Source organism: Mustela erminea, chromosome 18 (genome assembly GCF_009829155.1).
Source record: "Mustela erminea isolate mMusErm1 chromosome 18, mMusErm1.Pri, whole genome shotgun sequence".
NCBI classification, from domain to species: domain Eukaryota; kingdom Metazoa; phylum Chordata; class Mammalia; order Carnivora; family Mustelidae; genus Mustela; species Mustela erminea.
In genome coordinates this window covers 57,361,758-57,927,176 of record NC_045631.1, presented here as the reverse complement: position 1 = coordinate 57,927,176, position 565,419 = coordinate 57,361,758, and the positions used below count along the sequence as shown (strand labels likewise).

Below are 565,419 nucleotides of genomic sequence, written 5' to 3'. Positions count from 1 at the left end.
TTTTTTTTCAGTATGACATTTTTTAATTGGCTGCTGCTGGGCCTGCGAAGACAGCTGCTTTTTTATGCTGGGAATCTGCCTGGTCGTGCTGCCGAATCGTCCGCTGGTTCTCGTCATGTCGGCTGATTCCACTGGATTTTGTAGGGAGAGGATTCTACCGACGACAGATTAGGACCGATCGGTCTTGTCCTTCCCGATCCGTGTGCCTCGTTATTTCCGTTTCTTCTTCTCTGTTCTATCTGCTGGGACCTTCCGAGCGGGAACGAATTCTGCTCTGCTCTCCGGACGGGCGTCTCCGGACGTGCACGTGAAGACGGTGGCACAGGACAGTTCCCCGCAGCGGCGGCAGCAAGAACAAGATGCTGGAGAAGCCGGACGCCCGACGGTGTGGGGCCGGTTCACACACCCGGGCTCAGCCGAGTCCCGGAGCGCTACGCAGCCGTGAGAAGGTTGGGGTCGCTCCGAATGAGCGGGCTTAGGAGACGGCAGACATGCAGCATTTGGAAAGGAAGGACGCGGCTTGGCCGGCGCGGCGCAGTCCAGAGATACACAGACACGGGTGATTCCGGGCACACACGGGGTTTGGAAGGAAAGGCAGGCCACCCTTCTCCGTATCTGAGGAGGAGGCCTGGGGGCCTGGGGTGGGAGGGACAGGGACTCAGGCCCACAATTTTTTCACTATTTTAAGTTTTATATTCTGAAAGGGTTCCTTCTTCAGTAAAAAAGTTAGTGCACATTTCTGAAGGAGTTTTTAACAAATAGATACACACAGGCTGGTCAGAAACGGATGCCTCTCCGTCCAGGTCAGGACTTCTCAGCCAAGGCTGCGCGCTAGAACCTCGTGGACCTCCTGTTCGGGGGGCAGAGCCCGGAGCATCACTCTGGCTGACGTCTCGTTGGCACCGAATCCCATTTCCAGGGGCCGATGTCCACTCCATGAGAGCGCAACGTCGGGGGTTCGCTCAACAAATTCACCCTCACAACTGAACTTGAGCAGTTTTACCGAAAACGGAACTGCTGTTGCCCAGGACAGCCCGGGCACCTTGCCCTCCACCCTTGGAGATGTCGGGGGAGTTTGTCTCTGGTCACCGGCCATTAAGGTGTGGCCTTGGATGCTGTGGATCCAGGTGCGAATCCCCCCACCGCTCTGGAGCCATGGGACTCGGCCAGGTTTCCTGACCTCTCTGGGCAGAGCCGTGCCAACTTCGGGGGACGTGAAGGGGATGGACGGAGAAAAGGTGACGTGAAAAGTCCACAGACTCGTACTTGCAGGACCGTCAGGCTAACCTGTCCCCAGGTTCAGGGGTCTTCACGGTCCACCTGTTCAGGCAGGCATCCTTCCTCCCCGGGTCTTTCGTGGCCACCCTCTGCTCTCTGGTGTTTATTCCAGGCTTAACGTCCAGGAAGGGTTTTGGACTTCCTTTTGTAGGAGTCAGAGGTTACACGACTCGGCAAAGTCAACGGCAGAAAACAAAGCACAAGGGTCGGCATGCTGCTTCCTGTCCCCTGAATCCCACCGCCTCCTCCTGGGTTTCAGACACTCTCAGGAAGAGACCAGATACAACCCGAAACAACCCAGGCACGTCCCACTTTAAGGAAGGAAAAAATAGGAAGGCTATGGACCAACGTGCTGAACCTTCAGATTATAAATTCTTTTTCTTTTCTTCCTTACCTTGATTGCCTGGAATCTGTACAATCCTATATGCTTCCTTTGCAAAGGTGAAAACACCGCCTATGTATTTGTGGTACCAATTTTTTTAAAAAAACATATTCTATATTGACACACAGGAACGGGAAAAACAAACACAGCCGTAAAATGATGAGTGTCCCCTCAAATTTTAAAAGCACATGACAGATCTGTGCATTCAAACCTGAAGACGAAAGCCAAGGTGCTGGGGAGGCGCGATTTCTGAGCGATGGTTATGGAGCGAAGGGACCTTCTTCTGTACTCTCTGAAATGCCCAGAGCATCACTCTGGCTGACGTCTCGTTGGCACCGAATCCCATTTCCAGGGGCCGATGTCCACTCTGTGAGAGCGCAACGTCGGGGGTTCACTCAACAAAGATCTCCACTACTTTTAAAATGCTCGACCGTCCCCTTGTCCCGGAGGGGTTTTCTGGACACTGTCTGGGAAACGTGCTCTTATCCGCCTCTTCACTGCTTTTACTCACCGCCTTCCCGGTCACCTGGGTTATGCGACGGAAGCAGGTTTTTGTGTCTCCGGACGTGGGGTGTCGGCTCCCCAGGTCCGGGACCTTCGCCCAGAAGCGTGTCGGCACGCGGTGGGTGCGGACCCTGCTGGGGGAGCGAGTAGAGGGACGGGAGGCGGGTGAATGGAGCCGGAGGGAGGGCCCGCGTGGCGGGAAGCTGCTGGACACGTCAGAGGTGTGAGCGCACCATCCTGCCGTGGATGGAGTCCCTCCTACGCGCGGGGGCTCCGCTGGGCGCTGGATCCGGAAGACGCGCTCACTGTCCATGAGGAGCGTGGCTCCTGCGGAAGCCGGCCGGGGTTGGGGGGCAGGCGAGGAAGGAAGGGGACAAGCATTTATCAAGTGACGTATTTTATGTCAAGTTTTACGTACGTTGTCTCATGTGGTCTCCTCAGCGACGCTCCAAGACTGGGAGTAGAAGACCGTCTCTCCCGCGGCAGGTGCGCATTTAGAGGCTGGAGACGCCTGAAGGGCTTCCCGTGTTCTCCGCACTTGGCAGGTGCTGTTTAATGGCGGCTGCAACCTCCGTGTGGTGGGCACGGTGCCCTCAGAGCCTGGGACAAAGCTGAGGCCGGGGGGTGGGGAGGTTGGGGCTTGGGTAATTTGGTCGCAGCCCCCGTCTTGTGAGGATGGAGTGGGGTCCCGTGGCCGCTGGAGTCCGTAATGTTCCGTGTGTCTCATAGGGTCGTGATGGGGAGCAGACAGGAAGAGGGTCTGAAATCCATGACCCACAGTAGGTTCTCCATAAAAATGGGCTGAGAGTATTTGTGGCTCATGGAGGGGGAAACTGAGGCTCGGGGATATTAGGAGACGTCCCTGAGGCCCAGGAACTTAAGCAAGGCCGTTGAGGATTTGAACCCGGGGCTCTCTGGCCCGGAGCCCCTGTGTTGCTACATCGTCAGAGCCTATAAACAGAAGATGAAAATGCGGCAGGTCCAGGAGGAGAGGCGGCCAGGGTCTGCCATGCTGACCTTCGGGACCAAGTAGGACAGGGAACCCTACGGGACCGACGGGGTCTCGCCGAGGAGATGCAGGACGGCTGCGGAGCTGGAGGAAATACCCAGAAGGGAAACCGAGGCTCTTTCCTGCAGAGGGATTACAAGGGCGAGGCACAGAGGTGCTGACAGAGCTGTGGTTGGACGTGATTCAAGTGCAGGGCAGGAGGGCTCAGACCCTGGGCAGATAGACCCGGGCCAGGTCAGACGAGTACCCAGTGACCTTGAGCGTCACCCTGGAGATCCTGCTTCTCAAGCCCGGCTGCACATTCCACACCTGGGGAACTTAGTCATACGGCAGAGTCTGGAGCCCCCCGGGCCTGTGCAGAGCGGACGGCCAGCGGGCTGGAGCAGAGAGAGGGAGGGCCCGGAGCCAGAACAGGGGCCTGGTCGTTGATGACCCTGGAGGGCCATCAGGAGGCCTCTGGCTTCTCCTCTAAGATTGTAAGCCGAGTCTGTCTGGTCCCAACATCTGTGTCCTTGGACGGCGGAGGGAGAGGCTTGACGAGAGCAGAGCCAGGCTTGAAGGGAGAAGCCTCATCAGGCTGCTGAGATGGTCCTGGTGAAAAGTCAGGCCCCGCCCAGACTCTGCGCCACGGGAATCAAGAGGAAACCAGACTCCAGGGATGCCTGAGGGACAGAAGGACAGGTCCTGCTTGAACTCCTGAGGCAGAGGACAGCGCTCCTCAGCCCAGTTGCTGTGTATGCCTCGCCTGTGGCGGTGCTGCGCCTGGAAGCAGCCCCATCCCGGACCTAGCACAGGCCCCACAAAGCATCCAGATGTCTTGGTTCGCTCCCAGCAGGACTCGGTGTCTGAGCCATCACGGTGGGGAGGGGGACAGTCAAGGGAGGAGAAGCAGAATCAAGGACTGTAGTTAGGGGTACGAGGAGCAAAAAGACCCCCCAGGAGAATGGGGGGCCACCAGCCCAATAGGGAGTCGCCCGAGATGCAGGCCAGGCCTCGGCAGAGGGTGTGGGGGGCGTCTGAACCCTTTCAGCCGCTGTGGAGGTCATCATACAATGTGGCTCCAGTCCTGTCTCTCCAGAAAACAGACCTTGACGCTGAGAGCCACCGCCCCCCCGGTGTTGGGACCACTCCCCCCGGGGGACGTGGATGCTGGGCACAAGCAAGGGAACAAGGCAGCTGCACGGACACGAAGGCAGACCCAGGCCGTCCCCACCGGCTAGATTTAAGCTGCTGGAAGTTCTCATTTTCCATTTCTATCTCATATTCCAGTTAAAGAATAATGACATGGGGTTACAGAGCAGCCTCCCCCTCCTCAGTAATTACCAAATTAACACAATCTAACAGGCCAGCCCCCGGCAGCGCGCTGAGATTAATGCCGAGAGCGATTAGCCGCAGAGCCTTCCCGGCTGCACTGACCTCCTTAAACAGCCTGATCCGGTGCGCGGGGTCTCTGGGGCGAGTCCCTGCCGTGCACACTCCCTCCGCCTCAGTTTAATGGGATCTGGGGCCAGGCTTAATGGGCCAGGCGACCCCACGGGTCAGGGAAGCAGCTCCCCCACTCAGGCAGGAAGCTGGAAAATGAGCCCCAAATTAATTTATTCAGCCAATTTATCAGGCAGGTGGGGAATGAGTGTGCGGACTTGCCTGGCAAGTCCGCAAGATAAAGGCAGGAAGAGGATACTGCCTTCTGGAAGGCTGCCGTCCAGGGAGGGGTCGGGAAAAGGAGGCAGTGGCCAGCCTGGTGCTGACCCCAAGCTCTGGACCAATGCTGGGATGATGACCGGGCGCGGACAGTGGCTGTGGGAAGGTGGGGACAGAGGGCACGTTCCCTGAAGCCAGATCCGTGGATCCGCAGCAGGAAATGAGCTGAGAGCCAAACAGTGGCCCAGCTCCGGAGCAGGGGAGCCGATGTTCACGAGGAAACCATGGGAAGGAGCAGCTGGGTGTGGCACGGTCCCCGGTGAGTGATGCCCGGCTCTGGCCAGAAGCACAGTGATGACAGGGATGGGGAGAAAGAGGCATGGTGGGTGGGGGTCGGCCAAGTGAGGGGCACCCCTGGGCTGCTGATCGCAGGGCAGGTTAGAGACCAGGGAGGAAGCCGGTGCCGGGTCTGGGCAGAAGAGTGCCACTTTGGTCTCAGGGCCAGGGGGAAGGAAGCAGGAATCCCGAGGAAAAATCGGTAAGCCTCACACTGAGTGAGACCTGAAGCCCAGGGGAAAGGCAGGTGATGGCGTCTGGGGCCACTCTCCACGAAGGGGGAGAGTTCAGGGGCAGGAAGCTGTTGGCTGGGGAGGGGTGCGGCGGGAGCTCGGGGGAGCCCGGCAGGGGCTTGGGGGCTCTGCAGGGAGGACAGGGCGGGCAGCCTGCGCTGGACACGGAGGTGCGGGAGGGGCACGTGTGGGCCCCAGGGAGGGTCTGCAGACTCAGGATTCACCCAACCCAGGCCTCGAAATCTTAGGAGGAACCTCCACTCTCTGGTCCCCTTCAATGCACATCCTGGGGGAGGAGGAGGAGCCCAGATTCCGGACACCGGGACGTTCATTCTCCTCATCAGCCGAGCTCTGACCGCAGACCTGCTCCAGCACAGGCTCGAACACAGCAACGTTCAGAAACCGCTGCTTGGCCTCCGACTGCCTTTGGCTGCGGCACCCGGAACCCCGATGGGAGGGAGGGTGATCACCGGGCGGCTGGTGGTGCCGGGCGGCGCTGGGCCCCACGCACGGTACTTCTGATTTCCGAGGAAATGCCACAGTCCCTGCAGCATTTTGCGAGAGGGCTCCGGTTTCTCCACATCGCTGCCAACACCTGTTATCTTTTTTGTTTGGTTTTGGTTTTGGTTTTGTCTTTTAAAGATTTTAACTTATTTATTTGAGAGAGGGTTGGGGAGAGAGAGCATGGCGGGGGGGGGAAGGTCAGAGGGAGAAGCAGACTCCCCGTGGAGCTGGGAGCCCGATGCCGGGACTCGATCCCAGAACCCCGGGATCGCAACCCGAGCCGAAGGCAGTCGTCCAACCAACTGAGCCCCCAGGTGTCCTGGCTTTTGTTTTTTTGAGACTAACCGTCCTAACGAGTGTGGGTGGTGTCTCACTGCGGCTTTGACTGGCATTTCCCTGATGACCAGCGATGGGGAGCATCTTCTCCTACGTCTGTTGGCCGTTTGAGTGTTTCCTCTGGGGGATGGATAGATGAACACACAAAGGAAATGTGTCATGTGCCCGGTGCCTGGGTGGCTCAGTCGATTAAGCCCTTCAGCTCAGATCATGATCCCAAGGTCCTGGGATCGAGTCCCTCGTCAGGCTCTTAGCTCGGCGGGAAGCCTGCTTCTCCCTCTGCCTCTGCCTGCCTCTCTTTCTCTCATGAATAAATACATAAAATCTTTTAAAAAAATGTGTCCTGTGCCCACGATGGAGTATTAGTTAGCCTTATAAAGAGGAACTCTTGTCTAGTTGACCAGATGGACGAATCTGGAGGTCCTGATGCTCAGGGAAATAAGCCAGGGATGGACGGCGTAGCAGCGCGTGACTCCGGGCATACAAGGCATCTCAAGCAGCCACCCTGGGAGAAGCAGAGAGGAGGAAGGTGATGTCGGAGGCTGGGGGCAGGGAGAAGTTCAGCAGAAGTTCACGCAGGGTAAAAAGTCCCACGGATCTGCTGCGCAGCGTTGTGTCTCTTATAACAATACCCTATTGTTCACTCAAACATTTGTTAAGAGGACAGATCTCATGTTAAACGTTCTTGCCCTAATAAGATCAGATAATAAAATTTAATTTAAAAGGTGCTTCTGATGGCACCTGGCTGCTGAGAGCTGAGCGGCCAAGCCAAAGGCAATTTATCGGAGAGCGCCGAAACCTCAGATCTGTTTGAAGGGGATTAAGATTTGCAATGCCACCCCAAAACTGTCCCCTTGTGGGCCTGTGGTTTTGGGGGCTTTCTTTCTTTCTTTCTTTCTTTCTTCTTTTTCTTTTAGCACCTTCGGAACACTGGCTTGGGTAACACTCAAAGGGGTAAGATAAAAGCTAGCAAGGTGTCTCTCCCCATCTTTGTCTCCAGGACATGAGAAGGAGCTCACGCACTCTGCTTCAGTCCCGGACCCCGGTTTGTGCGGGAGGAAGCTAGCAGAGCGCCGTCTGTCACACAGCTCGTCTCTATGACCCCATTTCATCCTCACGACAGAAGCGCCGTAGGAACCCTCACCCCCGTTTTGTGGACAAGAAAACCAAAGGTTAGAGAGGGGACCCGCCCAGGGGTGCCTGCAGGGGTGGTGTCCTTGGAGGGGGGGGGGGGAGTGCTGTTCGTGAGGCAGAGGCCGGGGCAGGGGGCGGCTCCCCTGCGGGGGCAGCAGCGTGGGGTCTGAGGCTCCCACGGGAGAGAGGTCCAGCTTGACGTAGGACAGCCCCGAGGGCCGTGTGTCTGATGGGACATGTGACGTGATGGGACAGGGGTGTGACCTGTCCGCCCTCTGGTAAAATGAGGCTAATGATTGCACCTTCCCTAAAGCTTCGCTGGAGAATCTATGGAGACCCTTTGTGGTACCTGCTAGGCCGTCTCCGTCCCCACCACCTTGGCCGCCGTCCTCCAGGCCGGGGAGAGCGCAGGCGGCCACGGCCCGCGCCCTGCATCTTTCATCCTGAGGCGCGAGAGTCACGTCTTCTTAAGTCGGTTGTTTCTTTTGAGGACATCTTAACCAAAGCCTCCTGCCTCCAGAGTCCTTTACCATGACGAATGTCAGTAACCGTGATGGCTCCCTGAGGCTGAATTTTAAAAGAGCATTAAAGATTAAAGGACACACAGGTCAATTACCGGTACAAGTAAATGACTTGAGGAGTAATTACATATAATTTCGTCTTGTTTATTTGGCATTAGTTGTAAGTGTCCGTAATCCGGGGTCCCGGGGGTCCTTCACTTCGGGTTTGCATGTGGCAGATGACGGGACTCTGCTCCGAAGGCAGAGGCTGGGGTGTGGGGGAGGGGCCCTGGGGCTCGGGGACTCTTGGCCTCTCCAGACTCTACCTGGTTGACCGGCTTCAGTCCAGACCCACAGACGGATTCATTCCTCAATCCTCCTTCCCCGAAGCAGCCCCCAGAGGCACCATCCACCAGGCACCACGCACGGCGGGAGGCACCAGGCTGCCCTCCAGCCTCTCCTCCCTGGAGGCTGCCACTGGGACCGGGCCGATGTCCTTTAGGGTGCGTAGGAAGCACAAGAGGAGGTCACGGGTCAGGGAGAGGGTGTGGAATCCCACACCCGAAGGAGACGGAACTTCCAAACGTGTGTGAAGGAGAAACGGGTAGGCTATGGCGAAGACCATTCCTGTGGTTCAAAGGGGCAGAAGCCCACTCGAACTAGCTTAAGAAAACGACCTCTTATTGGACTATCTGTTCGGTACAAGCTGGGTGGCTTCGAAGAGCAGAAATGTCATCTCACAGTGCTGGAGGCTAGAAGTCTGAGATCAAGATGTGGGCAGGGTCGGCTCCTTCCGAGGGCTCCAGGGGAGAATCCGTTCCTTCCGGTGGCTGCCGGCATCCTCGGCTTAGAGACGTGCCCCTCCAACCTCCGCCTGTCTCACCCGCCCCCTTTCTGGGTTTCACGTGACCTTCCTCCTGAGCCTCCCTTGTCTTCTAAGGACCAGTCACTGGGTTAGGACCACCCTACTCCAGCATAACTCATCTTAACCCAATCACCTCTGTAAACACCCTTTCTCCAAATAAGATCCCATCTGTAGATTCTGGGACGGGGAGGGACACCATTCCACCCAGTACAGAAGGTGACAACAAAGATACAAAGGACAAACTTCCGAGCAGAGCCAACTTCCCAGGGACTCGTACAGGGGACAGGGAACTGGGGGGGGGCCACAGGGCAGCACTGCCAGGCTGACAGAACCTGGTTCTGGACAGTTAGGGACACGTGTGGGCTTAGGGAGGCAGGACCACCCCAGCTCCCTCTAGGTAGCCCCGTTTCATCAAGGTAGTCAAGACTTCTTTTATCAGTGACTACTTATCCTGTCCCATTAGAAGCAAAGAGAAATTTCTGCTGAATCACAGCACGGGGAGCCCAAACAGAGAGCTCTGGTTTTATTGGGTGGAAAACAGCAGAGACCAGAGCTCAACGTTGCTGAGGAATCTGCAGTTTGCAGGCAGGACACCAGAGCGAGGGGAGCGAGGCAGAGAAGTTGGTCCCCAAGTCGGCATGGAGCTCAGTTGAGTCTGGGGCCAAAGGCCCATCAGGTTACACACAGGGCAAGCCTCCAGGAGACCCGACACAGAACAGCTGTTGGAAATCTGTGAGCTAAGTGGGGATCCCAGACCTGGTGCCGGGCCAGGGGACGCTGAAGTTCTGACCATCCCAAGGGCAGACATGGGACTAGTGGTTAAGAATGCAGTTGAGGAAAAAAAAAAAAAAAAAGAATGCAGTTGAGGCTCTGGAAGACTATGCCCTAGGAACGGGGTTGCTCTCACTATTACAGTAAGAGCTCCTTTGGATCCCCCACCGAACAGATAACCAGCCAGGGCACGGTGGAGCTGTGGTCCACGAGCACGTTAACCAGCTGTCAGAACCAAAGCTAATGCTCTTTGATTAAAGACAAAATAATTCAGACGATTGATCATGGAGTGTCACCAATATTCGGGAGACGGTCAAAAACCACCAGCTGCTTGAAGCAGAGAACTGTGGCTAAACAACCAGGAGAAAACCTCGGTTGTTAGAAAGACCCAGAGATCACGAAGCTACTCAAGTCAGCAAACAAGATTTTATATACAGTTCTTATAAATGTGTTCGCAAACTTTTTCATGAAAGATATCTATCTCTATTCATCTCTCTCGATCTCTACAGAGAGATGCACACACACAAAGATGGGGAATTTCAGCAGAGAGATGGAAACTATACAGTCTTAAAATCTAACGAAGTTTCTAGAACTTAGAAGTTAAAAAATCATGGACTTAATGGCAGAAGAGACATTGCAAAAGGAAAGCTCTGTGGGATGCCTGGATGGCTCAGTCGTTAAGCATCTGCCTTCGGCTCAGGTCATGATCCCGGGGTCCTGGGATCGAGCCCCTCATTGGGCTCCCTGCTCAGCAGGAAGCAGGCTTCCCCCTCTCCCCTCTCATGCTCTCTCTATTTCTGTCTGTTTCTCTCTTAAACAAGTAAACAATATCTTAAAAAAAAAAACCACTAAACTTGAAGGTAGGTCAATAGAAAGTCTCTAAGCTGAACTGAAGATGGAAAGAAGTGGATAAAATTAATGGAAAAATATTTGAAGGAATAGTTACGGTAAATTTCAAGTTTGATGAAAAAAAATATCAGAGCCGACATCCAAGAATTCCAACGAACCACAAGTAGCATAAACGCAAAGAAAACCTTCCTTAAAAAAATATCACAGTTGAATTGCTGAAAACTGAAGATAAAGATAAAACCCTAAAAGCAGTCAGGAGGAAAAAAGAAGAGAGAGAGAAATGTGCTGCATGTAGGGAAAGAAATAGGAACTACTATCACCGATTTATTAAAAATACTTGACGCCAGCAGACAAAAGAATACAATCTTTAAAGTGCTATAAGAATTAAATGAGAATTCTATACCCAACAAAAATGCCCTTCAAATATAAAGTAAAAGAATAATAACAAATAATAAGATACATAATAAAAAATAAGATAAAATCATTTCCGATGAATCTACCTTTCAGCCGTGACTTCAGGTAATCTGGGACCAATTAAGCCCCAGAACAACTGTGGTTCTGGATCTACCCTAACAAAGTGTAAAAATTATTTTCAAAAAAATAAAATTGGGGCCCAGTCGGTTAATCATCTGACTCCCGATTTTGGCTCAGGTCACGATCTCAGGGTCGTGAGTTCAAGCGCCGCATGGGGATCCCCACTCAGGGTGGGAGAGGGGGGTCTGCTTGAGATTCTCTCTCTCCCTCTCCTTCTGCCCCTCCCCCACTCGCCTTCTCTAAATCAATCAATCAATTAATTAAATCTGTAAAATGCAAAATAAAATTGATCCTAAGTGACTCACCTGTGTTTCGCAACACAGTTCGATAGTATTTAAATGAATATTTCAGCCTAGCACCAAGGAGTGTAAAATGAAAACAGTGTCTGATGACGAGGCAGGCAAAAAAACCAGGGAGGATCCGTCCCCAGGTCAGGAGGGGAAAAAAAAAAGTCAATCAATGGAAAAAGACAGAAGAGGGTGTTCAAACAGCCACAAAGCAAAGCATAAACGTAATGAGGGGAAGAAAAGAAGTTACTCAGGAGACCCAAACCAAACTTTGGAGAAAAAAAGCCCCGTATCTGAAATTTAAAAGGCTAATAGACAAAAATATTCAGCAAATGTATGGAGTTCGGAAAGTATTATCTGGTGTTATTACGAAGTTCAGTATCTGTTGATCATCTATCTCTATTGAGTCCAGCACTTCCAAAGGTTTTTTTTTTTTTTTCTAAAGATTTATTTATTTATCTGAGAGCGAGAAGGCAGAGGCTGGAGGCAGAGAGAGCCTTAAGCAGACTCCATTCTGAGCATAGAGCCCGGCGCAGGGCTCGACCTCACAACCTCGGGGTCACAACCCAAGTCGAAACCAAGAGTCGGGCTTTTCACCGACTGTGCCACTCAGATGCCCGCTTCCGGAGTTTTATGGTGTTTTTCTATCAGAATGAAATTGCCGAGCGCCACCCACGAGACAGGTATGAGGGTCAGACGTCGTGCTGGTGTCAAATGCTTTACCATGTGAACTCCTTTCGTAAGAACCTAGGAGGCAGGCAGCAACCTTACGCTTTTCAGATGTGAACATGAAGGGACAGATTTGGAGGAGCAGGCTGGGCCAGGGTCTCAGGGTCGGCACTGCTGACGTTCGGGCTGGGTCCAGCTCTGTTCTGGGGCCGTCCTGCGTGGTGGCCTGTTTCGCAGCCTCCTTGGCCTCCACCTGCTAGGACCCGGGAGCAACCCCCTCTCCCACTCCAATGGTGAGCCCCGAAAATGTCTCCAGACACTGCCCAGTATCTCCTGGGAGCAAAAGTATCCCCAGTTGAGAGCCGTTGGACTAGCGCCACCGGCAGAACACACACATTACAAAATATATATGCAAAAATGAAAAATTTCCAAGCATGCCACTGAAAAATAAATGTAACTAGAATTTCCAACATTCTCTTCCCGCACCCAGTTGGATGCCTTGTGCCCAGGCCTCCGGTATGTGTGCACTGTCTGTAAGATGGTCCTGGGGATGAGGACAGGTAACCCTCTGTCCCACAACAGCTTAACACCTAGGGCGACAAGTCTCATCCAAGGGCAAGATTTTCCACGGAAGACCACGGATGTGCAAAACACAGCTGCCGGTGGACTGATGGCACTGGCTCTCGTTCCCAAACAGCGACAAGCAGCTTTCCTGCCGGCCGGGCCACCTAGGACTTCAGGACAAGGGTGTGTCCCCCAGGCCCTGGACGCAAAGGACCAGAGGGACAGACGAGACCCTAGAATGGTTTCGTGAGCGTCTCCGCTCTTCCTCCGTCTGCGTCTCCCGTCGCCGGAGTTTCTTCATTTATTTACTCATTCGGTAGGTGTTGATGGCGACCTACTCTACGCTGCGTGTGCTTCCCGGAGCGGGGACACCAGCGAGGAAAGGCACTGCTGCCTTTGGGGACCCCCATTCCAGCACCCTTTGGGGTTCATCCCCTCCTGCCCACGCTCCCTGTCTCCACGCCGGGCGGCTGAGACCCCCATCCTGCCCCTGGTACCTCATCATCCTTCTTTCCAAGTTGGAATCCAAGACTAAGACGGGACTACCAGGGCCGCTGGGACGGGGTTTTTGTTCCTCGGGCCAGGAGACTGGCCAGCAGGCAGCCGCCCCCTCGCGCCCCCTTCCCCAAGGGGCGCCAAGCAGAGCCCGGGGAAATCCCACTCGGGTTCCCTTTTGCACTGTGTTGCTGGCGTTGGGAGCCACGCGGGGTCAGGACACAGCCAGTCCTTCCCTCGAATATTGTTTTATGGTGCTCCTCTGACACTGCTGCGGAAATAAGTGTTCTAAGGGCGCGTTCACTGGCCAGAACTCTGGGCAGGCAGCAAGCCGCCGTCCAGCCCAGTCCAGAGCCTGACTTCAGCACGAGCCTGACTCTTCCACGTGATTTTGAGAAATGGGTTGATGCATTTTCCCGTGTCTCTCGAATGTGTGCGTTTGTATCAGCCCGTCTGCCCACAGCCACGGGCTTCTGTCTAATAAAGACCTACAATGTACTCACGGTGCTCACTTTCCTGGGCAATTTACTGCTTTATAGAATTTAATCTGCCGCCGAGATTCCCTGCATTATTAATGGAAGCCAGTACATAGTGTCTCGATAATTAAACCATTCACTCAACAAACACTCCCGTGTAAACAGGCATGGACCCTCTCCACCGGGTCTGCGGCTGGACATGCTCAGCCCATGGCCCCGGTCCCCACTTGTGCTCCTGACATGATGTCCTCAGGGGTCTCTCATATCCTTTAAATGAAACCCAAACTCCTCGCCAGGTCTGGGGGGCCCTCCCGGATGGGGGCTGCCTCCCACCTCGCAGACCCCACCCTCTGAGGTCGGATCCACCCTGCCTGCCCGTCTCCGGATCCCCCTGCCCTCCGTTGTTGGATCTGGTTTTATTTTCCTTGTGCTATTTAAAATCGTCTTATTTATCCGTTTCTTGTCTGCCTTTTTCCTGCTGGAATTCCAACACAACAGAGCACGGTCCCGACTGTCCTGCTCCCTCCCCAGTCTCCGGGCTCAGGGCAACAATTAGAGTGTGTGGTCTTGGCTCAGGAAACGGGTCTTGAATCAATGAATCCGTGAATGAATGAATGACCTTCTACTGGGAAGCACTGGGGTCCGGGGAGGCACCCAGAACTTGACTTGCTTCTGAATCATCAGAGTATGTCTCCGTTCTCCACAGACTGGGGTTCAGGGAGGCCGTGAGGGACAAGGACATCCACCTGGTTTCCCCAGAGCGGAGTGTGGCATCTGAAACCTTCTCTTGAGGGCGCCTGGGTGGCTCAGCCCGTTAAGCGTCTGCCTTTAGCTCAGGTCATGATTCCAGGGTCCTGGGATCGAGCCCCGCATCGGGCTCCCTGCTCAATGAGCCTGCTTCTCCATCTGCCCCTCCTCCCACTGGTGTGCTCCCTCGGTCTCATTCTCTCTCCGGTAAACAAATAAAATCTTTAAAATACACAAACAGGGGCACCTGGGTGGCTCAGTGGGTTAAAACTCTGCCTTCAGCTCAGGTCATGATTCCAGGGTCCTGGGATCGAGCCCCACATCGGGCTCTCTGCTCGGCGGGGAGCCTGCTTCCTCCTCTCTCTCTGCCTGCCTCTCTGCCTGCTTGCGATCTCTGTCAGTCAAATAAATAAATAAAAGCTTAAAAAAAAACCCACAAACAAAATGTTTTCTTTTTATAAATAAATAAATAAATAAAATCTTCAGAAAATAAAATAAAACCCTCTCCCCATGCTGGTGAAATGTTACCCATGCTGGGGCCGCACCTGAGCTCACAGCATGCGGCAGAAGGAGCCCTGATGTCCCAGTCACGGGACAAACCCAGGTGGTGCCTCTCCCAGGCAGGGAACAGCAAAGACGGCCCGCAAGGCCCGGCAGCCCGGAGCAGAGGCTCCCAAGGAACCCACCCTGCTGACACCTTGGTCTTGGACTCTAGTCCCTGAGATCGGCGAGACGGTCCGTTTCTCTGGTGGAAGCCCCTGAGTCCGTGGGACGTTACCGTGGCGGCCCTGGGACGGTGAGAGTCTCCCGGGGGCTGATGCCCAGGGTCAGGTGCCTGATACAGACAGCAGTGAGCCGGTGACATCCCAGAGCCAGTTTGTCCAAGAGGAGTCATGAGCTGTGGCGTCCGGCCCGCGGGGGGCAGGTTCTGCCTCTGCGCTCGCTCTCGCCCGAGTCATTTCCATGACAGGTTCGACACGCCTGGGGCTCCAGCACCGTATCACTGTCTTACCTCTTTGCTGGACTGTCCTGTCCACATCTCAGGCAGTACTCGTTTTCACTCTATATTTTATTGATCTTCCCGCACGAACTTCCTTGGCTCCTTCGAAGAACAGCGTTTCATTTGGGGAGCTAAGAGCTGGCTGTGCAGAGAGCGCTAGGAGTGCCGCTGAGAGCCGTGCTTGGGCGCTGCAATCACGAAGACGGTCTCCCGCACTGTCCGCACCTGCAGCCCACCCCACGGTGCCCCGTCTGTTCACGCAGACCCAGCCCGCGGCTGCAGAAGGGACGCTGGAGGTCGGGGGCAGGTCTCGCGTCCCAGCCCCCAGAGCCCCGCCCCCGCCACTTTGAGCCACGCCACGCCACGCCACGCCGCGCCATGAGTCTGGTCTTGACCTCCCTTCCGGCACATGGCAGAGCTGCGGGCTCACAGAGGCACTCAGGACGTGTTCGTGCAAGGAAGGATGTGTCCTGGAGCTTCTGTAACAAATGACCACGAACAGCAGAAAATGATTCTCGCCCACCTCTCGATGCTAGAAGCCCACCATCAGGGCATCCACTGGGTTGGTTCCTTCTGGAGCCCCCCCGCCCCAGGGAGAAGCCATCCTGCACCCCTCTCCCGGTGACTCCGGAGCATCCCTGGTGTTCCATGGCTGGTGACGCATCCCCTAGTCTCTGCCCGGCTGTCGCACGGCTTCCCCGCATCTCTCCTCTGTCCCTACGTCTCATACCTTCCTCTCCTTTCTCAAAAGACACCCGTCATTGGATTTCAGGCCTCCCCAAATCCCGGATGACCTCATCTCAAATCCTTCAGTCAGTTACAACTGTGTGACCCTTCTTCTAAACGAGGTCCCATTCTGAGGCTCCAGGGGAACATTGGCGGGGGACCTGCTGCCGACCACTGCAGAGGGAGGTAAGGGCTTTTCCTAGGAGGATGCTCCAGCCCCAGCAGACGTGGGGCCATGCTGAGAAACTGCACCCAGGACCGAACGGCCACCTCCCGGGCCAGGATGAGCAGGGGCAGAATGTGGAGGTGCGGGAGGAGAGGAAGGAGGAAGGGGTGCGCGTGTCCCGGGGCTCGGCCCTGCCCGCTGGCTCGGAGCCGCCGGAGCGGAGGGGAGAGGCTCCCACCAGCCAGAGTCCTGCTTTGGAGCCACGGAAAGCTCTGTTTTCTGCAGTATCCCCTGACCCCACGCAGAGCCTCCTCCCGCTCTGTCCCAGGACCTTCGGCTCCAGTAGCTTTCAGGACTCCCCGCAACCTCCGTCAAGCCCATGTGAGTTCCAAGAGGTGACCCTCTGAGGGGGCATTTTACTGCGGGAAGAATCCAACCCTGAAGAACAGGAGAAAACCAGGGGGGCCCTACTTCGGGGCAGAAAGGATCCCTTGGTGATCAGGCCATCTCAGGCAGGTATAACCATCCTCCGAACTGCGTAGAAACGGAAGGAAGGAGTCTGGATTGGCTGTAACTTCAGATTCAGAATTCCGGAGGAACAATGGGTAAAGCCATTAGCGTCGGGTGTCACTATGGTGTCATCAAGACACCGGTTAGGGCGCCTGGGTGGTTCAGTGGGTGAAGCCACTGCCTTCGGCTCAGGTCATGATCTCAGGGTCCTGGGATCGAGCCCCGCATTGGGCTCTCTGCTCAGCAGGGAACTGCTTCCTCCTCTCTCTCTGCCTGCCTCTCTGCCTAATTGTGATCTCTGCCTATCAAATAAATAAATAAAATCTTAAAAAAAAAAAAAAAAGACACCTGTTCAGTCAGAACCCTTGACCAGAGAGGGGGAGCTGTGTCCCGGGGGGACAGTCCAGCACGCACTATGACCCCGGAAGGGGAGCGCTCCGACTTCTGGAGGAATCTTCAGGAAGCTCTCGCTCACTCGCCCCTCCCCGTTGGCAGACTTCTCCTGCCTCTGGGAAGGTTCTACCCGTGGAATTTGTGAAGGGTGATTGACGGCAAGGAGTCTTTGTTGTTCTATCGGCTGCAATTATCTTAATTCAAACACACTCCCTTCTAGGGCTGACATCATACTTGCTGTTTTCTAGAACAAATGGCTGTCAGGGCTGCCAAGCAGAGCTGCTTACTGTTTTATATCATTACAATATTTAATTTCAATTCTGCTCTTTTTTTTTTTTTTTTTCCCATGGAACACTTTGGAGACTGATTCTTCCACTTCTATCTGGAAAAATGGGAGCCCAGGGAGGTGAGAGAGAGGAAAGCGTTCTCTCACATCAGAGTAAGTATTGACTTGGAAGCCAGGGAGAGGAAAGAAGAGGAGAGCAGGGGAGGGGAGGGGAGGGGAGGGAGAGGAGGGGAGGGGAGGGGAGGGAGGGGAGGGGAGGGAGGGGAGGGGAGGGGAGGGCAGGGGAGGGCAGGGGAGGGAGGGAGGGAGGGTTGCTGGAAGGGGAAGTTCATGACTCTTTGGCTGGCCAGGCAAATGCACCTAATAACTGAGCTCCTTTGGTTTCTGAGTATGTACGGGGAAAGGACAAATGAGCAAAGGGGTCTGGGAGCTCCGCTCGGTCACCGCCCTCCTCGGGAAATCTATGTTTGATGGTTGCTTTGAAAGATGGCGAATGAGCAGACCAACTTCAAAAGACTAGAGAACTTGATGATCTCCAGTCACAGAGGTTTTGATTCTAGACCAGCTTCACGTTCACAATTTACTGAGCTGCGTTTATGGGTGGACTTCTGGTTTTTTAAAACCGGATTCACCACTTCTTTGCATTCCGTGCTGTGTCACAGACGCTTTCCGAGCACATTCTTTTAAGAATTTTTTTTTTTAAGATTTTATTTATTTATCAGAGAGAGAGAGGGGGAGAGAGCGAGCACAGGCAGACAGAATGGCAGGCAGAGGCAGAGGGAGAAGCAGGCTCCCCGCTGAGCAAGGAGCCTGATGTGGGACTCGATCCCAGGATGCTGGGATCACGACCTGAGCCGAAGGCAGCTGCTTAACCAACTGAGCCACCCAGGCGTCCCCCGAGCACATTCTTTTCCCTGTACCTTTAGAGAGACTAAGTTGCAGACAACACGTCCCCTAATCTCTAAATCATTTTCCTGAGGATAAGGACACTGTCTTGCATAACCATGAATATATGTGAAACTAGAAGGATCAACATCGGGACACTTACCCTTGATAAAATATTATCTAACCCATAGTTGCTGCTTGTTAGGGACTGAATGCTGGTGTCCCCCTCCCCCCACTCCCCACCCCCAGGTTCGTCTGTTGAAGTCCTAACCCCCAACGTGATGGAATTTGGAAGTGAGGTCTTCAGAGGTAGTTGAGTTTAGATGGGGTCCCATGACGGGATCAGGTCCCTATGAGAAACGGTGGAGGGGATGCTCTCCCCTCCCTCTCCCTCTCTCTCTCCGTCACGTGAGGACGCAGCAAGAAGGCGGCCGTCTGTGCACTAGGAGACCACGGCCCTGCTGCCCCGCGATGTCCCACGCCCAGCCTGTGCTGTTCCGTTACGGCAGCTCGAGCAGATTAATCCGCTATTCCAATTCCATCAATTATCCAAATGATGCCCTTTTTGCCACGTGCCGCCTGGTCAGGACCTCCCCCAGGCGACACTTGGCTGCTATGCCCCCTGAAACAGCATCGAGTCTCGGTGTTTCTTTACCAAGTTTCTGAACAACACAGGCCAGTTATTTTGCAGACCATCCCTTGATTTGGGCGGTTCTCATGTTTCATGATCAGATTCAGGCTGTGCATTTTTTTTTTAAGATTTTTATTTATTTATTTGACAGAGAGAGAGAGATCACAAGTAGGCAGAGCAGCAGGCAGGGGTGGGGGGGGGGGGGGAAGCAGGCTCCCCGCTGAGCAGAGAGCCCGATGCGGGGCTCAATCCCAGGACCCTGAGATCATGACCTGAGCCGGAGGCAGAGGCTTAACCCATTGAGCCACCCAGGCGCCCTGTGCATTTTTTTAAAAAAAGATTTTCTTTGTTTGAGAGAGACACAGAGAGAGAGCATGAGCAGAGCTGATGCTCTAGGAGAAGCAGACTCCCAGCTGAGCAGAGAGCCAGATGGGATGTGGGTCTCAATCGATTCTAGAACCCCGAGACCGTGATGTCAGCCAAAAGCAGAGGCTTAACCAACTGAGCCACCGAGGCGCTCCAGAGCGTGCATTTTTGATGACAAAAGCACAGAAGCGATGTGTGCCCTTCTCAGCACGTCACGCCAGGTGACACACACTGCAGAGGCCTCCAGTGTCGGCCGGTTCTTCCCGGTGTGACGTCACAATTTTCTCTTGGTGTTTGCTAAGTGCGGTGCGGGGTAGAGAGGGTAGCTGGCGCCTGTAGGGCATCCCGACCATCCTCTCTAGATCATGGAGTGTGTTTCCAGCTCCACGGACCCAGCACTCCTCCCGCACTCCCCGGCGCTCATCTATAAAGAGAAGCGTTCCCTTTACCCTATTTGTTCGTTTTCGCGTACTGTCGCCAATTCTATCCTTTCCAGACTCACTCATGAGGATCAGCATAGACTGAACCGTAAAGGATGTTTCAGACTGGACGCCCACTTCCCCCTTAGAGTTAGAAAAATCCAGAATCATGGGAGATCACTGAATTCAATGACATACCTTTAGATACAGTGTGGCCAGGTCTGGAGAAGGAAGGGACAAGACCAGAGTCACACAGCCAAGAGGGACGGCTGTAGGGCAGAGCCGTGGCTCTGGTGGCCAGCGTGGCCCCGTCCTAGTGATGTGGTTCCAACACCCTGCTTGATGGCCACCCCTGGCTGGGGGCTTGGCTGTTCTCCTCTGGGGTCCCAGAGCCACGTGGCTGACCCAGGATGTCGGATGCCCTCCACAGGGGTGCGTGGGGCCCAGGATCCAATAATCGCCTGCCTAAATTCAAGAGGACCCAGACCAGCATGTGAGCTGGGAAAGCCCACGGGGCCAGGAGCCAGAAACAACAGAAAGCCTGCAGCTCACCAGCTCGGACCAACTGGGAACACCTCCAGGAACGACCTCCTGCTTCCCTGGGACGTCCGCAGGAGCTGACGTCCAAAATAACCACCCCCCCACCCAATGGCTCTAAGATCAGGCAGGCGCGTGAACAAAATTCCTTGGACTTTGCCTTCCTCAACTAAAAAGGACAGCAACGGATTTTATTATCTTGGAGGTTCTGGCCCAGCTCTGGGATTCCGGAATCTAGAACTACCATCTGCCCGGGAACTGCCTGGACTGGATTAATGCAGCCTCTCTCAGGTAAAAGCAGGAAATAATCCGCCGCGGTAGCAGAAGCAGAAACGGAACTGTGATTCATGATTCTTCTAATTGTTCTTCTCTTCTGCGTGTTTTAACCTCCCCTCCCCGGCCTTGGAGTAACATATGTTCTACACGCGCACAGACAAATAGACTCACTGGCATAAATGAGCATGATGGGGGGGGCAGAGTCTCAGCCAGCTGCTCCCCCTCTCCCTCCGTGGGTGTCTCTCTGCGCCGGGTACAGAGGTGCCGAAGCCCGTCGCCTTGCTCGCCGGCACAAATGTGCTATAAAACACCCATAAATTCTCCTGACATTCCAGTGACCTTCGTGGGGTCTGGAAGAGCCACATTTCACACCAAAGATGGAGCTGTAAATATTCTGTCTGTGCAGTAAACACCGAGCTGACGCCGGCACCTCACTCGTGTCCCCTTGGTGCCTGCCACCTCTCAGAGGAGATTTATTTACTGTCATGGAAAATTCCGGCCCCGAGGCAGGCAGCTTGCCACGACCTGGCGTCTCAGCATCTTGCTTCTTGCTGCTGCCTGCTCGCTCCCTTACACACACACATACACACACACGCCTACACACACGCACACACCGGGTGGCACACGCACGCACACACGCACACGTGCACGCACACGCTCCCTCCCACGATGACCAAGCTGGGAGCGGGAAGGCCCCCGAGCAGATTACACTGAAACCGACGCCACGGTCTCATCAGTCTTGCTGGGGAGGTGATTTTAGAATGATTTACATCTTATCTATTTTTCTTTTTTTCTAGTTGGAATTTTACATTGTCTGCAGTAGTCAAAACATTTCTTCAGTTTCCGAACTAAAATATGTATTTAAAAGAGATCCCCATCCTGGGAGAAAGGGAGTCTTGGAGAAGCAGGACGTTCCCCCACTCCAGTGACTCCCTGGTGGGCCACTTGGCTGGCTGACCCGTCCCGAGTCACCTTCCTTCAGACGTGCAGACGGGCCAAGGGGAGACGTGCGGGGTCCTGGCCAAGGAGGTCGCTTGCTGGAGTCACTGTCTCACGCAGCCAAGAGGCACCTATGGTTTTTGAAGTAATTTCATGGGGCAGTCTCCACGGTGCTGGGTCTGCCCATCTGGGAAAACCATCCACGATGTGGGCTCAGTGTGGGTAGAAAGAGCCAGACTGATGGCTGGACCATCTCCTGTGTCTCCTGTGTCTTGTGGCCTCCCAGAAATCGAATCCCAGCCTCTTAAACTGCAGCCCCCCTGAGGGGAGAAGCTTATTTTGCCCTTCTGCATCTCCCAGCAAGGAATCAGGGGTCAATGTGAGCTCCCCACCTGCCTCCCTGCTGTTGCTCCGCACCCCGGCAATTCATCTCTGCGATTGTAATTAAGGTGCTGACAGAGAGGGTCCATTGCCGGCGTTGCTTGTTCAATTTATTGATTAGCTATTTCTCAGAAGTTCATTGCCATCTCGAAGCAGCGGATGGGGAATTGGGTCTCCATGGTTTCTCAAGGCTTGGGCTGCTCCCGGTGATTAAATGCAGCCACAACACATCCATCCTGGCAAGCAGCTCTACCCAAGGTCAAACATTCATGCAAAACGGGAGCCAAGATCTGCATGTCCAGATGCCAGCAGCAGGAAGGACTGGATGGCGATTCTGAAAGCCAGGAGAGGGGAGAGAAGAGGGAGGCAGGGCCGAGAGAAGCGTGGAGGGGAAGGAGGCTCAAAGGAAAAGCAGGAGGTTTGGTTGTAGTGAGTCTTACAGGGGGACACCCAGTGGCAAAATCTGGGGAGCCTCTGCCCCCAAAACAAAGACTACAATGGGGTTTCTCCACACAGGAGCCTGAGCATCCGAATGGGTCAGCTTGGTGTCTTAGCTCAGGTGACGTAGAAACAGAGCCCGAGTCAGGCTTCTGGGGGAGAAGACCCCAGGGGACAGGTGGGAGGGACCCCGAAGTGACCAGGCTGCTACACAGAGCCCTCAGAGCTCAATACAGCAGCCTGAAACAAGTCCCAGGTGTGAAATGTGGCCACCATCCCCCCCCCCGCAGCTGCTGGCGTCCATTGCCCTCGGGGCAGAGAACCCCACACTTCTGAGGGACACGGGGCTTCCTCCAGGAGAGGTGGCACCAGGGTGTCCTGCCAGCTGCACGTGACCCCGAGGCAATGACAGGAAGAGGTGTCAACAAAAATCCTGACAGCCTAGCTGGTCACCTGAGAAGATCTGGGCCCCTGCCGGGCTTGCTGTCACCAGAGCTAGAGCCCAGAGCTTTACAAAACAAGCTCCATCTTGCCCTCAGCATGTGTGGTCTAGCTGGGAGCATTCACCCAATAACCCCTAGACCCATGAAAACGTGCAGCTGTGACACAGACCAGGAAGGAGAGCCAGGGGACTGGGCGCCCAGAGGAGCCAAGGGGAGGACCTCCCCCCAGCCACCTCTGGCAATGGAGGTCCAGGAAGACTTCTCTGAGGAAGTGGTGGCAGGGGGCAAGGTCTCAAAGAAGGTGGGAGCTTCCCAGGTACAAGAGGGGGAGGCATCCCCAGCCTGTGCTGAGGATACTGATGGACGGGAGTGGGGTCAGCAGGAGGGTGGGCTTTGTCTTCAGAGCTATGGGAGCCACCATGGTCTTAGGCATGGGGTGCTGACGTGATCAGAGGTGCACTTCGAAAAATGTGCCCTGGCTGCTGTGTGGGGGATGGGTTAGAAGGACATCAGGACGCTGGGACCACTGTCCGGGCAGCCCATGGCAGAGGCTCCAATGGGGGAAGTTGGAGAGAAGGGATGGGTGAGAGGTTGGGATAAAATCGTTCTTCGTGATGGGATGGACTGGAGGGTGTAGGGAGACACGAATGGCCATAGGGTCACGGACAAGTTAAAGAATGGAGTCACTGCTCTTCCAGGGAAGGGTCTCTGGTCACTGGTGTGGGAAGATGTGCAGGCTGACTGTGAACATTCAGGCTGGGGTCTAAAAGGCTGGACACCTGGAAGAGATCACAGTGGTCACTTCTGGGGGAGGACGGGGACAGGGAGAAGGAAGAGACTTCTACTAGTCATACTACAAACTTCTACAATGTTTTGTTCAAGAGTCAGTCAAATATAAAACTCAACTTTTTAAATAATTAAACAAGGTGAACAAATACATGAAAACATGCTCAGCATCATAATCAGAGACAGGAAACAAAAACCCGTAATGAGATACTACAACACAGCCACTAGAATGGCTAAAATTCAAGACTGACTATTCCAAGTGTTGACAGGGAAGCAGAACCAGAACTCTCATACACCACTGGTGGAAGTGAGAATGACACAGCCATGCTGGAAAGGTACTTGGCAATTCCTTATGAAGCTAAACATATACTTACTATATGCCCCCAGAAACCTCAGTCTTACAAATTTGCCCAAGGGAAATGAAAACATGTCTTCACACAATGACCTGGACAAGAATGCTCGTGGTGGGTTTATTTATAATGGACCCAAACTGGAAGCATCCAAATGTTTATTATCTAATGACTAGGTCAACCAGGTGAGGTGCAACCATTCATTCACCAGAAGATTACCCTCTGATAAGAAAGGAAAGCTGATACAGGAGATGAGGATGACTCTCAAAAGCTTTATTATTAATATTACTATTATTATTATTATTTTATAAAGCTACACCCAACATGGGGCTCAAACTCAAGATCAAGAGTCATGTCCTGAGGCACCTGGTTAAGGTTAAGCCTCTGCCTTTGGCTCAGGTCATGATCTCAGGGTCCTGGGATCGAGCCCCACATCGGGCTCTCTGCTCAGCAGGGGAGCCTGCTTCCCTTCCTCTCTCTCTGCCTCTCTGCCTACTTGTGATCTCTGTCTGTCAAATAAATAAATAAAATCTTAAAAAAAAAAAAAGAGTCACATCCTCCACTTCCACCAGGTGCCCCTAAAAAGCTTTAGACTAAATGAAAGAAGGCAGAGATAGCATAACCCACAAAAGATAGCATGGTCTATGATTCAGTTTATATGAAAACTCTAGAGAAGACAAAACTGTGGTGACATCAGGTTTGTGGGGAAAAGAGGGACTGTCCCCAAAAAGACACAAGGAAACTCTTACACGTGATATAACTTTTCTGTATCCTGATTGTGGTGGTGGCCACCTAGGTATTTACATTTCTATTTTTAGTTTTGCAAAGACTTTTTTAAAGAGAAGTTTTAGGTTTGCAGCAAAATTGAGAGAAAGGTACAGAGGTTTCCTATAAACCCTTAACCCCTGATACATGCGCAAACTTACCTACCATCAACATTTCCCACCAGAGAGGAGCATCTCTCACAAACAATGAATCTACATTGCAACATAATATCACTGTAAGTATGAAACATACCTTAGGGTCCTCTCTTGGTGTAGTACATTGCATGGATTTGGACAAATGTGCAATGATATGTATCCATTATAGCATCATACAGAGCAGTTTCACTGCCCTAACAATCTTTGCTCTGCGGATTCATCCCTCCTTCCCCTCAACCCCTTGGTTTCCCTCATCCTCTGTCTCCATGTCTTTGCTTTTCCCAGAATGTCATGGAGATGGAACCATACAGCATGGATCCCTGTCACATTGGCTTCTTTCACTTAGTGATATGCATTTAAGGTTCCTTCATGTCTTTTCATGGCTTACTGACTCATTTCTTTTCAGTGCTGAATAATATTCCATTGTCTGGACGGACCACATTTGTTCATCTATTTGCCTTCTGAGACATCTTGATGACCTCCAAGTTTGGGCAATTATGAATAACACTGTTCTAAATAAACATCCACGTGCAGGTTTCCCTGCAGACATAAGTTTTCAACTCCTTTGGGTAAATACCAAGGAACACAATTCCTAGATCCTATGGTAAGAAAATATTTAGTTTTGTAAGAAACTGCCAGACTGTCTCCCAGCGTGGCTGTACCAGTTGGCTCCTAATGGCCAAAGCTGCAACAATTTAAGCAACAAAATAAAATATGTATTACATTATAGCCCAAAATATACAATAAATACCCATGAGTCGATACTGACAAATAAATGACCAAATAAATAAATTTTTTTTAAAAAATTAAAGAACAGACAAATCTGCCTTGCAGGGAACTCCTAATATAATTTAGGTAGATATTCCGTCCTCCATCACTTAAGTATGGGCTGTGCCTGGTGTTTTTCTCTTACAGAGCGCAGCATGGGAAGTGGTGAAAACAGTTGCCTCACCTCAGCGAGAAACACCACCTCAGGACGCTGGTCGAGGTCCTCATCAACAGTCCCGAGTCATGGTTCCTAGATAGGAAACAACGGGACACTTCACCTCTGCTGTTCTTGCCCTGAGCCCCACAAACTCAGTCTAATCCTGGGGGAAATACGGAGCAAATCCAAACCGAGGGAACATTGCATGACACACCTGACCATTTGTCCTTAAAACTGAGGGATGATCAGAGACAAGTCCCCCCACTGGAGGAGACATAGCGCCTGAGCGTGACCGGGCGTCCTCCCTGGGATCCCGGAGCAGGGAAAGGGCATTAGGGAAAAACCACAGAAAGCTGGGTAAAGCAGGAACTTTATTTATTTATTGTTTTTTTTAGATTTTCTTAAGTGATCTCTCCACCTAACACGGGGCTCAAACTCACACCTCCGAGATCAAGGGTAGCGTGCTCTACCCATGGAGCCAGCCAGGCGCTCCTAAAGCATGGACCAAAGTTAATGCCATGTCAACAGGCTCGCTGATTTCAACAACCGTACCGTACTAACGTCCCATGCTAACAGTAGGGGAAAACAAGTGTGTGTATGGGGCTTCTGTGCTATTGGCACTTTTTTTTTAATGAACTTAAAACTCTTCAAAAATAAAAAGTTCATTTAAAAAAAAATAAGTGAGGACGCCTGCATGGCTCAGTTGGTGAAGAGTCTGTCTTTGGCTCAGGTCGTGGTCTCAGGGTCCTGGGATCGAGCCCCACTTCCGGCTCCCTGCTCAGTGAGGGAGTCTGCTTCTCGGACTGCCTCTCCCCGAGCTTGTGCCCTCTCTCTGTCTGTCTCTTTCTCTCTAATAAATAAATAAATAAATAAATAAATAAATAAATAACATCTTTAAAATAAATAAATAAATAGCATGACGGTGACTCTGGCATCCAGGCAGTGGTCTGCAATGCGGCCCTTCCCCCGTCACGGGCATCTCTCTCTGTCCCTGGCTGGAAGAGCCAGAGGGCACCATACAGTGCTGCTCTGCCATCTGTTGGCTGGGTGACTTTGGCCAAGCCGTCTCCCCTCTCCCAGCTCACCATTCCTCATTAAACTCGTGGCTTGTGACCCCTGCGTCACTAGAGGTCGGTGAGGACGGGACGCACTTCGAGGTCTTGCCGGGGATCACCCAGATGCTCCTGGGTCAAATCGTGTGGCTGCATCACAGAGAATCTGGCTCCATGGGTCCCCAGAGGGCCCAGCCCCCAGTTGCTTAACCAGCACCCTGCGTGGCTCTGAAGGGACCGAGTCCCATCTTTGGGAAGGATGCCCTGCCTGCAGGTAAGGCCATTAGGATGATGATGATGATGATGACGATGATGACGATGATGATGAAGATGATGATGACGATGACCATGACAATGACGACAATGATGATGATGATGACGATGACGATGATGATGATGAAGATGATGATGACAATGACAATGATGATGATGATGATGATGACGATGATGAAGATGATGACGGTGACAATGACGATGACGATGATGATGATGACAATGATGACGATGATGATGATGATGACCATGACCATGACAATGACAATGATGATGACGATGACGATGATGATGACGGTGATGATGACGATGATGACGACGATGATGATGATGACGATGACCATGACAATGATGATGACGATGATGAAGATGATGACAATGATGATGACGGTGATGAAGACGATGATGAGGATGATGATGACCATGACAATGATGATGATGATGACAATGATGATGACGGTGACGACGACGATGATGACGACGACGACGATGATGAAGATGATGACGAGGACGACGATTAGCTATCCCTTTGCCCCCGGGGATTTCAGGCCCAGCCACGGGTCTGAGGCACTGCTTCTCGCTGTGGGTCTTGCAGAAAAGCAGGCGCTAACCCACTGCTAGGCCTCTCGCTGGCCAAGGGCAGGCCTCGAGATGCCAGCATACTTTTTAGCCCGTCACCCTAGAGGTGCTGCCTCTGTGCGGGGGGTGTTTTAGGGGCTGGGAGCCCTGTCCCTGTCAGAGTTCCCACCACAGAGCTCAAAGATGGAACAGAAAGCAGAAAAGATGCGCATAAACAGACATTGGAATGTGATGCTCTCATCTCTGGGAATGCAACATCTTTGCACTCACTCTCTTCTGAGTTTTCCAACTTCTCTGCGGTGAGGGTACTTTTCCTTTAAAACCAGATCAAAGGAGGCACCTGGGTGGGTCCAGCAGTGAAGCGTCCACCTCCTGGGTTTGGCTCAGGTCTCGTAAGATCGCACCCGGTGTCGGGCTCTGTGCTGGGCACAAAGCTTGCTTATTTCTCTCTCTCCCCCTGCCCCTCCCTCCCTGCCCCCTTTCTCAAATAAATGCATAAAACCAGACCAAATGAAATATTTTGTTTTCCTCCTTTATATACAAAACTAGAGTAAAGAGAAAGCCTTTTCACTGGGAGGGGACTCCAGCTGGGGGACAGGAAGGCCTGTGAGGGGACACCTCCAGCCCCTCTGGGATGCTGTAGTTACAGGGGTCTGTCTGCCTACCCCTCACCAGCAAGGACGCTTAAACACAGGAGCTTTGGGTCCCTGCTCTGCCTAAACCGTTTATCGAAGGAGAGGAATGCCCATTTTGCATGCCTGTTGTGGGACACAAGAACTTACCCTGACCAGCTTCTCACGAGCAAAATTCAGGTGCGTTCCCCGGCAGAGCAGAAGCCTGTCCCCCGGAGTGGCACCACCCACTCCATGCACACCCTGACCCCATGTCGCGTGACTCCCTTTCCCCAGCGGACCTCCTGGTCCCATCCAATCCGTTCTTCACCTGTGGGGTCACAGTTCTCACAACAGGTGGCAGCGAGAGGGCACCCCCGCAGCTCCGGGGACCCCTCCGAAGGAAAGTCTCATCCATCAGCAAATAGGCCGCGTCGGGCCCTTCCTACCCTCTCCCTTCCAGCATCAGGCTGCCCTGGGCCAGCTCTGGGCATCTCTAACACCTTCCTGCTTGGACCCTTATCTCCTGGTGTCACTTTGAGATGTCCCCACTCCCCCTGGCACCATGGAGGCAGGAACCCTCTTCTTGGAGGGCCTCGCATGCCTGGCTCCTGCGCTATCCCTCTGATGTCTGCGAGGGCCCTCCTCCCCGCTCCCTGGGGCTCAATGCTCTACTGAACTTAGAGCCCCTGAGAAGATGCCATATCTGAGGGCAGCTTCCTTCCCACGGCTGCGGGAGCCCAGAGGACACCGGAAACCCAGACACACTGCTGGGCAGGGTGGAGGGGAGACCGTGGAGAGCCCGCGGAGAAACAGAGCCGATGGTTTGTGCGGGAAGGCAAAGGAGAGGAAGCTGGGCCGTTTCCCTCCTGTTCAGACTCAAGCTGGAAGAGCGTTTGCCGGGTCTGAGCCCGGGGCCCCGGAAAGAGGCTGCCGAGCAGGGGCTCCCCCTGCCCCTCTCCGGCCCTCTCCCGCATGGGGGAGCGTCGAAGCCAGGCCCTCACCACCGTTGCCAAACAGAGCATGTGCCAGATAGGCTGGTTTGTCACCAAGACGGAGTGTCTGATGTGAACCATGGCAAACACCGTAATGACTAATTTCAAACGTTTATTACAATTCTTGAGAGACTTGAAAGCTGTCCCCGCTCTTGATTTTAATAATTGCAGTCTTGAAGCAGCCGCTTATCAAAGTGACACGAATTGTGTGGTAAACAGATTATGGCACAGCTGAAATACTGGAAAATGAGATCAGAAATGCTCCTTCTCCCCCACCGAGAACGCCCTTCGAGCCTTCAGGGAGCCGCAGGCGCGCGGCGGCCGCGGGAGGCGAGCAGGTGGGCGACCTGGGGTCCGGTGAGGTGGTTTGGGTCGGCTGCCCCCACCCCAGACCCCCTGCAGCAGGACACACGCCCTGGCTTCTACCCTCTGCTCCCTTCCCCATCCTGACCCAACAGGGGTGGGGGGTGGGTGCGAGAGAGGAGAGCCTGTGTCGTGGCAGGGGTGGAGGGGGGTGGGGGGCATGGGCAGTGACACCCCCCCCAGGGAAGCCTTGAGAGAGAACTCCCCCCATCGCCTCTGTCCCGTTACTAGCGAATTCTCACTTCCTTGAGGTTTGGAGCCTCCCTGCTCCAGCTTCTCCAGCCCGAGCCCCCCTCCCTTCCACATCTGAGCATCTACTGTGCGCCAGGCACGATGCTCAAGGTTGGGCACACACAGGTGGGCCAGCAAGGTGAAGGCCACGGGCTTCCATCCAGAGCAGAGCCATGTGCGGGACATGTAATGAGGTGACAGTGTGACCCACGCCTGGCTGTGCCTGCCCGACTACAGGAGGGCCCGGGGATGCTGTCCCCTGCCCGGCCACCGCTGACCCAGCATCTCAGGACGTTCCCTAGCCAGGGAGCTTGTGCCTTGGGGCCCAGACCCCTCACCGTCCAGGATTCCAGGCTCCAGGGTCCTGCTGCCTGTCTCTTCCTCCGAGGACAGAATGACCAGGGAAAGCCCCATGCATCCCAAAAGGACCAGCAAACCCAGGGAGACCCAGGGCCATTAAGGCCCGTTTGCCTTAATCCCCTGAACCAAGTACGGGTTAAAGGACCCCCAGGGCTCACCCACCCCACAGGGTTCTCTTCTATGTGTGTGACATGATTAGAGCCAGTCCTGTGGATTGTCATTCAGTCCGCGGTCCCTGTGAAAGACAAACAATCTGCCTTTGGGAAGATCCAGAAGAGCCCACGGCCCTAGGTGAGGATGTTGTCGTGAGAATGGGGCCGGGAGTACCCGAGATACTTCCCAGAGTCCCAGGAGCAGCGCGGTGGCTCGAGCCTCCCTGGGGACTAAGCCCAGGTGTAACTAGACGCTTGCGGTGCATCTATGCCGACACATATTCAAACAGAAAGCCTGGCATGTCTATTGGTTTGCAGTTTGGAACACTCGGGACATTCTAGTGGGTGATGCTACCTCTTTGGTCACTCAGCCTCCTTTGAGCTGCAGCTCCTCCTGGGGCTGACCCCGGCCACCTCCTGATTGTCCTTCCTCCGCACACAGCCGGCCAGGGGCCGCAGGGACCCCTGCTCGCTCGGAGTGGCGGGGCAGTGGGCACCACCAGAACTCAGTCAGGCTCTGAGGGCTCTGAGACCCGTTCCTCTCTGTTCCCATTTTAAAAAATAAGCATTGAATTAAGAAATTAAAGAGTTTATATATATAGACCCCAGATAATAGATATTAAATTTTATTATTTATTAAATATTAATAATTCATGAGGATTTTCAAATTAAATATCAAACCTCTAACACATTAATTTTAAATAATTAAGTCTATTATGAGTGGAAAGAGAATGCTGCGATGGGGCAGGAGGAGATACATCGCAGAAACTATTTTTTTAGCCAAAAGGGCAAAGGTCTTCTTATTGCCATTTTTTATGGCTGGGGAGAGAAAGACCCACGGAAGTTAAAGCACTTGACTTGGAACACACGGAGGATTCATCTGTGAGGCGGCGTTCAGACTTGCATCTGATTATGGCCCGGATCCGATCCCTGCTTAGAACGCGCACCTGCTCACTCCGACCTGAGAGCAGGACTTGTCGGTTACAGGAGAGGGAGGCAAACATGGTAATCGGGGGCGTCGGGCGGCTCAGTCCGTTAAGCGTCTGCCTCCGGCTCAGCTCATGATCTTGGGGTTCTGGGATCGAGTCCCGCATTGGGCTCCCTGCTCAGCGGGCAGCCTGCTTCTCCCTCGGCCCCTCCCGTCCCCCACACTCTTGTGTGCTTTCTCACTCTCTCGCTTCCAAAAATAAATAAGTGAAATCTTTAAAAAATATGTTAATTTTGTTGGAAGGCAGAATGAGGGGATAGGATGTGTGCTTAGGAAGGGCAGGTCCAAGTGGGGGGTGTCTTGGAGAGGGGGTTTGACTGGGAAAGGAGGGCGTGAGGGAGTGGGCAAGGAGAGAGAGGCACCCACCCCACTTCCTGGGAGGCTGGGTCCTGCGCCGAGCCCAGTCCTCCCCAGCCCGTGGTGGGTGCGGTGGTGTGCTCACGCCAGCCCCCGGACCCCGGGAGTGTGGCCTTATTTGGAATAAAGGTCTTTGCAGATACAGTGGAGTTACGGGCCTCAGATGAGGTCCTCATGGATTATGGGGGTAAATCCTACATCCAATGGCCAGCGTCCTAATGAGAAACAGAAGAGGGAAACATAGCAAAGAAATGAAACCGTGTGAGGTCTTGGCAGGGGGCTGGTGGGCAGAGACCGGAGCGGGGCAGCCACAAGCCCCCCTGGAAGGCCCGTGGCCACTGGAGCTGGAGGAGGCAGGAACAGACGCTCCCCTGGAGGCCCCGGAGGGGCCACGGCCCCGGACACCCCCATCTCAGACAAGTGTCCTCCAGAGCTGTGAGAGAACCCATTTCTGTTGTTTTCAGCCCCCCGTGCTGTGGGGATTTGCTCCAACAGCCCCAGGAAGCTTGCCCAGTGCTGGCGGAGCTCACCCTCTCTGCTCCCGCACCTGCCCCGACTCGGGGGTCAGGTGGCTGGGGTGCAGTGAGGCGCTCTGCTTTCTATCCCTCAGCCTCAGGCCTGGGGGACTGAACGGTCCCCTGACACCAGGGACAAACACAGATAACAGGCTCGGGTATTTTGTAAGTCTAAATATGAAATCCAAACTTACAAAAACTTAGGTTGCTGTAGTCTAATTATAAGATGATCCCTTGCTTTACAAGCAGCCTCTGTTAAATAGAAAACCCCTTGGTCCATTTCAAGTACCGGCTGATTCGTATCTTTTGTTCCCAATGCAGCTTCCCCATTCTGGGAGGCACCCCCTAATTGCGTGTCCCCTTGGCTGAACAGCTAGACCCCCACCCCTAGTTCAAGGCCGCATCTCCCCCTCTGCCCTGTTCCTCCTCCCAAAGTCTTGGTCCCAGCGCCCTCCCAGGCTGCCTCCCATTCTGGTCCTACGCTGGGGATGCCCCTTGCGTGCTCAAAACCCTGGACTACCTGGGTGGCTCAGTGGCTGCCTTCGGCTCAGGTCATGATCCCAGGGTCCTAGGATCGAGTCCCGCATCGGGCTCTCTGCTCAGCGGGGAGCCTGCTTCCCCCCTCTCTCTCTCTGCCTGCCTCTCTGCCTACTTGTGATCTCTGTCTGTCAAATAAATAAAATCTTTAAAAAACAGAAAGGAAACAAAACAACCCTTGACTTCCTCACTGCCTACCATGCCGAGCACAGACCCAGCTCCCAGAAGGGGAGGGTCTTTCTTTCTGCCACGTCCACGTAGATGCTGAGATCCAACAGAGAGAGAGTGGGATGCCCCCCACTGTCCCCTCACTGTTCCCCCTTCTGGGCTCTGCTCCTACTGTCCCCTCCCGCGATGCCCTCCCCCCTTCACCTTCGAAAAACCACAGCCCGACTGTCCCTCGAGGTCATCTCCAGTGTGATCTCTTCCTTGAAGCCTTTTGGGTCTCCCTCAGGAGGATGGGGCCCCGTCTCCTTGGACCCTCCCCACCCCACTTGCGTGGCCCTCCACCACTCATACCTGCCACCTCCATCCAGCTCGTTTGGGCACAGGCAGCCCCGTGGCAGAGCATGGACTTCAGGGTCGGAAGACCCCGGTGCCAATCCCGTGCTGCATTACCCGCCGCGAGGTCCCCCTTAAGTCACATGCCTCCCTTGGCCTTGGGCATCGGTCTAGACTGAGGCCAGCCCAAGCCAGCAGAGTCCAGCCTTCATTAGGCTGTAGACCCCGATTTCCAAATAAAACCTTGTGGGACCGAGCACCGATGTCATGGCCTGCATGACCCCCTTCCCGGGCTCATTCCCACCCTGCCCTGCCCAGCCACAGAGAGAAGTTGTCTCAGCCTCCCGCCACCGCCCAGGACCGTTCAGCTCCCCCGCCGCCCCCACCTGGCTCCTGGCCCCCCACGGACAGAATCACAAGAGGAGGAGTCCTAGACCACAGACATAGGGGGGAAGGATGTGGATTCTCGTTTGTGGGGTCTGTTCCTGGGTTTTCGTTTGTTGCTGAGGAATCCAAGCCATTGGTGGGGGGGTAGAGAAGTCCCAGAGAAGCTGGGGTGGAAAGACAGACGCACAGACGCACCGAGAGAAGAAGAGAGGAAGAGAGAGAGAAGGAGAGAGGGAGATGGGGTAGGAGAGAGAAGGGACCCCGGCCCCAACAGCTGACGGAGAGATGGGTGTGTCAGCCAGGATTCTTCGGAGAGAGGTGGGTTTTAGATGGGCTCAAGTGGTTGTGGGGCTGGCAAGTCTGACGTCTGTAGGGCAGGACTGCTGGGACTGGGGCAGGAGTTGCTGCCTCAGTCTGGAGAATTTCTTCTTGCCAGAAAAGCACAGTTTGGGCTCTGGAGGCCTTCGACTGATTAGGTGAGGCCCGCCGCCAGCTTGGCGGGACGTCTCTTGTTCTCAGCCGTCTGGTTGCGCATGGAAACCACATCTACCAAATACCTTCACAGCAGCACCTAGATTGACGTTCGATTAAATGACTGGGTACCACTTCCTGGCCAAGTGGACACACAAGACGAAAGGTCGCACTAGTGACCCAGGGAGTGCAGCGTACCAGAGAACCGGGGAGGGAGGAAGGGGGTTCTGGAAATCATCGCTGGAGGTTAGGAGAAAGATGCACCTCCGTGGGCATCCAGCACGTGGCTCAGGGACCCGTCCTGCCAGTAACAGGACTGGGGGGGAGGGGCAGACCCGTTTTGTCAGCCCCTCTCAGCACCTCAAGCACTTGCTGCTCACCACACCCCCGCCTCTCAAGGGCGGTCTTCCAGGGGGACTAGGCCATGCCGGGACAAAGTGGGGGAGCTAGAGGAAGAAGCCCACGTCTCCGCCGCCGTGCTCTAGCAGGCGACAAACCTGTGTCTGCAGAGGACGGAGCACGGGCTCAGGCTGGAGCCCAGTTCTGCACAGTTCTGGAGCCCAGAACTGGATTCCAGCACGGGCTCAGGCTGGAGCCCAGTTCTGTGGGTCAGGGCAGGAGGGAACACTCCAGGCTCCCCTTGCTCCTCTGGGGCTGTAGGTCCAGGTGTGAGCAGAGGTGAAGCCAGTCCTCCTGGCCTTGGCCTTCCCTTAGCTCAGCGGGGAGCCCCTGCTCCGTCAGTCAGTCGTCAGTCGGGTCCCAGTAGGCATTTACAAGCTCGAAAGCAGAGTCCCAGCCTCTCCCCACCACGCTCATCCGAAATAAAAATCTAGCGACACTGTAGACCTCGCTTCGTACATCTTCCTGGCACTTTCCGGCGGGAAGTAACTCTCGGGCGGTGTCCCGGTCGGCAATCATCCCTGACCCTCTCCCTCCCCTTGCTGGTCCCAGCTGCCCTCCTTGCTATTGGATCGCCACCCGGAGCTGCGTTTGGGGCCAGGCAGGGCAGAGCCTGGAAAGACTCTGGCATTAAAGACAGAGATGCTTGCACTGGCTCATCACCATGGCAACCTGCTGGCTGAGTGGGAAGGCAGAGGGGCCAGGGCTGGAGGTCTGCATTCTCCGCGCTGAGGGGGGGGGGGGTGGGGGGGTGGCTGATGATGATACCTGAGGACTTCTCCTTGGGGGGCCCAGAGAAGGGGCTGCCTTGCCAGCCTGGCTCAGCGTGGGTCTGGTCCCTCCCCCAGGCACGGTATGAATTCCACAACCTCTCAAGGCTGGGCTCAACCAGCAGGAGGAAGTTCAAATTCTAACGCAGACCTGAGTCTCCCCCCAAGAGGAGAAGGGGTTCCTGTGCCAGGCTCTGGGAGAGCCCCAAACCCCCCAGGAGGCAACAGGGGTACAGACAGGCCAGAAACAGACAGACTCATTTTTTCTACCTCCTGCAGCTCAGCCACATGCCAGGACCTCCTTAGCTGGGCGCTGCTGCCTGGTCTGGCAGAAGGACCCCAGCTCTGGGTGGCAAGGCGGGCGTTCTAGTCATTTCCAGACAACAGCGCCCTCTGCACTTCCACATGCCGTCTCTGCTCTCCTGGCCCCAATTTCTGCCGGTGCTCTCCTCAGGGGCATGGCTCACTGGGACTTGCAGCTGGGGCTTAGGCGCTGGGCAGAAACCATTAGAGGGGGCTGGAAGGAACAGGTGGAGGTGGGCAGTGGGCCTGGCCATCCTCCAGATGGAGCCAGGCAGCTTGCTCAGCTCCCGTGTTCCAGAACAGCCCAGTCCCTCCGGAGGAAGTAGATTTCCTCGCATCCCAGATCAGGGCCCTTCCATGGCTCAGGATAAAGACCAGATTCCAGAACATGGCTCAGGAATCTTTCTCCTGATCTGGCCCTGTCGGCCGTGCAACCCCCCGCCCCTGGCCTGATTTCTGGAATGTTCTAACCATAGTGAAACAGCTTCATGTTATCCAGCCTCTGGGATGATCACTGTTCCAGAACACGTTCCGCTCCCCTACTCCGGGTCTCAGTCTAGAGCTCATTTCTGAGAAACCCCCAGACGTCGTGAGAGAGCATCCGGTGGGGAGCCCTCCCTGCCCCGTCCTGCTTCCCCCTTCCTTTACATAGGCATCACCCCCCCAACAGTGTTCCTGCACCTCTCCACCTGCACTCATGGGCAACACATGGTTCCAGAAAGGGTAAGGCTTGGACCGCACGTGGATTGTGTGTGGAACCCTGGCCTCACCGTTAACAGCTATGTGGCTACAAGAGTGGCCTTGCCTCTGGGACTCTCAGTGTCCCCTCCCTGGCCCCCAGCAGCCATGCACACACAGCCTTTGCTGCAACGCTTAGCTAGCTGCCTTTGGATGATGTTTTATTCCTTCCTCTCCCCTAGGGCAGGGAGTTTTTCTAGACAGGGACACTATTTTATCGTGTCTATTGCAAAATAGAGACTCGGTAACAGTTCGGGGACGGTGAATGACCAACGCGGCCTCCAGCAAACGCGGCCTCCAGCCGGCTGAGAGCGATGAGCTGACCGCGACCCACAGAGATGAGGGCATTGATAAGGTCACAAGCACTTACAGATGGCGAGCAGATAGAGTCCTTCTTGGTGCCCAGCTCAGGACTTAAGTCTTAGTTAAAAATATCTCGATAGAAGAACTGCCCAGCTACCCAAATCCAGCCCGCTCCTTGCCCAGCTCACAGCCCTGCTGATAAGCCCCGGAATGTCTGCAACCTCCCCGAGGTCTGCCCAAGCCTCAGCTTAGCATTCTTTCTACCCAGGGAGGGAGGCTTCAGCTTCTTCATCCCCAGTCCTCAGGGGAAGCAGCCTCTGATTCCTGGAACAGCAAGCCTGCCTGTCTCTCCTGCCTGCAAAACATTCCCACGTGACACAGCTCGGTGTCACCTTCCACTTCCAGTGCTGGTGCGCAGTGGTCTCCCTTCGTACGTTTGCTCAGTTCCGAGGCCACAGTGGTCAGCCCCCGACTGGACGCTGACAAGGCAAGGTGTAGGCGAGTAACGTGCAAAGCAGGTCACCACCAGCACTGAGGTGACTGGGAGCCCTCAAAAGACACGTCCTCCAAGAGCCTATGACTGTGACTTTGCTTGGGAAAAGGGTTTTTGCAGATCACATTATGCTTATTAGTGAGAGACTGAATGCCTTCCTGCCAAGACTGAGAACAAGGGCAACTCTTCCTCAGCATAATCCTGGACAGCCAGAGCAGTAAGACAAGACAAGCCAATAAAGGGCATAAAGGTCTCAAAGGAAGAAAGAAAACTATCTATTTGCAAATGATGTGATTGCCTACTTAGAAAATTCCAAGGAATTTTTTTAAAAGATTTTATTCATATATTTGAGAGAGAGAGAGAGAGAGAGAGCAGGAGAGCAGCAAAGGGAGAGAGACGCAGGATCCCAGGATCATGACTTGAACAGAGGCAGACGCTTAACCAACTAAGCCACCAAGGTGCCCCCAAAGAATAATTTTTTTTTAAACCTTGGAAGTTGTGAGTTCAGCAAAGTAACAAGATATAAGATAAGCCTACAAAAGTTATATTTTTATATACTAACAATAAAGAGATGGACATTAAATTTAAAAACAATACCATTGGAAAAAAAAAAACGAAGAGAAATACTTGGGTGTAAACCTAAAAATTTTAGCATGGGATTTAAATGTTCAAAACTGCACAATGCTGATCAAAGAAATAAAAGAAAACCTAAATAAATGGAGAGACATACCATGTTCATGGATTGGACAGAGTAGAGATGTCTGTTCATTCCAAATTGACACAGGGTAAAGCAATTCTTATTAAGATTCCAACACGATTTTTCAGAGCTGTAGACAAGATTATTCTAAAAATCTTTATGGAAAATTAAAGGAATTGGTAAAATAATTTTGAAAAAGAGTAAAATAAGAGGACTCAAGCTACCTTATTCTGGGACTTTTTAATCTATCTATAGTAATCAAGATTGTGTGGTGTTGGCCACTGAGAATTGGACACATAGATCAATGGAACAGAACAGAGTACCCAGAAATAGACCAAAACAAGTGTGCCCCAGTGGAATAAGCCAGACACAAAGAGAAAGGGGTGTAAGAATTTACTTACGCAAGATGAATAGACCTAAGACCTATTGCACATCGGAGGCTCTCCCAGAGCCTATAGTTAACAGTACTGCATTTTATACTCAGACGTTTGCTAAGATGGTAGATCCCACATTTAAGGTTATGATAAAGAAGCTGGGACGAAATTTTGGAAAGAATAGATGTGTTCACGACAGATTATGGGGATGGTTTCCGGGCGTGTACTTATCTCCAAACTCATCAAGTTGCATGAATTAAATATGTACAGCTTTTTGTATGTCAGTCATGACAAGATTAAGTGGTGGTGGTGGTGGTGGTGGTGTTTTAATGAACGGGAAGCGCTGGAGGAAATAGAAAAGGGCATGAACTTGACGACTGACAGCAGAGTCGGGAACAAACTGGACGCCTTGAGATACGATCGCACAATACACATAACACACACACACACACACACACACACAGCCTTAAAAGCGACCTTCAGGTCAAGGTGAACAAGGACACCCACGGGCTCCCTCAAAGAGAGAAGGCAGACGAGTACCTGCTTATCCTGTTTCCGCCTCAACCAGGAAAGAAAACGGTCTTCCAACTGGGAAGCTTAAAACAAAGCACAGGGCATGCCACATGAGCTCAGAGGCTCTTTGTTAAATTAAATGCAAAGACGGGATTGCAACCAGATGTAAGCAAGGAGAGAAAAACCGTTACCGGAGCTGCTATAAATGAGTCCTTTCCCCAGACCCTGATGAATTGCTTCCCTGGGTGTTTAGGCAGCCAGCAGCCCTCGTCTCAGAACCATGACTGGGGATTTCAAAAAAATTATGGAGGGCAAGGGAGATGTTGAAACACCGGCCATGAACCACACCTGACCTGCTTTTCCGAAAGGAAGGAATAAGAGAAAATTCTAGAAAGAATAGGCCAGCAAGCGTGTTGTGAATCTTGAGAAAAGGATAAGACTGTTACAGAGTCAGTGCATGCATGCTAAGGGAGGCAACAGAAACAGGAAACTCGCTGAGACTGACACGTGCCGCGCGGATCTTTTCTCCCATTTTCTGGGAGTTATTAGATGGATGGACCCAAAGAATATTTCGGGCAAATACACGGATTTGCATGAACATTTGTAGATTAGGTGGTCGAACAAAGACTACATGATAGAACCCCAGGGAAATTCATAGCTCGAGGGACACTGTGCACAGTGCATCAGCCTCGAAGGAGAGCCCTCGCAGGGGGCCCCAGGGATCTGCTCTGTCCTGGTACTGGTCAGCGCTTCTACACCGGAAGTGGACAGAAATAGGGGATGTGCTTTTCTTTCTTTCTTTTTTTTTTTTTTTTTTTAGATTTTATTTATTTATCTGACAGACAGAGATCACAAGTAGGCAGAGAGGCAGGCAGAGAGAGACGGGGAAGCAGGCTCCCCGCTGAGCAGAGAGCCCGATGCGGGGCTCGATCCCAGGACCCTGAGTTCAGGACCTGAGCCACCCAAGCGCCCCTGGGGGCGGGGGATGTGCTTTTCCAATTTGCGAATGGCAAAACCCTGGGAGGGAGGCTGAAAATGAATGATGATAGAGTTGAGACTCAAAAGTAGCTAAATGAGAGGCCACAGCGTGCACGAAGCAGTGGGATCATTCCCGTCTGTCACTGCACCATCGGAAGCCAGGGAGGGCGGAGCCGACAGAAGGACGCCCCTGCCCCTGCGGGAAGTTGCCGCCCACAGGAGCCAATGGGGACCCTGCTGGGAAGAGAGGTCAGCACAGCGTGGACGGCACTAATCGCACCGTGGGACCAGCTCACGGAAACCGCAGGCCACGGGGCACGTTGCAGCCAGAAGCCAGCGTCCAGCTGAAGGAGGCAGCAAACGAGCTCATTCGCAGGAAAGGCCCTGGAGGGTGAAGGGTCTGGAAACAAGAGCGATGATGAAGAGACGGTGTCACTGGGGCTTGGAGGAGAGATGGCCGAGGGGGGACCTCATCCCAGGCTGCAGAGAGAAGGCAGATGGTTATTGGAAACCCAGAAGGAGTGTGGCTGGCCCTGCCTCCCAGGGCGGGCGGTATAAATGCCAGGGGCGGGACAATACATCTCCCCTGCTCCCTCACCTTGCTGAGGGACGCTGAGGAAAAAGAGGGGCCTTAACAGGCTCTGCCAGCCCCCTGAAGTGGGGGGGTCTGCAGCTGGCCGAGTTGGGGAAGGGGCCCCGGTGAAGGGTGGGGAGCGGAGACAGCAGGGGTGGGGCGCGTTGGCCTGAGGACCATGGAGGGGGCTGGAGTCGGGGAGAAGCATGCAGGACACACGCGGAAGGATGCGGGTATGCAAGCCACCTGCGGGGGGCTGTCGGAGTGGCCAGGGGTCCCAGCTGGCGGGAAGCGGAATGGGCTCTGTAAGGTTGACGCCGGGTTGGCTGTTGGCGCACCATAGCGGGAAGCTGTCTCCATCCCCAGCCCGAATAGCCCCGCAGCTGCTCTCACGGAAACACTCCCCAGACTCATGTCTGGAGAGGGCGGTCCGAGTTCTGGGCCAGGTGGACAGTAAGGGGACCACGTGGGGGACACTGAGATGTCGGCACACGAGGCTTAGTCCCCAGGAAGCTGCAGAGGGAGGGGGTCCCACAGGCCAACAAACCCGAGTTTGAGGCAAGCATTTTTAAAGCTCGACGGACAAAGGGGTCTTCCCCAGCGGGATGGCGCTGCTTGCTCCCTCGAGAGAGTCGGGGTGCAGAGGGAGGCCAGGGAGGGGAGAGCCTTCTGATGCCAAGCAGGCAGACATGCAAGTGAGCAGCCACGGAGCCCTGCGTGGTTTCAGTAGAGAAACAGCAGCCACGTGACACAGGCACCAGAAGGACGCTTGATGACAAAGGATCAAAGACTAGTGTAAGTGGCTGAAGGAAAAGGAGAGGGTGTCGTGGGGGCGCCTGGGTGGCTCAGTGGGTGAAACGTCTGCCTCAGCTCAGGTCATGATCTCAGGGTCCTGGGATCGAGCCCCCTGTCGGGCTTCCTGCCCCCTGGGAGAATCTGCTTCTGCCTCTCCCTCTGCCCCTCCCCCTGCTCTTATGCTCTCTCCCCCGACCAAATGAATAAATTTTTAAAATCTCTTTTAAAAAAAGGAGGGGGTGTTTTGCCTCGCATAACTGCAAAGTCTGGAATGTTCCACACGGTTGGACCTCAACGCACAAACCACGTCTTCAGGAGTTGCTCTCTGTGCCTCACCTCTGCTTTCCTGTGGGCCAGCATCCTTCCCAGGCAGACCCTTCTCCAGCAGGAGCAGAGGCTGCACCTCTGGGCTTCCCTCCCAGCGGCCAGCCTGCCCTGGAAGAAATCAGGAGGACGGAGCTCACTGACTGGCCCGGCCTGCGTCGGCTGACCATGCAGCAGGGGTGCGTGCCAGGGGGGCTGTCAGCCCCCCCCAGACCTGGGGCTTGACCAGCCGACAGGCGACAAGTTTCCATATAAGAGTTCACGACTCTACCCCTCGAGTGTTTGTCCCCGATGCAAGGACCCAAAGGAGAGCCAAATGTCCCGCAAACACGCGGCAAACCGTGGCTTAGTTGACGTTAGAAATGCCTTACCGGATCGTCCACGGCTCCCTCCTGACTACCTTCTCATCAGACGTGGTTTTCTCATTAGAGTTGCTTATGCATCATTCACTACTGCCCCGCCCCCTGTAAAAAAACGATTTTATAAAGATGAGGCCAGAACTTTCTTGCTTTGGACCAAAGGCCATTTCAAAAGTCCTGGCACACGGAGGGGCTCCGGGTGGCTCAGTCCGTTAAGCGTCTGCCTTCAGTTCAGGTTGTGATCTGGGGTCCTGGGATGGAGCCCCGCGTCGGGCTCCCTGCTCGGCGGGAAGCCTGCTTCTTTCTCTCCCTCCCTCTCTCTCTCAAATAAATAAAATCTTTAAACACACACACACACACACACACACACACACACACACAAAAACAAGTTGCACGCAGAATGAGAGCAAACTACTCTCCGGAAAAGGCCTCAGGGTCCAGACAAGGCAGAACTATGAGGTTTCAGACCGTCCCACAGACGGCGAGCCCGGAAGGACGGAGGTCACCATTCCACCGTGGCTTGACTCCGCACGGAACGGGTCTCGCGCGGATTCTGGCGGCGAAGCTCCGGGAGGGTTCGGAGTTACACGCGTGCAATCTCTGACTACTCCACGAGAGGCCCTGGGGACACGGGTGCGCTGGGCCAGCACGGAGGGGGCAGGGGGCCCCTCCAGGCCGGGCGTGAGCCCTGCGCTGGGAACGTAAAGTCTCGGCAGGGGGCAAAAGGGAAGGTCTATCAGGCAAAGCGTCTCACTGAGATGTTTCGCTTCACATGCCATCTAGGGGGCGGAAAATGTATTCCTGCCACCGAGGGAAGATTTTACTCCCTAATCAATCACCCGGCGTATCCTACGCCGTCCTGTCCCTGAGACCCGCTCCCGGCTCTCATCCGGGCTCTTGCTCCAGCGTCCGATGTTCCCTGAGGCTCCCCTGTCCCCAGCCTGTCACCCACACCAGCCCCTGCGCAAGCTTCCTGAAAGTCGACAATGGCTGTCCCTCCTCTTCGGAAAACCCCTCCGCAGCCGCACCCACCCCTTCCGAAGCATCTTCAGCTACACAAACGGAAGCCTTGCTCCGCGTGTTTCCCTCCCCTCGGCCCCACACAACCGCCGGCCAGCCTTCTTCACCAGGGATGTGCTCATTCTGGATATTTCATATAAAGCGAATCACACCGTATCACGTCCAGTGCAGGTGCGGCTCAGTTGAACGAGGAGCCAGACGCGAGGAGGACCTGCAGGTGGCCCTGGGACCCAGGGGGAGGGGGCCTGGGACACAGGGGGAGGGGCGCCTGCGGTCTGGAGGCACCAGCACTGGGAGGGAGTTCTCACTCCCACCGGCTCTCAGAGCACCTTGAAGGGAGTGGTTTCAGTTAGCAGCCGGGGAATCGGGGGCCTGGGGGTGGCAGAGAGAGGAAGGCACCCAGGCCGGGCATTAACACCCCCCCCACCCCGGTTCCTGATGGATTTGGCTGCTCAAGAAATGGGGTCTTCTTCTTCCAGCCACGGTAGAGGGGACGTCCCTTCAGTCTTGATGCCTGACCATTGGATCGGTTTTGAGAACAGAAGGCAGGACCCGGCTTTCAGCAGGACCCCCTGGTTCGAGATGTTCCTCCTTTCAAGGCTCCCGAAATCTCTTCTATGGCATTTTTTTCCCTTGCAAGAGAGGGAGTCAAATTCTGGAAATCAGACCCAAGGAAAGGAAACCCCATATTTAACAAGAGCCCACAGAAGGTGTCCCTGTTCTGGGAAGCCCAAGCCTGAACCCAGCAGGATGCAGAAGCTTCCTGGATTTCCGTGTGAGGCTCCTAAGCCCATCTTATTAGGGGGTGAAGCAAACACCCCAGGAGGCTGTTAATTCCTCCTTAGCCTGATCCAGCTGTGAGCACAGCTCTGGCCCAGAGGGTTTGCTCAGATCCCCAGACCGGGGCCATGTGAAGGGTGGAAAGCAACTTAAAAGGTTCTTGGACCTCAAATTGCTCTTACAAGACAACATTTTTAGGAGTTAAGCAATTAATCCAAACACACATGGATTCAATTTCCTTAAAGCAGAAACGGCTTAAAAACCAAGGGAGAAAAATGCTCAGGGACTTATCCCCTCTGAGTTCAGTGTTCCTCCAGCCTGTGGGAAGAACCAAGGAGGCTTGCACTAACCGCCCCCCACCCCACCACGCCCCCCAAAGTCACCAGAGCCTCCCCACCCCTTCCTGTCCTGGCGGAGGGAGGAGCTACGTGCCAGCCCCCTGCACGGTGCCTCGGTGTGAGATGAAGGAGCTAATTCCCAGAGTGGGGGACAGGCAGGGATCTGGGCCCCCCACTCGCGTGTGGACTGTCTTTGGGCAAAAAGGACACGAATGAGAAAATAGAACAAAGGCCCTGGCTGGATGACGGCACAATTTCTCAGCACCATGCGTCCTTCCCTGGTTTTCCTTAAGGCGAAGGCCGGGGTTTCAAGGCAACTGCTCCCCTCCCTCTCGCAAAGTTTTATAACTTGGCCTCAGCGCTTCACTCGGGGGACCAGAGATTTAAAAGAATCATGTCGAGACCTTTAATCGACCTCCCCCAACAAAGGAAATTAAACACAAGATGATGTTTACGTCAAACTTCTAAGGTCAAATGGGAAAGAAGCCATCCGCTCCCAATGCAGAAGGACACGAGGGTTTAGAGCTCTGCCCTCTCCGGGGTCCCACATTCTGGGGAGAGGAGGGGGCGTTCGGGTGTGCGGGGGGGTGGGGGGCAGCCTACGCCAGCCTCGGCCACTGGCCTGTGTCCCCAGCAAATTTCATCCCCTGGCTCCCATCTGGAAGGTTGGAGGAGAGAAGATGAAATAATATGAAGTTTTCTCAATTTTCTACATTGTCTAAACTTTAATGTATAGGAAAGAACAGAAGCCTCGGAAAACCAGTGAGCAGTAAGCCAGGGGTCATCACCGTCGCCTGCCGAGGGGTGCGTCCACGCCCCCCCGAGAACCCCGCGGTTTACTCTCTGCGCTCCTACCCCTTTCCCTCCTAGTGAGAAAACAAGCTCAGAGCGCTTCCTGATCCGCGGGGAAGGACGAGGTCCCGGGCCCATGGCGGGGCTGACTGCAAGCCCACGGGCCCTCCTCCCGCAGAACTGGGCCCCCCACACTCCACACTCCCTGATCCAGCTGTCATCGGAGTTTGTACTCGGAGGCCCGAGGGCAGTTCCAGACCTCACAGGTCCCAACCCCTGCCTGGCCGCATCCCACGCCCGCGCTCCCACCTGCTCCGCCATATGGATTCACAGCAACGCGGGGCCGCCACCTGCCGCAGCTGAAAGACCGGGACTTCTCCTGACTCGGCTCTGTCCCCCCCACCCTGCACCCTGTCTGTCAGCAAACCCCGCCAGCTCTACCAGGAACCCACCCCGGTGCGGCCACCGTCCTCTCCCACCCAGGCGCCCGGAGGCTCTCCTCCAGCACGGCAGCCGGAGTTTGAACATGGCGCGTCCCAGCTTGAACCATCCCACGGAAGGTTCCCACGGACTCCGAGGGAAGCCAGAGTCCTCAGTGGGACCCAGGGCCTCACCCAGACCTGCACGTTCCCCAAGCCCTCACCTCCTTAGCCCTCATGGTGGCCACAGAAGGCCACTCCCTCTGTCTCCTGAGGGCCAGGCAGATTCCAGCCACTGGGCCTTTGCACTTGCCATTTCTGCTGCCTTGGCTGATCTTCTCCAAGACACGCTATGGGTCTTTGCTCAAGCCTCCTTGTTTAGCTCCCTGAGGCGTGTTTCAGCACTGCCCTCGACCCCCAGCCAGGCCAGCTCTGCTCCCCTTCTGCTTTGTTTCTCTGCGTGCAAACTCTCACCCTCTTTCCTTTTTTAATTTTTTTAAGATTTTTTTAAAGATTTTATTTATTTATTTATTTGACAGGCAGAGATCACAAGGAGGCAGAGAGGCAGGCAGAGAGAGAGAGAGGGAGGGAAGCAGGCTCCCTGCTGAGCAGAGAACCCGATACGGGACTCGATCCCAGGACCCTGAGACCATGACCTGAGCCGAAGGTAGAGGCTTAACCCACTGAGCCATCCAGGCGCCCTTAAGATGTTATTTTTAAGTCATCTCTACACCCAGCGTCAGCTCAGACCCACAACCCCCAGATCCAGAGTCCCATGCTCCCCCAGCTGAGCCAGCCGGGCACCCCCGAGACTCTCACCTTCTGAGAAACACTGCATTTCCACCACATATTGCTGCCTGTCCCCTCCTCTAGGATGTCAGCTCTGTGAGCGGGATTTATCCGTCCTTGCCTACCGTCGGAGCTCGGTGTGCGTGCTGGCTGGCACGGGTGTTTGATAAAGGTGGAGTGAATGAGAGAAAACACCAGCAAAGACGTCCAGCTCTGCTTGGGAGGAGAAATGCAGAGGGGAGGGATCCGTGGGCCGGAAGGGTCTGGCGTCTGCCCCTCGCCTCCTCCTGCGGGGTGGGGCTCAGGGCGCTGAACTCGCCCCAGGCCTTCAGGGACCCACAGCTCCCAGGGGGCAAGTGGGCATGTGACCCCAGGACCTCCTTCCCCAGGCAGGAGTCTGTGCCTGTTCACGTCCTCTCTGGGGGGCTGCCAGCCCAACCTCCTGGACCATCACCGTCTGCCTCCTCCCGCGCCACCTTGAACATCTTCACCTTTGTGTGCGCCCCACAGGTGACCTCGGGCTCTCTGGCTGGGAAGGCTGTCCTCAAGCGGCAGGAGGCTGGTTGGCGAGAGGAGTGAAGGTGCCTGGGCATTGAGGTCTCCCCTCCCTTGTGACGCACTGTCAGCTCCCCAGCCCCTGGCTGGGACCGCGCTGGGCTGTGACCCTTGTCTCCAAACCGTGGTGGCCTCAGCCTGATACCGTCCCCTTGGGTGGCCTCGTCCCTCAGTCTCACTCCCCACACGCCTGCTCTGCTTTCTGCAAACACCTCCTGACGAACTCTTGGGGGCAGCCTCCTCTCAGGACCTGCTCCTGGGGGCCCAGCCTGGGACCCACCCCGTGGGGTCCTGTGAATCACCGTCCAATGGGGACGCATGTGTGTCAGGCACATGCTATGCACCTTCACCCACTGGGTCCTCAGCAGGTCCCGAGGAAGGCACATCATTGCCCCCCGCCTTTTTTTTTTTTTTAAAGATTCATTTATTTATTTATTTGGCAGACAGAGATCACAAGTAGGCAGAGAGGCAGGCAGAGAGAGAGAGGAGGAAGCAGGCTCCCCGTTGAGCAGAGAGCCCCATGCGGGGCTCGATCCCAGGACCCGAAGATCATGACATGAGCCGAAGGCAGAGGCTTTAACCCACTGAGCCACCCAGGCACCCCACATTGCCCCCTTTTAAATGATGAGGGGGCGCCTGGGTGGCTCAGCCAGTTGAACAACTGACTCTTGATCTGGGCTCAGGTCTGGATCTCTGTGTGGTGAGTTTGAGTCCCATGTTGGGCTCTGTGCTGGGCATGGAGCCCGCTTAAAAAAAGAAAAAAAAAAATATGAGAAAACCGATGCCCATGGTCACATGGTAAGAGGCAGCAGCGACATTTGAATCCACAGGAGTCCCCCCTCCCTGATCTGCATGGCAGGAGGGGGTGGGGTGCATTCCAACCCCCCAGGGGACCCCTGAAATGTCAGATGGTACCGAACCCTACACGTCCTGTGCTCCTTCCCCTACACTCATACCTACGATAATGTGCAGTTTACAAATCAGACACAGGAAGAGAGGAACAACATTAATAATCGAATAGAACAATTATAACAGTATACTGAAATTAAAAATATGCAATTGAGGTCTCTCTATCCCATTGTCCTGTGCTGCCCGTTCCTCTGGCGGCACTGCGGGCTGAGAAGCCGCCCCTGGGATTAGAGGAGGCGAGGTGAGAGACGGCGGCTACACTTGACCTTCTTTTGCGGCCTCTGAAGGTGTCCAGGCCGCAGAAAGGGAGCCTGTGGTTACGGGGAGGTGGCCTGGAATGGGCTCCTTCCTCTTGGAAGGGAGCAGCTGTGACCCGGGCCTCTAACTTCTCAGCATACAATGTTTCAGATCAGAACGCAGGTGTGCATTTTCTTTCCATCCAACACATTTTTTTTTAAACTTTCATGTATTTCTTCTTTTCAGAACGAGAGAGACTTAACATGGTGCTCTATCCCATTCCTGCAGAATTTGCTCCGTGAGAAGGAAAAAAAAAAAAAAAAAATCATCCTGCCGTATTTTTAACTGATTGCTTGCTTGTGCCTGTTTGGTGAGATTTATTCTCTCATTAATCACTGCCCTCCCTTCATTCATGTTAAATATAAAATTGATTAGGAAAGATCCCCATCATGGTTAAAAAAATAATTAGCTGCTACATCATTGTTGCCCACAGTGCGACAGAAAAGAGTGATTAAATTAGGAATATTAAAACCCCATTAATCTGCTCTCAACTTAAGCCCCTCTTGTTCATCTCACAGTGGCACTTATTATTTCTGACGCTGAAAGATATTTGAATTACCAGCCGCAACAAGGTCACTCGCGGAAAGATGTCAGGTCAGCCATTAGTCACAGGGGGAGAGGAGACCCGAAGGGAGGGCTGCCCGGGTGTCAAGGAGGCCCTTCTTCAGGGACGTCTTCCGACGCCGCGATGTCGGACCCAATCGCGGGCACGCCCCACCCCCAAGGCTGGCCAGCCGCACAGGTGCACACCTGCTTTCCATCACCCTCAGCAAGCCACCTGTGACCTTAGGGACCTCGGTGGTGTCTTCTGGGCTGGTGTCCTCTGTCCCTCCGCCACCAGGCCTCCCCGTCTTCTGTGTGGGAGCTCGTCTTCTGAGGCTTGCTCCGGTGAAAGCCCTCCCACCAAGAATGGCAAGGGTCCCCTGTTGGACATGGCACGTGCCTGGCCGGGGCTGAGTCGCGCCCACCTTCGGTCTCCTCCGGTGTGTCACAGCCCCATGAGGAGGCCAGCGCTCTCTGTCTCAGCACCTGGCTGAGGGCGCACGGTTGGCAAGTGGCCGAGCCCGCGTTCAGGCCGGCTGCCAGGCTGCATCCACAGGGACAGCCTCTGTGCCTCGAGGTGCTCCCGCAGTGGACGGGGACTGGGGTCCGCAGGCCTCCCTTTGAGAGCCTGTGGCTGGGCCCAGGCAGACGGACGGGGTCTGCAGAGCTGGCCCGTTTGCCCGATTTAGCCATTAAGTTAGCAGCAATCACACATCTCCTGACACTGCAAAGCTGCGCGAGAGGGGACGCCTCCCGAGCGCCCGGCTGAGACCGTACAGTGTCACCGGGAGAACGCGGGACAAATCACCAACAGGGGACAGAGGCCCGTTCATGCCCCCGTCTTCCTTTTGAGTAAAAATTGAGCTCCTTTCTGCCTCTAGCTGTCTATGTCTGAATTTCTTTCCTGTAAATACTTCTTGACGCTCTGCTAAAAAACCCAGTCACCCCAAACCCGGCATTCCTCACCCCAGAGAAGGAGGGCGGGAGGTACTTCGGTTGGCCTCGCTCATGCTGACCAGCCGCGGGGCCGCTGTCCTGGGCCTGTGCGTCTCGGGGTCTGCACTCCGGGTGCTCCTGGGGGTGAGACACAACCAACGTGTCTCCCCAGAGCAGCAGGGAGTGGCAGCGTCGAGAGGGCACAGGCGACGGTGCTGGGGACGTGGGGCGCATGCGGGATGTCAGGGTCCAGAGCAGGTCTGAACAGGGCTTGGGACTTCCCAAATGAATGAATGAAGCCAGGAATGGGAGCTGGGACCCAGGACTAGTGTACGGAAGAGAGAGATTCGGGGCCAGAGGACGGGATGCTTCGAGGGCACGCTGGCCTTCTTGTTGGGTCCTGGCCCTGGCAATCTTTGTCTGACCTTCCCACGCCTCTCTGCTGCAGCTCGGCTGTCCTGGCCTCCCTGCGGCCGGGCAGACCTCCCTCTCGTTCCCGGGAGCACGCTCTCTCTTCCCGCGGAGCCCTCCTCTCCAGGGCCAGCTGACTGTGCCCGTGAGAACTCAGATTTCCTGCTGCTTCTGTGCCAGGTGCTGCTCCAATCAGGCTCAGAACTGCAATGACCTCCGTGGCCCCCTTCGACCCCTGGCCACCCACCTGCAGACCCCCGGGCCCTCACTCATGGCACCCACTCCCTGAGCACGACCCTCTCTTGGCTCGCTGAGTGCCTGGAGCCCCCGCACTCAATCAAGGTTGTTGAGCTGAATCCAGGGGGTGCTGGAGACCCCTTGGGCTACAAACCTCAGGTCACTGATGAGCAGGCAAAACCCAGGGGGTCCCCAACCTCGGGCTGCTCGCACAGCGGACTGGTTACGGGCTGCTCGGGAGAAGCACACGCGGCTTACATAAAAGCAGAGGAATTCAGGGCGCCTGGGTGGCTCAGTGGGTTAAGCCGCTGCCTTCGGCTCAGGTCATGATCTCAGGGTCCTGGGATCGAGTCCCGCATCGGGCTCTCTGCCCAGCAGGGAGCCTGTTTCCTCCTCTCTCTCTCTGCCTGCCTCTCTGCCTACTTGTGATCTCTCTCTGTCAAATAAATAAATAAAATCTTTAAAAAAAAAAAAAAAAAAGCAGAGGAATTCAGACTTGATAGAAGGGGTTTTCTCCATGGACTGCCTAGAACGGCCCAGAGCTGGCTCCTGTTACACACTGTGCTCCGTCTCATGTTGATGCTTACCAGCTGTGTCGGCCGGGGACTGGCCCCGGGGGAAGACACTTCCGGACTTGGGCACCTCGGCTTGTCCCAGATAACCAGAGTCACGTGCCGGCCACAGGGCCAGAGACGGGGCCGGGGATCCGGAGCCAAGCAGGCTGGCAGCCCTGCCCCCCGCACACACATCAGCCCCTCCTAAACGGGGTGGGGGGGAGAGCTCCCCACCCCCTCCAAGTGGTCCCTACCCTTGCTGTGGCTCCGGCCCAGAAGAGCTCAGCAGGATTACTGGAAAAATGAAGTCGCAAACCTGGGAAAACAGTCCCCACTCGAGCGAGTTCCTGAGGTTGGCTATTTATAGAAGCGGCTTGGAGGAGCCCGGAGCCACCACCGCGGAAGCCACACAGAGGGAGCATGGGACAGGTCCTACAAAGGGGCTCTTTGGCGCAGGCGCTCCGGAGCCGAGTGTCGGATTTTATACGCCCCTGGCCCGCCACTTTTAAGGGCACAGAGCACGTCTGTGTCAGCCCCGCTCTCCTGGATGGGGTCCGGACCGGGGCCAGGCCTCAGACTTCTCAGAAAGCTGGCATCCCGCAGGCGGGGGACGGGCTTGGCCATGGCTCCGGAGAGCGCGGTTAGGCCCACGTCTCTGGCACGCTCGGCTGCGGGGAGACTCACAAGCGACTGGGGACGCTCAGTTGGAGAAACTCATTCAACAGCATAAAATACCCTGGAGGACAGGTATTTCTTCGGTGACTTTTGGGAAGAGGGCATTAGAAGAACAGAGAGACATCCTAAAGGCTCTTTACAATCGGCTGGATAGACCCACGGGGCCCAGCGAAGAGGAGCCCCCACCCGCCCCCGGCCCCACCTCCGCTCTCCCCAGGAGCACAAGGCTGGCCTTGTTTTTGGCCCCGGGTGGCGCGTGCGTGTCACGCTGTGGGAATGGTGAGGCAGCCAGCAGGCAAGGTCAGAGAGGCAGGGCAGAGCCTCGGAAGAGCACCCCGCCCTCCGCCCCCCGCCCCCCGCCCTCCGCCGGCCGCCAGAAGTCCCCGCGTTTAGCCAGAACCAGAAGACGCGAAAGAAAACCAAACTGTCACTTGCTCTTGGCTAACGGTCTTCGAGGAGGATGGGGGTGTTTAATGCTTCCGTGTGCTTAGCAGGGAGGGTGACCAGATGGACGGGGCAGCCCCAGAGGTGACAGCGCGGGTCTCAGAGGGAACGGTTAGCGTTGTCATGTAGAGGGTGACACGGCGACAGAGTTTGTGGGAGGGTTGGGGGCTCTGAGAGGATCCTTCACACTTGGGGTCCATGTGGGCAGGGAGGGGGCAGGGAGAGAAGCTGTGAGCCCCCCATGGAGCCGGGCACGGGGACCACATGCCAGCAGGGGACCTCAGGACAGGGAACATCTGTGCCCACACGGGAAAGTGTCTGCTGCCTGCGGACCTTGACCCGACCAGCCTGACCCTGTGAGGCACAAGGGACAGGGGCCTCGGGAGGGTGGGAAGAGTCCAAGCGAGGCCTGGGAGGTCCAGTCGGATTGGAAGGCACCAACAAGTGCTTCACATGAGGCCAGTGTTGTGAGTGGCCCCAGGCAAGCCCGGCAGACACAGAGCAAGACCTGCACTTGATCTCAGAGAGCACGGACCCCAGGTGTCGCCCTGCCGTGCACGGGCTGTGCGACCTCCTTACAATCTCGGACTTCAGTCTCTGCATCTGCAAATCGGGGGCATGCGTCACTGTGAGGGGTGAGTGAGCCTGGCATACAGTAGGTGCTCAATGAATGCCCAGTGAGCCTGGATCACCCCAGCTTCGTATCCTTTATATACCGGGAGCGCCCATCCACTCTCCCTGCGGGGGACTTACCTGCAGATACACCTGAAATTACGTTAGAAAGTTTCAGAAAGATTAAAAACAAGATTCCCAAAGAAAATGGGAGACACATTGACTTAGAAGTCTGGCCTCAGATCAAAAGGGCGTGGTATGTTGCAAAATAGCCCCCACCCAATCCTAATGCCCAGAACCTGAGATAGGACCTGACTTAGGAAAAGGGTCTTTGTGGATGTGATTAGAGGTCTTCAGAGTCTCCCCGGGGGGGGGGGGAGCACATCCCTGCCGACACCTTGACCTCAGACTTCCAGCCTCTGGAGCCGTAAGGGTCCATTTGAGTTGTTTTAAGCACCTCAATTCACGCTAATTTGTTACGGCAGCGACAGGTAACCGATGCTAAAGGGAAAACTGGCTTGTCTCAAGGAGCCCTCACTAAACACGTGAAGGCAGAGGCCGAGAAGAGTGACCTGCTCACCCCAAGACAGGCAGGGGACCAAGAAGGGGACTGAGAGCTGAGCCCTGCAGGGACAGCGCCCGGCATCTTGCCCTCTCCCTCCACCAAATTCCTCTCCCTGCTCTCGCTTCGGGTGGGGCCAACTCTCTGCCTCAGTGTGCCCTTCTGCAGGCACAGATGGTCATCCCCCTTTGGCAGAGGGTGGCTTCCGGGGGTGCTAACTGGGCCCCGGGCATGTTGCCTGAGCTTTGGAAAAAACCCTGAGGCAGAACACAGGGTTAGGGGACCCTCCTGTGGGATAGCGGGGGACACAGATGTACCACAACGGGGCTCACGATGCCTTCACCCACCCCGACCCCACCCAGACCCCCATGTCAGGCATGCTCTATGACTGGGGCAAGTCCGTCCAGTGCAGAGGAGCTCAGAGAGGGAGACAAACGGATACCTGGGTCCTGACCGTAGTGTTTGAGCGCCAGGATCCAGCCATACCTGAAGCTATGGAAGCCAGTGAATTTTCCTTTTCCTTATTTGAGTTTGGGATTTGGGTCACTTGCAACCAAAGACTTCTGATTAATACAGCCCCTGCCCTGTGCTAGGAGCTGCATATGCCTGATCTCACTTAATCCCCTCTGCAAGGATGGGAAGGAACCTGGCACAGAACTCGGGCTTGGTCTAATTCAGAAGCTCCTGATCATTTTCTTCTCGCCCTCGAGGTCTGAGCTAAGCTGAGAAACAGCTGATAAGAGAGCAAGGCAGTGCCAGCCTGTGCCTCAAATCTTTGCTTCTCCCCACTGCTCTCCGTAAGTGACGCAGCTGATTCCTGTTTATTCAGTGACTATTTTAATGAAGCACCATCCTGAGCTCATGTTCATTGTCCAAGATGAAAAAGCCAAGATCAAGCACATTTTCCTTGTGCTGGAGACATGGGCCTCTGGGTCTTTAGCTGGCATTCCCGCAAGGCTGGGGACAAGGTCCCAGATTCCAACAGTCTGCCTCTGGGGATCAGCCCTTTAACAAAGGAATCCTGCTGTTGCCTGGTGGGCAGTGTGGGTGCATCCTGCTGGGGAGAAAGGGAGGGTGGAAGCAATGTCAAGGGCATGTTCCTTTAAAAACATCGTGGGACGAATCCTGCCGGGACCGTCAGGACCAGAATCCTGCCGTCAGGACCAGCGAAGGTGGCGGCTTCGGCTTCTAAAGCCTCTGATGACAGGACTCGCCTGCCTGACGTGGCCACGCTGGGCCGGACATCTGTGTCCAGGCGCTGGGGCTACAGCAGTGCGGTGAGACCTCCCGACGGTCACGGGGATGAGTCAGAGCAGGAATCTGACTCCAGGCGGCAAACTCCTTCTTGCTCGCCGTCCCGGAGGCCAGCCACCCCGTCCTCTGTTCCCTCCAGGCCCCCCTCCCCGGGGGCAGAGACCAGCTTCCTTCCCTCCAACCCCAGGATCCGGGGTGAGATGGTCAGGGAGGCTCTGATGGTGCCTCCTGACTGAGCTGTGGTCCTGCCAAGGGAGAATCGGTCTGTGCGGGGAATGAGCACTGTAAGACCCGCCGGGGACCGAGGCTCACCAGGCACAGGGTACCCCGAAGGCGAGCGCAGCTGAGCTGAGGGAGGGTGGGCGACACCACTGGTGACTCCAGGGAAGCCGGTGCAGTCAGAGGGGAGCCGGCCCCACTCTGTCCACAACCACGTTTCCCCCAAAGCAAAACCCTGCCAAGAAGCTTCCATCAGGGGCTTCTCGCAGACCGGCTCGTCCCAGGACTGTCTGGGCAGGCTCCCATCGCCCCAGTTCCTTGTGCAGAGGCGATCGCTGCCCTGCTCTCCCCGAGACACTAAATCCAGGTCACGTTCATAAAAAGTACACAGCATTTTATTCTGTGATTTCTACCAACGACTCAAGCACGCTTCCACCCCCTGTTAGCATGAGGCCAAGTCTCGCCCCCCACAGAAGCCCCCCAGCTCAGGGAGGAGCAGGCAGAGCAGTGCCCAGGGAGAGAGCACTTGTCTGACTCCCCCTCCTCACCTCCCCTGCCACCTGGCCCCGGGGAACTGTGCTGGGGAGAGGTGGCCACGGAGACCCCCACCCCCACCCCGTGCAAAGAAATCTCAATCATCTGCCAAGCTCAGGCCTGGACCAGTCACGATGGACACTTGCACTGTTTGTGTTCTCTGGATACAGAGGAAGAGAAGAACATTTTGAGTCTGATGCCAGTTTTGTATTTCAGACACAAAACACACAAAACCAAATGAAAACAAAACCCCCTGTGCTTTGGCCTCTCTTGTCCCAGCTCAGCTAGATCCAGCTGGCTTACCAGGCAGCGAGAGAGGGGAGTCACAGGGCCAACTCAGAGAGGGCGGGAGGCAGGGAAGGGGGGTTCCCCTCGCACATTCCAAGGGCTGCCCCTCCCTCGTCCAGGTACCGCAATAGGTACGGGCTGTGAAGGGCTAGAACATTCCTGGAGGGAATGCGTCTCACTACGGAGAAGAAAGGATAACAGAATAACAAGGGTCATCTTTAATCAGAGACCGAGCCAGAGCTCCGGCAGGGCCACCCAGCGGAGCCACTTCTGAAATAAGCGCTCGGGCATCAAGAGGGAAGCGGACACAACGCGCCAGGCTGTTTGTTTCTAGGACGGAGCCATCCGCACCCACACCTCCAATGCCAGACGGGGAGGCTCCGAGGTAGCTCCTGTCCCTGCTTGCCAGGTGCGCGGTGGGACATCAGCAGGGAGTCAGAGGAAGGGTTCCTGGGTTTGTCCTAGAGCAGCTAGGGTGGCCCCGGTGGCTGGTCCTCTCCTGGGGTCCAGGCTGTGCTGGGTTCTCTGCGGCTTGGAATGAACTACTCAGGTCCTTGCATTGGAGCATAGAGGTTAGGGACCTGCAGACCGTTCATGGGTAACTGCTCTGAGTTGCCAACTCTGGTGTCCATATCGATGATTAAGGCCACAGTTTCAGCCCCTGCTCTGCCTGATTTCTCGCAGCACAGACCCGGGGTTGCTAGGGGCAAGCGGCTGGTCCTCATCGAGGCACAACAAAGACCCTCGTCCTCGGACAAGGCTTCTGTCTCCTCTCTTGGCAGGCTCTCCTCCTGGAGCCAGCCTGTCCTGCAGCCGCCCGGGGTTTGGGCGGAGCAGGAACAATCCCCATGTGGAGTTCCACCGGGAAGGGTCCTCTGCTCCACGCCAGAGACGAGCGCTGGGCGTGGATTCTGTGGCTAAGCGCCCAGCCGTTCCCGTCCACCCCGCCAAGCACAGGCTGCTCCCAGACTCGAAGCTCCCTGCTCAGCCCCTTGGCCACCCCCACTCGCTGCACAGCGACTGGCTCGCTCTTCCCGGCAGAAGACGGCATCTTTGTTAGGCAGCTCTGGTTGGTGTGAGGTCGTTGCCAAGCATCTGCGCCTTCTTTCCACCGTGGTCCTTGTGGTGGGGAGGGGGCGATGGTGCGTTTTGCAGAACTAGACCAGACCAAGGCCAAGCCTGGTTTACCTTTTCTCCTGACAAACAGGTGGGCATACACACGGGTGCGGAGACACAGCACGACCTGCTTGTGTTTCTTCCTCCTGGGTAGAGGAGCAGAACAAGACAAATTTGGGGGGGGGGGGGTGCGGCGATTGTATGAGCCTATCCAGGAATGACCGACCCAGCGTCAGAATCAGCAGTGAGGCACCCACGACTGCAGGTGTACGCTTGTGCTGTGGATTCCGAGGGGGCCTGAAGCAGAACCATTTGAAGGCAGGTGTGTGCAGACAGGTGTGGCTGGGAGCCAGCTGCGGGGACCAGACCACTGGAGCGGGACTCAGCCTTCCATGACCGGCTTGTGTGGCTTCATGAAGCCACTTAACTTCTGTGGGCTTCATTTTCCTCTGTCCCAAGAGCTGGATGGACCTGACCTGCAGTTTTCTTTCCAGCTCTAACGTCTTTGACTCAGTAACCAGGAATCATGGAAAGTAAGGATAACTAGGGAGGGCAGTGATGACCACCCGATTGTTCCTTTAAGTCTTGCTCTCTCTGTGTTATCCCTTAATTCAAATCATCAGGAAAATCTGGTTAAGTTATTATGCTCCTCCAGGGGCACCTGGGTGGCTCAGTCCGTTAAGTGCCTTCGGCTCAGGTCATGATCCCACGGTCCTGGGATGGAGCCCCGCCATTGGGCTCCCTGCTTCATGGGGAGCCTGCTTCCCCCTTCTGCCACTCCCCCTGCTTGTGCACGCTCTCTCTCGAATAAAAAAAAAAAAAAAAAAGACTTTGAAAAAAAATTACAGCTAGCCGTGGAAATATTTCCAACGATTTTTTTTAAAAAATCGGGAAGTGTTCATAGCGCAAACACACCCACATCTGCCATGGGTATGACTAATCACATGGGGTGTTCTTTTCCTCTTGGAGCCCGGATTCAGGCTCAGAATCCTACTGAAAACTGCACTCCAGAGAGGCCCCCCAACCCCCCCACCCCCATGGGTTATAGCCGACGTTCGGATGACATCTACTAGTGACCTCGGTATGAGATCCTTCACTGACGAGTCTGACAGTCAAGGTCAAGGATGCAGAAGGAAGCTAAGTGGAAGTTTGATAGCTCAAATCAAAGAAGGTCAAGTGAAGGTGACTGCAGGGTTACGATGGCCCATTAAAGTCATTTCCCAGGATGAGGCGACTAGAAATGTAATACATTTCCCGCTGCTTTGGTTGGAATTGCAGGAAAGGAACGTTGTTCTTTGGAGACACATTTAAAAACGTTTTGGGTTTTCCTCGTTTCCCCATTCCTATAGGGGGCTGGTCCTGGAAGACGCTGCTGCCAGTTACTCTTAGCTGTTTGAGAATTGATAGGATTTAGGGGAAACTCCCTCAAAAGTAGGTCTGCCCCAGACCAGACATGACTGTGATGTCTCTGGGCTGGGAGACGGAGGACCAGGGTCCCCCTGGGCACCTTGCGAGGGAGGCTGGGAAGAGCTGTTTGCCTTGTCCGTCCTCTTGGAGGACGGATGCTCTGAGGACAGAGAGATTAACAGCTGAGCCATGGAAATCTATGGACGGCGCTCCAGGGGCAGGCAGAGGTGATCCCGCTGCCGGGTGACACCGGGGCCCCATCGCCTGCTGGAGATGCGGACTGACTTCTCCTGGCGGCCACGTGTCCCTTCCCCCAACAGACCCTCTCCACTACCCCCGTAAGCCTGTGTGATTGCAAGGACGGAGCTCTCTTGATTAAGTCCTTTATTAACCCTCAGGCGGGAGGGGGGTGATGGGCGGAGACAAGAACCCCCTCGGCATCTTCATTTCCTCTCCCCCACCCCATAAATCCATTTCGAGTCAGTGACATTTGCAGAGTATATTTTCACGGGTCTCCATAATCCCTTCAGAATATTAAGGCTGCATTACGTTATCTTTGGTTACATTAACTTCAATTTTCCTTATGAGTTCGTATTTGGCTAAAAATTAATATAGTGAAGTTGAAAAAGAATCTTACGATAGGAAAAAGACTAATTTCATCTCCGGCTGCTCAGATCCCGGAGTACACTGGGGTTAATGTAATTAACTTACAATTTGAGCCTGGGTTGTGTACATTCACTGACTCTCCCCGCTGGAAACGAGATTAGATTTTATTACTCTATATATCCTGGTTATCTTCACCGTGCCGGCTCGGTGCTGCCGTGAAAATACAGAACCATCTGGTACTGAGCCCATGCAGTTTATTTAAGGATTTAATTAAATGCTCTAAATGGAGAGCTTCTCTGAATTAACATTTTAAATGTGACTTATTGCAGGTTTAATATTGTCTTAATGCCAACCTGGGAAACTCCGGGGCCAAGTTGTTGACGTTCGAATTGAATTCATTTGGGTGGCTCCGGGGGGGTCCATTAATTAATCTAAACAACTAATGGGGATTGGTTCTGACTTTTGATGAAGATTATTTACTGAGACAATTTGCAATGAATAAAGAGTCACAGTAGGCAAATGCTTAATTGAATTCAAAAAAGTCTCATTGTGTTTAATATCAGGGACGCGCCGTGCGAGGAAGCTTTGAAAGACCATGAAAGGGCCATTGCTCCAATCTTCTTGGCTGTGCGCTAAGAAGAGTGAATGGCTAATTACATTTTCCTGGGCAATTTGCTGCTTGCAAAAGGACAACAGGTCTGGCTGGCTAATCGCTTCTATGGAAAGAAATTCCTAAAAGCACCAACTTTGCCCTTGGATGGCACGGCCCACCCCCACTGGAGGCCCGAAGGCAAAGACCTCGGCAGGGTCTCAGCGGCGGCAACCGACAGATGCCCCCCTCCAGCTGCCAGGAACCCGGCTGGCTGAAAAGGCCCTCCTCCATGCCCCCCCCCCAAAGTCCCCAGACCACCACTTGGCCAGACTCAAGGGTCGCCGATGAATCCGACTGAATTAAGCGAAGATGAGCTTGGCCGTCCTTCCTGCCTTCCTTTGGTTCTCACCTTCTGGGTCAACGTAAGTAAGACCTCTGCGTCGAGGACAATGAAAGGTTGTCCTCAGCAACCAGTTCGACCCACACTCCGTCCATCCTTCTCGGCTTGGGGCAGTGTCGCTCAGGGCAGCGTCTCCAGATCGCTGCTGCTTGCTGCAACCTGGCTCCCCGCGGGTCACGAGGCTCTCCCCCGTGTCTCTGAGTGTGGCTCAGGACCTGCAGTGCCAGCATCACTGCACGTGTCGGAAACGCAGACTCTCAGCCCAGGCCGACCCCCCTGAATCAGAGTCTGCCTGCAGCAAGACCACTGAGGAGTTGAGAGCCCTGATCTGGGTACTTATTCTGTGGGACAGGAATGGCGCCCTGTTGAATAAGCTTTTCTTTCTCAGGCCCAGAGTGTCAGCGCGCTGGGCTCAGGGCTCAGGGCTCTGCCTCTTGGGATCTGCGGTGGCACTCACGATCCAGAGAGACGCTAAAAAAGATGGAAGAGACTGGTGGTTTCTCCCTAGATCTCTCGAATCCGGTGGGGTGGGGAGCCTGGGAGCTGATTCCTCAGTACTGGGGACCAGAGGGACCTAACCTGCCAAGGTCAGGGAGCACCCAGGTCCCATGATGACGACCTCAGAACCCCAGGCCTAGGGACAGGAGTGGATGAGCCGGTCTTTATCGTGGGATGGATGTAATGGACACCAGCTCAAACCAATGGCCTGTCCTCCAGAGAATGGACTTGGAGTCCCCAAAAAGGGTCCTCACTCTGTTCCCTGCCCCCCGACCTTGCTCCTCCCAAATACAGGTCTGTTCATGTTTTGGTGGAAAGTGCCCCTGGGTTCTGGTTTTAAAAAGCTGGGCCTAACGTGATTTTTACCAAACAAATCAATGATCCAAAGATGACCCATGTGACAGAAAGTGTCCGCCCCGTGGAGGAGGCCTTCTTGGGACACTTAGAGTTAGTCTCAGGCCATAGGTGACTTGGAGAGCAAAGAGTGCACGAGATATAAAGAAATAAAAGTGTTAAGTTAAAAAGCGAACTGATCACAGCAAAAGAAATGGTCAGGAAAAAGAGAAGAAAACCCAAGAAATGGCAGAGGATATCCGCAAAGCACACATTTGATGAGAATCCAAGGCCCAGAGCCCATATGGAGCTCCTACAACTCAGTAGCAGAAAAACCCAAACAACCCAATTAAAAAATGGGCAAAAGACTTAGAATGAGCATTTCTCCAAAGAAGACAGACAAATGGCCCTTGGGCTTATAAAAAGATGCCCAACTTTATGAACCAGGGAAATGCCAATCAAAACCAGCTCACTGGGACCTGTTAAAATGGCCATTATAAATACAGAAATATATATACAAACCCGGAGGGCACCTGGGTCACTCCGTCGGTGAAGTATCTGCCTTGGGTTCAGGTCGTGATCTCAGGGTCCTAGGATGAAGCCACTCGCTGAGCTCTCTGCTCAGAGCAGAGCCTGCCTCTCCCTTTCCCTCTGCTGCTTCCCTCTGTTTGTTCTTTCTCTGTCAAATAAATAAGTAAACTCTTAAAAAAAAAAAAAAGTTGATGAGGATGTAGAGAAATTTGGACCCTCGTGCACTGTTGGTGGGGATATAAAATGGCGTAGCCACCGGGGAAAACGGTCTGGAGGGTCCTCAAAAAATTACAAGCCAAACTACCCGCAACCTTACTTACGCAAATTTATCCCAAAGAATTGAAATCAGGAGCCTGAAGACATAGTGGCTCTCCAGGGTCCATGGCACCATCGTTCACAGCAGCAAATGGGTGGAAACTACCTGAATGACCATGGCCAGATGAGCAGATACAGAAGATGTGGTCCATCTGGACAATGGAATAATATTTATTCCGTCTCAAGAAGTAAGGAAATCCCGAAACCTGCTGCAGCATGGATGAACCTTGAGAACATGACGCTCCATGAAATAAGCCGGTTTCAGAAGAACAAATACTGTAGGATTCCCTTGGTATGAGATCTCTAAGAACCTGAACTCACAGAGGCCGCAGGAGAATGGTAGTTGCCAGTGGCTGAGGGGAGGGGGCAAGAAGAGATGCATTCCAACGTGCGTGAAGTTTCCATTACGCAAGACAAGGACGGTCTCGAGAAGTCTGTACGACATGGCAATTACGGTTAACTGTAATATTCTGGACACATAAAGATTTGTCAGTAGAGTAAAAAAAAGCCAACCAGTATCAGTATGGTACGGATGTTAATTTCTTCGTTTTAGTAAATGTGCCACGGTTATTTTAAGATGGTAACATTCAGGAAGCTGGTGAAGGGCATGTGGCGAGCCTTCTCTGTGTTCGTTCTGCTGACATTTTGAATGAGACCCTCTTTGCAGTGGGGCTGTCCTGTGCGTTGTAGGGTTTTAACAGCATCTCTGCCTGTGCGTACAACCCATGATGTCTCCTTATCCTGCCAAATGTCCCCCGAGGGGCCAATGAAGAACCACGGTCACACAGCGCTCTTTGTACTATCTTTGCTCTGTTCTAGAAATCTAAAATAATTTCAAAATAAAAAGTTTATGCCACAAGACCTAAGGGAGCAATCCATGAAAGAAATCCTTGCTACGACGGGCTCCATGAAGATTAAAATCCACTGCCCTACAAAAGGCAGGATCCAAAGAATGAGAAGACGAGCTGCAGACTGGGAGAAAATATTTGCAAAAGACACGTCTGATGAAGGACTGTGATCCAAAACATATAAAGAACTCCTAAAATTCAACAAGCAAACAAACACCCCGAGTAAAAAATGGGCCAAAGACTTTGACCCCTCACCAAAGAAGATGCACAGATGGGAAATGATCACAAAAAGATGTTCCATGTCATCGGTCATCTGGGAAATGCAAATTAAAGCAACAGTGAGAAACCACTACACAATTACTAGAATGGCCCCAAATCCAGAACACTGACGATGCGGCCAGCTGGTGAGGAAGTAGAAGAACAGGAATCGCATTCGCCGCTGGCCCCGAAGCAACATGGCGTGGCCACTTTGGAAGCCCGTGGGGCGGTTTCTTGAGAAACTAAACCCACTCTTGGCATACCATCCAGCCTTTGTGCTCCTTGGTACGTATGCAAAGGAGCTGAAAACTCACGTCCGCACAAAAGCCTGCACATGGTTGTTTACAGCAACTGTATTTGTGATCACCAAAACTTGGGAGGGGGGCAACCTCGATGTTCTCCAGTAGGTGATGGGTAAACACACCGTGGTCCACCCAGACAACAGAACGGGATTCAGCTCCAAAAAGAAATGAGCTCTCAAGCCCTGAAAAGGCACAGAGGAACCGTAAATGCATATCACTCAGTGAAAGAGGCCAGGCTGAAAAGGTTACAGACGGTAGGGTTCTATCTGGACGACATTCTGGGAAAGAGAGAGCAATGGGGAGTGTGAAAGAATGGGCGGCTGCCAGGGGGTTCGCAGGGAGGGAGGGAGGAGGGGGCGCACAGGGGATCCGAGGGCAGTGAGCCTCTGTAGGGTACCGTCGTGGTGGACGCACGTCACCGCACGTTAGTCCAAAACCATAAAATATACAACAGCGAGAATGAGGCTGAATGTAAACCGTGAGCTCCGGGTGGAAGGACATGTGAGAGAGATTCAACCATCTGGGGCGGGCGTTGGTCGTGCGGGAGGCTTTGCCTGAGTGGGAGCAGAGGGTCTGCAGGAAATCTGTTCCTTTCATTCAATTTTGCTGGGAACCTATTCTTAAAAAAATGGTCTTAATTTAAAAAAGAAGAAAGAAACAGAATTAAATAGATCACAGCCTCACAAGGCTGGGGGGAACGGGGGTTGGGGGGATGGGCCGACAGTCGGTTTGAAGGGAAGCAGTGATACGCTGTGGTGACAGACATCTAGGGTGTGGACGAGGGGACCAAAGCTGGCAAGGCCCATTCACAGGCGAGCGGACCCCAAATGTGCTCACCGAGAGGATACAATGGAGCAGAAACATCACCCCAGGAGGCCGGATGGGCCCCTGCCTCTCTCCGGGCCCCGAGGGGGTGGGCAGTGCCCCAGACCCGCCTGGCTCGCGTTTTCCCCCTGCGACAGCCCGGTTCTAGGGGGTTCAAGGGACGCTCTGCGTGAGCTGCTATTTCACTCCATTCATCTCGTTGCCAAGCTTCAACATGCCAAACGCTGCCCCTCGCCCGGGGGGAAGTAATTCCGTCTCTTACCCCGAATGTCAGCGCAGAGACTCACTTCAGACCCCACCGACTGATCTGCTTCTCCCAGCCGGCCTCCAGCCTCCACCGGTGCTGCGCCCCGAGTCAAAGACAAAGGGACTCCCCTCGGCCTCTCCGCGCGCCCTCGGCTTTCTTCGGTATTAAAATCACGAGGTGCCACTTCCACATCCTGAAAGAGACGCGGGAAATAATGGCTTCGCAGAATAGAGCGACACGAGGACGTATCCACGTTATAAAGTAGTACGCAGCCGCTAAAAAAAATAAAATAAAAGCGAGTCTTGAAGACGATTTAAGGAGTTGGGGGAGACGCTCGCCTGAGGACGCTCGAGGGAAAGAAAAGACGGACTAGGGTGCGACCTCAAGTTTGTAAAAATAAAACAGAGAGAGAGAGAGGGAGGAGGAGAATTTTTGAACAACGCAGGAAAACGTCCTCTGGTCTCCGGACGGGGAGCGCAGAAGACGCGTGTGCCGCTTTGTACGGCGCAGAAGACGCGTGTGCCGCTTTGTACGGCGCAGAAGACGCGTGTGCCGCTTTGTACGGCGCAGAAGACGCGTGTGCCGCTTTGTACGGCGCAGAAGACGCGTGTGCCGCTTTGTACGGCGCAGAAGACGCGTGTGCCGCTTTGTACGGGGCTCTCCTTTCCAGTTTTTCTGCACACGCTCGTGCGACTTAGGTGATGTGTGATGAAAAGTTCATTTTCACAAGAAAGTTTGAATCCTAGTGTTCTCTTGGGGCTGAGGGCAGTGATGCTGTCACAGGTGACACCCCACAGGAAGGGCCCACATCTGAAGCCACCAGCCACCTTCTCCCCTAATTTATCATAAAGAATCTCCCCCACACTTGGCCCACCAAAGACAGCTTCGGGGGGCGGGGTGTTCTTTCTGGTGGGGGAAGCAGCGGAAGGGGGCCACTGCGAAGGACATAGCACGGCCCATGGTCTCAAAGCCAGAGGCACAAAAACATACTTTCGAGACACAAACCCATTCAACCACAGCCAAAGAGCCACCACCCCCAAGCCTCCCCTGCCATTCTGCCAATTGTGACATCTATGGAAACTTCCAGAACCAGTGGGTGCTGCAAGACGCACCCTGGGCCCAGGGACCTATCTTAGACCTGACACAGGAGCTCAGCAGGCAGGGAGAGAATGCCTGGGGGTCCAGCCCGGGAAAACTACCCCCGGCTCACCCAGCACTACCTCTCCTTGCACACACACCCCTGAGAGCCCTGGGGAGCAGGGGTGCTGCTGGCTGGGAGGCTGGATTTGAGCACAGTCCCCACCCAGCCCTATCCAGCCAACATCTAGTTCTTGAGCACCTGCGTCCGTGAGGTGGTTATGTGCTGCTGCTGGTCGGCGGACCCCACTTTGAGAACCAGGGAAGCCACAATAGGGAGGCAGCAAGGTTGAAGCCCACCAGCTCCTCCACCCCGTGGAAACAGACGCAGTGCGAGGGGTGGCCTGACGCGGGCACAGATCCGGAGGGCCCGGAGCCAACCGGGCTTGCTGAGCGGGCTCTGCGCCCCCTGCCCCCAGGGCGAGTCCCTCCTCCGGGAACGGGGGGCGGCGGGGTGGGGGGGGCTCGCAGGAGGGGCCACGGCAGACGCCGCAGACGCCCGTGCCCAGAGGTGCGGGCTCCCCTCAGCTCTCGCCATCTCCTTGGCAGCCAAATTGCAAAAAACTCATTGGAATTCAGGCGGCTTATAAACACCTGCAGGTTTTGAGATTTTGCTGAGGTCCAGAGCTCGGGGATTTGGCTCGGGGAGTTTATCAGAGTTAAGTCGGTGTAGGTAAAAAGAGGTGGGGGTGTGCGGTGGGGGGAGGTGGCGGGGATCCGTGAAGATTAGTAAATTATTCACACCCCTCTCTACCGCCTTCCACTCCAGAATGCTTATCAACACCCTTAGGTTGTTTTTTTTTTTTCCATCCATTTTTAAAGGAGGTAGAAGGGAAAATAAAATAATTTTTAATTAAGAAATTAAGCCATCCCCTGCCTAAATATTCGGCTCTAAGTTCATCGCTTCCAGGAGGGGGGAGGGGAGGGTCCAACCATCGCAAGGAAATGGTTTTTCATCATCCGCAAAATCCGATGCCCAAAATAGCCCCTCTGTTGCCCTGGCAACTAGCATTTGCTCCCCTTCTCCTACCCACCCCCCCTTTGCATATTGCTGCATATTTCTATCATCTCTTCCCAGGCACAGTTCATAAACAGGACGGCATAATAAAGAATGTTATCACCAATGACTCACAGCCCAGCTGCGCCCAGCGAGATAGGAAGAGGCAAGCAAATACAATTTCATGCAGTGAGGGTAGCAGATTGATTGGGCGCCCTTCAAATGTGATGCCACCTCTTTAAGTCAGTCCAAATTCAGAAATAAAGTTGGTCTCGCCCTTTTCCTGGCCGTGATAGACAATACACGCCAGGATAATGCCCGGGGGTCTCATTAGGACTGGAACCATCTTGCCCCGAGACAGGGATTATTCCGACAGACGCAGCTTCTCTTCTTGCCTCCCCTCCTTGCGCTCTCGTCAAAGGGGCCGAGGCCCGGGGATGCGGGCCTTTTCGAATTAATTATCCTCTCTTGCTGAGGATTACGCAGGCTCCATGGCTGGGGGCAGTGGGGGCGGGGCGGCGGCTGTGGCTGATTTTTTCATATCCGGATCCGGATGCTCCTGTCGGGGGGGAGTGGCCGTGTCCGTCATGGGGTCTCTCTCTTTCATGGGTTAAGGCAAAAAGAGCGGGATCTTAGTACGACCCTTGGGAGCCACTTCTGTTCCAAGAGGTTTCCAAGGGGCCTGAGAGGTTGGGGACCTGCCTCTCTCTGCCCACCCGGCAGGGATGCAGGATGCCCCCAAGGGCACCAGGAGACACTTGGGAGGATGGTAGTTGGGGACGGGTGATGGACATGGGGGTGATGGCGGGACGAGGGGGACAGTCGGACATCGGGGTGAAGACTCAGGTGGGGTCTTCTCGGAATCCCAGTCCGTGGGGGGCTTCAACAAGGAAAGCTCCAAGGGATGGTGCCAGGGAGAGTGAGCAGGGAGGAGGCCACCCACCATCCTTCCGGAAAATCTTAGGGGCTGCCTGGGACCCAAACGCCATCCAGGATGAAGACTCCTTCAGTCTTCCTTCTACAGACACCATTTATGAAGCCGGCCTGAAGGTCGACCCCGGGTCAATGGCAAGGGAGGGAAGCAGAGAAATTGGGCTGCCCTCCTGAAGCCTGAAGATGGGAGGAGGAGGAAACGGGACACCACGTTTCCCGGGGGGCCACGCATGCATCCCACGGGCTCAGCTTTCTGGATTGCTCTCCCAGCTGGCTGCCCGTGCCCTTGCCTGTGCCGGCTCTTGGGGACTGGCTTGGCCCAGGCAGAAGAGCCTGGTGGTTTGGGCAGGTGGTTGCGTGTGCATGGGATGGGGGTAGGGGGTAGGGGACTTGCGGCAAAGGAGGAGACAATCACCCTCTTGTGTCCCTTGGGTTCTTGGCTCTGTCTGGGCTGGTTCCCAAGGTTTTCCCAGGACGGAATGTACACGTTACCTGACGTTCCCACCAAGCCTTCATTCCTGGGCTGGGGGAAGCCAGAAATTCTGGAGGGAAACATCGCGAGCATTTCCTCCAGTTGCAACAACCCACCCTGAGGCAGCCTCTCTCCCCAAGCTGGCTTCTCAGGGCCCTGCTCGAAATGATGGTTTACTTTCTTTTTAATCGAGATGAAATTTGCACAATATAAAATTAACCATTTCAAAGGGAACGAACCATCCAGTGGTTTTTAGTACGTTGGCAATGTTGCGCAACTACCCTCTCTGCGTACTTCCAGAATATTCGTGCCACCCCGAAGGAAGCCCCACACCCCTTATTCCAGGCCCTTATTCCCCATCGCCTCCTCTTTCCAGACCCTGGCCACCCCGATTTGCATCCTGCCCCTGCTCCCCTCTGGGTATTTCATGGACGTGACATCACACCCCGTGCAACTGGCTGCTTTCACTGAGCGTGAGGCTTTGGGGCTCCACCCACGTTTTCAGGGGGAGTAGAGCTCGGGTAGGGATGTCGCCCGATTCTGCTCACGCACGCGGGCGTGGATGGACGGGGAACGGCTCTCTGCAGGCTCCCGCCTACACGTCCTAGTTTAAACACGTGTTTTCAATTCCTTGGGGTCTATACCCAGGAGTGGGATTGCTGGACCACAGGTAATTCTACGTTTAACTTTTTAAGAAGCCACCAGGCTGTTTTCTGAAGCAGCCAGCCCATTGGACATCCCGCCGCCCCCTCCAGCATCGCTCGGGGGCTCCCATGTTGGAACATCCTGGTAGGCACCTGTTACTAAGGGCCTTGGTCCCGCCCATCCTCGCGGGTGCGACGCGGGACCTCACTGTCTGACGGTCCTTCTCCCCGACCATGGCGTTGGGGGTCTTGAGCAGGTTCACTGCCCGACTTGAACGTGACCTCATTTTTTCGCTTTTCTTCCCTGCCAGGAAATGGGGTTCAGGACTCCAGAATCTCCCTCCTAGAGTCAAGGACGAGGTCCGTCTGAGACAGAGAACTGACCCTGTCTCTCCTCAGACCTTCCCGATGATGAGGATCGCAGAGCCGAGGACAGAGAACTACAGGGGGAGGCTGAGAAGGGGGGGGGTGGCTAGAGAACTGCAGGGGGGAGGCTGAGAAGAGGGAGGGCTGGAGAAACCTTTAGCCTCAGCTGCTCTGCTGTTGCAGGAGTCTCGGTCCCCATCGGGGCCCGGAGGGAGTGGGAAGACTCCTCCGCCCCCACGCCCCTACCCCCTACCCCCCCACACCTCCATGCCAGAAGGAAGGGCGCACTTGGACGGGGGGAGGGGAGCGTCTCTCCGTTTTCTTTGCAAGCAGAAGGGGGTTTGCAAGCCCATTTATCTCCTACACCTTGAGTACCTTTCTGAGAAGAGCAAAACCAAATCAACTCGGTATTCTGCAGGCAATGAGGGTCCTTGTAGGACAGGAAGTTCACCGTTAATTTTTCCCTCTCCTGGAACCTGACACCCTAACACCATAAACCATCTCTATGGGCCATCAGATGATGGGGTCCCAGAATCTATGGGAACATTAAATGGAGGAAAATTGTGCTGAAAAATGACACTGTGTCTCTGCCCCCTGCCCCCCTGCTCCGGGTTTGTGTCAGCCCAGGTCAGACGCTTCTTCCTCTTTGTCATTCTCCACCATGACAAATGTCCCTGTGCCCCGTCCCGCAGCATCTCATCAGCCTGCCTGACGATGCAGCCTCATGGCTGGCCTTTGTCCTGGAGAAGAGCCCCGGTGGGGACAATCTATCCCCCCATCCTGTCTCCCACGGACCCGCATGAGTCAGGTGAGATCTCGCTCTGGCCTGGTGGCAGATCCGGGGCCGGGGCTGTGACCCCGAGAGAAGGCTGGGTGCCTGACCAAGGGATCAGGGGTGGTGAGGACAGTGAGAAGAGGGGCCAGAGCTGGGCATCACATGGGAGGGCAATCCGAGAGTGTCCTGTCCCCTCGTCTCTGCTGAGATGGAACCCCTTCACCCCAGGGCCCCAGAGCATGTCTGTCCTGACGTCTTACTTCCCGGCCTCCATGGGCGACACAGAACCTTCTCCTGGAGCTCATCTGGGAGCCACCTTGATGAGGGGGAAGGACAGAGCCCTGAAGGGGGGGCACAAGGAGGAAGAGAGGGCGCTGGGCTAACCCCTCCGCTCTGTTGTGGAGGACCCACTATGTGCCCAGCACTGGGCTAGGGGATGCTGCCCCCAGACTCTTGGAAAGCACCGTGGTTTGGAAAGCGCCCACTGTGTGCCAGGCACAACGAGACCCTTTCCTGTGAGCTCTGATTTAATTTCAGTGAAGTGTGGTAAGACACACACGAGAGAGCTAGAGGAAAAAGCGGTGGTACAGACACCGTGGGTGACGCCTTGATCACAGAGGCCAGGCTGCCTGCTGACAGTGGAGAAGCCTTCAGCTAACCCACAGGGCACCCCTGCCCTGTGCAGGGCACCCCTGCCCTGTGCCGGGCACCGCTCGGAGTTCTGTCTGCATTCACCCATCAAAGGCCCCCAGGAACGGATGAGACAGACACCGTCGGTCACAGGGATCGTACCGCTGGAGCTGAGGTTTGAACCCAGGACTCTCTGACCCAAGGCCTGAGTTTTTAGCCACGCAACTAGTTTCTTTCTGATGGTATGACATGCAGAAGGAGGGAGGGAAGAAGGAGAGAGAGGGTCACTGCCCCAGGACCCACTCGGACGCACATGCATCAGCAGGCTTCGCCCAACACGGAGGCTTGTCCACGCGCCCGGGATGGGTCTTCAAGGAGTGGCTCTGGCTGTGGCAGACATGGCCATGTGGCTGTAGCTGGTCCTGAAACTCTCCAACAGATCATCTCCTGGAGGCAGAGGGCAGCCTCCCACCCACCCGGTCGGGCAGCTGGAATGGGCCCCTGCCCTGTGGAGCATCTCGGGAAAGGAGAGCAGGGAAGTAGGTGAACCGGAGGCTTCCGGAGCCAGGTAGACGCGGGTCCGAGCCGGGACTGCGGGTCTGTCCGTCGTCACTGCTGGGCTCCGGGACTGGTGGGCGGACAGACTTCCCCAGAGGAGCTACACGCGGGGAGCTCGGCCACCTGCTCATCCCTGCTAGTGTGCTGGCAAACTGTTTTTGGTTTTCCTTTCCATGAGACCCTTCTAAGGTCTGGTTTAAGGGTCTCAAGTTATAGGCCCCCATGTTGTGGGGGCCATGGAGATGGGGGAGCTCCCTCACCTGGAGTCCTAAAGCCTAATGGACAGCCCCCGTGGAGGGAAACATGGTCAAGTTCCCTGGAAAGGGCACGTGACCACATGGGGCGGATGTTGTCCACGCTGTTGGAAAGGCATGCAGCGTCCTGGGGTCAAGGGCGGCGGGGGAGGGGTTCTTCCCGCGGTGGAGGGTGATTGTGAAGGTCCTCCCCGAGGGGTAATATTTGCGGTTAGAAAACGTTCGAAAGCCTCGGGTCCTCCCCAGACCATGAACAGGGTTGTGGGGGGAGATACAGCAAGTGGAAGGCACAGCCTAAGCACGACCCAGGAGGCGGGCCAACTTCTGTTGTTTTTAGGGGGCTCGCTGGGTCCCATGCTGTCGCCGGAGTGTGGCGTCTGGGTGGGGAGGGACAGGAGCAAGAGATGGACAGGGGGTGAGGCCAGTCTGCAGAGGAAGGTCTCAAAAGCAAGACTCACACTTGGCTCCGACCTCTGCCTGGCAGGAGGCGCAGCTCTGATCTTCAAGGACACGTCTGGCTTCTTCTCCAGAAGCGTAAGAAGCCCCTGTCTGTAACCTGGTGACAAGCAGCCCTGTGGCTGCAATCGGGGGGCTGGACCCTCCTGTGTCCTTGGGGGAGCGTTACACCAAGTGCCCCAGTGTCTGGGCGTCCTCAGTTCCCCCGGATCCCGAGGCTGGCCATCACCCCATGCATGCGGGTAGCCCCCGGGTGGCCTCCTGGATGTGACTGTTCGTCTGCCCGGCCCCGAAGTGTCGGCCAGCCTCCTCCTTCTGAGGCCTGATCCGTTTCTGCCTCCACCGCACTCATCTCCTGGGGCACAGACACTGCGGTGGGCTCAGACCAGCTTACGAGAGCCAACCCTGCACGATCCTTCCCAGGACCCCCTCAGAGAAGTCCCGCCAGAAAGCCTGGAACTGGCCGCGGTGGGAGCATTTCCACCACGGGGACTGGCGAACGTCAGGGCTTCTCTCCCCAGAAATCCAGGTGTGAGACATGACCGCGCACGCCGCCCCGAGGATGCTCGCCGAGTTCCCCCACGGCGGGCGAGGCAGGGCGAGGGAGAGCCGGCGGGGGAGGCTGATGAGGGCAGAGTCCCCGGGCCGGGTCGCTGAGGGTCGTCCAGGGGAAATGATCTTTCCTAGCGAGCCTGCACGGGGCAGCTTCGAGGACACGCTCATCCAGAGTTCTTGCCGGTGACCTCGGGTTCTGACACTCACCTCCTCCTACTCCTCGAGGTCCCGAGGAAGCCGGGGTCCTTAACTGCGCCTCTCACTGCTCTGGGCCTCCATCTCTGGTCCACAGAAAGGGGGACGGAGGGAAGAGCTCTGCGGGGTGCTCTCAGACCTTGGGGCGCTCACGAAACACCTGTGTGGCCGGTGGGGTGCCCCTGCCCGTTCCCACGCTCCACCAGGAAGACCAGGCTCTCTGGGGCTGAGCCTGAGACTCTGCGTGGCGCCCACGGCGGGTCGTCTGAGAACCACCTTGAGAAACGCTCAGCAGCCAGCTCCCCGTGTCCCACCACTGTCCCAGAGGGGCGACAGGGCGACCAGCGGGTGGACCATCCCCGTGGGCATCTGTGTCCGTCAGCAGGGCCCCAAAATGCCACCGCTGCGGCGTGCAGGGATCCGAGCACCTTCGGTGTTCAGATGAGCCGCGGTTTCTGAGACGCCCGCTCCGTCCTGTGGTTCACATTCGCTGTGACTAACTGTCGCTACGCCCTCGGGACGCCACCGGTCACTCGCGGGGCCTCACCAGGCCTCGTTGGCTCAAAAGCCGTATGTAAAACACTTGGAAAGAACCAATAATTCCCACACAAACAGGAAAAGGAGAGGCAATTTTCATCAGCTGAGGCGCCATAAATCTTTATATATTTTATGAATCTCACTTACATTTCTTGTCCAACTTGTGCATAAACCTTCTCCAGATTTATACAAGTCAACTGCATAAGTCATTCCCTTCCCAAACGGGCTCTATATCTTGATGACCTTTTAGAAACCAATGACTGCTTTTCTGTTGTTATCCATAATTGGAAAAGCACTGAAGATAAGAAAATTTATGGCAATGAATGATCTACCTGAGCAAAGCCATAAAGAACTCCGGGTATCTAAAAGAGGGGCAGAGGGGGACGGCACGCGCTTCCTGTTGATCAAGTGTTATCTCCGTCAGCCAGGGTCTTCCGCAGCCCCCTCGGCAGACCCCCGAAACCCAAGGATGTGGTTCACGCGGACTGGTCCAGCCACTGTCCCTGGAGATGGTGGTCCAGGAGCAGCTCTGTTTCCTGGGAAAAGGTCTAGAGACACAATCCTCCCTGGCCAAGTTCACTCTCATGACCATGTTGATAGAGACTGTGTTTCAGCGGAGCTAAAAGATGAGCAAGGACAGAGAGGTCAGGGGAGAGGGTCACAGGAATATTTTCGTGTTCCCTTCAGTTCCCTGTTGGTTTACCGAGGGCCAACCATGTCCTGTTGCAAAGGCTGGAGACTCTCAGTGAACAAAACGTACAAGAATCCTACCTTTGCCATGTTTATGTCCTTTGGGACCCAAGATACACTCTAACAGTACCAGCCACAGAAGGGCAGGAAATGACTCTGAGTGGCTAGACGGGCACCAACCAGCCTTCCCTCCTCTGAGTGTCCCCATGAAACTGACTTTTCCCCGAGCAAGGATTGTTAGCTAAAGGAATTCATGATGTTTCTCCCAGGCACCAGGAGAGCCAAGGAGAACATGCGTTGATGTAATCAGCATTTATGAAGCTCCTTTGATATACAAAGGGCTCAGCCTGGAAGCTTTCATTCTCAGTCTCTAAGGTCCAGTCTCTAAGGTTCACGGCAGCTCTGGGGCAAATGAGCACATTCCTCACGTGCAAGAGGGAATGTGTGGCCTCTTCCTGGAAGCGGGAGGGACAGATAGACCAGGACAGCCACTGCCCCAGGAAGTTCGCTCACCAAGGGTGGACACGGACTTAAATCACAGCGGAAGGAGCTGGGGGTGTAGAACCAAGAACGCTGCCTCCACCTGGCCGGTCCATCTGTCACTTGCTGTCGGAGCCTCCCGCCTCTGGAAGAGCCGCAGGAAGAGGCAGTTGAGACCAAGACCCAGCGAGTGGCCGGGAGGAGGATGCGATGACCCATCCGTCAGGAGTCCCGGCTGCTCCCTCCATGATGACTGGCCGCCTTCATGCCTGCGGGAGGCTTCTGGATAGGGGTCCGGGGGGACGCCACGGAAGAGCCGCCAAGGACAAAATGAATTCAGTGGTGACCAATTACACGATGGTGCGCACCAGTGGGCACGTCCAGATGGCAGCGTTTGACCCCAGGATGAGAAAGGCGTGGGGAGAGTGAGGGGTCACCGGGAGGAGTCTGTCTCCACTCCGGAGCCTGCGCTAGGACCAAGCTAGAACTGCCAACCACGACCCTGTCTCACACTCTGTGAGAACCAGCGACAGTGGGACCCCCTTTCCTCACACCACCCATGCAAGACAGACCTGCTGAGCCCCGCAGGGACACGAGCCGCCTCTGCCCACGGCCCAGCGCTCATCCACACGGTGGCCTTTATGGGACACCCACGGCTGGCGCGTGTCTACTGGGAGGGACCCATGGGAGGCCAAGTGCTGTGACGGTGAGAATCGGGGGTCCAGCCGGCTGGGTTCCAGCCCGGCTTTCACACCCTGACGCTGAGCAAATCACTGAACCCCCTTGGAGCCGCCACGTCTTTACCGGTTGTACCCGTCAACGAGAAATCTGAGAGCGCCGTCTTCCAAAGGGAGGTTCCAGAACTCCGCAGGAGGGCCTGGGTGCCGCGCTTGGCCCAGGCTGGCGCACGGTGCTGGACTGCGGTCACCGCTCGTGATCGCTCGTCACGGCGACAGCTTCTCCTCCTGCCCCTCCCTTCCGAGACGGAAGCCTTCAGGGTGAGACGGAGGGAACCAGGTCACTGATTAGAAGCAAGATGGTGACGCTGGCAGGAGGGGGGTGGGCACTGCCCGGGTTGACCTTCTCTGACCAGCGTCCCGGATGGCGGCCCGTGCTGAGGACACGAGGAGATGACTGGCTAACATGCTCAGGGCCTCCCTGAGGGCTGGACGTCACAGAAAAATGGGCAAAGACTGTATCTTGGGCCACCTCCAACAGCGGCGCCATTGAAGGCAAATAGAGGTGCTGAGACCTTAGGCGACAGACAACCTGGACCCCAATCCTGTGTGACCCTGGGCAAGCGACCTTCCCCGGGTCTCCGTTTCCCCTTCTGAAACAAACACCTCCCCCATGCGGCTGTGGGAGGACCAAATGAGAAAACAGGGTCACGTGCTTAGTATGATGGCCAGCTCCGAGGAAGCCTCACGCTCTGGGGTCTCCTTGCTGGTGGGGGAGCTCACGTGGGGTGCCTGGGGAGGCCTGCCCTCGGAGCTGCTGCTCCCATTCGGGGGGAGGCAGGGCCTCCCACCCCAACTTTGGGCGACCCCTCCCTCTGCAAGTGCCCCTTCTCGGCCTAAGAGCCACGTTAGAGGCTTAAACTGGGGTGTCTGGAGGAGAACCAGGCTATGGCCCCCTATGCTGTGTGTGTGATTGTGTGTTTTGTGTGTGTGTGTGTGTGTGTTATGTGTGTGTCCGAGTGCTGTTTGTGTGATGTGTCTGTGTGTTGCGTGTGTGTGGGTGGGTGCTATGTGAGTGTGCTGTGTGTGACCACGTGGGCGTGTGCTGTGTGAGGGTGTGTGTCCCGGGGAAGGGACGGAGGCTGTCATCAGCCCCTCCGAAGGACATGCCCCCGCAGACGCACGCCATCACTCTCATTCTTTCACTTTCTTGGTGGGATTCCCGGCCTCCTCCAGACTGGGAAAGAAACCCGAGGGTTGTAAGCTCCCACCCGAGCTCCGGGCCAGCTGGCAGAACACAAAACACAGAAAGGCACTAACTCCCGGGCAAGAAGAAGGAACCGCTCCCGCTGTGGATGGTGCTCTCGCCACTCGGGAGAGGACGGCGGCGGCCCGAGGCTGCTCTCCTTGGGAAGGAGTGAGTGCAAGGCTGGGCACGCGGAGTTCAGGACCACCCGCCCCTTCCAGTGTGGTTTCCGCTACATGAGCACCTGCTCTCTCTCCAGGGGTCTGGCCTCTCCACTCGCGCCAGGCAGAGAGAGAGCCCGTGGGACCTGCGCCCAGCGCAAACCTTGGGGGCTGCGTCCCCCTCAGTGGGCTCTCCCGGGGAGGAATATCGCACACACGCGCTGACTTTTCCGCGCTGGGGGAGACGCCAAGCTTCCCAGCGCAAAACACTGAGTACTAACCGTAAAGGAAATGTATGAAAATGAAGAACTTCTGGGGCCCCTGGGTGGCTCATTGGTTAAGATCTCAGCTGAGGGGGCGCCTGGGTGGCTCAGTGGGTTAAAGCCTCTGCCTTCGGCTCAGGTCATGATCCCAGAGTTCTGGGATCGAGCCCCGCATTGGGCTCTCTGCTCAGCGGGGAGCCTGCTTCCTCCTCTCTCTCTCTGCCTGCCTCTCTGCCTACTTGTGATCTCTGTCAAATAAATAAATAAAATCTTTAAAAAAAAAAAAGATCTCAGCTGAGGTCTTGATCTCAGGGTCTTGGGTCTTGAGTTCAAGTCCCACATTGGGCCCCACACTGGGCTTGGAGCTGACTTCTAAAGAAAGAAGGAGAGAGAGAAAGGAAAAAAGAAAGAAAGAAAATCAAGGACCTCTGTTTATCACTAGTCCATACGATTAAGAGGATGGACAGGGAAGGCACAGCCCCACACTGAGAAGGCATTCTCTGCCTGCTTCTCTCTGTCTCTGTCTGTCTTCATACATACATATTACAAGGGGCTGGCCCACATGACTGTGGTGGCTGAGAAGTCCCACGGTCTGACTTCTGCAGACGGGAGACCCAGATAGGACCGTGGGTGGTGTGGTTGGCAGGTCTGAGAGCCGGACGGCTCATAACCCAGGCTCCAGCCTGGGTCTGGGGCCCGAGGACCAGAAGCACTGTGGGCAGGAGAGCAGCGTCCAGCTCTGCTCGCCGGGCACTTCATGCAAACTTCTTCCACCTTCTTGCTCTACTGGCGTCCTCGGTGGAGGGGCAGATCCCAGTCACGTCGGTGCGGAATATCTACTAAACTCACCCAAAACCCAAAGGCTCATCTCTTCCGAAACTTCCTCCCAGACACACCCACAAATAAGGTTTAACCAGCGGCCCAGTCACTTTGACACTTGAAGTTAACCGTCGCGATACAGCAAGGACGCCTACACATCATTAGGAAAGAGGCAGACGGTTCGATATATCGACGAGCTGACACCTTGATCAGGTGCTTCCCAGAAGGGACGATGGTCAGCAGACATAGGTAAAGTGGCCAGCCTCACAGTCACCGGGGACCCACAGATGAAATCCACGAGGACCAGGGCGACCAGCACCGCGCGGGTGCTGCTGGGGAGAGGCCGACACCACGGAGAGCGGGGAGCGCGCGGAGCAGCCAGATGCTGGCGTGCCGCTGGGGGTAGGAAGTGGTACAACTAGACGTCACTAGGATCCGCGAGATCGCTCCCAGGCTCGCACCCCCCACGGATCTGTCCCGGGTCCACCAAAATACGTGACAACGTACACCGCAGCCTATTCAGAAAAACCCCGAACCGGAAACGCCCCCAAATCCACCAGTGGATGGATAAACGCGGCTCAGCTTCTTACCCCCTCGGGACGGTTTGCAGCAATGGGAATGAGAAATCTCCAGGCATGGGTGAGATACCCCTGAGCAACAGAAGCCACGAAGCGGAAGGGGCAGCCACATGATCCTGTTTACATGAGCTCTTAAAGGAGGCAAAGATTCATCTGTTCTGTTCGAAGTCAGGATAGTGGGCACGATGGTGCTTCCCACGCACCCCGGGTTCAGGCCTGTGGTCTTCACCAGTAGCCGCAGGGGCAACACCCTCCCCTCCCCCCGACACCCCCTCCCTATGATTCACTGACCTCCCGACCCAGCCCATCCTCTCCGGAGAGATCTGGCTAAAACATCAGTACAGCTGTGCCCCTCACAGCCCCATGCAGGTCCCCTCCGTGGTGCGCCCACGTTCACAGCCGAACACCTGTCCATGGATGAACACAACGTGGTCCAGACCCACAGTCTTAAAAAGGAGGGGGAAACTCCAACACCTCTTACAAGGTGGATGAACCCTGAGAATGTGCTCCTCAGCGAAATCAGGGGGACACGGAAGATTCTCTCTACGTGGGTACTCAAAAGCAGCCCAGATCACAAGGGACAGAAAGTGGAGTACTTCCGGGCAGGGGCAGAGAAATGAGAAGCCTGTGTTTAACAGGGACAGAGATCTGATTGGGGAAGACATGAATGTTCTGGAGACAGACAGCGGCGATGGGTGAATGGACTTAATGCCCTGAGCGGTCCACTTAAAATGTGGCTGAAATGGTAAGCTTTAGACGATGTGTATCTTGTTCTCACCTCAGGGCCTTTGCACCTGCTGCTCCCCTGTGCGTGGAAAGGCCTTCACGAGGCCAGCTGTTCTGGTTGCTGAAGGGTCCAGCTAGATGTCCCTTCCTCACAGAGGCTCTCCTGACCACCTGAGGATGGTGGCCTCACCCTGCCAGCTTCTAGAAGGTCACCCTTTTAACTGTGCAGAGCCCGTCTCTCTATCTGATATTTTCCTACTTCGTTCTTTTCTGTCTCTGCCAACTTGCACAGATGATCCGTGAGAACAGAGCCTTGCTTGTGTGGTCGACTGGTGCTCGACACACAGTAGGTGTTCCAAGGACTGTGGAAGGAGGGGGGGAAAGAAGGCGCTGGGAAACCCCACACAGACACCCAGCCATGGTTTGCCTGCAGGGCCACAGGCTGGATAAAGTTTTGGGGTGCAGGGGGTCTCCCATGCTCTTGGAGAGCTGATGCAGGCTCAGGGAAGACTTGCAGCCCCACTGCGAGCCTTGGAGCTGGAGGTCGAGGTGCCAGGGTGGTGCGGGGGTAGGAAAGGTGCTTCCAACCCTGCCCCCCCCACCCGCCGGCCAGCACACAGGCCGCTCTGGCCAGCTGGAGGCAAGTCCCCCAGAAGGACTCCACTGAGATCTGGGGGCAAGTGAGCCCCGAGCCTGGATGGAGCTCTGGGGGCCCGCCACAGCACGCGCTGCCCAGACTGCCTTCATGTGGCTGTCACCCCAAACCCGAGGACAGCCCTTCCCAAGCGTTTGCCGTTGCAAGTGCTTTCTGCAGGCAGCAGTGAGGGCCTGGGAAGGAGGAAGAGGGGGGCGGCTCGTGGGAGACACGGGGGATAAGGCAGAGATGAGTAGTGGAGGGGAGAGTTGGGGGGGAGGAAAAGTGGGTGGGGGAGGGAGGGGGTGAGGTGGGAGGGCTGGGACTGGGAGGGGAGAGGTGGGCAGGGCGGGGGAGGCAGGCACTGAGGGAGAGGTGGGCGGGGGAGGGGAGAGGTGGGCAGGGGCGGCGGAACGTGCAGGACCCTCTGTCTAGGCCTCGCTGTGCCGGAATTGCCGGGGCGTCCCCAGAGCCCACCCCACTTCCTAAGCTGCCGCCCCCCGCCCCTCGGGGCTGTTTCCCATCCGAGTCCAAGTGCCCATAAACATCTCGCTCAAACGGCCTCCTCAGCTTGGAGGAGACAGCTCTCCGCCCTCGCTCACAGGGGGGCACGTCCCACCAGGCCTGGGGGTGGGGGGGTGCACGCAGGGGTGCGGGTAGGGGTGGCCCACGGCGCTTGATTTCCCTGCGGTGTGTGTGGTGTGTGTGTACACTGTGTGTGTGTGCGCGTGTGTGGTGTGTGTGTCACCCCGGAATGCTGCCAGAGCAATTCGGTTTCCAAGGAAACGGTGAAGGTGCGGGCTGCTGCGCACACTCGAGTGAGAAATGCGCGTCATGCAGGGCCCAGGCGCCCAGCTGGAGCCCAGCCAATTACTGCCCACTTGGTACCCCCAGAGCCTGGCCTGCCACGGAGCCCCCGGGGGGCCAGGGGGCTGGGGCGCCCCAAACTCTGCCCCAGGAGAGGCCCCAGCCTGCAGGCGGGGTGTGGGGGGTGGGGAGGCAGGGTGAGGATTAATCCTAAACCACGGAAGCCCCCCCACCCCCGCCGTGAAGGCCTGCATCCCCCCTCCGAACCCACCAGCTCCCCCCGCCCCGCGGCTGCAGGGCTGGGGGGCAGGCAGGCAGCAGGTCGTCCCGGGCCCCACTCCACTGCTAATTATTTTCCGTGATGAACATGTTATTATGTCTTACACTCGAAATAATCAATTTGGAATCACCACTTTGATGAGTTAATGGGCACTTGGTGGGTGTCATTTGAGAATCTCTCCGCCAAGTGCGCTTCTATTTTTAACGGCGGCTGCCTCGGGTCCACCAGAGGACACGCTAAGCCTGCAGGAGTCCCCACCGCCCCGTCTCTCCCTCCCTGTGTCTCTCACCTCCAATACCACCACCTCCTGCTCCTCTGGGCTGTGGCCCCGTGGACTAGTGACAGTCAGTGAAGAGCCCCACTCCCTGAGCCCAAACCTGGGTCCCCTGCCTCTCGGCTGAGCCCTTGTTGCGTGCTGTAGGGGGGATGTTGTGTCCTAGCGGGAGTCATAGCTTGCATCTCGACCCCCAGTGAGATGGCCTTCGGAGGGGGAGCCTTTGGGAGGAGATCAGGGCAGGAGGGGGAAGCCCTTACAAATGGGGTGAGTGCCCTTACGGAAGAGACCCCGAGCATTTCCTCATCCCTCCCACCACGTGCGGACACAGTGAGAAGCAGAAAGAGGACCCCCAGCAGACTCTGAATCTGCAGGCACTTTGATCTTGGACTTACAGCCGGCCGGGTGTATGGTTGAAGCCCCAGTCTGGGGCGGGGTTATTGCCGCCCAGACACTCGAGAAGGGCGCGCCATTAGCCGCCGAATCCCCCGATGTCTTTGGAAGGCAGTTTTGATCGGGACTTCCATTTCTCTCGGGAGAGCACCGAGGCTCTGGTGTTCAAAACCGGAGCCTGGCCTCGTGCCCGAGGATGCCATGGCCATCTATCCCAGCATCCTGGCCCGATGCTGCTGAAACAAGCAGCAGGAGAGTTTCAGTAGAAGGACCCGTTTCATCGCAAAGGCCAACAATGGAAGGATTCGATGAGAGTCGTCGGACACTACGATGGGGTGTGGGCCTCTGGTCTTCCTAACCTTAGTAACCTAACCTGTTGGCTGCCTCCCAAGCATTCCTGCCCCTTCCCAGCAGCCTCCATCTCTCCAGGTTCCGCCTCCCAGGAACCTGACTTCGTTGCTGGGTTCGGAGACAAAGCACATGACGTAGGTGGTCACCCTATAGAATTCCCATCCCTTTGTCACAGTGACCTGCCCAAAGGTGGGCCCGCAAACCAATCTGGCTTTATTAATGCAAGCTCAGAACCTTCGCTTGGAATATTGGGACAAAGAGGTGCTCTCTTTCTTACCAGAGATGACCATGAAAGCGTGGAGCCCCGAGGAGCTGCCGGCAGCCATCTGGGACCTCTGGAGGCAGAAATTAGAGACGAAAACACAAACATGTGGGCACGCATTCACACACACACACACACACACACGCACGCATTAGAGCTGCCATGGTTCCTATGTGTCAGAAGGCCCTGGTTCTGGCACACACAGCATCCTCGGGGAAAAGTGACCAGCAGATGGCCCTGGCTCAGGCTGTTCTTCAAAAGCTGGGCAGCTCTAAGATCTGCTTTCTCCCTTCGAGAAGAGCACGAGACATCCAGACAGGCCAAAGCAGAGAGGTCTCCAGTTCCGGCCAGTTCCTTAGGAAGCCAGATGGTCTGTCCCCGGGCCTCCCCCAAAGCAAATTCCAGCTTCTCTGCGGTCCCACAAGGGGAGGACCCACTTCTCTTCGTTCCCTGTTTCATTTCTGTGTCCCCTGGTCACATCCCACCTGGGAGGGAAGAGCAGCATGGAAGTTCTTGCACAGCATTTCTCTCCAGGGTGCCTGAGCCATTAAGCCTGCAGAGCTCATCAAAGTCCACACTCAAGTGCTTGCTGGGTACAGGGGGGTCACAGGGCTTTGTAGAACTCATGAGTGCCAATGTTACAGTGAGATCTCCAGGGCACCTTTCCAAGAACTGAGGTGCTGCGAGAGGGGAAAAAAAAAAAAGGGAGGGACTCAGAGAAAAGCAAGTTTGTACTCGGTGTTGTGATTTCTCAGGGCTCCCCCAAGTTCATGAAATTCAGGATGTGACCCACAGGATACTTGAGGGGGTATGCAGACCTACCATTCCAATGCTGGTAGGTAGGCTCACTGAGGAGCCTCATCTCTGCATCCTAGACACTCACGGTAAACAGGTGTGGCTCTCAGTGAGGCTGTCCATGGGGACCAACAAGCTGGTGTCCCCAGAACTGCCCCTGCTCTCCAGTGCCTGCTGGATGAGAGGACACGCTGTCTTTGGTACTGTCTGATGCTAGTCTCCAAATGCAGAGCTGCATCAATATTTTTTAATAGGTTACAGGGAAAATAGACTATGGAATAGTCTTTTAGTCTTCTAGTCTTCAATAGATTATTTAGTCTTTAGTAAAAGACTTGTAGTCTTTTAGTCTTCAATAGACTATTGAATAGAGAGTCAAACCCCTACAGGTGTGGAATAAGTCACAATTTACACAGAACCCAGGTCTCCCATGTTCTTTAGTGCTCCGGCATTAGCACCACCCCTTATCCGTGTACCCCATTTCCGGCACGGTGCTCAGAATCTAGAAAACAAGGGGGAAAGTCCTCAGTAGAGTCAAGCTGGCATCATCACTGCCCCAAACAATAAATCACCTGTCCAATAAAATGTCTCCTCCGGGTGTATATGACCCAGAAGCAATTTCCTAACAAGTTTTAAAAAATTATTTTATAGGGGGGTGCCTGGGTGGCTTAGTTGGTTAAGCAACTGCCTTCAGCTTAGGTCATGATCCTGGAGTCCCTGGATCAAGTCCCACATCGGGCTCCCTGCTCAGCACTGCTCACTCTGACCCTCTCCCTTCTCATGGTGCTCTCTCTCGCAATCTGTCTCTCTCAAATAAATAAATAAATCTTTAAAAAAATATTCTATATGAAGAGTGTTGTGGGTTTTGAACTCATTTGTTAAAGGTGGGAACAGGGCAACACTTTCCAAGACTGTGGGAACAACTGATTGACATGAAGAAAGACAGAAATGAAAACAACAAATTTCAATTTAAAAAAAAAGCACTCAAGTGTCAGATGGGATTGTAAAACAAGTATCTTGGTTTAGTAACTGCAGCCTCCTTCTTGCTTCCTCCCAATGAATCTACATATCTTTTGTTTGTTTTGTTTTGGATCTACATAATATCTGTGAGACCTTGTTACCAGCTAGCATCACCACAAACCACTGTTGACATAAACAACTCAGAAGGAGACCTTCAGGTCACATTAAGCATTAAGCCAAATTTTTCAAAACTAATGAAGGACAGTCCATTTATTTTCTACAAAGCATGAAGACACGTCCATGGGGAAAGGACAGTCTTTTAAAGAAATGGTCTAACAACCGGACACCCACAAGCAAAAGAGATAAATCTCCACCCATATCTTTCACCATCTATAAAAACAAACTCACAAGGAATGCAGACCTGAACTTCTAGAAGAAAACATGGCAGAAAATCTTGGATCAGGGGACAATTTCTCAGATACAAAATAAAAAGCATACTCCATTAAAAAAATAATAATGAGCTGGATTTCGTCTGAACTAAAAACTTCCCCCCTTTGAGAAACACTGTGAAGAACACAAACACGCAAGTCTCAGACTGGGGGCCAGTGTCTGCCAAACGTATTTCTGTGCGAAGACTCGTGTCCAGGATATTTAAAGAACTCTCAGAATTTGATAAGGCAAAAGAAGCAGCCCCATTTTTACAAGTCAGCAGATTTGAAAAGACACTTCACTGAAGACAGTATACGGGTAGAAGATAAGCACGCGAAGAAAAGATGTTCAACGTCACTAACTGTCAGGGAAATACAAACTAAGGCCACAGTGAGATATCCCAACACAGATATCAGAAGGGCTTTAAATCTGACAACAGCAGGAGTTGGTGAGGTTGTGGAACACTGGCCCTGCGGGGCGCAACAGCCATGCGGGATGACCATTTGGTCATCAAAGGACGCACACACTCATAGGACGGCGCTGGGTTTCCATACTGGAAATGTGTGTTCCCACAAAACCTGCGTGGCAGTGTTTGTAGCAGCTTGATTCCCTCAACTGGTGACAGATAAAAAAGTAACAGTAAGGGCGCCTGGGTGGCTCAGTGGGTTAAAGCCTCTGCCTTCAGCTCAGGTCATGATCCCAGGGTCCTGGGATCGAGCCCCATATCGGGCTCTCTGCTCAGCAGGGAACCTGCTTTCCTCTCTCTCTGCCTGCCTCTCTGCCTACTTGTGATCTATGTCTGTCAAATAAATAAATAAAAATCTTAAAAAAAAAAAAAAGTAACAGTAAATCATGCAACAGGGAACCACTGTGCAAGATAAAGAAAGGAGCCTCCAGCACGCAGCGCGGAAGACACAAAAATGCTTGGTGTTCTGTGAAGGAAGCCAGACCCCAAAGGCTACCGACCGTATGAGTCTCTGTACTGGACAGTCTGGAAAAGGTAAAACTATAGGGGAAGATGACAGATTATTCATTTCCAGAGACCAGGGGGTGGGGAGATTTGGACTGGGCTGAGGGAGCTAAGTGTTACACGGCTGGATTGCGGTGCTGTTTACATAACTGCGTGCATTCATCAGAACTCACGAGGCTGGCCTCTAGCAAGAGTGAATTTTACCAAATGCAGATTATACCCCAGTAACCAGACTTAAAAAAAGAATCCGATCAGAGTGACCTTCCTAAAATATACATTTGCAACAGGAAGGTAACATCTACTATCTACATGTGTGGCGTGTGTCCAAATCAGGGAGCTAACATCAAGTCATATAATTAATATTAGGGCTCCTTGTGATTTCCTGCACTGGAGGTTCGTGCCATTCATGGGGAGGGTCGCTGGGCAGGACAGGTGTCACCCAGCGTGCTGAGACATATGGAGGGCCCCAACGGGTAACAGCTTAGGAGGATGGGGGCGGGACCAAGCAGAAGAGAGGTGAGGACTTAAGGAAGAATGTGCTCGGAAAGGCATGTTGGGAGGGAAGAGGCGGCAGCCACGCAAGGGGCATTGGGCGCCCACAGCAGCCTACCACCATCACGGAGGCTGTCTGCTCCATCAGGATTACGTGAGCAAAGCAAGCAAAGGGCTGAGATCGAACCACCACACGCCAGTTCTCCCCGCACTGGGGATCAGCTTGGCCCATGAGCAAATAACCAAGTGACCCCATCACTCCAAACTAAAAGGGGTCACCAGCCTCTTGACCTCTGTGTAGTTTGACCGAAGACAAATAAATTCTCCTGTTTGTTTAAAGAAAGGTCTGCAAAGCCCAGAGCCCTGGGAAGAGACCTTCTTCCCTCCACTTAAAGTAATAGACTCCCTGCTCGTCCCTGGTGCCCGGCCCCGGGGGCAGGACAGGGGGGGATGCCCAGGTCTCCTGTCCACTCTAGGGGCCACCATGCAGTCTCCTCTCCAAACACAGGCGTCTTGCTTTCATTAAGTCAATGTACAATCACCTGGGGAGGATGTGTTCCAGTTTCTAGGCTGTGTCCGACTTCCGGGAGAGTGTCTGGCCCACAGCGATCCTGGGTACGGAGGTGATGCTGTGGGAGTGAAGAGACAGAATGCCAAGTGGGCAGACAGAAGCCGTAGCCTGGGAATTTGGAACTGACATGCAGAGACTCAGTCTTGCTCTGAGTGGCTGGCCCGTGCATTTACCTGCCGAGAGACCAGAGGACGAGTCAGTGACCTGCTGAACTAGGGTGTCGCTTGTGGCCCCAGAGGCACCTCCCATTCTCACAGTCAACACCCTTCTTGCGTCTTTGAGCTGGCTCGGGCAGTCTCTGCTCCTTGCGGAATTATTTCCATTTTACTGATAAGCTCTGAGGCACTGGCGAGTGAAGTCACTAGTCCAAAGTGACAGGATCCGTGAGGGGACAGCTGAGGGCCGAGCCCAGATGGGACTGAGTCTGAAGTCTGTGTTCCCAAAATAGTGCTCTTGGCAGGGCAGCTTCCAGACAAATCTCCCCATTTCTGAACCCTTCTCAGAACGTTCCCTGGAGTTCTCAGCCCTGGCTGTCTACCAGAACCAACTCTGGAGCCTTGAGAAGGGACCTGAGCCCTACAGAAGCACGCTCAGCTGGCCCTCTGCCAGGGGAGAGCGCAGGTTAGTCCTGGGAGCCCGTGGCCATACCCACTGGATCCAGCCCCACACTGGTCAACCGTCTCCATTTCTTTAGGGGCTCCAGAACCCCAAGCCATGCTGAGGAAAGGGCGGGAAGGGGGCAGGGCAGGGGAGGAGGGGGAGGGGGAGCTGGCAAAGCCAGAGTGCATTCCAGGAGGCAGAGCTCAGGAAGAAGGATGCTCACGGAGACCAGAGGCTGCAGACGGGTGATGAGGGGCTGCCTGCCCGGGGCCCTCTGGAGAATGGGGTGGGGGCTGGAACCAGGCTCACAGGTGTTGGTGACAGGCAGGAGGGACGTGTAGATGCTGCAGGTGAACCCGCAAGGTAAGACAGGGCCAGATGGACCCAGACTGCTCCCCCGGGGAACTCACCGCCTGCTGCCTGGTGCGTGGTGCTGGTTTTTATTTGGGAAGAGGGAAGAGAACTGGCGGTTTGGAAACTCCACTGACCCTAGTTGTTCCCCCTGGAAACACGGGGCTGATGCCCTCCCCACATTCCCAGGTCCGGTGAGACTTCACCCGAGGCCACAGACAGCTGAGCTGTGCAGCGCAGCTCCTGGAGAAATCAGGGACTACGGCTCGGCAAGGAGACAGGCACAGGAACCTTTCCCTCTAACTGCCCATCAAACCCTGTGAGGAAGCAGCAAAAATGCTGTTGTCTTGCTCATAAGGCTCTGGCTGACCCAGATAAGATGGGCCCCACCGAGGGCCTGAGCCTCTGGGGCAGTGACGTTGACACAAGGACTGCAGGGCCCCAGGGATTAAGCTAAGCTTCTGTTAAGTCCCTGACCTTGCAGATAACATCATGCAAACCAGACCCAGGGGACACTGTGGCTCTCCTCTCAACACAGACGCGTCTTAGACTCTGCCAAGAGAGCTGTCAGCCTGACTCCCACGTCTGCTTCCAGCCCTGTTCCTCTGGGGACCGTGAGGGTCCCAGCATCGGGGACACACGCATACATACTCACACCTGAGACGCTGAAGCCACAGCAGCCACCTCTCCGAAGCAGGCTGGCTTTTCTCTGAACCTGCTGCCCCCGCCCCCACCCCCAGGGAGGGCTGTGAACACTGTGTCCTGACAACCTCTTCGGGCCAGATTCTCAACCCTGCGGGACAGGAGGACACACGTCCGCCCACATACGCGGTCGGGATCATCTGGAATGGTCTCCCCTGCAACTGATGGCCTGCCCTTTCCAGCTCTGGACTGGCGGACGCAGTGGTCCATCACCAACCCAGGGAGCCAATAGGGTGACAGTCGTGGCCTACAGGAGACCGCACACGTGGCGTCCATGTGCCGCTGAACAGTCCGGAGACTGCACTTGCCAGCCGACGGTGTGTGTCCCAGCCGCACCCAGCCGCGGTGGGGGGAGCTGCCCGGCTCCCGTCATGCAGTGACAGTTTTGAGGTGGCAGGATGCGCGAGTGGCCCGTCCTCGGTGGAGGGTCAGGGTTCCTCCCGGAGCAATGACGTTCCTACACCACGGCGGGACACTTGTTTGCCAAGAGTTCATCTTTGCACCCAGCCTCCTTTCTGAGCGAGGGAGAGGCCGAGTGGGGGTCCCTGCGCCCCCGCTTCTGCTCCAGTCTTTGCCCCTGACGCTTTAGCGGCGGACAGACGAGGCACTGCCGTCACCCCGGGGCTCACAGCCGCCTCTTCCCATCCCTGGCATAGCCACAGCCTCAGCATTTTGGAAACTCCACTGACCCTGGTCCCAGGGTCACGCTGCACCCCCCACTGTGCCCCGATCAGCTCATAACCTGGGGCACGTCCTTGAACCTCCCTGGGCTTCTGTCTCCTTCTCCAGGAGATGAGCGGGGTGAGGCTGCTGGGTTTCCGTGGCCTCTCTCAGCTCTGAGGTCTGCACATTGGCTTCCAACACCTCCGTTCCTTCTCCCTGAGTCCAAATCTGGAATAGAGTAATCCGGGGCTTATGGAAACGCTTATGTTTTCCAAGGGACCTTCTCCTCCCCTGGCATCCTTTTGTGCTGCTGATGTCTACCCGTGTCTCTGGCTCCCAGGGAAAGGACTCTTTGATCTCACTCTACCGTGCCCTGATGATTAGCTCCGTGTGGGCGACTAAAGAAATTCCAGCCATAAATAATAATGATGATTATAAAAATAATAACAGGCGCAGTCTCCTCCCCGTGTCAAAGCGCTGGTTGCTTCTTCTTCTTCTTCTTCTTTTTTTTTTTTTAAATGCCACTCTGTGCCAAAGGCCTTCAGAAAAGGAGTTAATTAATATCCCTTGCTGTGGACTAATTCTCGTTTCAACATGTGGCTGTCATTTCCCTGTCATCATAGCTGATTTACAACAGGGTTTAATTAAATTCTCCGTACATTATTCAGCATCCTCCAAAGACAACACCAGAGAGGCCCGGGGTATTTAAAATGTCACCTGCTGAGACATATCACCTCGTCTTAAATAAATATGACAGTGATCAAACTTTGGCTAATTACAGTGACTTAGTTATTTGTTTGTATGTTTTAATATTTAATTGCTTTCATGTTCATCCAATTACCGAGCAACAGCAAATAGAAATTAACTTTTTATCAGCGTGCTCCCAGCCCAGCAAATAAGCGCCCCCAAGCCTCCGTACATGGGGAGCTGCCCAAGCTGAGAGATGGCAGACACGTTCTCAGCTCAGTGCACGGGTCGATTAAATTAAGGGAGAGCCCTCGCGGCTCCTGCCCCAACTCCCAGCCTGCTTGGGGCTGCACGCCCAGCTTCCGGCAGCATCTGACTCCGGACTAAGAGCAGGGAGCAGACACGCTCAGGGACTTAGTTCCATACTGCCACCCGATGGCCGCTCTGCGCAATTGCCCCTCTTCCTTCCGATGATAGGGTTGCCTGGAAGATGAGAGAGAACTTGGGGAGCTTGTGCCTTCAAGTTCCCCGCGGGGCAGCCTGGTTGTCTGCACGGCGGCAGAGGCTCTGTCTTCATGCTTGTCCAGCTTCGCGGGCTGTCTGCTCCTGGTTAGAAATTCTAGCGCCTTCTGCCAAGCTCCCTGGCACAAAGGCAGCACCTGAAAATTTTCTACCATGTGCCATTTACATCCCAGATTCCAGCAGCTGGATGCCCGCCCCGCTAAGAAATAGGACTCGGGAAATATGCACACAGCTTATCGTGAATGCTGTTCTGATCACAAGTCTTAGCCAGACCCTGAGACGTCCCACAGGGCCCCCAAAAGCCGGTCCCTCAGGCGTTATCTTGAAAGCTCCCACTTGCTCCAGCCCATCATTTGACATTTCGACGTTTGCTTTTCTCCCAGTCCTAACCTCAGTATCTCAATCTCTGCAGAATTTCAAAAATAAAAAGGGATGGAGAATTAAGCCCTTCCTGGAACTCTCTCGGTGATTCCAAATTGGATAAGCCTGTTCTACCTCCAGCCGTACCCCACAGCCTCATGGGATATTGGTTTAAAACGTTAAACTTTCCAAAAATAAAAATAATCTTTTCATGTACTTACATCTTATCTTCCCAGCTCAGCTGTAAGCTCCTTAAGGGGCGGGCCTGGAAACCAGCAGAGACTTAACCACGGTAAAAGCTAAAGAAAATAGCCACTGGCTAGCTTTCTGCCAAATGGCCCGTAAGTTGTCTTATGTGGGGTCTGGCTCACGAGGGGGCAGACAGGTGTCATGGAAGGAAATCCATTTGCTCATAGAGCAAGTAAGTCCTACTGTGCACTAAGCCTAAGCTACAATGAAACAATGCAAAGGCTCTGTCCTTGGTGCTGGAGTGTGGGAGCGAGCACAAGTAATTGTGAGCTAAGGTGTGTGGCTGAGAAGGCAGAGGACAAAGGAGTGTGGCCAAATGAGGCCACCTGGTCTGGGCAGCCAGCGGGAGCTTGCTGAGGAAGCCAGTGTGAGCTGACAGCTGAAGAAAGAAGAGGAACCTTTTTCATTTAGCAAAGAATAGAAGGCCATTTGAAAATTTTTTCCTGGGGACTCCGGGTTTATGCAAATGAACTCAGATCAGGAAGAGACATTCTAATTGGTCCCAGCAGGTGCTTCCCTGGTCAGGGGTCAGCACACAGTTCCGCACCCGTGGGAATATCGCCATCAGGGTCCCTGAGACCTGCGTTGCTGTCACACCCCCTCTCTTCAGATCCTGGAGATTTTTGCCTTTAATTCACACCAAGTCCTTACTCCCATTTCCTCTCAAGCTAATTCTCCTTGACAGGCAAGTCCTTAGAGAAAGAAAGCAAGCTCCAAATCCCTTGGCTTGGTCAGGAACTATTGAGAAACCAAGGCAACAGAGAACATGGCACAGTGGACCAAGACGAGACCGGGCATCAGGGAAAGGTCTGGACCTTAGGAACCTGGGGAGAGGGGGCTTCTAACATGGAGGTCCGGCTCGGATGGTCCTTCTGAAAAGCAACAGCACCTCTACAGAATTGAAGCCATTCAGTTTATCCTTGTCAGAACGAGGCACGTGGTAGGACTCAGGCCCTCCCGTAAGTGTCACATGTTGTCACAGGACAAGGCACACAAGGTTCTGGGGGTCCCCATCTGAGCCCATCTGGAGGAACAGGAGAGGTTGCATAGAATGGGGGAGGATATTTAGGACATGAAAAAAGGATAGCGGTGGGCTGGAGGGAAAAATCAGTCCGCGATACAACTTCTGCCTGACTCCCTCTCTCCAGACACACCCTTGGTGCCAAGCCGCATAGAGAGACAACAGTTAAGGTCCTGGACGATGGCCCGCATCAGCCACCAAACTTGTAAGTGAGACCTTTAGATGACTCCAGGCCCAGCCTTTGTGCCATCCCATTTGATGCTGCGTAGCGTAATACAGAGAAAAGCTGTCCCCACTGAGCCCGTGGGCAAAATTAAGGTAGTCATTGTTTAAATAACTCCTAAGTTCAGGCTTATTACGTAACACTAGGGAAACAGAACAATACCTGTGATCGGTCTCAACCTTGTGCCTCTGACAGCAAATACCATTTTTACCTTCAAAATTTATTAATTTATTATATTTATTTATTTATTTATTTATTTATTTTTAGTTGACAGAGAGCGAGATCACAAGCAGGCAGAGAGGCAGGCAGAGAGAGAGGAGGAAACAGGCTCCCCGCCAAGCAGAGAGCCCAATTCGGGGCTCGAGTCTAGGACCTGAGATCATGACCCAAGCCGAAGGCAGAGGTTTTAACCCACTGAGCCACCCAGGTGCCCCTTATTATCTTAATTGATTAATTCAGATACCTCTCATTCCAAATTTCCACTTGGGCTAAGATGAAGTGTGTCCTCTTCGCCTGAGTTAAGGAGCTATGTAAGCAACTTAATCATGTACCAAAGACGATAGGGGAAAATCTACTCTCTATTGAAACTACCTTCAGGGTCACCTGGGGGGTTCAGTCTGTTAAGCATCTGCTTTCAGTTCAGGTCATGATCCCAGGGTCCTGGGGTTGAGTCCTGCATCAGGCTCCCTGTTCAGTGGGGAGGCTGTTTCTTCCTCTCCTTCTACTGCTCCCCCTACTTGTGCTCTCTCTGTCAAATAAATAAATAAATAAAATATTTAAAACAAAACAAGACAAAACAAAGGAACTATCTTCAGGTACATCTGTTATAACGTGTATTTGCTTACAAAGAGGTACTATTAGAGTCACAAAGTAAACTTATCTATTTGTTCTCGTCCTTACTAAGTAACTTCAAGATATTTGAGTACATTAAGTGGTCACTACACATGTCTAAATATAACCCATCAGTGTTTCTTTAAAAACATTTAAAACCAGCTTGCCTCTCCAGCATTATTCCAAGGACTCTGAATCTAATCATAAGTAAATCCTTGAACTTTCTATATAGAATTATGCTGTAATTCTATATAGAATTCTATATAGAACTCTATAGAGAAGCGGCTCTGTCACAAACCCATACAGGTAATTCGTCTGTATTGTCCTGTGACTTCCCATTTAGGACTTAGATCTGTGACCACTGTGCATTTTCTCTGCCCCCACAATCTGAATATACTCAGCAGATCTCTACCAACAGTCAGGCAAATATACTTCTTATCATAGTTTTATCTTCACCCCCTTACCCAGCATAACTTACTTTCTCTTTGTGATGTACCCTCAAAGGCCCTAAAAGAAGTTTGCATCAATCTATAGCCTATATTTTAAATTAAACTGAGACCCCAGAAAGCCCAGGTCTTAGCAGTAAAGATCATGTCTTGGGTTAAGGGCTACACCATAGATCCGAGTTGAAAACCAAAGTGGGTCCACCCAGACAAAGAATACAACCAAACCTTGCAGGAGGAAAAGTATTCACCAAGAATTGGACTGCATGCCGAACAAAATTCAACATTTTTTTAAAGTAGGTTAAGACAGGGGCACCTGGGTGGCTCAGTGGGTTAAAGCCTCTGCCTTCGGCTCAGGTCACGATCCCAGGGTCCTGGGATCAAGCCCCGCATCGGGCTCTCTGCTCTGCAGAGAAACTGCTTCTTCCTTCTCTCTCTGCCTGCCTCTCTGCCTACTTGTGATCTCTGTCTGTCAAATAAATAAATAAAATCTTTAACGTAGCTTAAGACGATCCAGACGCCATACAACACATCTTCTGAAATGTCCAGCATATAATCGAAAATTACTAGACATGTGAAGAGATAGAAAAATATAACTTATATCAAGGGGAGAAAAAAGAAATTAATAGAAAAAGAGCTGAGCTAACCTATCTTGGCAGAAGAGAACTTTAAAGCAGCCATTAAGAATGTGTTCACGAACTTAAATGAAGGTTGGCCATGAACAAAATAGGGGGAATCTCAGGAAAGAAATAGAAATTATTAAAAAATAGCCAAGTTAATTCCAGAACTTATAGGTAAACTATTGAAATTCACTGACGAGGAGATTGCATTAGGAAGCTTGAATAAAAGTTATTCCATCTGAAGGACACAGAAAGAGATTTCATGAAAACCAACAGATATTTGATAACCTATTGGACAAAATTATGTGGTATAACACATATGTAAGCAGAAGGGTTTTTTTTTAAAGATTTTATTTGTTTATTTGACAGAGAGAAATCACAAGTAGGCAGAGAGGCAGGCAGAGAGAGAGAGGGAAGCAGGCTCGCTGCTGGGCAGAGAGCCCAATTGGGGCTCGATCCTAGAACCCTGAGATCATGAACTGAGCCGAAGGCAGAGGCTTAACCCACTGAGCCACCCTGGCACCCCAGAAGGTTGTTTTTTTTGTTGTTTTTAATGTAAGTAGAGTTTTTAACAGAGAAGATAGAGAATGGGGCAGAAGAAATAATAGCTAAAATTTTCCAAATTTGATGAAAAACGTTCATTTGCAGATCTAAAAATCTCAAAGGACCTCAAGCAAGGACACTTCAAAGCTTCCCATACCTAGGTACACTATAGTCAAACTGCTAAAGAAAAAAAAGGAAAGAAAGATAAAAAAGAAAAAGAAAAAAAGAGGATCCTGAAAGCAGGCAGGAAAAAAAAGATACATTATATAGAAAGAAAAAAATGATAAAAATTATAGCTATTTTCTCAACAGATATAGTCACAGCCAGAAGATAAGGATGCAAAAAATCTTAAAGAAATGGAGGCAAGAGCTGAGGCGGAGGGAGGATTGTTGGCTCATTAGTTTACGTCAAGTGAAAATAGTTCTCAAAAATGAGAATGAGACAAACATGTTTGCAGATAATGAACTCAGAGAATTCCTCTGTAGCAACCCGGCATGACAAGAAATGCCTAAGGCAGTTCTTCAGGATGAAGGGAAATCATGCCATACAGAATTCAGATCTACAAGAAGGAATAAAGAGTGCCAGGCGTGGTAAATATTATGGGTAAAAAATGAAAGCCCGTGTTGCACGGGGGATTGGCAGTCCCATGGCCTGGACTTCTATCTAGTTCTACCACTTCCTAACTAGCTGACCTTGGGCTCTTCCTTAAAATAAACCTCAGTGTCTCCATCTATAAAATGGGAATAATTCTAGGATTGAATGTATAGAGTTGCAGGAGGATTAAATGAGAAAACTGATGTAAAGAGTATGATGTCGTACCTGGGGGTGCCTCAAAACTTTCACCTATACCAGCAATTCTAACCATTCAGCACCCTTGTTTGGTGGCTGTTGTCCCCATTTCAAAGGGAACCAGTAGAGCACAGACCAGGCAGGTAGGAAGTGGGAGAGGTGTCCAAACTCAGACACAGCATCGTCTCAGATGCATGCGCGTGCTCTAAGCACCAGTGGTGCTTAATTGTGTCTCCACCATGGACTCCGTCTCAGAATAATACTTATAAATGCATAAAATGAAATGCATAGAATTACAGAGGTGACAAATGACAATGAATGCCCGTTCTTAAAATATATCCTAAAGATAGCCATAGTATATGTGCTTCTTCCTCAATGTATGAAATAAAGTGTAGCTGCTGATTCAATAACCAACATGATTTCCAAGTGATGTCGGGCATAAAGAATATTTTGCGATATCTGCAACAATATTCATGTAGTGAAGAAACAGTTGTGAAAACCACAGTGGTGTGTTGAGGCCATTTATAATGGAAGGAAATACTAAATTGCAGGATAACTTTGCCAAAACTAAATATGTAAACTTGCCTCATCCAAGCTCTTGGACCTCTACAGGTCCATAAACACCAGGTTAGAGACCTCGGGTGTCTGGTCTATATCACTTCTCAATAAATATTAGCTACTATCCTTTGGGAGGTGGATTCCCTCTGTCCATCTGCAGAAACCTCCTGCCTCACTTCCTCAGAGGGGAACTAAGTGCTTATCCATGCATGTGGATACAACATTTTCCAGAAATTTCAAGGGGTTCTGAGACCTTTGGAAGCCCCCCGTGGGTCCCGGATTAAGGAGCCCTGCTTCCTAAACAGCTGTCAGAGTCCTCCTCTGCTCAGGAGGAAAATGATCTCCCCAAGAACACACAGTACTTTAAAAGAAGGAGAAAACACAGAACAGACTCGGCCGTTCAGGAACAGAAAGAAAACATCTTCTTGACCGTCAAAGCCAACAGGCAGTCATGGCCCAGCGTAGCCCATTTACAAGACTGATTATAATGGGATCCAGCTGGTGATGAGACACGGGGGTGAGGCCGGTGGAGGGCTGCAGAGAGAGGGGACATATTACATGACGCTGTTCAGTGACACTGATTACTCTTCGTGGCCCAAACCAGGAATTCAACGACAAGCCAACTCATTGCAAAAGCTGTATAATAAAGTTTGGGATAAGGAAATAATTTTTATAGTCGCTGGGGCACTGAACCTCCACCGTAATACAGATTTATTACAAATTAAATTCTCTCCTCAAGGGGTTAATGTAAAGACACCATACACAGCAGAAAGACCCCCCCAGGGCTATGCTGGAGACCAAGGGCGGGTGCTTGTTTGGTGGGCTGTCCCCTCCCCAACCTGCAGATCACTGCCCCAGATGACCCGCGGCTCCCACCAAGTCCATCGCTGCCCGTTGGCGGAGTGGCGGTGAGCGGCATCCCCGGGCAAGGACATCTCCTTGCTTCCCACGGACGAGACCGAGGGCACCTTGGGAGCCCTAGCCCTTAGGCACTGCTTTTCCTGGCTGCCCAGTGCAGACCCCAGAAGAGAAGCAGGGGGGAGGGGAGCATGCATAGCCCGCAGCTCCCCATTCTCTGACTTCTGGCCTTGAGTTCTCCACCCAGGAGTTTCGGATTCAAGGAATAAATTTCGGTTGACTTTTTGCTGACAACCCCCCTGCCTTTTCAGACTAGCTGTTGCCCTGGGGAAACCCTGGGGTCCTTGGGCTGTCAGATTTCCCTTCCCTCCCTCCAGGACAGCCAAGCCAGAAAGGGGTTTCTTGGCTGGGTCCCAGGCCGGCGTGGTAGGGGCGCCCCCGGCCCCAACTCGCTCTCTCCCTGCGCCTCCCCGTTAACATCAGAGGCATGTGAGTGTCTCTTGCCCACACCCGGACAGAGTGCAGCGAGGGGGACCCAGGCCCAGGGGGCCCGGAAGCTGGGGCCAGCGGGGAGACCACAGACATTCAGCCAGGAGCCAAATCCCCTTAAAGACCACATGCAAGGTATTTGCAGATTGGGTCTACACCTTAGATTTGGAGGCTATAGCTTTTCCTTGATGCCCCCCACAGACCTCAGATCACCTCCTGGCATCTTGGGCCTGTTGTCCTGGCCTCTTGCCTTCAAAGGAGAGTATGCGTGGAAAAAGCACCCCAAATCCTGGAGAGAGAGAGACAAGGGAAAGTCAAACTCAGATTGACTCACCTCTGGGGCTTGACCTCTCACCAGCCAGGACTCTGTGTCCCCAAACATCTCCAGAGTTAGCCCAGGAGCACCTGGCTGGCTCAGTCCCCAGAACATGGGACCCTTGCACTCAGGGTCATGAGTTCAAGTCCCACATTGAGCACGGAGCCTACTTAAAAATAAATGGATGGATGGATAGATAGATAGATGGATAGATAGAGTTAGCCCAGATCTTTTCAAGATGACGGGCAAAGGCACTGGGCTACTCTCTTTCACCCATGTATTAGGGCCGACTACAGGCCAGACCCTAGAGACACAGCACCCAAAACAAAGCGCAGGCCCTCACGAAGTAGGGCAGAGAGACAGTAAACAAGTAAGTAATTATATACATGGCAGGTGGCATAAAAGCTGTGGGAACAAGGCGAGGCGTGCAGAGAGGGAGCAAAATCAGCTGCCCTTCAAGGTCGGCATAGCTGGAGAAGGCCTCTCTGATGGGCAGACACAGATGCAAGTGTGAGACATGTGGAACTTGGGAGGGAAGAGCATCCCAGGGAGAGGGAATGGCTAGTGCAAAGGCCCTGAGGCAGCACAGTGCACACATGTTCAAGGAACACAAGCAGGCAGTATGGCTCAGAGAGGAATGAACTGGGACTGGTTCATGCTGGGCCCCAGAGGCCAAGATAAAGACTTTGCACTCCTTTTTTTTTTTTTTTTTCTGAGCTGGAAGTTGTGGGGGCTTTCCAACAGAGGACTGACCGGGTCTCACTTAAGTTGCCAAAGGCTTGCCCTGGCTTGTCTGTGGCAAGGAGGCTGTTGGAGGGGGCTTGGGGGCAGCAGGCAGACCTGTTAGGAGACGGAAGATCACTGGGGTGAGGAGGAAGGCTAGGTTAGGCTTGGGTGGAGCAGGTTGGGGCTGCTGAGAGCCGGGCTGTGGGCTGTGACAAAAGAGAGGAGGCAGAGAGCGCCCAAGCCACCTGGTGAGTGGCTTTGCTGTTCCTGAAGCAGGACAGGTCGGGGAGGCAGAAACCTGGAGCACAAGCTTGGCCGTGCTGTTTGCCGTCTCGATCGGGCACCCTGCAGACGCGTGCCGGAGGCAGACACACGAGCCGGGCGTTCAGGACAGACGAGATGGGAACTTGGGGGTCAGCGCAAGTTGGTACCTAAAGTCTTGGGGGAGATTCGGACCCCGAGGAGGTGGGCCCTGCCTGAGGTGTCCAAGAGGGGACCGGCCCGTGTTCACAGTCAAGGAGACTGAGCTGGACAGCAGAGATGTGGGAGGCAACCCAGGGAACGGGTTGTCCTGAAAGCCAGTCTCCCCGAAGCTGTTTCAGGAAGGAGAGAAGACCACCTTGACCTTGTTCATCGATCCGGCAGGAGAGATCAATGCGGACCAGGAAGCATGGAGAGGAAGTGGATGACCTCATCCTCCGAAAGAAAGGAAGAGAAAGAGAGGAAAAGTTGAGCCCCTGGCATTACGAGGGGCGGAGACACCCTCCTCCGGTCTTCCAGCACAAGGTTTTCAAGGTCCCTCCGTGCTGTGCGCACCCCGACACTCACGCCTGTTTAAGGCCGAATCGTCTGCCAGGGTCTGGACACATCACGTCCGACTTCGTTCTGCTCTCGATGGACATGGGGCTGGTTTCCCGTTTGGCTACTGGGAATAACGTTGTTGTGAACGTGGCTACGCAAGAATGTGTTCCGGTCCCTGCTCTCAGGTCTGGCGGGCAGGTACCCAGGGCTGGGAGTGCTGGGTCCGGTGATTCTGGATTTAACCTACCGAGGAACCACTGGACTGTTGGCCAGGAGGCTGCCCCATGTTACATACCCCTCCCCCTCCCCCACCCTCACCCCCATCTCTGCCCCCTCCCCCACCCCCAGCTGTGCAGCAGGGCTCCGACTTCCCCACATCCTCACCAATGCTGGTCATTTTCCATTGTTTTCAGTAACGAGCTCCTCCCCCCACCCCCACCCCCCTAAGTGGAACATGACGTCATGCGTTGGTTCTGATTTGCATTTTTTTTAAGATTTTATATTTATTTGACAGATGGAGATCACAAGTAGACAGAGAAGCAGGCAGAGAGAGAAGAGGAAGCAGGCTCCCTGCCGGGCTCGATCCCAGGACCCTGAGATCATGACCTGAGCCAAAGGCAGAGGCTTAATCCACTGAGCCACCCAGGCACACCCTGATTTGCATTTCCTTGATGACTAACGGTGTTGGCTGACCTGGTTTCTGTCATGGTTAGTTTTGCTTTGAGAATATTTGAAGGCGTCCTCAGGGATGCTCTGCGACAACGGGCTGGTGGGATGGTCGGGGAGGGACTGGCACCCAGGCTTCCGGGATGTGGCCCCGGGGAGCCCACGCAGAGGAGCTGCTCAGGCCCTTCCCGGCACAGCCCGAGGCCTGGCCTGCCTCCCTCCGCCTGTCTTGGGACTGGAGCAGACCCTTCGGTTCGCTTGTCCAAGTGCAGCTTCCAGACCCTGGATGCCTTCAGGTCGATGTGCCAGGCCCAAACCTGCCTGGTTTAGAGTCTGATTTGAGTGCTTTTCTCTTGCACCTGAAAAAGCTGAGTTAAGAAGTATCACTTCGGAGCCCTTCTTCTGCCTGATTTTGCTTTTAGAGGAAAAAAAATTTTCCATTTCCTTTGACTTTAGCTTCTCTGGTTCCTTTCTAATCCCTGCCGGAGAGAGCCCAGGTAATGAGAAGAGGGGGGCCCCTCTACATGCACACATGCACACACACACGCACACGCACGCGCACACGCACACATGCACGCACACTCTGCTAGCAAGCTGCAGAGCAGGAGGGCCTGCCCTCTGGGGCGCACTGTGTGACCCCTGCCACCCACAGCACGTTAAGGGGCTCGTGGTCCCAACCTGTTCCTTAGCTAAGCTTCCCAGCGAAAGCAGCCATCCCTGACTTGGGAAGTAGATTTGGACCCAACATCTTCTTACAGCAGAATTTCTTGACCCCTATGGAGGTAGGGCTCTGTCCCTAGCAGTCCAGGCATAAGATCCTGATTGCTTAGGAAATTTAAAGGAAGGCATGGTCACCCCCAGGTGTGGACGTCATCACCCAAGGCTCTGTGAGCAAAGGAGGGAGGTTGAGAAGACCGACGGAGGCCGCGAGATTCTGTAGAATGTGGCAGGAAGACTCAGCGCCCACCGCCTGCCAGGCCCCCTGGCAGCAGCCACGCCCCTTCCCCTCTCCCGTGACCACGTGGGTGAGAGGGCCACACGCTCTGGCCCCCACACAGGGAGGCCCTCCCAGCACGTGGGTCATAGATACGAGAAGCTGTAGGAGGAAACGCGCCCGCGGTGTGTGACAGTGGCTCCCGGAATTGGGGACATCGGCAGACGTGCCCTGGGGTAGGGGCAGGCAGGTACCAGGGTCCCCTCCTTCAGTCATTGCTCTCTCTCTTACTGGAATACTTTACCCCCATTCGTAGCTACAACTGAGAGCGCTGTGGCGTTATCATAAAGGTGAACACGTCATTATAGGAGGTGGTGGGTTTAAAAAAAACAAACGGGCCAACTCATGATTTATCCAACCAACTGGACGCACGTGAGCCACGCCGTCCTCACTCTGACAGTGGGCATAGTCATAATTGCTCCTTAAACGTGTATTTGAAGGTCGGTCTGTTGTGTAAATACATTTTTAAAAGAGCACATTTTGGGTGCCTGGGTGGCTCAGTGGGTTAAAGCCTCTGCCTTCAGCTCAGGTCATGATCTCCGGGTCCTGAGATCGAGCCCCACATCGGGCTCTCTGCTCAGCGGGGAGCCTGCTTCCTCCCCAATCTCTCTCTCTCTCTGTCTGCCTCTCTGCCTGTTTCTGATCTCTCTCTGTCAAATAAATAAATAAAATCTTTAAGGGGAAAAAAAAAAGAGCACATTTTGAGAAAACATCTCTGAGGAGGAATGTGCTGGCCAGGGGGCTTGGAGCACGAAAACTTCTTGGCGTGAACCAGCACACGCATTCCGGAAGTTTCTTCTATCAGAGTAGATGTTTTTAGGGACCTGGGATGTATCTTTTAGAAACAGATTTTGTTTTTATTTATTTATTTAGAGGGCAGTGGGACGCAGAGGGAGAGAATCCCAAGCCGGCTTCATGCCCAGCGCAGCGCAGCCCAGCACGGGGCTCAATCCTGGGACCCTGAGGTCACGACCTGAGTCAGAATCAAGAGTCGGATGCTCAACCGACTGAGCCCCTAGAAATAAACTTTTGGGTTCACATTTTCCAAGAGATTCTGTACTTGTCTCTCAGGCTGCCTCAACAAAGCGCCACGGGCTGGGCTGCGTTAGCAACAGAAATGTACTTGCCCAGAGCTCGGAGGCTGGACTCGGAGATCCAGGCGTGTGGGCAGGACAGGTTTCTGTGGAGGCCTCTGTCCCGGGCTTGCACATGGACACTTCTCCCCGTGCCCTCACACGGTCTTCCCTCTGTGAGTGTGTCTTCATCTCCACTTTTTAGAAGGACACCAGTCACCCTGGATGAAGGTGACCCTGGTGACCTCATTTAACCCTAATTATCTCCTTAAAGACCTTCTCTCGGCATCCTAGGTGCTGGGGTCTGAGCAGGTCGGGCTGTCCGGGCCACTCCAGACCCCGCCCACCCGCCGGAGGGGCTCCCTGAGGACCCGAGTTCGGCATCGTCTCGAGGGCTCTCCCGTAAGAACCCCGGTTCCAGCCACTGACTTTATTTATCTTTAAGGATAAATACACCAGAGGGAGATTTACACATAAATAATAAAAACATGCCTCAAAGGCAGAGAGCACATTCCAGAAAGTTCCACACTTGAAGCACTGTCGTGATAAGAGAGAGGAGCAGGTGGTTTCCAGGGTCAACCTTAGACCACCCAGGAGGTGGCCCCGAGCGTGGGAGGGCAGGGCAGCCTCATGGCGGGGCCTGGCCAGCAGGCGGACGGCACCCACCGCCCCTGCCCGCTCCCCCTGACCCCCCGGGCTGGGCAACCCCTCTGCAGGCTCGTTAGCGGCCATCCTCCGCTTTCCGGGGCGGTTCTCCCAGCTCTGGGAGCCGCAGCTGCCAGGGCTCTTCCCCGGGGGGATGCGGGCAGGAGGCCAGTGCCTGTCTGACACGTGTCAGGTCAAATCACCAGCTGTCCCGAGAACATCCTCCTCCCTGTCACCCTCGCCTCCAGCCACGTCGTGCCAGCGCTGGACAGAGAGACAGCCGGCCGCCTAACGATGCCAGACAGGCGGCCCGCAACAGCACGTCCCTCCCGGCTCTCCAAGGGTCGGTGGAATAGCCACCATCAGCGGCATGGTCCCCGGGGGCCCTCACCAGCCCCCCTACCACAGAGTGTGGCTAAGAGTTTGGGGGGGCAGTGGCCGAGTACCGCTGGGAGGGGTAAGGAGCCTCACCCTCCGGACTGGCCCATCCCTTCCAGGCAGCAGAAAGACAAGGAAGAACCCATCTCCCAGGAGACTGGGTGGCCGCCGTGGCCACACAGTGGGGGCGCGCAGGGGCTCCCGTCCGCGCACGCAGCCTGTGCCCGTTCCCTGCCCTGTGATCACCCTGTCTACGTCCCGTCTCGTTTAGCCTCACAGCCAACTGGCATTTCAAGCTCTGCACCAAGACAGAGAACGGAAAAGCTCATTCCAGCCCCCACACTGCTCTAGCCCTTCTGGATGTTCTCTGCTATCCCAGGAGCTAGCGTTCCAGAAGCTTCCTCAGCTGGCCGCACCCAGCGACGCACCGTGCCTGGTCCTGGCCCTGGCTCACGGGGCTCTGCCTGCTCTGGCCCCCGCACAGGTGGGCACAGGTGAGCCTTCCTTCTCAGCATTGGTCCCGCTGCCCCCATCCCCTCTGGCTCCCCACGTCCCCACCGCACCTGGGAAGTTGTGGAAGGGGAGGGACGAAGGGAGGGGGCAGAGGAAGGGAAGGAGTGGCTGCCCACGGGGGACACCAGCAGAGGAAGGAGGGGCTCCCGCCCTGAGCACCCAGGATGCTTTCAGGTTCTTCCCACACTGCGGACCTCCTGGAAGCTCGCGGAGAGGTGACAGCACGGAGGCCTTCGTCGGCAGGCAGCTCAGGGATGGGGAGGGAACACCACGAACCTTGCAGAAAGGAAGGCATTAAAAAGCAGGGGGGAGGAGGAGGGGCTGTGCTAGGGGAGGAGAGAGAAGGAAGGGGTCAGAGCCGTGGGGTCCACAAAGGCAGGGCTGTGACCCAACCCCCTTCCTGGTGACGGTGGCTGTCACTCCGGGTGCCCCCTCCCGCCAGGTTTTGTTCCTGCTCTCCCCAGATAACCAGCTGTGTTGGGACAAGGTCCCCGGGGACCACCGCCAGAGCGACAGGGGCCTCTGCTTGGAGGACATGAAGGGAGAGGCTTGGTTGAGACAGAGCATTCAGCCGGCCTCGGCACCCCCCAAGACCATACACACCCCCACGTGCACTGAGCAGCCTCGGAGCAAAGTCTGCAGCCGGCATCAACACTCGGGGGCGCCCTGATGTTGCCCACCGGGCACCCCAATGGGATTTGCCCTCAACAGCCCAGCCCCCCACCGTACGGGTCCTCTGTGTTCCTCTCCCTCTAGTCACAGAGCAAAATCCACGCCCTGAAAGCACCACGTAGTCTCCCTTCCGTGCTGCTCTGTGCGGTGGTTGGCCGGGAGCCCTCGCTGCCGTGGGACGCAGACGGTGGCAGAGAGGCCAGTGGCACCGGGAGGCACAGCGTGTTGCGGGCATCTCTGCAGGGAAGCGGGGCCCTCGGATCAGACCCGCCCGGAGGCCTCCCCTGCACCCCGTTGTCCTGTCCCCGCACCCCGGCTTGCTCTGCCTGACGAATGCATTCCCAGCCTGGCCCCCGCCCCAGGAGGAAGGCGGAGGTGTTCCTGGGCAGGGGTGGGAGCGGGGGGCGGGGAGCAGGGGGGCTCCCCGTGCTGCGCATTCCCGCGCCCAGAGCTGGGGAGGGCGGGCAAGCAGACGAGGCTGTCACGGGGGCTCCTTATTCTCTCTCCCAGCCCGGAAAGCCGGAGCCTATCACTGCTCTCTTCGTAGGATTGGTTTTAATCCTGTATATTACAAGAACATGAATTAAGCGCTGATGAATGCAATATTAATTAATTACACAAAGATCCATGTGGGAGCCTGGGGAGGGGGTGACGCGGGAGAGACGGTGCGCGCAGATGGCAGGGAGGAGGGCTCCCCTACAACCACGGTTCCCTGCCTTTCTGCCCCAGGGAGGCTTTCCGGCCGCGGCGGCTGTGGTTCTGCAAGATCCGAGCCTCTAGCACCACGACGGACAGACACAGGACACCGAGGACGGGGCGTGACACCCCCACGCAGCGGGGACGGGAAGGGGGGCCCGGGGTCAGGTCCCCGTCTTCTCTCTCCGCAGGCCCGGACTGAAACCTTGGAAATCCATTTTGCACCTTCCGGAGCCGCTGCTCTCAGCTCTGAGCCCTGCGAGGGGCCGCGGGCCTGGCGGGGCTGTGGACTTCCTGGGATTCTTCGGTCCGTTACATGGAGCGTGAGCGTCGCCAGAGGAGTCCTGCTTGGCTCGAGACAGACTGTCCCCCAGAATACGTTGCAGGACCCCTTAGCCCCACCGCCTCCCACTCTGAGTCCCAGGACTGGGGTGGACTGCTACAGAGCCTTGGCCAAACGAGATGACCCTTCCTAGGACAAAAAAGTAAGACTGAACTTGAAAATCACGACAGGGGACCCATAGCCAGGGCTTTAAACAGATGTCAGCGGCCACTTCCCAGATGGTTCTTGGCTACGGTCAGTCCCCCCCACCCCGGTGCTTTCAGCTTGACATGGGACAAGCACCTCCACCTTCAGGAGTAGACCTGGGGTGTCCTATTGGGCAGGGGCTGGGTCCCCAGGCTGGGCAGTGGAGTCAGAGAAACAGGGCGCACATGTTCCCGGTATGAGACTCCCTCCTCCGTAGGAAGCATCATATGTGTTTTCTCCTTGATAGGAACATGGTCAGAATTCCAGAGTCTAACATGAGGGTTAGCTACGGTCTTCCAGGTATTAGACTGAATGTCGGCTTCCCCCTGAAACTCCTTCATTAAATCCTAGCCCCCAGGGTACCGGAGGAAAGGACCTCGGGAGGTCCGGCACCAGTGGGGTCCGCACCTGCTTGAAGGAGTCCCCAGGGAGCTCGCGGACCCCTTCCACCGCCCGTCTGCGGACCCGAACAGCCTCCTGCCAGGCCCGGGGTCTGCTCACGTCCTCGTCTTGGACTTCCAGCCTCCAGAATAGAATAATAAGAAAAATAAATGTGTGTTGTTTATATGCCATGCGTCTAAGTTCATTGGGTTAAAGCAGCCTGACCAGAAGAAGACAGACTCTTTCTGCCACGTCTAGCCAAGGTTCACAAGTTTCAAAGCCCCGTCCATGAAAGACCAGACGTTGCATGAATGTTCACAAGCCGTTCCCTCGCTTCCCCCGGGCTGGGGACCCAGAGAAATTCAAGACAGGTTTGGAGCTAAAGTAGATCTTCTTATTCTGTCCAAAGACGAGGGCAGAATTTTTCTACACGCTTGCATGCCATAATTTCTGCAGGACCCGCAGACCATTTCCACCCCTTTGGCTTTTTAGTATGAGTGTGTGTGTGTGTGTTTTTTAAGATTGTATTTATTTATTTACCTGAAAGAGAGAGCGAGTGTGGGCAGGGGGAGGGGCAGAGGGAGAGGGAGAGGGAGGCAGAGAGACAGAGAGAATCTCCAACAGACTCAGAACTGAGTGGGGAACCTTACACGGGGCTCGATCCTATGACCCGGAGACCACAACCTGAGTCGAAACCAAGAGTTGGACTCTCGACCCGCTGAGCCACCCAGCACCCCCATTTCCGCCACTCTGTATCATGGGAACTGGAAGGTTCAGAGCCATGTTTCCCCGACTGCCTTGCTTTTGTAGGATACCAAAAGTGGTTTAGGGTCTGGAACAGAGGCACATGTGTCATACGTGGAAGATACGGGGACATGGAATCCTAGCTCTCCCCTGCGGTGCTGGTGGGGAGATGTGCACAGACCAGCTGCCCCCCACGGGTGTGAGGTTTGTACCGCACACGGACCTCTGGATCCCAGCTGTGGAGCCACACCCTCAAAGATAGTGACGCATTCCAAGGTCACTGTTCCAGCCACCTCCTGACCTACAACATCTCCTTTCCTGTGTCAAATCTGTTGGGGGTCCCCTGGCTGGCTCAGTCAGTAGAACATGCAAGTCTTGGTCTCAAGGCTCTAAGTTTGAGCCCCACAGTGGGTGTATAGGGATCTTCAAAAAAAAAACTACATTTGTGTTTGGAGCTCCTGGAGTGGCTTCTCATGTTAAAGAGACAGCTTCTAACATTTCGCCAGTAAGTGGCTGTCAGGTTTTGGTAGACAACCATTATCACAGATGAAGTTTATAATTACTGCTCGTAAATGGCCATGGCATTTGTCCCTTACCGTTCTGTATCTGTCAAGATTGTCCGGCCATACGGTTGTGGTTTTTTGGTTTTTTTTTTTTTTAAGATTTTATTTATTTATTTGACAGACAGAGATCACAAGTAGGCAGAGAGTCAGGCAGAGGGGTGCTGAAGCAGACTCCCCGCTGAGCAGAGAGCCTGATGTGGGGCTTGATCCCAGGACCTGAGCTGAAGGCAGAGGCTTTAACCCACTGAGCCACCCAGGCGCCCCGATTTTTAAACCTCAGTCTGATGGAGGTCCTTCTGGGCTGTGATGGTATGAAAGGCTCAGTGAATTCGCTCCACAAAAACAAGCATTAAACCGGACATAGTTGTCAAAAATCTGCCTTCGGGAGCAGTGGGAATTGACCAAAGGCAGACGGGACACCGTGAAGTTCTTGTTTGGGAAGTAATAGGAGGGTCCAAGGTCTTCTTGCCTGGGGGGCCCCCATCCTCCCGAAGTGAGGTCAGCAAGGACTATGGTAGGGCCCCCCGACCAGGGATGAAGGGAAAACCCCACAGTTTTGTAAGCTCAAGGACGCGCTGGCAGCTGGGGCACGCAGCGGACGAGCCATCCGTACAAGTGTAGGGGGAGCGAGGGAGAGACAGACGCTGGGAGCTGAGCCTGCCTCCAGCCACGTTGCCTGAACTCTCTGGTGCCTATTATTAAGGCACATTTGTTGAATAAGGATTTTCCTATGTACAAGACCTGCTTCTGAGTCTGGATGCACCAGCATCGGGCAGCAGAGCTGGGAGGGAGTCGTCAGCCCTCCCCACTCAGACTTCTTTCGTGGCCCCCAGTATCCACCAGAAAGAGCCCAAGGTCGTGGTGTCCAAAGTCCCTCAGCTCAACTCCCAAGGAAAACACCTAGAAAGGACACAGTGAGGTGAATTTTAAAGGAGTGCGTCGAGGAACCTCACAGGCGTATTTGAACTGCGGCGCTAGAGAAATAACCTGAACAGCTTCAGAGCGAAGAGACCACGTGCCAAGGACACAAAGGGCCCCACGTTCACCCCAGCAGTCGCGGACTGGAAGACAAAAGCTCAACCCAGTCAGGGCGCTCCCAGAGCAGCAGTTTTCAGGGAGCGCTCGGCGTGCAGGCGAAGGATGAAGGCAGAGCAAAGGCGTTGTCAGGACGAAGCTCAGGAAACGCATCCCTCGGGCGTTTTCGGGAAGCCCCTGGGAGACACCTGATCTGGGAAACAGGTGCCGCACACCCCCGTGGGAAGGAAAGAGAAGCTGCGTGTTCGTGGACGGGGAGGGGGCTGGCACCCGGGGAGAGCAGAGCTCTGGGAGGAACGTGGGGGTCCATCAGGAGCCGCGGGAGAGACGCATGAAGCGCCTGCTGTAATAATCGTGGGGGACGTGGAACCTAGTGGGGTGTTAGAGAATTGAGGACGAAATCGTGACTGTGACCTCATCAGTCGTGTAACCAAATAACAGTATCTAATTAGGTATTATGAACAAATGTATATATTAACTCTAAGAAGATGGAGGACACACGGAGGGACATGTAGACAAAGTAACAGTATTTCCCTCGGTGCCGGTGTTTTCCTAACGCCTTATGGTACGATCCCAATAACCCAAACTCTAAATAATGATTTTAACCCACCGGATGCCATAATAGATGGACAGAGAGCAGGGAAGGGGGTGTCGGGGCGGGAGAGAAAGTGCGGGGACACGTCTTCATTCTCCGCCACAGGACGTTGAGGGCAACGTCAAAGGAGGTCACAGAAGCGCCTTACGGAGGTGTGAGCCAAAACCCAAATCAAAACGAGAGGAAATAGGCTTGAAAAAGGGATCTCAGAGGCAAGGTGGAAGAAATAGCGTTCAGATTGCTATAACAAAATACAAAGAAGAGTAGCTTTTAAGCCACAGAGACAGACATCTCATAGTTCTAGAGGCTGAAGTCCAAGACCACTCTGCCGGCGGATTTTGCTTCTTTCTGGTGACAGCTCACTGCGGGGTTCACAGACCTCCCTCTTAGCGTCTCCTCCAGCGGCAGAAAGGGTCTCTAACGGAAGAAACTAATATCATTCCTGTGGCTTTGCCCTCATGACTTGGTCACCTCCCAAAGGCACCGTCCCTGGAGGGGGGTGGTTAGCATTCCTACCTATGAATTTTGGGGGAGAGACAGGGTATGAAACTGGTGACTTTTTGCTACTTTCTTTTAAGATTATTTAACATTTAAAACAACACACATTCTTTAGTGTAATTAAAAGATAACTTCGAAAACATATACATTTTAATGTTCTTAAGTATACAACTGGGGGGCTCCTCTGCCTTCGGCTCAGGTGCTGAACTCAGGGTCCTGGGATCAAGCCCCACGTCTGGCTCCCTGCTCAGCGGGGAGCCTGCTTCTCCCTCTCCCTCTGTGCCTCACCCCTGTTCATGTTTTCTCCCTTTCTCCAATAAAAATAAATAGAATCTTTAAAAAAAAAACAATTAAATACAGAATTAACAAGAGGTAACTACCTTACAAAGTATTCAGAGATTATGCCAGGAAGATAAAAATACAATCTGTAGAGAAAAATCCAGAGGACTTGGAACACACACACACACACACACACACACACACACACAGAAAAACAGAGAAACAAAGAAGACAAAAGCATTAAAACCAAATGTGTTTGTCATAACAATATAAGTAAATGAGTGTTTTCTTTTATTAAAAAAAAAACTTACAAGGATATGCTGTTTACCAGAGGTTCTTCCAAAACAAAAGAGAAATTAAATATTAAGGAGAGATTAAAATTTAAAACTGCAGGCAAACACGATCAGGGAAAGGCAAACAAACAGAAAACAGGGATTGGAACATTCTGACCATCAGCACAGCACCAAGAGCGAAAGATACCAAAATGTGCCGCTATTTTATAATGATCAAAGGTAAGACCCACAGTGAAAAAACTGTTTCATTCGTCATACTGCAGATTAATATGGAATCAAAACCTATTAACAAAAAGTGTGCAAATACAAAAAGATTCAGAACAGCAGTGGTTGACAATATTTCTCTCCGTTGATAGACGAATGGGAAAAAAAATGGACAAAGTATTTTAATAACACAATTCATAAGGTTAAAGAAATTTCTAGCCATGTCTATAAATAGATCAAGAAGAGCCCTGCGTCCTCCCTTCCCGCTGGGCCCCGAGGGCGGTCTCTGTAACCCGTGGCGTACACAGGAATAATGGTGCATCACTTCCAAGATTGGGGCCTGAAAGCCATCGCGGCTTCTGGTCGGCTCATGTTCTTTCTTTGTCCCTTACGTCACTCATTCCGGGGAAGCCAGCTGTAATGTGGCAAGGAGCCCACGTGGCTTCTGCCAACAGCCAGAGGAATGGAGCCATCGTAGAAGCAAATCCCCTGGCCCGAGTCACGCTTTCCCGGCACGGCAGCCTCGGCCAACATCGTCTCCTTGTCGAGAGACCCTGGGCAGCACCTTCTCCCTTTGCTGGTCCTCAGTTCCTGAGCCACAGAAACTGGGAGTGAATGGTTGCCTGTCGTTGGACACTACTGTTTGCGGGTCAGTTGTTACAAAGCAGTAGAAGACTAAGAGATAGATGAGTAGAAAAATGGGATTTTCCATAATATTGCCTCTTTTCAAACATCCATCAAGAGGTCACAAAATTGATTATAGCTTAGGTCACAAAGTGGATCTTTTCAAACTGCTTTCTTTTCTACCCATGCACAGGTCACATCTGATAAGGAGTGTCTCTACCCAGATTTAAAAAAAAAAAAAAAAGAAAGAAACTACTGGAGCGTGTGGGTGGCTCAGCTAGCTGGGCATCCGCCGTTGGCTCGGGTCATGATCTGCAGGTCCTGAGATCGAGCCTCACGTCGGGCTCCTGGCTCAGCAGGGAGTCTGCTTCTCCATCTCCCTCTGCCTCTCCCCCTGCTTGGGCTTTCTCTGTTTTGTTTTGTTTTGTTTTGTTTTCAAATGAATAAATAAAATCTTTTTTTTTTTTTAGTATTAAAAAAAAAAATGAAAACTATTGCCAGACCCTGCGAGGAGGCATTACGATCGTCTGCAGGTCAAGACGATAACATCTGGCTCTCATATATAATATCCTTAATCTATTGGGATTTATCCTCTCATTAAGGATAGTTTTGTTTTAGAAAGATATGTGGCTTGACTTCACATTACCGCTGACGTAGCTAAAGTATTCCGAATGCATAAAATTCTTTAACTCTTCCCATTCTTGTTACATCCAGTTTTCCGCCCAAGGGCACGACGGAGAGATGGTTATTTTTACCCTACTCCATCAGTAATAATGTGCTAAATCGATTTGTTAGCTGAAGCGACCAATATATTTTTAAGGGTGCGTGTGATCTAGACACCCAACTATTTCCCAACAAATAGGAAGCTCTGCTCCGTTCATGTGGGATAGATAGAGACAAATCTGGGAACACGGCGCAGAGCCAAAAGCTTATAGTAAAACTCAGAATTACCATCTATATGAATTTTGGACCATTACGTTGCTGGGGTTTACAATTTTATCAATTAGTTAAGGCACCCATTTTAATAGTTAATTTTTTATGTTCATTTTTGTTATTAATTCTCCGTCTTATTACACTGAAGTCCGATGTAGTCAGCAGTGTTTCCTCTTGGGGGGATCTTGTTGAGGTTTTCTTCGTGGCATAGCCTAGAATCAGCTTTTGTAAATGTCTATGGTTGCTTGAAGAGAAAATACACCATCCCCAGGGTATGGTTAACACACAGCTGTGGGCTCCGTCTAGAGCCGATTTTCAAACTCTCTGCTGCCTTACTTATTTCTGGTCTTACTTTTCCTGTGCTGTGGAGACGCAAGGCACAGTATGCTGACCGGCTTGCCCTCCCGGCCCCTGCCCCTGGCCCTCCAGATCTCACACCACGTTGTTCTACTCCTGTGGCCCCTTTGTGGCCCCTAAGGGCTTCTGCCCTTGAGCTGAATGCGAGCTGGTGTCAATATTATGACCCCTATACTTCTGGTTTTGTTTGGCTAATCTAGTATGCTTTTTCCTTCTTCTGTGTCTAACTTGACTGAATTGCTTTATTTCCTATATGTCCCTTATAAATAGGTATAACTGAGTTTGTCTTCTGACCTGATTCTAGAGTCATTTCCTTTTAACCGGTGATTTATGTCATTTACATTACTTGGTGTAAATGAAATAGGCAGTCCTAACTACATTATTAAATTTCATTAGTCGGGGCGCCTGAGTGGCTCAGTGCGTTAAAGCCTCTGCCTTCAGCTCAGGTCATGATCTCAGGGTCCTGGAACCGAGCCCTGCATGGGGCTTTCTGCTTGGCAGGGAGCCTGCTTCCCCCTCTCTCTCTCTCTCTGCCTGCCTCTCTGCCTACTTGTGATCTCTGTCTGTCAAAAAAAATAAATAAATTTCATTAGTCTACCATTTTCAATGTTTTTTCTTTTTTTGGTTTTCTCTTTCTCACTCTAGGTCTGTTATGGTGTGTGTGTGTGTGTATGTATGTGCGTGTGTCATATATTTATATAGTGAGTATATATTTTATGTACATATAAAATATACCTATGCATATTTTATATAATATATACAATATATTTTAATACATAATGAATTATAGTGGTATTAATAACATACAAAATACATTTGTGTGTGTATGTGTGTGTGTCCGGTTTTCTCTGTGACACAAGAACCGCCCCCACCAGGGACACAGTAACAAATTCATAAGTCATTTAAGATCCCCCCCTCCCTCCAAGCCATAGCCAATGCCTTGCTCTTCAACATCTCTCTCAAATCTGTCATCTCCTCTTCAGTCTCTGCCTTATGCCAGATTTTTATTTTATTTTTTTAAGATTTTATTGATTTATCTGACAGAGAGAGAGAACACAAGCAGGGGGCGTGGCAGCGGGAGAGGGAGAAGCAGGCTCCCCGCCGAGCAAGGATCCTGATGCCAGGCTCTATCTCAGGACCCCAGATCATGCCCTGAGCCACCCAGGCACCCCCCCTTAAGCCAGATCCTTAATGCTTCTCACCTGGGTCATCACAGATCGTCCTAACCGGCTCATCTCCTGTCCTCATCCAGCATCAACACGGTCTTTGTGCAGCTTATAAAGAACGCTGTCTAAAACCACACTGTCCAATACGGTAGGCAAGTTTAAAGCAAAATTAAAAATGCAATTCCTCAGATGCCGCAGCTATATTTCAAATTTTTAATAGGGTCTCACGGCTGCTGCCCTGGACATCTCCACCATAGAACACTGGAAAGGCTGCCGGAAGTTCCTTTGCACAGCACTGTTCTGGAAGGAGACTAACTGTGTCATTTCCCTTCAGGAAAGTCTTCAGTAGCTCCGATGGTTTGCAAAACGCAGCCAAATTCCTCACCATAACCCCCAAGGCCTTCCTAGCGTGGCCCTGCCTGCATTCTGAGCCATCTCCTGCCCATTTCCAGATTTCCTCCCAGCTCCACGGAATTATGTGCTTGTCTTTGACAACCATGCGCTGCTTTTCTCTCATGCCCTGATGCTCCCCACTGCCTCAGCCAAGTGCTGCCCCTTCCCCGGGCGCTGTCTCTCTGGCGTCCTTCCATCCTTCCCACCCCCGCTCCCACAGCCCCTGGGCCAGCTCTGCTCTGAACTAGACTTACGAGACGGTCATCTGTCTTCCCCACCACGTACAAACTCCCGAGAAGAGATCCAGCCTTTTATGACTTAGATTCCCCATAGGAAGCATATCACCGGCACGCAGAGGTTCTCAAAACAAACCTTCCTTAAATGAACAAACAGGTAATCACATGAATGGAGGCCAAGGAGCATGAGTGGCGCTCGAGCGTTCAGGGAGCTGTAAAGGGACTGGTTAATAACAGAGCCTGGGAGGTGGGCCGATTACACCTTGCGGCGGGTTTCAGTCCACACCGATGATCAAACTGGATGGATTCTGGGCTTTGAAGTCATGCACAATTGCAAAGAGCAAGTTCAATTTCCTTTGGGAGCTGCCGAACATTAAATTAACCTTTTTAATCCTTGAAAAGAAGCACAAACGCCGTCTGCACACTTTGTGGGCTCTGCAGCTGCCTGGGGTAGAGGGGGGTGAACGCCAGGCTTTGGAGCATTAAAGAGAAAGCTATTAGAGCCGCGTATTTTTTAAAAGAGAGCGAGCGTACAAAGAAGAATTACGAGAAGCCCCCGAAATTACAAGTGTGGGTTACAGTAATTGCTAAATTACAGAGTTCCAGCTTTATTAGACACACACCCCCTCGGCTTCCACAGATTTCTAGGGCTGTCTTGAGCTGACAAAAGCCAAAAAGCTCTGTGGGAGATGTGGCAGGGAGCTGAGTGGGGCTAATGGGAGCCCCTCTTGTGGGCGAGGCTGGGATGCAGAGATCTGGTCCAGGACCAGATCTGCTTTCTAGTGGTGAATTCCTTTGGGGGCGGGGGGGGGGACAACACACCATGCGCTGGGGTTTGGAGGGAGAACTGGGGTGTTCACATTTTCCTACTACGTGGAAGCAGACATGGCCTGTGGCCAGTTGATTTGGAAGTCCTGAGATGTTTCCCAGGGTCTGTGAGGGGGCCGGTGTCAGCGGAGAAATCCCATCATCATTTGCTCCAATCACAGCAGTCATGTCTAAGCTTCAAAGATATGTTCTGCCATCTTTGAGAACTACCACCCACCTCTGCACACCCAGACCCGCTTGTTCAACAGCATTCCCCCTCCATACACCTGCCCCCTGCCACGCCAGCCACATATGAGCACACTCCGCCCACCTTGTACATAGAGACACACATTAACTTTATCATGCTGCCATCTTCTCTCCCAATCACTAAAGGGAAAGGCCTCATCTTACCCTGGAAGCCAGTAGTGAAATGGGTCTAATGAATGCAGCATCCAAGCCTAGAGCTGGCTCAGCTGCGTACTGGATGAGCTCAGCCCCTCCTGCTCATGACCTGAAAGAAGGGTCATATTCTTTTTCCAGGAGAAATATATTTATTTTGCACTCTCCTGGGTTTTTTACACATAACATTTGGGGTAAATAAAAAATTACATGCAAAGAAGCAGGAAAATGTGACCCATAATCAGGAGAAAAATTGTCAGTAGAAGTAGACCCTGAGATGGCTGAGAGGTTAGAATTACCAGACAAGGACTTCATGATAAAGATGTTAAAAAATCTAGAGGGGGAGGTGGGCAGCAGAATGGGCACCCAAAGGGGCTGCAAACAGCTCACTTTCTCCTCTGCTGTCAGTTCTACCCTTCACCTTCTGGCTGGTTTTCATTCCTTTTTTTTTTTTTTAATATTTTATTTTTAGGTAATCTCTCTGCCCAATGTGGGGCTTGAATTCACAATCCTGAGATCAAGAGTTACATGCTCCACTGACTGAGCCAGCCAGATGCCCCTGCTTTTCATTCCTCTTGACTCCAGGACAGAGAAGCAAGTTAAGGCCATCAGGTCAGCTTCAGCATGTTGGTGATAATGTTGATGATGGTGATGATGGTGGTGACAGTGCTGAGGGTGATGATGGTGGTGATGACGATGGTGCTGGTTATGGTGGTGATGGTGATGGTGGTGACAGTGGTGAAGGTGGTAATGGTGATGATAATGATGGTTGTGGTGATGGTGGTGATAATGGTGATGGTGGTGATAATGGTGGTGATGGTGATGGGTGATGGTGATGGTGGTGGTTATGGTGATGATGTAATGGTGGAGATGATGATGGGGGTATTGATGATGGTGACAGTGGCGATAATGGTGATGATGGTGATGATGGTGGTGATGATGGTGGTGATGGTGATGGTGGTGATGATGGTGATGGTGGTGTTGATGATGGTGATGGTGGTGATAATGGTGGTGATGGTGATGGTGGATGACGGTGATGATGGTTGTCTTCACCTGCTTGAGAAGATATAAGAAAATACCATAGACTGGGTGGCTTAAACAATAGAAACTTATTCCTTACACTTCTGGAGACTGGGAAGCCCAGGATCAAGGTGCTGATAGATTCTGCTCCTGGTGAGAAGGTTTTCATGGCTTGTGGGCAGCTGCCTTCTCACTGCTCCAATGGCCTCTCCTCAGTGCGCACACAGGCAGAGAGAGAGCTATCTTGTCCCTTCTTGTAAAACATGAATCACATGAAGAAACCTAGTCACTGGCCAAGGGCCCCACCTCCAACTTCCATCACAATAGACGTGTGAACTTGGGCAGGACACTGATTGCAATCCCAAACCAGGGGGCTCTCTCAATCCCGTTGCTTCCCTGTATCCTGTGCTATGGGGCACGCGTGCTTGCTGGAGTGCTCACCTGTGCACACGCAGACGCATGCTTCTTGCTCTGAGACCACAGGCAGCCCAGCGCGGTGACATCGAATATGGCTGTGTTGAGCCCCACTCCTCCCACGGAGGGTGGCAGCAGAGGAAGAGCTGCCCAAAGCAGCTTCCAGAGTGCAGGGCCCCCAGAGGAGGAACCCTGGGAGCAGGCCTCCACCACCGCCCTGCTGCACAAGCTGTCTCCTCATCGGGACAGTGGCGCTGGCAGCCCCTGATGGGCCTTCTCCAAAGGCACCATGGGAGTGGGATGCTCTGTAAGCCCTGAAGAGCTGGACAAAGAAAGAGCAGGGCCTCTGCTACAGGGAAAGACTTTTCTCTCCCCTACAGATCCGGCTGCCCCGGGGGAGCTGGAGCTCCAGACAGGACCGTGAGGAGGAGGGGTGGGGAAAGGCAGCAGCTGGGGAGCAGGAGGGGAAGGGAACTTCCTGCAGGATTCTGACCTGCCCCAGAGCCAGAGCAGGGATCCAGTGCCCCCCTTGGGTTAATCTGGTTGCAAATCCCAAGACTCAGCAACGCCCCCTTGAGGCCATGTCCGCAAAGCCCACAGCTGACCCTCTGGGAGGCACTGCTGGTCGTACCCCCACCCAGCACTCAAAGCCCCAGTTGCAGCTGGCCGGAGGGCAGAGTGTTCACTTCTCCTGGCAGAGGCCCCCCCGCAGCCCCAAGGCCCCCTTCTCCAGCGGGAGACGCAGAGATGCACCCTCTGTCATGCCGGAACATGCTGGAACCCTATCTTCCGCCATGAGACCAGCCTGTCCCAGACCCAGTGGGCCCAAGACACAGACAGCCTTTTTTTTTTACATACTTATTTTTTAAATTGTGGTAAAATAGAACATAAAATAACCATTTCAGCCTTTTTTCAGTGCCCAGTTTGGAGGCGTTCACATTCACACTGTTGTACGGCCGCCATCGCCATCCACCTCCAGAACGTTCTCTTTGCCCAAACCCAAGCTCTGTCCCCATAAACACTCCCTCCCAACCCTCTACCCCAACTCCTGACACGCGAAGACGTTCTGAGGGCCATGTGTCCAGGAGCCACCCAGCCAGGGGCACCACCTGGGGCCACGCCTCCCCCAGCCCCCTCAAGGGGCTCTGGGCAGGCTGCAGAGGCCAGGTCTGAGCCCCAACCCGGCCTGGCTGGTGAGGCTGCCCCTGGGGTCTCCCCGAGTGCTCCAGCTCCAGACTCAGCTCTGCCTGCGTGGGTCCTCGACGCCTCCCCAATGGGGTCCCCCCCATGTGGCTGTTTCCTTCAGGGGACTTGGGTATTTTCGGGGGGCAGGCTCTACTGACGTCATTACTCAGGGAGATGGAGGGGCCATGGCGGTTTTCCTGGGCCGGGTCTGGCTGATCAGCCTGATGCTCTTGTCCCCCACACCAAGCACCTATGGAGGGGGGAGGAGGGGGGAGAGAGGAGGGGGAACCGAGTGGAGAGGAGGGGAGAGACAGAGAGGGGGGAGGGGGAGGAGGAGGAGGAGGGGGAGGAGGGGAGGAGGGGAGGAGGGGGGAGGGGAGGGGAGGAGGGGGGAGGGGGAGGGGGAGGGGGGAGGGGGGAGGGGGGGGGGGGGAGGGGGGAGGGGGGAGGGGGGAGGGGGGAGGGGGGAGGGGGGAGGGGGGGAGGGGGGAGGGGGGAGGGGGAGGGGGGAGGGGGGGGAGGGGGGAGGGCATGGTGGAAAACGGGCAGCCAGTTCCCTGCCAGTGACACTCTCCAAGTAATTAGTTTTTAAATCAGGCAGACGGTTCAAGACCCACTCACTCTGGGCAGCTTTAATTATTCATTCTCCCTCTTTATTCTCATTATTTACAGCCGTCCTCGCTGACGGGAAGGAAGATGCTTTCTCCCTGGGCTCCGGGCATCCATTCAGCCGCACTCTTCTGTCGGGATCCGCCCCCCGGCCGGGAATCGGCGGCTGAGCGGCTGCCCGGGGCTCTCCACAGAACCGCGGAGGGCTGGCCAGGGACCCCTGCGTGGGGGACTTTGGGGATCAGCTGTCCCCCGGAGGAGCCCGGCTGCCCTGGGGGGGTGGGGCGCCAGGCAGGGGTGCAGCGGGAGAGTGGCTGGGGCTCACCCAGATGGGAGAAAGGAGGGTGCTGAGGCCAGCCTTGCAGGGGTGCAGGGAGGGACTTGGCTTGGGGCAGAATCAGCCCCCCACCCTCCCCCCGCCCTCTGCCACTTCCAGCTTCTCGGCTTCCTGATCCCCTCCAACTCCATGCCCCCCCCCCCCGAGGAAGGAGGCCCCTTCTGATGCCTACCCCATCCCGGGCCAGGTCCCCCATTATCCGACCTTTCAGGCCTGGAACTTCTCCCTCGGCACGTAAATCAGTGACCGATGATCACGAGGCTGTTTGGGCCTTCCTGTCCCTCCCAAAGCTGAGGGACTGATCAGGGTCATCTCAGACCATGAGTGACCCGGGGCAGGGCCCAGGGGCCATTGCCCCCTACCCTCCCTCCCCAACCCACCCCCTCTGGCCTCTGGGGCGTCCCCAATATATGATCAGCGAGAGGTGACCTGCCGGCGTCTCCCTGGTGGACCCAGTCAGGAGACACCCAGCTGCGTACTTGAATCTACAGGGAAAAGCTCAGAAATGAGCACTTCGGTAACGGGTCCAAGCCGTGCTCTGTGCGTGAGCCCTGAACTCCATGAGACCCTGACGGCCGGTGTGCACGACCTCACGGGGACGCTCTGCCCTCCCACGTGCCGAACGGCAGTAACGAGAGCCTCGAGGGGAACAGGCAGGGGGGCGAAGGACGGGGCCACGCGATCCCGGGGCCCCTCCTGGCTCTGGGTCTACGCAGACCCTGACAGCGTGGGCTTCAGAACCGTCTCCAGCAGCTTCCTGCCACCAGGCACCTCTTTCATCTCTGAGGAGGACAGGGATGGCTCGACCCCTCGGGCCCTCCCGGCGCGGCCCACGGACGGGGGTGAACCCGTAGCCATAAACAGTGAGGCAGGGGTATGGGATGGGCTAATGTACTGCCACGGAAATCGCGGTCTCCAAGAAAACATAATGAAGTAGGAAAACCCTCCCTGATAGTGAAAACACCGGGTACAAAGGGGAGGGCTCGGTCTGAGCTCAGTTTCGGAAAGACAAACACAATAAAGTTCACCGATGCATTTATTTATTTATTAATTTTTTCCCCCCCCAATATGTTTAAAAGCACTTCTGTATCTCCTATCCATTAGCTGGTGGACTGGCATCAGGGGGTTTCTGTGTTCGCTGTTAGGGTGGTTGTTTTCTGGCTTCTATTTTTCAGACTTTCTACAGGGAGCAGGTAGGGCCAATATGATCAGAGAAAAGCTGAGACGTCTTACTTGCTGGAAAAGGCCAGCGCCCTCGGAGTGCAGGCAGGGCAGGGGTCTGTGGCCTGCCTGGGTGGGCGGAGGGGACCACAGCCTCCCTGGGGCTCTCCAACGACAGGCTCTCAGGTCTGGGCTCCTCACGGGGACAGCCCCACGTGCTGGCGTGACGCCCGCGTCCCTGACACGGCTGCCTCTGCTTCCCCGGGCCCCTCCCGACTGTGGCTGGGGCCGTGCACACACCTGCAGTGTTCTAGGCGCCAAGGCAGGAAATGCATCTGGTCTGCTCAGCGAGTCCCAATTTCCACCGTCTGGGACACCCGAGCTGGGCCCGACCTACTTAGAGGCCTGTCCCCCTTCCCCTTCCTCAGGGGTTGGTGTGGGGGCGAGCGGGGGAAAGGGGGAAGGAGAGGGCAGGGGACAGAGGGCTCCTGCCTGGACCAGGCAGCCTCATCTGGGAAGGATCCGGCCACCTGCTAGGGGTGAGTGGGAGCTGGGGACCCCTGCAGGGTGGTCCCCAAGACAGGATGCCTCCAAACGCCTCAGCTGTTCACACGGGGGTCTGGCCCGCAGTCGGCATGTCACCCCCTCTCCCTCCTGCCCCCCACTTCCTCTTCCCAGTGCCCCTGAAACCAAATCAAGCAGGACACAAGGCAAAGCAGAGGAACCAAGATGAGAATGATGCCAGTCCCGCCCCCAGAATGGGCTCTAGGGAGGATGGTAGGTTTTTCATTTCCTTGTGGGGTATTTTTTTTTTCTGGCATTTCCCACATTGCACATCATCTGCTTGCTTTATGTCATGTTTAACAATAAGGGGGGCACATCCCTAAATACAGATCTGAAAAGAGACCCTTCAGCTGATTTCCATCTGGTTTCTCCCCCTGGTGGGGGCCACCCGCATGGTTCCCCTGGGATGCAAGGACATACAGAAGGGAGGGTCTGGAAAAGCACCCCCCCCGCCCAAAACTGCCCCTTCATTGACTCCTTCTCCTGGCTTGGTCAAACCCTGCAGCCCAGAGCAGGGAATGAGGGAGCACGGGACACCTGGTCACAGCCCCCTGGGGACATCCCACCCCCACAGGTGCTCAGAGCCAGTCTGATGCTCTGGCTGGCCGTGGAGGCCCCTGCTCACCCCAGGATATCTTGGCACCAGCCCAACTCCTTAAGAGCCCCTTGGGTGGAGGAGTCCAAAACCATGACCCTGATCGGTGGGAGGGGGCAGGGTGGTGTGGGGTCTCCACAGGGTAAGCAACTTGTCCGGCTCACCCAGGACCTTCCAGGTTTTAGCACTGGAAGTTCCAGATGCCTGGAAACCCCACATGTCCAGGTAGACTGGGACAGCTGGTCACCCAGATGGAGAGCAGGGGATTTGCTTGCTTGGGTGGGAGAGCCCCCATCGCCACCAGCATTCCTGGGCTGCCCTTGGAGGGAAGTGCAGGTGGGCTGGGCAGAGCCCGTGTCCTGGTCCCCGTCACCCTGGTGAGTGAGGGACCAGCAGCGCCAGGGACGGGGAGCTGGCCAGACCTGGTAAGCCAGCCCCTGGGGGAAGAAGCCAGATTCCGGAACAGAGATCAAGGCTTGGAGAGGGCGTTGGGCCCTGGGGCGGATCAGGCCCAAGAGAGCAGCTACGGCCACGGCCACGGCCACGGGTGTCCAGCAGGTGTGAAGATGGGGGTGGTTTCAGTCTGGAGGAGGGAGAGGGGAAGCCTCAGGGTCAAGAAGTTCAAGAGCGTCGCTGAGAGCTGGGAAGAACCCTGAGATGAAGGTCCCGCAGCTCCGCCCTGGTCTGATTCTGACCCCCCGCAGGGGTCGGCAGTGCCGGACAGACCCCAGACCCCAGAAGCCCGCGGTTCATGTGGCCTCCGCCCACTGATTCATTTGCACACGAAACCCACTGACCTTCCGCAGAACAAGCCGACCTTGAACCCACATCCGAGCCCTGCTGCGGGGCCCTCTGCAGCCACCTTGTCCCTGGGGCCCAGCGACGGAGGGGGGGGGTACTGAAGAGCACTTGGCCCTGCCCCCAATTCATGTCCTCAGACAGAACCTCAGAACTCGGCCTTATTTGGAGACAGGGTCTTTGCCGATGGCACTGAGAAGACGAACCCATCCTGAAGAGGGGCCCCCAAACCATAAGGGGTGCCTTCCGCGAAATCGGTTTCTCGTCTGCGAGGAAAGCCGGCGCAGGCCGGGGCGAAGGACAGCCTGCCGCAGCCCGCCGCGGACATTCAGCCTCAGGGACCAGGACAGAATGGATTTCCGCCGTTCGAGACGGCCCCGGATCCGGCCCCCAACACCCCGGGGCAAGGGGGAGGGGTGTCGTGCAGAGCCAGGCGCCCATGGCAGCCTCCGGAACCTCTCCCTCTCCTCGGGGCCGCGTTCTCCAGGAGCAAGTCACTGGTAGGGAATTACTGTCAAATTCTGACCAGTTTCTACGGTTCGATCTGATAGGACAAAACTGAACTAGAGAAACTTTATTTCCGACAATACAGGAATGGAAGAGGCTTGCGGCGCCTCGCGGTGGGAAACTTCGCAGCCTCCTTATCCATTAGGAAAGCTTTGCCCTTGGCTTTCCACATACCCGCCGGCTTCTGACCTCCCCGACTGGCTTCCCCATCACGAGGTTGAAGAGCCCCCAGCAAGCACCGCCGGGCCGGCTTTCTCCCGCGGGGAACCGCGCCTCTGGGATCAGGAAGAGGAGCACGTGCCCCCCGGCAGGTTTGCGTTTGGACATTTATTTCAGGAAAAACAGTCTCAAGACTTTGTTATTTATACAAAAAGATGAATTTCTCAGGAGGCACATAGCAAAAGGCCACTGTGGAAACAGGTGCCGGTGAAACACCATTTGCCGAGATCTGGCTACAGAGAAGGAAAGCGAGTCCGGCCCGCCCGAGGCTGCCCCCCGCGCCCTCGCCCCGCCGCCAAAGGTGGAGGTTTCCTTCGCAGTCTTGGTTTTGGCAAAAACGTGGCAATTCGGCAAGTACACGGTTTCGCTAAGGGGTCCTTCCTGTCTTAGGTGGGGAGGGAACACACAATGCAAGGACATCGTACACACGCACGCACGCACACACACACACCCCCGCACAGGCCTGTCTGCACCCCCTTCCCTCCCCTTGCAAGAAGCCAGCCTGGGCTGCAGCCCAGTGAGGGCCCACGCACACCTGCCTCCTGACCTCTCCCTCCTTGGGGCGGGGCGTATTGACGATGGGCTCTGGGGTGCGGGAACCCAGGCATATTTAGGGTGACAAAAGCTCCCGGGGTCAAGGTGTCAGAGCAAAGCCTGGCCCAGGAGGGCTGAATGGGTGTACCCCGGGTGGAGCATCTTAGGCCAGAGATATCCAGACAGACAGACAGACAGACAGAAACACTCTCGCAGTCACGTGGGGCGGTGCAGGCAGGCGCTGGGGTCACCTGGGCCGCTCTGAACGGCCCAGCCCCCTCCTTCCCACATGGTCACATCCTCTCCCTCAGCACCTCCACCGGATTTCACCTGCTGGGACCTTCCCCCAAATCACGGGGCGGGGCCGGAGTGGGGGGGTCTGTTCCCTTCCCTTGTGCGCTCAATCAAAGTGGGGGGTGGAGAGATGAAGACACACCCCCTCTCCGATGTGTCCCCAGTGCCGGCGGCGGGGACAGCGGGGGAGAGAAGGCAGGCTCGTGGACGGCTGAGATAAAGGCACTTTCTGCTGCAGGACGGGCTCGCGGGGCGGGCACTGACGGGCCTCCCCGCTTCTAAGCAATTGGCAACTTGCATCTCATGGAATTAACTAGTCTCCCCTGGGGCGGGGGGCCAGGGGGCAGGATGTCTGAGTTACGGGTCTGAGTTATGGCCTGGGCCGTGCAGGGAGAGCAGGCAGGAAGGGGCTCCAGGCTGGCCAGGCCGCCCGCCCCCCTGACCCCGCCCCGCCCAGGCCTGCCTTGCTCAGAGACTGGGGCCTGGCGCTGGGCCAGAGGCCCCTCTCCTGCCCCTCCCGTCCCGGGACCAGGTCCAGGCCCCGCACGGAGCGGCGAAGGACGCACACACGCAGGAGGGCGCATGTGACCTCGTTACTGGGCGGCGTGTGAAGGGGCGGAGAACGACGCAAGTGGAGGAAATTATATAAAATAAAACGGGGCACGTGGGCGGGCCTGGGGGCGGTGCTGGAAAGGGCGGGGGAGGGGCGGGTCCCGGGGGCAGGGTGGGTCTACATCTCCTGGGCTTCCGGCCCCTTTTCCTCGACGCCGTTGGCCATGGCGTTGCTGCCCTCGTGCAGACGCTTCACACGGTAGGCTTCGAAGTGGATGCTGCTGGTGATGTCCTTGATGTTCTGCATGTGCGTCCTGGGGGGGCATGGGGGGACACGGGCGCTGACCCCACAGGGCCGGAGCCGGGACTCCCACTGCCTGCTCCCCCAGCACCCCATCCCTCCTGCCTGGCTTTCAGGGGGCCCCCCAGGAGGGCTTGTAAGGCCCAGCAAGTGGGCCCAGGCTGGGGTACGGCAGGGGGCGTGGGGGGAAGCAGTTTCCACAGTGACCCAGACCCTCTCGGAACACCTGCGTTCTAACGCACACGCCCCCTTCTCTCCATGCCAAGCCTGTGGCCAGTCCAAGGGTAGGGGCTGGGTGCACACTCAGAGGGAACAGCGTTCAAATGTCCTTGCTGCCACCAAGAAGCACCAGGTCCTGGGGCTACAGCCTGAGCTGGAGTGCTGGTCGACCCTGCTCATCAGTCCTGTGCCCAGGTTCCCCCTCTCTCACAGCCCAACAGGAGACTCGGAAGGGCCTAGTGGGTGTCTTGGGCAGTCAGGCTGTCCAACACAGTGGGGTCACTCCCAGAAGCCACAGTCCACCGCCAAACCGAGCCGCCCCCACCCAGGGACGGCCACTTAATGCCTAGAATGCACCCACCTGCTAACAGGGAAGCCAGGAGCTCCTGGTACCCGGCAGGTGCCCCCACTGTGTCGTCACCCGCCCGGACCCAGCCACAAAGCACCTTCTCTAACGGCTTAAGGGCGGCCACTCCCTATCTGAGCTCAAGGAAAACTAAGGGAAAGCCTCAGCCAGGTCAGAGTGGTGGGGTCAGAAGACACTGGGATGGGGGTGGGGGACACGATCTCCATGCCCGGCACGAGAGACCCCCGGGGCCCAAGGCTGCACTGCCGAGAACCAAGCCTCTTCCCTCCCGGGGGCGGGGGGGCCTTCACACAGATTAAGAAGGATTTTAACTTCTGCTTCATTTCCACGGAGCTGTTTTAGACAATGGGCTTCCGAGGTCCTCCTGGGGGAGGACGGGTCAGCTACTGTCCAGCACCTCTGGCTGCTCCCCCACTGCCCAGACGCCTGACTTCGGGCCCTCTCGGGGCCTTCGGGGGGCCAAGACCAACACCCCACAGCCCTCTCTCACCTGATGAGGAGGTCCCGAAGGTACGCAAACTCACAGTGGGTGGTGTTCTCGACTGAGGAGACAAAAAGAGCTTTAAGGTCACTCGAAACTCCTCCCCCGCTCTGCCTCTCCCCTCCCCCCAGTAGTTCAGGAGCCGAGAGAAGCCTGGGTGGGTGGGCTGGTGGGGGTGGGAGTCCCCACCCCACAGGGGAGCACTGGGCTCCCACAGGCACCCGATTCTGCAGATACCCGGAGGCAGGCCCTGCCAGGTGCCCACCCCCCAGAGGGTTCCTGTCCAGCAGGGCCACTAGGGCCACTGCTCCTCACTGGGAGCCGGGGGAGGGGCATCTCCTGAGAAGAGCAGCCCGTCCCAGGGGACCATGAAAACAGGGAGTGGTGGCAGTGGAACCAGGCAGGGACCGAAGGTGGCATTTAGGGAACCTGGGACCTGCTGGGCCTTCTCCCACGTTGGTCACCACTGCCGCTGAGCTCGGGAACCCTACGCTGCCCGGCTACACGCCGACGCCCAAAGCACAGGCTGCAGAACAGCGGTCAGCTCTGTGGACGTGGGAGGACCGGCCCCCCAGATGCCCCCAGGTCCCCCCGAGAGGCAGTGTCCCCGCACCCCCGAGGGCTCTGCTGCATGACTCGTGTGTGTCATCAAACCTTCATGCACCCAACACACCACCAGGGCTCCCCGTCTGTGGTCTTGGGGCATCGGGGCTCAGAGCGCATGGGGGTCTCCCCCATCGCCCCCAGGAAGCTGGGGAGAAAAAGCCCTGAAGCCCCAGCGTCTCCCCCTTGCCGAGCCCTGCGATTTTCTTCCAGCGGCGGCCTGCCCGCCACAGCCCGGCCCTCCTCCCACCGGCACGGGGCTGTGCCCGCACTAGAACCTTCTGCCGACAGACTCACACGCGGCATTGCTACGGATGTGAAGTGGAGAGAGCTGGCGGGAAGATGGGAGCCCCACGGCGGGGAGTGTGCGCGTGGGGCTGCTGCCTCTCCTGGCCTCTCTGACCCTCAGTTTCCTCCTCTGTAAGGTGGGACTCCAACGCCACCCACCTCCGATGAGCTAACCACGAGCTCTCTCCCACCCCACCCTCCTCCTGAACACGCCAGGCAGTTTCCGAGGATGGGTGCACCGTCTCAGGATGGCGAAAACCAGGATCAAAGGAACAGGACCAGGGACTGGGGGACAAGGAGGACAGTGGGCACGTTAACCAGGCTGGCCAGGGAAGAGCACAGGGCAGCCCGGCCTCGGGTCAGTTACGAGCAGGCAAGGCCCGGGAGAGGAAGAGCCGCTAGCTCAGTGCGGGGTCCGGCTGCGTGGACGCGGGGGGGAAGGGGGCAGAAATCTCCGGGGTGCTCACAAAGGCTGCGGGAGACCCACCACCTTGCAACCGTCCCTATAGGGGCCACAGGGCCGTTTCTCACAACCCCAAGGTGAGCCTGTGGGCCGGAGTTGGCCACCAGGGGGCAGCAGAGGCGTGTCCAGCCCTGGGCAGCCCCCAACCCAGTCCTGTGTCCCCAGTCCCCATGGGCCCTTCTGATCCCACACTTCTCCACCCTCCAGAATGGGCACCTGCACCAACAGTTCCTGAAGAGCATGGGGTAGAGCCGAGGCAGGACGTGCCCAGGTAAGCCTGACGGAGAGACTGCCCACGTGGCCGGGACCTGAGCGGCCGCAGAGACACCCCTAGAGGAGGGGAGGGCTGCGGAAGCGCAGATCCAGGAGACGCTGGAAAACACCCTGCAGCGGGTCTGTGCACCGCTCCATGCCTTGCCCAGGCTTTGGCAGGGCAGGGGTGAACCCTTGGGTGCCACAGCCTGGTCCTCTCTGCAGGAGGGTGCAGGGTCAGCCGCAGGGGTGGGAGCGGGAGGGGGAGTTAAGCACGCATCGGGATAACGTATGTAAAATGAGCAGGCACAGAGGGAGGGAGCTCCCTGTCCGGTGTCGCGAGGATCCCTTTCTTAAGGGCGTTTGCTGCCCCAAAGTTTCACAAGTCTGAGACAGTCCGTCATTTTGCTAAGGTCCTGACACACAGCACCCATCTTAAGGATGGTGAAGATGAAGACTGAGGCCTGGGGGATCGAGGGACTCGCCCAGTGTCACGGGGGCGGGGGGTGGGGGGTGGGGGGTAAGGGGGTGGGAGACAGGGGCCCGGCGGCTGGTGAGCACCTTCCAGACCTGTCCACGCCGGGCCCTCAGCCACGGGAGCAAAGACAACGTGGACCTTCGAACCTGTCCATTCTGCATCCTCTTATCTACAGAGGGAGACGGACAGAGCGGAGGGTGAAGCGGTGCCCAGGGCAGCCTGCCGGGCGCCACCACCCAAAGGGGGTTCAACTGTGTCCCCCAAACCATGTCCAACAGCCGACGCCCTCGGCACCTGTGAATGGGGGCTACTTGGAGAGGTTTTTTTTGAAGATGTAATTAAGGTAAAGACCCTAAGAGGGGATCACCATGGATTTCAGGGGAAGCTAAGCCAATGACAGGCAGATGGCCTCCTGAGGAAGAGACAGAGACACAGTCCGAAGGCTGAGTGGGGACTGCCGACCGCCCAAGGGATGCGGAGGGTGGCTGACAGCCACCAGGAGAGGGGCCTGGAGCACGTTCTCCCTCAGGGCCTCTGAAAGGAGCCAGCCATACTGATGCCTTAACTTCTGGCCTCCAGAACCAGGAGAAGACGTTTCCGTTTCAAGCCGCCCAGTCTCAGTCATCCTTTACAGCCGCCGAAGGACACCAAGATGTGGGGGTCCCGGAAACCTCGGCAGGGGGCGCGCCATTTGGTTCTCACAGCTGTTCTCACAGCGCTATTCCCAGCACTGTCCTAGGCCCAGAGAGGTGGAGCAACTTGCCCAGGGTCACACAGCATGGCTATGAAACACCAAAACCCAGAACTCGGCAGGACCCCTCAGGGCTCCTTCCTTTTCTCTCTGGATACTTCCATGTCCCCTGGGAGATCGGGGTGAAGGCACAGCTCCATCAGCTAACAGCCATGGGCCCCAGACAAGCCACTTGCCCCCTCCTGGCGGCTGAGTGCAGCGATGCCGCAGATGAGGCCCCAGGAGCACCCGGCTGGGGCCTGGGTGCCCAAGCTCCAGGCTGGCAGAAGAGGATCGAGTTTCCTGGTCTGGAGACCCCAGCAGCTTGACAATTACCTTCGATGGTGCCCCATTTGGTTTTCCTGCCAAGGATCCTCTTCCCGTTCACTTGGTACTCGTGGTCACTGCCCACCACAGCGAATGGGATCATCTCCTAGAGAAGGACAGGCAGCACGGGTCACGTGTGTGCAAAGGCCAGTGCGCTTCCTGGGCCCCGGGGAGGAGCTGCCCTGAGCCCGGGGCCCCCAAGAACGGAGACCCTTGGCCCGAGAGAGCCCCATGTGAACACTTGGGCTCTGATTCCTTCCGGCCCAGAGAACACGTTCCCATGGCTCAGGGCCATCCCACTCGCTTCCCCAGTCCCACTGGAGCAGTACGAAGACCCTGCCGTGGCCTCTAGCAGGAATCGGGGGGCCTCCGGGAACGGCCAATGCACTCACTCGGAACTTCTCATTCACCAGCCGGTCCTCCGGGTCCTCGTCAAACTCCTTCTGGGGGTACACGTCGATGCCGTTGGACAGCAGGTCCGCAGTGATCTGGGGATCCGGAGGGGAGAGATGTGGGTGCCGTCCGCACAGCAGGCTGGACTGACCCACCGGGATCGGCCCACACTGTGACCTCCAGAAAGTGAGGGGGCCCAGCCTGGGTCAAGGGCAGGTTCTACGGGGCTGGTGACCCTCATACTCCAGTTCTCGAGCCTCCCGAGTGGAGGAGGGGGAGCTGCAGGCCCGCCGGGAGACAGGTGCAGCCACCGGAGTCCCGAGCCGTCTCCCCGTCCTCCCTCTGCAGGCCGGCACGCCCCGGAGACAGCAGCTCTGGGATGGTGAGTTGTCCCTCGAGCTCCACCTGGAAACCCTCTGTCACGGCGGGGCCTGGGTGCTGCCCGGGACCCCCGCAGCCCGGCGTGCACCTGCCTGTGTCCGACTGTCCCCACCGTTTGCTGCCCCGGCTCCCCCACACGCGGATACGCCGCACACACCCGTCATTTCTGCCCCCGGCACCGACCCCAGTGGCCCGCTCCCTCCGGCAGACGCGCCCACGGCGAGGGCACAGTCCTCCCCTCAGCCTGCTGGGAAAATCCCCGCACCCGGGGCCACGGCTGAGCACGGCCAGCGCTCTGGGGATGAGACCGAGGGGCCTCCCCGCTCATGCCCACCGGGGGTGGAGGCTCCGTGGGGCCCAGCGGCCTCGTCCTCCCGGCTCCCCAGGTGGCTCTGACGTGCGGCCTGTCAGGAAGCCGCAGGCCCGGACGCACCTTCCTGCGGAGACGGCGGCCTGGAGTGGGACCGCGGCAGCGAGGACGCGGCCACCTAACCCCGCCCGCTCTGGGCTTGCTCTCGCCCGAGGAAGGCTGGCGGGTTGCGTCCGACAGCCTGGCTGGAGGTGGAGAGCCCTACCCGCTGTTTGAAGTAGACCCTCTCCTCCAGGGTCAGCGTGTCGGCCTTGGCGATGACAGGGACGATGTTGACGACTTTGCTGAGGCGCTTCATGAACTCGATGTCCAGGGGCCTGAGGCTGAAGCAGAATGGTGTGGGTGAGCGACAAGCCGAGGGGGACGGACGGACGGACGGACGGCGACAGAACGAGGCAGGCAGGGCTGCCTCCAGCTGAGAAAGGGCCCTCAGGTGTCCGTGGGGGCTCCCGGGTGTGGACACACGGGTAAGGCCAAGGCTGGCCAAACCCTAAGCAAGGGACAGGAAAGAGGAAGGGACATTCGCCAGAAAGAAGGGACACAAGGGACAGGAAGGAGGAAGAGGGCATTTACCAGACAGAAGCACCGGGTGTGACGCCGGCTCTGAGCCCCGTCCTGGGTGAGGGGTCCCCTCGGAGGGGAGACGAGGGAGTGGGGGAAGGAAGCCCCCAGCAGCTCTGGGCCCACCCAGCCAGGGCTCCAGGACAGGCCACTGCCCAGGGTGCCCCCAGAGCCTGGCCCACTGGCTCCAGTGTGCCACCACCCCCAACCAGAAGCCCGTCCTGGGAGGGCATGGGCACAGCACTGCAGGGACCCCGAGTGGCGGCCACCGTCTTCCACCGGGAGCAGAGCTGTAACCGCTCTTCCCGCACAGCGACAGGGGCAGTCACGGACACGGCCCGGGCTCCGCGGGGGACTCACGAGTGGCCGGTGGCGGGGATGAAGTAGAGGCAGCAGTGCACGCGCGTGTCCGGGATGCGCTTCTTCCGGTTGATGTTGACCTCCTCCTGCAGGTACTTCTCGTACTGGTCGTTGATGAACTTCATGATCGGCTGCCAGCTGCCGGCACAGGCCCCGTCAGCCCGCCCCCGGGCACGGCTCCTGCCCGCTCTCCCCCACGCGTCCCAGCCCCGTCCTCGGCCTGCCAGTGTGAGGACCCGGGCTGCGGGGCCGTCTGAGCAGAGACCGCAGCCTCCCCGAGAGCTCCCCAGCCAGCCTCCCGTGCTGACCCTTGACCCCAGCAGGTGCGGGGGTCACGAGTCTCAGGGGAACGGCATGCTGGCCCAGGATCTGGGGGCCGCGGAGGGTTCAGCAGAGGAGCAGGCCACGAGACAGGCCCCGGCGGCCGTCAGGGCGCTCCTCCAGCAGTGGCAACCCCAGGGGTCCTTACCAGTTCTCATTGTTGATGTGGTCCCCAAAGCCCGGCGTGTCGATGACCGTGAGCTTCATGCGGACGCCCTTCTCCTCAATATCTGCAGAATCACAGAGCCCACCAAGCTCAGGGGGAAACCCTGGACCCCCACAGACAACCTGGGGTAGGCTGGGTCCTGCCTGGGAGGAACATGACCAGCCCGGCCCCACCAAGGCCCGTTTGGGGTGCCCCCCGGGGACCTGCGACGATCCCCCAGGTGATGCACAGGGAGGACCGCCTCCGGCAGGGCCTGGTGACCGCTGACTTGGGCAGCTCCTACCCATGGGTTTCGCTGTAAAACTCAGTTGTCTCCAGGGGGCTCCCTCCAACCAGGGCCCACAGGGCTCCCGGAGACCATCCCTGACCCGGACTTTCAACCTGGCCACTCAGGATGCAGCACCCCATACCCCGCGTCGACACCCCCAGCCCCACCCCGGCACTCACCGTGCGTGATGGACTTGATCTCAATGGTCTTGGGGATGCGTTCCTCCGAGGTGGGCTGCACCGACTTCCGGCTGATTTTGGACTTGAAAAGGGTGTTGATCAAGGTGGACTTCCCCAAGCCGCTCTGCCCTGGGGAGAGGAGGAGAACCGGTCAGTGGGCCCGGCGGTTCGGCAGCACTGGGCGCTGTCCCTCAGCCCCCTCAGTGGGGGCCCCAAGTCGGGGAGGACGAGGGGCAGGAAGGGCTGGGGTGCCCAGGCAGTGGCGCCTTGTCCTGGGGCAGGACCCAGAGGGCCCCCGAGGAGCTGAGAGGCAGCAACACCGGGGAGGCCACGTGGGGGAGCCGGGCCTCCGATGCAGCTTTCCTCTGCACAGCTGGACACACCGGTCATGAGGTTTGAAGGAAAAGCTCCACAGAGCCCCGGGACCGCAAGAGGGAGGCTCTGCAAACCTGCCATAGTCTAACCGCGCTAGGCCGCCGCACTGCAGGGTTCTGCCTGGTTTCCGGGGTCATCTAGGTTAGAACCGCCAGCACACTCAGCATTCACGTCTGTAGCTGAGCGACCACGGGGCTCAGTGAGAAGCCACCTGGTCAGTTCTTGCTGGGGCAGGACGGGGCGGGGGGGCAGCCAGATGGGGGGCAGCTGGGTCTCGCCACCAGGAACAGGAACAGCCACTGGCCAGTGCCCATGTCCACAGATCCTGGCGGTCGAGGGAGCCCCCGGGGCTTCAGGCCGCCCCCTATGGGGCTCCCAGACCCCTGGGCCCCAGAAACACTCCTGGCCTCACTGTTTCCAATCCTCACATCACCTGAGGCCCGCCTACAGCAGGAGGGCAGAAGGCAGAGGGCATGGTGGGGGGAGGGGGGCTGGCCCTGCAGCCGCTGCCGCAGACCCCGGGCTCTGCTCACAGTGCTCCCCCATCATGCACCAGCCGCTGTCCTCAGGGAGGCTGTGTAACGCCCTCGCCTGCCCGGGGGCCATCGTCATCCTGCCCGACGTCTGAGGAAACAGGCACAGAGCCCAGTGCGGGGACGGGAACCCCACAGCCTGATCCAGGGCCCCGAAACAACCGTCCACCTCAGGGTCCACACCGGGTCCACTCACAGGCACGACCCCGCACGTGGAGCCCCAGCACCTCACCCCTTCCCTGAGCTGCTCTATGCCACACTAGCCCACGTATTTTACAGAATTAAATTATACCGACTTTCCGACTTTGATAACCTGTCAAGAAAAAGCGTGAGCTCCCAGGATGCCGTAGGTGGACATCGGGAACCCCTGGGCCCGGCTGTCCACGCCCCCCCTCAGCCCACCTGTCTGCGTCCCTGCCAGGTCAGGCCGGAGCTACGTCAGAGAGCCCGGCCACCGTGCCTGGTGTCTGGGAGACGCCAAACCGTCTGGGATTATGGTCCTCCCCTCCCCCGCCCCACGCTGCTGCTTCTGCAACTGCCCCTCCCGGGGGTCCCATCTTACAGATGAGTAAGCCCCCGGGGAAGGGAGGACCAGCACCATACCACTGAGCGGGTGGGTGAGGCCGGGATTCCATGCTGGGTCCGCAGACCCCCAAACAGATGCCCGCCTGGCCCAGGGAGCAGAGCTCTGGTCTCCCTGCCCTGTGAGCAGAGACCGTGCCAGGCCCTCTCTGGGCCTCACTGCCGCCTGCAGAGTGGGACACCCTTTTGACAGCGTCTGCGAGGGCCGAATGGGGCCCCAAGGACTTCAGGAACAAGAGGCAGCCCAGTGCACCCCCACGTCTGGCCCCCAACCCGGATCAGGCCGGGCTTATCAGTGACCTGCCCTGGGGCCCATCCAGCTCTCCTGGGGCCACCAGGAAGCCTCTAGCAAGGCCTCCTGGCTGTTGGGGGCCGGCCCCGTCACTGGAAGTCCAGGACGGAACCCCGGAGAGGGCAGGGGGTGAGGCTGCTGGTCAGCAAGCTGCCGCCCTCCCGGCAGGCACACGGGCACACACGGGAGCACACACGGGCTCACGCTCGGTGCCACGTGCCATCCGCCCTGCGGGCCAGGTGCGCCCACCCCCGTCTTCCGAGGAGCGGACTGAGCCCCAAAGCCCGCGGTGTGGGGTCCCAGCATGGGGCGCACACTCACCGACCACCATGATGTTGAACTCGAAGCCCTGCTTCATGGCTTTCCTGCGCATCTGCTCCAGGATGGAGTCGATCCCCACGTAGCCAAAGTCCGCGGGGGCCTTCTCGTTGCGGGGCGCGGGCGCCTGCTTCAGCCCGGCGTCTCTGGGGGTCTCAGCCATGTCGCCAACACAGCCAGGAGCCGCCTCGGGGGCTGTGGGCAGAACGGGGGGCGTCAGGGGGTCTGACACAGGCATCTGCAAAGCACCGACCACCACCCCATTTCTCAAGCGGGGAAACTGAGGCTCAATTGCCCAGGAGACCCTTACAGGAGACCCCAGACCTAAAGGCCCCCCACCACAGCACCCGCAGAGCCCCACCCCTCCCCAGCAGCTGCCTACTAGCAGGTTCCTTCCCTCAGCTCCAAGGCAGAGCTGACCCCAGCCCTCCTCTTCCCAGCCTCCACCCTGCCCCAGGGCACCCGGGTGGGCCGTCTCCACCTCCATCAGGCTCCCACAGGCCTCAGGACCCTCAGGGCCAAAGAGCTGAGCGGTGGGGCCAGCCCGTGAGCCAGGATGAAGAACACCCGGCTATCATCCTGCAGCTCCCGGGTGAGGTGTGTTCAGTCCTGGGTCCCCGTAAATAGACAGGGACAGAGTATGCCCCTCCTGGGCTCCGCAGTTCCCAGGCAACAGCACGGAGATGGGGCTCTGGGGCTCTGGGGCAGCTCCCCGACCCCCACCCGGGGGGGTTCCTTCTCTCTGCCTGGCACCTGTGTGCCCCACACCTCCAGTTTTTGCTTCCAGGTCTGCGGACAGGCAGGCAGGACTGAGCTTCTAGAAATAACTCAAGCCTCTGCAGTTTGCAGATCAGAACCTCCCTCCCTTCCTGCCCTGAAGAGTCTGTACACCCAGGTCAGAGGCCTGGAGAAGGAGTGGCCAGAGGCACCCAGTGGGGACCCGAGGGCCACTCCCCTGGTGGAGCTGGTCAGGGTGCTCAGAACAGCATGGGTCCCTCCCAGGGTCTACCTGGAGCACATCGGCCATGTCCTGGAGTACCCCTAGATACACCACACGCACCTATCCACACTTCTCCTTGGCCAGCCTCTCAGTCCCCTGTGGCCTTCCCAGCTCCCGACCACTGAGCAGGACGGTCAGCTCCCTCCCCCTCCCAGGAACACACACGGTGCATCCTAACATCTCCCAGGGTCCCCCCCAGGGAGGGGCTGGCTGGTTCCCTGGGCATCAGCCTCAGAACCCCGCTCCCAAGTGTGCGCTGGGGTGGGGTGGGGGGCGGGCGGGGTTCATGCACAGGACACGGGACACGGGGGTTTCTACTTCCTGGGGAAGTGACCAGACTCTCCCAGGCAACCAAACCCCAGTGCCAAACCCCAGTGGGCCCAACCGGCTCGCACCTAGGCTCGCACCTAGGTGGCCGCACCTCTGCTTTGTGGAAGTGTCAGAGGGAGGTGACCGCGGGGGGGCCAGCACCCTCTCCTTGGATGAGGAGCTGACAGACTCCAGAAATCAGAGCGTGGGTGGTTTCTCTGCACAACGTCGCTCGACTTCCCCGTTTTCTCAGCCGGACAAAGCGCCGTGACTCCCCCTTCACGGAATTGGGGACCGAGCAGTAACAGAGCCCACGGGTCCCTGCTGCCCACCGCACTCCCAGGCCAGGGAAAGGCGAGCGACCCAGGAGGCAGCGAGGACAGCCACGGGGCCTCCTCCCAGCAGCACCCGGAAGGCATCTGCCTCTGCCCCCTCTTCAGAAAGACTGTCCCCAGCTCCAGCATCTTTAAATAAACAAAGACCAGCGCAGCAGCTGGCCTTGAACATGTGGCCGTGCGGCTGCTTCCTGGACACAGACATGGGGCCTTGTCTTGCAGGCCAGCGGCTCGGCTCGGCCCGGCCCCACGTGACCGAAAATTGCTTCCAGCTGCCCCTGGGTCTGGTGGGGGGGTGGGGGGGGCTGCACTGGCCCCACCCACTCCCACATGCAGCCCTCATCCCCTGCCTCCTGGGCTCCAGCGACCCGCCCCCTGCCCAGGCAGAAACTCAAACCGCAAAGCAAACATCCTGCCACCAGCGCCTGCTTCAGAAATTATCACAAAAACACGACGAGCCCCATTCTTCCCCCCACCAACCCCATCACCGATGGAAGGGCCTGGCCTTTGCACAGGTGAGGGTTCCCTCCTGCAAGCCCCTTCTCTCCCGGCCAGTGGAGATACCAGCACAACTGCTCTGCGGGGCCAGAAGGCAGGACCCCACCCGCCCAACGACGGGAGAAGCAGAGGCCCCATCGGGGCAACCCGCCCCAGACGATTTCTCTGAACCCTTGCTTTCCACGGAGAGCCACCAGGGACCCGGCTGCTCCGGCCACCTGGCAGGGACAGCAGAGACTGTCTCCCCCAACACCGTCCCAGAGGACTTCCAGGATGGAAGGACCCCAGGCCCGCGCTGCCTGATACGGCAGCCACGTGGGGCTACAGTGTTAATTGTGCTAAAATACACGTAACATGAAATTCACCATCACCTACGTTAAGTGCTCAGTCCCGTGGCATGAAGGACATTCACGCTGTTGTACAACCCATCTCCAGAATGCTGTCTTGCAAAAGTGAACTCTCTCCCCATTAAACACCAACTCCTCACCCCCCCCTCCCATTCTACCTTCTAATCTGCAGGCCCAGGGATCCCCATGTAGAGGAATCTTACAGTGTTTATCCTTCGGGGGCTGGCTTATCTCACCTAACATCACGTCCTCAGGGCTCGTGCACACTGTAGCGAGTATCAGAACGTCCTTTTAAGGCTCAGAGTCCCTTCTGCTTATCCGTCCCTCCATCAACACCTGGGGCGCTTCCGCGTTTCAGCTCTGGTGACTAGCGCCGCTGGGAACACAGGTGTGCGAGATCTGGAAACTCTGCTTCCAGTTCTTCCGGGATTGTGGGGTCACGTGGCATTAGTATTTTTAATTTTTTGAGGAACTGCCACCTGTTTTCACATGTGACTTCCCAGCACTGGGAATGCAGCCGGTCCCGCTAGGGAACCGAATTTTTCATTTTATTATTTCAATTACTTTACATTTAAAAAGCGACCCAGGGCAAAGGGCAAAGACACTGGATAGCAAAGAATTCTAGTTCCATCTAGTTCTTTCACAAGTGGGGAAACTGAAGTCTGCAGAGTGATTTATTTTTTCCCTTTTTTCCCTGAAACACCATCAGAAATAGCCAGGCCAACCTGTGACGACCGTCACTTCATTTACTCAATACGAAAGCTTCCTATTCACTGCTGGGCCGTGTGCTACCATCCGTGTCCCCCACCACACACACGCCGTGAGCCCCAGGGAGCACGGCAGCCAGCCTGGGTGGACCCCCACGTCCGTCCAGAGCTGTACAGGGAGGGGACCCCCTAACAACACTCGTGGAATGACTGGGGTCTTGGGAGTTGTCCCCCTGGTGCGGGCTCGGGGGAGGAGGGCTCTGCGGCCCCAGCCTGGCCCACAGCCCCGCCGCGATGATGGTCAGACCTGCATCCGACCCACGTCCCCCAGCGACCCCTCCCTGGGGCCGGGGCCGCATCCTCTGTCCCGTGGCCCCGGCACCTGAATTTCTGTTTCATACCCGAACTTTGTGAGATGCTACAAACAGCAAAGGGATGTTCTTCACATGAAAGAAGTTTCACATTTATGTCCCAGAGGACCCTCTCTGCACCCTCATCAGCTAAACAGAACCAGGGGGAGCCCTGCTTTTTTAAAGATGTATTTATCCGAGAGAGAGAGAGACAGACCGCGCGTATGAGCAGGAGGAGCAGAGGGAGGGTGGGGGGGGGGGACCCAAGGAGACTCCACTCCGGGCGCAGAGCCCAACACAGCTCTATCCCTGACCCTGAGATCACGACCGGACCTGAAACCAAGAGTCAGAGGCCCAACCCAGGTGCCCTGAGCCCCATTTTTTTAAAAAAGGCCCTATCTTTAAGCGACTGCTACGCTCAGCATGGGGCTCGAACTCACAACCCTGAGTTGGAAAGGGTCAGCCAGGTGCCCCAAAAGAGCCCTATTTTTTAAAAGTGGAAAAGCCAGGTTCAGAGAGGTTAAGTCACTGACTCGTGGTCACACAGCACCACCTGCCTTTGCTCACTGTTCCTGCCTGCTTCTCGGACAAGGAAGGCAATGTGGAAAGACAGCCCGTTTTATCTCAGGGCCTGGGCCCTGGTGCAGCCCCATTCCCACCCCAGCGGCCCCGGGTCAACCCCCCCCCCCCACCCGCCGGCAGCTCTCAGGCCCAGGGTGACGTCACTGCCCGCCAGGCCACCAACCTTCCCCCTGGAAAGAAGGCTCGAGACCACCCAGGCTGGGGTGACCCTACACACTGGCTTATCCCTTCCTCCAGCCTAATTATCCTCTTGGTTGTGGTAACATTTATATAACATCAAGTTTCAGGCATTTAAACCATGTTTTGGTGTCTGCTTCTGGGCCCCATCCCTGCTGCTGTGCACCCATCACCACCAGCCACCTCCGGAATGCGTCCATCACCCTCCCCAGGGACTGCGCCCACGGACCTCTCACTTCCCTTGCCACACCCCGGTGGCCTCGCGTCCACCTTCGGACTGTGGATTTCAAAGGCCTACGGACCTCGCGCAGCCCCGTCCCCTGCACCCGGCTTCTCTCGCGGAGCCTGCGTGTCGCCGCAGGGGCAGGAATGGCCTCCCTTTCCACGTCTGCCTGACACTCCGCTGTTTATCGGTTCATCCATCCCCCGAAGCTTGTGCCGTCTCCCCCGCCTGTAAATAACGCTGCTGTGAGCACCGCCGTGCAAGAGCCGGAGTCCCTGCTCTGGGCCCCCGCGGGCATCCAGCCTAACTACTCACAGAACCCAGGGGACCCTCGGTGAGGCACGGTCACTGGACAGTCATCCGACCGTCAGAGCAATGTAGCACTTCCTCTGCGGCCTGCGTGGTGCATGTCTTGGACCTCGGGTACCGGCCGTGGCTCCCCGTGGCTCTTAGCAGGGTCCCCACCCTGCCACAGTGGCACTGTCTACCTGGGCAGAAAACAGGCCCTGTGGCTCCTGACCACCGCCCCCCCACCGCTGCTCCCTTCTCCTGGAACCTGGCACCGTGGCCTGCTCGGTGGTGCCCCCAACCCCTCGCCCAGAGAGTGGCCCTCGAGAAGTACCTACGACCTCCAGCAACAGAACGGACGGACGACACACGGAACGTGAGCCATCAAGAGCAGTGGTGTCGGCCACCGGCCCCAAACTGGAGGAACCCTGCCACCGAGAGGCTCCGTGTGTGACTCAGCCCGTGGCAGAAGGCCACCTATGTAGGAAGGAGTGCAGGACTCCCCCCGCCCCACCCGGTGACCCCGCTCCTCTCTGTGCCTGCAGCCTGGAGCCAACCCCCTCCGTGGCCTCCTGCCCTGCGCCACCAAGCCTCCCCTGGCTGAAAGGCAGCCCCCGGAAAGGAGCCTGCTATTGGGTGGATGCCTCTGTGGCGGCTCACACTGCAGCCCAGCTCCTGGGCGGCGGCTGCGGAGAGCGCACCGGTGCAGGCCTGCAAGGCCTGACTTGGAAGCCAACACCCAGGGGTCGCCCCAGCAGCCTGCCGCCTCCCTGGGGGTCTTGCTGCCTTGTTCTGCATCCCAGCAACGTCCCCCCACGTTCCGTCCTCCCCAGCACCAGACTCCTCTGCCCTGGGCCGCTGCCTGACTCTGCTCCCGGCAGAAGCAGCAGCCATGGGGGCCGGTCCCATGTCGCACGCAGCTGGCCCCAGGACAGCGCCCTCGGGGTCAGGCCCGTGCCATCCGCCCAGCTCACCCCAATCCTCTCCATGCCTGGCTCTTACAGCCCGGGGACTCTGCCACTGTTGTCTGAACAGGCCTCACTCAATCACCACCCGCCCACAGTGCCCGAGCAGAGAGCGAGGCCAACCGGTCCGAAGACGCCTAGAAGGCTACCGGACGGGCCCAGGCAGGGAACCAGGGTCACAGAGCAGATCCAGGTAGGCCCACTCGGGGGTCAGAGGAGGGGCTCCTGGGGATACCAGGGCCCACCAGGGCCTCTTCTCTTCCTGCCCCAAGGCCTCTCCCGGAGAAGACTGCCCTCCAGGCGGTAACCTCCAGGCTCAGTGGCTGCTCCCCACTCCCCACCCAGGTGCCTGGGGTCTACCCTCTGGGACCGCGGCACAGCTCTGCAGTGCAGGCCGAGGGGACACGGGCAGACGCCTCCAGAGCACCCAAGCCCATGGCCACGACACAGACGGCTGATGCTCCTCGTCCCCAGCAACGAGGCCCGGATGCAGGGCGGAGTGACCGGAGCTGCTCCTGCCCTCTGCCCAACCTCCCCCCGTGCCTGCAGCCCTGCAGGCCCTGGTCTGGGCACCTCGTGTCCCCACAGTCCCCTACTGAGCCCACACCCTGCATTCGAGCAGTCTCCACGGGGACTGCCTTAGGACGACGTGCTCCCTCCCACGCCCCCCTCCACGGGACCCCGAGCCGGGGCCCTCAGCCGCCACATTCAGAGCGGCGCCGGCACACGGCAGGTCCAAGACTAGCTGTCTGGCATGAACGAGAGAACAAATGCAGGCCTGACGCTGATCACAAGGACCAAGGTCTCCCGGGGGCTCCCGGGGGCTCCCGGCGCCCCAGGCGCTGTTCCAGCTGTCCTGCATGCACCACGGCGAGCCTGCTCAGAGCAGGGCGACTCCACAGGCCAAGTCCTCCAGCAAAGAAAGAGCCAGGCAGCGTCTGCCACGGGGGCAGGGATGGGAGGCCCGGAGCTCTCGCCCCCTCTCCCCAGCAGCTGCTGGGAGATGCCCATCCAACTGAGAAGGGAGCTCCCTTTAGGGAAGCCCCAGGCCTATCACGGGGCACAGCATTTGAGCCCCCACAACCTGGGAGAAAACCACCTAAAGGCCAAGCCTGGCTGGTCAAGCTCCTCGAAAGTAATCGCAGGGCCCAGTATAGGGGTCCCAGAGTCCAGGGGCCTTCTCCAGGCCGCAGAACTCCCAGGGAAGGCCGGGGGGGGGGGGGGTGGGCAAAGAACACAAGCCCTGACACAGCAGAGGCCCCACACAGAGGCCTGGGACGCTGCTGCTCTGCAAGCTCCCCATGGAGCCATCCCAGCAGAGAGCAAAATGCCCCTTCCCATCCCCAAACTCCACTTCCTGGAGGTCGCCCCAGGCTGAGCTGACCAATTCACAGGGGCCTCAAAGAGGACTCCCCACTCCTGGCTGTGAGGGGCAGGGGAGGGAGAGGTGCTTGTTAGCCAACCTGGGGAAGTCAGTGGGGCTGGGGACCGGACAGACGGACCGGACAGACGGACAGACGGACACACACACACACACACACACACACACACACACACACACACGGAACTGCTTTGCAGCAAGATGTTAAAAAAATGGCTACAAACAATAATTGTGGAAGAAGATCCTGGACTCCTCGGGTTCAGCCCCTGGTCGGGCTCCCTGCACAGGGGGTAGCCTGCTTCTCCCTCTCCCTCTGCTGCTCCCCCTGCTTGTGCTCTGTCAAAAATAAATAAAAACTTTGTGTGTGTGTGTGGGGGGGGTGATCACAGGGTCCTAGGGGACCAGAACCGCAATACAGATTCATTCAACAAATGATTCAAGGCCAGGGGTCTCCCTCCCAGAGCTGCAGCGAGAGGGCCAGTGAGAACCAGCCATGTGCAGGGGGTGGGCAGGGAGTGTAGGGGGCCTCACCCCCCGCAGGGCTTTGGAAACAGGACCTCTTCCCATTTCCTCCGCTCCTTGCTCATTTCTCCTTGTCCCCCGCTCACCCACCCAAGCCGCTACAAGCTCCCCATAAGCGTCGCAGGGGAACTTCCTGTTCCCTTCTAAAGATGGAAAACACTGAATATAAATGACCAAATTTTGCAAATTTGTGCGGGCGGGGATCGAGGACTGAATTTCAAAAGCACACACGCCTCATCTAATTCGATAAGTAATTCCAAATCAAATTACACTTCACACGTTGTACGAGGCAGGAAGTGCCTCGTCAGAGTCTGGTCGGGAACCGGGATGCCAGAAACCGGAGACTTCGCCCTCTGGCCTGAAACTCGGGCTTAGAAAAGGAGCACAAAGGCTCGCGCCTCTGCGAGAAAAAAGGGATTTGCAAATGCAAAGAGCTGCATTTTTCTCCTGCTCCCGGGCTCCTTCGGAGGAGGAGGAGGAGGAGGAGGAGGAGGAGGAGGAGGAGGAGGCGCCCGGCTGCAGAAGACAAAGTTGCAGTCTCTGGTTCCCGTGGGGGGAGAGCCGGTGGGAGTGTGCATCCATCAAGGAAGATCTCCCAGGACGCCCTAGCCTTTGCAGACCTGGGAGAGGACCCGGCAGTGACCGTGCCACCCCCTTCTGACTCATTCATTTCATTCATTCCTTCAAGGACCGGAGGCGCCCCAAAGGCGGAGAAGGCGGAGAGGGGGTTCCCCGCTCCTACCGTCCACCAAGGCTCCCGGGCTTCGCTCCCGCCGGACGCGTGGAAGCAAGCTTCTCCGCCGTCGTGCAGGCAGGAGTCTCAAATCTCAAGAAGCTCTTCGCTTCAGTTGGCCCGAGTCCGGCAGAGTCCGAGTTGGACAGCGGCCACTTCTCACCAGGCCACCCCACCCCCTTCTGGAAGAGGCCCTCTTCTGTTCCTGATTTGCAGGCCCGCCTCCCCCTCCCAGGGACTCTCGGCCGGGCGAGACATCCGTCTTTCTTCGCTCAGAGCAGGCTCCGACCTGCAAGCCGCCCGAGCTCCCTTCCTAAAAGGCAGCCTGGAGAACTGACAGGCAGCCAGGGCTGGGATGAGCCCTCCGACTTCCTGTGTCGAGGATTTATTAGCCCATTTTCCAGCACCCACTGGCCTTGCAGGATCAGGGACTGTGCCCCCCGGGCCCACCCACCCACCGGAGCCTCCTCCCACCCCAGAGAACCTTCCAGCATGACCGGGACCCCCGCCCCCAAGCTAACCCAGAATCCAGCCCCGGCCAGCCCGCCCACCGGGTCTGAAGGGGCCGGCTGACCACAGAGATTCCGTTAGTTCTTGGCAAATATTTGCCAAGTTAAAAAGAGAAAGAAAAGGTCCCACCCGCCCCCGTGGATGGATGGAAACTGGCCATTTGTCACAGCGTGGAATTTCCTCTTATCAGGGATGTCCCCCTAAAGAGGGGGGGTTCTGCCTCCCCTGCCCCTGCCCCCCCTCTCCTATCAGCAGCACTGTCAGCAGATGCTCCCCAGAGCTGGGGGGAGACCGGACAGAGGCTGGGGGTGCTGCCTCCTCCAGCTGATGAAGTCATCTGAGAAAACAAAAAGTAGACAGGGCTCTCGGGCTACGAGGGGGCAGCCTCCCCACCCCCAGGGGCTACGTGGAAAAAGACATCAAAATTCACCTCCCCCTCCCCAAAAAAGTTACAAAACAATCCATGCCTGTGCAGTTCTGGTCAGGCCTGGGGTGGGTGGTGTGATGGGGGCGCTGCCCAAGGCGACCCCGTGCCCAGAGCCCCCTCCGGGAAGGCGGGCCGAGCAGGGAGGGGCACATTCCTGGGCCGGAAGAGAAGCCCAGCCAGATGACCCCTGAGGCAGGGAGAGGGACGGCTCATACCACAGGCCCAGGGGCTGAGGGTCCAGGAAGGGTGGGGGAAAGCAGGGGCGGGGTCGGCAGCCCCAGACCCTCTCACACCAGGGCACCCGTCCCTCTGCGGCTCCAGCTTAGGGCTGACGGGGCTGGGGGGGCTGGATGCGTCCCCCCTTCCCACCCAGGGTCCTTCCTGCTCAGGAGGACGGGGGCTCTGCACGCAGCGGGCTCAGGGCCCAGGGATCAGCAAGGACCCTTCCACAGCCCTCAGCCTACAACCGACTGTGCCCACCAGCCGGCGGGGCTGCTCAGACCCTCCATGCCTCCCCACCCCCTGCCCCCTCCAGCCCCCGCTCGCCCACAGGAGCCCCTCACCTGGTGAATAAACCAAAGGAGGACGCTGTGATACTGGAGGGCCCACCCCTACAGTCACACGCTCTCCAGCGGGACCCCGGGACCGGCTGCCGGCCCTTTAGGCCAGGCCCTTCCCAGGAAAAAGCCCACTGCCCGCCCTCTGGACACACATGTCCATCCGCCCCGACACAACGGCAGGGGATGGGATGCTGGCCGTGGGCGGGGTGCAGACACCCCTGTGCCCAGGTGCCGGGTCACACAGCAGAGGGGAAGCAGCAGGTCCGGTCCATCTTCCTGCCTGCACTGTGGCACAAAGTCTGGGTACACTCTGGACCTGGCGTTTTAAGCAGACACAGCCGCTGGGCCTCTGCAGAGCCAAGTGCCTGAGGTACCCCCTTACCCCAGGTTGTAGGGAATGAGCCCTGACCAGTCCCCTTTCCTTTCCTTAAGTGCTCTCTTCTCTGGGCTCCATGCCGGCCTCTGCTGCTTTGTCTCCTCCGTCTGAGCTGCTGGGGCAAAGGCTGCTCACCAGCCCCTCCTCCACCAGCAGAATCCGTCCTGGTCCCCGGCTGGATGCTCTCCCCCGTAGACTGCCCGTCCTCTGGACATTAAATGCCAACCTCTGTCCACTCACTGGTAGCCCTCAACACACTTACTGTGTGACCCTGAGCAAGTAACCTAACCTCTCTGTGCCTCCATTTCCTTATGCGTACACTGGAACAGTAACACTGGCCTCCCAAGAGCATCGTAAGAATCAAAGATTACTGCCGAGGCAGAAACACGCGAGGCACCGACAACGCTCTAAGTCGCTGTCCGCGAAGTACAGGCCCCGCTCAGCTCCCCAGCTTGGGTGCGTGGCCAGTCTCCGAAGCTCCTATCAGCTCTGCAAACAAGGCTCCTCAGAGAGGTTCTCCCCGCCCCCTGCTCCTGGAGAAACCCCCCGTTCCCCCAGGGTGCTGAATGAATGAACAGGGAGCTACTGCTCTTCCTGCAGCCCTCCTCTCTTCCCAGAACATCGTGGGGGGCCGGCCACTGCTCCCCGGCCAATCCAGGTGGCGCCTCTCCCGCCCTGGCCCCCGAGGTGCTGGCCTGCATCCTTTCCCACGGGCTCCCCGGCGGCTTTCAGTGTGCGGCAGCGTGTGAGCTGGACGTTAACCATGTCATCCTCTAGAGGCACCAAACCCCCAAGAGGAAGGACGGATGGATGGATGTGCTTCCGGGGGTGGCTCCTGCCTGGTCAGGAAATTTCGCTCAGGAAATGGGGGTAGGGCGCCCACGGAGAAGGAAACCAGGCAGACACTTGGTAGCCTGTGACGGGGCCAGGGGCAGGAAGGCCCAGCAGATGGGCAGGGGCTCAGAGCAGAACACCTGGGACCACCCTGAGGCACTACCCTGAGAGGCTTCCCCAGCTACAGGCAGCCTGACAGGTGCCACAGAGTCAAGTGGGTCTCCTGTGTGCAGGGGACCAGGCCATCAGTCACTGGGCAACCCTGAAGACACGCCCCCTGGGAGCTGGCATCTGTCGGTGAGTTGCAGAGCTCCAGGGGGACTTTTCCTGCTGTCCCTGAATCTGCCGTCCAGCTGTTCTATGTGACACACCTCCAGCCCAAACTTAAGAGTGGCTGAAAAACGGACAGAGCCCAGGGCTCAGACACAAGAGGCTGCTGGGCCACCAGAGCAGCAGGGACCCCAGGGCTCGGCTGTGCAAGGGCACTTCAGTCTAAACGCGCTCAAACTTGCTATCCCGCCCCCCACCCGGCCCCCGGTTTCTCCCTGGAGCCCGCGTTTCCTGCGGTAACTAGCTGTGACTCTTGAAATGAGACCAACAGAACCAACACCACGGAAACCTGTCCTTACACAAGTCAGGACGGAAGAAAGCCCAGCCTGAAGCGTGCCGTCGGTGGGGTGTCCCGTTCACCCCGCACCCTCTGTGCCCCGGGGGTACCTGCCGAGGGATCGGAAACGAGTCAAAGTCAGCCTCCTCCGCTAGGTCGGCCGCCAGCACAGAACAAGGAGGCCCGGGGGTGGGAGCCTGTGCCCTCCCAGGTCCCGCAGCTCCAGGATCCGGGAAGGAGCCACATTCATATGGTAATTTCTGCCTGCGAACTGGCGAGCGGTGGAGGCCCCTCCAGCTGCGGCCGGAGGAGGAGGGAAGCCGGAGGGAAGCCCGCCCAGGGCCTCGCCGCCCCCTCCTGGCTTCCCAGCCCCGCCAGGCCTTTCCGGGGCTCTCAGCTCGGGCTGTGGGCTGCGGGGGGAGCAGGCGCACCGGGCACAGGGCAAATGGACTTCGCGTTTTGCGCTCACGTGCTGGTTTCACATGACAAAGGACACGTGTTTGTTTGAGCCTAACTTTTCTGTGTGTGGCGCGGGGGCAGATGCTCCGGCTGCCTGCGCCCCCTCCCGGGGTCCCCGAGTCCCCCGCACCTCCACCCTCCCTGGAAGGAAGCGTCTGCCTGGGGCCACGGCTGGTGAGGTCAGGGGGAGCCCGATCTGCCAGGAAGAGGCCGCTCCCACACCCCGTCCATTCCGTCCACTCCCCCAGCTTCCTACGAGGGAGGGGGTCTGCGCAGCCCAGCCGCTCCCTCCACCCACTTCCTCCCGCTCAGGGGCTCCCAGGGGCTCCGCTGCAGCTTCCCCATCGCCCCAGCGGGAGGACCCGCAGACCTTCTTCCAGGGAACCAGAAGCCAGCGGCAGCGCTTGGCTACAGACCGGAATGGCTCTCCTGTGCCCCCACGCGGACCCCCAAACCGACCCCCAAACCCATCCCCAGGCCCAGCCACCATATCCCACGGGGCTGGCCCTGCACCTCTGGAGAATTGTCCAGACGTAGATTCAACACGTCACGGGGCAAAGTGCAAGAAACACGCAGGGACTGGGGGCAGGACGCCCAGTGCGCCCCCACCACCTACCACGGGACGGGCAGGTCCCCAAGAGAAACGAAAACAACATGTGCACCAAGACCCGGGCACCTGTGTTCACGGCGGAGTGAGTCATGACAGAATGCAGGGCACCCCTGACGCCCACCCACAGATGAACAGGTAAACGGAGCACGGCGTGGCCGTCGCGTGGAGTACTGTCCAGTCACGAAAAGGAACGAAGCTTTGGCACCTGCCACAGTGCAAACCTTGAAGACACCGCACCCCGTGAAAAGCCAGATGCATTGGATTCCAGTCCTGCAGAATACGCAGAACAGGAGAATTTACACAGACCGACGCAGATCCGTGCTGCCCGGGGCTGCGGAGAGCCTGGCTACTGATGGATACAGAGTCTCTTCGGAGATGATGAGAATGTTCTGGAATCAGTGGCGATAACCGCAGGACGTTGCAAATGCATGAAACACCGCTGAACGGCACGCTCTGGGAGAGTGACCTTCACGGTGTACGGATGCCATCTCAACAAAGCTATTAACAACGTAACGGGGGCCCCGTGAGGGATCCCTAGTACACGAGCGCGGGGGCTGTGTCCGCGTCCATGGGCGGCTCCCAGCACCACTCTGAGTCTGCAGCCCTGGGAGTGGGGCGCTGGCGGGCTCCTCCGGGACCTCCCACTGTGTGCTCCTCTCACCAGCAGTGCTCATGAGGACTCGCCGTAAATCTCGGTGTCCCAGCCTTGAACCTGTCAGCCACAGTGAACTAGGAGCAAGTCCCTTTAATACCAAAGGGGGCCCTAAGCCTCACCCGGAAGGGCAGGATGGCAGGAGTAAACGTGCAACAACCGGGGGCCACAAAGGGACCACAAAGGGTACACTCGGCTCATCCCAGGTCTCTGGGCAGGAGGGACACCGGTACCAGAACCAGCTGTGTGCGGGAGCAGCCGGACCTGGCACCGCCCCCCCACCCTTCGCCCGACACACACACACCAGGCAGGTGCTCAGTCCCGCCTGCCGGGTCGGGCAGAGGAAGTGACTGCGGGAGTCCGCAGCTGCTGGGGCCCCCGGACTTCCGGAGTCATCTCCGCAGCACCCACCCCAGATGTGTTAGAGGCTCTCAGCCACTCCCTCCCGATCCGAAGCCCTAGGGACTCTGCTGGGAGGGAGACGCCATAAAAACAAGTCAGAGAGAGAATTCACTGAAGCCCCACTTTTATGGGGCGGCCCAGGCCCCGAGGGAGAGGGGCCTCTGGTGGCTCAAGGTTTAATTATAACTTTAGTACTGAGTCGCCCGGAGCCCCGTGGTGTTAACTAGCTCTTTACTCCTCAGCTGTCCTTGGAGAGCCCCGTGCGGAGGAGGCAGTCCAGACCAGCCCCCACGGAGGGGCTTCTTCTACCCCCAACCCACCCAGCAAACCCTGGGACCCGCAGAGAACCCGCCTCCCAGCCCTGACTCAGTCTCCCCCACAGCCCCGTGAATGAGCAGCAGACGCAAGTTTCTGCTCTTGAGCCAGAGGCAGAAAGCGAGGTACGGAGAGAGGCCGCTGGCTCATCCTCCCCGGGCTCCAGCGGCAACCCAGGAGCCAGTGGCATGAGGCTCCGGCGGACCAGGCCTGGGTCTCAGGCCCAGAAGTCTCTCTGCACGTTCCTGCTGAGCAGCGTCCAAGGCACAGCAGGAAGTGACAGAGACAGAGGTGGCTGCTGGCCCACACGCAAGGACCCAGGAGCCTCAGGGAGACGGACCTGGCACGCCGGTTCCACCGTGAGCCCTGGGGGAGGCTGGGGATGCAGCCAAGACCTCTGGAAGGATGGCACAGGTCACCTGAGGAACCTGTGCCAGGCGAGCATAAAGCAGGAAGCAGGCATCCGCGGAGAGGTGCGGTGTGGAGGGTGTGCACGGAGCCGGGCGGCCTGAGAACAGCACAGGGGATGGGACTGGCCCCACACCCCCGCGCCCCTCCTCTGCCCTCCTGTCCCGTTTCTCTGGCTGCTCCGATTCTCAGCTGCTCTCCTCTGTGTCCAGGGAGCCCAGGATGACCGGTACAACACTTCCGGGCCCTGAAGGCTTTGCTGAGTCCCCACTGCCAACGAGCTGCCTTCCTGGGGACGCCCGAGGGTCCCAGGGCATCTCATCTTGGAGTGTACCTACCACCAACCTAACTGGACTGGAAGCTTCTGGAAGGCCCAACTTGTGAGTCTCCCTACCCTGCTGGTCCACGTGGCGGCCACGTGGTTGGAACTCGAGACAGCGGCCGTCACAGGCTAATGTACATCTCCGTGGCCAGGGTCACGCGTTCTCTGATTTATGTCCGTTCACCCTCACGCCAACCCCGTGAGGTGGTGACTGTTATGATGCCTTCTGGATGCTGGAGCATGGCTCAGAGGCAGCGAGCCACGTGTGTAAGGCCACAGCGTCCTCCAGAGGTACACAGGGGGTGGTGCAGGTCACTGGCCCCGCGAGGGAAACCACCTCCCTGAACATCCATCTCCTCCTGGAATCTGGGGCGCGAGCAGCCAGGCCGTCCCAGCGCATGAGCAGGGCAAGAAGAGGGGTGCAGTGGGGAGCCTCGGGAAACACTGAGTCCCCCTAGTCCTTGGGAGCCGGCCGACGCCAAGTTAGCGGAGGTGGACACCCAGTTAGCCCCAGTGTCCACCAAATCCGGCCCCCCACCCCGTCCGACCCTCCCCTCGTCTGGTACACAAGGCCCGCTGGACCCAACCAGACTCCCCACTGTTCCCCGACTTCCACCTAGAGTCACCACATCGAGGGACGGCCTCACCCAGGGGGCTGTGCTCTCTTGGATCCGGCCTCCGAGGGTCCTCAGCCTGCTGGGGCCCTCAGAGCGGGGGGCTAAGAGGGGCTCACACTAAACCTGAGTAGGGACACATGGGAAGGAGTCCCAGCTCCACTGCCGCCAAATCGGCCTCAGTGGGCCAAGCTACTGAACCCAAGGGGCCCAGTGACCTGCTTCTCGGGCCTGGGCCCTGGCGTCCGCCCGCAAGGGGGGGAGGACGGGTTTGTGCCCTGAGCTCTAACAGCCCTGACGGGGAGGCGCTCGCACAGTCCGTGCTGGGCACCGTTCAGATGCACAGTCCTGACCCGCAGGAAGCAGCGCCTCGGCCAGCCCGATGGGCTCCAGAGGGTTCCAGGGAGCAGAGGCTGCAGGAGGGCTGGGAGGAGGCGCCAGCATCCACAAAGGCCACACCGGCCTTGGGGTGAGGGGGTCCCTGGGGTCATCTTGAAGTTCCTTTCTTCTGTAATAAATAAACTTATTCCTACTAAGCAACCCTACCTAAGGAAAGAAACTCTTACCCACCTAAAAATGCTTCCAGGATGATTTATTGTTTCGCCTCAGTTTCCAGGTAGGGAACCTGGCGTTCTCGTTACTTAAGTAAACTCCCCAAGATGAAGACCGAGGGCCCCGGGGACCAGGCCCAGAGGTGACCGTCCGTGGTCAGCAGGACGGCGCCGGCCCCAGGGACCGGCCCCAGCAGACGGACTGCCAAGTCCCGGAGCGACGGTACCAGCCCCTGATCAGCAGAGCGTGGGGTCTGCAAACCGACCACGGCCTCCCAGCCTCCCTCCGCCCCGTGGTCCGGGTCCGCAGGGCTAGGCCAGCCCCCAGCCCACCTGCGCAGGAGTGAGGCCAAGAGGGAGAGAATTCCTGGAAGGCGCGTGGCCCTGCAACGGATGCGCTGCCTCCCTCCACGGCTCTCCGCGCCGCGCTGCCCACCCGCGGCCCCCCACCCACAACCAGCAGCCCTTCTCCCTCAGACTCCGTGGAGCCACTGTCACCGTCTTTAGTCTTTGGAGCCTACCACGGACAGCCAGTTGACAGGGACACGACATGGATCCCTTCTCTGGTCCCCTACTTCCCCGGAACCAGGGCACGGAGCGGTGCCAGGGTCATCTGGCCCAGTGCCCGGCCCTGGGGAGAATGCATTTGGGGCCTGAAAAAACGCTCCAAGAAGAGCTCACATAAGGACAGCAGGACCCGCCGCTGCTCGTGTGAGGCCCCCGGAGCTCGCTGCATGGAAACCGCGGAGTCCCGGGTGGACAGATGAACCGCTGCGGTCCCCCCGCGCTGACAGGAGTGCGTTCGTGAACTGAGCATCGTGAACTAAGCAAGACCTGGAGGCCGAGACCAAGGAAGCGCCCTCTCTCCACAGGCCCACGGTCTAAGAGACCCTAGACCGGACACCAACCTCCCGACCCGATGTGGGCGGATCCTTCCTCCACGCAGGAGGGTGAATTGACCTCCTGCTCTGAGCTAGGAAAATCTTATCTGCTGCCAGAGGCCTGGTGACAGGCACCTAGAACCGGGCCTGCGGGGTCGGGGGAGGTCTGCGCACATTCCACTGGGGACACCAGCAAGGACACTATCCTGATGACCGGCCACTCTGTGCCTGGCACTCGCAGGGCAGGGCCGGGGCTGGCAGGCCTCTGGGGACACAGGTCCCGGAAGGGGAGGGCCTAAGCCAGGTGCGACAGAGCCAGCAAGGAGCACCACAGCAGAACCAGCGGAGCCTCCCTGCCCAAGGCCAAGTGCGGGTCAGTGTCGGTGACTCACCCTGACCCAGAGCTGGGGCTCCAGGTGCAGCCGTGGGTGGTCAGGAGCCAACCTCTCAGGAGCTGTCCCCCATCCCCAGGTTCAGGAGAGGGACAAGAAATGTCAGGGTGCCCTTGCCATGATCCAGCTACTGAACCCAAATCAAAACACTGAAAATTCAGCTGAGGTTGGAACAGCCAGGACGAGGGGAGGGAGCGGACAGGCTGGCCTTCACCCTGCACACTCTCTGCACCATGCTGCTGCCCCAAACCAAGGCCCAGGCCCTCCTCCCCGAAACCAGCTCCTGCCAGCTGAGCACGAACTCTGCTCCGCCCGGAGGCCCAGCGGCAGCTCAGGCCCCTCCACAAAGTCAGAATCAGAACTCAGAACCCCTGGGCCTGGCAGGGCTGCTCTTCTGCCCCCACAGGCCTAGTGGCCCCACACTTCCCAGAAGTGGTAACAGAGAAGGAGATGAGGGGAGCATGTGAACCCCACTCCCGCACCCACGGCCCAGGGACAGGCCACCCACCGCAAGCAAGATATGCACCCCCAACCGCCCCGTCCCTCCGCCAACCCTGAACAAGGCTCCAGATGAGCCGGCTGGGAGGGGGTGGGCTGGCGGGCCTGTGACTAGCCCTGGGCCTCCCCCCTCACCCGTAGAGCCGGCTGCACAGCCCACCACCCTCGCAGCGGTTCTGGGCAGGCCTCCTAAGGCTCCACCGAGCTCCTGAGAACAGGCCCCGACCTGTCCAAGGAACCAGGCTGGCGCTCAACAGAGAAATCAAAGCTTGCCGCTGGAGGCAGAAGCCTAAGGATGGCGTCTTCGCCGAGGGCTGTGATCTGTGCTGGAAGCATTTCCCCAGAGCCCGGCTGCAGGGCGCGGGGCTCTCCCCACATCACCAGCCCTGAAATGCAGTCCTTCTTCCTGTGCTCTCAGCCAAGCAGAGGACGAGGGCGCCCAGAACCCTCGGGCCATAAGGAAAAGCCACCCGAGATCTCGGTGGGCAGGGGGCCTGGGATAACGGAAGCTCCCCAGTGAACCAACAGCTTCCGAAAAAAGCACTGAGCTCTTTGACAACACAGGAAGCTGGGCCCGGCTCGAGCTGGCTGGGGCTCTCATAAGGATGGGGTCTTCCCCTTCTCTGAACACCCCCAGGGAATGCTGCTGTCCTATCTGACAATGACAAGGGCAGCTCAGGCAGTGGTGGAACAGGAAGTGGGGACAGTATGTGGCCAGGGAGGTGGGGAGGGGTGGGGAGGCAAAGTCAGCCCAGACTCTGGTCACCCAAGCGGGTACAGGGCTTCTGGGGAGAGAGCCCAGGGTAAGCCCTGTCCTCCAGACTTGGGGAGGACAAGCTGGGCCAGGTGCACAGGGGATGGCCCAACGGGCCCCAACCAGAGCTGTCTTTGGCCTGGCTGGGTGTCGCCTTGTGGATGTCCCCTTCCCATCCAGAAGGGTGCTGACTCCTCGGTCCTGGAGCGCCCAGGGCCCCACACAGAGTAGGTCCCTCCCCACACAGCAGCCGACCGTCGTCCCACAAGGTGCCGTCTGGAGGAAATAAAACACACAAACCGGTAGACACGATGGTGTCGCAGGTGCCACAACACGGAAATGATGGGGTGGGGGGTGGGCATGGGGACGCCTGGGAGGGGGTCGACCTCGGAAGAGGTCTCCTTCCGCAGTCACACCTTAGCCCAAAGGAGATCCAAAGGAGGGAAGCAAGAATCCTACCCTAGGCACAAGGTCTCAGGCAGACGCCGGCTCTCCGGCCCCAACTGGTTAAACAAACTCAATCTTCTTCCTATTTCCTGAAAAGGGGCCCCCTGGGTTGCGGGGAGAGGCCCAAGAGGACTGACATTTATGTAAACACCCACAATGAATGAAGTGGGGGCTCCACACGCACTTATAAGGGGTTATAAGGGAATAGAAAGGATCGTAAGCACATGGGGGCTTTTTCTCCCTCGTCCCCTAACAGGATTTTCCATGAGGGATCCAAACCAAATTCCGATCGGGGCGCTGTCTCTACAGCCAGAAACACACAGGCTGGGCGGCACATTTTTCTCCAGGAAAGGAATTTCAAACTGCTCTTTGGTGAGCAGAGATGCTCCCCAAACCTCTGACAAAAGCTGGGAAGACTCCCCAGCAGAGAGGAAGCGGAGAGGGACCAGGATGGAGTGCCTGGAGGCAGAGGGATGGGGGGGGACGAGAGGACACACATGTGGGATGAAGTTTCAGCAGCAGATGGCGTGGCCCCAGAGCACCTCGGCCCTCCCAGCACTGGGGCCCTCGGGACGCGCTGGGCCGGCCTGGGATCTGAGTCTGGGGCATTCCCCAGCGTCTCAGCTGGAAGGCTCTTCGGATGGCAGGTCCCCGGGTCCCCGTGGGGCTGCTTCCTCACCCCTGCTCCTTGACAAGGGGTGGCGGACCGCTCCCCTCCAGCGCGGTGCACCCGTCCCAGCCCCCACCCGCTCGGGGAGCAAGCCGCACCCCCCACAGCGCCCGGAACCCAGACAAGACGCCGCCGACTCCCCGACCCACAATACCACGTCGGATCCCATGTTTCCAGCATCTGCCGAAGCCAGTCTCCCGCCCAGCCTCGGCCCCAACGGCTGACAATCGGTGCGGAACAGTTTTAGGAGGCGGCGGCCAACCCGAGGCCCCCCTCCCTTCCAGCCCGGGGCCTCCTAGAAATCAGGGAAGCCCCCTGCGAACGGGAAACGGGCTCCAAGAAACTCCCGCTGGAGGAGGACCTAACCACTCAGCCAAGCTGGCCAAATATTTACAAAGAGATAGCTGTGGACGCACAAAGCCCCTTTCTTCTGCTCCGCGGCCGAAAATCTGGGCCCCGCGTGGAGACCGAGCTCCCACCACCCCTCTCCCGGGGACCCGGCGCGGTCCGCCGGCCGCAGGCAGGGGGCCCGGGGAGGCGCCGCTCTGGGCCCCGTCGCCGTGCCCTCGGGGAGCCCCGGGGCGGCCGCACCACCTGAGGCCCCCCGCCACCGGTGCGAGGCTGCAAGGAACAAAGGGAGCGGAGGACTCACCCCAGCCGCGGCGACGGGCTGCGCTGGCCGCCTGAGAGCGCGGCCCGCCCACCGGGTCACATGGCTCCGAGCCGAGCAGAGGATCAAAGGGGCTTTGTGGCCGCGGAACAAGGAGCCTCCCAGAGCGCGGCAGAGGTAGGAGGGACCGCCTGAGAACCGAGGCTCGGAGGCAGGGCGAGGGAGAAGAGGGGCCCCCCCCCACCCCCGGAGGAGGCCAGGGGCGCCCGGCTGCAGGCCTGAAGCCAACCGGGCCGTGCGGGGTGCATTCCGTGCCTGAGAAACGCCAAGGAGCTGAGCCCCCCAGAGGGCTTGAGTCATCCCCAAAAGGAAAGGGCCATGGGGTCCGGGAAGGAGAGAGGGCAGGAGGCGCTCACCTGGACTCCCAGTCCAGCTGCCCTGGCCAAGAAGTTTGTGAGCCGGAGAAGCCTCCAGTCCCTCTCCCCCGACTGTCCTCCTGCCCAGGTGAGATAGGACGGGCGTGCAGGGCAGTGCCAGGAATCGGACACGGCCCGGGGGTGCCCCCTCTCCCTGCTGCCCCGCCCAGCACCCTTTCTGCCAGGTGAGCCCCAGATGGGTCCCAACCCCATCCAGCTCAGATGGCACAGCAGACTATTGGGCAGGCCTCCCCCCAGGGCTGCAGACCTCCCCAGGAAAGCTGTCAAAAACCAAAGCTGGGGCTGTTCCAGGGTCTGGGCATGGGGGCCAGAGCACAGCGAGCCCTGTGTGCCACCCACTGCCTAAGGCCACGGTGACAGACTCACCCCCACGGAAGAAGCAGCACAAGGGGACCATGGGGGGGCTCGGGAGGGAAAGGTGGGGCCAGCCCAGCTTACCCCAAGCTCTGTCTTCTTCCTGGAGCCTAAGGACTCGGTTTTCGGGGAGCTGGGCTGCAGCTTCTACAGCCTAAGGGCCCAGGCAGTGAGTCACCCTCCCTACAGACCCTAGGGATGGGCTAGGTGGTCCCCAGAAGGAGGAGCTTGGGAGCCACCCTGTTTGGGGTTGGGCCTGGGCGCTGGGATCTGCCAGACCCAGCCTATGCCACGACCTCTGACCCTGACTGAGTCACTCCCAGGCTCAGGCGGGGCCAAGGCAGCCAGCCCCAGACCTACTCCCCACTAGGGGAAAGCTCTTGCTGGTGTTGGGAAGTTGCAGGGGCAGAGGGCGAGAAGTTCAAGTGCAAAGGAGTCCTGAGTGACACCTGAGCAGGTGGCCACCCGTGGGAGGAACAACCCGAGCCCGGCCCCTCCTCCCGAGGCATTCTCTCCTTCCCCGTCCCCACTCACCCCCATGGCTGGTGGGTGAGCCCCACCCCACCTTCCAAGCACCCAGCCCACTGGCCACACTGGCAGGCTGATCATGTCCAGCGGGTCCTCCCTCCGGTTCTCAGAAGCCAGATCTCCCTAGCAGCAGCCACTGGCAGGCCAGCCTGGCCGCTCCCACTCCAGATGGCCAATTTCCTCCCCAAGGCCTCCCGAGTCTCCAGGTTTGCCATAATGGCCTCGGGGAGGCTGGCCTCCCACTCCCTTCCCCTCCCCTCAGAGTGCAGAGCTGCTGCCCTGGGTCTCTGGGCCGGGGGCCAAACACAGGCAGCTTCCAGGGGAGGGACCCCGTGTCCAGAGTCCTTGTTCCCATCTCAGTGCAAGGGAGGGCGGTGCAGGACCTGAGCTGAGGGCCTCAGAGACACGCCAGGATCAAGGTCCCCTTCACTCACATCAGCTCTGGCTCATTACCCAACCCTGCGGGACCTGACCTTCCCCACCTGTGAAACGGACACGATCACCTTACAAGAACTAAAGCAGGACGTGACGTTCAAGCTGGGAAGACTGGCCGCTCAGAACCTAGGCTTCTCTTTCCTCCAACAAGGTGGTTTCCTAGGACAGGGAAGAGGGAGGGCCCAGCCCCTCCAACCAGCCCCCGCCCAGCCTGCTGGGCCCTTGCCACTGGGCCCTGAAGGACAGCTCCGAAGGACAGCTCCAAATGACAGCAGGAGCGACTCCTGTCCCACCCGGTGTCAAGGCTGACGGGGAACCATGGAGATGCCACCTCCCAGCTACGCCTGTCCTGTGGGCGGGGCCCCTGCTTCCCAGCGTTCCCCTTGGAACCTCTCACCTAGACTTGTCCCCTAGGACCCACCACCCCCTTTCCTGGGCACCACATGGGCAACCTGCCAGCTCTCCAAGGCCACTGCCTGCCCTTCCTCTTCCTCTCTCCCTCACCCCTGCAGACCGCTGGCCTGGGGCGTGGCCTGGGTGCTTCCCACGTGTTCCCTGGTGCATCGCCCATGGGATGGGGGTCTCCAGAGCACAGGAGAGGGAACCCCTGGGCCTCACAAGATGCTCAGCCCAGGGGTGGGGGGTGCTTTTCTGATGAATTAGCTCTGCCCCCGGGGCCGGCCCACACACAGCATCTACCGGAATGGCCTGGAGCCCACACAGCCGCCCACTGAATCCCCAGCAGAAACAGAAAGCGAGGCCCCATAAGCACAGCACATCTGTCACTGGCAGTAGCCACGTTTAAAAACGTAAGAAGAAACAGGCGACATTTAATGTATTTTACTTAATACAGCCCAAACAGTACAACTCAACAGGTCACCCCTCTAAACCCTTTCTATTTTTTTATTTTTAAATTTTTTAAAAAGAATCTGTTCATTTGAGAGAGAGAGCGCGCACAAGCAGGGGGAGGGGCTGAGGGAGGGAAAAGCAGGCTGTGTGTGCAGCAGGGAGCCTGATGCGGGCTCGATCCCACGACCCCGGGATCATGACCTGAGCCGAAAGCAGACACTTCACAACAGAGCCACCTGGGGTCCCAAAACTTTTTAGACATTTTACACTCTTCTTCCTTTCTGTACTGAGCCTCAGAAATTCAGTGTGCCTCGTGCACTCCCAGCACCCCCCTGGTTTGGACCGGGCACATTTCTTTTTTTCTTCTTTTCAGGGTTTATTTATTTATGCTATTTCTACACCGCATGTGGGGCTTAGACTCACAACCCTGTGATCCAGGGTTGCACGCTGTCCCGACGCAGCCAGCTGGGCACCACCAGTCAAGGCACACTTCATGCGGTCAGCGGCTGCTGCGGCTACTGTGCCGGCAGTCGTTGGGAGTTTCTCGATCGACCCAGGGCTCCAGGTCCTTGGGGGGCAGCTCACTGAGACCCGTTATCTGAGCACTATACCTCGCTCTCCGTGGTGCATGCGCAGCCACGTTTGGGGGTGCTAAGGGATACAGCTTGATGGGAGCCACAGTAGCCTCTACTGGATCTCGAGGACCGCTGATCCCTACCTCACACCGCCCCCCTGCCGGGGACGTACTGGGGATGTGTCTCCCAGATTCTACTACCACAAAGAATACAACTTCTCCAAAGAAGTTACTCTGCTGTATTTGGGCTAAGCGTCAGTAAGACCACCACCGGTTTCTGGGGTCTCTGTCCCATCTGGCTCACAGGTGCTCAGGCCAGGGTGAACTCCTGCTTCGAAGGAAGACCACCGCCCAGCCTCGCGCCTGTCTCAAGCAAGTGATGAGCTGGGCCGTTTGAGCGTACCCCCCTGCAGCCCGGACTCAGCAGCTTTGCTGGTGGAGGCTCCAGAAGCCTGAAGTCATGCAGACTTCAGGGAGAGACGTTGTCTGGGGCCAACTGCAAAGGGAGACAGGGCAGCGTAGGGGGAAGCGCAGGCAGAGACCCCAAGAACGGAGAGCATGGGCCGGCGGAGCCCCCGCAGGCCTCTCCCCTTCCGAGCCGGGGCATTCCACACTCTGACTTCCGTGCACCTTCGTCCTTCCAGTAACCAACTCGTCCTGCCTCTGTTTACCGGCTGCAAAGTCACACACAGCCACGCAGATCAGAAAAAAGAGTCTATAAAGAGCAGACCGGGGGCCGCCAGGACGGGTGGGGGATGGGAACTGACCGCTTAATGGACATGGGGTTTCCTTTTGAGGGGATGGGAATGTTCTGGAACTAGATCATGGTGATGCTGCCCAACCGTGTGAATGTGCTAAGTGTTACTGATGGTGAATTTCATGTTCTGGGCGCCATAAAAACAGACCATGAAAACTACACTTAAAGGAAAAAGTCTAATGAGTCCTTTCCTCTCCGCAGGGCACTTTATCGTGTTATTTTGTACCTGGAGACCACAAGGGCCCCGAGGCAAAGCAGGGGCGCTGGGGGAGACGGAGCAGTGTCCCCTGCCTGGAGCCTGGGGAGGTCCCCTGATGTGGCAGGAGGGACTCGAGACGCAGAGACTATCCTGGGTGTCCTGTGGGACAGTTGAAGACTACGGGGAAGGTGACCACGTGACGATGGGAGCAGGGACTGGGTGCCGTGGCCACGAGCCAAGGCCCACGGGCAGCCACCAGCGGCTGGAGCGAGCACGAGGACATACCCTCCTGGGGCCTGCCCACGGCACGCCGTCCGTAGCCCAGTGACCTGATCCCAGACCAGGGCCTCTGGAACTGCGGGACAGTAGGTTTTCCTATTGCCTAAGGCCACGGTAATTTGTGGTACTCTGTCACAGTGGCCCCAGGACCCTCACACAGCCCTGTAGTCCTGACTTGAGCCAGAGTAAGGTAGGAACTTCCACCTTCAATCGAGGAAACAAATACTTAGAGCTGGAGGAAACCTGCTCCTGGCCAAGGCAGTTCAGAAGCACGAACAGGATTACCTCCCAGCCCTTTGGAGGGGGGTCTAGCTCGGGTTTTCCAAGGCTGTCACTTTCAGGACATTCTGGCCCCCTTGCTGGACAACAGGCTGCCATGTGGGGCGGGGGAGGGGAAGGGGTGCCACGGTGACCCTGACAAGGATGCCTGCCGGGGGCCCAGAGTGAGCAGCACCCACCGCCCTCCCTGGGGGCCCCCCGCCAGAACAGTCATCAGGGAGTGGCGGCAGCACAGGACAGGTGGCCTGCAACAGGGTTCTACTCTGAAAGGGGAAGGGGGACAGTTAGGGCAGGCTCCCACCTCCAAAGGGGCCACCTGGGAGGAAGGCAGAGTCAGGGGGTGCCACCCACCCTGCCATGCAGGGACACCCACGTGATGATGCCCGAGACTACCCCCTCGGGTGCAGGGCAGCGGACAGGAAAGGAAGTGGTCACGTGGCAGCCTCCCTTCCCCCCAGCCCCACAAGCACGCATGCCCCGGCGCACCCCCGCCCCTGCTTTCTCCTGCCAAGCCCAAAGCGGGGTTGTAAACACGACACCCAGCCCTCCCACGACCTCTTTTCCAACCCACCCTCCCTGGATGAACCCCCATGGGATGCACAGATACTGGCCATCAAAGGCCAAGGAATAAACACCCTTCCCTTGGCTCTGCAGGCGGTTGCTGGGCTGCCCTGCACACAGGGGCAGGGGAAGGGCTGGGTGGCGGGTCAGCAGCGTGGGGCCCCTGGGATGGACAGCCAGCAGATGCAGCCACACACCCCCAGGGGGCAGGGAGCCCACACACGCTCTTGCTGTCCTAGGGTGGGCTCCCAAGGGGCCCAGAGCGAGGGCTCAGGCAAGCCTGGGGGACGGGGGCTTGCAAAGTCTCTCTCGCCACAGAGCAATGCTTAGCAGGCTGGTGGTTCGGTCCTATCTGGTTGACATCTCTCTTCTGGTTCCTCTGCAACGTGACCGAGGACGACAGCCCAGGCTGCCTCCGATCTCAAAAACCAGGCCCCTCCCTTGGGCCCAGCTACGATCTCCTCCAACTGCTGGCCTTCTCCCCACCTCTTAACAGTCTGTCTGCACTGCGGTCCCATCTTCCCATCACCTGCTCACGTCTTAACCTCTGCCGTCTGGCGCCCGCCCATCTCACTATTTAAACCAGCCTCCTGAGAAAATGCTCAGCACCAACATCCAGCTCCACCAGGCTGGCACAGATGAACGGCCCCTCCTTCTGGAAAGGCACTGCCCAGGGTGCTATCCTCCCCTTGTCCCCCAAGGCAGGGCTTTCCACAGCACAGAGGGGTCTCTTCTCCATCCCCAGACTCAGCCAAAGACGGTGTTCCCAGCTCAACCACCTCTCACAGCACAGGCCCTGCAGTCTCCCAAACCCCTCCTAAAAACCCCACCCCTGTTAAAAATCACCGCCTCTAGGAAGCCCTCCAGATGCCCTCCCCCAGACTCGACCACCCTTCCGTGCTTCTGGAGTCACACCCTGATCTGGAGCACTTGCCAGAGGGACTTACTCACCCCCTCCTGGTCTCCTAGGTAGCAGATGCGTGTTTATGGAGCTCCGTGGCAGGAAGGCCCCATTTCCTCCTTTCTAAGAAGCATGCGCCTCCCACCTCCGCTGTCAGGTTGCCTCTTCCCCTCCAGGGCACCTTAATACACATTTATTTCTCCCCTTGAAGAGCTAACATGTCAACAGGGTGTCTTGGAAATTATGTGATGATATCTCAACTCTCAGCAGCCAGCTCTGCTCTGCCTGCGGGCATGAGGGCCACTGGGGCGGATCAGGGAAGCCCCAGGCCCACTTCCAACCTCGCCCACCCTCTCTCGAGAACCCACGAGCCCCGGGGCCGCCCCGGTGACAGCCAGCCAGAATTCTAGATGCCTGGCCACGGAACAACCGGAACCCAAACCCTGCGCCAAGTTTCAAAGACCAAGAGACCCCAAGCTGTCTCGGGCGGGCTCTCTCCGGGTGTCAGGAGGGCGGGCTGCCGGGTGGGGGCGCTCCAGGTTGGTGATATGTGCAGCGGCCTCCACGCCCTCCCCGAAACAAGGACGGAAACCAAAGCCCAGCAGCTGAGACAGTGGGATTGGGGGCGGGGCGGGGGGGCGGGGCGGGGATCAGGGTTGCGCAAGGCTCTGAGACCGGGGCTGTTTGACCTCTGGAAACAGGTTCTCCATCCTAGCAACACATCACTACTCTAAAGAGGAACTTCCAAAAAATACAGAGGCAGGGCCTCACCCCAGCCATTGAGGCCACTAATCCAGGGTTGGTATTTTCTGAAAACTTTTCAGGGGACTCTACCGAGCATTCTGGGTTGAAAAGCACCGTGTGCGGAGCCTGGTCACTCCGTCTGCCTTTGGCTCAGGGTCCTGGGATCCAGTCCCGCTCCCTCTGCCGCCCTTCCCTGGCCTGTGCGTTCATTCTCTCTCTCAAATAACTAAGTAAAATCTTAAAAAATTTTAAAAAAAAAAAAAGGCACCATGTGGGTCTGACAGGTGCAGACACATGTCTGGAATCTGGCGAGATCCCGGGGTCTCTGCCGAGAGCATTCTGAGCCAAATGTACAAGAGGCACGCACAGGATGAGGGGGAAGCTGGGGGGTCAGCAACTCCTTCCACTGTCCAGAGAAGGCCACCCAATGGACAAGGCTCTTTGATTTCCATTAAGCTTCTCCACGCTGCCCGCTGCCCGGCTGGGACTTGGAAAAGAACAAGACAAAAAGGAGACCTTGGGAGGGGTCCAGGGGACATCACTGTGGCATAGTGATTCTGAGGAGCCATTTGAGCCCCTGAAATCTCTTAACAGTCTAAAAGCAGAACTTCCCAGAAGGACTTGGCTGTCACCAATCCCCTGCTCTCAGCAACCAGGCAACACAGACTTCATCACAGAAGACAGGAAAGTCTTCACACCAGACCTAAAGAGACATTCACAGAACTATCTACTTCCCATCTATTCTCCTAAGGGCCACTTATCTTTCCAAAAAGTGATTTGTTTTCCAGTAAGTGTTCTTACCCCTCTGGTGATAGCATATAAGCTTCATTCTAACTGCCCCTTGGATCACATTTTTTCTGTAAACTCCTATACCTATGTGATTAAAGCTGTCTTTTCTTTCCATACTGTGGCTCTTGACATTTAATTGGCCGGGGGGGGGGGGAGCTCCTGCAGTTTAATTTGCAGACCTCTGGTACTGAACCTAAGAGGATAGAGGGTAAGTTTTTCCTTACCAGCACTCACAAAACAAAAACAAAAGCAACCCCTCTCTTCACTACAAATCCATGTTTCCCCACCCACAGCCAACAATTCAGACCTGTTTCTCAAAGTCTGTTAAAGCAGGAAAATTTGTTCTGCAGGACGCTTCCGTCCGAAAAGGTTTCCACAAATATTTCCATCAACTGCTCTCCTCTTTTAATGTTCACAAGTATTTATTAGCATACTAAAAACTATATTCTCTAGAGTTTTGCGTTTTTTGGTTTTTGTTTTTTTTGTTTTTTTTTTTAGTTTAAACTCTTTATTTCCTAAACTTGTCGGGCCATGGAACCACTTTGCACCTTTAATTCCGATTCATGGTCCCAGACAGAACATAGTTTGGGAAACACTGGTTTAGGCTTCTCAGCCTGCCAGCCCTCTGCTCTGGTTCCAGGCCAGACATCAGATCGGTTCCAGACTCCCGGACAAAGCTGGGGTGGGGGCAGAGATCACAAGCCCCACAGGTTGGATGGCTTGCCCGAGATCTTGGAATAACAGTTTTAAACCCAAATTCCAAAGTTACCAGAGAACACAAGAACGTGTCACAGCAGCAGCATGTTTAAAGGCAAAAACTGAAAATGACGCGTGTCCGTGGAGGAGAGCACAGCGAATCGTGGTTCGGAGCCACCCGCCCGCGACCCTCCGGCAGTGAATATACACCCAGAACTACAGGCCCCCGGGGGGGGGCAGTGACCTCACATTTCCAAACACAAAAAGCCACCCAAGGATGCTAATATTTCATACCCCCAGTTGTCCAACGTGCACAAGACCACACCATGGTGCACGACTGAGAGGAACACAGCAAGAGACATGCGGACGTTCTAAGGCCCACGTGGGAAGGATGCGGGCGTGTCAGGTGGGAGGAAGGAACCACGGCTGGTTCCTGCGGCCGCTCGGGCCGGGCGGAGGCACGCGGGTGTTCATGGTCCTTGATGGTGCAGGTTTATTAAAAGCTAAAGAACTCTTTGGAGGACCCTGGGGAATAACAAGGCGTGAGCTTCTCTGTGACTGACTGGCTCAAGGCCTGATAACGTCCCTGAGCCTCAGTTTACTCACCTGTAAACCGAGGCAACAAACCCATTTGCTCATCAGCTGCTTGCAAGGTGCCTGCTCGAATTTCCTGCCCTCCCTTATGGGGTTCTGGGCAGGATGATAATGAGTTTACAGCCTCAAAGGGCTTTGGAAACCACATGAAGCGCCTCGCCGGGAGAGGGGGAGCCCCCCACTCCAGGCCTGTTTTTGTGACCTGGCAGAAAGCATCCCAGCCAAAGGAAACCTTGTTTTTTCCTTCAGGGCAGAGGCCTTGGTCTTGGGCCTGAGGTCTGCCGGCTGCTCAGGCTGACATGAGGCTTCTGTCAGCCCAGACCCACTGTTGGGGGGGGCCCTGAAGCCCCCCACCCCTTTAGCACCGACAGGGGCACAGGTGAAACCACCATCCGCAGCAACGGAGAAGCCTGTCTGAACTGGGCATGAGCCAGCCCTGCTCTTTCCTCTCTCCCCCCAGAAGCAGGAGCTCAGGAAATTCGAGGCTGTGAAGCAGCCCACACATCACCTCCGGCTGTTTATTCAGAGTGGGGACGCTGACCCTCCCGGGCTCACGCCACAAGCCCCAGCACCCCGTAGTGCTAGACCCTCCCTGTGCAGGGGGGCTGGGGGGCCAGTGATCCCTCCCTCAGAGGAGCCTGTGGTCTCAGGCACCCCCCCCTTTGTATTCCATCCCCCACACACACACACACACACACTGAGCAGCTGAGAGACTCTGGGCCAATTTCTCAAGCTCCTGGCAGGGGTCTTCCCAGCCACAGAAAGGGGAAAGGGTCCTCCCATCCCTGGAACCCGAGAAAGAGGCAGAACGTGCAGAGACCAGCACCAGCAGGTGCTCCAGCACCACGGACCGCCCACCTCTTCCCGGCACGGGCGCGGGCGTGAGGCCGGGAACAGCCCGGAGTGAGCATCTGTGGCCAAGATGCACGGGGCTGTGAGCTGGAGATATAAACAGGAACAAGCAGAAACTGCCGGTGCAGAGAGGCCGGAGCATCTGTGCTTTCCAACCCTAACAGGGCGCCCACAGGATCTCTTGGGGGCATTTCTCTTTTAAAGGTACATTTAAAAAAGACAAGAAAAAAGGATGAATACACAATAATCAGTGAAAGAAGGCAAAATAAAATACATTAAAAAGAAATAATGAAAGCATGCCGTCTAGTGCCCTTGGGTAAGCGCAAAACCAGGCACCATTCTTTGGGGAACAGAACATTTCTGTCCCCCGACTGTGACGGAGAGCACACGAATCCATACACGTGGTAGAAGTTCGTGGAACCACAGGTCAAAACAACGAAGAGCCCTTGAAGCTGGTGAAAGCTGAAGGTCTGCAGCTGAGTTCACACTAGCTCACACTGAGTTCACACTGGCTCACACTGAATTCACACTGGCTCACAGAGTTCACACAAGCTCACACTGAGTTCACACTGGCTCACAGAGTTCACACTAGCTCACACTGAGTTCACACTAGCTCACACTGAGTTCACACTAGCTCACACTGAGTTCACACTGGCTCACAGAGTTCACACTAGCTCACACTGAGTTCACACTAGCTCACACTGAGTTCACACTGGACCACCGTCATTTCCTGGCTTTGATAATGACACGTCACGAGGGAGGACGCTGGGTAAAGGGCACGGGACCTCCTTTCTAGGACTTTTGCAACGTCCTGTGAGTCTAGAGTCTAAGACAATTTCAAAATAAAGTTTTTAAAAAGTACATCAAAAATGTAACAGGCTGTGAACACGGACCACGATAGACAAGTCGGAAACGGGGTATTGGAGGCTGTCTTCCTTCGTGTCCTCGTGCGGTGCGTGTCGCCACAGTGCCCGGAGCCCAGGCTCTGTCCTGGGTGCGCGGACCTTGGCGGCTCAGATCTCATCAGGGAGGATGGCGGAGCCCAGCGAAGGGTCTGGCAACGCCTGAGAACGGTTCACCCAGGTTGTTCCCAATGGATCCTAAAAGCGGCCCAAGCCTCATGAGAGGAGCCGGCAGGGACACCTGCACGCAGATGTCAAGAGAGGCCGAGGGGCAAGTGATGAGGCCGGAGGTCCCCACTGTGCTAAAGTGTCACTCCCAGCTGTTTCTTCCGGGTCCCAGGATTGGATGATCATACGGACTTGCTCAGCGGGTCTCCACTCTGCTCAGAAAGGGATGGTGTCGTGGCCAGAAAGAGCTTGACTCTTTCAAGCTGCTGGCCTCAGGGTGCCGATGGGGAAAGGCGGGCGTGGCAAGGCCAGTCACCGAGGTCTCCGGGAGCCCCGGGCAGTCTGGAGGCACCTGCAGGAGGTGGAGGGCAGCGGCGGTGTGCAGGGGAGGCCCCCCTCGCCCATGCAGGGCACCTGGCCCTTCCCCAGCCTCAGCCAAGGCATGGGCTCCCGGCACTGTAAGGCGGAGGCCGGTGGCTCAGGCAGGGCTGCGGGGAAGGGAGCAGAGGCAGCAGGGGCGGCTCTTCCAGCTCCCCCAGGCCCACCAAGTCTGCTCCCTGGCGTCCGCTAACCACGGAGGACAGGGCTGGAGGCGGCGAGCGGAAAGCCTGGTTTGAACTCCCTGCGTGCCCCTGACCCTGGCACTGAGCTGCCCTGGGGTCTCCCTTTCCTCACATGCACACCAGGCAGATGAGCCCCAGAGTCTTTTTCAGCTACAGAACGTTCAGGGGGTTTAAAAAAGGCCACAAGAATGAGGCAGGCAAGCCAGCTCACACCCCTGCCTTCACCTGGAAAGGGGAACCCACTGCTCCAGTGGATCCCCTCTGGCCCGGCCTGGCGGAGCCGTCCTGCCCACTCCGGAGCAGGGAGAGGCTGGGGGAGCCCAGCGTCTTCCGGGGCTCGGGACACATAGAGAATTCGCCTGGAATCTTTCCAGAAGAAGATTACCACTTCCTGACTGTATCAGCTTCCTGTTGCTGCTGTAACAAACCGTCACAAACTCTGTGACCTCCAACACGTATTTGTCATCCGACAAGGTTCTGCCTCTCTGGGCCTCTCCCTTCCTCCTCCCTACGCTGAGGGAGTGGGACACTCCCGCAGACGCCGGTTCTGGAACCCAGCTGCAACCCCAGCCTAAGGAACACTTGGTTGGGGACATTCTCGACGTGCCATCCCACGCCGCGGCACCCTGGCCTTCTCCCTGGTGTCCGCCCACCCTGCAGGGGCATCAGCAGACTTCAGCGGCTTCCCGGGCCAAGGCGGCGGCCCGGAAGTGGCTTCTGCCCACACCCACCCCAGCCTCTGCAAGAGAGGCCGCCGAGGCAGCAAAACAGGAGGCCGTAGGTGGCAGGGGCCAAGGAGGCCGGGCCTTTCCCTCCAGCAGAAGCCAGGGGAGCAGAGGCACGTGACCCCAGCCCCGGGTTCTCAGGGCAAGGGGCGCCCAGGGACAGGGAAGCAGCAGCCCCCCAGCTCAGCCATGGGGGGATGGGCAGGGGCTCTGGCCCAACAGCCCCCACCCCAACTCGCCATGGCTCCAGCCCAGGGCCTCCCCGCCCCCGTCCCCACTCCGCCCTCCAGGGAGAAAGTGAGGCCCTCGCATCCCAAACCCCAGTAATGAATCCCACACTCATTCCACCCTCTGCTCCTCCACCTTCCGGGCTCACTGCGAACAGCTGGCCTGCAGAAGTCAGTGGCCGGGGTGCCTGTGCCTGTGCGGAAGAGCTCGTTCTCACTGCCTCCCCCACCCACCCCTTCCTCTGAAGAGGCCTCCGGTCCTGCCCTTTCCCTGGGAAAAGCTGGAGCAGGAGCCCCAGCCCTGGGATTCATCATTAACCCTTTCCTGCCCGCCAACTTCCTGCGGCCCCACCCCCTCCCACCACGCTGGGAACCGGAGGCGGACGGCAGAGGCCGACCAGCCGGTGCCCGCACCTCGTACATAAAAACATACACAGTCAAGGCCAAGAACACACACCGTCGGCCCGTACAGTGCTGGCTTTCCTGCGGCCAGGCCTCCCTCCAGGCTCTCAGCCCTGCCCTGGGGAAGCCGTGTGCGGACTCCGCAGGACACGGAGGGCCCCAAGAGGTTCCTGCCTCACCGAGGACATGAAGGCAGGGCTCTGATGCCAATGTGTGCAGATTCCCACACCTGTGCTGAAGGCAGGACAGGTACGCGGCCAAGGGAAGCCGTACCCAAAGGAGCCGACCGTGACTGACTGTGGTCATCAGCCCAAAGGCTGTCTGCGCCCCTCAGACACCCCATCGTGCACGGATGTCTTTCTGGAACGACACGTGGGAGACCAGGCCACACTGACCAGGGACCTCTGGACCCTCCAGTCCCACTCCAAGGGTGGGCTGTTCCACCTGCAGACAGGCCTGTTCGCTGGCCTGGGAGACAGGATTCCAGCTCTGCCACGAACCTGCTGGGTGACCCTGGCCAAGTCACTGCATCTCTCTTGGCCTTGGGTTCTCCGCAAGGTCAGAGGTCCAAGGAGGGTAGGGACAGGGGCTCTGGAGTCAGGCTTCCTGAATTCAAACCTTCTCTCTGTCGCCCCCACCAGCTGTGTGGCCTTGGGCAGGTTACATAACCTCTCTGTGCCTTGACTTCCGCATCTGTGAAATGAGCATCACAGAATTGACTTCCCAGTGCGGGAGATCAGATGAAAGGGGATACACCAGGTAAAGCGTCCTATGGCCATGCAGGGTCCCCGGGAAGCCCAAGTCACCACGAAGGGACACCAAGACCACTGTGCCAGTCTTTGGGGGCCCTGTGCAGCCTTGGCAGCTCGAGGCCGCCGTCCACAGAAGGTGCTACCCACCCGCCTGTCTTCTCTCCCCTCTGACAGCCGCTGAGATGCTAGAGCCCAGCCCTTGTTCCCGGTCACCAACCACGCCCTGAGCTGGTAACCACAGATGCCCCAGGCCACAACCCTCAAAAGGTGAACAATGACCTCATCTTCAAAATCGTGTTGTTCGTTCCTTCCTCCCTCCTCCGAACAAGCCTTAGCCTCCAGTGGAAGAGAGAACACCAACCCCTCCAGGCCAGGGTGGGGAGTCCAGGAATTATCTTCCAGAAACCAGGGGCTTGGCAGGGCTTCCGGCCTTCCCTGGGGGCTACCCTCCCCACCCTGCCCCTCACACCACCTCCTGGGGGGGGGGGGAGGACAGGGCCCCAGCCACAGCCCCCCCCCCCCCCCCCCCCCCGTGTGGCCTTGTTCTAGGGAAGTGAAGAGAAGCTGCCCAGAGAGGCTGGGGACCTGGCCTGGGAACCCCAAGCTGAGGGGCCTTCCTCCAGCAGAAAAGGGAGAAACTCAGACACACGGAACAGCATCAATTCGGTGTTCTACGGCACCAAAACCTACACGCACAGGCAAAATGTCTGGTTTCTGAAGGCCAGCAGGCTGGGGGGCGGGGGGGGGGGGATGTGGCGGGGGGAACCCAGGGTCGGAGGGGGGGAGAGGTGGCGGGGGGAACCCAGGGTCGGGGTGGGGGTGGGGGGTGTTGCGGGGAAGACCCAGGGTCGGGGGAGGCCCCACACAAGCTCTGCTCTCCTCCACTGAGCTGCGGGCGGAAGGACTTAATTAGTACCATACGCGGAGCAGAGCGGAGGGGAGAGCCGGGGGGAGGGGCAGGAAAGGAAACCAACCACGAGGGGCAGGAGGGGGACCAGGAAAGAGCAGGGAGCACTCCCAGCCAAACCTGCCGGGAGGAGCAGCCAGGCCTCTCTGACCCCCCCACCCCCGCCGTTTTTTCCCCCCCCCCCCCCCCCGCCGCGTTTGTATCTACAGCCTGTCCCCAGGACAGCTGGATCCGGCTAGGAGGGCCGGCTCAGCCAGCCCTCTGCAGCCCCAAGAAAGCCCGGTCAGTGCCTAGGGCCACAACTGCTGTTTTTCCAGCACGGATGGGCGGTGGGGGGTGGGGCTGGGGGGAAGGGGGACCACAGCAAGGTCCCCTCCGGCGGGCAAAACCGGGTCCTGCCTCACTGGCTCACACTGATGACCCGGGTCGCCCCATCAGGAAGGAATGGCCCCGAGGTGCCCCGTGTCTACGCGGACACCAGCAAGAGTCAGGGGCCTCCTCCCTGCTCCCTCTGCTGAAGGAGGATCTCTCAGTTCAACCCCCCTTTCCCAGCCAACCCTCGTTTAGTTCAGGGATGCACCTTCCTCTCTGTTCAGCCCTGAAACCCCTCCTGCTACAGGGACAGGAGCCACGGCGTCTCAGCTGGAGGTCAGGGGCTGGGAGACAAACCCTGGGATGAGGGGGACACGACGGAGCACACAGAGGGGCTTTGAAGACGGGCCCCAGCTGCTAGCAGGGGTGGGGGGCAGGGCTCACAGGAGAGGGCCCTCCTGCCTCTGAACGCTGGGGCGTCTGTGACCACGGGGGACCAGCTGACAGCACAGTCACACCAGAGGACAAGGACGGCTGATGGGGCACGCTCTGGAGTATCCCAGAGCTGCCCGTTTCTGGGCTTCCCACTTTGCGCTAAAGTACATTTTCGGGCCATGTGGTTTGGGGTTTCTGCCTCACGGCCCCAAAAGCACTGTGGGAGCAGCTGAGAACGCGGCGGGCCCATGAGGTGAGGGAGGGAGGACCCTCGGCGTCAGAGCAGGGAGGGTCTAAACTTGGGAGAACCAGGTCCCTGGCAAAGAGCCATCAGACACACACCCTTCCCCACCCCACCCCACTGCCCCCTCTCAGAGCCAGGACTCCAGGGCAGGCTGCCTCCCCCTGCAGAACGGGGACTGAGCTCTGGGGACAGGCTCCCAGTCAGTCGATGTTCCTACAGTCCCTCCTCGACGGCTCCCAGAGAAAGCATTTCATCTACAGTCGTCAGCGTCCCGAGATCCAACATTCCCAGGACCGCAACTACGAGAAGAGGGAAGACTGACTAAGAGCTTACGAACGGCAGGCACGGTTCCCAGGGCTCCACACGCAAGCCCCTCGGGTCCTCACAGCAACCCGACTGGAACCCTCCTGTGGCTCTCCTCCTTCAACAGGTTAGGAAATGGGGCACAGAGGGGCTCAGCCACCTGTCCCAGGTCACACTGCGAGAAGGGGTAGGAGCCGGCCCCGTTCCCTGCTGGCCTCGTGGGGACCGGCTGAGGAGGGAGTGGTGGGCAGCTGGGGCCGTCCCTGAGATCCTCGTGCTCTCCCCGGAAACCCCAGGATCTACCCTAGTCCTCAGCTCCAGGCCTGGCACCTCCAAAGGTGAATGAATGAAAGACAGCCTGACAGTGGACAATGGACAGTGGACGTCACAGACCACGATGGCAGGACTCCTCGAAGCCCTCTGTGCGGATGGACAAAACCGTCTCTCACGGAGATCTCTGGAGTGTTGGTTTCTATAAGCCCATTTCACAGATGGGAACAAAGTACTTTGGCCATGCTGCCAAGGTCATGCTTCCAGAAGGTCGTCCCCGCCCAGCATTGTGCCTACACTCCTGACCACACCACTCACAAAAAAATCCCACAGAATAAAAAGAGAAAGCATCCGGGGAGGGCCCAGCCCTGGTCTGCCACCCCCCTCTGCTGAAAGCTCCCCAGCCTGTTTCCAAGTCCCTGTGGCCCCAAGATGGTCCCCTGACTTTGCACACTGTCCTAGAACAAGTGGGCCCAGTCTTTACAAGGCCGGATGCAGGCAGGAGGAGGAAACCCCCCCCAGGAGGGAGCACACTTGCGTGTGGCAGAACGAAGTGTCCGATCCCATTTTTGTGTTTTTTGGGTTTTTTTTTTTAACTCATTTGTATTAAGCATATGTTTAGAAAGACAGCTTGGGGGGCGCCTGGGGGGCACAGTGGGTTGAGCCTCTGCCTTCCGCTCAGGTCATGATCTCAGGGTCCTGGGATCGAGCCCCGCATCGGGCTCTCTGCTCGGCTGGGAGCCTGCTTCCTCCTCTCTCTCTCTGCCTACTTGTGATCTCTGTCAAATAAATAAAATTTAAAAAAAAAAAAGACAGCTTGGAAGAGATGCAACTATCAGTGAGCATATTCTCTTGAGTTTTCGGATTTAATTTTCTCTGCCATGAGTTGGCATAATTTTTAAATCACAAAAGATAAGGGTTGTTTTCAACCAGGAAAACAGATGCTTCACAGCTTCTCAGCAGCCCCTACGAGGGCACGCTGGCTCGGCTGGCCAAGCGGGCGGAACGTTCCAAAGAGCTGTCAGCCAGGCCCGGGGTCCTCTTGCCTCCAAGGGCAGGAGCAGGTCCAGGAGCCACCGACGGGACACACAGTGGGGGCTCCACAGGCCCTACCTCGAGGCCCCGACCCGCTGGGCTGCACAGAGGATGTGGGTTCAGCTGGAGTTTGTGTCAACACAACTCTGCTCCGTCCCCAGCCTGGTGGGGACCCCCCACCCCACCCGGTGTGACAACCCCAGGAAAAATGTTCGCAGGGAGGGAAGCCACTGTGGGTGAGATCGGAGAGACTTTCCAGGGAGAGACAGATCAAAAGCGCTGTGCCCACTCCTCCCAAGGACCCGCAACCTCCACTGCCCCCTACTGACCAGCAGCGACTCAGGGGGGAAGATGGGGCGGCGTGCCCAGGGAGGCTGCGGGCACACGGAGGTGGGGAGTGGGGCTGGGGGCACAGGGACGGGGCAGGAGGGGAGCCTCTTACCCAGGGCAGTTCCCATCTCCAAAAACCTCATGGCCCCCAATTCCTCTATGACGAAATGAGGCCACACAGGACTGGACACCCACTTCCCAGGTGGGCAAGTGGCTCTGCCCGCACAGCCCACCCCACAGACTTCAGGTCTGTCTCCAGCAGAGCAGACCGTGGCCACCAGCAAAACCCAGAAGCACCCTCCCCCAAGCCCAATCTCCGGATACGACGACCATGTGCAGCGGACAGTGGGCGAGGTCGGTGGCGGGGGGGGGCCTCCATCCTGGGCTAGTGAGCCTCCCACGCAAGGCCAGCCCGGGGCCACCTCCGACGAGCTAGCCCCGGCAAGGCACAGCCACGGTCTGCCGGGCAAGCCTGGGGAGGCAAGCTGCGAGCCATGGGGGAAGGAGGGCCGGCACACTCGGACCGGCCGAGGGCTTGGCCCCACGTCCACCCCAGGCAGGTGCCAGGACGTCGGAGGCGCCCTTTCCTCCTGTAGAACAGGGGACGGCATTTATGTCACAGGGCAAAGCCGGTCAGTGGCTGGCTCCATCAGATCACCCACGACTCCGCAGGCAAATGCCAACAGAGTGGGTGTCTGAAGCCTGGCCCCAAGGCTGCCCACCTCTCTGGGTTGTCCCTTCAAAACCAAGACAGCAACACTGGCCTGCTCCAAAAGGTCACTGAGGGGTCACCTGCAGCGGCCAATGTCAACCACGCCTGGGAGACAGGCCAGCTTTCCCCGAATCTTGGGCCTGCTGCCCCCACCTGCCTCAGGGGTAGGGACTATTAGTCCTCCTCTTCCTGGATAAGGAGACCAAAAGGTTCTGGAAAGCACCCAAGGTCACCCACCGCAATGGGCGCATGTAGCTCAGAGCCTACGCTTTTGTCTACTACGCTCATCTCCCCCAAAGACAAGGCACACATCGTGGTTATGCTTTGTCAACAGCCCCGCCCACACAGGCCACTGGGTCAGGTGGGCCGGCTGGGCCATCCTGTGTGAGCTCTGAGGCGAGGTCAGCCCACGTACCTTGTTTCCTTGCCAATGCCCCACCCTGGCCATGCAAAGGCCCTGGGGTCAGAGGTCCAGCTTAATCGCCAGTACCTGCAGTGTGACTACAGACAAGTGACTCAGTCTCTCTCTGCCTCCTGGGTTGCTGCGAAGGCCACAGGAAAGGCATGGAGCGCTCTGAGCCCAGTGGCTGCCGTGCCAGAATGGCTGGATAGCTGGCAGCCAGTCGTGGGGTGGTGAGGACAACAGTGACAATGAACAGATCAAGCCAAAATGGCGAAGGAGCCCAGGGATGGGGTGCTGATCCGACAAATGAGTGCCGCTGGCATCACGAGCAGAGCTCCAGGCGCAACTGGGGCAGGTGCCTTCCTGGTCCCCCCGTCCGGCTGTGCCCCTGGCCTCCCCATGTCCTGGTGCTGCCTGCCCCAGCAGGTATGAGTGGGTCTCCTGCCAGGACTGGGGCAGAGGCAGGTAGGCACAGAGTGGGGACCCCCCCGCAGCCGGAGGCGGACACTGCCAGTGCAGAGCAGACATCTTCCCTGTGGCCTCAGAATCCTCAACACAGCGCTTCAAGCAGCCATGACTGCCGGGCCAGAGCCAGACCCATAACCAAAGCACACTCACAGTACCAGCCCAAAAGCTAGAGCCAGGTGGGCCAGGGAGGTGGGGCAGCCCGACTTGGCGGACGAGAGCCCCGGGCCCTTCTGCCCCTTCTCCACCTGTCAGTCCACCCACCCACGCTGCACTTGGTGCCCTGGAAACACCTCCACTCACCCTCTGCTTGGTGGGCTTAGGGCTGCCCCTCCTGGGATCCACCAGACAGCAAGCCACACCCACAGGTGTCATTCCCACCTCGGGCCTCTGCTCGGGGAGCTCTGCCTCCCTAGGCATGCCGGCCCACGGGCATGTGGGACTCCCGCTAGGCACCAGCCCGTGGCAATCCACTTCCCGGCACTGTCTTCGTTGCTTCCGGCTTCGCTGCTTGGCGGCTGTCTGCTGAGGTCTGACAATACCCCTTGGCCTTCTACCCTAATCTCTGCCCCAAACAAACTTTTCACTTTTCCAAGGCCCACCAAACACCACTCCCTCCAGGAAGTCTTCCATGACTAGCTCCAGCTAGAGGGAACCTCCTTTCCTGCACTCCCCTACTGCTCAGTGCCCAACAGGCTCAACTGAGCATGGAGGACGAGCCCGTCCCGGGGACACGAGCCGCTTTCTCCTGCCCTTGTGCAGTGTGTACGCTGCATGTGGGCAGCAAGTGACAGATGCGTGCACACCCCCCCACTCACGCTCACAGCAAGTGACCCACTGCTGTGAGAGAGCCACTTTAGCTGGGGTGGCAGGGGATGCACCTCTCAGGTGGTGGCATTTAGGCAGGGACCCAAATGAGGCAGCCAGGAGAAGAATCAGAAAAAAGATGGCCCAGGAAAGAACAGAGTGAAGTCTCCGTGGGGACAAGCCTTTGTGTCCCAGGGGCAGCCAGGGCCGGGGGGCAAGATGCCAACAACCGGGGAAGGGAGATGAGTGTCCCATGGACAAGGGGTGCCCACTGGGAGGTCTGAGGCACAAAGTGATCTGAACCGTCCGGGAACATCACTACGGACCGCCAGAATCACAGTGTCAAGCATCACGCAGTGACCCGTGGGAAGGCACAGGAGCCTTGCAGGACGGGGGTGGCAGGGGACGGCAGGGGGCAGCGCAGGGTAGACGGTCATTTCCAGATGCAGCAACTGCCTGGGACGTTTTGGAGACAGCTGTGTGGGGCAGATGATTCCACTTTCTCAGGCCCAGGCAGCTCCCAGGGTGTCACTGTTTCCTGACCAGGAGGCCTGAGGTGTGGGCCCCGAAGGAAATGGCCAATTGTGCTGGAGAGTGTTGGGCTGGGAGGGGTGCCCTCCCCAGCCCAGGACCCTCCGCTCAGCCTGATTCACTGGTCCAGGTTCCCTGTGTGAACACAGAGCTTAACTTCTCAGCGGGGACTGCCCCGGCACGACCCAGAACCATCACGTCCCAGCTCCTCCTCCCGCAGATTCGGACCGTCATGCAGGGACGCCTGGCTCTGCCCAGGATCAAGTGGCCGGTGGCCAGTGGCCAGCAGACCCGGGATCGCCCCGCAACTTCTGGCTCTGAGCCAGACAGACAGTCTCTCTCCTCCCACAGACCACAAGTACAGTATAAATGCCTACCGGAGGACTAGGGGGGATGGTGGGTGGACGGATGGGACAGGTGGTCAGGGAACTGACAGGGCCTGTGCAGAGCTGGGCCACATGGAGGGACCCCCACACACCCCACCTTCCCCCGTTGAAAGTGGAGGCCGCCCCTGTGTCAAGTGGGCGCTGGGCCAAAGTGAGCTCTGACTCCATTCCAGGGGAGTGGGGCCCCCTCCCTGCAGGCTGTTCCTGGCACCCCGCCCTCCCCCAGAGCAGCGCCGGCCTGCACCACATGACCCAGCCTGGGAAGACCGTCCCAGATGTGGGAGGTCGTGCGGACTGGGGACTGGGGACTGAGCGTGCGGGAGAACCAGCTGCACAGGGAGCTGGTCCGGCGGCCTCCGGAAGCCTCCAGGCTTCGCAAGCCAGACTCCAAGGGTTTGCCGCCATAGGCCCTCTCCCACTAGGAAGCAGACAGCCCCGACCCCATACCTGTGGGCTCCAGAGCTCCAGGAGAGGACATGTGGCCTCGTCCTCGGGGTGGCTGCCCGCTGGGAGTAAGACTCCAGCTGCAGTCCCTTCCTCTCCTGGCCCCAGTTTAGCGATGGGGACACTGCGCTGGGGCTGCCCGGACGTGCCAGGGACCTCGGCACAGCTGGCCAACCAGAGGCTGGCAAAGGGGCAGAGAAAGCAGGCCCCGAGTGACAAACCTCCTGGGGCTCTGGAGTCCAACAGCCGCGTGTTCCAACTCCAAGCCAGCATCTGCCACTTCCAGCTGTGTGGCCTGGGTAAGTTTTTCAACCTCTCTGTGCCCTGCTTCCTTCTCTACAACACCTAACAGTCAGTGAGTGTTTGCTAAGGTTGCTGCGCAGATGCGTCCCATGAAGCAGTTGGAGAAGCTTGGAGTCCAGCACTTGGAGCAATCACGGTGATTAATGGAATCTTAATAAGGGCTACGAGGAGAATGACAGCCTCCCCACTGTGTCCCTAAAATGGAAACAACTCTGCTCCCAAAGCAGCAGAGAGCCGGCCAAGGGCAGGCTCCCAGGTCTGGCTTCAAGCCTCGGTCCCCTTTCCGAACACTGCCTCCTCCCCCCGCCCCGACCCCAGTCTCCGCTTGCTCGTCTGTGGGCAGGCCCCACCCTCCAGAGTAGCTCATGGCTGGCACCTGCTTCCAAAGCACATGTTGGGACTTTCCAGATCTTTCCTCCCCTCTCTCTGACCTTCCCCTACTCAGTTACCCCCCCACACACTTTCTTACTCACTCTCTCCTTTCAGGCCTGTTCAAAAACAAACGACGCAGGCCAAGTGTGTCAGCTGGCTCCCTGGAGAAGTTTCTGGGCAGAAGGAAACGCGGCCGCTCCAGGGGGAGTGGCGCTCAGAAGGGTTACTCACTGCAGAGCCAAGATCTCACGGGCCGCGGGGTCACAGGGCAATGATCCAGGCCAGCCTGGCCCCCAACTCCCCGATGAGGCACTAGCCAGGGGCCCCGGCACTCCAGTCTCTGGGGCAGGAGACTTTGTCCCCACCTGGTCACATGGTCCCGAACACTACATCCAGGGGACCCCCCCGCCGACGACCCCCCCAAACACCATGTGCACAACACGCTCAGAGGGGCTACAGCTCCTCACAGAAAACCACAGCCCAGTCCAGGGGCCAGTGAGGTCTCAGATCCTACAGCTGTCACTCGGGGTCGACGCTGGAGTGGGGTCCTGACCAAGACCCCAGGGGCACAGGTTGAGAACTGGAAGCCACAGGAAGGCGGTTCACAGCAGCGTCGGCGAGCTCCCCTCCCTCCCGAGGAGCCTCGGTCCGAAGGGCTGGGTTTGGGCCTAGGAAGCTGCATTTCAGACTCAGAACTCTCCAGAGCCTGGACAGAGAACTTGGGCCCAGAAGGCGAGGGAGCCGCGGTCTGCCAAGGAGCAGCCTTCTGCCACCGGGAAGCCTCATGCGCCATCAGCCTCCCCGTGGCTGCATGCGGCCAGGGGCCTGCTCCCTGAGGGGTGAGGATGGATGGTTTTCCGGGGGGGGCCCAGCACCCCCTGGGCCCTGCTCTCACCCCAGCTTCTCCACCTCGCATCCCCAGGCAGAACTCTGGGGGCCGGCTCCCAAAGCCCAGAGACCAGGGATGAGGGCACCCAAGGACAGAAGCTCCCCTCCCAATCCTGGGGCCATGCTGACCCGCTGGCCCCCCAGAACGCCATGTGGCCTCACTCCTGTCCTGGTTCCCAGGCCGGGCGCTGACAGGAGTGCAGACCTGCGTTTCTGCCAGCTTCCCCACCTGACTAACAGTCCCGATGGCCTGGGCCACGGTGTGCAGGGAACAGGGACAGGGCCTGTGCTGTTGCTGGTAACACCAACCAAGACCTGAGCCGGGTACCCACACACCGGCATGCAGGCCTCTGAAGCAAGCATGGAAGATGCCAGTCCGAGGGGAAGACCCACCGCTCCCCCGTTCACCCTGGAGAGGGGCAGGAAAGCTCCGTCCTGGCCCAAGTCGGCGCCTTGCTCAGCCCCATCAGGAGCGGGGAGAAGTACCCCAAGCTCCAGGTACATCTGTGACCCAGGCGAGCCTGTGGAAGCCATCAGTGCACGGGACAGACGACCCGCTCTGGGACCTGCAGGGCAGGGAGGGACCTGCTGCAAAGCCTGGGGTCAGAGCTGGCAGGCGGGACGCCAGCGTGACATCCAGTTTTAACTCAGCCTCTCCCCAACCAAGAAGGCGCAGCCCCACCTGCGCCCAGCAAAACCTCCCCCACTCCTAGCTGCACTCGAGGACGAGGGCAGAGCAGAAAGACGGAAGCGAGCAGCGGGGCGGGGCAAGAGCCGGGCGGGGCGGGGCTGCATGTAGGGTGGGCGGGGCAAGGGCGGGAGGGGCGGGGCTGCGCGGCCGCCCCGAGCTAGGGGGCTGGCTGGAGCCGTGGAGAGCAGCCACGCGGGGCTCCCCGCAGCTGTGATCCAAGGAAGAGGAATGGGGCTTCCAATCTGTTCCCACTCAAGCCCCTGACAAGCGGTATCTTATTTCAAAACCAAGCGCAGCGAAGGGGCTGGAAGAGGACGGGGAGTACCAGAGTCTCTCCTTTCTAAACGGGGTTTTCTTTCATCATCTCCTGGCGCCTCGCAAAAGAAAGCAGCAGAGGGAGGGTGCCAGCCCGGGCTCCTCCGCATCCCAGCCAAAGCTTGGGGCAGGGGCGCGGCTTCACGCACTGGCCCGGGTCCCCGCGCAGCTCCACCCCCACCCCTGCTGCCCGCCTCCCGGGCCAGCCCAGGACCCACGCTCTTCTGGGATGCTCTCCTGGGATTCGAATCTGACTGTGAGCAGTTGCCCGGCCTCAGGCCAGAGGCTGGGTGTCTCTTGGACTTGCTTTCCTAATCCAGCAAATGGGATAACCAGAGAAACCTTGGCCAGAGGCTAGCCTTGTCACGTTGCAATTGCGGAAGTTATTATCAATCCTCCGGGCTGAGATAAAGATTTCTCTAACTGCAGTGACTCTGGATGGAGAGTCTTCCAACGCCCGAGTCCCATCAGTCCCACCCAGAAAGCGAGGTGCCTGGGCCAGATAAAGTGCCTGGGGGGAAGGGAAGAGGGAAGGAAAAGCGAGGTGGGAGGGGCAGGAATGTGCCAGAGGGAGAGGGAAGAGAAGCGGGAGGGAAGCGGGCGGGAGAGGGAAGGGGAGGACCCTCCGGGAACAGTGCCTGTGGAACAGTGCCTGTGGAACAGTGCCGGTGACCGTGCGACAGGAGGAGTGCTCAGACTGCACGCCCCCCCAAGACTCCTCTGGATACTGAGGGTCTGAACAAAATCTCCATCACTGGAGCCAAGTGTCTCAGCGGTTTGCCCGCACTGGTGTGGGGGATGCAACCCAGGCTTCTGTTTAACATGGGGGCACCGCCAAGGCCAAGGTGGCTGGGCGCCCTCCCCTCCCACAGAGAGCAGAGTGCTAAGAACTGCCAAGAACAGGCACGCATGATAAGCAAGGCTTTGGGCAGAGGGAGACTTGCTGCCGAATTAAATCTCAGGGCATTCGGCTTCTCACTCGCTGAGCTGGGCTGCCTCCCCAAAACGGAACGTCCACTTCCAGCGTCGGCCCTGGTAAGCCACAGGCAACGGTGTGGATGCAAGGTGGGCCCCCGCCCCACAGTGCCTGCACCAGCCTAACCCGCAGCTAAGACCCCCACCCAGCACCGCCACAGAAGAAGGTGGGGCCCAGCTAGGAGGCTTATCTCCTGCCCCGGGGACAGGGGAGGAGCCACCCTCCTCCACCCCCGCCTCCCCAGCCATGCCCCACCCCAGAAACCCACCACCCCTTGACCCTCCCTCCGCCCCCAGTCTGAACTCACCCGGGGCAGGTGTCAGGGCCTGAAATCCAGGCAGCCGAGGAGGGTCAGTGGCTTGGGGGCCTTGTTTTAGGAGATGCCTCAACCCTCAGTAACCTGAGCCCCTGTGCCGGGGGCCTGCTGCCTCACCGTGCTGTCCTTCCTATCAGGCACCAAGCGGACATTAGTCAGCAGGCAGGCAGGGAGCCACAGACCTAAGGGAGGCCCAACGGATTAAGGCGGGGGGTGGGGATCACCCTGTGGAGGAACACGGAGGCCCTCTTCTCCCTCTCGGGCTGGCATACTGGACCCTGCAGAGACAAAGACACTGCCCACCAGGCAGGGGTCACACTGTGCCTCAGGCATAGCTCTGGGGTCACCAGTGACAAGTGGAGCCCGTGGGTGTCCCCTCCCTTCTAGCTCAGTTCCCCGTTGATAACAGGCTCCCCAACCCGCTCCCCAGCGCCATGCACAAGAGGAAGCTGACACCCCAAATTCTGCCGGACCCACCTCAGGGGAGGAACAGAGGGAAAAACCAGTGTAGACCTCACACCCTCCGGGGCCCCACAGGGTCTCCTGTGTCTGCCCGACCACGAGGGAGGCAAGGCCTGAAGTCCCGGTGCCCACAGATGGACAAAAGTGGTTCTTTTGTCGGCGGTGTCACTGTCGGTGACAGTGACTGCGAACAGAGGCTTCCCAGCTGGACCCTGGAGTGCAGGGTTTTAGGGACGGAAGGCCTGGGAAGCAGGGAGCGGCTGCCCGGCCTCAGGGTCTGGGGTTGGGGGGCGGGGGGGGGGGGGCTGGCCTTGGCCCACACAGGCCCCAGGGCAACCCAGCACGGGACACAGGGCCCAAGGGTCTCAAATGATGGTGGAGCCAGGCTGAGCCAGGGCTGCCTGGAAAGCGAATGTGCCATTTCACCAGCTCGAGATGCCCCTCTGCTCCTGGCAAAGCATCTGGAGACTTTGCTGGGGCAGTGAGGGAAGGGGGAGTGGCTGCCTCCCCACCATCAGCAGGAGGGGCTGGCCCAGGCCCAAGCTCTGCACCTGCAGCAGAACTCCCGGGGGAGGCCAGGCTCCGCCATCACCACCGGCATCGAGCCATCCTCTCCAGGAACTCAGCCTGGCCCACCAAGCCGACCAAACGGCCTCCGAGGTGTCGTGGGGGCTCCAGCACCTGTGGTCTCGCCGGTGCAGCACACCATCTTCCTTAACCTTCACGGCCAACACCTCAACACCTGGGCAGCAGGTGCTCTCACAGGAGTGGGGCGGGGGGGAACCCCACTAGGGGGGCTCAGGGGACCCGGGGATGGGAGGATTTGAGCCTGAGAATGAGATATTTCGGAGTAGAGAATAAAGCCTAGGGACATCCCAAAAAAGCCCCCAAATGAAAATGAATATACACACACGTTTTAAAGGAGTACATTTCATAAGGGCTCGAACCCACCACCCCGAGATCAAGCCCTGAGCTGAGATCAGGAGTCAGAGGCTTCACCGGCTGAGCCACCCAGGCGACCCTGACCCTCTTTCTAAGCAAGGTTCTGAACGGGCACATCTAGAATGACCTGGCACCGTTTAGGGCTGGAGGAAACGGTGGCAGGGGTGGGGGGCAGCAGCTAAAGGGTACGGGGACTCCGTCTGAGGTGATGGAAATAGTCTAGAACTGGACACAGGCATGCCTGCACCAGTCTGCGGGCGTGCCCTTCCCGTGAACCCTTCTGATGAGCGCACCCCGTGGTCTGTAACGTGGATCTTGATAACCTGCTTTGAAAGAAATCAGGGAAGCTCCCGCCGCTGCCGGGAAAGTGAAAGGCACCAGAGAGCTAAGGCTCACTCCGGGAGATGCCGATTCGCACACACCCACCCATCCCCCAAACACATGCCTCGATCTACACAATCCTGTGCCTCGGTGTGTGCTGTAAAATGTGTTTCTTACCAGGAGCTGCGGCCCAGCAAAGTGTGAAAGGCGCTCACTGGGTCACAGCAAACTCAGGATTCCTGGAACGCACACCTTCACCTGCCTGGACCACTCTGCCCTTCCGAGCCCCGGGTCCCCCAGCACAGCCACCAAGAGGGCTCGGCCAGCGTGGTGGAAGCTCTCTCCCCGAGGGGCTGTGGCCCTCTGGACTGGTCACTCTCAGAACCCGTCAAACGGCACTGCTCGCGGGTCGGAGGGAGCACCCCTGCCAGCGGCCACGTCCATGCGTCTCTGCGACTGACCCAGGGCAGTAGCCAAGGAGCACGGAGCGATGCGGCCCACACTATCACCCCCGAACCCTCGGGGAGGGTTTAAGTGGCTTAAAGGATGATCTGGAAAAAACCTTGTTGAGGTTTTAAAAAGGAGGAGGACCCCTATGAAAGTATCAGGCTCAGACGGTTTCACTACGAAATTCTCTAAAAGTTGTAACGGGAAGAACACTGTGTTGCTGTTACAACGTTCCAGGACACAGAGAAGAAAGACACACAAATTATTTTTCCGAAGCCAGTGGGATGCTGACACCAAAACTGATAAAAATAGCACGCACGCAGGGCGCCTGGGTGGCTCAGTCAGGGAAACGTCTGCCTTGGGTTCAGATCACGTTCCCAGAATCTCAGGATCAAGCCCCACAAGGGGCTCCCTGCTCCGGGGAGAGCCTGCTTTCCCCACCTCCCCTCTCTCTGCCTGCCTCTCTGCCTACTTGTGATCGCTGTCAAATAAATAAGTAAATCTTTAAAAAAAAAAATTATATATAGATAGATATAGCTATCTATCTATCTATCTATATATATATAGCAGGCACAAGCACACCTCACACATGTCAGGTCAGGCCCACGTGTGTGTATCTGTGCAAAACCACACGTCCCCACCTCGCTGTTTAAACCCCAATAAACTCCAGTAGATTAATGACTGCAGTACGTAAGGCATGAAACCAGAGAAGTGCTAGAAGCAAACCTGGAAGGCGTGTTTTCTATAATCCTGGAACGCAGAAGGCCTCCAAGCAGAGCACAGATCCCAACAGAGGGGGGAAAAAAAGAATGCGCTTGACAACCTTCGGATTAAAACCCTCTGTTTGGAAGTCCACACTATAAATAGAATCCAAAGTCAACAACCAGGAAGAAGCACTTGTACCAGCGACAGAAAACAAAGGTGCACGAGGGACTCTTTGGAAGGAAACGTCAACAGCACAAGGACAAACAGCCCAAGTCGGGCTAAGAAGGGCAGGAAGGAGCCGCTCAGGGAGAAACCAGGACCTGTAAACGTGGGAGAAGATACTCCCCTTCCCACCCAGAAAGACAGAGGAGATAAAGATCCCGTCGGACAGCTGGCCAGGGCCCGGGACCACGGTGCACAAGCCCCAAGATCTGGTGTGACTACTCCGAGGTCGGTGTGGTGCCACGCACAGTTTAAATGCACTGGCCCCGTGGTGCAGACGTCCCCCTCCTGAAGTCAGGCAGTCCCGGACACACGAAGAGGAACACGGGGCAGCTCATCGAAGCCTCACGCATCCCGGTGACCAGCAGGGCAGGACAGAAGGACCAGAGGGACCCGCTGGGCACGAAGACAGCCCCAGGATAATGGAGAAGTAGTTGTAGGGTCTGATTTCACTTGAAACTTAACACAGACTCCTCTCCAGGGGCACCGAAGGACAGTCCCACACGAAACCCCAGAAGGCCACACGACGCGCCCCGCTGCTAACACGGGCTGCCCCGGGGAAGAAGGGGGAGGGGGTGTCCAGAAAGACAGTCTTCCTTTCCAAAGTTCCTGGGATCATTATTTCTTCTCTTTGAACACTGGCCGCGCGGCTCTTTGGAGCAAGAGTGGAAAAGCTGACCAGGACTCGGGAGCGGACAGGCCTGCGGAGGGAGGGGCACCGCGCTCCCCAGCTGGGCCCGCGCTGGTCGGCTTCACCCAACAGCGCTTTCATTCGAAGAGGCTGCGCGAGAGGAACCGGGCCCAGCGCACAACGAGAAACCAGCCACAGGGGCCAAAGTGATCGGACCTGCACGGGACAGCCGGCGGGAGCCCAGGTGGCCTGAGGACGATCCCCGTTGGCCGTGCCCCACACACAGGTGGGCAAGGCCTCCCGAGGACTCCTGCCTCTTCACCTTCTATGCTTCCACGCTGGAAACTCTGCGCGTCCTTCTGAAACGAGGGAGGTGGCAGTAGAGGGAACAGGCAGGGGAGATCACGGCGTGAGTTCCGTGCCCCTCTTTAAAAAAGCGCGTCCTGGGGGCACCTGGGTGGCTCAGTGGGTTAAAAAAGCGCGTCCCCTTTCGTCCCTGTCCCACCGCTCAGGGAACTGGAAGCTCAGTCCCAGGCACAAGCGGCCTCTGCTCCCCAGCTACATCCCCGAGCTCCCAGCACCCCTGGAATTCCAGGGGAGGGGCACCTGTGATGCCCACAGAAAGCCCCGGGGTTGGGGAAAGTCGACCAGGGGAGAGGAAGGCACATCGAACCCAGAGGAAAGCCTCTGGGCCTGCTTCCCCGCAACCTCCCACCCCCGCCACGGCACTCGGGCAGGCCCCCACATGTCCCCGCTGGGCCACAGCAGACCAGTGTGGACCAAGGGGCATCCTCCAGGCCAACCATGAGGACCCAGAGTCCGGCCAGGGCTGCCCACCCTCCCGGGCACCAGGTGGGGGTCTGAGTGTGCTCCTCCAGCACTGAATGTGTCCTCTGTCCGTGCCGCACGGAGCGTGGCTGTCTGGCATGGGCACATCCCACAGACAGCGGCCCCATTGTGCAGACCCGGACTCCCAGCAGCTGTCCCGGAATGAGCCCGCAGGAGGCCTCACCCAGCGCCATGTGTCGGGAGCCTGGGTTCCGTCCTGGGGCCAGGCTGGGTGGTCAGGACCAGAGTCCCCGAAGCTGAGAAGCACTGAGACCCGCCTCCAGCGCCTGCCTCCCTGCCCTGCCCTCCCCGCAGCTGTGCTGAGCTCCTGTAAGGCATTCAGGCGTTCGCAGCTGCTGGCGCTGCATTCCCTGCGCGGGTCCTTCTCACCCTTGGGCTGGGCTGGGCTGGCCTGGGCTGGGCAGACAGCCGGCCGGGGAGGCGGGGCCCTGTGTCCAGGCAGTGGAGGCAAGTTCTGTCCTTGCTGCCCCCTTCTCTGCCTCACCTCAAAGGACAGACCCCTGATCCTGGCCTCCTGCACCCCCGTGCGCGGGGACGTCCCGCCTCAGACCGGGAGAGGCCGGCTGCTCACTCCTACGGGAGGAAGGGGGAAGAGACCCAATCCCGCAAAGTACGTGGGCGCCTGGACGCTCTCTAGGGCTGAGGCAGGAACAGGGGAGCTTGGCGCAGAGGGATCCTTCCAGGTAAGACAGCCTGCGGGGGGCACATCCCTGCTGGAGGCGTGGCCTTGTTCTGCCAGAAGAGAAACACTTAGGGGCAGCTGGGCGGCTCCGTCAGTTAAACGGCTCACTCTTGATTTCGGCTCAGGTCCTGATCTCAGGGTCCTCGGATCGAGTCCCACATCGGGATCCCTGCTCAGCAGGGAGGCTGCTTCTCCCTCTCCCTCTCCCTCTGCCCCCTCACCCCCTGCATGCAGACGTGCATGTGCTCTCTCTCTCTCAAATCAATAAATAAAGCTTTAAAAAAAAAAAAAAAGAAAGAAAGAAAGAAAGAAAAGAAGCATTTAGCTCCACACAGAGGAAATCCTGCAGGCCAAGGGCCCAGGGCTCGATGAGGTACGACCCCACTGCTCTGCTTGCTGGATCACACACAAATGAGTCCCTCAGCATTTATCAAGCTCCTGCTGTATGCCATGTGCTGGAGGAAATGTCACCAGAGAGTTCACGGCCCAGAGTCAGGCCCAGCGTGGACCCTAGTTAGAGGGGTGTCCTGTAAACAGGGCGGGGGGTGTCTCGGGAGGCTTTGCAGAGCCTGGGCCTTTCCTCCCCAACCGCACAGTGGTCACCCTCTCACCCGCCTCCCCAGTCGGGGCCCGGCACATTCCCACGCATGTCACTGGCCAGCCCCTCCCCCGCTCACACTCAGTACACACCTGACTTTCCCTGCCGCCTCTGCCAGCCCCCTACATCCCTGCATCCCTGCCGGGGGCCCCAGGAGCCCCGTGCTTGCAGCCTCCATGTCCCCCGCAGAGCTGACACCTTCTCCCTTCTGCCTCAGCCCCTAATGCAGGCCTGGGGCACCCGGCACCCGGGTCCTCCCGGGGAAGGAAGGCAGGTGCCCCCTGTGTGCGCAGACACCGTGCCCAACGCCACAAGCTTGGGGAGCCCGCGGCCCCTGCCTCAATGTTCCGCCCCCAGCCAAGACCATTTCTAGATGCTTTTAGTCAGAGAGAAACCCTACTGAGACACCTAGCGAGTCCGCCTCCCCCCAATTCACACCCACCAACCCCAGCCACGCCCAGCCGCCCCGGGGGACAGGGTTCCCACCCCACCTCCTCAGGACAGAGGCCCCAACCGCTCTCGTGGGACAGATCAAGAAACTGAGGCTGGGGGCGGGTGAAGGGATGGCTCAGAACCAGCGGGCCGGTGGGGTGGAACCAGGACCCTGGCAAGAACTCAGCGGGAGCCGGTCCAGGGCGCTGGGATCCCCACCCTGCCCAGGCAGCCCCCGCCTCCCCCAGGGCTCCCAATTAGCATCCCGAGATGGCAAAGCAGCAGCCCAGGGACCGAGCAGTCTCTGCCCGCCTTATAAGGCAGCCTCGGGGGAAACTTGGCCGTTGTCAGCCACTGAGCCAGAGGTGGGTGGTTCCCAGGGGGAGCAGAGCCAGCAGCTCACAGCGTGCAGACATGGTTCTGGGTCCCGAGGCCCAGCCCCACCCAGAGCCACCCATGCAGGGGCAGCGGAAAGGCAGGGACCTGGGCGAGGGGACAAGGCCATACTCAACCAGAGCCTGAGAGAAGCGGGGACGACCAAAAGGTGACAAAGAGGGTCGGGGGCCAGGGTCAGGGGTCAGGGGTCAGCAGCCTCAGAAACACAGACCCCAACATGCCAGGACAGAGCAGGTCAGACCTGTGGGTTCTTGGTTGACCAGGAAAGGATCTGCTTGGTCCCTGCAAGGTCCCATGGGGTTCCTGGGGTCCCTGTGTCTGCCTGCAGGGGCCACAAAAAGCTATCTCACCCCTCCAACCGTGTTTGATTGAGCCCTCCCTACATCTGGGTCAATCAGCCCGTTTAAAAGAATCAAAACCAAAACAAACCAACCAACCCTGAAAAAAAGCAAAGAACAGCTTTACCTTCAAATATCCCAGAACCTAGTGGGGGGCATGGAGGGAATTCTGAGAAACACCGAGCAAATGCTGGGAGTGGGTATCGCTGGCTACAGGTGAACTGTAGATTCTAGCTCCTAGATTTTCTGAATTTGAAAGAAAAGGTATTGCTAAGAAACTATTTTCACGTTAGAAGTTTAGCAGAGGAGGGGCACTGGGAGGCTCCAGCCTTTGGCTGGAGTCATGATCCCAGGGTCCTGGGGTACCCGGCTCCCTCTGCCCCTCACCCTGCACAAGCTCGCGCAAGCACGCACCTCTGTCACAGAAATAAATAAAATATTTATAAAAAGAAAAAAAGGAAAAAGAAATCTAACATAGGAAAAAATTTTCTTGCAACACAATCAACATTCCAAACCAAACACAAGATACCACACACACAAACACACATGCGCACGCACGCACACACACACACACACGCACACATACACGCATAGGCAAAAAGACACAGGAGTCAAAAAAAGGGAGGCTACTTTTGGCTAGTGGGAGGGCTTTAGGGAAGAGGTGCCATTTGAGCCGGGCTCTGAAGGATGCATAGGAGTTCAAAAAGCAGTGCTGTGTAAAGGAAGAAAGTCAGGTGTCAGGGGTGGTCAGGAGATCAGAGCAGGAGGTGAGGAAAGTGGGCCTATGGAGGCTGTGACAAGACCAGAGCAGGAAGAGCCCAGGGAGCAGGGGTGAATCCACTGTGGAGGGCCCCACAGAAGCGGGAAAGGAAGACACTCGGATGCGGATTTCATCAGTGCCGTGCCGTAGGGGGCTCCATCTGGGAGCAACTTGGCTGCGGTCCCCGAGACCCTGTCCTGCACCAGCCCAGGAGGCAGAGGAGACACAGAGCTCCTGCCCTCCCGGATCCTTTGCCCCTACGGTGCAGCTGGCCTTGGGTGCCAGGGACAGCGTGCCCACGGCAGGCGGGGGGCAGTCGGGGTGGGGCGCATCTGTGAGCGGGCGGAAGGGGTGGGAGAGCTAGTGGAGCAGGAAAGACGGATGCAAAGCGAGGCTGAGGGACAACCTGAGGGTCCCTGAGGACAACCTGAGGGTCTGTGGCTGGATGGACAAGACAGGCTGTGACCGGAGGAGGGGCAGGGGCAGGGGAGAAGATGCAGCCTCCGGGCAGGGGAGAAGATGCAGCCTCCGAGCAGGGGGCCCCCGGATGCTGCTGCGACAGATTCCAGAACCACACCTCCGTCGGGAAGGCCCTGCCCACCACTGGGCTTGCCCGGGCCTCTAAGACTGGACATCCAAGGCCCAGGCCATCAGGGCCAAGTCCTCCGGCCCACAGGGGGCGCGGCTTCCTTCTCCTCATCCGACGCCTCACCCCGCCTTACTCGGGGGCTCAAGGACCAGAGTCACCCGCAGTGCTGCCCGAAGGGAACAGAATCCTCCCCAACTGAGTCATCTGAGCCCCCACTTCCTCCAGCGCCCCCCTCATCACCCCACCAGCATCCCGCCCCTCGGCAGCCATCTAACCAGATCTGTCCAGCCTGAAGGTTCTCAACCCGTGAGCACGGGTCTTAGAGAGCCCCTTCCCCACCCAGCCGATGCGACGCAGCAGGTCAGGGCACAAGCTTATGCTCCTTGGCAGAAGGATAGCCCCCGGATCCCTGTCTGCTGGGCCCACCAGCTGCTTTCGGAGGGGCACCAGGGCTGCTGACTGCAGAGCTCTGGTGCTGGGTTAAACATTCTTCCATGGAGAAACTCTATAGTTTCTCTGAGCTCCAGGGTCCCGGGCACCTCGGGACAGCCGCCTCAGCTCCCCTTCTTGGCCTGGTTAAATCCTACTTTCTCCAAGGCTGGCTCACAGGGCTTGGGCTCTGGGAAGACCTCCACTGCCCCCCTGATGGCTCCTGGTGGCGGTAGCCAGCCTGGCTGGCCCCAGCGGCCCCGGCTCCCAGCACAGCCTCTGGGCCAAGTGGGGCCCGAGCCACGTCACCGCTGGAGAAAGACATTCTTGCACTTCTGAGGCCGTGCCCCGCCTGCCCTGCTGACCCAGGGCAGTACCACCCTGGGCAGACCCCCTCCTGCCCCTCTCCCAGAGCCGGACCGCCTCCTCACACATCAAGCACCGGCCACCATCAAGATCTGGACACAGACGGAGGCACCAACACCTCACCCCCAGGAGGGGGTCATACCTGGTGGCAAAGGCCCTGGACCAACAGAAGACCCCTCCCCACACACTGGACATGCCTTGATGCCAGCACCACAGCACCTGAGTGGGTGGGCATGGCTCTGCAGGGTCATGTCTGGGGAGACAGGAGAGTGGGCTGAGGCCCAGCACTGCAGGCAACGCGGAGTCTCAGTCCGTACCCCCATCCCCAGCTGCTCCCACCAAAGCGTGAGGAGCACGCGGAGCCCCCATCCAATGCCCCGCCCCATCCAACGCCAAAAGCCATCCCGGTCCCTAAGCCCGTGGAGCACGAGAAAACTTGCATTCACAAAGGAAAACCAAGAAAAACTGAAAGCAGGACGCGGACGGGCTAGCGTGCACCCACGTTCACAGCATCGTTTGTAACAGCCAAGGAGCAGCAGCAAGATGGGGTCCACCCACACGATGGGCTATTAACTCAGCCGTAGAAAGTACAGAAGTGCCAACACGTGCGACACTGCAGATGGCCAGCAAGGACACAGTGCTCGGCGAAGTCAGCCAGACACTGAAGAACGAACATGGTCGGATCCCACGTCCAGGAGGTTTGCGGGGACGGAAGGTAGATGGCCGGGTGGGGGGGTGCCCAGGGCTGGCGGAGGGGGGCGGGGAGTTATGCTTGCTGGGGAAACAGCTTCAGCTGGGGAAGGTTCTGGAGGCAGATGGCAGAGTCGGCTGTGTGACGGCGTGAGTGGGTTCGATGCCGCCAAGCCGCTCACTTCACGACAGCTCAAGTAGTCAATTCACGCTACGTTTATTTTACCAAAATGAAAAATAATAATCAAAAGCCTAGAATGTTCTGTTTATCCGACCCAAAGAATACTTACTGGACCTTTACTGGGTCCTGTGCTTGGAAAGGGTTTGCAGCCCTGCCGGTTCCTGACCGCTGAGGGGCACAGAACACCGTGTCCCAAGGCCAGATGTTCCCAAGCAGGCCCCAGCGAGCTCCAACTTCCCACGGAAGCACAACTCCGAGTTTGGGCCCTTGGAGGACAGCAGCACCCAAGCCCCTGGCTTCCCTCCCTCACTGGAGGAGAACCCCACGCGGAGCTGCGCACAGGTATCACAGGGCTCCCTGGCCCAAGGACCCCTTCCCAGCGGCCCCAAGAATCAGGGCAGAGAGATCAGGCGTTTTTGTTTCCCGGGCCTCTGGTCACGACCCTCCCTCCCTAAGAGCTGGAGGAGGACCCTCCAGGACAAAACCTCGGGAGGGAACGAACTCCCTCCTGCCACGCACGGCAGCCCACAGTCCCTCCTGAGCAGGAGCCTGCCTCCCCGTGGCCCGGGAACCAGCAGCATGTGAGAGCCCGTCCTTGGGTCCCAACCCATTCTACCCATGTCCCGACGAGAGCCTGCCACCGCCCCATTTCCCAAACTGTGGGATCCCCGCCATTCGCGACTCTCCCACCCCACCATGGTGCATTCTGACCAGTACAGGGGGCCCCTTGAGCCCCCAAGATTCTGCCTGAAGTCCAACACAAGCCGAGCTTCTGCCGCATCCTGGTCCAACCCCCACGCACGGAAAAGGCCGCCAGTGCCCCCGTTGGGCTTGGGACCCCTGCCCTGGCGTATTCTTGGCCCCCCCGGAATCCTGTCTCCACCACCTGCTACCCATCCCTCCCCCCACAGCCAGACTCCAGGCGAAGCCAGCTCCCACCCCAACGCACCGGAGCACAGAGGACACGCTTTTGCTACTCACCCTCTTGGCTCTTCGGAAGGGCCTCGACCACGGGGGGCTGGAGCTTGGGCTCCAGCCGGCTCTGCAGCTGAGACATCAAGGCGTGTTCCGAATTCTCCAGGGTCTGGGGTGGGAGCGGGGAGGCTGGCCCCTCGGCCGGTTTGGGCACCTGGATCTCGACCCTCTTGGGGGCCGCATCCACAGCGGGAGCTGTGGGCATCTCGGGGATCTTGGAGGCAGGGCTCTCCATCCTCCTGTGGGCTGACTCCTGGGGCTTGACTATGGTGATCTCCGTCCTCCGAGGGGCAGGCTCCGGCGTCTTGTGGCCCAGCGCCTCCGCTCGTTTGAGCCCGAAGCGGGACGGCCCGGCAGCGCCGGCGCTCTCCACCTGCTTGGACGAGATGTCGATGGAGATCTCTGTGCGCCGGGACACGGGCTCGGCCTTAGGCCCTGAGAGCTCGACCCTCCGCAGGGCAGCCTTGGGGGATCGTTGGCTGAGGGAGTCTACATGGCGGGCTGCGGGCTCGGAGTTCTTCACCCCCAGGTCCTGGAACTTCTGGGTGGAGCTGGCCACAGTGGCCCGGAGCACGGGGGTCTGGACCCTCCGGTGCGGAGTGGAGTTGGGCGTCTCGGCCTCCTCGACCTCAAAAGATCTCTTCAGGGCTGGAAAACAGAGAGGGGGGATGTGAGGATCGGGCGGCTGGGGAACACGCTGCTAAGGCAGTGGGCAGGGGTGCTGGGCAAGGAGCCTGGGAGACTCCCGCAACCTCTTGGGAAGAAAGGGAACAGCCCCACTGTCCTAGGGGACCCGGGCACCAGCAATCGCGCCCACTGGAGGAGAGGGAGCAAGAAAGCTGGAGTCTGCAGGACACCAGCCTCTCTGTCCCCCACGGCCACGGTGTCCACGTGCCAACCACGTTTTCTATAAAGATGTTCTGGCTCAAGGGGAGCTTTGATGTCTTCCTTGTCGCTCTCACTTGTCCTAACCTCCACCCAACACAGACACCACCAGACAGCAACTGGGCAGGGCAGTGCGGGCAGGGAGGGGGCGTCCTCAGTCACACCAGCCACAGCCATAACCTGCAGAATCGTGACGGCAAGGACACTACCGCATCCCGCCACCAACAGCGGCACGGAAGCCCTAACACAGGCATCGGGTTTACTGTGTACGTTGATGCCTCCCGCGACCCTTTGCTATAAACACTGCCATTAGCCCCCAGTAGAGATGGGGGAACTGAGGCCCCAATGCTTAGGAAATGTGCCCAAAGGTGAGGAGATAGAGCAGCAGGGCCAGAAGACGCCTCTGTCCGGCTGCGAGGCCCGGGGTTCCATCCGCTTGGCTGTCCCGTTTCAGATGGTGTAACGGAGCCTTGGCACGGTCCGCACCAGCCCACTCTCTCTGTCCTCACCCCTGGCTGCATCTGATCCCGCACTCGGCTACCTGCCCCAGGCAGACCTTGGCCCCCGGGGGGAACCTGGCCATCTGACCCCCACTACGCAGCCCAGTGCTCCCGCCTGGCCACCCGCAATCTCCACCAAGACCTGTTCTAAGGCCAGGGGACAGTGCCTGGGAAGCCAGCAGCCATCCCCACAGTCCTGGGAGCTACCCTCCCAACAAGAACCAGTCGCTCCCGTTACCACGATCAGAGCAGGAAGGGCCCACGTGGCATGAACACTCGCCCGCGTCTTCCCGGCCCGGCCCCCAGCAGGCTCGGCGGCCCATAGTGTCTCTCCTACCCCTCGCCCCACCTCGCCAACACGGCTCCCTGAGCCCGGATTTCCTGGGACCCCACGAAGCTCCCCTCCCTGGGCCCCCAGCTGGCCTGGGTCCCAACAACGACAATCTGGGGCCATTCTCACCGCCCCAACCCTGTGTCTTCCCTCCGCCAATTTCCAGCATAGTCTTGTCTCTTCCCAGGGACGGTGTTTCCTCCAGAGACCAGGGCCGGGCAGGTGGCTGAGTGGGTGGGTGGCCTGGGAAGCACGTGCTCGTAAGCACAGGTAGAGCGAGAGAGCGAAGGACGCCCTCGTCCCCAGCGCCTGGCTGCCGTGCTCCCCCACCGCAGCACCCAGCCGCACCGCTCTCCGCCCTGGGCACACCTCCTTCTCGGGACACAAAGGGCACAAAATCCCAAGTTGCAAAGCTCAGCCATCCCAGAGGCCCTGCGGGGACAGACATGTCACTGGTCCGAGGAACCTAGCCGGTCACTGAGGGCTCTGTCCGGGGAACCCATCAGCCTCCCGCTCAGCTCTGCTGCCGCCGGGCAACCCGGGCGCCCCACGTGGCCAGAGCTTCAGACTCGGCCGGAGAATCTGGAAACCTGCTTTCCTGTCTGGGCCATCCGATCTGTATATGCGGGCGCAGAGGAAAACCACCCTCTTCAAACACAGAGCGGTCAAACAGAATCCCACCCAGGTTGCAACTGGCCTGGGGGCCCAGCGAGTGACCTCCGGTAGAGAGCGTGGCCAAGGGCACTGGGGTCCCGTGCCGGGTGGCAGGGATGTGTCTGAGATGCCACAGCTCTTCCCGGGGGTCTAGCCCCTAAGAGAACCACGGGGTGCAAACTGCTCGTTCCAAAGGTGGCTGAGGTGACAAAGGACGGGCCAGAGTGTCTTAAACTGGACAGAAGTCCAGAGCTGAACACCTGGAATCGGGACCTTTGGGGTTCCCCGGGGCCTCAAGGCATCTGGTCCACCCCCTGCCTTGAGAGCACTGTCCAAACTGCCCCCCCAAGTGTCTGTGAGCTCCCTAGAGGAGGGGTCCGCACTCCCCCCACCTCGGCACAGGCATTTCCAGTCGTCCCTGGGGTTAATCTCTGGGGCCCGAGATGGAGAACAGGAATCAGGTTGGGGGGGGGGGGCCTTTGCCCAGGTTTGCCCGAGAACGGGATGACCGCCGCGGAAAGCCCACTGGAGGTGTGAGAATCAATTTCTCTGTGAGAAACTGTGAGAATAAATTTCCGTGGTTTGAGCCCCACAGTCTGTGCTAATTTCTTACGGCCGCCCCAAGAAGTGACCACAGGGACCGCTGGAGGGCTGAGACCTCTGGGCTCTCCCGATGGTGCTGCCACCCCGCCCTGCACCCCAGCCCACCCCCCCATCAGGGACCCAGGAGAAAAAGCCACCTCCTTTTCCTCTTCTGGAATCACACAAACCCTAGATGGTAGGAGCCATCGTCGGGAGTGACCCCGCTCCAGATTTACACTGAGAAATTTGGTGATGAAACAAGGTCATTTTTTAGGGCAGGCTTCCCAAGGGACGCCCTGTACAAAGCTGCCTCCCCACAGAGGATGTCCTGACACAGGCAGCACCCAGCTGGGAAAAATTAGCAGACTGCCCTGAAGCTTCCTGCCTTGGAATCCTAAAAACACACTCTGGGTCCCAGGCACACACATACAGTCCCCCGTCCTTGGGAGCCCCTCCACCAGCTCCAAGGGAGACAGGTGTGACCTCCCCCAGTGGCAGGTCCCTCTCCCCTTCCCATTGTCGGGGAGGGAGCGATCCTGCCATCCATCCCCACGGGGCAGGAGGCGCCCCCGCCCCCCTGCTTACACAGTTCCCCAAACAAGACTGCTCCCCTTCTCCCTCTTCGGTATTCAAGTCCCCCCCAAGGCCAGGCTCAAACCTCAGCTGCTCCCTAAGGCCCCCCCTAATGGGCACCAGGAGCCTGGAGACGGTGGTCCGTGCACCTTGGCCTGCTGCTGGGAATTCACCCCCAGGAAATAATCCGAAGCAGATTTACACATGGGGACGTTCCCATCAGCATTAAAACAGCAAACGCTGGAAACAATCCGGGTTTACGTAGATGTTCTAAACCCATATGCCGAAGTCCTGCGCAGTCATCAAAATCATGGTTTTGCAGATGAGAGATGTTGAGAATATCGAGTAAAAATAGCAGACACGTGCCCAGATCGGGCTGCGTCGCACACACACACGTGTGGTGCACACGCACGCTCGCAGAGGACGCCCGCTCTGGAGGGGGCTCTCGTGGGGGCTTTTCTCCACAAGGCCTCCTGCCTTTTCCCAGCACGCCTGCCCCACGTGTGGGCGGCTTAACACTTTCAGGAAGTAAGACCATCAACACTGTTTTTAAAAAACAGCCCTTGCTGCGAACAGGGGAGGCTGTGGGTAATCACAAGCCGGCCCAGCCCCACTCCTCCTGCCCCGAAGCCCGGCCCTCTCCAGCCCACTAACCACCTCCAGGCCCGGCCGGCGCAGAGGCCGGGCCGCCTCTCCAGATGCTCGGCGTCCATGCCCGTGGGGGTCGAGGCAGGAGCAGCCCGGATCTGGGCCTGTTTAAGGAGGAATGCGGGGCACACAAGGGGCCATTGTGCAGGCCCCTTCCGACCACAGGCTGCGGCGAAGCTTTCCTGCTTCCGGGTGCACAGAGCGGCCCGTGTGGGGAGGGGGCATCGGGGGCGATCATGGAGCCCTGATCCAACGGGGGAGGGGTGGAGGGGACAAATGTTATGCAAGGAATGTCAGAGAACAAGGTCAACCCTCAAACCCGAACCCAACTCCCAGGGGCCAGAGCGCTGGGGACGCCATGGATCGTTGGGTCCCGTTCTGGGCTCCGGCCCCAGGACCGTCGCCCCGGCCAAGGGAGCCTCTTCAAGGTAGTGGTGGAGCAGGTTCTGTCCCTGAACCGGTGGCCACCCAGGAGCCCCGGCCGCGGCCCAGGGAACCAGGCAGGGAGTACTGCCCTCGTCCCTGACCCGAGCCTGTAGGGCAAGGCCACAGGGAAACGCCACCCCGGAGGTGACAGCTCAGCGTCAGGACACCCAGGGCTAGCCGAGAGGCCCTGGTTCTCCTGTGGGGGCCGGGCCCTGGCAGAGGCCCCTGGCTCTGGGTCAAGAACTTCAGCGGAGCCTTGGGGAAGGACAGAACGGGGTCTCGCCGTAGGGCAGAGGGCCCGGATTGCCGCACTGTGTGGGACCGACAGCGCTCACGCAGACTGTCACATCAGGGCGGTGGGGAGAAGGAGCCCACGGGGAGTGCACGACCTCCGTCATCACGGAGTCTCTGCTTCCTCGGCTGTCCTCCTGCGGCAGTGACAGGATGACGCGATGGTGCCTGTGACCTAATCACCCCTGTTGCTCACGTGTGCACTGTGGGTGGGTGCGTGTGCACGCAGGCATGTGGGGTCCCGTCCCCCGTGTGCTGCCAAGGCTGCAGGGCCCTTACCAATGTCCCGCAGCCCGAGGGCCTGTCCTGGTGGCCTCCTGGTGCCCATGCCCAGAAGGCAGGATGGGGTTAACACCGCTCTCCTGGCCGGCAGCCTTTAGGCAGTAAATGGAGGGCAAATACCCCAGCTGTCCCCCTTGGGACAACTCTGGGGTGCACGTGGCAGGGTCCCCCAGCACCCCCAGTGGGCACCACCTGCCTAACATGTGCTTGGGGCTGCCCCCTGCAGGCCATGCCCTTCCCGGCCTCCTCTGCCAGGAAGGCACCTGGGATTACCCCCCCCTCGGACCCAGGTCTCAGGAGCCGCCTCCAGGCACCTGGTGGAGGGGAGACGGCGAAGGGGGCAGGTGGGGAAGGGGAGAGGAGTGTGTCCTCAGGAAGCCAGCCAGGCCGAAAGGAAAAGTCAGTGTTACAGCAGCCCAGGAAATGAACACGGAAGAGAAGGGGAGCTCTTGCAACCGCCGTGGCCACTTTCTGCGGATGCTGAAGCCACCTCCGCCATTTCTCCCCTGCTCTGAGAAGGGGAACACGGGTTCCCTGGAATCGTCTGGCCTGGAGAGAAGGAGCCCCTCCTCCTGTATCAGGCCAGCGGCTCACCCCGGGCCCCTCCTGCTGCTTGCTCTCCCTCCCCGGCCTCAGAGCCTCCCTGACGTCCCCAGAGCCCCCTGGGGCCAGGGCCCATGCATCCCACCCACCTAGGACATCCCAGCTCACACCTGCTGTCCCAGTGTCACCAGAAAGGGCACCTGTTTGCTCCCAACACCGTACCCCTTGGGGCAGAAAGTTCTCTGGACGGCCTCCCTTCAGAGGGCTCATGACTGGTGTTCACCCCTCCTCCACCAGAGAGGGGCCTTGGGGTGACAGCTGTTCAGTCCGGGAGACCCGGCAGGCAGCCGGGGACAGCCGTGGAGCGACTCCTCCTGCGGGAAATCTCTCTACACGGAGCAGATTGATGACACACGGGCACGGGGCCTCTTCTCCCGGAGGAGGGCCTCTCCGTGCGCGCTCCTGCCATCTAGGCCAGCACCCCCTGTCCCCCTGGGCCCGGTGACACCAATGGCATTCCGGGCAGGTCTAAAAGTCCTCTAAAACGCTGGACCACCTTTCTATCTTGACTAAAGTTACAGGAACACGTGCACACGCAAACGATTCTTGCAGACGGCAGGCGCTGCAAACCAGACCTTGCTCTCAAACCCAGAGAGCGTGGAGCCAGGGGACCCAGCGGAGCAGATGAGATAGGGCAAGAATGTCCTGCCCCGGGGTGGGGAGTGGGGACGCCAGAGCTCCCTGGGCGGAGGAGGGGCCCAGCCTGGGGGGCGGGTAGCGGACACAGGACCTCTCAGGCCTCCTCGGGTCAAAGGTTCTCAAATAAATGGCAGCCGGGGAGGGCAGGAGGGAGCCCCGGGGAGGAGACCAACTTCAAAACCCGAAAACCACGGGCCATAGCTTCCAGAGCCTCAGAGGTCACAGAGCCCAGAGCCCTTCAGCCCCGGAACCTTCCCACGCACCCCAGACATCCTGCGGGGGTCTCCAGGGGGTCCTGTCCCAAAAAGAGAACCGAGCTGCTGGTTCCAGGTCAGAGCATGGCCCCTCTCCCCACAAGACGGTCCCCGCCACGGACTCAGCCCTCCCCCCTCCTTTCTACCCGCACCTTCCAACCGCCCACCGCTCCCCCAAACACACCTTCCTCCCAACCCGCAGGCCCGCGGAGGCCCCCAAGTGCTACCTGGGATGCAGTGCTGGCCCGGCAGCCCCTGACCACAGAGCAAGGACAGTCCGTGAAAATCACTCTGCAAACAAGCCCTCCCGCAGGGCCCAGCCGTACCCCTGGGAGCATCTCTCCCGTGAGCCACCCGCGCCGCAGACCAGGACCCTCGCCGCACCGAAGACATCTGGGTTCCACGGGGGAGGCCGAGCTGCCGGATGACGGTCAGGGTGGGGGGCCAGCAGCCTAGGGGTGCTACTCCTCTGTTCTCGGTGCTCAGCCCAGCAACCTGGCACCCAGGGGGCTGGCTGTTCCCAATCTGCTGGGGTGGAGGAACCTCCTCCCCTTCCTCAACTCGCTGACTACTGGTGGAGATGGTAAATGTGCTTTAAAAAAAAAAATGAAGGAAAAAAACCCAGCTCACTACCAGGAGCCAGCCAGCCCAGGTGGAGCCCTCCATTAATCACGCGGGCAGTTGAGGGACGCCAGGGGGACAGATGGGGCCCTCGGGGCGGGTGGTAAGCGGGTGCTGCCCAGGCCAATGGGAGCTGCGGCCTAATTACAGGGGACGGTGACCCCAGGCAGCAGGGGTCAGGCGCCGGTCAGAGTGGCACCCAGGAGTCCAGCTGCTCCCCAGGCCTCCGGAGGAATGGCGGGGGGGGGCAGAGGGGGGAGGGCGCAGCGACCACAAAGCCCTACCTGCGCTAACACGGGCTTGTGGGTTCACGCTCTGTCACACAGAGCGGGGAGCGGACTTGGTCTCTATCCTCAAGGACAGGAGGGGTCTGGAAGGGGAGGGGCACAGCACATGAAAAGAAGAGGTGAGTCCACGGCGTGGAAGAGACCAGAGCTGGACACAGAAGATTCTGGAAGGGGCCCCCGGGAGCAGGAGTACCTCCACTGAGTCAGGCAGTGCTGAGGTGCCTGAGTCAGGCAGCCTCCAGGGCCCCTCCTGCTCCGGGCCTCACTGGGCTCTCACCAGGAACGGCAAGCTCCTGGTCAACTCTACACATGCATCAAGAACGTGGGGAGACCCCTGGGCAGGTCCAGCAGGCAGGCCGTGGGCAGCGGCTCGGGAGGATGGCAGACGGGACACCACACACTCCTGATGCCTGGACACAGACGGCCCTCGGGGCCTGGTCTCCTGCTCCCCACCCGCCCATCCCACAGCAAGCCTAGACCACTGTGCTGCCCTTCAGATGGGTCACTGGTGGGCTGAAGAGGGGTCCCCAAAAGGCACGTCTGTGTCCCAGCCCCCAGGACCCGTGAAGGGGGACCTGATTTGGAAATAAGGTCTTTGCAGATGTGACTAAAAATCTCAAGATGTGGTCACTGTGGGTACTGGGTAGGTCCTCAAGTTCATACTGAGTGCGCTCCTAAGAGACAGGAGAGATCCCGCTCCGGGCAGAGCAGGCCCCAGCATGCCCAGGCAGCTGGGACGGGACCCTGCGGGATGTCCTCCCTTTGCTGCCTCTGGGGCAGGTGGTGCGTGACCCACATCTACCTGCCTGCTGGGCTGCGAGTGGGCCAAGAAATGACCCCCTCCAGGGCCGCACCCCATAAAGAGACACCCCTCCATTCTGCTTCTGGCCTGCAGAAGCAGGAGAAACAGAAGCGTGGCCTACAGCAAGCTCTAAATCCTGTGCCAGAGCCCCTGGCAGACCACAGCCACTGCCCAAAAGAGAGAATTTTAGCTCCACTGTCAACCAGCAGCTCGGTGTGGGAAGGGCAGGGGCAGTTCCACTGAACCCGGGGCTGGGAGGCGGCCTGGGCTGCACAGATGACCCCTGTGGCCTCAGTGTCCTGGTGACAGACCTGGAAAAGGGCAGGCTGAAGAGCCCCTTCCAGCTCCGGCACCCGAGGACCCGAGGACCATTCTGAAGTCGGCCACCAGCTCCGGCCACTCTGCTGCTCCCGGACCGATCAGCCAACTCCACCATCAGCAGAGCCAGAGGGGCCCGGCCAGGGACAGACAGGGAGGGCCAGCCCACCTCCTCCCCGGGGCTGAGGTCGAGGACCGAGGCGTGGCTACATTCCTCTGGGGCCAAAACCACAGCTGGCAGCTATGCCGGTGAAGCTGGCCTTCCCTCAACCCAGCGGCCCAACCGGGAGCAGGAGAAGCCAGTGGGCACCCATCTTGCGAGCCGCCGTGGGAGACGGTGCGGAGTGATTTTTTTCTTTTTGATAATAACTTGCAGAGGTAACAACATCCATCGCTCTTTTCCTGACCCTAAAAACAATTCATAGACAATGTAGAAAATTGGCCAGACACAAAGGAAACAGAAGAAAAGAACATCGATAAACCCATGCCCCAGAGAACCACGGTCAATATCTTGGCCAAGGTCCTTCCAATCCTCCTGCTGCGCACATCTGTGCACGTGTCTCGTGGGCAGGCTCGTGCAGGGGCACGCTCTGTGCTGCCCTCTGGGTAGCAGCACACGGGTCAAATCCCTACTCATTCCAGCACCGTGCTCTGAATTCTTTTGTACTTGCGAGGTTCTGGTATCTGATCATTCTCCGTGCAGACCTTGGTCAGAATCGTTTCTGGAGCTTATTAAGAAGTCAACTGCCAGTCCTGGCCTCCTGGAGGTTCTGAGTCAGGAGGGCTGGGTGGGCCTCGTGCCCCAGCGTGCATCACAGGGGAAGGGGGGGACCTTACAAGCTTCCTCTCCACCACCGCCCCCTGCTGAGAATCCTGCAAAAATCTTAAGAACCAACCATCAGGGTGCCCACTGCCCACTCCCCCCCACAGCCGGTCACCCTCCTGGGGACAGGAGTAAAGCGCGCTGGTGTTTGCTGTGCCCCCCAAACTCCTCCATTGAATGCTACGCCGGTGTGATGGTATGAGGCCGCAGGGCCTTTGCATGTGCTCAGGATGTGGGAGCAGACCCCTGGGGAACAGATCAGTGTCCCTGTAAGAGAGCCCTCCACCCGGGGAGGACACGGGGAAGACGGCCGTCTGTGAGCACGGACCTGGCAGCATGGTGATCCTGGATCCCCAGCCTCCGGAATGGCAAGAGATGGCTGCACGGTTTAAGTCTCCACCCTTGGGCTTTCACGACAGAGGCCCAAACAGACCAGCACAGTCCCCATCTCCACCAGGGCCTCGGACACTGCCTGGCACGTCCTACAAACCCACAAAGGCCCATCACTCTGAATTTCTACCAGCCGATGTCGCGGAGTGCTTACTCTAGGCCGGGCACGGCTCCGAGGCCCATTCAATCCTCATGGTGACACCAAGACCCAGCACCTTTATGCCCTCCCGGTTTCACCGATGGACAGCCAAGGCCCGGAGAAGCAAGCAACTGGCCCAGCATCCCGGCAGGGCGCGAGGGAAGCCAGACCCCAGCCAGCATGCTAATCGGCACACCACCACCACCACTCTGACTCCAAACCCCACCAGCCCCCACCCCAAGAGCCACACCCTCAAGGGGAGAGCGCCTGCCAGCCCCCCACGGGCACTGCACTGAGCCCCAAACCCTCACCACCTCTCCCAAGCTCCCCCTCACCCTGTAACGTGGGCACTAGGAATCCCATCTCACAGGAAGCAGTCACAGAGCTGCAGGGCAGCGAGGCCAGGACTGGAGGAGGGGCGCCCCCCACCCCAGCCCAGACTGCCGGCTCTAGACGCCCAGCTGTCCCATCTTCCGCTGATGTGTGGCCTGGGATTTCCATCACAGCCTGGCAGGGTCAGCCCGTGGGTAGGGTGGCGCCAGGGAGGGCCAGAGGACGGGACTCAGCAGTAGGGAGTGCTGGGGCAGAGGCAGGTACAGGTCAGGAGGGCCTGGGTCTGCCGTCCAGGGTGGCCTGGGGCCAGGGGTGACCCGAGTGAGCCTCAGCAGCCCGTCCACCTTGCTGGACTCGGGGAAGACTGGAAGACTGAGTGGAGGAAGTGCCCAGCCCCAGTGCCGGGCATGTAGTAGGCGCTCGATAAAGGAGACAGTTATGGAAACTAACAAGAAACGGGCACGGTCAGAGGAAGTGCCTGTGAGCAAAGGGGGAACAGCTGGAAGGGCCGGGACTTGGGTCAGAAACAAAGAATGCGGCAGGGCGGGAAGGAGGGAGAGAGGGAGCCGGAGCCCGACAGCCCGACAGCCGGCTCTGGGACAGCTGTGTGCAGGGGCCTGGCTTCATCACCTAAGTGTCAGGAGAGATGTCAATATCTGAGTGCAGGGCAGGGGAGGATTTCCTCCCTCACCAGGGTCCCCGTCCCCCGGCTGCCCCGAGACTCCGTGTCCCCCAGGGCCAGGGGCTGCGGTGGGGACAGCCACCCAGGAGGGAGAGGACGCGACTCCACCTCCCTCCTCCAAAGGTGCGAACGCATGACGGCCTTCCCCCATCTCGCTCCCATCTCGCTCCCGAGGGGCCCCAGCCCTGCCAAGGCTTTCTCTCGCAGCTTCGCAGAAAAGCCAAGCAGGCCTCCCTGAGGGTTGTGGAGCTGGACTCGGACAAAGCTCGCCACCCAGCCTGCGCCCCTGTGAGGCGGACGACTCAGCCACCTCGCTGCTCCCACCGGGATCACTCACCACCCACGTCCCTCGTGGCTCACCCAGCCTCCTGACCGGGAGCAAAGACGGAGCCCGGGGCCTCCTTGCGAGCACAGCCCCTAGGGCACCCCCGTCCCATGCCAGCACCTCTGTCAGGTGTGGGCACAACAGGATCCCCCAAACTATGAGCTGGGAGAATCACAAGAGAAGCCAGCCCAGCGCCATGTGCCTGGAGACCCTACCTGGTGACCTCCCACCCGGGACTCTGGTGACATCCTCCTTCCTCCAGGAAGCCCTCCTGAACCTACCCCTCTCTTGGGCTCACGCCTGGACCCCCAGAACCTAGAACAAAAAGGGCGCCCGCAGACAGCTGTTGAATAAAAGGAATGAGCCAACGGCTTCTCCCACCCCATAGATCCTACCCCCCCGCCCCGCTGCCCACCCCAGCACTTCTCAAGCTGAACGAAAAGCCAAAACCCAGCCCCCTCCCAGAGCGTGCCTTCCCCTGACTTTTTATGGGGGACAGGAGGCAGGGGACAGCAGAGAAGACCACCCCTCCATGCCTGGCTAGGAGCCAAGAAAACTTGTATGCTTTTACTGTAGATAAACTCGGTCTCCAGGGGACACGGGGCAGGGGCCCAACCTACCACTCACAGGGAAACTGCCCACCCACATGGAAAGGAGGCCCAAATATCCCGGCTCAGAACCAACTGCCTGCACGGAGGGAGGGAGCCAACCCAGACCCAGAATGAGACCCTGCCTGGAACAGTATAGAAATCCACCAGGTTGCTGCCCGACGGTCAGAGCAACAAACATCTCCAGGTCAGTGTCTGGGGGAGGGGAGACGGCCTGGGAGGGGGCAGACGGCCAGGTGGCCCATACTGGAGACATCTCTCTCTTCCCACCAAAAAGAATGATGCTGTCTGTTGCCTAACCTCCCACGGGCAGAGAGGGGGCTGTCTGTGGCCCAGGTGGCTCCCTTCCTCAATTCCAGGGGAGGTGCCAGGACCCCCAGACCCTGCCCCAGGGAACAGCCTAAAGCCTATCAGCAAAGGGAGCCCACGCTCCTCGAAGGGCCAGGGAAGGCTGTGGCCTTGGCTAGGAGACCAGATACACAATCATCAAAAAAGACCTGACAAGGCCTGCAAAAGAGCTCTGTGTTCCAGCCCCTCCTTGGAAAACTGAGGAAGTGGGGCCCAGAGGGGAAGGAACCCCCCCCACTTAATCCAAATAAGCCCCAGGCTGCAAACCCCCACCTCCCCATGCTCCCCCCCCATTTGTACCCAGGGAACAATCATTAAACCCCAGCCAGCCAGACGGGCCCTTGGAGACCAAAGGAGGAGTGGAAAGGCCAGGAGGTGGGGGGTGAGGTCGCTGCTCTGCTTCCCCTTCCCCATTTCCCCTGGCTTTCCCAGGAGGCTGTTCCAAGTGTTTGAAGGCAAAGGCTCCCCACCTTGGGGCCAGGGCACAGGAAGCTCTAAGCCATGGGTGGGGAGCACACGTTTATGCATTAAGGCCAGCGCCCTGGGTTTTCTGGATTTTGCAACTTGGCCCAGGGGAGGGAGAAGGCCAGAGTCCGTAGAGGCTCACCCTCCCGGGAAGGGCTATTAAAAACTCAGGAACATGGGAAAGAGACGAAGACAAGGAAAAACACCAAAGGCAAGCAAGAAAAGAAGTAGGCTAGAGCCTCCTGCCAGGCTCGCCACCTTCCCTGCAGCCCTGGTTCCTGAGAGAGCCCTGGGCTGGGCGTGGGCGCTCCACGGACATCAGACATCAGAGCCGTCCTCTCGTCCCTCCGCCTGAATTTCTGGGCACTGGCAGCACTTTTAAAAATGACAACAAGCTTGGGAGCTTCCAGAACGTCTCCTGGTCCAGGCTGACCGGAGTCTCCAGGATCTGTCCCAACCGAATGACACAGCCCCAGCCCAGAACTGCCCCTAGGCGCCAGGAGTGCCTAGGGGCCCATGGCTGGGTCTGTTTGTCTGGAGATTACAAATCCTCAGGCTTCTGGGACCATGTTCCAGAGAGTTCCGGACCGTTTGGTCTCATTAGCAACTCAGAGAGCATCCAAATTTGGGAAAAACAGAGAGGGCTTTGGAAAGAAAGCCACCGTTTGACCATTCCTCCTCAGTGCCTTTGAAAGCACAAAAGCTCGTTTCCTGGCTGAGTCTCGGGGATGAATTAAAAAAAAAAAAAAAAAATGAAATCTCCCGGGGCCTCCACCCTCTGAAGAATCTCCCACGGGAGCCCCCCACGGCACCTGCCCCTCACCACCCCCTCATTCTGCACACCCCAGCCCCATCTTTGAGGATACTCAGCACGCAGCCCACTGTTCCGGCCACAGAACAGTGAGCAAAGGGGGCTCCGAGCCCAGCACGAAGGCCCTGGTCTGGCCAGGCAGGCAGGTGGGACTCCTTCCTGGGTTTGGGGGCCACCACGGGTCCCTGAGTCTGGTCCCCAGGTCCTTGCTGCCAAACTAGGGTACACTCCTATCTGCACCCCAAGGACTCTTCCGAGCAGCAAACTGGCCCCACAACAGGGTTGCCAGGCCGGTAAACCCAGCGGGGTGCCAGTGATGGTCCCGACTGGACTGAGGGGGTCCTGGAGGTCAGATCTCTGACTGGGACCTCCCACGACCTCTAGGCACTCCAGGAGAGAGAGGACGAGGGTGTCCTGCTCTGCTTGGCCAGCGTCCGTGGCCCACCACACCAAGTGGCAGGCTGAGGCCACTGGCACGGGGCGGAGAAATCCCCGACTCCAGTGGGGCAGGCCCACCATCTGCCATCCATGTGGCCCTTGGTGTCACCGCATCACACATGGGCCACCGTGTCACTGCCCCCACCGGCAAGATGGCCACCTCCGGAAGTGTGGCCTGAGCCAGTGCCCCCGACGTGCCAGACACTGGGCTGGCTGTGCCCACGACTGGCGCTGGAAGCCTGAGCTCCAGGCAGGGAAGCCCCAGAGCCCCCACCCCCTGCCCAGGTTCCCCGGGCCCTTGGCAGGCAGGGGGGCAGAGCGCACAGGCTCCCGGGGCCCAGGCAGGGCACCTGGCTTGCCCCTGCTGCCCCCCTCGTCTCTTAGCTCACAGCCCACACATAAGTAGGACTTGCCAAAGAGCCGCTGGACCAGGAGGCAGCCCCATGTGTCCACCCTCCCCTGACCCAGGCTCCCGCCTCACTCACCTTTCAGGGAGGTGGGCCGCCTGAGCCCACCACCCGACTTCAGTCAGGCCGTCCAGCGGCAGCCAGTGGCCCCGCATCGCTGATGCTCTGGGTTGGGGAATGGCAGGGGAGGTGGGGTGACCTCTCCAGGGAAGCAGCCCCACAGCCCTCATGAGCCCAGCTCTGCCATGACAGGGACAGGTCTGTGGCACCTCTGGAGAACTCTGCCAGGCTGGGGGTCTGGGGGGTCCTTTGGCTTGGCCGGCAGCCTGAGCATCTGCTGACCTCAGAGAGGGCCCGGGAGCTCCGCAGAAGCTACAAACCTCACTGTCAGCCTCACCCAGGGTGAACACACAGGCCTTTGCCTGTGGCCTTGGAACACCTTCCATCCCCCAGACCCCGACATCTCTGCGTCTGCCCATGGCCACCCATCCCTTGCAAACACTCCCCCAACTCCACGAGCGACAACAGCACCCCCCCACCCACCCTCCCAGGAGCAGGCCCTGTGCTCGGTGCTGCCAGCCACATCCACCTAAATCCCAGGACAATCCTTGCAGAGAGGGTCAACTGTGGCTCGAGCTCAGAGACTTCCCGTGCGCCACACAGCATTCAATGGCAGCGGGCTCGCCCTCCTGAGCCCTGCACCACGGGGGCTCTCGGCTGCCCCAGCCCTCAGCTTCTGGAAGGCCCTCCCGCTCTGGAAGCAAGCTCTGCCCACCTGCCTTGTTCCAAACCCTCCCGGAGATCCCTGTCCTCCAGAAGCCCTTCCAGATGGACACCCTGCGGCGTGAGACAGGCCCCCACCTCCCCGGCCCAGGTGGGACACTCTGCCCAGGATCCCACGACACAGGTGCTCCTGCCACCCCGAGCGTGCACCCCAGCTGTCCTACATGCACCGAAGCCCGGGCTGTGCTCGGTCCCCTGCTCGGGCCACCCAGAGCACCGGGCCCCTGCTGTGGGGGCAGCTGGATCCTAAAAAAGCTGTCCCATCATCACTGCGGAAGAGGCATCAGCCGAATCCCCTAGGCCCGGCTCCTCCAGTCTGGCCGAGGGACCTCACCACCATCTGGCTTCCCCCTCCTGCCTCCAAGGTGCCACCAACAGGGAGGAAGTACTCCCGGGGGCTCTGCGTGTAGCTGAAAAGCAGGAGGCATCACTCGAGAGGCCCACTGGCATTAATTAGGGACAGGTCTGTACCCATCACCAAGCAACAGGCCTTGTCCTTCTGGGAGGAACGGGGGCCCTGCATCTAGCAGGCGAGGGAGCGCCCGTCCCAGAGGTGTCTGGGCTCCCAGATGAGTGGGCTTGTCTGTGTGGCCCCATCCCTGCCCCCAGGAGACCCGCTCCCTGCCCCTGCCCCCCAGGCCCACCAGCCTGCTCTCTGGGGCGCAGAGCCTCCAGGACCCCTCTAGAAGGGTCCTCCAAACAGACAGCAGAAGGTCTGGAAGAACAGGCAACACCTGTATGCAACAGAGCTCAGCTGCGGGACCGGAGTGCCGAGCGAGGTTCTGGGCCAGACGGCGTTCCCACAAACATCAAGGACTTTCAGGATTCTTTCACCGCAGGCAAACAGGGTTCCAGCAAACAGCGCCGAGGAAGGCAGGCCCGCAGCTGGCACTTGGAAGGGCTTTGTTACACAAAGACCAGACTTGTAATAGCCTTCGCGATAACAGATCTGGCCTGCTCTTACCCAAGAACACGCCGTCCAACGGCTCCGTGCCTCCACCGACCAGGGAAGGAGTCATCTGTCCCAGGCCCATCTTCCCAGGGGGTATGGGGGGGGATCAAAACTCTCTAAAAAATTCAAATGAGCAAAAATACAAAACTCTCTTCTCTCCCCTACACGAGGATTCGCCACAGAGCCCCAAGGTCATCCTTCAAGGGAAGGCCAAGGCCAGTGTGGGACGTTCAGGCCCATCAAGACCACTGCCACCCTCTCAGTGCCTGGTGGGAGATGTGAACCTGACAGACCCCCATGCCTCCCCGACGATGGGACAGAGCCAAAACAACAGCGCCCCCCAAGGCAGGGGACAGATGTGCCCAGGAGTGGGGCATTGGTAGATCCATCCACACACCCACACACACATCCACCTGGGGCAGCTTCCTGTCGGCCCTGCAGGGACGCGCAGCTCTGGCTGGGACACCCACCCTGCACCCCACCCCAGGTGCCTTCCCCTCTGCCCCGCAGGGCATGCCACCCTGACCTGGATACTCCCATTAGCTCCAAACCTCCCAAGACCCCCAGGGAGGGCCCTCTGGGCCCCTGCAGGGTTCCACTCTGCGAGCACTGCAAACCACCCCCAACAACGCTGTGGCTGGGAACCTGCCGGGCTTTGGTGGTGGCCCGGGGGGGGGGGGGGGCGCTTCTGTTCCGCCAGGCCCCAGGACTCTGGGGGTACAGCAGCAGCTGTGAGGCTGGCCGGCTCCTTCCTAACCCTTTTTTTCGTCCTACCTTTCAGAAACCCGGAGAAACCCCATGGACCCAGACCAGAGCTCCTCCAACTCTGCTCTCGACACTCCGGCTGCCGCCCCAGGAGAGTCCCAACCCCGGGCAGGCGCGCCTGGCCTGGTCCTCTGATCCGCTCCAGCTGGCCCCTCCCTGTGCCCCATTCTCCCGTGGACCAGCTCATTCCGGCCTCCCCCGCTTCTGCCTGCTGCGCGGGACCCGCGTGCTTCCCCCTCCCTCCTGCAATTGAATTCCGACTTTCCTCGCCTAAGTTCTGCCTCCTCCATGGTGACCTTTCTCTGCCTGGGCCCTGCCACACTGTATCTGTCACCGCAGCTTTGGGTCATGCCCTGTCCTCCTTTTACGGATGGCCCCTTCCCCACCTCCGACCAATCCAGGCCCAGCACCCAACACCCAATACCCAACTCCACCCCGAGCTCCTGGGGCACGTTAGGGAGGCCTTTCCGGTCCCTGAGCTGGATGAGCAGGGCCCTTACACACCCTTCCAGCCAAAAGCCTGGGGGGCTCGAACCCCCGACCTGTTGCCCTTCAGGACCCTTTCAGCTTGTCAGAGCACACAACAGAGCGACTGGTGACCACAGGGAACTAGAGGGTCCCAAAGAGTGAGAAATCTCCCCCTGGAGTCACAGGGCTGCCCACTGTGGCACCAGGCTGGTCTCAATGCGGCCATTGTCTCAGGCCAAATGAGAGGGTCAAGAAGCCGCCTGGGATCCCGAGCGGGTAGAGGCGGCCAGCATCTCCAGATGGGGCCCGCCGGGGTCAGGATGGAGTTACACACGGGGACCTGGAAGCAGAGGTGCGAACAGGGCCGGCTATAGGACCACGCCATCCCCAAATCTCCACCTCCCCCTCCTGCCTCAGGGCTACCACGGAATCCTGTTCTTCCCACCTCCCAACCCCCGCTTCCCGCAGGACGCTTCCGGGCCAGGGACTGCAGGCCAAGCTTGCTGGCGCGGGCCCCAGGGAGGGTGTGCACACAGTGCGCGACCTGGAGAGGGCAGTCGCCTCCAGCCCGGCGGGTTCTCGCACTGGGACACTTCGGAGATGAGAGGCCCCGAGAGCAACTGTGGGAGTCTCAAAAGAGAGCCACACTGGGCCCGCAGAAGGCGAAACACAACGAAGGAGACGCAGGGACACTCCAGCAGAACCATGTTACCCAAAAGGTCCCAAGAGCAGAGCAGAAGCCGTCACAGTCCTGCAGACCACAGCCCCCCTTGTTTGGCGCTCAGGGTCACAATCACAGAAGTGCAGCCGCCAGCAAGCCAGGCGACCGCAGGCCCGTCCCCTGCATGGGTGTGCCGGCGCACTAGACGCCGGACACTCTTCACACCCCTGCCTGGGCCAGCCTATGCCCAGCCCAGAATCACGGCTGCCCCGGCTCTGCTTGGGATCCAGCCAGACTCTGGTCCCCAGAAGGCCCCAGAGATGCTGCCAACCCCAGCAGACCATGTGTGCCTCAGAGCTCAGGGACACACACATCCTGTGTGTGGGGACGGGGGTGGGGGGGTGGGGGTGTTAGAGGACCTCCTGGCTAGGCCTGGCACCTGGACATCTAAAACTCCTTCCAGCCTAGCAGCCCCAAGGCCAGGCCCACCAGACGGCTCGGCCCAAGGCTGCCTGGGAGCCCCCTGGAGGGGCGGGGGCTCCAGGTCCCAGCAGAGGCAGGCCCGCCCCTCAGAATTCCGGGCCCAGAAGCGCAGCCGACTATTGTGTGCGCTTCCCTCCCGACCGCTTTATTTACTCCCCAGGACGCCAGGACCAAAAGCCACGGGCCGCCGCGAGGGCGCACGAAGGCGCGCGCACACACACGCACACACGCACACACGCAGGCTCAGGGCTGGGGAGCCCGGCGCACTCGGAGGGAAGAGCCCCCAAGTCCCGACACACTCCGTAAACCCCGAAGGGGGGAGGGGACCAAAATGCGCTCCCCACCCGCACGCAGGCCCCTCCTCCCCCGCGCCGCCCGACTCCGGGAGGCGGAAGGGGGTGTCCCCGGGCTTGGATTGGGGGGCCAAAGGGCACCCCCCTCTAGACCCCACCGGCCCCGAGCCGTGTCCGCTCAGCGGCCTCCCCGGCGAGGATCCGGCTCGGTCCGGCCCCGAAACGGGTGTGGGGGAGGGCGGCCGCGCTCCGGGCAGGACGCAGAGGCGGGTGACCCGCTCCCCGCCCCGCCGCAGGGCCGCGGGGGCCCGAGGGCCGACGGGCAGCGCCGCAGGGAGGGGAACGAGCGACGGCCCCGAGGGAGCCGCGAGCCCCGGCCAGTACCGCGGGCGCCCCGCGAGCCCTCGAGGGGGCTGTCGCCGTTCGGCAAATACAATAAAAGGAAGGAAGCCGGGAGGCAGCGCGGGGGCCGCCGAGGCGCGCGGGCCCCCGAACCGGGTCCTCCACGTAGGCGGCGCGGGACAGGGGGCGCGCGGCGGGAGGGCGCCCCTTCGGGGGGTCCCGCCCGCCCCTCCTCGCGCCCGCGGCGCGCCCGGCACCCACCTTCGAAGTCCGAGATGATCCCGTCCAGCTGCGCGTTGACCGCGGGGTCGGACATGGTGGCTGGCGGGCGGCGCGGCGCGCGGAGGGCGGCGGCGAGGAAGCGCCCCGGCGGCCCGGGCCCTGCGCCCGCGCTCCCGCCGAGCAGAGCTGGCCGCCGAGCCCCTCGGCCCCCGGGCTCCGCTGAATGAATGGGGGAGGCGGGCGGGCGCCGGGCCTCGGCTCCCCGCGCCCCCGCCCCGCCCCGCCCCCGCCGCCCGGGCGGATCAGGTTCCCGCACCCGGCCCGGCCTCCCCGGCTCGCACTGGCTGCTCCGCCCGCCCGTCAAGGCCCGGGCCTGGGGGCGGGTGCTGGGGCCCGCGCCGCCGCCGCCGCCGCCGCGGGGACAGGCCGAGTCCTGGGCGCCCGATCCGGCGCCCCGCTCCTCCCCGCCTGGCCCGCGCCCGGGGACGGCGACCGACGCGGCTCGGCCCCTCCCCCCCGGACGCCCCGCCGCGGCCAGATGTGGGCGGATGTGGGGGCCGGGCGGCGGCGCGGGGGCGGCGCCGAATGTGGGGGGGAGAGATTCCTCCCCTTCCCTGGGGCGCAGGGTTCCTCCAGCGGGAGGTTTTATTTACGCAGCCAAACAAAGTTCACCGCCGCCGCCGCCGCCGCCGCCTGCGCGCGCTCAGCGCCTGCAAGGGTTAAGCGCCCGCCGGGCCGCGGGACCCCAGCCTGTGGGCCGGGAGCCGCGGAGCGAGGGGCGAGCGCCCGAGTCACATGGCCCGGGGGCGGGGGGGGCCCTCCAGCGACTCCCCCCACCCACACCCGTATACCCCCGGGGTCCCTTGCTGCACTCTCTGAGCCAGGTGACAGAAAAAGTGCCAGCAAGGAGCAAGGAAGGAGCACCCCTACCAGAACAGCCAGCGGAATGTGCCGCCCGCAGCTTCCACAATAAGGTGGGGGGGGGGGGGGGGGACCTGCTTGGTGGCAGCGGGCGTCAACCTCGGCCTTTCCCCCGGTAAGGCAGCGATGTTTGAAGGAAGGAGTTCCGAATGGGGAGAAGGGGGGCTTGCCGTCTCCCCTGTACCTCGGGCCTGGTCTTGCCCTCCAAGACAGCCGATTCTACACGTGCCCATGGGTTGGCAAACACTGATTAAATTCTGTCATCTACAAGGGAGGCAGGCAGTTCCTCCAGGCTGGGTTGGAACCGTCCAAGCAAAAGGACCGAGCCCCCAGGAAGGGCTCTCCAGGGCTGGCCCCCACAGCGGAGGGGCCTTCCTGTCCCTTCCGGGGCTCGTCAGTTAGGCCGTCTGCTCTGGCCCGCTGTCCCGCTCATTACCTTAGACCCAGAACCTCTGCCCCAAGTCAGGCCCTCAAGCCCAGTGAGAGTCCCGGCAGGGACTAGACCCTCCTGGTGAGGCCGGCAGGAGCTGGAGGGCTGTCCTGGGTCTCAGGTTGATGCCTGCCACTCCTCTCTCAGCCCCCACACCCCTAGTCTGGAAAGATCCTGAAAGGGCAGGGGATGCGGAGGCCTGACTGACACCCCAGTCCCTCCCCATCTCTTCTGAGAACACAGAGTTGGGTGGCTTTATCAAGCAGCTGAAACCGAGTACTTTCTTTAAAAAAAAAAAAAAAAAGTGGTCACTCCCTCCCTCATGCTTTGGATATTTTGAACTATTTTCAACTAAGTGAGTTTGTGGACATGGAACTGCAAAACCACAGACACTTCGGATGCGCACACACCCTCCTCTGCCTGGGGCCCGGGTTTCAGCCAGGGAGTCACCGCTGCCATCCCGGGCACCCCGAAAGCCTTTCCAGCGGCCCCGGCACATCCTGCTGCAAAGCCAGCACCGGGCCTGCTGAACAGCCAAGCTCTCTGGGCCACCTGTCCACCCAGTACTGGGCAGCTGGGTGGTCCACTGCCCCTGTGAAGAGGCCTAACTACACAGGCCCCTGGGAAGGTGCTGGTCCATGGCATAATTCTCCCATGTGCTTATACAAAGCCCCTGGGGAGTGCAGACACACCCATGTGATTGTTCCAAAGAGCGGGCCTGGAGCTCCCCCAGATTAGCACAGAGTCGGCTTACTATGCATTCTTGTGTCCCCTTCGTGGAGCTGAACAGATGTGTGCTTATCTCCTCGGGGAGCCCAGCCCTGGTGCATGCCTGGCCAAAGGCTCCCCTGTGGGAACCCAAAGGACAATGGCAGGAGGGAGCCAACTTCCACGGCCAGAAAGTGCCCATCCGGTCCACACCCCTGCCTTCGGCTTAACCACCACGGGGCCACCGCTGCCCCTGGGCCTTGACACCTCCAGGTAAGGAGTGTTCCCCACGCTCCCTCGGGAAACCGTACCCAGCCCTTGGCCACACTCCCAGCCAGGAAGTTCACCCTTGTATCTAACCGACTGCTCTAATTGTACATCATTTATTTCCTCCTTTTTGTCTGTCTTCAGAGGCGATGGCAAACAGCTGAGCACCACCCTTCACATAATCATCACCTTCTCCAAACCCGAAAACAATCTGGCCGCGCTTCGGCCTTCACTTTCCCCGCAGAAATCCTGCACCCAGTTCTGTCTCGGCCCAGCCTTCGATCACCTCTGATGGCTCCGTCCAGTCTGCAAAGTAGGCCTTATGGGGAGGTGAGGGGTTCCCAGCCCCCTTCTCAGGGCAGAACAGTCAGGGCAAAGGGTGGGGAGGCGGAGGGCAGGCTGGGCTGGGGTGCTGGGCAGATCAAGGGAGCCACAGCAGAGAGAGGAAAGCGAGCTTAAATTTGGCCAGAAAAACAGAATAAGGCGTCCGCATTCTGTGATGGCCACGGAGAAGGCAAGACTGTAAGCCTGGCCCAAGGGGAAAGAGTGATTAGAGGGGACACCGGAGGGGACACCCACCTCCCAGGTTCCCCCAGGAGACCTGCGGTGGGTGCTTCAAAAACACACATCCTCACCAACTTCAGAATGGGACCCGATTCGGTATGAGGATCTCTGCAGATGTGATCACCCTGCAGAGAAGATCACCCTGGATTAGGACGGCCCCTAAATCCAAGGACAAGTGTCCCTGTAAGAGGTCAAAAGGAGGAGATGCAGAGCAGCCATGTGAAGTTGGGGGCAGAGATTGGAGGGTGTGGTCACAAGCTGGGGACACTTGGGACCCCAGAGGCTGGAAGAGGTGAGGAAGGGTTCTTCCCTCGAGGCTTCAGAGGGAGAGCGGCCCTGCTGACACCTTGATTTCGGGGTGTAGCCTCTAGAACCACGAGAGAAGACATTTCTGCTGTGTGAAGCCCCAAACCTGCTGTAGATAAGGAACGCTGTTGTGCAGGTGGCCGTCCTGAGGGGACTGTGGGGCTGGGGACATCCCAACAGCAAGCAGCAAGTTTTAATAATCCTTGACGGGCCAGGGGTGGATAAGAAAGGTCTAATATGAAGTCCAGTTTTAGACTTTTCTGGAAATGGGCAAGACCAGGCCTGGAGAGAAACCCCATGGGTCAGGCCCCGGTGGGATGAGCCTTGGGAAAGAGGGAGTTAGGAAGTGGATGGGCGGAAACAGCCGTTTGGCTCAACCCCTGCATCCATGACCCGGGAATCCATGCGGGGACAGGAGAGCAAGGGGAGGACAGTGGCTCTTTGCCCGGCTGCTCTGAGCCTTTGGACAGGACACCCTGTTAAGTGGACCATCTGTTTCCTCAAAGACCAGGACAGGCGCCCATGGCCTCACGCATGGCGCACAGTAGAGCCTCCATGAGCTCCAGAGCCTTGGATCCGTCGGCTGCCCGACCCTCCACAGCCCCCAAGCTCCCTCTGTCCGCCACCTTTGTAAACGGTCCCTCCATCCACCTAGCGGCTCAGTCCAAGGGCCTAGGCATCAGCCTTGGGTCCCCTCACTCCTCACCCCACGGCCAGGCCATCAGTGACTTTCCATCTCCAAAGTGGAAATCTGTGGGTCCCACCCCGGGTCCAACGCCCTCCAGGGGTGCATGCTGCCTAATGTCTAAAGGAATTTATATAAATGGAGCAGATAACTTAGTTTTATAATGTGATTTGTTTCTCACCTAACGTGATTTGTTTCTAATAGGGTGATGCCAAAATGCACAGAACGTGAGGCGTAGCACTCAAACCGGACCTCGGCCCACAGCGACATGCACTGAGCACATCAATCCCGGCCATTCCCAGGACTGCGGCCGTCCCCCTGACTGAAACTTCTTTCCACCCGCCCCTGTCTCCCCGTGGGCCCCCCCAGCCCCCGCAGTCTCCCCTCTACTTTGTGTCTCTGTGAACTCGGCGGCTCGAGGGAACCTCACACGAGTGAGATCATAGTGTTTATCCTTCTGGGTCGGGCTTAGCTCACCGAGCTCACGGTCCTCAAGGTTCGTCCGTGTGGCCAAGTGTGTCAGGATTTCCTTCCTTTTTAAGGCTGATGTTCTGCCGTAGGCCCACTGCACATTTTGTGTACCCGTCCAGCCGTCGATGGACACTTGGGTTGCTTCCACTTTTTGGCTGTGGGGAATGAGCGGCTGGGAACCCAGGCGTGGGCCGGTCTCGGAGGCCCGCGCCCCCGCCCTCGCGCATTTACCCGGAACCCCAACTGCTGGATTGTATGGTAATTCCACAGCACTTAATTCTAAGCAATAATTTACATATAACTTACTTTTTATTGTATATACATTCCCCAAAATATGAATTACGTGTTCGTATGCTACGTGATTACATTTCTCACGACGGCTGTGTTTAACAGCCGGCTCACAGTGTACCCCGGAACTGAACAACGGGCTGTCGCTCCCGGCCCCCCTCTCCCGCTGGCGTTCCTGCACAGCCTCCCTAGCCGGGAGCTTGCTTCCACTCTGGACCCCTCCATCCGGATCTCAGTGACGCTTCAAGATCACATTACGTCACCTCCCGTGCCCTCGATCCTGCTCAGAATCAACTGCAGACGCCTTCCCTTGGCTGCCAAGGTCCCACGCGCCCGCGCCCATCTCCACCTGGTCTGCTCATGGCCCGCTCCTTCACACCGCCCTCTGCCTCAGGACCTTTTCCTCTTCGGCTCCCACTGCCTGGGCAGCGTCCCTAAGGTATCCCCCAGCTGGCTTCCTGTCTGTCATTTCCATCTTAAATACCAGCGCAACCATCCCAGGGTCTCCCAGGAGACCTGAGACAGTTGCTTCCTCGCCTCCCGGCGCGCAAAGAGGACTCCTCAAGAACCTGTCAAATCCCTGGGGAATGACAGCTCAGTTTCCTTGAGAGGACGGCCGGGTCACGGGGACTCCTGACAGAGGATCAGCTCACAGGGGCACGGGGCGCATCCAGGATGCGTGCCGACTCCCCGAATGCCCGCCAGCCACCAGGCAGCCCCAGCATTTGGGACGACAAGCAGGGTGCCCTCCGCACCCCAACCAAGGCACCGGGAACCCCTCTCCCTTCCCACGGCCCTGGGACGCCATCAGGGTCCGACCACCGCGTCTCTCGAGCTGCCGGGGTGTGAAGCTTCCCGTGAAGCCCGTCTGTGGGTACAGCTGACATTTCACGAGCCCGCATGCCACAGAACACCCTTCCTCCATCTGCCCGGCTGCTTAAATGCAACCATAAGGTTTCACTTCAAAGGGGAATGCCGTTTTCTTAGCACATGATTAATCTGTTCCCCAGACTCCCCAGCCATCGCCCCAGCCTGCTTTGTTCAGAAAATTTACAGCAAACTCTGACCACAGCAGCCCTGGCCTTATCTCAGAGGCAGGGAGCTTTTTAAACAAAGTACTACTCCTCTAAATTCATGCTTTCAGGTCACGGAAGGAAGCTGCTGGCAAGCAGGACCCGCGCAAGCTCCCTGCTCCCTGCTCCCTGGCTGCCGGCCTCTGGCCCGTAACCCGCCCAAGCCACCCAGCCCCGGGGACAGATGCTCAGGACCCCAGCAGCTGGCCACTCCCATGGCCATGGCCGGCTCCCAGGGGACTGGCAGCCCTGCCTGGCCCTCCCATTTTCTGTTTCAGTTGTAAATTTTCCTGCAGGGACATGAGAGCCACTGGGACCACCTTGCAAGGTGGGGGCAGCGGCTGCGAACCTGGGGATGGGGCTGGGGTGGTGGGGGCGGGGACAGAAAACTGCTTGGAAGTTGTAACCCCCCAAGGTGATTCCAGGGGCTCTGGCACATCCAATGGGCTTTGGGATGCCGCAGCTGGAAAGGGGGGGAGGAGAACGGGGGCTCACGGCGTATCCCTGACCCGTGCCCTCTTCCCGCAGTCCATTCCTGCTGAGACTGCTCCTACTCCAGCCCCCAGAACAAGGCTTCGGAAGGGTCTGGAGTTCCCAGCCCACTGGCAGCGAGCTGAGGCCAGAGGTACAGAGGGGGGCCAGGGCCACACTGCATCCCGTCCAGAGTCACGCGGTGGGCAGCAAGGAGGGGCCGGCCTGGTATCCACCCAGCCTCGAAGCAGCCAGTGGCTGGGCCTTACCCCGTGGCTGCCAGGACACCTGGCTGGGCCACATACCCGAGAGGACAGGCTGTCCCCTCGGCGTCCTGCCCTCCTCGCTGCCTTTCCCGAGCAGGCACCCTGCTCCGAGGGCTCAGGAGCTGGCGGCGGCTCACACCGCCGCAGCGTGGGGACAAGAGCTGAGTCACCAGCCTTCCCCCAGCTCCACGTCAGCAAGAACAGCAGCATCTGAGCGGGATCCGAGCGGAGAAGAAAGGCCAACAGGCCCTCTGTGGCCGAACTTATTTTTAAAGTCGCCGCAGTAACCGAGGTGACGTTGGCCCCAGGGAGCTGCCCATCCGCCTGCCCCTTTGGACTCGGGACATACGCCCTAACAGTGCTCCTGGCCCCGCGCCCAGGAGACAGCCAGTGAGCAGGTGGGAGGAAAAGCCATGGAGGCTCCGAGCGGCAGCCGTGACATAGGGAGGGCAGGAAAGGGGGAAACCCCCCCTGCACCCTCTCACAAGAGTCTTCAGGGCTTACAGGGGCACATACAGCCCTTGCTGGGATCCCCCTTCAATGCCTGCCCCCTACATGCCCTTTCGCCTTACCCTTGGAACACCTCTGGTGACGGGGAGCTCAGTGTCTTTCAATGTTGCTTACTCTGTCTTTGTTCAGTTTGGGCTGTTTCTGTTTTTGTTTTTTTAAAGATTTTATTTATTTATTTGACAGACAGAGATCACAAGTAGGCAGAGAGGCAGGCAGAGAGAGAGGGGGAAGCAGGCTCCCTGCTGAGCAGAGAGCCTGATGTGGGGCTCAATCCCAGGACCCTGGGATCATGACCTGAGCTGAAGGCACAGGCTTTAACCCACTGAGCCACCCAGGAACCCCTGTTTTTGTTTTTTAAGATTTTATTTGAGAGAGAGAGAATGAGCGAGAGAGGACTGGGTAGCGGGTCAGAGTGAGCAGAGAGCCCAGTCTGGGACTCAGCCCCAGGATTCTGAGATCATGACCTGAAGGCAGTCGCTTAACCAACTGAGCCACCCAGGCCCCCTAGTTTGGGCTGTTTAAAACAGAGAGAATGGTAGAGACAGAGGTAGAAAGAGGGCAGGGGGAGGAAGAGACTATAGCTCTTGCCCATGGAAGAAGGTTATCAACTTTACTCTTTTCAATAATAGAAAAGTGAGGGGCGCCGGGTGACTCTGTCGGTTAAGTGTCTGTCGTCCGCTCAGGTCATGATCCCAGGGTCCTGGGATCGAGCCCCGCATCAGGCTCCTTTCTCATCGGGGAGCCTGCTTCTCCCTCTCCCACTCGCCCTGTTTGGGTGCCCTCTCTCACTGTGTCTATCTCTGTCAAATAAATAAAATCTTAATAAAAATCTTAAAAAAAAATTTTAAGTAGAAAAGCAAGCAAAAACCCTCAGAAGAGCGGAAAGAAGATGCCGAAGGAGGGATTCTCAACAGCCTTTACAGCAGCCTGGAATTCGGGCATGTGCCCCTCCATTTTGAGGAAGGGGCTGCGCCATGGACCCCCCCCAGGGAAGGCTTGGGGGAGGCGCCCCCAGGGAGACATCAGCTCCCAGGCGTCCCTAGCAACGGCAGAAACCTGACTACCGAAGCTTGCACGGGAACGCTCTGGGGCCTGGAGGAGAACTGGTTTCCCATCAACGGGCCTCTGTGGGGAAATGTCCCCAGAAGCTAGTCCGTAAGCCCGGGGCGGGGGTAGGGGGGTGCTCCAGAGCCGGAGACAGGCCCTAGAAACGGGAGCCAGGGGAGGAGCAAGTGTCTAGGCACACCTGGGCTCCGTGCCCCTTCTCAGCCGGCAACCCCAGGATCGCGGGTGCTACGGGACTCTGCCCAAGGTTCAAACCCAGGCTGGGGGGCGGGGGGGGGGGGAGGCTGGGTGCCTCGGCCTCTGTTTGGGCCAGGCCTCTAAGGGCTCAGCGGGAAGCCACCCATATGTGGGGACAGTCCTGAGCGGGCAGGTCCCCAGGCCCCTCTCCTCCCCCACTTGGCCCTCATCCTCATTTCCACTGAGCAACTTGGGCCGTGCCTCGCCTGCCCCACACCTCCGGGGAACGATGGGGAAGAAAGAAGAGGAGCCGGTCAGCTCACTCCGGAGACCTCGGGAGCACGACATCTGGGGACAAAGGGCCCGACGTCAGTAGCCAAAATGCAGAGGGAGGCCGGGGGGGGGGGCTCCCTGTGGCCTGGATTCTTCTGCCCGTCCCTGCCCGCATGCACCGAGAAGAGGCTGTGTACCGCCGGGTGCATCCCTCGGCCCGGCGTGGCCCCTGGGGGAGGGCACCCACGTTGCCTCACTCTACCTGAGATGCAGCCTCTGGGTCTGGGCCCGGAGCCTTGGGAACAGAGTGCTCTGGGCTGGAGGGAGGCTGGCCAGGCCGCCTCCCCGTGAGCCAGCACTGCTTTCCCGGGTAATGACATGTCCCCACGACCAGGGCTGCCGGGGCCAGCAGGCAGCCAAACCAACCTCAATGAACCATTTGTCCCTCGTGTGAAGTGACCTCAGGGACGGGGACGTCATGGGTTTGCTATTACCACAGCCCGCCTGGCGCTCGGGTCCCCCCACCCCCAGCATGAGTCACTCGCCGAGATGACAAGGCTGGGCTGAGGGCCCTGACCAGGGGGATGCCAGCTCTGGCCAGGCTGTGAGGAGAGAGACCAGCCCCAAGGACAAAGGCCTCCCAGTGCCAAGGCCCCAGCGGGGGGTGGGGGTGGGGGGTGCAGAGGCTTCCCCTAGACCGTCTGCATCCGGGGCCCACAGAAGGCCTCTGTGTGTCTCTTTGGTTCGTTGGGCACCTGGGCAGCCGTGCTCCTCCTGCCCATGTAGGGACAGACAGTCTTCCAGGAGACTCCTGCAGACGGGGAGCTGAGGGGGAGGACTGACCTGGAAAATGGCCAGAGGGAAGAGGAACAAGACAGCCCACGGCCTTTAAGAGCCAGCGCCCCACGCCCCCACCATCGCTGGAGTGGCCCCAAGTCAGAGACAGGTTTGGGGTGTCTTTCATCACTGCTGAACGCCCAGCCTCCCTCACGCGCTTGGCTGCAGGCTCCAGGAAGAACCGTTCGGGCCCCAAGCGGGCCTCCCTGCCCAGGGCGTCTGCTCCTCCCAGCCTAACCCAGAGTTGCTGACGGGACCCCATTTCTAGGATGCGCATCCGACCTTCACCTGCAAAGGTGCTGAGAGCCGAGCAAGGCCCCCAGGGCTGTCCTAGGCCCTCCATCCCCAGGCCCTCTGCCCCTGCCTCGCTGCCCCTCGTTCCCGGACAAGCCAGTGTCACGCCTCCGCCTGGTGGCCATCCCCCTCCTCCCCCCGACCTTGGCTGTCTCATCCTTTTTTTTTTTTTTTTTTTAATTTTTTTAAACAGGCTCCATGCTCAGTGTGGAGCCCAACGTGGGGTTTCAACTCACGACCCTGAGACCATAACCGGAGCCGAGATCAAGAGTCGGATGCTTCACGGACGGAGCCGCCCAGGCGTCCCTTGGCTGCCTCACTCTGGAGCCCTCAGGTCCTCGGCTCAGACGCCACTTCTGAGAAGCCCCCCAGGAGCCCGTGGGAGGAGGGACTCTCTCCCGGACCCTCCGGTGGGTTTCCCAAGGACCAGGGCAGCCTCTGACCCAGACCATTCACTGGAGGGGGAAGCCAGCAATCAGCCTGCGGGGGGACAGTCCTCTCCTGCCGCAGGGAAAGACACAGCCAGAGAAAGAAGGAGGCGCGGAGCACCCCCAGTCCGTCCGCCCACTGTCCTGCCGGCCAGATGGGCTCCCTCTTCAGAACAGCTGTTCTCCAGCAGAGGGAAACTTCCCACCCCGGGGGGCAGGGCGGAGGCGTGCCAGAGGGGGCCACGTCAACACGGGTCTCAGAGACCGTGGAGTCTGGGTCTCTGCAGCTTGTTCCATCCACATGCCCGCAGACCTGGCCTCGGGCCGGCCGACCTTGCCCAAGTGAGCGCACATCTGGAGCGGCACGGCCCCCCGGGACCGGAGGGGGTGGGGCAGGCGAGCCGAAGCCGCAGCACCCGCGGTGCACAGACCAGCACACAAACCCAAGCGGAGCCTTTGGTACCAGGGGCGTCGTGTTCACAGAGGTAAACGCGGACATTCCAGGCCCGTGAATCACCCGATGTCAGCCCGTCTCACAAGCCCGAGGCCCACCCCGCGGCTGGAGTGAAGGGAACGGACGGAGCCCACGTGGCACATGTGGTCTTCCGGGCGAGCAGGCTGGGCAAGGCCCAGGACTGAGTGGTTCCCACTCGATGATGAATGATCTAGATCATCGGTCTAGGAAAAGTCCAGCACGGTCCTGTCGGGGACCTCCGACCTCCAAACACGCATCCGCTTTCTGCAGAACCACGTGGCTTCCCTGGCGCCCATCCCCCATCCAGCCAAGTCGCAGGTGCCCGGGACACAGCAGCACCACACAACCACTGTCAGTCCCGCCGGGCTCCCGAATCTCCCCACTCATCCCCGCGACCTTAGTTCTGCGTGGGAGGCGCTGACATCCCGAACCATGACCCCAAGGCAGAGCAAGACCTTCAAAAGGAGGGAAGCGCTGCACAGCGGGAACCCCCTATTAAGACAGAGATCTGCACTCAGACCTTTCAGGAAGACTTTGCTTAAGAAAGGATGAAAGAGGGGCGCCTGGGTGGCTCAGCGGGTTAAAGCCTCTGCCTTCTGCTCAGGTCAAGATCTCAGGGTCCTGGGATCGAGCCCCGCATCAGGCTCTCTGCTCAGCGGGGAGCCTGCTTCCTCCTCTCTCTGCCTCTCTGCCTATTTGTGATCTCTGTCTGTCAAATAAATAAATAAAATCTTTAAAAAAAAAAAAAAAGAAAGAAAGAAAGAAAGAAAGGAAGGAAGGATGGAAGATAGGGCAGAGGCCGCGTCCGGAGGGCTGGTGAATGTCTAGCGACCCACCCAGAGGCGGGGAAACGCCTGATCGATCCCATTTGCCAACTGCGGGGATGGAAATGACCCCACCGTGACCAAGTTCAAGCCACCAAGAGGACGTGACTGGATGCAGAGTGTGTACGGGGGGCACCCACCGCTAGCTGACATGGTCGGACAGCCGCAGCGGATTCATTCTGGGGGGACGGGTGAGATGCAGGGGCCGGTGGGGTTCAACAGGCAGGCCCTAGCCAATCGCCTGCCCACTGGGGGGATGCGGAGCAGGTCTCCGGGGCTGCTCGGTGCTCAGGGAGAAAGACAGCTGTAATGATCGACCGACCATGTCTGCCCTGACCTCAGGACAGGTGGCACGTGTGCCAAGACACTTGCCATTCTCTTGCCCCTCAAGCTCAGCGCAAATGTCACCTCCTTGATGAGCTGTCTCCCAGTCTCACCTTTCCCGGGAATGATCCCTGCCACAGGGCTGGCCGTCACCCTACATATCAAGTGTGGCACGACCCTCAGTGCCCTCCGTAATATCTACTCTCCCTTTCTTCCACGGTGACAAAGTGTCAGCTGGACATATCGGTGCCCATTGAAAGAATACATTTCCCAGGTGCCCTTGCTGCCAAGAGTGCGCATGTGTCTAGTTCTGTCCAGCGAGAGGGGATCTGAAGTGTTTAACTTTCAGGACACTCCTGCCCTTTCCCTCCCCCAGCAGGAGTGCAGATGTGATGGCAGGAGCCACAGCAACCATCTTATTTCACAGGATGGACGTGTTGGGCCGCCCTGATTGCTTACATCTGGACGGGGAAGTGGAAGAGAAATTAATTTCTCTCTTGTGTCAGCCTCTGTTATTTCAGTCTTTGTTACACAGCCAGACAGCTCCCTGGCTGATAGGACGTCTGTCCCTCATCCTGCCAGTCTGAGAGCTCCTTTGAAGGCAAGGTAGAGACATGAGCTTTACGCACTAGCCCCGGGCGGAGTCTGATACAATCACAGCAGAATGAACAGTCTAGTTCACCCCAGGGTCGTTTTGTTTGCTTGTTTGGGCATTTGAAATTGGAAAATAAAGGTTTGAGCTTGACAGAGCACATACACTAACATAAGTCAGAGGGGTCACCAAATCAATACATGCCCAGAGTAGGCTTGGACCGTTCTGGAAAGTTCTGTGTTGAGATAGACCTTGAGAAAGAGAGTTCTGTTCACCAACACCAACAGACAGAACAGACAGAGCAGAACTGGCCACTCCAGGGATGAATCACAGCCTAAGACCATCAGCAGGAGCCGAGGCCTGGGCTCTGGGTCGGACTGCAGGGCGCAGACCCAGGGTGACCACTCACCAGGCGGCAGGGCCGCTGGCCAATTGCTCTACCTTTCTGAGCTGTCCCCGATCCCCCCAAATGTTAGGAATGACAATCCCTACATCGAAGGGATTCGTGACAGCAAGTGTCGGGCACGAAACAGGAGTTGGTCATTGGTAGTGCTCGTCACCTCTAACATACAGGCGAACGCCTTTCATCCCTGAACCCAGAGAAGCAAGATGGTTCCACACAGCTGTTAACGACAGAGCCGGGACCGGAACCCAGGCTCCATCCAGCTCCGCCCACCGCGCTCTTGCTGGGGAAGGAGCAGCCTGGACGAGTATTCGGAGTGGGCAGGTGGTCAGAAATTCTGCAGGTGACGCTGGGAGCGTCTGGCAATGATTCTGCAGGTCATCAGGACATTCGTGACTTCCTCTGAAATGCACCAGGAGTAACAACAAAGTGGACCTACGGGCGGATGGAAGGACGGGCAGGCGGACAAAGAGGTGACAAAGCAAAGTTCGGTATCGGGGCGGAATCGGAGGGACGGGCTTGTGGGTATGGACCGTAAAGTGCTCCCCACTGCGCTCCGCGGGGACCACTTCACAGTCCGTGGGGGGAGGAGAGAGCTGCAGAGAACCACAGCAGCTGCCGGGGCGCGGGCAGACTGCCACGCAGATCCGCGCAGGAACGCAGCCCTGTAAGCGCGGACGCACCTTCTCTCTCCTCCTGAAGACCGCCAGAGGGATGCTTATTGACCACGTTCGTGCCTTGGGCGTTCAAAGGCTCTTGCCTCTCAGTCCTGACTGTCCTCTCCCCACCTGCACCTGGAAGGTTCTGCAGGGAGGTGTGGGCCGGCCCAGATGACCACGCTCCTTATGCCCTTCTGCACCCAGTGCCTGGTGTGGGACAGATGCTAAGCGAACGTCAGCCCCTGCCCCCACGCCTTATCTGCCTGCCCAGAGTTCCCCCAGCGGCCGGGTCCAGCCACGCAGTGGACGCTCCTGGACTTCTGGCCAGCAACGTCTCCAGCTCCGCTCCAGTCACCCCACAAACATCCTAAATCATAAATAAAGCACTAGCGCATGTCACAATAGCTTCCCCTCCATGGCGCCTACCCCTCTCCCCCACAGCGCTCTGTCCTGACGGCCAACCCTTGGTCCAAGAGCCCCTTTCCGGGGTTGCGTCTCCGGCGGCTGCGCCCAGCCCCCGGCAGGCCAGAGGTGGGTGGAGAAGCAGGCTGGAGACTGCGAACCGTCCTGCTCAGTGCCTGGCCGGCAGGAGCCCCCCAGGAGGGGCAGCCCCTCTCTGCCCTCCAGTCCCCACTCAGAGAACCCGAGAGAGGACTGGAACGGAGGTGGCCACTGGGGACGTAGTCCTGGCGGTAGTGCATGGCGGAGGGGGGAGGAGAATGGAGGGGGGAGGGCGAGGGAGGGGGAGGGGGAGGGGCAACAGCCAGAGGAGAAGAAACAGGAACAGGAGAGAAGCAGGAGGGCCAGCACTTCCCCAGGGCGGCCCCAGCGCCTGCAGCCCGTGGCGTTCGTCAGGTTCACGATTACTGTGACATCCCCCTTTAGCCCCGGAGAAGCTGCCGAGACGTAGCCTGCCCATCCCCCCATCTCCCCACGGGCAGCAGAGAGGCAAGGAAGGCAGGAGCCTGTCCAGGCCCCGGGGATCGGGGCAGTTGCTGGGAGACATGAACTAGGCTTGTCCAATGCCCACGTCCATCCGTGTGGCCCTCAACAGGATCAAGGGCAGCAGGGGCTGTGGCTCTGAGTCCCTGCAGAAGGCTCTCGAGGGCAGGGGACCAGGTGCACAGTACGTGTGATGCTGGGGTCGGGGGCAGGGGAAGCGGGCGTTCACTAACCCGGGCGGAGCGGGGGTGCTAACGGGGCAGGGACGCTACCCACTTCTGCAGAGCGAAGCCGCCCGGGCAGCCCCAGCTCGCTCGCCTAAGCCCAGAGTCCCTGTTTGGCGCAGTGTTGCATCTGCGTCCAGGAACGCCCCCACCAGCAGGGAGACCCACCCCACCCTGTATTACTCTTACTCCAAGACCCAGACACTGGCTCTCCCCTGAAGACGGATACTCAGAGCCCTGGCACAGAAGGAAGGGGCCCGAGAGCTTCTAAACACACCCCCCGTCCCCCAGGGCTGGTGTTTATACGGGTCCCCCACCAGCCCTCCACAGTGGAAGGCCCTTCAGAGGCCGCAGCCCCTGGGCGAACAGCGGTGGTCTCCACCCACAACAGCACAGGTAGAAGGCGCACAGGACACACACAGGACCCACAATCCACGGGCAGGCTCTTTCCACCACCGTGACCACCCTGAACAACCGCCACAGCCAGGACAGCAGGCAGGACCCCCTCATTGGCCAACGTTCCAGAGCAGAGTCTTGGCAGCCCCCCAGGGGGCTCGTGCCGGAGGGCGGGGGCAGGCCTGTGCGTGAGCCGTACGTGGACAGCTCTCCCCACACATGTGGCTGACAACCGCCCGCGCATCCCTGCCAGGAATGTGGCGGCCAGCCGGCCAGCCACGGGGCGCTGGTAATCCCCAGCTGCTCCCCTGACGCCACTCAGAGTCGCCGTCCAAGGCGGAACGGAGAGGGTCACTGTTTTCAAGGTCACACACCCCAAAGGGAGGCACTGGGCCAGGGAACGGAGGCAGACACTTGGGCCAAAGCCATCGACTCTCAGTCATGACGGTCCAGGGGAGGGGGGCACCCATTCATTGGGCATTTTATTGAGCAACTATAATGAACTGAGCAGCACAGCCCAGCCAAAGAATCAGCTCATGGAAACACACCCAATCCTTCCCTGCGTCTGATGTCATAGGAGGAACTTGGGTTTTTGGAGGCGCAGGGCCCTGGACAGAAACCCCAGCTCAGCTAAGTTATCAGCTGGTAGAATCTCGACATCTCCGGGCTTCAGTCTCCTTGCGAAATAGCAAGTCTCAGCAAGACCATGGACGGTGTCTGCAGGCTGCCCTGGGCTGGGCGGGTGAGTGGGCAGCACACAGGACTAGGACAAGTCCTCGTGAGCACGTGTGACAAGCAGGCATCACGCCTGTGCCACCGTGTGCCCCACTGGGAACGTCCACACAGTGATCCATTCATGCCCGTCCTCGGGGGCGGGGGAACGACGGCAGGAGGCCACACGTCCCTGCAGCTGCTTCTCCCAAAGCTTCCCAGAGGCTCAAGTGTCATTTCCTTCCCGGACAGCTGCTGGGTCCCCGGATCCAGGGGCAAGCCTAGTGGGCCCCGCAGCCCATAGAGCAGTGAGCGGAGGGGCTGGCAGGAGGGGGACTGAGCCTGACCAGTCACCTCCAGGCAGTGAGGGGTCATTCAGGCCTCCCTCCGGGCTGGGCAGGGGCTCTAGGGGAAATCCAGTTCCTGGGAGACAGGCCAGACAGAGGCGTGAGGCTACAGGAATGCCCTTCAGTGTCTGCAGCAGAACAAGGCCAGAGAGAGACTCGGACCCGACCAGGACCCTGGCCACTCCGAGACCCGCTTCACATCCGAGGAGAACAGCTGCCATCGAGTACATGTGTGCGAGTGTGTCTGGACGGGTTTTTTTGTGTGTGTGCACGAGGGAGCGAGGCAGGCCTCGGGCAGGTCCCTGTAACCCCATGCCTCAATTTCTTTATCTTTAAAACGGGGATAACATTACCTACTGCAAAGGGTTATCATGAAATTAAAATGTGTTCATGCTTGTAAAGCGCTTAGAATAGTACAAGTGTTACAGGTTTACTAAACAAGTCAAAAACTAAGACACGTGTTATTCCGTGCTTAAACAGAGCTTGGCATGCAGCCAGCCTCCGTAGCTGGTGTTCTCGACGGCTCTCAGACCCAGCGGGGGCAGGTGGGCGGCAGAGGCGGGGGCTCTGCACCAGGGACCCTCGGCCGGGGGTGGGGTGTGTGTGTTCACATGTGCAACACCGAAGCATGTGTTCATCCACATATGTGACAATCCGCACACGTCTCCCCAGACCCCTCTGACACCCCGCTTAATTACGACATGTGGGATCAGGCAGGTAGGCCACAGGGCGGAGACTCCGTTGCCATAGGAACCAGAGGCCGCCAAAGACAAAGAGCCCGGCTGGAAGCGTGGCAGGATCAAGCCTGGCCTGATCCCCGACTGTAAAGACAAAGCAGAATGTGTGGGGCCTGAGCAGAAGGCCCCTCCCGATTCCAGCATGTTCCCCACATCGCCACACCTTGAGGGTTAAGTTCCCATCAAGGAACAGACACCTTGGTAGGAGCCTCAGACGCCCCTTCTACAGCTTTCCTAAACAATCTCCACACAGTACCCGCTTGAATACTTCTAGGCATGGGGAACTCACTACTTTGTGAACTGGCCTGCTCCATTGTCAGAAAATCCAGCTTGTAGGCAAAAATGCCTCTGTATGTGACGAGTCAAACTACACTTTCTGGGACCTGTCAGGCCTCCAGTCCTGAGGGTACATTTTGGAGGAACCCAGACTAAGTCCTTTCCTCCTTCTACGTGACGACCCTCCAAATATTCAGACCAGTGACTGTAGCTCTTTTTTTGTCCCCCCAAGTAATCTGTACACCCAAGGCAAGTAATCTGTACACCCAAGGCGGGGCTCAAACTCATGACCCGAAGATCAAGAGCCACACACTTGGCTAAGCCAGCCAGCCGTCCCAGCAGCTCTTCTCTTTCTGTGCCTCCTGTCCAGACAAACCCGCAGCACCCTCCCCTCCCCTGCCCTGACCCCCTTCAAGCCCCCCCACAGCATCCAGGTACCCACACCCCACACTAGGGCCCTCTCTTGTCCTACACATCCTCCTTCACGACTGAGGCCCAGAGAGGCCCCCTCTGCAGAGAGCCTGTGGGAAGCTGAGCTGTATTCCCCAAAAAGGTACGTGGAAACCCTAATGCCCAGAACCGCGAAAGCGATCTTATTTGTAAATGAGGGTTTGCAGATGTGATGGAGTTAAGAGGAGGGAATCCTGGATTGTGGGGGGGTGCTAAACCCCTAAACCCACGAGCTGGTGTCTCTGTAAGAGAAAGGAATGGCTTCTCTGAACACACAGACGCTCGGGGGAGACAGCCCTAGGGAGCCGGAGGCAGAGACGACTGTGGGGTACCGGCCGTGGGAGGCGGGCGGCCACCGGAGCCCGGAGAGAAGCTGGGAGAGGCTCCCGATTCTCCCCAGGGTCTCCAGAAGGAGCCAGCCCGGCCGGCGCACTCCCAGCCTCTGCAACCATGAGAGGAGTGTGTCCGCTGTGTGAGACCGGGTCTGTGGTCCTTTGTTATGACAGGGACTGAGCAGGAATGGCCCGGTGGCCGGTGTCCCCTCCCTCCTGCAGCAGAGCCTGCATCCGCTGGCTTGTCCCCACTGCCAGGTCACGCGGCTGCTCGCCCCGAGCTCCGTCGGTCAGTGGGTTCATGCAGACCTTCCCACGCCCCACAGGCCGGGCGGCCCCGCGTCCCCAGAGCATCTGTGGCGGGGGCCCCCCTTTCCCACTCACGGTCAGCTGGGGTTGGCGGGGTGGCCTGGACCCTGTATTCGCACAGGCTGCCCAGAGCACCAACTCAGCCGCCTGCCCTCCGCCAGTGTGGGGAGCCCCTGGGCAGCGGGGTGGGGGACATGTTCTGGCCGAGGTTCCTCTCAGGGGCGACCCCGTGATCCTGGCCTAGAACCCCCAAGCCCCCCAAAGCTTGGGACAAGAGCCCCCCGAACAGGCCCGCAGCAGCTCTGGACGCCCAGGGCCGGACCTGCTCTTCTGCGCACCGACGGGCCCCACCCCCACTTTCTGCTCAGCAACAAAAAGCACAGTTTTGTGCCAAAGGTGGGGCCTGAAGTTTCCCAGAGCCCGGTTTCCTGCCAGGCCTAGGTACAATCTGTAGGACTGCTCGCCCCTGCCTGTGTGTGTGTGTGTGTGTGTGTGTGTACACACCCGTGTGCCCACGTCCACACGTCCCACCACACGCAGCACAGGGCCGGGCGGTGGGGGCAGGTTCGCAGACATTCTCCCTGGTGATCAGGAAGATAGCGAAATGGAAATGAGGGCGGAGCATACACACACACACACACACACACACACACACACACACACACGACCCCCAGGGGACGTCCTTTTCCTTCCTTTCCGGTCACCTCCAAGGATCCCGGGCCTCCTGAAACAAGGGTAAACTTCAGATGTGACGGAATCGGTGTCCCGGGCATTGCGGAAACCTCCCCCGGGCCTTCTAGGTGTGGACGGCGCGTCTCCCGGTATCTGTCACATCTCCTGTCCCCACCCCCGTTTCCTCCTCTGGGCTCCCCAAACCCTAGGGCTGCCTGCTCTGACCCCCACCTTCGCACTTGGGTGTGAATCATTTCCTCCGCACGCACACAGACACAAAGGTCGTGGGGGGGGCGGGGGGGGGACAAGGGACAGGCTCCCTTGGGCAGCACAAGGGAAGGGGCTCCTCTTCCCGGCTCCCGGGGCCCTGAGCTCCGGTGCTCGCCCTTCACGGCCTTTCTCTGGCACCCAGGGGGCCCCTTCCCGTGCACCTGCTCTAGCTCCCAGCCCACCGCCCAGAAACTTCCTGTGGACCAGCTCCGACCTGCCCATGCCCTCCAGAAGCTTCTCTGCCACCCATGAGCTGCTTCCACAGACCAGCTCCAACCACACTCTCGGGGAAGAGCGTTTCACCACCAGGAGACCACAGGTGTGTGCGGCAGCCACACTTTCTCCAGCAAGGCCTGAACCCCAGACCCAGTGAGGCAGGGCAGCCGGGGCTCCTGGTTCTCCTTGTCCTCTCACATTCTGCTCCCCAGCCCCAGGGCCACAACGGCCCCCTGAGCGCGTGCACCTGTGTGTGTGTGTGTGTGTGTGAGTGTGTGTGTGTGCGCACACGTGCGCAATGAAATCTCCCTAACACAAAATTCACCGTTTTAACAATATTTAGGCCTGGGTTTCTGGGACGTGGCCTCTGCCTCGTCACTGTGCAGCTATCAACTTGCCCATCTCTAGAACATTTTGTCTTATCAAACTGAAACTCTGTGCCCTTCAGACATGAACTTCCCATTCCCCTGGCCCCAGCCCCCCAGCCGCTGCCCCTGACACATGCGTATCTGCAGGAGACCCGGCCCTTGGTTCTTCGGGGGATCCCACAAGAAGTGGCTGTGCTGAAGCATGTGGGAATCCTGGGTTTCGTTTTTTGAGGACCTTCCACACTGTTTTCCACAGCAGCCAGCGGCCGAGCACGAGGGCTCCGATTTCCCCACATCCTGGTCACCGAGTGTTACTCTGTTTTTTGGATAACGTGAGTATAAAGTAGCAGCTCCTTGATGTTCTGACTGGCATTTCTGTAACTTTTAAGGACACTGAGCATCCTTTCCGGGCCTGTTGGCATCTGTGTGTCTTCTCTGGAGAAAGGGCCACGCCAGTCCTTTTGTCCATTTTTTTAAAAATTGGGCTATTTGGGTTTTTGTTGTTGGACTGTATGAGTTCTTTATATATTCTAAGTATTAATCCCTTATGGATATATGGTTTGCAAATATTTCCACCCACCCCGCTTCCATGGATTGCCTTTGCTCTCGGTCAAGGTGTCCTGTGAGGCACAGAAGGGTTTTTTTTTAATTTTGATGAAATACAACTTATCTGTTTTTTCCTTGGTTGCCTGTTGCTTTTGGTGTCCTAGCCAAGAAACTGGGACCAAACCCAACGTCACCCTGTGTTTCCTTCGAAACTAGCTGCTGCTGCTTCTGCCGCTCCATGCTCTCCAGAGTCTTGTTCTTTTTTTTTTTTAAATATTTTATTTATTCATTGGACAGACAGAGATCACAAGTAGGCAGAGAAGCAGGCAGAGAGAGGAGGAAGCAGGCTCCCTGCTGAGCAGAGAACCCGATGCGGGGCTTGATCCCAGGACCCTGGGATCATGACCCGAGCCGAAGGCAGAGGCTTAACCCACTGAGCCACCCAGGTGCCCCTCCAGAGTCTTGTTCTATTCTTTTAGCAGCTAACCAGCTTCTACCTGCTAATAATGCTGTAGGTTACATTTTGCTGTTCAAATTACTGGTGTGGTATGCTTTCTGTTTCCTGCCTGGGACCTGACACATACATCAAAGTGAGTAGAAGGAAGGAAGTCATGAAGATAAGGATAGAAATAAAGGAAAAAAAAAAAAGAAGAAGAAGAAGAAGAAGAAGAAGAAGAAGAAGAAAAAAAAAGTTCATTCCTTGAAAAGATCTATAGATCAGGGCACCTGGGTGGCTCAGTGGGTCAAGCCTCTGCCTTCAGCTCCGGTCTTGATCTCAGGATCCTGGGATTGAGCCCCGCATCATCATATCAGGCTCTCTGCTCGGCAGGGAGCCTGCTTCCCTCCCTCTCTCAGCCTGCTGCTCTGCCTACTTGTGATCTCCTTCTGTCAAATAAACAAATATAATCTTTTTTTTTTTAACAAATATAATCTTTCAAAAAAAAGATCTACAGACCAATAAGCTCATAGCTAGACTCATGAGAGAGAGAAAGAAAGAAAGATAGAGAACGTAAATTACTGGTATTAAGACTGGTATTACTAGGTTATCCCTAGGAGCCTACACTGAAATGATAATAAAGGAAAATTACGAACTTTATATGAATAAGTGCAACAACTTACATGAAATGGACAGATTCCTTCAAAATACAACTTACCAAAACTGACACAAGAGGAAGTAAAAACCTTGAATAGCTCTCTCTACATATCAAATGCATTTAATATATCCAATTAAATATTAAATTCATTTAACATATTTAATACAAGTATTTAATTTGTCATTTAAAAAAAAAAAAAACTTTCCAAGAAGAAAACTCTAGGGACAGATGGCTTCCTTGCTGACTTCCATCAAACACTTAAGAAAGAAATAACACCGGGGCGCCTGGGTGGCTCAGTCATTAAGCATCTGCCTCAGGCTCAAGTCATGATCCCAGGTCCTGGGATCAAGCCCCGTATCCGGCTCCCTGCTCAGTGGGGAGTCTGCTTCTCCCTCTCCCATTCCCCCTGCTTGTGTCCCCTCTCTTGCTATCTTTCTCTCTGTCAAATATACAAATAAAATCTCTTAAAGAAAGAGAGAAAGAAAGAAAACCAATCTTATGCAAACTTTTACGAAAAATGGAGAGGTGGGTACACTTCTGAACTCATTTCATGAGGCTGAAAGAACACTGACACCGGCATTACCAAAACAAACTAACTAACCAAAAAAACACCAAACCAATAATATCCCTCATGATCTACATAAAAAATCCTTCACAAAAAATTAGGCAAATCAAATCCAGCAATGTCTGAGAAGGATTGCATATTGTAACCAAATAGGACTTATGCCAGGAATGCAAGCTTGGTTTAATATTCAAAAATCGATCATTGTAATTCACCCTATTAGTAGAACAAAGGAGAAAATAATGATCTTTTCAATAGATACAGAAAGAGTACTTATCAAAGTCAATATCCATCCATGCTAAAAACTCCAGCAAATTAGGAACAAAAGGGAATCTCCTCAGGCTGACAAAGAGCATATTTGGGGAAAATCTATAGTTAACATTCTAAGCTCCGGCACAAGACAATGAAGCCTACCTGCTCATATTCAATATGGTACTGGCCAGTCTAGCTAGTATAATAAGGCAAGAAAAAACAATTAAAGGAATCAAGATCAGGAAGAAATAAGTAAAACAAATACTGGGATAAAAAATGACTTTGAGGGGCACCTGGGTGGCTCTGTGGGTTAAAGCCTCTGCCTTCAGCTCAGGTCATGATCCCAGGGTCCTGGGATCGAGTCCCGCATCGGGCTCTCTGCTCAGCAGGGAGCCTGCTTCCCTTCCTCTCTCTGCCTGCCTCTCTGCCTACTTGTGATCTCTCTCTCTCTGTCAAATAAATGAAATAAAATCTTTTAAAAAAATGACTCTCACAAGGTCACAGGATATAAAATGTATATACAAAAATCAACTGCATCTTATTATATATCAGCAGCAAACAATTGGAAATGAAACTTAAAATATATACTCAATTGACAACAGCACCAAAAAAATAAAATTGTTAGAAATAAATTTAACAACTGACATGAAGATCTTTTCACTGACAACTACAGTACAGTATAATTCTATAGAGACTGAAGATAAGTGCCTTTAAAAATGGAGACAGACTTGAAAGAAATAATACATTATATGTTGGTTTACAAAATAAATAAATAATAAAAATGGAGACATACCACGTTTATAAGATTAGAAGAGCTGGTGTCATTAAAATATCAATTCTCTCTAAATTGACCTATAGATTCAATGCAACCTCAAAATTCACACAGCATTTTTTAATAGATATTGACTAATTCTAAAATTTATAAGGAAATTTAATAGACTGAGAACATCTACGGGCACTGGGCAGACTCAGTCAGTAGAGTGTGCAACTTTTGATATCTGGGTCGTGAGTTCAAGTCCCACGTTGGGGGTAGAGATTACTTAAAAATAAAATCTTTTAAAAATTGGGTGCCTGGGTGGCTCAGTGGGTTAGGCCGCTGCCTTCGGCTCGGGTCATGATCTCAGGGTCCTGGGATCAAGTCCCGCATCGGGCTCTCTGCTCAGCAGGGAGCCTGCTTCTTCATCTCTCTCTCTGCCTGCCTCTCTGCCTACTTGTGATCTCTCTCTGTCAAATAAATAAATAAAATCTTTAAAAAAATAAAAAATAAAAATTTAATAAGAACATCGAAAGCAGTGGTTTGGATATACTGGGAGAGCTTATCTCAAGGCTTATTATAAAGCCGCATTAATCAAGACACAGTGGTCTTGGCCAAAGCATAGACAGAATATCAATACAATAGGATAGACTCCAGAAATAGAACCACATGTACAAAGTCCATTGATTTTCAACAAAGGCACCAAGGTACTCCAATGTCTTTTTAAAAATGGTACTAGAACAACCAGGTATCCATACTGAAAAAATAAACCAGCTAGCAAAACCCAACATAATGAACCTTAACTCCCTACCTCATACCACACACAAAAGATAATTTCTAAACCAAACATAAAAGCTATAACCATAAAGCTTCTAGAAGAAAACACCAAAAATACCTTTGCCACTTGGGAGCTGGCAAGGCCTTCTTACAAAGAACACAGAAAGCCGTAACCACAAAGAAAGAAATTTGTTACATTAGATTACATCAAAATTAAAATTATAAACTTTTGCTCGTCAGAAGAGATCTTTAAGAAATGAATATTCAAGGCACAGAGCAGGAAAAACATATTTATAATATACATATCTGACAAAAGACCAGTATCCAGAAAGAATAAAAGTCAAGCAATGCGCTTTTAATATATTTTTAAAGCTTTTATGTATTTAATTGCCCCCCTGGGGGGTGGAGAAAGAGAGAGCATCTGGCAGAGGGAGAAGCAGGCTCTCCACTGAGCAGGGAGCCCCATGCGGGACTCAATCCTAGGACCCCAAGATCATGACCTGATCTGAAGGCAGATGCTTAACCGACCGAGCCAGCCAGATGCCCCCACACAACCACTTTTAAAATTGGCAAGGGGTACCTGGGTGGCTCGGTGGGTTAAGCCTCTGCCTTTGGCTCAGGTCACGATCCCAGGGTCCTAGGATCAAGCCCCACATCGGCCTCTTTGCTCAGCGGGGAGCCTGCTTCCCCTGCTGTCTCTGCCTGCCTCTCTGCCTACTTGTGATCTCTTTCTCTCTGTCAAATAAATAAAAAGTAAAAAATAAAAATAAATAAAATAGGCAACAGATTTGAAAAGGCACTTCACAAAGAGAAAATGGATGAGTCCCCTGTAAGCACACGAAAACGTGCTCTCTGGCACTAGTCGTCAAGAAAATGCAAACTGCAGCCCTAACGGAACACCACAACACGCCCACGGCCCCCCAAAGGACGGAGTCGTAGAGTGACAGCACCAAATGCTGTCAGGGATGTGGAGCCATGGGAACTCTGACAGGGAGGCGTGTAAAAGCCACCTTAGGAAAAGATCTGGCAGTTTCCTGTAAAACTAAACTCATACCAACCCACCCTTTGGTCCAATAATTCTTTTTTTTTTTTTTATAGATTTTTATTTATTTGACAGAAAGAGACAGAGAGAGAGGAAACACAAGCAGGGGAAGTGAGAGAGGGAGAAGCAGGCTTCCTGCTGAGCAGGGAGCCCAACACGGGGCTCGATTCCAGGACCCTGGGATCATGACCTGTGCTGAAGGCAGATGCTTAATGACTGAGCCACAGGCGCCCCTGGTCCAATAATTCTACTTGGTATTTAGACAAGACAAATGGAAGCTTATGTCCCTCCCCCCGCCCACCCCCCACAAATTGTATAAGATCACTCAGAGAAGGGGCGCCCAGCGGGCTCAGTCGGTGGAGCATGCAACGTCTGATCTCAGGGTGGAGAGTTCGAGTCCCACGCTAGGGGTAGAGATAACTTAAAAATTTTTTTTTAAATATTTAAAAAAGAAAAAAAAAAGGAATGCTCATCACAGCTTTATTTATAAGAGCCTCACACGGGAAACATGAAATGAACACCACGTAGCAATCATGGGACAAACCACGGCAAAAACATAGGTAGATGGAAAACAACACACAAACTGGCAAAATTAATCGATAGTGGAAAAAGCCAGAATTTTGGCAGCCCTTAGGCAGGTGGAGGTAGAGACAGACTGGCAAAGAGCGTGGATGGTGACGCCCCGCAGCCCAAAAGCGGTTCGGACGCACCGTGGACGTCTAGGTCCAATCTCAGAGGGGTCCACTGAACTTCTGGGCGTTTCGCGATGCATCAGTTTTACCTCCAAGAGAGAAACAGAAACTTCAACCAATACTGGAGTCTAGCTAGGGAGACGCAAGCTGAGGTGTCTGAAGGGTCATGTGTGCGGATATCGGCAACTTACTCCGACGTGGAGCCCCCAAATCGCATGGGTTTTTGGGGACACGGTTGATTTGCATTACAGCATCCCGCGGGTGGACGCAGGGGGATGCTAGAATTCTTTGACCTTTTCCGTGTGTTTGAAATCTTTCGCAGTCAAAAGTTGGAAAAATTTAGAAGAGGCTGAGCCGTCTCAACCACAAACAGGGAAGAAGGATGCGGCCGGAGCCCCTCCCCCCGAGGCAGGAAGACCCCAAAGTCCACGGCCTCGGCGGGTCTCTTTCTCCGAGGGGGTCCTGGTTCCCACACCGGCGCCTCCCCGGCCTCCCCGTGATTCGCATTCTCTCCACCCGCCACTTCCCCGCAAGGCCGGCGCGAGCAGCCCCGGGAAGAGGAATGAAGGCAGGGGTTGCCTCGTCCCGCAAATCGGGTGAGCGCAGAGGCCGGGCAGGGGCTGGCGCTGGAGGGCCTGCACCGCCACCTTCTGGGGGAAAGGCTTTCCGCAGCCCAGTCCGGCTCCCTCCCCAGGCCCCGCCCGGCCCCTCACTGCAGTAATGGGGGCACCCATGCCCACACAATGCACGTTTCCAGAACCCAGGCCCCACTGTCCACTCCTCCCCAGAGAGGTGCGAGCTGGGGCGGGGGTGGAGGGGCACTATGGGGCGTTCCCTGGAGTATCCCCCCCACCCCCTGAACCTTCAACACACAGCACAGAGGCACAGCCCAAGCCCCCGGTCCACGGTCGCCCCCCAGCCCCATCCTCTCCCTCGGACATGGTGCCATTGGGATCAGGACACGCTCGCTGAACGAGGATCCTGGAGCTTGGAAACGTGCAGATGTCCACCATCTGAAAGCCGTACCTGGCTTCTTACCAGATAATGACATCCTGGGCCATCTCCCCCAGCCCCACAGCCCAGAGCCCTGCATCTTTGAACAGAAATGCCACCTGGAAAGGGCCCCATGGCCCCTGGCAGGCCAGCCAGGCAGATGGCGGGGGGCCACCCGCGTGCACTGCAGGAGCAGCAGGGCCAGAGAGGGGCACGGGCCCAAAGCAAAACCCCGGGAAGGTGAGGTCTTGGGCCTGGGAGAGCCTCCTGCACTCACCCACCATGCCTGTGCCGCCCCTGCTCGGGGAGCCCGTGGATGGTCCCGGGGCACACAAAGTAGCAAGCAGGGCTTGACCGAAATGTTCCCCGTGTGGACCAAGGACACACAGGCACCCACTGTCCACCGTCCCGTGCGAGCAGCTCTCGAGTCTCCATCCCCTCCCAAGCCCTTGCCAGGTGAGATGGAGAGACAGCTGCTCAGTCCCTGCCAGCAGGAGGGGTGCTGGTCCCCAGCGGGCACGTGGCGCCAAGCGGGGCTCCCAATAACTCTGCCCAGGGACACGGGAGCTGGCGGGACGGGAAGGAGCGCGCCGCCCCTCCCACACCTGCTGCCGCGCGGGGTCACCTTCCCAGGACTCAGGCGGCCTAGCCTCCCCAGAAGCAGACACCAGGCCACAGCTGGCGTCCTCCTAGCTGAGACAGCGCAAGCCTCCCTACTCAAGTCAGCGGCCGCTGGGGCAGGGCTGGGCAGCGGGCCAGGGCATCTGCAGCCTCATCAGCCACCCGGGTCCCCCCAGGAATCGGAAGCCCTCCCTCTCCCACCGTGAAGACCAGCTCTCCCCCTCCAGGCCTCCCGGCTTCCGCTCCCAGCCCACCGCAGGGGACATAGCAGCCACCGGGCATCCAGGGCCCGTAGCTCCTTCCACAGGGCACCCCACAGGCCTCCCCAGCACCATCTGACCCGGCCCCTCCCCTCACCTTGATGACCCAACTTCAGGGTCTTTGCATTTTCTGTTGTCTTTGCCTGGAAGCTCTTCCTCTGAACACTGGCCTGGTGGAGTCCTTCTGGTCACACCAATTTCAGCTCAGTGTCACCTCCTCACGGGGGGGCCTCCACTAATCCCCCAACACACACACACACACACACACACACACACACACACGCGGACACACGCACCAGGTCACAATCACATCACCTGTTCTAGGCTGCTTCACAGCCTTCGTCTAGAATCATCTGTCGGTGGGCTCACTGGCTAGCTGCTTGGCATCTGGTTCAGACGGAGTCCCACGGGAGCAAGGGCCATAACTTCCTCACTCCCAGAGGCCGAGAACCTAGGCAAGCACCTGCACATCGCGGGACCTCAAGAAATATTCAAAAAGTGGGCTGGTATGAACGGGGCTTCATGGCACTGCAAGCGGGACCCCCACTAGGGGTGACAGGAGGGGAACTCCAAGCAGAAGCTACTGCACAGATTGTTGGCGGGAGGGGGTAGGGAGAGCAGGCGGGAAGCACAGGGCACGGGTTCCCGCCACCCGCACCCCGCGGCCCGCCGCACCCAGCTGCTCCCACAGACCCACCCAGCCCCAAAGCATGTAGTTTCAGAGCTGGTGCCTCTTTGCTAATTTCCTAGGGGTGTGTTGGTTTGTTTACTCAGCTTTGCTCAAGTCAGAGTTTCCTCATTTGTGAAAGGGGAAAAAAAGAAAAAAAGGAAGGAGGATCTGAAAGGTCTAAAGGCAGAAGTGTTGTCCACTGCGAGCTGAAATCCGCGTCGCTATCTGTCCAGAGTTCAAGCTGTGGCCAAGACACTTCTCCAAGCTCAGGCCACTTGTCAGGAGGAAATCTCCCCTGTTTCTCGGTCGGGTCCCACCCTGCCCTTTGCCCGGTCACATGCCCAGCCCCAAAAGGAGCTGAATCTACAGCCAACCCTGTCAGCGGAATCTGTGTGTGGCTGGTGAAGGCGTGCCCGGTGCTGGAGGGCCTTCGGGCAAAGGGATTTGAGCAGCAGCCTCAGGATGGAAGTTTCTGTCGGCTTGGAAGGGAAGACAAGAGGGGTGACCAGCTCTGAGCAGGAGGCCTAAGTTCGGATGGCAGAGGCCACATGAGAGGATGTGGGTGGACAGGCTTCCTGAGGAGCATGGGGACAGACCAATGGACACTGAGCCCCACACCCTGCCACACAGACAGCCAGTGTCACATGCAGGCTGGGCAGGGGGAACCACAGAGAATTACAGAAACATCCATACCGGTGGAACCCAGAACACCCCAGGCTGGCCTCCCCTGTCAGCCCAGAAGGGCCAGGCTTGGGCTGCCCCAGGACGTAGCACATGTCCAGCCATGTTCCAGGCCAGAGCTGAGGCTCTGATAGCCAGCCTGGGGCGGGGAGGGATTCAAGGCCTGGCCCAGCCCAGGATTTCCCCACTCCCTGCCACCAAGAGGAGCCAGCCTGGGTGTGAGAAAAGAAAAGGAGTGAATCAGGAGTCTTACCTCACACCATATACAGAAATTAATTCAAAACAGATCAAAGGTCTCAACGCCAGAGCCAAAATTATACAACTCTTAGGAAAAGTCACAGGAGAAAAGCTTTGTGACAATGGGTATGATACCACAAGCACTGACAACACAAGGATGAATAAAAAAATGGGATTTCATCAAACTTAAAAACTTCTACACATCAAAGAACGCCATCAACGGCGTGAGAAGGTAATTGACAGGATGGGAGAAAATACTTGCAAATCGAGTATCAGGTAAGGGATTAATATGCAATATATATAAAGAACTCCTATAACCAACAACAACAAAAAACAAATGACCCAATTAAAAACTTAACAAAGGACTCGAAGAAACAGTTCTCCAAAGACACAGAGATGCCAACAAGCCCCGGAAAGGGCGCTCACCATCTCTAAGCAGTTAGGGAAACGCACATCAAACCCACAGTGAGATACCACTTGCCATTCATGAGGATGGCTATTACCCAAAGTAATAAACAAGTCAATAAAATAGCAATGTCACGGAGGGGGTGGGGGATTTGGAACCCTGGTGCCCTGCTGGTGGCAATGGGAAGTGGTGCAGCCACGGGGCAAGCCGTACGGAGCTTCCCACCAAAATTAAACATAGAATTCCCACATGATCCAGCAACGCCGTGTCTGTGTGTGGATCCAGTATGTCTGAAAGCAGAGCCTGGAGCGGATATCTGCACACCCCTGTTCACAGCAGTAACTGTCACAACAGCCCCAAAGTGGAAACAATGTAAAGGTCTAGCCAAAGATAAAAGACGACTCGCAATGTGGTCCATCCATCAAGTGAACCTCATTCTGTCTTACACTAGGAAGGAAACTGACACCTGCTACAACACCACGAACCTCGAAGAGATGATACTAAGTGAAATAAGCCAGGCACAGATGGACAAATAGTGCACGATTCCATGTCTATGAGGCACCTGGAATAGTCAAGCTCACGGACACGGAGAGTAGGGTGGTGGCGGCCAAGGGCAGAGGGAAGGGAGAACGAAAAGCTGATGTTCCGTGAGAGCAGAGTTTCACGCTGGAAGGTGAAGTTCTGCAGACGGATGGATGGTGGCCCAAGTCTGTGCCTCTCATTAAATGCCACTGGGCCGTAGGCCCCCAAATTGTTAAAACAGCAGTTTGTGCGTTATGCATATTTTGCCCCAATCTTTAAAAAGAGTTCAGAGTCCAGCACAGATTTCCGGAGATCCCGGGGCCCCGGCAGGCAGGACCAGGGAGCTCCAGGGAGGAAGCAGGGCCGTCTCCTGGCCGGCTCTTGGAATTCCAACAAGCCTGAGCCCTCCACACCCCACCAGGTGCACATGACACAGTGGCAAAGGCTAGCAGCCACACCAAAATGTCCAGAGGGGGACGACAAGGAATCTGGGACATGGAGTCTTCCGTGGATCCAGGACACCTCAGGATCAGAGTGGGCTGAATGGTGACCCCTCCCCCCAAAAAACACATGCTCACTTGGAACCCCTGAACATTGTCCCATTTGGAAATAGGGTCTTGCTGGTATAATTAAGTTTAGGATCTGGAGATTCAATCACCTAGGATTATGCAGGGACCCAAGTCCAGGGATGAGTGTCCTCAAAAGAGAGCAGCAGGAGAGCTTCGGGACACAGAAGGCTCTGTGACAACAGGCAGAGACTGCATGATGTCCTACAGGCCAAGGACCACCGGGGAGCGCAGGCAATTCCCAGAAGCCAAGAGAGGGGTACAGAGCAGCAGCTCCTTCACGGCCTCCAGAAGGAACAAGCCCTGCCGACACCTTGAATTTGTACTTCCAGCCCCCAGAACTGTGGGAGAGTCCGTGGCTGCTGTTTCCGGCCGCTCGGTCTGTGGCACTTGCTTTCAGCAGCCCTGAGAAACTCCTCCAGGGGCCAAGTCCCTTGCAGGTCAGAGCCAGAAGAGGAAGGGGCCCAGGAAAGCTGCTGGCCACACTTCTCATCTTAGAGATGAGGGAAATAAACCTGGAGAGGACACAGCGGGGCCAGGCAGCTTGGGACCTGCAGTGTCTGTCCAGGACCAGGGTGACAAGTACCTGGGGGAGGGACAGGTGAGGGGTGTCCAGCCTCCTGCTCTCCTCATGACAGCGGACACCCCTGAGAAGAGCAGACCCCCACCTCCTAGATGAGCGTGCTGTGCCTCACTGTGCCGGGCAGACGCCCAACCAAGGACCAGCGCTCCAGTGACAGAGCAGCCCTCCCGGGACCCCCGCCGACGTCCTTGGCGGATCAGGAGCCTTCCACATTCCCTGCCTGCAACTCACCCATGAGGCCTGTTCCCACCCTCCCTGAGACCCAGCTGAGCTAAGTTACAGCTCCCCAGTGGAAAGTTCCCTTCTTGGAGATTCTCTCCCTGCTGAAATACAAGCGCTTGGAATGAGATAAAACTGCTTAATTTGTAAAAGCCACAGAGCCGGTCCAGAACAAGGAAAAAAACCCGACCCTTGGCTGGAAGGAGCGGCCTTCTGTGTCTCAGCGGCCAGGCCAGTCGCTGCTCCATGACTCATCCCTGCCCTGCTGACAAGCCCTCTGGCATCTTCCAGGGGTGGTGGGGGGAGGGGCAGGCTCCAAGAGGGCCGGGGCTACCCCACTGCCCAGGAGGAACCCAGATCCCAGACTCACAAACGTGGCAGGAGCCCAGTGCTGCCAAGAGAAGGAGCGAGCAGATGGAAGGGTCCTGCGGCTGCCTGCACCTGCCTTCCCCGCCCCACCAGCTTCTCCTGGACAGCACTGGGCAGTGACTGAGAACCGGCCACTTGCATCTCAAATACCAGCCCAGTGAGGCCTGGGCAATGGAAGGCCTGTCTGGAAGCAGTCGGGGGGGTGCTGGGCCAGGTGGGACATCGTGGCCCCCAGCCCCGCCTCTGCCCGCTGCACAGGCGGGGACAAATAAAGTAGTCACAAGCGCCTTACAGCAAGACAAGGGGAGAAGGAAGGAGCCTCCGGGAACCCCGCAGAGCAGGCTCAGAGGCCCACCGGCTGTGGGGTGCTGCCTGGGGTCATACCGGTCCAACGCCTTTACATTTGAGACCAGGAAAACTGAGGCCCCGGGCCACAGAGGGACAGGATGGAACGCATTTCCCGGGGCGGGGTGGGGGGCTGCTTAAGAGCCAAGTTACAATCAAAGACCACGGCCAAGGTCTGAGCAGTTCTGAGGAACATGTAGGGTAAGGACTTGAGGCTTTCCATCATCAACAAAGCTTGGAAAGAAATAAGCAATTTTCAGCGACAACGCATCCCTACGAGAATTTCACCGAGAGTACCCATTCCTCCTCAGGCACGTCCTGAGAGAAAGTCCTCTTTCCATCCCTCACGGGCAGTCCAGCCGAGGGCAGTGGCGCCTAGTGTGGCCGTGAAGGCGCAGAGCTGACCGTTTTCCAAGGCAGTTTGGTTCAGCTCATGAAAAGCTGCTGGGGGTCGGGCTAGCCCAGAAGGTTCCAAGAGGGCTGTCACTTCCCAAGGGTCCCCTCCCCCACTGTGTGTCCTGGCTCTCCGCTCCCCTGGGTTATCCATCAGGGCCATGCTTTGGTCACCTGGGAAGTGAAGGCTGGACCCACGGCCACCGGGGCCCTGTGAGCCAGGCTGGTGAAGCGACCGTCCTCCCGAGCCGCACAGGGACCCCCGTGAATGTCCCTCTGCACAGGGAACTCAGGCTCCACAGCCCTGAACCAGCTAGCCCGTGTTGCTGAGTCCACACCTTGCCTCCCGCGGGTCTCTATGGCTGCTCCACATCCTGTGGCGGTCCCAGTGGCACAAATGCGCACACACACACACACGCACACGCACACACACATGGCCACTCAGCAGCTCTCTTCCCATCAGGATCTGCTCAGCATACAGAAGGAGCCTCAGGACGGGCCACCCTTCCCTCTGGCCTCTTGGGGAGCCCCTAACACACACAGTGGCAAGCAACAGACGAGGGCTACGGCATCTGTGGGGTGACATCCTGAGGCTCACCAGGGTCAGCACAGACTAGCTGAAGCCCAAGGAGAGCCCAAACCTCCCGAGGGGACCCAGGACCCTCACGGGGGCCCGCAGCAGGCAGCGGGCGCAGTAATGAAGGGGAACCAACTCATGATGTCAGACACTGACCGAGTCACAGCGTGTGCCATCGCCGGCTGAGGGGCTGGGGACCCTGACCCAGGACAGGGGGCCATCGAACCGGGATGACTCAAGCCAGAGCAGCCTCCTTTTTCTTCAGATAGGCTCTCACACCGCCCCCGATGGCTCCGTGCCCACTCCTTGGGGGCCGCCAGTGAGAATGGCTCATCTAGAAGAGGCTGGATGCCCCAGGAGAGCAGGGATGGGTCCAGACCCTTGAGGCCCCTCCAGCCCAAGGACCAGCCGTCTGCCCTCACTCCATGCCCTGAGGTGACACCAAGATGTTTTAAACAGTTATTCTGCTCCAGAATCTGAGTAGAGCCCACATCTGCTGGTCGTCCTGGCCTAGAGCGTCCCTCAGTGACCCTAGAAGATGTCACTCCCCCTCCCCGCTGCAGGGTTCCCAGGTGACTGAGGACTCAAGTGACACACCCAGCTCCAAGGGGGACTCTAATGACCCAAGCCTCTGGGCGAATGGGACCAGCTGTGTGTGCTGTGCATGGGCATACACACGCGCACACACGTTTGCACATCTCTGAGCACCGGGAGCTCCACCCCTGCAATCGGCTCCTGGGAAGGCACCAAAATGCTGTTTCAGGGAGGAGACCCAGGCGGCCTTGAAGACGGACTTTGGCTGGCAGCTGAAACACAGCCCACAGAGTGGGTAAAGCAACCAGCCAGGGCCCACATGCCATCAGCTGGGACCCCAGCAGGCCGCCCGCCCCCACCCCCCCCCCTTTCCTGGAGCCGACACCGGTCTGGGCATTTACAGCGCCTGGAGCGGCAGAAGCGGCCGGCTGGGGACCGAGCTGGGGACCGAGCGGAACGGCGAGGGAAGGAAGGCAGAGCCTCAGTGAGAGCCAGACTTGGTGGGGCTCCGCTCTGGGCAGACCGCATCCCACGGCCTCAGAACAGTCCAAAGGAACAGAAGTACGTCCACACGAATGAATAAAAGTGACCCCCGGGGGCTGATTTCCCGAAGCAGCGATATAGCTCTGAGTTAGGGGAGGGGGCTGCGGGGGGCCTACCTGTGATCCGGTCTCTCTCCATGACCACGGATATATTTAGCAGCAGGCGGGAGTCCCGGCGTCCGCCTTTCCAGAGGCGTCTTCCCCTTCTCACCCCGACGCCCTCCCTCCTTCGGCCTCCTCCTCCTCCTCCTCCAAAAACACTCTTTGTCTGGTCTAATTTCTTCAATCTGTTGCAATCACGAACGCATCCAAATTACCACATTTCCATGTGCTGATCATATGTTTGTGCCCCAGACTGAGGTAGCATTGTCTCTGTGGATCGGGAGAGAGAAGGGCCGGAGGCCGCGCGGGACAGGAGGCGGGACGGGGGCGGCCGCGAGGCTCCCGCAGCCCCGGTCCGGCCGGCCCGTCTGGGCTTTGTGCGCGCGCGGGCAGGCTCCGGAGGCGCAGGGTGCCGCGGGCGGCTTCCGGCCTTCTCTCCACCCCCTCCAGCCCCTCCGCCAGGCCTGCTGCTCCTTTTTAATATCCACTTGGAGAAGCTTAACTTAGCCTCTTGGAAACCAGCTCGCAGTCAAATTCCTGGCGACTTCCAAAGTCTTTCATTTTCCCCGGCCCGCGAGGCGACGTTTCCTCTGGCCGAAGCGTTTGAGAAAAGCCCCGTCGCGGCCTCGCCTTCCCTGGCGGCCGGGCCCGACCCCTCTCCCTGCTGGGCCCCGAGGAGGCAGGCGGCCAGGGAGGGCTCCAGAGCACCTGCCCCAACGAGCCCCCGTGGAGTTGTCCCTGGGGCTGCCCGGTGACACAGGCCACAGGCTTGTCCCCGCCCAAGCTGGTGGGGGTGGGGAGATGGCCCGAAGGAGACTTCCTGGAAGGTCCCAGTTACTCATGAGTCAGTGAGTCCCCAGCGGTCCCCGGGGAGGGAGCCTGGCTCCACAGCGCGGTTCCCCATACTCAGCACTTCTCTGGGAGGGGCCCCCCAAGGCCTGGGGGGGGGCCTCAGCTGTTTCCTACTCTTCTCCTGGACTGGGGAGTGGGTGCTGCTCACCTGGCAAACTCGGGGTGGGGGGACCAGCACCTGGTCAGAGTTGGGGGGTGCTGTCCACGCACATCAGCTGGATGGTGGGGACAAAGTTCCGTCCCCTCCTGCCCGGGACAGGACCTCAGACGCAGTCTCCTATGTAGCAAGGGTGTCTCCTTGGTGGCAGGGGACACCAAACAGGGACCACCTCCCCACTCCCACCCCCTCCAAGCAGAGCCTGGAGGACAGCCCCAAAAGTGGCCTGCCTGCCGAGGGAATGTGGGGACAGTGTCTTAGCCCAGGGAGGTCCCACGAGCTCAAAAATGGCCCCCAAAGATGTCACACACCCTAATCTCTGCAAATGGGACTTTATCTGGAGAGTCTTTGCAGGACCCAACAAAGGGTCCTGATTAGCCTGGGTTAGGAGGGGGAGCCCGTGGTGCAGTTGGGTGCCTTTGCCTCATGCAGGAGGGAGACAGAGAGGTCTGCAGAGAAACCGACAGGAAGGCAGAGCAGAAACCTGATGCCCCCACCTTTGAAGGCTGGATGCAGCCCCCAGAAGCAAGAGGCCAGGAAATGATCCTTTCCTGGAGCCTTAGGACGGTGGGGGGGGCGGGGAGGGGCGCAGCCCAGCCACACCTGGATCTCAGACTCCAGCTCTAGAATGTCGCAAGAACACACTTCTGTTGTTGCGACCCACCGGATCTGTGGCGATGGGTTCAGGGCCCCCAGGGAACACAGACAGGCCCTGTAAACCCGAAAGCCCACCAACAGCTAACAATCCTTGAGCTAGGACAATGGCAATCACGGAGAATTTGGGGGGGTTATCCATTCAAATCTCTTCCCCGATTTTGAAAAAAATATTCCTCACTGGTTTCCTTGAATATAAACATAATATGTGTTCATTGTACTGAATTTAGACACGACAGAAAAGATACAAAGAAGAAACCCCTTTAATACACATGGGACGGGGCGCGCCACAGGGCAAGCCAGCCCAGGAGGGTCCCACAGACAGGTCTGCTGGTGGGAATCCGGGGTAGGCCAGGCTTCGGGCTGGCCATGGGCCGCCCCCCCTTCCTACAGGCGCCCAGCGCTCTGTCATCATCCTCACGGCTGAGCACAGCTCTGACCCTCGGTGCTTCCCCGGCAGTTTGGCTCAGTGTCCATCCGCTCCCCACCCCCACCCCATGCCTAAAAATCCAAGCATTCTGGCCCAAGCAGGGGAGCGTTTGAAACCAAAAACCTGGCAGCACCAATTGGCTCCAATGAGGCCCGTGTTAGTCAGGAGCCAGCTCAGAGGCCAGGCGCAGAGGTGGGGTGAGGCCAAGCCGTGGGAGAAGGCGGCAGCCAACCCCCCAGTGCTCATCGAGGCTGCGTCTAGGCACCAGCACTGTCCACACCCAGCGGGGGAGGGGAGCAACGGGCCTGGCCAGGCTGGGGGACCTGCATCCCCCAAAGTGGGTTCCCCACGTGGCTCTCTCCTCCCCTGACGAGGCTCTGTGGTTACATAAACTAGATGCAGGCCTTAGATGCCTCCGGCGCATTAGCATAGTAAATGCGAGAGCCCAGCCGTCCCTGTGGGGGGCTGGCTTCCTTCCACCCAGCACTTTCCAAATTGGACCAACACCTGCCACCTGGGGGAGGCAGGACCCCCTCCCCCCACCGTGGCCACAGCCTTGGGAAATTGCCCCCCGCACCCAGCCTCCCCCCCCAGCCCGTGTCCTGGGGTGGGCACCGTTGCCCCACAGCCTCTTCTAGACAGTTTCTAAGATGGTATCTCTGTCCTTTACCCCCCCAACAGATCTGCACGCGCCGCCCCCACCCCCCCACGCACCCCCCCCGCCCCCCCGCCTGCAGACTCCTGACCACCATCCATGTCCCCATCCCCTGCGAGGGGTGTGTAGGAGAGAGGGGGAAGAGTTGGGGGATGGCTTGGGGGATGGCTTTCTCGTTAAAGGCAGGACTTGGGGGGCCCTCCAGGAAGCACAGCCACAAGCCCCCCCGCACCCCATGGGGGGGGTACACACAGCTACGAGGCATCCCCGGGTGCCCCGAACTGCCCCCGCCAGGCCAGGAGGACGACTCCCATGATGCGCACAGCAGGGGCCCGTGGACCAACGTGGCCTTGTTCCCCGGGGTGCGCGTTCTGAGGAGGGGCCGTGAGGACATGGGGACAGAGGAGCCCGGCGGAAAGGAGACATCCTGAGGCCCTGGGCTCCGGCTTCCCACCCGCTCTCGCCGGCCCCTGCTCCACGCAGACGCTCTCGAATCCTCCATAATCAGCTCCAAGCTACGGGGAGCTCTCACTCTAAGAAATGACTTTTCCGTTGGTTTCCTGCTCATCCCTGACTCCAGCACCGAGGTCGGCTTCCCTGAGTCAACGACGAAGGCGCTCCATCCGGCGGCCTCCCGCGGCCCCTCCCGCGGCCCCGCTGTCCCCACCGTACCTGCCAGCAGAGCGGGCACCCCCCCCCTCCAGCCTGGCCCAGCAAGCAAGGCCCAGCGCGAGGCGGGTTCCGGGCTGGGGCTGGCTACCTTCCTCTCCGGAACCTTCTCTCCACTCTTTACGGAGCAGCAAGGTTCGGCTGTTTCTAAATGAATACAACCCAGCTACTCTCTGCCTTGGGAACGGCTGCGGGGTTTACAGGTGCGAACAGCCCGGGCCGGCCCCGTTGCTGTGGGAGTTCTTCCAGAACGGTGTGGAAGGGCACCAAGACCATGGAGAGGGGCGGCCCAGGCGCGGCTGAATTCCGCCACAAACAGGTCTCGTGCTCCGTCACCCATCCTGGGCAGGGCCGGGGCCGGAGCCGGAACCTCGTGCCTCCCGGAGAACCCGCTGCCCCTGCGGCACGAGGGGACGGCGGAGCGCCGAGGCCCGGATCTCGGGAGCATCTGCCCCGCAGCCCCTGGCGTTGAAACATCTCCCCCGATCACTGAGAAAGCCCACGAAGGGCCAGTGTCTTCCCCTTCCTGCCGAGAGCCCAACGCTCTGCCCGCTCGCTCGCTCGGTGCCCAACACGTGCTCGCAGGAAGAAGAATGAACCGGAAGAGCCAACGGGTCGGCTCTCCCGGCCGGCTCGGCCCGACAGGACGTTCTGAGATGACGTCAACGTGCTCCATCTACCGCCTGCAATGTGGGGGCCACGTGTGCCCACTGCCGCCGGGCTGCGCTGCTCCCAAATCCTCCTCCCCAGAGACGCTGCATTCTCAATGAATTTCTTCACCAGAACACGAAGAGAAAAGCTACTTTTCAGCCAACGCAAAAGAAGGCTGACTTTTCTATTTTAAACTCATTCTTGGGCCCATCACCCCAAGCTTGTCCTTCCCAGTTGAATGCAACAGCATTTGCGGCCTGCGAGCCACGTGCCGTAAGAACATGCAGCCCTGTGGGCGGCAGGACAAAGAAACCCCCAAGGCCAACGCTGGAGATGGACAGGTTGGGTCAAAGTCAAGGCCTTCAGAAGTACGAAGGTACAGGGACTGTCCCGGCACCGTGACCGGGGGGAAAGCCGGGACGGCCTCCCCGTCTAGGAGGGAGGACGGGGCAGCGAGAGCCTGGAAGGTGAGACAGGTCAGGCTGGGAAGCGCCTTGAACACCGTCCTGTGCTTTAGTTCATCCCGTGCTTTGGAAAAGGCAACTAGGGGTCCTTTAAGTAAGAGGCCATGACCAGGTCTGTTTCGGGTAATCACACGGATGGAGCCTGTGAGCGCAGGCGGGTCTCGGTAAACGCCACTGACCGTCGACGGGGCCAGGGGAGCGTCCGTGGGGAGAAGGGTGAGGACGCGGGGCGCACTGATGCCTGACCGCGCCCAGGCCAGGAGGCAGCCCATCCAACGGTCACTCGAGGGCAGGGGGAGTTGAGAAGGTCTCGGTGACCTGCTGACCTGACGGCGCTGGGGGGGGCAAAGGTCGAGGACGACGGCTGAGATTTCCTGCTTGAGGACCTCCGTGGATGGCCAGGCTGAGACCCAAGAGAAACAGAGGAGGAGCGGGTGTCCGTGGGTGGGAAGAGCGGCACCAGCGAGGGGTGCCTGTGGGAGCCTCGGGCAAGGCCCACGGGCAGCCAGACTCTGGCGGTATCTTCCTTGACTGCCGCGAAGCCACACTCTCTCCCCCCCGGCCCACATGGCTGGGACGCCGGCAGCCGGGCCCTGCGTACAGCCGGGGGTCCTGAGCGCGAGGCGGAGAGCTCCCCGGGGCCAGGAGCAAGGAGGGGTGTGCGAGCCTGGACAGAAAGACTGGGGGAGGGCAGGAACCCCCACCAGGGATGCCGTGGGGCAACTACTCGTGAGGCGTAAGGGCAGAGACACGGCCCAGACAGCAGCGTTTCAGGGAGACCCTTCTGCGGGGAGCGTGCCGTCCACCCACCCGGGCCCAGCGGGATGTGCACGGGCTTCCTGGGGCTGCTGTCACAGATCGCTATGACAGAGAGGCTTAAAACAACAGAAGTGGATTGTCTCGCCGTTCGGGAGGTGGAAGCCCAAAATCAAGGTTAGCAGCGGGGGCCGAGCTTCCTCCAGCGGCTGCGGGAAAAACGCTTCCTGCGTCTTCGAGCGCCCCTGGGCTTGTGGCCACCTCCCTCCGTCTCTGCCGGGGCCCTCACGTGGCCTGCTCCCCTCTACCTCTCCCCTTCCCGTAAGGCCCCCCGCCATCGGCCTTAAGAACCACCCTAAGTCCAGCAGGATCTCCTCTCCGGGGCCTTCACTGACCGCGCTTCTAAGAGATGCATTTCCCAGTCGGGCCACTTTCTGAGGTTCCGGGTGAGCAAGAATTCTGGGGGGACGTTAGTCAACCCCCTACAGCAGGGATGAGGCCACCCATCGCAGAGGCACTGGGAGGAGGCAGAGCGGGATACGGAACACACCGGATGTCCGGGCACAAAGAGAGGCTCTGAGGAGTCCCAGGGGGACAGTCGGGCAAGGCTGGAGGGGCCGGCCGCGGGAGGTGAGGAAGCCGGCCGAGGGGAAACACTGCGCAAGCTGTGGGAACCAGGGCAAAGGTTGGCCAGAGACAGTGGCCTAGAGGCAGCGACCCACAGAGGCCGCTCGAGGCTTGTGGGAGAACACACCGGAAGGCCACTTGGGAGGTCAGAGTGTGGGCATCCGCCTGGGGACACACACGTGTGCATGGGGACACGTGAGGATGTTTCCAGCGGCACCTAGGACAGAGGAAGGCTTCCGCTGACCTCCAGCAGCAGGCCCACACCAAGGAGCCATCGCCCACGGGCAGTACACACGAACAGGGCCACACGTGCCGGCGAGGACGATCTCAGAGACATCCTGTCGCCTGAAAAAACAGAGCACCTTCGAGCCGACGCCCCTCGGACGGCCGACAGGCAGCTGCCGGTCCGCAGGGGGAGACACATGTCGTCCAGACACATAGCACACATGCGCTGGCAGTGACCAGGGAGTCACCCTGGCAGGAAAGGGCACGGGGAGGGTCCCCTGGGCGCTCACACCGCACCTAAACACCTTATTTCTCAAGAGGGCCAGAGGGCACACGGCTGGCTTATTTCATTCTTTCCAGTGTTTTTACAGGGTCTACCAATCCCATTTTTCCAAGAAGGGCAGAAAGTAAGGTCATAGGAGAGTGGACCGTGGGCACAGCTTGAGCTGGTGGCCTGTGGCTTCTGCCAGCATCAGCCTCGTGAAGAGCCTGAGCTCAGAGAGGTTGTGCTGGGATACCGCCCCTGGCCCTCTGGGAGGACTAGGGGTCTGGGGTCCCGGACCCAGGAGGCCAGGCCGAGTGTGTGTCAAGAGGTCAGGCTCGGGGGAGGGGAGGGCGGGTGGCGGCTCCAAACAGGGATCCTGCAAGGGTCAGAGGGACCAGGGCACTGAGAGGCTGGGGGTCCAGCGAAGACCCCCATCGGGACCCCGGTCTTAGCTGCGGGATGGCTGGGATTAGAGAAGGAGCCAGGAAGACAAGGAAAGGGTGTCCCGAGGCAGAGCCCAGGCATGCCCCCCCAGAGAGGATTTCGTGTGTCAGCAGGCAGTCCCAAGAAAACCCAGATCGCGGGCGTACAGCTCTGGGCTGCAGCAAATTATGCCTTAGGCTTCCAAGCGGACCGTGGCAGCGGCTGCCAAGTGCTGATGGCACAGAACTGGCCAGTCTGAGCCCAGGGAAGCAATGGCCAGAGGAGACTGTGTCCACATGGCCCAGGGCGCCAGTCTCCGGACACCTCAACCCCAGAGCTCAGCAACCTGTCCCTGGCCCCGGCACCAGGCGAGGCCCCTAGACCTGGCCCGGCTGCTGGAAGAGCAAAGAAACAGACCAGCTGCGGGGTCCCAGAGGAAAGTTCCCCAGAAAGACAGGCCGGGCCGACCAGTGGTTAGTGGCCTGACATGGCTACAGGGGGCGGAGCTCTTGCGTAACCGCGGATGTGAATCACTCAGCCGCCCGGGAGACCTCCAGCCGGGCGTCACCCTTCCCTTCCCACACCCAGCCCCGTCCTGCACCACAAGAGGCCTCAGACACAGCCGTGGGGACATCGCGGCCTGTGCATCCACATGCCCCTGATACTGCCACCCCCGTTCCCTGCCAGGTTGCCCCTCGGCTGCCCCACAAGCCTGGGGGTGCCCAGCCCGTGGGCAGGTGACACCTCAGACGGACAACCCTCGCAGAGGTTTGTTGCCGGAGCCCCCTCAGTTCTGCAGGGCGTGGGAAGCAGCAGGGGTCCGTGGCTGCTCAGAGTCAAAGCCTCCCGCCCATGGGCTGCCCGTCCCTCCGCGCCTCTGCGGGGCAGCCCAACAGCATCCACACCCGCCTCGGTCCTCTGTCCTCTGTCCCCCACACACACGTGGCCTGCTCCCTGGGCCAGGGCTGCCTCCCTACAGAGAGGCGCCCCCGCTCCCACGAGGCCCACCTCTGGCAGACTGTGCTCAGCGGGCCTGAAAGCCACCTGAGTCGGAGCCATCAAAGACCAGGCCTCCCTGGGCGGCAGGCGAGGGCCCCCCTGCTCACCTCAGAAGGCCAGGTGGGCTAGAGGGCTGGGCCAGAAGAACTGGGGGGGTGGGGGGGGGTCACGGCTGAACAAGCTACTTACCTGGGCCGGTGGGGTCGCCGAGCTTCCGGAGACGGTTGCTGGAGGTCCGCGTGACTCCTAGAGACAGAGGCAGAGGGCAAAGGTCACACCCGGCCGCTGGAGGGCGGTTCGCACGGGGCATGACCTCGCCCATGCTCTGCAAGGGACTCCAGGACCAGGAACCAGTGGCCCTGGTCCTCCCCCGTGACACCCTGACCCAGCTGCCACCCGCAAGGACAGCCACTGCCTTCCGGACACCTGCAGCTGGCGGGCACCAGGCCGAGCCTTTGGCGCAACATTTCCCGCCCAGCTCTCACTCCCCGTCTCACAGCTGCCTTTCAGCGGGGCTGAGCAACGTGCCTGGGGCCGCACAGCTACTAGCAATTGAGCCCATCAACCTCCAAAACCCAGGCTTGGCCAAGTGGCTCCCCCACCCCGACTGTCCGCAGGACGGTGAGAGTGCTGGCGCCCAGTCAGGCTCCAGCCACCCCCGGGATAAAGCTGGTCGACCCGCATCGTGAACTGAGATTTCCCTGCACCCGGGGCGCAGACCCAGCCCCTCTGCTCTGGGGCGGGGCAGAGCCGGACTGGATTCAGGAGCATGAAGGAAGAGCGGGTCCCTCCCACCACCGCAGGAGGGACAAGGACAGAGCCCCAGGGGAACGCGGCCCCGTGCTGCAGGCGCTCGGTCCCGACACGCAACCCCCGGGTCCGGCGCGTGCTCTCCGGAGAGGTTTACAGCAGGCAAGTCCGGACTCGAGGGGATTTGGGGAGCTGCTAAGCCAAGCAAACCCGGGGCTGCCAGGAAGGGGATCCACGGGAGGGACAGGGAGCGCGACTGCTGCTCCAGAAGCGGGCTCCCTGGGCAACCAAGCCATCCCTTGGAGCTGTAGGGACACCCCACTTTGGCCAGCAGAGGCCCTCCCCACACACAGCAAGAGGAGCAGAGAAGGGGCCTGGGGCTAACCCAGAAACCTCCCGGACCCCCACCCAGAATGCTGGCCTCAGAGGTGCCGTCCTCCAGAGAGGCCCTTGGAACATTCATTCATTCCACAAACCCACTCCTCAACGACGGGCCACGGAGAGGGGATGCGGCCGGCATTGTTCCTAGCGGTTCCAGAGCTCCCGGCGGGCCAACCTGCACGGCGGGCTTCGTGCCCAGCTCCCCGGGGACTCACATGCTCTCCACGTCCGGAGGACAGGGATGGATTGAGCACCGAGAACAGAACGTGTGCGGCTCGCCCTGCAGGGTCTAGTGTTGACAGACACCAGCCGCCAAGCCCAGGTCTCTTTCCAGGGCTGGGGAGGACCCCAAGATGCGCCCAAATGTTGAACCCAGACGCCATGAAACAAGGCCAAAGGATGCATATGGCAGGAGATCCAAGGGCCTGAAGTGAGCAGCGAGGCTTTGAGGAGGCAGGGAGGGCCATGCGGACCTTTGCAGAAGGCTCGGGGGACGCTGGGCGGTCACGGCCACGTCCAAGCACCGAGGCTCTGGGATGGTCACGAGCTCATATCCGTTCCCCACACACCCCCACCGGGCAAATGCTACCACTGCCACTTCAGAGCAGGGAGACTCGGACATCCCCCGTCTCCTACAGAGCCCCCCCCCCACCCCAACACCCCCTGTCATCTGAGTGCAGCCAGTGGCATTCCTCGGCCTCCAGGACGACACAAGCCCGTCCCCCACTGGTCTGTTTCTCTGGTGAACCCCGACGATTACAGTGACCTCACCCGGCGGACACACAGGCCTCCCTCCACCGTCCCCGCCTACTCGGACGCACGTCTGCTCACGGCCGAGCGGCGATTGTGATCCCTCCTCGGACGTCCAACCAGAGCACAGGGACTCCAGGCCAGCCCTGCCGGACAGGAAGCCTGGGCCACGGCCTCAGGTCTGCTCGGGCAGGTCCCACCTTGGACTTCCAGAACAGAGAGCTCTCTTAAGAAAGGGAGAGGTTGGGCCTGAAGTAGCTTTGGTGGGCTTCCCAGGGCAGCGAGGGGCTGGAGGGGACAGGCCCTGCTCCTAGGGCTGCTGAGGCCTGAGCACGGGCATCCCTGGCCTCCGCAGGCCTCCCTTCCACGATGGCTGTCACCTCTCCCCTGAGCGGGAGCAACACAGCAGGAGAATCACCATCTCATCATCACGCCCTCACACACACACACACACACACACACACACACATACACACACACACGAGCCACTCAGAGGTCCCACTGCCGGGCTAAGAGTGGCACCAGTGAGCCACGCCATGCCTGTGAATCCAGCGAGTCCCCAATATGGAAACCGTACGGGGCGAGGAACAGACAAGGAACGGGCCCAGCATTCCTGTGGATTGACTCACTTCCGGCTGCGACTCCCCCTGGGCCGGCGGGACGCCCACCCGTGCCCCTGCCCCTGTCTCTCTGGCAAAGGTAAAAAAGGTCCCATTCTGGTTCCACAGCCCTCCCCCCCCACCCCCGGGCATCTGGTCCCCAAGCTCCCTTCTGGGCTCGCTGCTCCCCAAACCCGGGCTGGGGCGGGAGCCATGGCCAGGAGGAAAACAAAATCTGTCTCAGATTTCTTGGGTGGAGTTTTGTTTTATTTGTGCTGTTTATTTTTCCAATTTCCCAAAACACATGGCTGGTGCCAGGCAGCCCCTGGCGCGGAGAAGACACCGGGCACGTTGGTTCCCAAGCCGGTTGGTTGGTGGCGGCCTGAGGTTCCCACCCTCGCACCACATCCCCGCCCAGCGCAGCCAGCGCGCTCCGCCTGGCCTCCGCCCGGGAGGGACACACGGCCAAGAGCTACCGAAGCCCAGCTCCGTGGACCTCATCGCTCAGGCCCGCGTCGGAGTCCAGTGAAGAGGGAGCCGGAGAGGCCTCCAAGCCGTCTAAGCGCTCAGTTGCTCCAGAGGAGAATTGAGTTATTTTCATGTGATTTTAAAATAAAACATATTCTGAAGGAAAGGAGGCGATTTGCAATTTGGCTGTCTGGAGGGAGTTCCCAGAGGCCCGGGAGGCAGAGAAGCCAGCAGTCCGAGGAGGAGCAGGGTTCAAATCCGAGGTTCGCCAGGGACTAGCTGCCGCCCTGCACCCCAGGAAATGCGGTCCCCGTGCCAGCGCCGGCTGCCTGACCCGCCGCCCGCGGACAGAACGGAGCGCACGCACACGGGTGACGGAGGTTAAATGGGGCCACACGCCGTGGGCACTCGGCACAGCACCTCGCGTGAAGTAAGCGCTCAATAAATTATATGATTATCATTAGTAGCGTATTAATCATAATCATAATTTTAAAATGGTTTTCACGGTTATCATTCCCCAGCCACACACGCCAGCCTGAACCCCGGGATCTACAAATTGGAATCGACAAAGCCTGGCTGCCCCGAGCCGATGCGTTTAAACAAACTGAGTTTGTGTAAGACCCGGGGGAACAGTCATGCTTGAGGAACCCAGGATCTGGGCGCTCTCCCAGACCTGGGCACCCCAGAAACTCCGAGGCTGGGCACAAAGGCCATTTCACAGACGGTCACGAACTGCGCACCCATGACACACACCGGTGAATTGTAACGTGTTAAGCCCCGAGCCCTCGAGTCTGAAACACCCTTCAGGTGAGTCGGGGCAGCGGCAGCAGGGGGCAGAAAGCAGGACCCACGCCTGGCCGGTGTCTTTCTTTTTTAAGATTTTTTTTTCTTTTTTTTAAGATTTTGTTTATTTATTTGACAGACAGAGATCACAAGTAGGCAGAGAGGCAGACAGAGAGAGAGAGAGGGAAGCAGGCTCCCGGCTGAGCAGAGAGCCCGATGCGGGGCTCGATCCCAGGACCCTGGGATCAGGACCTGAGCCGAAGGCAGCGGCTTAACCCACTGAGCCACTCAGGCGCTCCCCCCGCCCACCCACCGCCGGCCGGCATCTTAAACGGGATGACAGCGCGGCATTCAAGAGCGGGAGAGAAGATGCCAGACCAGGAGCGGTGGCTCCTCGGTCCTCGAGAAAAAGGCCGTGATCCCGGGCAGGGCTGGGCGAAGGGGGATGGCCTGGGAGGCGTTTTCCCATAGAAACAGCCTGCGGGGGGGGGAGGGGGGGGCGGCGGAGCCACCGTGGCGGCAGCCCAGGGGCAGAGCCCACCTCCAGGGCAGACACCCTCACCCACGGGGAAACCGCCCAACTCCCCTTCGCCACATGGCCCCAGGGCATCCCTACACCACCCCCGCCCCCGCATAGCAGCCCCGCCCCCCGTCTGGTGGGCATCACCCTGGGCCTGCAACCTGGGGAGCATGCAGAGGGGAGGCAGGCAGGGGTGCAGTGGGCACGAAAGCCCTGCATGTCGTCCTTCCAGCCACGTTATGATGGGTCGGACCCAGTAAATTCTAAGTTCGAGATGCTTAAACAGGCCCTGAGACATCTAAGCACACTCCCGAGGTCATGGGTCATTATTAGCTGTGAGTTTAATAACCACGCACAGCCTCGGGGCCACAGTGTCTCTGTCCAGGATCCGGCGGCTGTCCCCAGCCCCTCTGGGGTCATGCACAGCCGAGACGTCCTGACCCCGGTGGACGATGACACACACACACGCACACCCCGTTCTGCTCTGTGCCAACAACAAATGAAGTCTGGCCAGTACCTTCCTCCAGTCAAGAAGACACCGTGTTGCAGGCAGAGGCCGCTATGAAAATTCACACCAACGTCCATTTTCAGTAAAGAACAGAAGAATCCATTTTCAACTTTTGTCTTCGAACCTCTGAGTCCGAGTCTCTCAGGACAGGACAGGGAGGTCCCAGCGACCTTGGCCCGGAGCCGCGTGTGCCTCCACCTCTGAGCCCAGGATGGGGGCCCCCGGGACGTACAGTCTTCACCCCCCTTTCTCCATGGCTCACGTGCCCACAGGAGCTGGGAGGGGCTCCCCCAAAGTCAAGGGTCGCAGTGGGAGAGTCAAACTCGAGGCTCATCGTGCAAAGAGCCTAAGATGAGGCCATGAGCTCCTCCGTCTTCTCCCAGCCGCCGCCCTCGGCCTTTGCTGCCCACAGAGGCGAGCACCGGACGGACGCACTGGGGGGGTGGGGACGCCCTCCTGATCACGTCCCAAGCGCTGACCGCGTCCCTGGGCAAGCGCTGTCTCTCTGATCCTGAGTGTCCCCATCTACGCGGAGCAGACTCCTGAGTGTGTGTCACCGAGTTTCCACTGCCCCAGGCACTGGTCAAGGACTAGGAATACAACAGTGACCCGAGGGGACCTGGGCTCTCCCGGCGGTGCTCACGGCCTCCTCAGGAGCCACCACGGGTGTCCAGCTCACGAGTCGGGAAGGTGCCGGCAGTTTAGGCACATGGCGGGGGGCGGGGGGCTCTGCTCTGCCCTCTCCAGACAGCAGCCAGTGACCTCCCCCATGACATGGTGCTGACCAAGGTCCCACAGAGCCCTTCCCGCTGAGCTTCACCAGCTGGGCGTCCGGACTCTGGGCCCCACCCCTATAAACTACACGGCCATATAAAATACACTCAGCTAAAAAAAAAAATAAAAGAAAAAGAAAAAGAAAAGAACATACACTCGGCTAAACCTGAATTTCAGGTAAACAACAGATAATCTTTAAGCAGGAGGATATCCCTCCATTCCTCACCCCTCCGAGGCTCTCCTTGGCGTGGCAGAAGAGCTATGGTCCACGGGACGACCTGGTCCCCAGGTCTGCCACCCAGTGCGGCCGGGGGGGGGGGGTGCTTGGAAGGAGCCTGGAAGGTGGGAGCAAGGGAGAAATGGGGTAGATCCTTCCCGCCTCTCTGCCTTGGAAGGTTTCTCTGGCCCCTGATCTTGTCTCTGCTGAGTGCGGCAGCTGGGGCCAGGCAGGCCCACCTTTGCCCCACTACTATCAGGTGACAAAGGACTAGGGACACCACCTCCTCCCTCTGACCCTCTGACCTGGGTGGGGGGGGGTGGCTTCCTGCGGCTAATCTGTAGCTTGTCTCCAGGAAGCCAAGGAACCTTAAGCTCCAGGTCCTTGGCTGACAGGAGAAGGGCCCTAACAACACAGCCACGGGGTCTAACGCTTTTGTAAAATTTGCAAAATAGAAAATATCTTAAATCCGATCTGGCAAAATCACTGGGTCCACTCTGCGTTCCTGCCCATCACACTTCTCCTGCGTAAGTACCAGTGGAGGGTGGGGCTCCCACCCAGGACAGGTTGGATGGAAAAATATGTAGAGTTTGGACCCGGCTGGGGTATACTGACATGGTTCACCGCCATGTCTGTGTTTGCTCAGGGGACTGCTGACCACCCCAGGGTGGCCGTCCAGCTACACGCCCTCCGATCTGTGTGCTCTGCAGAATCAGAAGGGGTAAGATGTGAGCACGACCTGAGCGCCTGGTGGAAAAATGTGGGCAGTGGGGGGAAAGCGAGATGTGGCATGTGTGAAGCCAGAAACTAGGCCACAGAAAAGTCCACGGAAAATCATTGTTTTAAGTGGAGAATTCGATTCTCTTCCACGGTGAGTCAAAACGAAAAGCATCTCTGGTTAGTAATAAACATACAGTTACAGGGGCGCCTGGGTGGCTCAGTGGGTTGAGCCTCTACTTCGGCTCAGGTCATGATCCCAGGGGCTTGGGATCGAGTCCCGCATAGGGCTCTCTGCTCAGCGGGGAGCCTGTTTCTCCTCATCTCTCTCTCTGTCTGTCTCTCTGCCTATTTGTGATCTCTCTCTCTGTCAAATAAATAAATAAAATCTTTAAAAAAAAAAACAAAAACAAAAAAACATACAGTTACAAATGCTCCACATTTTCCTATTTCATTCTTAAAAGGATGTCTCTAAGGAGACATTATCTTCAAGATAGACTTTATCAGAATCCTTGTGTTTGTAGGGCAAGAAAGGTGGCGGGACCACAAACTGGGTGAGGTCACACTTCTTTTAAAAAGGGGAGCAATATTCTTCCTTTCTTTCTTTCTTTTAGGATTATATTTATTTATTTGCCAGGGAGAGAGAGAGCACAGCAGGAAAAGGGGGGCAGAAGGAGCGGGAGAAGCAGGCTCTCCGCCGAGCAGGGAGCCTGACGTGGGACTCAGTCCCAGGGCCCAGGGATCATGACCTGAGCCGAAGGCAGAGGCTTCACCAACTGATCCACCCAAGGGCCCCACAAGTATTCTTTTAAAGACTTCTTTTTTGGGGGACGCCTGGGTGGCTCAGTTGGTTAAGCAGCTGCCTTCGGCTCAGGTCATGAAACCAGCATCCTGGGATCGAGTCCCACATCGGGCTCCTTGCTCAGCAGGGAGCCTGCTTCTCCCTCTGCCTCTGCCTGCCATTCTGTCTGCCTGTGCTCGCTCTTTCCCCCTCTCTCTCTCTGATAAATAAATAAAATCTTTAAAAAAAAAAAAAAAGACTTCCTTTTTTTTTTTTCAATCTGAGAGTGTGTGCGCTTGAGCCAGGTTGGGAGGGCGGGGCACAGAGGGAAAGGGATAAGCAGACTCGGATCTGAGCAGGGAGCCCCACTCTGGCTCCATCCCACGACCCTGACATCACGACCTGAGCTGAAACCAAGAGTCAGATGCTCAACCGACTGAGCCACCCAGACACCCCTGAAGTCCCACTTTTTCATGCATCCCAACTACCAAAAGGAAAAGAACAAACTTTGATTAACCAAAAAATGAATGACCTTTCCACTCCCCCATGAGAAAGTGATGTTACCCAGTCATCGTATAAAGAAGCGATCAGAGTTCGTAGCCAAAACTACAATAGGAAAAAACACCAGGGCTTTGGGGAGAGCACTGGTAGGTGATTGGTAAAAGCATTCCTATTTTTTAAGATTTTCTGGTACTTCTGGGATTTGCCAGCTGTTTAAAATTTACCATTCGGGGGCACCTGGTAGGCTCAGTCGGGGGAGTGTGTGACTCTTGACCTCGAGGTTGTCAGTTCCGCACCACGGTGGGGGCAGAGCTGACTTTAAAAAGAAAATCCTTAAAAAAATAAAATAAAATCTACAATCGGGTGTTCTTTCTTTCCTCAGTCTAAACGAGGAATCACGTGCATGCTTTTCAAGGGCTGTAGAGACACCACGCAAGCCGGATCTGCCCCCAGCTGCTGCTCTCCGTCCTCCGTGTTAGCAAAGACCCAACACTGAAGTCCTGTTCCAAGTCCTCGAGCGGTTCCTGAGTCCCGGTCAGACCCCAAAACACACGCCGGGAACGAGCCGTGCCCGTGATAAAGATGAGATTAACCACAGGCCGGGGGACCTGAGGTCTCGAGAATGGAGAAGAAGCCATCAGAAACTGCTGACCGCCGCAGGAAGAAGGAGGAAGGGCCCAGAATGTGCGGAAGGCTTTGCCGGTCTCTGGGCCCCGCCGCTGACCGTGCCCCAAGTCACCGAAGAGCCAGACGTGCTTCACTCTGGCTTCGGATGGCAGCGGGAGTGTAACAGCAGGACACGCCTTGGGGAGGGGTAGGGCCGGGGTACAGAGGCCCTGGCGGCGCGGGCTGTGCAGGCAGCGCTGTTGACCGACCCCTGGAGCCTGGAGTTCCAGAAGGAGTCGCTGCACAAGTCACCAGGTAGCAGAGGGAATGGTCACCAGGAGAGGCGGTCAGTCACCTGGGGCGACTGGCCCCAAGATTGGGGCATTCAGGCTGGCTCAAGGAAGTCGGGGGACACCTCCTAGGTACAGATACGTCCATCTGTAGGGGCCAAAGAAGGGACGAAGGGAAGGAAAGCCCCAGGGTGGGAACCCTGACATCGCACACCAGCCTGAGGCAGGAAGCAAGCCCTGTAGGCAAGAGGGTTGATCTTTCACTGATTTTTAATTAAAAAAAAAAAAAAAAAAAAAGTTTATCCTCATAGAGCAGGTAGGGGGAGCCCCAGAGTCTCCTCCTCCCCTTAGGGGGACACCGATGGGGGCCCCCACCCTCAAGACTGTCTAAACAGACTCACTTCCCAAAGGCCCCACTTCCACATCCCAACCCCCTTGGTGGGGGGCTGGCTCCACCGCAGGGATCTGGGGCCGATCTCCGGAACGAGTCAGTCCTCCAAGCGGACTGATGCGCAGAGCAAACGGCATTTTCTGTTCATCCAGCCTCCCTACAGAACGCTGTGGGAAGAACACTTGTCTGGCCCTGGAGGCCATCCCAGGAATGACGAAAACAAGGAGTCATCGTGTGCAATGTTTCATTCAGCTAATTACCTGGCGAAGTCCTGGTCTCCCAGCAGCCCGCGTCCCCCAGCCGGGAGCGCGGCGGCTGTCACACCTGCAGCTCAGCTCAGAACCCTCGGTTCGAGGGACGGGGACCCTCCCTCCCCATCCCAGCGGGCAACAGAGGGTCCGTGTCGTACGAGGGTGGTTAAGTCCGTTAAGGAACTCCGAAGAGCCAGGAACGGAGCCGTCCACGCATGAGATCTGATTCCAGGTGGAAAGAGCAGAACCAAAACCGGGGGTGCGGGGGGGGGTGGGGAGCGCATACCTCTGGGGAAATACGTGCCACCCCTCTGAGGATCAGACGCTGTGCCCGCGGCCGAGGGCGCACAGAAAGCAAGGTCACGACTGATGGGATTGAAGAATTCACTTTCCTGTTCACACGGGCAGCAAGCAATGAACAAAACGACCCAGGGGGGCGGGGGGGGGGGGGAACAAAAGAGAAAAAAGAGAGGTACAGTGTATAGAAAGCTCTTCTTTACGAAAGCAGACCCCCCAAACGGATGCGAAGCTCTGGCAGCTGAAGCGGCGCCTGCTGAGGGGCTGCCCCACCTCGGCCCCTTGTGCCAGAGGCGACGGGACACTGCAGCCGCCAGCAGTCGGCCACCGCCCCCTCCCCAGCCCCACACTGCCGCTGCCGTGTGCCCCGGGAGGTCACGCCACTCCCTGTGTCCCCCGCGGCATCTACACTGTCTCCCCTGCATGCAACCATCTGACCCCGGCTCCCCGACACCCACCCATTTGAACCTGCGGCTACAGAGCCAAAGTCACGGTTTTCTTAGTGCGTTTTGTGAACCCCAAATCCCACCCTCCCCAGTGGATTAGCCCAGTCCTTGACAGGCTGGAAGACAACAGGGGTTGGAGTTAACCCACTTCCAAGTGGCTTGGGTTACAGGAACATTCTTCTCCCACTGGGCTTGGGTCCTGGGTGGGGGGGAGCGCGGTCCCTGGGAAGTCTGTGAAAGCCCCAGGACGCGGGTCAGATGGAGGTGCGGGCCCAGCCCGAGGCAGCCTGCCAGCCTGCCTCTGCCTGGCCCCTCCTGGTAACCACACTGCCCAGGAGCAATCTCCAGCCCGGGCAGACAGTCACTGCCGCCTGCCTTTCAGCCGCTGCCCCAACATGCCTGGCCGGGCCGGGACGAGGGGCCCTGGCTCAGCTCTCAGGGACTCGCACGGCTGCAGGACCATCCCCTGGTTCCCAGGTGCAGCCCGGAGGGCCCACGAAGGCCTGGGCACCACCCAGGTGTCACTGCACGTCCCTCAAGAGCAAGGCCTCTCCGGGAGGCAGAAGGAGGACCGTGGACGACCCCCCGCCCCGTCATCCTGTCTGGGCCCCACTGTGAAACCCCAGGCCAGCAGAAGACCGACATTCCAAGGGGCATGAGCCAGTAGGACAGAGGTCTCCCCAGCCCTCCCCTCCCCACCCAGCACTTGGTGGGGTCCGCACACGCCACGTGGGGCCTGGAGCCAGCAGCCCTTGGAGAATGACCGGTGACGTGCGTTCCTGCCAGAGAAGGCAGGTAGCCTGGGCCCGAGGGCCACCCTGGGACCCAGATCGTCTTCCTCTCCCTGCTGCTGCTCACCTTCCTGTCCCGGGGGGCCTGCAGGCCGCAGGCAGTCACACTTCAGAGAACCAGGTCAGATTAGGCCGGGAACAAAGCTCAGTTGTTGCGAAGCTTCCAAAAGGCCACTGACAGCAAGATGCCCGGGGGGCCACCGCCCCCTCCGCCGCCAGCAGCTCAATGCCCCCCTTCACGCAAGCTGCAATGGACCTGGGCCCGGGCGGGGACAGGGAGATAAGGCAGAGAGAAACTGGGCTGGGAGCAGAGGGCCACACTCAACCTAGAGACCCAAGGCCAGGCCACCCCTCCAGAGCGGCAGTGAGAGCCGCCAGAGGGCCGGAAGGACGCTCAGGGCCTGGCACTCAGCGGCGCTCTGGGAATGAGTGACTGAACCCACAGGGAGAGTCCGAACAGGCCCGGAAGCTTGGGGAGACAGGCACCCCACAGCTCAGCCCCCGGTCCCTCCGGGAGGCTGGGTCCCTCATGTGCTCTGCGCTGGTCCCCAGGGGGCTGCACCACCACTCACATCCACGGACCCCGCCCCCCAAACCCAGACCCCCAGACCACACCTCGAGCTGGGCATTCCACGATAATAGCTCCAACAGAGAGAGCCAGGAACCCAGCAATCACCTCCCCCCACACACGGAGGCTCCCACCCCCGAGGCCTGGGGCCTCTCTCCTCTCTCTCCAGCCCTCCCTCCCCCAAGGCCACTGGCCGGTCCGCCCAGGAACTGGCGCTCCTCGCCCCAGGCTGGGCCCTGGCCGGGCTCGGAGGCTTCCTTATCGAGCACATCTTAGACAAACAGCACAGCCCACGCAACACTGCGCATGGACAAACAGCAGTGCAGAAACAAGGTCCCACCCCCAGGTCCCATCCACGAGGGGGGGCCTGTGTCCGAGGGCTACCCCGGGGGGGTTGGGTGGGGGGTGGGGGACAGACTTCCTCCCACTAGCGGGGTCCCTGGGTCCTTAGGTGAGATGCCCCCTGCTGATGCCCTCCTGGGAGGTCGAGCATGTGCACCTGGTGCGCCGGCTCTAGGCCTCTGCTCCCGAGGGGCAACCTCCTGTCCCCTCTGCACCTGTCCTGGCTCCAACCGGCTACTTGGAAGGGGGTGGATCTCCAGGAAGCAGGGGGGCGGCCCCCAACTCAGGTGCATGCCCCTGGACTCTCAGAACCCTCTGGGCTGGCGGGGGCGATGCTGCCGGGCAGGTGACCGCGAGCAGGGGTGAGCCACAAGGGCGGGTAGACGGACCCCCCGCGCCTGAGCGTGCATCCCCGCCTCGGCACCAGGCCAGCAAGAGCGATGGCCCCGGGTCTCAGGCTCGGCCAGCTTGCTCACGACTCAGGAGGCTTCCGGGGTCCACGAGTCCCACGGTCCTGGGCACAAGCCCACAGCGCCACAGACTAACCGCTGCCCGGGCAGAGACCCCGTATGAGTCAGAGACAAGGGGCAGCGAGGACGGGGGGTGGGGGGCAGAGAAGAGGAAGAACCTGCCTCAGCCCCCTGCCCACGCTCACCCGGCAACCCGGGGTTAGCTCACTGGGGAAGTGTTCTCGGAGGTTCCTCTCCCTTCCTGTAAGTCAGGTCCTAGGGCACTGGGTGTGAGCGAGGCCACACTTTTCCAGGGCACACTTTTCCAGGGGCAGCCACAGACGCGGTCTCTCTCTGTCAGGCCCTTCCCCTGGGGACCAGCCTCCTCCCCAGGCCTCTGGAGCTACCCAGGTCTCTGGAACCTCTGGTCGGCCAGGCACCTCTCTGGGAATATCCTGAAAGCCGACCTCTGACTAATTCCCAAGTGCACCCACAGACCAACCCCCATGCCCTGCTCCGCATTTCTGTGGTTCGAGGGCCTCAGGGAAGCGCCTGTGCCCATGAGAACAGCGACACTGAAAGGCCAGGGCCCCGTGACCCAGCGTGCAGAGAGAAGCTCAGAACACCAGGAAGCGGAGGGGTTCGGACCGCGGCCGGCTCTGACGCCGAGGGGCCGAGGGAGAAGCCCGGGCCTGGGTCTCTGAAGCCGCACGGGACGCAGGGAAGATGGGGAGCTGCCGGGCTTCAGACGGCCTTCTCGGCCTTCCTGGAGTGGGGACGAATGAATGATGAAGACAGTCACAGCCGCCGAGGTACCGGCAGATGTTTCTAGGCCTATCACCCGCAGGGGCTCATGCAATCGTCACAAGTCAGCATCAGCCCCAAGCGAGATCAAGCACCTGCCCCACGGTGGGGAGGTGCAGCCTGCCTTCCACAGTCGGCCCCAGGCCACACTGCCTGCCCCCGACACCCGCCCTGCCCCCCACAGAGCAGCAGGGGAAGTGGGTCCAGGGAAAGCCTGCCGACCGCAGCCCCCCACCCGGAAAGCCCTTTGCTATTCTCTCCCTACTCTCCACCTCTCGCTTCTCAAGGCCCAGGTCTCAATCTGGCCTCCCGCTCAAACCTCCCGGCACGCCCACGGTCCCTCCTTCCAGGGCATTCGGTGGCATCTGGAGCCCGTGGCTCAGATCGGGGTGGGGTGGGGGATGTCACCCCACTGGCGTCTCCCCTGTGAGCAGGCAGCGAGGACCCCGGTCTTTTCAGCATCTTTGTACCCTCGCGGTACGTGCCCCATGCACGGCACGAGTTCAGTGAACGCGTCCAGAACCAAGACACTTGGGATCCACCCAAAGCAGAGCTTAAAAATTCTTCCCGTTTCAGGGACTCATGAGTGCTCAAACCCAGCTCTACAAAGGACCCCCTTACAATCATTCAATTTCTTTCCGAGCCCATAAATAGGTCCAGAAGCGATAATCCCATTCAGTCCAGGCAGAAAAGAAAAGCCTTCTTGGCTGTCCTTGGATTTTCAACCCTTGGCGGCGGGGTTGGGGGGATTTTTAACACCCTCTGGGCTCTCCTTAATTTCAGAGCACGGATGCTACGTAGGGGTCAGTCTGACTTCTGCAGAGCACCCCTCCGGAACAGGGCGCGCCAAGAGAACGCATGCTCAAAATGAGGCCAAGAGGCCAGCCCGCCCCTGGGCCAGGCCCCTCCAGTCCACCCCACACAAGCGCCACCGAGGGACCCAGCCCGCCTTGGACTACTGCCAGCAGGGAAACAAACTGGAAGGGGTCCAAGCCCTGCTCCCATCCTCCAGGGTCCCGCCCCGTTAGGTAAACACAGGAGCCGAACAGGCCGCCTTTACAAGAGCTGGTTCCTACTCACCCCATTAAACCCTATTTCATCTTTCTTTTTTAAACTTACCTGGGGGGAGGGGGAGAAGGCGGAAGGAGAGGAGCCCAAGCCTGCTTTGGGGGCCCCCTGGCATCCACAGAGGATGGTCTCAAAGTCTCCCCAGGAAGAGGCCAAGGACCTATGACCCGGCAGGACCCACCTCGCCCCCGCTGTCCAGACCCACCAGCAGGAGGTCAAGCGCAAGGAGCCCAGGGCGAGAGCCAGCAGAGGTCCCTGGGCTGCCCCTGGGCCAGCGATCCCAGGGAGAGGGCCGCACACAGCAGCAGTGCCCACAACCATCTCAAGTATTTGGAGCATGCTAGGGAGGAAGGGAGGCCAAGTGCCAAACCCCAGCATATGCCACCTGGAAGCCCCCCCACCCCCCCCATTCCATCAACGCGCCCACGCTCCTCAGATAGAGCTGCGCTGGGGGTGTCCGGAGGGCCGTGCTGTTTGCAGCTACGGGGTAAAAGTTGAAATTCTAAGCCACTGATCCAGAAGGGTATTTTCAGGGAAGTTCTGAGTAACCCTCTTTGAAACAAGTTATTCTTTATTACTCATTTCAGTTCCTGAATGTGGAAAGCAGGCAACTGAGAAATGGCCCAAAGGCAGGGGGGTGGCCCGAATGGCCGCCTCAGCGCCAGCTAAGTCCCATGATGCTGTCCTCTTATCAAGAAAAATCAGTTCCTGAGTCCTTGGCAGAAAACTTCATGTCCAAATAGATTACGGGGAGGGACACAGTTTGCAAGGTGAGCAAAAGAGAAGATTCCACTTATTATCTGAGAACTGAGGAGGACACGGATCCTGCCAGGATCCCTTGGTGGGGGGTGGAGGGGGGGGAACCACAAAGGGGAAAAAAAAGGAGAGAGATCTGGGTTACCCTTGTCTGTCCTCCCATGCTTGTGACCTCAGTTTACCCATCTGTGAAATGGAACTTCAGCCTGACCTGTGCGAGGGCACACCAGCCGGTGAAGTTAGGGTACCAGCACCTGTTGGGGGGAGCGCCCCCAGACCCACCGGATGAACCCCGGGTACTAAGCCCGAGCCTTGCTGGACGGTCCCCTTTGGCAAACTTCCCGTACTCCAGCGGGTACAGGGGTAACAAACAGTTCCTCTGAAGAAAGGATGCTGCCGCCTGGACCACCACCAGCCCTGGAGGCTGAGCCCCAGGAAATCCTCCACGCCACCACTCCCTGCAAACACACGCATCCGCACAACCGCACGCCGGGGCCCGCACACCGGGACCCGCACACCGGGATCCGCACGCCGGGACCCGCACACTGGGAGGGGCGGCGCCTGGAGGGGCCGAGACCCAAGGGCCAGGAGGGCGAGCAGGAAGTCCGGCCGGCCTGGGGCAGCGGCCCCCAGGCGGCCCCTCCAGACACCTGAGCGAGCAGTGGCCGACGGCGGCGAGGGACCCCGAGCCAGGCCGGGAGCGGGGCCAGCGTGCGGGGTCAGAGGCCTCGAGCGCCGGGACTCCCCCCGCCCCCCACACGGGTGGTTCCAGCACAGGCGCGCGGGACCCGCGGCCTCGCAGCAAGGGGCAGCACCGAGTCCGCCGAGGGGCTCAGCGCGCGGAGGTCCCTGGATCGGGTCCCGGGTGGGGCTGCGAACACCTGCCCCGCGCGGACGCCCCCCACCCCCACCCCGCGGAAAGCCCGAGCGGGAGCGCAGCGGCCCGCGACGTCCCCCCCCACCGCCGCCCGCTCGGCTCAGGTGGGGAGCGCTGGTCCCGGGACACCGACGCCCCCCCGCTCCGGCCGCGGCGCCCACCTGAGTACGACTTCTTCATGGTGTCGCCGCTCCCAGGAAAGTGTGGCGGCGAGGCCGCGGGGCGCGGGCTCCCGGGTCGCTAATCCCGGGCCCGGAGTGCGCGGGAGGAGGGGCGGGAGGAGGGGAGGCCCCGCCCCCGGCCCTGGCCCCGCCCCCGGCCGTGGAGGTGCAAGCCCGGCCCCGCCCCGCGCTGCACCTGGCGCGGCCCCGCGGCCCCCGCCCTGCGCCCGCTCCCCGAAGCACGTCGGAGGGTGGAGGCACCCTCGGGCCCGCGCCGCCCGCGCCGCCCACCCCCACCCCCAGTGCGAAGGGCTGGGCCCAGGCCGTCGCAGCTCCTTCCCTGCCCCGAGTCCGGGCGCTGGGGCCCCAGGTGGCCGCGGGGGCGGGGCGGTGCCCGGTGGGCCAGCCCCGGGGGGGCACAGCCGGCCTCCCGCTTCGTCGCCCGGGGCAGGGCAGCGTGGGCCGGGTACCTGTCTGTCTATCTAGTGGTCAAAAGAACAGACAGCCTCGACTCCTCTGATGAGCCGGGGGGGGGGGGGGGCTCGGTTTCTGCGTCTGTAAAATGGGCGCGTGTGTCAGCTCATGTCTGTTGCGTCTGGGACACATTTATCCGCTCTGTGCCGGGTACCGTGCGCCGCTCTGAAGAGCAGACGCCGGGACACGCAGCTCTCCGACCCGTGCCATACAGGCCGCGGCGACCGCGCGCGTTCCCTGGCAAAAGTTGTACAGAAGAATTCTCTGCTTTTGTATCCTTAAGGAATTTTTCCGTTATCATTTTTTTTTTTAACGTACAGAGGAGAAAGTGTTGCATTTTCTAGAGGGTGATGCCAAAGCAAGGTTTTAAAGAATGAGTAGGACTCTGCCAGGGAGCCAAGGCTCGGGGAGGCGCGCTGTTCCAGGCAGAGGGAAGGGCGCGGCAGCCGGAGGCGCGATGGATCAGGATCCCGAACTCACTCAGCGAGGCGCGCCGGGCCCGCCCTTCCAGGTTTGCCAGCCCCGGCCCCAAGGTGAAGACCGGAGCGGGGGAGGAGATCCGCGCAAACTCTCCGTGAGGTCTCAACGCTGCCTGCTCCTGGCCGCCTTCCCCAGCAGCCCACAGGAGCAAGTATGCTTAGCGTCACCAGCACTCTTCCCTCCTCTCCTTGAGGTTCCGTGGGGGTCCAAGAAGCATTTTTATTTCCTGCCAGAGAGTGGGAAACTCGTATAAATGAGAACTCAGGTCCGTGTGGCTGAGAGGGTGAGTCCTACCCACCTGCTCCCCTTCTTCAGAAATCTGTCCGGTCCAGCCAGGTGACCTTCCCCAACCCCTCATTAGAGCCGACTGGACCAGAGTGGACCCCGGACCCTTGCCCTGGCCAAGCTCCCACTCCTTGTCTACAGAGGGGAGGCTGAGGCAGGGCTGGGGGCGTGAGCGAGGGAGCAGCCCCAGGCTGGGGCCGATAGAGGGACGAGCAGGGGCTGTCGCACACCCCACACACTGCCCCCAGTCGTCACTGGCGCTAGCACAACACCCCTAATTGCCACGTGTGCAAATTCCACTCTGCTCCAGCTTCGTTCGGATCCGGCCCCTATGCACGATACGACCCGGACACTGAGGCCTCTGGTTCCCAGAGCCCAAGGACCTCTCAGGAGTCCGTCCAGTTGTTGGCTTGGTTCATTTTACTTAGCGATGCCCAGACGCACCTCCATCCTCGGGACAGATGGATCCTGGAGGCAGGCGGGACCTTCGAGGGTCTGCCGCGCTGGCCTCTCTCTCGACGCTCACCTTCCTGCCTGTGGGTCATTGTTCCCGTGGACCTGGGCACGCAGGAACCGGGAACACCTGTGTTGTCGTGCTGCTGGACATCTCACATTCCCCAGACTCTGAAGGAAGGATGAGAGGGAGAGGCAGTGAGGTGTTCTCGATACACGTGATGTTCGAGATGCATGAAGGTTAATTGTTTAAGCACAGAAATTTTATTTTCATTCTTTTGATGTACAGCTCTCTGATAAAACGTATAACAAAATTACCCGCCTTACTAGAGTATACCGAACTTTCTCGTGGCTCAAGACCATCTTCAATGACCCCTTTAACGGTTACTAACTCATATACTGCTATGTGGCTTCTTCGAGAAACGTCCCCAGACCCCCATGCCTGCCACTTTTTAAAAATTCTTTTCCAGGGCACCTGGGTGGCTCAGTGGGTTGAGCCACTGCCTTTAGCTCGGGTCATGATCTCAGGGTCCTGGGATCGAGTCCCGCATCGGGCTCTCTGCTCAGTAGGGGGCCTGCTTCCCTTCCTCTCTCTCTGCCTGCCTCTCTGCCTACTTGTGACCTCTCTCTGTCAAATAAATAAAATCTTTAAAAAAATAATAATAAAAATAAAAATTCTTTTCCAATGCTCAGCTCCCGTGTCACCCAGGGTGTGGCTTGTGACAAGCCATAGGACTCTGAGTCCCAGTTTCTCCTTCTATAAATGTAATGACAGTATCTTACGTAGCTTGCGAGGCAGATGTATTGATTAGAAAAGCAACGTAAAGGGCTGCCTTGGGGGCTAAGTTGATTAAGAGGCTGACTCTTCATTTCGGCTTAGGTCATGATCTCAGGGGCCTGAGATTGAGCCCTGTGTCAGGCTCTACGCTGGGCTGGGAGCCCACTTCAGAGTCTCCCTTTCAGGGCACCTGGATGGCTCAGTGGGTTAAGCCTCTGCCTTGGGCTCAGGTCATGATCCCAGTGTCCTGGGATCGAGGCCCACATCGGGCTCCCTGCTCAGTGGGGGGCCTGCTTCCCTTTCTCTCTCTGCCTGCCTCTCTGCCTACTTGTGATCTCTGTCAAATAAATAAATAAAATCTTTTAAAAAAGAGAGAGAGAGTCTCCCTTTCCCTCTGCCCCTCCCACATAAAAAAATAAAAGAATATTTTATTTATATTAAGTGCCTCACTTGCTACTGTCACTAAACCACAGCTACTGTGGCACTGGCTGGGAGTGGGCAGTGGGCAGAAGCCGGAGAGACCCTGGGGGGAATAAAGAAAGTGCTACTGGGGGCGCCTGGGTGGCTCAGTTGGTGAAGTGACTGTTTTTGTCTCAGGTCATGATCACAAGGTCCTGGGATTGAGCCCTGCATGGGGCTCCCTGCTCAGGTGGGAATCTGCTTCCCCCTCTGCCTCTCCCCCTCCCACTAGCACATGCTCTTGCTCTCTCTCTCTCTCAATGAATAAAATCTTAAAAAAAAAAAAAAGGGGGGGGAGTGCTATTGCCCCCTGGGGGATAGGAAGTCTTCACCAAGTGGTGGCAGAAAGCTTAGCGAAGTTGGTGCCTGCAATGGTGGAGAAAACAGACGGAAAGTGTGCTTGTGAATTTGACAGTCTAGGTAAGGGGCTTTCCGGGTGGAGGCAGACGTCTCTGCCTATAATAAAATGAAAAAGGAGAAGGACAAACTAAGAGCAAACGATTTGTTTCCAGTGGAACTGGGAGGGAACGGGAAAAGCCAGAACCGTGTCCGCCGCCAGAGAAAGGTTTGCAGAGTAGGAAAGGGCCTCAGAACAAACCAGTCCGGATGTGACGGTCAGATCCTCCGGGAAGACCTCGGGAAAAATGTAAAGGTGCTTCCTAAACTGCTTCCCGCTACAGAGGCACTCGGAGGGTCTTGCCTTGGCAGACCCTCTCTTAAAGAGATGGTCTTCCACGGGCTTCTCCCACCGCATCCCCACAGGAGGACAGGGACAGGCGTATCTAAGTAGCGCTAAGGGAAGGCAGCCGACTGAAAAGTCTCCGTGCTGTCTGACTCCACTCTAGGACATTCTGGAAGAGGCAGAACGACGGAGGCAGTAATGAGGGGCTGCCGTGGGGTAGACAGGAGGGGATGGGGGTGCGGGTGGAGCACAGGGGATTTTTAGGGCCGTGAGACTAGTGCATGCGATGCTGCCGTGGGCTGTCCTGTTCATCCCGCGTTTGTCCAGACCCGCAGAGAGCACGACAAGAGGCCTAATGGGAACTGCAGCCTTTGGTTACTAATCGTGTGTCAGTATTGGCTCAACAGTTGTAACCCAGGTGACGAGGGCATGCTGGGGGCGCGGTGGGGGCAGGGCGGGGCCCATGGGACCGCTCTGTGCCTTCTGCTCCCCTTTCCTCTGATCTAAAACAACTCTTTACACACAAAGTCTGTTCTTTTTTTTTTTTTTTTTAAGTTTTGTGGCTGGGGTTTTTAATGCAAGGAGCCAATTTCTTTTTTTTTAAAGATTTTATTTATTTATTTGCCAGAGAGAAATCACAAGTAGATGGAGAGGCAGGCAGAGAGAGAGAGGGAGAGAGAGGGAAGCAGGCTCCCCGCTGAGCAGAGAGCCCAATGGTGGGACTCGATCCCGGGACCCTGAGATCATGACCTGAGCTGAAGGCAGCGGCTTAACCCACTGAGCCACCCAGGCGCCCAAGGAGCCAATTTTAAATGATCACACAGGCAGCCCCCAAGCTTTTAAAGGAATTAGGCTTGGACTGACCGGGGATAAAGACTAGACAAAATGAAAAGGGGCCTTTGCATTCTCAGCCTTTTAGAAGAAGAAGTGGGGGGCGGGGGCGCAGCTATTCAGTTGCAAACTCTGCTTTCTTAGGAAGGAGGAAGCATGACTCCGAGAACTGCCCCAGGTCCGAGCCCCGGAGCAGCCCTCCCCCCTCCCAGGCCCATCCGCACCAGGTGGCCTGAGAGACGGGACTGAAGGCTGCACCTGGAATCTGGCCCACAGCACGTGGAGCAGATGTCCGGGAGACGTCTTGGGAGTTGGGCGAGCGTGCTTGGCACGTGGGAGCACGCGAGCTGCTGCGGCCCAAGGTCGGGCTGTGTCCGAGAGTATTTCCCCCAAACCGGCCACAGTACGGTCTCCATCCCGCTGCACACTGCGTCCCTTCCATCTGAACGTGGGAGGGCTTGTTGTACAATTGTAACCCTTGAACTTGAGCCACTCCAGACTTCCGTGAGATGCAGAAACCAAGGCACACGGGAGAGTACTGGTCAACTGCTCCTGCAAACAAATCGTAACAAACATAGTGGCTTAAAATGACACATGTTTAACATCCCGCGGATGGATTCTGTGCGTCAGGACTGGGTGCGTGGCTCAGCTGGGCTCTGGGCTCCAGAGGGTCTCACAGGTGGCTGTCAAGGGGCTGATTGTGTGTGGGGGGTCTCCTCTAAAGCTCCCACTAGGGAAGGATCCCCCTCCAAGTTCATGGGATGGTTGCCAGAACTGAGCTCCTTGGAGGCTCTTGGAAGGTCTCAGTTTGGCACCAGCTGGTGCTACCTTGACACGTGGGACTCCCCGACACAGCAACTTGTCCATCAGCAGAAGACAGTCTGCAGGGAAGACGGAAACGGTGATCCCGTGCTCTGGTCACGGAGGTGGCCGTCCTGAATACCAGGAGGGAGGCAGACGTCTTGGGGACCATCACAGAAGCAGCCTGCCCCCAAGAAGGCCACAAGGAGAGATCTGGCCGGCAGACCTGGTCTCTGGGTCTTGCCAGCCCAGGTCCCAGCGAGGTGAGCCCCTCCCACGCCATCTGCGGGCCTGAGACCTCCAGCTCCAGCCACCGCCCAATGCCAGCCGCCTCCGCTTCCAAACCCACCGCCCCTGCTCACCTTTTCTTCTCTGCCTTCTGTCAACGTCTTGCCAGTCCTTTTCCTGGACATCCCACCCAGGTTTCCAGGCCCGAGGGGCCAGCCTCAGTTCCGATAAGCCATCCAGGGGCATCACTCTTGTCCTCTGTCCTGAGTGGATCCCGGTCACACCAGGTGTGCGGCCATCTTGGCTTCTTTAGCGCAGCTCAGCGTATCTGCTGCTGACTGTTCTCCTACTTGTGCCATCCCTGAGCTTGAACTTGTCAGATGACTGAGGCTCTGCCGCACGGGCAGAATTTACGGTCAAGGTGTGGCTATTCTGACACTAGCATATGCAATGTGGGAGTGTACCCTGCTCGCACCTGTCCGGAAAGCACTGTGGCAAATACGTGTCAGGAGCTTTGTCCTCTTAAGTACATTGTTTTTTCGTTGGCTGATGCAATGTATAGTTCTTGATTACTCACTATGGCCCCTTCCCTCTAATGCTTCGAGCTGGGTCAGGAAAACAGACATTAGCCAAACCAACACAGAAGATGATGCAATCAGGGTAGACACTGAAAGCTTCACAGGTGGTCTGGGGTCAGGGAGGGCTTCTTGTAGGAGAGGAGACTGGGCTGAGATCAGAAAGATGAGCAAGGATTAACCAGGAGCAATGGAGGGTAAGGAGACGACAGGCAGAGAACAGCCCATGCAAAGGTCCTGTGGTGGGCGGAAATGTGGTCCTTGCAAGGAACTGGAGGACGACACAGGAGGCTTGAGCCCAGAGAAGCTGGAAAAATGGTGAGGAAGCAGGCCTTCCAGGCACAATAACAACATGGACCTTTATCCTAAAAAGAATGGGAGGTCATGGGACAGTTCCAAGAACGAAGGAGTGGGGCTGGCGTGAGCAGACCGGCCCTCTGAAACAGCAGCTCTAGACGGACTGCAAGTGACAGGAGGGGGGGCCAGAGCCCAGGGGGAGCCTAAGGCAGGGTCCCAGGCGAGGATGATGATGGGGGCAGGGGAGGGGGGTGGCAAGACTCAAAGAGAGAAACTGCAGCGTATCAGAAAGGAGCCCCGGAGGTGAAGTCACCTGGGCCTGGGGTTGGGCTGCATCAGGACGCTGAGAGAGAGGAAAGAGAGACGGACGACAGGCTGGGCTTCAGGCACGTCGTGTTGGGGAGGCTTTCAGGCATCCAAGGGGAGCCGTCAGCTGGGCCGTGGTGTCTGCGTCTGGGCCTCAGAGGCCGGTCTCGGCTGTCAAGTTCCCTCCCAGAGTCCGCTGGACGGTGGAGGGGAACAGACAGACACATGGACAGCAGGTGCAGGCTGGACCTTCTCAGCAGCTGCCGGCAGTGCAGGCAATTAAAGCCAGTATTCGGTAACAGCTTTAGTGTTCGAGAAGTCACAGCCCCCTTCTTTGGTGGAGGAGTACACACAGCCTCGGTCAGACTCCAGAAAAGTTCTGGAACTAGATAGGGGGCTGGTCGCACGCCGTGAAAGCGTCCAATGCCACCGACTTGCTCGCCTTATGTGGTTTTTTTTATTTTATGTGATGTTCATCTCAATAAGTTATTTTTAAGAAATGATGGTCACGGGCTAGGCTCAGTCATTGGAGGGCAGTGTGCAACACTTGACCTCGGGGTCATGAGGTCAAGCCCTAAGTCAGGCACAGACTTTACTAAAAAATAAAAAGAAGGCTTCAGTGGCTGTAGCTACACAGAGATCTTGTCTGGAAAACAGAAACGTGATGTGTATAGTAGGAGAAGAACATTAAAATATAGGAAATGCTGCACCGGAGGCTAACATTAGTGCCCACCCATCGTGGGATTATGGGTAACTTGGTTTCTTCCTTGTATTTTTCTGTGTTTTCCATGACAAAGGCACTTTGCTCTCTCATCTGAGAAAACAGCCATCCACGCCGTGGGCGCACATGGACAGGCTCGTGTCAATGGATATCCTTAGCTGTGTCCACAGACACCTGTCTTTGAGGTCGGCCTAGGTACACTTTCCCAGCTTTGCCTGACTGTCAGATCTTTTACACTCAAACTCATCATTATTAGGACCTCAAGCAAGGTTTTTTCTACCTCACGGCAGTCTGGACGGCTGACTTTCAAAGCAACTTTAACCTTCATTCCCAGGGAAGTTTTCTCGTGAGCCCATTCTGCAGGACATGCGACACAGAGTCCAAGGTCACCCAGGGCCCCCATGCTGGGATTTCCCTCCCCAGGAAACACGGCTTCTCCTGAGGCCGCAAAAGCCAGCGCTGGGCCCGCAGATCCTGAGTCTGAATCCGCCTCTCGTCCAGGTCGGGCTGCAAACAGCAACTGAGGCTCCGGGAGGCAGATCCGTCCTGGCCCCGGGCTCAGCCACTCCTCAGAGAAGGCGATTCCCTCCTCACCGGCACCCGAGGAAGGGGGGCCCTTCTGGAAGACTGACCTGGCACTGCGGACGCCTCCACTTCCCGCCCCTCTCTCAGGACCCATTCTTGGGGCGCTAGGGAGCAGCCACTGTCCGTCCCCAGGATGCATTCCACGACGCTCTCGGGGCTCCTCGTTATATGGAGAGGGGCTCTGAGGTCACTAAGCGTCCACACTTACATCAAACAAAACTAACGGGCAGCATTTTGCTGTAGGACTTCTCAGAGCCTTTAATGTGCTCGTGGATGTTGTGAGGCTCTGACCAGAGTTACAGTACATAGCGTTTCCCAGACTTAGGACACCAGGATTCTTATTATGAGTGCCTTGCGGGTTCCCCGGGACATGCTCTGGGAAAGGATGCCCATGGGAGGGCCATTGGTCCGTGGGGGCGGGGAGGGCCACCCAGACTCCGACGCCAGCTGCGCATGAAGGCCCGCTGACCCTGGGCCTGCTCTCCCTTGCCCTTGTCACTTCCTGCCGGCCTTGCCCGCTCCTCCTCTCCCCGCCACTGCCCTCCAGGAGGAGGAGCCAGGATGAGCTTTCCGATGGGAAAATCGCCAGGCCCCGTGGCAAGGCGGGAAAGAGCCTGGCACCCTCGCCGACACCGCACCCATGCTTTCAGCTGCGGCGGGGCTGGGGGGTGGAGGTAACGGGAATCCCCAGCAAGGTGGAGAGGAAAGCCAGAGGCAAGCCCGCCTTTGGAGCTCAGCCCTCTACTGGCCCAGGAGCACAGCCTCCCTCTGTGCCTCTGCTCGTGCCCCCCTGTGCCCCCAGCATGCCCTCAGGCCTCAGCACCCCGGAGTTCCTCCTCCTCCTTCTCCACGGGGCGGGAGGAGCTGCGGGGAGATGCCAGATTCGTCTCTGTCCCCTGGCATCGCCCGGCGAGCTTTCAGAGCTCCCCACCAGGCCCTGGGCCAGGCCCGTTCGGTCAGGAGGTCTGGCGGTGGAGCTTTCCCAAGTGCTCCCTGGGCTCGAGCCACCGGCCTGCTGCAGGGAAACCCCAGGGCCCGGGTGGACATCCCAGAGCTCCACATGTCACCGGGATGGGCCCCTGCAGGAGCGAAGTCTGTGCTTCTGTTTCCTCCCCTGTCCCATGGCGAGAACGTCTGCTCCGGGCTGTGGTGGGGCTGCGGTGTGACAGCGGGCTCCCCCCGTCCCCAGGTGGACGGTGAGTGAGTGAGGGCAGGAGCGGCCTTCCCTCCCCCCGGTGCCATAAACATGGGACCGCGGAGCCCCACGCGGGACACGCCAGGCAGAGAAAAGCCAGGTGTCTCCACTTCTCATAAGAGCCATCATGTCACAGTTCTCCAGAGTAAGTGAATCTTAATTCGCTCTCATTAAAAGCATAAGTAAATACAAGGCCTGCCAGGGGCTGCAGTGCAGGTGCCACGGGTCACAGAGCTGGGGCGGGGGGGGGGGCAGGCACCCTCTGGCGCTCTGGGCACATTCCGCTCAGCCCTTGTGCTCTGTGGGTGTCCCTCGGTCAAGTTGCAGGACCAAACACAGAACGCCCCGTGAGATTTGAACTTCCAGGTGAGCAGCAAATATTTTCTGTAGTATGACTACATCCCAAGTAGTTTTTAAGACATAAAGGCATACCTGAAAAAAATTATTGTTTATCTGAAATTAGCATGTAACTGGGCATCCTGTACTTTTGCTTGCTAAATCTGGAAACTCGGGCCTCAGCCCCAGGATCTAGGCTGGCAGTCCTGGAGAGGAGCTTTGACCATCCCCCAATCGGGTCCCAGACACCAGGCTGGGGGCAGGGGCCATCGGAAGCAAAATGAGACAAATAAGAACAATGCAGAGATGTGGGTTTCTTGTTTCTGTTTGCTTTTTTTTTTCTTCTTTTGTAAAAGCCTAAGATGTTCAAAGGACTGGTATTTCTTCTAAAATTTTCCTTTCCTGTGTAGATGCTCCCCTCCCCTGCCCAGCCGCAGCCTGGACCTCTCAGAGCTATTCCCTGAGGCCTGGCTGTGCCCTCCCTATTATGGCTCTTCCTAGCTGGGAACCTTGGAAAAAGCACTTAACCTCTCTGATCTTTCATTTCCTTACCCACGGAATGGAGACCATGACCTTCCCAAGGCCACAGGCTTGCCCAGGATTGGATGGAGGCCACCCTGCTAAGTCCCTGTACAGAGGCTCATCACGTGATCACGTAGGATGTGTGCACTTTGCCGTATCGTGCTGTAATTCAATAAAATAATTTCTAAAAAAATTAAGTTCAGTTAGCAAAGAGGCTTCCAACAGAAAGAAGCTTACCCCATTTACCTTACAAGGAGATATTATTGCCTCCAACTTTGAAATGGGAACACTAATTTATTATCTGTTGCCTGCACTCAGCTGGCAGGGTCCGCCACTATGGAGGGGGAAAATGTGCAGCTGAGCTCACATTTGGGTCATCTTGATGAGGTTTCATTTTTAAAAGTGAACCTCCAAACCCACTACATTCCAGGAAACTGAAAATTTACACTGGTTTTCTATTTTTTATGGATTTATAGTAAAAGGAAATATTTAAAGCTTAAAAAAGTAGATGGCACTTCCAATTCAATTTTCCAATTTATCTCATATAGCAAAGGCAGATAAACTGTAAAAAGAGAAACTTAAGAGACATAACCGGAAGAAAATCTAAGATCCCCATCCCCAAGGAACAGACACTGAAAGGAGGCGGGGGCTGGGTCCGGGCTCCCAGCTGTGTGCCCAGAGAAGTGGAAGGGAGTAACCATAGTTTCTGAGTCATGACGCCCATGGACTCAGCAGCTGCGTCCGCAACATCCCCCCAGGAAATGGGCACTCTGAGCCAACAACACATGGCTTCATTGTTCTGCACTGGGGCCCCCCAGCAGGCCAGGTGGAGGCAGCTGAACAACGGGGGATGGCTGGGTAGTGGAAGAGATTGGAGAGACAGAAGCATCGGCTGGAGATTAACCTACAAACCTGATCCCCAAGACATGCGCAAAGTTAATACTGATAAAGACAATCAAGAAGATCAACCAAGCAGATATAAAGTTCCTCCCGGTGAAGTGGAAATAATAGAGGAACCTGAAAATGACCTGAGCCGAAATCACGAGTCTGATGCTTAACCAACTGAGCCACCCAGATGCCTCTGAAAATGATTTTCAAATGAAGTGTTTAAGAACATCAAAGAAACATCAAAGAAGAGAAAAAATTATGAAAGCAAAACCAGCTTAAATGAAACAGAACCGAACCGTCATGATAAAGAATCAACTGGCCCTCCTGGAAATGAGAAGTAGGAAAGTTAAAGCTCGACAGACAGGATGTATGTTTTGGACACACTGAGGAATGAGGTAGTTGGCAGACATCATGCAGAACGTGACCCAGAAATAGACAAACGAAGCAGATAAGAACAAGAAGTTACAGGCAAGAAATGCAGGAGCACAGAGCAGAAGTTCCAGAATACATCTCACAGGGGCTTCAGAAGAAGAGAATGGAAGGAAGAATACAAAGAATCATGTTCTAAAACATAACTGCTGAAAACCCTTAGAAACTAAAAAAGAAACGTGCTGTACCAGATAAATAAATACCCATTCATAATTAGAGACGCCTTGGCAAACCTGCAGCCCATCTGAGGACACGGAGAAAAGTCTGGAATGCTATCAGAGACAAAAAGATCATCCACAGAGAAATGAGAATTCAGCAGGTTTCTTGCAGTCTGGAGCAATCGGTCCAAGGGCTGCAGGAACCCAGCTCCCATCCTAGAATCCTGGAGCCAGCTAAGCTCTTACTCAGCAGTGACAACAAAGCCCATTTTCAACATGCAAACTGTAAGGAGAGAGTTCGCTAACCACAAACCGTCCCCGAAAATTTACCGAAGGGTGAACTTCAGCGGGAAGGAAAGTCAAGCCAGGAGGGAAGAGAAGGCAGCCAGAAACACGGGTGAACACAGAAACCATGCCGGTTAATTTAATTGCGATCGATAATGAAAATCCAGTAACTGATTCGGCGTGTTAAGGAGTGGAACTGAAATTCTAAAAGTAAGAATGAAGCCTGGGGTCGGTGGTGGGGGGTTATGTTCAGTGGGAAGCTCAAGCTCCCAGAGGAGAGAAATAACGAGTAACTTTCAACGTTGCTATAAAAATTTATAGTGAGGGACGCCTGGGGGGCTCAGTGGGTAAAGCGTCTGCCTTCAGCTCGGGTCGTGCTCCCAGGGTCCTGGGATCGAGGTCCCCGTTGGGCTCCCAGCTCCCTGCTTCTGTCTTTCCCTCCGCCCGCTGCTGCCCCTGCTTGTGGACGTGCGCTTGGTCTCTCTCTCTCTCTGTCAAATGAATAAAATCTTTAAAAAAAAGTTTTAATAAAAAAAAAGAAAATCTTAAAAAGAGAGAGAGAGAGAATGCGAAAACCTTCTCAATCCAACGGAAGAGAGGAAGAGGGGACAGACATGGTAAATAAAACCACGAAACGGAACGGCCGAGGGAAGTCCCACAGCCAACCCTGCCGCATGATGGGAACAGGAAGGTTAGCACACACGATTCTGGGTGTTGCTTACAAATACGTCTACAAGGAAAAAAAAGTATAAAATTATAAAAGCAAAGACATTAGGACAACAGTTAGCTCTGAGGAAGGAGGAAGAATGGGGTCCCAGTGGGTACAGAGGGGCCTTCAATTTAATGTTGTGGCATCGTGTTGTTAACACTTACGGGGAGAGAGGGGAGGAGGGTGTGACTCCCATGTGACAGACGCTCACCTTTGCTAGCGTAGGCGGTGTGACAGGTCTCTGCTCTATGGCTCTCCATTTTTCTGATGCTTGAAATAGTTGATCTTTTTTTTAAGATTCATCTATTTGAGAGAGAGAGAGAGAGAGAGAGAGAGAGTGGGGGAGGGGCAGAGGGAGAGAAATCCTGTATCAGGCTCTGCGCTCACGCAGGGCCTGATCCCATGACCACGAGATCATGACCCAAGCCGAAATCAAGAGTCAGACCTTAACCAACTGAGCCGCCCAGGTGCCCTGAAGTATTTCATCTTTCCGGTGTACATTCAGGAGCCCCGAAATATACCCTCTTCCCTGAGTCCTACCTGCACAACTCCGTGACCCTGTCAGGCTCCAGTCTGGGGCCTGGGGAGCCAGTGTTCTTCCTGTCATGGCTCTCGGGAAGGGGCTTCCAGCCAGTGAGTGAGAAGTCAGGAAGATGGAATTGGGAACCACACACAGGAAGCCCACGTCTAAAAGGACCATAAAGACAGACCCTGTAGGCTTCGCCTTCTCTGACGTCCCTAGAGCAGTCGGATTCCTTGAGACAGTAGGGTGGGGGCCGGGGGCTGGGGGTCATGTGTCATGGGGACGGAATTTCAGTTCTGCAAGATGGAAGAGCTCTGGACACTGACGTGGGGACAGCTAGACAACAGAGTCAGTGCCCCGGAGCAGGGTGCTGAGAAGGGGCTACTGTGGTAAATTTCGCATTATGTGTATTTTACCACAATAGAATAAAAGGACCCCGATTCACCGTCCAGCCCTGGGAGCACTCGGAGACGGCCAGCACCATCCTCCTCCCACACCAGCTTCTGGGGCTCCCAGGACGTCCCGCAGACTCGCCGGCCGCGGGTCAGGACCTGCGCCCGGGGGTGGGTGACGGTGGCGGCAGCTGTCTGCAGTGACGGCTCGTTTTCCTAAATGCCCGTTCAACGTTAAAAGAGATGAGATCTGCTTGTCCCCCCACTCCCGAGATCAACCTGGGCCTCCCCTCCCCGCCCCCGGGCAGCCCCTTCCAGCACCGGGACAAACACGGATGCAGCAGAGGGACCAACCCAGGCAATCCTGTAACTAGACTAAATCGCCTTGTGCCATCCCCCTGTCTTGGAATGTGGACAGTCCAACAGCCCCCAGAGACCACAGGGCTGCCAAAGGGTCCCTGCGTGGGGCAGATTTTGCAAGACCTTAATTCACACATCTCTCTGTATTTCCCCAAACCCCGATTCTAAGGTGTCAGGGATTTGGGGCAGGGCATGAAGCAGACAGAAGATGGTGTCTCCTCCTGCCTTCCAAGAAGAGTTCTTCTGGCTCTGGGTAGGGGGAGAGGCAGGCAGAAGGAGAGGAGGAAGCAGGCTCCTCGAGGAGGAGGGAGCCCAACGAGGGGTGTGATCCCAGGACTCTGGGATCATGACCTGCCCCTGGGGTCTCTCTGCACTGATTCACTGCAGCCCCATCACAGTCCCATCCACAGGTGGGGAACGGAAGCACAGAGAGGTGAAGTCACCTGGGGAAGGTCACACAGCCACTCAGTGGGTGAGCCTCAACTCCATCCCAGGCTCTCCAGTAGCCCTCTACTGGACTGTTCTGCATGGCATGCCCAGCACCCTCCCTGAAATGTGCAGGCTTCCTCCCAAACCCCAGAGCATCAGAGAGAGCCCGCTGGACATGCTGGAACCCAGTCACAGGGAGCCCGGCGGCTCCTGACTCGGGTCGGGGGAGGGAACAAAGGTGCAGTTACTCTGCCTGGCTCTTTGCATTTGAAGACTTACTCACAGGCCAGGCTTCCTGGAAATCGGTCCCTGGGCACCTCACCTCAGGGCACAGGTCCCAGTAGCTCACCTCACGGCCCCGGGCCGGGCAGCACGCTGAACTGTCTAGCCAGCCAGCGGTGACTCAGCCCTCGGAAATTACAGGCTTCCGTGGAACGGTGGGTGCCTGTCGGGGAAGGCCGCCCATGTTGAAGGAGGCGAGAGCAGGGCCCAGCTGGCAACAAAGCCGGCGGCCTGGGGGTGGGAGTAGGGCCCGTGCCTGGGGAGCCACAGACAGGCCCCAGCAGGAAAGATGCGGGGGGCAGGAGGCAGCCACCAGGACTCGGAGTGGGATCAACCCTCCTGGCCCGGTCTGGTGCCGTCTGAGAGAGAGAGAGAGACCAGCCCTGTGCGAACACCCGGGCTTCAGAAACCTTCCAGGGCTCTGCCTCGCTGCAGCCCGGGGCAGGACTGGACAAGGGGCTCTCGTCGTCCTGGGCCCCCCCAGCTCATCCCAGGGCCCGGCCGGTCCAGCTCTCCTGTGTGTGACCCAGGCCTCCCACTGCCCGCTTCCTCACAGCACACGGAGGGACGCGGAAAGGCAATTTCTAGGGAAGGTAAGAGAACAGGAAGGGAAAGAATTGGCCCCTTCCTTCTTGCCCTCATCCCCCAAGGGCTGCCCCAGCAGAGGGGCGAGAAGGCAGGGGTAGGGGATCGGGGGGTGCTGATGGGTTCCTCCGGAACTGGGACGTGCACTGAGTCCGTCCGAATTTCCTAGGCCTCCTACGGCGGGAAGACAGCGGCCCATGGTGCCCGCAGCGCCCCTGGAGGTGTGCGGTCCCCACCCCACTTGCTGCTGAAGGAGGCTCAGCACCCGGGCCACAGGGAACGGCGGTCTGGGCGGGAGAGGAAGGGGCCCCTGTCTCGGGAGGCCGCTCAGAAAGGCTGGCGCGTGCGTCCCCACAAACCCCTCCAGTCCCCGGGGAGACCGGCTGCGGGGCGTGGGGCGTGTCTTCCAGGTGTCTCTGCTGGGGCTTCTCCCCTCTCCCCGTCTCTCGGCGGCTGTAGCTGGGCCGCGGTCGGCTGTCGGCCGGTCCCCCAGCCAACAGCGGAGAGCAGATGCGAGCGGTCCCGCTGGACGCCGTGGGGACGGCCGCTCCTGAGTTCCCCGGCTGCGGGGCTGTGACGGGAGCTGGCTGACCTGCCGTCCAGCCCGGACCTTGTGACTCTGGCGTGAGGCACTCACCCTGCTGTTCACAGGGGCCTGTGGTCACCGCTTCCTTCAAACAGACCCACTGTCACTCAGTCTTCGTATCGAGGGACTTCGAGTCTGGAAAAGAGGGTGTGGACGTGTCTCTTCCCGCCTCTCTGCGAAGGACCCTACACGCCCTAGGGGGGATACCAGAGGCAACCCACAAGGGATCCCGAAGAGCAGAAGGAGAAGCGGAGGTGGCGGGGAGCCCGAGACCGATCAGGAACAATGAGCCGCCAGGCGCCGTAGGACCTCTTGCCTGCACCGTGCCCCAGACCCAGACACGTGCTTCCCAAGCCCCAACTCAGCAACAGAAGGCCGCCAAGTAGGCTCATTCTGTCCTGGGCCCAGGGAGAGGCCCCTAAAACAGCAGGCATGCTGGGCAGAACCCCCAACCATATTTGGCCAGGCAAGGGCTCCCCTTACTCACCCAGACACCCAGAGCCCAGGGCAGGCGCCCCACCAGAAGCACGGGCCCAGGGGTGCTCTCTATTCCCTCCCACTGAGCGGCACCGGGCGTGCAGCCCTTTGTCCCCGCCCGGCTCTGGCTGTGAATCAGCCCCGGTGCTGGGAGCGCGGCCCACAGAGGAGCTGCAGGAACCAGAGCCGTGAGCCATCCGCCTTCAGTCTGGCCCAAGTCCCCTTCAGGAGCGACGGGGGAAAAAGACATCCTGTGACGGAGGAGACCAGAGGAATTCTGGCGAGCAGGCATATCCCCGGAGAATGGCTTAGAGGAAGTTCTTCCAGCAGAAGGGAAATAGTAAAAGAAGGTATCTTGAGCCTCAGGAAGGAATCGGGGATGATGGAAAGAGCAGAAACGCGCTTCGGGACGACAGACGTCCGTCCTCGGGAGGCTTCCGAAGCGGATGTGTGGGAGGTCAGGGCCGGCCCGGACTCCGACACTGAAGAGGGGAGGGTCACGGCCCCCAAGGGTGCAGCTGCGTAAGTTTCCACCCGAAATGCTAACGCACCCGGGTCGGCCCTGGACGGTTCGCCGTGGGGGGGGGGCATGCCCACGTGTGCAGAAACGCACACAGAACCTCAGAAACACCATAAAACCCCAACACGGGGTCCTAAAATATTGCCTCGGGTGGGCAACGAAAGAGAAGCAAAGGAAGGAGACCCTGATGCCCAGAAAACACAGCAAAACCCCTCACACCCTCTAGCGGCGGCGCTAAGCCTTAAACGGGGGCGCGGTCGAGACCCACTCACGAAAGGCAGAGGCCGTGGATCAGAGGGAAAACGCAGGACCGGCCAGACGCCGCTCGCAGCCGCTCTTCAAGCCGGGTGAGCCTGGAGACCAGAAGTAAGAGTGGGAAAAAGACACGCCGTGCCAACGATTCTTTTAAAGCACGCGTGGCTGTATTCATATGAAATAAAGTCGGCTTCAGAGCAGACAAAATTACCAGAGACCAACAGGGACGTCACATGACGACAGAAAGACGAATGGACAGAGACACAGTCATCCTTCAGATGCCCGTGCGTGCGCCAAGCAGCGCAGCCTCGCAGCTCACAGACCGAGACAAGCGGGGCTGAATGCACAAACGGGCCCACGGGCGCATGTGGGGACTCCGGCCCCCGTCCCGGTCCGCGAGCGATGGAGCGAACCGACTGAATGCCGGCCAGGCCGAGCGGGATCTGACGGCTCCATCCGTCCCGGGATCCCACCTACAGACCCGGGAGACTCCACCCAACAGGAGAAGACAAATTTTTAAAAAAGATTTTATTTACTTATTTGAGATGGAGAGAGAGAAAGAGCGCACGAGCAGGGGCAGAGAGGGAGGGAGACGCAGGTTCCCCGCGGAGCAGCGAGCCCGATGCGGGACTCCATCCCAGGACCCCGAGATCATGACCTGAGCCGAAGGCAGACGCGGAACGACGGAGCCCCGCAGGCGCCCCAGGAGAAGACACATCGTGATCAAGTGCCCAGGGAACATTCTCCAAGACCTGCAGGTCCTGAGCCACCAAAGAAACCTCAACACGTTTTTTACCACGGAACTCACGCCGGACACATTCTCTGACCGTAACAGTGTCCAGCTGGAAAATGAACAACAGACACACAAGGAAAATCTCTAAACGCTTGGAAATGAAACAACACGCTTCTAGATAATCCAGGCTCAAAGAGGAAGTCTTGAAGGAAATGTAAGCACGGAGCCGAGTGAAAATAAATACACGGCGGGCCGAGGCGTCCGTGCCGGCGTCCAGGGGGCACTGCACGCGAGCCGGAAGGAGGAGGCCTCAGGTCAAGTAGAGACGTGGGCAGACGCGGCACGGGGTGCTGAGACGACCATGGTGACGGCCTCCCTACCCCAGGGGCTTCCGGCCCAGATGGACACAGAAGCAGAGACACAAAGACGACACGTGCAGTGACGTCGGGGGCTTCCGTGGGGGATAATGACAGGAAGCCAGGAGAGCGCCGGCAGCATCGAATCCAGACTGGGGGAACCAAGGAAGGCTTCCTGGAGGAGGCAATAGTGAGCTGAGTCCTGGCAGCCGAGGGGAGAGCCTCACTGGGGTGACGGCACTCTGTGCTTGGGCGGGGGGGATTCCTCCCAGTGTGCTGAGAGGAAGGCGAACGTGGCCCATGAGGGCACAGTCGGTGGGGGGCCAGGCAGGAGGGGCCTTCCGAGACCTTGATGGAGTTTGGGCTCGACCCTGAGGTGGCTGTGTTTACAAATACTTCCTCCCCTTCCACAGGCTGCTTTCACTCCATCAATTGCTTTCTGAGCTATGGAACCCCAGATGGGAAAGCGTTCTGTGCTTAGGTGTGGCCCACCATGATAATCTCCCCGTTTCAAGGTGAGCTCCCTGGGGCCCCCGAGGGCACCTGTTAACCTGTTGGAGCCATGTCTAGACTGGCACTTGGCAGCACAACCAGGAGCAGCCGACGGCACGGCAGGGCTGGGAGTCAGGACACCTTGGGACTCTGCCCCCGCGCACTGAGTGGAGGAGGCTGATGTCATTCAGCCGAGGCCATCGGCTGAGCCGTCCCACCGCAGTAAGGAAGATAGTAAGTTCTGGGCTGAAAGAGCACAGTGGGTCTGTCCAGAGCCCTGGGGAGGTGCTGGAGCCTGAGTCGACGGGGAGCTCTGGCCTCTGGGAGCAGAAGGGCAGGATCCCACCTGGGAGTGGCGCAGGAGCCCAGGCGTGCGGCCGATCCCTGGGATTCCCAGCACCTGGGGGCATCAGTGGGAGCCACCTCAGAGGGCCATGGTGCAGCTGGTCCCACATGGTTTAGGAAGAGGGTGGGGGAGGGCTGGGGATGGGAAGCGCCGGGTGACAAGTCAGTGGCCTTGCCACAAGGGACATGCGACCAGCTTCCAGGGCTGCCCCCAAGCTGACAGACAAGGCTTCTGGCCACCATCTGTGAGCACAGCAGACGTGGGTCCTGCCACCGTGCTACTCAGAGCCCGACTCAACATCTTCCCGGGAGGAGCACTTCTTAAAGAGTCCAGGGAAACACAGTAAGAAACAGGCTTTTGGTACATCCTCTGACCTCACCCCTTCTTCATAGCTCTCTGACCCTTATAATTAACTCAAAGTTATGCAGTTAAAGGTTTGGGTCATTACACAAGGCAGGCAAACAAGATACAAGTGACAAGGAGCTCACAAACTGGGGGTGGAGGTTGGGGGGAAGGTCAATGTGGTCCAGGTAAGCAACCTGGCGTAAGCAACTAAAATGGGGAATACAGGTTGCTAGCTGAGCACAGAGCAGGAGCACCCACCCGAATGTGGAGGGGTCAGAGAAGGCTTCCTGGAGGAGGTGGCCTCTAAGTAAAGGTCCTCAGGTTAGGCAAAGCAGAGAGAGCCATAGGGGACTGGAGCCAACTAACCTGGGCCAGAATCTCAGGTCCTCTACCTACTGGTTGCAGCTTCTCTGGGCCTCAGTCTCCCGTCTTTAAGCTGGGGAAGGAACAGCCCTGGGTGCCTGCAGGAGGACTGCCGGGCAGTGACCCCCTACTTGGTGGAATGAGGCTCGGGAAGATCAGTCCTGGAGGGAGCGTCCACTGAACATCCAAGCCCAACTCTGGGGGTTGGACGCCTATGCATGCTGCCCAGGACTCCAGGCCTCTGTCTTTCCTCACGGATTCCCAGGATGTCACAAGACAACCTCCCCCACCGTGGGGCGGGGCGGGGGCGGGGGTGGGGACGGACCAGGTCTGGACAGCCCTCCCTCCTCGGGCCAGGTCTGGATGGCCGACCGCGTGCGTTCCAGCAGGTGGCGCTGTGGCCCACGGGAACTGGGTCGGGCAGCTCCGGAGGGCGGAGCTGAAACCTTCAAGAGGAGGCAGAGACAGGGGGTGGGGACACACAGGCCCACACGTGCACAGACGCACGTGCACATGTGCACATGCACACACACACACACACACGCATGCATACAGACACATGTGCACCTGCACACACTACACACGTACATATACACGTGCACATGCACAGACACACTACACACGTACATACGCACACGTGTGCACGTGCACACACACTACACACATGCATACAGACACGTGCATATGTGCACACGTGCATGCACGTACTGGTGGTGGCACCAGGGAAGCCTGGGGTGGCAAGCGAGGTTTCTGGGTATGCAAGTGCCCTACGGCTGGCTCCTGCACCAGGCACATGGGCAAGCGAGAGCTGGACGTCTGTGAGCAGCTTTCTAAGACCAGGGCTCTCCGACCGAGCGAGGGCCGCTGGAGAGGGGAGCTTGGGACCGAGTTAGACACCCTGGAAGAGCCCTTCCAGCCCGGTTCTGCTTGGGGGCTGCAATCCTGCCCTCCACGGACAGGAGCAATGGGTGAGGCGCCCCCGGCTGCCCTCCCGTCCCGCCTGGGCTGTAGACCATCCGCTGCGCCCTGCTCACGAGTCTCGCTGGAGGTCTGGAGGCTCTCTGCCCTGCACAGCGGGGCAGTGCGGTCTCTGGGCTCCTGGGACCACAGGTGCCCTCACCACCGCCTCCCCTCCCTTTCTGGCCCCGACAATGACGCCTACAAGCAGCATGGCCTGCAGGACCCCACGGGACCCCGAGAGGTATTCATTCACGAGCCGCCCCAAATGCCGTAGGCCCCGAGGGTGTGCCGGGCAGAATGACGACCAGCCCTGGGGGGGTCCCCTGGTGCCAGCAGTCCGCAGCCTACACTTCAGGGCTCTTCCCTGGCGGCTCATGTGTCCCCGCCACACACACCATCTCATGCCACCTTGGGGGACAGGGCGTGCGCGGCTCAGCTGGGAGCCCTTCCGTTCCCAGGCACTGGCCTTTCTGCAGGCACCACCCAAACGCGCTGTTTCTGGGCTTTTCTTTTCTATGTCCTGCAGCGAGCTACCCTATGGGCACCAATGTCACACGGTGAGTCACCTCCCAGCGCCTCCCGACTGGCCTTTGCTCTCCCTACACCCCTACCCCGTGTCCTTCCTGCCAGGCCAATCTGTTCCTCTAGTGTCCTCCTGCTGCTGGAGACCATGAGCTTCAGTCCAACTTGGTGAAAGCTGGCGGCAGAAGCCTGGGCTGGGGGTCCCGGGGGCCCGGCCCGAGCAGCCCGCCGATTGGCCCCATCACTATCCATTCTCACTGCTCTGATTAAGTCAAATCCCCAGGGACGCAAAGGCCTGAAGTCACTTTTACGGAACCAAGTTGACAGAACATCCTTCACGTGTGACATGTCAGCCATAAGACATTCCCGCCAAAGGTCTTCTACTCATGCCTCATTCAGATCTAACACCCTATTCCCAGCAACATCAGGGACAAAGTAACGGACGGTAAGCAGAAAGGATCGGACAAACCCCAAAGGGGGACACTCTGCAAGTCACCGGGCCCAGTCTCTGCCGAGGTCCACGTCATTAAAAACCCAAGGTGGGGGGGGTGGGTCTTGCTCTGGATGACAAGTGACATGAGACACTTGATCAAGGGCCGGGCACTGTCCTTTATCGGGTCCTGGTTTGAACAGCCAGCTGTGAGGACATTTGGGGGTGATGGACAGACCTGAATACAGACCAGGCGTTAAGTGACCTCAGGGAATTATGGTGGATTTTGTTGGTTGTGATAATGGCCTTATTTGAAGAAGAAAAATGTCTTTGTTCTGGAGACATGTATACTCAGATACTTTAGATGGAAATGTCACAAAGACAGTAATTTATTTTAAAATGATTTCGATTTTTCCGGAATGAAGCAAGCACGTCAGAGTGTTAGCGCCTGCTAAACACAGGTGCGGACATGGGGGCATTCAGAATGTTACTCTGTGCTTTTCCTTGTGTTTGAGATTTCACATAATGGTTCTCAAACTTAATAAAAACCAAGTACAGATCACCCGGAGGACGCAGGACCCAGGATAAACGCACAGTGGCAGCAGTAAAGAGAACTTTGTGGCTCTTACCGAGGGGGAAGGGGAGTGGCTGTGTTGGAAACGGCACATGGGTGCTCATCTGAGGACAGAGCGCTTGAGGCCCCCGGGGGGGCCTTTCACTCTCTCAGATGCACATGTCCCACCAGAGAAGCTGCCCAGGGTGACCCAGGCCTTAGACCAGCCCAGAGGATTCTGGAACCGTGGGGAGGCCGCTGTCCTCGGGCAACAGCTCCTCACCCCAAGACCTTGGCTTTCTTCATCCCTTTGCTGCACCTGCTGGAAGGCCAGGCAGCCGTCCACCTGCCGAGGCTTCTGGCCCAGGTCAAGGCAATCCTTGATCACATGCCCCTACAGACCAGGCCTGTGCCCTAACTCCCCTGCAGTGAGTTTGTTCTGTTTTTGGAAGGAAGCTGTCCTTTGAGGCAGGTGGAATCTTCTGGAGCACAGTGCCATACACCGTGGGCTGCCTCCTGAGCGGTTTCTGTCGAAGAGCCTCTCAGTCGGTTCCCAAAGGTCTGGAGGGGCGGGAGCCTTGCATGGGGAGGTTCCTGGTGATGGCGGCAAATGCAGCGGGCTGGCCGATCAGTGGGTTCTCCCAGGCCACCGTGCTGTGGCTGCAAGGCAGTCCTTGTCCACAGAGCAGGCATGGTGACTTATCCCCACGACAGCCACCCCTGAAACCAGACGTAAGGACAGAAGGGTCGCGGGTGTCTGTGTTAGGGCCGTGCGTCCACCAGAAGGCCCAGAAATGCTGGACCGTGCACGAGCCCAGAGCAGGCCCTTCGGAAAGGTGGGGGCTACCGCAAGATCCCCAGTAAAGGTCATGTCTCCAGGGGGCAGTGCTGAGTCTGAGGGCCAAGTTCACAGGCTGTTCCCCATCTAACGTAATTCAGAGACAGACGTCAGAGGGTGCCGACCTCTACACGGTGGCTGCGCTCGTTAGCTTCTCTCTCAAACATCGGGTGATCCCCGAGGTAGCCTGTGCCCCTTGCTGGGAGGAGCCCCAGGTTTCCCCCAGCTGCGCATCCAGGCCGCAGCTGTAGGGCCGGCTGCCCGTTCTCACTGGGTGTCTTCCCTCAGACACCAGACCCGTCTCCATCCGCTGGGAGAGCATGTGCAGGACAGCGCGGCACAGCGGAGAGCCACGACCGCACCGGGCCGGGCTGGGTCCCAGCTGTAGTCGAGAGCTCTGGAGGTTTCGGGCCGGTTGTGATCACCTCCGAGTGTGCGACTGTGAGGCCTCGAGTCAGCCTGCCGTCACTATCATTATCTGCCCCCTCATCGCGGCTAATAGTTCTAGAACCTTCCCACAGATGGGCCAGGCCCGATGCATGCGAGCTCATTTCACCTGGAGACCAACCCTCCAGAGGTGCAGAGGTCTGGGAGCCTCCCCAGGGCTGAGGACTGGGACTCCGGGTTTCGCTGGCTCCCGGCAGGAAAATGGGCCACAGCGGGGCCATCTGTCTCGGTCGGCGGACGTGCGGCCAGTGGTGCAGGAAGGCTGCAGTCAAGGGGCAGGTCCCACGCTGCAGAGCCCGGGGCTCTCGGAGGTGCTGGGACAGAGACAAGACGCCCCCTGCCCCGCCAGGTGGCTCTGTCAGGTAGCATCCCAAGGGAGGCAGGAGACTGGCTGAAAACAAAATGATGTTTGCCCCTTTGAGAGTTAACATCCCTCCAAGCTGCCTGTTGCGGGTAGGAAGGCTGTGTTCTCTGCGCAGGATCGGGTGGGAGCGGGTCTGGGTCAGGGCCCCGCATTCAAATGCTCTCGGCTCTCTGCACCGCCAGCGAGGTTCATTCATGATCTCCGCGATTTCCAGGGGAGAGCCGGACCCTAGATGAAGTCCCATTACACCGTTTGCTAAAGACGCGCTCATCACGTCTGCCACTGCGTTTGCGATGGACCAAGCACCAACCAGGAGCCCAGGGCAAGAGGGCAAACCCCAGTTCCACCACCACAGACTTGCTGTGTTACTTTGAGCAAATGTCTTAACCTCTCTGGACCTCAGCTTCTTCCTCCCAGTCATAAGAGTATTAGAACTGTGATTCTCACCAGGGACGGTTTTACCCACCCAGAGGACAACGAGCAACATCTAGCACCGTAGTCGGCTGTCCAACAAGGGGATGCCCGTGGCATCTCGAGGGGAGAGGCCAGGGAGACCACCGGACACCCCGCAGTGCACCAGGCGGCTCACACAGCAGGGGACTGTCCCGCCCAGGACATCCACAGCGCAGACATCGGGAGACCCCGGAGCGGACGGGCTGTGGGGACGACGGACGGACATGCCTTACTGGGCTGGATGCAAACTGGGGGAGTGGAGAAGGTCCACTGCCCTTTCTCCATGGCCCTTCCAGAGAGTCGGGTGACACCTCTCAGGAGCTTCCCCTGCTCTGGGAAGAGCAGAGAGCTGGTCAGGGCTGACAGCCGCGAGGCCAGAACGTCCCATTCAGGGATCCCCGAAGCGTCGGTGACGGAGGCCCAGCGCGCCTGCTTCGGTCTGTGCATCTCCTTCACCGCCGGCTACCTGGAGACGGGCTGGGGCCCCTGCAGGCGACCCCTGCGACGCCCCTGAAACGGAGACGCGTCCACTGGGTGCTTCCAGAGCCAGAGAGAGCGACAGTCCGCCTTTTCTCCTAACGACAACCTGGGTGCCTCGTTCCGACGCGCGCTGGGAGCCAGAGCCGGCGCCCCGACGCCCGTCCGCAGCGGGGCCGGCTGGCGTCCGGGCACAGGAGGGCCGAGAAGCGTTCCCCGCGTGCAGCTGGCCTCCTCTCTTGTGACTTCCCAAACCAAGCAGCTTCTTGGGAGGCACGCTGGAGTGTTTAAAAATGAGGCAATAAAATAAATCACTTGTTCTCGGAAGACAGCCTGCTGGTCATTAGGCTGCGCGTTTGTGCTGCGTGAATGCCGGCCCGGAATGCTGACGGCCGGGTGCAGCAGGGTCACCCCCCCCCGCCTCCCCCCTCCCCCCTGGCCCTGCCCCGGGGACACGGGCCATGCGAGGGCGCTCTCGGCCAGCAGGGAAGGTGTGCAGGGACGCCAGGCTCGCCGAGCGTTGCAATTTGATCCTGCAGTATTTCAACACTCGGCACGGTCTCGCCGCCCGCAGGCAGCTGCCCAGCTGGCCCTGGAGCTCCCGACCACCTCCGCCTTCCTGCCCGCAACAGCCAGTCCCTAAGCATTTCTAAAGAGAGTTTTTGTGTGTGTGTGTTTTTTTTTTAAACATTTTATTTTTAAGTCATCTCCGTACCCAGCTGGGGGCTCGAACTCAGAACCCTGAGACCAAGAGTCGCACACTCCACCGTCGGAGCCTGCCGGGCGCCCCCAAGAGGGCTCTAAAGAGCTGGAAGTGAGGGCACCTGAGGGGCTCAGTCGGTGGAGCGTCTGCCTTCGGCTCAGGTCAGGATCCCGGGTGCAGGGATCGAGTCCCACATCCGGCTCCTCCCCCCTCTCAGGTTCTCTCACATTCTCTGCCTCCCTCTCAAAAAAATAAGTAAATAAATATTCTTTAGGGGCACCTGGGTGCCTCAGTGGATTAAAGCCTCTGCCTTCGGCTTGGGTCTGATCCCAGGGTCCTGGGATCGAGCCCCGCATCGGGCTCTCTGCTCAGCGGGAAGCCTGCTTCCTCCTCTCTCTCTGCCTGCCTCTCTGCCTACTTGTGATCTCTGTCTGTCAAATGGATAAATAAAATCATATATATATATATATATATATTTTTTTTTTTTTTTTTTAAAGCTGAACGTAAGTTTTGTTCTACAGCTACCAAGTCTGGAGAACCAATTAGGCCTAATCCAGTCCTCACATGGCTCCTCACACAGAACCAACATTGGACGCGTCAGGGGTGTGAAGGTAAAAGAACTAAAACCATGGAAGTACCTGAAGAAAATGAAAGAGAATTTCACATGGGGAGGTCCCTTCCGAGCAGGATGTAAAACCCAGACGCTCTCAAGGAAAGGAAGAGAAATCTGACGTCACACAGATTAAAATTTTCTCCTCGAAAACAAGCAAACAGCCCAAGCCCTGTGACAAACAAGACAGCCGCTCCCAGCACAGTCGGAGCTAGAGCCGCCAGCCGGTGGCCTCGAGGGACCCACGGGGCCTTTGGGGCCTGGCCGCCCCACCCCCACCGCTGGCCTCACCCCTCTGTCAGGACGAGCTCCTTCCCGCAGGGGTGACGCAAACCCTGACATCACGGAGGCGATTCCCTCCCACGCGCATGAGGTCCCTGAGGCTCAGGCAGCTCCGCAAGGCAGCACCACACCCCGAGGTGACACCGACCCAGGCTGACCTGGGGAAGTGTGTCCCCTGCCCCCGCCAGAGGGGACATCGTCTGTTGGCCGGAGCAACCTCGTGGGCTCCTGAAGGTATGGGCGGTCCCGGCACCTGGTGGACTGACGTTTCCCTGCCACAGCCGTCCTGCTGAACACGTGCCTGTCCCCCGGCCTCTGCGTCAGCGCCTCTCTCGTTCTAGAACGTTCCCCTGGAAATCTGCCAGGCTGGCTCCCTCACCTTTGGGCGGGGCCTTTCCTGCTCACCCAGCTGAGGACGGCGACCCCCATCGCACCCCATCACCCTGTCCGTCGTGACGCTTACACTCCCCCGGCACAGGTCACCCTGCGAGTGGACAGGAGAACGGAGATCACCTTCGCGGTTTCGAGCAGGACGTAATAGAGGCAGCGGCCGCTCATGGCTGGAAGTGGAAAGGGACCCGCTGGGACTCCCACGTGCAGGCAGCGGCCACTCGCCCGGTAGCAGGGGGCCTTCTGGCAGCTGGCGCTGCGGGGTGGCACACGCGAGCCGCCGTGAGGCCTGGGAGCGGGACACGGTGGGTGGTCATCCCACCAAGCCAGCCCCCGCCCCAACCTCACGAAGAAGCTTCCAGTCAGAAGCCATGAGGAAAGGGAACAAGTGAGGGTCCGGCCCGTAGGTCTGCCCGTGGCGCCCCCAGGACCAGGCGGGGAGGGCACCGGCCGCCATCCTGAGCCTGCTCTCCCTGGCCAGCCCTTTCTGCCTAGCTTCGAGGTACCCTGTCCACGCCCCCCTCAGGCTGGGGGCCACCGGGAGGGCTGAAGCCGGAGACTCTGTGGCGTATGGGGAGTGGTACTTAGGCAGGAAAGTGGAGATAAGGAGACGTGCTGGAGACAGAAGGATATGGAGAGGAAGACCCCCAAGGGGCCACGGGGCAGCTCAGAAACAGTACGGCTGGGCACAAGCCCCAGGCGCCTCCCTGGCACCAGCACAGGGACCCCTTTGCCAGATGCTTCTCCAGAGCAGAGGGTGTGGGCCCGGCCAGGCATGGGCTGTCGCGATGCCCGACACCCCCCAGCTCTGAGCCTCTGCGAGCTAAGCTAAGGTAGGCACGTCCAAGGGCTAGGAGGAGACTCTGACTCACTAAAGAACTCCAGGGGTCTCTGAACATACGGCCATGGAGCCTTCTAGAAGCAGAGCATACTGTGTTCCTCTGAGGCTTGGCGTGAACAGACGGCCGGCACATCCCACCTGGGGGCCATCAGACAGTGAGTGCGGCCCGAGGGGCAAGCACCCCGCAGACTGGCCAGAACCCCCAGGCCCAAGGAAGCATCAGCTCCCAGGACTGAGCGCACCGACCAGGACGTCCCTTCCACACATCTCCGAAGGGCGCGGAGCTCTGCGCCCGTCCTGGCGTGCAGAGCGTCAGCACAGACCCAGCACACCCGCCCACCAGCGCCAACCCCGGGGGCACGCGAGGGCAGCGACACCCCTGCAGGAAGAGCTTGCGAGGCGGGTCCCGGGACAGCGGGCCGGTTGGGGCTCAGGATTCACGCGGTGGGGAGGGTCCCTCCCCCGGCCTCCTTCTGGGTGGGGCAAGGCAGTCCGCAGAGGCTTTCCGGCCTCTAGGAGCAGGGCCCAGGGTCCACCATTCTTTTAGGGGTCCACAAAAACGTTTTAACTTTAATTTCTTCTAAAAGAAGAAGAAAACAATGAGTCCCTCCATGCTGGGTCTGTAAGGAATCCAGGCTGGGTCACACCCACCTTAGGACCAACCCACTCGGGACGTCTACTCCTCCCACGTTCGCTGCCCTGACGCTCTGGGGGCGTCCGCCCCGTGCCAGGCACTGTCCCGGGCCCTGACGGCACAGACCCACGAGAACAGCAAACATCCCACCTCATGAGCCCCCGGAGCTGCGCCTCCCTTGCCTTCCGGCTGGGAGAGCCCCCGACAGAGGTGACGCGTGGGAAAGAGGTGGTGCCAGAAGGGGCCCGCGACCCCCTCCACAGCCCCTGGCTCCAACAGACGTTCAACCCACCAAGTCATCCGTCCCACTCCACAGGCGTCGGAGCAGAGGGGCAGTCAGGGGACACGCTCGCCCCCACGACCCCCTGCCATCCTGCGGCCATCGCATTCCCTCTCGGGAAGAGGAAGAGAGCCGGCCGTCAAGCTTTCTTATTTCGCTTCTAACTGCAAGCTGTTTCTCCTGGCGTCTCCTTCAGGGGTGCGTCTTCCACCCGATGTCCAGTGTGCTCCCTTCCCAGAGGACCCTGGTAGGCAAGGCACAGGCACTGATGTGTCCTCGGCGTGGGCACGGAACTCTGCACCCTTGCCCTAAGCAAGACCAGGACTGTACGGAACACGCCGTGTTTGCAGAGCACTTGGGATTGAACACCACGGTCTCATCGTCATTTGCTTGTTGTGTCTTCAGGGACCCCGACGAGACGGGCCTGCCTCTTCCCATTTCACAGTGAGCGACAGCAGCAAGATGGAGGTCTCCGGACTTGGCCTTCCCAGTGAGAAGTGGGGCTCGGGGAGGCTGAGTGGCTTGCCCAGCGTACCCCAGCCTGCTGGACTCGTAGCCACCTGCTCAGACACAGCCCTGTCCCCCCTCCAGGCTTGACCATCCCCAAGCTGCAAGAGCTGAAAACAGACCATTCTAGACTTTCCCGCCTCCGCTTGAACAGCCCACGATTCTATTCTACATTCAGAAAATAAGCCTATTGATGGAAAAAGAAAAAAACCCCAAACCAAAACACATAGACATAAACCAGAGAAAGAGGATTCCAGATTAACCAGCTTTTTTTTTTTTTTTAAGATTTTATTTATTTGACAGACAGAGATCACAAGTAGGCAGAGGCAGGCAGAGAGAGAGGAGGAAGCAGGCTCCCTGCCGAGCAGAAAGCCCGATGCAGGGCTTGATCCCAGGACCCTGGGATCATGACCTGAGCCGAAAGCAGAGGCTTAACCCACTGAGCCACTCAGGGCACCCCAACCAGCTTTTTCGGTAAATGTCAAAGGCTTTGCAACTCTGGGGGTGTGGAGCACAGTTCCTGTATTAGTGGGGGTTCTCCAGAGAGCAGGAGTCAGGGGAACGCATTCGTAGAAGGAGATCTGAAGTAGGGAATAGGCTCGCATGATTAGAGAGGCTGACCAGTCCCAAGACCAGCAGTCGGCACCTGGACACTGGAGGGCTTCGTGGTGTTTTCTGGTCCAAAGGCCAGCAGGTTTTTAGCCCAAAGGCAAGTTTAGCTGATATCCCAGTTTGAAGACATTAGGCAGGAGGAATCCTCTCTTCCCTTGGAGGGGGCAGCCTTTTGTTCTATTCGGGCCTTCAACTGATGGGGTAAGGCCCACCTGCATTAGGGAGCGCAGTCCGCTTCAGTCAGTCTACCCATCTAACTGTTACTCTCATCCGAAAAAGCACATCCCCAGAAACACCCACGATAGCATTTGACCAAGTACATGGGTACCGCCCGGCCCAGCTAAACTGACCCACGAACTACGGCTCCCTTCTGAGAGATTTCAGGAGCCATGAGGGCTGGAGAATGTCCAGCCTCGGCCCTGACTTGCAGGATAGAGCTGGAGAAAGGATGTCGCCACCACCCCCCATGGGGACGGAGAATGCACGTCTGCTATGAGGCCACCAGGTGGCAGCGGGGGAGGCCCTTCCCTGGCCTGAGGAGCCGGGAGGGCGCTGCGCTTCATCCGGCTGGAAGGCAAGGCTCCCCTTGGGGGCTGACCTTGGGTGTGACTCTGGCTGTGGCACCAGGACTGTCAGATCATGGGTGTAGACGGGGTTCAAGTCCATGGAGACCCACACTGCTCTACAGCCGGAGCCGGGGGCGCCCTCCTCCCTGCAGACGAACCGCCTGCCCTCGCTGGTTCCCAGAAACAGCCACGCTGTCTGTCCTTCACGGGTCATAGGACACAGGGCGGTTGGGCTGGTGCGCGGATTCCCAGTGATTTGCATACCCGAGGCTCGTGACTGTTTCTCTGTGGGTGTCAACGTGGGTCCTGGAGACGGAGTTCTTAAACCCTAAGGCAAGGTCAGAGCAGGACACTAGTCTGGCCGCTTCTACTGGAGAAGCACGGGCAAGGGGCAGGGCTCTCGAGGACCAGCCTGACACCATGAGAACAGCTGTGCGGTCCCCTGCCACCAGGGAGAGGGCTCCGTTTCGCTGTCCCACGCACACAAGCCCGAGATCAGACGGGAGCTGCTGTCCCCAGCTGCTCCAGCCACGGCTCCGGTGACGAGGACAAAGGAAAGAAAGCCCGAGTCCCAGCAAGAGAGCCGCTGTGACTCCCGCTCAAGGCAAATTACCTGTCTGAAGTCCTAACCCGAAAATACCACCACCCACAAACCTGTTTTCTAAAACAAAACACGGAGCCACAGAAGTGCCTGAGTTGGACCAATGACTCACGCCCAGGAGCTGCGCGATGGCCCCACGCCCACGGGGCTGTCGAGACACCATGGGGATCTGGGGGTTCTCACTGCGCTGGTCGGGTCCCAGCCAGACACATCCTTATCACTGGCCGAGACTCCCGGATCAACCACGCGGACGACGTGGTTGATATGGTGACGAAGAACAGAATCCTCCGCATACGTTGACCCTGTTTCCTGCCCCTTTTAAAAAGTTGTCTGATTCAGGGCACCTGGGTAGCTCAGTGGGTTAAGCCTCTGCCTTCGGCTCAGGTCATGGTCTCAGGGTCCTGGGATCGAGCCCCACATCGGGCTCTCTGCTCAGCGGGGAGCCTGCTTCTCCCTCTCTCTCTGCCTGCCTCTGTGTACTTGTGATCTTTGTCAAATAAATAAATAAAATATTTTTTAAAAAATAGTTTTCTGATTCAGACACAGTGGTAGCAAGCATGTACCACCCCATCTGCGGGCTCGCTGGCCTCAGGCCTTCAGGCAACACACTCCCAGGACCCCGGGATCATGACCTGAGCTGAAGGCAGAGGCTTTAACCCACTGAGCCACCCAGGCGCCCTGAACCCCCATCTGCGGTCTCCCCCCCGCACCCTGGCAGCCCGACCCAAGGGGGTGCAGCCCCCCGACTCAAACGTACCGCCCGGACACCCACAAGCAGTGCTGCTGGCTAGAAATTTCCCGGCTTCCTTTCTTCCCCTAAAAATCCCAATTATTCGGGGCGCCTGGGTGGCTCAGTGGGTTAAGCCTCTACCTTCGGCTCAGGTCATGATCCCAGGGGCCTGGGATCGAGTCCCGCATAGGGCTCTCTGCTCAGCAGGGAGCCTGCTTCTCCTCATCTCTCTCTCTGCCTGCCTCTCTGCCTATTTGTGATCTCTCTCTCTGTCAAATAAATAAATAAAATCTTTAAAAAAAAATAAAATAAAATAAAAATCCCAATTATTCTATTTCTTCCCCCGTAAAGCCTAGCCTTTGGAAAGCCTGATTTCGGCCCAGCTGCCTCCGTCTCGCCGAAGCGACCCCCGGTACTGTCCTGCTTCGCCCACCTTCAAGCCGTGTCCCCTTGGACGTTCCTTCACCTCCGTCCTTCCTGATTTGTACGATTTTCCCCTTCTGTGCTTTTCTCTTAGAGCCTTATCTGCTGCATTTTTCACTGCGTCCTAGTTCTGTCTGAATTTCTTAAGTGATTTCATTCATTTCTAATTCTTGTCACTTCGTTTCTGGGCTTTTCTAATGCATTCTTTCCTGTCTTGTCAATTCTCTTAATGTCGTTTAGTTCCTTAAAAAAAAAAAACAGAAACAAACGCAGACGCACACCCAGAGGACTGGTGGTTGCCAGAGGGGCGGGGGTGACGAGGGACAGACTTCCAGTCACGCAGTGGGGCGGTCCCAGAGACGAGAGGCCCCGCCCGGGGATGTCGATGAGGCCGTGGCGACAGGGCCTGCACCAGGCAGCGGCCACCCCGGCCGCGGCGAGCACGGGAGGCAGGCACAGAACCGTTGAGTGGGTAGCTGTGTCCCCGACGCTAGCGCAACATCGTGCCTTCAGAGGAAACCTTTGACATTTGTCTCTCTTGCAGGAGCATTTTTCTGGCCTTCCCTGGTCTATAGGATGCTCTGCGCCCGCTCAGCTTCGTATGGACTTGACTTGGACGCTTTTCTGATGCTTATTTTTATGTGAAAGTGGATCGTAAACTTCCAGAATTCAAGAAAGCGTCTGAGATCTCCAGAGCTCCCTCTCCTGCTGTTCTGGGGAAGGTCACAAGAAAACCCTCCCTTCGAGGCTGCCGGAGCCGCTTCAGCCTCCTCTCCCTCCGTCCCGCCCTGTCCCTAGTTTTCAGCCCACTCCTGGCGGGTTTCCCTCAGTGTGGGGCCCTTCCCAGGGAGCCCCGCAGGCCGCACTGGAAGCTCCACGGACCGATAGCTGCGCCGCGCACACCGGCCGCGGGGACCCGGGCTTCCACACCAGGAGGAGGGCTTGCAGGGCCCCGCTCCCCTGTGTCCCCCCCCCCCCGCTAAACGACTAAACGCTGATGAACACTGGGGCTCGGGACTGTGCTGCTCTGGGCCGATGCTCATGGTTTGCGCAGGGGTCTCAGCAACTGGTCGGGCAGTGAATGCTGCCCATACAGGGCGGGAGGGTCGTGGTAGAAAATAAATAACAAATGTTGCCATTTTAACCCTTTCTAAGCCCGCAGTTCAGACGGCTGCTGCGGTCCTGTTCCCAGAAACGCTGCTTTCCGAAGCCCTTTCATCAAACCAACCCAATTCACTGGGGGGGGCACCTGGGCAGCTCAGTAGGCCGAACGTCTGCCTTCGGCTCAGGTCACGATCCCGGAGTTCTGGGATCGAGTCCTGTGTCAGGCTCCCTACTTGGCCGGTGGTGTGCTTCTCTCTGTCTCCCTCTGCCACTGTCCCTACTTGTGCTCACTAGCTGTCCCTCACATAAATAAAATCTTTAAAATAAAATAAAACAGATTCATTGGTGTGTCATGACATTTTACTGAGATCACCTCTGCCTAGACCGGAGACCTGAGAGGCGCCCGACGCTTGTGCTCAGGTATAAAAGGACGTGACGCGTTTAAGCAGAACTACATATTGGAGGTTCGGCGACCCAGAACACTGTGACCTTTGTTCAGGACGCCCCACTTGTTGCCTCGCTCTGAGACAGCCAAGAGACAGCAGCAGGCCACCCAGGCTCACCCATTTCTCATGCCATCCCGGTCAGAGCCCGAATGACACCCACTGGCCGGCAGGCGCAGGACCGACCCAAGGGCCGGCAGAGGCCTCCGCGCCCGAGAGGGGCTGCTGTGCGCCCTGCCCTCCCCCCAGCAACACGCTGCGGTGGGAGGCCCGCGGGGGCCCCTGCGGTGGGAAGGACGCGGGTCGCCTCCCTGGGCTGCTGGCAAACGCACCGCTCACGTGAGGCCACGGACGTGCGGTCACGGACATGCGGCCACGTCACGCCCCTGCTCCGTCCCCTCGGCCGGCTCCCACGCACCCTGACCAGGAAAGCAGACGACGGAGGCAGGCCGGCACGGTGTCTGTCCCGGGCTCTTCTGGCCTTGCCACCCCTACACACAACCGGCAAGCAGCTGGCGACAAGGGGGCCCAGGTCCCGAAGGTCCACACCTGTCCATTTTCTTTTTTCTGAAGCCACGTGATTCGAGGATCCGTGTCGTTACTGAAGAAACAGTGTCTCGGGCAGCCTGCCACCAGCCATGTGTGGGCTCACAGAGTCCAAGGAACACTTGTCACAGGAGCGAGCGAACCGTCGGCTCCGGGTGGCATCTGCGGGCCGGCTGCTCACAGCTGCCATCGGTCTGCAGGACCGCCCACGCGGCTACAAATGGTCCCGCACATGTGGGGCTCCACTCTGGAGCTTCTAGAACCCAGGCCCCCGGATCCAGATCTGTCCTCCACCTCTCCCATCTCCGAGGGTCCCACTCTCCAAAGGACGCTATGGCGTCACGTCCCACAGGAAGAAAGAGACATGCTCGTCTTTAAACAGTTCACATTTATTATCGATAACAGTAAAAAAATCTTTTAAAGACTATCAGTATTGTATTACCAAAGGTGAGGTAATATGTTTACAAAACATTTACAGAATTTGATATGCAAATAATGGATTGAGGAAGAGAAGTGAGTTAAGACACTAGTAACATTGGGGAAACCAAAAGAACCCTTAGTGCAGAAGCAAGGCGGAGAGGAAGAAACGCAGGGCCGGGTCCCCTCCGAGGAGAAGCAGGCGCCCGTCACTCGTGAGCAACCCTGCTGGCGTCTGCGCAGTGATGTGCTTTGAACTCTTAGAGACGCGTTCGACTCTCTGGGGACAAGAGAGGGCCACTTCTGAGTCAACTTAAAACCAACACGTCTTCGGACTGGGGGAGGGAGGGATGGCTGCGACTCAGACAGTTCTACAAACATCCCTGGGCTGAGCTGGCCTGTGGAGGGAAGCGTGTTCTTGGCAGCTGTCAGCAAAACCGCCGTCTGAGACACACACAGAGAGAGAGAGAGGGAGAGAGAGAGGGAAGGCACCACCTTCAGGTCCTTACAATTCAGAAGCAGAAAGCACTGATCAGAAGCAGCACAGGGGCGCTACCTAACCCTAATGTGCTTTCTGGAGACAAGGCTTTAGGTGCCGTGCTGAACCTATCTTTTCAAGCAAAGGGAACAACTCCGGGAAGGCCAGCAACAACGGAGAAGCCCCGTCTTCGGTGCGCGGGCGCCTCACGGGCCTCACCGCCTGGGCGCTCCTCCAGAGCCCGCTGGGGCTCACCCACGGGGCACCCACGCCCTCCACACACTTGTCCACACCGTGGCCACCCGCCGCAGGCCCCGGGAGCAGATGGGAAGCAACGCGGCCCAGGCTTCCGTGCCTCACCTGCTGCTAACAGCCACGCGGCTTTGGGCTCGTATCTTTTAAAAACACGAACTCTTCCGGTAACACCCACCACCACACATCACATCCTTATCACAAACACTAACCCAACGCAACATCCAGACAGATTCGCAAATGACCTGCTTTTCCCATAAAAAGCTGAAAAAAACACAGACCAACACGAGAACACCGTGCTTGGGAACTGGGAATCCAAAACAGAACACAAAAGGCAAACCAGCTCATATTCTGATCTGCTTCTACGAAGACTCCCTTATAACTAGACCCCACTCTCCACCCGCCCCATTTCTCACCAACACCCCCCGACGTCCACCCCACACCCCACCTCCACCCCAGCCACACACACGTGTGCCCCCCACGCACTGACACCCACTCCAAAACCCCCCACTGCCACACTCGCACACGTGCCCGCACTGCCGCACTCGCACACACCCCACACACGTGCCCCCACTGCCACACTCACACCCACGTGCCCCCCCCACACTGCCACACTCACACACAAAGCCTGGCACACTCACACATGCATCCCCCACCACTGCCACACCCACCCCCCACGCCTGCACATGCAGACACAGCCCCGCACGCCGGCGGTTTCCGTCTATGCGGGAGGGGGTCCCCGTCAGCCCCTCGCTCTCCCGAGGCGGCCGCGCAGCGAGAACACTCATCAGCTCAGACGGACACTGGACAACTTCAAACAGCAAACGCGACTGAGTCTCCAAAACAGCCTTCTAGTGACTAGGAAAACCACGCGGGCCCTGATGCTACCGAGCCAAGAGGAGGCAGAGGGCACGCAAGTCTCGAGTGAGCTTAGGATGAGCATCTGCGGTAAGAACGACACCAGAAGGAAAAGGGAAAGGACCCTCCCGCGCGAGTTCACACACAGAAAAACCCTGCTCTGAAAGTACAAAAAGATGTGGAAAGGAGGAAAGAGAAGCTGTTTAATGGTGGCGGTGCTCTCCTGTGGCTGTGGGGGCCCCCGAGAGCCCCGGGCCCCACCCGCACCCACCACAGGACAGCGGGGCACCTGCCCAAGGGACCCGAGTGGGCTGCTCCCACAGGCTGTCCACGAGCGCTCCCCATGGGAGCAGCGCTGCTCGGAGGACAGGGGCCTGGTGGGTCCCTCGAGCCGCGGGCCGTGCCAGGGACAGCGGGGGGCAACACCGTGACGCGGTGCAGGGACAGGCCAGCAGTTCCTGCTCCGTGTAGGAAGGAGGGCCAGCGCCGGAGGACGGATGGATGGTGCAGCAATTCATCCGCTAATGGACAGGGTGTGGAGGTGGCTGGAAACATTTTTTGCATCAACATTTGAGACGAAGTCAACCTCTTAATTGTATACAAACTACTTTTCTTTCGAAAGAGCCCTTGTGCTCTGGTTTGCTTTTGCGCACACTGTGTACAAAATCTATGGCTAAAGAGTGCGAGTTAAAATGACCCGTCGAGACGGTCTGGGCTCAAGGCCTACGCCTGCCATCCGGAGAGCTATCTGCTACCTAGAGGGTGAGGAGTCTGCACAGTGTGGCCGCCGGGCGGGTGGCGGGGCGCGGCGGGCTGTCCGAGGAGGCGCGCTGTCCCCTCCGCGCCCTGGGCACGGGCGCCGCGGCACTACCTGGAAATCATGGAGCTGGACTGAGACTGGCTGGAGGAGGTGGTGGCGGCGCTCAGCTGGGAGAACCCGCTGTGGCTGGACTCCAGGCTGGTCATAGAGCCTCTGCGGACAACACAGGGAGGGGAGAGGTGTGAGGAGCCCACGGCAGGCTGCCCTGCGGGGCACCCCCAGCACTCACGCGGCAGGCCCTCCCGGAACCGCGACTGCCTGCCGGCTTGGCCCACGGGTCCCCCGAGCCCCCACCCCCCAACCCCCTGTGCTGCTGCGGGCCGGGCGTGGGGAGCCCGTACCGGAAGTCCTCGGAGCCGATCACCTCGGTGTAGTACATCACTTTGCACTTGTGGGACGACACCTGCAGGGAGGCCAGCACGTCGTCCACCCGCGGCAGGTTGGTGGCGGCGCACGCGGGCATGCTGTGGAACCTCCACTGCAGGATGTAGAAGCCCGGCCACCTGGTCACGTGCGAGCCCTGGAACGAGTCGGGTGGCGCCGGCTGAGAACTCCCTCCCGAGACCCTGCCTGGCCCCAACCCCAGCGCGCACCGCCCGCAGCCCTCCCCGAGCACGAGCACGCTGGACGCAGCCGGCCTGCTGGCCCAGTGGCTGGAGAGTCAACTACGTGCTCCTAGGCTGGTTCCACTCGGGGTCTGCGGGACCTAGGCCAGGCCCCTCCCAGGTGCTGCGTGGCCTCGGGGAGGGACTCCCGGTGGGCGTCTGTCCACCCCCAGGACTTGCAGCTTCGGGGGAAGGAAGCCACCGCAGCAGCAGGGGCTGGTGGGATGCGATGAGGCAGCGTGGGCAGGGACCCCTCGTGCGGCCTTCAGAGGCTCCAAACACATCATCTGACCCAGCAGTGCTCTCTCGGACCGGCTTCCAATGATCTTACTAGAGCATTCTGGCTAACAGAATGCAATCTAGGGCAGAATGTCAACCTCTGAAAATTTATCTTTTTCACTAATTCTGGAGCTTAAACTGTTTACTATTTTTAAAACCCAATAAAATACTCTCTTTTCCTCTACTTCTCGGCCCCCCACTGACAGGCTCCTCCCTGAGAACTGTAAAGGCAGCAGAATTATGCATCTATCACACAGGCCAGAGCACCTGAGAACCACTGCTCTTTGCATAAGGACTCAACATGACCGGCCACAATTTGAAGAATGAGCTGACAGAGCATTTCCAAAGGAACGCGAGGGCTCAGTGATGACAGCTCCCCCTCCCCCAGCACGTGCTGGGCTCCCTGCTGTTTAGGGTGACTGTCCTCTCCAGGAAGGCTGGATCCCAGCTGTCCACGGGCACAGAACGGCTTTCCCTGCCTTCCACGTCGCTTCTGTGAAATTAACTTCTCAAGAAAACTCAGGCACTTGAGCTAAAAGTCATGAATTCATCCCAGAACCCTTGCTCAGGTCTGAGCTCCCTGTCTTCGGAGCCTTCCTGGGCTTCCCAGGTCACTGTGACCGTAACCAGCACTGCACACAGCCACAGGCGCTCCCGCAGACCGACAGCGCCAGCCACGCAGGATGGCAAGGCGGCAGCAGACCCCTCCCTTGAGAAGACAAAACCCCCGAGCTGTGCAGGGCCTCGGACGGCCTACCTGCACACTCTCCCCTTCTCTGCAGATCAGAGGCGACTCCACCATGCTGTAGTCGCGGCCCAGCTGCCAGACTCGGTCTATCAGCTGCACATTGTTCCCTCCCGGGGAAGTGATGCTGTGCGCCCCCAGGGAGTCCTTCTTGGGGGGCTGGGGCGACCTCTTGGAGTGGTAGATGTTGAAGACGATGTCTCCTTTGCACACGTCAAAATCCCAAGTGATCACTGAAGAGGCATCCACGATCTGAATGAGAATCTGGAAGCAGAGAGTGTGTTCAGCACGAGCCCCCGAGCCCCGGGCCGACACGGTGGCAAGCTCGTCTCTGCGGGGAGCTTCTGGGCCCAGCCGTGTGTGTCGTAGGAGGGAGGGAGGCCTGTCCCGTCAGCCCATCAGCCGTCTCTTCACCCGCACCCACCGTGCTGCCCACCTGCTGCCCCCAGCCTCCCCTGCTCTCCCTCCTCCCAGCCCTCCTGCTCCATGGCACAGGCCGAGCTCCGCGGCCCCCTCAGCTGCACCCGCAGCCCAGACTCCCCGCTGCACGACCCTTAGCACCGACATGCCGGCTCCCGGCCGTAGAAATGCTGTAACAACACAGAGCAGACGTGACTCAAGGTGGTTCAGAAGTGGTTCCACGGACTGTTCTAGGCCGGGGAGCACGAGGACGTCCCAGAGAAGGTGGGAGCTGAGTAAAGGGCACAGAAGGAACAGAAGGAAGCGCTCCAGGCAGGGGCAGGGACAGACTCACAAGGAACAGTGGCAGCCAGGGCCCGCCAAGTGGCCTGGGGCAGGGGAGGGCCGTGGGGACTGAGCGCCCACCTCAAACTCCAACCTCCTCACTGCGCCCCAGGCAAGGTTCCCAGCAGGGACTGATCAGAGTCAGACCTGAGCACGTTACTGGGGGCACAATGGGAGGACTGAGCGCTGCGGTGAGAGCTCAGGCGGTGGCACCCCCTCCTCCCAGGGCGACCCGGCTGGCGCTGTGCCCATCAGGCAGACCCCGCGATTCTACCACTGCAGCTTCTCAGCACAGAGCCACCCCCTCAGGATCTCCCTAAACAGCAGATTCCACGGGGCACGACAGTCCTGTCTGGGCACCGTGACGGTCCTTCCGCAGCACAGTGGCTCCCCCGGGGCCAAGCTTTCCCCAGATGTGGTCCCCTTTGCGGACCCCCCCGACCTTCACCGCGGGGACACAGAGTTCAGCCCTTATTTCCGGGCTCTTATGGCCTTCACTTGTGTTTTACTTAACCCCCAGAGTAGGGCTTCGCATTCCGACGTAGAAAACTTCCACCTGCCACATGCCCCACGACGCAGGAGAACCGACCCCGCCAGGGAGCTCCCTACCACAGACCACAGACCACAGACAGAGCGAGTTACCTAAGACAAAGAAGAACTCCGCCCGCGCCAGGCCTCTGAATACGGAATTACCAGAAATAATCCTCAAAAGACACAGCCATGAAAAATCTGAGATTTCCCCACCGAACCCACGCGTGCGGCAGACTGGATCTGCCCCTGCCTGTTCGAACACAGCAACAGCAGCTGCCTGCGCCACACGCAGCCGCGCCGGGACAGACACCAGCAAGGACGGATGGCAGGTGGCAGTAAGGGGTCAGCCTGAGCGCAGGGCCCCGGCGCGCTGAGCCCTGGCTCGGGGCCCCGCACCGCTGTCCGGAGCAACCACCCCCGAGGCACAAACGGCGCCGCCCAGAGCTCAGGAAAGGCACTCGGTGTGAGCCCTGAGAGCCCAGACCGCCCGCCACGTCACAGGACACACAGCATCAGCCGGACACACAGTCCTCTTGCTTCCGCCCCTAACGTGGCCGTAAGAAGGGAAAACAGAGAAGTGCTACTTCTCCGGACCCTGCCCAACTTACAAAAAACGGGCAAATTCTTCCACAAACAGAAATAACTGAAGCCCGGTCACGAAGAGAGAGACACCGAAACCAGCCCTGCAGCGTCGTCAGCTGGCCTCAGGCGCAGAGTCCGCGTCCCACAGGGAAGCCTCCCCCACCAGCCACCCGCCCCGTGCCCGCGAGTCCCTGGCAGAGCAGAGGTCAGGAGGCCTCGCCGCCTTCTGGGCGCAGGTCCCTCGAGAGACGCCTGTCCCTCAACGCAGACTTTCACCCCAACTAAAGGTTTGGGAAAAAAAATAATAAACCCTAAAGGCCAAGACCAGAAAAAGCATTTGATGCTTCTGAAGGCGCTCTTGCTGGGAAGATGCGCTGCGGAACGTCCCTGGGGAGACAGGGTGGGTCCCCGCCCTTCGGGCCCGCGGCGCGGACGGCGCACCTCGTGCGGGGCTCCTTTGAAGACGCTTGCAGACTGGTAGATGGTCTCGGTCCAGAGCCGGAGGTCCTCGTTCTCCAGCTCCTCCGCAGTCCTGTACAGAGACTTGGGGACCAGTCCGCCCTCGGGCACCTCACACTGCAAACACAAACACAGCAGTGAACACTGTGCACACGGAAGGGGCCCTCTGAGAACCAATGCTCTGTGGCAGGCCATGTCCCGGCAGGCGCAATGACCCTGGCCGCTTGGGAACGGAACACGCCGGCACCGTCCCAACGCCAGCTTCCGGGCTGAGCAACGTGACTTTTTAAAACCTCTTAGATCTACGTGTACAGGCTGACGCTAATTTCCCAGAGAATTTACATTACTACGTAAGAGGTACGGGACTCCATTACTAACGCTGCTTCGTGGAAAAATGACAAGCAGTTACACAGCACTGTAAAGAGAAAACACGATGCTAAGAAATGTTTTGTTATCGGGGCGCCTGGGTGGCTCAGGGGGTGAAGCCTCTGCCTTCGGCTCAGGTCATGATCTCAGGGTCACAGGATGGAGCCCCACATCGGGCTCTCTGCTCAGCAGGGAGCCTGCTTCCTCCCCTCTCTCTCTGTCTGCCTCTCTGCCTACTTGTGATCTCTGTCAAATAAATAAAGAAAATATTTTAAAAAAAAGCTTTACTCTCAGCAACTACAGGCAGGTGTTTATTATAAACTCTGACCGCTAATATATAATCAACGACGAAAGCTTTGTTGTGTAACCCAAGTCAGATCAGTCCACGACACGAGACAGAAAGTAATTAAGCAGAGCCTCTTCTGAGTCCGCTTACACTGGGCTAGGTTAATTAGAATCTCTGTACTTCACGTATTTCCTAGCTGACCTTGATCTAGTGACTCAACACTGAGGTTCAGAGAATCCCAGCACCTCCTACACGGCCTGGGAGGCGGTGAGCCAGAGGCAGCCTCTGTCAGACGGACCGCAGGGAGCGGGAGAGCCTGGCCCCCTGCACGGACGAGGGCGACTCTGACCGTGGGGAGCGCGTCACAGCGCGTCACAGTCGGCCCGGCGCGCCGTGAGTGAGGTCTCCCTCTGCTCCAGCTCACAGTCAGAAGGACCAACCACTTCTGGACTGTTCCTAATGTGAGTCGTCTGGGGGCGTCTCTCCACAGCTGACCTCCTAGGTTAATCTCCCGGCCCTCGGTCAGGGAGGGTCCTGAGGCTCCCCAGCCCCTCGCACCGCGCTGTGCCGATGTCTGCCATTCCTGACGCGGGACCGAGGCCCTGAATGCTGAATCCAAACTCCTCTAACCAACCCGAAGACTCCCCTGAAAACCCGGTTTGTTGGCTAAATACACGTATCCAAGCTAGTGTGTACACCTCTCAAAAGGACAACTTTATTTTCCATAGGCTGATAGAGATCCTTTCTCTGAGGACAACCAGGCTCCCCTCTGGCTTTAGCTGTCAACAGAGGAAGCCACCTGGGCCCTGCAGCCTTCGGTCTCCCTCACCCTCACGGGAGTCGGTCACGCCCCGGCGGCTGTGGTGCTCAAGGACCCTCATCACAGTCCAGGGCAGAGAGGCGGATGTGGCCACCCGATAGCCTAGCCACGCCACGAATCAAAGCCCCCAGATGACAGAGGTAGTTCTCTTAACGTGTCCCCTTCAAAATGTCCCCCTTATTTAATGTCAAGGGGGTGATCTGGCAGAACCACGTGGAGCTTTTCAAAGTGTTTTTATAAAATGCACAGCTCCTCAGAACAGTTATGAGTCTGAGCTGCACAGAACTGAGCGAATAAAGGTGCAATTACATTAGGCTCTAAAACAAATTCTCATTATATTTAACAATGAAGAAATACACATGTTGCCAACAATTACCAAAACGGGTCTATGTGGTTTAGCCCTGGGTCAGAGAAATGTCAGCCAAACAAAGAAAAACAAAACAGAACAAAAAACAATAATCCAAACTGTAAGTCTGAAAATCGTTTATACCAACCAACAGCCACCTTTCCCACCCCCGTAAAGCCGCCGAACGCAGAGCGGCTTGCCCCGATACATACCATGCACTCCCCGCTCAGGAAATCTGGAATGATCTCTTTATCGATGTAGTCCAGCAGGCCTCCGGGACCCTGGTAGTCATTTCCTGCATAAATCAGGAATTTCCTTCTGGTGTTGTCATCAATGAATGGACTAACCTGCAGGTAATGAGAAAAGACCGTGCAGGCATTTCGCTCTGCTGTGTGATTTCCAAAGATTAAAATCACCCTGCGACAGTATGAGTGGGGGGCGGGCAGGGAGCCCGACACACTTTTTCCACTTTTTCCGTAACGTCTATTTGCGTGACAAAAGGGCTCTCAGGAGCTCTTCCCCCCCTTCAGCGGTTTGAGAGGGCCTGTATGTTTCCACATTTGCTATTTCCTGACTAGTTAAGATGAACAGACACAGGGACAGGAAAGCCAGCCCAGGCGCCTCGTAAGTGGCTCCCGGCTTGGGCAGCGGCGCAGCCACACTCACCAGCGTCCAGAGGACCGGGAAGACGCGGGGAGCGCGCAGGATGAGGAGGCGGCCGAGCGTCTCGGGGTAGTTGGCCTCCACCACCTCTATGATGCGCAGCAGGGCCTTGACACCGGGTCTCCACAGGTGGCGCATGTTGAGCCCCTCCAGGTCCACCAGGCAGGTCCACGAGCTGTAGGGGTGCAGATGTGTGAGCCACGCACTAGACACGCACACGTGCAAGACCCATCCTAAGCGAACTTCTTGACAGTACGAAACCGCCGTTTAGAGCCGTTGCCAAAACCAGACCAGTTTCTAAAACATCAAGCGCCAGGAACTGCGCTTCCAGCCCGAGGCCCACAGCGCACGGACCCGTGGGGGAGCCCCGTCCCGGAGCAGCAGCAGCTCCGCGGCTCGCTCACCGCGAGGACCCACCCGGACCCACGCGCAACCCCGCAGACAAGGCACCCGATGCACTGGGCCCAACTCGCCGGGCCACGACAGACCGAGCAGGCCACGAGTCTGGCTTCTGACGCCCGGCATGCTTGAAGCGCCAGCAGCTCTGCCCTGGCAGACACGACGTACTGGAGCCAACGCTGCAGCCAGGACAGGAACTCGAGACTCCCTCCTGCCAGGCGGCACCACCCTCCCAGGTCCCCCGCTGGGCCTTCCTATGTCCACCCCCGCGCCACCGCACATTTCCCAAACAGGTCACCGCAGCAACAAGTGCGGCTCAGAAATGCAGATCCTCGCAGCCCGCAGCTAAGACAGAGCCGACCTGCGGCCCGGGGCTCCCGAGGACCCGTGGAAACCGGACAGGCCGACCCACTCAGACTGAGGGGACAGCAGTGCCTCACTCAGGGCAACAGATACCAAAATCCAGCACCCACCCCTCCCAACCGACCCAACTGCATGTATGGCTTTCGGTCTCCCCACCTTCTGGAATACTGCAGACAACGGGAAGCCATTTAGATTTGGTTCTAGAAATCTAAAAGCCTAAAAATCAAACCAGATTTGGGCCCCAAAGTCAACTAGAGATATTTACCCCACATTCTCAATAAGCTGGAAGGGAAAACGAAATTAGTATCTACCTGATGGGTCGACCAAAGACTTTTGTATTTTCTTCACACCGTCTCAGCCCTTCTTCGTTTATGGAGAGAACCTGCGTGTGAAATGGCCACAAAAGCCCACGATTAGTCTAAGTAACAGCACTGCGTCAAGCTATGAAACAAAGTGACAATCACACCGCCCGCTGAGCAGAGAGCCCGATGCAGGGCTCGATCCCAGGACCCTGGGACCATGGGCCGAGCCGACGGCAGACGCTTGACCCACTGAGCCCCCCGGCGCCCCCGGTTGTTTCGTTTTCACTTAAGCACATCCTTCTCCTCGTGACTGCCCGCGCTGCGGGGGCTGAAGGGGCCGGGGCTGGGGCTCGGGGGGCAGGAGGAAGCACTTATAACCGTGCAGGTAAGAGATGTGAAGACCTGCGGGTAAGGCAGCGCCGGGCAAACACTACGAGAGGCTTGACCTGAGAGACAGCTCGGGAGGGGAGGGGAGGGGTAGGACCAAGAGGGCCCCAAACTCAAGTCGTCTTGAGTGGCTCTACAGATTTTGTGTTGATGCTTCCCCATGAAAAACATTTTTATAACTTCCATGCCCTCTTTTGAAATTTTAAAAATATATTCACAGATTGGCCTATTTTTAAATGGGAATTTTATGTTTTAATTATCATTGCTTTGAAAACATACAGTTTTTACAATTTTTATTACATCAGCCACCGCAGAGTACTTGATTCGTTTTTGCTGTGCTGTTCCACGGCTCACGGCCTGCGCCTAACGCCCGGTGCCCCACGCAGCCCGCGCCCTCCTTGATACCCATCACCGGCCTCACCCATCCCCGCCGCCCCCCCCCGAAAGCCCGTTTTTTCCCCGGAGTCCACAGTCTTTCGTGGTTCACCTCCCACTGTGACCCCCCCTGCCCCTCTCATCTAATGTCCCCCACGCTGCTCCTCATGCTTCACAGATGAGCGACTGGCCTAACGGCGACGCTCTCCGTGCTCGCTAACGCGGTGAGGTCAGCTCGCTGCTGGCGGGGGCGGGCGGCGACCTGCCCAGCAGGCACTTACGTAGCGCAGCAGAGCCTCCTCCCCGAGGGCTCGCACGAGGCCCTTGGTGTCCATCTGCCCCAGCCGGAGCACGTACAGCGGCCGCCCGTCTGCAGGGGGAGGGCAAGGGAGCATCAGCCGCGTTGCTGAAGAGAAGCTGACGGGGCCACCCTAGGAGCCTCACCGAGGAGCCCGCCTTCCCACTCAGAAGCCGCGGCTGGCTGTGTGTGGGCAGGAGCGCCCCCGCCGCTGCCCCTGTGCCCAGGATAAGACACACCAGTCCCATCTCAGCCTCTCATCTGGCTCTAGCGACAGGTACTGACGGGGTGGCCGCTAGGCCTCCTCACTTCAACACCAGACGGCGGAGCAGAACGGACTTTCAGTGCGGGGGGCCGGGGGGGCGGCGGGGGTCCACCTCCGAATATCCACAGAAACTTTTTTCTGTGATAATGGAGTATTTTAAAATTTTGTTTCTTAAAGAAAACACTTTTTTTTTTTTTCATTTCACGAGTTAACAAAACGTTAACCTCTAGATCTTTTTTTAAAAAACCAGCGTCCGCTGATTCCCACCCACAGGATCAGGACCAATGAGGACTTCCAGGACATTTTTAAATCCGCCCCAAGCAGCACACGTTGGCTCTACGTGTTTACAGCCCAGAGGTGTAGCAGATGGAACCCGAGAGGAACCCCCTCACTTATACAAATGCTCTGTCTTCACGGGCTAGCGACACAGAGGGAGAAAGATCTCGGTGGCCACAGTGTCCCCTGGAGTCCACAGAGTCTCTAGAGCCTGGACTCCCGACACTCGGTGCCACAGGGGAGCGGCAGAAAGGCCAGGAACGGCATCTGCTACTGACAAGCCACTGCGACTTGTCTTCTGATACTGGAGGGTCAGCCCTGTCATCTTGACAAAGAAGTCCAAATTTTCCTTGTATTTATCACTCGGCCTGGGTCTAGATCTGTTCTACTTAAAACAGAAAGGTCTTTGTGCTCCTAAATCTTGTTGAAAGGAAGATTTATAAAAGGTGTCTTTATAAAATTTATAAAAGGTGTATTTATAAAATACATTTGTTAATGTTTCACTACCAAACTTTAATCTTTGAAGGGTGGGCAAGTAGAATAAACGTATGTTGCTAGGAAAAACAAAGAGCTACAATTAATCTGGGAAAGTACAGAAGATGAGGTCCGGAAAACAGACAAATCCGAGCCGCTCTGTTTTGGAAGAATCTGCTGGGGGGGGGCAGTTCCAGGGCCATCCGCGTGCCTGCCCTACACCCCGATTCCGTTCTGTCCAGCTCCGAACCAGCGAAGAGTGAGCATGACCCTGGCAAACGCCGGCTTTCCTGCGAGGCGCGCCATGGAACACGATCCCAGAGAACTGCGCTCGGCTTAACCCACCCTTCGTTTTAGGGGCATCGCTTCCTTGGCTTGTGTTTTGCTTCCTGCCCAAAACACAGCTGAAGTGCCTCACTGTTTTGATATAGAAAATCTGGCTACATACTGTCCTAGGTCTTGTAGGGACTGCAGTTAGTGAACGTTCCTTTACTAGCACTGTTGCTCCTGAAAGCGCTGCCCTCCAACATGCCAGTTTTTTAAATGAGTCAAAACAAAGTCAGAAGAGGAGGTGAAGAAACTTGGTGGCCAAGGGGCCACGAGCCGAGGGAAGGAGCAGACCGCCCACCCCTGCTGCTCTATGGGGGGCTTCGGGGGGCTTCCGAGGGGGCGGGGTGGAGGGACTAGACGTATGGATGGACTCCACTCTGTTCCCGAGACGGGCCCCTTCGACCGCACGCAGTGTGGCCTTGAAGCACGTCCAGGACGCCCAGCCCACCTTTGTCGTGGTGGTGCCAGCCCCCCGCGTAGTAGTCCTGCAGGACCTGCGGGGGGCTCCAGGTCTCCAGAATGTAGTCCACCTGGTGCTGCTTTCGCCAAGTCAAGGACTGACACAGGATCTCTCTGGCTTTGTCGATATTGAAGTCCCGGGCACGTAGGAACCGGAGAATATGCTCGTCTTTCGGGATCTAGTGAGAGGAAAGATGTTTCTAAGCACTGTTAAAAGTTGCTAAGGGGAAAAAAAAGAAACCAAGTTACTAAGGGAATAACACTCTAAAACTGTCACTTTTCACCAGAGGGAGCTGCATTATCGCACTACTTAAAATTAACCGTTACTAGAGAAAACCTTCCTCAATGCTTTAGAAAATCGGTACCGTTAATCAGAATAATCTTTATCGTGGCCCATTTCAGTTTGGGCCAAGTAGAGCAAAGGCATAAATAACTCGTTAAACATCAGATGCTTCAATCCACAGGACTGACGGAGGGTTACGAGCCGGGCGCACTTCTCCGCACTTTCAGGCCACCAGAACAAGCGTGACGATACACAGTGCTGACGGTGGTCGGGCTGGTGACATTCGTAATGCACTCCTCCTCTAAAGTCTGCTGCCATGCAAGGTGGCCAAAACCACGTCGGAGTCTCCTCTGGCCTGGCCGTCTTCCTCTGCGGCCATGCGCTCGCCGCTGGTCCACAGGGGACAGGAGGGCGACGGGAGGGGAGCCTGCCAAGGGCCGCACTGCCAGGAGAGCACGAGGAATGGAGGGGGTGTCGCTGCCGCCCAGGCCTGCCTTCAAAGCCTCACCCCAGTGCTCACTCGCCTCAGGCAAGTGACCTCACTGCTCCGTGCTTCAGGTCCCTCCTATGACAGAAACGCCACCACCTCAGGGAAGACCTCATCGAGATCGTGAGAGCGCCTGGGGCAGGCTCAGTGCACCACAACTGACAGCCATGACGACAGGTGCTATGGTCTCGACAAGTGATCCTGAACAGTCCTCAGACCGTGGCTCTTGTAACCTGGGCTGATGGCTCACGGAACCCGAGCGCAGGCCCACTCCGCACAACCCCAGCTTCCCTTCACTACGGGACGCCAGCCCCCAGCCAGACACGCCAGTCTGCCTGTGCTGGCCACCAGCCCCCTATCCGTATGAAGCTTGATAGAAAAACCGGATTTCTTAACAAGGCTAAAATTCTACCAAAAACCTCAAAATGAAAGCTCAAACACTTCTGGTCTTGGAACCATCTGTGAAATCCTTCCAAAGCTTCTGAAAATTAAACCATCTGAATCCTTGGGGGCGCCTGGATGGCTCGGTCGGTTGAGTGTCTGGCTCTTGGTTTCAGCTCAGGTTGTGATCTCAGGGTTGCGGGACGGAGCCCCAGGTCGCGCTCCTCGCTCAGCGGGGAGTCTGCTGGCTATTCTCTCCCTCTTCTCCCCCATCCCTCCCCCTACTCTATCGAAAATAAATAAATACATAATCTTTTAAAAACCTGAATATTTGGAATATAATATTGCCTTGTAACTTGACCTATAATTGTTTTTAAGGGAGACCCTCCTCTGGTAAACCTCGAAAAGCTCAGCTGATCATACACAGCAGGGCTTCTCAACTCGCCAGGAGGGACTCGGATGCCACATCCAGAAATACAGATCCCCCGACACTGGGACTGAGAGGGACAGCCCCAGCTACGGCAACTGGGAACGTGTACTCTACGAAACTATGAGCAGGACCGGGTCCAGAGCAACAAAGACAGCACCGTGCACAGGGGGTGTGGGTTCTCACTTTGCCCTTATGGGTCTCCTGGAGCCACTGGCGAAGTCGGATCAGGCAGCTCTCCTGTAGCGGGGTCAAATCACCCAGGTACCTCTTGATGTAGTCCGCGTCTAGTTTGTCTGCAACAGAAGTTACGGACAACACTTACATAGAGAACACTGGAGCGTGGAGGCTTCCAGACTGGTCCTGCTCAGCAAAGTTAAGTGCGGTTCCTTGAGTCGCAGAACTCAACACCACCCCAGGGACCGCAGAGCCAAGCCGGCACCCTGGAGACCCTCGGGGAGAGTCTATAAGATCAAATCACTGACCGAGCCCCGGGTCCAGCTAGTGATTCAGTTACATTCCCTGATCACTGCATGGTCAACTCTCTTTGCAAAATTACAACGCTACTCACGACAGGAGAAAATGTGTAACAGATGATGAGTGACTATTTTAATTCAAACTTCTATAAAGAAGACCTACGTGACATAAAACTATCAAATAAACCAAGCATGTAGACTTAAACCTATTCTGAAAAGAGCTACTGCGCTCAAGAACACAAGAGGGGCGCCAGGGTGGCTCAGTGGGCTAAAGCTGCTGCCTTCAGCTCGGGTCATGATCTCAGGGTCCTGGGATCGAGGCCCGAGTCAGGCTCTTCTCAGCGGGAGCCTGCTTCCCCCTCTCTCCGCCTGCCTCTCTGCCTACTTGTGATCTCTGCCTGTCAAATAAATAAAATCTTGAAAAAAAAAAAAAAAAAAAAAAAAAGAATACAAGAAATCTTCTTCATGATCGGGTACCTAAAATACAGCAAACGCTCATGAGGTGGAAAAATAAAATGTGTCCCCAAACCAAATTTAAGTCTCCGCCACCTGCGACCTACTGAATGGCAAACAAATCGCACAGTTTCGCTACAGAGAAGAAAGTGTGGAAAGAGAAACCAGTACTTCAACAAAACTTAGGAGTGGTAGAATTTTCTTGGGTGGTTTCACAGTGGGCGTCACTCTGAGAAATAAACAGGTGTGTGCGTATGCACATGTTGTGTGTGTACACATGTGTTTAGCACAGCACACTGGCTACATGCAGACCCCAGAGCCAGCTACCTCGGCTCAGTCCCAGTGCCACCACCCGCCGGGTGTGTGACTCTGTGCAAGTTACTCAGCATCTCTGGGCCTCAGTTCACTCATGCAGAAAATGAGGGTAATACGCACTTTGTAGTAAGACGGAACCACGGTCAAGTGAGTAAATTTTCATTCAGTGCTGACCACATGTTCTAGCACAGAGTATAAGGTGTTTGATGGTGACACAGCTGTGAAAAGGATTAGTTGCTACCTTTCATTCACTAAAGATGCCCTCAAAATAAACACATTTCCTGGTATCAAGAAAAGAATAACTTGATATAACCCTTCCTGCCCATTAAAAAACATTAAAATGTTTCTTCATTCTAGGAAAAAAATAAAAGGTGGCCAAGGGACAGTAATTATGTCCACGCGTCCTCAGGAAACAAGCATGGCTGGAGGAAGCCGAGGGGAAAGGACTCCGCGGAGTCCCCTGGCCTGGCTCGCGGGACGACCCTCTCTCCAACGCACCGTCCGGGGTCCCCGCCGTGGGCTCGGGCGGCCCGCTGGGGCTGCCGAGGGCCTCGCTACCCGGCCCCTCCGCCTGGGCAGCGTCTGGAACCACAACAGCTAAGGACGCTGCCTGCTTCTTGCACGACGAGGAGGCCTCCGAGGACGGGGCAACGGAAGGCGGAGTCCAGCGGGGCACGAACGTTATGCCTTCTTCTTCCAGCTGACGAAGATAGTATTCGATGATTTCCTTTCCCTTTAAACAAAACCAATTTTAAGGTGAGCGTATATTCAACATTCAAATCTTTCCATCTCCCTCAGGTTTTTAAAACACTAATAAAAACTGAATTGCTACAGAATAAATCTATAAAAAGGAAAGTGAAATGCCTTTGTGTTTTTTGTTTTTCATAATTGTTTTACTTCCTTTTCTCCAAAGGTCTAGGAAATCATATCTAAAGATACAGAATTTCTTTTTAGGACGAGTTAGAAGCACTGATTTATCACACTGGTACTCAGTGTATGCTTTGTGTCTCCATCCAAATTCGAACACCTTGAGAAGAAAGCAGGCCTTCCAGAAGCTCTCAGAACCCCACATGGATACACTTCACAACCATATTCCACAGCAACACTGAGCAGCGGGATAAAAATGAGAAGGAAATGGGGGCGCCTGGGTGGCCCAGTTGGTTAAGCATCCAACTCTTGATTTTAGCTCAGGTCGTGGTCTCAGGGTTGTGAGATCAAGCCCCACATCAGGCTTTGGGCTCAGCGGGGAGCCTGCTTGAGATTCTCTTTCCTTCTCCCTCTGCACCTTCCCACTGCGCTCATACACTCCCCCAACCCAATCAAATAAATAAATCTTTACAAAAAAATGAGAAGGAAAGTTTTACCACAGATAATAATAATCCGACAGCTGGGGACCCTCAGGAGATCCCCGGCAAGCGTCCCCTCGAGCAGTGTCTCCTTGAGCAGTGTCTCCTGCCCACAGACCCAAAGGCGGCAGCTGGGGGTGCTGCACGCCGGCGGCTCCGCCTCACCCAGCCCAACTTGACTCCACTGGCTGCCAGCATCATCCGAGCCCCCACCCTACCCTACACTGCCCTGGAACACAAGGCTCGGGGAAAAGCCAAGTACTTCCTTGTCTTGAAACAGCGGGGATCCCTGAACGTCCATTTCCAGCCTTCTGAAAGCACTGCCAGCTCGGAGCACCTCAGAGGCTCTTGCCTCCGCTTTCCATAAAATCCCAATGTGGACTCACTTTTTTAATGTTACTGGTATACTGTTTCATTGCAATTTTTTCCACTGTACTTTCAAAACCAAAGAAAGATTTAATATCTAAACTTGCAGACTGTTCAAAACAAGTCCAATCTTCATTTTCCGGGTGAACCTGTAGATAAATAAGAGACAGTCCCATGAGAGACAGTCCCATGAGAGATAGTCCCATGAGAGACAGTCCCATGAGAGACAGTCCCGTTAACTATGCTGACAACTGACAAGGTCATCTGCTCTTCAATCAACTGGCAAACAAAAGAAAACATTTTATTTGACCAATAATGTTATTATCATGAAAGCACTAGATGGAAAAATGTACAGAAAGGTTCAAAATCATGAAAAGACTTAAATAATATTTCTAAAATACTCTAAAAAAATTCTTAAAATGACTGTTCAAAGGAAAGCTTCAGGGGCGCCTGGGTGGCTCAGTGGATTAAAGCCTCTGCCTTTGGCGCAGGTCATGATCCCAGGGTCCTGGGATCGAGCCCCGCATTGAGCTCTCTGCTCGGCAGGGAGCCAGCTTCCGCCCACCCCCACCCCCACCCCTTGTGATCTGTCAAATAAATAAATAAAATCTTAAAAAAAAAAAAAAAAAAAAGAGAGCTTCCTTTTCATTCTTGGTTCACCCGCCACCGTATTTACTGAGCAGTGTTCTCCATCATAAACAAATCAAAGATCCCGGCCTTATGAAGCTGACGGTCTGGAGGGGGAATGGCAATTAGCCGTAAACGTACGAGGTAAGAAATTCTGTCATTGTTGGAAGACAAGCGCCAAGGGAGAAAGGAACAGTGGTGGAGCAGGCTAAAAGGACCGGGGTGGGTGTTGGGTTGGGGGGTGCGCAGGGAGGCAGCAGAATTAAACAGGGTGTTCAGACTGGCTTCATCCAGAAGGGCAGACGGAGCACAGACTGAAGGGGGGGCGCGTGTCAAGCAGAGACGGGGGCAGAGTGCTCCCAGCAGAGGGCGCGCTTGCAGCAAAGGTCCTTAGGGAAGCACGCCAAGGAGATGGGAGCCCCAAGACTGTGCGTAGGCTTGTGCACAAGGCAGGCAAGATGGTAGATGTGTGATTAAAAGAAAATGCAAGGCCTTATAAGCCACTGGAAGGCCCCTGGGCTCCTCCTCTGAGGGAAATTCAGTAACACTGTACAAAGTATGCCATGATCTGAAATACGTTAAAAGGATGATTCCACGCTACAGATATGCTGTAGGAAGGTATGAGAGAAACAGACAGACCCTATTAGATCTTCTAATAATCTGGTAACAGAAGCTATTGAAGACCGGGCGGCAGATAAAAGCCCTCAGCCTCACCCTAGAGGAGTGCATTACAGGTGCCCTCCCCAGAGTCCGCATTCCGCCACTTTGCTTTTCTGAAAGATCTACATATTTACCTAGTTCTGATAACCAAAAGAAATCCAAAGAGGATTTCCGCTTTTAGGAAAAAGGGCAAAAAGCAAAAACAGCATTCACTGTTTGCTTTGCAAAAGCTACTAGAGAGCAGCTCACACCCCAAGCCCAAGCCGTGAGACGGTCGCCAAGGTCGCTCCTGGAGAGCCACACTCGGCATCCCAGCATCAGGACCCCGGAGCCTAGAGCCGAGTCTCTGAGCATCTGGGCTTTATCTGCATTTACTTAGTGCATTTGTTAGCAAGATGTGTCCTAAGGTCTCAGAAAACCTTAAAGAGGTTATTTTTTTTTGAGTCTAGGAACGCTAACAAATTTTTCCATACAAACTCATGGTGATTTGCTGTTTCGCTCTGCCCCATTTCGGCGTACGTTCACAGGAACACTCTACTTTCAGAAAGCGGAGGAAAACTAGCTCGGGCCCTTCCGCATATACTTCTAGAGTGTCAGAGTGGCGCCCGAGGGAAAGGGACACATTAAGGTAACATTTAAAGACAAATCAAGGCAAGGGGCGCCTGGGTGGCTCAGTGGGTTAAAGCCTCTGCCTTCAGCGCGGGTCATGATCCCAGGGTCCTGGGATCGAGCCCCGCATCGGGCTCTCTGCTCAGCAGGGAGACTGCTTCCTCCTCTCTCTCTCTCTGCCTGCCTCTCTGCCTACTTGTGATCTCTCTCTCTGTGAAATAAATAAAATCTTTAAAAAAAAAAAAAAAAAAGACAAATCAAGGCATCACCAGGCTCCCTTAACTGCTACGGTAACGTAGTCCATTCTGCAATAAACCACACCCGCCACCTTGCTGATCCCACCAATGAAAAATGAGGGACCACAGCTGCTGCGGAGCCACCCTCCGAGACAAGGCAGCGGATGGCGGTGACAAGTGGGGGCCAAGCAACCCTCTACCCAGAGTGCGGCGGCCGCATGCGTGTCTGTCCCTGAAGGCCAGTTACTCACGGTGTAGCAGCAGTGCTCATTGATGATGACCCGATTAGAAAATGTTTCATTGTGAGCCTCAATGTGCAAAGTTCGTTCCCGAGAATTCAGTGAGTTTTTCTGGACAAAATAAACATAATCAACTCCCGCAATCTTTAGAAAACAAAATGAAGAGAAAAAGGGCTTATTAATAACACCAAATGCAACACGGGCTTTGAATATAAGTTCCTCTAGTTTGGGGATGGCCTAAGGTGTCCCCACAGGCACCTTTTTAAGCAGCCTCGGTGCGTCTATGTCCAGCTTACAGCGCCGTTCTATAACGTGAATAGCCCCATCTTCACTCTTGAACTCATTCACAGTGTCACTGTCCACAAACATCGGGATCAAAGGACATGTAGGAAACCTCCTTTCATAGGCCTGTAAAAGAATTTTTTAAAAAAGAAACTGAACAGAGACGCAACACTGATATTCTCCCTGGGAAAAAAAGCATCTCTTAATACATGTCAACATGTTACACCAGAGCCATCTTCCTTTTTACATTATAAACTTCTGTTCAAAAAAAAAAAGACATTCTATGTTCATGGATTGGGAGACTCAACACAGTAAAGATGTCAACTCTCCCCATATGGATATAGAGGTTTAACATAATTCCTACAAAATCCCGGAAAGGCTTATTATTTTTTAAGTTACAGACAAGATTATTTTAAAACCGTTAAGGAAAAGCAGAAAAACTGAAATAGCTATAACGATAGAAGACTATATTGGGAGGAGTCACTTTACATGATATGGTATTAGCGCCAACTACACAGCTACAGTGATCCAGGCTCTTGGCACTGGCAGAGGGATAGACCCAGAGATCGATGGACAGAGCAGAGAGCCGTAAACCAACATACAAATATGCCCAACTGATTTTTGACAAAGGTGCAAAAGCAATTCAATCGAAGAAGTATAGCCTTTATTCCCAACAAATATTACTGGAAAAATTGCACACCGATAGGCAAGAAAAAAAAATGGACCTCGGGACTAAAAGTGGACCTAAACCACATACATGCCTTATATAAAAATTAAGTCAAAATGGATCAAGGACTTAAGCATTTTGTAACCTTCTTGAAATGACACCACCATAAGGGCACCTGGGGGGCTCAGTCAGTTGAGTGTCCGGCTCTTAGTTTCAGTTCAGCTCCTGATCTCAGGGTCATGGGATAGAGCCCCATGGTGGGTTCCACACTTAGCACTGAGTCTGCTTGAGATTCTCTCTCTCTCTCCCCCTCTGCCTCTCCTCCCATAAAATAAATTAAATAAACTCTTAAAAAAAGAAAGAAATGACACCACTGGAGGAATGGAGAACAGATGAGTGGTTGCTGTGGGGTAAGGGCAGGGGGTGGGGTGTGACCAGAACAGGATAACAAAGAAAGCTGCTTGGAAACTGTTCTGTATCTTCACTGCATCAACATCAAGCCCTGGTTCCCATGATGTACCAGAGTTTCCTAAAATGCTGCCGGTGGGGGAAAATGGTTGAAGAGCATACAGCATCTCTCCGTCTTATTCCGTATGAATAATGTATTATCAATATATCGTGAATCTTCAATTATCACAAAATAAAAAACTTATTTAAGAAAGAAAAGAAAGTTTTACTTGTTATATAATTCATCCAAGCTTTCAGAACATGCACTCAGGCACCTGAGTTTGCCGTGTGTGTGTGTGTGTGTGTGTGTGTGTGTTTATTCATCTGTGAAGGTATCTTCGCTGAAGACCTTGCTACATTCACACTAAAACCTAAGCCACCCAGCATCTCACAGGGGTGTGTGAGCGGGAAACCACTGGACTCAGGATGACAAGTGCGGGGCTGTAACAAGGAGAATAAAAAAGAAGCCCAGGGCCAGGGCATCACTCCCAGCAGGTGGCCTAAAAATGTGGGGGAGGAGAGGCTGACTTCCCACCTCAATCACAACCAAGCACAGACTTAAGAACTGTACGGTGTTAAAAAGATGAATGAAAATCTGAAGGCAACGCAGACTGCTCTGATCTCCCTTGGACTAGGCGCGAGTGGTCTGGGGCATCAGCAAACTAACGAGAGTGCTGTTTCTGCAGAAGTTTCCTGATGGGCCCCATGAAGACGCCTGATGTGTGAACAGAAGTAATACTCTGATCACACCTTTGCTAAAACCCCGTAAAGCACCAGAGCCACCCGCTTACCCTCCTCCAGCTGGTTTTCACTAGTCCTGCTGCAGGTGACCCGCAAGCCCTGTACACCTCTCCTCCCCCTCCGTAACACCGCAGGGTAACAGCAGCCGAAACCTTTGGGCTGTGCTGCCGCCATCTCTGTATTTACCAGATCCCACGCTAGCGAATGTGGGAGGGAGGAGAAATGGAAGCAGACGGTTCAGGAAAGAGAGTCAGGGTAACGTAAAAGCATGTCCTAAGAATAAGCAAATGCATGAAAGGCTTCAGGAGAAAGAGAATACCCTCAAGCTTTGGAGAGTTCGTGGTCTGGGAAGCGCTGACACTGGTCTGTTCATAATCAGCAAGGAGGGGAGAGATTTCCAGGAAAGAGAACCCAGGAGCGCACCTCAAGGGAATGTCGGGATGCAAAGAGGCACCTAAAGCTGGCGTGGGTGGGGAGGTGGGGGGGGGAGACGGTGGGCTGCAGTGACACTGTGACAAGGCAGGTCTCTACTGGGACTGACCACACGGCCAGGCCCTGGGGGTGCAGTGCTGGTCACCCTGGAGCTGACCGCCTCTGCACGGGATAGAGAAGGAAGGAACTGGACCATGTGATGAGAGTCGCCGTCTCAGAAAATTAATGACAGTCTTGCGTAGGGCATTCTGGAAGGGAGGCCAAATTTATGTGGCCACCAGTTGTATTTGGTTTTTTGAATGTTTTTACTTTGAGAGTCAGAAACATTCTCCGTATTTATCTGCTTCCCTCCTCCACTCAAATACGTTCTGAATCCCACTACTACTCTAGTCTTGATAAATCACACAGTATTTGTCTCTTAATGCATTTTAAATAAACAACATTTAAGAAGTTTATCCAAGTGCTCAGATAACACCACAGAAAAGTCTCAAGGAGGCCCTAAAATTTGTTAAAGCACTACAGACATGAATTCTAGAAAAAAATTTGTTATCATTTGTTCTACAGCCACTGAAAACCATCTAAACCAACTTCCAAACTGTAATGCATCAAACAAACAAACAAACAAACAAATAAATCTGACTTTGTACACTGCAACACCCTGACATACTGAAAACCCAAGAACACTAGGGCTTCAAACACAACAATTCTCTTTAACCCACTGAGCCACCCAGGAGCCCCAAAACAATTCTCTTTAGGTTACATAAAGGAAAAGCAAGCACTCGCCAAGAAACGGCATAAGCTAGGGTCTCTCCTACCCAAAGGCCTATTAGATCACTTTCCAAATACCCACAACAGCTTTTAAACTCCTGAAAGAGAGTGGCCGGCGCAGGGCATTTCCCACGCAGCCTGGCCCATGATTCAAAACACAGTACAAACGCTGCGTTCCAGGTAAAGCCATCCGGCCGCGGAGATGCCTGTGCACAGACGCTCACGCGCATCTTAGGCGGCAGCCCTGCAAGCACCGGCCAGAAGCACCCACCTCCCTCCCTCCACGCGCTCCTGCTCGCTCATCTGCCCCTCGTCTGCCCCGGTCACCCTGCCCCAGACCCGTTCCTCAGCCACAGAGCAGACACCAAATGCCATTTCTCTTGGCATTGCCTAAAACGACGTCACTGTTGGATAAACGTTCTTTGACTTATGGAATAAAAACTTACTAAATAAACCAACGAATCCAGCTTTTTGTTTCTGTGCTCACCTAACCTGGGCCCATCTTTCAAGAGATATATATAAGATTAAGGAATTCTGCATACCATTGGCACAGAAAACCCTAACTTTCTAGAAGCCTGCAGAAAGCCTTAAGTCTCTGAAATTGCTTACAGATCCCAGATTCCAGGTTTCCAGTACCAATTGAAACCTACTAAGCTGCTACAACCTCTGAAAAATAGCAGCACTCCAATTTAATTACAAACATTAATACATGTTCTAGGGCGCCTGGGTTAAGCCGCTGCCTTCAGCTCAGGTCATGATCTCGGGGTCCTGGGATTGAGTCCCGCATCGGGCTCTCTGCTCAGCAGGGAGTCTGCTTCCCTCTCTCTCTCTGCCTGCCTCTCCGGCTACTTGTGATTTCTCTCTGTCAAATAAATAAATAAAATCTTTAAAAAAAAAAAAATACATGTTCTAGTTTTAGCCACAGAAGGGCCTAGAAGCAATGACATCTCAGCAGCCACGAGAAACATGGCATCTAGATCGTGGTTTCTAAATACCACCCCTACCACGGAGGAACGCACACACCGTGAAGTGGCCGATGACAGGTCTGGAGGAAGGCAAGGTCAAGGTGAATCTGCAGAACTTATCAGAAATCAAGGATGTGCTCGGTGACCGATGGAGACAGGAGAAAAGGACACAAAACCAACCTGCAGGGGTTCCCCTCCCTCAACCCTGGGGTCATTTGAGCACCAGAAAGAGAAAAGACAGTGAAGCTTTATAAGCCTCAGAGTAATACTCAAGAAAAATGGGCAGGGGAGGAAATCATGCGGGAAATTGTCACCTAATAACCACCAGAGCGAACGACACAACTGGAGAATCCCGGCTGTGCAAGCACCAATCCTCGGTCACGGGTGCAGACAAGGACCCTCAAATGGCACTGCTGGGGGTGGCTGTCAGATGGGGCATCGCAGTCTCACACGATTGTCCCGATCGTCCCGCAGTCTCACTCGCAAGGGGACAAAGGGGCCTTTATGCAGAGAGATCGAGCAGACGCCACCTGGACCGAACAGTTCAACTCAGGACCCACAAGCTGACGGGCCAGGCAGGGAGCATGCACAGCAGGCGTGGTCCTCACAACGAAATGGTGAGCCTGGAGCTCATCGCGAGGAACCAACCAGACGGGGCCAGGCAATAGAACACTGCGCAGAACCACCAGCCTGCACTCTTAAATGGAAAAAAAAATTAAATGAAAAATGCTAATGTTTGAAAGATGAACAAAAGAAAAGCAGAGAATGATCTAGAATAAAGGGAACTAAAGAGACAAGACCACTGAACACACTGGCTCTTTGATTAGAATAAAATAGCTGTACAGACCACTTAAGGAAATGTGACCACGCATCACACATGAAACAGTATCACTCTGTCGCTGTTAAACCTCTCCGTGTAATGATGGCGACTGTCAGGCAGAAGTTCTCTTCTTAGGCAATACGTGCATTAGCATTTAGGTCAACAGTGTTACCATATACACAACTTGACTTTCAGATGGTTCTGCAAACATATGCTGTGTGTTCGTCTGTATGTGAGTGTGTGTGTGTAAGAAAGCAAGCAAATGTGCTAACTGATCTAAGTGGAAATGTATACAGGTATTCACTATACTTCCTCAAGTTTAAAAATGGAAATTTCTCGAAAGGAAAAGTTGGGAAAAATGTTAACAGGAGAAGGCACCTTGGGGGGGCCATGTGGAAACCAGCAATGCTTCTGTACATAACTGACTGAGGACGATAACCGTCATACCTGAGACGTGGAACTGCACAAACCTGAGGTTTGCTCAGGCCCCGGCCCAAGAGCGGCCGGGTGTGCAGCCCACCAGGGACCCGTACCCAGGGTCCGTACGGGGGCCCCCTGCCCAGCCCTGCCACCAGAGCTCTGAGGCCCAGAGAGCTCCAGCTTCTGGCTGTTTAAGAGAAGACAGCAGTGGGAATTTCTGTGTGAAGCTTCCCTATTTTTAAAACCTTGTTTGGGCCAATGAGCCCAAGCAAACAGGCTGGCAAGTCTTCTCTCGGCGCTCAGAAGTCTCTCCGGGAGAACCGAGCGAGAACCCAGGCTTCCACTCGCACTGGGTTCAGATGACCGCCCGAGGGGAGCTGCAGGGATTTCCAAAAGTCTTCTCTCTTGAGACTGTCCGCCGTATCAAGTCACTTCCTCGCACTCAGCATTTATCAAACACAAAAATCAAGAAAGGCTGAACAGGATTAACTCTTCCAGAGGGAACTTCTCCAGAGAGAGAGAGAAATGTTCTTCGCTATCTCTTAAAAAGGAAAAGTTGCTTTTGCCAGAGAACTGTACCATCATTCGCTCAAGCTTTTCGTTTAACACAGCAATTGTCTCACTAACAAAACAAACCCAGGGCCCGGCCCATTCGCCCCTGGAGAAACGCAGCCTTCTGGGTGCCTCAGCTGCCTCCCACCTTCCTACACCCACTCTTCCTCTTGTAAAAGGGATTTCTGAGCCTGTAACTCGGGAGCCTGGCAACAGTACTTTCAGTTTTTAACCAACCTTTGGATGCAATTTGGAGATGTGAGAAGCTTGTACTGTGCTGAAGAAAACCATATTTTAGTGAAGACATTTCAACTTGAGAATTAATAAGCTTAACAGCACATTCTGCCAGGAAAACCCATTTAAAAGAAATTCCATTTAAAGAATCTAGCCTTAAATTGAACTACGTCCGTACACAATCTAGCCAACAAATTAAGCCAGCTGCTGTCCGTGTAACGACTTGGATATTCTACGGCACTGGACACGACCATCAAACTCACTTAGACACATACCTGGTTCTACCCCAGGAAGAATCCATAAGGGAAAAAAACCTAAATAAACATGGCTGAAGTGTGTGTCAGAAGTCACTAGGGCTCAAGGAAGCAAATATAAAAGCAAAGTGACCCAGGTCCCTCGGAGTTGGGATTCCACACTTCACAGACTGTGGGAGGGGCAGGGACAGGGACAGGCAGGGCCCACCATCGAAGCACCGCGTTACGACCCCAGCAAACACAACAGCGCAGGACACGGGGATGGGGCTGCTTGAGAGACGAGACAGGAACACACATCCTGTAGACAGCAGTGGGAGAGAAGACAGGGAGGAGGTGACAAGTGTCAAGGAACTGTACTGGCGCCACGCTGCCTGAGAGAGCCCGGGGGAAGGGCTCCGGGCCCGGTGGTGAAAGGCCTGCCCCACGTGCACCTGCAGAGTGGAGCAAAGCCGCGGGGCAGCCTTACAGACCTGCTTACAGAAGGGAGGTTTCCCAGAAGCGGGCCGGGCCCAGGCCCAGGCCCAGGAGGACCCTCCGAGAAGCGCTCCAAGCCCTAGGTCTGGTGCTGAAACTCAAAAGCATACCAACAGCTCGGCGAACTATAGATACGGAAAGTGTCCACTGCCCGGGAACCTGGGGCCTGACCCTGTCTCCTCACAAGCCAGAGCTCAGGTGGGGGCTCCGCTACCTCCACGACTGCTTCTGTTTCGTCCACAGAAGGGGTTCCGAGTTACGGGCTACTTGGAAATGCACGTGTTCATACTTAACAGGATATTTACAAACGTACATTTTTGAAAGGGTGAGCCCTTTTAAAGAAAAGCTGTGATCCTGGTTGGCTACGTTATACTTTATTCATCCAAATTCATTTTTGATTTTTCAAAGGAGCCCAAGGGCATGAGCAAGTGCACGAGGGTTGCACAGAGCGGACAACCGGGGGAAGGAAGCGCTGCGTTTACAGCCAAATCCTTGTCCTCAACCACCGTTTTCAGTGAGAGCCACGTGTCCAGCCACGGCAGACTGGAACACCGACCGGGAACCTCAAACGAGAACACACCATGGCTCCACTAAAGCTAAAAAGAAATCTGTAAAAATCTGGTCAATCCCAAGCCATCTCCCTCTGAGATCAAACACATTTGAAGTTTAAATTATGGATTTCATCTGAGAAAACCTCAAATCCCATGGTTCTGATCACACCTTCTTTCCAGGGACCATTTAGTGTGGAGAAGGCGTGACTTCAGCCTCCAGGGCTGTGAGTTCTAAGGATGAGGAGGGCAGGGAGATGAAAGCCCCAGTAATCAGGCGAAAGCACTTGGATTCTCTCCCAGGGCCTCCCCGTTGGAGTAGGAGTGCGCTGCACTGCGGAAGGCACAGCTACAGCAAAGAACAGATGGCAGGCGCGCCGCTCACACGCCAGGCGCCGACACGCTCCCAAGTGCAAACAGTGGAGACCGTTTCCACCAGAAGCACCTTCTTTTTGCCATGCCTCTCTCCAACACGCGCCCTCACCGCCACCACACCGTGACGGAAACCAGCCGTATTACTGTGAAAACACACATGCCATGCGGCGCTCCGGAGAGGTGCGCAAATCCTGGGAGGGCGTGTGCGCGTCACCGGCGCCCTCGCGCACACCTCCACTCTTGGGCTCCAAGAGTTCTCCGCAGGAAACGGTATTGTGAAAGGACAGAAGAATTTCAGAATTTCTTTAAAAATCCATGTATTTTCAGTTAGAAAACAGCACATGGACGCAGGGCATGGAGCCACTGAGCGCACCAGGCCTCCAGCAGGGAGCAGTCACTGCGCAGTGCCCATCCGTGTCCCCTGCCCGCAGCCCGCACCGGGCTCTGCTACACCTGCCCTTTCACTGGCCTTCAGACGACCAGCAGTGACAGCAGCGGCACAGTTCTCCGCGGCCTGGCCAAGAACTGCGTGGTAAAAATTACCCACAATATTAAAAAGACTTCTCACGTAGGAAGTTTCATTCCAGAGAAGTCATTAATCTTATTTAACCATACTATGATCATTTTAAATAGCGTCAAAAAACCACACAATGGTAGGGTATTTTCTGTCCTCTTAAAGTATCTGGGGCCAGGGAGACCCAACCGGAGCTTAACGCCACTCCAAGAGACAGTGCTCTTTCTCACAGACCTGAACAAAAGGTGGCATGGGAGGGCCCTCACCCCAGGTGCCTGGCAAAGGAGGAGTAACACGAATTAGCACTGCAGGAAGTTCTGCCCATTTTAAGATTTTCTACCATAAATTTTCCTAACACTTTGGGTCCTAGAAATAAACGCTAGCACATGATCCCCCCCCCAAAAAAAATTTAGTGAGGAAAGGACCAAGGAGCAGGAACAACCCCAGCAAGAGCTGGGCACCCCCAAGTGCCCCTGCCCTGCCCCGCCCCACAAAGGCCAGTGAGCCCCAGGCTGGATTTTATCCTGCACACACAGCACTAAGGATCCCACTAACCAGCTGTTCCTGGTTCACAGCAGAGAAATGACTAGAAGTCACTATTACACAACAGGCAGCAGAAGTCCCAGGACTTCTCAGCATCTGAACCATTGCTCTAAGAACAAAACAAGCAGGAAGACAAAGAATTATCCTTAGAAGAAAAGTAATCATGTAAATCTATTAAAAACTTAGCATGTTTGGGGCACCTGGCTGGCTCAGTCGGTAGAGCATGTGACTCTTGATCTCAGGGTCACGAGTACAAGTTCCATGCTCAATGTAGAGCTTACTTAATTTAAAAAAAAAAAAAAAAATGAGAGGGGCGCCTGGGTGGCTTAGTCAGTTAAGTGTCTGCCTTCGGCTCGGGTCATGATCTCAGGGTCCTGGGACCGAGCCCCGGATCGGGCTCCCTGCTCAGTGGGCAGTCTGCTTCTCCCTGTGCCTCTGTCCCTCCCCCAGCTCACGAACACGTGCGCATGTGCTCTCTCTCTCAGAGAAACAGATAAAATCTTAAAAAAAAAAAAATAGCATGTTTACATTTGGCTAAAGCAAAGTCATCAACTCATAACAGCAGGATAGTTTCAGGTGTTCCTGGTTAAAGACAAACATCAAACCATTTCTTCTCTCCATGAGGTGTGCAGCCAATCGTACAGCGGAAGTCTTGATTTAGTAAGGTCTTCTAAAATCCTCTATCTTAACAGTATTCGTAAAGTATTCCTTTTAAGAATTTCCAAGTAAGGCTACCTGGAACTTTTAATAATGCAATTTAACAGACTGACACGGAGCTCTCGAGCTTTCAAACCCAAACTCCAAGTACAATCTAGCGGTCCAGCCTGCTTGATTAACTGCGCCTTCTGCTTTCTGGCCTGGATGAGAAAGCTGGGGCCCGCCCGCGTTCAACTGTGTCCGGTTCCTGCAAAGCACTCAAGACTGACATCTCCCACAATAGCCCGGGGTGATTTCAGTTTGTTTGCTGTCTTAAAGATCACCACTGATGCCATTTCTGATTCTTGGTCCTTAGGCTTGGCCACAGGGAGCTCGACGTCAGAGGTTTTCCCAAACTTCCCTTCACAGCATCCTTAAAATCGCAGTAACTTCTCCACGGTGCCCCAAAGCCAAACGAAATACCATTTATTATAAGGGCCAAACAACTTAAAAAGCATGTGCGTCCTAAGAACTCAGTAACCATCTGAAACAATAACACATTTAAGTTGAGGGAAAACGTGTTTTTGCTTCCTTCCTAAATACCCAGGATTACCTGGGAGCCTGTGTACTTGGGTCCTATGGAGGCTTGGAATCACAGTGGACACTCGTTCTCGGATTTCCTGCTGCTCACTGTTCTCAGGTGGCAATGGCTTTTTAGCACAGCAGCCAGCGAAAACCCGGCTCCACAAAGATCATCACACCATTAAAAGAAATTCAAGGGGCACCTGCGTGGCTCAGTGGGTTAAAGCCTCTGCCTTCGGCTCAGGTCATGATCCCAGGGTCCTGGGATCAAGCCCTGCATCGGGCTCTCTGCTCAGCAGGGAGCCTGCTTCCCTCTCTCTCTCTGCCTGCCTCTCTGACTACTTGTGATCTCTCTCTGTCAAATAAATAAATAAAATCTTTAAAAAAAAAAAAAAATTTTTAAAAATCTTAAAAAAAATTAAAAATTCAAAGGTGCCCGGGAGCCTCAGTCAGTTGGGTAGCTGCCTTCAGTTCAGAGCGTGATCCCTGGGATCGAGTCCCAGGTTGGGCTCCCTGCTCAGCGGGGAGTCTGCTTCTCCCTCTCCTTCTTGTCCCCCCCTCCAAATGTGCATGTGCACTCTCTCTCTCAAATAAATAAAATCTTAAAAAAGAAAAAAAATGCAGTGTGATCTAATCTTAAAATGTGAGCCACCGTGGGCTGGAAGCTTGCACAGTGTCCAAGAAATGATGACTATCCCCGTGTTTCCTCCAAAATTAAAAATATCTTACAGCCCTGTGGTGCTCTGGGGGCCTCAGAACAGTGAGAGAACCGTGGCTCCCAGTGCTCCGAACTGTACCCATCCGCTCACAGATTCTTCTGCCTGTGTAAAGAGGCGGCATTCAAAATCTAAACAAATGAGCTCCATCCAATTCATCATCCTCCACTGTCAAACTTTCTATCAAAAACAAAGGGCCAGTGTTTCTAGTAAGTTTCCAGTGTCTGCATAGAGACCTTTAAAAATCGGAGAGAGGGGCAAGAAAGCTTTTCCGGTAAGTGAAGGGCCAGATAACAAATATTTCCAGCTTCACAGGCCAGACAGGCTCCGTCGAGAACACGGCGCCGCCACCAACACAGGAACGAATGAGCACAGCTGTGCACCGATGAGACTTGACTTACAGACACCAAGAAATGAACTTCATGCACTTTTTACATGTGAGGAAACGTTATTCTTTGGGATTTTCCCTAACCATTAAAAAATGTAAAAAACTGGGGCGCCTGGGTGGCTCAGTGGGTTAAGCCACTGCCTTCGGCTCAGGTCATGATCTCAGGGTCCTGGGATCGAGTCCCGCATCGGGCTCTCTGCTCAGCAGGGAGCCTGCTTCCTCCTCTCTCTCTCTGCCTGCCTCTCTTCCTACCTGTGATCTCTCTCTGTCAAATAAATAAATAAAATCTTTAAAAAAAAAAAAAAAAAAAAAAAAAAATGTAAAAAACTATTTTCCCGGGCACCTGGGTGGCTCAGTGGGTTAGGCCGCTGCCTTCAGCTCGGGTCATGATCTCAGGGTCCTGGGATCGAGTCCCACATCGGGTTCTCTGCTCAGCAGGGAGCCTGCTTCCTCCTCTCTCTCTCTGCCTGCCTCTCTGCCTACTTGTGATCTCTCTCTGTCAAATAAATAAATAAAATCTTTTAAAAAAAAATAAAATATAAATAAATAAATAAATAAATAAATAAAAATAATTAAAAAAAAACTATTTTCCCGAACCATTAAAAAATGTAAAAACTATTTTTTAGCTTTCTAGTTTAGAAAATAGGCAGCAGGACATCGTCTGCCCACTCCTGATCAGAGATTGTAACAGGTTCCAGTTAATTATTTTCTCACAAAAATTCAAGAGCTATTTAAAATGCCAATCAGTCAAAACCGTGAAGGACAAAAAAACTTTAAATAAAACAGGAAGAACTGTAAAGCCAATAGATTACCACTTACCATATCTGTATTTATATTCATCTAAACCGTTCTCCATTTGATGACAGAATTCCAACAAATACTCATCTAACTTAAATACACAAATTTGACTACATACATTTCACCCAAAAAACAAGTGGGGAGCAGGGGGGAAGAGGGAATGAATTTGAATAGCAAGGAAAACACCCACCATTCCAATCACTGAACAGAGGACTCCAGAACCATCCCAGGAACCAGCAGCCCTAACCACACGTGGCTATGTTCCTCGGGACACCTGGGTGGCTCAGTCGGTTAAGTACTTGCCTTGGGCTCAGGTCATGATCTCAGGGTCCTGGGATCGAGCCCCACATGGGGCTCCCTGCTCAGTGAGGATCTGCTTTTCCCGGTCCCTCTGCCCCTCCCCACTGCTAATGTGTGCTGATAAATAAAATAAAATCTTAAAAAAAAACACACAGTTCCTCAGTCTCAAAAGCCACATTTAAAGTTTAAGAAGTTGCTCTGCTATTCTTGGCTGACTTTCAATGCATAACTGAATCCTGTAACAAACGTTTTGACATGACTATTCCACCCCTTTGGCCTAGTTAAAGTCCTGAGAATGTCCGCAGGGCTGTGCGGCAGATGCCCCAAATCCCAAGTCTTATGATAAATTTCTTCTCTCCACAAAACCCAGAGAGTCACTCATACTTATTGATAAGCTAATTATATTAGCCTGAGTTCCAAATCTGTTTTATTAATTAGGCTTTGTTATTTAAAGCCTTTTGTCCAGGTGCAGACTAGAAGGCTGTAACCCTATTTAACAACCTCTGGCAGCAGAGGGAATTTCTTAGAAAACAGGCAACCTCTGAACCCACACACTGATCACAAAGGTAACTTAACATCAGTTAATTCCTTCAAGGACAGCCTATTGGGGCGGCTCAAAGCTCTCTTCAACCCCTCTGAGGCTGCCCCCCCCTCAGCCCCCCCAATCTTGCTCTACTCTCCCCCCAGCTTGATCCCTGGTATTCCTTCCCTCTCTAGGTCCCAAGAGTCTTAGACCTAGTTTTGTTTTCTGCCTAGAATGTGACTTTAGTAACTGCTTCTCTTTTTTCCTTTTGCGGACACCCTAAAAAGTATCCCTTTTATTTTCTAGTTCATAAACATTAACCCAGAGTTTTAAGATAAATTATAGGAAAAATAAAAAATAAATAAATTACAGGTTTTACTCTTGATTCTAACAGATCCAAAAAACTCAGAAAAGCCCTACAGAATTAAAAAGTGTTCTTTTTTTTAAATGCCAATGTTTTCGGCTGCAATATATAAAAATAAACAAATTGTGCTATGCCCACCCAATGAAACACTTTTCAGCAATACAATGTAACGAACTATTTATTTATGCACGCATGAATGAACCCAAAATAATTATGGTGAATCAAAGAAAACAGACCAAAAAAGTACATGTGAATCTATTTCTGTAAAATTCTAGGAAATGCAAAGCAATTTATACTAACAGAAAGTAAATCAGTGGTTGCCTGGCCGTAGGAAAAAGGAGAAATTACAAAGGAACAAAGAACTTCTGGGGTGATGGACATATTAATTATCTTAATTAAGTGATGGTTTCAAAGGTATATATACATGACAAAACTTATCCAACTGTACATCTTTAAAATGCACAGTTCAGTATTCATCATTTTTACCTCAGTAAAGCTAAAAAAATAAAAATAAAAACATAAGTATATATAGGTTTAATTGACAGGCCAACTTAGGGAAGCATTTTCTAGCAGTGCCCAGGATTTCCTGATAAAGGAACCCGATTCCATCAGCCAGCACCGAGCAGGCGCAGGTCAAGGGCATCTGAAAGGGAAGCAGCGTGGAAGGCTTTGTTCGTATTTGTCAAACACTGGAAGCAGACACGATGTCCCATAAACGGTGGATAAACAGACTGGGCACATCCACACGATGGACTATTATTTAGCAATAAAGAAAGATCAGCTATCAACCCACAGAAATACATGGAAGAAACTCCAACGACTATTGCTTAATGAAACAGCCGCGTCCCCTAGGATTCCAACCACATGACACTCTAGTAAAGGACAAGGAAGGCCACAGCCAAAAGCTCAGTGGCTCCCAGGTACTGGAGCCGAGAAGGGAGAGCGGAGTGCGTGGAGCACAGAGGCTTTTTTGGGCAGTGAAACTGCTCCGTCCGATACTGTAATGTGGACACGTGACATTCTACACGTGTCCACACCCACAGAATGTACAACACAGACAGGGAATCCTAATGTAAATTACAGACTTCAGTTAATAATAATGTATTACTATCGGTTCATCAATCAAAACAAACACACCATACAGGATGTCAATAATGGGGGAAGGGGCGCCAGAATGGCTTCGTGGGTTAAGGGTCAGACTCTTGATTTCAGCTCAGGTCCTGATCTCAGAGCTGTGAGATCAAGCCCAGCGCTGGACTCCACGTTCAAGGCTTGGGATTCTGTCTCTCCCTCTGTCATATCTCCTGCTCACGTGAGCATGTGCGCCCGCCCTCTCTCTCAAATAAATAAATGGGAAATTATAAAGGGGTATATAGAAACTTGGTAGTATCTGCTCAGTTCTCTGTAAACCTTAAACTATTCTTTCTTTTTTTTTTTTTAAAGATTTTATTTATTTATTTATTTGACAGAGAGAAATCACAAGTAGTCGGAGGCAGGCAGAGAGAGAGGGAAGCAGGCTCCCCGCTGAGCAGAGAGCCCGATGCGGGACTCGATCCCAGGACCCTGAGATCATGACCTGAGCCGAAGGCAGCGGTTTAACCCACTGAGCCACCCAGGCGCCCCAAACCTTAAACTATTCTTAAAAAAAAAAAAAATCATACCTATTAAATATGAAGAAAAGGAGCAAACACCTATTAACTGTGCTCTAAGAAAACAAAAAAGACGAATTTCTTTTCAGAAGAACCTGGAGAAATTCACAGAAAACACTCTCTCCCTTCCCGAGGGCAGGTGCTGAGGGGGCACGGACAGAAGGCAAAGACCTGCGCGAAGACCACACACCATGGGGGAAATGAGCTTGAGAACAGACTCCCAAACCCCGGCCTGCGTATGCACCATAAAAGGTTACCGAGATTAATGCGTTCACTAGACAGGATCTTTCTATGAAATGTTTCTCTCTATTCTGAAATGAGGAAACGGGAGCCCAAGAGGAGCAAATGTTCCCGGATTTGAACCCAGGTCCGCCCCACTCCTGACGCAGATGGCCTTTCTGTCTCAGAGCACAGACCCTGGGAAGAGAGACTGGATTCAAATCCCAGCTCTGCCCCCAGCCGGAAGATGGCCTTGGGAGGTTACTAAATGTCCTCGTCTTCTCTACTGCACAGAACTGTGGCCGGCGAGCCCCGCAAAGAGGCAGAGAGTGACAAACCACGGGGAAGGACTCGGCCGCCCTACAGTCGCAAGCAACAAACCCGGCGATGCACACAGAGAGGAAGGACACCTTTCTAACACGAAATTTGTTGACATTTACCTTTTCTATCATACTTCGAAAATGCACCCCTCAAAAAAATCCATGTGTTCACCAGACTAAAATGATAAATATGTCCCCAGTGGCCCTAGAAACACAAGATGCAAATCTCATGAGGCTCTGGTGGAAACCAACTGTGTCAAGTTTATAAATAGCCAACATTAAAAAAAAAACAAAAAAAACTCTTGGTATAAATACTATCATACATGTCTCCCACTTTCTATAAGGAAAAGAAAAGTCAAACAGAAGCTAAACAGAAATAATCTTTATTTCATTTAGACATTGCAGATAAAATACTCCCTCTGTAATATGAAATAAATGTAAGACATAAATGGGTTTAGCTAGTTAAACCACCAATTAATTAGCTAAATATACAACATTCAGTTACTGGGAGCAGAAAACACGGCGCTGAAGGTAAACATAACCGGAGCCGGGAAGAGACTTTTGTAAAATGCACGGGGGCTGGCGGGGGCCAGGTAACAAGATGTTCCCTGAAAAGGTTTCGGTTACAGGCAGCCCTGAATCCGGCCTGCTGTCAACGGTATTAACGTTTTCCACAGAATGAGGAAATACAATATACCCGGAAGGGAAAGGACGCATATTGGGAAACTAATTGCCCAGCTCCTGCGGCCAGAATAAATGTAAACATTGCCCTGCTGTTCCCCCGGGGTGAGGGAGAGCCATCCCCGACCCCTGCCCCACTGTCCCCAGACGAAGTCTTCCCTGGGGCATCTCGCACAACCGCTGACCAAAGACAGGAGGCCACACCTGTGCTTATGGACTCAGACGGACTGTTCTGTTTTATTTATTTTTTATTTATTTTTCAAATGGTCTACTTCAAACTCAGAGCACCAGCAACTTCCGACCCACCCCGCAGCCCGGCCACGTCAATTACCGAGTGTCTGACTCCGCGACTCCCCAGGGTCCTTTCCCTCCACTCCGCCAGCTCGTCCCCCCAGGACTGCGGCACAAACCAGGGAGCCCCAGCAAGAACCAGCGCAGAGCTTTGGCTCCGGAGTCAACAGACCTTGATTTGAACGCCACTGGTGCCCACCCACGAGCAAGAGGCTTCTGTTAAAGAGAAAAGCTGGGGAGACAGGGCACTGGGGAGAGAAGTTTTCCTGCCCAGCAGGGAACTGGGTCAGACAAAGATCAAAGGGAGAACCCAGAGGAGAAAGGAAGAGGAATTTTTTTTTTTTTAAAGATTTTATTTATTTATTCGACAGAGAGAGATCACAAGTAGGCAGAGAGGCAGGCAGAGAGAGAGAGGAGGAAGCAGGCTCCCTGCTGAGCAGAGAGCCCGATGCGGGACTCGATCCCAGGACCCTGAGATCATGACCTGAGCCGAAGGCAGCGGCTTAACCCACTGAGCCACCCAGGCACCCAGGAAGAGGAATTTTAAAGCAAAGGCCATACGCCCCGGCCCTGTCCAGAAGCAGGAAAGGCAAGGGTGGGGCGTGGGCGGCTGGCTGGTGGGATCCAGGTTGGTCTGGAGGTGAGCCAGCACCAGCCGGGCCACCCCTACATGCTGGCGAGTGGCCCCACAGTCACTGGGCCAGGCAGCCCGGTCAAAGACTACCAAAGGAGGAACAAATTCAACCTCAGTCTTCTCCTCTGTACAATGGAATCAGAGAACACCTACTCCAAAAAATATACCCTTCCAGTTGTAAGTCAGTCAGTTGGTGGTGCGTGCGACTGCTGACCTCAGGGCCAGGAGTTAAAGTCCCACGGTGGACCTAGAGCTTACTTAAAAAGGGGGGGGAGCACCCAGGTGGCTCAGTCAGTCATTCGGTTAAGCGTCCAGGTCAGGTTCTCAGGTCCATGAGATCAAGCCCTGAACTGGGCTCCACGTTCAGTGGGGAGTCTGCCTGGGATTTTCTCTCTCTCTCTTTCTCTCTACCGACCCCACCACCCCCATTCACCAGCACCTGGTTTCTCTCTCTCTAGAAAATAAATAGATAAATAAATAGCTCTTTAAAAAGAAAAAAAACCTGGTAATTCCTGGGGATGTAATGCACAGCACAGCGATTATAATTAATAATACTGTACTGCATATTTGAAAGCTACTAAGAGTACATCTTAAATGTTATCACCAGAAAAAAATGTGTAACCATGTGAGGTGATGGATATTAAATTAACTTATTGTAATGATCATTTCACAAATATGTACATATATCAAAGCACTGCAGTTCACCTTAAACTAATACAATGTTGAATGTCAATTATATCCAAAGAAAGCTGGTGGGGGCCCTACCCAAAGAGTAAGTGTAAGCAGTAAATGAGATACTGGCGGCATCCTCCATTTCTTCTGGGTCTAACTTAGATCTGTGGAATTAACACAGTGTATACATTATTTTTTAAGATTTTATTTTTAAGTAATCTCTGAACGCAGCGCAGCGTGGGGCTTAAACTTACAACCCTGAGATCAAGAATCACATGTCCTTCCAACTGAACCGGTCAGATGCCCCAAAAGTTTAAAACTTTTAAAGTTAAAAATACGATACAGTTGTATTTGAGGACCATTTACAAAACAATAAAAAATTCCTTTCATGAAAAACAAACATGACTTTAAGAACCACGAACATATAAAAGGACCCCCACACACCTTTCCACAGTAAGGTGACACTGTCACAGTGTGTACACGATGTAAATTTCCACGGCTCTAAGTCAGACCGAGGTCGCGACCATCCCTCTTTTGCACTCTCGGCCGCGCCGATCAAACTAAAGGACAGTCAAACGCACAAACTACCACTACGGGCTCAGTTCACTGCACAGAAGGGCCACACACAGGGGCCAACAAGCCATCCGCTGAACCCCCGCCCCGCCTCGGGCTATTTTCAGCCTTACGCTGGGTTTTGAACAAACCCAACTTAAGGGGCCGGCTGCCATGGATTCACGCCAAGTGCAGCAAAATCGAACTCCAGTTAAGTGCGTACCAAGCCTGAATAACGTATGGGCGCCTTTTGAGAGAGAAAAGGTTTTTGGACCTCTGGTGTTGACCAGTTATTTTTATTATTATGTTACTTAAACATGTACAAACTAGGTAAAAGCTCATACAATTATAAAGCCCACGACATACGTTTACTAGGAAGGACGATCACTTGTTGGAGCCGACGTCTCCTTCAGCGCAGACACGAACTGATGGCCGGACACGGCGCGTTCAGACCTGCGGGCCCGCCGGGAGGGGCTGCACGTCCACCCACCATGCCCGCTGCTTTCTTTAGTTAAATCTTTATTTGTACAGCTCCCTGTCTGCAAGGTACCTTAGCCTACACTTGGCTCAAACACATCTACGTATTAATTCCACCGCAATTCTTTTCGCATTTGCTTTCGACCGTTAAAACAGTATTACTGGGGGCACCTGGGTGGCTCAGTGGGTTGAGCCTCTGCCTTCAGCCCAGGTCATGATCCCAGGGTTCTGGGATCAAGCCCCGCGTGGGGCTCTCTGCTCAGCGGGGAGCCTGCTTCCTCCTCTCTCTCTGCCTGCCTCTCCGCCTACTTGTGATCTCTGTCAAATAAATAAATAAAATCTTAAAAAAAAAAAAAAACAGTATTATTGGGCACCCCCAAATAACCCTAGCAGGAAACCACGTTCTGTCCAATAGCACTTAGCTATGTCAGGCACCCAGGTGATCTTGGACTTTTTTTTGACCATCAAAATAAAAAGCTTATTAGCCAATCCCTGTTAGAAAATTAAAGGACACGACAATGGACCCTTGAACACAAGTCTGAACCATGCAGGTCCACAAATACAAAGATTTTTTTCAATAAATAAGGTACAGTAAAGTAAATGTATTTTTTATGACTTTCTTAACATTTTTTCTTTACCTCATTTGATTGTAGGAATATGGTATATGACAGACACAAAATCTACATTAGTCAAGTGCTTATGTGACTATAAGGCTCCAGCCAATAGCGGGCTATTACTGGTTAAGTTTCTGGACTAGCAAAAGTTATATGCAGGTACGCCTGGGTGGCTCAGTGGCTGAGCATGTGCCTTTGGCTCAGGTCGTGATCCCAGTGTCCTAGGACGGAGCCCCGCCTCAGGCTCCCTGCTCGGCGGGAAGCGTGCGTCTCCCACTCCCCGTTTGTCTTCCCTCTCTCATTGTGTCTCTCTCTCTGTCAAATAAATAAATAAATAAAATCTTTTTTAAAAAAAAGTTATATGCAGGGGCGCCTGGGTGGCTCAGTGGGTTAAAGCCTCTGCCTTCGGCTCAGGTCATGATCCCAGGTGGGATCGAGCCCCACATCGGGCTCTCTGCTCAGCGGGGAGCCTGCTTCCTCCTCTCTCTCTTTCTCTCTGCCTGCCTCTCTGCCTACTTGTGATTTCTGTCAAATAAATAAATAAAATCTTAAAAAAAAAAAAAGTTATATGCAGATTTCTGGGGCGCCTGGGTGGCTCAGTCAGTTAAACAGCTGCCTTCAGCTCAGGTCATGATCTCAGGGTCCTGGATCAAGCCCCATGTCCGGCTCCCTGCTCAACTAGGAGACTGCTTCTCTCTCTCCTTCCGCCTGCTGCTCTGCCTGGTGGTGCTCTCTCTCTCTGTGTCAAACATATAAATCTTTAAAAAAAAGTTATAAGCAGATTTTTAACTGCACTGGTGGGAGAGGAGGGTCCAGGCCCCTAACCCCTGTGTTCAAGGGTCAACTGTGGATAGAAAAAAACCAGGGTAGGCACATCTTTTAAGTAGATCTTTATACTTAAGATAACCGCCGTCAATAAATCTTGAAGGTCGAATGTTTCACAGGCCACAATTACTAAAGCCCCAGGCAAATAAGAGTGTCTGGAGTGCTATGAAAGGTTTCTCTTCTCTCAGGTTTCATGTGCAATCACATGACTGAGCCAGGCAAGATCCAATGGCCTCCGCAACACACCACGACTTACCAAAACCATTACTAATCCATAAACTGTTCTGTCTTATCAATGGCAAAAAGAGTCTATAGGTAGCAACAAAAATAGCAATTTTGCATATTCCTCCTCAAATCAAGCTGGATTTGGCAGAGTACTGTTTGACTTTCCAGAGTGTAAAAAATAAACCCATGGACTTCAGAAAAGCATCTGGTGTTCCAGGGAATCGCAGCTGTCAGCTTTGAAAGATGCCATGTGTTTGCCCACATAAAAGAATGTAATGAGCTGCGGAAATATTATCCGGCTTCATGAACCAGAATAAAAACTCCATCATCAGGAGGCCGGAAGCAGGAGCTGTATCAGCCCGACGGGAACATATCTGTCGCACGTTCTTTACTGGAGGCCTGATGTGCAAGTCACACCGCCGAGGCCTTCCAGCGGCCGCCTCCCTGCTCTCTCTGCCACTTCTCACCCCTGACGATGGGAGCCACCATTGTACTTTGGGGGCTCTACCCCTGCTGTTAGGTGCTGGTCTTTCTTCAGAACCCAACAGCAACGGCAGCCACGAGACGTAAATTACAGATATACTTTGAATAGACGGGACCAAAATCAGGGGTAGAATTCTTCAAGGAAGTTGTGTTTTGGACCTAGAATCTATTAATACAAAGGACAGGGGTGCCTGGGTGGCTCAGTGGGTTAAGCCTCTGCCTTCGGCTCAGGTCATGATCTCAGGGTCCTAGGATCGAGCCCCACATCGGGCTCTCAGCTCAGCAGGGAGCCTGCTTCCTCCTCTCTCTCTGCCTGCCTCTCTACCTACTTGTGATCTCTCTCTCTCTGTCAAATAAATAAATAAAACCTTTTTTTAAAAAATACAAAGGAAAATAAAACCTAGAGAGAGCCACTTTTTTTTTCTTGACGTTATAGTCAAAAACTTATAAAGATCTTAAAAGTGCACAGTAAACACAACAGCCGAAAATTAGAAGCAACCCAAGTGTCCGCTGATGGACGAACAGAGAAACAAAACGTGGTATCTACATAAAATAGACTATCCAGCTTTAAAAAGGAAATTCTGACACCTGCTACAACATGGATGACCCGTGAAGAAATGATGTTGGGTAAAAAGCAAATCACTACAGGACAAAGGCAGGATTCCGCTCACATAAGGAACAGTCCTAGTTCTATTCAGAAACAGAAAGTACAAAGAGAGGCAGGGTGTCTGCCAGGGGGTGGGGGATGGGGAGCTGGTGTGTAAGGGGCACAAAGTTGCCGTGTGGAAAGGTGAAAAAGCCCCACGATGAATGGCAGTGACAGCTGCACACCGCCGTGCACACACTTAGCTGAACCGCACACTCAGAAATGGCGAACATGGCAGATTTTACACAACTGTCTATTTACCACAATAAAATAGAGTCCAAACCTCCTCCTCCTGAAAATTAGGGAAGTCACACAAATAATTAGATTAAGACGAGTGCAAAGAGACGCATGCTGTAACTCTGGGATCACAGAACAAACTCAAGAACGGCGGCCTGGAGAAGCACAAAAAGCAAACCAACAGTCTTTTTCTTGGCACACCGAATCCTTCAGAAGAAAACAGAATGTAACAAGGATCTCTATGAAAGACAGCCTGTCGCAGGATCTAGTCCTTTCCAAAAATGTAAAAGTTATAACTGAAACCAACTTCCCTTCCTCCTATTCCATTTGCTACAAATTCTAATTAAGGAGAGCTAGGCCCGTGCTTCTCCAACCTGAGCCAGTATCAGAACCGGCCACGCCGCTGAGCCGACTCTCAGAAGATCCTGATTCGGTAGAGAATCAGAACTTAGAAATGTCAGAATTTGCATTCTACACCAACTTTGTGTTAAAAGTAAAATGAAGACAACAGGTGTTTGGCGAAGAGTTCTAAATATTAATAGCATAAATCCTGCAATACAACCAACGATTTCTTAAAGAAGTAAATGAATTTACTTCTTAGAATTGACTTCTTAAAATCTGTAGCTTACAGGGCGCCTGGGTGGCTCAGTGGGTTAACCCTCTGCCTTCAGCTCAGGTCATGGTCTCAGGGTCCCGGGATCGAGCCCCGCATTGAGCTCTCTGCTCAGCAGGAAGCCTGCTTTCCCCCCACCTCTCTCTCCCTGCCTGCCTCTCTGCTTACCTGTGATCTCTGTCTGTCAAATAAATAAATAAAATCTTTAAAAAAAAAAAAAATTCTGTACCTTACAACTTTTAGGCTGGACTTGGTTTTTAAGACATACACTGGGATAAAGCTACGAAAAAGAAGAGAAACACAGACATTTATGATTAGGACTACCTAATATTACTGAATAACTTATTCCTAAAGGAAAGAGAGTCATATAATAGTCAACCTTTCAGGTTTAAACCTGAAGATATCTAAAAAAACAGAAAAAAAAAAAACCACACACACACAAACTAGACTACCATATTACCAGAGTCAACAATTTTTTTTCCTTTTTTTAAGGATTGTATCTATTTATTTGACACAGAGAAAGATCACAAGTAGGTAGAGAGATAGGCAGATAGAGATGGGGAAGCAGGCTCTCTGTTGAGCAGAGAGCCCGATGCGGGGCTCGACCTCAGGAGCCTGAAATCATGACCCAAGCCGAAAGCAGAGGCTTAATCCACTGAGCCACCCAGGCACCCCAGAGTCAATAATTTTTTTTTAAAGATTTTATTTATTTATCTAATAGACAGCGATCACAAGTAGGCAGAGAGGCAGGCAGAGAAAGAGGAAGAAGCAGGCACCCCGCTGAGCAGAGAGGCCGATGCGGGGCTCGATCCCAGGACCCTGAGATCATGACCTGAGCCGAAGGCAGAGGCTTCAACCCACTGAGCCACCCAGGCGCCCCAGAGTCAATAATTTTTAAGTGAATTTTACGTTCTATAGGAGAACCAGAGAAATGAAATTCTTTTATATTTGGTATTCATCACTATGGGAGAAAAGTCACTCAAAACCCCCAAATGATACAGAAACCAGGACACATTTTTTAGTCAACTATAGCGACTGTAAACTTCACTGAATATGGACACTGTTTTACCCACAAATTGTGATCTGAGTCAGATTCCTTCAAAACATAATTCGAGTATAAATAGTAAATACGTCCAAAAGAATATGACCCAATGTGACCTTCCGTCAAAATGTTCACTACCAGAGCAGAAGGATCACAGGAACACAAGCGCGGATCCAAGCCTGATTGTTCAGACAAGTCTGCTTCCGAGAGCTCCCTCCACGCTCGCGTTACAAGCCGCAGGTGCAGAGACCCGTGAGGTGACAGCAGCCCATGAGAGAAAGAGAGGGAATCCCACCTGGAAGAAGGGAGTCCGACCAGCTAGAGCCCACCCGCTGGGAAAGAGCGAGGGGGACACCCCCGGGCAGTTCACAGAAAGGCCCAGAGGCCGCGGGCAATAGCAGCACGCTGACCGAACTCCAACTGGTCCGACAGAGCTGGCCCTGCGGCAGCTGTGGGGGGCTGCTGCGGGGAAGTGAGGCTGGGGAGAGAGGCAGGAGGAGACGGGGAAGGGCCCCGGGCACCAGGCTGGGTACCAACTGCAGCCTCGCTTCGAAGGTGCGGGGCAGACACTTCAGAACTCCAGCACGGAACATGCTCGGGTTTGCAATCAGAGCCCCTGGCGGCAGCCCAGGCAAAGAGCAGCGTGAGCTGGGGTCAGGAGTGCGAGTCCAGAGGCCCTGAGGACGCCAGGAACTGTCGTCGGAGAGGAGCCCATGTGACTGGAGACGGGCGATTCAGAAACAGTTCGGGTGGGATGGCTGGCTGGCTGGGTCCGAGGAGCCAGCACGTGACTCCTGACCTCGGGGTCATGAGTTCAAGCCCCACCTGGGGTGTAAAGATGACTTAAATAAATAAAACTTTAAAAAAACAAAGGGTGGGAGGGAGGGAGAAAAAGAAAGGCGAGCGGTTTAGGAGACATTCTGAACAGGGAGGGTCTGGTCAGCACTGAGCCTGAAGCGTGAGCCGGGAAGGCAGCCAGGGACGCCTGAGGTTTCTGGTCTGAGGGCAGAGCAGGCCACGTGGCAGAAGCAGATCACAGGAAAAGGCAGAGCTTCCGAGTGGCATTTTACTGGGGTTTTTTTGGTTTGTTTTTTTGTGTATTTGTTTTCTGTTAGGCTGTGTTCTTTGCACAGGCAGGAGGAGGGAGTGGATTCTGTTTCAGAGACACTAAATTTGTCTGTAGTCAAATGGAGATGTCCTAGCAGGCAGCTGGCTGGGAATCTGGAAGCTCCCGAGTGGGAGTCTAGGCTGAAGATAAACTTTGAGAGCTTCTGTTTATAAAGTAACAGCTGAAGCTATGGGTTTAACTGAGGCTGCTCAGGTGAGAGGGAACTGGATGGTTCTAAGACAGCATTAACTACCAATTAAAACACCATGATGTTTATGAGGCCCAGAAAACACCAAATATATAACTGGTGGTCCCCAAATAGCAAAACAAGTATCATCAGAGGAGTCGTCTGTCTGCCCCCAGAAAGGCATGGAAATCGGGAGAGAGAGGCGAGATGGGTCAGAGGCGCAGGCCGGAGAGGCCCACATGCAGCCTCTAATCAAATATCCAAGATACTGGGGCGCCTGGGTGGCTCAGTGGGTTAAAGCCTCTACCTTCGGCTCAGGTCCTGGGATCTCAGGGTCCTGGGATAGAGCCCCGCATCAGGCTCTCTGCTCAGCAGGGAATCTGCTTCCCCTCTCTCTTTGCCGGTCTCTCTGCCTACTTGTGATCTCTATCTCTGTCAAATAAATAAATAAAATCTTTACAAAAAAAATATTCAAGACACTGACACACCACGTGCTTATCAGCAACTCCAACTGCGCTCTGAACATTGCCGGTGTGGAAACACGCAAGAGGGCCGTGCAACAGATGGCAAGATTTCTGAATGGAAAAGGAATTCAGCACGCATCAAGACACATAAAGCAGTTACCTTAAAGAGAGTAATAATGATATATACATAAACTTTTCATTTTTTTTTTTTTTTTAAAAAGGCCAGTTCACCTAACATCAGATTGGACCCAGCAAAAGAATCTGAATGCGGCACATGGTCTTGGTTTCAACATGTAAGTCACTCCCTGAGAACTACACAAGACTGTTTCCCTCTTACACGGGTTAAAATCAAGAACGAAGACTCACAAGGCAAGCCACGGTCTCTCTTCAGTGAACTTCTCTGTAGTCACTTCTCCAACCAGCCTGATATCCCTACCCTGGGCTCCCAAGGAAGAAGCACCATTAGCCAGACCCCCTCAGACACGCCCCCTCCGCCCCGACCTCACTAGCCCCCAGCCAGGCCTCCACCAGCACCCTCTGCTCTCAGTCAGACCTGCCAGGAGATGAACTGCTTTCAAGTGCTTTCTGTGTGAAAAATTAGAACCAATGAAGTAGGTTAAAAAGTAACTATGGATAGACCCAGTTTAATGGGAAAGAATATTCTGCATCTTATTTGCAATTCCACATTCTTGAAGAGGGTCCCTGGGGCCAAAGAGGAGCAGCAGGTTTTCGCCACTGAATCAGTAAGGCCGATCGCCATCACCAAGCATTTCAGCCGCAGCTGCTACGAGTCGCTGACCTGATTCGAGGCTCCATCTGCTCCTCTCCGCTACCGCGAACAATCAAGTCAGCCAAAGGTCAGGGGGACGGACTGGACGATGACCCAGTTTCTCTTACAGAGCGAGGGCATGAACGGAAACAAAGGGAAGGGAGAATGTGGGAGAAGCGCGGAGAGTGAAGACGCAGAAACCAAGGGCGATGGCTGACCTGGAGCAGGAGCCAAACAATTTCTGAAAAGACATCGTCCCAGACAGTCAAGGTAAGTCTGAACACAGTGTTTTCATTAAATATCATGAGGACATGGTAATCGTGTTTACAAAAGAAAAAGGTTCTTATTGGTTAGAGACACATGCTTCAGGAGCTGGCGATGAGTTCACACGATGTCTGAAATCTACCTGAAATACACCAAGCAAAGATAGGCGGGGGGACACAGATGATACCGTAGTCAGGGAAAAGTGCTGTTCCCGCTGGCACGGGGTCATGGGCCCGTGGCACTAACTGGACACTCCATCCTCTCTACTCATATATGCTTGAAAATGTCCATAATAGGTTTCAGGGTTTTTGTCTGGTATTTTGTATTTTCACAAAAACAGGTAAATCAAAGAGGCAAGGAGCTGAGTCAGATGCTGCTTTATTTCTCCTTAGGATATTTCCTACCGGACCACAACTATCTTCACCCTAGCACATTAAAAATAATCTGGAATGCATAATGTGTTGGCAAGTGGGTGTAAGAGAAGGAAAAATGCCTAGTTCTATACAAAGTAGCATGTAATGAAAGTGTACTATAATTGTCCATTTCCAAAACTAAGTGAGCCTGACTAATTACACCGCAGCTTGTATTAAATGCAACAGGACTCACACTATGGCACTCGAACAGCCTATAAATGAGAAGACTCCAATATCTCCCCACTGAAAACTGACCTTAATACGCCATCAAAGAAACTGGATCATTTCCCTCCATTCCTGGACTTGAATAAATTGCTGAAAGTCAGCTACCCAAAATACAGGACACTGATTATTCACCTCTGAGTAAAAACAAAGCCCACTGCCCATCAGGCTGCCTGAAGATACAACCCCGCCCGGATCAATGAGAGCACGTATTTCAGTGTCACCACGAGAAAATGGGAAACCAGAGTCAGGGATGCTGAAAGGCCCAGGGATGAAATCTAGGATGAGAGGAAGAAGATGTGCTTCAAGAAGAACAATGAGGGGTGCCTGGGTGGCTCAGTGGGTTAAGCCTCTGCCTTCGGCTCAGATCATGATCTCAGGATCCTGGGATCGAGTCCCGCATCGGGCTCTCTGCTCAGCAGGGAACCTGCTTCCTCCTCTCTCTCTCTCTCTGCCTGCCTCCCTGCCTACTTGTGATCTCTGTCTGTCAAATAAATAAATAAAATCTTTAAAAAACAACAACAACAACGAGAGAAGGGACGATGACACTTAAATCTAAAATGCCGCTCAAAGCCCTGACCTGACCCTGACCTGATTCAGGTCAGAGGGAGAAATGGTGAAAGTGAGACAGGTGGCTCAAAATCTCTTCAGGAGGATGCACGGGGCTTCAGGAGGCAGGCGGCTGCCAGGAAGAGTGAGCAAGGACAAAGCAAGTCTGGTTCCAGCGAACTTATACCCCTCCGCCCCAGCCAACCTGAGCAATGATGGAAGTGGGGTGGCTCGTGTGCCGGGCCACCTCCCCAGGAAGCGCTCCATTTCTAGGATTTCTACACACCTCGCTCTCACCCCAAAAAGACCAGCCTCGGTTCAACTCAACGTGGGGCTCTTCTCACTGTAGCCGCCCATACAAGTCTACCTGGGGTCCCCAGGCATCCCCTGCTGCTTTGATACAGGAAACTTGAATGGACAGAATAAAGTCTAAATATAAGTAGGAATTCCTGTTTAATCTAAAAGAAATCTTAAAAATAAAAGAAATACACACATTCAGAGAAGTCATTTACTTACTGATCCATTTCACTTCGTATTTGGAGGTAGGGAAGAGGGGAGGGCGTGGGAATCGCTCGGCCCTGTCTTCCCTACTCTCCTTTCTGGGGGCCAAGTCCTCGGCACCACAGCCCAACACCAGGTAACCGGCCTAGTTACCGGGCCCCGAGCTGGTCTGTGGCAGGGACCAGATGGGAACCCAACTCACAGCAAATCTCTCTCATCATCTAGTCTCAGCGGGAAGCCAGGAGACGCCTAGGGAAAGGGGAAAGGGGCTAAAAACACAAAGGATGAAACAAAAACACGCGAGAAAAGAGCACAAGCAAATGGAGTGGGGGTGGGACACTCGGTGGCGACTGCTCACCGGCAAACGCCTTTTCTGTTTGTTCAACCTACAAAAGTGCGTCACTCGAGCTACCAGTGAGGTGCCAGTCAACAGGGCTTCGTATACTTTATGAAAATGTGAAAAAAAAAAAAAAAAGTCAGATTCATCACAAAAGGGCTCTGCTCCTAAGGGCAGCGCTGGCTAACTGAAAATCACAGTGCGTTACTTCTCTTCCACGGAGAAAACACAGACTCTCTCGTCTGAAAACAGGCCACAGGGTTACACGTGCGAGCTGAGTTTCCAGCAGACCCACCTCCCAAAGCTTCTGCGCACAGACGTCCGCTGACCAGGTGCCACCGGGGCCTACGACATGCTCAGCGCCAACACGTGAGGAAATGAGAAAAACTCCGCCCAGTCACCGCCCCGAGGAACGTCTGAAATAGCCGCGCCGAACCAGGAGCACAAACCCCGGGGAGCAGGGGAAGCAGCTGACCCTGACGAGCCCGATGACAAGACGTGGGAAGAACAGGACAGAGGCCCGGGCCGCTCCTCAGAGGCCGGGGAGGTGGGCGAGGTCAGCAGGCCCGGGACTCGCACAAGCGAGATGGGGAGAAGCAAGCAGGGAAGGGGAGGAGGGAACCGTCAAAAGGGCGCGCGGGCCGCAAGAACACCGCGAGGCAGCCGGAACAGCACGGGCCGTATTTAAAAATCCATGTTTGTGAAGTAAGGTTAAGCAGAGAAAGGAGGGCAGGGAGGGCCTCGAGGAAGAGCACGGGACTTCACACAGGTGAGACAGTAAGAGGTCACTCAAACGGGACTGCCCAGTGGACACAGCGTCTGGCAGGAGAACACGGGGTGACCTGAAGGCATACACGATGGAACAAGCAGGAGACAAAGGGACAGAAATGCGGGACCCGAGAACACAATCGGAGGCTGTGTCTGCTGGGCCACAGATGGCAGGGGACAGGGGACCCTGGAAGGCGGCTGGTGCTCCTGAAAGCGGAGCCCCGGGCACACCCTGCTGGCATGGGGGACGGGCTCCACCAGGGCAGAACAACAGCTGTCCTGGGGCCTGGGGCCGAAAGGGATAAGGGGCCAGTCCTCACTGCACTTGTGCGCGCTGGCGCCGAGCTCCCTGGGCCACGAAAGACAGAGGGCAGGCCTTTTCCCAGCAACCCAGAGGTACGGGGCCCTCTCCCTGCCACCCTCCCACACCCTCTTCCACCTGCTCCCGGCTCCTTCACCCCTCCCGGGTTGGCAGTAAGAGGCCTGCAACATCAGAGGGGGAAAGCTGTGCTTGAAAACGTTTTGTTTCAAAATTGTGTTTTCTGGGGCGCCTGGGTGGCTCAGTGGCGTAAGCCTCTGCCTTCAACTCAGGTCATGATCTCAGGGTCCTGGGATCGAGTCCCACATCGGGCTCTCTGCTTGGCGGGGAGCCTGCTTCCCTCTCTCTCTCTCTCTGCCTGCCTCTCTGCCTACTTGTGATCTCTCTCTGTCAAATAAATAAAATCTTTAAAAAACAAAACAAAACAAAACAAAGGGGCGCCTGGGTGGCTCAGTGGATTAAAGCCTCTGCCTTCGGCTCAGGTCATGATCCCAGGGTCCTGGGATCGAGTCCTGCATCGGGCTCTCTGCTCAGCAGGTAGCCTGCCTCCTCCTCTCTCTCTCTCCCTGCCTCTCTGCCCACTAGTGATCTGTCTGTAAAATAAATAAATAAAATCTTAAAAACAAACAAACAAAAAAACCCCACTAAAAACAAAAAAAACTGTGTTTTCCCCCAGAAATGTCAACATGAAACTCACCTGTGAGTGCACAAGAGTTCTCCCTGCCATGCTAAGCTCCTGCTCTGTGGGATCCCCTCGCTCTGCCCGGGTAAGGCCCCAAATCTTCATTGTCCTTCAGGGATTCACTATGCCTCCCAGCAGTCCAGGAAGAGACTGGACAAGACAGAGGCGGGCTGGGGAAGACGAACCTTCCGAAGCCTCCGCAGGCTGCCTGACGTGCGGACTCAGGAGCAGATCTGCGCCTCGGGCTCCTCACCCTCCAAGGTGAACCAGGGGCTCTCAGGCCATTTCTCCACTCACTGAAGCACTAACATGTTGTTTCTGGGCAAACGTCTCACAAAAGCAAGCCCTTAAAATGCCCTAAGGGCCCGGGGGGGGGGAACTGCCCTCCATCCTGCTTGTTTGCCATCTAACTCAAGAGTCAGTGAAAACATCAACATGATTTCTTCACGCTACGGGTACACTGATCCCAAAAGATAAATTTTTCATTAAATCAATCAAATGCAATTAACAAATAGGAGGCCCCCCTATTGCTAGTTACACTGGGCAATTTCCACCTAAGCCATTTTCTGGCAATACGGAACTCAGTCACTCTCCCCGCTGAAAGACAAGGCCATGTGTGAACTGACTGGCATTTTCCCCAACAGTCTCCTCCCCCAGGGGCCCCCCAAAGCAAGACTTTGGAGGCTCAAATCCATTCCCCAGGCCGACCACCTGCCCAGCACTCCCACCACTACCCAGCCCTCACTGTGGTGCTCTCTCAAATCCCTTTCCCTGGAGGGGCGTCTGGCTGGCTCAGTCAGAAGAGCATGGGACTCTTGGATCTCTGGATTGAAGGTTCGAGCCCCACACTGGGTATGTTTAAGCTTTAAGTATATTTAAGCTTACTTAAAAATAAAATCTTTAAAAAAAAAAAAAAATTCCCTTGAAGCTAGTTTTGTTCCTGCTTGAACTATGTCTCTCTTCACCCTGAAGAACTGCACAGAATATTTCCAGACTAAATCTATTATACTACTGTTCCTCCTCAATGAACAAATAATAATAAAGCAAGGTAAATAAAGAAAATTTTATGACCTACAATTCCAGTCCAAAAAGAGACCAATGACACTATACAAAAATCACTAAGGACTTAAAACATTCTAGCTCCTGTCTAATTCTGGCAGGAGAATATACTTCATTTTCAGATTATAAAATATTTTCCACAACCCAAAAGAAAATGACTACTTGCCTCAAAACAAAAGCAATTAAAAAATGAGTTAATTTAGAAAGCCTATGGGGATGGTTCAGAACTTCAATTTCAAATTCTCCTGTAAATCCACGCATAAAATGGGCAGGACAAACGTCACCATTTTGAAAATAGTCAAGTAAGGAAAATAAGGAAGTTGATCATTAGACGGCTGAAACTCCTCTTTATGAATCTAATGTCTGCAGAAGAGACAAAAAAAACCTTTGCCTCCCACAGTCAGGGTTACACTGAGCTTTTAAGATCTACTGAAAGTTTTGGGGCGCTTAGGTGGCTCAGAGTGTTAAAGCCTCTGCCTTCGGCTCAAGTCGTAATCCCAGCGTCATGGGATCGAGCCCCGCATCAGGCTCTCGCCTTGGTGGGAGCCTGCTTCCTCCTCTCTCTCTCTGCCTGCCTCTGCCTACTTGTGATCTCTCTCTGTCGAAAAAATAAATAAAATCTTAAAAAAAAAAAAAAATGGGAAAAAAAAAAAAAAAGATCCACTGAAAGTTTTACAAAACAGAATGCACCACTCCTGGCTCCTGTGCCCCCTGTGGACCTGGCCCAGCCCAGCCCCTGGAGCAGTTCACCGCCTCACCGGGGGCCACTGGGCCCCCGCTGCTCCCCACACCTCTCCCCCAACTCCACCAGCCTCTGCCACCACCCCGGGCGAATAACCCACAGGCTGGCCAATAACCTACAGCCTCACTCCGGGGTAGGGGGGGCCCAGATCAAGTCTCTCTAGAATCCGAACTGGGAAACATGACAAGACTCGGTCACATAGAAACTGAAAGAGTGCAGTGATCGGGAACTTGCGACCAGGCCGAGCTAGGGCTGGAGGGGCTCTGAATAGCTTAAAGGACACAAGAGTTGAAGCACAGGGGAGGGAAAACCAGGAGTGGGCCAAGCAGCCGACTGGCAGGAGAAGAAGAGAGGCTCCCCACTATGGAGCAAGGCCGAGTCCCGCGGGGTGAAGTCGCAGGGACAAGTGCAGCCGAGGTTCCCAGAGCTGCCAGGAACCACCTTCCAAGGCAGGGTTCCTGGAGCTCTGCCCAGCCAGTTTGCATTCCTGCATTTCCGTGCGATTCCCATCACCCCGTCGCACCCCATGTGTTCCCACGAACAATACCCCTTCTCAGGCTCTCTGGAGTGGGTCTTTGCTGCATACGACCAAAAGCCAAAGCAGCACGCACAACATGCAAACAGGAAACAAGCCTTTCTGATAAGCCAGTCACAGAAAATACTGACAGTCCTAGTATTTAAGGGAAACGCGGAGGCGCCTGGCTGGCTCCATCAGTCAAACACAGGACGCTTGATCTTGGGGTTGTGAGTTCGAGCCCCGCACAGGGTGTAGAGATTACGTAAAAATGAAATCTTCAAGGAAAAAGGAAAGGAAATGCAGAACTAACCCCCCCCCCCAAAAAACCTCACACGGACCGAGAAAAGGCACAAGGGAACTTTCCAAGGTAATGGGTGGAAAGGTGCTATATCCTGACAGAGGTGTGGGTCACTCTGCCATCAAAACTGATCAAACTGGTCACCTAACGTGACCATTTCACTGCATGTAAATTACGTCTCAGTTTTTAAAAATTCTCTAAATCTAAATCCTTGCGAGGGCTTGCGTTTTGGGGGTTATTTTTCAGAACTATATTGCTCTGGATAGATCTCACCAACGAGGCTGCCCAGAAGCAGCCAGATGCAAAAACACCTGAGTTTCTAGTTAAATATAGAACAGAAACAGCCAACACTCATCAATGGCGTTCCGGGTCAGAGCAGCAGCTAACTCTGAGGTGGGAGGGTGGAGGCAAGTGGGACTCCTCGCTGGGCTGGTATGTTCTGGATCTTGATCTTGGTCCAGTTGGGCATTTCCACCCTTACGTTCAAGACCAAAGCATTTCCTGTACTTAGGCTGTATTACACCTTAACAGTAACACAGAAAAGAAAGAATACCCAAGAATAGTCTAAAAGTGATTGAAAAAGATTTGTTTTGCGTCTAGTGAAATGCTTATTTTCAGCCAAACTCTTCAGATCAATAACAAAGAAAATTAAGACTTGAGTTAACCCGTTGGTGGAGTTCTGCTATCCCACATGAACTTGACTTCAGGGCGAAAAACTCATTCAGCAGAGTTGTTAGAATCATCAAATTAAACCCCATCCCATAGTGCTCATTGTTATATAACTGAATTCCGACAACCAGAACAGGCTTCTGAGCAAGCAGCAGAAGGAAGAAAAGCCAATCTCCACATCCCTTTTCTACTTCAATGAACAAACAAAAAGAGCAAAATCCAGAAGAAGAAGTATTTAGTCAGAAACCCACTTCTGTGTTTTCAGAGAGAATTAACTCAAATTCACATATTAACCAGAGGTGCATTTAAAAAAAAAAAACAAAACACGCGGGTTTTCATTTTTAGAGATTAACGGTTTAAAAACATTTCAAGAACTCTAGATCCGGATCATAAGCATAAAAACAGAGTAAGTAACAGCAGAGCAATGGAAACAAATTATAAAATTAACACCTGTTTACAGATCATCCCATTTGAATACTTAAAAAAAAAAGCCAAAGACTAAATTAAAATGTCAAGTACTTACAGCCATAATTAATTCAAAGGGGTGTTTATACACCCTCACCGGTGACTGGTATTTCTGCACCATGATTGTAACACAATAGCAATCCTCTCACACCTGCAAAACACAAATATATATGATTTAAAAAGCCATGATTAAGTCTGGAAAAAATTACGTGTGCATTTACTCATCATACCACAGTCTAACTGTAGAAAGGGACCTCAATAGGTCACATAATTCCCGACACACAAAATCCCGAAGAGGACGCGTGGACCGCACAAGGAAGGAGAAGGTGAACAAACAGTAAGAAAGGGTGAAGGCATCCAAGCATCACGAGGGAAACGGCTCTGCTCCGCCTGCCCCCCCGCCCCCCGGGGCTTCTCCAGGGTCTGGGCTGGGTGCAGGATCCCAGTTCTTCCCAGCACTGAAACGTTACGATCCAATAATTAGTTCCTGAATCATTTTCCCCTGCCACAACTTCTACAAGAAGCTAAATAAAAGTGATGGCACTTCAAGATATTAAGTCTGGTGACACACAAAAATAAAAATGGGGGAAAAAATCCTACAGTATCTCAAATTATGGAATACTCCTCAAAAGCTAGCTTCAAAGTAAACTTGTCAATCCCTGTTTTCTAACTGCGTAGACTACAATTTCAGAGGCCTGTCTTCAAACCGACAGCAACACCAAGCACTCCGGCGGAGCGTACCTCCAGCCTCAGACCGACGTCGGTGACTGTCAATAATCACTAAATGCTGCCTACTTCCCAGAGAAAGGAATCCTCCTACAAGATAACCTATTCCCACTTTGGTGCCAGTCTACACGTATTTTTCTGAAAAAACACACGTTTTTTGGAGTCCTCTGTGTGACTTTACTTTCCTTTTTAAAAGTGAGGAAAAAGGGGCACCTGGGTGGCTCAGTGGGTTAAGTCTCTACCTTCAGCTCAGGTCATGATCTCATGGGCTGGGATCGCGCCCCGAGTTGGGCTCTCTGCTCAGCAGGGAGCCTGCTTCCTCCTCTCTCTCTCTGCCTGCCTCTCTGCCTGCTTGTGATCTCTCCTCCCTGTCAAAAATAAATAAATAAAATCTTCTTTAAAAAAAAAAAAAGTGAGGAAGAAAAAATAAATCCAAAGAGCCTACCTGTCCTGCTGAGAATAATCATTAAGGATGTCACTTCATGCTGAATCCGGTCAGAAAATATTCGAACCTACAAAACGGAATATCCTCAAGGCGCCCAAAGGCTAGCTGTAATTAAAAAAAAAAAAAAAAAAAAAGGAAATAAATTTTATTTCAGAAGATTCTTATCTCTATCATTCCATTTCACCAGGTCTGGAACTCTCTGGTGTGTTTGTTCAGCGTATCTCTCCCGGCAAGAACAGGTTATGTTGGACAACACCGGCAGTCTGAAAGCTGCTACACAACTACTCCCCTTGACCTCAAAGCAGTCATTTGACTTCCTTCGGACTGGGTTTCACCTCTGTAAAATGAGGTTTCGGGTGAGATAATCTCGAAGAACGTCCAACTCTGAAATCACAACGTTCAGAGCCAAACTCCGGAGTCCTGCGCCTCCCTCCGCCCGGCACTAATACGGGGTCTGGGACTGGCCGGTCCCGATGCGCCGGGACCACGTTCTATTCCGTTCTGCAAACCGGCCCAGGCTGGTGCACAGTTCTGAAATGGGGAAAATTAACTTTAGAGCATCTCCCGGAGACGGGGAGGCTGGTTACAGGGCATAAAAAGGGATGCGGGGGTTGGGGGCGACTTGAAAAGCAGAATGCTCGGTGGAGACGCTCTAACACCCATTCAGGATTCCACCGCCCGGAAGGACCCAGAGCGACTACGCCGGGGAACCTGCCAGTTCACGAGCTTCTCAACTCCTGCCGGCGCCCGGCTTCGGATGCTCGGGTCCGGAGAAACGTCCTACGCGGGACTCCGGAGTTACCACGGCCAGGCGGCATCCCGGACCAGGGCAGCCTCTATTGCATGACAATCGGGGCTTAAAAATGAGCCAATGCCCGGAACCAGGGGGTCCGCCGCGCGCACGCGGAGGGGCGGCCGGGCCCTCGGGCCGGTCCGGAGGGTCCAGCGCCGCGGCTCCCGCGGGCCCCCAGCTCCGGCCAACCCGGGCGGGCGTGGACCCCAAAGTCCGCTTCCCCCAGGGAGGGCTCCCGGAGTGCGACCGCGGGGGCGAGGGTGGGGGCTACCGGGGCAGCGGGGGCGGTGGGGCCCGCTCCAGCCCCGGCCGAGGAAGCAAAGGGGCCGCGAAGAGCCTCGCGGCGCTGGGAGGGGCCGGGCCGGGGGCGCGCTCGGAGCCTGCCGCGGAGACGCGCGCCTACCTCTTGTCAGAAAGGCCGGGCCCGGGACGCGGGGCGGCGGGGGGCGCTCATGCTGGCGGCTCCTTAGTGCCGTCGCCGTTCCACTGCCGGCGGCCGCAGCTGCGCCGCCGGTTCCGGGGAGTGGACCGGGGCGGGGGGGGGGGGGCGGGAGCGGGAGGGGCGCGGCGAGGCTCGAGTGGTTGTTACGGGTGACGGGGAGGGCGGGGCCGGGCGGCCGGAAGGAGCGCGCGTGCGCGAGCGCGGCCGACGGACGGAGGCGGGCGCGACGACCGTTGCTAGGGGAGGGGAAGGAGGGCACCCCCCGGGCTGAGCCGCGTTGCGCAGGCGCCATCTCGGGGGCCGGCGGGCGTGGGAGGAGCTCGGAGCCGGCGCCGGCCCTGACGCACCCGCTGGTCTCCCTAGAGGCCGCTGGCTCCGCCCTGTTTGCGTCACGGGGCGGGGCGAGAGCGAGGGGCGGAGCGAGATGCCAAAGGAGGTCGCGGGCCCGGGTCCCCGCCCGGCATTCTGGTTTTGCGGCTTCCCGGGGGCCGCGGCCAGGGCGCTGCCCCGAGGTCTGGCCGGCGCCTCCTCATTTTTTGTGCACTGCTCCGGAGCGGCAGGCCTCCCCCTGCGGTGCCCTGACCACATTCTCGCCGAGTAAGGCCGCCGAGGCGGGTGCCCGGGCTCGGGAGGGGCAGGGTGGAGCCGAGCGTCGTCCTGTCCACGCGTCCGGACCCCGCGGTGGAGCTGACGTGGGGCCAGGCCGGCCCCCCGAGACCAGGGGGGCGGCGTTGCGGCGGGACAGCGCCGTTCCAGCCGCAGCTCCGAAGCGCGAGTGTGATGCACGCGGAGACGCGGTCCCTGAGGGGCGAAGGACCAGGGAGGGCCGCCGCGCTCGTCCGCCCGCACAGCCAGGCTGGCTCTGCCGCCCACGGCGAGTTCCCCGGCGGTGTCCCCGCTGCGCCCTCCGCATGAGTCACCCTGGGCGGCCGCACGTCGGATGCACAGCCCGTTTCCGGAGCGGCTGCGGAATTTCCTTCAGGGCCAGTTGAGCCGCCGCACGGGAACATCGAGGACGTCGCTGATGACTTGGTCACGCCTCGTTGTTCGCCAACCATCATTTTCCAGCTGGAGCACCCACACCCCTCGCGGCGCTCAGCTCCGACCGGCTTTCGCCTGTTTGTGAAGATCCCACCCACCTTCGAAAGATGCTTTCAAAAAAGAGACATCCCGGGAATGACGGGAATGACGAGCCTCCTGGTGGGAGTGAACCGCAGCTCCTAGGAAGTGGTCTTGGTGAAAACTGACCGGATCTGATAAGCCTATAGGTGTAACCACCAATGTACAGGACACAGAGGACAGAGGAACAGGCCAAATGATACCATAGGGAAAACCACTGCGGAAGCGTCAACCCTGCAAGACAAACATATTCTTTATCAGATAAATTCCAAAGGAAGGAAAGGGGGAAGGGCCTACAAGGGGCTGGGAGATCACCAAGCTGTACACTTAGGACTCCTACACTTTTGTCTGTGTATAGTACAGACAAAACTATATATAGTTTTAGCTTCAGTTAAGTTTTTTTTTTTTTTAAGATTTTATTTATTTATTTGACAGAGAGATCACAAGTAGGCAGAGAGGCAGGCAGAGAGAGAGAGGAGGAAGCAGGCTCCCTGCTGAGCAGAGAGCCCGATGCGGGACTCGATCTCAAGACCCTGAGATCATGACCTGAGTCAAAGGCTGCGGCCCAACCCACTGAGCCACACAGGCGTCCTTCAGTTAAAACTTTTAAAGAAAAAAACAGACCTGAGACATCAGCCTATTGCAGTATATGAACTTGATTTCCATCCTGATTTTCACAAAGGGCTCTGAAATCAGGGAGCTTAAACACTTTGAACATACAGTGATACTAAAAAATTACTAATTTTTAAGGTGGGATATATTATGGCTAACATTTTTCAAAGAAACCCTGTCTTTTAGGGACACGCTGAAATATTTTGGAGCAAAATGATGTATTGTCCAGGATTACCTCCCCTCCCAGGGGAGGGAGAAGAGGGAGTAAAGGCTCAAATGAAATAAGACTGGTCCTAAGTTGGTAATTGATCATTGTGGGATTGTGTCCACATCTGTATATGTTTGTAATCACCAATAACAAAACATTTTTCACACACAAAAAAGATGGCCTGTCACCCCTGAGGCTGGCAAATCAAGACATAATTACAAAAGAGGTATTTGAAGATGTCTCAAGAAATAGTAGTATCAATCCTACAAGAACAGACTCCCAAGGAATCTAATTTGAAGGCAACAACCCTTGTTTAGATGTATAAATTATGGTATGTTTGTTTTTAAATCAGTCTTACTGCGCAAGTGTCCGAAACCCGTAAGAAAGTCTACTGAGGGACATACTACAGAGTTCAGTGAAAAGAGCCAGTCCCTGTCTTGTTAGCACATGTACGCGGAGCTCTTACTGTATGGCAGATCCTGTGTGAGGCATAATGATGAGTATGGTGTGGAAGAGCGAGCAGAGAAGTGAGGGGACCAGGGTTGGCGGTCGGTGACCAGAACCCCCAAAGTAAAAGTGTCATGACAAAATAGAAGCGTATGTCCCCCACCTGTGAACTCAGCCCAAGTCTGGTATGGTGCCTCCATCACCAATATCAATGGCCAGCTCCCCCAAAGGACCATCATCATAACGGGTTGATGAACCAAACCAACGCAAAAGTGACTGAAGCAACAACAGCAGGGGAGAGCTCCACTGGACCAGAGTCAGCCCCGAGACACTCTTGGTCCATCAGCTAGGGGACGTCAGGGGTACATTTCAGGGTGTAAGGGTCTTGGCTTAAGTGTTCAAGGCAGGCCTCTCAAAGCTGAGACCTCAGAAGGACCGGGCCATTTTGTGATGTAGTTGTTAAGGCCTGGTGGACACAACTAGCAGAAGGTCTCAAAGATTCTAGTCTCGATAAGGAAACAGTTGTCTGATAAACAAGCCGTTTGCCCTGCTGAGCAAACTATCCTCCTGAGAGGGGGTCATTTGCCAAGATGAGCCACCTTTTGTTAGAAGATCTTTTTTTTCATGAGTATCCTGAAGCAAATGGTGAAGCTCTTTATTGGTTACTTATCTGCCCAGGCAAGAGTTCTCTAGATAAATAGTCCGTGTTGACACAGGCATCCTGAGTTAAGCTGTTCCCGTGGTCTCATTCCTCATCATCAGGACCATGGGTCCCCTCTGTCTTGCTGCCCTGCCCTTATCTCAATGTCAGCTCAGCCCTCAGCCAGCAGGCAGGAGGAGAGGGCAAAGAGGACCAGACCCCCTTCCTCAAAAGACACTTCGTCGATGCAGTGTGTGTGCGAACACAGAGCAAAGGGCAGGACTGATGGGCTGGCATGACACTAGTGGGGGTGACACAATGTGGCCTCCCCCGTCTGCAGCAGCACCCCTGCTCTCTTCCTCAGGCTCTCTTGAAAGTCGTACTACGAGAGTGTTCTAAGACACCCTGAGTGAGGCCCCAGGTCAATGGGCATTTTTATTAGTAAATCCTCGCCTATCCATTGTCACCTCTCATTTGGTGGCTGGAAGCCTTGATGGGTGCCCTGGGATGGAGACCGAAGATTCCCAAGTTCTCGCATCCACAGAGTGACGCTCTGGTTCCTTTGGTTTCTCAGCTGAGTTACCACAGGGCCGCCCCTGGCTGATGTGGTCAGGACATGGCATCAGTGGCCTGTTCACATCTGCCTGGGCGCCGACACTGAGCCCACAGGATTAACCAGAGTTGGGGACACTGTCCCTGCTCCCTATGGCCACATCTTCTCCATTGCTCTCAGTGCACTCTCAGGAATCAGCCCAAGGAAAGCATGGGAAGTTGGTGACACTGAGAGGATTGGGGGTATAGGTTAAGGGGAGGGTCATGGCAGGAGAGACCCTGCGAGGCAGGTGACAGTCCTAGCTCAAATTTCAGCCTGCAGAGCCCAACCTCTTCCCCACCACAGACACAGCAACGGGAAATAAGGTCTGAAAGATCTCTTTGAATGTAACTAAGAGTCAGGGTCAATTAAACATCAAGGCTGTGTGAGAGGCCCAGTGGCTCTTAATCTTATTCTCCAGTGGCTCGCCCCGCCCTGGCATTTGCCCCTTGAATGTCATCGGTCTGTCCCAGGGACACATCGGCTCTCCACGTCTGGAAGAGTTCACCTTCTCATTTGATGGTAAAAGACAGCCTCGCGAAACATGACAGATTCTCCTGACATGGGCCATCTGGCAAAGTTTCCAGCCTGGAAAATTATGGACAATGTAGCTCACCCTACAGGCACAATTTCCTGATGGAGTTCTGGCAGTCTTCCCGTGGCCTTGAGCTAATACCATTGCATCATTCGCAACCTGGGAAAACTTCCGGCCGAGAAGCCAGAACTGCAAAAGTTATCATCTGACCTTACACATTTCTGAAATACCTCATTTCAGTCTGGAGAAGGAACGTTCCCCTTTCCTTAATTGGTTTCGCTGCCAAAAAAGCCTTCCTTCTTCCAGGGCCCTCTTCGTGCTGCTGGCAGAGTTCCGTTTCCAAACAACACAAACACAAAACTCACACTTTGGCTCGAAAACTACACTGATGACAGAAATAAATGAAGCATCAAACGCTGCCATCTGAGATCTTCTATAAACCCTGTCCCCAGCTTTCCTTTGTCCAGAATGATTTTTCTTTCCATCTCCACTCTGTCTGTTCATTTATTCATCCCTTTGTTAACTTGGCAAACATTTATTCAGCTCTGTAATTTATTCCGACACCACATTAAGCACAGGAGTGTGGGAAGATACAGTATATAAAAGCAGATTTGCCTTGCAGGTGCTCAGCCTGCTGCACAGGGCAGACATGGAAACAGGGACAATGTAGCTGGTAAGTTCTGCAGCCCTCCCTGAAGCCTTTCCTGTCACCTGTTCTTTTTCCATAATGCCTATGAACTTGGCACTTCCACTTAAGGCATACCGCCTTCAATGAGACTGGAAAAGAATCGGATCTCATCAGATTGTGAGTTGCTTGGGTCCTGGGACTGTATCCACTCATTTTCTTCTCCTTGTCATGGTACCTGCCATTTTCCAGAACCCTATTAAATACTGGATGGGCTGAAGTCACGAGCCTTACGTTAGAACTGCATTCTGAGTGCATTAAACACACCTCTCTGTCCCATGGACTGAGCGGAAGCATCCTTGGGGGTGGTGCTCTCCCCACCCCGTTCTGTCCTCTCTGTCACCGAGCTAGGACACCAAGCCTGGGGAAGCAGCCGAGCGAGAGAATTGCTACCCTGTGGCGAAGCTTGGCGCTCATCCGATGAGATTTAGGGCGACAGAGGATGTGACCTGAGGCCTTGCGGCTTCCAGCTCAGAGACCCACAAATAGCCAAACCAATCATACTTCTTTGTAGTTTGTTTGTTTCGCAAAATAGAGTCCTCGCTTCTGCGACCCCGACGCAGCTGCGTGGCACTTCTCTGGCAGGCCAGATCGGGACTTAGCAAGTCAGCGATCGCTCCCAGGCTGCTCCTTGCTGGTTGTACAAGATGGAGGCGGGGTTGGCCTGGCAGGTGCAACAGAGTGCCAACAAGGGACAGGCCGAAGGTCACACAGCAAGATGACGCCGAGTTAGGGACAGAAGCAGAGCATCTTAAATGAGATCCACAGTGCATTTTCCCCAAGGCTACAGAGGGAAGAGAAAGGCCTGCTCCACTGTCAGTCCTGTGGGCAGAGAGTGGACCTCACAGAGAAGAGACAGAGAGGGCCCAGATCTCTCCCATTTTCTCTTTGACATGGATGAGAGACAGAGCCACCTCGGACCCCGAAATCTCCTGACACCCCAAAGGCTTTTGGCCATAGTCTGGGGGAAAGGGGTGTGCGTCTCTGTTTGATTCCTTATTGGGAGTGCAACCCACAGCCAGACATCCCGCAGCTCTGCCTCCAGAATGTTCTGTGACCTCCCGCCGAGAGCCACACATCTGCTCATTTCACACCACGCTGAAAACCCCGTCTCTCAGCCCTTCCCACCTTGGCAGTGCCTGACTGGACCATCTCTGTAGCCCAGAGCACCTTTTGAGATCTTTCTCTTCCAAAGGAGAAAAAAAAAATTTTTTTTTAGATTGGATGTTCATGGGATTTGATGTCAGAAAATGCATCTCCCAGGGTTGTAAGGCTCAGATAAGACAGTGTTCGTGAAAACACTTTGTAAATAGTTAGCCTCTGTGTACATGCTTCCCGTAGCCAGGCATCTCACAGCTCTGCCTCCGGAACATTCTGTAACCATAGATTATTTTTACCCTGACTACCCCTTCGGTTGGTTACTAGTATCATCCTCTGTTTATTTAGATTAGTCCTTCCCCATCTGAAATTTCCCCCAAACAGAAGAGTAAAACAGAGAGTGCTGATCAAAAGACCAGTCCTCATGTGAACGGCTGGAAGCAGACTTACCCCTTTCTTGGGGAACCACCTTCTCCTACATAGCGCTTGAAGGTGTCAGGGAACGTAGGCGGACACAGTTGTCTTGCTTAGCGGGGCACGAGAGCCCCGGCCACCCGCCTAGTTCAGAGAGAGCCCACCCCACTCCAAAACACTAAGGTGTGAATGCATAACCTTTCCTAAAAGGGACCTCGCCTCCCAACCCTGCCTCACATGGTGGCCTCTGTCAGGTATGGTGCTCTTTTGAGGCACGACCCGAAGCTGCCCCCGAGACCCTGGTGGGGGGTTTCCTGCTAACCCAAAACCAAGAGCCTGTGCAACCTTCCTCCATACCCCCAGGGACACAAGTTACACCTTTGAACTTGACTCAGCAGGGAGAGCAGACTTTTTAACCACCAGGCTCAGGAAGCCCCCGCAGCCTGAGGACAAAGACGTCACTGTCCTTGGTAACCACGGCTGGCCTCTGTGTCCGGGCTGACCTTGTTCAAAGGTTTGGCACATGCACCTGTCACAGACAGGTGTGCAAAGGACTTCTCTGGGGACCAGCCTCTTGGCTGCTCAGGAGAGTCTTCTAGGAATCCCTGTGATGCTGGCAACCTGAGTTTATTCCATACTCAGGGAAACCGAGGCACAAGGAGGCCAGGTTGTTCAATCCCTACAGAGAATTGAGAACTTCGGAGCCAACCGTGTGTCTCCTCCCATACAACATCTAAATACAGCTCCTCGGCCGCCGACCAACTATATTGGGCCAGCACACCTCCTCATCAATCCTCAAAAGAGCCCATTTTACAGATGGGGACACCGAGGTTCACTCGGGAGAAGTAAGTTCCAGGGCAGAGACCCTAAACCCAGCCCTGACTCCAAGGCTCATGGGGGTGTTCCCACTGCCTTAACTTCTCTCTGCGGCCCTCAGTTTCTTTGCACCTTGTTCTTTCCTCCAGGTCCCCAGCTTCGAGATTGTCTGCCCGGGTGTACCACGTGAGAAGTCCATCAGCCGTCAGCCCATCAGGCTGTGGAACGCTGGACTCGCAAACACCCGACCGGTGTGGAGGCGCGGACATTCTCGGACATTCCGCCTAGCAAGCAAACCCAAAACGTCTCTGGCCCTCAGGTCTTTCCATATGGGCCCTCAGTAGCAGTTCGAACTATCTTGACTTATAAATTCTTTAAATAACAAGTGGCAAGACCCTGCACGACTTTTTAATATCCATTTATTCTTCCAACCGTCTGTTCTGAAATTTACAATCGTGGAGCTCCTTGAGTGCCTAACACACGACATAGTGGAGGGAAGGGAAACTTCCCAACTTTGCAAGCAAGGGACTTCGTTCAAGCTTTAGAATGCTCAGTGAAGGGGCACCCGGGTGGCTCAGTGGGTTAAAGCCTCCGCCATCGGCTCAGGTCATGATCTCAGGGTCCTGGGATCGAGCCCGCGTCAGGCTATCTGCTCTGCAGGGAGCCTGCTTCCTCCCTTCTCTCTTTCTGCCTGCCTCTCTGCCTACTTGTGATCTCTCTCTGTCAAATAAATAAAATCTTAAAAAAAAAAAAAAGAAAGAAAGAAAGAAAGAAAAAGTGGGGCTCCCGGATGGCTCAGTCGGGAGAGTATGTAACTCTTGATCTCAGGGTTGTGAGTTTGAGCCCCATACTAGGTATAGAAATTACTTGGGGAAAAAAAAAAAACAACTTTTTTTAACTTACAAAAAAATAAATCCACTTCTTTTTACATTCTAGCAGCCAAGACTGCAAGGACAATTCTAATCTTAATGCAGAAGTAAAGCTTCTTCTCTGACGGAAGATGTTGAAACCATTGGCTTAACTTCCGCATCTCTTGCTTTCAACAGTTGAGAAACTCTGCACTTGGAAAGGAAACAAGGACTTCCCAGCAGCTGAGTCAGCCCCCCTGAAAACAAAAACAAAAACAAAAACACAACCCTGAGGAAGTTTATGAACGCAGGAAAACCCGAGGGGCCTCCAAGTGGTTTCGGCTACCTCGACCCTCAGATTTGCAGCGCTGGGACCTGGACCCCTTCCAAGACCCGTTCACTCACCTTGGCCAAGTCTTCAACATTGAAGGAGGCTGCGTCAGGTAATGTCTGCTGAAAGCTTGGCACTCTTCACGGCCAAGGACAAAACTTAAAGTTGAGCCTTGACGCCCTGAGACTGGGACCTTCTTAGCCAAGCCTGGGAGCCCCCATCAGTGGTCTGGCTCACGTGACCCAAGTGAAAGTTGTACCTACAGAATTTCGGGCCCCACAACTGCCAGGTAGGTCCCGTTCAGTGCCTGGTGTTCCCAGAGGTCAAACAATTCCCTGGAGCAGACCCAGCACGGGCTTTTTGTTGCTGCTGAGGCCATGATTATCTCCTGTTAGGAGCAGCCAGGTTTCCTAAACACAGGGACCCAGCAACACAGTTGATACCAAAGCCCTCCACAGCGGGTCCAACCACACAGGGTAATTTTATTTTATTTTATTTTTTATTATTATTTTTTAATATTTTTTTTAAGATTTTGTTTATTTATTTGACAGACAGAGATCACAAGCAGGCAGAGAGGCAGGCAGAGAGAGGGGGAAGCAGGCTCCCTGCTGAGCAGAGAGCCCGATGTGGGACTCGATCCCAGGACCCTGAGATCAGGGCCTGAGCCAAAGGCAGAGGCTTAACCCACTGAGCCACCCAGGCGCCCACATTAACTTTTAAAAAATTTAAAATTACCCTTGTGGGTGGCTCAGTGGGTTAAGCCTCTGCCTTCGGCTCAGGCCCTGATCTCAGGGTCCTGGGATCGAGTCCCACATAGGGCTCTCTGCTCAGCAGGGAGCCTGCTTCCTCCTCTTTCTCTACCTGCCTCTCTGCCTACTTGTGATCTCTCTCTGTCAAATAAATAAATAAAATCTTAAAAAAAAAAAAAAGTTAATGTAGTGTTTTAAATAATCAAATAATATCTGCCCTCGGAGACTCTCTACACGGCACCCATGTCCCCAAGTCTTCACTCCTAAAGCCCGCTTTGTTCAGGCTTTTGCCCTTGTCCACATTCTCGGGCTCCCAGGGGAAACTGGGTGCTGCCCCAGCGAAGGCATCCCTTCTGCCAGGGACTGTCACCCAGTCCTGACCAATGAGACCCACAGGACAGTCTGCCAGGAGGTTCTGGAAAGGTCCCTGCACTGTGACAAAGGAGATGCCCAAACAGAAGTCCCCTATTTCTGTGTGTGGACACTGTTGTGTCCAGGGCCGGCTCCACGGGTGCTGTGTGCCCGAGGGGAGCCAGCGTGTGCTGGGGAGGATGCTGGGACCACAGGGAGGAGAGGAGGAAGAAGCAGCGGGAGTCTTTGGTGACAAGCCCTGGTCATGTGCGGGGCCCTCCCTTGTGTGCTAGACATCAGGTCCTACAAACACATCAGCGTTGTCACTGGGCCATCCAGCTGGATGAAGGGTTTTCTGGTCTTTGTGGCTAAAAGCAACCTGAGCCCATTCTCATTTTCAAAACATGTTTAAATGCACAAACACATTTAAAATTAAAAACCACGGGATGCCTGGGTGGCTCAGTTGGTTAAGCAGCTGCCTTCGGCTCAGGTCGTGATCCCAGCGTCCTGGGATCAAGTCCCACATCGGGCTCCGTGCTCGGCAGGGAGCCTGCTTCTCCCTCTGCCTCTGCCTGCCATTCTGTCTGCCTGTGCTCGCTCTCTCTGATAAATAAATAAAAAATCTTTAAAAAAATTTTAAATTAAATTAAATTAAAAACCACCTATAATCCCACCACACCATAATGTCCACAGTTTATGTCCTGGTGCTTCTCCATCACTCTTCGGCAGTGTTAATTCTGATGTCTAATTACATAAGGAATCCACTTGCTTCCGGTAAAAAATTCCAACAGTGCAATTGCCTTATGCAGAAAGGAAAAAAAGCTGCTGGGAACCCTCCGCCCCCTCATCCCACCACCACTGCAGTGGTAGACCCTTTGCAGTGTGTTTTCTGTTTTTTTTTTTTTTTTTTAATTATTTATTTGACAGACAGAGATCACAAGTAGGAAGAGAGGCAGAGAGAGAGAGGAGGAAGCAGGCTCCCTGCTGAGCAAAGAGCCTGATGCGGGACTTGTACCCAGGACCCTGAGATTATGACCTGAGCCGAAGGCAGCGGCTTAACCCACTGAGCTACCCAGGCGCCCTGCAGTGTGTTTTCTGAAGGGTGCTCTGCTCCTGACTGATGAAGGCCCGCACGTACATAAACTGTAGAATGCCTCAGATGCGGGCAGGAGAAGGAGAAGTTAAGAGGAGAAAAGAGAACAGGATGGGAGCTTCCACTCCCTTCTGCCCCTAGGGCCGGCCTGGGCAGAGTAATAGAGTGGAGAGACCTGGGTTTTGAGCAAAAGAATCTGGGTTCAAATTCATGAGTCACCGTCGAAGGCTGTGTGGCCTTGGGCAGGTCCCTTAACCATTCTGAGACTATGTGCTCATCTGGAAAACGGGAACAATTATGCCTAACAGAGTTTTTGTGAGGGTTGGAGATAACGCACAAGGTAGAACCATTATTCAAAATATTTGTCAATGTCCTATACCTTTTTCTCGACACTTCTACCATACGCTGAACATGCCTCCCCGCCCTCTGCTGTCCTTGCTCCGTCTGTATGGGCCGGGGGTTCTCAGCTACAGACAGCAGAGCCTGCCACAGGTGGCTCAAGCCGAAGGGATTTCTGGAGGGGCAGAGAGCTCACAGAACTGTTGCGATGGCCAGAGATGCAGGCCCTGGGCCGGCTTCCGGGAACAACCGACTCCCCGGATCATACTGAAGAACCAGCCCCCAGCGTCACCTCCCCAGGATCGGGAAGCTGCCAAGTGAGGATGTTGCCACCTTGGCTCCCGCCTCCAGAACCGGGCTGGCCCTGCCAACGATCCATGCCAGCAAAACGATGCCCTGTCCCCTGTCTCCGCGTAAGTCGGTTCTAAACCCAAGTCTCCTGCAGGAGCACGCAATTAGTGGAATCGAAATCACACCTCTGAGCCCCAGCGGGGTTTATGTGTCTACACTGGAAAGGGGATACCTACAATCTGGAAATCTGAGTACAATCAGGGCATGGAGACAAGGTTCAAAACCCTTCGGGCAGCCTCACAGTATGGTGGGGAGTAGATCAAGGATACGTGCTTGGGAGTCATGCACGTGTGTCCTGGTCCGTTGGAAATGGCTTTGCATGTGACCCAGTTAGACCCCAGCTGAGCTCGGCCGCAGGAGAGGCAAAGCCAGGAGATGGATGGATCGGGCCATGCCTAGGGGCACAGGTTTTGATGGGTCCTTCACATTCACACTTTTAAAAACAGGCTCAGGACGGGGTTCAGGACATACTACCCCCAATAACGGCACCTTGGCACGTTAAATAGTGCATCCTGAAGGGACTTGAGAAGATGGCTGAAGCAGAAAGTCCGTTCCAACCTTTCCCTGCTTCTCCCCTGACTCAGGTCCTAAAATCCTGCCACGAGAGGTGCCCTCCCTACACCCGGGGCCACAGGGCATCCTTCACTCCGATGACGGGGGGATGCCCGGAGAAATGCCAACCAACAGGCCTTGCTGAGCTTCCCCCAGATTACCACCCTAGCTCAGATTCTCTGACCTGTCCCATCCCTCCACGACTGTCCACTCAGCGTCAAACCCCGCACAAAAAGGCTCAGGTTTGGGGCACCCAGCTGGCTTGGTCAGTGGAGTGTGCAACTCCTGATCTCAGGGTCCTGAGTTCGAGCCCCATGTTGGGGGTGGAGATGTCTTAAAAATCAAATCTTAAAAAAATAAAACTACTCAGGGCACCTCGGTGGCTCAGTGGGTTAAAGCCTCTGCCTTCAGCTCAGGTCATGATCCCGGGGTCCTGGGATCAAGCCCCGCATCGGGCTTTCTGCTCAGCAGGGAGCCTGCTTCCTCCTCTCACTCTCTCTGCCTGCATCTCTGTCTACTTGATCTCTGTCTGTCAAATAAATAAGTAAAATTTTAAAAAAGACTTGTTTTGGGGCACCTGGGTGGCTCAGTGGGTTAAAGCCTCTGCCTTCGGCTCAGATTGTGATCCCGGGGTTCTGGGACCGAGTCCCGCTGAGCAGAGAGCCTGCTTCCTCCTCTCTCTCTCTGCCTGCCTCTCTGCCTACTTATGATCTCTGTCAAATAAATAAATAAAATCTTTAAAAAAAATAAAACTCAGATTTAACTGTTTCTTCAAGCCTTCACTTCCCATCCCACAAAACTTCTATTAAATAACCGAGCGTGTTTCTCTCCTGTGACTATCTTTGTCAGTTTCATTTTCAGACCTAGCCGGGGACCCTCCGGGAGTCCAGGAAAGCTTCCTCCTATGTTTGTCCATTCCAATCTCCAGTTGATGGACTCTGGGGCAGGGTCACAAATGAGCCAACATCATTTTCAGTGCAATAAAAGAAAATATTGTCGGTAAGGGGCAAATGGAGTCCGAGGGTCAGTGAGGCCTGGGAAAAGTCCCCACAGTCACATTCCTGAAACTGTTCCTGTTTTCCTAAGTGGTGGCCTCTTCTCTGGCATGGGATCGGAACATGTCTGTATAGGAGTGAATTTGTCTGATACTCCTGCCTTTGCACCACGGCGAGGGGCCCGGCAGGTGTGAGCCCAGTTGGCTGATGTCGTCCAGGGATCATACACTCAGCACAAGGACGGACCGTTACTGTGGAAAGGGCCCCCCCAGGACCAGCCGGACCGGCCCTCTTCTTAAGGGTGATGTTCTTAAGGACCCGCCCGTGCAGATTTTTGCACTCCCTCAGCGTGAATGATTTCATCAAACCCTCCTTCATTCCGCAGGTGGACACAAGAGAGGCTGATTCGAGTTGCGCCAGGGAGCTGGCGTCCCTGCCCACCGCTGCCCGCCGTCCCGCAGGGCGTGGGCTTAGTCGAGAGCTTCTCCAGTGAAGACGTTGATGTGAGCCTCATCGTTTCAACTCCTGAAAGCAGCTGCTGTTTGGGGCGTCTGGCTGGCTCAGTCGGTGGAGCATCCGATCCTGATTTTGGCTCAGGTCAGGATCATAGGGTGTCAGGCCCCATGCTTGGCGTAGAGTCTGCTTGAGATTCTCTCTTTCTGCCCACCCCCATACACAAACACACACACACACACACACACTCTCTCTCTCTCTCTGTGTCTATGTCTCAATAAATAAGTAAATAATCTTAAAAAACAAACAAACAAACGAAGTGGAAGCTGTTCATTCCAGGGTAGGACAGAAGCCTGGAATCCAGCCATAACCCCTAAGGAGAGGTGCCTAAGTGACCTTCTAGACTCTTTTCCTTCCCCCATCGCTGCACGCAGAGGCTCATTTTCCTGGATGTCACTCTAGCTCTTGGGACTCTACACAGGAAGACGGCACCACCAGCGCTGCCTTCCTGTTGTGGAAGGGGACGGGACGGTTACTGGAAGGTACTAGTTATTGTTTTCCTGTTCTAAAGCCCCCGGGAATACCTGGCCCGCCAAAGCCTGTGCTCCCTGCACATCATGCTGCGTGCCGCGACAGGGGCAAGGTCGACGGCAGGAAGCAGGGACCGTAGCTTCTAGATGCGCCGCCCACATGCAGGTACATACATGTTAGAACAATTAGACTGAAGAGGTTCCCACGCCTGCGCAATGATACCGTGACTGAGGAAAGGTGACCTGCCCTGGCTCGGGCCAGGGCTCTCCTTAGGTCAAATGCCATTTCTGGAAGAGCAGCTGGAAATACCCTGTGCTTTGTTACCTTTGGGATTGTCTTCCATAACAGAAAAGTGTTCATTGTCCCTTGGAATGTGCAGGGCTCAAAGGACAGACCAACACGGGTGACAGACGGCCGGGTTGGCGCCGATCTCTGCGTACGCCTGTGACTCAAGGTAATTATTCATAAGGCCCCCCTGTCACTCTCAGAAGTGACCCGGTTGGATGGTAAATTTTAAGATCATCGATTTGTAATTGTTGAGAAAGGGGGAGACAACGCCTCTCTGGGGACAGACCCCCTGGAGAGCCCGCCTGGGTCCGAGGCATTAGGTTGATGGAAGAAGCAGCTTTTCCAAACCCTTCTGAAGAGCTGTCTGCTGCACCCACCCTTCATGGCTCTGAGCAGCCAGATACCCCAGCTCCCGAGGCACCGGGATGCCCTACCAAAGCCAGGTGGACCTGTTGGCCTTCTCAGCATGCCTGGATTGGAAACACCACCTTATGCCTGCCCTCCGGTTGACCCTGAGCTGACCAAGATGAAACGCTGGTCTTGCTTCTTGGCCTCCAGGCCTGAGGCCTTCTGGTCGTAGGTTCCAGAAAGCATCAGTGCCCCATGCTGGTGCAGTGACGGCTCCTAGGGAGGCCCATTCCACCATCCTATGCAGATTCTCGCCTAGGGAGATGGGACTGAGAGGAAGTGGCTGGGCAGGGGACCTCGGGGAGTCTCAAAGACCTGACACCCCCAAACTTAGTCCTTTGCCTCCAGCTCCATGGTCATGAAGGTTGGTCTAACCCCTCAGCCCTACAAGGTTTCTTCCCGCAGGAGGTGGCCAGGACCAACAGGAGGATGGGTTTTCCTGAGCTATCACTGGGGACAGGCCAGCTCTGTGGAGAACATTCTCATCTAGGGCCTGATCTGTGAAGTGACTCTGTAACTCAGCAGCTCTGCCTAAACGCTGTAGAACACACCGATCACCATGAGGCTGTCAAAACATTCATTTAGCTGATGAGAAGAGCTTATTAGGGCTTTTAAAAATACCAGTCTTTCACAAAGATGTTGGTTGGGTTTCTTCATGCACCCAAAATTGTCTTTGCACACAGATTCGTTCACTAGCATTTACCGCAAAGAGGAGAGAGGTGAGAGAGAAACAGAGGGGTCAGCGGTGTTCAAAAGACCCAGAGATCGCCAAGTATGGCATGAAAAGGACGCTGACCATTTAATTTTGTAAAGATGGGGTGTCGGCCTGAAATCACGGTCCCAAAACTCTCCCTACCCGCAGCCTCATCCCCGCTCACACCCACACTGTCCATGTGGGTGAATTCTACAGTGAAAGACTGAGTATCCTGCCAGGCGGGTCGTCAGAGGAGCCAGAGGGTAGGTCGTGGAAAAGTCTGGAATTCCACGGTTGTTCAAACGTGCTGTCGCTGTTAAAAATGTCTCTTCGAATTTGAAACAAACAAACAAACAAAAAACCCCAAGCTCGTAGCAAATTTATGTCCCTGTCAGTTCTCAGGCTTGTAAAGCACAATACAAAAATAGCGAGAAAAAAAAAAACCAAAAAACCGATTTTGGGGCACCTGGGTGGCTCAGCTCATGATCCCGGGGTCCTGGGATCAAGTCCCCCATCGGGCTCCCACCTCCAAGGGGAGTCTGCCTCTCCCTCTGACCTTCTCCCCTCTCATGCTCTCTCTCTCTCTCTCTCTCAAATAAATAAAAAAAATTCTTTTAAAAAAAAAATACCAAATTTCGGTTTAACTCTGCCCCAAGAGCCCAGTCCGTCATGCTGCTGCTTGAGGATGTCGTCTGTCCCAGGAGCACACGCCTTTCTCCTTGCTGCCCCCTCGGGAACTTTGAGCCTCTCCTGCCTGGGAAGGCTTTTGTCCCAGGATCTGCTCTACCAAATCCGGCCCCATCCCTCAGGGCTCAGTTTCCCCACGAAACACCCCGATGTAATGGTCAGAATTCACTCCTCCTTCCTCCGGATTCTTTTGCTCATACTGTTGGTCAAGCTCTCAGAAGATTCTTCCTTGGGCGGCAGTCCCCAGGCTCACCAATCCCTCCTCCGGCAGCACCAGCACGAGCTCCCCAAAATGAGCTCTTGTGCATCTCTGCAGCTTTGTGAATTTCTGTAGGGTTTGTAAAGCCGCGGAAGTCCGGCTCTTCCATTTCGTTCATTTCCCATCCTGCACAACGATCTGGCTTCAAAGCAGCCCTTAATGGAGAGGATTTTACATGTAAGTGCTCCTGCTTTATTCTGCCAAGCACTCTCAGATACTTGGAAAACAACTCCCACGACCTCTCCCAGTGCTAATTTTGTCCCCTTTCATTTAGGAAACAGTGACTTGCTTTCTGGGTTTTGGAAAGCAAGAGAACACGCTGCTTTGGTGGCCACAACTTGCAGGCTAGTCAGAGCTCACAACGTCCCTCTTTGGGGAGGGGGGCAGCATTCCAGAAGGGCTGTAGCCGCCGAGTAAAGGGCCTGAGAGCCGTTCCCACCCAGCCATCATACACAGAGTCCAGGGTCTGGTTCCCAAAAGGGTCTGAAACAGGTGGAGTCCTTGAGGGAACCCCCCATCGCCCAACCGCAGCTGCCAAAGGCAAACCCAGAGGACTTGGGGCGTTAGGCAGACCATACAACCACAGAAATGCTCTGCCTGACATCCCCACGTGAAAAACCCACATTTGCATTTAGCAGTTTATTGGTAGCTGGCGGACATCGGACCCAGGAAAGAGCCAGAAGGCCATAGTGTTCTGGAGTGACCGATTACAGATGAAACAAAAAAGCTGGGACTTACTTCATGCTTTGAAGATGGTTCCTAACTCCTGGATCAGAAGTGGGGATGGAGGGGTGCCTGGGTGGCTCAGTCCTTACGCCTCTGCCTTTGGCTCAGCTTCTGATTGAGCCCCACATCGGGGCTCCCTGCTCTACAGAGTGCCTGCTTCCCCCTCTCCCACTCCCTCTGCTTGTGTTCCCTCTCCCTCTCTCTGTGCCAAATAAATAAACAAATAAATCTAAAAAGAAGAAGAAGAAGAAAAGGGAGAAGGAGGAGGAGGAGGAGAAGTAAGAGAACACGGTGGATCAGCTCCCAGGACTCCAGGATAATGTCACTTATCACAGATACCCAGTGGGGCCACACAGTATTGTAAAAAAAGGTGTCACTTGGGACGTCTTGGTGGCTCAGGCGGTTGGGCGGTCTGCCTTCGGCTCAGGTCATGATCCCAGGATCCTGGGACTGAGTCTGGAGTCGGGCTCCCAGCTCAGTGGGGAGCCTGCTTCTCCCTCTCCCGCTCCCCCTGCTTGTGTTCCCCTATCGCTGTCTCTCTTTTTCAAATAAACAAATAAAATCTTTTAAAAAATAAAGTAGCATCAAAATTTTAAGCAGAAAAATCTGTTTTTCTGGATAAGAAGAAGATTGTTCTACAAGCCTGGAAGGAGCATGTGAGTTTCCAGGGGGAGTGATGACTGGTGGTGGGTCTGCTCAAGGCTCAGGTGCTTAAAAAAAGAAAAGAAAAGAAAAGAAAAGAAAAGAAAAGAAAAAGATTGATTTAGTTGAGAGAAAGAGAGTGAGAGAGACAGAGCATGAGTGGGGGAAGGGCAGAAGAAGTAGCAAACTCCCCACTAAGCAGGGAGCCCGAGCTGGGGCTCCAATCCAGGACCCCTAGATCATGATCTGAGCCGAAGGCAGATGCCCAACCAACTGAGCTGCCCAGATGCCCCCTAAGTGCTTTTAATTCATCTTTTTTGAACGTACACCATCCGGTGCTCAACACGGGGCTCGATCCCATGACCCTGAGATCAGGACCTGAGCCACGCGCAAGAGACTGACGCTCAACCAGCAGAGCCACCCCAGGGCCCTTGCACACACGTTTCCAACTGAGAAAACAGGACCGAACTGTATATAAGATTTTAAAGTAATTTTCACCGAAGTATAGCATTCAAACAAAAATCACAGATCTTCAGGTAGTAAGTGGGTATCATGAAGAGACATGCCTGTGTGGCCACAGCCCCAGCCAAGAGCTCTTCCAGGACTGCGCCCCCCAGATGCCCCTCACCCCCTGCCTGGTCTCCTTTCCCATGGAGCTCTCACTCACGCCCAGCAAGGAGCACAAACTCTAGGCGTGTTTTCACATTTGCAGCCACTGATGACCTGCCCCGAGAAGGTAAAGATAAGGACCAGTTCCCACACGCCCCCCGCCTCCCCAGAATAACGGGCTTTCTGACTTCCGTCACCGCAGAGTGACTTTTGTCTGAGTTGGGACTTCGTGTCCGTGGAACCAGACAGTGTGCAGAGAACTTTTCGCTCACTCACCACAATACCAGGAGCCCTTTCCATGGCACAGCCCTCCCACAGTCTGTTTACTCGGTCCCCCCCTTTCTGTCTCTGGTTGCCTGTAATTTCTGGTTGAATTTGAGAACAAAGGAGCGGAGACACATCAGGCTTTTCTGAGTCATAGAGGCGGGCCTGCTGGTGGTCAAAATCTACTCACAGGGCCCCGGTCCTCGTGCCTGGTTATCACACCCCCGCCTCCCCCCACCCCCAGCAAGTGGCCCTTCCAGCCACTTCCACTTCCGGCACTGATGGAAAGGACACTGTCCCCTGCTGAAACAATTGTTTTCTCACAGTCCCACGACCCACAATACGGGCCCCTGCCGGTCCCTGCCGCCAGGCAACCGAGGAGGCATTTCCTCCCGGAGCTCAGGCAGCCGATCTAATTACCCCAGCGGGTAAATCACCGCGCAGAGCTCCGTGTCCCCAGACAGGAACTTTTCTCTCATGGGTGCTTTGGGAAACAAAGAATGTTCCTGAATGCAAACCAAGTAAACAAGCCCACACCTCTATTCTGGGTAACCGGACAAAAGTTAAAACCAAAGCAGTTTGCCTGCAGTGGGTTCCCGCTACTGTGTTTGCAGGGAGTTAGGAAGCACGGGGTGGGTGGTGTGGGTGGTGTGGGTGGTGTGGGGGTCGGTGGTGGGAAGGGTTGAGGGGGAGCCCAGCATATCCCAGGGAAAATGTTTGCAAGCCGACAAATCACTATGAAGGATGACTCTGCTTTCCAATAATGTGCATATTAGGAGACCGGCATTTCATGCCTTGGGGGAACACAGTGGAGACGGGTCGGCTGGGCAGGGGTGAAATGGGGAGCCAGAAGCAGGTAGCGGGTGAGGTCCTCGTGGATCATCTCGGTCCTCGTGGAGCATGCGCAGCGGTACACAATTCCAGGGCAGGACAAAGAATATAATCACCACAGAAAGTGAATGGAAGGTAGAGCTTTGGACAGGGAGTTTGAGTTCACTCTCCTTCAAAGGGAAGCAGGTAGAAACTCTGATCGAACACCCTTTGCAACTGTGTCCCAGAATTTTTTTTCTCGGGATGACCGCAGTTCTAACAGAACCGAGATGACAAGTCATTTGGGACAGAAGAGGCCACTCGTGCACACGACGATCTATAAAACCTGCGTCCCCTCCCTCTGGCCCTGTGTCATGTCCGGGGCCGAGAGTGGGGGTAGGGGGGAGTGAGAGCCGCCTGGTCCCAGGACACCCTCCCTGCCTGTCCCTGAGACGCACAGGTGACCCGGCTGCGGACCTCGGGCTGTGCTGACACTTCGACTGGGCAGCTGGGGACTCGGGCTGAGGGAGCTGGGACAGCTGGACTGTGCGGGCCACGTCACCCCCAGACCCCAATGCATGTCGACCTGACCTGTGTGCCGCTGCTGCCAGAGGTCAGGAAGAAACCCTCTCGCTGGCTCTCGGTGCTGCCGGGCCACTGGGGCTGTGGGATAAGGGGTAAGGGGTCCTGAGGTGGCAGGTACTTTCTGCCTGTTCTCTCCCCCAGGGGTCTACAGGGTGCTGGGCTGAATGAAGGCATGGACGCTCCCCTGTGGGCAGCCGGGTTTCCCCAGGACAGAAGGGACTCCTCCCTGGTAGATGACAGCTCCGGGGCATAAATGAGCGTGGACAGGCGTGGACTGGGTGGCAGGTGCAGAGGCTCACAGGAAGTTAGCTGTGGGGTGAGGCGAGGGCACGGGGGAAACTGGGAGGGACTGGAGGCCGGGGCTGGCTTCTTGCCCGACTGGAGAGCGGACCTGAGTAATTTCAACTTCCCCTCACTTGGGAGGAGGGAAGCGGAGGATTTCCTTGACGCCCAGCAAAATTAGATGAGAAAAAAGCCAGGGAAGACGCCCAGAATAAGAGGCATTTTTTGTTTTTGTTTTTGTTTTTTGGTACTGTTCGATTTTCTGAGTTCCCTTATCTGCCTCAACGCAGAGCCCCCGGAAAGAGTCCAAGTGTCAGGGCGCCTGGGAGGCTCAGGTGGTCAAGTGTTTGACTTCCTCTCTGGTCATGATCTCAGGGTCCTCGGATCGAGTCCCACATGGGGCTCCCTGCTCAGCGGGAAGTCTGCTTCTCTCTCTCTCTCCCTCTGTCAAATAAATAAACAGAATCTCTAAAGAAAGATTACAAGTGTCATAAATGCCCTTCCCAGGCTAGGATCACAACCGGTGAAGACCGACTCCTAGCAGCTGAGGAGAGCAGTCCACACCCAGAGGAGAAATCAGCCTTGCCACAGGACTCTCACATCTGCCACCTAAAGGCTCACTCACCTTTCCTAAAAGTCTTGCTTTCCTGCAAGTGGCCTTCGCCCCTCCTCTCCCCCTTGCAAGATGGCAGATGAGCTCTGGATTCTAAGCCTCCTCCAGGCACAGGCTTCTGTGAACTCCACTACAAATTTGCCTTTTTCTTGCGAAACTGTCTTTGTCAGTTTAATTTGCAGGACTCCAAAGACAGCACCTAAGAGGATAGAGGAATTCACATCTCTTTACTACTGGAAAAGAAAAACAGTGCAAGGACAGTTGTTAAGGATGGTGAGGCAGGCGTGCCTGGGTGGCTCAGTGGGTTAAAGCCTCTGCCTTCGGCTTGGGTCATGATCTCAGGATCCTGGGATCAATCCCCACATCCAGCTCTCTGCTTGGCAGGGAGCCTGCTTTCCTCTCCCCTCTCTGCCTGCCTCTCTGGCTACTTGTGATCTCTCTCTCCGTCTGTCAAATAAATAAATAAATAAATAAAATATTTAAAAAAAAAACAAAAAGGATGGTGAGGCAGCTCCATCCGGGACCCTCATGATAGGCTGATGGGAGTAGGGACCAGGCGCTGGGATTTACAGCAGGGGAGAGAGACTGGGCTGGACTCCCGAGTATAGCAGGGACAGGTGGGGATTTAAAACCAGGGAGCAGGGCGCCTGGGTGGCTCAGTGGGTTAAAGCCTCTGCCTTCAGCTCAGGTCATGATCCCAGGGCATCTTCTGCTCAGCAGGGAGCCTGCTTCCCTTCCTCTCTCTGCGCCTGCCTCTCTGCCTACTTGTGATCTGTCAAATAAATAAATAAAATCTTAAAAAAAAAGTTTAAAAAGTAAATAAATAAATAAAACCAGGGAGCACAGGAGCGGAGTAGCAAGTAGAAAACCACTACGAGGCAACCTCATAGGTGAGGGGGATTCTGGCTAAACCGACCCAGCAGGATTCTGGCTGAAGGCAGGCCAAGGTGTCAGGCATCATCCGGGCCGGTGGAGGATGCGGAACCGGGTCAGACATCCAGAAAGTACAGGGGGGTGGGTCTGGTGAAACTGACTTAGCACAGTTCTTGCTAAAATTGGATTTTATACGGAAGTCCATGGACGGGCCTAGGAGCCTGACTGAAGTTTGCTCAGCAGCCTTGGGTCAGAAAGCTGTCCATGAAGGTAGAAGAAAGCAATGTTAGGCGTTCAACCACACTGTGAGGAACCCCCACGCAACCCACTGAAGGAACCAAAACACAGAAAACACCATCTGTGATAGAGCCAAGCAGTTGCAAAACAATGGGTCCTCCTGTGCGTTTGCTATTAGGTGACAAGTGGGACTGTCCCCTCCCAGGACACTGAGAGCATTATCCTCCTCGCATTTAAAAGAGGAGGCTCTCTGGTCCTAGGGAAGACATTCCTGACTTGTGAGACCGGCCAGAGACTAATTGAGCCCTGAAACATATTAGCATATCTGTGAGAAGAGCCAAGAGAGAAAGGCAGAGGGCAAAGGGAGAGAGGGTGGGGGAGGTTCATCCCGTTTCCTACTTTTAAACAATGGCTTATTTTTACAGGATCTCAGATCTTTTTTTTTCTTAATTGAGACATAATTGGCATATAACATTATATGAGTTTCAGGTGCCCGGCACCATGATTCAATGTTTGTATAGACTGCAAAATGATCACCACGCCCGTCCCCCTTCCCCGGTTTCCCACGGGGAGAACGAGACCTCCAACTTTCTGGTTGCATTTCGCCCTTCCACGCAGTATAGGATTCCTGAAGCCAGACTCCGGAACACCAGGAATGTCCTGGAATTCTTCCTTTTTCCAGCTGCTTTTCATCACCCGGGTTCTCTGAGACTAGGAACGAGGACCACCGACAGCAGCTTGGGGTGCAGCAAAGAAGGCGCCCTTCTTGGCCCGAGAGTCCGAGACCTCGCTCGTGTGCCCGGCCCTCCGGAAGGGACAGAACCGACCGTCCGACTGCGACCCGGGGCTCCCGCTTTTCCTGTGGGAAGCCGAGTTCCCAAATGTGACACTTTTGGCATCGGCTCTGGATTAGACAGATCGAATCATATCCAAGAAGGAAGAAGTACTATTCACTGACGATGCACCTAGTTCCTTCGCCAGGAAGAGCAGGGGGAGCCTCACTGCACCGTTGATTACTGCCAGGGAGAGGCTGCAGACAGGACCCACCCACCCATCTACGCCAAATTTTTTGTAAATTGGGATGGACTCTGCAAACTTACACATGGAGGTCAAATCTTAGTTGAGTGTGTGTGGTTTTTTTTAAGATTTCATTTATTTATTTGACAGAGAGAGACACAGCGGGAGAGGGAACACAAGCAGGGGGAGTGGGAGAGGGAGAAGCAGGCTTCCCAAGGAGCAGGGAGCCCAATGCAGGGCTCCATCCCAGAACCCTGGGATCATGACCTGAGCCAAAGGCAGATGCTTAATGAGTGAGCCACCCAGGTGTCCCCAAATCTTGTTTTTTTGGCTCCAGAACCTGGTGGGAGACCTTGAACAAGTTGTCGATCTGAGCACCCTCTTTGGGGCTTCCTGTCTACCTCCTGCTGTTACCAAGAGCGAAATAAATTCTAAATAAGTTTTACGATGTTCACCAAAAGACATAGGCTGCGTTCGCTCCCTGAGCAGCACCTGGAAGTGTTTCCACGGGAAGGAAGCACCAGTCCACAGGCGTGTGTCTGCCTCCCGTGGCCTGTGGGCCCAGCCTCTGCTCAGAGAATGTGTGTTGACACGAGTCAAAACAGCTACGGAGGAGAACAGACCCCCCCAAATACGCCTCTTTGGCATATTACTTTAAACCGGCTCTTTTTTTTTTTTTTTAAAGATTTTATTTATTTATTTGACAGAGAGAGATGACAAACAGGCAGAGAGACAGGCAGAGAGAGAGGAGGAAGCAGGCTCCCTGCTGAGCAGAGAGCCTGATGTGGGACTCGATCCCAGGACCCTGAGATCATGACCTGAGCCGAAGGCAGTGGCTTAACCCACTGAGCCACCTAGGCGCCCTAAACCGGCTCTTTTTAAGAAACTGCGTCACAGGAGAAGTTCTTACCCTTTCGAAAGAGACATTTCATTCTGAGGGAAAGCTCCATGTGTGCGGGCGTCTCCTGAGGTCTCCGGAAACTCATCAGTGGGAAAGGCGTGGGCCTAAACCCTCACAAGACCCTCACCCTGTTCTCAGTGCTTTTGCCGATCGCTTCCCCCCACAGACCCCCCCACACCCCCACATTCCCTATGCCTTTAGCGGGAGGTGGTATTTAAGGGGATGGCTTTGGCCATTTTGGGGAGTAACTCTGTATTCCTGTCATGTATATAGGAGGTGTGCCTGTTATTAAACAACTGTTTTTCTCCCACTAATCTGTCTCATGTCAGTTTAATTATCAGCCCCGCCCAAGAACCACAAGGGGCAGAAGGAAACCTCTTCCGCCCCCACAGCCTCACAGGGTGACCTCAGCTGACACCTTCTGCGGCCAACTCCCTCCTGCAGCCACCCTTCCCACCCCCTCCAACACATGCACTCCTCCCATGAAGGAAATTTCCTTTGTGCCAAACTCTTCGGGACAGGACCCTGGTCACCGTAACCCACCTGGGGGGGGTGGCTCCCCCCACCCCAACAATCATCCTTAGTAAGATGGTCTGTTCCCTAAGTCTGGATTTGTTTTTTATTTAACACTGGGCGACAACATGGCAGAGGCCTCAGTGGGGAGTCCATGGACGTCGGAGTCAGGCAGCACCAGGTTCAGGTTCCTGGCCCACCTTTAGTTGTGTCCTGCCACATGGCCTTTGCACTTGCTTTTCCTGCCACCTGGAATGCCCTGCCCTCTTCCCTCCTGGCCCACTGCCTCCCGTGATTCAGCTTTCAGTGCAGATGCCACCCATGAGGCCTGCCCCCTCTGCCAAGCCAAAGAAGGAGCCCCAGCAGCCCTCAGAGCAGGGACCGTCCCTGAAGGCTCTTTGTGTGTTCTATGTGATGTTTTGTTTTTTGGGGGGAAGGGGCCTTCCCTCAACTAGAAAGCCCGCTCCAGGGCTGTGGTGATGGTCTTGTTTCTCCCCTATCCTCAGGGCTTAGCATGGTATCCAAGTGTGTGACCCACATCTGTGACTGAGAAAGTAGATACTAGCCTGTGACCCCGGGCCATCCTCAATGAGCCCACGACCCCACGCAAAGTGAGAGGTTCAAGGAGGTAACATTTGCAAATTACTTGGCATCTCCTCGACCTGTCATAAATTTTGCTTACTATTCTCAGTTATACAATATTTCCTTTTCTCTCAAATTTTAGAGAACGTTCAAATTAACCTCGAAAGGACTAATGAAGGTCAGGTTAGGACAAAGATTCTTTGTCAGACTCCTGGACCGTCTCCTAGGCCTGTCTGTGCACTTCCTTATAAAATCCAGTTTTAGCAAGAACCGTGCTAGGTCAATTTCATCAGAACCGCCCCCCTCCTGAGCTTCCTGGATGTCTGACCAGGTTCCTCATCGTCCACCGGCCGCAGGGTGATGTCTGATGCCCTGGCCTGCCTTCAGCCAGCATCCTGCTGGGTCGGTTTAGCCAGAATCCCCCTCACCCGTGACATTTCCTCCTAGTGATTTTCCATTTGCTGTCCCACTCCTGCTCCCTGCCTGCCACATTTGGAACCAAACCCCATCTCTTTTCCTTTACTGCACTAGTTCTGAATAAAAATCTGTTTTTACCACTTTAATCCAGCTCTGGTTTTTGACAGCTGGGAGGTTTTTAAATGACCTTTCATGTGACTTTAGTTTTATTAGACAAACAGTAAAGAGATGCTTACCGTCTCACAGACCCCCCGCCGTACCGATGTATGGAACGGCCTCACTGAATGCAGCTTAGATACTAGAGAGGCCTCGGTGCACAGAAGGTAAGAAATCATTACCACCGGGTGCCGTGTCGGGAAATTCTTCCCTAATATAGGAAGCTGGCTCATGAATATGTGTAGCTACCGCTAACAACCACAATTTGGGATGTGTCAGACAAACTAAACCTACACCCAAGTCTACCGCCAATGGGAGGTGCACCAGGCCACCAAAAATGCCCTCCCTTACTCCTTAAAGTGTGGTCCGTGGACCAGCAGCACCAGGAAACTGGTGAGAAATGCAGAATCCCAGGCACCACCTCACCCCACTGCACCAAGATCTGCATTTAACAAATCTGCCAGGGATCTGCCTGTGCGCGTTGTTTGGGAAGTGCTGAACTAGGCAATGCTTTCCTTTATGTTTTTTTTTTTTTAAGATTTTATTTATTTATTTGAGAGAGACAGAATGAGAGCGAGCGAGCATGAGGGGGAAGGTCTGAGCAGGGAGTCTGACATGGGGCTCCATCCCGGGACTCCAGGATCATGACCTGAGCTAAAGGCAGTCCCTCGACCAACTGAGCCATCCAGGAGCCCCTTGTTTATGTTCTTAAAACCAAAATGCAACAAGATGCATTCTTAAGCAAGTCAGACAGGATGTCGAGGTCAAAGAGAGGGTATAAAAAACTGATCTAGGGGCACCTGGCTGGCTCAGTTGGTTCAGGGTGCGACTCTGGACTTTGGGCTTCTGAGTTTGAGCCCTATGTTGGGTAAAGATTACTTAAAGATCAAATCTCCAGGGGCACCTGGGTGGCTCAGTGGGTTAAGCCTCTGCCTTCAGCTCAGGTCATGATCCCAGGGTCCTGAGATCAAGCCCCGCAGGGCTCCCTGCTCAGTGTAGAGCCTGCTTCTCTGAACTCTGTCTGCTGCTCTGCCTACTTGTGCTCTCTGTCAAATAAATAAAATCTTAAAAGAAAAAAGTTTGGTGGGCACCTGGTGGTGTTGTTAAATGTCTGCCTTTGGCTCAGGTCATAATCATGGGGTCCTGGGATCCAGCCCCGCATCGGGCTCCCTGCTCAGCAGCGAGTCTGCTTCTCCCTCTCCCCCTCCCACGCCCCCATTCGTGTTCTGGCTCTTGCCGTCTCTCTGTCAAATAAATGGATAAAATATTTTTTTAAAGATTTATTTATTTATTTGACAGAGATCACAAGTAGGCAGAGAGGCAGGCAGGAGGGGTGGAGAGGAAGCAGGCTCCCCACTGAGCAGAGAGTCCTACACGGGGCTCGATCCCAGGACCCTGGGACCACAGCCCGAGCCGCAGGCAGAAGCTTTAACCCACTGAGCCACCCAGGCACCCTAAAGAATAAACTCTTAAAAAAAAAATTGGGGGCGCCTGGGTGGCTCAGTGAGTTAAGGCCTCTGCCTTCAGCTCAGGTCATGATCCCAGGGTCCTGGGATCGAGCCCCGCCCCGCATCGGGCTCTCTGCTCCGCAGGGAGCCTGCTTTCTCCCCTCTCTCTCTGTGCCTGCCTCTCTGCGTTACTTGTGATTTCTCTCCGTGTCAAATAAATCAAATCTTAAAAAAAAAAAAAAAAAAAAATTGGCCTAAACCTGTCTTGGGACAGAGCCTTTTTCTGCCTGATTAAAATTCTGGGGAAATTGGCATCCTCTGACATAATTTTTAAGGAATTTCCCGGGAAACCAGTTACCTACCCACCCAGCTCACTGTCAGACCTTCAGCCAGGATTCTTTTTCTGCTTGCCCTGACAATAATCCGACCTTCATATTTTCCTGTAAAATATAAAACTCTTAACTAAAACTGAACTTCTGAATTGGCTTCTGCCCTCACGCAGGTGATTATAACAAAACCCAACAACATTCTCCTGACGACACTGTCTGAAGTCTTCTTTCACACATCTAAGGACAAGCGGAATGGACACATGACGCCATATGGTTGCCCTTGTGTAAAGTCAGGCCGAGAAGCTCCGGGGCCCGGCCCGTGGGGACAAGAGCTGGTGACCAAAGAATGCTCAGCCAGAGAAACAGCAGGAACGAGGGGAGAACAAGAAGGAAACAAGAGGGTCTCGCAGGGCGAAGCGGGGAGGACGGGAAGCAGCGTTTCCTGCAAGACAACACAATGCGGAGCCGAACAGAATTCACACGGGATGACTGTAAGGAGGAAGGGGAAGGGGAAACAGAGGGCGTCTGTGAGCACGTGGCCTGAGTCCCCCAGAATGGAAGTCGACAGGCGAGGCTTAAGACGATGAGCCAAAAGCAGCAGCACAAACACGATGGCGGGAAGCGGGAGTCGAGCGCGCCTGGAAGACAGAGCGAGGGGAAGCGCTGTCGAGAGCAGGGCCGGCACCCGGGTGGTGCAGTCGGCTAACCATCCGACTCTTGATTTTGGTTGTCATGACCTCGGGGTTGTGAGATCAAGCCCGGCGTCGGGCTCCAGGCTGGTCGTGGAGCCGCTTAGCTTCGCTCCCTGCCCTTCCCCCACCTCCCTCAAAACAAAAGAACTTGTGTAGTTACTTTAGGAAAAAAATTAAAAATGAAAACAAACACCAAGCAGTGCTTACGTGTATGTTAAAGCAAACGGAGGAAGGAACCCCTCTATTTCATTTAGACTTCTTTTTTTTTTAGAGATTTTATTTATTTGACAGAGATCACAAGTAGGCAGAGAGGCAGAGAGGGAGAACCAGGCTCTCCGCGGAGCAGAGAGCCCGATGCAGGACTCGATACCAGGATCATGACCTGAGCCAAAGGCAGAGGCTTAACCCACTGAGCCACCAGGCGCCCCTCATTTAGACTTCTTACTATTTTTTATCTTCTCCATTAACTTTCAAAGGGGTGTGGCAATTTGGAACAGAGACGGCACAGGAGTGATGGGGATTTGGGGACGCTTTGCCCATAAGTCTTCGTGACGGATGACAACCAAGTCAAGGTTTCAAAGGGGCACGAAAGTGGGGAGTCTGACTTTAAGAAATGCGTTCCGCGGGGACAGCCCAGGGCACGGAATACGGAGCCTCTAGTGGAAGTCAGCATTAAAAGCCTAAGTCTGGTTTTAACAAAGAACATGTTGTTCAAAGAAAGTTAAAGTCTTATTTTAATTCCATACGATCATCTGAAGGTTTTGCTGACGGGGCCGCAGGTCGAAAACAGTGTTGCGTAACCAGGACACGATGGCACAGCTGCCAAGCCTGAGACACGTGACCTTCCCCTGACTCACTTGGCTCCATTTTTAATTACACTTGCAAGAAAAGAACTGGTTTTCTGCTGCAGTTGCATAATTGATCTGAAAAAAATATTGGAACGAAGAATCGCTTTTAAACACAGTCATTATGTGTAACCACGTAAAACCAAAACAGACCCCTGCCCTGTGAAGGTTAGAGGAGAGTATACTTTGTTGTCTTCTTGGTAGTAATTTAAATGACACAGATCTACTCTTTGTTGGAAAAAAAAATACAAAAAACAAGAAGTACATGGTTTCTAGAAGTGGCAGAGGCCAGAGAACAGACAGTGGGTGAGACAGGACGTCCGGGCGGTCTCTGGCTTCATCTACAAGATGAAAGGCAACAGGCTGTCCCAGGAACTTCTACCCAAATGTCTCTTCCCAAGTCCAGGTTAGTTCCCTGAGGAACAACATGGTTACGGTTCCACAGAGGTGAGAGGGCGCCTCCCACAGCTGCACACTCCCTCTGCATCGATCACGGGTCCCCGCACTGGGCCAGTCTGTTAGCCCAAGAACAGGAAAGACTTCGAAGGCCAATACTCGGACAGCAGGGGAAAATGGTCCCTAAAAGAGGAGAGAAAACTGTGAGCTACTGACTCCTATCTGGGAGTAAAAGTGAGACTTTGCTACGAGGCCCTGCAAGACCAGACACCCAGCCACCTCCAACCCTCCCTAGAAAGCCGCCTTGGTCACCTGCCTTGCCCGCTCCCCCTGCCGGGACACGCTGCCAGACTTGGCGTGACTTCCTCTCTTCCCTTAGGATGCGGGCCCTTCCCCGACCGACCTGATCTGAAGCGGCAACTCCACAGCCGGCTCCATGCTGGCCCCGTCTTCCTTTCCTCCAGAGCACATCCCACGCCTCTCCCCTTCCCTCGTGACCTCTCGGAGGGTGACCTCTCGGAGGGTGGCGGAGTTGCCCGTGCCTGGCTCCCCAGCCCAGCCTAACTCGCCAGGGGTCGGTGCTCAGTTAAGCATGTTGAATGCATCAGAGAGCGGTCAACGAGGGTCCCAGATCCGGGGACATTTAGTACTCCACCTAAAAAGACACTTTGAGGGGCGCCTGGGTGGCTCACTTGGTTAAGCAGCTGCCTTCGGCTCAGGTCATGATCCCAGCGTCTGGGATCGAGTCCCACATCGCGCTCCTTGCTCCGCAGGGAGCCTGCTTCTCCCTCTGACTCTGCCTGCCACTCTGTCTGCCTGTGTGCTCTCTGACAAATAAATAAAATCTTCAAAAAAAAAAAAAAAAACTTTTTCCAATCCAACAGCACCTTTCGAGCGGACGAGGATCGGCAGCCTGGACCACAGGGGCTCTGCACAGATCTGGTTCTGTGTTGCCGTGTACCTTTCAAGGGCAAGTACAAGCGACGTCCTCCCGAGAGGCGCTTCTAAACCCTTACCATGCCGTCTGAGGCCTCGAGGACTGGTATACATTGCACCCAAGTCCTTACCAAGAAAGTTCTCTCACGCCGACTAGAACTGGTCCCCCGGAGGGAGTGTGGACGGAAAGTTGCGTTAGGACATGCTCTCGTGCTCTTCTCCCCAAGTGCAAGTCCCGTGCCTGGGCGGGGGCTTGGCTCGTCCACATGACGAATGCTTCCCAGGAGCTGTGTGCAGTGGGGACCTCTTGGCAGAGTCCTAACAAGGAGCCCAACCCTGCAGATTAAACTTCTGCAGAACTTTCTGGTGAAATGAGGGCTTGGCGAAATTAAAACCTAAAAGTGGACCAAGTTACAAAAGCGAACACGGTGGCGCATCAGAACTGCGTCCTCTAGTGGACAAAGAGAGAAATTCAAAACCGTGCAGCGGGGTAACTGTTTTCTTAGTCCATTTTCTGCGACAGGCCTTTTGTGTTCCATGTTTTAACATCAAAAAACATTGCTTCTTAGGGACTGTGCATTTCATTACCCACTGCCATTATTAAAAGGCCCAGCTCTTTGAGAAGACAGGACTCCTGCCGGCCTCAACCCTCTTACATAAACCAGAGGAACAAAACCCGGAAACGCTGAAGCCTGCCCGTGTCATATGGGAAGCCTATTTTAGCTACGTGTTCTGTGGGGGAAGCAAGTACACCATCGCCGCGCCCAGGCCAGCTGGAACCGAGTGACAGAGCAGGAGACAGCTGGGGCATAGTCTCAGGTAGGGCCTCAGCCCCTCTGGTGGATTCGGGCTTCCCTCCCATCACCGACAGAGCCGCGCACACCGCACCAAGGTGCAGGATGGATGGAGGCTGTCTTGGGGTGCGGCCCCAGAGGAAAGGGGCAGAGGTTCAGTGTGAAGCACCCACACTGGGGAAGCATCTGGAGAGGTGAGGAGGGGAGGGGCTGCCGGGGAAGACTGCAGGATCTCAGCCCACATCCCTCGGAATCAGAGCGGCTCTCTCTTCGTCCTTCTCCTGTTCTCCCCAGGCTCCCCTGCCCTAGAGGTCTCAGACCGAGCCACGTGGACGCACCGGGGACAGGCGGGCACCCTCCTCTGTTGTCGCCAACACCAAACGAGAACGAGAGGCCCCTGTACACCACAGCTGACCCCACCGACATGAAGCACTCCCGTGCCATCATTTTCCGTGCTAGAAACACGATGTTCCTGCGGGGGGTGTGAGGGGCAGGCAGCTAACGCTTCTGATTCATCTATGGGACCAAAGGTTGAAGAACCTCACGGAGTCAGTCTACAGACAGAGCCCCACTGCTGCTCCATGACACACCGAGGCCCCGAGGCCCCGTCCACGGCCGCTGTGCCCGAGTGGACGTTCACATTCCAGAGACACCCAGGAACAAGGCAGTGACCCGGATCCAACCTGTTTTTTCCAGAAATACCAATACGTATGATTTCCCCCAGTTCACGTATCCCAACACAATGTTAATTTGGGCAATTATCACGCTTCCTCTAAGGTCCAGCATGCAGAGGAGGGCAGGGCCCGCCCCGGAGTTATGTGCTCTCATGAGTGGCCCAATCGTGAAGACGGACCGGGTGAAAAAGCCAAGAGGCTGTAGCAAACCCGCCCGAGCTCCCAGGGACCCTCCTGCGACAGACGGCACCTTGTCTGCTGGGACCCGCTGCACGCCAGCGCTCTGGAAGCTCGCGGCCGGAAACACCATGAAACACCCTGAAAATCTGAGAGTGGGCAACAGCCAGTCTGTCAGTCTGCCATGCTCCTGAGCACGTCACACGACTTGCTGACTCCTCACAGGTGCCCACCTTTGGGAGTCACCGTCCCCGTGGTCCCCATTTTACTAAGAAACAGGGAAGCGACCGGCCTAAGGGGACACAGTGGGCCGGGGGCAGAGCCAGGATGGGAAAGGCCCGCTAACGCCCAGCAGGTACTTCGGCCCCTCAGGGCTGACAGGCCAGCTGCCGTCCCCCGGGGGGCCATGCCTCCTCTCCACAGTGACAGGCTCTCAGACTAGGGGTCTGTGACAAAGCCCACCAACAGCTTCCCTGGCAAGGTCTGATGTTACCTTCTTGGCTCTGGAGGCACTCGTGGGGCAGCCCCTCCCGGAGTTGAGCCGGACCAGAAGAGGGTTGGGCCAGGGGATGCTGAGGCAAGAGATTCACTAAGTGCGGCGAGAACAGACACCAGCGAGGCCGACAGACAGGAACTCTGGGTGTGGCACTAGGCCTGAAGGTCAGGATAACCTTCCCAGACTACATAAAACCCGTGCAGGTCATACCCTGTCACGTAAAGACAGCAGGAAATAGAGGAAAGGCTTTTCCTTTCCTCACATCGATACGTGGTGAGCATTCAGAGAGGAAGGCCGGGAGAATCCTCCGGGGAAGACGGCGCCCGCACGGGGCTCGAGACCCAGCTGAGGAAGCAGAGGTGGGCAGCGCCCAGCAGCTACCGGCGACCAGTTCTGAGGCCAGCAGCCACTTTCTGGAAACCTCTATCCAAGTGAAGTCTGCACAAGGTGAACACGACCCTAAACTACGCTGACCACCCCTTCCTCCTAGACCACGGAGACAGAAGTCAACTCCGTCCACGTGCCCCCCCCCCCCTTCTAGACAGCCCAAGCTCCTCCAGGATGAGCAGTGCCCCCAGCGCCCACACTTCCTACAGAGAAGCGCGAACAGCTCAGTCTCCTCAGCTGGGAACCGTGCTGCCGACTGTGCATCTCAGCAGCAGAGGTGACACACTGCGTACAAGGTCTGTGGGGACCAAGACCATAAAGTGCATGAGAAAGTCTCCTTGGGGACTGACCCCTTTTATTTGTATCCATACAAAACAGGGTCTTCAGCAGGTCGGCATTCAGAAGCTACATGGTTGAGTTAAATGAAACCCAAGAAAGCTGGAAAGTTCAAGCCCCCAACAACTACACTTCAGGTACATGGAAGCAGGCAGGAAAGAAACCATTCACCCCGCACACAGATCTTCCCGCGAACTCACCTGCAAAGAAAGTACACTCCGTCAGTTTTCATTCTACCTTCGTAGGCTGTTAGCACCACAGAACACCCCCCCATCTTACCACCCAGAACACACCGAGGAAGATGCCCTGCAGTGACCCCGCCTCTACCGGCCCCTCCTCCTCCCAGGTCTGCGGGCTCCATGCGGGGTGGCCACCTCCCCAGCCCCTCCTCTCCTCGGTAGGTCAGTGGAGGCAACCACAGGGATTTCCTACCCCCCCCCCACCCCCGCCATCATCCTGCCTCAGACACCTGCCTGCGTGGAAGCCGCAATGAAGCTGGGCTCTGACAACGCCCCGAAACCCCACCCCAGCCTCTGCGTTCCTACATTCTCTTCCCTGCCCACAGCCACATGCTTCCCCAGATTGGCCCCGACTCACGAGCTGCCCACATCCTCAGGCACGTCCACCCCTCCTGCCCTTTGTCACATGTCATCAGCAGGTAACAGCCTTTATGTCCCCACGGGGTCACATGCCATTATGTCCTATTGTCTATGTCCCTTCCTGTGGCTCCACAGCATTACCATGCCCACCTCTCTAGATTCTAAGCCCCCTCCCACTGCCCCCGGTCACGGACAGCATGCCCGGGCCACTGCAGGCACTCCTCCATCCGTGTGCTCACGACCACCCAGGAGGCCAAGGGACAGAGTCACTTCGCGAGGAGCACACCGCCTTCCAGCCAAGAGCACAAAGGCACTGGTAGGTGTGAGCTCGCCAGAAGACGGGAGGGCTCTCGGAAAGGCAGAAGCCCTCCGCCTTTACCCGGGAGGGCATGAGGTGCAGGAGACGTGAGTCTCTGTGCGTCTGGATTCCAATAAAGGGGCTCCTGCGTCTCCGAAACCTGCGAGACCTGTTCTCTAACACCATGGCCACTGGCCACACGGGGTTACATACATTTAAACTAAAATGAAAACCCTAGTCCCTCGGCAGCACCCGCCACCCTGCCAAGTGTCCGACAGCCACACGTGGCTTGTGGCTGCTCTACGGGACAGGGCCGACCTCGACCATTTCCAACACTGCAGAAGCTCCACTGGACGGCACTGTTTTGTACCTAGCGTTCTCGTGAGATTCCAGACGTTAGCCCCTCATCCTCTTGAAAATCAGAAACGTTTACGACCCAGAATGGCCCCCGTGTAATTAGGAAAGACTGAAACGCTCCTGTGAGCCACAGGCCCTGCGGGGTCCGGCCCCTCCCCACTTTTCGGCTTCACCCCACACCATTCCCCTTGCTGTTGGGGTTCCAACACTGGCCACGTTTGCTAACTCGCTGGGCCTTGGCCCGGGCGGCACCCCGGCGTTCCAGAGGACTCCGGCTCCGCCTTCCGAGTCCAGCTCGGGAAGGCCGCCATCTGCTCCTCGTGATGCAGCTGCTAACGGGGCCGCCCTTTCCTTCGGGGTTTTGGCCTCAGCCTGAATTACACCCCCTGCAGGGCCATCATCTGATCTCATCTCCCCAGCGGGGCCGAAGCTCCCCGAGCACTAGGGCCTGGGCTGTCCCGTCCCGAACACTGGGAATGGCGCACGGCCGGGGTGTCCACTGCGCGCCGCGGGACCAGCTCTCAGGCCCCCGGCGTGCGTCTGTCTGCAGTATCATACATGACCACCAAGCTGCTGCCAGAATGCTCACACCTGTTACTGCAAATCCACACCCGGGGGCACCGCTCCCGGGAGTTTTCTCTAGGTCAGGCTCGGGCTGCCTGCTACAAGGCTGCACCCACAGCCGCGCGGGTTCAGCAACGCAGGAGCCTTTCCCCAGACCACCGGCCTCGAGACTCTCCGTCCCGACGCGTGACCCACGCACCTGGACTCCCGCCCCGCCCGCGGCCTGCCTGCGTCTCGCCGCCGGGGGCTGGAAGTTCTCGTTTTCGGACGAACCCTGGGGAGAGAGAGTCGCACGGCGGGTTCCACGAACCGGGGCTCACCCGCGGCCCACGCGCCCCGCAGACCCCCCGCTCGGCCCCCGGCCGCAGCCCCGCCCCGGCGTCGGAGCCTGAGTTCGGCCCAAGCCCCCTCCGCCTCCCCGGTCCGGAGCCCTGCGACCCAGGCTGGGGCCGGTGGCGGCGGAGCCCCCCGCGTCACCCCGCGGGCCGGGGCCGACCGCCAGCCCCGCGCCCGGACTCGCCTTCCTTACCCACGAGGAAGCGCGCGCCCGCGCTCCCTCCACGCCCCCTGCGCCGAAGCCGCGCGGCACACGCACTTCCGGCCGGAAGTGACGACGCACCATAGAGCCGGGGGCCAGAGAGTCGCCCGGGCTTTGAAAACGGGTCCTCCAAGGTCGTCTTAAAGGGGCTGAAGCCGGCGGGTCCTAGCCAGCCGCGATGGGGCCCCTGCTTTCGAGCTCATCCAGGTTGTGACACGTATCGGTGCTTCGCTTCTGGTTAGGGCTGAAAGGCATCCCACGCTAAAAGACCGGGGTTTTGTGTTCCAGTCAAGAGGCCTGTGGAGGTGCCAAAGGCCCCACTTGGGGCAAATGGTGACTTGCTCCAGTCACTTGCTCCAAAAGGCAAAAGCCGCCCGCCTTCTGCTTTCCTTCTGGCCTCTCCAGCAGGGATGTCCCGAGCAGCCCGCACAGGGATCGCATGTGTCCCGAGTCTCCTGACAGAGTGTGTGGTCTCGCGGGTACAGGTGACAGAAACCCAGCCCGAGTCGCATTAGAAAGTGCACTTACTCCTTCCTGGGCCCGGTGTCCCCCGGGGGCTCAAGAACCCCGTCGAGGGACGGGGTCGAGCCTCTGGAACTCTGGCTCCACCCCCCGCCCCGCCCCCCTCCTCTCTGGTGCAGGGGGTGGGGGTGAGGAGGGGCACCGAGGGGACAGCTCCCACAGGATGTCATCTGCGTGGGTGAGGTCAGAGGGACAGCGTGTAGTAGGGCTGGGATGAAAAGCACAATTGCTCCCGTGGCTGTGCGTGCCCTAGTCCCCGGACCCCGGATGTGTCACCTCACAGTGCAGAAGGGCCCCTGCAGATGAGATGAAGCTAGGAACCCCGGGATGGGGATATGGTCCTGGACTGCCCGGGTGGGCGCGACGTCATCACAAGGGTCCTTGTAAAACGGAAGCGGGAGAGTGAGACAGAGAGGAGACGTGACCCTGGAAGCTGTTGGACTTGAAGGTGGGGAAAGGGGGCCACGAGCCAAGGAACGCAGTAGCCTCTAGAAGCTGGAAAGAGCAACGAAAGTCTCCTCCGGAGCCTCCGGCAAGAATCAGTCCTGCAGGCACCGTGATTTGTCACAATTGGCTACAAGGGAGTTTGCAAAATATACGGTCTTTTAACTGTGTGCTCCTGTTGCCCGAGGAAAGGGGGAGGTGACTCTGGTCTCTGCCTCCTGGTGCTGTGCAGGGGGTTTGGAGGCTGGAGGAGCAAAGGGCCAGGTGACAGCTGGTGCCCAGGAAGCCTTGCTTTCGGAAATCACAGATGTGCTTCTCTGTGTCCTTTGCAAAATGTCCCCTTCGAACACTGGGCACATTTGTACCTGTAACAGGAACTCTGCAAATTGGCTGTGATTCACTGATTTGCAAGACCCGCTGTCACTTTGATGTAGCAAACGAGCTCTTAGAGTAGTGGCTTGTCTTACAAGAGTCACGATGGTGGGACAGGAGCAGTGCCCAGGCTTGGAGTGCTGCCTAGTAGTTCAGAGTGACTCCCACAGCTCATCTTAATGAGGACTCTTCAGTCTGGTGGCTCAGAGAGGCCCAGGAGGACCTGGCTAAGCCCTGTCACCACTCAATGGCTCTCAGTGTCCTTGCTCAGAGGCCAAGGGATGGCAGCAAGCCCGGGGTTCAGCAGACAAGGGCTGCCTTCTGTACCCACCTTAGGAGACTTCCCTTTGGGGCCCAGGGAGTCCTGGGTACTGTTCGCCTTTGAACCTGATGCCCCCCAGCACACCCCCTTTCTGAGGAGTGAGCATCCTGCCCCGGATTTGCAGCTCTCCCAGGGCTGAAAACATGTTCTTGGAAGCTGAGACTAGATTTATTTGCTCATTCTGCCTTCTGTGAAAGCAGCCAGTGGGAGCTGGGCCCCCACATGTGCCCAGATTTATGCCCTTGCCAAGCAGATATGGGCAGCCCCACAGCCCACCCATCTTGGGGTACATGCTTTCCTGCAGCAGCTGGTGCGTTAGTTTTAAACCTATTTATTTAGCCGGGCACTCAAAGGGCTTCTGATTACTCCCGCTCTGCGGGGCTGCCGGAACCAATTTCCTGAGGGTGATGGATTTCTTCTCATTTGCTGCTCTCAAGCTGGGGGTTCCTTCTGGGTGTTGGAGGAAAACATTTTCAAAAGATGCCATCTTCCCGGACCATCCCCCAGGGTGGGGTTGCAAGGGGGTTGTCCTGGGCTGCCACCACCTGGTGCTTTCTGCACAAAAGTAGGCAAGTTTCAGGACCCCCTCACCCCCCTAAGCCCCCACCCCCCAGCAGCACTGTGGAAGCCAGGCTGGGCCTGGGTGAGGAGCGGAGAGGCGGGATGGGGCAGAGCTGGGGAGGGAAGGGGTGGGGCCCAGGGGTAAGTGGAGTGGGGTGGGGGAGGGGAGAGGAGCCGGCCTTCTGCTCCTGCTTGTTTGTCTTCCAGACAGGGGTTCTTTGGAAGTACAGCAGAATCACCTAAGAGTTTTAAGAAGCCTGACACCAGAGACCGCCCCCCACAAATACTGATTTTGTGGGTCTGGGGTGTGGCCTGGGAATCAGAATGTTTAAAAGCTCCCCGTTGACGGGGCAGCCTGGGTGGCTCCGTTGTTAAGCGTCTGCCTTGGGCTCAGGTCATGAGCAGGGGTCCTCGGATCGAGCCTGGTCCGGGCTCCCTGCTCTGCGGGGAGTCTGCTTCTCTCTCTCCCTCTGCCTGCCACTGGTGCTCTCTCTCTGTCAAATACATATAATCTTAAAAACATAAAAAGTGAAAGCTCCCGGGTCGTAGTTTGCTAGATTGAGATCCTCTAATGATGAAGTTCTAGAACCTAGGTGAGGTTCGGTGGGCTGAGGTCCGGAGCCGATGGCCAAGAAAGAATTCTTGAGACATCTTTGGTGCAAAATGATGGTTTATTAAAGCAGGGGGACAAGACCCGTGGGCAGGAAGAGCGGCTGCCTCGGGTTGTGAGAGATGGCAGGTTCTGTACCTTGCGGTTGGGGGAAGGTGAGGGGAAGGGAGGTTTCAGTGGAGCTTTCATGTGCTAAAGAGGGTCTACAAGGTGCCGGGATACCGGAGGCCCTGCGGCTTGATCCGTGTTGTCTTTTGGCCGGCCATTAACATCAAGATAGTTGGGAGATTCCTGGTGGGATGTCACAATCCTGCTATCAAGCGTCTTTGTTATTGAGATTTAGGTTTAGAAGAGATTTAACTCTATTTACATTTCCTTCTCCCTCAGCCTAGTTCAGTTTTGTTTATGGAGGAAGGGTGACTTTAGGGCTTGAGAACTGAGTTATTTGCCTCTGGAAATTGTGCTATTGATAAGGTAACTTCTTTGTTTGTAGATCTCTAGGACATTTGTAAACCGAGGGAGACTCCTCTCTTGTGGGATTGTGATCTCTGCAAGTTAACTCTTTGTTTCTCGCTTCTGGCAGTCAGGGGTGCCTGAGGAATGTCACACACATTACCGAGGGGAGCGGGTGGAGAGGGGGTGCAAGGTGCCAGCTTTGGCTTTGTCCTCAGCCAGCCGCCTGCTCCCTCATCGCTAAGATAGTCTCGCAGGTGTGAACAGACCCAAGTCCCCTGCCAAGAGGCATTGTCCGCTTGGAAATGGGCAGAGGGACGCGAGTATGAATACGCTTTCCGTGGGGTGTGGGCGCAGCCCCCTCCCCAGGGCCCACCTGGCTCTGGAGGAGTATGTACGGGAGGCTAGTTTACACCTCGGAGAAGGGGGGGAAGTTAAGTCGTGAAAAATGGAGATAATTTTTGTCCATAACAATGCAAATGCATTTTGTCCCACAGAGTTACAAGCGGTGTCTGTCCTCCGGAGAAGATGCCATCAAACCTGTGTTGGCGCCCTGTAGAGCACTGAGCGCTGTGGCTCCAGACAGCGAAGCCCTCCCGGCATTCCTGATTGCCTGCACGCGTGGCCGACTTTCACAGTCTCTTTTCAAGTGGTCTTAACATTTTAGTGGTTTCTTCATTAATTAACACGTTGGAAAAATTACTTCTGCAAACTCACTTTAGATGGGATACTCCTGTTTTTAACTTGTTTGGGAAATTATCATAGCCCCCCTCAGAGATAGTGGGGTGCCCCCTTCCTCTCGGGCACCTTACCCGCCACCCCACTATGGCTCCATCCTGTTACATGATCTGTCTCCACGTGCTTGTTTCCCCGAATGCATCAGACCCACGAGGGCCTGCATTTTGCCCTGCTGGTTAGATCCTATGATATTTGTGTGCCCTGCCCCTGGCACGGGTCAAGTGCACTCAGGATGTTCAGTACAAGGTTGAACAGAAGTGGGACCGTCGTCTTCCCAAGGGCTTTTTTTTTTTTTTTAAAGATTTTTGTAAGAGTAATCTCTACACCTAACGTGGGGCTCCAACTCACAACCCCAAGATGAACAGTGTGCCCTACCATAGAGAGAGCCAGGTACCCCTTCCCTAGGGCTTTACTGAAACTCTTCCTAAAATGTCACCATTATATACATATTAATGGTAGGCTTTTGATGAATCCTGTTAAATCAGGTAGGAAGGTTCCTTTTCTTTTTAAGATTTTCTTTATTTATTTGAGAGAGAGCATAAGGGGGAGGGGCGGAGGGAGAGGAAGAGGCGGGACCACCCCACGCCCCGCCCCCGATGAGCAGGAAGCCCACTCCCCGCGCAGTCTTCTGTCCCAAGTCAGATGCTCAACCTGTCGGAATCACCCAAGTGCCCTGGAAAGTTACTTTTTAATTCTAGTTTGTTAGAGTGTTTTAAAGTCAAGGGTGACCATGGGGGCACCTGGATGGCTCAGTCAGTTAAGCGTCTGCCTTCTGCTCAGGTCATGATCCCCGGGTCCTGGGATCAAGTCCTACATCGGGCTCCCTGCTCCGTGGGAAGCCTGCCTCTCCCTCTCCCTCTCCCTCTCCCCCTGCTTGTGTTCCCTTTCTGTCTCGCTCTGTCTCTCTGTCAAATAAATAAAATCTTTAAAAAAGAGTGACTATGATTTGTATTGGGTGTTTTTTTCTGGGTCCATTAAGATGGTCACAGAGTTGTTCTCTTAACCTGAAGGACACTAAGAGAGTTTGTGATCTTACTATTTTTACATACCTGAAATAAAACACAACCAATTTTGTTTGAGGTCAGCAAAGTTAAATTTGCTGTTATTTAATTCCCGTATCTTACATGTATCTTCAGAAGGAGGAAGAGGTCTTTACTGATGGCCTTTGTCTGGTTTTGGCTTTAGATAAGACTGGGTGGTGCGGCTCCCATTCCCTCCCCCTTTTTCTTCTGAAACAAGTAGAGTATTTGTTCATTTTATTTCAAAAGTAAGCTCCATGCCCAACGTGGCTCTTGAACCCCAAACCCACAAACGGAGCCAGCCGGATTCCCCTGAAACAAGTGTTTTCTTCCCGGTGTTTGAGGAGTGGGAAGCAGAGAAACATGAATACTGATTCAATTTCTTTAATGTTCATTGTTTTACTCAAGTTTCCTTCCTTAAGTCAGTTTTGGTAATTTACATTTCCTCAGAGGATTCTCCGTTTCATCTACATTTTCAGACGTGTTGACGTAGAGTAGCTCACAGCGTTCATATATAATTTTAAAAATCTGCGAAGTCTGGAGTTAGGTCCCCCTTTCTGTTCCTGATACTGTTTGTCTTTTTTCTTGCTTCAGTTGGCTACAGTTTTCTTTTTTTTCTTTCCTTTTAAGATTTTATTTATTTACCTGAGAGCGTGTGCTCGGGCATGCACATGGTGATGAGGGAGCAGGAGGCTGGCTGAGGACAGGGCAAAAGCTGGCACCTCGCACCCCCCTCTCCACCCGCTCCCCTCCGTAAGATATGTAGCATTCCTCGGGCACCCCTGACTGCCATAAAATGGTAAATAGTTAACTTGCAGAGATCGCAATCCTGCAGAACAGGAATCTCCCTTGCTCTACAGATGTCTTAGAGACCTAAACGGGGAGGTTACCTTATCAATAGCACAAATTTCCAGAGGCAAATAACTCTCGGTTCCTGAAGCCCTAATGTCTCCTCCCCACCATAAACTGGAGGAGGCTGAGGTAGAAGGGAATGTAAATGACAGCAGGATCATAACACCCCACCAAGAATCTCCCTTCCCTTCACACCCCCAAAACTGCAAGGTATATAACCTGCCATCCCTCAAAAGCCGGGCAGCAGCTCTTCCTGCCCACGGGTCCTGTCCCCGTGCTTTAATAAACCACCATTTTGCACCAAAGATGTCTCAAGAATTCTTTCTTGGTCATCGGCTCCAGACCTCAGCCCACCGAACCTCACCTAGGTTCTAGAACTTCATCAATGGCAGGGGGTGGTGTGGGGCAAAAGGAGAGGGAGAAGCAAACTCCCCGCGAGCAGGGAGCCTTATGGGGGGCTCAATCCCAGGACCCCAGGATCATGACCTGAGCCACCCAGGAGCTCCTGAGATACCAGTTTTGAAGCAAAGAAAGTTTAGTTATTGGAAGGGCAGCTGGACGGACCAGAAGTCAGGGAGTTGTTCCCAAAGCTGCCTTGCTTGCCTTGCTGAGTCTAGGACAGCTTATCTATATAAGAGGTGGGTAAGGGGACTCTTGAAAGCTTGAAGGAGGGGGTTCTAGAAACTCTTCTGGACAACGAGGCCCTATTTGGGACCTGGTATGAGCAAATACATCAAGACGAATGTCACCTTCTGGTCCCCATTAGGTTTCTACAACCAGTGCGTAAACAGGGAGTTAAGGGTAAAAAGGCAAAGTTAATGATTGACCGTGCATGAGGTTAACAGGTGCATAAAACATAATTAAGTAGGGACCAAAACAGAACGTGGAGCTGAGTTAATAATGCAACTAATACGGCTTATGGTCTCAAGACAGGTCTAGGAGCCAAGCGTCTGGCCCCAAGGATAGATAGATAACAGTGCCAGAGCAGTTAAGCATTCAAGGTAGAATCCAGATGGTCTGTGCGTCTTTATGTCAATGTCCTCAGCTCTGCTGCATATTTCAGGATGTTTATAACAAATGTAGGGGGAAAAGGGTAGGAAACAGCTGGGGGAGAGCCCCCTGGGTGTGGGTCCCCCAAGGCCACTCCTGCCCCATGAGGCGCATCCTGGTAGTAAACAGAGCGGGACAAACTTGGGGGGAGGGGGTTGGTTTGACAGATGCTGATTTTGACCTGTAGTGAGTCAGAGCTGCCGGGAGCTCACAGCTGGGAGGCTTTTAATCTTGCAAAACAATTTTGCAGTGACATAAATTGTCTCAATTCTGTCCACTTAGAGGGAAAGTGTTTTAACCTCATGTCTTAGGAGGCTGGGTCATAAATGAAAAACACTGGTCTGGACTCCGGCAAATCCGATTTTTAACATTGGGTCCTATTACCCGTGAGCTGGGCTGCCTCCGGCCAGTCACTGAACCTTTCTGTTTCAGTCCGTTCCCCCGTGTGTCGTGTGGCGTAGTTACGTCTCCCTCACACGTAGGGTTAACGGGAACCCAGGCTTGAAAACCTGCTGTGCCTGGCACAGATGAGTTCCCAGGAAGGGGTAGTTTTTATTCCTCTCCATATGGAAGTATTTGATTGTATTCGATTGTATCCGGACTCAGAAGGACAGCATATGTCGGGATTTGAGCCCCGAAGACCTCTCATCAAGTCCAGTATTTCTTTTTTTTTTTTTTTTTTTTAAAGATTTTATTTATTCATTTGACAGACAGAGATCACAAGTAGGCAGAGAGGCAGGCAGAGAGAGAGGAAGGGAAGCAGGCTCCCTGCGGAGCAGAGAGCCCAATGCGGAGCTCGATCCCAGGACCCTGGGATCATGACCCGAGCTGAAGGCAGAGGCTTTAACCCACTGAGCCACCCAGGCGCCCAAGTCCAGTATTCCTGATATGTGGCTGTTCATGGGTCCTCTCTGTCCACCCCTTCTCAGCATCTTTGATTTTCACGGGAGCTTGACAAGAAAATCGGCTCTGTCTCCCGGTGTTCCACAACATGTCAGCATCGTGCTGTGATTTGCTACATGCCTTGTCTCCTGGCGTCTTTCTTTCAAAACAGCAGCTATGGGCGTGAGGAGCACGTACGTGTTTTATGCTTGGCAAGCTTCCGATTCCGTGAACGGGCCCGCGGCGATGCCCGCGCCCATTCATCACCCTCTCCCGTGCCCACGGTCGAGACTTCCCGGCTCCGACTTCCACCCGCTTCCAGCCGGCCCCATCTCTCACCGCAGCAGGCTCCGGAGAGGGTCTGCTCCTTCCTGCTTCCCTGAGGAACTGGCAGGGGGTAGGGGAGGTGGACAGTAGAGTTCCCTTCCCCCTCCCTTCCCCTCTGGCCTGTAAGTGCTTCCAGACACACGCGACCTGTTTCTAGTCTGACTCCGCAAGCAGTTTGTTCGGAAGGATGCCTGGCTGGGGAATGGAAAGGAATGGTCTTGGGGATTTTTCTTTGGGATTTTTCTTACCCACGATGGAATTCCTAAGGAATGAGTGCTCTGGACAGCTCTGGCCCCAGAGGCTTTCCAGCGGCTCCCGAAGAAGCCATTCTGCTTGTCCCCAGGCACTGACTTGTTGTGTGGCTCCTTGAGACGGTGCCCAGCAGTGCTCAGGCATAACCCTTGTGGCTGGAGAGCGCTGGGAAAATCGTCCTGCCTTCTTCCCCCTCGAAGGTTTTCCCACTCTTTCTTGTCTTTACTGCACCTGCAACAGTTTGCCCAGGGTAGAACTCAGTGAGGCAGGAGGACAAACACAGACTCTTGAGTCAGAGGGCCCTGAGTTCGAATCCAGAGTCCCCACCTGTGGTCGATGAATGAGATCTTGGCTTCCCACTCTCCACGCACTCCCTGTATCAGATTCAGACCCTGCTGCTCCTGGGCCTGTGGGTTTGGAGTCCCGCCTGCTGGAATGGGCAGCGCAGGTGACTGTGGGGGAAGGGACCCTGTGGCCCCAGGTGGGGCCTTCAGCTGATGGAGGAGACAAAGGTAGAAGGAAATGTAGGGAAAATGAGGTGACCTTAGCACCTGCAGCCCGTGGACAACTTCCTGAGGCAAGCAGAGTGTCACATTCCTCCAGAAAACTCCCACCTGTTTTAACTTTACTTATTTATTTTTTAAAGATTTTATTTATTTATTTGACAGAGAGAGAGAGCACAAGCAGGGAACTACAGGGAGAGGGAGAAGCAGACTCCGATGTGGGGCTGGATCCCAGGACCCTGAGCCGAAGCTAGAAGCTTACCCTACTGAACCACCCAGGTGCCCCCCACCCCCCCGCCAAGTGTTTTCATATCTGTGCCTTACTAGAAGGAAAAACAACCTTAGCTTGGCAGTAGCCAGGCCTCCGGGGTCCTGGGAGTCTTGTTTAGCAGATCAAAGTCCGTTTGAAACTTTGCTTTGTCTTGATGTCCCCCAACCCCAAAGTCCCGGGGCAGCACACGACAGCAGCCCTTTCTGCCCACAGATCCTGTCCACTGGCTTTTATAAAAATCACCTTTTTTGGTGCCAAAGACATCACAAGAATTCTTTCCGGGCCCTCGGCTCTGGACCTCACCAACGTTCCAAAACATCATTTCTGCTGTATTTCCTCTGCCCGCCCCAAGACAGACGTGCCCTGGCTCCTGCTGGCCCCAGATGGGTGCAGACAGAGCCCCCGCACCCCAGACAGCCTGCAGCCCAGAAACAGCCCTCTCCAACCCAGAGAACTGTGAGTGAGAAAAATCAACCTTGGCAGGGTTTGGCTAACTTCTTCTTTAAAGGACTGGCAGCTAATTATTTTAGACTGTGAAGGCCAGATGGTCTCTGTTGCAGCCCCCTCAGTCCGAAGGTGTAGGACATAGCAGCCATGGACAATCCGTACACAAATGAGGGTGGCCGTGTCTATAATAACATTTTATTTATGGACATCGACATTTGGAATATTCACAGATCTCTCATGTCACAAAATAGTCCTCTTGCAAATTTTTTTTTTTGACCACTTAAAAATATAAAAACCATTTTTAGCTTGTGGGTCTTAGGGAAATTGGTGTTGGACTGGACCTGGCCCTCTCTTTTTTTTTTTTTTTTAAAGATTTTATTTATTTATTTGACAGAGAGAGATCACAAGTGAAGGAGCAGGAGGCTGGCTGAGGACAAAGCAAAAGCCGGCGCCTTGCACCCCCCCCCTTCACCCGCTCCCCTCCATATGTGTAGCATTCCTCAGGCACTGCCATAAAACAATAAATGGTTAACTTGCTGAGATCACAATCCTGCAAGACTGGAGTCTCCCTTGGTTTGCAAATGTCCTTGAGATTTACAAACAAAGAAGTTACCTTATCAATAGCCCAACTTCCAGGGACACAGAACTCAGTTCCTCAAGCCCTAATGTCACCCTCCCCTCCATAAAAAACCGAAGGAGGCGGAGATAGAAGGAAAAGTAAATAAAATTAAATTTCTTCTAAACCTAAATCTCATTAACAAGGATGCTTGATAGCAGGAATGTAACATTCCACCAGGAGACTCCCAATTGTCTTTACTTGATAGTAACCAGGCCTTCAATATCCTGATAGTGCTTTTTTCGCATGCGTGGGCTAACCCGCCAGTTCTGCTTCTGTAAGATTGCTTTGTCTGCTTTCGCACGCGGGTCCCCTGACCCAATTCACTGACGCCAAGTATGCCTGTTCAAACTGTCAATCAATCAGCTCAGCCCCACCCGAAACTTGTTTGTACCTGTCTATAAAAACCCTGCACCAACCCAGCTCTGGACCTCTCCGCGTTATCGGCAACGAGCGCTGCAGAGGTCCAGGTTTGAACCTGCAATAAACGACCCTTGCTGATTGGCTTTGACTCACGTCTCTGGTGGTCTTTTAAGGTGGGGGTAATATTCAACTGGCATTTCAACAAGCAGGCAGAGAGGCAGGCAGAGAGAGAGGGGGAACCAGGCTCCCCGCTGAGCAGAGAGCCCGATGTGGGGCTCGATCCCAGGACCCTGGGATCATGACCTGAGCTGAAGGCAGAGGCTTTAACCCACTGAGCCACCCAGGCGCCCCGACCTGGCCCTCCCTTGCCATCCTTTGCCTACCCGCCCCCTGCCCCCAGCAGGTCATTGAGATCCGTAAGGTTTCTTTGATACACAGAGAAACAGATTCATACACCATCCTAACGACGCGATCTTAGACACCCTCCCCAAATCTCAACTTTTTCATCGTAAGATGGAGGCGAAAGTAGACTATTTCTCTCAGAGTAAATGAAATAATATGGGAATTGCTTGATTATAAGTGTTTAATCTATTGTGATTTTATTCTGTGTTCCAGTGGTTTGGGGTGGGGAGGGCGCCAAGTGAAGGAGGGTTTCCACCCCCAGCAAAGCACACAGTGGGACTCCAGGGGCTAACTCGCAGCATGGCGGTCTGTGAGGAGAGTGATGGGGGCCAGGCTCCTAGCTGGGGGCTTGCCGAGCTCCAGTCTTCCTGTTCTGCTCTGAGGACAGACCAGGGCGTGGAGAAGGCGTCCCCGGGAGAGCCCAGCTCGCGTCGTCTGGAGCAGTGTGCAGGCAAACGTAGGAGCTGCCGTCCACGTCCCACCACTCCGTCTGGGGCAGCTGGTGATGCTGGGCAAGTGGGTGCTGGGATGCCGCTGCCCAGAAAGAAAGGATGGGGGTTCCCCCAGCCCACATCTTCCCAGGACTTAGGACGCACTCTAGAGCTCCTCACTGATTCGTCCGGTTTTTGTGACTGACCATGACACAGAGGACAGGCAGCAATCGTGAACCGCCTGGGGCTGCCCCACAAAGGGCTACGGGCCCAGACCGTTGGCATGGCCTGGGGGACATGCGCATCGTTTTGGAGGGTGTTCTCAGCCATGGAGATGTCCAGTAGGAGTCTGGACATCCCTCTAGGGAGGTGGACGGATAAGGGAGCTGCCATCTCCATGGAGACCACCTTGTGGGGCTGGCGCTCCCTGGGGGGTGCACGGAACCAGACCAAGTTCAGAGAGAGCCAAGCGGCCGGCTACCGTGGGGTGGGGGATGGGACCCAGGGTTCAGAACTGGGTGGAGGCTGTGGTTTGAAGCCAGAGGGAGTTTCTGGTAACTGTGAGGGAGCAGGAAGCAGTGGGACCTGCCTGAAATGTCAACAGGAGACGGAAAGCAGAATTTAACAGAGTGCGGCTGGCGGCATTGATCAGAGAACATGTAACACTATTCTGTGTTTTTATGTTTATTCCCCGAGGCTGCTCCATAAACCAGTTACGCATCTGACTGCCATCCTCACGGCTCCTCTCCACCCCGTCTCCCCACTCCCCGCCAGTGGGAAAATCTTGCACAGGGCTTCAGCCTCTTGCCGGAGGAGGGAAAGAGAGGCAGAGACGGGAGCCAGAAGCACAGGGCCGGTGGCTATCGGCCAGGACGCACTTGGGCTCAGCAGGTGCTACTGATTTCCATCTCCCCTGAGCCGGTGAGTGCGGCTCTCTGACCGCCAACGGGATTTTACTCCAGGTTATAACCTACGTGGGTGATAAAAACGTGGAAACCCAGCTCAAAAGACAGTTCACACTTCTGAGCCCAAAGGAGCCAAACGTTTGCAGGGCTAAGCGGAGAGGGCAGGACAGAGTACACGGGAGGGCAGCGTCCTCCAAGGCCAGTGGCAGGAAGAGAAGAGCAGGTGTAAAGACGTGAACGAAGGGGCACTGCCAAGCCTAGGAAGCGGCAGCAGGAAGGAGAGCCCTCGCGACGACGGACGGGCTGGAGAGCTAAGGGAAGAAGGGACAAGGTTCGCGTAGTAGGCAGAGGCCTCGCAGGACGGCGTGCGGTTGGAACTGCTTCTGCTACAGCCAGGGTCAGCGTCCGAGGGGCGGCTTGTTGTAGAGGCAGGATCACGGGCTTTGGGGTCTGACATCCTGCCTCCCGCTCAGTCTAGCTGCGTCACCTTGACCTGGATACCTACCCTCCTGCAAAAGTCTTCATTTCCTCCTCCACGAGCTGGAAACGACACCTGTCTCTGGGCTTGTTCTAAGGATAAGATGAGAATTCTGCGAGCTCCCAGGACGGTGCCCTCTGCCGGGGAGAGGCCAAGGCACTAGCTCATTCCTCTTTCCCCCCTTTTCCTTTGAATTCCACAAGAAGGTAGCTGCGGCCGGGAACCCAAGGATACATTATTTCTTCAGGTAAAAAGGTTTAAAGTCCTTGTTGGCGGGTTGCTTTGGAGGCCAGAGATAGTGTGGCAAGATTGTGGGTGTGGGCATTGTAAAGCAGAGATTCCCTGTCACGCCCACCCTGGAGGGGAACGGAGCCCCAGTGGGGCTGTGCCCTTCCCACGGTGCCATGTCCAGCCCTCGTGCGTCTGTTTGCTTGGAGGAAGGAACGACGGGGTCAGGACCGTGGGGACTTTGGGAACCAACGTGGCACCAGCTGGTTGGAACAAAATAATTTCCACGTGGACCCATCTCCTGTAAAACGGACACACAGGGGGGCCCCACTGGCTAGCTCAGTCCATGGAGCATGTGACTCCTGACCTTGGGGTCCTGAGTTCGAGCCTTACGCTGGGTGTAGAGATTACTAAAAATAAATTAAAATTTAATACAGTAAAATGAAATATGGGGTGCCTGGGTGACTCAGTCAGGTGGGTGTCTGACTCTTGGTTTCAGCTCAGGTCATGATCTTGGGATCGTGAGATCGAGCCCCGTGTCCAGCTCTGCGCTAGGCTGGGAGTCTGCTTGAAATTCTCTCTCTCTCTCTCTCCCTCTGACCTCTGCCCACCTCCCCACTCAAATGAATGAATAAATCTTTAAAATAAAATAAAATAAAACAAAAATGAAATAAAACAAGACACACCAGCAAAGCTGATTTCTAAAGGGTTATGAGTGAGCCAGGTTTTCTGGAACGCCTCCTCAGCTCTCGAAAGAGTCGCTCGCTGTCTGCTTGAATCTGAATCACCTAGAGCAGCTATGAATGGCCCGTAGGTGTCTAAGAGCCAGATCTTGAAATCATCTCCGCAAGCTGCAAGGACATCCGTCGCCTCTCCTTCCGTGTTTCGTGGTTACAGCCAGAGAGACAGAGACAGAGACAGACAGACAGGAGGAAAGGAGAGACAGACAGATGGCGGGGGAGGGGGAGGGAGAGAGCGAGCGTGCGCGCTAAGGAAGGATTCTCCAGATAACAAAATACCGATTTTTGCCCTTCTGCGGGTTCCCATGTCTCAGGCTGCCACGGATGTCGGTGCAAACACGGTCATCCTGTGTGCCCAGCGCCAGCCCGAGTATGGTCACCTGTCACCGCTTTGTGTTGACCAGCTTTCTGCCGCATGCTGTCCTTTAGTCACCGTTGGAGGGAGCGGCATGTTGAAACCCACACCTGCGTACGCGATCGCTCGCCTTCGTGCTGGAAACGCTCCTGCAGACAGCAGGCAGTGGGACCAGGGGCAGGAGAGTACGTCCCAATACGGTCCCTCCGCCTCAGTGCCCTGACGGAGCGTTCCTGGAGCAATGATGCTAGGCGATCCTGTGACGTGGGGGGACCATGGTACCACCTGCTGGAGGCAGAGGGAGGAGATGCAGCCACAGAGACCGTGGGTGCTGCCAAGGCTCGGCCTTGGCCTCGTGGACACACTTCTGATCCACCGGCCACGCCTTGCTGATGGGTCACCAAGCGTCAGAACAAGCCCAGGGACAGCGGTCTACAAACACGACTGTAAATGTTTGGTCTACTGTCTGTTCACCCCATAGAGCTTGGGTTCCATGAGCATGGGGAAAGATTTGTTTTGCATTATCATATCCTCAGTAATTAGAGCAGGGCACAGAGTGGTACGGAAGCTTTGGGGAATGAAGGAAGGAGGGAATCAGCAGGGAAGAGAGTGAATGCTCCTGAAGGTCCACAAGACGCTGTTACTCCCACGTTTCCTGCGTCCATGCCAGAGTTTGAGAACCACGTGCCCAGGGATCGTGGCCCATTTGGACACATTCCTTCATCAGCTCCGATGGCTTGGGTGGTGTCTGAAGTCTCCAGGGCTCAGACCGTCCTGAGGCTGCCTGCTTCCTCCATCCCCCCCCCCCCAAATTGTTCTGGAAATCTCCTTTTTCCCATTTTTGGGGGCAGAGATGAAAAATGACAGGGGAAGTTTAGCCTCCAGGTCCTCTGATTTGCTTGACGGGTTCAGAGGAAAAGGCACTTCTCCAGCGGAGTGCTAAGGCTGGCTTGCAGTCCCGTTGGTGAAGGGAAACACAAAAGCAGCCCTTGGCGTTGAGAGAGTCTGCAGGGCCTGAGGAGGGAGTCAGGTACATGCTTACGGATAAAGTATGCTTGGGGCAGCCACCACTTCCCCGCCCCTTGGCCCCTCAGCTTTTGGGGGGGAGCATGGGGACAGGGTGGCAGTCCCCTGCCTCCCCCCCCTCCTCGCCCAACCTCGTGGGTCCCCCACGCCAGCTCTGCACAGTGCCTGTGACAGCCTGTGTCCCGGAGCCCCCTGGCGGGCCGAGAGAGGGGTTTATCAGCACAAAACACTCCAGCCGCTGGTGGGTTTTATGGGATTCCCAGACCGTAGCAAGTGCAAGAATGCTTTTCCCCCACGCTTCCCTCAGGAGAGAGAGAGAGAGAGAGAGAAAATGAGGTTGGGAGAGATGAAAGGCTTTTTTTTTTTTTCTTCCAAAAATTGGAAGCTCACTTCAGATGAAAATAATACGTCTTGAAGGCGGTGATAAGATAGAAGTGAAACTCACCCAGCCTGTGTTTAAGACAGTGCCTCCTGTGATCTCCCGGCGCCCCCTGTCAAGCGGGGACCGTGTTCCCTGCTGATTGAGAAAACCCCCAGTCAGAACAGAAGCTATCTTTAAAACATGGTCTCTGAGAACATTAACCTATTTTTAAAAGTGCTTCATTTCAAGGCTTCAACACATCCCCTTCCTTCCTTTCCTTTTTTCTTTCCTTCCTTCCCCCCCCCCCCCTTTTTTTTTTTAACAATCCGTGAGGCAGTTGTGGGGAGCAGATAAAATACGGCTGCCAATTAGCGCTGTGTCTTCCTCGCTTGTCCAACGGCTCCATCTTTTGTTAAGCTGTAAATGCATTTTTCCGAGCCACTTGGCTTCTCGGATGCTGTGTATTTCATTTCCCCGGAACATTCTCATAGATCAGGCACTTTAATTTTTTTTTTAAATTTTTTTATTTTTATTTTTTTTTAAGATTTTATTTTTTATTTGACAGATATCACAAGTAGGCAGAGAGGCTGGCAGAGAGAGAGAGGGAGAAAGCAGGCTCCCCACGGAGCAGAGAGCCCGATGTGGGGCTCGATCCCAGGACTCCGGGATCATGACCCGAGCCAAAGGCAGAGGCTTCAACCCAATGAGCCACCCAGGCACCCCAGATCAGGCACTTTTAAACTAGCACGTCATCAGAGCCCCAAGCGATGGCTCAGGGAGTGGGGCCGTGGGGCCAGGACACCAGGTAGGGGTGAGGGCAGCCCGCTGTCTGGCTCCGTTGTCGGCTCCGTACCGGCTCCTCCAGGCTGGTCCTGGAGGGACTGGAGGTCTCAAACATCTTCCCCTGGTCAGCACAGCCCTGACCACTGCCTTTCATCTTCCCCGAGGCTCTCGGACCAAATATGTCGTTAGCATACAAAAGTGGCTCACCACTTGACCCAGAAAAGCCTGACCTTCTAGAACATTCCTTCACACTCAGAACAATCGTATGGACGCTTGCCCCTCCAAGGTCCGCCAGGATGAGTCTGGCAGTGCGGAAGTCTTCCGAGCCCTGCTGACCATGGGGAATGGCACTTGGCTCAGGGGCTTGAACTCTGTTGTGTTGACCCTAACGCGAGCTTGACAGCCGCCCATGGGATGACAGCTGGTGCACGATGACCTGCAGGGCTTGGGGGTTGGCGAGAGAGGGTGGCGAAGCCTGGGGACGGATCTGGGGACACTTCACGGGCTAGGGACATCTCCGTAGCCTTGTAAAGACGGGGAACAAGGGAGCCGAATGTGGGAGGTGAGCAAGCCGGATGTGAATATTTTGCGGCAGGAGCGGGCCCCAGGTAGGAGTGCAAAGAAGGGGACCTCGGACACACGGAGCTTGTTCTTGACCCCAGGGTAAGGGGGGAACCCAATGGTATGCGACCTGCCAGAGGCTTACTGTGGAATGAATGGTGTCCCCCCCCCCCGCCCCCGCAAAAGACATGTTTAAGCCCTAATCCCTGGTGAATGTGGGTCATTGCATTATTTGGAAAGAGGGTCATTGCAAATGTGACCAAATCAAGAGGAAGATGTGCTTGGTGAGCGTGGTCTAGAGCTCCGTTCCAGTGTGACTGGTGTCCTTGTAAGAAGGGGAGACACACACACAGGCACACTGACACAGGGGCAATGCCGTGTGGACTGCCGGAGCTCCCAGGAGCCAGGAGAGCGGAGGCACGGACCAGTCTCTCTCAGGGCCGCCGGACAGAAGCCAGCCCGCTGACTCCTTGGTTTGGGACGTGTGGCCTCCAGAACGGGGAGAGAATTTCTGTTGCTTTCACCACCCCATTGCGGTCATCTGGTACGGCAGCCGCAGGAAGCTGACACGCCGGCCTTCCAGAGTCTAACCACAGCTGGGAGGTGGATGCTGGCTCCTTTCCCAAGACGCTCCGAGCGAGCACCAGGGTCAGGATGGGAACCCTGGCCACCCGACTCCCCAGAGGGCCAGCCCAGGGCAGAGATGGCTCCGTGCCTCTCCTCCTCGACACAGACCCGTGCCAGCGCGTCCACCTCTGCGACGCCTTCCTCCCCTGTGGGGCCAACCTCTCCCTTCCCCATCCCTCTGCCTTTGGCCACACTGGCCTCTGGCGGGCGGAGGGGTGCAGCCCTCCATCCGAGGCTGAAAACCCTCCCACAGAGGGGATGGGTCAGGTTCCCGCCACCCCCTGTTCCTCGCGCAGCCCCCTCCGCCACCGGTCACACCAAACCTATTGCTTTCCAGAGAGCTGGCCCTGGCTTTGCCCAGCGGAGACTCTGAGCCGTTTGAAGGTACCTAGAGTTCTGGTCTCTGTCCTGGAACACTCCTCCCTGCGGTAAGCCTGGGAGCCACTAGATGGCAGGAAAGACCAAGCCTGGACTAGTCTCACAGCCGGGGATGGGGGGGGCAGGGGAGACCCAGAAAACCCACTGCAGGAGAAGGGAGGGCACTCGAGCCACCTGTGCTCGTGAGGGACCCAGGAAAGGGGCTCAAAAAATCAACGGGTGGTGAGGACGAGCTGGGGCCTTGGATTGGGAAGGAGGTCTTTGGGGGTCCACCTGGTTCCTCCATTTTGAAGCAGGTGGCTTTCCAGAGCCCCAGGCATTCTTCGCAGGAATTATGGAGCCCGGGGCCGCTCGCTAGACTGTGCGCATCTGTGTGTCAGGCAAGGAGACCCAGGGAGATGGGGGGAGCACTGCCGGGCAGAGCAGAGGCTGCCGGGGTGCACGGGCCTGGGGGAGAAGCCTGGCACCTCTATCTACCTGCTGTGACCCCAAAACAGGCCACTTACCCTTTCCTCACCTGTGAATTGGGGAAGCGGTGGCAGGGTCACCCCGGACAGTGTAAGGAAGAGAAGCCCAGTACTTGAAGTCCCGTTTAGCTCAGAGATGTTAGCGACATCGCCAACTCCATAATGCTTGCTCTCCTTGTTTTTTATTTTTATTTTTATTTATTTATTTATTTTTAAAGCCATCTCTACCCTGAATGTGGGGCTCGAACTCACAACCCCAGAGATCAAGAGTCACGCGCTCCCTGCCTGAGCCAGCCAGGCGCCCTCATGTGTGTCATTCTTCATGGCACAAGGTTATCTTCGCAGAGGAGTCGGGTGTACGAAAAGCAAACCGCACTGAAACCGACTCACACAGGAAGTCCAGCTTTGAACTGTAGTGGGGTCAGCCCGGCCTCTTCCTAGAGCCCTTCCCAGGATGGCCCCTTCTCATGGACGGCTCAGCATTATCTGAAGATGTGCTCAGGCTCCCTCCCTGAATGTCAAGGAGGAAGGACCCTGGGTGCTGGGGCCCCCGGGGAGGCGTCTCCACCCGCCTTTATCTTCCATAACTGTAAGGAGTTGTGTCCTGAAGGGGCCCCAAGGTCAAAGCCAAGAGAACAAGCCTCAAACCAGACACTGGTCTGAGGACCAAGCTGAGAGTGGGAGCCATTGCGTGGAGCCCCGTGGGAAACGAATGAGGCCAGGCAGAAGGTCTGGAAGGTCACGGGGCTCGGAGCTCAGAGGGCCGACTGGCTGGGGAGCAAACCTAGAGAGGAAACATGGGGAGCGGCCGCCTTGTAGGTCCTTCTGTGGCTGGTTTGGGTAGCTGGTTAACGAGGCTGGGCGGATGTGGGCGTCAGGGGCTCAGGAGTCCGGTCGGAGGCCTCTGTGTCCCTTCTAGGAGCAAATCTGCCCAGAGCGCGGACTTTCAATGAACGCTCTAGGAGAGAAAGAGCCAACAAGTAAAAGCTCAAGGCATCCTGGTGTTCATTCACTTCCCCCACGGCAAGCAGGATGCCTGCAGGTTAATTAGTTCCTCGGATCCTTGCAAACCTCGGGGGCAGAACCACTTACAATCGCCAGCATGTGTCACCACCTTCGGGGTCCCTGGGCCCAAATCATGACCAGCCCATAAGACCCGGGGTTGACAGTGAGGAAGAAGCAACAGGGAAGGTTAGCGAAGACATTTTAGCTCCTAAAAATAAGTACGACCATAATAGCTACCATCTGTCAGATGTATACGACGAACCAAGCATTTTGTGTATGTTACCTAATTTAGTTCACAATGACCTGCTCGGATGGGACGCGCGACAGCGACTCTCATCCCTGCAGATGAAGAAATTGAGGTACGGAGGGTTGGTGGCAAGGCTTTAAGTTGCAAAGATTGCTTCAGGCACAGTTCCACTTCCCCTGAGTATTTTTGAGGGGCCTTAGGGGAGATCCCATGAGCATGGCTCCACAGATAAGACGGTTTGGGCAACACTGGGTTAAGCGCCGTGAAACGGGGCTCTGTGCGGCAGGATTTTCCCTTCCACTGAGCCCAAGCGGATCTCTGAGAAAGGAGGGTATGGAGGCATAGCAGTTCCAAAAGCTGGTGGGACTTGGGTTCCAAAGGACACACTTTGGGTGACGCTGCTCCCTTGGAATCGGGAAGACTGACACTCACAAGGCGTTAGCAGAATAATGGCTCCCCAGAGACATCCTCCCTACCCTGGAACCCGTGGAAATGTTAGTTTTGTGGTGCGCAGGGAGAGACTGACCTTGCCCAAAGAGAGATGTGGCCTTCGGCTTTTGCCCTCAGCTCCCAGGACATTATCTCTGAGCTCTTGGAAGGTCCTGTCTGCTAAGAGTGTCTTTGTTTTCTGGGGACCTCGGGCCAGCCAGACAGTGTATGATAACAACAAGTTTTAGGGTTGGGGCCTTGGGCCACATGGTACTAACTTGACCTCTGGAGAGGCTGCAGACTGAGGCCAGCCCTGTGGACAGTCAGCTATATTGACATGACAAAGAACCACTGAAAACTGTGCGCACCGAGACTCACGGGAGGGTCCCTGGCTAGCAGTACTCCATGGGTGCCGGGAGAACGCAGGGCTGTCCACGGGCCGCTGTTGGATGGACACCTGGAAACTCACCTCTCCCAGGCCCCACCCCCCCAGCCTCTTCCCATCTTTTTTTTAACCTGTGTCTTCTCACTGCAAAAAACCATAACCATGCGTATAACAGATTTTTTTTTCTAAGTTCTGTGAGTCTTTCTAGTGAATTATCAAGCCAGAAGGTGGTCTTGAGGACTCCTAAACTTTGCACACGGCAAAAAGGACTTTGTAGGTATAATAATAATTGGAAATATTTTTTTAGTTTTTAAAATTTAATTTTTATTGATTTTTAAGCTTACTTATTTATTTGTTTATTTATTTTTTACAAAATTGGAGATCTTAACATAGATCAGTTTGGATTAGTGGGGGGGGGGGCGGAGGGAATCGAATCCCACGAACCCTTCAAATTGGAGAACTCTTTCCAGGTGAGGTCAGAAAAGGAAGCAGAGAGACTCGACCTGCCATGGCTGGGGGGGAGGGGGGGCACAGGAGGAAGAAAACGAGCATCCTCGAGGAACCCAGACTGGCCCCGGTTGACAGCCAGCAAGGAAGGGGGACCCTCAGTCCTACAAGTCCCAGAACTGAACTTGGCAATTACCCGAACGACCTTGGAAATGATTCTTCCCGAAACTTCCTGATGAGAGCCCAGCCTGACTGACACCTTGATTTTGCCCTTGTAAAACCTAGAGCAGAGAAACGAGAGGAGCCTGAACATTTGGCCTGCGACCCACTCCATGTCTTTCCTTTTAAACTGCCAAGTTTGTGGCAATTTGTTACAGTAGCCATAGGAAAATTAACACACTCACCCAACATGGATTCTTTCTGTTCCTGCTTTCTGGACTGACTTGCAGGATCTTTGGTCGCCCTGCCGTCATGCCCCATCTGTAGTGTCTCCAGGGTCTGTCTCGCTCTGTCCCGGCTCCAAGGGTGAGGCCGGAGAGCCAAAGCTCAGAGGGCCTTTTGAAGTTGTCTGTATAAAATAGGGTCTTTGAAGCCTGGAGGGAGAGGCAGGGAGGCAGGGAAGATGTGCTTGGCCCCACAAAAGCTATTTTGGATTCCAACACAAAGATTCCAAATCTAGAATCCTTCTCTAGCACACAGACTGCATGGAAAATTAAAGTTGCTTAAATATAATTATCTGGCTTTATGCTGAGTTAAAGAAGCCAGACACAAAAGAACTCATTCTGTGTGATTCCATTTCTGTGAGGTTCTAGAAGAGGCACAACTAATCTTTGGTGACAGAAATCAGAACAGTGTTTGTCTTGGGAGGTAGGGGGGTGGGGGTGTTTGGGAGGGGTGGGGATGGACTGGCACGGGGCAGGAGGGAACTTTCTGGAAGAGAGAAATGTTCTGTATTTTGGTAAGACTGTGGGATACACTGTATTTGTCAAAAGTTATCCAGTTGTATACTTAAGATAGACACATTTCAATGTATGTAAATTATACTTGGATTTAGAAATTAGGAAAAATTAAAATAGTTGCTTAGAAAAAAAATTAGTCTTGCGAACAAACCTATGTCATTTAGAGGAAAGATGCTATAGCCTTACAGATAAGGAAAACACATTTCTCTCCGGGATCTAAATAACACACTTCAGCAGGCAGGATTGGCTCTGGGGTCCAAGGGCGACTGACAGATGGTCTGTTTCTGCTGCTCCGTCCCCAGTGGGTCCGACTGGATGGGAAGTTCATCAACGTGTCATGGGCTGAGAGAGAATGGGAGATTCTGGTGTGTGGTTTAGGTCTGCCCAAAGCAGGGGCTGGAGCGCCGGACGTTCTGAGGTGCCTGTCAGGTGGGTTTGGGGACACCCTCCACCACCCAGCTGCCATCTGTGTGCAGGAGACCCTGGGAGAGTGTTTGGGGTTCAGAGGAGTCCCCTGGTGTTGAGAAAACACTTCCTTAAGCACCAGGGTATTATAGTGTTGGGTGATCCCTACTGACGTTAAAGGTTGGGTTTGACCTGGCAATGCCTGCTGACCTTGGTGGGGGAGGGCAGTGTCCTTGGGAGGGGGCAGGTGGAGGCAAAGAGCTCTGGTGGTGCAGCCTGCAGCTCCTCGGAGTGCTGGTTCTAACCACAGGAAGGGGAAGGGGTATATCTGACCTCTCTTGCCAGGAGGCGGGGTCCCGGGCTCTGGCAAGGCTGAGGAGGGTTTGGTAGGGTTGCTGTGTGGATGCCAGGAAGGTCTGGGTCAAGGCTGCAGGCTGTGTGCCTAGAGGAAGTCCAGCCCCCACAGGCAGACCTGGGGAGCAGGACCATTCCTGTCCTCAGTCCTCAGGGGTGGATGGGCAGAACTCCAGAGGGGGAGTCAGATTGGAGGTTCGTGCTGACAGCTAGCAGGAAGGAGGCAGGGAGGCAGAGTCTGGACAGGTCCTGAGACATCAGAGCCTTTCGGAGGTGCCGGCAGCCATGGCAGGCGGGCAGGGTCTGGTAGGAGCGCTTGAATCTTTCCAAATGCGCGTCCTACTGAGAGCAGCTGGTTTCCGTGTAAACTCATTCCACTTTCCTTTTTTAACCTTTAGATCTAGGGGTGCATTCGTGAATTTTAATTACCGACTCTCTGGACCCAAAGTTAAAACAGCCGTGATTTATAGACCTCGCAATTTCTGCGGCGTAAATACTCCCCCTGTGGCTGATTCCAATCTATCAGCATGAACAGAGCTAGGCGATACAATTCACCTAGTGTTTCCACCTCATGGATACAGCAGACTTAAATAACCTCAGAAGCACCGAGAACGGTAAAATGGGGTAGTTAAGAAGGTGATGAGCTTGAGCTTTTGTGATCTCTTTATAGAGCCCAGGTCACTGTCAGTTTGCATAATTTATATTTATATTTTTTGATAATGGCTTCATTTAACAATGGCTTTGCCAGAGTCCTGAACATTTCAGTCTTGTGAGCAAGTAGGAGCTGACTCCAGGACCACACCGCTAGACCAAATCCGGAAGCATACAAGCCAGAGGAGCTCCAAGCTGGGAGTCTGGGCAGTGGCCAAGCCACTGAGAAGTGTGACAGGAAGAATGGGGTTTTCAGCAAGGCTCTCCGCCCCGGGAGCACACAGCCCTGGGAGAGGCAGGAATGGAACAGGCAGACCCTCAGCAGGGCATTGGTCTGGGAAATGCGAGCTTACTTTCCCTCGGGGCCCTCCCACTCATTCTCTGTGCATGATTTAATGCTTTGTATCTTTGTGCCCTGACTTAGGATTTCTGTCCGCCTTCCGCGCCCTCCATGTGAATCTCAGTGTCTGAGCGTTAGTTGGAGGTTTTTAGCTCCTGGATGTCTGATTATTGATTCTTGGCCTCAGCTGGACACTGACATCATGCGCAAGACTTTAAAAAATTTGGAGGCCTGGGTTATAGGCTATCCCTAGTAGATCTGAAATTATTGGCTCTTGGGTGTATCCAACAACGGCTGGTTTAAAGAGTCCTTGGGCGGTTTAGTGTGCGATGATGTCGAGTGTGGTTCGTATCCGTCAGTGCACTCAGACACTGATGTCCTCTGTGTGTCAAGTCCCTGATACGACCCAGACACTGGGGAAATGGGTGAAGAACCCCTCAGCTGAGGAACTTATAGTGCAAGTCCCGAGGGGGAGAACAGGCCACCGAGTGGAACAGTCCTGGTGTCTATTCTCCAACACCCACTGTGTCTGCAGCAGAGATGCAAAAATCGGCCACAGGTTCCTTCCGTCCCTGCCTGAGTATCCCTTTGCAACGTGACTTTGCCAACCCTTCCATTCAGAAGGGTCCTTGACTTGGTCTAGACTTGTGATTTGCTTTGACCGACAGAATGTTCCAGAAGCAGCATGTGATGGAGTTTAAGCAAACCACAGGGTTTGCAGGTGCTGTCTTCCACATGACTGCCCTCAATTCAGACACCAGCTGCAAGTTCAGGGGCTGGCTATGAACTTGACGGCCCCCACAAGCAACCTCCAGTTGGACAATTCACTTAGAATGACTCACAGAGCTCGAGAAATTGTTATCCTAGGATTACGGTTTTATAATAACAAAAGCATACAAATTAGAACCAACCAAAGGACAAGGTGAACAGCAGTAGGGGTCCAAACATGAAGCTTCCGGTCATCCTTCCCATGGAGTCCTGGATGGTGTAACCCCTCCTGGTTATGATTTATGAGAGCACATGAGAGTATTGCCAGTGGGGGAAGCTCGCAGAGCTTTGGCGTCCAGAGTCTCACTGGAGCTTGACTTCCCACCACTACACGCTGACCTTCAGTCACCAGCTCCCCTGGGCATTCCAAGTGCTACGGCATGTCCCAAAACCCACCATAAACCACATGGTCAACTCCCAGGGACCAAAGCCCCATCAGGCAAGTGTCCAGAGATCACCTCCCAGTAGCTGAGGGCAGAGGCCAGACCTCTCTCTGGGTGAGGTTTTTCTGAGCTTAGACCTCAAGGGACCTTCAATTTCCACTTGTGCCTTCTTGGAATGTTCCTGTCACCAGGCTGGCCTCCCTGAGGGTGGAAGACCACGTGGAGAGAGATGCCACGGGACCGCCAGCACCCAGTGCCAGACAGGATGAGCAAGGCCATGTCCAGGACCGATGTCCTGGCTCTGTCGGCCACCAGATGACCGCACCCACGGAAGTGACCCTAGGCTAGGCTGCCAAAGAAGGTGTAGGACACACCGTTCGATTTGAAATTTATGTAAACAATGAATTTTTTTTAGCATTAATTATTACCCAAGACATACTGATCCTAAAAAAAATTATTTGTTGTTTCTTTGACATTAAATTTTAACGTGGCATCATGCATTTTTATCTACTAAATCTGGCAGTCCTGTCAAAGGTGAGACTGTAGAAGACCCAGCCAGCGGAGCCCAGCCTGAACTGTTAACCTGTGGAGTCACGAGCAAATCAATGGTAACTGTGTAGGATGCTTTGTTTTGGGGTGGCGGGGTGTTTGTTTGTCCCCACCAGAATTCTCAAACTTCACCACGTGCTAGCATCATCTGGAAAGCCTATTAAGATGCCACTTGAAGAAATTAGTAGCATGTTCAGGTCTCACCTAGATAAAATGTTTTTACATAAAAACACGTGCTTCTCACGTATACAATCTTAGAGATTTGTATTTAAGGCATCTTCACTTCCTTAGGAAATTGGAAGTTCATCTTGTGTTGAACGGTGGCTAAACCCTGGGAATTAGACTAAGTATAGCTAATGAAATAGAGTTTTAAAAAGTGCAGCCTGCTGAGGTCCACCCCCACAGCTTCTGATTCAGCGGCTCTGGGACGGGGTCCAAGAATCTGCATCTCTACCAAGTTCTCCCTCAGTACTGAGGCGGCTGGGCTGGGTACCACTCCTGGACCACCAGGCAACCCTGCTTCTGCGGCCGGTGATTGGCCCAGGGAGGAGCATGTGACTCTGTCCTGACCAATGAGTGCTGAGAAAGTCTGTGGATGCACTTCTAAGAAAGGGTTTCCTGCCTCTTTTCTTCCTTTGGATGCTGTTCTCTGGATTTGGTGCCTGGAGCTGCCTCAGCCGTCTAGTACCCCTGGGGTGGGTGTCCCAGCCTGGGGCCAAGGCCAGCACCCTGGGGGAGAGGGCAGGGGGAGAAAGGGGCCGAGCCCTTGTGACACTGTTGATCCGCTGACATGAACCTGCTCCCTGCCCTTCCCCTGCTGCTCTTGCTCTGGACACAGCAAGGTCCCTCATGGATAAATCCAGGTGGAGTCAGGGCCCCTGTGACCGCAGCTAGAACACCCAAGCGGACCTACCTACCTGCAAGCAATTGCCAAACGGCGAGGCAGATGCCAGAAGGAAGCTATACCCTGTATCTGGGGCGGCTCACTTAGGTGCTTCATGAAGATTCTCACGGACAGAGCTGGACGTGATGTGGGGGTCAGATGCTGGCCTGTGAGATGGGAGAGAACGCCGGTCTTTCTCCCTGGGCCCAAGGTCAGAACGGCCGGGACCACCTGGCAGCCGGTGTTAGGAGTGCTTGTGCACCTGCCCGGGGCAACCAACCCTGGGATCAACCAAAGGTTTCAGTCGCCGATGCCCCAGGATAGCAAGAGGTTGAAGAGGAGGGGCGGAGGGCGAGGGGGGGCTCTTCCGGCTCTTCGAAGCTCCCGTGGAGTGGGACGGAGGCGGTGGGGCTGCTTCCCCACTAATTTCATGTGGGGGAACAGCTTTACAGAACGGGAGGAGAATTAAAAGGGATTTGCGCTCCTGGGTATGCCTTAAGGAGACCAATAAACCCTCGGTTATTGGATTAGCATCGCTGGGGCAGCGGCTGATCCAACTTTGCTTTGGGTGCTCAGGAGCAGGACCCTAGAACTGCAAAAGCGCTTGGCCACTGGCCAAACCCTGCCTCGGGGCTGCGAGATTTTTTGTTTTCTTTAGCACATGATCTAAAAATAAGAGAAGTAAGATCCAAAGTCCCCAGCAAAGGCCATTCAGATGCCGCAGCTTGACTGAAGTCCTTTCTCTGGCAGATACAGGTCCTGGAACCAAGCGAGGGAAGGGGGAGCAGGTGACGGTGGAACTGGGGGCCTGGGTCGCACGAGGTCAGAGCCTCGGTTGCGGGGCTCCGGGAATCGGGCGGTGAAACAGGAAGAAGTCAGTTGACCATAAAGGGGTCATCTGTGTGAAAGCCAAGCTTGAAGTCGTTACTCATCAGTGAATCAGGAGTCATGAGTGTGACTGTTTTTTTGTTTAAAAATCGAGCTAAAACTCACATCACGTCAAATAACCAGCTTAAAAGCAAACAATTCGGCGGCATTGCCTACACTCACAATGTTGGGTGACCACCACCTCTAACTAGTTCCAAGACATTGCAGTCGCCCCAAAAGGGCCCTCCAGACCCACTAGGCTAGTCACTCTCCCTTCCTCTCCCCAGCCACCACCAATATTCTGTCTCCATGGATTTACTTGTCCTGGAGATTTCATAAGAGTGGGATCTTACAACGTGTGACCTTTAATGTCTGGCTCCCTTCACTTAGAATTCCGTTTTCAAGACTCGTCTATATATTACACATCAGTATCTCAATCCTGAATACGATTATACCGGAATAATATTCCATTGTATGGATATTCCACATTTTGTTTTTCTTTGTTTGTTTGTTTTGGATATGCCACATTTTAAAAAAAGAGTATTTATTCATTTGAGAGAGAGAGAACACGAGTTGGGGGGAGGGGCAGAGGAAGAAGCAGACTCCCCGCAGAGCAGGGAGCCCGACGTGGGGCTGGATCTCAGGACCCTGGGATCACGACCTGAGCCAAAGTCAGACGCTTAACCAGCTGAGGCTCCGAGGCACCCCTGGATAGACTACATTTCGATTATCCGTTCACCTGTCGATGGACATCTGGGTTGTGTCCACCTGTTGGCTCTTACGAATAATACTGCTTGCACATTCTTATTCACGTATTTGTTTGAATACCTGTTTTTAATTCTGTGGGACGTGTTTTCCTTTATTTTAGGACATGTTTCTAGGAACTTCTTCGAGGCTAAGTCTAAGCGTACAGGCACACACACACACGCTCACACATGGGCCCGCTCCTGCTCGTGCCCACACACACATCTGCGACGCCAGAATGTTAGCGCTCTTACACTCTCAAGTTGCTACACAAGCAGTTTAGGGACTGGAATGAAATGAACCCTGTGCGTCGGCATCGTGCAGGCTCCACACTTAGTAGAAACAGAATTTCTTCCCTGGGAATGGCCAAGTAAGTGCTAGTACACTTGGAATATGGAATACAATGCAGCCATTAAGACAATTTTGCAAGACGGATGCCCCTGGGTCACGAGAGTCTGTTCCGCAGAAAAGGCAGGAAGCCAGAGTCTAATATGCGATGTGATCATTATTTGGTTAAAAATCCCCGTGCACAGATGAAAAGCTGCAAGAAAATGCATGATGGGACTCTGGGTTTTATTTCCCTTCCTTGTAATTTTGTATTTTACAAATTTTCTGCATTGAGAACGTTAGGAGGATTAAATGAGTTAATGTATCTAAAAGACTTAGAATCGGGCTCACCGCAGAAGAACTGTAATAGAACTCTTTGCTCTCCTTATAATGATTTCTGCTTAGAAATAGACCGTCTTTAAAGACAAAATTATTCTTTCCACCCTTCCTGAGGATTGGAGTGTGCACCTCAGAGAGGGCAGGGAGGGTCTGGGGGACCCTGGGGGGCGGGCGGCGGCTGGCCCCACAGATGTGGGAAGGAAGGCAACACTTCCTGTCCTGGGCAATTGTCCCAGGGTTCCATGTCACCTCTGAGATCCCCTATCCATTCTAGAAATTCTGCAAAGAGGTCTCTCAGCAGATTGTTGCTGTGAAAGGTGTACAGTTGCATCGGGCGGGAGTCCAAGGGGACACCTGAGGGTGGCTTTGGTCCCAGGGGAGGTATCGTTTCCAGGTATCCATGGGGCTCTGCCCTTGAAAAGGACCCCAAGACAGGTTTCATCCTCGAATACCTGGGATTCTGGGAGGAAGAGGGGGGCCAGCCGGGGACAGGAGGGGATGTGCTTTAGCCCTTGCCTCCCACCACCCCCTTCAGGTGCCCGCAGGGCGCCGCCCCCCGCGACCCCAGGCGTCCAGCCGCTGTGCCTGCACGGCTCTGCCACAAGGCGGAGCTCCGGAGCTTGGATGTGCTCGCGCTGAAGAAGGAAAATCCTCTTTTTAAGGCGAGGGGCGATGCTTTCGCCGCAGCCACAGATCCTTCCCAACACCGGGTGCTGCAAGCAGGGGTGCCGAGCGGCTGAGGGGGGCGCTGAGGAGTGGGTTTGGAGTAATTTCTCTGCCTGGCCTCAGGGCAGGGCCTGAAGGCGCAAGGCCATCCGCAGAGGATGTGTGCTCTCCCCAGAGAGCAGCGGCCCGTGAAGGAGGCTGGGAGGCGGGAGACAGAGGCTTCGGACGCCCAGCGAGGCCAGGGCCGAGGGGTCAGGGCTGGCCCCTCCCAGCCCATCTGTGGGGGTGGGGGGCAGGCGGGGCAGCAGCGTCTGCGGTGAGCAGTGTGGTTTGGGCCCTGAGGAACATCTGCTCAAAGTTAAGGCCTGGCTGCTGGGGCTCCCCAGGGCCTCTGCCACGCTGTAGCTGAAGACCCAAGTGTGTGTGGGAACGTGTGTGAGAAGGTGTGCACGAGTGCGGCCCTGCGCGTGACTGCGCATCCCGCGTCCGGACACCTGCAGAGCACCGGGCTGGGGCCCGCGGGACGTTTCCGCCTCCGGACATAATGAGCTGAAACCGGATCTCATCCCGGCCAGCGGAGAACCGGAGGACGGCCCAGAGCTGGTGACACACGCGCGCGCACGGTCACACACACAGTCCACTCACAGACGCACGCACAGACACACGCGCTTGCGTACACGGGCGTGCGCAGACACACTCAGATGTGCACACACGAGTGCATACACAGGCACACACAGACACGCGCACACGCACATCGGCGGTCCACTCACAGACACATGCACACTCACGCAGGTGCACAGGTACACACACGCCTGTCTCTGGTAGGAAATAACGCGACAAGACGCTCCAGAATGAACAAAAAAATGTCGAGGCTCGTACAAGCCAAACCTGCGGGCTCCTGGTTCCCCGTAATCAGCCCCATGGAGCCGAGTCGTGACTGAAGCAGAAACCCAGTGATTTGCCTGCTGACAGGCCACGGAAGGGCCCTAAAGTCAATCGCTCTGGTGGCTGTGCTTTTCTGGCCACTCACCGACTTGGGGAGCCGGATCCCTGGGAGGAATGAAGCAGAGCTGGCCTTGGCCAGGCTGAAACCCAGCCCCCCCCCACCTCTCGCCTGCCTCCGGGGGCCAGTGACAGAGAGAGGGGGCGATGTCCCCCTCCTGCCGGCTTGCAGAGCTGTCTCCTCGGCCGAGCTCTGCTCAGTGGTCTGCAGAACCTTGAAAATAGAGCTGGGAGCTGTCTGTTTCCACCCTGGGTGCTGGGGGCACCACCCCCCCCAACACACACATACCCGCTGGCCCCCAGCCCGGAGGCTCCTCTGACTTCCGGCTGAGACATCTCCCACCCTGGATCCACCTTCCTCTTTGTTAAATTCTGGGCCCCCCACCCCCGAGGTCCCTCTTCTCTGGTCCCTCCTTCTTGCACACTTTTTTTTAAGGAACCTTTTTTTTTTTTTTCTCATGAGATTTGCCCCTTCTCTCTCTGCACCCGCCTCATGCGGGGAGGAGGAAGGAGAGCTTCCTTTGCGTGATTCCCACCGGAGCCGGTGTGGAAGAGACGAGCATCCACCCTGCAGAGGTTTGTAGGAACCAGGTGTCCTCTCGGGTCTGACTCCAGGTCGGAGCTGGGACCCTGGGGTGGAGAAGGGGTGCGGAGGCAGAGAAGCCAGGGAGCTAGAAAGAGACAGGGGGGTGTTGGGGAGAGAGGGGGGAGGCCGGGGAGAGAAGGGCTTCCCAGTTAGATGTTAGCCCAGGGGAGTGAAGGAGTATTTGCACTGGGCCTTCCGGACACCATGAGGGCCAGCACGCCCCAACCCTGAGACCTTCTCTCCTTAGAGCATCTTCACACCACCTGGGCCCCGATGCTGCAGGGACAGCCTGCAGATGACCCGCAGGCAAAAGTGATGCTGCTGGACAGGGTCGGGGACTCTGAGACCCCAATCCCAGACCAGTGTCCAGATGCACCAGGTGCCCCCTGCCCAGGGTAAGGGCGAGGTGTGGATGGCAGCATCATGTCAGTGACAGGGGCCAGAGTGGGCAGAAAGGGAGAGATGGATGGGGCCACCCAGGGGCGTGGGGAGGGCAGGACAGCACAGCTTCCAGTATATCTGCTCTGGGCAGCCCTTGGGAGGGTGAGAAGGGGTCCCGGGCCCTTCAGCAACAGGCCTGGTACCCACCGGAAGGGGTGGCCCGGACCTGTCCCATGGACAGTCCAAGCCCTCCTCTCTAGGTTTTCCTCAGCACTCAGGATAAAGCCTGAACTTCAAATACTTGGCCCCGAGACTGTCCTTCCTCGTGACGCTGCTGCCCGAGCAGGCCATGTGTTCAGGCCCACGGCTCAAGTTCCCAGAGCCCAAAAGAACAGAGTCAGAATTCGAATGCGGGCCTCTCTGACTCTGAAGCACTGTGATCGTGACCTTGTGGATGGTGGTGGTAGCTGAGGGCTAGGGCGACACTGCCCGGAGCCAGACTCTGTTCCTCGCTCCTCTGGCCCTCACACAGCCAGTGAGCCCAGGGCCACTTGAACCACTGTTTGTTTGTTTGTTTTAAGTTTTATTTATTTATTTGACAGAGAGAACCTGCGAGAGACATGAGTGCACAAGCCAAGGAAGCAGCAGGCAGAGGGAGAAGCAGGCTTCCCACTGAGTAGGGACCCCCGAGGCAGGACTTGATCCCAGGACCCTGAGATCATGACCTGAGCCAAAGGCAGAGGCTTAACAGACTGAGCTACCCAGGCCCCACCGAACCACTATTTTATGGACAAGGAAATGGGGTTAGGGCTCTAAATGAGGACTGGACAGTAAGTATTTCAGGGAGAGGGAAGGGTGTGAGAAGCCATGATGGTATTCCGTTGGGAGATATTGTCCAAGCAGCAGCATGCCGGGGACCATGCCGGCTCAGCTCTACGGAGCGACCCCTCCCACAGTCGTCCCTCACTCCAAGAACTCCCGATGCAATAGGGCACAGGGTAGCTGGCGCGCTATGAAGGTGGTGGGGGTGGGAGCTGCCGGTGAGGGAACTCACGGGTCATTTTGAGGAATGTGGACATTCTCCAGAAGCCCTAGGACCCCTCAAACCAGGGGAGGGACGATCAGCAGATGGACAACTTCTCCCGTGCCCCTCCCACTCCAGCGCGCTGGGGAGCGCTTGTTCCTTCTGTAATAGGAAGAACAAAATTGGCATTTAAGACAACACTAAATGAAACCCAAGCACTCCCATTTCTGTCCATCCCTGGGGAGGGTTCTGGTATAAAGCCCATGTACGGCCCTTAGACAAACATCTGTTCTTCCTGTCCTGCTCATCCCTAAGTAGTGGGCTTTAGCTTTCTACTGGTCCATGGAATTACTCAAACAAACAAATCACATCCTAGCAGGAAAACAGAGGTCACCTCAGCCTTTCAATATTACAGTGTCTGTCTCCCACAGCCCATCGCCACGCTCACTCTGATCCTGAAGGCAGCCTCTGTGTGGTGTGTGGTCCCACATGGCCTGCAGGGTCCTCTCCCCAGGCTCGGAGTACACGTGACTAATAAACTGTGGATAATCATCTGTCCAGGGCTGGGTGCTGTGTGTTTAGTCCTCCCTCCCCGACAGGGTCAGGAGGAGGTGATGCAACATGTGTGTTTGGTTTTGCAAAGATGCCTTGATGGGCCCTTGCGGTGAAGACAGCAGGTGGGGGCTCTGAATGAGGCGGGGCTGCACCGAGAGAGGAGAGTGTCCCTGGGACTCTGGCCTGAGCAAAGGCAGAGAGTCCCGGGGAAGCAGAGCCGTGGGCGAAGGGTCCTCATGGGACCCGAGTACGCTGAAGCGGGGGCTGGAAGAAGGAGTGCGGGTGGAGGGGGGAGCGGTGTAGACATTTCTCGAGTGGGTTCTCCAAGGAATTCAAGAAGAATAGGGGATATTCACTAGCCATAATAATCAGAGCTTTTATAGTGCATGGCCGTGTCAGGTGTTTTGTTTGGTTTGCAGGAAGAAGTGCATCTAATTTTCAACTTTGCCCTCAGAGTCAAGTGTTTTTCCCATTTTGTGGATGAGGAAAACAGAGGCTGGAGAGGCCAGTCCTTGAGTCCTTGGTCCACAGACACAGACTAGTGGGTGGTGGAGTCTGTCTTTAAACCCACGTCTGTCTGGCTACAGAGGCTCGACCCCTCACCGCTGGCTGTGCTGCCTGCCTCAGGTGACAGGGGAACAATGCCATGTGGCCAAGGCTGACCCAGGGTCCCAGCTGGCCCACTCTCTGGATCTCCTCTGGCTCTTTGTTCTTCATTTGCATAGACTGGGGAGTAGCCCTGGGGAGATGCTCCTCATCAGGGATCCTGAAGTGGAGTCTCCTGGAGAGGAGACCCTGCCTTGAGCAGTTGGAATGGGCATCATGCTTGGGTCCCTGGGCCCCTGGACTGCCTGCCTGGCTCCTTTTCAGGGACAGCGGGTAGTATTCAAAGTGACAGTTTAAACCAACAGGACTGGCAAGACAGGGAGGCAGGCTGCAGCTCTGGCTGCAAAGCTGCTTCTTCTGTTCAGCTGACAGGGTATGTGGGGAGGTGGAGGAGGCTGGAATTTAGCTTCTGTCACTGCCTTTTGGATAAGCTTAGCCTTGACGTGGCTGACATCACAGCACAACTGAGGGAGTTTTCTATTTGCACAGTTTTCAATTTATCTTCTGCTTTTTTTTTTTTTTCCTAATGCTTTGAAGAGGTTTTAAGTGCCCATCAATAATACTTTCCAAATGTTCACAGATGTTGGGTAATTGATTGGGGCTGGCATCAGAGCGTGAACAAGGGAGGAAGGAGAATGCCTGTGAGGCGTCCTTAGCAGAGTCAAGCATGCTCTAACTCCCTCTCCACCCCACTAATGGGTTAATGTGGTTAACCAGGGCCAGAGTTGGGGTCCCTGGTGGAGTAGACTAAGCACCTACTTCTCTGTTCTTGGTTGTCTTAGCAAATGTTCTTTTTTCTGCTTTACTTTTAAGTGAAATCCAATGTTATTGTGCCTGTAGTTGAAAAGATCAAATAATAACAAAAAATCGCAGCCCCAACCCTCGGTTCTAGGACAGCCAATTACAGTGTTTTCATCTCTCATTTCTGCATTTTGTCTCCAAGATTCTAAATGCTATGCTTACATTGTTATTTTTGATTTATTAAGTTTAGATATTGTCTATTTATTTCCTACTCTGGTAAGTGAGGATTTAGCTCTTTTATACTTAAATTTCCACCCCTTATTCTTTCCCAAACTTTCCCAATATGGTTATATTGCTTTTTTTTTTTTTTTAGTTAAATAGTCAGTGTTTATATTATTATGCCTATCTAAATATTGCTGTTTTCTTTCTTCTACAGCCTTTCGTTTTTCCCGGTGTTAATCATTGCCTCAGGTTTTTTATTTGTATAGTTTTCAATTTCTCTTTGATAATATTTTTCCACATGCTTTGAAAAAAATCTCAGATGATTATCAATAATATATTCCAAATGTTCACAGGAATTAGGTAATATATCTGTTCCATTCTTTTCTTGGAGACTTTTCTTTTTGCTCTGATCTGAATCCATCCTTTCCACCACTGTCCCCCTCTCCATAATTCTGAGACTTCAACATTTTCCTGTGCTTAGTTTCCTGTTACTTGGATCCCAAGTTTTTGTCTAACTTGATTTATGTCTTCATTTTGCTGGAGCACATCCTCTGAAGCTTTCATAGAAAGGGTAAGTGGGGGTAAGTGTCCTAGTAACTCTGAAATCCTTCTATATAGAAAGTCCTACTCTGCTCAGTCCTCCCACTAACTCCTTCCGTAATCCAAAGAGACAAAGTCATTTAGAACCAAATGTCAGGCCAGAGTCAGGTGAGTTCCATGTGTCACAAGAGGAGGACAAGCTATGGGTCCTTAGCCTCCAGAGGAGTCTGTGTCCTGCATCTGCCCAGGATTCACCCCAGCTGATCTGGCCTTGCAGATAAATTCCTGTCCCCCCAACCAGACTACTCAAGTGTTAACCTATCACATGATTTATATCCTCTCTAAGATCATATGGAGTGAGCTCCTGCCTTGGACACCAACTTGGAGGTCCAGCTTTGGGTGGGCCTTACATACTCAGCAGTCACAGGCTTTTCCCTATAGCCTGATGTTCTTTTTCCTGCAGAAAAGAATACTCCCTCCCACCCCTACACAGCCTACTTCCCTTCCTAGGCCTGTATTTACTGTGTGTCATAAGGCAGTTCAGGTGGCAAGGCCTTGAGCTCAGAGTCAGAGACCTGTAAACCCAGCAATCGTGAATAAGTCACTCAACTCCATTTTATAGATGGGGAAATAGAAATTCAAAAACTCATACTTCCCCATGGTCAAATAAGAACATATACAAAGGGGTTTTTATGGTGTTTAAGCATTACACAGAGTTTGGGATTATTATTACTTGTGAAAGAAATCAAGTTATTCCCAGGGGTCCAGTCTATGAGTTAATTTGCCAAGTTACTGGGATTTTCAAGGTCAATTTTACCTGTGGGCAGAGTCTATGCAGAATTGAGTGACTTTCGGGACACCTGAGTGGCTCAGTCAGTTAAGTGGTTGCCTTCAGCTCAGATCATGATCCTGGGGTCCTGGGATCAATCCTTGTGTCAGGCTCCTGCTCAGTGGGGAGTCTCCCTTTCCCTCTGTCTCTACCTGGCACTCCCCCTGCTTGTATACTCACTCTGTCAAATAATAAATAAAATCTTAAAAAAAAATAAAAAGAGTGACTTTCTTAAAGCCAGAGGGACCCAGAGTTTCTAGGAACTCATTTTAAAGCACAAGGATAAAAGTATTTAGAGCAGCAGCACAATCACCGCTGAGCATTAGGCTTACCTGGGGAGTTTGAAAAATGCTGCTGCCTAGGCTGTGCCCCAGCCCCATTAAGTCAGAGTCTCTGGAGCAGAGTCCTGACATCAGTGTTATTTAAAGCTCCCAGAGAGTTCCAGGGACACCTGGGTGGCTCAGTTGGTTAAATGTCTGCCTCTTGATCTCAGCTCAGGTCTTGATCTCAGGGTCGTGAGTTTAAGCCCCACATTGGGCTCCATGCTGGGTATGGAGACTACTTAAAAAAAAAAAAGAAAGAAAGAGGGCGCCTGGGTGGCTCAGTGGATTAAGCCTCTGCCTTCAGCCCAGGTCATGATCTCAGGGTCCTGGGATCGAGCCACACATTCGGCTCTCTGCTTTGCAGGGAGCCTGTTTCCACAGCCCCCGCCCCCCTCCACCGCCTGCCTCTCTGCCAGCTTATATCTCTCTCTCCGTCAAATAAATAAAATCTTTGGAAGGAAGGAAGGAAGGGAAGGAGGGAAGAAGAAAGAAAGAAAGAGAAAAAAAGCTCCCAGAGAGTTCTAAATGCAGTCAGAGTTAAGAAACCCTTATATCAAAGGTTCCCTTAAGGTAGTGATTCTCAGCTCTGGCCGGACATTCAAATAAGGGGAAATTAGAAACACTGATGCCTGCTGGAAACTCACCCTGGAGAGTGACTGACTTGCTGTGGGGCAAAATCAGCCGGGTGATTCAAATATGAGGGCAGACAGAGGAACTTTGCTCTAAGGTGGTTATCACCCTCCCCTTCTCTGAGACCCCCAGGAATTAGAGGGCAGAGGCTGAGTGTGGGTGTCTTGTGATCCACGGAGCTTTCAGATGTAAAATTTGCTTTGCCCGGAGGAGCCACGGGGAGCTGATGTTACCTCTCTACTGCTTGTTCTGCCTCCACAGCTGCCACTGGCATTTCTTTCCAAACCATTTCTTCTGCTGTAGTCCCTGCCAGTGCACCAGACCTTGCAAACCCAGAGGTGATATACTACACAGCCTTCCAGCCCAGGAGGGAAATGCTCTGTTGGCAAAGTGGGAGGAGTCAGGGCTGGGGGGGATGCCTCCCAAATGTGTGCCTGCAGAAGAGTCCTGGGTGGGTTCCTTGGTTCCTTTACCCACTGTAGTGGAGAGGTCAGCCTGGAATCCGAGGATGCTCAGAGATCACACGCAGAACATCTCACCCCATGAGCATAGCATGGTGGGGGCTGGTGGTTATTGAGAGTGGAAGACACCGTTTCCGATTAAGGAATCTGGCTTTGTCTTCCTGCGGAGAACTTTCTCACTCTCTGAGCCATGACTTGCTTATTGCTTCAAGGTACATGGAGGACCCTCACAAAGGGTGCGTAAATCCATTCATCTCCTGGTCCACAGAGGACTGAAGCTTGCTGCAAAACAGAAGGATTTGGGTTCCTCTTCCTGGTCATCAAGACAACAATATCCCGGGGTGGTCCTTGCAAACTGTTGAATTCACCATCCCCGAATTAATGGCTAAGTGTCAGGCACTGTTGGGCTGCTAGAATTCCTGGATGAAGGGTACCGTCTTTGTCTTTAGGACCTACCCCTGGTGCCATGCTGGCTGGAGCCTGGACCCAGCTCAGCACAGAAGCAGGTGGGTTCTCTGTTGGCATTTTCACTCCCTCACTCTTGACCTCAGACTTTGGACAGCGGTTTTTCCTCCCCTGTCGAATGGGGTAATACTTTTTTGACTTAACAAGATTTTGTGAGGCTCACACATGATAGTGTGAGTGAACTGGCTTTGAAAAGCCTTTCCGAGGCACATAAACACAAGGGATTATAGGGCGAGGTCCCACGGGCTCGGTGGTGCTATGAAGCTGTGTGCACAGCCCACGATCCCCCATGGAACTGGAGACTGTAGAATCCATCGCCTTTGGAGGTTCACTTTGTTGTGTGTGCACAGAGAAGAGGAACAGAGGTGGGGGGGCTGGCCTTTGCCTTTCATGGCAGTCTGGGAATTTGAAACACTCAAATCCATCATTCTTAAAAAGCTTTTTATAGTCTTTCACAGGCTTACGTCTCTGCAGATCCACACATCACAGGTACGCAGCTAGACAGGGCTCGTTAAATCATGAGCTAATGCAGGGGCTAATTAAATGCTGCTGACACTTGTTACCATCTGCCGAGCTGGAGTGAAGTCTGAAAGTTCTGTGTGTTTTATTAAAGCCTCAAGTCACCACCACCCCGTGGGGCTGCGCTCTTGTGGTTTGAGCCCCAGAACGAGGGAAACAATATCAGAAGACGGATTCGATCCTTAGCTGATTTCCATTTTAAGACACAAGCTGTGGGGATTATTACAAAATTACTTCAGTTAATTAAAAAAAAGAAAAGCTTTGAAGTAATTTACTTGTGTTTATGCATTTTGTCCCAGAGTGGTCTCTGCGGATATACTAAATTCCGGGACTGTGTGGCTTTCTCTTATGGCCGACTGCAACCGGAGAATCTGTGAGATTAATTATTAACATTGATTTTTCTTGATCTTTCAGTAACTCAGAAGAATCCTGGTTAGTTGGGCTTGGTAAACTGATCGGTTTCTACAAAGTAGCCCCTCTACTCCTCCCCTAAACATGCAAGATGTTCACTTCCACGGATGGAGGAGGATGGGTTGTCATCACGTCCCCACAAACTGCCATGCTCCCTCTCTGCCCCAGCCTTTTTTGTTCATTGACTTTCAGGTTCAGATTCAGTTCTAGGAGAAAGGAATAAGGAGCCTTTTACTTAAAAAGAGGGGGGTGTCTACTCTTTTCTTAATGATCTGTAAGGGCTCTTGATATATTCCGGACACGACTCCCTTGTCAAATATACGTATGCACACCTCTCCCTCCACTCTGTGGGTTGTCCGTCCTTAATAAGCAATCAGTGCCTGCCAACCTCACAAAAAGGAGAGAGAACCACACATTATAGAGCAGTGGTAAAGGCTACTTGTGAGTCTTACCAGCACGTCAAACCTGAGTCTGACCAAGCTGCTTGATCTAACTACTGATCTACAGGAAACATAGGGGATGGGGGGAAGCTGGCAAACCACAGCATGGACGGGGTGTAAGACTCAGCTCCTGGGAATCTCTACAGGACAGGTGATCCTCTTTTTCGGCTAATAAACAAAAAGGGTGGATTATAAGAAACTGAAGAACCATACCAACCAATTACAATGTTCAGAACTTATTTGGATCCTGATTACAATAAAGCTGCACAAAAAAATATTAAGACACTTGGAGACATTTGAACACTGGATATTTGATATCATGAAGAAATGAAGGTTATTTCTCAGAGGCGTTGTCATGAGGCAGCGGTTTTTTTTCCTTTGGTTTTGGGAGTCCTGCCTTTCAGAGATGCCTCCTGAGGTACCCATGGATGAGGTTGAGGATTTGCTTAAATAGAATCTCACAGGAGGGCAGTGAGTGGGGGATAGGATGAAAGTAAATTCACCAAGGGTTGATCATTATTGAAGCTGGGTGACAGGTCCACGGATATCCACTGTAATGTCTCAAATATACACTGTGGGTGTATATTTGAAATTTTCTACAATAAAAAGGATTTTTAAACAAGTGGTTTGCTTAAGCCAGGGTATCAAGTGAGACATCACTAAAGTTTTGAGAGCAGTGAGTCCCTCCTCACCCTGTGATGTGATTCTCTGGCTTCACGTGCTGCTGATCCTTAAGAGCCAGCCCCATGTGCTGCCCCACTTTTGACAGCTCCCTTCACTGCATGGGGATGGTGTGAAGGCTTCCAGTTGCCTAGCAATAGCTGGCAGCAAATCGATCCCCCGCTCGGCAGCACAGCAGTTGAATATTGATTATCTGGGTGATTTGGAGATTTGACTCTCGGGATGAACAAATTTTTTTCCTGGGTAATTGATCAGGGCCATGACAGGGGGTGAGCAAGAGACATGGAAGAGGAGGGTTGCAATCAGGTGGAGAGACTGGCAAGAAAGGAGTGTTTAGGGCAGAGGGTGGAGAGCCTAATGTCAGTAAAGTCAGTGATGTCCACGAGCACTCCACCCTTGAGCTCTGCTCTCCAAGACCCGCCAGAAGGGACCGCCGTGGATTCAGCACCTCCACTGCTGGACAGAGCCTCAGGGAGTCCAGGTTTCTGAAGGTCAGCCTCAACGCGGCACATTCCCTGAGTGCTGGGATGGACCCTGTTACAGCCGGCTAACTCAGCTGGTTAGCACACAATGTTACGGAGGCCAAAGTCCCAGCCTGGAGCCTGGCATTGACCAATGACTTGAGCAGTTGAACTAGGTTTGCTCTGCTTGTAGCCATATTGATAAACAATAGGAGGTAGCTGTTTTCTGGGAAGCCTGGTAAGATAATGGGCCTGACACCATGTAATGGGACCCTCATTCTTGGCAAAGCTACTGCAAGTTTATGCTCTTCTTTGGGGATGATCAGCAATGCCAACTGCTGCCAATTTCATATTCAAAAGAACAGCTGGGGAGAATGGGGAAGGAGAGGAAGCCTGCCCCCTTGAATTAGCCGACTATTCTTGTCTAACAACCAATTGCAAAACTCAAAGGCTTACAACAATAAGCATTTATTTTCCCCCATTTTTCTGTAGGTCAGTGGGGGATTTGGCTGAACTCGTTTGGGCTCAGCTGGACTCGGCTTCAGGATTTGAGTGGGGTCTAGACCTGCTCTGTGTGTTCCTGTCCTCACCGGACCTGGAGTTACTCAGGGCACATCCTAGTCATAAGAGAAGGCAGATGACCTAAAGGGCAAACCTATGCTCATCAGTTTACTTCTACCCTTTGCTCATATCATGTCTGCTAACATTTCATCGGTCAGAGCAAGTCCCAAGGTCAAGCTCAATAACAGTGAGGCAGGAAAGTGTGCTCTGCTCACAGTGTGCACAGTGAATACTTGCTGAATAGTAATTTAATTTACCTGAAAGGTGGTCTGTGTTATAGCTAGGACAGTCCTGAGAAAGACAGTGATGGGAGGGGGAAATCAACAGGATCCATTCCAGTTAGCAATGGCTTAGGCAGGGTCTGTCTCTGGACCTCTTGCCCTCCATGGGTCCCTGAAAGAGGTAGAAGCAGGTAACTAACATGGGAGTCCAGCAGCTGTTGACTGCCCTCATGGGGACCCAGGGAAACTTGGAGGCTAGGAAAATGTGCCTGCAGCCTTTCTGAGCTGAGCAGTCTTGCAGCATTAAAAGTTCTCCTGTGTGTGTGCGCGTGCGCACGCGTGTGTGTGCATCTCTCTATTTATAGACTCCTGAGGGGGGCAGGGATAAGTAAGGCCTCCATCAACATCAGGCAAAGAAGGCAAAGGGATTGTCAAGTCTGCCAAAGATGTATCAAAGACGCAGTGGTGTTTGCACAGAAATCTCCGGCGTGTAATAAAGGCTGGAAGAGCAAGGAGACTGGAATTAAAACACAGGCTGGCTAGTTACTAAACACAGTGTTCCCTGGGAGGTGTTAGCAGCTGTTTAAATTCCAGAACACAGAATGGCGTGTAATTCTGTCTTATTCACCTAGCAACTACACGGCACCCCGGCTGGGCACTGACAAGGAGCAACCGGACAGGCAGACCCATCTGCCTCCGACAGATTCCCAGGCTGGCGCAAACAGCAGGCGGGTCTAGAGAGCCCCTGGCCGGCTCCCATGGCTGAACCTCAGAGAGCGGGAGACGTTCTCGTCCCTCCTTCCCGGGAAAAAGCGAGGGAGAAGGGCCTCCGTCCGAGCACACAGAGGAGCCACGGATCCCCTCCCCGCCTCTTTCCGGCCGCGATGCTTTTCCTGCACGTGGAGGATCAGGGGCGAACGCGGCGTCGCCCCTGGGAATGGTGGAGGCGGCTCCCCGCAGCACGGAACGCGAGCTAAGTCTGGAAATACATTTAGGCCAGCAAGAGAGCAGGGCGGCGTCGGGGTGAAGACGAAGCGAGCGGCCGCAGGGAGTCTGTCGGGGCCGCGCAGGACGCAGCGCGCGCCGTCCGCGTCAGCCCGCCGAGACGCCGCAGAGGCTGCGGACAGGAATCATCGACTCGTGCTGGGGTCCGTGCGGAGGGCTGGAGGCAGGGCGGGGGACTCCACGGGCATTCATCCGGGGCCGCCCGCGCAGCAGCCACCCCCACGAAGCCCTTCCCTGGAGATCGCAGACACGCAAGGGCAAGCTCAAGGGCACGGCTCTTGGCACAGCCGCCTGTGTCACGCCTGCTTGCTTCCCATTGGCCAAAGCGAGTCACACGGCCAGCCTGAGGTCGAGGGCCTGGAAGTACATCTTCGCTTTGGCGGGAGGAACCACGGAGGCACGTCGTAGAAAGGGCGGATCCAGAGACCGGGACACGCGTCGGCTGCAGCGTCGGAGGGACGTCTGCAAGCAGCTGGACCATTCGCCGGAGCGCGGCTCGCGCTACGGGGTCCAAGGAGAGGGCACTGCGGAGACGGGGAGGATGTCCCGGCTGGGACCTCGGGGGCCGGGCAGGGAGCCAGGTCTGTCCGCGTGGGCAGCGGGGCCCGTCCTGGCCCACACGGGCTGCGACGCCAGCGCTCCGCAGCCTGCCGGCTCCAACGACGGACAGTTCTCTCTCTCAGCTCTGGAGGCCGGGAAGTCCACGGTGAACAGACTCCGTTCCTGGGAAGAGCCCGGTCTCCGGCTCGCGGACAGCCGCGTCCTCACGGGAGGGACAGAGCGGGACAGAGCCGGCTCTCCGGGGTCCCTTCTTTTAGGAGCCCTACTCCGCCCGGAGAGCCCCGCCCTGCTGATCCCATCTAAACCCGGCCTCCTCCCAGAGTCGTCATCCGCAGACAGCAGCACGCTGGGGGTTCGGGCTTCAGAATATGAATTCGGAGGGGAGGGGACCCCAGGGGAACCCCAGCAGAACCTGTGAAGGGCTTCAGGCTTGTGTGAGACGACCAGGTCTGTGTTTTGAGAAGTTTCTCCAGGGACCGGGCAGGAGAGATGTGAAGCAGAAAGAGTAGTCGTGATACACTGTGTGTGTGTGTGTGTACCTGTGAGTCTGTGTGCACACGCACCCGTGCATTCCGTCCTGTTTGAACACGTCCGGACCAGCCTGTGGTCGTAAGAAAAAAACCAGGAAGGCAGCAGACGCGATTTTGAGAAATCCGTTAGCAGTTCTGAAGGCAGGACAGGGCGACTGGTGGGGCGCGGGGTGTCAGGTGATGGGAGCGGTCAGGGCAGAGCCTCCGGGTTCCAGCCGGGGTCTGTGGGCACCAAAACTCTCCTGAGACATCAGGAGATGCTGATGTGAGGAGGGGGAACACGAATGTCCGGGCATCTCCATCATCCTTCTGGGGAGCGAAAGCGTTGGAAGGGGGGGTGCACAGTCAGGGCTCTCTGTGCCCCAAACGTGCCCAGTCCCCCATAGGCACTCGGGAAATGCACAGTTGATTGGGATCGGCCTGGGCATTTGAATCTGGATTCCGGGGAAAGCGCCGGCCTGGAGTCACAGTTTGGGGGGCGGCCGGGGGTCATCCAGATCCAGGTGGCCACATGACACCTAGAGACCAACTTCTCTGCGCTATTCCTTCATGGTCTGGTTGACCGGAACAGCCATTATGCTGGTTGTTGTTTTCTTTTCCTTTTCCTTTTTAAACAAGCTCCCACTGGGCTTGAGCCCACCACCCTGAGATCAAGACGTGAGTTGAGATCAAGAGACCGCAGGTGTCCCATGATGGTGGTTGTTTTTTTTTCTGCGTGTTCTCCCCAGTGTCGAAGACTTCCCATCCCCCAGCGTGGCTCTCCAGTCCTGCTGCAGGCTGTTCCCGTCCAGCCCTCCAGCCTGGCACCCCTGCCACCTCGCTGTGACTCCGTTCCTCCTTCAGGCTGTGCCTCCTCCTACCCCCTCCGGAGCTTTACTCACAGCTCTATGTGCCCATTTTCTCACTTTCCATGTGCTGGAATGCTCCTCCTCATTCAAGGCAACCTTCAATGCCACCTACTCCAGGAAGCCTTCCATGTCTCACCACTCAAAGGCCACCCTCCCTCCTCACCCGTGAGATGTAAGACCTGTGATGTAAGACCCAACAGTAAGGTGTGTATTAGATGCTGCCTTGATACTTTGAGCCTCACAAGATCACGATGGCCTGAGTTTGGTTCCTCACACCAAGTACCCCCTCCCACCTCCCCCAGTAGCTCCCCAACAAGCCTCACCAACTGCACTTCCCATGGTCCTCAGCCTCATGGGTTCCCTCTCCCTGCTGCCTGCAGAATCACGCAAACAAGCCAATTACATCCTCCGAGGTAACCAGGGGCCACCTCACCCTCTCATTACTATAAAACCAGCCGCCCACGGCCCCTGGTTCTTCACTGCTCCTGAGTGTGGGCCCCCGTGAGGCCCTCCATAGTGGGCAAGGCCCTTCCCCAGCCCAGACCATGCATCTGTCCAGTGTCAGGTGTCCTGTGCTTGGCCATCTCGCACTGCTTATTGTGGGGTTCCCTCTGTCACCATGGGGTGCATAGGGAACGGTCAGAATCTCTCCCTCCCTGCTCTGGTCGGTCAGGTTGATTAGGCACATTTGGCCCTTACCACTCTTTCCCTCAAGGTCAGGGACAGTCTGGATCCATCTTGGCGGCCCCAGCACCATGCTTGGCCCCTGGAGTCAGCTCCAGGAATGTGCGTGGACCAGATGCTTCCTTCCCTCCCCTGTTCCATCCCCAGCTCTCCCAAAGCCCCTCCTCCAAGTCCTCCTCCCTCCAAGACTCATTGGACCAAGTCAACCCTTATAACCTGATCTGTCTTGCTTTCTCAGTGTTCTTTGTCCACACCTAGGCTGAGCCTGGGAATTCTGGACAAACGCTGATAGACCCCACAGCAGCCCTTACAAAGACCGCCTCCAGAATCAATACCCCAGGGTCATTTAAATATTGTCTGAAACCAAGCCAGTCCCCGGCTCATCTCCCTCGCTTGCCTCCAAATGATGTTTAATTTCTCTCAAAATGAACTTGCACGGTGTCACACCACATTACGGCACCTTGGAACATCCCCATCCCGATCTGCAAGCAGCTGACACGCCGAGCTATGGCCCTGCTTCCTCTAAGGACATTTTCCCATAATGTAGCTGATTAAAATACAGCTGACTGCAGGAGAGGCAGCGGCGCTCCAGCCCGCCGGGGTGAGCCGGCGAAACGCAGAGATAATGAATAATGGTTTGTGGCAAAACTGATAACGTTCCCGCTATTATATTGACTGGGGCTGCGGCTTCGGTTAATCGTGCTAAATTGCAGGGCCGGAGCTGTGTTCTGCCGGGGGGCCGGGCCGCTGCCCTTCCTCTTTTGAAAATGTCCATTTGTCTGAAGTTGGGTTCTTGTTGCTTCCTCCTGTCACTCCATTCAAATGAGCCGGCTATTTTTGCCGCTGGCCGCCGTGGGAGTGTGAGTTTGGAACGCAGTAGAGCTGTGCGTTCCATCTGCTGGCGTGTGCGCCCACCTCTCGCGGGGGTGCGCGCCACGTGCGCTGGGTGCCCCGCACATGAACCGGCAGCCTGCGGTCCAGAGGAGGAGACACAGCCCCTTGAGGGCTGTGGCTCTGCGGTCGGGCTAAGGGTCGGTTTGAAGCTGGCCTCCTGCCCTTTGTAGCCATGAGACCTTGAACCTGAGATCCCCTTGACTATAAAGGGGCGATACCCCTGTACACACGTTAGGATGTCGTGGCATTAAATGGGCTGCACAAGGGGACTGCTGAGCACTGTGCTTGGTACCAAGTGAGCTCCTGCTACGTGGGCTTTGTCGCCGGGAGGCCTGTACAAGGGCCGCAGGGAGCAGAGGGAGCAATGACTGCTGCCTCAAAGATCAGGGCGGCTTCACGGAGGAGGTGACCCGGAGCTCAGTTTTGTAGGGGAGAGTGAGACTGTGGGGCCAAGTCCTCGTGGATGGCCAGGGGCTACCTGGACCCGTCTCCTCCACCCGCTCACGCCCAGAGCAGCCCTAAAATACAGAGGTGCCCACACCCCCAGAGACAGCTTCTGGCTCCCGACGGGAGTCTCAGCCTCCTGCCCAGTGGTCAGTGAGTCCGGGGCTTAGTCCATGTGGCTCCTGGGGCCCCAGCAGGATTGAGTCGGAGTCCCTGACACATCCCTCGCTGGTTTGTCTTGTGCTCCTGCCTCTTGCGCTGTCCCCGGATAAATGACACACATCTACGTCCCGGGCTCGTGTTCTGCTTTCGAGGGAACCCAAAGGAGGGAGAGAAACACACTCCTCGCCATCCTACCCCCACGAGTCCACTCTTCACCCGGCCAAACCTCGAGAAGAGAAAGGTGGACACAGAGCTTTCTCTGAGACACACACGGTGAGCAGGAGCTGTGCGTAGAGGAGCAATGCCAGCCCCCCCTTCCACTCCCACCCTGCAGAGAAGCCGGGGCTCCGAGCTCCCTGGAGTTGTAACCGGGGTAACTCCCCAGTCACAGTAAGCCGCCCTCTGCCTCACCACAGACGTCAGCAGCGGGGGGATGAGAAGGCTGGCAGCTGGCCCTCTGTCCCCAGGGCCCTTTATCAGCTCCAAACCCACCAGAAAGCGCCCCATGGGCCTCCTAGATGGGCTGACTCACCCAATGCAGATTCTGGTTGGAATCCAAGTGTATCCACTAGCTACTGCTGCAGGAAGCCTGAGTGAAATCCAGCCCTCCGTGGCACTCCACGCGGAGCACTTACTTTGGCTCCCAAGGAATCTGCGTTTGGTGGGATGTCTCTGCTGCCAGGGGCTGGGCTTGGCTGATGGCTGCTGGACCTGTGTGCACCTGCTGTCGGTTGGCAGGTGCCTGGAGGCTGACGGGTCAAGGACAGCCATGGCCGGTCTCCTCGTCACCGCCGTGCTCCCCCAGGGTTGGCCTGGGCTTGTGCTCGAGGTGCCGGCAGTGTCCCAGGAGAGAGCAGAGGCCGAGGCTCGGAGCTGACATTAACTTGGCCCCAACCTTGGGGCTGAAGCAAGTCAGGCAGCCAGCCCAGATTCAAGGGGTGGGGAAGGCAGTAGACTCCCACATTTTCACAAAGAATGTGGGTAGGAGGGGAGGGTGGAGGAGATCTGTCTACCCACCAAAGGGGTGAAAAGCCGGGTCCAGTCCCTGCTCTGCTCCTCTTAGCTGTGTGTCACTGGGCTGGGTGCCAAACTTCATCAGCAAAAGGAGATGAAGGCCACCGTGGGGCTCGCTGGATACTAGGGACAATTCATTCATCAAACCAGTGTTTACTGAGTGTATACTATGTGCTAAGCATTCTCCAGGTATGGGGATGGTGCTGTGTAACTTGCTCTGCAGCTGTAGGAGACAAACCTCAAACAAGCAGAAGAGCAAGTAAGCTGAACAGAACATTACAAGGTGCTAAGCGGTGTGGCAAAGCAGGGTGGAGAGGAGTAGGGGGTTAGGGAAAATGGAAAGGACACACCCTGAAATAGGGTGTCAGAGCAGGCTTCCCTGAAATGGTGACACTTGATCCCAAGGCACAAAGGCGATGAGGATGTTAGCCATGTGGGCAAGAGCATTCCAGGCAGAAGAATGAGCCAGTGCAAAGGCCCTGAGGCAGGAGTGTGGCCGGTGTGTTTGAAGAATGAGAAGGAGATCGGTGTGGCTGAAGCAGAGTGAGGGAGGAGACAAGAGCACGGAGGTGGCAGGGCACGATTGTGAAGAGCTTGGAAGCCTCCAGAAGGACATTTACTGGGTGACATGGGAGCCCCTAGAGAGTTTGGCTGCTATATGTGAGAAAGCTCCTGTTCTCTGTGCTAAGAGTGCACCATGAGGGCTGTCACGAGGTGGCATCCAGGACCCATGACAGTGACAGCCAGGTGGGGCAGTGATGGGAGCTGGGGGGCCTGGGGGGGGGCTGGTCCCCCTCTGAGTGTGTTTTGAAGGGGGAGCCACGGAATTCCTGTGCATTGGCTAAGGCATGGGAGGGGAAAGGGAGTCAGGAAGAGTCCCCTGCCCGGAGTCCTTGAACCTGCGAGCCCAGACAGAGAGGAAGCAGAAGATGTGCACAACAGGTGCCCTGCAGCAGGGGGAGGGGCCTGGGTTTGAGTCCCACCGTTACCACCTCCACCTCCGCCTACTGGCTGTGTGTCCTCTAGCAAGCCACTGGCTTCTCTGTGCCTTTTGTAAAGTGAGCTGTTAATGATGCCCTCTTCCATGGGGCACCACGAGCACAGGGGGCTGATGTCTGCAACAGCGAGCAGAGGCCTCACTGAGAACTTGGAAATGGGATCTGGAATTCTGGACAGGGAGGACCCCAGGGTCCCGACTGGGCCTTCTCCTGGCCTGGCAGGGGCCCCGGGAGTGGGAGTCCCTCTGAGCTGCCAGCAGGCTCTCTGCCACTCTCTCCCAGGTTCCCTGGGGGGCAGGGTCCTACTTTGGGTCAAAGGACCGCTGAGGAGGCACAGAAATTTCCCTGGGTCTCTACCAAGTACTTACCACCGCCAGGCCCAGACTAAGCCGCTCTGTGCACCTTGCAAATCGTGCCGGGACCTGGGGACCCCAGCCCTGGCATCGCCCCTCTCTGAAGACCTCCTCCCATTCTCCACACCCCCTTGGTCCCCCGCCCAGGCCAGACAGTCTCCCCCGGTGGTCGAGGCTCAGTCCTGCTCCTGTAAGGTGACTCATTAAATGGACAGTCGAATGCAAATTGGCGTGCACGCTTTTTCGTAAGGCTTTTTATATAAGTAAGTGGCTAAATCAGGAAAACATCTCTGGGCAGACCATCTGTCTCAATTTGAGCTTTGAGAAATATGGTCACCTAGCAATGTTCCTGTGTCAGACACTAAAAACGCGAGCCCAGGCAGGCAAGGGAACATCACTCCTGCTCTGAAAGTGGGTGGCCGCCCTCGGCTTCATGGAGCACAAAGACCCCCCCCCCCACACCTGGGGCCATAGCAGTTGGGGCTGGGGCTGCCCGGGTGGGGGCCAGCTCCAGTGGGGCAGCACCTGGGCTGGGCCCTCGTGTCCGCAGTGGGCCGCACGGGCATGTGCAGACACGAGTTTAACTGCCCTAGTCTACTTTCCACATCTCTGTGGCTCTCGCGGGCGCCCCTTCCACACCCCACTGGGCCCTTATGAGGCAGCAATCGGGGGCCGCTGCTAGAATGGCGCCTAGAGACAATGCAGGCAGCTGGGGGGCGTGAGAGGGATGGGGTGTGCGGGGTGCGGGGTGCAGGGGTGAGAGCCCGGCGTGGAGGTACGGAAGGGCCCCCACAGGCGGCCCCTCCTGGGAATGCCACAGAAGAGGTTCTCTGGGCCGAATACTCATCACTGTTTCACTTTTGTGACCTTTTTCTTCTGCTTGTTCTATTATTTGAATATCGATGAGGGCCCAGCAGGGAGCTGGAAAACACGCAGGTGTGCAAATTGGAAGGAGCGCTGGTCACCATGTGCCTTCTTTCCACCCCTGCTCGGTCGCAGAGAAGGAGGCCTCGGGCCCGAGTGTGTCCTCACAGGGAGACAGAGCTCCCAGGACCTAGGCAGGTGGCTCTCTGCGTTTCGGGATCTTTCCCTGTTCTGGGCTTGAATGCGCGGCTTGGTTCTGCGTGTGTGGCCCCCCTAGTGTGCGACCCCCCTGCTGTGTCGGCTCGTGGCTGGAACAAGAGAGGGGTATGTGCCAATGGCGGGCCAGACCTGTAGCCACGGGGACCGGGGACCGATGCTCACCCCTGAGGCTGCTCTTCCGTGGCTGGTTCTCTGCGTGACTGACACCCAGCTCCACGCCATGCCTGCGAGAGTTGCGTCTTTTTTGGTGAGTCCGACACCTGCAAACGGTGCTGAGCCCTGGAGCTGCTGCTGCCCATGGCGGGTCCTCCAGCTGTGGGCTCCCCCCGGGGGACAGGGACAGGTGTCACCAACGTTAACCGGTGCAGGGATGGTGGAGGAGTTGAGGATCCAAAGCAGGCGGTGAGGTGACCTGGAGGGAACAGCTACCACACTTGGGTCTGGAGGGACGGAGGACAGACATGGAGCTCCCAGGACCTCAGGACCAGGGTCAGTGGTGGGGCCACATGGAGAATTAGAGCCACTCCAAGTCGGGGTGGCTGGAGGAAGGGGGCGGGGGAGGCTCTCCCATACTCCCACCCTCCCCTTGGCCACCAGTGGCCTGAAACCAGTCGGAAGCCCACGGGTAGGGGAGCCCCCGCAAAGCCGGTGGGGGCTCAGACCCCCAGAGCTCAGCACCCAGAAGGCGAGGAATGGCTCTGAGGGTGCACAGCCAAGACTGACCTGGCCAGACATGGGTAGACTCATGACAAAACTCAGAAGGTCCCAGGACAGCTTCCTAAGGCGGCTTCCTAAGGCTGTGGGGGAAAAAATGCCATGAGCCTGGGGGTTTAAAGCCATGCACGTTTCATGTCTTCATCAGGAGGTCGGGGATCCAGCACCAGTCCCACTGAGCTGGGACCGAGCAGTCCGCAGGGCGGCAGTCCCACAGGAGTCGGCCTTCTTGCTTTCTCGGCTTCTAGAACTGCATCCCCTGTGACCCTTCTCCTGTCTTCAGAGCAGCAGAGCGGCCTCTTCTCACCTCGGTCTCTGCCGAGGTTCCCCATGCCTTGTCTTTCCCCTGTGGTCGAATCTCCCTCTGCCTCCGTCTCAGGAGGGCTCTCGTGATTATATTTAAGGCCCATCCAGAAAATCCCGGATAATCTGCTCATCTCAAGATCATTAACTCTGGGGCGTCTGGGTGGCTCAGTCGTTCAGCGTCTGCCTCCGGCTCAGGTCATGATCCCGGGGTCAGGGATCGGGTCCCGTGTCAGGCTCCCTGATTAGTGGGGAGTCTGCTTCTCCCTCTCCCCCACTCCCTGCTTGTGTTCTCTCTCTCAAATAAAATACATAAAATAAAAAAAAAATAGATCATTAACTTCATCCATTGGCCCAATCCCTTTTGCCACAGAAGGTCATGTTCACTAGACCCGGGGATTAGGAGCTGGGTATTTTGGGAGCCATGACTCAGCCTTTCCCCGGTACCAGAGCGGACAGCCCCCGTGCCAGTGACCTGCTGCTGGGTAACAAGTTAGCCCACCCGTGGCAGCTCCCAACTGCGGATCTTCATCTTCTCGGGTTTGGGCAGGTCCGAAGTTTGGGAGGAGCTTAGCAGGGTGGTTGGGGCTCAGGGTCTCTCTGGAAGTTGCGGTCAAGCTGTCAGCTGGGGCGGTCAAAGGCACTCCAAGGTGCCTTGGTCACGAGGCTGCTGGTGGGAGGGGGCTTCTCCGGAAGGCTGCCCGAGTGTCCTCCCCCACACCCAGTGTTCCGAGACCAGGAGCGCAGGCCGGGAGCCTCAGTGCCTCTGGGAGCTGGCCTGTGTTCCTATGCTGTCTCCCACTGTGACAGCACTGCCGAAGAGGGGCCACCACAGAAATAACCCTTCCTGACAGCTGCGGAGGCTAGAAATCTGAGATCTGGGGGCCACAAGCCCAGTTCCGCCTGAGACCTCGCTCCTCGGCGTGCAGACCTTGCCTGTGTCTTCACACGGTCTTTCTTCCGTCTGTGCTTTTCTGGTCTGGATTTTCTCTTCTTATAAAGACACACGTTCTAGAGGGTAAGGACTGCCCGTGTGGCCTCATATTGCCTGATCTTAAAGGCTTCTCTCCAAATACAGTCACATTCTGCTGTGCTGAGGGGTCAGGACGTCAACATGTGAAGTGAGTTGGGGACCCCGTTCGGCTCTCAACATAGCCTCGGAGGTTCTGTTCCCAGAAAGGGAACATCTTCTCTTGGGCACACGGACCGATCCCCCTGCAGGGAGGGCTGGGGGGGCACCAGACAAGGTGTGAAGACCGGAAGTGGGTCTCCCTGGGGACATCTCAGAGGGGAACTCTTAGTAGTTCTTGAATGTGTCTCTAGGGCTGCTGTGTGTGTGTGTGTACAGGCACGTGCACGCATGTTCTTTGCCCGCGTTGTATAGAACGTATGAAGCCGTGGTTCTGCACCTTGCTCTCCTCACCGAGCCGGTCTCCAGGAGCTAGAACTCGTCAGCACGAGCTGCTGCTATTTATTTAACTCTGGACATTTACATTGTTTCCACTGTTTTGCCATTGCACGTGATGTGACGACAAATATTCATGTACTGTGTCATCCCCTGCACGCTGGCGGACTTACAGGGGACGTGCCTGCTGCTGGAGCCCTGGGCTGGAGGCTCCAAGCCCGAGACTGATGCTCTCCGATCGCAGAGTCGTTCTCCTGGATCTGCTCCCATCTGTCCTCCTGCAAATCCCCTGCCGCACGACCCGCTCGCCCACTGCCTTGCTGACAGACACGGGCTGCCGCAGTCATTACCCGACTCCCTCTGGCTAGTCGGGTTGGTAAAAAAACTGGTATCTTGGCATCGTTTTTTTCTTTTTTCTTTTAAAGATTTTATTTATTTATTTGACAGATCACAAGTAGGCAGAGAGGCAGGCAAAGAGAGAGAGAAGGAAGCAGGCTCCCTGCTGAGCAGAGAGCCCGATGCGGGGCTTGATCCCAGGACCCTGAGATCATGACCTGAGCCAAAGGCAGAGGCTTAACCCACTGAGCCACCCAGGTCCCCCAGGCATCGTTTTTTTTCAATGGAGGTAAAAATCATGCAACAGAAAGTTAACCATTTAAAAAAAGGGGGGGGCCTTCATTTTTCGGAGTAAAATGGAGCAGAAGGTACAGAGGTACAGTTGTACAGAAGGTACAGCTGGGCATCCCCCCACGTGCACAGGCCCCCCCCCATCAGAAGGCACGTGGGTCACGCTGGACAAAAGCTGCCTGAAACATCGTCCCCCAGGGTCCGGGGGTACGTGACGGTTCCTCTTGGCGTTTGGACAAATATGACACGGTGGCATCACAGTGTCAGGCGACACTCTCACTGCTCGGAGCAGCCTCCGTGCCCCCCACCTGCTCGTCCCTCTCTCCCTGCCCTCCCTGACCCCCAACGACTGATCTTTTCACTGTCTCTTTGTTTTGCCTGAATTGGCCATTTTGAAGTGAACAACTCCGTGGGATTTCATACAATCTCAGTGTCGTGCAACCCCCGCCTCCATCTCGTTCCAAAACGTTGTCATCAGCGTACGCATCAGCCCTCGCTCCCCATGCCCCCTCCCCACTGGCCCTGGCAACCAGCCGTCTGCCTGCTGTCACTATGGATTTGTCTTTGCTGGGCGTTTCGTATCAACGAATCGTACGATATGTGGCCCTTTCTAAATGAGTTCCTCCACTCAGCACCCAGTTTTTGAGGTTCATCCCTGTTGCCGTGTGGACGGCGATCGCCTCCTTCCTGGGGCGGAGGGCTTGTCCGTCTCACGACAGGCCACATTTTGTTGGTCCGTCCATCCACTCACTGCTGGACATCCTGGTTGTTCCCACTTTGGTGCAGTTTCGGCTGGCCTGTCCCCAGCCGGCGGCGAGGCTGGATCTCTTCTCCTGTGTTGGCTGCTCTTCAGGGTGACCTCCGAACCCTGGGGAAGGACGACGGGGGACAGGACGAAGGGACGGAGCTGGAGCCACACTCGCGTCTCTCGTTCCCACACTGGTGCCCCCTTGGGAGCCAGGACCTTCTGGGTGTCAGAGGAGAGTGGGCTTCTCTTGGGGACGTCATGCCTGGGGGGGGGTCTGGCCTGATGTGGGGAGCCGGGAATTCACCATGAAGAGTGACCATTTATTTATTTATTTTTAAGATTTTATTTATTTATTTGACAGACAGAGATCACAAGTAGGCAGAGAAACAGGCAGAGAGAGAGGAGGAAGCAGGATCCACGCTGAGCAGAAAGCCCGATGCAGGGCTCGATCCCAGGACCCTGAGATCATGACACGAGCCGAAGGCAGAGGCTTTAACCCACTGAGCCACCCAGGCGCCCAAGAGCGACCATTTATTGAGCAGCTACTGTGCGCCTGGTACTCTCCTCTGGATCATGGCCTTCCCCCGCTGCGGTGGCTGCAAGTTGGCTCGTGACTCTAAAAGGGACTGACCCGGGAGGTGTCACGCCGTGTGTCAGCAGGTGCCCCGCAGGTGCAGGACCCATCAGCAGCCCGAGCCGACATACCCCTTGAGCGCCCTCCATGCACCCTCAAGACGGCTGCCTCGGGGAAGTCATTCCTGCCCTCCCTTCCCCAGCATCTCAGCCCCCAGCCCTCTGGAGAGGATCAGAATTTCTCTCTCATACTTCTTGGATTCGTCATCTACTGCAGCTTAACAAAATACTCCAAAACGTAGCCGCTGAAAACAACACGCATTTCCTATTCACAGCATTGGAGCGTCAAGATCTGGAGGTGGCTTAGTGGGGCTGGGTTCTGGCTCTGCATCCCCAGGGAGGCTATGGGCAAGCCATCAGCCAAGGCCTCGGTCATCCCAAGGTTTGACCAGGGCTGGAAGGCCGGGTTCCAAGACGGCCCCTCACACAGCTGTTGCCCGGAGGCCCCGATTGCTCTCTGGTTATTGGCAGGATGCCCAGGTCCCTTGGCCTGGGCAGCTCCATGCGGGGCTGAAAGGATCCTGCCTTCCCCAGAGCCGGGGAGAATCAGAAAGGAGCCACAGTGCCTTTTATGACTCATCTTGAAGGTGACACATTAACCCTTTTACCACATTCTGTCTGTTAGAAGTGAGTCTCCCAAGTCCAGCCCATGTTATACTCAAGAGGAAGAGAACAAAGGTCCGTTTCTGGAAGGGAGAGCTATCAGAGGATTTGTGGGCATACTGGAAAGTCCCACACCTCTCTGTCCCTTGGTCTGGCTCTGGGTCTTGGGTCTTTGGGCAGGTATCTAGGTTCATTTACGTGCCCGTGTAGTGGCCATACCCGCGTAAGCCTCAGACTCCGGGGTGGGCTAAGACAGTTACCTCTCAGTTATCTGGACTCTGGGGTGGTTGACAAACCTTCCTCCATCTTAACACACTTTGTTTCCGGGGAAAGGAAGTGGCAGATCACGAGGGACGGACGGAGTCACTGCCCCTGTTCCAGGCTCCGTCTCCAAGGACCGCTGGTGAGAGTCACAGGCAAGGGTAGGGAGGGGGGTTCATTGTGCAAAGCTGGGGTTTTGCACCTGGTGGTCAGGGATCCCAAGAGGTTTGTGGATAGAATTTAAGGAGTCTGTGGATTTGGCTGGGGGAAAAATTTCTTCTTTATTTTCATAAAACTCCACCTGAAATTTCACACCTCCTTCCCTTAAAATGCCGTCAATAGGACCACAGTGTTAGAAGTGCCTTTGACTTTGTCACCAAAGCCGATTACACATATTTTCCTACCCCGTCCCAGCCGTGGCAGGAATCTTGAAACACCATGTACACTTACTACTATTACAAAGTTACTGTCATAAAATGACTGGTTATTAAGCCATCCACTGCGCAGTGCTATTTAATGCACCAGTAAAACTATATATATATTTTTTTTCTACTTCTTTGTAAATATTTTGATAACTGTATTTCAACATAATTGAAAGTTATCTGCTTTGGGGGCCCGTGGCAAATAGTTCATTCCTACTATCCTTGAGGATGGGTCCAATGTCCATTTCCCTACCACCGCTCCCACCCCCTCTGTGGGCATGATGTCCGAGGAACTCAACTCACCTCCCATCACCCCTGCCCCCAGCCCGGCCCCCTCCATATATTCTCTTTCCCAGCCATGACCTTTTCATCTTGCCTTCCAGGAAACTCATGGTCATCCTTCAAAACGCAGCTCACATATGACTAATGATGCCCCCAGAGAGCAGCGGTCCCTCCTGTGACTCACTCCTCTGTGGGCATGTCCTGCTGGTTGTTTCATGGTCACTCCCCCCGTGGGCTGGGAGCTCCCCGGGTGCCTTAGTCTTCTCAAGTTTGAAATTCTAATTCTTGGCACGCCATCTGACACCCACAGAATACACGTTATAAGTGAAGGGAGTTGAGTGAATCATAAGCGAACACATTCCAGCCTGCAGGAACCCAAGCGGTCTGCTCTCCCCCTGCCCCAGATAATTGTACCTTCTTTGATTCAAGCGTCATTCATTTGGAATTTGGGGGAAATAAAGCTAGGCAGGCCGTGGCTTGAGCACGGTCCATGATAAGTGACTTACCCTTTTGAATCTCCATCGGTAGAAGCGAAGGTGGTCCAGGGATTAAAAGGGATAATGTGTGCAGGGCACGCAGGAGAGAGGAGTTCGTACAAATCCTACAAGACCACAACAAATCACTGACCGAAAGGGGACGTAAGCGAGCTTCATGAGTTCGGAGAAGGGAGACGTTGTTTCTGATGAGGCGTGGGAAGACATGAGAACAGGTGTTGTTGGATCCTGGTCCTGGAAGGTGCCTGGTGGACCCAGCAAGGCCGTTTCTGGGAAGGATGGAGCTCTCAGTCGGGCCTGGCTGGTGGGATGGTACCACGAGAGGAATGAGTGTTCGTTTTTCCATCATCCTCAAGCATCTCACTCGTACATGATGGCAGTGCTGATTGCAAATTGTCTCTTTCCATTCACTCAAGAATTCAGCAAGAAATATGACGAGGCAGATTCTATTTTGTTAGCTATGCTGCTGTGTGGGTTTTAAAAGTTCCTTTAAAGATTGTCCAACAGTCTATAATTCACCCTTTTTCCTAAGTAGGACAGAGCTCGACCCCAGGGAGTCCAAATCAGGGCTGGTCTTGGAAGATGGAAGCCCACATCTACTGAGGGGACCACCTACTGTCCCACCTACTGTCCTGGTCCCCTCCCTCTGAGGTTATCTTGGAGCTTGAAGGGTGATGCCAGCTCCTCTCCAGACATAGAGGCTGGGACTCCATGAAGAGCACTGGCTTCTCCAGACAATTGCCTACCCTTCGACCTCAATTATTTGTTTTTGTTCCTTTGATGAACCTTGGAGAGCCATGATTCCAGGTACCAGGGGCACAAACATGGGACAGTTTGGACCTTGCCCCCGGGCTGGCGATCTGGGACTGGACTCAGCCCCCAGTGAGCCGCTTCTTTACCCCGGCCCCTCCTTGCCCACTGCCTTAATCCACATTTCCTCCCCCTGCTCCCAGGGCTGGAAAGCTGCAGCATCCCTAAGCCGCTCTGGGCATGGGGTCCGGTGGTAAGCGTGCTGATCAGCCTGCTTCTGGTCCTGGCATCTGCCCCCTTCCAGCTGTGGGGCCTTGAACAAGTCCTTTACCCTCGGGGCCTCAGTTTCCCCATCTATCAAATGGACATCATATTGGCACCAGCTTTGCAAGGTGGTTAGAAGCATTTGATGAAGGAATAATTGTGAAGTTCTTAGAGTAATGCCTGGCCCCGAGGAAGCGCTGACCTAAATGTTTGCTAGATTGTGTTTGGTCGTTCTCTCAGTGGTTATGTAGTATGGCCCCCTCGTTCATTATTATAATTCTTTCTCTTATTATTCACGCAGTTATGAGTCCCATTTATCCCACGGGCACTGGGTGTCTGCTGAAGTCCAGGCACTCATTATGACCTCAGTAATAGGCTCCTGCCCTGGGGAACTTGACCAGGGGCCCCATGGCCCACACACCTTGCACAAAGCATCACTGCACGTTTTCACACTCCAGAACACTCGGTCTTGTCAAGGTGAAGAGTCAGGCTTTGATTTCACAGCTGGCAGGTAGTGGAGAAGGGTCTGATTCCCCAGGACAGTCTATCTTATTAGCCCCCCGCAGACTCTTGGAGGCCCCCACCGGCCAGCTGTTGGCAGGGGGCGTCTGGATGGAACGGACATGCTCCTATCAAATGCAGGTGGTGCCGACGGCGCTCAACCAGGCTCCTGCCCTGCCCCCCACCACACCTTTGGGGCTGCCTAGGGGGCCTGTGGAAACCCTGGGAAGGAGAGTGGTTAGAGGGAGGCTAGATTGGCCCAGCTTCTGGCTCCAGAACAGCGGCTGAAGCCATCCGCAGGCACACTTTTGGAGCAGCCCTGCTGAGCGTCAATGGTAGAAGCCCTGGAGGTGTCGGGAAGATTAGCCACCCTGCCTTTGGGGTTCAACACCGTAACTGCTTTGCACAATCTTCCCTTTGGTGCCGAGCAGGGGAGCCAACCACCCTCAGAATCCTCCAAACCCGCAATAAGCGGGCAGTCCTCACGGAGGATTCCAGGTCCCCGAATCCCCCCCTCAACCAAACTGGCCGGAGTCCCTGGTTTCCCAACGACTCTGTCCTGGGTGGATACAGATGTCGCTGGGACGCAGAACTTCTCAGTCTCTGAGTTGTGTGGGTGGGGAGTGTGCTTGGCCCTGCCTGGGAGGCAGGTGTGTGGGTGGGGGCCGGGGAGGGTGGGGGAGGGGAGAGCCTGCGGGCCCTGGGGGTCTGCAGAGGAGGGGTGGAAGGGTCAAGGTTGCGGACTCCGGGCAGGGAGTCTGGTCCCCCAGGCCGCTGGCTCTGGACTGTTCTTAGCTGGGGTCTCTGAGTCCTGGCTGAGTCGCAGGGTCCTGGGGAACACGAGCCCACATCCCATGCAACACCATGGCTTTGGGTACTACCTCACTTCTCTCCATACTGACCAGAGGAGGCAGACGATCTTATGGACCCCATTTTGCAGACAGGGAAAATGAAGCTTAGAAAGGTAAGTAACCACCCCAAGGAGACGCAGCCGGCAAGGCTCAGGGGCAGGGCCAGAGGCCCTGCTCTCCCGCCCCCCACCCCGACCGTGTGCTGAGCCCTGCAGGAGGTGCCCCTTGCCCCCCACGAACTCCACTCCCGTGTTAAGCTTGGGGCAAGCGTTACGTCTGCAGGGATGAGGGTAAGATACTATTTAAGGGGAAAATGGGGTAGGAAAGCCAGAGGTAAAGAAGCTCAGAGAAGTGCAGCGCGGACCTGGTTTCAGCCGTGGTTTCGAGCTGGGTGTTGGGCCGACAGCTGGGGACAGCGGGAGCGGTGACAGGGGAGACGGTCCCCTCGGTCCGGGAGCGGTGACAGGGGAGACGGCACCCTCGGTCCGGGAGCGGTGACGGGGGAGACGGCACCCTCGGTCCGGGAGCGGTGGCGGGGGAGACGGCACCCTCGGTCCGGGAGCGGTGGCGGGGGAGACGGTCCCCTCGGTCCGGGAGCGGTGACGGGGGAGACGGCACCCTCGGTCCGGGAGCGGTGACGGGGGAGACGGCACCCTCGGTCCTCTTCACTCCTCCAGAGGATCCAATGGTGCCTCGCGCTGAAGTTGTGTCTACTCAGACTGTGACTGTTAGAGACTAAACTGTGTCCCCTCAAAGTTCATCCACTGAGGCCCTCGCCGCCACCGTGCCTGTGTTTGGAGATGGGGCCTTTAGGGCGGTAATTCAGGTTAAATGGCATCCAGGGCGGGCCCCCATCTCTGAGGACACCTGTCCTTTGAAGCGGAGGAAGAACACTAGAGTGCTCCCTCCACGCCCAGTGGGAAAGCCACGTGGGGACACGGCTAGAGGGCAGCCACCTACAAGCCAGAGAAACCAAGCCTGCTGGCACTCATCTCTGACTCCTGGTCTCTAGAACCGCAGAAAAAAGACCTGCCCTTGGTCTAAACCACCCAGCCGAGATGGACGGATTCAGCCACCTCGTTTGGAAATAGGATCTTTGTGGATGGAATGAAGTTCCCAGTGAGGCCGTCCCGGATTCGAGTGAGCCATAATCCAAGGGGACTGATGTGCTTATAAGAAGAGGGGAGGAGGGGCTCCTGGGTGGCTCAGTGGGTTAAGCCTCTGCCTTCTTCGGCTCAGGTCATGGTTTTGGGGTCCTGGGATAGAGCCCCGCATCGGGCTCTCTGCTCAGCGGGGAGCCTGCTTCCTCCTCTCTCTCTGCCTGCCTCTCTGCCTACGTGGGATCTCTCTCTGTCAAATAAATAAAATCCTGAAAAAAAAAAAAAAAAAGAGGGGAGGGCACCCGGACAAACAGAGGAGAGAACGTCGCGTAACAACAGAGATCGGAATGACGCCAAGGCTCGCAGGCAGCCCTCCGGCGCTGGGAGAGAGGCCTGGGAGGGACTCTCCCCCTAGCCTCCGACAGGACCAACTCTGCTGACACTTTGATTTCCAGAAGCGTGAGGGAAGAAATCGGTGTGGTGCTAAGCCCCGGGGTCTGTGGGCTCCCCGTATGCAGCCCCAGGAGCTCGGCTCCTTGTCCCTCCGACCTCTCCCAGCGGGAAGCTGTTCTGCGGAGGCCAGCGCTGTTGGCCAGAGAGGGACCCGTGTGTCCTGTGGACGCCCTGCTCTGAAGAATGAGCCTATCAGAGCAGACCAGTCCTGCAGCCCTGGGCACAGGGCCTTGTGCGGGGGTGGTGAGTAGGAGCAGGAGGCAACCCTCTGGGTGCTTCCAGAGAATCTGGCTGGTTCTCTCCGGCCCTGGACAGAGCCTGTGCCCTCCAGACATCATGGGCCTCAGCACAGGTACCAGATCTGGGGGCCGTTGGAGACGAGGTGGCTGATTCTGGAGGAGGGCGGAGGCTGGAGCTGCCACAGGTTGGGGGAACATAGGATGCCGTCCACCCCACATCCTGGGGCAAGGATGTCCGTTTTGAAATCCTGCAGAGATGAGAGAGTGAGAGAGGCCTCGAGTCTGTCCTGGCCAGAGTCCCTCCTCCCTCTGGGTATGTCTTTCTGCAGATTTGGTACTCATTTCCATTAACTCCTGAACAAATATAAGAACTCGATCAGCACGGATTCCTACATGATTTAAATGACTCCAAATTCTTGCAAATTTGATTGATGTGCGTTTATCCACTTTGGAAATATGTGAGATTAGCCGACGCGCATGGCTGGTACGTCAATAAACGTGGAGTCTGTATTATTTCACGTACACATTCCCGCGTGTTTTGATGTTTGATCTGTACGCCTCCTTCCGCCCCGAGAACATACCAGCATCCACTCGGGGGGGCCCACATTCGGGTTAACGCTTTGTTGCGAAGGCCCTCCTGAGGTCAAGGTCTAGGACACGAGTTCTGGAGGAACAAGCACAGTGACAGTGGGGCGGGAAGCACTGCCGGCTGAGACTGGTCTGGAACTGCCTTAACCAGTGCGCGCCCAGAGAGCAGTTCCAGTGGGAAATGGCAGAATGTGCTTCCCAGGAGTGGCCAGCGGCGGCCTCATTGCCACAGAGCGTTCTGTGCAGGAGCTAGCACGCGCTTGCCAGTTACCCCACACCGCCCGCCATTTCCGCTTGTCCTGACTTAGCCCACCCAGCCGCTCACCTGGCCTCGGGCACCTGCAGACCACAGTCAGTGGAGGGCCGTCATGGCCCCCAGGGGACTGAGCAGCGGACCTGGGGGCTCTGCCATCAAAGCCCCAGTGGGTACCCCCTTCAAGGCCACGACCTAGATGGGGGACAGACTTTGGTAAAGCAACCGAAGTGAGTGTGGATGGTTCAAGTGGTCTCTGGGAGGGAGCCTGGGGCGAGAGGGGGGAAGCCAGTGAAAGTCAGGAAAGGTTTGGGGGGCTTCTCTGCAGCCTAGAACCCAGCTGCTAGAGAAGCCCCAGCATTGGTGAATCCGACGGCATGAACCCCTTGCTCGAAACATCCATCAGGATCTGCCCAGCCATTTAAACGTGCAGATTCCCAGGATCCCCCCAGACCGGCCTCTCTCGGGAATCTGCGCTCAATGCTCACTTTCCAGGATGAGGCCAACGCCCACGAGTGTTGACGGCCATGCCTGAAAGATGGTGCCCGTCTGGGCAGGCCTGAGGCCCCATTCTCCGTCCCATTCGCCCTTTGACCTTGTGCCCTCCCATGTCCACCACCCGCCAGCTCCAGCTCCCGGTCTCCATCCCGTAGGCGCCAAACCAGCGGGGACACTTCCTCATTAGACCACGTGTTTGAACGTTCCTCTCCTGTTGCTGCTGCGACGGGTGACCATGAACTTAGTGGCTTAAACAACCAAATGTGTTGCCCGAGAGTTCTGTAGGTCGTAAGTCAGATAGATACAGGTCTCACTGGGCTCCAATCAGGGCGGGTCCCGTTCTGGAGGCTCCGGGGAGGACCCCTGCCCTTGCTCATTCTTGCCTCTGTCCCTTGTGGTTACAGGACTGAGGTGCCTCTCTACTTGCCGGCTGTAAACGGAGGCTTGTTCTCGTCTGCCGGAGGCCACCACATTCCCTGGCTCATTCCTCCATCTTCAAAGCCCACGATGGGTGTCACTCTGAGCCTTCTTTCCCAGCACAGAAGGGAAAGGGTCTCCACCTGTGAGGGTCTCAGGGGAGGAGAAGCTTCCCTCTACCTGCAGGTTCCATGACCAGGGCCGGGCAGCCGGGCTGACAGAGGCATACGCATGGACAGAAGGGCACTGAGGTTGGGTTTGCGCGGTCTCATCTTAGCCATCCCTTCTCCAGGGATAAGCGCTCTTCTTCCCTTCTGGGGGCAAGAGGGCAGGCTCCTTCCCGGGGCGGCTTCCTGGGAGGCCCCTGTGTCTTTGATGCCCTTCTGGTGCCACCTGAAATCCTTAATACTATTTGGACAAGGGACCCCACATTTTCATGTGGCACCAGGGAGGCCGAGAATTATGTAGCTGGTCCTGTTCCTTCCATATCAGAATTTTCGGCTTTCTTGGCTGTCTCTCCTGCAGACGCGTGACCCTCCAGTGTCTGTTTTATCTACCACCAGCTTCCCAGGACGTAGCTAGTCTATTACAGAAACCAGTAAGTGTGGCCGAATGGATGAGCTTTCCAAGCAGCAGAGACGGGGGAGGTCTCCGGCAGATTCAAAGCCAGAGCCCTCCCACCCCAAACAGACCTGAGGGGAACCCCTTCTTCTGGGTCCAAGTCAGCGCCCCTCCCAGTGACTGCTGGGGAGCGGGGGATGCGGGCAGGGGGAGGGGACAAGACCAGCTGGTAGCCAGTCTGGGACCAGTTGCGTGGGCAGCTAGAGTGAGCATCTCGTTCTGGCTCCAGCCCTGGGGGAGAGTTCCACAGCTGGGTTCACATTTAAATATCCTAAAGTCGATACTATGAGATTCATCTAGGGTTGATTTTCACTCATGCAAATGAAACATTGCTTTGCTCCTGTAGGGAGCTCGGCAAGAAAGCGTTTGGGGAACAGAGTGGGCTGGGTGCGTGAGGCGTGTGGGCAACACAGCGAGCCGATCCAAACAGCGGGGCCTGTCCCAGGAGGGCCGGCCGCGTGTCCCTCCTCCGGCAGATGTGGCGAGGCCTCCCCTTGCCATCAGCCGAAGCCGGTGAAGGTAAGAAACCAGCGCTTCGGCACGTCTGCCAGGCCCTGTGTGCCAGGCGCCAAAAATAAGGCACAAAGAAGAATAAATTTTTGGTTCTGACACTTTAATTTCATCCTTTTCTCCCGAAGCTCCAGGCTGAGCAGCTGTTTACCAGGAAAGGAAATTCAGAGCGAGGTGATGAAAGAGGTCGGCCGATGGGAGAGGTAACTGGTGTGTAACGGCAGCCGCCGCATTTGCAGTTTCTGGAGGCTCGAGGCTCCCAACGTGGGCACCAGGCGCATATGCCGGGCACGCCTCCTTCTGGGCCACCTGCGTGCCCTTGCCTTGGCCTCCTGCTCCCTTGCCGGCTTCTGCCTTCCTTCCTTACACCTCACCTCCTGGTCAGAGGGGAGGCCTCCTCCCGAGGGACACGCTTTTCTAGAACACATCAATCAATCCAGAGTCCCCCACCCCAAAGCTCCTTCTCTCTTAAGATTTTATTTATTTATTTGACAGAGACACAGAGAGCAGGTGCACAAGCAGGGGGAGGGGCAGAAGGAGAAGCGGAAGGGAGAAGCAGACTGACTGCTTCTGCAGACTGACAAGGAGCCCGACACAGGGCTCCATCCCGGGACCCTGGGATCACGACCTGAGCCGAAGGCCGGTGCTTAACCAACTGAGCCACCCAGGCGCCCCTGCAAAGCTCCTTCTCTATCAGGCTCATGCTCCAGGCCACTATGCCCTTGCCCTAATCATTCTAGGACCAGCCATCAGACAACTCCAGAAAGCTCCTATGCCCTCGAGCCTGCTAAGATCAGTCCCAAACCTGCTTTTACCCTGCTGCGCCCATTCCTTCCCGTGGTAACCACAACAAAGGTTCTTGCTCTTAGTTCCCTCCTCCTCCTGTGCCTCCTGCCCGGAACCCTTGTGACCTCCCTGCCCTGGCGTGTCCCTCCTCTCCCAGGAACGGTGAGTAATGAACTATCTTTTCAGCGGGGGTCATCAGAATGGTTTCCTTACCATAACTCAAATTTTCTATCAATACACGATGTTTTAAACCAGTAACAAACACTCAGGCTCCTCGCCCCCTGCATGGACAGGCGGGAGAAGTAAACAAATGACTCCTTTCCATGGTCCATCCGTGCACGTCTTTATCCAAAATTTATTGAGCAATACAGGGCTTGTAAAACACCTCCCAGATCGAAGCTTGTCCTTTTACTCCGTTCCACGGTCCTTAAATGTCCACGTAGTCAAATACATTTCTCTTGATTCTGTATAAGTTGTGCCTTGGGGATCGGACGTCCTTCTCTATCTGGGCATCATAAAGATTGTTCTGTGTTTTCTCCAAAAAGACTTAAAGTTTTGCTTTTTTTCCACATTTAGGTCTTTAATTCATCTGGATCTCATTTTCATGGGTCGCATAAGGTCAGTTCTCACGTTGCGTTTGACCGCACCCCTTACTGTAGGTACCGCCCATTCTTCCCCTCCCCCATTCCTACTGCCATCAGCCCAGTTCCCACAAACCAGTCACCTGCTCCTGGCTTCCGTTCCGCCCTGTGGGTCTGTGTGTCTTAGGTCCAGATCGCACTGCTTTATTATCACGGATCCCTTTTATTTTTATTTTTATTTTTATTTTTATTTTTTTTTAAGATTTTATTTATTTATTTGACAGAGAGAGATCACAAGTAGACGGAGAGGCAGGCAGTGAGAGAGAGAGGGGGAAGCAGGCTTCCTGCCGAGCAGAGAGCCCGATGCGGGACTCGATCCCAGGACCCTGAGATCATGACCTGAGCCAAAGGCAGCGGCTTAACCCACTGAGCCACCCAGGCGCCCTCACGGATCCCTTTTAGCAAGTATGTACTTCTGGAAGGGCCAGAGTCTCATTGGTCTTTTTCAAAATAGTGTTGGCAGGTCTTGGACCTTCATCTGCATACACGGAGCATGGCGGGGTGGGACTGCACTCCAGGGACAGTGAAGCCCCAAGATCAACGGGACCGGGGTGGGTCTCAGGACAACCTCATGGCTCATCAGGGTTGGCCCTGGAGCACCTGCAGAAGGTCACACGAGGAAGAAACATCCATTTGGTTGAAGTCACTATGAATTTGCATTGATACCAATTTAATGCCACCAAATATTTACCCGAAGTAATTTTTTTCTTTTCCTTTTTTTTTTTTTTAAGATTTTATTTATTTGCAGACAGAGATCACTAGTAGGCAGAGAAGCAGGCAGAGAGAGGAGGGAAGTAGGCTCCCTGCCGAGCAGAGAACCCGAGGTGGGTCTCCATTCCAGGACCCTGAGATCATGACCTGAGCTGAAGGCAGAGACCCAACCCACTGAGCCACCCAGGCGCCCTGTAATTCTTTTTTTTCTTACGTGTTAACTTAGCTGAAGATCCTGGCAGAATACGGAATCAAAATCGCAGGACAGGAATCCTCATCTCGTTCTTGGCTTTAAGGAAGATAACTCTAATGGTTCATCATTAAGTACGATGCTTTTTGGTAGGTGTTTCTTATCAGTTTAAGAAAATTGCTGTCTATTCTCAGTTCTTTAAGAAATCATGAGTGGATATTGCATTTTATCAAAGGCCTTTTCTGCATCCAATAAGGTGATTATATATATATGGACTTTCTCCTTTAATCTTTTAATGTGGTGAATTACTTTAACAGATATTTCGGTGTTAAACTGTCTTATATCCCTGAGTTAAAGACTGTGCACTCATGATAAAGTATTTATATATAGACTACTGGATTTGGCTTGCTAATTTTGATATAGGATTTGCACATCTGTGTTCCTATTTTCCTTGTAGGTACTGTTTCTGCCTGTTTTAGGCATCAAAATTCTGCAACCCTTATAAAAGGACCTGGGGAGCCCCTCCTCTGTCCCTGTCCAGTATTTCCCCAAAGGAAATTTCTGTGAAACAATTTGTATCAAATAGGGGTTCTGTGTTCCTTGAAGGCTTAGTAAAACTTGCTTGTAATATTGTCTGGTCTGATTTTTTTTTTTTTTTTGCAAGTAGATTTATGACTGCTGACTTAATGTCTTTAATGTTTCCAGGTTTTCTATTACTTTTTGAGATCATTTTTGATCATTTTTATTTTTTCTATGCGTCTATTTCATCTTTTACAACTCTTAAATCTTTTTTGACATAAAGTTGTTCATAATGCAGATTTTGCTAAAGAATTCTACTGTGTTTATGTCTTCATTTACGTTCCCGAAGAAATTCATTTTCGAGTTCTTTTTTGGAGGGGGGGAGTTCTTTATTTCCAAAAGTTTATTCACTTTGTCTTCTTGGAGAATTAACTGTGTATTTGTTAATTTTTTCTTTTGCATATTTCCCTTTTTGCTGATCTCTATCCTTATCTTTAGTATTTCCCTCCTCCCATTAAACACTTTATTTCTGGTGGGGCGCCTGGGTGGCTCAGTGGGTTAACCCTCTGCCTTTGGCTCAGGTCATGATCTCAGGGTCCTGGGATCGAGTCCCACATCGGGCTCTCTGCTCGGCAGGAGGCCTGCTTCCTCCTCTCTGCCTGCCTCTCTGTCTGTGTCTCTGCCTACTTGTGATCTCTGTCTGTCAGATAAATAAATAAAATCTTAAAAAAAAATAATAAAAATTTTAAAAAAACCACTTTATTTCTGGTATTTTTTCCCAGTTTCTTGTATTAAATACTTTTTCATTAATTTCCGCTATTTCTTCCTAATGACTATTTACTTTTATTACAGTATTTTTTCCATGTTTGGAAAACTCATCCTTTCACTGTCTTACTTTTAAATACCGGCTACGTTTTATTACGCCCTGCCCTCTGAATTGTTTAGAAGTATGCTTTTTAGCTTGCAAACATGTGGGATTTTTCGTTTTACTATTTAGTTTCAGGGGGTGACCTGTATGTTATCAGTTGAAACTCCCTTTGTAAACTAATATCAAATTCAGTTTTGTTAAATGTCAGATTCGAGTTTGAAAAGAATATTTAGGGATCAAAATTCTGCAACCCTTATAAAAGGACCTGGGGAGCCCCTCCTCTGTCCCTGTCCAGTATTTCCCCAAAGGAAATTTCTGTGGAACAATTTGTATCAAATAGGGGTTCTGTGTTCCTTGAAGGCTTAGTAAAACTTGCTTGTAATATTGTCTGGTCTGATTTTTTTTTTTTTTTTTTTTTGGCAAGTAGATTTATGACTGCTGACTTAATGTCTTTAATGTACATCTAGATCAAGCTTGTTAATTATGAGGTTCACATTAAGCTATGGTTTTCTGACGGAGACATGCTCAGATTTTCCCTGTGGATGTCTCCTTGGTTTCTTCGGCTGTTTTACTTTCTATATTTGAGAACAAATAGTTAGAGGCACAGAGTTTCAGAACTGGCATATTTTTCTTAAAGAATTATTTGGGGGAGGGTGCCTGGGTGGCTCAGTTGTTAGGCATCTGCCTTTCACTCACGTCGTGATCCCCAGAGTTCTGGGATGGAGCCCCGAATCCGGCTTCCTGCTCAGCGGGGAGCCTGCTTCTCCCTCTCTGCTTATGTTCCTTCTCTTGCTGTGTCTCTCTCTGTCAAACTAATAAATAAAATCTTTTTTTTTTTTTTTAAGGGGGTGCTTGGGTGGCTCAGTCGTTAAGTGTCTGCCTTCCGCTCACGTCATGATCCCAGCGTCCTGGGATGGAGCCCCACCTCCCGCTCCCTGCTCAGCCGGAAGCCTGCTTCTCCCACTCCCACTCCTGCTGCTTATGTTCCCTCTCCTGCTGTGTCTCTCTCTGTCAAATAAATAAAATCTGTAAAAAAATTTTTTTATTAGTGAGTAAACAGTTCTTGTCTTAATGACTCCTTTGTTAGTAATATCGCTATTTCTTTTGTATATGTTTTATGTGTATATATTTTATGCATACATGAAAACTTTTTTATAAATGGTTTTTAAAAGATTTTACTTATTTGACAGAGAGAGAGAGAGAGAGCCGATATCTTCCCAGATATGGAAGTAAAAGAAGGGATTTTTAAAAAATATTTTATTTATTTATTCGACAGAGACGTCAAGAAAGAGAAAAGAAGCAGTGGGAGTGGGTGAGGGAGAAGCAGGCTTCCCACTGTGCGGGGAGCCTGATGTGGGGCATAGGACCTTGAGATCATGACCTGAGCCAAAGGCAGACACTTAAGGACTGAACCACCCAGGTGCCCCATGCTTGATTATTTTTTATGTCCACTTATTCTTTTCAAAATGTCAGATTTTAATTCCTTCTTTCATTTTCCGTATCTTTTTAAATACATTTTAATTATACTTCAGACGTTCGGACTGTGAAAATTAATAAAAGGAAACCTCATTTCGAACGGAGCCCAGAGGCCACAGGGAAAGCTCTCACTTTCTATCTTTCTTGTCCGTTGGGGTCCCAACGGGAAAAGACCAGGTGCACAAACCCTTACTACCTGAGCTACTACTTCGAGATCCCAGCAAGAAGTGTTTCTCTTGCCCTAGCAATAGCCCAGCCAATGAGAGACAGTCACAGCCCAGCCAATGAGAGACTGTCATAGTTCAACTAATGGGGGGGTGGTCACAGCCCAGCCAATGAGGGAGTCACCGCCTAGCCAATGAGAGACTGTCATAGCTCAGCCAATGAGAAGCCCCCACACTTCCAATTCCCACTGTACTCCAGGACTTCGTCTACAGCATCCCTCCCAGCATCCTCTTCGTTCTGCAGACCTGCGGGTGGTTCTGCCGTGGCTTCCACGTCCTGGAATGCAGTTCTCTGCTATTTCAGAATAAACCCATCTCTGCTGGTAAAATGACAGGCAGTTTTATGTTTTAAGGTTCTTAAGATTTTTTATGAATTCCAGGTATTGGATAGCTAATTCTTGTTTTGTTACTTCTAATGTCTCCTTTTTTGGGGTGGTTTATATATGCATTCCATAATTTTTCCTCCGTGGGTTCATAAGAGAGTGTTTGCCCCAGGCCCGTGGGAGTCAGATACACTTTAGGTCGCAAAATTGTCCCCGTGGAACAATTTCATATCTGCTTCTGCCAGGGCTCAGGTGTTTAAATGGTTCAGGAACAGTTTTTATGTTGCTCTTGTGACTTGGGTTTTATCCACCTCTCAGTGTAACATCAAGAACGTTGTTCCTGTTTTGGGGACAGGGCCAGGGTTTTGATTCCTGACAAGCTAGTTATTTTCTATCCAAATCCCTAAATCCCTGGCCCGGCAGGTGGAGTTTTGCTAGCCCCCTTTGTGCCAGCAGCTCTTGAAGACTCCAGGCTTTAAGCGGGGGGCTCCGTTCCAGCCGCTTCACCTTGAGTGAGCTCGAGATGTCACCTGGGGTCCTCGTGTTCGAACCTCAGCCCCCATCGCCAGATCTGAGGAGTGTCAGGGTGCTGCTGGCTTCTGCTTTCCGGCTCCAACCTTTAATTCTCAATTCCCCATCCTCAGGACCTTCCTTTGTTTCTTTCGAGTGTGAATAGTCAGTATGAAAACCAGTTGGTGCTGGTGGTGTATTTTGCTCTACTTCTCTTTGCACTAGGAGAGAGGCGAGAAAAGCCCCAGTGCATTGGTCTGCCATGTGGCTGGAAGCCCTTCTGTCCCCCACTCACCTGTCCTCCACCTGTTTTAACATAGACACACACTTCTCAAAGAGCCCTTAGATGGAGGAGCTTGGAGGGAGGGACGAGGACCAGCCAGTGGGGAGGAGGGAGATAATGAGGGAGCGACTCCTGGGCTGAGTGGCGAAAGGGGCCATGTCTATAGGGGTGGATCTGGGAAGGCCCAGTCTGGGGACAGAGAAGGGCCTGCTGACACAGGCAACTCAAGCAGAGACACTGGAGAGACCCATGCAAAGAGCAGACGCCCTGTTTCTGTTATCTTTTCAACTACAGCACGACATGATGGGAGTCAGAATTGAGCTCACCTTAGGTCAGCCCCATGTCTGGCCAGGAGGAGATCCAGCCTACAGACCCTCCTGGCCCCCAGGGAGCACACTGCGACCCACGGTTCTAGAATTCCAGCCAGAAAGAGGTGACCGGAGGGAGAGCCTCACAAAGAGCTGGAAAAGCCCTAGGGAGAAGGCATCAGTCTCTCCTAAAATGGAAAGCTGCCCACTGCCGATCCCCAGTCAAACAGAGGAGACAGTCGAGGTGGCTGTCCCCAAGCTGCCACAGCCCCAGAATCACTGCTGAGTGATTGTTGGGTACTTCAAGTCCGGGATGGGGGCTCTTGAAGCAATATTTCATGGGCAAGCTATTGAGCTCTCATCAGGACAAGAAATATGGTTGTTCAGCAGGCCGATCACGGTATAGCTTTCATCTGGTGGCAGATCTGTGAGGTTCGTTAAGCTGACCAGCGCAGCCTCCAAGGGGGAGGTGAAATTAGCCAGAGGAGGGATGAGGTAAGAGGACGATGGAGGGAGGTGGGGTAGAAGAAGCTTGACTTCCTGGGGGTGATTCTGGAACATGGAAGGGAAGCCATGGGAAGTTAGTCTTCTTCCCTGTTCCTTACAAAGAATGTTCTGACTCCGCCGCACAGGTGCCTAAAAGGAACCCCCCAGTCAGTGCATCTGACCAGCACACCTCGAAGATCTCCCGACCTCCATCCTTAAATTCCCACCGGTGCCGCCTTCCCCCCAAACCCAGAAGGCCTCTTGGCAAAAACCTGCACAGTCATCCTGACCTGTGGGTAATCAGGAAATCAAAAACAAACTCGCCTCATCAGGAAAACGCTGGGCACCTACCTGCCCTGGGAAATCTGTATGCAAATTCAGGCAGATCTGCAGGCTTCGGCGCTTCCGGCTTGGTCTCAAGCCAGGTCCCGAGCTCGGAGGGAGCTCCGGTAAGACTAAGCTGGCGGCAGACTGCGGTTCAGAGCCGGGAACTGTCAGGACGAGGGGTTTCTGTTTGGGTGGGAAGGGGTGGGAGGGAAGGGGGTCACGGTTTCTTCCCAAAGCCACGTCAAACGGTCTCTGCTTTGTCTGGAGAGCCCCAACTTACAGCTCACTTTTTGACTCTTAAAATTGTAAATGACCCTTGGGAAAAAAAAAAAAAGAAAAAAGAAAAAAGAAAAAAAAAGAAAAAAGAAAAAAGAAAATCAGATATTGCAAAATTGTTTCAGATATTGCGAAGCAAAGCTTCCCACAGCCAGGGCACTCCTCCGTGGTCTCCGTGTAAGTTGCCTGGTCTCTGGCCACACCCAGTGCCTATGTGCGTGGGGACATGAAGCCCACATCATGCTGTCACTTCACGCTTAGCGTCACTCCACAAGGCCAGCTTGTGTTACGATGCAAACCACCCCTGACTCTGGGGGGCTCGCTGTGAGCCGCGGTGTCCTTAGCTCGTGCTGAGTGCCCGTCGCGTCCGCTCCAGCCCTGCCCCAGGAGGTGACCCAGGCAGAGTCTAGCGTCAGGGAACACCAGAAGCTGGAAGGGGCAGGGAAGGGGGGGGGAGCTTCGGAGCGGGGCGCAGCCCTGTGACACCCTGATTGCTGACTTCGGGCTTCCAGAACTGTGAGAAAATAAATTCTGTTGTTTTAAGTTGTGGTACTTCCTTATGGCAGCCACCGGGAAACGAATACAGATTGACCCTCGCTCTAGGACTCGGGCTGATGGAGTTGCCTCTACCCAGACGACTGGGGGGTTTCATCAAAGGAAAAGAAAACAAGGCACAAAGTTTGAGCCGTTTCTCAAAGTTCCCACACAAAGGGACCCCAGTCATTCTGCTCCCATTTATTTGGCTGGAGCAGGTTGCCTGGATGCCTTTGGCTTCCAAAGGCAGGGAAATGAAATCCCCTACCTCAGAATTTGGCAAACTTCTGTATAGGGCCACGTGGTAAATATTTCATGCTGCGGGCTGCGTGGTCTCTGTTACAGACACTCAACTCTGCCGTCTTAGCGAGAAAACAGGCATGGACGAATGTAAATGAATGTGCGCTCCAATAAAACTTTATTTTTAAGACCAGACAGTGGGCCATATTCTGCCGAAGAAAGGGGCAGGGGATATTGCTGAGTAATGGGATAGTCTCGCAAACAATCTTCAGTGTTTTTTAACCTCCTCTTCTGGTTATCTATTGTTGCATAGCAAATCACCCCCAAACCTAGTGGCTCAGAACAACAACTATAGTTAGTGTTGTCTCTCACAGTCCTGGGGGTTGACTGGGCTCAGTTGAGGGGCTCTTCTTGGGATCCTTCATATGGTTGCTGTCAGGCGGTGGCTGGAGTTGCGAGCACCCGAAATCTCACTTGTGCGCACATGTCCAGACTAGCCGCTGGCAGCTGGGGCTCCCCAGTGTCCTTATCTTTTTGTGTCTCTCCACGTGGTTGGTTCCTTCCTTCCTTCCTTTCTTTTTCTATCTTTCTTTCTTTTAAGATTTTATTTACTTGACAGAGAGCAAAGCAGGGGGGGTGGCAGACAGAGGGAGAGGGAGAAGCTGGTTCCCTGCTGAGTAAGGATCCCCATGTGGGGCTCCATCCCCAGACCATGGGATCATGACCTGAGCTAAAGGCAAATGCTTAACTGACTGAGCCATCCAGGCGCCCCTCTCCACATGGTTTCCACAGCATGGCCTCTCTTACCTGGCAGCTCAGGGCTCTGTAGACCAATGGAGAGAGAGTTCAAGAAAGCACCATATGTGGCTATTTCAATGAAACTCAATTAAAATGAAATAAAATTTAAAATTCAGTTGCTGGGGCACCTGGGTGGCTCAGTCAGCTAAGCACCTATGTTTAGCTCAGGTCATGATCCCGGGGTCCTGGGATCAAGACCAGCATCTGGCTCCTTGCTCAGTGTGGAACTTGCTTCGCCCTCTGCCTGCCACTGCCCCTGCTGGTGTTCTCTCTGTCTTTCAAACGAATAAATACAATCTTTAATAAATAAATAAATAAATGAAGTTCCGTCGCTGAGTCACATGAGCCACATTTCAAGTTCTCATGGTGGCCACCGTGACTGACAAAGTGTGCGCCAAGCCGAGTGGGCGCCACGCAGCCTTGCACCGTCTGGTCTCAGAAGTCACACAGCATCATTTTGGACTCATTCTGTTCACAGCCCTGCCCAGGCTCAAGGGGAGGGGAGCTAGATCTCGCCTCCTGATGTGGGGTGGCCGGATTCTGGAAGGGCACACGGGGCCACACATATTGCTGGGGCCATCTTTAGGAAGAGTGGGTCCATGAGGCGGGACTTGGAGGGGCCTAGAGCTGAGGGCAGAGGCCAGACCCCCTCTCTACACAGTTTAATTCCTGGGTCGTGAGGAGGCAACGAGCTAACCCTAGAGTGTTTGTCACAGTACTTGACACGTAGTGAGCGCTCGGTAGACGTGGCCACCATCGCGTCCCAGTTTTTTGCTGTGCGGGAACTGCTATAAACGGAATGCTTGTGTCTCTCCAAAACTCATCTCTTGACAGCCCCCCCCCCCAAGGTGATGGCATTTGAAGGTGGGGCCTCTGAGGGCTGAGTAGGTCATTACGGTGGAGTCCCCGTGAATGGGATTCATGCGCTCAGAGAAGAGACTCCAGAGAGGTCCCTGGAACCTTCTACTGTGTGGGCCAGCCCCCACCCGAAACCCAACCCCTCCCCCATAGCAGGCCTCTCGAAGTCTGAGCTGGGGGAGGGGAAGACAGCCAAGTTCAGTTGGGGCATGCCACTAACATGGTGGGCTGTGTCAGTGACCCAAAGTGGTGGCGGAGCCGTCACCCGAGAGAGGTTGCCGAGAAGCCATGGCATCTGCCAGCCTTTTTCTCCCGGGGTGAGGGAAGGTGGCTGAGGGGCGGAGCGAGGCACGGAGGGGACAAGCTGCGCTGACAAGAGTCTGCGAGGACATTATGTCTAGGAGCCGGACCAGGGATATTCTCCGAAGCACGAACAGTGTTTATTCGTGTGGGGGTAGGTCTGATAATTGGCTTTGCTTTATTCTGTGTGTTTTTCTCTATTTTGCCATTTTTCTACTGGTGATCTGAATTACATAATTGCAAAAAAAAATACTTCCTCTTTTTTAAATTGTGAAAAAGTATGCACGCGGAATCAGGAGGTTGTCTCTGTGGCCCGATCCTGGAGTGTTGTGACCAATCGTGTCAAGCTTGTTTACTGTCCTGCCTGCTTGAACGGGTCTCCACGGGCCCGTCAGGCAGACTCCGGTTCGGGGCTCCTGCCTTTTCTCCTTTTGAGCTACATTTGCTCAGCACATGGGGTCCCTCCCAAGGACAGGAGTCCAGTAAGGCAATTCGAGGTGGGACATATTGAAGTCAAGGCCCAGATTATGGGAGCGTAGGAGAGGAAGAAAATCTCATTGTCTCTGGGTTAATTGCAGTGCCGGGAACTGTATGTGGCATCTACAAAGCCCCTTCCTCTGCTGTGGCCGGGGCAACTTCTGGAACATTCCTTAATTAATATCTGTCCTTTCCTGCCGTGGTTTCCGGGCCCCTCATCGGCCAGTTGAAATGTTCTCCTGGAAACAAAGACTCTGTTTGGAGGCCCTGAGCTTCCAGTAGTTTCTTTCCAAGATCTGTTTGTCTGGAGAAGAGCTCACTGAATGGTACATCCATAAATTCCTTTTCGAGAGATCACAAAAACACTGGCTTGGGGGGGAGTGGTTGCTACGGCGACAGGGAGGGGCCACACTATTAATCTGTAGGGAAGGATGGTGGATGTCGCTGACCCTCGGCAGGAAGTCTCCGGTTGAAATGACCGTGGTCTCTCCCGTTCTCTGCCCTCTGTTTCCGGGTGAGGGGGAGGTGGGCGCACGCAGACTGTGCAGAAAATTACCCAGGACCTTTGGGTTCCCTGCTCCCGGTTCTCTGCAGACGTGTTTGCACAGTGCACCCCGTTTCCAGCTCCCGGGAGGCTGCGTACACGTGTGGGCTGTGCATTTAAACAAACAAACATCCACCGACTCCGAAGAACAAACTGGGGAGGGGGGGCAGCTCCCTAAGGCTGAGAGGAGGGGGGATAGAAGGCCTCAAAGGGATTTTCTAGCAACTGCGGAGCCTTCACAGTTATGCAAAACGGATGGTGATTTCCCTTTGATCCGAGAAAGATGCAAAGCGGAAAGGGAAAGCGAAGCTGCAGGGGAATGGCGGGAGGGAGCCGGCCTCTGTGGGGCCCCGAGGCAAGACTGTAGCCACAGACCCCAAAACGGCCTTCCCCTCCCACTTGGCGGTCTCCGGCACCCCCGTCTCGGCACCTAGCGCTGGAGGTTCAGTCTTCCAGCCCAAATGGGGTGCACGGCCTGTGCTCTCCATCCCCAGAGCACGGAGAACGTGAGTCCCGGTCAGGAGAGGCCCGGAAGGCAGGCGCAGGGCGTCGGGGGTAGAATGAGGCGGCAGAGAGGTCCGCGCCAATTTCCACCCTGCCCCTCCTGAAGCCGACGGCCCGGAGCACCTCCCCGCAGCACCCCGTGGCAGGGGGGCGCACACGGGGGGAGGAGGCAGCTCCTGACCCTGGGAGAGCCGGTCTGGGAGCTGGGGGGCGACGTGAGCAAGCTGGGAAGCTCTGGTATCTTGGTACTTTGGGGAAGTTGCCAGACGAGGGGTAAGGCTGAAGCCCAGGGCAGGAGCTGGGGGTGGCAGAGGAGGCAAGAGACGAGACACAGGAAAGAAATGCTGGAGTGCTGTGCCCGAGTTTTCACATCTGAGAGACCACCAAGGAGCCAACACCGATGCAATCACACCAGGGTTTATTCAACAAGTTTAAGCTTGGGCCCAAGTCTACCCGACACAGCGGAGTAGGGACTTGAACCCCGAACCAGATTACAGTCAGAGCTTTGAAAGGCAGAGTAGGGGTGGACTCGGCAGTAGGTGATTGGGCCACAACTGCGGGCCCTATGTTCCTGGTTTTTTGGTTTTTCTGACATGATTTATTACAACATTAAGCTATCCTATTCCTGATTGATCTTTGTTTTCGAAACCTTCGGTCAGTCTTCCTGGAACCAGGGGTCATTTACTGGCCATGGAGACCTAAGATGGCTGCTGGGGCCAAGATGGCTGCACTTATGTCAAGGTTAGACTTGAGGTGGGTACAGCCTTGTTTTTCTTGGCCTCCACAGGAGCTCGGTGCACCCCCAGAGCTTAGACTCAATCTTGGGGCAAAGGGAACTACCACAGGGTTTGCCAGGCTGAACTCGAACTTTGGGGGGACCCAGGCCCAGAGCGTAGAGGAAGGTAAATGTACTATGTGTCAGGTCTGAGCATTTACAAATTATAAGTCAACCCAATAAACTCTCAATAAAATAGGCTCTTTCTATTTTCTTACGTTGCAGATAGGCCTTTAGAGCACCTCAAAGGCCAGATTCAAGTTCAGAATTTTCAGACTGTGCTGGAACATGATGTGGGAAACAGAGGCAGGAGAAAAATTATTAAATTTCCTTACCTACTGACAAGCCCTTAAAACAGGCAGTGACTCTCCTCTAGGGACTCAACTACCCCCACCTTAAGGCTTTGCTAAGGACAAAGGACAATCCTAGCCTGACCGACCTCCTACCCCCAGCCAGGATCCTGTAAGTCTACTTGAACAATTCCTTTGGAAACTTGATCTCTAAACCTCCAAGATAGTGTCGACAATCATTCCCAAGCATATGGCCCACTGATATACATCTAAAGGGTCTCATGAAAGGTTTTATTACTGGTAATGAATAACCTTTTCCCCAGACAATAGCTGGACCCTCAAGGTCCTAGAAACCTTGCTTCCAAAATTCCATAGAGACTTACACCATCCCTAACCCCCTCCCCAACTTACAAGTACACAATAGACCACCCCTCACATCCCTGGGGCAGCAGCTCCTCCTGCCCATGGGTCTTGTCCCCGTGCTTTAATAAACCACCATTTTGCACCAAAGACGTCTCAAGAATTCTTTCTTGGTCATCGGCACCGGACCTCACCCCGCCAAACCTCACCTATGTTCTAGAACTTCAGCAGGAGAGGCGGCCAGGTCTTCCCCCTTTTCCTTCCCACCTGCAGCCCCCCACAACTAGGGCTGTGTACACCCAGCCCAGCTGCACAAGGACAGACCTGGGGGTGGACAGACCTTCTGGAGCCCTGAGTTCCAGAGTATGGTCTAGATGGGGGGCAGCGGCCTGTCCTCTAGGTCCCATGGACTGAGTGTAATCAAGAATTATCTGGCCTTGGGGTACCTGGGTGGCTCAGTGGGTCTGCCTTCAGCTCAGGTCGTGATCCCAGGGTTCTGGGATGGAGCCCCACATCGGGCTCTCTGCTCAGCGGGGAGCCTGCTTCCCCCTAACCCCTCTCTGCCTACTTGTGATCTCTGTCAAATAAATAAATAAATCTTTAAAAAAAAAAAAAAGAAAAAGAATTATCTGGCCTTTGTCCCTGGTTTGTGGGAGGTCACCTATAAAACCCTGCACTTTTCTTTTTTTTTCAAGACTTTTTTTCCTTTTTAGATTTTATTTATTTATTTATTTATTTGACAGACAGAGATCACAAGTAGGCAGAGAGGCAGGCAGAGAGAGGGGAGGGGGCAGCAGGCTGCTGAGCAGAGAGCCCGATGCAGGGATCCCAGGACCCTGAGATCATGACCTGCGCTGAAGGCAGAGGTTTTAACCCACTGAGCCCCCCAGGTGTCCCATAAACCCTGGACTTTTCTGAGTGATGGACATGTCTCTGTGACTCGTGGCTGGTCCCTCCAGCTGAAGCTGGTCGTGTTACTGAGACCCACCACAAGACTAGAGCCCAGCTTCTGGGGAGGGGAGGAGGGGCTGGAGACCGAGCTCTCCCTCCGTAGAGGAATTGTGATAGAATTTTGGACCCTGAGGCACAAGTGAGCTTTCCCCAGCTGGCAGTGTTCTTCAAACGGCTGTCGCATGTCCCTGCGCGGGGAGGGCACAGGAGCTTCACATTTGGGACCTCACAGACTTTGCCCTAAGTGTCTCTCTCTGTGGCTTGTTCCAATTGGCGTCCTTGGGCTGTGATTAGACGATACACAGAAGTTCGGCGCTTTCCTGAGTCCTGTAAGCCATTCTAGTGAATTATTAAACATTAGGGTATTGGAGCCCCCAAGCCGGCAGCCAGCTAATTAGAAGTGAAGGTGGGCATGGGGTTTGGGGGGACCTCCGCTGGTTGAGCGCCAACTCTCGGTTTCCACTCGGGTCGTGATCTCAGGGTCCTGAGACTGTGCTGGAGACTCTCCCTCTGCCTCTGCCCCGCACCCCACACCCTCGCTTACTCTCTCTCACATAAATCTCGAAAAAAGGGGGGGCGCCTGAGGGGCTCAGTGGGTTAAGCCTCTGCTTTGGGCTCAGGTCATGATCTCAGGGTCCTGGGATGGAGCCCCGCATGGGGCTCCCTGCTCAGCAGGGAGTCTGCTTCTCCCTCTCCCTCTTCCCCTCCCCCACAAAATAAATAAATAAACTCTTTAAAAAAAAAAAAAGGATGAAGTGAGGGTGGCCTGGTGACCCTCAAAGCTGCCACTGGTGTCTGAAGGGAGGGAGACTTGTGGAAGACGGGTCCCTAACCTATAAAATTTGGCACAACTCTGGGTAGACTCCCTGCCCTAGGGGAAGGGTTTCCCCGCAGGGGGATCAGAATGGGGCCTGCTAAAATGGGGACCCAGGGAAGGGGTCCCTCTTGCCAAGACTAAGTGTGGTCCTGAGTTGCAGGGGATTGCTTGTTTGGGGTAACACCCAGTGGGACAGTGCACAGGTGGAACTGGGAGGGGGCAAGCTGGTCCCCAAGGCCAGGAGGGCTCTGGACAAGGACAGTCAGGGTAGGCAGGAGGAACGCTGAGGCAGCACGGAGGCTCTGCTAAACCATCCCTCAGGGGTCATGGGGCAAAGGCCACACCATCTTCTGAGTGACCATCTGGTTCCCTTGACCTGAGGGCTTCCAGATCTGAAAATCCCCACCACAGTATCTTCCCCACAGAAGTGCATAGAAGGACAGTATCTTCCCCCACAGAAGTGCATAGAAGGTGCTGCCTGTCACCGCCCCCCCCGCCCCCCCATTCAGCTGGATGGTGGCCCGCCCAGGCCCCTGCTTTCCCTCAGGGACACTCTTCCCAGCTCTCAACACACAGAAAAGCAAAAATCAGATTAAAAAAAAAAAAAAAAAGATAGCCTGGAGAGGGCTTATTTGCATTATAATTTCTTTTTACCATGCCTAAGTTTTCCCTGTTAAATAGCAAGCACCCTGGGGCATTGGAAATTGAATTCAATTCACAAAATCCTGACTCACTCCTGGATTTCAGGGACCACCCCCCCTTCTGCCCTGGTGCAGTCGACCTGGACTCGAAGTTATTTTGGGGGGAGAGGTGGGGGGAGCTGTGTGTGTCTGACCCATCAGACCGCAGCCCTGACGCACGGTTCCCAGGATGACATCGTTCTGCCTAGGTTTTTGAAACCCTTGCAATTTCAACTATTATATTAACGGAAATATATTTTTGCAGCACTTTCTATTTGTGCTCATGAGCTTTTATTCTATTCAATAAAGGAGAGGTGTTAAATGCGTAACAGAATGTGACTTAACGTTTACAGCCCTCTCGGCAATGCTCCAGAGATGCGCTGTGGTTGAGGCAAGTCACGGGGGCGTGGCTAGTAGAAGGACGGGGCGGGGGGCGTGGCTAGTAGAAGGACGGGGCTGGGGGCGTGGCTAGTAGAAGGACGGGGCTGGGGGCGTGGCTAGTAGAAGGACGGTGCTGGGGGCGTGGCTAGTAGAAGGACGGGGCGGGGGGCGTGGCTAGTAGAAGGACCAGCGACCTAGGACCCGGGAAGAGCGGAGCCCCCAGGCTGGGGAGAGTTGGCAGGGCCGGGCCCTGGGATCCAGACTCCTTTCATCTTTTTCATTTAAATGAATTCTCAAGTAGAAGGGGGAATCCAGGGCCATAATTTTTGGTTCAGAAAGTACAGGGATTTGAGGGTTTGTTTTTCCTGCCTGTTCTCTGCCTTCCTCAAGATGGACTTGTCTTGACTTCTCTTTACAGCCGGCATCAAATTGGTCCCACACATCAGGGATCCGACCTGCTGTTGCCCCTGAGGGCTGAGTGTCCCTTAGTGACCTGGTCACTGCGGGTGTCCCGCGTCCTTGTACGGCCAGGTGGCCAGGGGGTCTTTTTTCCTGCCTTCTCAGGAAAGCCGTTTGCCAAAGTCTGTGCTTTTTGCAGAAGTCTGGTGCTTCAGAGAAGAGCTTTTCGGACCACTCGGTTGTGAGCACATGTCCAAGTTCAGCGCACGCAAGGGGCGTTCCCTGCGCCACTCGGGCGTCCAGTCTTCCGGCGGACCCTCAGGGCATGAAGTGCTGAGGGCAGAGCCGTGATTTCTCCCTGAGCTTGGGCTGGGGTCTCCTGCGTGGATGTGGGTGGGGGTTGGCCTCCCACCCGTGCACCCCACCCAGCCTGGGTGCGGGAACACCAGGCACACGCTCTCCCTGCTCACACAGGCCTTGCCGTGAGCACACACACCAGTGTACACCATGTGACGAGTGTTCTGGGGACAGGGACAGACTGTTTGCAGGAAGCCCCCACCTGCTGTGTGCTATCCGACAGCCCCTGGGTGTGCTCTCAGCTGGGGTTCTTTGCCAACAATCAAGGCCAACGCTTCCTCCCCAGAGCCTGGTTTCCTTGCGCCCTCCTCCATCCTGAGAGGGGCCCCTCGCTGATTCCTCTGGGTTGACCCCTGTAGTCTGTTCCAGCTGCTGTAACAAATTTCCAGAGCCTGGGTGGCTTAGCCACAAAGTTTATTCTCAGGGCTCTGGAGGCTGGAGGTCAGAGATCAGGGCTCCAGCTGGGCGGGGCTCTGGTGAGGACCCTTTTGCAGATGGCAGAAGGCCTCTTTCTTGTGTCCTCACAATGCAGAAAGAGAGGGAGATCTTTGGCCTTCCTCTTAGGAGGCTGCTAATCCCACGCACGAGGCCCCACCTTCGTGACCTGATGACTTCCCAAAGACCCCGCCTCCAAATACCATCACCTTGGGCGAGATCCCAAGAGCACCCCAGATGCCCCATGCAATGCTAATCTCTGACTCAAAGTCTGCCCCCTGGGGAAGCCAACGTGTGACAACGGGCGCCAGGAGTGGTCCAAAAAACGCCCGTGCTTGATTGGATTTTGGAGCTTGGTCCCCTACCATCTGGTTGGCAACATGGACCCCCGTGGTGGTAGCGTCTGGAGCACAGACAGATCTTGGCACAGGTAACAAAACTTGTTAAAATTTTACCCATGGTAAACGGCATAGTGGGGGGCAGAGAATGCGCCACTGGTGTCCTAGATCTGCCACTGGATAAACGTGGAGGAGACGCTTGTCGAACACAGACGGTGATGCTTTGGGGGGAAAAAAAGCAGAGAAAATCCAAGGGTAAACAGTGGAGGGCCTTCTTGGGGAGATCCTAAGAGGCTCTCATCTCTTGGATTAAGACCTCAGAAAACCCAAGACTTAACCCTAAGAGCAGCAGAACTCCATAGAAAGCTCAACTCTCAACCCAGAAGGATCTACCATGCCAAGCTCAGGGCCCTGGTTGGGAAGAATGGAACCCTGATACACAGGACAGACCATGGAGAGGCTTCTCCCCGGTGAAACAACACGGATTGCTTTCGGAAGCTGCCCCCACTGCCCCTTCTGGCCACCAGCAGGCACGGTCAAGTAGCGGTACTGCCCAGCTGAGGACACAGAAGCAAAGGATCCCACCCCAGAGGAAGTAGGGGGTGCAGCATAGCTGTCCCTGTGGGAGCCAGGCAGGAGCACAGGGAACCGCATGCTGCAGGAGTCTGACCAAGCCGGGGGTGGGGGTTGGGGGGCGGCACAGCTGGGGAGGGAGCCCTCCTCCAGGACTTGGAAATCAGCCCCACAACAAGGAGTCCAGGAGAGGTAGACACTACTGGGACAGCCCTGGAAACACAGGAAGGTGATATCTAGCTAGATTCTAGCGAGCTAGAAATGCCAGAATTCCACGCAGACAAGGGAAGGACAGGTTAAAAGGCCAGGGACGTGGGTGTGTTCGAGGAGATAACACCCAGTAACGACAGAAACCCACCAGGGGAGCGTGATCCACATCAGGGCCCGGAAGACGCACAGTTTCCCAGAGTGGGAGGAAGGTGCCGGTAAGAGGACATTGGAGTCACCAGAGAGTGCGGTGGTGACTTCTCAGTGAGCCAGGGCTGGCGGTGGGACCCCACCCTCCACTCCGCATCTCCACCCTCCCCAAAACGACAGAGGGATCCCCTTGGCTGCTATCACCCCAGGGAAGTCACAAGATCCAGATTGCAGGGACAGCCTGTCTGGTACAAGCTCCAGGCCGTATCTATGGAAATCATAAACGCACGCGCCCTGGGCCCTAGCGAGGCCCCTGGCAATGTGTCCCATGGCTGTCCTACATTAAGAAAAATAATCCGCCACTGGGAAGGGTCCTTTCAGTTCCCGCTGGGATGCTCTGTGCCACACCCACACCACGCGGGGACCGTCTAATTACACAGAATGTTTGCACCTTGATTTGACCTACTTTTTACTACTGATGAGGCTATTTTGCAACTCTGAAGGGCAGATGTCAGTTTGTAGAAAACTGTTAGCTGTGCAAATGATTCTTGTCTAATAACAATTCAAATGAATTTTGTCTGGAAGAGATGCAAATGATTTCTGTCCCATAGAAAAGCTAATCCCAAAGGTTACCGTTTCATTACTCCAAAGGATGTTAGCCAGCTTTGTACTTAACACAGCTGTCTTATTCCAGATTTCTCTCCGGGCCTATATGTATCCAGGCTCTTGAACTCTCTTTGAACCGACTGTACCAGCCGGCTGGTTCCTTCGTTAATGAATTCAGTAAGTCTTAGATATTTAATCACTTAAAAAAATATTTTATTTATTTATTTGAGAGTAAAAGAGAGTGAAAGAGCACAAGTGGGGTGAGGGGCAGAGAGAGAAGCAGACTCCCCAGTGAGCAAGGAGGCTGGCCGAGAACTCAATCCCAGGACTCGGGAATCATGACCCGAGCGGAGGGCAGATGCTTAACTGACTGAGCCGCCCAGGTGCGCCAACACATAATCACTTTATACTGGTATAAGCATCACGCTTTTCCCTTTTCAAAAATTAAACTCTGAGGCACCTGGGTGGCGAGTGAGAAGGTTGCTCAGAACAGAACACAGCAGTCTACATGTACTAGGACAGGGCGAAGAGCTAGAGCCCAGAGTCCTCGAGGACCAGATTTCTCTAGATGTGGGGCCAAGTCTACAACAGCTTTTTTCCTAAGACAGGTTCTTGAAGCGTAACGAAATACGGTAAAATTCACGCTGTTTACTTGTCCTGTTCTGTGAGTTCAAGGATATGCAGTCACGTAGCTACCATCACCACCGCGACATAGAGCAGAGAGCGTCCTGGGCTCACCCACGTTACTGTGCAGACAGGCGTGTCTGCCTTTCCGTTGCTGCGTACGACTCCATTGCGTGACTCTACCACACTGCGTTGCCTGTTCTCCACGTGATGGGCTTTGGCATTGTTTCCTTTTTTTGGTGATTATGAATGAAAGGTGCTTGTAAACATTCCTATACAAGCATCTAAGCCAACGTAGATTTTCTTTTTTCTTGAATAGACACCTCAGGGTGGGATGCCGGGTTTCTGCTAAACACGCGCTTAGCTCCGTAAGAAATGTCCGGATGGATGGTTTCCAGAGCCGCGGTATCTTCCCACCCTCCTGCCAGCCCCACATGAGAGTTCCCACTGCTGTGTCCTCATGAAAACCTGGTCTTGTCATTACTGTTCACTTCAGCCGTTCTAATAGGCGTGTAAGTGTACGTCCTTGTCGTCTTCATCTGAATGCCTGTGATGAGTGTCTTCATGTGCTTGTTGGCCATCTGCCTCTCTTCTTTGGTGAAGTGTCTGTTCAAAACTTCTGCGATTTTTTATTGTCCCAATTCATTGCTTATTATGAGTTACAAGAGCTCTTTGTATATATCCTAGATACAAGTTCTTTATCAGATATGAGCTTCATGGAGATTTTCTGTTTCATGACTTCTTTGAAGACTTCATTTCTGCAATGAGCAGGTGGGATCTGGCTCATCTCCTTCTCATCCCCCTCTGCCTCTCAGAGTCTGAAAGTGATCGTTGTTGCTATTATATTGCTATCATCGTCGTTACTTTGGTTCTGTTGAGCACCTTCTAGCTCTGACATGCGGACCTGTTTCATGTTGTCAACAGTATCCCTCGACCCTACTTTATCATAAGGCTATGTGCACACCACCCCCCTCCTCCCCATAATCTTTCCCACTCCTTCTGACAGCCACATTTTAATTTTTACAAAGGTCTTAACATGTATAATCTGTCTCTGAACTGCAGTCGAGTGTTGTCTGCTTTATCAATAGTTTGACTTTAATCATGTCTGTATCATACTATAAATTCTACAGAACACCCCTTCTCCCAGGAGACCTCCATCTCAGAATCTTTGTTCCTTGAGTGGCAATCTTGACTGACTTTCTCTGGGTCTAGGGTGACCAGTCATCCTAGTTTTCAGGCTTAAAAGTCATAAGCCTTTAAGTGTTGAAAACAAGAAAGCTACCTGGAGTGAGTTGGTCACCCTAACCTTGAAACTTCCCTTGACTCCTCTTCCTTTTTTTTTTTTTTTTTAAGATTTTATTTATTTATTTGACAGAGAGAGATCACAAGTGGGCAGAGAGGCAGGCAGAGAGAGAGAGAGAGGCGGAAGCAGGCTCCCTGCTGAGCAGAGAGCCCGATGTGGGACTCGATCCCAGGACCCTGAGATCATGACCTGAGCCTAAGGCAGCGGCTTAACCCACTGAGCCACCCAGGCGCCCAACCCTTGACTCCTTCTTGATTGGATCCAGTGTTCTGGATCCTGTATGTTCCTATTTATTTATTTATTTATTTTTAAAAGGTTTTATCTATTTCTTTGACAGAGAGAGACATAGTGAGAGAGGGAACACATGCAGGGGGAGTGGGGGACGGAGAAGCAGACTTCCCGCTGAGCAGGAAGCCCAATGCGGGGCTCCATCCCAAGATGCTGAGATCATGACCTGAGCCAAAGGCAGACGCTTAATGACTGAGCCACCCACACGCCTCGTTCTTCTTTATTCATTTCCTGATTTCTCTGAATTATATCATCCAGCAACTTTCGAAGAAAGGATATGTTGAAGATCGACTGTGTCCTTCCACGTATGAAATGTCTTTATTTTGCTCTAAGGTTTATTGACAGAAAGTTTAGCTAGGTATAGAATTCTAGGTTGGGGACGATTTTCCCTTATAACTTAGAAGGAGTATTCCATTTTCTCCAAGCATCTGGTTCCACGGACAGGTAGTGAGGTGCTAGTCTGACTCACCTTACTTTCTCCAGGCTGTTTCTTTTTGCTTTTATATTCCCCACCTGCTTCTGCTAGTTCTGCATTTTGAAATAATTTATTTTATAGCGCTTCTATTAGACTTTAAATTTTAGCAAGCATATGTATATATTTTAATCTCAAGAGCTCTTCAGTTGTTCTCTGGTCTTTTTCTCCCTAACCAAATTGAGTCCTTGTTATATAAATAGAACATCTTCTCTAATCCCTCGGAATATATTCAGCAGAGGTTTTGAATGCTATCTGCCTTCCCAAGAATCATCTCCGCTTCCTCCAGCCAGTGTCTTTGCTGTTTTCCTGAGTCTCCCTCCAACCTAGTGGCCTTCCTCAAATGGCCTGGTGATCTTCTGTGGTTCATCGTGTGTAACAGAAGAGGACTGGGTAGCAAATTGGTGTTTCTTCGGCTATTGGGTCACTGGGCCTCCCTATCCCCTCTGGAGTGAGAATTCTGTACAGGCCCGGGTAAGGACAGGTTTTATTAATTAAAGCCCCATCACCACCTCCCCGTATTGGATGGGAGAGTTTTGCAGTATCCCCCCGGGTGCCACCAGCCACTGGTGGCCTTGCGGCTCAGTGGCCTTATATTCTCCAACAGTTGTTTCAACAACTTTTTTTTTAAAAAGATTTTATTAATTTCTTTGACAGAGAGAGACACAGCAAGAGAGGGAACACAAGCAGGGGGTGATGGGAGAGGGAGAAGCAGTCTTCCTGCTGAACCGGGAGCCCAATGAAGGGCTCCATTCCAGGACCCCGGGATCATGACCTGAGTGGAAAGCAGATGCCTAACGACCGAGCCACCCAGGCGCCCCGTGTTTCGACTTCCTCATCGAGGAAGCTTCTAGGTTTGGGTTGGGTATAAGGTAGAGGAGGTGGGAGGGTCAGCTATCACTGGGGCAGAATCTGTCTTTTTTTTTTAACATTTTTATTTTATTTTACTTATTTGACAGAGAGAGAGATCACAAGCAGGCAGAGAGAAAGGCAGAGAGAGAGGGGGAAGCAGGCTCCCCGCCGAGCAGAGAGCCCCATGCAGGGCTTGATCTCAGGACCCTGGGATCATGACCTGAGCTTAAGGCAGAGGCTTTAACCCACTGAGCCACCCAGGGGCCGCGAAACTGAACCTTTCCTGATGCTTGCAACACCAGGCCCTGTTATCCGTATGCCTTATCTATTTGTTTTTTGTTATTTCTCATATCCCCACCTTATAGTTTAAAACTGAGACCTAGAAAAATTAAGTGACTTGCTCCCATTCGTGTGGCTAGGGAAAGGTGGAATCAGAATTCCAACTTCCCGTCCTTTCGACTCGAGGCTTCAGATGTAACGGCTCTGCAGCATTCCCGGGGCCCTGCAGGACCGTCATTTTTGGGCAACGCGGCCCAGCCTTCAGAAACCAGCCACGTCCACACCAGGCAGCTGGGCAGATGCAGCGCCCAGGCTCCGTGTCCTCAATCCCCACCAATGTTTGTGGCTGCAGCCGCCTCATTCCTATCTTCCCTGGTCATGGATACACCATCAAAGCCTCACTTGGGGCTGGAGGGGGAAGGAGATGAGATTGCCCGCAGGTGTGGGTGCCTGAGCCTAAGGCAGAGCTGTCCCCCACCCCCCACCCCATTCCCCACCCAGTCCACAGGAAACCCCATCTGCTGGCGTCAGAGCGGTAGCTACTGTGTCCGGAAGACCCCTGGTGGTCACGTGCACTAGCTCCGTCATCTCTACTTTCCCAATAACCCTCTCAGGTAGGGTGGATCATGCCCCCCCTCCATTTTTTTTTTTTTTTTTTTTAAGATTCTTTTAGGGGCGCCTGAGTGGCTCCGTCATTAAGCGTCTGTCTTCAGCTCAGGTCATGATCCTGGGATCAAGCACCACATTGGGCTCCCTGCTCCTCGGGAAGCCTGCTTCTCCCTCTCCCACACCCCCTGCTTCTGTTCCTGCTCTCACTGTCTCTCTCTTTCTCTCTCTCTGTCAAACAAATAAAATCTTTAAGGAAAAAAAATTTTAATTTATTTGAGAGACAGAGACAGTGCATGAACAGTGGGGAGGGACAGAGGGAGAGAGAGAGAGAGAGAGAGAGAGAGAAGCAGACTCCCTGCTGAGCAGGGAGCCCAATGCAGGGCTCAATCCCAGGACCTTGAGATCATAACCTGAGCCAAAGGCAGGCGCTCAACGACTGAGCCACCCAGATGTCCCCATCCCCAATCTTCTGATGAGAAAACTGTCTCAGAGGTTAGGGAACTTGTCCGAGACCACCAGCTGGTAAGTGACAGAGCCGGACTGTCACCCAGGTCTGAGAGGGGCTCACGGCAGGGTGTCCTGCACAAAGAGACAGGATTCCCACCTCCACCAGCTGAGGGGCAGCTGAGCCCCAGAGGCTGAGCTCATGAGACCCCCAGCCTGGGCGTTCCCAAGGCCAATGTTGTGATCCTCAGGAATTTCGGAGGGTGAATCCTGGGCACACACAGCCCACCCCCACCCTGCCCATACCCATAGTCCCGAGACACAGAGACGCAGCCACACCGCTGTCTGTCAAGCTTCTGGATCAGTCCTCCCTCCCCCAACTGGCCTCACCCTGGGCTGCTGCCCCGGCCCGGCAGCACAGAGCAGAGCTTCCCCGCAGCCTTTTATCACATTTGCAGAGCAGGGGGTCTAGCTTGCAGAGCAGGGGGTCTAGCGCAGCCCTGCAGAAGGTGGAAAAAACCCGAGGAAGGGAGGGAGGCGGGAAAGGTGGGGAGGCGTGTGAAAGAAAAGGACCAAAAAGTAATTTTCAACTTTTAAAGGGACATCGTCCCTCCAAGTGGTCCGAGAGATCACTCCTTTTGTTTTGTTTTGTTTAAGGTTTTATTTATTGATTTGTCAGAGAGACAGTGAGAGAGGGAACACAAGCAGGGGGAGTGGGAGAGGGAAACGCAGGCTTCGACGCTCAACGACTGAGCCGCCCAGGCGCCCCGAGAGGTCACTTTGGACAAGCACCGAGCTCAGTGCCCCCATCTCCCTCGCTTTCCCAGCAGAGATGCATCCCCAGTGCTCCAAGGGGGTGGTCTGGGTCAGAGGGAGCACACGGAGGGGCTGGGGGCCGTGGAAGGGCCAGGAGGTCTGAGGGAGGGGGTTTTTGGGACTTCCATGGAGTCGCTGGGCGAGTGCCCAGCACCAGAAATCATCCCCTGCTCCAAGCCAGGCACCTCCACGCTGAGCTCATTAAATTCCCGCAAAGCCTCAGGACGGAGATCTTGTAGTTCCCGCTTCACAGACAAGCCTTGCTCTGGGAAATTTCCATCCTCACCAAGGGACGCTCCTCGGGGAAGCCTCCCGCCCCGACCCCTCTGCTCCTTACCACCCCACCCCCCATCCTGGGAGGGAGAGAAGAAGCGGGTAGGAGGGTTGGAGGGTGGGAGTGGGCCTCGGGGGCCCGGGCGCCCAGCACAGCGCCTCATGCATAAAACAGGAGGGACCTTTTCCTCAGCCGCTAATCAAAACCTCAGAGCCCAGAGATTGCAAATGAAGGGCCCCTGTCAAGCCATTTCCCTTGCAAACGAAGCCGCTCCGGTGTTTTTCCCTCGTTAATACCTCATAACACCGCCGCCTGCGGGGGAGCCTGGCTGTTCAGCCCGCCCTGGCCCCCACCCCTGCAGCTGGTCGGCTCGTGTCAATTAGCTCCAGAGTCCCCCGTAAACAGAGGAAGCCAGAAGCCCCTCGGATCCCTGACCCTGTGCCTCCCCTCACGGGGCCCAGGAGACTGGACTCCTGCCCCCTCTGGATAATTAGCTGATTTTCAAGGCTTGGGGGGAGGCCGGGGGGCCCCAAAGCTCAGCCGAGCTGGGGAGGTCAGGCTGGGCGAGGTCTCCAGCCTTTATCAAGTCTTTGTGGTGGAGGTGGGGAGGCCTGGCCTGGAGGGTGGGCATCAGGGAGCCCAGGGACACACACACCAGGTCTGAAGGCAGACCCCAGTGAGGCCCTGGCAGAGGCATCTCAGCCTGCAGATCTCGGCCCCAAGGAAACCCAGAGATGAAGACAGACCCAATTTACTCCCTCCCTCCAAGTGTCCTGATCTGTAAAATGGGATAATAAAATTATCTGCCTTTGCAACTCTTGATCTTGGGGTCGTGTGTTCAAGCCCCATGTTGGATATAGAGATGACTCAAAAAATTTAATTTAATTTAAAATTTTTTTTTAAGTTATTTATTTGAGAGAGCCAGAGAGCAGGAGCAGGGGGAGAAGCAGAGGGAGAAGGAGAAGCAGACTCCCCGCTGAGCAGGGAGCCCCATGTGGGGCTTGATCCCAGGACCCCAAGATCATGACCTGAGTAGAAGGCAGACGCTTAATGACTGAGCCACACAAGTGCCCCTAAAGTAAGTATTTTTTAAAAAAATTATCTGCCTTGGGGCACCTGGGTGGCCCAGTGGGTTGAGGTCTCTTCCTTCGGTTCAGGTCATGATCTCAGGGTCCTGGGATGAAGCCCCACATCGGGAATCTCTGCTCAACGGGGAGTCTGCTTCCTGCCCCTCTCTCTCTGCCTGCCTTTCTGCCTACTTGTGATCTCTGTCTGTCAAATAAATAAATAAAATCTTTTTAAAAAAATTATCTGCCTTTTAGGGCTGTTGTGAGGGGTAAATGACATGATCTGGGCATAGCTCTTGGTTCAGGATCTGGCACTTAGAAAGCACTCCCAAAATATGAGCCCCCCTCTGTACTAATATTCGGCCAGTGCTTCCCCCAGGACCCTCACCTCAGCATCCCTGGGGACAGCTGTTCTGTTGTAGAATCAGCTACTTAGTAACCACAAGGCCTGGGATGAATTGCTTAACCACTCTGTGCTTCCCTGTTCTCATCTGTAAATATTGTACCCATTTTGTGGGGTCGGCTAATAAAGAACAGAGCGCCAGTGTTCCTAGAGGCACACAGATTTAAAGCCAGATTCCTACGGCCAAATCCTGGTCCCAGCTGTGTGCCCTTCTGCAAACTCCTTAACCTCTCTCTGTGCCTCAGGCACTTCCCCTTTAACCTGAGGGATTATAACAGTACCCACCTCAAAAACTGTGAGACACGGTTAAGGACAATTCTTAGAAAAGCAAAATCACAGCTCCATCAATTAGAAAATGAACGTGTGTGCAAGAATTTCTTGAGCTCATTCATTCACAAGGGAACCAAGATGTTACAACCGTTTCAAAAGAGAATTTAAAAAGCGTAGGTACGCGGACGGTCAGGGAGGCCGCAGCGAACGGACCGACGCAGCAAAACCAGCCACAGGGAAATAATCCACTTCGGGCCACCAAACTCAGTCATGTGCATTTTTACCGACAAGGATGATTTGGATTCTTATCCGTTTTCTCCGAGTTGTGACATAGCTCAAAGATAACAAAAAGCCGAGATGAGCCCACAGCCGCGCTGGACAGGACACTCAGTTCTAGCGGGGGATGCGGGTTCGGGGGTGGCCTTTGTCGCTCATTCCAAGACCTTTCTCTGCATGAAGGAGCTCATCTACACAGAGTGACTGTGTATCAGGTAAATGTTATCTAAGTGTTCGTAGAAAGTAACGCGGAGCGAAATGGAGACCAGCCACACGAGAGCCGGCAACTGCTGCGGGGTCCGTTCGCCGGAGCCCCATCGCTTTCGTCTTGGCAGAAACTTGAGGCAGGCGTGGCGGGGGTGGGGGTAGAGGGTGGGGGTTGGGGTCTGGGGGCGTTGGAAAGCTTCCTGGTGGAACAGAAGGAAGGTGTCCGGCGCACCTGGCGGAGGCTGGCGGCGGCTGGCGGTGGGCAAACCAGGCCTGGGCTTCCTATGAGACACGTTAGAGGTCCTTCTCTGGCTGGTCCTAAGTTGGGAGAGGGCACAAAAATCAGGGAAGCCGACGGGGGCCTGGGAGGGGCAGGGCAGGAACTTCTCATCTGCTTTGGGTCATGGGTCGCCAAGAAGGCCCAGCAAGGGAGAGGGGTGTCTTCCCAAGAGAAACAGGGATGCTGTTGCCACAAAAACAAAACTTAGACACTGGGCCCCCGGGAAGACCTGGTGTCCACTCAGCAACCCTGCACATGGGCACCACGGAAATGCCCACATTTCTGGCCAGAGCATGGAGGCACTCGGAAGGTCGGAGTCCGGCTCAGGTCTGCCCACCCTCAGAGCCCGGCTTCTTCCCCCCATGGCACTGAACGTCGGTGTGCAAGGAACGGGGCAGCCCTCTCCAGCTGCCCTGCCCAGCACAGCCCGCAGAGCTCTCTCCTGCCTCCAGACTCAGGAGTCCCTGCCTCGGCGCCCTTTGACCCATCCATGTCCCTCGCCACCTCGTGCGTGGCCTCCTTGAGCCGGGAGCAGCTCTTGGAGGTCACCTCCCTGTAAACCCCCCAGAGGGGGTGAAAATGGGGAATTTTATCGTAACTGACTTCCCTGGAGAGTGGGACATTCTATAACTATTGAAAATAATATCAGCCATCGGGGCGCCTGGCTGGGTCAGTTGGCGAAGCATCTGAGTTCGGCTCGGGTCATGGACTTGGGGTCCTGGGATCCAGTCCCACGTTGGGCTCCCTGCTCGGTGGGGAGTCTGCTTGTCCCTCCCGCTCCCACCCCCACTCATGCTCTCTCTCTCTCAAATAAATAAAATCTTTACAAAAGAAAATAACATCAACCAAGACTTTCTAAGGACAAAACAAAATGCTTGTGATAGGCTATTGAAGAACGCAGGGGAGAAAAACCGCCTCCGTCTCCAGCTGGGGTCTGTATGTTAGGCTGATAGAAGGCAGATTCACAGGGAGAATAAACCAGAGGTTATTAGCTTGTGCAAGTACCCAGTGAGGAGTAGCTCAAAGGGGTTGGAACTCAGGCTTCTACAGCATTTTAACAAAACAAGGAATCGAAGAGAAATGACAAGACCAAGGAGTCCAGGCTTCTAAGGGCAGTAAATTGTGGGAACCAGAGGAAGACAGGGGCTGGCTTCAGCGACATTAGCTGGACCCTCTGGTGCCTCTCTGGGCTGGTTGGGATCTAGAGTGTCTCTGGTGATTCACTTCCGTCCCCTTTCTGGGGGGTGGGGGGACAACTTCGCACATTCGGGTCCTGCTTTCAGGCAGAGAGGGAGGGAGCAGAGAGGTCTTCTTGCCTGTGCTGCTGCTCGGTGGCCTTCAGCTCACAATACCCCTTGCGCCAGAGCGGCTATTTCGGAATGCCATGCTCTGCCACGCATCGGGAAGAAGGACCAGAACCCAAACCGCAGAGACGGCAGGTTACCGGCTACACAAACGTATCCACATCCGCACAGACTATTTGGGAGGAAATATGCTAAAATGAACAGTAGAGGGAATGTAGGTGGTTTTCAGTCGTTTGTCTGTACTGGTCTAGATTTTCCGAAGTTTTCATGTGAAGTGTTGTAGACATTCGTCATCGTTTTTGGCTGCCCAGCGTCTGACCCCATCCTTAGTCTGGGAACGTCCCACCGTGGGCAGAAGTGGGCGGTGCCCTGGTGGATTTCCCCGCCATCCTTGTAGCTGGAACTCGGGCTCCTGATGCCTTTCCACCAATCAGAGAGGAGACTCCTCTGAGGATCCACCAACCAGAGAAGAGAGTCCCTGAAGGCTCCACCCATCAGAGAAGAGATGCCCTACTTGGGAAGAAGAAGGACCACTGATGGGCCTTGATGGTAATAATTCCAGGGCGGGACATTTGTTATTTGCATCTAAAAATGCTGATTTAAAACAAAACAAAACAAAAACCTTTAAAAGGCAATCTTGAAATCCAATATCCTGTGAGCAGTCACTGCAGACAGCAAAGGACAACGAGGAAGGTGTGTGGAGCCAGTTGCTAGGGTTGTTCATATTCTTATTGTTGAATGTTAAGAGTTCTTTGTATATTTTGGATCACAGTCTTTTTTCACACGTGCCTTTTGCAAATATTTTCTTCCAACCTATGACTTGGCGGCTCATACTCTTTGATATAGACAGCGTTTTGCTACATTAAGTTCAAGTTTGCTCCAAACCCTGCTTCTGAGCGTGAGGTTTGGACTTGATCTCTTTTTTGTGCCCCCTCCCCTTCTCAGAGGTCACATGAGAATGGGAAAGCCCCTATCCCCACGTGGTTCCCATGGAGATGCTCATCATCCAAGATCCTCATGGTCCATTCAGAGACAAGCAGCGGTATGCCCGGAGCTAAGCTCAGGTGTGGGCACTCCTTTGCCAGGGCTCCCAAGGCCAGGGCTCTGGGGTTCCATCCTCACATCTGTGTGCCGTCCCTTCTGGGAGCCTGTCCTATGTCTGGCACCCAGTTTCTCCATCCTCAGAATCATCCTCCTACGGTAGCTACTCTCCTAATTTTCCCTCGCCCTGGGCTGCCCACCCCTCGATAATTCAGTCTTCTGGACTCAACAAATACCCCTGCTCTATGTTGTCCTCACACCAGGGCTGTAGCTCTTATGGTGAATGGGAAAGCCACTCATCTGTCCCTCCCTGAGGGCAGGGCTGGGTCTCATCTCCCCAACTCCTGGCATAGCACCTGGCCTGGGTGGGGGCACAGTGCATTCCCCGTCACCCACCCCCAAAGGAATGGGCAAATGCCAACTCGGGTTGGTGCAGGAGGGTCCCCACCCTTGGGAAGCTCACAGCCTGGCTGGGTAGCAGATAGGTGATGGCGCCCTTGGCTTTTGAGTTCACCCAATTCCCTAGACTCCACTTTGTACAACTTGTCTCTCTCCCTCGGCCCACGCCCGCGGGTTAGAGGCTCCTTGGAGATTCCGCTCACATTTTCATTAATTTCTATTGAATAATTAAAACCAGGAAATTAATACTTTCAGCCTAAACCTGAATTGCAGTGTGCGCTTTTCATAATTGTAATTCTGCTGGAGCTTTAAATATTCGAGTGAGCTCCCCTTCTCCAGAGACAGAGGGGACAAAACCACGTCTTGAGGGCTTAACACATAGTGGTCAGCTCCGGCTGTGCACGCCGGCTTTGCTTTTAAATAATGAAAGGATGAATGGGTGGATGGGTGGGTGGAAGCAAGGACCCCAAAGGCCAAGCCAGCTGTTTGGAAGCTTCCAAAACTAGAGATGACCCTTACCACTTTCTGGGCTAGAGCCAACTTCATTTCTTTTATCAAAAGCTAATTGAAATTGTAGGACACCAAGAGGCTGAGAACCCAGCCAAAAAGGTTTTGCTTTTCCTTTATTTCCCGTCCAATGCCACGCCACCTCCCAGCTAGATGCCGCCTGTCCTGCTGCCAGCCTTCCCCCGGAGGTAGGTTTTGTTTTTTTCAAAGAGAGAGAGAGAATGGGAAGTGGGAGGTGGAGATGGGGGAGCAGAGGGAGAGGGACAAGTAGGCTGCACTGAGCAAGGAGCCCTATGTGCGGCTCATCTCAGGGCCCTCGGATCATGACCTGAGCAGAAACCAAGAGTAAGACACTTAACTGACTGAGCTGCCCAGCACCCCCCCCCCCCCAAGGTAGGATTCTTAAAACAATAGCTCTGTCCTGGGCGCAGCAGTGTGCTTACTGATGGGCTGGGGAGGAAGCACGGAGGTGGGGTCTGCAGCCCTCTACCCAGCCCCCTTTGGGGACAGCCAAGGGACCACTCTAGCAGGTGTGGACACCCTTCTAATCCCTTTTACTACTTCTCCTGCTCCTGGCAGAACTTGGGGGTCCTCGGAGTCATCCCAACAAGCTTTCGTTAGCTTTATATGGGGCTCAGAGGGATAAGCATCTCCTGACTTTAGAGAGAGAGTGAGCGAGTGAGCAGGGCAGCTGCGGATGTCCACAGTCTCGTGGCTGATACCAGGGAGGGGCCCTGGTATCCTCACGTCTCCTGCGAATTCCATCCTTTCCCCTGAGAGAAGGGAAGAGGTGCAGACATCATCCCGAGTGACTCACGGCCTCCTGTAGCAGGTTTTCCCCAGAGGCCTCGACAGGAGAAGAATAAGACGGATGTAGCCAGGAAAGCGGGCCGAGGACCCGGCCGGAGAGAGAGGGAGGCAATCCCCAGGGGAAGGTGCGTCCCAGACTGACCGTGGGGGCTGCTGGAGAGGTAGGAGATGTAGAGGGGAGGGTTCTCCAGGCCCCATCTGTCCTTGTTCAAGCCTGGGATGCCCAGGATCGTAGGGCGCGGCCCCCCAACTGACCGGTCATCAGAAGCCTTGGCGAGGGTTCTATCACAGCATTTCTCCCTGCCATTCAAATGCCTCTCCATACAGGACTCCATCTCTGTATCTCAAGGGTCTAGTCCAGGGCCAGCACGCGGCTGGGATTTCAGGTGGTCTGTAGAGACAACGGGGTCTGATCACTCTTCTCCCTCTCTCTGGCTCTGCTGCAAACACGCTAGTTTCTTTCCACCATCTTGCAATTAACTGCCTCAGGGCCTTTGCACAGGCTGTTCCTTCTACTTGGGATGTTCTTCTTTTTGGCTCACTTCCTTGAGCTTCTGGCCCAAATGTCATCCCAGTGGGAGGTCTTCTCATAACCCTATACCCATGCCCCTCTCCTCCTTGCTAGAGATTTTCCCTGTAACAGATCTTAACTATCAGTTTATTGTCTGTGTTCTACCATCAGGCACCTTGTTCTGTGCACAGTCGTATTCCCAGAACAGTGCTCGACGCCTAGTAGGTTCTCAATAAACATTTGCTCAATGAGTGAAGGAATCACCATCACTGGCTAGAGAAGGAGCACAGGGCGTTGGCTCTAAGATGGGAAAACATCCCTTTGTCCTCAGCACGCACACAGGGACCACGTGTCTGAACTTGGCACCAGGGGCTTTGCCCTGCCCCTTCGTGGAGGAGACATTTGACATTTGAATTGGTAGATAGAGTAAAGCAAATGGCTCTCCCTCAATGCAGGGGGGTCTCATCTAATCGGTTGAGGACCCGAAAAGAACAGAAAGGCTGAGCCTTCTGTGAGTTAGTGGGGAACCCCTCCTGATTGACTGTCTTGAGCTGGGAGGCTGGTCTTTTTCTGCCTTTAGACTCGAACCGAAATTTTGCCTCTTCTTGGGTCTTGAGTCTATTGGGTTTTGGATCAAACTTACACTCACATGGTTGTCAGGCCTTTGGACTCAGGCACTATACCATTGGCCCTCCTGGCAGTCCCCTCAATCACGGGAGTCAGTTACAATAAATACATATATTCTACGTATAATAAATTACGTATATATTTTTTCCTATTTTATTAGTTCTGTTTCTCTAGAGAACCTAGTACAGGGGTAGTTATGGTCATCAGAATAATGCCCCCCTCCCCACGCCCAAAGATGTCCATATCCTAATTCCTGGAACCTGTGAATATGTTATGTTAGATTATGCAATGGTTAATTTTGTGGGTCAATTTTACTGGGCCACAGTGTCCAGACAGGCAGTCAAACTTTAATCTGGATGCTTCTATGAGGCTGTTTTTCGATGAGATTAACATTTCAACAGGTAGACTTTAAGTAAAGCTGATTGCCCTCCAGGGTGTGGGTGGGCCTAGTCCAATCAGTTGAAGGCTTGAGTGGAGCAAAAGACTGATCTCCCCTGAGACAAGAAATCCTGCCAGCAGATGGCCTTCAGACTTGAACAACATCAGCTCTTCCCTGGGTCTCCAGCTGTAGATTTTTGTACGTTCTCTGTAAGCACGTGAGCCAATTTCTTAAAATAAATCTTTCTCTTTCTATGTATGTGTAGTCATCTATATGTATACACACCTGTTTCTCTGGAGAACCCAGACTGATACACATGGTAGGGAAGAATTGGGGTTGCAGAATTTAAGTTGTTCATCAGCTGACCTGAAAGTAGGGAGGTCATCCAGGATTACCTGGTGGTATGATGTAACCACGGGGGTCTTGTATGTAGAAGGAGGAAGCAGGAGGGTCAGTGTCAGAGTGATGAGTTGTGAGAAAGAGTCCACCCGCCACTGTCAGCTTTGAAGATGGAGGAAGGGGCCACAAGCCAAGGCAAGCAGGTGGCCCCTAGCAGGTGGATAGGCAGGACATGGAGTCTCCCCCAGAGTTTCCAGAAGGGTTGCTGCTGACATCTTGTTTTATTCCTGAGGCCTGTTTTGGACTTGGACTGAAAATTAATATATAATCCTAATAAAATAATATATTCATGTTGTTTTATGACACTGAGTTTGTGTCCACTTGTTATACAGCGATAGGAAGTTAGTACTCATACGGATTATCTGCGCTTACCTACCTGATGGGCTAAAACCCAGACCGGCAGACTGCTCAGGGTCGCAGCTAGTGACTAGTGCCAAAAACAGGGTTTGACCCCAGGGCTGGCTAATTCCAAGGCCCAAGTTAGTGTGTGTGTGTGCATGTGCTTGCCTTTTTTCCACGAGAGAAGCCACTTTTTAAATGTAAGCGCCACCCCCCCTCCGTGGAAGGTTGCCAGCTTAATCCCCGCTCAGCCTAGGTAACTGGAAAGCTTTCTTTCTTTCTTTCTTTCTTTTTTTTTAAGATTTTATTTTTAAGTAATCCCTACTCCCAACATGGGGCTCGAACTCACAACCCTGAGATGGAGAGTCGTATACTCTACCAACCGAGCCAGCCACGTGCCCCACGGAAAGTTCTTCTTTACAAAATACCGGAAAATAAACACCACAAATGGCAGTGTCCAGGTGAAGGCAGAGCTGGGCTTGCAGGAAGGAGGGGCACCCCCAGAGGCCAGGTGGTGAAAGCCAGGTGGTGAGCGTGTGAACCCAGCCGTGGAGGCCCTGGGACCAGGGGTTTGGATGTTGATTCTTCCATGGGGATGAGGGGTGTGGCCTTGAGATGGGGACAGAGAACCAAGACCCTTGCAGACTACAGCCTTGTGGAACCAGAAAGCAGAAGACATACTGAGTTCCTGAACAGTGAGGCGAGGAGGCTGCTCCATTTTGGTGGAAGAGGAGAAATACGGAGATGTGCAGATGTGCAGGCCGAGGTGTTTCCAGAATTGGTAAATAAGAAGGGTCCTCAGATTCAGGAGGCCCAGTGACCCCCAGCAGGCCCAGGCTGGCCACTGGCGCTCAAAACAGAGGCTCTGGATGGGAGACTTTGCACCCCCTGGGTCAAGCGTCACAGCAAACCCTTGTGCTGGGGGAATGCTTGCTGAATGACTGAATGACTGATGGGGAGAAAGAACAAGATGGGAAATGAGACCCAGATCCGGCTGTAGATAAGCCTGGGAGGTCACAACCTCTACCTGCCCCTCCTCTCCTATCTTCTGAGGATCCCAGAATGGGGTGGGCACAGGTGAGGGATCCTAAGGGATCGAGGGGGACCTCAGGCAAGGGTAGGGGGTATCCTGGGGTATCCAGTGTACTCCCGGGGAGCTGTCACCACTTTGCCCCAGCCTGAAACTCCCAAAGCCAAATAAATGCCCAAGCCCACGCCAGCCCTGGGGACCCCGACAGAGAGTCTGCAAGGAGGAAGTGGCTGGTGGCCAGGCCTGGGCGGCCAGAGCCGGTGCTGGCAGCGGAGAGTTGACCGGGGAAGCACGTGGCCTCTGTTCTGCTCACTTCATCCTCAACATGGGAAGAACCAGCCGCACTGTTTCTCCAGCATCACGAGCCTCTTGAGCCCAATATTCAGATATGTGCAGAAATCGGGGCTGGGCTATTTTTAGCCGAGTCAGAGGGAGGTGATCTAAGGCTGAATCAGCGGGAGGGTGACAGTTCCAGAATCCACCTGGGAAGTCGGGCTCCGGGCCCATCCCCGGGGGGCCAACAGCCTGGCAGGGGCGGGGAGCGGGGGGCAGGGGAGGCATTCAGCTCACGACCCTGGGGACGCTCAGCTCAGGCCTCTGGGCTGGTGGTTACCTCCTTCTGATGATCCTTAAAGGCAGCAGAAATCTGACCCCTTCCGTATTGGTTCCAGGCATGGGGGGTCAGAATATCTGGCGTGGGGTCTGGGCAGCGGCCGGGAGCCCGTTGCCCACCTGCCGGGAAGGGGTGAGGAGCTCCTCGAACCTGGAGGGGGCCCCAACCCCACAGCCCAGCCTCCCCCAGCCCCTCACGCCTGCTTCATCTCCCTCCGTGCCCTCGGGCCAGGACCTGCCTCGCCCGGTTTCCTTCTCAACTCCACGGTGGCCGAGGGCCGGTTCCCTCATTTCACACAGCAGAACCGCAGCTGCAGTTGGGCGGCCCCGCGGCAGCAGGCGGGGGCTGGAGGTAGCCAAAGAGACGCGGGGCAGCGGCGGTGCCAGGACACAGGGGGCGCGAATCCACCCGGTTCTGGCCCCTCTGCTCCAGCCCTGCCCGGCACAGGCCCAGCTAAGAGGGTATCTTGGTGACCAAGAGAAGAAACCAAATTGGCAATGCCTCCCAGGTCTCCGCAGAGACCAGAGGGGACCCGGGGTTACAGGATTTCTGCCCCCCGAGTGCTCATGGTTCTTGGTCACACTGCTCCAAGAACGAAGAGGCAGACCAGACGAAGAGCGGTGGGCGGCTAAGCAAGGTTTATCGAGCGGAGAGGACAAAGCTCCCAGAGAGGGAGGGGGACCCGAGTGGGTTGCCCCCCAGTTTCTAAGTTTAGGGGTTTTTATGAACTCTTTTTTTGCAGAACTTTCTTAAGCAATTGGCTGAGTCGTGCCAGTCAGGGCTCTGGTCACGTTATTTCTCTACGTATTAGGTTCGCGTCCACGTGCTAATGGTCTTTTTTTTGCTAACATCTGGGGGCTTAGGTCTTACCTGCTCCTTGCCTGTGATATTGAAAAATGGTTTTGTGCTTAATGGTCTTATTTTAGGACGTTTTGCAGAAGTCATTTCTGCAAAGGCTGCAAAGCAGAACGTCAGTGCGGTCCCCACTAAGCTGTAAAGCAGGACGTCCGTCCTGTTCTGTCCTAGCTGTCCTGACTCCGCATTTCCTAGTTGGGACCCTGGCCCTGACTCCCTAACTGTCTGACTCACTCCTAACACCTGCCTCCTCCGCCGCCCTCCAGCCTCCCCAGTTCCGGGGAAGGGTGATGGTCAACAGCCTCCCAGCCCCAGCGCTATCTCCTCCCCTTGAACTGGGGACTGTCTTGGAGTCTGCTGAGGCCTCTGTGCCTGCTTTGCCCCAGGCTAGACCCGGCCTCCTCCCTTCTCATTCCCTGGCTGGTGGGTCCTGGGCCATAGAGGCGGAGGGAGGGGCAGGGTTTCAAATGCTAGCACGTCCTCACCCTGATCAGACCCTCTGAGAGCTGAGCCGGGAGGTTGGGGAGCAGAGAACAGCTACCCCGTCTGGATGTCAGCCCAGTGGCTCATATGGGATGCTCAGTAGAAACACCTGGAGGAGAGCTTTTTAAAACCTCAGCAGCCCGGCCCTGCTCTGAGCTGTCGGTTTCACGGGGCTGGGGGCAGCCTGTCTGTGGGGTGCTCCCACTGTGCCCCCCCAGATGATTCCAGAGGCTAACCCCAACCGCAGGCTGGTGAGGGGCTTCATGGGACCTGTTATGTCCCCTGTAAGCCGGGAGGGATGGGGGAGGGTGACGTCACCTTGCAAGGTGGGCGAGAGGCCGGCCTGGGCCTGTTCTCTCCTCCGCTGTTCAGCAGTGGGTGGGGGGCAGCGCGCTGAAGAAGCGGGGACTGGCGCCGGTGCAGGAGGTCAGGACAGAGAACCCTCAGCCTCCCACAGGCATCTGGGGTCTGCTTCTGCTTCTCCCCCTACCAGCCCCCACCCCAGCTGAGTTCAAAGCCTGCCAGGATTCAGAAGTAGGCCCCTATGCAAAGAACACTGAAAACCCAACAATAAGAAACCAGCAGCTGATTAAGAGCTGCGGGGAAGACCAGCAGAGACCCCTCACAGGGGACTTGCAGATGGCAAGTAAGCCTGTGACAAGATGCTCGGAGTCGGATGCCGTCAGGGAGCTGCAGATGAAAAATCAATTAAAAACAGATGCAACACTGAGTGGTGCCACGTGCTCCAGACCGCGGGCTGCAGGGGCATCGCGCGCAGGAGCCCAGACTGAAGGAAGTCCCGGCTCACAGAGGGTCCCAGAGCACTGTCGGTGAGGCTGCAGGTGGGACCCCAGGCTGGGCTGTCACCCTGTCGGGTCATTTGATCCTCACGGCAACTCCGAAACGACCCCCCTACCCCACCTCACTGCTTATAAGCTGTGTGTCCTCGGGCAAGTTGCTTAAACTCTCTGTGCCTCCGTTTTCTCCACTGTAGAGGGGATACAACAGTGCCTACCTGATAGGACGGCCGAACGCATAAAATGACACATTGTGTGTCCAGCTCTCAGCCCGGTGTCCGAAGGACAGTCAGCGCCCGGTAAGCGTTGGCGAGGATTCATCCTGACCTAGCTCAGGCTCTTATCAAAATGCATGTGTGCTCTCTGAACTCACAGAGGCCAGCCCGAGGGGAACAGAATGGGGGGACAGCCCAGCTCGTCCAGCAGGGTCCCTGGAACCATGGCGCCAGGGGTGGGTGGTGGCTCACAGGCACAGCCCTTGGGCAGCCTGACCCAGGCATCCCGTGCATGCCAAGGGACAATATGCAGCAGGGACCGGGGTCCCCAAGATAGCCGCCCCCCCAACCCGCGGCGGCCCAGGAAAAGATAGAAAACAGCACACATGTCCTCTGCACCTCACATCCCAATAAAATATTTATTATCTCAAGAAATAAATCTTTAAAAAAAGAGAGAGAAAAGAGTGTCTCTATTGCTTTCCCCCAACAGCTCAGGTCCTTGGGGACCGCTGAGTGTCTGCGGCCGAAGGGGCCGCCCAGGCCCAGAGAGGGGTCTTGGGTGGGAGGGTCCCCGCCTCAGCCCTGCGAGGGCCGGCTCCCCTCGCCCAGCTCTCAGGGCCTGCGCTGTCTCCCTGGCAGGGTGGAGGGGCAGGCCTGGGGGAGGGGGTTGCCTGGGGAGGGCGGGTGGGATTATAAGACAGGATGGAGTGGCAGTGTCTCTGAAGGCCTGACCCGCTGAGTCAGGCAGGGCTCTGGGCATGGGGAGCAGGGGAGGGGGGCCTCCTGGGGCCGGGGCAGGCATGCCACAGAGAGATGATGGTGTGAGGCTGGAGGAAGCTGGAGGTGGGGACGGGCAGCATCGAGGGGGTGGGGGCTCCCTGGGGGCTAGTGGGTCTGGGACGCCAGGACCTGGGCTGGGCAGGCCATGGGGCCGAAGCTCCATCCCAAGCCTTTGCCTACACGGGATGCCTGGGGGGATGGGGGCAGCGTCCAGATCCTGCTCGGGCGGGGACGGAGGTTCCGGGGACAAATCCTGGAATCGCAGTCATGCCAAGATGAGTTTCGGGAGCAGCCCGAGTGGAGAGAGCTGGACCAAGCAGGGGAGGAAAGAGTTCAACCCAGGGGCTAGGTGGCCCCCCACTCCCACTGTGCCCCCCCAAGTATGGAAGGGAGGGGGAGACTGCGAAGGCAGGAGGGGTGGGGCTGAGAGGGTCCTCCAGTCCCTGTCCCTTTCGTCCGTACCCGAACAACCACAGAGGGACAAGACTGACCCCCACGCATCACTCCCCACCCCCTGGACCCTTCGGTGAGCCATCGGGCACCTTGCCCCTGCTCCCTCTACAGACATTCTGAGTCCCCATCCCCAGGGCCCTCAGTCTGGTCCAGAATTGGCCTTGCACAAAGCAAGGGGCCTCCAACCACCTGCTCCTGCCCCAGGGCTCTCTGACCAATCCCACAGCTGCCTGGCCACGATGCTGCCATGAGTCCCGGGACGACGTCGAGGAGCCTGCCTGGGGAGGGCACGTGGCCCGCCCCTAGCCCCATGCACGAGTCTGCTCTGCCCGCTTCTCGGCCAAGGAACGAAGCCCCAGTGCCGGGGTGTCGCGAGGAGGGCCCGTCGCTGGAGCTCAGAATCTGCTGGTGCTTCCTCCTGCGGCCGGGAGCCAGGCGGCCGGGCGGCCTCACAGACAGTCCCGGCACAAGGCCACCTGGCCCTTGCGGAAGTCTCGGCAGGGACACAGCCGGTGGTACTTGGTGCTGGAGCCCGCGCAGCTGAAGAGCAGGGGCTCCTTCTGCAGGAAGCACTCGCGGCCGGGCTGGGCGAAGGCCGGGTACAGGTGGTTCATCTCCGACTCGGTGCTGTCACAGGGCACCTGCAGCCTGGACGGGCGCCGTGGGCATCGGTCATGGCCGCAGCCTGGGGCCGCCCCCTGCCCTCCCTGGCCCCTCCCATCCCCAAGCAGGGAAGAAGCTTCTAGGAGGCACCAGGGCGAACTCTGGACTGCAGCTCCTTCTCCCGGCTGTGAGGGAGGAGGCCTGGGCTGGGCTGCAGGCTGACCCGCTGGGAGGAGCCCTGGGCCTAGAAGATGCCGGCACAGGCTAGGCAGAGGCTCAGGGAGGGACCAGCAAGGGCTGAGTCCGTGACACGGACTCCTGACCAGAGGGTCCCTTCTGGGTTCTTCCTGACTCCTGGGGGAGCGCGAAGCCCCCACCGCCGGCAGGGCTCTAGGCAGGGCAGCAGCAGGGTGAGAGGCTGCGGGTGGGTAAGGCTGGGCCGGCCCAGGTAGGCGGGCGGGGGGCCAGGGGGGTCTCACTTACTTCTGGAAGGCGTCCTGGCTGTTGAGGAAGGGGAAGAAGGTCGGCTCGCAAATCAGCCCGTGGTCCAGGCACGCGTCCGTGCACGCCCTCCCCGCAGCGGCCAGCCAGGCCCGGAGGGAGTGTGCGGGGGGCCAGGCCCCGGGGGCCGAGCTGGCATTCTGGGCCCACTCCAGATGGGTGGCGTTGGGGGCCAGAACGAAGGGGCTGGGTGGGGCTTGGGCCGCTGCTGGGGCAGGCCCTGAGGCCGCACAGAAGTCCTGGCAGGAGGAAAGCCACGTCAGCCGGGAAAGGGGGCCCGGACGCCCCTGGCTGACGGGGGCACGAGAGCAGTCATGACGCGCCGGGAGCCGACCGAAAGCCGGGAGGCCTGCCACGCGTCATGCCGTCTGTTCCTCGAAGCAGCCCCCCGGGAGTGCACTAGTGTGTCTCCAGCTACCTTACGGGGCGGGGGGCCGGGGGGAAGCGGAGGCTCAGAGAGGCCACCTGCGCAGGCCTCACCGCTGGAGGGCAGGGGCAGGATTTGAACTCAGGCCAGCCCAAGAGCCACCTGCCCTGCACGGCCTCGCTGCGGATCCCGCTAAGTCAGGCGCAGAGTTTCTACACTGAGGCCCCCATGCCCTAGCTGCAGAGGGGCGCCGCGGCCGGCTGGAGGGTCTCTCCTTGCAGGGGTCAGCTCCAGGAAGCAACTGAGGGGCCTGGCAAGTGTATCTGTGGGCTTCACGATGGCATCCCTGCGGCTGGCGGGGGGCTGAGATCCCGGGTTCTGGCTCTGATCCCACCCAGACCTCCCTGCTGGGGGCTTCAGTTTTCCTGACTGTAAAGCAATGGTCTAGAACCGCTCTCCAGCCCTTGAGGTTGGGGACAAGGTACAGACACAGGCCACAGGCTGAATATCAAGTAGTTAGGAAACAACCCACACCGAGTCCCGTGGCCCAGCCATCAGCCCCAGAAGCCCCAGGCCTGGAAGAGCTTGAGATCCCCTGGCAGGGAGGGGCAGGTGGGGCTTCTCCGGCGGCCCCTTCCCCTGGGTTCCCAGCGGAGCCCTCACCCCACCCCAGTCTCACTGCTCATCCCTGGAGGTGGAAGGAACAGGGGCCTCCCATACCTACTGGTCACTCAATCCCGTACCAAACTTCTAAGCAACTTCTTTATCAAAATAAGTCTTGTCGTTTCTGTGTTGTGGTATGGAGCTGGTCCTAGATTAGTGACCCAGCGCCCTCCCCGCCCCCTAGGCCTGGTCTCCAAGCAGGAGCAGAGCAGGACCACCCTCCACCTCCAGCCCCACCACCAGGCGTCTCCATGGGAATGGAAACAGGTGGAGGGGAGCGGGAGTTTATGGGGCACAGAGCCCCGGGGGAGAGCGCTTCCTCGGACAATGGAGTTGGCTAGGTCCCCTCCTCTGGTCTGATGGGGTTGGGGGTATCCCCCGTCATTCCTGGAGCAGAGAGCAGAGGGCCCACCTACTTGGTGCTGTATGTAGGCATGGATTCGTTCCAGCATCCCCTCACAGGTGTACTCGTAGGGCAGGTAGGGGTCTACCTGTAGGAGAGATGGGCAGACACATGGGGCGGGAGGCGCCCCGGGCCCCCCTCGGCCTGGCTGTTGGGGGCCGGTCATGCTCAGCATTGGAGGCAGAAATTTGGTGTGCCTAGGGAGTCTGTCACCCCTACCCGGCCCCTCCACTTGGACCCCTGGTACACCCTCCAGTGGCCCTGGGGGTCATCCCACTCTCTCCTGCCCCCTTCCTAGCCACCCTCTGCTTCCCCTAAAGCTCAGCTCCCACCTACCCCCCCCCCATGATGCCTGCTCTTCCCACAGCCAACCAGATGGATTCCCCCCGCCCCCCACTTAGGTGACACCTCCTCCAGGAAGCCGTCCCTGAGCCCCAGCCACACCCCTGTTACTGGATCACTTTCCTTCGTGGCACCCGAGAACTCCTCCAGCACCTGTGTCACTGTTTCTGATTTAACCCTCATGTCTCCCGGGTTACAGGTCCCTTGAGAACTGGACTTTGGCTCATCTACCATTGAGCCCACTGCCAGGCATAGAGTCTGGTAGAGTAGGTGCTCAGGAAGCAGCATCTCCAGCTCTGCCCATGAGCTGCCCAGATCGTAGACTCTTCATGAAAAGGAACACATGGGCATCTCCCCGCGGATTGAATGAGATGAATCTGTAAGTCTTCCTGCCCAGCCCAGGCACCTGGCAGGACCCGAGACATGTGCCCCCAGCGGAGGCCACAGACGGTTACACGGCCGGCCGCCGGCGCTGGGGGTGGCTGGGAGCCACAGGCCGCCTCGTGGAGCCGGTGGCTGGAGGAGCTGGGGAGACGTGTGAAAGGGGGCGTCCACCTGCTGTGAGCGGCTACCCCACCTCCTCCGCACTCTCCTTACCCGACCAACCCCTCCCCGTTTACCCCGCCCGGCACACAGCCACCGGGGAGGAAACCCGCGGCTGGACAGGGACGCAGGGGTGACCCGCCCCAGACTCAGACTGGGCCTTTGCCCTCCCTTCTCCCCAGAGCACAGGCGTGTGTGTGCGTGTATACACGTGTGCACGTGTGTACATGTGCGAACATGTTGTGCATGCATGTGCCTTTATACCCTGTATCTATGTCTGTGTGTACGGATGTGCTGTGTGTACGTATCTGTGTGCACGTGCTATGCGTGAAGGCGGCCCCCCCCCCGCCCCGTTCCAGCCGGATCCCGACTCATGCCCTTTTCCTACCAGCAGCCCAGGGGGTGTGACTAACACTTGTGCCCAAGTGGGCGTGGCCGCCCTCCCCCTCTGCAGAGCCCGCAGCATCAGAGGCCCAGCCAGGTGTGCCGGGCGGGTCCTGCTTCTTGCAGACCCCACTCTGAAGGGCTGGAGGCCCATCCTAGGCCCTCTGCCTAGGGGCATCCCTGACCCTCAGGCTGGGAAGAGGCTCCCCTTGAAATGGGTTCCAGCCACCAGAAGATTCTTAGGATGAGAGCCTAGCCCTGTGGCTTTGTCCCCCGTTCCCACTGTGAGCGGCCATTCTTAACCCGAGGGCGGGTCCCCCTTCCCAGAGAACTCCAGGTCCTGCATCCGGCCACCACTGCACAGCCCAGCCAGTGGGTGGCCTTTCCAGCCCTGCACTGTGCACCGCTGGCTCCCGACCTTGGTGCCCTTGACCCTTGAACACCTCTGGGGTACACGACTTCCAGGTTATAGATAACCCCTCAGAGGAGAGAGTGTCCCTCCAAATGTCACTCTGCCTGCTCCACGGCACCTCCCCACCCCACTGACTCCCTCCCCCATACCCCCCTCCGGGCTTTGAAGCCCACATCCCATCAGCCAGCCGCGTCCCACCTGCCACGAATCCCCGCCGGAGGAGCCAACCTGCCTGGAAATTAGCCTCATTAGGCCCAGTTACAGGTGTGCACAGTAATCAGTCTTGCCGGGCTGGCAGGTGCTGGGCTGGCAGGTGCCGGCCCCGCGCTATCATGAGTCGGGGCGGGGGCTGGCCTAACCCCTCTTTAGCAGAGACGTTCAGCGGCAAAGCCACCTACCCCTGAGCGGGGGACAGCGGGTCTCTCCCAGCTCCTCTCTGTGCCTCGTCCTTCTCCCTCTCCCCACTGAAAGGCCCCAGGACTTGCAGAGCGAGCCGTGACCCCTGACGGGGGCCTCAGTCAGTTCTCTAAAATAGGATTATGAGAGCAGCCCAGGCTGCTTGTTGAAAATGCAGATGCCAAGGCCACACCCGTCCTTTAAGATCAGAAGACAGGAAGGGCCAGCGCTTGCGTGGCTCAGCTGGTTAAGCATCTGCCTTCGGTTCAGGTCATAATCCCGGGGTCCTGGAATCGAGTCCCGCATGGAGCTCCTTGCTCAGGGGGGAAATTGCTTCTCCCCCTCCCCCTCTCGTGCTCTCTTTTTCAGAAAAAAATCTTTAAAAATCAGAAGACAGGCCCAGGACCCGCATTTTAATGACCTCCTAGGTGACTCTTGGGTAACGGGGTAAACTGCCCAGGAGGAAGCGTGGGACCCCTGAAGGGGCTGAAGGCAGCGGGCGGTCAGGTTGGGGGCCCATCTACACGTCTCAACCTGGCAGACTTGCAAAACCTTGGTTCCTTGACCCTTTCGTTACTGTCATTTTTAGAGTAACTAATGAACAAAATTAAACAGATGTTCATGGAGAAAAAAAATCAGAAGGAAAACCAATGAAAAGTACGTTTCCTCCCACCCAGACACCCAGGCCTGTCCCCAGGGCAGCCACTGTCAGTAACTTCTCATGCATCAGACCAGAAAGAATGAGCGAAGGCACACGCACTCTCCCCTGCAGCCCCTCCGCAGCCCCGTTGTGTTCTGAGGCTGGAACATGCTCCCCATGGGACCAGGTATCTTGCTCCTTTAGCTCAGGGACAGATCTTGCTGAGATCTGTTGGGCCAGACCTGAGCTTTGGGGGTGGGCAGAAGCCTTGCTAGTCTCCCATCCACCCCCCAACCCTCCACCCCATCCTGGTCCCCTGGGACAGAAGCTTCGGATGTTTGCTCTTCAGTGGGGGCCAGAAGGAGCCAGAGCAGCATATGGGGTGGGGGGGTCCCTCCCGGTAGCCATCTGCCTTGCTGGGGGCCTTCCGATGCAGCGTCCACCTGGGACGTTCAGTGCTGTGTGCTTGGGGCTCAGCAAGGGTCCCCAAGCTGGGGATGGTGACTTCTTTCTCTTGGACCAAGGCCACCCGGAGAGCCCCTTGTTCAGCTCAGCAAGGGTCCCCAGGTGCAGCCCTCTGCCAGTGATGGATGGAGCTGAGGATAAATGCCTGGGTTTACTCGATCCTCAGGTAGGACATCTGGGATGTGACCGGCCCCATCCGTCCCCGCCAGCCCTGAGTGCCAGGTGCCACCGGCCAGGGTGACCTACTCTGTAACACAGCATCTCACTTTGTCACTCCAGGACCCTCCTAGCTGGGATCACTTCCCAAATAAATGGCTTGTGCCTCGGGGTCACCGCCGGCAGAAACCCAGTCTAAGACAGTCGGTGACCTGGAGGAACTCACAGTAGAGATTTGCTCAAGCTGATGCTGAAGGAGTGGAGGGCACCCCCCACCGCTCGGGGGGGGGCGGTGTCCAGGGGGCTCAGCCTCTCCGCAGGCCAACCTGGCCATGTCCCTGTCCACCACAGCTAAAGACGGGGGGAGGCTCTGACACAGCAATGTTCTTCTGGGCACTTAGCTAGACAAACCCTCAGCCCGGACAGAAGGACGGAAGGATGAGGGTGTGGTCAGGGCAGGAAGGGAGCAGACGAGGTAGGTCCGGATTTTCTGGCGACATCTGCAGGGGTGGGGGCCCCGGCTGGGGGTTCCGAGTGGGACTGAGTGATAGAGAAGGCAGGGGCTGTTAGGAAAAAATGCAAGCCTGCCTCAGGGTCAGGACAACCAGGCAGGGGCTCTGGGCTCAAAGTGAAGCCCATAAGTCCCCCTGCAGGGTGTCTATCCCTGCTAGTCTCTGCCTGTGAGCCTGACAGTGCCCCCAGCTCCCCTGGGGCAGCAGACACGCTGGCCAGCTGTGGCCTCCCAGGGCGTGGCTCTCCCTTGCAGAAGGAGCCTATCAGGTCACTCACGTGTGGCAGCCCAGCCGAGACCAAGGCTCTCCGGGTCTGCCCCAGACCCAGAAGTTCACCCTGAGCGGTGCATACCCCCCCTCCCCGGGAGGACACACTCCCTGAACATGGGCTTGGGCAAGGAAGGGGGCACCCGCAGGGCTGGTTATTTTTGTTCAGCCTCATGTCCGAGCTACAGCAAGAGGCAGGTCCAGAGGGATTGTGGCAAGCAGAGCGCCGTCTGCATGGTCTGTCCCCTTTCCCAAATGAAGGAGCCGGAAGAGCACAAGGGGCCGTCAGAAGCCACAGAAGGGCCTGCCGAGGAGACAAGCTGCACCAGCCCCTCCTCACCCTCTCCCCGCCCACACACCTGCACCTGCCGGCGCTCACCTACCTGCTTAAGGAAACCCAGGAAGTTCTTCCCCTTGCTACTCAAAGGGTGGTCCTAGGCCTGGCACCACCCCAGAGCTACAGAGAAACGCAGGGTTTCAGCCGCACCCCAGACCTGCTGAATTCTGAACCTTCATTTTAACAAGATCGCCGGATGACCTGTACGCACACACATGGTTTGAGATACGCAGCCAAAAGGCCACAGACGCACACCAGCAGCAGAGTCCCAAGAACCTCCACGCACTAATTCTGGATACATTTACTCAGCATCTAACTTGTTCTAGGAGTGCCCATGGGGCTTAGCCTCCAAAGGTGCTTAATAAATGATTCTGGATCCAGGGCTGCCATGTAAGGTTGTGCAGGTCGCTCACGGCACAAAGGTATTTCCCTGCCTCTCCCTCCCCCGACCCCCAAACACAAGCTGGTAAGTGGGGCCCCCCGTCAAGTATGCCAACCCAGGCCTGAAAATCTGAATTCACCGATAGAGGCCTCTTTTTCTAATTACAGCTAAGATCCCCAGCAGCGGCTTATAGCACTCCTGACTGGATCTGAGCCTCACCTGCGTTCTCATGATGGCCTTGATGGCTGCTTCGAACTCCTCTGAGTTATTGTAGTCGACAGTCCACACGTGGGGCTTGCCAATGAAGTTCTCTGCATACGGGTGCTGGGAGAACACCTGGCCGGGCGGAGAGAGCAGCAGCTTCTCCCTGCGCCTGCCAGGCCGGCCCGCGCTCAGGGGAGGCGCCCCCACCCACCTCGTCCCCCCCATCCCTTCCCCCCTGCCTGTCTCCCCCTTCCATGGACTCAGACCCGCCCCACTCACCTCTCTGGAGGTGGGCTTGCCTCGGAAGAACTCGTGGTTGAGGGAGCTGTGGGGTGGGCTGAAGCGGGACTGGAGGAAGACACAGCCGTTGGCGATGGCCTCCAGGGGCGCGGGGCCCTCGTAAGGGAAGCCGAAGCCTATGAAGAGCTGAGGAAGGAAAATGGCGCGACGGTCGGGGAAGGCTGGCGCCAGAGCCCCAGGAAGCCGGGCCTGGGACATTCACAAGAGGCAGCCAGGGCAGGAAAGACTGCCCAGACCGGCAGGGTGCCATGGCAGGCCCCTCCTCTCTCGGGCCTCAGTTTCCCCATTTGTGAAACAAGAAGGTCTGATCAAGTAAGATCAGGGGCCTCTGCCTGCTCCCGCCGACTGTGATTCTGGAGCGGAAGGGAGAAGAGTGAGGGTCTCAGGCTCAGAAGGCTTCAGACCCACACCTACCGCTGAACTCAGAGGACTTGACTCATCCTAAAAACGGTTATTCAGCACCAAACTCGTGCCAGAAGTGCTCGCAGGGCTGGCGCCTGGAAAGCAGTCAGGAAACGACTCCGAATGCCGGGCTGCTGCGTCAGGTTGTTCAGATCGTTCACTGCACAAAGCCTCTCCCCCTGCCCCAACACCCATACGCACGCACCCAGGAAGCCAGAGGAAAGGGCTAGGGCTGGATCAGGAGCGGACCTGAACGCTGGCCGCAGGCCTCTCCAGCCTCAGCTGACCCCTCGGGGCCCCGGTGCAGAGTCACGCCCCACCATGCCCGGAGCTGCAGCTCCAGAACACCGCGGAGGACTTCCAGAAGCAGAACTAGCAGCCCCGTGCAACTCCAGGTGAGACACGCCCTCAGCCGGCCCTGCCAGCCCTTCAGCGGTTCCGAAAGCTGGGCCCGGCCCAGGAGTCCACCGGGCGGCCCGCTTCCTCTTCCTATCGCTGAGCCTCGGCTCTGCTGGCCCTGCCCAGGTCCCTCCTGGGTGAGCAACCCCAGCTCTGCTCCAGCCCCAGGAGGGCTGGGAGTGAGGCTCAGGGTAGGAGAACATGCTGGGGCAGGTCTGCCCGTGGAAGGGGCCACGAGCCTCAGTGGCAGGCATTGGCGGGGGGTGGGGCACGTAGGGTGACCTCCTCGGCGTCTGGCGCCAGGCTTGGGGGAGAACGGTGAGGGCGCGGGGCTCACTTTGGCCTTGCGCAGCAGCTGCTGGAACTCGGGCTGTGGCAAGAGGCCGTGGTTCTTCACGAAGGCCGGGACCTCGGGGGGCCGCTGGCTCTCATAGTACACGGTGCCGTGGATCTCCATGTATTTGTTCAGGATGCCCAGGAACTTCTCCTTCCCCTGCAAGAGGACGGGGAGCAGTGGGAGCCTCGCCCCAACCGTGGGAGGCAGAGCTGCCCGCGGAAACACCCCGGTCTGGAAGTCGGAAAACGTGGGGCGGTCCTTCGGTCGGCCGTCAGCCAGCTGCGTGACCCCAGGCAAGGCCCCTCCCCTCTCTGGTCCTCATTCTCTTCATCTGCGAGTTGCAGAGGTCGGACTAGACCATTTTTAGCCATGGAAATGTCTTCTTTGCAAAGAAACCCTAGGGGGACCCATATGCAAATGTCTCCAAACGAGGCTGTTCGACCCTCTGAAGCGCTGGTGATCTCCAAGGCCACCCGAGGAGCTGTGGGGCCGAGACCATCTCATCCATGCCTCCGTCCCTCCGTCCCTCCGTCCACCGTCCCTTCTCCCCCTCCCCCCATCCATGTAGCACATTTTTATTAACCACTTGCCAGGTGCTGGCACTGAGCTCACGGCTGGGAGCAGAGCTGGGACAAGACGGAGCCCTGGTCTTTAAGAAGGACACCGTGAGCGAAAACCCCCCAAAGTAGAAAAGGCTCAGCCCCTCCAGACTCTAGTCCCACATCCAGACTCGGGGACAATGGGAAGCAGAGCGTAGACGAAGAGACAGCTCCGCCTGGGGCACCCGTCTGACCTCATGGCCAGAGCCCTGAGCCAGGAGCTGTGGGCAGTGTAGGTCCTCATTAGGGGTAAGCATGGGGTCTGCCACTGGGTTCTACTTTTGGGGGCCTTTTGAGACTCACAGGAGAGAGGAAGGGATACACGGACAAGAAAGGAACTTCAAGATCCCAGAGGAGGCTGGGGCGGGGAGCGGTTTTCTCAGGGCTAGTCCGTAGCTGACCAACAGGTCAGGAAAAAAGCAGCCAGGTTCTCCCCGTTCTGCTGGCTAGCCATGAGGTTGGATAACAAGGAGCTTCGGCCCAGGTTCAGTCTATAAATCACAGCTTTTGAAGAACGTTATCCATGGACATGAAAGTAAGGACCAATTCCCATGCTGAAATTCCAACTGTATACGTTTTTCACAAGGAGGCCTTCCTCTGTGGGTAAGGGTGTACTGGGTACTGCAGATGGGTCCTGCCTCTGAGAACCACCAGGAGAGATGGGGAAACAGAACAATTTCTGTGAAGGTAGAGAACATCTAACAAAGCTGGAAGAATTACAAGGCCGAGATCTGGGAGAAGGGAAGAGATCGCGGAGGCCGGTGCTGGGGTCAGCGCCTCCCCCCTGCGAGGCACCTGCTGGTTCCTGGGTCAGCATCACGGAGACTGAGCTTCCGGTCGCCTCGTAGAGCTGGAGGACAAGTGAGGGTTCAGGGTTTGCCGAGGGGGGGACCCTGATGAAAACCACACGCTGTGGGTTGGAACTCTGAGGAAACCCACGCTGGAAGAGAAAGGCTGAGCCAGACCTAGAGAAGCCCAGACTCTGTGTGTGTGTTGGGGGGGGGGGTCTTTTTTTTAATCTATTCATTTTGGAGAGTGAGCGGCAGCACAAGCAGGAGGGGCAGAGGGAGAGAGAGACTCAAGCAGACTCCGCACTGAGTGCAGAGCCTGACGCGAAGCTAGATCCCAGGACCCTGAGAACAGGACTTGAGCCGAAACTAAGAGACAGAGGCTTGACGGAGCCATCCAGTTGCCCCAGGGGCTTTTTAATAGGCTTTTTAATCGGTTTTAAGTAGTCTTAATCCCTATCACTGACTCTGTGATCCAAGATTGCTGTAGCCCCAAACACAGGCTAAGAGTGAAAGTGAAATCCTCGCCAGAGGAAGAAGGCATCGGCCCCAAACTATTTTACACTTTTTTTTTTTTAAGATTTTATTTATTTATTTGACAGAGAGATCACAAGTAGGCAGAGAGGCAGGCAGAGAGGGTAGGGGGAGGTAGCAGGCTCCCCGCTGAACAGAGAGCTGGATGTGGGGCTCGATCCCAGGAGCCTGAAATCATGACCTGAGCCAAAGGCAGAGGCTTTAACCCACTGAGCCACTCAAGTGCCCCTGTTTTACACCTTCTTATATTCATTTTCCAGAACTCCAAAACACAACAAAAAAACAATGAAATCCCAATCAAAACTCCAGCAGGCTTAGAAGAAACAACTTTGAAAAAGAAGAAAGCAGGCAGATTTATATTACCTGATTTCAAGACTTATTTTAAAACTACAGGAATCAAGCCGGTGTGCGACTGGCATCAAGACAGGCAGAGAGATCAATGCAGAAGAACAGGGTCCAGAAATAGACCCACACGCGCACGGTCAATTGATTTTTGACAAAGGTGCAAAGACATTTCAGTGGAGAAAGGGTAGTTTTTTCAACCGATGGTCACAGAACATTGCGTACCCATGTGCAAAAAAGGGAAAAGAATTAGAACTTCAATCTCTACCATATCATACATAAAAGTTAATTCAAAATGGACCATAGATTTAAATGTGAAATGTAAAACCATAAAAATTACAGAAGAAAGCACAGGGGAAAAATCCTTAGTGAGCTTGGGTTACACAAAGATTTCTTAGATGCAACACCAGAAGCATAATCCTTAAGACCTTAAGACAGTGGACTTCATTAAAATGAAGAACTTTGCTCTTTGAACGAAGCTATTAAGAAAAAGACAAGGGGCGCCTTGGGTGGCTCAGTCAGTTAAGTGGCTGCCTTCAGCTCAGGTCATGATCCCAGAGTCCTGGGATCGAGCCCTGCTTCAGGCTCCCTGCTCGGTGGGGAGCCTGCTTCCCCCTCTGTCTCTGCCTGCCGCTCTGCCTACTTGTGATCTCTCTCTCTCTGTGCCAAATAAATGAATAAAATCTTTTAAAAAAAAAGAGAGAGAGAGAAAGACAAGCCACAGACAGAATATATTTGCCAAGCATATATTTGATAAAAATCTGATAGAATATGTACAAAACTCTAACAACTCAATAATAAGAAAACAAACAACCCCCATTCTTCAAATGGGCCAACATTCTGAAAACATACTTTACCCCAAAAAAGATATAAGGAAGACAAATAAGCACACAAAAATACCTTCGCCATCATTAGTCAGAGGGAACTACCAGTTGAAACCCGAAGATGTCACCGCACGTCTGTAGGACGGCTCAAACTGGAAAGACGGACCAAGTATTGATGACTCTGTAACAAATTGGAACTCTCACGCATTGCTGGCAGAATCGTAAAATGGTGCAACCACTTTTCCTGGGATGTTAAGCCTAGTTCTACCATATGCTCCAGCCATTCCACGCCTAGGTGTTTACCCGGGAGAAATGAAAGCATATGTCTGTACAAACGCTTGTACATGAATGTTCATAACAGCTTTATTTGTAGCGGACAAACACTGGAAACAACCCCAGCGTCCACTAATAGGAGAACAGATTAAAAAAGGCACCGTGGGATACGATGGAAGTCCGTGCGACGGGACAACTATTCAGCCGCACACAGAAATCAGCGACTGATCCGCGCGACGACACGGGTGAATCTGGAAATAATTATACTCTGAGAAAATCCGGACCAAAAAAGGAGTACGTACCATATGAGTCCATTTATATAAAATTGTAGAAAACAGAGACTGTGTTAACAGAAAGCAGATCGCAGGCTGCCTGGCAGGGAGGAGGGGAGAGGTGGGAAGAGGGAACCTGGGAGCAGGGGACACACCCTCCTGACTGGGGCGACGGTTTCCCAGGTATACGTGTAGATCGCAACTTCTAAGTCATCTATTTGAATCATGTGCGGTACACTGTATGTCAGTTATACCTCAGGAAAGCCTATTAAAAATAGATTTTTTAAAAGATTTTTTTATTTTTAATTTGAAAGACGGAGATCACAAGCAGGCAGCAAGGCAGGCAAAAAGAGAAGAAGTAGCAGGCTCCCCACCGAGCAGAGAAGCGGATGCGGGGCTCGATCCCAGGACCCTGGGATCATGACCTGAGCCGAAGACAGAGGCTTTAGCCCACTGAGCCATTCAGGCACCCCTAAAAATAGATTTTTAAAGAAAAATTTAAACACCTTGATTTTTAGACAAATCAGATACATGACAATGTGATTAAAACCCAAGAGACAAAGGGGCACCTGGGTCACTCCGTTGGCTGAGCAGCCAACTCTTGGTTTCTGCTCAGGTCATGATCTTGGGTCAGGAGATCAACCCCTCCATCAGGCTCTACGCTTGTGGATTCTCTCTCTTCCTCTCCCTCTGCTCTTCACCCAGTTTATACTCTCTGTCTCTCCCTCTCTCTCAAATAAATACATAAATCTTAAAAAAAAAAAAAAAACCCGAAGAGATAGACAATAAAAACAGACTCGTAGAAGACCTAGAAACTGGAGTTACCAGATACAGGTTTCAAGAAAAATCTGCTGAATGTAGCCAAGGAAATAGAAGATAAGGGTTGAAACCAAATGGAAGAGCTGGAAGTGAGAAACCCAGTGGCTGAAATGAAGAAGTGAACAGATTCCACAGCAGGTTGGACCCCGCTGAGGACAGAATTCATTTAGTGAAGGAATGAAAGAAAACACCCAGAATGAAGCATAGAGGAAGGGTGGAAATCACAGAAAAGAATGTAAGAGACAATGGGAAGTGTTGGAGTCTAATGTATGCAGAAACAGTCCAGAAGCACAGGAGAGAGACTGGAGCAGAAGCAATATTTAGAGACAAACTGAAAATTTTCTAAGACTCATGACAGATCAGACCAAGGTTCAAAAAAGATCTACAAATGCCACGTAGGGTAAATCCAGAGAAAGCCACATGGAGGCACACCGCCGTAAGTCTACTGAAAACCAAACACACAGAGGTCCTAAAAGCAAGCAGAGAAAGAAGACAAATTACCTTTAAAGGAACAATGAGGCTCACAGAAGCCAAAAGACAACAGAGTATTTTTGTAACGCTGAAAGAAAGTAACCACCAAGCTAGAATTTCATACACAGCGAACATAACCACTAAGAATAAGGATGAAGTAAGGGCGTTCTCAGGAAATCAAAATAAAAGGAGAGTACACAAGCTGGGGGAATGTATTTAAAGCATTTTAAGGTTCTTTTATTATCCGATAAAAGGGAAAGGTATTATTTACATGAGACTTGGTAAGTCAAGGATGCATGTTGTCATCTTTATGGAAGCAACCACAAGACTGGGAGAGAATATAATGAGTCCGCTAAAAAGGGGGTGAATTTCAAAATACAGATCAGTATAAAAGAACGCCTGAGAGGGAAAAGAACATGGAACGAGGCAAGAAAAAGTTATAGAGATCAGCTAGTGAAATGGAAATGGTAGATTCTAAGCCAAATATATTAGAAATCACACTAAATGTAAAAGGACTACATCTTGTAAAACCAAACAGACTCACAGAAGAAAAATCAAACCAAGAAAGTGAAGTGTGGAGAGAATGGCTCCACACCCCATCAACATCAGCTTCCTTATCCCCTTGTGTACCTTCTCAGAACTTTAATGCATTCAAAGCATATTTACATTTTCCTTAAAACACATACACAAATGGGTTCATGTTAGATATACTGTTCAGCAACCTTTCTTACCCATACACACGAGAATCCATGCATGTAGGTATGCGTGTATGCACATGTATGTGTGTACGTATGCATGTAAAGTGTGTGTGCATGTATGCATATATGTAAACTTCAAATTTCGCAAAACAATATTTACTCTTGGGGCGGCCGGTGGGCTCAGTCGGTGGAGCATGCAACTCTTGATCTCGGGGTTGTGAGTTCAAGCCCCATGTTGGGTGTAGAGACTATTTAAGAAAAGTAAAATCTGGGACGCCTGGGTGGCTCAGTGGGTTAAACCGCTGCCTTCGGCTCAGGTCATGATCTCAGGGTCCTGGGATCGAGTCCCGCATCGGGCTCTCTGCTCAGCAGGGAGCCTGCTTCCTTCTCTCTCTCTCTGCCTGCCTCTCAGTGTACTTGTAATTTCTCTCTGTCAAATAAATAAATAAAATCTTAAAAAAAAAAAAAAAAGAAAAGTAAAATCTTAGAACAATATTTACTCTTAATACATGTGAGGTCTTCTGATGTTCCCTCTGATATTTTGCTTCCTTTTAAAAGGCTTACCGAGACTCCCTAAGTTAGAAAAAGACAAATATGGCATGATCCCACTTCTAGGTGGGATCTGAAATAGTGGAACTTGTCGAAACAGCAGAACGGTGGTCGCTAGGGGCTCAAAGTGTGGAAATGGGGAGAGGTTGGTCAAAAGGACAAACTTTCAGTCGTATGAAGATTAAGTTCAGGGATACCATGAATGGCACGGCGATTGTGGTCAGCGATACTGTACTGTATACTTGAAACTTGCTGAGAGAATAATAGGTCTTCAGGGTTCTCTGCACACACACGTGCGCATGTTTGCCCGCACATGCAGGGTTGACTGCGTGAGGTGATGGTGTGTTAAGACAGCTTGATCACGACAGTCATTTCACAATATATGTGTGTCTCGGGCCACCATGCTGCATACCCTAAGAATACACCGTTTTCCCTGTTAACTGTACCTCAGCAAGGTTAGGAAGAAAACCCCAGAGCTCTGAGCTCATCTCGCGATTTATCCACAGGCTGCGACGCGCCAACTGAGAAGTCCCACATGACCACCCCCCCCCGCAACCCCCCCCCCCCCCCGTGGCCCTTCTGATGTCTGGCCTATTTCCTCCAGCAGCAAGGGTGGGTCTGCCTCTCTCCCGTCCTGCACTCCTGCCCCCTGGGCCACATGCTCTCACAAAATAGCACCCAGGCCTGAGCTTCGAGGCCTCCCTTCTGGGGACCCAGAATAAGACAGGCCTCCATTGGCACAAAATTCACCCAAACGCTCGCTCTCATCCCAGCTGCTGCTCCCAGGAGGACCCCCACCATCCTGCCTCCTTTGTTTCTCTGCCATCTGGTCCCCTGAACTCTGGGGTGCTCGGTCCCAGGAGGCTCCCCTCATCCTTTTCATCCGGCCACCTCCGACTTCCTCCAGTTGCCAAGACCAGAGCAAAGATGTCTTTTTTTGGAAGGACTTTCTTTCAGGTCTCTTGCAGAACAGTGTTGCTCCCGGCTGTCACAGAGACGCCTTAAAGCCTTTCTCTTCCCAGACTTTGTAACCTCTCGCTCTCTCGGGGCAGTGCCTTAGCCTTCTAGTAAAAGCAGACACAGTCCGTGCCACACCTTCCCCAGTGCCCTGGGCTCCCGCGGCAGCCTGCTCCTTTCGCATCACGGGAGAATGACCTCTCATCCCTCCCCCTGCAGCCCGCGGGGTCAGGGGACAGCCTGCCGAGAGCAGAGGGGAGCAGGAGGACCGCGTGTCCGGCAGGCACCTTACCTGGAGCTGCCTCGTTCCCGGGGAGGCACAGAGGAAAGAGGAGAGAGAACAGGTCAGTGAGCAGTGAGCACACAACCTCCCACACGGGCACCGCTTCTCCAGGGAGCCCGCCCCGAAAGTGGGGTTCTGCCTCCTGCACTACCTCTCAGCCCGCAGAGGCCCCAAGTCTAGCCTAACCCCCTTGCCGGGCTCGCAGTGTTTATCGATGCGGCCCTAGGGAGGGTGGCACGTTAGGTCACAGTCCTTGCTAAAGGACATCTGGGCTTGTTGCAGAGAGGTGTGGGGGGGGGCAGGTTAGCAGCCCCCTGGCTGGGTCTCTTCAGTGGCAATTAGGGACCTCTCTTTTCTGACCCGTCAGTGGGCACATTTCGGAATCCGGAGCCAGGGGTGGTGGACAGAGCCAGGTCTTGGAGGTGGGGGCTCCCGGGGGCCGTGCTTACCTTCCAGATACTCGCTTCCTTGCCGTACACCACGGCCATGTTGCTGGCCTTGCCGCCTTTGATGAGCTCCTTCTCCGTCTCGTTGAGCTCCTCCGACACGAAACCCATGAAGGAGTTGTCCGGGGTGTGAGCTAAAGCCAGACCACGGGGTCAGGAAGGGGGCTGCCGCACAGCCAAGGCCATGCCCCGGGTCTACCTGGACCGGCCCCGTCAGAAGGGGCCCCATTTGGCAGGGATGGGGACAGGGGGCTGGCAGGTATGGGGTCTGGTGGAGGAGGGGGAAACTCACATCATCAGTGTCCCCAGCCCGGGCATCTCCTGCTCCCAGAGACTGTCACAAAGCCTCAAGCCGAGGGAAAGCCTGGAGGTCATCAGGCCCCCTTGCTTGTAAGTGGACAGGCACAGTCAGGGCCCTGCCTCCATCAGAATCCTCTGAGACGGCTCAGGCCTTTGGCTTCTCCCCTCTTCTCTCACTGCCGACACCCATCGGCAGAGCCTGTGTTACCCAGGTGGGACTTCTCCCATCACTATGTCCCAGCCCGGGGACCACCCGCTCTGTCCTGGCCCCCATGATCTGCTGCCTGCCCCCATTTCTGCCATTCTCTTGCCCTTGCCTTTTCTCCTGGGCAAGGCTTTCAGATTTAGGTCAGACCAGGTCCTTCTGCACAAAACCCTGCCGTGGTCCCCGGAAGCTAATGTCCCCGCAAGTCTGCAGGATCTGCCCCCACCACCCTCTGACAGCCTCTTCCTCCCTCCTGAGACCCTGCTGGGTGCACTCCCCCTGCGGACAAGCTTGCTTTCAGGGTCCTGCCAAGAGGTCCTCCCTGGGCCTGTCACCCTCTGTCCCTCACTTCTGTGTCCCCAGCACTGGGGAGAGCCTGGCGCACCAGCTCATGGATGGGTGGACACATCCTTCCTTCCCTACCTCCAAGTTTTTGCCCCTGCTGTTCCCTCTGCCTGGAGGGCTCTCCTCCCTTTCCCTAGATGAGAAAATGCCCTGCACGGGGTCTGTGCCCTCCCTCTGTGGCTCCGCTCCTGTGCTTCTGTCTCGGCCGCAGGAGAGTTCACGCTGGGTAGACGGGGAAGCAGGTCTGCTCATGGCTTCCTTCTTGGACTTGTGTATCATTAAAACAGGCAAGCCTCTCTCTTCCTTTTTTGTTCTGTTTCTTTACTTTATTCAATCAATTAAAATTTTCCGAGCACCCTGATAGGTTCCAGGGAGATAAGGGTAAATCAATCAGTGCCCCCTTTTGAGTGGTTCATAATATCTCAGGGTGGAATTAACGTATAAACAAATAACTTTAACCTACTTCAACATACATCTTTATAGAATTAGATTTAAAGGTATAAAAATAGAGGCGAAGGAGCAACAGCAAATGAGGGAATCCGTGGAAGTGGCAGGAAATGAAGGAGATCTTTGGACTGGGGTTTTGGAGGATGAGTAGGAGTTTGCCAGTTTGGAACTCCACATCCAGTGGGCCCTACTCCACGTAAGTGCTCATTTTCTCAGTGTAGATTACTGCAGAAGTCTCTCACCCCTTTTCCTGCTTCCCCCACCTCTACCACTGCCCCTTTGGCCATCTGTAATCTCCCAGAATAATGTGCCTCAAAAACCTTTCTCTCGGGGCACCTGGCTGGCTCAGTCGGTTGAGCCTCCGACTCTAGATTTCAGCTCGGGTTGTGATCTCAGGGTCAGGAGATCGAGCCCTGCGTCGGGTTCCACGCTCAGCACGGAGTCTGCTTGTCCCTCTCCCTCTGCTCCTCTGCTCCTCCCCGCCCCCCACTGCCTCTCAAATTGATAAATAAAATCTTAAAAACAAACAAACAAAAAAACCCATTTTCCTCCATGACATTCCCCGGCTCAAGAACCTACAGTGATTCTTGAATTACGGTATTTGGCATAAATTGAGGAACCGGTGCTCGAAGACCCCTACCCTCTGCCCCGGGTCCTCCATGTCCCTCTTGCCAGCCTCATAGCTCGATGCTCGCCTTGCAAGTCGGATAACTGCCAAGCTCTGTGCCCACCTCTGCTCTCTGCTGTCACATAAGCTGCTTCCATAGCCTGGAGCATCGCCCCCCCCAACTGACCTCACCTCCTTCCCTCCAGAGTCGGGTCCCCCAGAGAGCCATGTGACCTCCGTCCTCTGGGACTCAGTGCCTTCCCTGGGCTCCAAAGAACCTGCCCACCTCCCCAACCTTCTGGAATCCAATCAAGCCATTACTTATGGGTCCAGAAATGGTATCTGCCTCTAAGAGGTCCTAGAACCTGCGGAGTAAGACAAAGCAGGACCCTAAGCGTCCCACAGAGGCACATTAATTTGACAGGCTAAATAAAGACCAGATTCTTTACTTCTGAGCAAGTTCCTCAGGACCGTGCTTTGTTGGCTTCATTTAGACACATCCTAACAAAAGGTGCTTATCTGGCTTTCTGACCCAGAGCCTTCAAAGAGCCACAAATTAGATGTGCAGGACGCTGCTGGAGGCAGATATACTGTCGGCAATTAAATGTGACAGCTGACAGCCTCCCGACGAGGAGAAAAAGCACCACATCAAACAGTGACAGGAGAAGGGGCCACTTAGCAAGGGCACCCGGCTCCGCACACCTCTGCTGTCCCCAAAGGCCAGGCTCGCGCACCACGGAGAGAGCGAGAACTGACCCTTGGCTGCCAAGAAAGGATTAAACCATTTGCAGCGCACTGCACGTGCGGGTCAAGTCAGCGCACATGTGCGTTTTAGAGACTCGTGAAAAACAGCTAAAGCTCAGCTCTAAATGGCATTCCTTGCCTGACGCCCATGGTCAGAGGGTTTCCGCAGGGGCCCCAGCCCCCAGCCTCACTCCTCAGCAACCCCAGTGTTGGTGCCTGCTGGAGCTCGTGCATTTCCAGAACCTTCCAGTTCTTTCTGCGTCTATCTCCACTTATCTGTTCCCTCCACTTAGAAGAGCCTGGCCGTCCTGCCCCTTTGCTGCTCCCTCGAGCTCTCCAGTGTACCTCTGGCCTCTCTTGCTACAAGGTCACCGAAACCTTTTTGTCCTGGAAGGTGCACTCAGCAGCTCTCTGAGCAGTGTGAGATGCTGGAGGCCAAGGCCACGTCCTTCCATTGGCGGAAAGGTCGCCATGTTCCTCTTAAGCCGGGCTGGAAGCCCCACCACCCCAGACACCGCAAGAGACTTCCTTTCTGGCTCACACACTTGCCGAAGGGCAAGCCAGGCTTTCCTGGAGTGGGCAGGTGCCTGGGCCAGCCCAGGAAGGAAAGCAAGGAGACTCCGCCTCCTCCCAGGCTTGAGGGAGAACCTGAGAACCACGAGGACACCCCGTCTGCCTCTGACCCCACCCATGCCCTGTGGCCAGGACTCACGGAACATGGTCATGAACTGCTTGGGGTTGAGGTTCCAGTAGCCCCAGTTGGTCCGGTAGCCGTGCAGCGTGGCGTACTCCTCGTGGTTGTATGCGGGCTCTGTCCCGAAGGTGTCAATGACCCGGATTCGGCACCTGCTCCCCGCCCGGGGGTGGGCGGTGCATGAGGAACCAGGGTCAGTAACCTCTCGTGTGTCTCTAGGCTGGGTTGCCCCAGCGAGGGCGCGGTTGGCAGCCACGGGCCCGGTACTGCAGTGTGTGGTCAGAGCCAGGGCCCAGACTACCTAGCTGTGTGACCACAGGCAAGTGCCTTAACTTCTCTGAGTCAGCTTCAGCGTCTGTCACGTGAGGATGACAACAGCCCAGCTGTTTCGGGGTTGGGTGGCGATGCCTGAACCATGGACTCCTCACTCAGAAACTTATTATTATGGCTGCCCCAAGAGTGCCTAGGAGGGGGCAGTGCCTGGAGCGGGGGTCCTTCCCCATGCAGGATTTGCACTTTCCTGAGCACGCTGCAGCAGTAATTCAAGTTCACAGCCCCCCTGCCCAAGAACTTGGCACCTCCAGGATGCCCCTGGCCTATCTGGGCTGCGACGCAGAAGGGCAGGGCCCTGGGGGACCAGCCACTGCCATCTCTGGGCAGGCAGTGCTTTGACGTGTCCTCTGGGATGAAAGCTCCGCCACCTCAGAGGCACCTGCCAGCTGGACAGAGGCTCTGTCTCTGCCCCCAAACCTCTCCCTCTATCCATCTCACCCTGGGGTGCAGGGGCCCGAAGGGAATGGCGGAGACTCGGAGAGCCCCCCGCCCCAAGCAGCCTCACGTCTTTCCTGGTGACCCAGAATTGTCCACAGACTGCTGAGGTCGGCACTATTCCCCCGGAGAAGGGGTGGGGGTGGGAGGCGGCAGCACCGCGTGCGTGAGGAACACGCATTAATAATAAAACCAATAATACCGCCTGTCGTTTTTTTACCTAATAAAATCATGCAGGGTAGTCACTGGGACTGGAGCAAATGTAGGAAAGAGCAGGGCTCTCTGTGCTACATTAAACCCCACATCCTGCTGACTGCAGAGACCGGGAGAGATGGCACTGGCCTTCCTGTAGACCCGGGGAGGGGGGAGGGGGGAAAGAGGGAGGAGGAGGGGTGCTGAGACCCCACGAGCCAAGGTCACACCAGTCGAGTGTCCCATTCCTTCCACTCTTCCCTGCTGTTCCCCTGCACCCCTGCCCAACCAGGTAACCTCTGAGCCCCGCCCCAGCCTGCCCTATAGCCGAGGGGCACTGAAGAGACTCCCACTCTGAGCCAGCCAGGAGGCAGAGCTCCTTGGGGAAGGACACTAATTGGGGGGGGGGAACAGAGGCAGGGCGAGCCTCCTGCCCCCCCCCCCCACCGCAGAACCTAGGATAAGGCAGTTCCCCCATCTCGGGGGGCTAGCCAGCAGGGTGTGAAGGAAGGCCTCCTATGGACATGGGGCAGGGCACCACCCGCCCACACCCTCCTACCGGTACTTCTTGAAGGACAGTCCCATGTGCTGCTTCATCTGCTGGAGGCCATGGTAGTCGGTGTAGATGAGGTCGAAAGGCAGGGGCATGGTGAGCGGGCAGTTCCCCCGGCCTGGCGGCACCCCTAAGTTACTGAGAGAAGAGCCCTTCAGAATCTGAGCCCCAGGAGGACAGCAGAAACCCACCTTCCCCAACCATCCCTGAGTCTGGGGCTCCTGGAGCCACCCCAGTTCTTATAGCCCAGGATAAACATGGGGGAGGGGGCACTGTAAAGGAACGTGAGGATAACACATGAGTGTTGGCAAACTTGGAAAGGAAGTGAATGGGGTGGCCACGTCCAGTTGCCTAGGTTTCTCACTGCACAACAAACTCCAATAAGAGCAAGTAGGACTGAGATCCAGCCTGGGCTAGTTTCCCAAGCTGTACCCCTGGCCTGGGCTACCTGCCAGGTGGAAGGAGCACCTTCTGTAAATTTGCACAAACGTGCTCCCTGCAGGGCTGGGTCCGCCCAGTGGGGGCACCTTTATCTAGGGTTCCCAAATTGCCATAAATGCTCGCTATGGTCCTTAGAGCAGTTTCAGTGTCTGGAGCAGAAAGCCCTGCATCAGAAGACAAAATTCTGCTCTGCTGACTGGCTTGTGGCCCAGGGAGATGCCCAGTCCTGCCCCACAGGGTCACCCTGCTGGCCAGACCATGTACGCAAAGGTTTTCCTCTGGTGACCCAGTGCCATAACCCCCATCCAGGAACCCAGGCTCGGAGCAACCAACCCTTCTGAGGGGATGGAGGCATTCAGACTGCCTGAGCCCCTGAGCCAGGCAGGGAGTAGAAAAGCCTGCCTTTCTTTCGGGACCCCACAGCAGCCACCCACCTCCCCTGAGTTCTTATCTCCATTGGATTTGTGGTCCAGATGCCTGCGCTGGACGGCGTCCCAGAGACCTCCCAGTGAGCCCCTTCAGGATCCATGTGAAGAGCAGACTCAGGCCGGGTAGGTGAGGAGCTCAGACAAAATCATGGGCTCATCAACAGCAAAGGGCCACGATGGGTGAGCTGCCTGGGTCACATCTTGGGCTCCTGAAGCCCGTTCAAGCCAGGTGGAAAACTACCAGCCTGGACGTCTATGTGCTCTGTTTGCTCACGCTCTGCAGGTCACGACCAGGGGCTGGGGCGGGGGGCGCTGCACACACTGTCCCCGGAGCACAGCGAAGTTTATGGGAACCGGATGGCAAGGCTATGATGGAAAGACGCAGGGGAGGCTGCGTGTGATGTGTGATGGGCACTGAGGCATCAAGGGTCTGTGCCCTACAGAGAAGGGTACAGGGGGCAGGGGCTGTCCCTGTGCCTGTTCCCCACCAGCCAGCGTACCCCAGACTCAACCCAGCTCCCCCCGCCATGTTAGAACCTTGGCTGCTAAGTGCCTAGAGGAGAATGAAAAACCCTAATAACCAGAGTCTCCCACTTCTCATCTGTATAGAGAACACTGGCCGAGGCGCCCTCCCAGCTCGTCCAGCTCTCATACATCCCCTCTCTCCAACCAGACCACCCCACAAGAGGCTCCAAACCAGGACTTCTAAGGCCGGGCAGGCTTCGTGAGAATTTTTTTTTTTTTCCTGTGGAAATACCCAGAAAGCAAAGGAGAATGGAGCAGACCGCAGGGGTCTGGAGCCATCACAGGAAACAGCTCCCACAGCCTGGAGACTCATAAAATATTTGGTGGCATTTTCAAGTGGAGCAGACTTTGCCTTCTACTCTGTAGGACATCCCTCCATCCGTATTCGAGCCTGGGCTTTCTCTCGCCCCCACAAACTCCTCTGGTAAGGCTGATGCCCTACAAAGAAGCCACATTTTTGCTCTGAGCTACAAAAGCTCCGGTTATAGACAGGCACTATCCCCTTCCCCACTTCTCCCCACTCAACGGAGAGCCATGGGCAGAAGGACAAACGATTCGCTGTCCCTTCCTTGCAGGAACCAGGAGGGCGGTGGCTGCCCCTCCCACGGGGAACTGGGGCCTGGGAAAACTGGCCAACAATTCCGAAAGCACCAGCCGTTAGGTGGGTCCGCTTGCTGCCACCTGCACGGAAACAGGCCTACTTTCCCACGTTACATGTCAGGCCACGTGTCCTGGTGTGGTGCCGACAATATCGTGCAGGCTTCCTCCTGCTGCTGCGTTACTGCCCACAGCCCTGGCCTCTGCCCCAAACCCCAGGACCACTGAGAGGCCAGACGAGCAGCTCTCGCCTGGGACAGAGTCTGTCCAGATGTTCTAAAGTATCTGCCATCATCTTCGCCACCGTGGGGGCTAAAATGTTGAACCCGGGAACCAGGCTACAGGCTTTCGGTTTAGTAACTCATTCAATCCTTCCATCTGAGCGACCACCCTATAAGATAAGACCCATTCTTATCCTGTTCCACTCTTTCCAGACGAGGAAACAGAGAGTTGGTAATTTACCAGGATTGCACAGCCAGGAAGCCGCGGAGCGGGGACTGGAAACCAGGCAGCCGGGCTCCGGAGCCCACACTCCCGTCCGCTAGGCTCTCCTGCCTCCCTGGGCTGGCCAGGCGGCAGACAGTGGGACGGCGGGTGGTGGGACCTTAGTGCCATCCCTGGAATCCGAGCCCCGGCTGCCAGCAGAGCCTGGGCTGCGGTCCCAGATCTGTGGCTAACCCCTGAGGGCTCACAAGCTTCCTGGAGTTTCATCTTCCTCCTCAGCCACAGACCAATAAAAACGGCTCCTGCAAAGGGTTCCTGGTAGGATCGACTGAGGCAAGGTGAGTGAAAGTCCCACTAAATATCATTTCCTCTTGTCATCCGTTCTGCCTCCTGACCCTCTGGGCCCGGCCACTCCTTCCTGACCCCCTCCCCCCATGCCACCTGCACACACATCCCCCTCACGTAAGGTCCTGTCATCTGTCACCTTGAATCTTGAGATAATTTCCTCTCTGCTCTGTGTCCCTCCAGTTTTGTCTCTTTCCTAGAGAGATCTTTCCACAACGTAAACGTGGTTTTAATCCCTCTCAGATGACTCCGCACCTCCTGGACCTTCTTCCTCCTCTGGGAAGCCTTCCTTGGTCTCTTGGGCAGAGAGACACGCAGCCCCTGCGCTCACCCACCGCTTGCTTCAGCCCCCGCCCTGCACCCTCCAGAGTCACCTCCTTACCACTGGGGGCCCATGAGGACAGGGTCAGGACATCTTTGAAAGGCCAGGGTTGGGACACGACTTGTCCCAACAAACACCTGCTGTGTTCAGGAATGAATGAACAAACCAACGAAGCAGGTGAACCCCCTTAGGAAGGACTGGTTAAAGGCGGACGATATGGCCAAGGACAGCATATCCAGAGAGAGACAACGGGTAAGGGATGCTCAAGGCTGATGGCTGTCTCAGCTCTTGGCTCTTCGGGAGTGTGGGGCAGTCTCCTGGGACACCTCGGGACAGGGACACCAGTGCCCCCGCTTGCCCTGCAAAGCCATCCCGCAGGAAGGAGAGGAGACAGAACACAGCACCCTTCCCAGGGAGAGTTAGTGAGGGGGCGCCTGGGGTACCCAGCTCTAGAAAACTAGGGTTTTCCATTTAAGGCGACGTCAGTGGGGAGAAGCACCCGCAGCCGCCGCATCCCTCTGGTCACAGGGACGCGGAGCCTGCTGGGAGGGTGGCGGACAGGGTCGGCCGCGAGGAGGGGAATGTGGTTTCCTGGCTGGTGATTTCAGCTCGCGTTTACGGGCCATTTTATGCTGAGTGGTTGGTTGCAGCCGCAACATGAGCTGAAAAATGCCGTCTCCCGACAGCCTTCAGCCAAGGGTGCCCACGGAAGGCTCGGCTGGACATGTCCGCCTTCTGTGCGGACGTCTCAAGAGGCCCCCTCTGGATGGTTCCTTCTTTCCAATGCCAAGTTCCTCATTCCCCTTTGGACTCTTCGCCCAGGGCTGGGTTGGGGGCAGAGGGGACATCGGGGGGCCTCCCCAGCCCCAGCACACCACAGGGCCACCGGGTGGGTGAGTGTGGCAGGGAGAACCAGCGGCTCGCCAGGCAGGGACCTCACACGCATCCACCTGGCGCCGCCCACTACCCTCACTGTGCTTGGGAAGGACGGGGGTCTACGTGGAATTGCCAAACTGAGTGGCTGGAATGTATCTCTAAATGTCCCCAGGCCACCTGCGCAGGAGCCTGAATACAGGATGAAAGGGGTGGGGGAGGGGGGTGACCTCGGGAAACCGGGCTTTTCTACAACACACCTGGTTATCATGGGGCCGCCACACCCAACCCCCAAATGCACCCACAGCAAGCACCCTGGGGTGAGGGGCAATGGGGGGTTCGTGTTTAAGGGGGACAGAGTTCCAGTGTGGGCGGAGGAGAAAGTCCGGGAGAGGGGTGATCGCGATGGCTGCACAGCCTCGTGAATGTACTTGATACCACTGAACCGTACACGTAAACGTGGTTAGGAGAGCAAATTTTGTTATGTGTATTTGACTATATATGTTTTAAAAAGCCAAACTGTTCACACGCAGGGGCCCGTGCCCCGTCCCACAGGACATGCCGTGTCCCTAAGGAGCCCCTGGACTCCCAGCTGGCCAGAATGTAGGGGGCCCAGCACATAGCCAGAGACGGGGAAACTCAGATACTCTTTGCTAAAAGATCAAAAGGTAGGATGGGTAGATGGGACGAGGAGGGAAAACCACAGTCTGTGATCAACTGAAAGAAAAAAAAAATCCTTCAGAGCCCCCTGGGCTGCTCAGTCAGTTGAACGAATGTCCGACTCTTGATTTCGGCTCAGGTCATGATCTCAGGGTTGTGAGATCCAACGCCGCATTGGGCTCTATGCTCAGCAGGGAGTCTGCTTGGGATTCTCTCTCTCCCTCTGCTCTTCCCCCTGCTCGCTGGCTCCAACATAAACAAATAAATTGTCAAAGAAAAAAGAAAAAGAATCCTAAGCAGGGAATCAAAATGCTGGGTTTTGGCACTACGGAAATCACTCCTGGGCTCCAGCACGAACTTGCTGGGTGGCCTTGGCCAGACGTCAGACTGTTCTGGTGTCCGCCTCCACTCCCATAACATGACGCTCGGACGGATCTCCATGGTCCCTTCCAGGCTAAAAATGCTCTGATTCTATTTCTCCCTGTACCTTTGGTCTGTGGCTGGAAATAATCTCTCCAGGTAGTGCTCAAATTCTGGAACAAATTATTCTCTCTCTCCCTCCCTCTCCTCTCTGTGTGGGAAGGACCTAATTAAAAAGAATTCTCACCAAGTGCTCAGAGATCCTTGGCTCCAGGTGCTAAGGGCATCCCGGGATCCTCTGCTTTCCTCGGCCCATCTCATTGCTGGGAGCACACTGGCTGCAGCAGCCCAGGACTTTTCGGCCTCCGCGGGCGCCCGTTATCCCTCTGACCCTGTCCAGCACGCATCTCCTGAGCACGGAAATTGCCCCCATCTCTCTCCCATGGCCTGTTTCTGGAGCAGACCCTGCCTCTGCCCAAGAGCAAAGGGCACAGAAAGAAAGGGGCCCAGAGAGTTAACTGGGCATCTCAGGAAATGCTCCGGAAGGGTAGCCAGGATCACCAAAGAGAGAGGAATCCCGCTGTCCTGCAGTATTTTCTTCCCTTGCCCTCGATGCACTCTTGCTCTCCAGCAGCCAGGCAGCCAGAAGGTGCTCCATAGTCAAAGGCCACAAAGGAGCAAGGGCCGGAGGTTTCTAAAAGAGAAACACAAGGAGGAGCCTCCCTCCCAGCCTGCACTGGGACCAGTGTCCAAAGCTGACACTTTCTTCCCCAGCATTCCTTCCTACAAAGCAAACTCAGGTCTAAGAATAGGGCTGCCGCTCCCAGGAGAGCTGGATGAAACCACAGATTCCCTCCAGCTCCCGGCACAGCGAGGATGTGGTCAGAGAAACAGGAACACATCCCTTTGGCTGTTCCCGCCCTCCTTCCTTGCAGACTGGCCCCAATTTACATAACGAATATCCAGGGAAGGGAAGCCTGAGCGCAAAGCAAGCTTCTGTCATCTAAGCTACGCTTTAAAGGTAGCTGGACGGCGCAGAGAGCTGATGGCTTCCGATGCCCAGGCCGGCCCGGAGGGGCTGCCTTGTCACTCCGCTGGGGCCTGGGCATGGGGATGTTAATTTCCAGGTCCTCAGGTGATTCTCAGCCCCAGCGGCTCTCCTGATTCTATCCAGTTTCACACAAACCTTCCTCCTGGAGGGCCTAAGAAGGGGAAGGTGCTGCTCTCGATGCCACTAGAACACGCCCCATGGGAGATGTGGGCTGAGAGAGAGACACAGCGCTGGGGTGCTGGACACCTACTTCGGGGGGCCCGGGGGCCTCTGGGGGAAGCTTAGGAAAGAGGGGTCTGGCTCCCAGGAAAAGACCTCCCTTTCACCAAAGCCCCTTTAGGAGTTCAGAGAGGGATGGAAGGAGCCCTGGGGGCTCACGGGTACCACCCTGTGCCTCTGCCAACTTCCCCGAAATAAATAAGCCCCAGGCCAGTCCATCTGGGGCCAAGCGGCTGGGCTTTGCCCATTCTGCTGGGGCTTCAGGCTCCAGGAAGCCCATCCCACTGTCTACCCGCGAGCCGCGGCCTGACACGATCTCCCCTTGTCAGCAAAGACTGACGAACACTGGACCCCACCCCATCGTGGGAACCCATAGCCCCCAGGCCTCGGAGACAGGTTCTTGCTTCCTCCCGGAGACAAATCCCACCTTGTTACCTTCAAGGGCCTCAGAAGGCCGCTTGAGCCTCGTTTCTTCCCTCACTCCTCACGGTCCTGCCCACCCCACCTGGGTCTCCTTTAAACATCTTTTCCTCTGCAGCCCTCTGGCCCCGGTGTGGACCAGGCCGGAGCTGGGAATGGTGCCCGGGCCGCGGCATCAGTACAGTCCCGTCTGCTGGCCAATGTCAAGCCTTGGTCAGACCTGTCAGAAACAGATTCCCGCTCCCTGTGGCTCAGCGCAGCATGGGGGAGAGGCGGGGGGGTGGGGTGGGGGGTGTGCTCTGAGAGGGGAGGAAGGGCGAGGCCAGCACGGGGGGGGGGGGGGGGCACCGCAGAGGTCCCCCACCTTCTGCGGCGTTCAACCACGCAGACCCTGATGCCACTACACAGGAGATTAAAGCACCTCCTTGGATTCCAAGGAAGAAGAAGAAAAAAGGAGTCGGGTGAGGGGGCAGAGAGATATTTTTTAGCACAAATTAAGCATTTGCCTCTCCTGCTGCTGCTTGGAATGGGTGGCTGGGATGTGTGGCAGGGACACCAACCACGGTTTGCAGAGTCAGCAAAGCGCCAAAACGTGCTGGATGGGCTCACCCTCCCTTCTCCTCATCCGTGTACTTCATATGTTATAAAATGTTAAGAGCACCCAGAAAATTACGGAAAATAATATAATGATAAATGAATACCTCGTAGTCCACTTCCCAGCCTTGTCAAGTGTTACCGTTTTGCCATACCTGGTTCAATTCTCCCCCCCGCCCAATGGGTGACACAAGACAAATCCGGGTGGAAGCCCGGGGCTGTGTCTGTCTTGTCCCTGCGCTCCGCCTCACTCCCTGCAGATGCTGGGCACCCGCCACACCCACACGGGGCTCTGTTCCTTGTCCTCTGCAGCCGCCAGGCATCAAGCTACCCCAGTTCTGAAACCTCAGCAGCTCCCTTCTCTGGCTCCTTCCCAAGAGCGTGTAAACACTCCCGCACTCTCCCACCTTGAAAGGTAAACAAGAACTGAGTTCCCCCCAGGATGCTGAAGTCTGACCCCAGCACCTGGGAGTGTGACCTTACTTGGAAAGAAGGTCTTTGCAGATGATGATGTTAGGATGAGGTCATTTAGGGCGGGTTCTAATCCAGCATGGGGGTGTCCCCACGTGGGAGGGATTAGACACCGAGACAGACACACATGGGGGACGGTGGCCCCCTCCTCGAGCCCGAGCCCCGGCTGTGAGAAGCTAGGAGAGGCGTGGTGCCCGCAGGCTCTCTGCACCCAGAGCAGCAAGCCAAGGCAGGCATCTGGGGTACCCAACCCTGAGAAGATAAATCACGCGACTTTGCCCTGTGCTTCTGCTGTCACCTGCCTCCAGGCCTCTGCTCCCCTCACAGTCAGGTTCCCCCGAGGCCGAGGCCTCTCATCAGCTTTGCTCCTACCTCAGAGGCCTTGCTGTTACCGCGCTGGCCTCCCCCTCAGCCCACAACCCACCCATCTCTGGTGTGTGTCCCTACAACTCAGCCAAGATGGGTCTTTCTAGGGTCAACAATGACTTCCACGTGGCCAAATTCGCTGGGCAGTTTTCAGTCCCCTTCTTGCTTCTGGTCAGCAACTGACATCACAACCACACCCTCCTTCTAGAAGCATCATCTCCATTGGTGCCCATGGCTCCAAGCCCTCCTGGAGAAAAAGGTCCTGGAAGAGGAGACTGGGGAGTAGCCAGGAGGGCTTGGAGCCTGGTTCAGGCCGGTCTGAGCCAGTCCCAGCCAGTGGCACCCTGAGGGCCCCCGGCCTGGCTCTCAGAGGGCTGGGCTGCACGGAAGACAGGGATGCGATCCCCGCCTCCCTCATTCCCCAGGGACCCTCCCCAGTATTTCCCTGGGACAAACAACAACACTGATCACATCAAAAGGCCAGAAGACCGATTTCTACCCGGTCCCCATGCTGACAGGCACGAGTTTTCCCTCCTCGTCCTCTTATTTAAACATCCTCCTCTCAAGCTTTCATCATTTGCCAGTTAAGTCAACTAATTTTCTACTAAACCCAATTTCACTCATGGATGGAGGAAGAACTCAGTAATTTTTTCCTCATGCCGTGTACTAGTAATGATGCTTGAAATTATGCAAATAAAATTAATGAGCACCGCTGGTTCTGGCCAGGCAGGAAGGGAAAGGCTTCATTTAAAATGCCCGCTGTGGATGGGGCATTCAGAGGACCCAGTAGGGGAGCAGCCGACAGGGGCTCCGGCCGCGCCTCCCCTTCCCCCAGTGAGTGCGGTGGGCGGGGGCAGGGCTGTGACTGCCCGCCCCCCCGCAGCCCCGCCCCAGACGCCCCGCCCCCTGCAGCTCCGCCCCCTGCAGCCCCGCCCCTGCAGTCCCGTCACTGAGCGCATTGCTCTCGCCCGAAACACCTTGCAGCAGCAAAGCCAGATGGGGGCTCTGTGCATTGCCCCAAACATCACTCCAGTGAGCTGGTTAATTAAAACACCAGAACACGAGGAACAGAGAAAAGCGGCTCATGCGTCCAGCCTTGTTGCTTAGTCAGTGGCCGAGACATCTGCCGTGAACATCTGTGACAAACGACAGCACACGTCCGAGCGGCAGCATCTCCGTCCCGCTGCCTTCCCCTGTACAGGTCATTTAGCCAGACCAGGGAGAGGCTTGTCACGGAAGCCACACTGCGACTCGGAACTGGGCTCGCCTTCATGTCTCATTGACCTATTTTCCAGTTAACCTGGTGCTGCCCGCAGGAAACGGCTTCCTAAGGCTGGGAGGGGGGGGGGCTCCGGGATGATTCTCTTCTTCCTGCAGAGCCCACAGCAACGCGATGAGTGCTCAGCGGGATTTCTGCCCGTGACCCCTTTGCAAGCTCAGAAGGTCACTCTCTTTTTGTAGGGTGCCTTGTGTCCCCCCAGAATTCATGTCAAGAGTCCTAACGCCTAGTGTCTCAGGAGTGTCTTTATCTGGAGACGGGGCTGTTAAAGAGGCAATCAGATTGAAATAAGGTCTAATGACCTGATCCTTTACGACCCACATGCGCGTAGGAGAGTTGGCTACACATGTACGTGGAGAAAAGGCCACGTGAAGATGAAGGCAGAGATAGGGATGACGCTTCACAAGCCAGTGAGCGCCAAAGGTCACCAGCAAACCACCAGAAGCCATGGAAGAGTCTGTGACAGACCCTCCCTCACCGCCTCGGGAGGACAACCCTGCTGACACCTTGACCTTGAACCTCCAGCCCCCAGACTGTGAGACCAGAGTGTGTCAGACCTGTGTGTGGTGCTTCATCGCAGCGGCCCTAGCTAACTGATACACAACTGTGTCGAAATCTCAGCTGCATTTAGACAGCGTTGGGCTGGTCCTGGCAGAAGGAGCCTGAGGAGCTCACAGCCCTGGCCTCCATCTGTCACAGGGGAGAAGGACATCCGAGAAAGGGCATGGGACACAGTGCATTCCGGGTCAGCAGGTTCCCACCTGATGCCCTGGGTGAGGCATGAGAGGTGCCTCCTCAGCCCACCCCCTGCAACCGAGGGGATCGTGGGGGCTTTCAGGTATGCAAATGCGCGCTTGGGAGGAATCTACACACGCTTTCTATGAGTCTTCTAGGGACCTGAGCCTTAATCCCAGGCCCCAATCCTGCACTCAGGACCTGCACTAGGGACACAGACGACAGCTCTTGTAAACAAGCCAAGAAGGCCGATGTCCCGACCCCACAGCAGCCCAGACGCTGGGGGTGGGGGATCCCAGGGGAGACTTAGAAAGGCCACAGCCCCAACTTTTCCACTTGTCAACCTTCACTGCTCATTAGATCACATGGGGAGCTTTGAGAACTGGATACTTGGGCCCCCACTGCAGACCAGTTAAACAGAGACACCAAGGGTGGGCCCCAGTGTCAGTAAGTTTTCTAAGGCTGCTCTGCAGCTCGAGGGGTGAGGGGAAGGGGTAAGAATCCCCACCTGAAATGTATCCCAACCACAGCAGATGTTATTAATTTTGTAGACACAACTGTATTATGTCTCCTGGGGAAGGTGGTTTCTCTTTTGTTTTTATTTTTTAGTTGTCTTGAAATTGTTTCTGATAAGAGATTTAGAAAGCCCCTTCAGGAGGCTGTTCCCTGAGGTCTCTGGGCTGTTTACAACATCCCTGCCCTGTCTGAGCAAGAGCAATTCGCCTGCACTTACACCCCACCGGGGACCAAGGATGGAGCCGTCCGGACACAGCCCGGGGCCTGCCCATGTGAGAGCGCAAGTCAGAGATGAGGTAACGTCTCCCCGGAGCCCCTGCTTCTGGGCATTTCAGATCTGTGTGAGCCTGGCATGAAGTGACGTGTTGGCGGGAAGATATGGAGTCTCTGTGGGTGTGTGAGTGTGTGTGAGTGTGTGCTGGCCTTTGTGTGGTGGTGTGGGCCTGTGCACAGGGATGCACGTGTGTGTGCATGCATGAGCCGTGCACACATGCGTGGGTATGCATGTGTGGTCATACGCTGGGGCATGCACGCATGTGCACGTGTGTATATGTGGGTACCCGTGTGTTCAGTAAAAGAAAAGCAGCAGGAGGGATTTCAGATCTTGGTCCTTTCCACAAGGGCCTCGCCCTCGAGACCTCGTGGGTGCAGTGACCCCCATCCTCACTGCTCTGGCCCCGTTATGAGCAATGGTTGCCTCAGTAAACACAAGCTCGGGGCCAAACCCCAGAAATGGCCAGAGGAGGAAGTGCCCTTGGCAGGGAAGGACCTGGAGTGAAGGCTGAAACAGGAGACACCCCAGCATGGGTTGGGAAGCTGGGAAACTGAGTTAATTCCCATCTCTTCAGGAGACTTGTCGAATACCTGCTCTCACAGAGGGACGGTTCTCTCTGTGTGGTTGTTGGGCTGTCACAAATGCGTGGGAGAGGCCTTCCCTCAGGGAGCAGTGAAGGAAGGAAGTTCTCACGTCTCTGGGCCCAGAAGATGCACGGCCAGAAGGAAGCAATCAAGCTGAACGCTGAGGGACAAGCATGATTTCCTCTAACCTTGAGGCAGGTCAAGGTGTCAGCAGTGCCGATAAGATGCTCCACACTCATGGGAGTCTTTGTGTATGGCAGAGCCTGGGATGAGGAGTCCAGACAGCCCTAACCCCCCAGGAGTCTTCCCACTGCATCCTGGGGGCTCTGGTGACCTAGAGGACATGTGCCCCTGGACCCTTGCTTGCTGCTCTGCCCTAGGCAGGTCTGGTTCACGGCTACCCACAGCCCCTGACTGTGCCATCCACAAACTGCCCAAGACTTCTTTGACTTCCCCGACACTGGTCCCTCTTCTCTTTCCTCCTCCTCACCCCCACCCTATCTGACTTTCCTGTAGGAAGCTTCAAGGCCAGGCAAAGATGCTTCTTTTCATCATTTGCAAACACTGGCAGCATTCTGCTCCACAGTGTTGGTGCATCTGCATCCTCTGTTCAGAGGGAGCTGGGGGAGAGCAGCAATGTGTGCTGGCGGGTGACGAGTGGGCACACTCAGCTCTGATGTGGCCTGCACAATGTGAAAAGCTTGGTCTGAGGACAAAATGCCACCAGGGTGAGACCCAGAGCAAGGGACATGCAGGTTCCCTCTCCCAACGCTGAGCTGCTCGTCTACAGGTTCAGCACCAGCACATGGGGACAGCGCCCTGCCCAGTTCCTTCCCACTCAGGGGCCTTTCAGCCAGATTTTGCAGGACCCGCCACGGGCAGTTGCTATTCCCAGGTATCACCTCTTCCCCCAGAACCTGCTGCCCCTAACCTGGGATTGTGCTTCCCAACACTGCTGCAATGGAGCAGCCCCCTTGTTAGTCCCTGTCGCCTTCGCCCCCTTCAAAGTGGATCCTCTATATACACTGTTCCTCTCTGAAGACACTTTGCAACTTTCCTAGTTCTACTGGAGAAGTGCATCAACCTAAAAGAAGGACTCCAGTGGTGTGAATTGCAAGCCACAGGAATAAAAATCTTCAAACCATAAGGTCATTTAGCGGCCTCCCCTAATGCAATACAGTGGGTCCTATACTGCCTTCTGATCGAGGTCATGAGAAGTACTACTCGAGTTACTGGCAGACTCCAACTCGCAGGGGAAGACTGCAGAGGCTGAGTAGCTGCCCAAGACCAAGTTGTCAATGGCTTTGTCCCCACCAACATCCTCCTCTCTCCAACATTCCTATGCTACAGAGCATTAGCATTTGTGGCCAGGACAAAATGCTGATCAGAGAGAGACATCTAGAACCAATAGACCATCAAGATGATGGGTGGGCTCTGGACAAGAATCACATTTTAGCTTGAAATCCACCCTTAGAGTAAGTTAATGGACTGATGAAGAAAAGTCAATTTGTAGGTGACAATTCTGGGGCCTTCCTTAGTCATGCCCAATGAGAAAGAGGGGGTAAAACACAAAGCACAAACCCCTAACCATGAAGAAAAAGAAAAAGAAAAAGATCAATAACTTTGATTACATTAAATTAAGGCCTTCTATTCCTTGGTTGGCAGGGGCTGGAAAACAAAGACAAGCCACAAATTAGGAGAAGATTTTTAAACAGGTAAAAGTTGCATGGGGTTTATAACCATTGTATATAAAGAACACCTACAACTCAACAAGAAAAACAAACCACCCAGCAGAAAGGTGGGCAAAGGACATGAATGGGCATTTCGTCAAGAGTAAAGAAGGACAAGTATATGGCAGACTGCTCGGCCTCACTAGCTGTCAGGGAAATGCAAGTTCAGAACATAACAGATCATGACATGACTTGACACCTTCGGTTAAGAAGTATAATGATCCTACATGTGGGAGACAACATAGCCACTGGGAACCTCCAAGCGGTGAGGCTAAATTGGTGCCGTGACTCTGGCAAACAATTAGCATTATCTTATAAAGCTGGATTTTCACACACCATTAGTCCCAGAATTTGGTAACTTAGTCTATACTGAAGAGCAACTCAGTCTCGACCCAAGAGAAACCGTGAAACAGGTACCCCATGTACATGCGTGTCTACCACAGCATCACTCAAAATAACTTACAAAAAGCACGGGGGAAATATACACAGTCAGGAAAAACTGAAAAATAATGATGGACCATCCAAATAATGAAATCTCAAACAGCAGTGAAAATGAATAAAAGAGTTACATGAACAACAAGAAAGAAACTCTGAAATGTAGGAATGGGTGAAGCAAGCATGTCTCAAACATCACATACAGCAGGTGCCATTTATACAAAGCTCAAAGCAAACCAAAATGAAACAAAACCATATACTGTTTATGGATACCTAAGTATGTAAAACACACACACACACACACACTCCTACCCCCCCTCATCACCATCTCCTACCCCCAAGAACATCAGGGGGACTCTGGAAAGGCAAGTTTCAGGGATGGGACAGGCATTACGGCCCACTTCACCACCCCCCAAGTCTTATCAGGTCCAGGAAGGAGCCCAATTTCAGAAGGAAAACCTGAGGCTGTACCACGCCCACCAAGATGACAGAGAGGACGCCTTCTACATGACGCGGCTTGATTCCACAAGCCAGTATTTGTCAGCCCCTGAGTGCAAAGTGGCCCAAGTGGAGAACAGGACCTTTGAACAGCGCTGGGCAAACATGCTTCCTCGGTGCCTCCCAAACACGACGAGGCATCAACATGGAGGAGAAGGGAAAGAGGACTGTCACTATCCCCAGTACACTGGGAAGCCTCCCAGGGACCTGCGGGTGGAACAGGGGCTCCTGGAGGACAGGTCCCCCTTCCTCTCCTCCCCTCCCCCGGCACTCACCTCTGTAGCTCCTTCAGGGACACTGTGATCCGCAGGCCATGGCCCAGGACGTAGAGAGTGGCCAAGATGTCTGCCCACTGCACCATCTCTCCCAGTGGCCCGCCCTTTAGCACCCTTGGGCTGAACACATCACCAGACTCCTCCGTCAGGAAGCCGATGTGAACAAGGATCTGGGGAGGACACAGGGTCAGCGTGAAGGAGCAGCAGCATTGCCCTGCCACCCCCAGGGGGACCCAGCCAGCAGCGGTCACTGTCTCCAGGCTGTGCCTGGGCAGGCGCTTCCTGGCACCAGCAGGGGGACCAAGAGGCAGAGTGACCATACTGGGCGCTGGGGGTCAAAGTGAACAAGATGGTCACATCCCGCCCTCAAGGCGCTTACGTTCCAGATGGAAGAGGCAGACAAGAGTAAACACAGACAAGAGATAGTTTCATGAAATGGTAGGGACTCTGAAAGAAATAAACAGGGTGATGTGAGAGTCAGGTAAACATTTATCGGATGGATGAATGTGGAGGGATACATGGGTAGATGGAGGGTTGGGTGGCTGGACAGGTGGATGGAGGGACCTGCAAACCCCCCCCAAACAGGCTCTGTTATTCCCAATATCCCAGGCAAATGACATGACTTTTCTGCCTGAAAAGAACAAGATGTCTACAGAATGCAGAACTCCTACGTGGTGGAGGGGAGGGTTTGTCATTCTACCCCAAACCTAAAAAGGGCCAGGGGCCACCACATGCATCTATCCTGACTCTGCCTCCCTCACCCCAGCTGAAACTCAAACTCAATAAAACCTTTTCAAGGGCAGACCTGGTGCTCACTTGAAGGCCTGGGGCCCTGAGCCCACTCTAAGCTCTCTGAGCGCGGCTCCCTGAATGCACAGAGAAGCAGTACCTGCTTCTGGTCCCTCCAGACGCTTCCCAGCTTCCGTGCCAGCCGCTGGGCAGCCAGCACCCACTGGGCCGTGAGCCGCTTGGTCCGTTTCTTCATGAAGATTAGAGACTCCTTCCCACTGCCCATCAGCTCCAGGAGGTGGGACAGGTTGCTCCGGAAAACTGCCTGGAGGGGGGCCCAGACCTGGGTTCTTCAGCCCTCAGACCCAAAGCCACAACAGCCCCATCACCTGCTGCTCTGGGAACAGGGGCTGGCACGCTCCCGGGAGGGTGCGGCCTACTCTAGCTTCTCCTGCCATTTATAAAGGCCCACAGACCCCCACAGTTGGGGAGCCCTGCTCTCACCACCCAACACTAGCCACCCGGCCAAGCCGGTCTGTCCCAGTCCAGCTCTGGTCATCCTTCTGTCCCGAGCCCTTCGGGGGTGGCCAGTAATGACAGTCCCCAGGCGTCTCAGCTGCTACATAGAGACAGAAAGGGTGGTGGTCGGAGCTGGCCCTCGGACAGCAGGGAGGCCGGGCCACCTTTCAGTGGAGCTGGAGTAACAGGACGCCTTGAACTAACTGCACTCCCCAGACCTCAGACCTGCCACCTGTTCAGTGTGGTTGCATAAGGGACTGCTGGGCGGTTTCAGTACAGACAAAGCATCTGGAAGCCTTCCAGGAGCGACACTATTGTTACTATTATCCTAGCCTGTTTAGCGGTGCCTCCAGGGCCCCAGCTTGGCCCTTAAACTGGCCAAGCTTTGCAACATCCCCAGAAGGCTGGCAGGCTGGGACGCACCCCCCCACCAGGCACGGCTGGCCGGCCTCATTTTACCGGGGTCTAAGAGCTCCTCCTGTTGTCCCTTAAGGATGTCCCACCCAAGCAGGCCTGTTGACCTGTCCACCAGCCTTCACAGGCCTACCCACTTCCCAGGCCTACCTGGACTTTGGGGAGGGGCTTGGGGGCCATCTGAGCAGCCGTCTGGTTCCTCCAGGGCAGCGGGGGGCAGAACCACTCAACCTCACTGAGGTAGATGAGGAAGGAGCACTCGGTGCCGTCCACCCCAAAGAAGGCATAGCAGGGGTCAGAGGTCCAGCGGGCACGCATCCACTGTGGAGAGGGCCAGCCTAGGCGAGGGTGCTGGCACAGCCCCACCCACGCCCTTGGCAGGCTCTTTGCGGGCGTGTCCTTGGGGACCCACGGTCCCTCAGGACAGGGCCTCTGGGACACACATTAAGAATGCAGCAAGGCCAGAGCAGAGAGGAGAGAAAGACCAGAGCCCCACGACCCAGCCCTGAGTCCTGGCCACTGAGAACCCCGAGAAAGCCTGAGCAGGACCACTGTCCCCCAGGCCCAGAAAGGGGCGGGCCCCGGAAGTATAAGGCCAGGTGGTGACAGACTCAGGGAAAGCTCCGGGGCAAACAGTGGGAGATGCAGCAGCTCGGGGCCTGGCTGGTCTCCAGAGAGTAGGATCCGGTTGAGGCCAAGGTCAGGAGCCCACCCACGGGGATCCCCACATGTCAGCGAGGAAGGGGGGCCCAGGGCCGCTGCCCCACCCTCTTGGGGAGTTCGGAACGGGAGAGGAGCTGGATTTCATGCCACGGACTGCATTCCCAGATGGACAGACTTCACGCAGCCATGGGCCCCTGGAAGTGAGCACCCGGGGGAGGGGCCGGGGGCCTTTCTCAGTCCAGCTGGTCGCAAGGATGGGGAGGGATGGGGAGACAGGGCCACTCAAGAGATCCAGTCTGGGTCTGAACTGGCGGGGATGCAGGCCACTGGAGGTGTTACTAACAGTTTGTTTGCTGTAACAAAATACCGGGAACCCTGAAACGTGATCGTGGTAGGCAGTGCGGGTTGGTGGGCCCCGCAGACAGCCCATGCAGAGAAGCCCTAAGGCTGGCCTCCGCCAGGGTCAGGGGCTGGGGGCTGGGCAGACATCGCTGCCAGGAGCAGGATCTCAGAGCTGGTCTGGGGCCAGGGCCCCCCGGTCCCCTCTACCCCATCCTCAGCCCGAGCCTCACCTCCACCTTCCCTGAGCAGTCAGGGAACTTGGGGTCACTGGGTGCCTCACACTGGTCCCGCCGGCCTTCAGACACTGTGTGGGGAGAAGGTCAGCATGCTGGGGGCCTCGGGGGAGCCCAGGTCTGGGGGGAAGGGGTTAGTCCAGGAGCACACACTGCCCTCCCTCCCCTGGGTTTCCTCACCTGAGGCCACCTGCCAGGGGGTGCCCACGCCCGGGGTTTCCCCCTCTGCCACAGGCCCCCTACCTCCCATACGGGCTTTGGAACCAGTGAGGAGCCAGCTTGAATGGCCCAGTGTCTGGATAGGCAGACCTCACGCACCCAGCCAAATGTAACCCTCTTGGGGGGCCCCCAGCCTGCTGCTCCCCACATCAAGAAAAATGGAGGGGGCCCCCCAGGGACTCCAGGACCTCTGTTCTCACACAAGTCCCAGTGGGGTGAACCCCAAGTCACCCCACCCAGAGCCTGAGGCCGGAGGCGGGAGAGCTGCGGCGGGGGGAGGGTCAGGGCCGCCCAACACACTGGCCTCCTGGGGCCAAAGGAGTGCCCTGGGCCGCACCCTTGCTGTGCAGGACCAGGCTGTGACGCAGGATCTGGTCCACCTTCGCGGCGATGTCCGACACATTCTGGGCGATGGCCTGGATCCGCTCCATGAGGCCAGCCCCAGGGGGAAACCTAGTGAGAGAAGCCAGGGGTGAGCGCACACAGCCCGCCGCGGGCGCCTTCCTGGGAAGGGGGACGGGCGAGGGCAGCTGTGAGCGCTCCTGGCACCCCCACGCCCCCACCGGAGCGCAGCGACGGCCGATGCTGGGCCTAGAGGTGGAGGCGTGTGCCCCCCGCCCCCGCCCGGCTGGAGGGGCTCTCTAGCACCCGCTGCACACACACGTGCACGTGTCCCAGGCGTGTGTGCACACTCACCCCCACGTGCGTGTGCCCCGCGTGCTGAGGGGCAGCAACTGAAGCTAAAGCGGGCGGAGGAACTCTCTGGGAGAGCCTGGGGGACCGGCCCGGGACATCCAGGCAACAGAGGCCCTTTCCCGGGCACGGCCAGCTGCCCTGAGCCTGCATCTCCATTTCCTCCCAGAGGGGCTCCGTTGTGCCAAAATAAATTCCACCCAAAGCAGCCTGGGGACGTGCCAACTATTAAGCCTCTAGTAAATTACTGTTGCGCTCCCGAGTCTGAATTCTCCCCAGGATCTTAAACACATTTACCGCCACAAACATCACAGCCCTCCGCCCACCACCAAGACTCGCGCTGCCTTTATTTTTGGAGAATTTACTTCCTGGCGTTGATTACTACTCAGTTCTCAGAGACGTTTCTGAGACATCACATGCAGGATTTATCTCATCGCGAGGGCCTGTGTCGAGACGGACCCCGCTCCCCCGGGGGTGGGGCTGTCTAAGCGGCCTGCCCTTTCCAACACACGAACTCCGTTCCTTTGATTCGCACTTCGTCTGGTTCTGCGCACCTTGTCTGAGCTCCGTCTATCCCCGTACGAGGACGGGGACTTCACTGCTGCACAAAGTGGGAAGTACAGAAGGGAGGACACCTCTTGGGTGGCCTGTCGTCTAGAGGAGGCACAATGGTGACGGCTGCCTGTCCCCTCAGGCCGCCCACCCCTCCCACCGCTGCCTTGCACGTGGAGAGGTCAGGCAGTGGCCCCGTCCACAGAGGGTGCGGGAGACAGGAGGTCAGGGGAAGAGGCAGTCATGGGGTGAGGTGGCAACAGAAGGAAGTGGTAGGAAGGGGCATACAAGCCCTCGAGACACACTTGCATGTCCACACACACACACACACACATAATCCCATCAACCGTCTCAAAAAGAAATGAAAAACCAGCAGAAGCCAGTGTGCCTTGGCCACGGTAACACATGACCACAAATTTATTCCCTCGCAGTCCTGGAGGCCGGGAGTCCGAACCCAAGATGTCGCAGGGTGCATTCCTGCTGGGAAGAAGGGAAGAAGACTCTCCCCAGCTTCGGGAGGGGCCAGCGGTGGCTAGTGGGACACATCCCCCAGCCTCTGCCCCTGCTGTCCCTTGGCCTTCTGTGTGTCCACATTCCCTCTTTCTACAGGGACCCCGTCACTGGATGAGGGCCCCTGATCCAGTGTGACCGCATTTTAATCTGACCGCACCTGCCAAGGCCCACTTCCGGGGAAGACCAGGTTCATGGGCACTGGGGATTCAGACGGTGACATGTCTTTTTGGAGGGCACGGCTCAGCTGCAGCAGCCTTCTACGAGATTACAAAGAAGGAGAGCACTCAGAGATGATGCTGCTTTTGCTCAAAACATCCTCAGACAGGAGGAAGTAGGGGTAATTCTCCTTGGTCTTCAGGTGGCCGAGGAACACCGCAGGGAAGACGGAGGCCAGCGTCTCTCCAGGTTGTAGTAAAACAGAGGAGCTGAAGATCTGCCTCTCGGGAGCTGTGCGGCCCCAGGCGAGTCACTTAGGCTCTCTGTGCCTCAGCGTCCTCCTCCTTAATAATGGAGGCCTGCGGTGGCAGGACAGTAGACCGGCGCTGCTTTCTCCACTTTTCCTCGTTACCGCCCCCAAAGGAGCCTCTGTAGACCTACTTCTCCCCACCCGCCTCCTCTGTGAAAAGTTAAAACAGGGACATGCTGCTGCTCTGTTCACACACTGTGGTCTGCGGAGGGCCACAGACTGTGGTGATGTCGAAGGTAACTTTGGCCTCAAGAAGCAGATGTCACCCTTGGCGGGTGACATGTCTCCATAGAGGATGCCCCGGCATCTGTTGCGCTCTGCAGTTCATTCCAAGAGAGCATTCTGGAGCTGCTTTCCCTGCTGACCTGCGGGGACAGGACGGACACTCCTCTGCCCGGAGGAAAGTGTTGCTGTCCGCAGGCGGTGGCCACCGTGCAGAAGGCCCGAAGCTCGCGGCTGCCAGGTCAGGGTTTGTGCTAAGCATGGGCGGCCGAGGAACACCGGGGGAGCTCCCAGGCGGGGAAGGAGTGCGTACTCCTCCCAACTTCTAGCCAGAGACCCCAGAGCACAAACAACCCTTGTCAGGGACAAGTGGGAGGTCCTGCCCGGTCCCTGGAGACTTGAGAAGGGACCCTGCTTCAAGCCTTCCTGAAGGGGTCTCTCCCTCGAGGGTCTGCTCTGGCCACCCTTTGGGAGCGAGGTCACTCCTCTGAGTCCCCCATGTGCTGGGACATGGTTGGGAGTGGCCGGCTTGAAACCCCCCAGTGGAGGTCGGGGGGGGGGGCTGGCTGAGTCCCTGGTGGAGCATGGCACTCTCTATCTTGGGGTTGTAGGTGTGAGCCCCTACACCTCTGGTTGGGTGTACAGATGACTTAAAAAAATCTTTTTTAAAAACTATTTTATATATTTATTTGAGAGTGAGTGAGAGAGAGAAAGCACACAAGCAGGGGCAGAGGGAGATGGAGAAGCAGATTCCCTGCTGAGCAGAGAGCCTGATGCGGGGCTCCATCCCAGGATCCCAGGGTCATGACCTGAGCTGAAGGCAGACACTTAACTGACTGAGCCACTCAGGCACCCCAAAAACAAAACCTTAAAAAAAAAAAAAGGAAATAAAGGAAAAAAGAAGTCCCAGTGGAGTCCTGAGCCCTCAAGGACAGGAACGTGCTTTTGAACGGAGCCTGGCACTACTGCCCAGCATGGGACATGTGCCCAGAGCTCCATCCCCGCGCGGGGCTGAGTAACGCCCCCCCTCCCTGTGGTAGATTCACATCACCCAGAACCACAAAAAATGTGACCTTATTTGGAATAGGGTCTTTACAAATGTAATTAGTTGAGATGAGGTCATGCTGAATCAGGTTGGGCCTCGGTGTCCTGAGGAGGAGGCCATGTGAAGACCGCCACGAGCCAGGGGAAGCCTGGGCCACCAGGAACCAAGAGACGGAGGGAAGAGAAGGATCCGCGGGGTTTAGGAAGGAATGAGGCCTTGCTGATGCCTGGATTTCAGACTTCAGCCCCCAGAACCGAGAGAGAAAATCATTTTTATTGTTTTAAACCATCCGGTTGGCAGTCATTTTTTATGGCAGCCCAAGGAAACAAATGCATCACGGTCTGCAAAACTGAGGGAAAATGGTTTTTAGTCCATCACAAAAAGAGAGTCTGCGGGGTGCCTGGGTGGCTCAGTCAGTGAACCGTCTGCCTTTGGCTCAGGTCCATCATCTTGGGGTCCTGGGATCGAGCCCCATGCTGGGCTCCCTGCTCAGCGGGGGTCTGCTTCTCCCTCTCCCTCGTGTTCTCTCTTTCTCTCTCTCAAGTAAATAAATAAAATCCTTTGGAAAAAACAAAACAAAACAAAAAAACTAACAAAAGAAATTCAAAAAAATAAAAGGAGAGTCCAGGTTCTCCTGGGCCCCCGCTGTCAGAAACCCCTCTAACGGCTCTGCCTGCTGAAGCCCAAGCGTCCCCTGCTGCTACTTTCAGCGGAGACGGAGAACAGCCAGACACGCCCTTGACCTCTCAAGTCCGGAGCGGCTGATTCTCCACATTACGCAGAGACTGGGAAGATGGAGGGCCTCAGAGTCAGAGGTCCAGGCTTCAAATCCTGACTCCAACGGGCAGCTGTGTGACCTTGGGCAAGTTACCTGACCTCTCTGAACTCAGGTCAGCTCCTATAACAGCTGGATAATCTCGACTAGCTCAGAGGGACTCCCAGGATTCGACGTAAGGCTGAAGAGCCCGGCTCAGCGTGGAGCAGAGGCTCAGCAAACGCTCGGGTCGCGTACGTTCCCTACCTACAGCAGTCAACTGTCCCCAAAAAGAACTTTCAAATGTCCGACCGCAGAACAAAGCACATCCCTTTTTGGAGGATTTTCACCCGATAAGCGTTTCCCGGGAGCATCACCCGTGAGGGCTCTAAATAGCGCAGGTGGCATCTGTCTGATTTCACGAGCTCAGCTTGTTTAAATCGGAATGACTTGGCGTCTCTGTTATTCAACCGGACTTAGCATTTGGGCAGCGCTGCCTATTGTCAAATAATCTACGATTCGTCCTCTCTCCCTGGGATGCTCTTTTATAAAATGGACAGCAAAAGCAGATGCCTTGAGACCACAGACCACAGCAGGGCAGCAGCCTGGGACGCGCAAAGAAGGGGAATAAACTGGGAAGTCGGGGCTTGGCGGCCTCCATCCGACGGGGCCCCCGATAGTTCTCCCGACAACATCATGGCTCTTTCTAAGGGCCCCATTGTGCAGAGGAGGAAACCAAGGCACAGCCAAGCTGAGTCACTCACTCAGGGCCACAGCTTTAATGTGGAAAAATCAGGTACCAGTTCACCTGCAAGGGGTCTGTGCCTAAGGGTGGGCACAGAGGCAGGAGAGCAGGACCAAGGCCCTGAGCTAGGGACTGACATCGTGGGGGCGGAGCCCTCAGTACCCCCGGCAGGTGGTAAAGGCTAGAAGAGCTCTAGCAGAAGGCATCTCCCCGTCAACACCACTCCTAACCCTGTAGGGCCTGCTACCGGGGTAGAGAGCTGGAATTGTGTCTACAAGGCAGGGAGTTCACGGGGACGAGGCACCCAGCCTCGCCCCTGCTGGTGCAGGTGACCGGGGTCCCTTTAATCCTTCCTACTTGATGCTTATTTTTATTCCTCCCCTGTTTTATCGTTGGTGCATGCTTTGGTGGGTAAACCAGACGAGCTTGAAGGGGTCTACTGAGAGGGTGGCCTGAGCGTGAGTAGCGGAGACCCAGGGCCACGTCAGGGAGAGGTGGGCAGAGGGCAGGCTGGAGGTTAAAGAGAGGCCCCGAAGGAGGCGCCTTTGCTGTTCACCCTGGAGCGGCAGATAACCCCCGAGGCGGCGGCTCCCTGCGGCACGGTCAGCAAGAGGAGAGTGAGGTTCTCAGCCCCAGCCTGCAAGCTGTGGGTGCCAGGTAGGGGCAGAGAAGAAGGAGCTTCTGCATTATCAGGAAGCTCTTAGGACCACTGGGGCATCGGCTCCGATGGGTCCCACCGTCCCCCCGCAGCTGGGCAGATACTCCACCAAGAATCCTGGGACCTTTTCACACGCCACCTCCGACAAATGTGGTGGTCCCGTGGCTGCCGCGGCTCTCGGGGCCATAGGGCTATGCAGGCCCTGGGGAGCCTCCTGGAGAATTCTCCAGTATCCACAGTACTCCACGTTCTCTGGCCCAAGCATCCCTCACCTCATGCCCACAGACCGCCGGCCCCTCTTGCCTAGCACGGGCGGCCTCCTGGAGCCAGACGGCCCCCCAAGGCCACCCCTGCTGCAGCCAGCCACTGCCCCCGGAGATGCCCTGCTCCTTCCGCCACCCAGGGCTGGGGCACAGTGGCTCCTTCCCCTGGGGCCCAGCTCCAGTCACCCCCTCGTGTCAGGCCCCCAAGAGGCCCCCCAGATGCCCCATTCCTTCCTCTCAGCCCCTGAGACCATCACCCACTTGGCCCTCATTCCCAAGCCCCTTGAACAGGCTCTCCTGGACGCCTGGGGAAGGAGGTTTAATTTCGTGTTCCTCCCATGATTTATGAAGGTTGCATTCAATTAACAGAGTATCGATTTCCGGCAGCTGGCCAGCATGCTTGCTGGGAGTTGTTATTTTATCATGAAACCAGTCACTTTCCTTTTAAAACCCGGAGACTCTGCACCCAGGTGCCCACAGCCACACTTATCAGGAAACACAGACACGAGTGTCGTGGACAGGGAGACATGTTCTCTGTGACTGTCTGTCTGTCCCCTCTCACATACACCATACGGGACATAAGGAGCTCCAGCCCCAGCGTCCAGCCTTCGCCCCAATTTCTCGGTGCCCCTCGGCAGCTTCTTCGGCTCCCTCTGCCCCCATCCGGGTTGCCGGATGCTGTGGGGGGCTCTGAACACCCCAGAGGATCTGCCAGCCCCTCCCCGAGCAAGAACAGAGAGCACTTCTCTCTCTTGCACTGAGAAATGCACACACACATCCCTACATCTACGTTTATATTAGATAAATAGACAGACAGACAGAAGGATGGATCGTCTCCCGCTGTTGACAGGAACACAGCCAGAGCTGAGCCATGTGTGGTTTCCGCACTTGGGAGAGGGATCAGTGCCCCTGAGTGGGACAGAGCCAGGGTGCTGAGGCTGGGCAGGGGGACACAAGAGCTGGATGCCAGCCCCCACATCTCAGGGCTTGGTTTTCCCCTGGAGGATTTTCTAAAATATCTCCTATGTATATTTTATTAAAGACACACCGAGAGCCTAAGAGCAGGTGCACCCTGTCTTTCCAACGGCAAATACTTGGGATGTTGAGAATCTCTGTCTTTGTTAGGACGCATAACCCATTCACACCCGTCACAGTGGCTAGGTTTCCACCCTGCAGGGCTGACTGATCCTGACCCCGTCACCCAGCTAACCCAGTCCCTCGCCACCAGTCTGGCCTCTTTCCAGCAATGGGGCCAGACCAGTGCCCCGACCTCCAGCCAGAGGCTGTTCTGGGAAGGAGGGCCCTGCATGGGGTGTGACAACATTGAGGCAAGCCTTTGAAAGCAGTCCCCAGAGATGCCTTCCTGGGTCACTTGTTCTCTGCCCTGCCCCCCCACCCACATTCCCACGCAGACCCCAGAGGCTCTTGGCTCGGGCCACAGGTGGCCAAGAATGTCTAGAAGCATTTTTTGAGTTTTTTTTTTCATAAGGAAATTGGAAAAACCCTCATCCCCTTACCCAGGGACAGGGATCGTGACGTGCTGCACTGAGTATCGGTACTTGGGCTCCTGCTGAATTCTGTGCACTCGCAGTCCAACTCTGTTCGTAACTGTAAAACCTGCCCTTCACGCTGTCCCTTACCCCTAGAATCCCTGCCGGTCCCTGTCAACATCCCATCTGATGGCGGCACAAGCAGCGCCCAGCAGAGCCGCCACGGTCCGCGTGCTGCCTCCTCACTGGGGGACGTTCCAATTGTTGCTCCAACTCTGTGAGGTTTTTTAAAATTTAAGATTTTATTTTAAGTCATCTCTACACCCAACACGGGGTTTGAACTAACAGCCCCGGGATCAAGAGTTGCACACGCCACCGACGAAGCCAGCCAGGTGCCCCACTGCTCACACTTTTTGACACCGTAAAAAAGCATCAAGGACCAAGCTGTTCATATGCCTGTTCCTAAGTTAGGATTCTCTTCCTAAGACAGATTCCCAGTGGGGTATGACCAGGTCGTTACAGGCCACGTGGCGGTAACCGGGCCCTCCCAGATGGGCCGACCTCCTCGGCTTCCAGAACGGGAACTCGTCCGGGGTGGCTGGTGGTGGCCACAGCGCCCCAGGCTTCTGTCTTGCTGTCCCGCCGCGCCCAGTGGCACAGGCACAACCCCCCAGGGCACCCGAGGGCGCGTGCGCTGCCTCTCTTCTCTTCCTCCCCGTCTCCCTCCCTTCCCCCGACGGTTGCTGACTGACCTCGGGGATCCAGAAGTGACACAGGCAGGAAACTCTGCCTTCACAGGGCATCTGTTCCAGCTCTGGAGACAGCGGACAAGCAAAGCATGGAAATACACGGGGTGGGATGGGAATGTGGGAGACGGGGCGCAGTTCGAAACAGGTCCTCGGGGAAGGACCCGCTGGTGATACGTGAGCCAAAACTGAAGGAAGTCAGGGGAGAAATCGGCGGGAAGAAGAAATTGGATTCTTTCACCCGGCCAGATCGGAGACAAGAGCATTCCAGGCAGAGGCACAGCCTGTGCAAAAGCCCAGAGGGAGAAGGCTGTGCTGCAGGAACAGTGCCGAGGCTGGTGGGCTGCAGCCCAGGGAGCAAGTGGGAAGACAGCAGGGGAGGAGCCAGATAGACAAGGGGGCTGGGGGCACGGGGGTCATGGGCCACTGGGTGGGACAGGGAGCTACGGGGGAGGTGGGGAACAGAGGAGGCTCCTGACCGAATTGGTATTTTAAAATAATCTCTCTGGCTGCTGAGTTGGGAGTCAGTGGGAGGAGGGCAGGGTGGTGGTCAGTGGAGAGAGGTGGGATTCTAGCACCTTCTGATGGTGGGGACAGTTTGCTGACGAACAGGACACAAGCGAGAGAGAGAAGGGTCGAGGCTGACGCCAAGGCTGGGGGTCCAGACGATGGAAAGGCTGGGCCTGGCATGGCCTGAGGGAGTGGGCTGGGGAGAAGTGGGGTTCAGGTGTGTCCAGAACACGCCGCATCTGAGTTGTTCCCGCGACACCCGGCTGGGCGGGCATGCGGATATTTGAGACTGAAGACATAAACCGGGGAGTATAGAGTCTGTAGACAGTTTTCGCAGCCCTCAATCTCAGGGTTCGCTCCCCCCCACCCACCCCCCGCCACCAGCTCCTCCAGCCCCTCCTCCCACATGGGAGCCTTTCGGGTGGTTTTGCTCACTGCCTCCATCTGGAGCACCTGGCTCCTGCTACTTTGTTGAAACGCCCGCCCCCACTTCCAGCAGACTCACCCCAAACCCTCTCTCCTCCTTGGGGATTCTAGGCCCTCCCAAATGTGATCAGCTCGCCACTTCTCTCTCTGCTCACCCAGCGGGGGGGAAGGGAGAGAAACCACAGGGCTGGGGAGGAGGAGGGGGCTGGAGGGGGAGGCAGGGTCTCCCCCCGGCCCCCCGCCCACCCAGCATTCTCTCTCACGGACAGATGAGGACAGAGGCGAGGAGGGCTCAGAGCAGTCACATGACCTGCTTTCGGCCCGGCCCCCCCAGCCAGGCAGCAGCCAGGATGCAGCCCCGAGTCTGCCCCTCACTGCAGTGAGCTTGGGACTCTCCAACACAGCCCTGCTGAGCCTCTCGCTGTGCACACGGCCGGGTGCGGCTGCCCCTCTCCAGCAGGGTCCCTCTGAGAACAGAGTCTAGAAACCCCAGCCCAGACTCCACACACAGAAGCGTTCAGCAGATACGGACTCCTATTTGACTCGAATAACAACAGCCTAAGATGCTGGTCGTCTCTGCTACTGCAGAGAAGCCTTATGGGAAATTCGGAGATCATTACTGTTTGGCTTTAGGATACATAATATGATGCCATTCGAAGCAAATCTGCAAATAACCCCTAATTAGGTTTTCCTAGGCTAAAAAAGCAAATTTGCTTTCCCCGAGGACATACCAACCATGGGTAGGAGGCAACAGTCCAGAAGCTTCCAGCAGGGCCGGGGGAGGACCGTGGGGGTTGTTCAGGCCACGGATCATTTCGAAGTGAGGACTCCAAGTGCAGGTGAACAGTTTGCTGGAAACACAGCAGCGCGCGTCTGCCGGACTCCCTCCTGCCTAGCCCGGACAGGTCAGTCCAGGGGCTTTAGATGGGGCAGGAGCTGGAGTGTCTGTGCACAGGCGAGGCGTGAGCAAGCAGCAACCCCCCCCCCACCCCATGCCCTGAACACACCCACCATTTCTCTCCCTGAAACCAGAAGCAACAATGTCCCTGCAATTTATGGCTGTGCCTGTGGGGTTTGATGGGCTCCGCGGTCTTGATGGATGGTTGCTATTTTCCGGGACGGAGCTAGGAGGTGGCGCGGGCTCCGCTCTGAAAGGGATGAAGGGCAGGGCAGGGGCGGGAGGGGGGAGGGAGGCAGAGGCCGGGACTGGAAGAAACCAGAGACGGCGCTGAACCAGCTGACAGTAGGTCCCCCGCCCAAAGACAGGCCGCCTGACCCTGGTCTCTGCCCCCCACAGCAGGATGCTCGTGGAGGCAGAGCGGCCTGGGGTTCTGCCCTCAGCCTGGTGAGCAGCCCTGTGGGCAGAGGCTGAGCCAGCAGCCCAGAGAGGTGGCAGCACAGCTGGGGGCAGGCAGGAGAGGGCAAAAGATGCCATGAGGGCGAGGGGCTGGATTAGAGCGGCACAGGCAGCGAGAGGAAAGTGGACTCTCTGCACAGAGGAGAAAATGATCTCGTGCCCCAGAAGGAGCTCCAGGGGGGCCCAATCCTTCCACCTCCTCCCCGTTTCTGCCACCAGCTCCCGGGCTTCCCTTCTTCACACTGGTTGGAACTCTTTTATAAAAAGAAGTCAGGTCCCAGCACTCCCTGGTGGTAAGCCCTCTGGCAAATTCCCACACCTCTCAGAATAGTGTCCCAGGGTCTCACCACAGCTGACAAAGCCGCTGCCCCATGCCCTGTGGGCCTCGCCTGTCCCTCACGCTGCTCTGCCATATTGGCTTTCACGTTGGCTCTTTTCCTCCAACATACCAAGCTTATGCCTACCTCAGGGCCTTTGTACCTGTTGCTCACTCTACTTCAAATTCTCCCAGCTCCTCCCGTAGCTGGCTCCTTCCCACAGCTGGCTGCTCGATTCCCACAGAATCAAGCTTAAGTACCACCAGCTCGGAAAGGGCTTCCCAGACCTCCCCGTGTGACTAGTGCCTTCTGTCCCTAACCCTTCAGAGCAGGCACAGTGACTAAACTTGTATTCCTTATTTCTGTTTCTTGGTTCCTGTCTTCTCCACAGAAGTAAGGACAAGGCTCATCTCTGGGCCCCAACACCGCTGGCCAAGCCTGGCACTTAGTAGGTCCAAGACATACTTCATGAGCCGTTCAGTTCAGTTTGCTGTCAGATCCTCGTCCAGGATGCTGAGAGAGCATCCGCCCGGCACCCGGTCACGCAGCCCGCTCAGGAGCCACGCAAGCCCTGGGAGAGGCACCCAACGCTATCACCACGTGGCCCCCGGACTGTCACTGCAGTGCCTACGTTTTCCAAACCAAAACAAATCAAGGCAAAGAGCTAACAAAGGGTATCTTGTCCCTGGGCTGTGAATTCTTTGATCTGAAACATCTTGCAAAGGAATAAAAACTAACCCCCACACAGCCGCATGTTTCGTGAATGGCTATCAAGAGCTCAGTGGGGGAAACACGGGCTCTGGAGTTGCTGGACCAGGCCCAGAGCCAGGTCAGCCCCTTAGCAGCTATGCAGCTTTGGGCGAGATCCTGACCTTCTCTGGACCTCAGTTCCCCCCTCGCTGTGACAGAAAAGGAAGCACCCGTAAAGCGGGCCTGGGACCAATGGCTGAGGTACGACACAGTAAGGGTGACGCCAGGCCCTGGGTGAGCTTCTGGTAAATGCCACCTCATATGAAAGCAGTCACGCCGACATCCAGTGACCCAAATGGGCCTCCAGAACATTCCATCGGCAGGGCCTTTGTGAGATGGTGTCATGGCCAAGAGCCCAACCTAGGCAGACTACGGGGCAGAGGAACCCCAGTCCACAGGAGGGGTCCGCCACCCACACCCCCTGCCTCAGGCCAGCCAGGGTCCCGCCATGACCAGGACCGGCCCACCAACACTTTAACCGACTGAGCCAAACTCCAAACAGGAAACGCCTGGAGCCTTGGCTTTTCCATCACACATACTGGCTGGGCCACAGCTTTCCTACAAATTGTCTGGAAGTGTGGATTTCAACGATATTTTTCAGCAGTATAACAATTTTAGCAAGTCACACTGGCCAAAGTACAGCTTTTGCTAAATCGTGTAAAGTGTGGGTTTCAAACTTACTTTTTAGCAGTTAGAACACATGGAGCAAATCCACCCCACGAGGAACCCCAGTGTTGAAAAGAGGTCAAGTGCAGATCATCTCCCTGCGGTGTGGGCGGCAAGCCCCGCCCTACACAGCTGAGCCTGAGGGCCAAGGCGCCCCATCAGGATGGCCCTGACCTCACACGTCCTCCTTCTTGGGGGTCCCAGATCACTCACACACCCAAGACACATGATTTGGTTTCACACAGGGGCTCTGGGGCCACTGCTGAGGCACAAGGGATCACAGCACCAACTCTCAGAGACCTCTGGATGTTCCAGACTCAGTAGGGGAATATTTAGAATGAAAAAAGCAAGAAATTCTTTCTGGCAAAAATGGCCCAGGCCCATTGGTAGAGGACAACCACTGGGCCACGTTACCCATACGCCCATCCCACACGTGACCGTCAACGTGGACAGAGCTCCAGGCTATCGTGTTGAAAATGCAGGTGCAGGAAACGTGCTGTGGGATCCACTCACATGGGGCCAGCAAACACCCCATACCCCGTGTTTGTGATGTGTGTGTGTGTGTGTGTGTGTGGCGTGTGCGTATAAAGGAGGCATATGCCAATGGTTACCGCGGACTCGAAGAACGGACGCCTAACTCAGGAAGTCCCTTGTCCGCCCCCCCCCCAAAAAGGGCCCTCGAGCTTTTGTCTGCGATTTTTAGGAAAAAGGAAAAAAGGACGTCAGGCCACTAACATGACAAAAGGGTAACAGCTGTTAAGTATGGCGGCGGGCGTGTGCTCGGGCTTGTAACACTGGTTGCTTCTGCATTCTTAAACGTTTCCACACGGCTAGCCGAGCCCGACAGGGCCCCCCACCCCTGCTCTGGGAGCACATTTTGATACGGTGCCCACCAGCACCCGGGGTGACCCCCTCCTCCACCCTGACGGCCCCTCCCCCTCCACGTACCCCTTACCTGTCCGCAGCCAAGCGCCCGGCAGCCCGGTGCGGCTCACTGCCGTTCTCCAGCCGGGCCAGCGCGTCCATGCGCTTCGCCATGAGCTCCAGCAGCTCGCTCATCTTGCGCAGGACGCCGCGCGACTCCGGCCCTCCCAGCACTGCGGACAGAGTGCAGGCACACGGTCAGGCTCGGCTGCGGCCTGCGGGCCACCTGAAGCCACCTGGTGGCTCTATGACTCCAACCCCACTCCTGCTTTTGCAGGCTAAGGAGGCATCAGGAGAGTGAGCCCACCCCACCCCTCACCCCTGCAGGACAGGGGCTCCCCCACTGCGTTGTGTTGGGGAACAGAGCCCCAGGCCAACCCTGCTCTCTACCAGCTGGGTGGCACTGAGATCATCTTAACATCTCTGGGCTTCTGTTTCAGCGCCTGCAGAATGGAGCGGTACACCTACTCTCAGTCATATCATGTGAAGGTTTTTTGTTTTCTCTTCAAGATTTTATTTATTTATTTTTGCAAGAAAGAGAGAGCACAAGGCAGGGGGCCGGGGGAGAAGCAGACTCTGCACTGAGCAGGGAGGCCCACGTAGGGCTCCATCTCAGGACCCTGGGATCATGACCTGAGCCAAAGGCAGATGCTTAACCGACTGAGCCACCCAGGCGCCCTCATGTGAAGGTTTTGACCCCCTCCTAACGGTCCATGGATGCTCAGGTCCAGGCACCGCAATCCCCAGTTTGGTTCCCTGCAAAGCCCAAGAGCCAGCTCTGAACCTCCCACACCAAACGAGCCAAGTCATGGCGACCTGAGTGCTTCCAGGGGCTTCCGGGGGGGGTGGGAGGGCCTGAGGTTGGGTACCCCAAAAGCAAACCCTGGGACAAGGATGTAAGGACAAGTCATGCGTTTGGGAGGCAAAGGAAACCCCAGTGAGGGAGTGAAGAGGTGACACAGGGAAGGGGAGACAGCCCAGAGAGGGCGAGTCACCAGCCTGGGGAGACCAGCAGATGCCAAGTCTGCCCCAGAGTCCTCTGCCCAGTGCTGAGGGACGTGGGCCATGTGCAGCCCGTCTCCTGCCGGTCACTGCTTGAGGGTGGCTTGCAGAGACAGCCAACTCCTGCTACTCCCAACTTGCTGGAGGGTAGCCAGCCAGCGGCAGTGGCTACAAGAAGCCCTGGGCAAAGACTGGCCGTCACCAGCAGCCCTGAGTCAGCCTGAGCGCTCGGAGAGAGCAGGAGCCAAGGGCTGGGGCACCCGCAGCATACGCTGCTCCAGAAAGAAGGGGCCAGGCCTGGTGAGCTCAGAGAGGCTCTCGCCTGCCTCTGCCATCACGCACCGCCCCCCCCCCCCCCCGCCCCGCAGTGGGGCTCTGTGGCCAGGGGACATTCATAGTAATATTATCAGCCTCTGGGGCCCCAACTCAAGTCAGTAATGCCAAGTCCTATCTGCTGTCTGCTGTCACAGTGCCAGGAGGGGGCAGAAGAGAGCATGGCAGGCCACAGGGACCCGGGGGCAGAGGTGGGGAAAAGAGAAGAGGCCAGAGGGGCTGGTCTCCCCTGCTCCAAGTTTAGGACTGAACTGAGAGCAGGGGGCTAAGACAGGCTTCAGCTACCAAGGCTGCCTGTGACATTTCCACTTTGCTTGTCCCCCATACCCCCTGGCTCTGGGCCCGGCCGGGTCCAGTGGTGTTTGCCGCTTTCTCTCTTGACTAAGTCACCTCCTGTGTTCCCCAGACGACTGGGTCCACCTGGGTTCAGAAAGAAGGCCACCAGGAGCCGGGGAGCCATCACTCGCATGCCATGGAATCTGGAGCATCAAGGAGCTGCAGTTTCCTTACGAAAGCTAGGGTCCCTGACTCCAGCACCACACACACACACACACACACACACACACACACACACACACAGAGCTGCCCAAGAATGAAAATGGGTGAGTTCGGGTGTTGATAAAAAAAATATGCATATCTAGAGGAAGAAAGGAAAGAAACACAGTCTCCAGCCCATCTCTGCACCGACAGCTGAAATAACTAGCAATCTTCCCACTTTCACTTCTCAGAAACCTGGGTGGATTTTTAACGAACCGGTCGGGATTGGGCAATGTCACCACTGTGCTAAGTGAAGCAAGCTTCTCCACCCCTCCGTCCCAGCACACTCGCTCAGTCCTCAGCCAGTTAGTCAATCAGTCCAAGAAGATATAAATAGCTCCCCCTCTCTTTCAACTCCACAGAGCTAGGGGTGATGGTTAGTCTTTCAAACCATTCTCACCCCTGGGACCCCGACCCAAGTCCATCATCCATCCAAACGTAGTATGTGGCTTTCAACTGGTGCTTGGAGCACAGAGTAAAACAAGGTGGGGGTGGGGGTTCCTATAGTCTCAGCTAGAAAAATAGGGAACATCAGATGATCTGACCGGGCCGCTGCTTGGTACCACTCCTGGAGCTATGCAGTGCACAGCCTGCCCACCCTCCCTGGGCAGCCCTGATGAGCCAATGCTCCAGCACAGGCTGGGGTGATCCTTTCCTCAAAGGTATGGCATGAGAAAACGAGAGCAAGACTGCAGCTGGGGACACCCTAAGTCGGAGCTTGTTAACCAAGGTCCCCCGACCATGACCTGGTCAGAGCACGCAGGCCCAGCGGGACCACAGAGCCTGGGCAGCAGCTCGCTCCTGCAGGTACGGCCCCTTGACAATGCTGAGCCCACATCACTGCTTCTGGAGCAGTGCTAAGCTCCCCAGAATATCTCAGGCATGGCACTCTGCCCTGTCACACTGCTGCCCCTCTGTCCTAGCTCATCTCCAGCTACCCTGGCTCCTCCTCACTGCCTGAGCCCCTCCCTGGAACCTCAGTGACACTGCCCCCCTCCCCCGCCCTGCATGCACCCAGCCCCACAGCACAGGCAGCAGAAGAGCGGCCTCATCTGGCCCAGAGCTGCCCCAGAAGCCAAGCAGAGCCAGGGCAGCACCACGGCGGGGGACAGGCTGGGGTGGGAGTGACAATGCCTGCATGCCACCTGCTCTGTCACCCGCCACATGGGTGCAGGATGGATGGACATGCCACTTTCTTTCTCTGGGCCTCAGTTTCTCCTCCTATAAATAAGGTACTAGACTACAGAACCCTGAGTTTCTAATGGGCCGGGACTCCTGTTTTGGCTCTTGCCCTATCCGCCCCTCTCGAGATTAGGGTAACAGGAAAGGAAAGACTGTTCCTATAAAAGCCAGCAGAATCCCCTTAGGGAGAAAGCTCAGTTTTGTTTTACTAACCCCTGGGTGGGCCAGAGCAGAGTCTAGGAGTCTAGATGCCCAGAGCAGTGAGACAGAAAGAAAGCCAAATGATGGCCTATCAAGTCAGAAGACTGGAGATTTCTGGTTCAGCCTGGGCGAAGAGGAGCAAGAAAAGTCACAGGGGCTCAGAGGCGGGGGAGGCAGGGCGGCCAGAGGGTAATGTGGGGTCGGGTGGGGGGTTCCAGCTGTGGGGACGCAGAAGGGACCTGTCATCTGCTTGCTGTGCGTCCCAGTGGCCCCAAGCCATCATCCCTACTCTGTGCCAGGAATTGGGGGGAAAGGTGCCCTTCCCAGTAGGTCAATGTCAGGGACACAGACGACACAGGAGGGGACAAACTGAGCAGGATAACTCACAGAAGCAGAAGCTCAGAGAGGAGGTGAGCAGGGACACATAAGCCCCCCCCCGGGGAGTCCTTGGAGATCTATGGGGCTCTGCATGGCCCCAAATAGGAGAGATTAAGCCAATTCTTTAAACACGTCAACAGAAAGAGTGACCCCAGAAGACCCAAGGGCTTAGGGACGCCTCTAAGGAGACACACTGCGGCTCTCAGATGGGTCTGTAAGGACACCTCCATCAGACTGGACCAAGACCACGAGACCCTCCCCCACCGCTGGGGCTTGGATGGCGCAGACTGGAAGCTGCCCACGGCTTCCCGGGAGCTTCCTGTGGGATCTGCTCCCTGGCTGGCTCCCTGGAGGCCACCGCCCACCCCTGACTGTCAGCGGAGCCTGAGCCCCGGCTGGCCCTGAGTCACCTTACCGCTCCCGGTGTCAGCTAAATTGAAATGTATTTAATGTGAAGCCCTAGGAACACGGCTCGGGACTCACACGCACTCCCTCCATATTTCCATATAAATAAGGAAAGCCGGCACCGAGAGATACAGACGGCTCCTTCTGGTTACAGACTGAGGTGTTTTATGACCCATCCAGGCCCAGCCCCTCCCCGCCCCTCCCCACCCCTCCAGACACAGACAAGCTCCTCTGTCCCTCCAAACCTCCCTTGTCCCCTGCCTTGTCCTCCTTTTTTGTCCCCACCCCCACCCTTTCTTGCTGGTTCCTAGAAACTGAAGGAGCCCCCACTCACCAGATAAGAGAGACCTCCCTGGCCCTTGAGATAGGGGCTGCGACTTAAGTGTTTGCCCAGCTGGAGAAATGAGCACATGTGTCCCTCAGCACACAGCCACCACGGATGCCAGCTGAGGTCACTGAGGCTTGGGGCTCTGGGCAGCACAGGAGACAAGGGCAGGCCCTGCGCCCTGGCCCACCCGCCCATCACCAGCCTCTGAGGGGATGAGCTCCCTAACAACAAGGTCCAAGGCCAGAGACAGCTACAGAGCAAGGAAATATTTTTCTGCTATTCCCCAGATTCAAATCCCAGCTGGGGGTAGGAAGGTCTGGCAGGGCCATGCCCCCGGGGAACCTCAGGGCAGCCACATACAGCTGAGCCAAGCACCGCCCCCCCCCCCCAACCGCCTGCAGGCCTCTCCCCAGCGATGGCCTCTAGCCCTCTAGCCGCTACCTCTTCCAGACAAGACAGAGACCGGGAAGAGCCAGCCACACGTGCTCGGGGAATCCACGGCAACATCAGGAGAGAGGCCTGAGACACAAGCTCACATCCCTCCCCCTGCCCCTAAGAGGAGAGCAAGTTCCTCCTTAGGACAAGAGAGGGGAAGTGCAGCCAGGAGGCAGGGAGAAGGCACCGGGGTCTGTTTTGCACAGGCAAAACCCCCTCCTTCTCTGGGAGAGAAAGCCCCCAGGGCCCGAGGCAGGCCCACCTACAGCAAGAGGGAATCAGGTCAGACTTGGAGTCACGCTTCCTGTTAGCCTTCCTCTCCCTCCTGAATCTTAAGACGAGTATGCAGAATACAGAAGACGCCTCTTACGTTTTTATCCCCAAACTAGAGAACTTTATCATAAAATACAACCCGGCTTAGAAGGGAATCCAGAGCCTCCGCTGGGAGACCACCGTCCACGGAGGCTATGGCAGGACCCCCCTCCTTTTAGAGAACACCCTGCTTCTCCCAGCGCTCCCCAGCCTCGTCCTGGGGGCCCACTTCCCTGCCAGGCTTGACGGGCCAGGACACGACAGATTGTTTCCCCCATTTGTGCTCAGACGGTTTGCGGATGTGTGCAAGGATTTCTCCCCCCCTAAACAGCAGTGCCTTCCAGAGGTTCCCTCTCCCAATTCTGTCCTGGGGCTGCACAGACAGGGGAACCAATGCAACGCCACAACCCAACCGCCACCCTTGACCTCCAGTCTCCCCCTCCACCTGACCACCCTCCAGCCCCAGGCCTCCGCTCGTGTGGCTCCTCGGCAGAAAAGCTCGCACCTCCCAGGCAGGGTTCCTGCAGGGCCGCTCCAGGCACAGCGTGCGGGTGTCCTTGGAGGAGGCGTGTTTTGCATGATCAGGATTTTAAACCCACAATGTAAACTTGGGGCTCTTCCAAGTCCCTGCTTTTGGGTCTCTCCAAAAAAATCCACTTCATCCCATGGCATGAAAGAAACCAGGGGGACAAAGATAATCGGGAAAGGGACCGAGCCAGGGTCAGGTCTCCAGAAGGGTGAGGCCTCCCTCCCCATCTGTCTCCCTCTCCCCACCTTTAGTTCCACATTCTAGGCACTTAGCCTCCAGCCCAGGGACCCAGGAAATGTGAAAAGCCTTTCAGTTGGCTGAACCTGCTCTGAGAACTGATGTCACGAGAGAGGAGACCCGGCAACTTCAGCCTTCTGCGTACGCAAGAGAAATGTGTGTGTGCCCCGGAAGACAAGGACCAGGATGTTCCTAGCATCACCAGCCACATGCCCCAGACTGGGAGCAACGTCCACTGCCAGTCGAGTGGGTAAACATCATGCGGGGCCTTCACACAACGGAGTTCACACGACAGCAGCGGGGACAAACGTCTACGGCCACACAGCGGGGACGGCCCTCTCAGGCGCAGTAAGGAGAGCGAACAGCACACACGAAAGAACAGCCACGATGCGGTTCCTTCCTCACAGCGTCTGAAGAACAGGCGGAGCCCTGTGCTGTGAGAAGTCAGGGTCCTGACACCCATAGGGAAGCACTGGGTGCGCGGAGCCGGGAGGGCACCCCGGGGGCTGCTCACGCGCCGTTTCCTGGTCGTGAAGTCTGTTGGCTGAGCGATGCGCCCATCTTGTGGATATTACGCTCCGATGGAAAGCCTGAGCATGTACGCGGGCACACGTGCGTGCACATACACACACACATGCCTCTCATCTAACTGGGTGACCTTGGGCAAGTGCTCTCCCCTCCAGGGCTCTGCCCACCCCTCAGACACAGACCTGGGCGGGGTTGGCCTCTCACCTCCCCTACCAGGCAAAGCTGCACAGTACACGGCTCGGCAGGGCTCCCACAGGCCCTCTGTACTCTGGGCCACTGGTTCCATCGCCTGCCAGAGAAACGAGCAGAAGGACTGGAGCCCAGCCACACGCCCCTCCTCCCCCGGCCCCTGATCCCCACTCCTGGATCCCTCACCTTCCTGGTGGTCCCGCTTCCTCAAGCCCCCGTAGCAGCCCCCCAGGCAGGCGTGACCCTCTCCAGGAGTGGCTTGAGCACCTCTCCCTAGACGCTGTCTCCTCACACTCCACGGCCCCCACGATTGACCCGAGACCTCCAGTACCTCTCTCCAAGCTGCCCCTCAAGTGCGCCTTCACAACCGGCCCCTGCCCCCTTTTCCAGCCTCAATCTCCTTCAAGCCCGTCTCCTGGGCGGAAGCCCCAGCATCCCCTCACCCCTACCCGTTCCCCTCAACAACCTTTTCTGCAGTGTCCCCGTCTCGGACCGAACACAATAAGTATTGACGGCGCTTGGACTATTTGCCAGATGCTGCTCGAGCCCCTTGCTACGTGCTATCTCAGCACGACTCACGTCAACCCTGGGCACGCAGGGCTCGTCCCCATTTATCGGAGGAGAAAACGGGGGCTCAGAAGAGACTGGCGCGACTCTGATACACTCATTTACATTCAGGCTTGAATGACTAATAAAGGTGGAACTCCTGCCAGGAGCTTTGCAAGTTTAAAGAAGTACATGTTACACCAAAGGAACAAATCTAATGATGAGACACCAGATGGCATACCAAGTGCCCCTCAGAGCGCCCCCCGAGACAACAGCCACGCTCCTGGAGATACTTGCCGTTGGGAATAGGGCAGCCACACAGCTGGGCCCTGGGGCTTTGCGAAAGCGGGCTGCAGACAGAGACATGCCCAGAGCCCACCGAGCCAACCTGCTGAAGAGTTCCAGAAAACCTACTTGCCCCGGCTGCCCCAACACCTGTGTTCCTCCCTCCCGCAGTGACCAGAAGAGCCCCTGGGACCCATGAAGCTGGACTCTGCACTGTTCGCCATTCTTCACTGAATAGAACGAGAAAGGGGGAGGGCCCGTCTTCAGGAGGTCTCCCAGGTCTGGAGCCCATCACACCCCCATGCCATGGGCTCATTCAATCCCACAGGCGAGTTAAGTGACTTGGCCAATGGCACACAGCTGGGAAATAAAGCGCCAGGGTACATACCAGGTCCATCGGATCCCCAAAGCCCGTGCTCTGAACCTCTGCTCCGCTACCTCACAAGTGTCACATGGGCAAGGAGCCACAAAGGTCTGGACGATGTGGCACATCTCAGAGATAAGACACCTGAGCTCAGGGCCTGGCCTGCCCTCCGCCTCTCCCCACCCCCCCACCCCCGTCCCAGCCCAGGCCCCCTCGGCTGTGGCCACAGCCTGGGTCAAAAGCACAGAGTGTTTATGCGTCTCAAAGGGACAGGGATCATATTCAGAACATGCCCCTCCACACACACACTAAGGAAGCAACTCCAGCAGCGTCTTCTGATGCCTGGGAAGCCGTGACTCAAAGGCCCTTCCCTGGCCGGAGAGTCTGGGTCAGAAGAAGCCCGATGATCACAGCCAGGACCAAAGCCAAAGCAGTGTGCGGGGTCAGAGAGCCTAAGCCAAGGTCCCAATCCATTCCCACGTCCCTAGATGAGGTGGCCTGGATCCCTGGGACGGAGCCCCAGAGAGTCCCTTGAGTTGCTTGGTTCAAAGGCCTCCTTCCCCTCCACCCACAAACACCGGCACCCACTGCTGACTCCCCTTTCCCCACCAAGATACCTTCTGTGCGGATGGTGAAGGGGGAGTCCCCCGGGCGCCGGGCCGAGAGCTGGCCTCCCAGAGACGTCATCAGGAAGCAGAGTGAGAAGAAGCCGATGCCCAGGACAAAGAGCCTGCAGAGAGCAAGAGGACAGGTCGGAAACAGGCCAGTGGGAAGCACCCCCACCCAGCAAGGGCTCTGCGCGAATGAGCGGCTGAGGGAGCGATGGATGGAGCGATGGATGGAGCGACGGATGGAGCGACGGATGGGGCGACGGATGGGGCGACGGATGGGGTGACGGATGGAGCGGCGGATGGAGCGATGGATGGGGGACAGAAGATCCAGGGCTGAGCTCAGAATGAAGAGCACTCCAGGACAGGGAGATGACCCCAAGGGACAATGACACAGGCAGAGTTCGGGCAAGTTCCAGCCTCCAGATAGAGCCTGGCTCATTAGCGCGGCCTCGGTGCGTGATCCCCAGACCAGCAGCACTGGCATCACCTTGGGATTGTTAGAAATGCAAAATCTGGGGCTCCACTCCTGGGCTTACCAAATCACACTCTGGGGGTGGTGCAAGCAACGTGTTTGAACAAGCTCTCTGGGCAATCCTGATCCTTGCTCAAGTTTGAGAACCGCTGGTACAGATGCAAACAGCAGGTGCTGATGCCAGCCAGAGGGCAAGTTATCGGTCCAGATGAAACCCACCTGGATCCCATCAGTCACCCGGGCCCGGCTCTGCACTATGTACACGGGTCTTGCCACAGCCATCAGTCATGAGCTGGCTTGAACATCTCCTTATCGCGTTCAAGGGGGATGGCGTGTGCCCCCATCCCTACCAGAGGGGAAGATCTACAAGGGCAGGGCCCAGATTCTCCCTAACCCACATCTTTAACAGGCAGGCACATGGTAGTTGTGTGCACTGGACTGGTCAGAGCCAGTGGACACCTGTGCACAAGTTCAAAGGGCGCAGGTCAGGAGAGCCACCCAAAACAGGACAATTGTTCATTCCTTCAACACACATCTGATTGTTTCTCAGGTGTGGGGCACTGGGGGGGCCCCCGGGGGAGAGCAGGGAACTCCCGTCTCCTGCTGCTTCCACACCAGGTGCTGGGTCCCAAACGGGAGAACTGAACTAACCAGCACTGGGGAGGCCAGAGATGGAGGTGCTCTGGGACCTTGAATGGATCAGAGGGCCTTGTAATGCTGATAGAGATGAAAGGGGAGCCCCCCCCCCAGTCAGGATGAGGAAGCCCATCTCGTGTGAAGCCAGGCTCGTGCCGGGGAGGCCCCGCAAGTCATGCTAGAGGCCTCCAGCCCTCTCCCCTCCACCAGCCAGCCTCAACCCCACGTTCGTTTGTATCTCCATGCAAGACTTGCTTTATGCATTTTAATCTTCATTATTCGAAGCTGGCAGAGCGGTATTTAATTAAAACTTAGCCCATTAAAGAAAACACACAATTGCAGAAGAAAATAAAAGCGCGACAAAATTCCCACCCCATATTTAAATGAAGCTGTTAGAGGTTAAACCAGAGAGGGTGCAGAACCCCCAAGGCAGAGAAAGCGTTGAGGGCTTCACCTGGGAGAGGACAAGGACAAGCGAGGCAGCATAATGGACACTGCCCCTCACCTCTGAGGGCCCCCTCACTGAATTCCACCACGCTTGGGGATGGGGCTCTGCGAACCCAAGATGAAGCCAGGCTGCTCTCAAGACAGCAGCCAGAGAAAGAGTGGAGGAGGTCGGTGGTTGCACACCCAGGAAGATCCTGAGGGAATCAGCTGTTCGTCCTCCCAGCCTGAGGACAAGGACAGGCTCCTCGAGTTTATGGGCCCTTCCCTCCCCAAACCCCCTCCACAGCTGTGGGACTGTATTTAGAGCTAGGGACCTAGGCTGCAGGTCCTGCTGTGAAAAAGGAGTCTAAACTTTTTGTCCAGAACCTCAAGTCCCCAGCATACCTCATCTGCCTCTCTCTCTGCCAGACCTCAATCCTAGGGCCATTCACAGTAGACTCAAGTTAAAATGGTTTCATCCACTCATGTATCTACTCAAGCAACATGCCAGGAGCAACTACAGAATAAGGGTCCTGCCAGAGGGAGACAGAGGAGACAGGGCCTCCAGTCTGTCCTTAAAAACAAGTAGGGGTGACGTGGTGGGAGGCAGCCCCCCTCCATCTGAAGGGGACACAAAGACTCCACGGGTGGCTGTGGGTCTCTGGGCAGTCTAGACAGACCCTAGATGAAGACACACAACTTGAAGGGAGGGGAACCTATGCAATCCCACCTCTGAAACCTGCCTTTAGATAAGAGCCCGAAAGAGCCAAGACCCCAGAAGGAAGCAGCTCCCGGGAGTGGGCGCTGTCCGTGGTGCTGGCTCCTGCAGTCGCCTCCAATTGCACCAGAAATTACCCAGCCAGAGCTTGACACCCCAGTTGGCTGGCCCTCCCATGACTTGTAGGGCGGGGTCGACATGGGGCGGCAGACTTGGGAAGAGGACCCTCTAAAGAGTCAGCGTCAGCCAGGGATTTGAGGATTTCCCTGGAGGAGTAAGGCCCTTTCCAGAGACACCCGCTTCCCGCCCTGCTTCACCCTGCTTCTCATGGGAACCTTCTGTCAGAGCTCCAGCTGCCTCCCTGTCTGCTGCCCAAGACCATACCCTCAGCATCACCAGCTCTACGATCCTCCCCTCCTGTATCCTCCAGACAGTGGTGGTCCATCATGATCCTTGCCATCCCCAAAGCGGTCTCCTCAGCTCCACAAAACAGGGCCGGCCCACCCAGGAGGAGCTGGGGAGGCCACAGACGCCTCAGCCATGATCTTCCCATCAGGGGCTGAGAAGGAGACCAACCGGGGCCCTGGCAGGGCCGGGGATTCAACCCTCCCCCCCTCACGACCCAAATCCACCTGCCTAGTTCCTGCCCCTACAGGGTGGATGGTACCCACACCCCACCTGTGGCCTCTGGAGTTCGACCCCCCACCCCTCACTTGGCGCCTTCTGCTGCCCAGCACCCCCTGAGCAAGGTGGTTTTCCCATCCCGCTGGGCACCCATCACTTAGCATCTCTTCCCAGACCTGGGCAGCAGGCGGGCTCCACAGGCTCCAGAGAGAGGAAGGAGCTGCCCCTTCCCTTACAGGCTCTGGGGGCCCCTGGGATGGGTTCAACAGGGACCAGCCAGCCCCACGTGGCCCCAGCCCTGCCTAGCCTTGGCCATGGAAGATTGGGGTGGGGGCATTGGTCTTCCCCTTCTCCTGCCTCCGGAGGTCCCCAGAGGTCTGGGCTCCGCTGCCCTGGGGCTCCGCAGCGCCTCCCCTGCCACCAACTCTCCACTGCTGCCGATCCAGGGTCGAATTCCCAGCTGAACGGCCGGCCGGGAGAGGTCCTTGTTCCAATCTCAGGAACGTTCCCGTTGGAGACAGGCCCGCACCCCGCCGCGAGAAGGGGAGTGCGAGCAGAAGGCCGGGGCAGAGGAGTGGCACAGGTGGAGGACTCAACCCAGGGCTCCACGCGCACGCGGGCGGCTGGGGGGGGGGGTGGGTGCCGCCCTGCACAGCGCACTAACTTCGCCGCCGGGTGGGGCCGTCTGCAAAGTGGGAAGGACCCCAAGGAGCAGGAAAGAGGCCTCGGCCCAGGACCACAACCTGGGTGCTTTCTGCCCTCATGCCCACCCTCGCATCCCGCGTCCTCTCCAACCTAGACCAACTCGAGACACGTCTCAGATTGCCCACCCCTCCCCACCCGAACCCGAACCTCGGCTCCATCCCTGTCACAGCCCCGCTGGCCATCACAAGGGTAGAAGCACGAACCGCCCCCTCTGCCACTGGGACAGGCACCCTCTCGGGGAACGACCTCGCCCACCCCTACCCAGCGCCCCCTCGGAGAAAAAGACCTCCCCGCGCCATCCGGGAGAGAACTTTACCGAAAGGGTCTCAGGGTGACCAGGCATCTTCTGACCATTATCTTCCCATCGGGGTTGACTGTGATCATTGTTCAAACTTGTCTGGGCGAGGAGCCGCGGGCGAGGCCGGACGCACCGTCCCGGGCCCTGCTCCCGCCGCGTTCGGGCCGCGAACCCGCTGCGGGCCGAAGCCGGGTCCGAGGGAGGCGGGGGTCGGGGGGGGGGGCGCGGGAGCTCGGCGGCTTCGCTGCTCCGGCGGCGGCCGGCGGAGTCGGCGCGGCCTCGGCGGGCGGGGAAGCGGAACGGCGCGGCTGCCGGAGGGCGGCGAGGGCGCCCAGCCCGGCCGTCTCTGCGTCTCCGTCCTCCCCGCTTCACATTTTTGGGGCCGGGAGGCGGCGCGCCCCCCGACCGCCGGCCGCGCGTCTGCCTGCTCGGGCTCGCTCGCTGGGCGGGACGGCGCCGCGGCGCGCAGACGGGCTCCCCGCCGCGGGCGCCCTCATCCCCGGGCCCGCGCCCTCGGTGCCGGCTAGAGGCGGCCCCGGCCCCGCGCTCCGGGCCCCCGCGCCTCCGGGCCGCGCCGCACCCCCGCCCGGCACCACGCCGCGCCCATGGCTCTCGACGAGGGCGCCCCACGCCCGCTCTGCCGCCCGCTCGCTCGGCGGCCCGCGCTCGGGTGTCGGGTGTCCGGCGTCCGGCCCCGCGCCGCGCTACGCGGGCAGGCGCCGCATTGTTTCCTCCGAGGAGGCGGCGGAGCCGCGGCTGGGGCGGCCCAGAAGCGGCCGCCGCGCTTCCTCGGCCCGCCGGCGCCACCTCGTGGCCGCCGCCCGGCAGCGCGCCCTCCCGGCCTCGATACAGGGGAGGGGGGCGGGGGGTCCCTACGCCACCCTCCAGCTGTGAACCGTCCTCAGCCCAGCTTTCGAGAGCAACCCGCATGCCAGCAGCCCCAAGGGTCGAGGGCCGCTTTGAAAAGGTTGGTGCTGAGAGAAGCCCCCCCCCTCCTGCTGCTTCTGTACCCCCCTCCACACCACTCACTCCCACCCCCACCCCTACACCCTACCCCGGGGCTTCTGCCCTGGTCCCAGCAGCTGTGAGGTCACTTCACAGCCCTCACCCATCCTCTGGGCCTCTCTGGAAGACACTGCCCTCGGCTCCCCTTTACTCACTGCGCTGGGTTCAAACTCCGCCTCTTGCACTGGTAGGGTTCTTCCACGGAGCCCAGCAGCCAGAGCGCAGGGCAGACCTGGGTTCTGGTCTCAGATCCTCCACTACCCAGTGGCTGATGCCTGCAAGTCAGGGAGACTCCAAAGCCTCGGTTTCTCCACGATGAAATGAGAGTGACCGAAGTCAGCTAAGGCTCTTTCCAACTCTAGGAAGCATGTGCGTGCCCTCTCCCCTAACCTCCTCCACCTCCTCACTTTGGAGATGCGTCTGCCACAGCGGAGGGGGGTCGGTGGCTTCTCCCAGCGCAACCAAGCAGGGCAGCTGCCAAAGCCAGACCCGCATTCACATTCGAGAAAGCACTCAGGCAGAAACTGCACTTTGCCCGACCAGACCTCGACCAAGCACAGACAGGGAGGCACCTTGCTAAGAAGAGCCCAAGGCCTCAGACCACGTGTTACAGGACGTGGATGACCCTGAGGGTCTTGCCATCCCAGCGGTGATTCTAAAGCCTGGCTTTGAAGAGGAGAAAACCTTCACTTCCCATCTCCCCAGCCTGGGGCCCATCCAGCAGGGGCCCTCGCCTCCATCCCCTCTGCTAGCCCCCCTCCCAGCCCCACTTCTGAGCCATTTCTCACCAGCGATGACTCATGCTCCAGCTTTTCCTGCTCCTTCTTCATCAAAATTCACCTGTCCCGCATTCCATTATCTCGCCTTGCTCTCTGCTAATGTGAAAACTGATGATGAATTGGTGTTGGCGGATTAACGTGTTACTCCAGCTAGGTAGCCAATTTGCATTGAACAAGGACATGCTGACCGTGCCTCTGTGCAGGGGAGCGACAAACGGCAGCGGGAAGCGGGCCTCATGGCAGGCCGGCCCAGGCGCTAGCTAAGGGAAGGGGTCTCTGCCCGGCCCACAGCTGCCACGCGCCCAGGCACCGATTTACACCCCGGATGTCAAGGTGCACTCCACATCTACACTCAGGAATGAAATGGCCCTTCCAATAGTCTTGCGTAAGCTCAGGGTGCGGGGCGTGGTGGGAGGGGGCGTTCATGATTTTGGCACTTCAGGCCAAAGGGGAAGAAAGGCCCAGCCGCGTCTGGTTTGGCTCAGAAGGTGGGAGCGGGTCTTCCCCATCCCCTCTGGGCCTTGCCCTCTAGCACGTGGCCTTTGAGGGAGGCAGGGAAGGTGCCTTCCTGCAGCCAGGGAGGGAGGCATGGGGCAGACATGGTCCGAGCCAGACCACCCAGCCGCCTCTTTTCAGACTGTTCCCCTCTTGCCGCAACCCCCCAACCCCCCCGTCTATGGTAAAGATCAGTGTAAATGGTCCTGCCTGCTGTCTGCTGTAGACATCGGGAGGAAGTCTGTGCACCCTTAGTCATGCAACCTTGTGGACACTCTCTTGGTGCCTCAGTTTCCCTGGCCGTTGATTGAGCCTGCCTCCCAGGGGGACATGAAAATGCAGCGGCTAGTGCCTATGAGCCCTCGCGGTGTGGCCGTTATGATTTTTCCCGCTCCTGTCTACCTGCATGGACGCTGTCGGTGCCCCTACCCTTTCCCCGGGCGTCCGCCTCCACAGGCCAAAGGGCAGACTACTGATGACACATGCGACACTGCCTGAGGCTTTATTTCTGGCTGTGGGAATATGCTCGAACGTGCAAGGGCAGGACAGCAGCTCCAGGGCACTGACGCCCCGGGAGCAGCCGTCGAGGAATGGACAGATACCCCTCCTCAGGCGGGATGCTCCAGCACATTCCACACTGGCTCCCATCTCAGAGTTCCGGCAGAGCGCGCGCTCCAGCTGCCCGTGGGGGCGGCCGGCTCCAGTGCACACCCCGAGCTCGCTTTCTTCTCCTCCTTGCCTCATGCTCCCGGGGTCACCTCCGAAATAAACTACGGGCACTAGCATCCTTGTCTGAGAACCTACTTCCAGGGAACCCAAGCCAAGCCCCTACCCTCCAGGCCAGAGTTCCCAGCCCAGATCCAGCAGAGTCCCCTGTGGAACCTAACGGAACAGAAGCTCCCTACCTCGATTTCGGACCAAAGTTGGGGCCTGGGCACATTGGGTTTTTTAATGCCATGGATTATGCTGACATAACTGGCCAAGATGGGGAACCATGGTTCTAGTTAAATAGCCATGGCCTTCTGAGAAGGAACCAGAGCCACCCTAAGCAAGCTAGAAGAGATTAGCAGAGCAGGAATTGGGGGCACATCCAAGGACTGACACAGAGGTCACACCAGATTCCAAAAACATCCCCTTTTCACTCTTTCTCTCTTGAGGCTACGAACAGAACCACCAGCTAGCCCATCGTGGGCATCAGGGCATAGACTGCTACAGCCTGGGCAGTTCAACTATGGTACTTCCTGGCTCTCCCCCACTGCCCTCCCCATGCACCCCAAAGCAGCAGGAGGCCCTGGCCAGGCTGGAGAGCCTCTGTCCAGAGAAGGGAAGCAGGACTCTGGGGAAGGGATTTGGAGGAAGCGGGTGATGTATACTGTGCAGGACTACCATAGTCAAGACCCCTGGGGGTGAGTCAGGCAAAGAAGGGAAGGTGCTCGAAGTTGTCTCCTAGGCCCTTGATAACAAACTAGCATGTCAGGGGACTTAAAACAAGAGCAAGTGATTCTCCCACAGTTCTGGCAGCCAGAAGTCCTAAATCAAGGGTTTGGCTGAGGAGGTCCCTTGTGGAGGCCCTGAGGGAGAGTCTGGCCCAGGCCTCTCTGCTGGCATCCGGTGGGGGCCTGCGACCCCCAGCACTCCTTGGCTGCCAAGTGCATTCCCCAGTCCCTCCCCCAGCACCACAAGGGCTTCTCTCTGTGTCTCTCCATGTCCTCTCCTCTTCTTAGAAGGACACCAGTCATTGGATTGGGGCCCACCCTACTCCAATCTGACCTCATCTTAATAAATTATATTCTGCACAGATCCTCTTTCCAAACAAGATTATGTTCCAAGGTTCCAGATGAACCTGAATTTGCGGGGGCACACTGTTCAGCCTACTGCAGGGACCTAGTGGAAGTGGCCACGGCGGTTAGGCAGTGCCAAGGACCAGAGGTCCCCAAAGGGGACATGCACTGTTGTTTTGTGTGGGCCCAGTTATTTCAAGAGTCAGAAATCTGGACTTCCCACGTGCAGTCGCATAATTGTAAAATGTGGACTCAATATTTTTAGAACATTATGCAAGACCAATAAAATTCACTGGAGGTCTGGCATCTGGGTCCTCTGGGGTGTCAGCCGAGGGCAAAGCAGGGAGCCACCAGCCCTGCCCGCCCAGCAGGCCTAGCTTCTCTGGGACCAGCCCCCACAGCGAACACCCCACTGCCCCCTAAAAGAGGTCAACACTCCTGGGTGCACTCAAGGGTTCCCCGCAGGCCTCCGCAACCGCCCGCCCGATTATTCCCCGGAAGCCTCTTGGGGATCAGAGCCTAGATTGCCACCGCCACCTTCTCCAGGCTTCAAGGTTGCTTCTGAAGCTCAGAGACAGGGCCTGGGCGGGAAGAGGAAAGAAGGAAACCCAACAGTTGACGGTGTTTAAAATCCTCACTTAATGCTCTGTGACCACAGCCGCAGACAGCACATTGAGGCAACAGGCCATTGTCCTTCGCCAGAGTGCGGAGCATTAATAATGTCATAACAGCATTTACTGACACTGTGCACAAATCATCCACGGCCTCACCGGGCGGGAACAAGCAGCCCCACGCAGACGCCAGCCGCCTGGAGCCACGCAAGGAGGCCGAGGAGTGGGGAGAGCTGTTTCTCCAATGCATATTTCATGCTTTCTGTTTCACAACATTTAGGCTAATCCTCTGATTGAAAAGCAGCGTCTGGGGTTTATTTTTATTTATGCCAGAAGGCCACTCTGCCACACAGCTTGTGGGAGCTGGAAGCAGAGCTAGAGGACTTTCCTTGTTCTGCAGGGAAGTTAGTTGCTACGTCTGTGTCCACGTCTGTGTTTTTGTATGTGTGTGTGTGTCTGTGTGTGTGTGCGCGCGCGTACATGTGCGCGTGCCCATGGGGGCTGGGAGGCGGAGAAGCTGGGGACGGACGAGAAGGGACCCCCCCCCCATCAGCCCCATCCCAGCACTGGGGACAGAGGCGAGCCCTTCACTGAACATAATCATGAGATCTCATGTACTGAATACCTACTGGGTGCCAGAAATGACTTGGGGATTTTAAATACGTTACCATGTTTATGTCACTATTTTACTTAAATTTGTTCCAAGGGCAGCTTGAAAAAAAATGGCCCCTTTCTCTCTGGATAGTTGTTCTGGCTCCACAGAGCAGCGGAGCCGACAAGCGGGGTTAACAGAATCAGGGTCTTCCAAACACAGTCCCGTCCTGATCCCTGGAATCTGTGTTATGTCATACAGCATGGCAAAAGGGGATTCAAGTTGCACACAGGACTGAGGTTGTTAAGGGCGCCTGGGTAGCTCTGTCGGTTAAGCGTCTGCCTCTGGCTCAGGTCACGATCCCAGGGTCCTGGGATCGAGTCTCCCAGCGATCAGCAGGGGCTCGTTGCTCAGCAGGGAGCAAGGAGCCCGTTTCTCCTTTTGCCTGTGGCTCCCCCTGTTTAAGTGTTCTCTCTCTCAAATAAATAAAATCTTTAAAAAAAAAAAAAAAAAGATTGCTAATCAACGGACCATAAAATAGGGAGATCATTCTGGATCATCTGCATGGACCTAATGCGACCAAAAGGGTCCCTAAACTTGGAAGTCGGAGTCAGTGTCAGAGGGGTGAGACAAGATAAACACTGCACCGGCCATGGCTGGTTTTGAAGCTGGAGGAAGGGACCATAAGCCAAGGACGGCTTCTTGAAGCTGAAAAAAAGGAAATGGACTCCCTCTAGAGCCTTCACAAAAGAGGCAGCCCTGTCCCAGGGTGTCCTCAGGGTACTGCTGTCCTTGACCAAGGGAGGAGTCAACACAATTGTGGGACCCAGGGCTCTCCCTTGAACAGCTAGAACCTAACCCTGGAGGGTAGGAAGCCCGCCTGCGGCCAGCAGGGTCTCTCCACCTGGCCCTGATGCCCTGTTCTCCTGAGTTTGTCAACCAGGTTCAATGTCATCCTCAAACCTCACCAATGGAGACGAATATACTCTTTCCTCTTGTCTCTTAGAGAAAGCAGGCACGTTGCTGAGGGACCTGAGGTAGGCTCAGACTTGCAGTGGGCTCCCTGAGCAATGCTGGCATCCCCCCGACACACACCATGCATCTGCAAGCCACCCAGCCTGAAGACGTTGCAAGCCTGACGTTAATGACCTTGTCATTTCCTTGTCCATTTTGGGAAATAGTTATTTGTAGGGCATTGTTTAGAGTTTCCCCCTCAGCGCTACTTTGGTTGACTGTGGTGTAACCACTACATTTAACTCGCTCTGTAGAGGCGTCCTGTGGACATAACCCACTTTGCCTGTGGAACCCAAGAGAGCCAGATGCCCAAGGGGCAAGGAGCAGAAACACCAGACGAGTGTCTGCTTGGCCAGGGCACCTAGGGCTCCTGTCCCTCCGGAATCCAGGGTATATGGACAGAGCCCTTCCTGCTGAGCTGGGTCTTTCTGGCTTATGTTCTCTTCTCTTTGAAATCAAAGTCACAGTCACATAATATTAAATGAGCCACTTATAGCTGTATCCAATATACAACCCAGTGGCATTTGGTACATGTACTTTGTGGTATAGACACCACCTCTGTCTTGCTCCTAAACACTGCGTCACCCCAAGAGGACAGCCCGTATCCACCCAGCAGTCGCTTTCCATGCTCTTCTCCCCAGCCCTTGGGACCCCCTCGCCCGCTTTCTGTCTCCATGGATTTGCCTCTTCTGGATATTTTATACGTGCAGAATCCTACAAGATATGGCCTTTTGTGACTGCAGTCTTACACTTAGCAGGTTTTCAAGGTTCATCCATATTGTAACATGTGTCAAAATTCCATTCCTTTTGATGGCCAGATAAGATTCCACTGTACAGTGTGCGGACGGACCGCGCTCGCTTGTCCCTCCTTTGCTGACGCATGCGTGGGAACAGTGTGGTTCCTCCTCCTCTTTTTTTAACGTTTATTTATTTATTTATTTGTCAGAAAGCGCACAAGCCAGGAGAGTGGCAGGCAGAGGGAGAAGCGGGCTCCTCGCTGAGCAGGGAGTCCCACGCTGGACTCGATCCCGTGACCTTTGGATTATGACCTGAGCCAAAGGCAGACACACTTGCCTGACCGAGGCGGCCAAGGGTCCCATCTCCGCCCTCCTCCTCCTCCTCCTCCTTCCTCTTCTCCTTCCCCTCCACCTCCACCTCTTCCTCCTCCGCTTCCCCGTCTCCCTCTCCTACTCATTCTTTGCTTTTCCCTCCTCCTGGTCCTCTTTTTTGTTTGGAAAAGTGCACTTGCACATGGCATAAAATTTAGAAGGATCTCAGGGTGTACAGTACATTGTCTTCTTTCCACCCCTGCCCCCCAGCCATCCTGTACCTTCCGTGGAGACAACGTGCAGCCCTAGTTTCTTGTGTCTCCTCCTGCGCACTGTCTGTAACACACAGCAACAGAGAAGTGCTACGGGCACCTACAACCCCGTCGCCTGAAGGCTTGAGGAGGACATCTGGGAAAGGTACCCAGCCAGAAAGGAGTCATTCTCTCACAGGCTAGAACCTCCCTCAGGAAAGACTCCAATGGGGCACCTGGGTGGCTCAGTCAGTTAAGCATCTCCTTTTGGCTCAGATCATGATCTCAGGGTCCTGGGATCAAGTCCCACATCAGGTCCCTTGCTCAGCAGGGAGCCTGCTTCTCTCTCTGCTGCCCCTCCCCCTGCTTATGAGCACTCACTCATTCTCTCTCTCTAATGAATAAATAAAATCTTAAAAAAAAAAGAAAGAAAGAAAGAAAGACTCCAAACCTCCAAAGCAAAGACCCTGTTACGGAGGTACTAGTTAGGAACATGTGTCCAGTGTGGTAGAAATGGTATGAAAACCACTGTAAATTAACAGCCGGCAGTGGAGACCCAAGAATGACTAGGAGAAGGGAACTTTCTGAGGCAGAGTCTGCCGTCCCCACTCGACAGCTGTGTCTACAGAACGATGAAGCCTCCCGGCAGAGAGTGGGGCAGCCGCGGGCACGGCTGGAGGAGGAAGAGAGGGAGCTGAGGTTCGGTCGGCTGCTGTTAGGGAAAGAAGACTGGTCAGGGGGATCCGCCGCCGGAGAGGCCTGACCTGGTCCCGGCTGCTGTCTGTAGAAGACGCTGCTGGCAAAGCTGGTGTAGAGCCGGTGTCTGGGCACTGAGCCCTGGAACCATTCCTGCCCTTCCCTGACCGGTAAGGACAGCTTACGGCGCCTACACTGTACGAACAATGTGGTTTAGCATAAACACCTGCTTGGTTTAAAGGAGTCAGGAATTGGGGCAGCTGCTGAGCAGAGATGCCTACATGACCAGCCCCCACTCAAAATCCTGGGAGCTGAGTCCCCAGTGGGAATCCCTGGGCAGACCTGTCACATCCATTCTTGTGTCTTTTGCTGCCCTGCGCCCTCTCTCAGGAGCACGGGAGCATCAGAAGCCTGGGCTCACATCTCTTCGGGTTCTGCCTGGGCCGTTTTTCCCTCTGCCGATGCTTCTGCATCGGCTAATAAACCTTAGCCATGGGTACAACTACACGCCAAGTCCTTCCAGGGAGTTGCCATGTGAGGGTGGTCCCAGGGACCCCAACCCCAGAGGAGCCCAGGAGAAAGGAAGAGACTAAATGGGAATCCAATACAAATTGTCCAGATTCAAACCAGGAATCGGTCTGTGCTGTAGTTATGGGCTGCCTTGGCTGCCAG

General features: G+C 55.9%; 3 protein-coding genes, 7 long non-coding RNA genes and 1 other non-coding gene across 26 annotated transcripts in view; 5 read left to right on the top strand and 6 right to left on the bottom strand.

The window, feature by feature from the left end:
- LOC116577923 overlaps window positions 1-1,755 on the top strand; it is a 3,192-nt gene extending 1,437 nt beyond the window's left edge. Inside the window, exon 2 of the long non-coding RNA XR_004280676.1 lies at window positions 12-1,755. This is a non-coding gene — a long non-coding RNA (uncharacterized LOC116577923). The remainder of the gene's footprint in view (window positions 1-11) is intronic.
- Window positions 1,756-2,063: 308 nt separating this feature from the next.
- On the top strand, window positions 2,064-7,992 carry LOC116577921. The gene is made up of 3 exons (XR_004280675.1): window positions 2,064-5,895; window positions 7,224-7,395; window positions 7,671-7,992. It is a non-coding gene; the product is annotated as an uncharacterized LOC116577921 (long non-coding RNA).
- A 33,096-nt stretch (window positions 7,993-41,088) lies between these two features.
- LOC116578189 lies at window positions 41,089-49,781 on the bottom strand. Its single transcript, XR_004280763.1, has 4 exons — window positions 49,664-49,781; window positions 45,652-45,834; window positions 41,496-41,588; window positions 41,089-41,235 (listed from the first exon to the last, which is right to left on the bottom strand). It is a non-coding gene; the product is annotated as an uncharacterized LOC116578189 (long non-coding RNA).
- Window positions 49,782-100,300: 50,519 nt separating this feature from the next.
- LOC116577215 lies at window positions 100,301-102,390 on the top strand. The gene is made up of 3 exons (XR_004280446.1): window positions 100,301-100,366; window positions 100,673-100,895; window positions 102,316-102,390. It is a non-coding gene; the product is annotated as an uncharacterized LOC116577215 (long non-coding RNA).
- A 17,170-nt stretch (window positions 102,391-119,560) lies between these two features.
- On the bottom strand, window positions 119,561-264,169 carry SEPTIN9 (septin 9). 7 transcript variants are annotated; one of them, XM_032320129.1, is made up of 13 exons: window positions 259,776-259,894; window positions 259,656-259,720; window positions 248,409-248,465; window positions 187,065-187,706; window positions 130,719-130,910; window positions 128,616-128,744; window positions 128,151-128,232; window positions 127,682-127,819; window positions 126,966-127,083; window positions 126,009-126,104; window positions 125,626-125,722; window positions 122,485-122,536; window positions 119,561-121,421 (listed from the first exon to the last, which is right to left on the bottom strand). In XM_032320129.1, exons 1-13 carry the CDS (start codon window positions 259,877-259,879, stop codon window positions 121,286-121,288), a joined length of 1,908 nt encoding a protein of 635 aa, XP_032176020.1. In that variant the 5' UTR covers window positions 259,880-259,894; the 3' UTR covers window positions 119,561-121,285. The 7 variants fall into 7 exon arrangements, with proteins under 7 accessions (XP_032176020.1, XP_032176016.1, XP_032176019.1 ...); XM_032320125.1 differs by lacking the exons at window positions 259,656-259,720; window positions 259,776-259,894 and adding an exon at window positions 264,066-264,169; XM_032320128.1 differs by lacking the exons at window positions 248,409-248,465; window positions 259,656-259,720; window positions 259,776-259,894 and adding an exon at window positions 240,408-241,148.
- LOC116577217 lies at window positions 151,258-155,124 on the top strand. Its single transcript, XR_004280450.1, has 2 exons — window positions 151,258-151,535; window positions 154,008-155,124. It is a non-coding gene; the product is annotated as an uncharacterized LOC116577217 (long non-coding RNA).
- A 14,859-nt stretch (window positions 264,170-279,028) lies between the features above and the next one.
- Window positions 279,029-354,319, bottom strand: SEC14L1 (SEC14 like lipid binding 1). Of its 7 annotated transcripts, none has more exons than XM_032320118.1 (18): window positions 354,210-354,319; window positions 353,014-353,118; window positions 351,901-351,993; window positions 318,245-318,394; window positions 317,999-318,130; window positions 315,636-315,764; window positions 314,402-314,636; window positions 312,846-312,955; window positions 311,071-311,260; window positions 309,261-309,349; window positions 308,227-308,297; window positions 307,157-307,328; window positions 306,703-306,837; window positions 304,655-304,789; window positions 302,369-302,620; window positions 301,069-301,247; window positions 300,779-300,880; window positions 279,034-279,834 (listed from the first exon to the last, which is right to left on the bottom strand). In XM_032320118.1, exons 3-18 carry the CDS (start codon window positions 351,961-351,963, stop codon window positions 279,807-279,809), a joined length of 2,172 nt encoding a protein of 723 aa, XP_032176009.1. In that variant the 5' UTR covers window positions 351,964-351,993; window positions 353,014-353,118; window positions 354,210-354,319; the 3' UTR covers window positions 279,034-279,806. The 7 variants fall into 7 exon arrangements, with proteins under 7 accessions (XP_032176013.1, XP_032176014.1, XP_032176011.1 ...); XM_032320119.1 differs by lacking the exon at window positions 354,210-354,319 and adding an exon at window positions 353,349-353,678; XM_032320120.1 differs by lacking the exons at window positions 353,014-353,118; window positions 354,210-354,319 and adding an exon at window positions 352,076-352,150 and having other exon boundaries at window positions 279,033-279,834; window positions 351,901-351,994.
- Window positions 354,320-361,469: 7,150 nt separating this feature from the next.
- On the top strand, window positions 361,470-369,323 carry LOC116577216. 3 transcript variants are annotated; one of them, XR_004280447.1, is made up of 4 exons: window positions 361,470-361,733; window positions 362,461-362,705; window positions 367,409-367,620; window positions 368,048-369,323. It is a non-coding gene; the product is annotated as an uncharacterized LOC116577216 (long non-coding RNA). The 3 variants fall into 3 exon arrangements; XR_004280448.1 differs by having other exon boundaries at window positions 362,461-362,882; XR_004280449.1 differs by lacking the exons at window positions 361,470-361,733; window positions 362,461-362,705 and adding an exon at window positions 366,799-367,324.
- A 17,754-nt stretch (window positions 369,324-387,077) lies between these two features.
- LOC116578046 lies at window positions 387,078-390,488 on the bottom strand. Of its 2 annotated transcripts, XR_004280713.1 has the most exons (3): window positions 389,965-390,488; window positions 389,428-389,697; window positions 387,078-387,280 (listed from the first exon to the last, which is right to left on the bottom strand). It is a non-coding gene; the product is annotated as an uncharacterized LOC116578046 (long non-coding RNA). The 2 variants fall into 2 exon arrangements; XR_004280712.1 differs by lacking the exon at window positions 389,965-390,488 and having other exon boundaries at window positions 389,428-389,955.
- LOC116578609 lies at window positions 388,873-389,057 on the bottom strand. The gene has a single exon (XR_004280976.1).
- A 101,324-nt stretch (window positions 390,489-491,812) lies between the features above and the next one.
- On the bottom strand, window positions 491,813-556,687 carry MGAT5B (alpha-1,6-mannosylglycoprotein 6-beta-N-acetylglucosaminyltransferase B). Its single transcript, XM_032321789.1, has 18 exons — window positions 556,493-556,687; window positions 552,602-552,714; window positions 544,225-544,366; window positions 531,434-531,549; window positions 530,875-530,948; window positions 529,790-529,960; window positions 528,867-529,031; window positions 527,978-528,147; window positions 513,542-513,673; window positions 512,041-512,174; window positions 508,684-508,814; window positions 508,244-508,249; window positions 500,826-500,981; window positions 499,667-499,813; window positions 499,403-499,519; window positions 494,361-494,435; window positions 492,897-493,153; window positions 491,813-492,458 (listed from the first exon to the last, which is right to left on the bottom strand). Exons 1-18 carry the CDS (start codon window positions 556,558-556,560, stop codon window positions 492,260-492,262), a joined length of 2,373 nt encoding a protein of 790 aa, XP_032177680.1. The 5' UTR covers window positions 556,561-556,687; the 3' UTR covers window positions 491,813-492,259.
- Window positions 556,688-565,419: the final 8,732 nt, after the last annotated feature.

Excerpts from the sequence above, each read along its gene's own strand:
- SEPTIN9 (XM_032320129.1), bottom strand. The coding sequence starts at position 259,879 with ATGTGCTCGATAAGGAAGCCTCCGAGCCCGGCCAGGGCCCAGCCTGGG. Across the intron at positions 122,537-125,625 it reads CAAATGGGGCACCATCGAAG|TCGAGAACACCACCCACTGT; the intron begins GTAATTGTCAAG and ends TTGTCTCCTCAG. Across the intron at positions 121,422-122,484 it reads CTTCGGGACCTCCTCATCAG|GACGCACATGCAGAACATCA; the intron begins GTGAGAGAGGGC and ends ATGCCCCCCCAG.
- SEC14L1 (XM_032320118.1), bottom strand. The coding sequence starts at position 351,963 with ATGGTGCAGAAATACCAGTCACCGGTGAGGGTGTATAAACACCCCTTT. Across the intron at positions 312,956-314,401 it reads CACGGCGGGGACCCCGGACG|ACAAACTAGACGCGGACTAC; the intron begins GTGCGTTGGAGA and ends CTTCTGTTGCAG. Across the intron at positions 306,838-307,156 it reads TCCCGGTCCTCTGGACGCTG|GTTAGTCCATTCATTGATGA; the intron begins GTGAGTGTGGCT and ends CATTACCTGCAG.
- MGAT5B (XM_032321789.1), bottom strand. The coding sequence starts at position 556,560 with ATGATCACAGTCAACCCCGATGGGAAGATAATGGTCAGAAGATGCCTG. Across the intron at positions 530,949-531,433 it reads CCTGGTCCTGCACAGCAAGG|TGTCTGAAGGCCGGCGGGAC; the intron begins GTGCGGCCCAGG and ends CTCCCCACACAG. Across the intron at positions 529,961-530,874 it reads ACTGCTCAGGGAAGGTGGAG|TGGATGCGTGCCCGCTGGAC; the intron begins GTGAGGCTCGGG and ends CCCTCTCCACAG.